Genomic DNA, 422,974 nt, shown 5'->3' on the forward strand with positions numbered 1-422,974 from the left:
AGTTTCTTATCTGGAGGATATTTTGTGCAACTCCTTAGAATACAATCTACCGCCTTCCTCCTCCGCCGGCCCTACCACCACACTTCCAATGGGAAGTTCACCACTGTGCGCTAATAGGCCTACCCATGTTGGTTGTACTTGCGCACAGTGATAACGAATAGGATACGATTACAATCAATGGGAAGTTTACGACTGTGCGCTACTATCTACTAGGCTGTGCCCATTTTTGGTTGTGGGAATGGCACGACGGATAAAATGAGAGAGAAGTTTACAGGGCTAGGTAGTGGAACGGACCTAGGCCTCTAGGTTAGGTTGCAACAGGACAGGCCGGGCGGCAAATGACCGGTGGTGTCAAATTGACCGGGTGGAAAATGGCCGAGGTGGAAAATGATCTAGGCTAGTTGGCAAAAGGCGTAATTAAGGTGGCAAAGGGTCGGAGGCAAACGTCAAACAGCTAGCAATCTATTAAAAAACTAGTACTGTACGTATATTATTATTAATATTACCAACAAAGCTAAGAGAGATAAAAGTTCTGTAGACTCTTCCCTACAGACGTCGATGGAGTAATCATCTGACTCCGAAAATCCAGAGACGAAAATCGACGGTACACACGCGGCGCGGCCACGGTATAGGAGTACGTCGTTACACACAAACAATCATCGGACACAGTATGTAGTTTAGGCCTAGGCCTATATCATATATTAGGCCTAGGCCCTAGCCTAGGTATAGTGCCTAAAGTTGGTGTATCCTACGTGGGATCTTAGACCCTCTCTAGCCTAGGCCTACTAATTAGGTAGAAAAGGAGGCTAGGAGGCTTAGTTTAGGCGAGAGGATCCGCCATAACTTTTAATTAGTGTAGCCAGCAGGCTTCTTCTAAACTAAGCTAGGCTAAGCCTAGGCCTAGCCTACTCTAGCTAGGCCTATCTATAGCCTAGGAGAATCCAGGCCTAGCCTAGGCCTAGCCTTTTTTAAATTGTATTGTGAAAAATCATGAAAAATGAAGATAAATCAAATCAGACTTTGATTTGAATAGGTTATTTTGTAGTTTTGATAAAGTTAATCCCTTAAAAAACTGAAAAAAATATTGTTTTCACTTATAAAATGACAAAATACATAGTTAAATTCAACCAAAAATCCAATGGCTGGCAGCCAATACGCCTCTTTTAACACGAAACGGAAGACATCTTCGATTGATGACAAACAATGCCGTGTAATGAAGAAAGCATAACCAACAGAAATAACATAGCGTTTTCATGGAATTTCAGGGACACAATTTTAATTTAAAAATCGTAACTCTTGAACGGAGGATCGTATGAGAAAAAAAAAAATTGTGAAATGTTCTTAAAAGATTGGCCTACATCACTGTGTGATTGAAAAAAATTTGAAAAATTGTTGAACACCACAGCCTCATACGATCCTTCGTTCAGGAGTTAGTTTTTTTAAATTAAAATTGAGTCCTGAATCCCCTGAAAACGCTGTTATTTCTGTTGGTTATACTCGGCTAGTCACTACTGTTTTTCATCTCTGCAAGATGGCTTACATAGCACGAAAATATGTTTAGATGGCCGAAGGCCTGATCTTTTCAGCAATAGCGTCTTTCGGAATCCGTTACCATGGGCAGTTGAGTTCCTGTGCCGGAACCCTAACCAGATTAGATTAGTTTTGCAGACCAAGAGGTTTTACAGTACGATCCAATTTTCTTTCAGTCATTCAAGATTTAGGCCAGGCATATTGAAATCATGGATATGCCTTCATCAATAAACCCTAATGATTTGAATTACATAAAAAGAGTAAAACTTGCAGTTGCAATAGCAGTAGTAAAGAACAAACCTAATGACATGCCAGCAGAAGAATATGCTAAAGAACTAAGAGAAACAATACATAACAGAGAGCGAAGCTGGAAAATTGAAGCTAAGCGACTTCAAACCGAACTATTAACAGCAAAACAAGAGCTTTTTAGAGTAAAGGCAGAAGAAAATATAAAATCAAATAAATCAGGTAATAATAGCATAAGTTGTTTTGTGGTGGAGTGGGAAGTTTTTATTTAAGATTTTTCATAATTAATCAATTTATTCTAAGTAGATGATGGAAATGAAATAATGGCAAGTACCTTCTTGGACAACTTCCTGACACCACCATGTTCATCAGAGGGATTAGTGAGAGATGACGATGGTGAGGTCTCTCAGGAATTCAACAGGAACATCCGATTCCTTCATTACACAACGTGTCTGCACAATCACAACAAATCTAGTCCATTTTTTCAAACAAAGGAAGCATTGGATATTCTTGAGAGTTCATTGAACTCTGTGGTAGACCACCTTCTTGAGAACATTGAATCTATTCCATCAAAGGATGTAAACTGGGGTATTGAGGGTGTGCTACATGTTATCGATTCAAAATCAAATGACGATAGTGAAAAGAATCTTGAAAGGAACTGCTGGAGGCTGGTACAGGGGTTGCTAAAGAGGGCGTTGATTGGAGCTCATTACAGACCAGTAAGAATTATATACATCATTGTCACGATTAATCCCACTCTAAGATACGCAATCCTCAACACCCATAATAATTTTGTATTTTTAATCTCTTCAACAGTGTCAACTTCAGCAGAGTATTATAGCACAAGTAGTGAAGCTATGCCAGGTAAAGTCGCTGTTAATTCCAACTTTAAAATTGCTCACTCATCAGATTGTTAAATTGTCAGAAAGTCTCCGGCAACACACAAACAAACAGTGCGAATTGAACACTGCTCAGTATGAGAATGGATGCCACGCTTTTGAAATACTAGAAGAATTATTATCTCTTTCGGTCACGTGGCAACATATTAAGGGTGACATTGCGGAAACTATAAAAGAACAATTGGAATCTTCACTTCTGCATATTTCAGATACATTTCCACTTTTTGCTCATTATGTATGGAAACTCAACTCTTACATGAATAAAGTATAATATATAGTTGTGTGTATATATTTTGTATAATGCTGTTGTTCTGTTGCAGTGAGATCCCATACTTAACTTAAGTTTAAAAATATTTAAAAAAATAAATTAATATAAAGTTATGTATTTTCCTTCGAATCACATAAATAGGAACATTTTTATATTTGAAGTACTGTAGGCTAGGCAATCTTAGCATTTTTGAGTGAATCTATAATGTGATTGGAGAATATGGTCACTGAACTATAAGAGTCACTGTGGTAGAGTACAAACCGACTCATTGATATGAATCATTTATATAGTGTAAGGGTCACATCATGTCTGTGGCAAGAGTTAATTTTCTATTCATGACTACCTAACTTCTTGAAAGAATACTCAGCGAATGATGGACACTGGACCTCTGGTTTGAAGTCCTTACCCAATTAAATTTGTTCTACCACCAGAACAATGGAGTGAGTTGGCCACATAACCCTGCCAATAAAGTAAGTGTTGATTACTTTACTACACCGACTTCAACTCACTCCTGTACATGTGCAGTATTCACACCCAAAATGTCTATTCTTTTCCCATCAATAAAATAACTTGACTTTCAACAAAACAATTTTACTCGAAGAAAATGTATTCTTTAAAGACGACGTGAACCATAAGCCAAAGCTGAATTTAATTGGGTTACAAAGTACATCGAAGACATAATCAAACTTACAAATAAAAACATATAATATTATAACATAAAATAAATAACACTGCACAAACTCACTAAATAGATAATATGGTCTTCATCATAAATGTATAAAATAACTAATTCATATTTCAATGTTTTTTATAAACAACATAAACATATAAGAAAATGCAGGCATCAATGAAAGACAGCATTTGAAATAAAAATTGTAAAGTGTAAAGAAACTCGCTTTTCTATTGCATATTTTGTTAACAGTGCTCTATATACAATTTAATTCACCAATTTTATAAGCCATTTAATTTAACTCTAGTAAAATGTGTATGATATATTTGTACAATGTAGATAAAAGTGTTTGGCTAATTTCTATAAAGATATAAAAGTCTCATCATACCCAATAACATGAAGAAACAAGTATGGCTAATAATTATACAATATATAATAACAACAATTGTAATCTAAATACACTTATCATTTGTATAGTACACTGTAAAAGTGTAAGATCTGAAAATAACATACAAAATGGAAGACTCACCAAATTTGGCACATATCTCGGGAGAAGGAAAGGGAAGTGGCAGGGGAAGTAGATCTGATTAGACAGAGTACAATTTCAATGTGAATATTACCTAAAACGCTCAAACTTCGACTAAACTCAGACACCATACTTGATTCCAGAATGCATCTAGGCTTCCTCAAGACTTGATGTTAGTGAAAGACCTTGGCTGGAAATAACTTAAACCCTCTAGTGAAATACTGTAGTATCACTGTCTGTAGTGGCGTAATGGTTATGAGTGCTCACTGGCTAAACCCAGCTTATGGGCCCGGATGGAAACAAAAGGCATTAAAATATGTCGAAAATAGCTGAAAATGCCCGAGGGCTTTATCATTGGACTGCCGCTGTAGAGATCATACAACAAGGGACCTCAGGCATCAGGCATAGTGGGTATCAAGCACTATAGGGAGTAGACCCACTTAATTTGGCTGTGTTGTAAATTTCATAAAGTGGAATAGTAATTTGGAAAAAAAAATATTGCAGAAATAAGATACAGTATACAAGAATAACTAGAAGATGACAGATGTTGGTGACCTTTAGCATCTTATCAGGCAGTCGATGGTTGTACATATCTTAATATATAGCCATTTATTTAAATAATTACTGTTTATTATGCTAGGCCTTAATAGAGAATAGTACTATTTTCCAATGTAATCTTATAAATGTATATATTATTAGCTTTATTATATTAAATTACATTACTTAACAATCAATTATACAATACCAAACAAGAGTATAATCTATATTAATTTAATATTTAAATTGATGGGTTAATGTACAGTAATTCCACAGAAGAATGTAAACTGGAATTTCTAATTGAAAATCCAGGCACATCATTCTACTGTAAATTTATTTTTATAATACTTTGGGAAAGAAATAACAGAAAAATGTCTAAAGCTGTTGTTTTAAGAGGAACAAACGATAATTAATATATTGTAAATAGTAATGCACACAATCGCATACAATATTAAATTAGATATATAAATTATATTACCACGATATATGTTCCATGCAGTTATAAATTAAAGTTTATTAAAATCAATGTCCAAAAAAGACAGCCATTTTGGTAATAATTGTATTGGCTATTAGGCCAGAGAAAATATATTATATGGTTCTTGTCATCACTTCTCAACATATTGGTTTAGGATTTGGCAAGGCCATAGCCAATCTTTGTTTTCTTTTTCCATAAAATGCGGCAAGTAAAAGAAAAGATAGATTTAGGCCCAGCCAGCTAGATTGATTTGGTTACTTTCATCTTTCTTAAGCAGATTTTAATCACATGCGCAAAAAATTGCATCAACTAAGAGTTGACATGTTATAAGTATGTGGCAGCCAAGCTAGTCCTAGATCCTGTTCGGCCTAAACATTAACACTACGGAAAGTTATGCTTTGTGAAAAAGACCGTTAATTAAACACAAGATTTTCATTTCGTCTCAAAAGGCAAACAAATAAAAAATAAACTTTTTTGATTAGAGACCAAATTTAGAACCATATAATCTATTTCACAGACCTAACGTTTTAATAAAATTATCATATTCACATATTAAATAGATGTATCTCAAAATTAATTTTCTGGCAAGAATTCAAATATTTAATATACAAAATGACAACATACAAATTATTATATTCCCGTTGGATTGGAAGATACTTGCGTTCAGAATTTCATAATAGTATTATAAATTTGTTTCTAATGGCATTTTTAGAGGTTTCTTTAATGATGATCAATTCTATCAAATGCCTTTCATATCAAAAGTTACAAACTGAGTATTTAATAATTTAAAACAGGTTTACACTCATTTACAAAAAAAAAAGTTAGTACTTTGTTATTCAGAATGTACTGGTCAATTGTATAGGTGTATTATAATATTTGTTGGGTTATTTTTTTTAAATCAATTTATTTAACACAAATTAATATGAAAATATTAACGTCCATTGTAAATTGCATTTATACATTACATATACATCATTTGTATTTGGGCTTTGTGGTTTTTGCCACAGGGAGGTGAAACATTTTGTAAATAAAACGGAAATGGTTTTACTACGAACCTATACATTTAAGGTCCATGGTTTTACAATTGAGGCAATTCATAGGGCGAGATGAGTTCCCAATTTGGTGAGATAACCTATAATAATAATTTAAACATTGCAACAGTTCAATATTATAGACTACTTTCTTTCAACTCTAAAATTTCTCTACCAAACTAAATCGATTGTACACTATTTACTATCTTCACTACAGGAATTGTTATCATTATTAGATTTGTATTGCAAACTTGTATCAATGGTGTTTTCATCCTGATCACATAGATTGTCATAGGTTGATCCAGATAATGTTTTAGAAACAGGCGGTACATCGAGTATAGGCCCTGGCAGGCCATTCAATGTAGATTCTAACCCTAATGCATCAAGGCCTTGGTTAAGGCTTGTAACTGTCTTTCTATCATCAAGAAGTTCATCGCTATGCATACGTGTCACATTGCGTTTCGTTGGAAATGTGTTGTATTGTGGAACACTCGGTTTCACACGTCTGTCCTTGGAAGCAGTTTCAAACACTCTTAAAAGGGCTTCAAATTGAGTTGTTTCATTGTCTTTGGAATTCTGGTCAACATTTGTTGCCGTTGATTGTTTCTCTGGACTCAAATAAAATGGTTGAGCATCGTTCATATGGCTAGTGTGCATAATGTTATTGTTGGAGTTAAAATTTAGCGGTAATGCATGAATTCCTTGTTCATTATAGTGACCGAGTTCTAATTCATTCTCTAAGATTTTCTCATAGTCAATTGGTTCCTCAGACCGCATGGAGCTGACCTGTGAACTGCCATCGCTCGACTTATCGCTGGCTTGTGACCCTTCCTCACCATGGTCTTTATTTGATGGGCTATCTGTACTATCAATTACCAAAGGTTTTCTCCTTGGTGTCCTTCCTGTGATTGGTTGATAGACTTTCTTTTTCTTAAGTGAGTTGTAGCGTCCACCTGGTAATGCTTTTCCACGATTATACTCTTTAACTATGCTTCTCAAAGATTTGACAAACGCCGTCTTTTTGGCCAGTGTACTGCAAAATAAAATAACAAACAAAAAAATTGAAGCAAAACTTGAATAGGTAATTTTTACAATAACAATAATTATTCTATTCCTTCAGTAGATGAAAACCTTAAAAATGCACATTTTTTGTACCAGTACTAACTGAAAGTTAAGAATACTGTTTGGCTTTTGGTTTTGTTTTTTTTCACAAGACTAATGTACAAGATTTTTTATCTTCCCGAAATCCGCTATCAATGATTTTCTTATATAAAAATTAAGTAATATTTATTTTAGAAATTAGAAACTTATTTGTTTATTCTTTATTACAATTGTATCAAAATTCTTTTGAAAAAACTTTGACAATACTATGGTAATTAAAAAATAAAATACACTATAGTTGACATACCAGCAAGAGAATTGGAAGTGTTTTTCTGGACATCCAACTGATTTTATGTGAACCAGTTCCCATAGACTTAGGTACTCTGTGTCTGCAATAATAAATAATAAATGTAATTAATATTTTGCTTTTATTGAACTGCAGTTTGGAAATATTGTATTTAGTGAAAAATCGATAGCAGATTTTCCAATTACTTATGTGATTTCTATTGTCCGACTTCTCCTCAAAGTGATCCTGAAGGGCGATTTATACAGACAAGCGGTAAAGCCAAGAATCTAATCTATCCTGAGGCGATACTGCCCGTTCGAAATAACATTCTATATATTTTTTTCTGGTTCCGTTACCGCTCGTCTGTGAAAATTGGCCTTTACTTGATTGCGAACATTATATGAGGTAAAAAGTATCATCTCAAAAGTTGCAATTTGATGTATAAAAACCTTCCAAGCATTTCAACATTCCTACTAAACAGACTGAGGGCCATGGATTAAGAATTCGAGAGAATGAAACAAGTTGATTAAGACACTAACCATTTACAGTACTTTCTCTCACTTGTAAATAAGCAACCGGAATCATCCATTTGAATCGTATATCCTCAGTCGTGTGAGCTTTCAAGGTTCCAGTTGATTTATCTGGATACTTACTCCTACGCTTATTTTTCTCCTTATAAATTATAACAATAGCTGGTCGGAACACTAAATAAAAAAACAACAAATAATTAGTGATTTTTTAAATGTTAAAATATTGTTTGAAGGTTTGCATAGCGAAATCAATATGTTGATATAAGTTTTGCGGTACACCACATATCTAGTTCTGAAAAGAACTGTTGAGTTTCTTGACATTTTGATCAATATATGTAGATCGTCCGCAGAAGTGAGAATGGATGATCCAGGTATGTTGATTGAAATGTTGAGAAACACAACAATTCAACTTTTTAGAACTACCGTATATATACGCGATGTTCAGCAAACTTTATATCAACATATTTAAGTGTTATCAAGTCAAGTAGAGTGGCTGACCGGTTAAGGCAGGGCGGTGCAAACTATTAACGATACTGTTTCAAAGCACTCCTCAACCATAGTGGTAAGAACAAGTCATTTTTTATGAAGACTTAAACCGGAGGTCCATGTACATATCTGACTTGTGTGCACTTAAAAAAGTGCATACTTTGGTGTTTGTACATCTATGGGAATGGCAACCTTGTCCATTATGAGATGATTGATGATGATAATTATAATTATCAAAATGAACAATTAAGAAAAGAGTTTCAGAGATTGTGTAATTGCATACCAAATATAATAACTTCAGGTTCTTTTCCCTTCTTCATTTTTCCAATGTCATCTTGGCAATTCAGCCATCTTGCATTTGAGTACATCAAAAGGTCATCCATTGCTAGGTCAGGCACCTAAGGTTAAAGGTGAAAACAACATTAATGATTCAGTACATGGAAACAGTGACAGCAACTAAATTTAATGAAATTGAAAAATAAATGTACACAATTTAATGTACTGCGTAGACAGTGCTGAGAACCTCATGTTAACTTGTAAACAATTGCAGTAATACAGTTTTTCAGTACACCTCCAGTTTGTCAATTACAGTGTGGTACAGTATTTTTATTTTCTCCATAGATGTAATTGTTTATTTGTAATAACTAAAACATTAAATTGATAAAATAGGGGCTGGGAAAAAACATGCACAAAAATAAACTAGGGCTCTATAGCGTAGGAAAGACTACAAAACCCAAAATTAACCAGAAGATTAGGTTTATTTAAAATTTAAAACTGGTCCTTAATAAGCTGGTGTCCTGTGTGTGTTAGTTATTTACCATGCAACATCCATATAAGCGCAATAAACAAAGAGATTATAAGTTAATATTGCTTTGATAAAATTAAAACGTGGAACCGGAAATGTTTTAGTGCAAAATAATTTAATAATCTCTGAAATATCATAAATTAGTATTATAGAATAAAAAATGCCTTATGTGCAATTTTTAAAATCAAACACCTGCGGAGCCTAAGATTCTTATTTATATTGATAATCACCAAGATTTTCATGCAGGTGAAAAAGTGCTTCATATGCAAAAGTTAAAAACATGAAAATAAAATAACATTACATAGAATAATGAATATGCTTAGGTTTACACTGCAGATCAGAACCAACAGATATTTGTCAGTATTTAATGATTTGGTAAGGTTGTCTGAATGTAAGGGTAATGAACTGGTCAAGGGCAGACATGAAGAACTCATGTATAATATTTGGTAATTGCCACAATTGAGGTTATCTGATCAACAGTGAAAACCCATGATACAGTAGAATATAAATACTTTAAATTGTACTTTGTATATTATATAATATTAATTTTTATCAAAAGTTTGAAAATAAGGAATTATTAGAAAAATTATTGAGTTTAATTTTGGATACAAACATTTAATTAAATAAAATTTACATTTGTTTTATAGAGTTGGATTAAGTTTTGCCATACTATTAATGTTTTTAGAGTCAATATATATATAAAAAATTAAAAATATAATATATTTCAAAGTACAACATACACCATTATTGCCAAGGTATTGTAAATCTATTACCAAATATAATATAAATATTAATTATACAGTACATAGATAGGATGTTAATGATTAGGTTAAATAATACTTGCCTTATTTCCGATTGACTGAATATTTGAAAGGAAACGAAGAAGAAAGAACACAAATGAATGAAAGAAAACATCAAACCATTCAAGAAAGTTAATAGAAAACAAGTGCCTTACTATTTTATTCTTTAATTGCTTTAAATAAAAAGCTGCTTTAAAAAATGTATATTTTAAACAGTATTTATGTAACAAGAATCTACATAACTTTTTGTTTATATTTTAATATTATGCACAAGTAAAGTTTAAAAAATAGAAGTCAAACAAAAGAAATAAGATACCAAATCACCACAGAAAAGAAATAGATTTTTTTTTGTTAATAATCAGCAATTCACTGCAAACTTGTTAATTTTTCACTAAGAAATAAAATCAATTGCAGTTGCATTCATTTTTTTGTATTAAGAGATTTTCATTTTAAAAATGTTTTTACCAAGAAGTTTGGCATTAGCATACCTCTTTCATGACGTGATATTGTTCCGACACTAAGGAGTCAAACACTTCGCCAAATTCTTCATGAACTCGCATCATTTCGTTTATGTGTTCAGCCACACGTTCCATGCCTTTCAATGCCTTACTTAGGTGATTATATTCAGTGCTTTCTTTGTCAATATTGCTCTTCATCTCTGATATCAGCAGTGGATATTTTAATACTCTCTGTTAAAAGTTGAAATATTTAATTGTTCACCTGATTTTTTAACTCATTCTTAAAACTTTCCTTTATTCATTCATTTTTTTATTTATTTGACAAACATAAAACAAACATAAAACAAATGTAAAAAAGAAAGACAATTAATTTAGTAACAATACAACGCCAGGCTAATTCAATAGCTAGCATACAATGTTCGTACGTTACCGCCAGCTAGGCCTACAAAACTAACATTGTTCAAAATAATTTGACTGCATTCTGGGCGACTTAATCTAGAAAAGATAGTGAGATATTACTACTCCTTGAAGTACCTGGATTGGTTTAATAAGATAGGATGCAAGTGAAGCGGAATGCTGATGTTTTGGGTTCCTGGCATCAAGGAATGCCATTAAAGGAGCATTGTCTGATGCTGGTTGAAGGATCTTTTGAGCTTTGGAATGGCTTGCACAGAAAGAGCTATACAGCTTAAAGTAGTCCATATACCGTAGAAATGAGTCGCTGATTGAGTATAAAACAGGCTGAAAAAAGAACACATCAATAAATAAATATTAACAATTCTTATTTGCTAGAAATTAAAGAATATTTCAAATTAATAACATTATAATGACAAAAACGCCGAGAATCTACGGCATATCCCTGCCAAACGTTAACCAGATCCTATACTCTTCTTATAATCCATTAATATAATGTCTAGTGTACATACACACCAGCATTTTAATTTAGGAAGCTAGGAAGTCTGGCTTAGAAATGCAACAACAAAAATTCACCAAATAATAAATGTGTCTATGAGGTTTTTCTTGTTCAGTTATGTAATATATCTTCAGCACTAATGAAATACCTTCAACTGTCTTGGTTCTGATTGATGACAAACTAGACAAGCCAGTAAATAAATCAATCAATCAACGTTTATGTTGCAATTTTGTGTTTATAGCTTGTTTATTGTGACAAGATTCTATTTTTATACATGAATTAAAGAATTGCAGGGTGTATATTTGCTTATAATCATGTTTGTAACCTCATGTGGTGATCATTTATAAAGACAACTTATCTAGACCACGCCACTCAATGAGACGAGATCTACGCACAAATTTAATTTTGTTTTAAATGTTATCAGATAATATAAAAAACAACATATCGTTTTATTTATGCACCTAAGCTACGGAAAGTGCAGGGAGTTTTTATGGGGCAGGTTTTTGCATGTACCAGTAAACAAAATATTTTAAATACACAAAGTATCTGTTGTATCTGTTTGTAAAGCAATATTCTTGGTGAACAACATTGAATTGTAGTATTGATTATTTAATTAATAAATAATAATTAATAAATCAGTGCAAGATGATAGCTAAAAACATGTATAATGAATTGCTGTGGAGTAACAGCTATGAGCATTAAGCATGGCCCAGAGGAAAAAATATGCATTAAAATATGTCGAAAAAGGCTAAAAAAAACAGCCAAGGCCTCTAGCGTTGACGGGCACTTAAACTTACACCAGGGGCCTCAGGCCTGTGCGTTACGGCACTGTTTATTGGTGATTACCAGCTGATACGTATTGACTTACATTATAAGATGCAGGATCACAAAGACTTTCAAACTCAGCATCATCTCCTAAAGAATCTTCTAAACATCGCAGGAATGTCTTCTGGAATTTGATGATTTCTTTTACATTGCCAAATAATGAGTCAATCTGAAAAAAAAAAGATTAGTTGATTATTATACAAATATCAAACTGGTTTGTGTTTTGTTCATCAGTAGTAGCACATTTACTACTTTTCAACATATTATACAGTAGTAGGTTAAAGAGTCTTATTACAAAATTGTACAATTATTGTCATATACTATTCAAATAGATGTCGCCTCTTTTCACTAATATTAAATGTTTGATATTGATAACGTGAGCATCACAAATTTGAATGATGAGTAATTTGTTCATACTTTTGATTTATAATTTGTAATTGAAATTAAGTGTTAAACTTACTTCATCAGCTGACAAAAATGATTCCGATTGCAAGGGTTCCAAATACCTTCCAACAAGAACATTTAAATCCTTAAGGTATCCTCTTTCTGTATCAATCAATTCCATGATGACCTTGCGCAGGCGACTGGCAGCAACCCGCTGATCTTCATCTGTTGATGAACACTCTAAGGAGTTGTGACGTGATGGTATTGTGCGGCAGAGTTCTGTTATTTGTTCTGCATCCTTAAGAAGCTGTTCGATTTGGCCCTTGTCTTTGGTTTTGTTTTCTTTGTTCATCTCTTCTTCCTCATTTGGATCATACATATATTTGATTGTCTTTGTCGTGGAATTAGGTGAGGTTTCAGAGGCAATATCATATTCTTCTTGATCATCTCCAAAAACTTTTAAAAAAATATATATAGTACATTGCCTAGCTAAACTCTAGAGTTCAAAGCACTCGAGTTTAACTGATGAATATGTAAGCTGCACTTCTGACACCGGGAAGAGAATCGAAGTGAATGGGGTCACTCCAGAATTTCTAGTCATTGTGAATGGGAGGCCAAACTAGCTCTCCACATGTTTCTCCAGAGTTTAGTCATGGTGTTTTATGTGAAAGGGGTACAATATATGAGTGATGGTGATTGTGATTATGACAATGGATAGTTTAATTTAATATTTTCTTTGTTGGTAACATACTGTATATGAAATAAAGAAATGAATGAACATCACATACCAAGTGGAGCAGGAATAACCAGTTCATCCAACATATCATCAGTGAGACGTGACTGCGTTGGCGGTGGTGGACATGTCAGCTGATCAATGATTTTGTTAGTTTCCTCCATTGCATTGGTTTGTGGGAAGATTGCACGACATGAGCGTACTGTTAAGGTGAGCGTTGACTCATTTGCGATCAGGTTCTCGATAAACAGCATGTCAAGATCACAGACAACCCTGCCGTTAATTACTAAAAGTTCATCCCCAACTTGTAAATCTACAAAATGAGACATTAGGTAATAATTATTATTTTAAAGTAGCAACATGATCTTATAATAAAAGTGGTAGAAGAAATATCGGTTTGTTTCTTATATATTTTATTCAATTATGACTAATGAGTAGGTTTGCAGAAAGAATGAAGTGCTAGGCGACCGAAGACAAACATTACAATCATTTCTAGACCTTAGTTTCCAGGAATTGCAGTTTTCAGAATTGTTTAGGCAATAATTACAGAGATTCGCATATGACATTTTATGCCTTCAAACTTTTTTCATTGTGGAAAATGCTATCATTTTGTCTTGATACCCAACAGTATCTTTAATACTTAATGTCTCAATAGATCTAATTCTGTCTAAGAACTCAGAACTTACCATGATGATATGCAAGGCAGTCTTTTTCAACTTCACTTATAAAAACACATAATTGGTCTTCTTGCTCTAAATCATCTCCTAACTCGGCTTCTATCGAAAAACCTGTAACAGCAAGACAATTGCTGATTATGAAACTAGCAAACAGAGCAGTATCATTAGAATAAAAGATTTTGGCTTAATAATGTAATATCCAGAGTCGCTAGTCTGTGCATATGTACTACAAAATACATACATATTATAAGCTCATTCTGAGCATTAGCACCACCATTTTTTGATTCATTTTCTTGCATAATTCCTATCTTTATTAGATTACAAAACAAAATTATAACATTTATGATACTCTGCTACATTTTAATATGAAGGAATTGTCCATATTTATAAATAAATTCTCACCAAAGTGCATTTGATCATTGAATTTGTAGAGCTCCACTTGGTGAATGCTTTTGGCACATATATCAATTTCATCAAATTTCTGCGGAAAGTAAAATAATATATGATGTTGAAAAATTAATTTGAAACATATATTACTATCATATTAATAGTAAACATTCTGCAAGCACATCATACGACATCAACGTAGTATAAGAATCACTCACCCCAAGTTCTACAATGACCGACTTCTCAGGAATCTCATAATTGAAACCATATTTCATTGATTGTTTGAAGCGTAGATAAAAGTTATGATAGTCCATTTGACGTTGCTATAAAGATAAGAAAATTACATTATTATATTAATATGTGTGATGCACAGAATCAAATATTTTTTTTAATAGTGTATTTGCATCAATAACTGAAAAATTTTAGTGTGATAGATATTCAACTGTTATAGCATAATTAATTATAGTAGTGATATGAATAATTAATGATGATGTCAATTAAGATTTTGAAATATAATAAACTGTTTGCAATTCCAAATTAAAGTTTATCAACAAATGTATTACAATTTTTAATTTAAATTTATTTATAGAATATAACTAAAACATGAGGTAAAATAATACATTTATTTTTGAATACATAAACACATCATAGATTATGATAAAAATGATGACAATAATGGACTGTACCACTATCTGATAGGTCAAATGTATCTTTTCTTTTCATATGTTATTACCCTCTTTGGATAGATAGGGCTATTGTCTGTTTATCTAGGTAAGCTGGGCATGAATGAGTCATAATAAGTTTATTATAATAAAACTTATTAATGAATACACATTATAAATTGATTTTTGCATTTACGGTAATCAGGAAATAGAAACTTACACTGCAGCTGGAAATAAGGAGGTCTTGCACTGTCATGCCTGGTTTAATTGTCGCCATCACACTGTGATTGTCTGGAAGTTTAATCTTCATTGTCATTCCATCGGAATTAATGTCCGACATGGACGACTCGCATCGAGGCAATTCCTCGGATTCCTGTGAAAATAATTATTTTTTACCACATTAGTCCATTTTTGAATTATTACAGAATTGTATATTAATATTAAATTCTTCATCCCACCAGAATGTTTTTTCTGTGGTGAACTGTATAATAATTGACTTATATTATATTATTGTATTATTCAATACAATGGAGTTATTTGTAATACAGTAGAACCCTACTATCTTCGTCAATGGCCAAGAAGAGTCTACACAGTGAATATTATCCTTTTAATGATTAACTCACAAATCATGTACCCCGACAACTAAATGCATTGCACATCTTTACAATCATTTAAGGGTTTTTATCATAATGTTCTATCAGAAAGCAATTACGACATTTTAGTCTGACAGAATAAATACAGATTTTAATCCATGTAAATCTGCAATAAATGTTGCACACAATATTAATAATCTCCTATTATTCTTATGTATTCAAACGATTGCAATTCGTGAAATCTCAGGAATAGTTAAAATTTGTTTACTGAAATGTTACTAAATTCAAAAGGTGTACTGTGATTGGTCATTTGAATACCAGTTGTATGTGTGCAGTAATTAACAACTCAGAAAAAAAAAAACATGCCTCTCGCTTGCTGTGTGTGTTTTTCCCGATATTAATACAAGGGGTGCTTTTTACAACATTACAAAATTATGCTGATGTGAAAATGGTATTAGCTGAGTGGCACTTTAATGCCAGTGAATATTGCATACAAAAAAACCTATCTGACAACATACTGTACCCTGGATTAGACTTAGAAATATTTTCAGGTCTGCATTCTTTTGCTTCTATTAATTATTTATCATGTGGTGAAATGTTTATTAGAATTTATATTAACATGTAGAGTCCTAATACAACCATATTATAAATCACTCACTGTAATACAATTAATTGGATGACAGATTTAAATCATTTATAACACAAATACTTTAGCATGCTGTGCTGTACATGTTTTCCTCATTCATTTGTTATAGATAAAAAAACATTTTAGTTTCATTATTTTTTAAAGTTGTCTTTTTGTTGTGTAATAATATGCTTTAAGATAATTTCATTTTATCTTTTTTTAAAAGAAATCTTTAAAGGCTCTATTTAGACCACTACCAATAAAATGTTTCTTTGGTAGGGAATTATTGTAACTTCATAGAAATAGGTACAATTGTCTTTTTTTTTCAAAATAATCCTACCCTAAAAAGGTGAAAATGTAGTAAATGTTTATACTTTTAATTGTTTGATAAATACTTACTTCTTGTATATGAATTCCATTCAACTTATTTTCATTGTCATTTTCATCATCATTCTCTGGTGCATTATGTCTATGAGAAAATAATAAAGAATTATAAGCATGTGAAATATAATGTATTGTAACAAACAAACTACAAATGAAATATGCAAAGCATATAGGCATAATTGGCCTGAACATTCATTGCATGGCTACCATGTTTTAATTGTACCATTTGTTTTATCTGGAAATAGAATACTTTATAAAAAATAAATCTGTAATATTTTAACATAATTTTCTATTGATTTGAATAATAACATTATTAACCTAACATTTTTAGAATTTGTGACCATATTTCCTTTTGTACTATTTCTTCAATAATAGAACTTCTTCAAAATGGATAATTGCAAAATAATTGTTAAATTAAAATGCTATCTTAGGTAATCTAGGTCGACAATTGAACTCGACCGAGATTGTAAGCCTTAAAGGTAATTATAGATTTTCAGTCTTATTCCTTATGAAATAGGGTCATCTAATAGTGGTACTTACTTTATAATCAATGATACAATTGTTATAATAATTACAAGTAAGATATTCAATGACTTCACTGATAATGCACTACACTACCTACAGTGCTTCAATTTATACCACAATCAATAAATTATTTGTTTCAGGACATGTTTTGATAACACATCACATGTTGCACTAGTAAAGTTAAGTTGTAATAATAAATTATTGTTTAAATGTTTGCATGGCGAATAAACACTAGGCCTAGTAAAGGTTTGCGGTACACCATGTACTTCCAAATAGGAAAGTAGAGAATGTTCAGCATTTAACTTATTGTTATGCTACAACTGTTTTCTGGGGTTATATTAAGACAGTACTGTATATAACCATCTTCTAGAACAAGGCCTATCATTACTTCAGAAGACTGTTGTGACAGAAAAAAGTATGTGTAAAAATAAAACCAATATTAAACAAAAAAAGTAATAATAAAAACTGAATAATGAAATAAATGATAATGATAACTAAACATGGTGATTATGATGTAGAAATCAGAGTAATCATTAAATATCAAAAGCAGTATACTGTAAGCCTCATTGGGACATATCTACTGTATCAGGGGGACACCCCCTATTAAGGGGACACTTGCTGTAAAATGTTTTATTACTGTGACTAACCCAACCTCATTCAAGGGACACTTTTTGGGTCCCAAATGTGTCTCTTTAATTTGGGTTGTACTGCATTTGGTACCATTAATTGTATTTGGAATATAGTTAAAATCCATGCAACATTTTAAGACAATTGAACTGAACTTGAATATAACCGATTATTACAATCTTTACAGTAGTTGATTTTCTTTGACTTGGTTTTGCATTGTCAAACAAATCAGTTTCAATATGAAATTTAAAAATTTCATTTAAAAAAATTTAGGAAAATTCTAAGAAACAATACATATATTGAATTAAAGTATTAATTTTGGCCATGACATAAGCCTGATTATTTCTATCAATATTCAAGTATAGTTTTCTAATAAAAATCGCTTAATAATGACCTCCACAATATGAAATAACAATCACATCCTGTAGTGTCACAATTATCTGTTAAATAAACCTATTCAATTTTCATTTTACTGTTTACTTTATTTTAAAATAATCTAAAAAATAACAAGTATACAAAAACAATTCTTTATATAACAATCACAGAACACAATACTTTAAAAAATGTATTTAGGTAATTAATCATTATACTTTCTACAAAATAAAAGAGATAAAGGTTGGCGGCTTTGTAAAATTACACACATGATGAAGCAAACTATGTATGTATGTACTAGAAAAACAAAGCAATAAACACTATAAAATGATGGATGCATAGATCCAATTAAAATCCAAAGATTATAAAGACAAGCCTTTAATTAAACAGAGAGATCAGAATTATATATTTTACACCCGTAAAATCCAATCCGAGGTGGATCTAGAATTGTCGTAAAGGGGAAGTCAAACGATGAGGCACCTCAAATGAAAGTTTTCAAATTGATGGATAGAACATTTAGAACGTTATTATTAGTTAAAGAACTGTGACACAAACAGCTCTGAGATTACAAGTTGGACAGGCTTGCTTGCTTGGTCGCGCTGCTCCAGAGAGTATTCTTTACTCAAACAAGCGCTAATTTACATAAGTGTGGCAGATACAGATTAAAGTGCGTATAATACTTTTTATTTTTGAAAAATAATTTGAATGAATACTTACTCGTTAGGCTTTAAATCTTCAGAATCTGCAGCACTTAATATACTTGGTCTGTTCCTAGCAGAATCACCTCTTCTTAAAGTACCAAACTGCAAGAAGATACAACATATTATTATTATTATATTATCAATTCATGGATGTAAAGAGAATGAATGAAAAGAAATTCCAGCCAACCTAAAGCTAACATGGAAGCCTAATTTTAACAAAGAACTCACCCAAAACTGTTTAGGGTATCTGAAATTAAACTGTTTTATATTTTTCCTAATCACCCTTAACTGTTAAGACTGCAATTCCATACATTTTTAGCATAAAACCATTATGAGAACTTGGGAGGAGAGAGGGGAAAATGATTTAGTCTACCTTACAGAATATCCAGCAGACAGCAACTTTAGTATTTATGTTTGTATAAAGTTTGAATATGATAAAAAAAAGAAAACTATTGTTTTTTATTAAAGTATACAATATAATATATAATCTTTGGCAGAAAAATTATTTTATATTCATTTTTATTACCGTCTGTTATATGAGTAGATATTTCGATATACAATTCTATTTTTTATTTTATGACTGTATAATTTTAAAAAGGTATGCAAAAAAATGTAATTTTGATTTTGTTTGCACACTTGACCTATTTATGTGTTCTCTCTGTACAAAACAAATTTCAAATCATATTGTAAATTGTATGATATAAAAAAAATATCTAAGAGTGGCTTATGCATTATGCTTTGGTTGAAAAGTATAGAAGAGTGTTGAAATCAGACACAAAATTAATTTGGAAACTTACCCAATTCTTGCTTTTTGGTTTTGAAAAATGTCCCTGCATGCCCATGGGACATCGAGCACTGACCATGGAATGAAATGAAGACACGGAAAAGTATCCCAGTTTACTGAGGGCAGTCTTTGTGGGCTTTGAAGCGCAAGCAAGTAAGTTTTTGGGATTTGGGAGTTCTGATCCTTGTAATGAAGCTTGGTAACAGCGTAATCTGTATGATTCTAGATGAAATTTTTCTAAATTGTAACCCCATTGTAGTATCTATAAAATATAAACAAAGAAAAAACATTTAATAAGAATTTAAATATATTCATATTTAATTATTTTTTAATCTGCATGTTCTTTCTAAAGCTCTTTCTACACTATCAAACTTTATGAGACAAAAATTATGATGTACCTATATATGGACAAGATAACATCATATCACTACCATATTTGGACACAACATACTATAGTTTGATAGTGTAAACAGAGCTTTATGCAGGCTTGCTGGGCACAAATTAGATATACATTTTAATTATCTTCTTAATAATAATAATCATTAAATAAATATTATAGTTAATTATTTCACTTCACTTCAGAAAAAAACAAAATATTTAAAAATAGATTAGTATAAAATTGAAACAGTAATTATGGTATAAGAGTGAAATAATATATTTTTAATTTAGTGTTTCTTTCAAAGATAATTATATTTTTGATAAAATAGGTTCAGATAATAAAACCATTCCAACTTCTATGATAATACATAGATAATGAGAATACAATTTTAAAAAATAAAAAACTCAAAACAAAAGCTGAATGAAATACTTAGGAGCCCTCCTGGTGCAACTATTTTAAACTTTTAATACTAATATATTTTATAATTTGCTAATTATTATCTGGCTTTATTGTGGAGTGACCTAATCTTTCTCATTTTGGCCACCTCTGAGCACAATAGAGCTGTTTTGTTGGCGTTTGTTTGTTTGGCGAATGTAATATTATAGATAATTTTAAAGAAATGCTTCTTTTTTTTTTAAAGACAAATGTATATGTAATGCATGTTCATTTAAAAAAAAAACCTAGAAAGAATTATGCACATAGGCGCCGTTATGATGGAAATATCACAGACTGTCTACTCTGTCAAATTTTACAACTTAAGACTGGCAGCTGATCAGTAAACTTTGATGGTATTTATAGCAGTGTTTTGCTAATAAATAAAATATATGCACATGCAATGCTTAAACAAATGTGTTTGTAATAGCTGGGGTTGTTATGCTGTAGAATTGTGTCCATTTGAATGGAAAACTGTCAACTTTATGTTTTAGGATGGAATGTGACTCTTGTGAGGAGACAGATTAGAAAAATATAAACAAAAATGTTTAAAAAAATAAATAAAAAAACTTCTCCTATTAAGGAAATATTATATTTTAACACTATATTGACTAACTCCTAATAAGGGGACAATTGTTGGGTCCTGAATGTATGGTTTGAACAACCACAAAAAAGAAAACTTCTGCTGGCAAGAAAAAGGTTCTTGAGAAGAGAAAGAACAGCTTTAAAAATTATTATTATTATTTTTTACTCAATAGAAAAAGGACTTTAAACTATTAAAATGTTATCCATTAAATTAACTGAAGTGTGAAAATAAATTATTGTTTACATACTACAGTATGATTAGTATTATAGTATACTGTGTGATGGAGGCATCAAAAAAAGTATTCTTTTTGGTATTACCTGGTTCTTGATGGCATCTTTATTTTTCTGTTCTTTGACAACTGTTAATTGCAGCTCTGCCATCTTTTTCATCTTGCCCTCCTGTCAAAACAAATTGTATGTCATTTACAATAAACACATTTAACAACATAATCCATCTTGCAGACATTGCAATCAGCTTCAAATATTTCTTTCAGTTTTTCTTTCTCGACATGACGCACTTATTTTACATGTGTAACATTTTCAACATATACACTGCTAACAAACATATTTTTGCGTGTGATAAGTGCCATCAATTTTGTTGCAAAATAGTAAGTGGCAGGTAAATCTTACATGTTTTGGAATTCCCAAGTTTGTTTTTTCAAAACGTGAAGAACTGTAGGAAGGCTATAGTCTTATTGCGAGTGTGTATTGATGTATTATTGCAGTAAACATCATATGATAAAGCATTTGGGGTTACAACCCATCTTTAAGAATCTGAGTAATTTTCATGCAAAATCATTTAGTGACAGAAAATGTATAACATATTATGTAAATGTTGGTCCAAGGAAGTCAGGCAACCAGGTAGTTACACACTTTAGGTCAATCAATGTGTGCCAAGTTTGCATTAGCCAGAAGGTGACCAGTAATAGGTGGTGGCTTAAACCAGTTTGATAAATAAACTATGACAAGCAAAGGTTTCGGTTTATTCAGTGCAATCTATATATTAATCAGAACAAGCAAAATTGAAATAAATTGCATTCTTTCTTTAAAATAATTCTTTCCAAAAAAAAAAAAATATTTATTAATATTTTTGACCTTGATTTTGAATACCATCCCAACGGTAATTCTTTAATATCTTTAAAATCCAGACTAAGCCAATGTTTGGACTTCAAACATAAGCTTTTCCTGCACACTGGCCAACAATATCTTCTAATTCAATTGTCTCGTGTCAAGTGTATTTTACAGCGAAAGTGATTCGTAGGTAGTTCCGAGTAGCGGGGGGTGCACAAGCGTAGCAACCGCAGTCGTGGTCAGTGACCCACGACCTACGATTCAGACTCAAGGTTAAAGGACATCTGTTGGCTGGTTAGCCTTCGCATTATTAATATTTTGATTTAATAAAGGTTTAAATTGTTTGTGGTGTAATCACCTTCTTTGATTGACATTTAGAGTTAACAGCTGATTGAAGATTATTAAATAGGTCACATGACTTATTGATTGACTGTTTAATTGCCTGAGGTCAAGTTCAATAAGACCAATTGACCAGCCCAATTTGATTGATTATAATCAATTAATCATTAGTTTTCTAAATAGTTTTAGATAAGTATATATATATGATTGGTAAATAGGTTGACTACCTATTTAATATTTAAAAAAAACACTTTTGTTTTCATTTTTAGGAAAAAGGGGATGGTGGTTAAAGCAGTAAAGCTTGCTTCCCGCTAGGACGCAATACAAAAACGTTAAACGCAAAGTAATGTGATGGTAACTGGTGTAAAACATGACAATCTACTAACATTATCAATCTGTTGTTCCAGCTTTTGGAAGTAAGTCCGCAACAATTTGAGAGTATCATCCTTCCCATGCTGCCTTGCAAATGCTGACGAGCATGCTGAGTGAATTGCAGTTATCCAATTTTCAAGTTCAATCTGTGTTGGAGCCTGAGAATATAAATAATAAAATATCCCTTAAATTGTGCCTCTCAATATGATAATGAAATTTTATTAGAGTCATAAATAAATATGAATTGGATAAACTACCAGTTAAAAGAAGTTTGCATTTTTAAAAACCGTTAGGGTCTGTGTAAAAATGTTTTACTGCATTTACTGCAGTAACTATATACATTTTTTTATTGCAAATATGTTTCAGGGTAGAAGTCACTACAATAAACAGAAAAAGCTTACAATCACCTAGCAAGCTTTCTTTGGTGTAATGCATATCAAATCTAATGAATCAGCAATTAATTGCATAAAGAGTGTAACATGTAGTTACCACAGTGCAGTAGAATAGCACAGAAGTATTCATAGGTTACTCAAACCGTAAATACTGTACGTACTATAGACCTACCAAGCAAGTGTTTTATTGGGATTAGAAATTCTAAAACATCTTGCAATTTATTTTTATTTTTGGAAATTCAACTGCTTATGAAGTTGAACCTCTGCTGTACACCAGACATTTGTGATTGGTTAATTTTGAATTTTGTATGAAAATTTATTGACATTGAAAAATCAAAAATTTGATTTGACAATGAATAAATTCATATATAAAAATAAATCCACACCTTTAATAAAATATAAATATACTGTAAATGAATCAAAATGCTTGATAAACCTCTCATAAGTGGCCATATCTCCTATAAGTGAAAAAGTTCCCAGACCTGAGGGTGTTTGCCATTACTACCAAAGGAGTAATATTTACATAAACATTTATGATTTAATATTAGATAATTTTAAGTTCAAAGAACGATAGCAATGACTTCAAGTTAACCAAGGACAATGTGTTAAACAAAGGAAAACCTATGGGTCGCCAGATCATAAAAATATCAATAAAACTGTTATTGCACTTAATTACAGAAACTCAAAAACCTGCAAATATAACATTTAAAAACAAATTATTAAAAACAAACATTACAATTTGTTTTGTTTTTTTGGCCTATTTAATTTTAGTGCGTTGGGTTCTTATCAGTTGATCTCAATCTGCTCCCTAATACAGTGGTGGTTAATGAACCATGTTGGGTCGTCCCACTTTGCTAGGAGGTAACTTTCAGACAGTTAACACAAGTTTTTAATACAAGAAAACAAAGCAATACAATAGGTACAAAAGAACAATGTTAGAGTGTTAAGAACTATTTATTAGGAGACTATTCCCCTTAAAATAACTATGGTACATTAACAATAAGTATTGTATAGAAAAAAATCCCAAAAGGGCGGAGGCTGATACAGAAGGTAATAATAGAACATCAGATGTGTCATACTGAACTACGCCCAATAGGTAATCTGTTCCATAGGCATAGTGCGTACACTTAATCTGTTAAATATATTATATTTAAATTATTTCTATTTTTATAGCAATCTTCAAATATTGCACAAACAAATAAAAGTAATAATAATTTTAGTAGAACTAAGGGTATACCAACTCCCTGTGTTGAAAAATCGTCAAAACAAAGTGCAGTATAACAGTATGTAGATGCTAACTAGTACAATATGAATATATAATATATTACATAGAGATACTAATAATATAATATTAATTTTACATTAGAAAACAGAAATGGAAACCACATAGGTCAAATTCAACGTTTTATATGTGCTACAATCCTTGTCCTATTAGTAAAATGGACGAGTCCGCCAATACGGCAAAACCACGCTGGTGGTTTTCAAATAAACCAAGTGTTTTAAAACTATTTATGTAAAAAATCCTGTACCCTAATCTTAAATATATTTACATATTACAAATAAGGGATAATAACTCTTAACTTTCGTGAAAAAATTAAGCGTTTTGGATAAGTAGTTTTTCAGCAACTGTAATTTTAGTTTTAACGTTACGTTCTGACTGTTAAGGAAAGCTTTGTCGACTTCGAAAATTTTTGCCTATCCTTTAACACTAGCCGGTCACTGACAAACTAAAACACTGCTTCAAAAAAGGGGCTGTGCCGACGAAGTATCTGAACCAATCAAATTTTACTTTAGGTCATTAGAAAGCTTGATTGATTAGCTTTTGCATGGTGGAACAGCCAATATCATTGGATAACTAGGTCAAACGTTATGAACGTTTTTGTAAAGATCTCAACAAATTTGCAAAACAAGCCTATTCTTTAACACAGGGCAATTTTCAAATCGTCTAACTTTAAAAATCAATGCCGACGACGTTTTAAGTTTTTTTAAATTAAAAAAAACATGACATTGTAGGTACTTAATTAGGCATTACAATGTCGAAACAGCCATAAAAATCGGTCAATTAATAACAAAGTTACATTGAAAAAACTTTCAAAAAATAGCTGTTTTTCGGTGATTTCGTGCCGTTTAGCGGAAATCGCCCGGATTTTTGGGTACATAAAACAAATTGTAATGTTAAATAAATGAAATATTAACAATCAATAAACACATGTGTCACAAAGTAGTTTTTATAATAAATTTAAAATAGTATCTTCTGTGATCAAAAATAATATACTATAAAGTCTGCAAAAATATATATATTTTGTTTAAATTTAGGAACCATGTCAAAATTATTATTACTACTGTAGTTACTGCAGTAATTACATTTTGTTTACTCTTTAATTAACCTGTTTATGCAATTATTTAGCTACTTTGGGGTAATCATACTCTACTGTTTACTGCAGTGACTGAAAAACATTGAAATATTATACTCTAAAAATTTTGTTAAGTCTGCAGATAACTGCAGAAGAAAATCTTGATGATCCTTTAAATATTAAAGCTCAGGTACAGGCATGAATTTTAAATATAATATCTGGTTAATTGTACATAAATCAAATATTTGTAACAGAAATCAAGACGAAAAAACATGAATTTCCCTTAATATGGACAAATACAAAATTTGGCATAATTCTGCCATAAAAACCAGGAAGACTTTTTTCAGTAGTTAGGTAGTTTAACCTAATGTAATAACATGTCTGGTGACTCCCTAGAAGGTGAAAAAAGATAGTGGATATACGGTGGATAATTTTTGCTACAGCATGAAAATAAAAATCTGAAGTTGAATAAAAATACCAGAAATGTAAAATTCAAGTTATATTACATATATTTAGTCATCTGATAACATTTTTTACCACACCGTTTATTTTTCATAGCTTTTTAAAATGCCTCTCTATTTACAAAATTTGTGTACAAAAGAATAGAGATTTTACTGTGTAATTTGAACTATCCCCCCACTGATAAGAAAGTGCTCAGTTTCAACAAGCTCGTGTAACACAAATAAAATCCCAAAAATTATGAAACATTGGGGAAACTATAGATCGATAATTATTGGAATGTATGATCAATAGAAATTTTTTGCCCGCACCTGGCCTTTAAGGTAGCATCGCTATTTTAGGTTTGCTATTTATGGAAATAAGATTACAAATGACATAATAATCACATTGTGGATTATTCAATTTAATCTTAAAAACAGGTTTCACGACATTAAGTTACAGAGCGTGGATAATTATTCATGTTCTTATAATACCACACATCATTAGGCTCAGACAAATTACCTGTAAAAGATAGGCGTCTCCAAAAGCAGTGCTCAAACACAAGATGTTGTCCTTTTTAGGATGTTCAGGTACAGCTTGGGCAATACCATTTTCCACAACTAGATGGACGAAAGATGCATACAATATTAATATTAAATCTATTATTACAGTAGGCAATAAAATTAACAACAAAATAATAAAGAATCCATTCACGCTTCTTGAAAATATTATTATACTGTGGTGGTGTAACCTGACTGACTGACCATAAACAATTATAAATAATGTGTTAATAAAAAGAAAGCTAAATATAGAATCCCTCCATTCATGGTACATCCCTATTAAAGGGACACTACATTTAGATGCTTAATAGCGGTTCTACTGTATGTGCAAATATATGGTATACAATTCAAAGAATTTAGTGATCTAAAGTTTTATGGTTCATTCCAGAATGAAACTCTTACCATAGCCTTGTTCGCAGTGGACTAAATAATTGTCAATTTTAACTTTAACAGAAGGCACTGAATTTTTAATACCAACAGAGTTTACCAAGACTGTTATTATAATAGTAGTCAATAAAATTTGGTTTAATTAATTTCATGTAGCCGGTCATGACGTTTTTTTGGCAATTTAGCGAACAACTAAATAAATTCTAGTATAATACTGTAGAGGATCATGGTCCTAAAAGCATTATCTAAATTAAACATTACTGAATAAAATAACTGTGATAGATAAAATTCAAAAGATTCTAAATACAGTACAATATTAACATGCATCATATATCTCGAAATATGTTTTACAGTTATGATAAGAGATATGTTATAAAATGTTAACTTGCACAGTAATGACCATCCAGGGTAGCCTAATGCTAGTATACTAGATTGTGTTAATGGGTTCACATCTATACATTTAACTGTTGTTATAGCATTACTCTGCTATCCATCATTTTTTGTTTGTATTTCTAAGAACATGTCTTTATCAAAATATTATACAAATGATGACATGATTATTAACATAACCACAAAATGTTATATAGTATACAACCTTAGATATATAAAGGAAAAGTATAAAATTGAGGTTGAATGTTTGCAGTAAATTAAAGAGATTTCTTATTGATATTTTAGTTTTAATATTACATAAACAAGTAAATCTTTACAGGGCAATTTTTTCTTTTTTTTTCACAAAAGGGGAACACATTGTAAAATGGCACATACTTTTACATATTTCAAACACATGTTTACTGTTTGAATTTTGTTTTTTAAAAGTTTATTTTTGTATTTGATACATAATTACAGCCAATTAGTTACTAGAATGTGCGACAAGTGAAGAGTAAATTTTATTCTTTCCTGGTAAATACTTGAAATACTGATTGTGCGAGGTAGTTTGTGGTAAGTGTAAAAACGCTTTAAATCCATTTAAAATGAGACAAATTCATTAACAATCTGTAAACCTCCCGAAATTGTTACCTTGTGCGTTGGAACAAGACTTCAGTAAAAAGGGTTAGTTTCTTTCAAACCCTCGAACCCCCTCCCCCACCGCCCCCCTCCTTGGCTACAGGTTTGCTAATTGTGTCATACAGTAAATTCTAACTAATTATTGATTCATTTTATTTGCTGTATATTCTATGTTTAGAAAAATATTTGATGAGTCACTTGGCAAAGAGGATGCAATTGTTTTCTTAAGCTTGTTTTCTACTCAGAGAATATATTTATGCAAATCAAACTTTTAAACTTGTTTTGAATCATATTCAAAAAGTAGTTAACAAGTGGGGAAACTTATATGGAGTGACCAATCATTAAAATAATAACAAATTCGAAGCAACATGAAAGATTAGCTAAGAAGAATAGCATAAATTGAATAGTGAAAACATTTTTTTTTAAATTAAATAAATACAAGTACACAAGATTTTATGCATTTTTTAACTTATAAAATGTTGAGTCACAATTTCCAAATCTTATTTTTCCAAAATACTTACAGAAAAACTATGGAATGAATAGGGACGATTTAAAACTTTAAACACATAAGAAGCTAACACAAAAAATATTGTGAGAAGGAAGAAATGGATTGGACAAGTACAGAAAGGAAATGGATTGTTGAAGGAACTAATTGACAAAAGAATGAATGCAAGACAAGAGTAGGCTGAAGAAGGAACATTAGATGCACTTGCTTATATTTTAATGTAAAGAGAGAAATTCTAAACCAATCAGCAAAAATGTTAAGAAAAATATCATGTGTAAACAAAAATGGTAAAGAAAAGGGAAAGTAGTTGGCACCACTAAGTACTGTACTCACATTATTTTGCTTGATAATGTACTGTAGAGACCATTGAATAGTTTATTTCGAGCAGAACAATAGTATACACAAGAATCTGAGATCAAAATGATACTCCATCATCTTAGCTTAATAATAATAACTATATGATACCAATAATACCAAGTCTTTTTCTTACCGATGATGTGTCGAGGTTCACTGTTTTCATCAGGAGCTGTTTTCTCATCACACACAAAAAATAGAAGAAGCGTTCCTTTCAGACAAACTGGAATTAGAATTCATTTTCATTAATTAATATTGTGTACTATTGTATTTTACATTGAATTATCATACCAAATGGACATAGCCGAGGTAATCTCAATCATGTTGTCATTTGCTGTATTTGATCTAAAGTCACCACTCCTTCAGCCATTCATTTGGTAGGCTCTAAAAATGTACTGTACCTGATCCCACTTCTCTTCTTTTAATCTGCACATGAGCCAGATGTGTACAATGAACATTTAATATAAAATCCTTGTACCACCTGAACTACGGAATGGTTGAGGAGTGCCTTGATGGCTAATCGGATCACATAAAACACAATACAAATGTTCTTTTATTCTGTATAAGTAGGAAAAACTAAATAAGTTTTCATTTTTAAAGTTTATAACTAGTGCACAGTGCTTACCCCAGTAGTCTTTCCAGCGTTTCTTCGGAGCCTTTTCAACTTTTTTCTTACGGCATACAAGTAAAGATTTGACACTCAACCACCTGTTATATAAATAATATTTTTTTTTAAATAATGAAATAATAACATTATTTAAGAAAAATAATAAATTCATGAACCAATGAAAAATGTTGTTGGGTCTCAAACTAAGGCTGTGTTTTATACAATACATTTGAGTGCACATTTGATGCTTTGTGTGAGGCTATTATTAGGCCCAGAAAACGTTACAGTTACGCATAAAAATGTAATGAAGGCATGTTAATATAATCCAATGTACACAGCAGAAACTTGCAGTGTGCTATCAGTCCCTGGCAATCCACAACATATTTTAAGGATTATCAAAAAGTAGGCATTTCTTACGTTATCTCTTCAAAGTTATCCTGTACAATGCATTTCTCTTTGGTATGCTCAAATGCAATTAATCGAGTGAATAAAGATTTCATATTTAAAGCTAAAGCAGCATTTCATATTACAATACAATCATTAACCTAGATAAATGTGTCCACCTCTAGTAAATAAACATAATGATCTTTCCAATCAGTTTGAACATTTTGTTTGGTTTTTTTCACTTTACATTTTTTTTTCTAATTTTAAATACTGTAGGCACACTTCAAGCTAATTTCTTTTGGAGTTTTGCCATGCCATTATATGAAAAGGATTTTGCATACAAATACAATCTTTTGAAGAAAAAAAGACAAGGATGTAGGAAATACTGTACACTCTTTTGGATGTGAATAAAGGTGAAACAGTGCTGAGTGATCATGTGTTTTTACAGGTAAAACCCGACTATAAAAAACCGAAATATGTTATGTGAAGGACACTATAAGCTATAAAGGAAACCATAAAGGTCAAATGTCATAACTATAAGGTCTACAAGACATACTTGTCTATAGTGCACATTAAGGGTCTGTTGCTACTGCAAAGAAACTGCTTGCTTAAAACAGTCTGTGTTAAATACATTTTTACCTCCATTTTATTAAAATAAACCAAGGTCACGTTTATTCAATTATATGGAGTTCCCGCCATTTTGAACCAGTTTTAATTGTACACAAAATAACGATTATATAAAATGTGTACCTTTTGGTGGAGATTATTTACTGCTGTGCGTTGATATATTATTCCGCCAATAAATCAATAAACAACAAAAAGGGCAACAATTCATGTTTTCTTAAAACTAAAACTAAAACAAATCTCAGTGAGTTTTTCCTGGTAATCAACCAGAAACCAAAATTGAGTTTGGTACAATAACATTAAGAAACAACCACAAGATGCTAAGTTATAATTACAAAATCAATTATCTCCTTCCTTTAAAAAAGGTGATACACTTCTCAAAACCAATTAATTCAATAATTTTTATCTATGGGTTTATTACTTCCACAAACCCACCTATCTTCCTTTCATTTCTAAGTATTAGTAAACATAATGTTATCCGGAATCAAACGTGTAGTGTACACCATAAATATACGCTTTTTTCCTTAATACTGTAAGCATTATTGATTTATACAGTACATGCGATTTTCATTTTTCTGACAGTGATACTGGTACTTGATTTCAGTCCAACTTTCTTAGGCTTCCTGTTTAATTATCTTATTCTTTTTATTTTAAAGTTTGCATGTTATTGTTAGTATATTACTATGAATGTGTGCATTGCCATCAACTTTATAATGTATTTTTATATCGCAATTCTAGGAACATTATGGAATGATGGTTTTTATTGCCATACCATTGTTTTTTTGTATCTACGTTGGGATTAAATTACTTGAATTGTCACGCTCTATAGCCTGTTTATCCAATGAATTCATTACATTTCATATGCAAAAGTATTCAGGCTGGCTATAGTAAATTAACATGGGATGACAGAAATCAACTTAATATGAAATGATTATATTAATTCCATGTTTTAAACATGCAGCATCTTTTACAGTAGGTGAGGTATCATTAAATTGCACTTTCACCATAGAGAAATATAACACAGAAAGAATACAACAATTTCTTATTTCTTAAAATCCAGTTTCTACATGTAGGTGCACGATAAGTACACTGTACTGTAATAAGAATTGATAGTTTACTTCATGAATGACTGATTTCATATATATTTTTTACATTTTTTTCTCATTTTAGTTTGTAAAATAGTACATATACTGTAGTATACTGTACTAAATTAATAGGGTGTCTTGAGCAGATACTGTATAAGTGCTTATCACAATATAGTGTTTATCATAAAGTGTTGATCATGATATAGGTATACAATTACAATGCAGAGGACATTTTGATTCAATATCATATTAGTTTTATAATATCTTACCCTGCTTTCCTGGTTGCACCCCGTTGTCTTGAACAAGAGGCTTTTGTTTGCTGAGATCCCATAGAATGGCTGTCTCCCTCCCCTTCATCTTCATCCTCATATTCCTGCAGCACAAAAATAAGTATGGGTCATGGTAGATACCATCAATTATTTCACAATATGAAAAATGCAATTCAAACTGCATTACACAGGAATTTCCTACTACCATACTCAATTGAATTCTTAATATCCGGACCATATCTATTCTAAGCAGGAACTAGATATAATTCTCAATGGGAAACACGTTGATAAGACAAATAAAATGAAGCAAATTTAAATGTATGTAATTTAGTGATTTAATTTAAAGTATATTTATTCATGCCTAATTTAGGTTGGTGCATTATAACTACTGTCTTTTTTATTATTCAATATTCATTTATTTAATTAGCTTATTAGTTTATTCACTTGCCCATTAAACAAATTGGAAAGATGTTTTACAATTGATTAGGAACTAGGTTTCACAGTTTGTGCCAATAACCTACAGTAACATTTTATATAATACTTTAGTCTCTTATTAAATTACATATTTAATGATAGTAACATTATCTACTTTAGTATGCGCATATTGTTTATGATTCGATCTGAAGAAATATTGTGTACTATACCTCATCACTGAGCATTTTATGAAAATCGTCAGCCATTGAGCTTTTGCCATCTTTACTTGCTGCAAAACTTCCACGGTCTCCATTCGACAGACTACTTCCACTGTCGCTTCCACCGCCATTTAAATGGGGAAGTCCATGGAAAAACCCGGAGGAGCTTGTCGTTATTGTCTCGGTTCCACTAAAGCCGCTATCAGCGTATTCGGTAGAACTTTGCAAGTGCATTTGATATGCCTCCAGTATTTCTGTAGTGGGTTCCATTTCCATTTGATTTTCGACGTCCGTGCTTACGGGTCGCGAATTTCCTAGGTGTGGGCTCTTCATACGTCTTTTAACAATATTCGGTGAATTCCTAGGTAAACTAGTATCGGTCATAGCACGGGATCGAAACGTTTCCAATTGGTCATAGCTGGCACTATGTTTATCAGTATCGCGTCCTTTTCGATCTAACAGTTCAGTGCTAACTACAACTCTAGGAGGTGTATATGTAGAATCCTCATGGATCGTATCGATGTCCTGAGCTTCAAACTGTTTATTTATCGACGGTTCACTCTGAACGGCTAGAAATTTATTTCCTGGTATTAGATTTTTATTCAAAGGTTTACCGACGGGCCTCGTTGATTTATTTACATTGTCATACACAGATTCACGTGCATCCGAGGTAGTCGATACATTTGGACTTGTTCCGAAACGATTGCGATATTTATACTTATTAGAATTGCTGCGCTTACGTAACAACTTTGCCTTTATTCCTTGTGGCGCACCAGAAGCAACGCTATGACTTCTGCTTCGATCATTACTATCTTCACTTGTCAATGAATAATCTTGATTCAACAGATCATCAACATTCGTTGTCGGAATTGGCGAAAACTGTCCCGAAATAGAGGCTTGAGAGGATGAAGAAATATTTCCCGATTTATCCAATTTACTGAAGTCTATATCCCCTGTCGGCTGCAAAATAAAAAAAAGAATGAAATAATTAGTCAGAATGAAAATATTCCAATTATTTATACAGTAGTAATATAATTTATGTTTTGGATTTTTGCTATAAAAAAGGAATCTCCGGATTGATTTTAAATTCAACCTCTGTAAAATAGGTGATTTTTTTTTATAGCAAAAAGAAAAAAGATGTCTCCAATGTTAACACCAACAATTAGCTAAAAAAAACAGACATGTGTACAGTAGGTCGATTAAAGACTACGTCATGAACTAGCAGAATATTCCCCTGAACTGGACTTACAAAGCTTTCTTCCAAGACTAAAGAAATGACCTTTTATTCTTAATGACTTTTGTTTATAACTACCAGCATCATTATTCTAATTATCTTGTCTATTTTGAATGCAAGATGCATAACAAGCAAATACTATATGTAAACTCACTCTATAGAAGAACTCTAAAAGGTGGAAACCAGGCCTACTATCTAAAAATTTAATATATTCAATATTCAGTTTTTTTATTGCTTTTTCCAAAACGACGGTAAAAGTAGTAAATGAATTTTGTTTATTATTTAAAATTTAACAAATCAATAATATAAAACTAGTATTGTCATTATACAAATGTGTGGATGTAGACCAAAAAAAAGGTGCTTTAAAAACTTTAAGTTACTGTATGGCCAACTGGTAAAAATTAAACTTAGGTATTACTATTAAAGAAAAAAAAAATATAATGGTTAGATTAGAATTAATCAGTGGAAATTATAATTATAATGATAGAGATCGTGAGATATTAAATCTAATTTTATTATATATTTATGGCCTCACAGTCTACTGTACAAGTGCATGAGACACCATGTGTTATAACACTTCAAGTGAAATCTTCATGTAATATATGTATTTTCATTTTTGATTGATTGTTTGTTTATATTGTACAATATCATTGAATATTCATCTTTGAAAAAAATGTAGAGGCTCACACAATGAAAACAAATTTAAATTGTACTGGCAAAATACTAACTATGTAGTTATACTATACAGTACTTCTTGGTTTTAATATAAAATTGAATAGAATTGGATATTAAGTAATACATCTACAGTGTAAATAAAAAAACATTTAAACAAAAAGTAATTTAACATGCTACATTCCATTATTTTAATAAAGTATGGAAATAAATAACAACATTATACAAATAAATCAATGCTTAAAATACAATATACTGTGCAATCAAAATACTGAAAAAATTACTGACAGACATTACAATTACCATGGGAAAAACATTATAATATAAAAAGACTAGAATGATACCTATTTTTCTGAAATCAAACTTAACACTTCAATTATGACCTCTGCTATTGTTATTTCCATAGTTACCTAAAAAGCACATTTACACAAAAAAACACCCTACCCACTTTCATTTAAAATAATAAAACGGTTTGGGTCTGGTGGGTAAATGGGTTACACATCTTACTAACCGTCAAATTAAAAAAAAAATTCCCACAAACAGACAATAGCTCAGATTCTATTCCACTAGGAGGTACAATTGTATTGGCCTATCTGATTCAAATACAACTAAACCTATACAGGTACTTCAATAATAATAATATAATAATTATTATTATAAAATATTAATATTTTATTATTTCTCACTCTACTATTTCTCATAAAATAGAGATCAAACATCAGTTCAATCTTTTTATTGAACAAAATTGAGCTAGTAAAATTGAGCAAATATGTGTACTATAAAATGTACACTTTACCCACTTAAATGTAGTAGAAACCTTCTAGCTATGTAGGCTGAAATAAATTCATGTCAATTTAGAAATTAAGGGAAAATACAAAGTAGTTTTAGAAACTAGAAAAAAAACATAAACATTGAAAAATTCTGAGGATAGACTTAGGTCTAATTTTAGCAATTTAAAAAGACAATTTATAAATTGTAAAGGTTTTAGGAACATTCTAATGGTTTGAATCCTTTTAAAGCTGTTTTTTTATCCTGTTAAAGCTGTTTTAAACTATTTTAATCTCCTGAATCCTATTCAATTTTAATACCTAGTCATTTTTACACCGTGTTTCATAACTTATATTTTTTTGTGCAATTATGTGTGTGTATATAATATATTATATTGTATATCTATTTATTATTGTACTAATAATTGTCAATCTTCAAAAAGAATTTCTGTTGTTATTGTATGATGGACAAATAAAGCATTTCAGTATTCAGTATTCAGTAATTGTTCACACAAAATAGTTTAAACAAATAGTATCTAAATAAATATCTTTAAACAAAAATATAACCAATTACATTCATAGAGAAACAAGACCTTTCACACGGACCTATACACATATTCGCTAAAAAACGTGGTACGGAGTGGCGAACACAAATAACGACTACCGTTTAGATGAAATAACCAATTAAAGAACTAGGAACTAAATTTAAATACACAAGCAGTTATTATGTTAACAATATTTATAATCGCATTTATAATAAAATAATGGAGATAATGATAAGGGTTGGATACTCACACTATGATTCTATCTGCACTATCTATTCCAGTATACACAAGATCGTTAGGTGAGATATTAATCACACCTGAGAAACTATTCAATATCTGGCCGACTTAATACCAGGTCATACAAAAGGTTACTAAACCTCTGCAATAGGACCTGATTACTATCTGGCTTTCCCTTTCCTGTACAACATCCGTCTACCTACCTCATTTCCCAAATGGACATAAAGTATTAGTTGAGGATGTAATCCAGTACTTAGCAAAGAAATTATAAATGTACTATGTAATTTTATTGAGATATAAGGAGGATATGTTTGAAATTGGCATACATACAGTAGCCATACCATACTGTACATTAATCAATAATATATTGAAGTGTAAAAGGTCTAGCTTGGAAAATTATATTTTTGTCACTCAGTAATATACCGAATCCCTCGAATAAATGCCCTGGAGCGTTTATTTTTCCTCACGAATTAACACCCCACCAAATGTTATACACACAATATTGTATTTATTTATTTTTTTAAACATTTATTTCAAAATATTTCTAGTTGTAGTACAGTAGAATTCATTGACTGTTCTACAATCTACCAAGCATTTTGATTCACTTTTTACTCTATTTTATCACTTCTTGATATTAATTGTGTTGTATTTTTTCATATAGGTGTCATTTACTTGATTATACATGTTACCATTACACATTCAAAACTCTAAACTTGTCCCTCGTATAAATGTCCCCTAAAAACCATTACGAACAATAAAACAAACAAAAATACATTAAAGTAAAAAAAAAAACACATACATAATGATAATGTGTACATTAGTTTGGAAAATTATAGTTTGTCAGTAAATAATTTAAAACAAAATAAATACAAACATTATTTTAAAATAATGGCTTACTCATTAGTATATGGTGCATAATTAAAATAAATGAAAAAGTACGGCCTACAGTATATACTGAAACACTTGTCAGTAAAAGTGTTTAATAATTATTCTACAGTATGTCACAACATAAACTATAACAGGGACCCAAGGGAGAGTAGTAGTATGCAAACTGTAGGTTTGATGATGGCAATACAAAATGGGGTGTCCATTAACACATTTCAAATCTGATGATAATTATCTGTAAGAGACATAGTGATGATGCGCTTTTGGGGATGACAATTTAGATGAATTTTATTCTTCCTCTAAAAAATGCTCAAAGATTTTACATAATAATAATATACATAAAACATTCAAATTTAAAAAAAAATATGAATGTTACAAAAAATATTATTAATGAAATTAAATTATTCAATTCAAAATAAAAAAATAAATTATTATATTATAAATACAATTGATCAAGATTACTCATTATTTGTTTAAACTATTTCATTTCCAGGTATTACACAGAGGTTATCTTGGAATGACGTATGTTGGTGACAGTGGCTGCTGGTGTGCTAAAAAAAACCAAATGGAGTAAAGTTTACAGTTTTTACTGAAGACCAGGTGATTCCTCATTAAAAAATACCACATTTTGATAGGACTAGTTCATGGTAATAATAGACAGGAAAGAGTCTCATCTTGCCCTAATTATTAGGTAGGAATCCATCACAATTTGTTTTATCTTTAAATTTAAAAGTAGCATGTTTGATGTGTTACCGTGGTGTCCAGTCTAAAAGAAATTTAGGAACATAAGAGGAACAAAATAACACTGTTCCTGGTACAAAAGATATTTCTGAATAAACAATGGGAAGGGTGTAAGAAGACCCTGCTTAATCATCATTGACATGGATTCGTGGGTAATTGTTCTATGAGTATGATATTTTAAAGATGCCCCCAAAACATGAAAAATGAACGGTAAAAAAGAAAGACTTTGAATAGTTCATTTTGCAGTTTTAAAAATCACTTTTGTAGAAAAAACTAAAAAAATATTTTTGTCACTTATAAAGAGTTAAAAAAACCAGTTAAATTCAACCAAAAACTCACAGTTTTTTTCAGGTAAATAATTATGTTTCGATCCAAAGCTAATAACTATTATGTGGTATTAAAATGGCGTATTTAACAAAAACATTTTTCAGGGGGGAAAATAATAAATACATACAGTATATAAAACTTATACTGCTATTAATGTCTATTTATGTCTGGCAGTTATAGGCCTATAGATCATTAATGATCAGTCAAATATGGTCATATTGCTTCAGAAGGAAATGATAGCTGGCAATTTTAATCTCGTTTAAATCTATAATTAAATATCTTTTCCAGCAGGATAACTTGAACAAACATGAACAAATCAGGGAACATTTTCGCCAGTGTAGCAAAGCCAAATGCTTAGTCCACAATACCACCTTATTGGTACGCATAAAATTGTATAACAATAACGCAATACAAACCTATGTTTCTGGCTCCAAATTCAGATTGATCAGTAGTTATTGCCAATAAAAATTTAAAAATAATCAAAATGTTCTCTGCATTAAATGTGAGTTTTATGTCTTCATTGTTGTTACTTATTGTAAGTGTATGATAGTAGACATTAAATTATAATGATTATTATGTTCTTCATTTTCATGACGCAGCTATAGATATTACGGTAATGGTGGTTCTGAGCATGTGCCAAATTACTTTACATCCATGCATTACATCTATGCAGCTATTGAGCATTAACGGACATTGCGCATGTTTATGTTTCTGAGCATGCTCAGAATTACTTTACATCTACGCATCATATGCAGCTATTCAGCCTAACAGACATTCTGCGCATGTTCTTGTTTGTGAGCATGCTCAGAATGACTTTACTGCGCATGCCTATATGTATGTTTCTTAGCATGTGCAGAAGTACTTTTTTACTCAGTAGACACGTATCCTAGTGGCGTGTCGTGAAAAATGAAAAAAAAATGTTGCTGTTATTACAGTAGCTACTGCACAGCGTCATAAAAATGAAATTGCAATTAGAACATTTAATAAAAGGCTTTAATTCTTCAGTATTAATGAACCGGCCACATTTCTACATAATTATAGCATAATTATGACAACAGAAATACATTATAAAGAAATTTCAACTTATATGAAATATTACCAATTCTTTGAAAAAGTATATTGCGATATCAAACATTTTATTTTATATAAATTGTATCGATATTAAACAGAAAACTGTCAGCAAAAGCTAATATTATATGTATGTCCTTGTGAGAATGTCGCCGTGCAATATGGTAACATATGCGTTAAATTAACAGGATGATGTAAGGAATTCAAATTATACAGAGGATATTGAAGTGCTGGACAACATACCAAGAGATATTATAATATGTTGACATTTAATTAGTTAATGTGAGCAATATAGCAGAATGTCACATTTCCTATTCCTATTAAACCTAAACATCTCTTTTTCTTGAGTAAATTTGGCAGAATAAATTGAAATAAATGTTTCTCCCTTGAGAGTCATGTGACATCTTTCACCTATTTTCTTTCCTCAATATAGGGACAGTGTGAGTACCCTCTGGAAATGATATTTATTTAATTATAGATTTAAACGAGATTAAAATTGCCAGCTATCATTTCCTTCTGAAGCAATATGACCATATTTGACTGTTCATTAATGATCTATAGGTCAACTCATACTTGAAAGATAGTGCACATGGAAGATTGATGTGACCAATACTTTAAAGTCCTTAACTAACTGTAGATGACTGATGTCAAAGAATTATATGAGGGGAGTCGGCTGCAAACCCATATGATGTCCAGTCTTATTGTTAAGTTTGCCGTGCAGAAAGTCCTCCAACATTAATAAAAGACATTGAATATAATAATGAAACTAAAAATAATTTAATTTTACAATTTATCGATAGATATTAAAACAATAAATACTTACTGTACATTTTACAGTTAACACCTCTGCCCTACTAATGCTATCCAGTATGTATTGTTTGTGTGACTGTCTCGAATGTTTTATAATCGATTCTAATACATTAATTAGAGAATGAAAGCTTCACAACAAACATTAAACACCATAATTGGTCAGCTTTTTATACATTACGACATTACATTACAAAACTGAAACAACTTTTGCTATCTATTAAAATCTATACATTTTTATTCTACTCAATAAAGTATTGTAAAACGCTTAAGCTAATCTAGTGTATTGTCCATACTTCTCTTTTCAAAGGATTTGCAATATCAACTTATCAATACCTTCTAATTTAATAAAACCACAACCAAAATTGAAGAAATACAGGAATAAATCGACTGATGAGATAGCCAGGTATAGGTATGGTTGTGGTTCATATAATACGTCCACAAGTTTAGCTTTTACAATGTTGCAGAAACGGAATGTTCAAAAACTTAATCAAAGGCACAACACTAATATGATGTACAGTAGGCCTATGGAGGACATGCTTTGAGTATTGGTCCATGAGAGAGTGAAATACAGTTTCATAGTTTATCTATCTATCTTCCTTCCCTCTTCCACTTCTCCCTAACTCCCTCAACCTCCTTCACCCCATTTACCTCATAGTTTTCAGTAATTATATGGACTACTGAGTACACTAGTAAGTAGGTTGAGGGAAGTAAGTCAAACATATCTTTGTTTAGCATGACTATGGAGATATGAAGCATCACTATGGTAACACAAAATAAAGACCTTCCACCAATGACTTAAAGTCAAGTGGTACAGTATTAGACAACTTATAGAAAAGTTAAAATAATAATATTTCTGAGAACAGCTTTTACCTCAGAAACAAAGATTTTGGTTTGTGTTCCCTACAGTATTTTTAGTTACAGAATTCATCAATGTGTCAATTCACAATTAGTCCAAATAAACTACAAAATGTCTGTTGATAATTACAATTACAGTAGTCAAAGTGTTTCATGCTTAAGATTCTGTTGGTATAATTAAATATTATATGCATTCTATAAAATTTACTACCCGGTTACTTGCTATCTTCAAACTTCTGGCTAAAAAGTAAATGTTTCAGTATGTAGACTCTCAACTAGTATGTGGATTTAGGGTAAAACAGCTCTGTTACGCCTGTCACCTGGATAGGTAGGAGAGGACAGGTAGGAGGAGAACGAAACTAGACAGGACTGGTAGGAGAGGGCAAATTAAAAAACGCTATGTTGTGATGCATCAGTAATTTTAATGACAGCCAATGAACACATGATCGATGTTGGCGACAGAATTTCCATGATAGGCAGTAGGAAAGTTATTCATTGTGTCTGAACACCTTGATTATGAACGCCATGGATTACCGCTTTACCTTGCGTTAAGATTATAAATATTAAGTCTATGAGTTTGAAAATAGCTTTTATTTCCTTTCTAATTTATGTTCTAAAAATGGCAAACTTTACTAGATACTGTAGCCTACCTCTAAAATACTGTAAGTTAAGTTTAATATAAAGTGTGTTATGTTTTCTTTTCAAATAAAACTGATTGCGATTTAGGATTCCAATATTGATCATGGTATCGCATTACCTATAAATACTTATATACTTATATTTAGATTTCAGTGGAGTACATACAGTACTTGTGTACTGTGTCTTTACTTTGGTGGTTTCTAGGAGTCGAGTCGAGTATTTGGGCAATTTATAGATTCAAATTAAAATAAAGTTGTGTTTCTGGAGTTTTCAATAATACTTTACCAAACAGCTTTTGATTAAGCTTAATAAGATATTACTAGATTAATGTATCGTACTGCTTTACCATATTATCACAGTAACTTAATACCAATCGCTGTGCTTATTCAACTGGCGTGCTTAGCAGAAAAAAACTGTACAAGCTAGCACTATTATAGCTTATTTGACTAAAAGCGTTTATGTGATCATAGTATTCATAGTATTTTGTTTAATGTTTATTATTAATTCAAATGGCTAAGCCTCCATTTCGGTACTAATTAGTCTAGTAGTATGTTCGACATTGGTGGGTTTTCTAGAATCCACACCTGCATACATTTAGGTCTTAATTTATACTGCAGTGTTTGCTTAGCTATAATTTCTCAATTTATTGGTTTGAACGAAATAAGCATAAGATCTGCGATAGTCCCAAAGGATTCAGTTATACTACTAGAAATATGCATCTGTTCACGCACAGCGATCATGCGTGCTAATTACACATGCTAAGTTACGAGTACGAGTACTGAATATCATTCTTGTTCGATAGTGTATTATATAAAAAATACAAAGACCACAATTTTAACGCCTATTTTACAATAAATCTTGCCTAAAAAATACTTTTTTTATTCATTCGAAGAATAATATTTAACATCTTGGAGCAATACTGGCATTCAAAAATCTTGGCTTATGTATGTTCTAAAATTCTTTAGTTAAAAGTCATTTTATTTTTTAAATAAATTATTTTTAAAAAGCATTTGATAATACTTCATTATTACACAATCCAATCAATTTACTCTTGAGTTCAGAAAAAAATAGAGTATTCATTTTTTCCTCTGAGGTTGCCAATAGTGTTAATATATACTGTATTTGCCCATGTTCATTTCACAGGAATATCCCCTTGATATGGGTTCCCCCTCTGAATAGAGGAGGGGTTCTATGGTACTGTCGAATTAAAATAAATGAAGCTACTCAGTTACATAAACAAAATAAAGCATGAAATTAAAGTGCTTTTGTAAAATATGGACATTTGTTTGAAAGAGAACAATGATTTATTGTTGTTGAAGTGTAGTGCAAAGGCTTCAGAATACACAATAAAATATTTGTATATTTTATGTAATAATGACATCACATACAATACCTATACTGTACTTTCTGACACCGTATATGACCGAGTATAATCCTATGTTCCTGTATAATCCCACCCCCTATTTAAGCTAAATTGGACACTTTTGTACGCCTAGTGTACATTCAGAGTATAATCTCACCTCCTTCCACACATGTTATAGCCAGGCTGCCTGGGACTATACTGCAGTAAAGGACACAACAAAATAATTATTATTATATTCTATTTAAAATCTTACCTTGCAAAGTGTAATAAAATGATCGGCTTCCTCCGGCGATACAAAGTTCAAACCCCAAGCGCCACCAACATTTAAATCTCTCCACTGTATAAAACACTCACTTTTCTTTTCCAACTGCGTACCTGTGGACAAAGAATTTCAAAATGTCATTTAAAAAATCCACAACAGTAGTAAATCACCAACAATCAAACTAATGTGATTTTTTTATTACCATGTAAATGGTTTTTCACGCTTTTAGAATAATTTAAGTACAATGTATTATCTTCGCGCTTTACACTGTAATGATAAATACACAGACTATATTCATCCTTTTGTTGGTTTTCTACAGGTTCAACTCTCAACAGATGGATAAACTATTTGATGTTCCTTATCAGCTTGAAAAAGATGAATTGAATGGTATGTTTGGGTTGTCCTAGGCTAAATGTTTTATCATGGGTTAGATTAAAATCTGGTAAGAGGAATGTGTTTGGCATCATTTTGATGATTTCAATGTGGAATATTGGCCTGAAATGTTCACAGATGTATGTGGTTACCTTTAGTGGGGGTAGGAAATTATAGACAATTTTCCTTTGATAACAAAGTATTATTCATAGAATGAATGGAATTGTGTGGCTATGTCTGTTGAACCACAGGTGATTGGTTGAAACTAATTGATTGAAGTGGCTATGGTTAATTGTCTCATGTTGCACCTAATGTTGAAAACATAAAAATAAGCTCTGTAAATATTTCCACCCAGGAGTACTGTATACTACTATAAAATAATAAATTAAGATTTCATATTGAAATTAAATAGTGTCTATCAATAAATTTCTTGTCATAATTTGGTCAAAATAATAATCATCGCTAGCTTAATTAGTCCAAAAAAGTGTTAAATTAACCCAGACCAATGGTTAATTGGACTACTGCCTGCCATGGTCTTGGTAAAATCACTGCTATTGTAAGTCTAATGCCGCTGTTAAATCTTGGTATCATCGTACTAACTACTGCAATAGTAATAAACCTACAGTATGGTCAAGTAGTAACCACAGCTGTGTTGAAGTTTACAAGTACAGTGCAAAAAGTTACATTACATACATTTGCCTTTTATGAAAATGAACTGAAAAAAAATGCCTGGAAGGCTAATATGCAATACACAATGCAATATGAAAACTAAATTAATTCATGGTTGATAAATTATCATCCCAGGGAAAATGAGAAAGTGTGCATATCATCATCTGAGCATCTATAGTTACCAGCTGAGCCCACACGAGTATGCTGTCAACGTGCATACTGTACAACAGACCATTTGTTTAAAATGGATCTGATATGTTTGCTTATTATTCTGATTATTGATTTTATTGGTTTTTATACTGATGACAAATAATATCAGTCTATTCTACAGTTAGATGTATTGAGTACAAGTTAAAATGACCGTTTATGTTTACCGTATCAATAGATCAAATATCACAAATTACTCAATTTAGATTACACTTATTATAAACTATAGACTGTTTCCTAAAATTACACTTTCATGTCATGTACTCTGTATTTGTTTATACTTTTTTATTACTTACAAAGCAATTTAAATTATCAGAGTGTTAAAAAGTTGCTATCCAATCGGAATTTGGATTATACTACGAAAGTAGCAGTGGTCTATAGGATGTCTGCGTATCTTGAAAGATATCTCGAAACCGACCTCCCTTACCCATGGATCTGTCTCTGAATTTGGGCTGTTACATTTTGTGGGTCTGATAAAACATATATTTGTGTTATATAGAGCATAATGTATATACATTTCAAAAATGCAATTTTGTGAACAGTAAAAAATGCAATTACCGAAGTCAGATTAGAATTTATTAGATTCCTTTCTATTATTTATTTTATTCACCTTTGTCAAAGATAAAACCATACAGGCATATACAGTAAATATACAATGAAACTGATAACTGTAGTTTGAGTGTGAGTAATACAATTAGGAAGTTTATAAATAATTAATTAAAAGATAGAATCTTTCAAAATGATGTCGCAACCAGGAAGCTACTGTATTCATTATCACCTATCAAGTTGGTGGTATACATTTAAACAATAGAAATATATACAAAGTAACTGGAATTTATCAATGATCAAACATAGTATATATCTAATTTTACATTAAAAAAAAGAATTGCATATTGCACAATGATACTACACCACAAAAACAGAAAAGCATTCTTATACAGGCTTTAAACACAAAATGGCACATAATGAAATGTGTGAATTTAAATATAAGAAAACTATAACATTTTAAAAGAAGATTTTAACATGAAAAAGGAGACTGAATATCAACTAAAATAAGATAATTAAAAAAATGATAATTGCTAAGCTTCAGAAAACGAAGGTTAAAAAATGCTTAAATTGAATTGTGGATATGACAGATTTGTCAACAGTAAGCGTTTACAGTACTTTGTTGAGTACAGTAACACTTTAAATTTTATATCTAAAAATTTGATATCCTTTATATCCAAGGACAATACTTACAATATGCCATCATCCTCCATCCAGTTTGTGAAAAATATAGTAGGCCTACCTGTAATATTATATGTATAGAATATTGTATAATACTCTAGTCTCAGTATTCCTATTTCAAAATTGGTTGACGAAACAAAAATAACAATTTAAATACCTTCATGAAATTAAATTATAGATAATGACAGTAAATATAGATGCATCCTCGCCTACCGCATATATATACAGAGAATGGCGAGCAGAACTGATGAAATCACTGATTGAACTTGTAATGCAATATCTAGCTCAATTGAAATCAATTTTGATGACAAAGATTCAATTTACATGCGAATCGTTATGAGATCGGTGTGGGAATCTATTGATAATCATGCATGTGGTGTAGCTGCAGTGTGACGTATGATAATGCTGTTAAACACCAATACATCTGGTGTGCGGACACTCACCTAAGCAGGTTATATATAAAATCATAATGTACAACCCTGGGAAAATGTCGGTCATGGAGAATCCCAAGGATAAAGATCATGGCTAGGTAGTAGGGGAAGGAATAATGTAAAGTATTATGGGCAAAAAAATCCACCAGATTCTCAGTGCTGAATAACATATGCACATATGACAACATTAGTCCACTTTCAAGGGACAAATTCTATAATACAGCTCATCTCATGTGTATTACATGCATGTGATAATGCATCATGGATGTGTAGGTTAAGGATAAGCTTACATCTACCGTATGGTAGGATACAGGCGTTGCATGTAAAACACATAAGATGCTGTATTACAGAATTTGCCTATGAACAAATCTAAATACAGTACCGAGAATCTGTTGAAAATTAAAGGAAATAATAAAATAATAAATTAAAACAAATTATTATTAGTCGCAATATACTGTAATGACATTTAAATATTTCAATTTGTTTTCCCGATATACAACAGCATATAAAATTGATTACAATATATTGAGTAATAAAAAAAAAATAAATAAAAATCAAGACTCTAAAATGTTGAACCTGAAGATTTAAATGCTCGATACTTACATTAAACTACTTTTCAGATAAAAGTATTTTTTTCAACGACTACGATAACTCTTTAAATGATCCCAGTAAATCCACAATTTCATTGATCTAGTCCGAATTTCCTAAAGCTATAATACAACTAAAACAGAATGCTTCTATTGAAGAGTTTTTGTTGGACAATCTAAGTGTAAGTTGGACGTGAAAAATGCATTAACCACTTTGCGTGAGAGCTATACAAAGTGCACATGTGCAAAAACTTGACCTTGTGATAAACAGTGATAAGTGCTGTAATTTCTAAAATTTTCAATACCAATTTACGATGCATTGTAGACTTTAGATGTGTTTTAATAAATATTGATTAAAGACTAATTAGAATATTCTGCGTAATAATCGACACATTTTCATCAGAATGTGTTAGTAATGACTTCCATTTGATAAATTGGAATCAGGTTTATGTTTTAATCACATAGTTCATCAGAATGTTAAGGCACAGATTAAATACATTCAATGTAACAAATGTGATGTACTATTGAGATTAGAATGTGGATTAACAATAAACCACCTGTGCTGTACCACCAGGCTACTTGCACATATACAGTAAATGATGAACACCAAGATTACGAAAATTCATTAGTTAATTCCAATTTTCAAAGCACTTTTAATCCTATGCATTGATCATATTTGACTTCACAGAAAACAATTAGCCCATATTAATATCACAGTCACGAACTATATTATCATTTATACTTAGGCCTAGCTGACTCACTGTATACTGTATTAACAATTGCACTATGCCGCTTATCCATAAGATTATTTTTACAATTAAAAGATGGAAATAGTAAAGGAACTTAAGATTTTCCAAACAGGACCAGAATTTATTAATCTTTTCGCTTTAAAAGTAAAGATATTTAAGAAATGCTTAAGTGACGCTTTATTTATCAAACTACAGTAGTATTTTCTATCTTATGGAATCGATTTTGTAATCTATAGTATAATTTAAGAAAAACAATTTGCTTAGGGTATTTTGAAAACTTACTTAAAGCAAACATCATTGACTTAAATTATAAACATTATTTTTGATAAATCACATTCACAAACATTAAACAGCAATTTCAGTTTCAATTTCAAGATTTTCAGAAAGACACTATATTTCCAAACACTGTACTCCTATATTTATAATTATAATAATGTAATTCATACAAAGAGGCAATTCCAATTCTTTATAATGTAGCTCAAAAATGTTAAAGCCATACTGTAATACATAATAATTAATTTATTAAAAACAATTAAAATCATTGCATTGGTTAAAAATTGGGTATACACCTAATTTTTCTAAAGCTGAAATACCATACGAACTGAAATCAATTCTACCGATCTCAACCTATTGTTTCTAAAAGCAACTGTAACTCCAAATAGCAAAATGCTAAATGCTAATACTGTACTATAGTAAAATATTAAAACATGTGTTACTGTTACCACCTGAAATTAAACTTGTGATGGATGCTATCAATGTAATACATTCTTACCTTAAATTCCTCTATCATCATCACCACCAACCAATATGCTAATAAAGCAATATTGAAGATACTGATATCATATGAACACAAAATACACATTAACTCCACTGACGACCCCAAGGCATGTTTGCTATTGGTTTCAATATATTTCATATGTATGTGTTTTCTACGCTTCCCGATTTCGCTATATCTCTAAAGGTTAATGGTTCAATAATAACTATGGATATATGTTTTTGTAATATATTTTCCTTGCATACTTTGATATTTGCATCCAAGTGTAACAGTTGGAGACCAAACTGTTATTAGCTAACACAGACAGAAAACAAAGAAACAAACTATAACCACTATTCCATATGTTCCATAGAGTATCAGTATCCAATAATTATAAAATCTATATGGATAATTTTCTTTCGATTGTCATCGTATCACAAAATACATTTTAATTGTATTTCCTGGTATGTAAACACACAATGTTACAATATTATATTAGTATAGTTATATTATTAGATAACATTTAGTGAAAAACTTCACCTTCAATACAGTATTGCGATTGTATTATAATAAATTTTTTTTTTCATTAAATATACAAAACAATCTATGCAAAGCCAACCTGTTGTCTAAAATGTACAGGAGACATACAGAAACTGAATAAAAAAAAAACACCAAAAACACCATAATTTCAAAAAACTTGCTTTTCAATAAAAGTTTGTGAACAAAGAAGGAGATCTGTACAAATTTGATTTCAGAGGCAGATTAGAGACAATTATTATTCTATTATTTAAAAAAAAATATTCAGTTTACTATTTTATAGAGCAAAAGCATTTCTGTGCAATCCAGTTGAAACTTGAATTTCTACAATTTGTTTCCTATGATTATTGGATGCAGGCCATCTAGCTGCCACATTACACAGTGCAGGTGTTGGAGGATTTGTCGGGACCAGGCTAAAGATCAAAGGAGTGCGTGTTGGAGGCTGTGAATTTCTCTTGATATATTGCCCCAGCTACAGTATATTCGGTTATTGGGAAATCAGAAAAAAAGCAAAAACCACTACATTATAAGGGTAATTGCCTCGGAGGAATTTTTCCCCTAACTGTATTTTTTCTGCACCACTGAAGAAACGCCCACTAGATATAAGCTGTTGGTCTTTTTCCTATTGAGTGTTTCCAAATAATCAATTTTAAGTTAAATCAAACAAATTCATGATCACCCACCTGGTATTTCTATATGAACATCAATAATGATTTGGTCCATGTCAGAACCAATGACACGATATACTGTTGGCACGCCATTGTTTACACAGTTTACGATAATATCCAGTAGATTTTCAGTGAGTTTCTCCCAGCGTTGATCAGTCCCCTCTAACACCAATGTATATCCCTCAGCAAGGAGTCTGTAGAATCAAAAAATACAATTTGAATGATAAAAAAACAGTTTTATCAAAATCCAAAGGTCAAATTAAACATCCATCTAATTAATAAGGAACAATATACAACTATTTTGAAGTACACTTGAAATGATGTAACATAAGCACCGTGAAATTCCCTACATTTGACACAAGCAGAGAGCAAAGTCAATGAGAAGTGTGAAATGTGCGCCAGTTTGCTAGGCTACCCTCAGCAAAGTATACTTAAGGAATGGCTATTGTTATGTTTAACAATAGAGGTTTCTCATCTCTATTCACAGGCAGGGCATCTTGAATAGAGGCAACACAAAGCATTGCTCAATCAACATAATCAAATGACCTTACACAGGTAATTTAGTACTTAACTCCTACACTAAGAAATAAGTTAAGATACACTTCCAAGAAATAACAGTTTAAATTTAATATAACTATAGACATTGTTATAAGAACACATTAACACACTCGTGTTGAAATTGCAAAAAAGGGGAGGGGGGGAGTGGGAAAGGAGCATTTATACTGACATACTTCTTTTACTCATTTTAGGAAATTAGTGAACAAACAAATCATGAATAACATAGCAACTGTTAAGATATTATATTAAATATCTGTATGTTTGTTAAGCCACATTCAATGTTGGTCAAACTAGGCATTTCAGTCGGAAATGCCTGTTCATTGGCACTGCCTTAGTTAGTTTTACCGAGAGCAACAAATACCAATAGTCATAAAATCAACTATTGAGGGCACTATATGACTTGGTTAGTTTAAAACCAACCTCTGATGTTCGCATTGGACAGCTCAATTAAACTATCTCAGTCATTCTTCGGTACTGTGCAACTTGGAAAAGTAGGAAAGTTATAAAAAGCAATTTGGTACTGAAATTAGTCTGGTCAAACTGACCGGTCACTCGGATTATTGAGAACAAGACTTCAGAAATACAGTAGCTACATTATAGTAATGACATGGAGATAGTAGTCACAGTCAAAGTACATCGAATGAAATTGAAACTTTACTGTATCTAATATTAATATTATATTTAATATTTTAAACTTTTAGTTTCATTTAAGTAAAAATTTGAGGCTTTTTAGTTATAAATTTTTGTATCAAAGTCTATTTTTATATATTAAATTTATTTATTAAGCATACATTGTTATCTAAAACTCATCTTTAGTTATTTCCTGCAATATGTTCAATTGATTTTTATAGTAAACAAAGAAAAAAATATACAAAAAAACAAAGAATTAAATAATTTCAAATTTACTTAAATTGCCCAGTAGTAGGCCATAATAAATTTATAATCAAATAATATTAATTTTAAAAAAAACAAAGTGTAATGAATATAATCTTAGTATTAGTTATATAATATTTTTGTCGATCACTGCCTTTCTATTAATATTATAACATTTACTTACATTAATTTAATACACTTTTGTAGACTTTATTAAACTAATGTACTAAGTGTAAATTATACAATGTTATGAAATTTAACAATATTATGAATACTGCCCCCTACAGTTTGGGATTTTACTAACTTTCATCTATTGACTATGTTTTCTAGTATACAGTAATAATAATAATACAGTACCTGTATTCTATTAAATGTTTTTATTATCAATAAGGACTTATTTGTTTTGTGATGAAAAATATTTACAATAAATTTAAAACAGAAAGTAAACTTAATATGTTAACATCAAAACAAACATGTACTAATCAATTATAATTGATACTAATGTTAGTTTTTAAGTTGTTTCTAATGTGTTCCTTTTCCTGATATCAATTGTTGTATTATCATTGGATCTACTTATCGTGCTTAAGTTTATTCTATGGAAGTGAGTAACTTTATTAAAACTAAAAATAACCTATTCAAAGTCTGATTTAATTAATCTTCATTTTTTATGTTTTTCGGGGACAATACATCTTTAAGCACTGTAATTACATTTTAATTAAGATCAACTGGATCAGTAATAGACTGTTTCCATAAAAAAAAATTTGGGAGGTAAAGAATCATACAAAATGTAATTCAAATTCAAAAAGAATCCACAGGTGCTCTAAGGAGGTATCAAATGCTATTGAATAAGTGGCCATAAACAGGGAAGTTCAAATGTACATCAATTACCGTACTATAATTTTTTCCAAACCAAATGTTTTGTAGTTTTCACAGTTACACACTTTTGCGTGGGAGCGACATTAATTATTGTTTGACATCTATTATTATTCTATTCTAATCTTGACTGTAAATTTTAAATTAAAAAACATAAAAACTTGTTAGACAAATTAAGTAGTCAACAATTAATAAATTTTAAAAAAATCGAATAATGAAATTGAACACTTTATAGTTAGTAATTACATTATCTATTAATAAACAATACAAATTTTAAATTTCAAATATTATAACTTTTTATAGACATGTAGAGAAATGCAAGCAGACATAGAAACTGATAAATACATTAAGTCATTTTATTAATATACAGCACACCATATTAGGCTAGTATATTCAGTATGTTAGAAAATAATAACAAGAATTATTATCAAAGAGAAAATATAAAACATGTAGTGAAACAGACAAGCTGTTACAAGTATCTTAGGCCCTGTTTCTGCTGCCAAGAAAATACCGTATTTTATACGGTATTTTTTGAATACCGTATTTATACCGTATTTTTTTGGCAGCAGAAACTGCGCTCATAAAAAAAATACCGTATTTTGTATACCGTATTTTCCCCACAAAATTTGTGGATAAAATACGGTATTTACAAATTTATACCGTATTTTTTGTACCCTTTTCTGCTGCCAATAAAAAATACCGTATATTTTTTGACCTGCGACATGAGGTCAACATCGTGTTTTTATTTTCTGTCGCTGTGAGCTGTTTTACACACGTGTATAGATATATTCGGCGAAAATATGGAGCGAAGACGTCACAGTATTTACTATATAAATCTGTGTGGGGAAAAGGGGTGTGGGGAAGGAGGGGAAGTTAAATGTCCGGCCAACTAAAAGGTAATAAAAGGGACAACCACATTTATAAAGACATTTCTAAACAAATAAAGCAGGAGTACGGAATAGACTTGTCTCCAAAGCAAGTAAACTCAAAGCTGAAGAGCCTGCAAAAGCAGTACAACATTGCAAAAGACAATAACTCGGGGAGGGAACGAATTACTTGTCCCCATTACGATGTTTTCTGTGCTCTCACAACATCTCTATCACTAGGGCTAGCCTGTTGAAAGTGAGGCGTAAAACTTCCTTTATTGCGACTTTTAATTATCGACCAAATAAATGAATGGCAATTTGGGTAAAAAGGATGAAATTTAACACGACCACCCAAGAAGTATTGTTAGCAGAAACGGGGTACTGACAAATACGGTATAAAAAATACCGTATTTTATACCGTATTTTTATACCGTATTTTGAGCAGTTGCAGCAGAAACAGGCCCATAGAGTAATGGTGATTTGAAACAAGAAGACCTGTATCATAACAAAAATATGTTTTTTTTACGCGTAATGAACACTGTGCAGGATATCTACAGAATACATTTTGACATTTATAACACACCTTGATTGTATTCTTACAATTTGATTGGTCAATTTCGCATCAAGTGTCACTTGTCACCTATCTAACGAAAAAGTGATATAAAATGGTGATAATTTATACGCTCTAATTCACGCTCTAATTCACGCTCAGCTTTCAGCTTTTTTGAGGATTTTTGCCACGCGACGTTGTTGACTTATCGCACTGGGAAATCAACTTGTTGTGGCGGCCAATATGCCTCTACCATCTTCTCACAATGGGTGTTGTATGCACCCAAATTACAAATTCTACAAATGGCACTGAATTTAAATTAAATTTAAATTAACATAATAATTAAAGTAATTCTACAATTCGCACATATTTAAAACAACCTATTCTCTCATCATTATTCAATGCAAAATTACTGGTATACCCGTACTTATTTCTGTTTATTTTAGATTTATTTTAGTGGTATGTTTCCCCTATACAAATGTTACTTTACCTGGTACCGGTATATAGTAAGTTAGCAGGTATTTGATATTCATTGATTTTTACAGTTGGTAGGAGCGGGTCTAACGTCTTGAAATGCATCGGTCACGCAAATCAAGCAGAAAAAATGGTTATTACAGCATATAGTTTCAAAACAGAATTTACAAAGGACATCAATACTTTGGAAGAATCATTTTCAATAAAATTATCTATTTTTTGTCTTCTTAAAATCCTGTCCTGAAATGTTTATTCTATTTGTTTATTGTTGATTAAGTTTGTTTATTTCAAAATTATTAAATACACAAGATATTAAAACCAAAATTGATAATGAAATAGTTGTGCATCATTCCATAAAGGAAGGCAAAACAATATAATAATCAATCCTTTGTTTTTTAATTTGTGTTTATTGACATTTATTGTTAATGTTTAGCAATATTAATAAATAACAACAATAAACTGCTGTTTTAAATAATGAACTTATTGTTCTATACTAGAAAAACAAATTTTAGATTGATGAGGTAGAATTGTTTCTGCATGGACCTATTGTAGTATTAATTAAGGTCTGTGGTTTCTGTAACAATTTCTTGGAAATACACAGTTGTTTATAATTAAGCATTTTGTCTTTGTTTCTTTTAAACCAGGGAACAGATTTAATAAATACAGTATTTCTTATAATAACATGTCTCAGACCACCTTCTTTAACAACTCAATGGGTATATACACAGGCATGTACAGTGAATGCTTGTACTGTACCATAAAACAAATGTATAAAATTAAATCACATGGGGGTGGATTTTTGCTCTTTCAGTTAACCCTTCAAAGGTCGTAAAAGGTCAAATGAAAGTTTTCCACCAAACAAAATGTTTATAATTTATTATTTTAAAGATATTTATTGTTTTTGCATTCAATATTGATGATTCAAAATGAAACTTTTACACAACAAAATTTTTATGTATGAGGAATTTTGTGACTTTATTTTTTAGCCAATAAATTACATTATCTCTTTAAAAATACATGCAGAATTGAGTGTTTATATGTTCTTCTATTTATTTTCAATTACTTCAAAAGGAATATACTTCACAATGGAAAGAATGGGTAGAAAAACAATATACATACAAGACAAACAATTCTTGATAAATAATTGTTAGATGAATTTCCGTGTTAGATAACTGTTATGGGTCTCTCTTCCTAAATGTTTTTATGGTATCACAGATGGCATGATATAGTACTTGTTTGTTTACTTGAAATTATTAGTGTATGTTCAGTACTGTATAAACTATAATATAATTAAAATAAGTTAGTGGATTCTGTATCGCCAAAATAAACAAATTCAGAGAAACAAGTACGAATCAGAAAGCAAATTGTTATGGAGTTTACAGAACAAAATACATTGAAATTAATAAAGATTGAAATAAAAAGGAATGTTAGTTAGAATAATAAGTTGTTGTTATTGAAGAAGATTGTCAGTCAATAATATATTGATTAGTATTCTAGTATCTTCCTGGATCAATACAAAGTTATAAAGATGAAATACTAAAACACTTAATCAATAAAATACAATAGACAAATTAAATGTAAGAGATAATTTATAGATATGTTAGTGGCTTATATTTTGTAGATCCAAAAGCAGCAAACAAAAATATTTATATTATTTTTTATAATAATTAAAACTTGAACATACTTAATTGTCCTATAAATGCAATCAAAAGATGACCATGAAATAAAAAACAAAATTATCACTTTTATTAAGCAAACAAAAAAGAAATTTAAATGTGACTTTTATCATAAAATGATGTGTAAATAAAACAAAAGGTTAGATGGAAAATGAAAAGATAAACATCTTTTCATCAATTATGAATAAACAATGATAATAATAATAAAGTCAATATAAACATGATTTAGCAGTGAGAATGAAAATGAAACAGTTTAAGCTGAACTATGATTGTAAACATTAAATTTCAAAAGCATTATTTTTCATTTATGATTCTTTACTAATAATAATATATAGTGAGCCCTCTTGAAATTACAATCAGAATCATTCACAAATAAAATAATACATAGATTAAAGTCATTGGAAACAATTATTTTACCAGTTAGAAATAAAAAAGATATGAAATGAGAGACATCATGACAATACAGCGATCACAAAACATACAAAGCATTAAGAAACATAATTGGACCTCAAATTAAAGAACATTATTAGAAGTGAAATATAGAATTTGGGGTAGTACAGTACGAGATGAACAAAATAAAATGGGTGTGCCATACTTTCAGGAAACCGGTGGCTGAAGTGTTAATATTAAAGCTTTAAAATAACATAATCTATAGCCATGTCACTGCCATAAAACCTGCTTTGTAATTTCATGGATAAAGACTTTAAACCATAGCTTATAATGAATGTATTCTGTCTGACCACACCCATAAGCGATATAATGATTACAATTAGATGACCATTTTGTTCATGAAAAGGTTAATTGGATGCATCACACAAAAACAACACATATATTGAGAAAAATACATACAGTACAACATACATGCAACACAAATCTACAATCAAACATTTAATCAAACATATTTATTCCTGATTAATTTAAGAATATATTGGTATTTTGTAGTTTACGCCGGTCTCCCATCGCTTGCGACGAGGAGGGTGGGTCTGGTGTTGTCTTTTGGTGAGAAACTTCTTGCCTCTGACATATTTCGGAATATGCTCCCTCATTGTCGCGAACTTGATGTCGGCCTTCGGTCTCGCCCCCTCCTTCGTATACCGTTTGGCAGAACTGAGCGATTTAAGAAATCACCTGTTCCTACTATGGCTAGACTGTTAAATGAAGTTAATGTTTTGTAATGTTTTTTTGATGATCTGCTTTTTTAAGTATTTATATTTTACCTGTTTTTATCATGATTTTATATTTATATTTATAATGTACGACTACGGTTTCAGCCATCGGCTGTTTGTGTCATTTGACTTTTTTGTAATAAAGATATACCGACATATATATATATTATGAAAAGAAATTAAGATGGTAGTATATTCTCACATTTAACATCATGGTTGTTGGACTATTCTATTATCTAGGAGCAATGTTCAGGGACCATTTAACATTTTTGCATTGTAGCTCTCCATCAGAAGTGTATAGGCAATTTTCTATTTATCCAGGTAAGCTATAAACACCAAATAGACATTAAAATTAAAGCATATTTGTTTCATATTTTACATTCCTTTGACAGCATTACCTCATACCAGGAAGTAATTAAATATAAATTGTTTGATGATTAAAATATGTTTCATTTCATAATTCAAACTACTGAAGTGCAGTGTTTTGTTTCATCAAAATATGTTTTTATAGTCATTAGTCATTGTTCAGATAGTTCTGTTAATCTCATTAAACTTGTTGCAAGTGTGAACAGTACTGGTTTATTCATTACGATTTCAGGAAATTTCCTCAAATTATAAAGGATTAATATTCTTCATCGTTCATATTTCATAGGGAAATCACCCGATTAATCCGGGATAATTTCATATTCATATAATATTGATACTATTCATCCTACTGCATTTATTACGCCCACTTATATTATTACATCTATATTGTTACTTACATCATTTCTTTAAAGGCAGTAAAATGTCAAGTAAATACATTGGTTATTTTCACGGAGCCTCCAGATATTTTTACTATTACCGTAATTAGTACTTTATTAAAAATAATGTTCATATTAAACTGGAACTGGTTTCAATTTTTTTTAAATAAATTTGAAATCAAAATAACAAAAAGTAGAGCAGTTGTTTTTTTTAAAATTATCCATTGTAATTAAATATCGCTATTTTTAATTGTCAAAAAATAGCTAATAGCAAAAAAAAATGTCCAACCTCCAATGTGAAACTAAGGCTGTGTTTATACAACACCCTAAATTTGAACACGTCTTTAATTTTTGGCGTGTTGCACGGGCCGAGGTCAACCCCACAAAAACATTGCAGTTATACATTAAATCGTAATACCGTGTTATACCTTGGTTCATAATCCTAACTGTATATATACTCGTATGCATTATGAATTAATATGAGTTTATTAAGGATTTTAATAAAGGATGATTTCGTTTAAAATTTAGTTTAAAATTTAGTTTATTCAGTTATTGATTTTTTAAATCTGATTTTGAAATTAGAAAAAAAAAATGTTTTAAAATTAGGATAAAACTATGCTACATTTTGCCAAATTATGCCAACATTTGATTAGCGTTAATGTTAAGTGCTAAATCGATTAAAATATGCAAAAAAAGCACAATTATCTACTATATTTGGTCAACATTTTCACAGCACATACTTATATTTAACGAGAGGTCAAAACAATACCATGAGGACACTTCCAACACGCCAACAGCAACCGGGAATCCACAAAATTTTAGGATTCAGCCAAGTAGCCTTTTTTGCAATTAAAATCTCATTACACGGAATCTCTTCGGTGTTATACAACACACTTCTCGTAGGCGTGTTGAATATGCGTGTAATAGCGTGTTGTATAAACGCGCCCTAAGAGTTTTTTTTTTTTAATTGAGAATATAATTGAGGGGCATTTGGAGACCATCACTCCCGTTTGGTATAATTGAAAATTAAAATTTGGAAAAATTATTAGTACCAGGCCATTCAAATAAATATTTTTTACTGGGTTGTATTTTAATTTTCTCTGTGTTTTAATTAATAATTTTTAAATTTTGTATTATATGAAAAACTGAGTTATTATTTTTATACAGTAAATTAATATAGTAAAATTCAATTTTGTTACCTTATAACAAAATCAAAATGTGGAAAATCTTGAGTGTATTTCGTGCCTAGCTTACCTGGATAAACCAACAATAGCCTTGTTGGTTTGTGTATTCAGTTTATGATATGAATCTATCAATACAGCTAGGGGAAAATAGCAAAGTCAGTACTTTATTCATGTTAAAAGAGTTATAACAATATAGATTATCTGATAAAACTCATAGAAAGTAGGAAGCCTTTTGCCATTTTTCCCTGACTGTATATGTCTTTTATAAAACACAAAAGACAACAAACAATTAATTGTTAGTAAGAAATAAAAACAAAGAAAATGAAGGTGTTAATAGGAACAGTGCAATGTTAGTGCATTCAAATGATGTAAACACAAGTCAATAATCAGGCATTAGGAACTCACAGATCATTGTCATCTATCTCAAAATCTTCATGCTTATTACGACGGTTCTTGATCTTGCGTTGACTAATCCTCCTAACAATACCTTTGCGACTGACAGAATCTCGCAAACCTTTTAGTTTGTTGAACATTCTTGTTTTAGGTTTTATGATACATACATGCTAAAGAATTCTGGATTATCTGTAGAAGGGAAGATGTAAACGGAGCACATGAAGAACACAGTAAACATAGAGTATAATACAAGTTAATGACACAACAACAAGCAATAAGTTGTAAACATACTCCGCCCAACACAAGAAAATTAATCTATGAATCACTTGTTTTCTATAAATTACTGTACATTAATTGCATTATTTTCTTGTGTATGGAAGGGAGTGACAGATTTAGATAGAGGAAACACAAACATCACTGTACTGACAAGTAATACCAGAAGATCCAACTGAATAATTTCAGATAAAATAAAACAAGGATAACTCCGAATAAAAAGAAATAAATTAAATCTTTTTTTATTTGATCATATTTGGATTCTTTGTAGATCAAAATGTAAAATATGTCTGTCTTGACTGATGACTTACCCTTGTTTTATCTTATCTAAATCGTTCTGTGGATCTTGTTTTATTTGACATATTAAGATTTAAAATCTTAAAAAAAGGTGTTTTTGTTTGTGGGGAGAGGAGTCAAACATTGTTTGGCATCATGAAAATGACTTAAGATTTGAGGGTGAGGAATCTGTGATTCAGGTAAAGGTTACATCCCATTTAGATGTAACGCAAGAGCATACAACGCAATGCAAGTGAGTTAGCCAATCACAAGCGACAGTTTGTATGATTCTTCATGTCGTGATTGGTCAAATTATTGCGTTGTGCTTCACCCTTACATTGCATCCTAGTGGGAACCAAGCTTTGGCATTAAATACATCATGTACTTATTTTACATTCGATTGTCTACCCTTGTCAGTACAGTGAATTTACATATTGTGACCATCTTTCTAAATTTGCCTTAAGATAGTATATGTTATTGCATGCCTATATAATTCTGTCATAAATCCATAGTAAATTACAAGACAGTCTAATAATATGTAAGAAGAAATTCAAATGAGGATTGATTACATTAAATTCGCATGCAGTATGTACATTCTATAAATAATCAAACACTTAGTACAACAACTCAATGAGAGAAAAACATGTTTTGCATCAGTTGGCACATCGCCAAAGAACGACAGGTAAAAAAGCTATACAATTACATTAATTGGCACATTGCCAAAGACAGTTGAGGAATTACTAGAGCAATTACAGCCATAGTTTATTGTAATTTCTATCATTGCAATGAAATTAAATTAATTATTAATATTGAAGAACCTGTCAGAAAAAAATCAAATATTTATTGATAAAAATGCTATCAAAATAATGACAAAATCACAAATAGAAAACACCCTATAAAAATGAATAGGGATCACATCTCCACAATTTTCATTTCTTGTTGACTGTTCTTTCAATCGTTCCATTTTTTTTCTGTTTAAGCCACCATCATCCATCATAAGTCATTATATTTTTGTTTTTTAATGAAAGCATCAACCAAATATCACTGTACATATCGTTGATGCATGATTTTTATCAGTCAATTACCCTTCGGAAGAGGGAAAAAACTTACTCAAATAAGAGATGATGAAGAGTTCATAGGTTTTATATATTATAAATTACTTTTATTGTAAGTAATTTAGATGGCCATTTTGAATTATTGATAGAGTGGAGTTGTGGCTTGGTGATTATGATGCTTGGCTACCACTCCAATGGTCCTGGGTTCAAGTCCTGTCAAATGTCAAGATTTTTTCTAAGGACAAACTTACAACTTCCCTCCCAAAGACTTGTAATAAGACTCTGTTTATGTAGAGCATCTTGTGTATATGTTTGTCTTGTGAACCTCTGAGGGTCCATAATGGTCCATAATGATCAGCAATTGCTGGATGGATCACCCTCATTAAATATAGTGTAAAAAAAAAATAGAGATATTCTAGTGAACTATTATAGTTATGAGACATCATGAAACACAAGGCACTCACTCACTCACAAATCTACAAATTTAACTAAAATGATCAACAACCTATTTTCTGAAATGTTGGTTTATCATTGTATGTATATCCATACCCCCATGGTTTAATAAAACATTTTTAGTAAAATTAGTTATTTCTATAAACAATATATATTTCTCTGTAGCCTAAATAATGTAATGTGTTCACCTATTCATTTTAAAACTGGTAGAAAAAAACAAAAGCCTTCAAATTTAATCTCCTACTTTCAGTGATATCACACTTAGATTGCCATATTCTACCTGTGTTCCAGGGTTATAATTGATTTTGCAAGACATACAAGCTCATATGTCAATCACTATTAATGTTAGACAGAATATGGCTGGGAACATTGATCAATTCTGTTTTGATCTTTCATATTTAAGGGTTAAAGCAGGATATAACCTTATACTTCATTTGACCTGTATGATTTAGTTTACCTGGTTTTTGCAAAGGAACTATAAAATGAAACAACAAATTATTCAATAGAACTGAATCAGTATTTTGGCCTGTTTTTCTATTGAATTTAATAAAATTGAAAACTGCTCTAAAGAAATCAGTTTAAAAATTAAAATTTAAAAACGTGATCAGTTCTATTCTGATACTGTGAGGACCAATTTCTATTAGCAAGAAAATACTTTGTTTGGTTTTAAAGCTGTTCTTTCTGTCTTTTAGTAGAGATGTTAAAATTTTAAATGATTAATTATATAAATAATTGTGAATGCTTTCGACTCATTCCTAAAAAAAAAACAATTAGGCTATACTCTAATTTATTATAAAAGAAAACTGAAGGTGAATATAGGATACTACAGTTTTTCAATGAAGTAAATTCTGTGCTACATTGTGAGATTTGCTTTTGAAAATTAAGTATGATCATTATTAAATAGCTGAATTTAAATTTTCCCTTGGTACCAGTTTATAATTATATTATCTTAAACTGTAATAGATCTAACGAGATGGAAAGTTGTACTAATTAATTTTGAGACAAAGACAATGAATGTTGATATTGCAAAGCAATTAGTGATACGGCTTGATGCAAGATACAGCCTGAGGTATCAATCCTTTGTTCACATCCCAACAGGCACCAGTCACTAATCACCTCCAACTCTCACAATCACTTTCTCTCCCAACTTCAATTTATACTGACCTAGATTTTCCTGGTATGCCCAGGGGCTGGTGATTTATGCAAATCATCACAGAATGTCTTTCTGCAGAATATACCTTACTTCGTACATAATCGATAATCATAAAACATTCAGATAAATGTTGACTTCTAATTTGAATCGTAATGAGTCTGGGCAGCTAGACATCTGCTATTGTTGAGTTTGAATAATTAATATTTGCCATATTAAACATGTTACTGTATGTACAATCTTCAATTTTTGTGGGTTTTACCCACAGAAGATCAACTACATAGGGTTTGAATTGAAAATATTAAGTATGAATGTGCTTTATTGGGGATGTCTAACCTTAAATAATCAACATGATATTAAAGTTCATCAACTCTCTTTGGTTCTAGGCTGAAATCTTTTCCCTGGCTGGCTGTACCATATTACTCGTAGTCAGAAAAGTACCAACTACAAATGTAAAACAAGACTTTGTTTGAAGAAATGGATTCCGTTGTCATTCTATTATCGATTGGAAATGCTCTTGCATGTATTGATATGTAGCTTCTTGTTATTTAAGACATTAATCATCAGTCACAACTAGAACTTTTAACTAGTGCGTTCTTCGAAATGAATTACTATACATCCTAACGAAAATGAGTTTCCGACTGCAATATCCTTTTGCAGTCACATCAGTAAGAATCAGAACAATTTAATTGTACATACTACCATTTTTCCTTCCACATTCTGATTATGCCAATGATGACATCATTAACGATTTTGGCTCCAAGTTATTTCAGTTTCTACTGCATATAATACCAAATAGCCATATAAAGAGATTGCATTACTGCTACATTTGTGATCTCACTATAAGTATAACCATTCAATTCAATAAGAGGTCCATACCCAAAATATTTTGAATTGACGATACACAGACAAGAGCAATGCTTTCGACTCATTCCTAAAAAAAAAACAATTAGGCTATACTCTAATTTATTATAAAAGAAAACTGAAGGTGAATATAGGATACTACAGTTTTTCAATGAAGTAAATTCTGTGCTACATTGTGAGATTTGCTTTTGAAAATTAAGTATGATCATTATTAAATAGCTGAATTTAAATTTTTTTTCTATCATTTTAACATTTCTGTATGTAATGTTGCTTTAAACTGATGTATAACACTTGATTTCCATAGTCATCTATAAGCATTGCCACATGATGGCTTGGCTTTTGAGCTTTGAAATCTACTGCTGGAGCTCGGTATGGTGCTCTTATGTCTTTATACAGTAGTACTGTAGCTATAGAATATCAAACGTTGATTGAAATGATTTGTCATTGCTGTGTATAGCATTCTTGAAATACACACACAGACAATTATTAGCTATAATTGGCTGTAATTCACAAGGTTATGTCTAAATCCATCTAATCTAATCCCATTAATTTTAGATGATAATACAATTATCTAATATGTTTTAAAGTGTAAACCTATTTCCTATCAAATTTGTTATCTAATCAATAAGTTATTAGGCAAGTAAACACTTGATTGTTTTAAGTGCAGGGTAAGACACGACTTCCTAAGTGAGTAACGACAAGTTCTCAGCTGTCCGTGAGGTTATCAAGATGGTTATGCTGAGCAAAATAAGGGGAGGAGATGATCAACACGAACGATCAATTACACATCAAACAGGAATGTGATCACTATGACATTGCTACTAATATGAAGTAACTGTATTGTACGCTAATTTGATTACACACTCAGTTTAATAATAATAATAATAGTACATCACTGAAAATATAATATTAATGTTATTGCTAAGCATTTTGAGCCTCTTTCACGGAGTTGCAAGATGATATAAATGCATTATTGCTGTAATTGACAAACACCCTACTAAATGTGTGAAAGAAACAATTAAGTTCCTCAATTCTGGATACTGGTTAAAATAAGAATGGGGTCTTGAGTTTAAGCTGTGCGAAAGAGGTTTGGTTAACGCTATAATGCTTGCTTATGTACTGAAACATACAGATAGTATTAGAAACCAATCTTGCACCTTTGTTAAGACCCCTTTCAGACACAGGAGGGGTAACATTATTATTTTTTTTTAAATTAGGTTTAAAGGGAAAAGGAGAAATCATAAAGTAATACAAACTAAAAATAACAACATTTTATTTAGTGCATTTAAAAAAAACTAATATTCTAATGTATGTACTCCTTGTTCCAGCCCTCCACATTTCTTTAGGAGCCTCCCTAATTTTCATCCAATCTCCCGATCAAATTTTGGTTTAAATAAACCAATGTTTACTGTCTAAATTTTCAAGATAATACATACAGTAATTACATTTGTTTGCTAGAATGCACTACACGACACGACGATTGCGTGAGGTATTTTGTGACAAAAATGCAAAAAAATCTGTTAAAACAAATCAAATTCTTTAAACCTCTCAATATTGTAAATTTGGAGGTTGAAATTATAGCATGTACAGTATCAACCTGGAATGCATTAAGTCTATAGTAATAAACATGGTTCAACAAGATAAACAAGTATCATTCTGAACATATCCATTTCATATCTATTTTAATCTTACCATCTTTAGCGTAGCTTCAGGAAATGAATTCAGTTCCAATTACTGATGCGTTCCAATCTTTTAATTCTTTGCAGAATATTTTATATATGACAGAAGTATTTACTCCAAGTCAAATTTTCTTGTTGATTTAATTGATCATGATTCGTTCGTCTATCTGATTTGCATTTGTGAAACTGTGAAACCGTAACCCTGTTAAATGCACCTCAATTTAAAAACTATGGATTAATCTTAATGAAATATAGATATTAAGGCAGGTTTAAAACCTAATATAACATTTATCTTATCTGTAAATAAATTCAGTAAATTTGCAATTTAATATGCCTTTTAATCAAGATTTCTTTGGTGCAAAAAGGACAATTTTGAATAGCAAACTATATAGCTAACAAATAACCTAATCTACATGGAAGATTTTCCTCTAGTAGGTTTTAAATGTTATTAAAGTATGATCAGGATTCCTTCCATTATACTTGATATACAGTTGTAATAAAAATGTACAATGGCTCATAAAATTCTGTGGTATATCATGCATTAATTGAGACAATAAGACATTTTCAGTGGTACTGGATTTTAGAGCTCTTTATCTTTAATCTGTTAAAAGCAAAGCTAATTGGGTCACTCAGTATAAACTGCAGTAAAGATACTTCACAAATATATCAACAATACCAAATAAAAATACTATAAAAAGACAGATATGTACCAAACAACAACAAAAAGAACGTCAAAAATATATAAATTTTATTTTATTATAGCATTTTGACTATTTGAAAAAAAAAGCTTTGAAAACAAGGAAACGTGGTCCAGAGCAGAGAATTCACATTGACCAGAACAGTATTGCCTTTTGTACCCGTATACGAAGTGTAAATTGCATGTTTGATTGCACCTCATGCACTGTCGTATCGGCTATTTTGAAGCCCGCTGTTAGCTAACCCCAAAAACATGACCCAATTTTATGTCTAAAGGGTAGGCTTCAATTTAAGTGAGTATGGTAATAAATGAAAAAGAAAGCTGCAATCATTGGCTAGTATTGATTTATGTCCACTGAAGAGAAATGTGCATGTACTCAAAAACAGGATAATGAAGACTAAGGAGTAATGAAGACATTAGTGAAGAATGAGAGACTAGACATGAACCAAGATAATGTCAAAACTTATTTACTATTCTATTCTGAAAATCTACTGTATTGTACATAGTACTCAGAAGTACTGTAATGTAATACACTCTTTACCCTTTTCACCTGCATACATTGTTAATGTGAACTAACATGGTACTAACATGGTACTAACACTGCGTAGAAAAGGTTTCATAACAAATTGTATGAGCTGTGGTTCAATCATTAAAACTAATACCTCAAAAAGTAACTTGTAACTTGTTTGATCTCCCAATTTATTACACGTTTTTACACACGCATACGCGAACTGAGAAATCTCAGGAGAAAGCTTTTAGTTGTGCACTATTTGATTACTGTATGATTGGTCAGTTTAATACGAGCACAGTAACAACTCTGAACATCTTGGGGAAAAAACAGGCATCTTGTCGGTGGTCCATTGTGAAATCTCTGAAATCTGAAATTGTCTTCACACTACGCAAACCTGGTGTTACCAACTTGTTACTTTTTTAGGCATCTTATGATTGAACCACAGCTCACTCACTGTATGTATGACGATGCTTCTCAATTTGTTGGGGTTTTTTTGCGCTTCCTATGATGTTTCAATTCAGTTCTAAAATCTTGCATGGTTTACATTATTGTCAACAAATGACTTTAGAAATTCATAATATTTATAATTCACACCATTTATTATTATTAATATTTTTTTCAGTAGCACCCAGCTGTTTTGACAAACTTATCAATACTAGATTGATATTCAATGTCTGATGTGAAATTGATAATACTAATTTAATTTCCTTCAGTTTCTTCCGTATTACAATAGCATGCAAACACAATTGCCTTTGTTAAACTGTATTTCGTTTTCAAGTTTGTATGATATGATCATTACTACAGCTGATAATCAAACCACAGTACTGTAAGGTGTCTAGAGTAGATCAATACTTTTATTAAATGAATCAAAAACTATATAATCCAATGAACAAGGTCATGTACAGACAATACCGGCGGCTGGTGTATAAGCCCATCGGCATATACCTTTACCAAAGAGTAATGGTCATCTTAATACTATTCTCACATGGCTTCTTCAAGTCAGATGTATACTAATGTACCCTACCCTCCTCAAACAAAGTCAATAAATTAATGCAAATTTTATAATTATTATAACAGTTACTTTTTCTCCCACTTCCCCACCCAAAATGTTATGATTTTAAATTCAAAATTACATGATTATTTTAAATTAGAGTAAAGGTTTGATTTTTTTTTATAAAAATTAAACTGCTAAAAAAATCAAAAATTCATTGACACCATTGGCTGAGCATGTGCCTGTCTATTACACGGATGCTTAAGAACAGAACGGATTAGTTCCGGAAAAGACTAGATTAAATCAGAGATGTGATCTTGGAATGGCAACGAACACTTATTCAATATACTGTATGAAAAAAAAAAACTAAAACAGTAACAGTTTGAAATAAGTATCTTTTCAAAGCTCCACAAATTCTACAGTTACTGTACTACCATGAAAAACTGTGAGAAAAACTTACACAAAAACTTAATATGAGGACGTGAAAGACGTATCAATTATGAAATTTACAAAAAAATACCCGTATACTCCCAATAGGATGCGGTTTACAGTGATACCAATAGGAGTGGCGGCCTATTGATTAGTGTATTATTATTATGTAAAAGTGGTCAATATGCAGCACACTTAAACAGTGGAAACTCTCCCATAAACATCCTAAACCTCAACGGTCACTTTATGTCTAATATATGCCAAAGTTAAGTCCCAAGTACAAAACAGTCATGGGAAATTCCCTAATTTATGTAAGGTGTCTTTTACACATGATAGACACCACAAGAAAATAATAAGTCTAAAACTTTGAACCAACACATTACAATTTAATGGATCAGGTTTACAGTTAACCACTTACCTACTTGATAGGTTACATAACGTGATGGTTAGGTATACTGTTGTACATTAAATACTTTTACACCTGTTTATGATGAGTCATTTAACCAAATTAATCAACTAATAATTTTGATAAGTCTATGCCATAATTTGATTTATGATCAGTTGTATAATAAGCAAAGCATACGGTAGCATAGCACAGTAAGTCCCATTAAATAGTCAACATTAATGTAAATCCACATTCTGGGTTAACAAATTTACAGAAATATGGAATACTAATACTAATTTTTGTACAGGTAGCCCTAATTTATTTATATAACTATTTAGATTTCAATGTTTAGGGACTGGACTTGATTAGTTTTAGCTATTTTTTAGCCCTTCCCTTGATATACTGTAATTATTATTATTATTTGTATGTTACAATGTTTATAATTTATTCATAGGTAAAATAAATTAAATGAAAGATGATGGTTCTGAAATTATCAAACTCATCCAAAAGGGGACGTCAAGACAAAGTATTTTACAATTGGGCTTTTTATTTTATATTGACAGTTGAGCATTAAGATCGACAATTAAATGATTGTTCAAAAGCAGGTATCATTTTGAATATACTGTAGTTAGCAGATTCTGTTATACAGTTTATCAGCAGAAGTTTGGGGGTTAATAATTACCAAAGCTTTTAGTAAAACATTTTAAAGGTTGGAGAGGTGGACACAACATACTGTAAATCTACTGAACATGAAAGATACATTGTTGTACACTCTTTTTATTCTATATTACTGTATAAAGACTTTAAAAGTGCTTGCTCATATCCTATTCCATATCTTCAAAATATTATGCAAATTATACTCAGTATGACAAACAGCTTACAAATAAATATTTAACATTCAGGATGTTTAATTTTTAACAAAGCATGGATTTACTAACTGTATACAGTACCGTATGTCATGATCAAGGGAATCTTACATTACAATGACAGATTTTTAAATTAAAAATATTGCTCAGTAAGATGAATTTCATCTTAACGCTGCCTCCTCCAGCTAGAGAATCAATTACCAGATTCGATCCATTTCACACGGACAGAATTATAAAAGCAACGCATCTGACATGCAATTTTCAATTTCCTTTACCTTTCCAGTCCAACCATTTTACACAAATGAATAATCATCTTGTACAGTCGTAGTATTTAACAAAGAAAATCTACACTACAAACAAATAGTCAATTAGATTATATACAGCATTGTAGTTGATTATTAATAATATAAAGGTAGCAATCGTGCAGAATTGAAACAACAAACAATGAGAGATGAACAATGAGAACTAGCAATACATACCAGAAATATGTATTTTGCCATAGATGATGATGGATATTACTCTTGTTGAAAAACAATAATACTAATAATATTTCTAATTTAGCCACGAAGGTACAACAAATGGCACTACAGTAATAACTTTTGTATGTAATATTTATTCTAACATTTTTACTATTGAAATGTGAAAATAATAAACTGTTATATAATTTAGAGAAAAGTAATCCACCATTGCGATTATGTTTCAAACTAAATTTAAAAAAGTAGTGTCATTTTTAAAGATCAGAGAGCTTAAGGATATTAGATGTTAATATATATTAACGTTCTTCTCCCCTAAGGGTCACACCCATCCATTATGGGCAATTTTCTATCTACCTGTACAGTATGATAGAGGCAGTATAAAACTAGTCTGAGGTAACTCAATCTTACAAGATGTACTAGATCTCACATTGTTTACTGAGTGAAGGAAAAAACTTCTCCATTAATTAGTAATTTACTTTAGTTGTAATTTCAAAAAATAAAAAACGACTCAATAGCTTGGAAAGTAGGAACAATAACTTATAAGTGGCATCCATAATTGAAGCGTATTTATGTAATGACATGACATACGTTTCCAAAATACTGTATTATAAAAATTTTTTAAAATATGTCCATAATGAAGTGTGGATAAGTTTATGATTAATTGTATGCATGATCATAACACTATGTATAAAGGTTAAAATGTGTAAAAATCAGAAATTAACAGAAAAAGGGTAGAAAACGGAAATTTAACGTATGGAAATTAAATGTGAATTGTAATACTGTGCGTATGAAAAAGATTGAGTGAATAAAGGTTCACAAAAGAGAAAAAATAAGTAGGAGAAAGTGTACAGTTTTCCATTATATAAATATTTGCTACTGCTCACATCCATACATGGTATATCAAAATAACCGGAATTGTACTGGGAAGGTTAAACTACATTTGAACTGCCTCTGGAGAGGGGTTTCGGATTGTTCGGGGACAGGCATATTTCCAAGTATAGTATAGTAATAAGAAATTTTAAGAAAATATTTTTTTTAAATGTACAACAGTATTTCAATTCTTTCTAGATCAGTTTTTTTTAAATTCTTTCAACAAGCTAACCATTTCTAAAGTTTTATGAACACTACCAAACCAGCAAATATTTAAAATCTCATTCACACAGTATGGTGTCAAGCTTTTATTATTCATTTGAAACTGAAATAATCGTTTTATGTCAATAAATGTACAGTGAAGCTAGATCAATGTAAAGGTACTGTTGAGTAAACAAATCAAACCGTTAAACTTACCGGTCACCAAAGTGCATTGTACAGAAACTATGACAAGAAAACTGAAACTCAAAAGATGAATAAATCCTTCTTTCTAGTGAAGCTTTCCACAACTAATTATCTAATCAATTATCTCAACATTTTGCTATGTAAAATAAAAAATATTAGCATAAATATATTAACTTGTTTTCTCATAAATATTAACCGAGCATCTGATATTTGATGAGAATGTCAAAAAGACTAAGACCGTGAAATCCCTTTTGTGGAGGTTCAATTGTTAAGAATCATTGAACAGAAATAAATCTATTGTTTACGATCTTGACTGGATCATAAATGATACGTACGTTTGTATTCAAAAACATGCTGGTGGGTTTGGGATGACCTATTTTTATGTCATGGAGATTCAATGAATGTAGATCAAGGATTAAAATTCCAGTATAGTATAGGCCTATAGATCCTATAAAATGAATACACTTTTCTGATAAATCACAATGGATAATGGACAGAAACAGAGAAATTCTCAACAAAAATAAATATTAATATTTAAGAGTGTGAGACTGAGAGAAAGTTATCTCAATCAAAAAAACTTGAAAAAAAGGGGAAAAAATCCAGCACTGTGCATATCTGTGACCATCTAACACTGTGTAATAGAACTGTGAACATACTGTAAAGGCACTGTGCACATAGCACTACAGTTATAGCACTGTACAAATAGTCATAGCACTGCGACCATTTTTAAAAGCACTGTGCACATAAAACTGTGAACACCTTAAAAGCACTTATATGCACATGACTATTATACACGATGATGTAAAACTAAACATCTCTCTAAATTATTATTACTGAGCACATTAGCCCTGGTCACATAGCACTGTGAATGAACATCTCTATGCACCTACAGTACAATATGTATGTATGACTGTGCATACCTTTTATCACTGTGCACATCATGTATTACTACAGTATTAGCCCTGTTGTATTGTGCATCCTCAATGCCTACAAGACAAGGTTTTCTGCTTTTAAATGGTTCGTTCATGGTTGTTGAATAACAGAAGGGCACACTTTGAATTTCAAGTTTACATTATAAAATTTTATCTGTTGTGAAACATCATCTCCATAAATTTTAATCTTGAAAGGCCTAAAAGTATCCCTGGAACATGTACAGATAGTTGATGGGATTGACTGGCAACAAAGGATCTCAGGGATTTTGGTCCCACACAATTAGGCAGACACCATTCTTCTAAAGACCAACTCAGACAGCGTCGTACGACGAGGCCTGAGAAAATGAAACATGTTTAAAGTTATCCTGACGACCTATAAACTACGCCCGACACTATGTCAAGACGACTTGTCTCGTCGCGATTAAACTCAGAGAGTACTGACAAGTCAAAACATTTTGCCAGGCCTTGTCGTACGATGCAGTCTGTGTTGGCCTTAAGATGACAAATAGGTTTATAAGACTAGAAACCGAGAATTTCTAAAATGTATTGGTAAACAAAAACAGGTCTGTCAAGAAAGTGAATTTAAATAGCAAAAAGCATGGGGATTGGCCTGGTTCACACAGACTCCAAAACGGGATCCTAATGATTGCAGTCTGTTTGGGAACGCTCAATTTGGATAGTGCGATCCGGCTCATTGCTAGTCACCTGACCAGGTTAGGCTACCAACATCAGGAATGCTAACTGTTTTGACAATCAATCTTTGTTGTAAAATAGGAATTATAGGTAAAATGAAGTTATCTATTGCAACATACTGTATCAGAATAATAGCTAATCATACGGTAGTAATAGTATGTGATTTTTTATTTTCAGGTATAAAAAAATTACAAAAAGCAGACAAAAGTCTGAAAATATTGTATTACAAAGATTGAAAATGACGGATCAAAAGTAGACAAATTCACAGCAAAACTACACATAAAATTTAAACATACAGAAAGGCAGGAACAATGTGTGAACATATTAGCCTTTAGAAAGTACAGTAAATACTAATTTATTAAAAACTAAACATTTCTAAAGAATATTATTATTATACTACTTACCACACATTTCTTGAACTTGTAAATATTTGTTTTTAAATTTTACATACCAGTATGATCATCAATAATCTATTTGAATACCATGACCTATGACCCAACGGAGCAAGGCTATAAAGTAACTGCTTTGTAACATCCTTCCTGAATAAGTGGTAGATTTGTTAGATTTCCTTAAAATTGGAGTCAAGTTACACTAAAATTTGATAAATTTTATTCTAAAAAGTCTTTGTCTTTACTCTCAGGACATTTGAATTTCCAAAAAGAAAAAACGTCCAACATAATTTACCAAAATTTAGTACTTAAAATTTAAAATAATTTGAAAACAATAACTAAGATGGACTATAACAGTAATAAACTAATAAATTAAAATGACTCTAATATTTTAAAAGCCAACCTACATTTTACTGTATGTTTTATAATAAAAAAAACCATCTGTTGGTAGGGCGCCCAGATAAAGATACGGGATGACCAAAGCACAACTGGTACTGACCAGTTAGTTCCAACTTCCTTACTTCTACTGTAATGCAGATTGTAGTTCGTACAACTTTTAAACCAATTTTTAGTAAACTTGGTTGTACATTTTTTTTAATTTAATAATTATGGTTGTACTGTACATTTAATGTTTATTAAAAACTGTATAGCATTTTTGTATATAGTGTTGTGGGTGGAGGAAACAAGTTTAGAAATTGAAAGCAGCAATGGGAATGAAAGTCAATAATCTGAGGTATAAGGTATACTGTAGGCCTGATGCAAGCCTACAATGATGCAGAAAGAAACATCTTAAAGTGATGAAACCGTATTTATTCAAATAAACGGCAGGGGAATTTATTGTTTAAGAGGGTTTAATTAAGGGGAAGGTGGTGTTTATTCGAGAGAGGCAGTTATGTTGTTTGGTGTAATATGCTAACTTATAATCAAATGATATCCCCTAGATATACACAACACAATTGCTAAAATACAGAAAAAAATTCTTGGTAAATTGTAGATTATGGCAGTCAATGAATTGTTCTACTGTATGTATGTGAATGCATGTGGCAGAGAGTTTATTCATCAAGGGAATAAATAAACACCTTGGGCAAGGAGGACGTTTATTATATGATGTTCTACAGTATGGGAGGTAGGGGTGGGTTTATTCAAGGCGGGGCGTTTGTATTAACACCTTCATTTTTTTCTCTACGATTTATAATTTATAGCACATCTTAAATATGCTAGAACTGTGTGAGCATCTTTACTGTAGCAGACAAAAGGACTGCATAAATAATTCAAAAAATGTAACAAACACATGACAGGCTGACTGCTACCATAAAGCTACAACAAAGAACTATTAACATTACATTGAACATTATTAGGTATGCTTCACACTTGTCAACCACATCAATCATGTTATTGTAGAAGATATCAATGACCATCAATACAGCACAATAAACATTCCACTTTCTATAAAGTTAATGTTTATCTTACACAATAAACTTCACAAAGATGTGATAACAAATTGCTGGACATATTAACCACACCATTTGTACTCCAGAAATGATTTTTATAATGTATTTGTTTTTTAATGATCTACAGTATATTATTATTATTATTATTGAATATTCATTATTTTCAAAATACTTGTAAATAAATGGCTTTATTTATTTATTTATTTTTCTGTTTTTTATTCTATTTTAATCTATGTTTTAATTCATCTTATTTAACTGTGTTAATTATTTTTTGTAAAAATAAACATTATATCTGTAACAGTTCAATGACCAGATAACTTCACAGAACATAGGCATGTTGAAATCCTGGTAGTGTTGACAGAAGTCAACTGTATATTTTAGGAAGAGTACTGTACAAACCTCAAAACAAACATACTCCTTGGTTTATGGTTTACAAAATTGTTTACACCTTAAATGCCAATCATGAAAGTATTCAAGAATTCATTATGAATTACTGTAGGCAAAACTAAAAATTTGCCGGGAGTAGGTAGAAATTTAAAATCCGATCCTTGTCGCCAATGTCTTAGTATTCATCGTTTCAGCCATTTTCAGCCCACTGCAGGACGAAAGCCTCCCCAAATTGAACTCATCCTTTTCTGTCCTGTGCAGCTCTCACATAAACTCATTTCTTCTATTATCATACTTTAATACTCTATAGTATAATTGGATGCAATAGTACTGTAGTGGCTAGTATTATTTAAAATAATGAATGTTTATGAGTGAAATGGTACAAATAATTACATAAGGTAAAAACACAACAAATTTAACCTTCCATGTTTCGCTGAATGTGCTATTTCATTTTCCCAAATGGAAAGGTTATGATGTTGGCCAAAGAACAACGATAATTATGACAATAATTAGCACAGTATATGAAAACACAAGTTTAATATCACATGGGTGAATGCAAATGTGTAATGATTGAACCTAGACATAAGGGTGTCAAAGACAAGTACATACCTAATAAGCAACACTGTAAGCTAATCAAGCAAGTCTAAATACACAGTAGCAACTCATATCAATTATCTCCTTTAGCCTCCTTAATAAACATGATATCCACAACAAGTTGTCAACACAACATTGATTTAACACTCTCTCACTGAATCAAAGGATCAGTGAAGTATGTGTCTATCATACAGATTAAACCAATTATGAATGTCCATCTTCTACTTCCTTATGTATACACAGTGATATTAATACTTTAGTGATAGGATTTAGCATTTGACATCGTTTGTTCTTACCTGGTATGTAATGGATAAACCATATTATCATCAGAATATCATATCACTTGCTGATCTGAAGAAGAAAAAAATACATGCTGGAATTCAGTGAATTTATTTAAATGAGACGTAAATACATGACAACTGTTCAGGTAAAGAAATCCATCAACATGGAGTCATTCTTTTATAAAAAGCGTAAGAGACATTAATAATTACACAACCTGACTAAAAAAATAGACTGTTAAAGGTATTAGAATTCTTTAGTCATAAGACTATTTGGAATGCTGTTTTTACTCTCTTGGTCCACAAAGTGAGCTCAGACAAACAAAACTGTACTGTAAATGTGATCAGTTTGTTCTACTTAAACATTATGCACCGAATTAAGAAAGTGAATACTGTACTACTAACATTACAGAGTTAAGACCATACTATAATATACTGTATACTCTATGCTACAATACTACTAGGTAGCTTCTACTAGTTAAAGTTTAAAGGAATAGAAATTATGAAAAAGTAAAAAATATATAATAATAAACAGCATAGGATTTAAGATTATTATCAATATCATTATAGTTAAATACACTACATAAAAGGAACTGTACTTTGTAACCTTTCCTGTCAATTTGTCTTTAAAATAGATACAAATGTACAAATATGCATTGTATAAATTGTAGCATTTGAAATCACTTTGATAGATAATGCCATAGTAATAGTTCCATTCAGTACTTTGATCTTTATCAACATTATTTTTAGCTGTAAAAGTCACGAAGATGTTCCAATTAAATATAAAGTGATAACTACACTTCATAATCAACAATTTATAGTTCAACACATTACAAGAAGTTAACAGAAATCAGTACATTCAAGCAGGGATACCTGGTTTTATGTCTTTTCCTAGGATGTGATGGCAGTATTACTATGGCCTACTGTACAGTTGTACGGTATGGTAGACTTTAAGTGATCATCAGTAATTTTGGTGGCTATATTGACACAAGACTTTCTAAACACACCCTGTTCTACTTAAATAATTGACTGAACTCTCCCAGACAATTGAACTAATCAACAGCCTCAATTGAACAGAATTATTAAATCTATTGTTTTTTCAAATTTTATGTTTATAGAATTATGTCAAATCTTACCCCCTGATTTGGTACTCTTTCAAAATCTCACCTTTTCGTTTCCAAGATGTCTAGCTAGCAAACATGTCCGTGTCACTTCCAAGACGTCAATGTAATGCGTTCCTTTGCAGCTGCGTAATCACAGTTAGCAGGTGTGATAGAATCAAATGCCTTATATCATTCACAGATATTGTTCATGTCACTATTCAAAAATAGAATCAAAACTCATAATAGTACTGTACATATTAATCACTGAATGTGCATACTGTAGCTGACATTATAGATTATTATACATTGATATAAACTGTCATGTCTACAGAGTTCAAAACTTTCTATAATCAATTTTAGTAGGCTTGATGAAAAATTTCCTCAGCAAATACTGTAGAAACTTTCAGTAGTTTTAAACATGTTGAGTTAAACACATATTTATTGTTTCTGAGCATGTGCAGAATTAATTTAGATTTGGAAACTTTGTACAGTACTATAGTTGCTTAAGGCCGGTGTACACCGAGTAATCACACACAAAGCCAAGACAAGAATACTTGTTAATCATGGCCACGAAAGTTACGTCGCTGACACATCATCCATGTTTAGCAATTTTTTCTTCATCTGACTGATGACATCACACATAGCCCTTATGATCCTTGTGATTTGATTAGTCAGATTGAAGTGAATTTTTAGGCGAAAACAAAAAAGTTGCCCATGGAGCAACTCTAACAAATTAACGCGCAGAGCCTTCACTAGTTCCATATTCACTGGGTTGAAGTTGAGAATGAACGACGCCTACTAGTTCGATTTGATGTTTACACTGGAATTGTCCGTCGCGACAAAATTACGGTTTGAATTGATACTTGACACATGGCTCATCGTGTGTAAATTGTTCGATGTGCACCGGCCTTTAGCACGTTGCGAGTACAGTATATACAGTTAGTAATGGTAGGTACTGTATGTACTGTATCGTCTCCATAATTGGTCACCATGCTTTGTTTTGACACTCGTACTGTACAGTGGAAAACCCAAAAGAAGGGCTTTACATGCTACATTAATTTGTCAAAAATTATTATGCGACTTAAGGGGCATCCATGACTAATAAATAAAATTCAATACTTTGAATTTAAAGTTTATCAGTAATTTTATGTGTTCATCAGAAAAAATATCAGCAAGTTTTTGCTGAATTTACAAGGATTAACCTAAATGAACTAAACCTATCTATTGGCAGTTTGTACAACCAGGCCGAGTGATTAAAGTTGAAGCATTTGGAATTTCAATTCATAACACGTGGGAATATTTTATTTAACATTTTAAAACTATGTTACTTTACTTAATACTAGTTATGTCAGTATATCTTTAACACAAATGGCCACTAAAAATTAAATCACATGTACTAAAATATATTCAGAAATGTCATTATAAAATCATATTTTTTAAACAAAACAATTATTAAAGATGTACAGTACAATTGTCCTCCTGAAAAAAAAAACCAATTTAAACATTTATTTTTGTTGACTTGGCCATGTCGCATAATAAATATTCACTTTGACCAAACATTTGTAAAAATTAATAAAACTGTGACATCACACGTAATATTATAATTGAATACACACAATTCCGAATGATCAGTACAGAGTAGCCATACGGTACAGGAGTATCAATATACTGTACGTTCTATCTACGAAGCTACTGTACTTCGTAGGAAAAGTTGCAGTATTTTCTTTCTGTACTGCATTCAAACTTTGCAGAATTTAAACTGAAACATGTCTACTTTCCATCGTTGGGTAATTAGCAACATTAACATTTTCAATTATTAACATTTGAAACACTGGTCAGACAATCACTTTTACTTTCACTTAACTTTTTGAACAATGAAACTGTCTAATTCTTGAATCTTATTTTGACGTTTAAAACTACTTCCCTGAACAAATTTTAGAGCTACTGTGCTGTTCAGGTATTAACTATGTAGAGAATAGGGACTTTTAGATTTTCACTATTGACTATGTCTTTCATCAATGTCATTTTTATTATATGCGCAAGTCGACTGGCACGTTGACTGCCAAATTTGAAAACTTGTTCAGTGGCATTTTGCCGTTGAACTGAGTATGAGTGAACGTATGACGTCATACCGTAACACTACAAAAGTATAATAAAATCGTGGCGGAGAATGCCTTGTGATGATTTTCTGAAAATGTAGTAAAGCAGGTATTTCAGTTGAATTATACTGTATTTAGATTACAAACTGACGTGAATTATCGTTGATGTTGTTTATTGTTTAAACCAAACACAAATAAATCTGAACGTCACCATGAGTTAGGTTATTCTTGTAAACGCAACATTTAACATTGAAATATGATGTGCATAGAAAAACAGTGATACATAAAATTACATAAAGCAAACATTGCAATGGTAATATTACAGTATTAAAAGTATGTCACCTGGACTGCTTTCTTGGGTTTGAATCTAATAACCCTAGACATCAGTGTAAGCTTGGTTGTTTGTACATAACCGAAGTTTAAAGGCCAGGTGCGGGCAAAACATTTCTATTGATCATACATTCCAATAATTATCGATCTATAGTTTCCCCTATGTTTCATAATTTTTGGGATTTTATTTGTGTTACACGAGCTTGTTGAAAATAAGCACTTTCGTATCAGTGGGGGGATAGTTCAAATTACACAGTAAAATCTCTATTCTTTTGTACACAAATTTTGTAAATAGCGAGGCATTTTAAAAAGCTATGAAAAATAAACGGTGTGGTAAAAAATGTTATCAGATGACTAAATATAGGTAATATAACTTGAATATTACATTTCTGGTATTTTTATTCAACTTCAGATTTTTATTTTCATGCTATAGCAAAAATTATCCACCGTATATCCACCATCTTTTTTCACCTTCTAGGGAGTCACCAGACATGTTATTACATTAGGTTTCTACCTAACTACTGAAAAAAAGTCTTCGTGGTTTTTATGGAAGAATTTTGCCAAATTTTGTATTTGACCATATTAAGGGAAATTCATGTTTTTTCATCTTGATTTCTGTTACAAATATTTGATTTATGTACAATTAACCAAATATTATATTTAAAATTTATGCCTGTACCTGAGCTTTAAGGGTTCCAGTCTTGAACTAACAAGAGGAACTTGTATTGTAACTTCTCAATGTAGTACTGAGTATATTCAGTACAATTATTGGCTAGGGTTGGGTACATGTATCTTTATACTCAATACTGTATTTTTAAACTTTGCCTATTCAGTGTATTTAACTTATTTTTATAGTGGATTTTGTCAAGACATAAAATAAAAAATGTAAATGTTTTAGCTAAGATTTGCTAAGGCAAACACGTAAAACATGTTTCCCGCGACTGTGCAATTTTCCTCAAGATAATTAATCAATTACATGGATTGAAGAGTGACTGGAAAGCTCTACGTGTACTTGTACAAGACTTTAATGAGATAAAAATCTTGTACAGTTCTTACCAAATATTGAATCTTGTTATAAATGAAGTCAGAAATATCCACTTTTAGTATCTCATTACAAATAAACTGGCGTAATTTAACAAAATTCTACATTTAATAATTTCTTTTTCATTTCTTTCTTATTTATTCTGAATAAACTCAGTTGAGACAACTGATACAGTATTTGCTGTAAAGTAATAAATGCAAAGCCTTTCAGAGCTACAGTAGAGTATGACACTGACAGTAATGTTCGTAACAATATCTTGACGGTTTTTACATGCTACAGTATAATTTGCAAATGTTGTTCCTTACTTTGACTACCATAGTGTAAAAAGCATACAGGAAATCAAAATATACGGTATTTTTTATTGGCAGCAGAAAAGGGTGCCCAAAATATGGTATAAATACCATATACAGAATACTTGGCAGCAGAAACAGGGCCATAGTGGCTCGCTTTTTTAGGTGTGTGATATTATTGGGCATTTAATACAGTGCGATAGTGTTGGCATTTAATACAGTGTGGTAGCATTGCTCGCTATACAGTTTTAATCATAAACTTTGACTGTTTGTGATACTGAATACTGCCTGTACTGTACAGTTACTGAAATCACAACTGATTAATACAGTAGTTTTACCTCCTGAAATGTTTGTTTCAAATGATAATAATTTTAAACTTGATAAAAAATAAAACCATAATAGTACACACAATTTTGAAATATCATAATTGATTTTAATAGTTTTCAATTTCACTGTTGACCTCAAGTTTAATGGGATACAAAATTCATGTACTGTATTAATAGTCATTGATTATTATTCTTTAGTATCCTGAATGTGTAGCAATAACATTACTGTAGAAGGTATTCTGAGAAACATACCTATCATATGATACATAGCCATCATTACTGTACATACAGTACCATGATCTGGATTTAAAAACAAAGTCTGATGAGCTTAGTGCCATCAATATTGATGCCAATCAATAGAGAGTTGTCTTGAAATAACAAACAGAGAATCAGTAATTAATACAAAAGGTAATATGAAGGTCAAACTCTGTCTTTTGAAGTACTGTACAGGTCATGGCCAACACAAAGCATCATCATTATATAGACCACAATTTGAACAATCTTTCTTTTTAATTAGAGAAAAATATTTTACACAATAGAACACAATTTTACTATACTATAGCATTTTATAATTTATTAGTTTTAAAAGATTAATCGGGACAGCGATTTTGGCCGTGACCGAGCGAGTAAGAAAAACTGTACAGTATGCAAATATACTTGATCTGAACAATTTTCAGCCTTTAAAATAATAAGTTCACAACACACCATTGCCATTTTTTGACTTTTTATTACAATTTGTTATAAGCAATTGATGTACAAACAGTCGGTATTCGCTACTATTACTGTAATAATAATAATTTTGCTGTTAAACACTATTAACAGCTATATTTGTGAAATGTGTTGTTTTCCGTTAATTATGTATGATGATGAAATTGTGATTCAACAAAACAAATGAATAGATACTTCTTGTTCATATTTAAATTTTCAGCACAATGCTTCATAATCTGGGTGGATTACCTAAAATAAATCTTTATAGTAATTATAAGTAAGGTAAATATATTTGTTTATAAACAATTACATTTTACAATAAATGTAACAATGCTAATATTTTCCATAATTTTCAGTACTTCTACAGTATTTTATTAAATACAAAACCATCAAGATATTTATAAATATTTAATTCAGATTAAATTTTAATTAGATTTAAAAGAAGAGGAGATGTCTAGAAACAAGTCTATAAAGACACTAGGTGTTCACATCAAACTCTTACAATATCCAATTTACAAAAAGACTGTACTGTATGTTGATGTCTGTGAAGTATATTGGCATAAAGCCACAAATAATATAAAATAAATGTTATATTAAATTTGATCATACAGTATGAATCATAATCAACTCTATTGTTAAACTGTTGCTGTTGTCAGGATATCTGGATTAGTTTAGGTTATGTTATAATACAAACACCAACCGCAAAACGGAGCCTACCTTCCTGACCATCTATTTAATATCAACCTCAAACAACATGGCATTTTTCTATTTACTGTTTAACAAGTGCACCTATCCACAAAATTAATGTTGGGTTGGTGAGCAGGAAAAAAAGGGAATACTGTAGAATTATGGTGGAACTAACATAAAATTTGGGTTTCCTTGAATAGCTTGACCACATATACTGTGTACATTATTTAATTAATTCTTAAACCTGCTATTTAAACATGGTATCTGAAATACAGAACCATAAATATAGCCTATTATTATTGTTATGATCAAATTTAGAATAATTATTAATAGTTATGATGCATAGTGTTTATTTGGTGGGAGGTATTGTTGAATACATTGTTAAAACCTGTATCAAGCCTAGGGTCATTGTAGACAGGCAAACATGCGGAAGACACAATGCTGATCGCATATAAACAAAACAAGCATGCTAAGTTATTGTATGCATGAAAATAAGTGGAAGAACTCAACACGGCTCGCGTACAAACGAGGTGGAGAAGCGGTCAGCTTTAGCACCTGGTTACGCTGGCACGCTTGATGAATGCAATGCTCGACTCATTCAGGCTAACAAATATCAATTACAGATGATTCAAGATTTAATTATGCAGGTATGGAATGGAAAAGACCATTGTTAACACATCAACCCCTTATTACTCTACACCGCCAAGAAACAAACCTGAATTGTGTCCAGATAAATTTACTTTTTACATCTGATTTTTAGTAACCCGGGACTGACACGGATCGTGTGTGTCTGCGTTTACGTTAATTTCTTTGATATATCAATTAAATAAAATAGAGAAGACTTGGAGTATATTTACTATAGATTGTGGGGAGTATAGAGTTGGAAAAAACAGTACAGAGGACAATGACGAAAAGACAAATACTGTAGATTGAGTACAGAGTATTCAGTAGAGAGTACACTATACAATCTGAGCAGTTAGTACAGTAAAGAGTAGAAAAGAGTACAGTTATAGTAGAATAGTGAATAGGGACACTGAATAGAGTAGAGTTAGAAAAGAGTACTGTACAGAGTAGAGAGTCTATTAAGAGTGTAACAATTAACAATAACAGTAACAGTACTTTTCGATGGATTTAGGTTGACACTTCACAACATTCAGACTCTGTTATTAATTTCCTGATCAATATCTATTTTTTTTCATAGTTGATAAAACCTATCTGTACAAACTGTCTACAGGTTTATAAACAAAATTGTAACATTTTAATGCAATTGCAACTGTACTGTAGAGTCTTTTTCTTCAGCAGATCGGATGAAAGTCGGTTACTTTTTAATCAGAATATTGGATGGTTACTTTTACACTTAATATAATATTTTATAATGTCTTAAATTTCTTTCTTTCTTTTCTCTAAAAAGAACCCCCACTTAGTTTTAAAACAGAACAAAATACAATTTTCAACATAAATGTGAACAATAACATGTTTACGACTGTACTGTTGGCATGTTGGTTTTACAGGTACAGTAAGCTAGAACAACACTTTTCAAAACAACTTTTTTAAAGCGCTTTTCTCTGACAGCAAATGCTTGTATATTGTTACTAGTACTTTGATTTTTCTTTTTATCAATGATTACAGTACATTCTAAAATAGAGTATTTTTATTTAAAGATGTACTGTATTTTCCCCCAAAAACATGAAAAATGAAGATTACAGTAAAATCAAACTTTAAATAGGCCATTTTGCAGTTTTAGTAAAGTTATTCAATTCTGTAAAAAAACAAAACAAATAATTGTTTCACTTATTAAAAAAGACATTTGAAAGAAACAATTAATTTTAACCAAAAACCATTGTCTGACAAACATTGACATTACATTACATTTTTATCAGGTAAATATTTTTTTTTGATCCAGTTTTTGGTCAAAGTGAAAACTATTATGTGACATTAAAATGGCATATTAAAAAAAAAATTGAAAAAAATATATTTTTAGGGGGACAATATATCTTTAAGTACTGACTTGACTATGACTTTTACATTTTTTTCATGACCTTTGAACTAAAGTAAATGTCAGTTTCAATCTTGCAATGTAAAGTCAAACAGAAAACAAGTGTGAATTTCCTGGCAAGATATGTAAATGAATAAAACATTAAATAAATCAAGACAGTAAAATGAAATCTAGATTTATGATGGAGAAAGTTAAGGGTTACAGAGTAGCATTGATGCATGATCAGTTATAGAATGTGAACTTTTCACAAGCAAACAGTATACACAGAATTATTCTGCATTCAGATTAGTACATTACAGTAGTACAGAACTTTAAGTAGAACTTTGGAAAACTGATTTTATGTGCATACAAGAACAATGTATTCACACTACAGTAATTCGGGGAAAACGACCACCACAAGATGACCCATTGTTAGCACAATAGACCTAAGTACTCAAGAGACACTGAGAACATGAGAAACAAGAACTATTAGTTAAAGATGTATTGTCCCCCAAAAACATGAAAAAATAAAGATTAATAAAATCAGATTTTTAATAGGCAATTTCACAGTTTTAATAAAGTTATTCACTTCTGTAGAAAAAAAAATCGTCAAAAATAATTATTTCACTTATAAAAAGACAAAAGAAATGGTTAATTTCAACCAAAAATCATTGTCTTCTAGACAATTTAGGTATATTTTGCTTTAAATTACATTTTTTTAGTGGAAAATGTTTTTTTTGGTGGAAAATGTTTTTTTTTTTATTAAGTTTTCGGTCAAATTGAATAACTATTATGTGATATTAAAATGGCATATTCAACAACAAAAATGTTAAAAATTATTTTTTTAGGGGGACAATATATCTTTAAAACAGCCTGGGTTGTTGCTTTCAAAATGTATGGGTTTCCCCATCCACCAGATTTTTATACAAAGCAGAAAGGTTGAGCTGCAGTAGTGTAATGTACAGTACTGTCAGTGCTAACTAAATTGTACCAATTTGGTCTATTTGTACAAAGAACCTAAGGGCATGAATTAAATGCTGTGTCAATGTCATTAATGCTAATAATATAATTAGCAGTAATTACAATCATAACAAAGGATATTACTCTTGGGAAATAATGTACTTAACAGTTTACTAGCAAAGGTCATAAACACTTCTCTCAATACTGAAAACACTTTCACTGCCTTGCATTGATTTGATCCTCTCTCTCCTTTTCATCTCTCTTTTGGTGGAAACTTGATTTAGAAATTGTTTTTCACTTTCATTGTCGTAAAGGACCATTACAAGTCATATCAGTGCTGCTGTGGAAGTGCAGGCACCATTTATTTAAGGCCAACTCAGACTGCATCGTACGACAGGCCCGATAAAACGTTTTGTCTCGCATGTGCTTTCTGAGTTGATACCAACGAGATGAGTTGTCTTGTGATAGCGTCAGGTGTAGTTTTTAGGTCGTTGGGAGAACATGAAACAAGTTTAATTTTTTCGCGACGAGACTACTCGTCAGTCCTTGTTGTATGGTGCCGTCTGAGTTGGCCTTTACACAACAATAAATAACAGTGTGTTTTAAATTAAAGGAATTAAGGGGATGGTTGCAGTTTTTTTTACTATATAAATCTGAAATATGACAGTTACAATGTGCATCACATTAGTACAACTTTAGTTCAAACATTCAGCCGCTGCCAGCAGGTATGGTTCCCACTAGAGGAGACATATAGTAACGCAAGGATGTACATGTATGCAACACAAGCGAGTTTGATTAATTCAAATAATCCATCGATCGTTTGTGATTAGTCAAATTATTTAATTTACATGCTCTTGTGTGCGCTTGTTACACATATCTATACTATTTCTAGTGAGCATACTGTATGTGTGGGGTATATTGTGTAGGCCTAACAATACAGATTTTCCTCAGTTTCAGGCTCATGCATGGTTTAATAATAGTAGGCCTACCTAGAGAGGCCTAGACTAGTCAACAGGCCTGAGTATGAATGATACAAGGCCCTACCTAGGCCTATGCTTTATTATTGTAGGCTACCCCTAGGGCCCTAGTGTGTTTTGTTTAAACAGACATAGCCTAGGGCTAGACCCTCGATGCCATGGCTACTTGATAATTCCAGTAGACTAGAATAGGCCTACAGTAACTAGCCTATGCCTACCCTAGAGTTTTAGAACTACTGCCACCACCACTGCCTGGCACTGGTTTGTGTGGTGGACTGGCTCAGCGAATTGGTGGGATGCTTCTCCACAATTACAACACACTTGAGATACCGGGCCCAGATGTTATAATAATTGATTGAGCCTGACTAGCTAGGCCTATGCATATCCTACTTTCGTTGAGCTTTTCTCTTGTGTATCTATCTTTATCTTACCTTCTAAAATGAATGGCTAAATATTCCAATATCTTATCAACAACCTCTAGGATTTGCTGGATAAAAAAAGACACTGCACGGTAACCGTTTCTACCACACGGCTGGATTTTTAGTTTACATTCATGCTATGGCGCTACGCCAGATCCGATATTCAGATACGTGTGAAGTGAAAGTAAATTTAAGCTTTCTGATTGGATAAATCTTAATTTATTTATCGCACTGATTGGACGTGTTTTATCAGACCTGTTGAAATACCTACGTGCCGTGTGAAAATTATTTACGAGGCAAATCTTTTGTTATTGATTGTTATGAATATACCAAACCGCCTGTAGTATGAGGCACACCCCAATACACCGAGGATGACTAATAGACAGATTATAATTGTGAAGGAGATAGAAGGATAAAACGTTTTAATTACTTCACCATATGCATTTAGACCCGTTCACAATGAGAGTTATGACTCAGATTGTTACATTAACAATGCATTTTGTGAATGGATGTGTATACTACTAATAAATAAGCGATATATTTCATTTAAATATAGATATCATTTAGTATTGTACTGTATCAGCAAACAATCAAATCAAACTATAAGTTGTAGGTTTATAGTATTATAATGTACACAAAATGTTATCTAATGTTTGTTTTGAAAAATGGTTGATTTTTTAATAATTTTGTAATAAAAAAATTACTACAATTATTTTTTACATAATTTTATAACATATTTGGCCTAGTATTCAAGAGTCAAGGAGAAATAAAAAGTGAACAATGCAGGATTTCCGGAAGTAAAAGTAAAACAAAAGAAAAAAGACTCCCAACACACCGGTAATCTGGTTTGAAATCTAATCAAAACAGTATGGCCTACTACCTATTATGAAAATTTAAAAACTCCTAACTTTTGATTTGTTTAGTTATTGTTTACCACCCACAACTAATAGTAAATAGATTGATAAATAACATGTAAATATAAGAAAAATACCACCAGTATTTATTTTTGTTTAAAAAAGATTAATATACAGTATACAACGAGATATAAAATTCTAATCACGTCTCTTTTTAAACTATAGAACTGCTACGCATTTTTAGTTCTGGCTGTTTTGTTTTGTTTTGTTTTTTTTAATCGTTTTAGCGTTTTGCTTATTTTATTTTATATCTCCATGAGATTTAGACACACGCGCGTGATGTTACGTATTTTGCGTTCTTGTAATTTTCCACTCCGCGAACCCGAATGAGACAATAATAAATGATTTACTACAAGTACAACCTCATTTTTAATAAACTTTTCAGTTAGTCGGCGGATGTAGAGGGCGCCATGACGAATTTTATGAAAGTAATATCACGATCTTGAATCAAGTCATACAAAAAAAATCTGAAGAAAAAATTCTGACTGTTAGATAAGTAAATTTGTTCGTATATGAATATTTATTCATGATCTTCAAGCTCGGAAGTACGATAGCACTTGTAACAAGAGGACTCTTAAACAAAAAACAATAAATATAAAAATAAATATATTTAAAACACAAAGTAACATTTAACGTAAAATAAGATAGAAAAGACAAGTACAATACAGAGAAAATGTTTTAAAATCCCACAGCCTAATAAATGTTTATGCCTAATATAAAGAAATATAAATCTTATTAGGTTATGATAATCATTATCCTGACTGGATTCTGTTTCAAATGGAGGTATAAAATAATTATTTTATACCTCCATGTTTTCACAAACGAAACTTTGTTCCTTTCTTTCCGACAATCACGAAAAAGCCTTATTAGTTTCAGGCGCGACATTTTACCAACTCGTCATCTGGTCTAACTTGTCCGAGTTATCTAATTCCCATCCATATCTTGTTCTCGTGGGGCTTTGATTGGTGGTGGGGAAGGTGGCTAAATGTGTCGATTTGTTGAACTGTTGAATTCGCGAAAAGTGATAGATATTATTTGCATTATATGCACAAATTATAGGCCTCCGACCATAAGTTTATACAAGAAAACAAATTCCAAAACCCCAAAAATACCCTCTTAATGTGTTGCTTTTGGTTGTTCCTTAAGCTAAATACTAAACAATTCTGTTGCTTCTGGAATTACTCAGTTTGAAATCCTCCCCTTCTTTCAATGTTTCTGGAAGCTGCATTCCATTGGTTTCAGGAAGGGTTAATGTTAGAAATCCACCCGCAATGCTCAAACAACCAAATAGTAGATACGGCAACGGTGACCATACACGTTGCAGTTCTAGAATTAGTGGCGCAATAACTCCTCCAACTCGAGCAGATGTTGATGATAGTCCTAAACCAGTGCTCCTGAAAAAGTGTTTTAAAATGCATTATGAACATGTAATAGTAAAGACCGACCAGCTTAAAATAATTATATAAAAGGTATCATAGCTAACCTTGATGACTTTAATCGGGTGTATGGAAACATATTGTGGAAACCCATTGTAATTCCTTCAATTGCAATATCCATCCATGGAATATTTATGAAGAAGTTGCAATTATATTATAAACTCCAAGGAGATGACGAACTTTCTGGGTTCCATTATTTCAATTACATGAATTAGCTAGAGTTACATTATTTGACGCTATGAACGATCACACGTGGTCTAATGTTCATTCATTTGAATTATTTTAAACATAAATCCCCAAATTCGTATTAAAAAATAAAAACTTTCCTTAATTTAGAGATTTACTCGATGAAACAAACTTTTATAACGATTGATTATTAAATTGTAATGCATTTGAAAGGAACGATTAACCATTCTACTAATGGTCTTGTACATGGCATATTCATTATACATTTTGAAAATAAATAATGAATATTTTAGGCGGAGATTCTATTATTGCAATTAATGAGGAATCTCTCAACATATTTGTTACTTTGTGAACTACTTAAGAGCTGCTTGGTTAGCTAAAAACATTCCCATTTTCTTCAGCAGATTTTCCCCGTTGCCATGATGTTGCTTAATACTTACTTACTATACATAGGGCCTACTTAATACCACTATTGAAACGTGATACACTGTATATACTTTATTTTGACTGCACCATAGTTTCGTGAGTGCCACAATTCTTTAGGTGAAGTATTTCAAATAAATAAAAACATATCTAATATAACTGTATCTTGTTGTATTTCTGACGTCATATAATTTTAGTTACACATTATAAACACTTTATTACCTAACAGGTGTTGGGAACAATTCAGATGAAAAGACATACAATGCTGCAAAAGCGAAAGAGAGGCAGAGTTTTCCAATCATAGCGGTAGTAATTGTCCATGTTCCTATAGCTGTAAAAAAATTATATATATATTTATATTATATATTATAAAAAATTACATATTGGACAGTCTAGCACAACGTATGTTAATCATTGACGTAACGTAAAAGAAGCACGCTTTGTGTGTATAATTTTAGTATCATAGGCAAATTCGGTATCATAGGAAATAAGCCTAACCTAAACATAATACATCACACCACATGTGCTACATGTAACATAATTTGGGCCTGAAATCTGCATAAATAATAATAATAATTATTATTATTATTATTATTGTGTTATTATAATTATTATTACTAGAGGGTGAGCTCGCTTCGCTCGCTCCCCCTCTAGGAAGTGTAGACGATGGTTCTCGGAATGATAATGTTCTCCTTGTACGTTTTCTGTCGGTTACCATTATTGAAAATGCTTGACATTCGTAAAACTGTTTCACAGTGTCTTAGATGATTAATAACATTTTAAAGTATAGTGTTTATTGTTTGGTAGCGCCCTTATAGGGCGGAGGTGGGGAGGCGGAGTTCATTTGAGGGAGGTGCTTATTCGAGGGATATGTTAAATTTTTTAGTTTTAATAATATGGTAACATTTATAATCAGATGAAATCCTCTAATAGATATGAAAAGTGGTAAAAAGAATAACAAATGCTTGGTAAATTGTAGATAACAGTGCGATGAATTCTACTACAAATAGTATAATTGTGTTATTATAAATGTGGATGGACGTTTATTAGATAGTGGGGTTGGGGGGGGGGGGGATTATTATTCAAAGTAATGTTTTATTGGAGAGGCGTTTATTCAAATAAATACCATCCTAATAATTAATACATTATTTAATTTAAACATCTTTTGAAACTAACTTCCATGACAGAGTGGGCCGTTTCGGCCAAAGAAAGAAGACATTATGGCTTGCAACATGGGCAGACATCTCGGTCCTAACGGGACATAGCCTACAGTTATTCCTGCCAGACTACTCAATAAAACTCGGCTATCGGTATTTCACTCGATTTTAAACAAAATGTCTTATCATCAAATCTCCCTATGTAATGTTATAATACTATTCCCCACAATATATTCCGATTCTTTATAGCGTATATTTAATTTGATCTTTATTAATTTGCAGTATAATTGTTATTTTGTAACTACTGTACCTTCACACGCGCGCGCGGTCCGTTCCTAAAATAAACAAAAAACTGAAATGGCTATAGCCACTTTTAATGGCCAACTTAAGCTCCAGTCCTACTATCGGTTTTTTCTTCCATCTTCCAAAGGGACACTGTATTGATTGATGGAAAGTGCCTGTTTCCAGTCACCTTTAGGGTCAAATCTATTATTTTAACTGCTTCCAGGTTGTTGCAATGTGAACTCATTGTGAACCCGGAAATTACTTTGACCGCGAAGAATTTAAATTAAGTTGAAAATCGACTGTTGAAATCATAAATTTTGTTAAAAAACTCTTTATAATATCTTCCTAAGATAGAAATATGGAACAATATCGTAATAGTGAAAACTAATGTTATCAAATTTACATTTCACGGTACAGCTGAGATAGATCAGTTAGGTATCCAAGGCAGAGATTTGTACCGAAGTTTTTCCATTGTGCTCGCCTATGTCAGAATTAACCATAATTTATATATAGATTATAAATAAATAGCCATACAGAGAATCCCATTATAAAGAATGTAAGATCTATCACGTTAGCATTTCATACTGTGAAAATTCTTGGTGGTAGGCCCTAAGCGTAGGTGTATGTAGCAAGGCTATTAAAAAGCAATAGTGTATAACATAACTGATACGAACATGCGCATTACGCAAAGACTCGCAGCATGCTAAAGTAACACTTAACACACAAACGGCTCCGTCTTGCCTTCAGTGAAACGGAACAAGTGAATGTTGCTGTACCCGCAAAGCAGATTGATCTCCTGTATTTTCCACCAATAATCAATTCAATTAAATTAAACGTAGGCCTGTACACTCACGAGTCCATATTGTAAGAATGCAGCCTATCCCACCAATCAACATTGACCAGAATAAAGAGTGACGTCTGCCAATAATGTCCAGTGCAAATATGAGCAGGATTCTGCTGGGGATGATGACGGCACCTCCAATAAAGAATGCAAGGTAGTCATTAACTCCAAGACCAGATGTACTCAAGCTTAGACCATAATAAACAAAACTGGCAACAAACCTGAAAAATGTGTTAATCCAGTATTTACAAACTAATCCTCTACAAAAAAAAAGCTGAAATGTACGCCAGAATATGTTTAGGCCTAATTAGTAATACTGCAAATCAATACATTTGTATAAACGTGTATTAAATCTATCAAAATAGTATTTTTTAAAGAAAATAGGCCTGTCTTCAACATTATGATGCTGTACTCGAGCTGTTCAACCGGTTTTCAGCCATTAAAAACAATTATCGTACGAGGAGATAGGAAAATGCGAAGCATCCTCGTATTATTGTGTGCGGGTATTTTTCAAGATGGACATGCATTAGACAGTGTATACCACGATCGGAAAACACCCGTATTTGGGGCAAATTGTTGAACCTAAATTCGTTTTAATTGTCAATAGCTAATTATCGAACTCAATTTAATTAGTAAACAGGGTTACATCAGGTGGTTAAAATCAGTATCGAAAGGACGAACCAACTTTGTATATCCATCGAGTAAACATTCTAGAAATAACGCGCGATTTACCGAATTTTGCCCTTACGTAAATGTATATATAGATAAAGAACAAGGCTATATACATGGCTGCAGTCACGTGCTCAGTGTTTACCGACCAACTGACCGACCGACCAACCGACCCACCAAGCGACCGACCAACCAACCGACCGACATAGTGAGCTGTAGAGTCTAAAAATAGAAATGGTTAGAGAAAGAAGAAAATTATTTTATTTATTATTTTATTGTTGATCTTTCTGTTGAATGTCTCAACGTAGACAAAGGGAATTACTTGTGACAGTGGTGAGACGAAACACTATTATAATGCCCAATGATAAAACACTGACTTCAATCAAACACACCCGGTCAATATAAAGTTGTTGTTAATATTGTAAAAATAGGTATAAATCGTATGTGCAGTCCGATTGCACTATTGACATGTATGCGCCGAATGAAGATGTTGACAACACAAATGCGTTGCTGAACAATTGTTTTAATTTCATCAAAAATCGGACTACGGAAATTTCATTTTCTTACGACTGTAGTTTAAAGTAACCATAGACATGTATTCTCAATCAGCCAAGCTTGTATATGGAAGTTTAATAACGAGTGACTATAAAAATTAAATAAAGATAAATGAATTCTACTAGGCATACTGCAATAACGACATGATATGTTTAATTACAGATTGTCATTCTGTCTCTTTTTGCCCATGGTCTCACTTAAAGCAAGACAATCAAAAAGAACGATGAGCTCACTTGCCAAGATAGGATATCGTAATAGACTTTGATCTGCGATTAGTACCATACGTTGACTTGTTGTTATTGCTATGTAATTGTATTTTAGTACTTTAAAAGGTCCTATGTGTCTGATTTTTTAGGAATATGAAGTTTAAATAGGCATCTAATTTTTAAAAATGATTTTATCGAAATAGACACAATATTTCAGATTTAACAGTTCTTTTGAATTTTCATTTTTTTTATGTGTACCGTTACATTTCATTTTGACATTAAAATGCATAAAACCAGATGGTGTGTACTATACGCACTTTATTTTTATGTTTTCCCAATCTTGATTAATGTATATTGAAAGTGGAGGGTTTTGAATTAAATCAAAACGTACGGATTTTGGATGGTACGGATTTTGGTGTCACGTAGATCTTAAAGATATATTGTCCCCCTAAAAAAATATTTTTTTTTATTTTTTTTTTGAATATGTTATTTTAATGTCACATAATAGTTATTGACTCTCACAAAAAATTGGGTCTGAAAAAAATTTATTTACCTGAGAAAAATATAATTTAAAGCAAAAAAAATTTCAAATTGTCTGGAAGACAATGAGTTTTTGGGTAATTTAACTGTTTATTTTGTCTTTTTATAGGGGAAATAATTTTTTCCTCCCGTTTTTTTTCTTATGGAAGTGAACAACTTCATTAAAACTGCAAAATGGCCTATTCAAAGTCCGATTTTAAAAATCTTTATTTTTCATGATTTTGGGGGACAATACATCTTTAATGAAATTTTGTTTTTGTTGAAGCCAATTAAAGATAAGAATATACGCCCATTTTTCAGATATAAATTTCAACAGAAATTTATAATTCCCAGCAATGTTTTAACTGTATATATGAACTGTTTATAAGTTGTTTTGAGACTGTGTAATTTGGTAGTAGTCACTCTCATACTGTAGGCCTACATTTAAAAGTAACACATCCAAATGCCAACTTTAAGTCAATGGCTACCAGATGTCTCTGTGAGACGGTTATTTGAACCAGTACCAGTACCAGTAAATATTAATTCACAAGCAATATAATAGTATGAGTATCATAATATGAATTATTAACTAGGTCATTTGATTGCCTTGATATTAATAAATGATAAATATGAATAACTACCACACAAACATCAAACTCAGTGTCTTTCGCCGCATATTCGGAGTTTTGAAAAGACTAACGATTGCATTGTTTCCCTTGGGTTTTTGATCCTGTAGAAAAACAAAATATATAACCATATTATATATAAATCTAAAGGCAAATTACTGAAAAAGGGAACAATTCTGTGGGTATCACTGGCTGGATCTCAACAGAGATACAAAATAAAGTAAGCAAAAAGCGGTAAAACAGCCAGAAAAAATAGCAGAGCTTCTGGCAACACTAGCCCTTTCGTATAATATATTATAATCAATGATCTCCATGGCATTATAATGATTATTATTATTAATATATTTACATTTTAGTGTGTCTGTATCTGTAACTTATATGAATATCGAGGTGTTGTTGGAATCTTTCGTTTTGCGACGAACGATGACCACCATAGGTCAAGTCAATCGATATGCCGTCGGTCGTCGGCCTGGACTGATGACCTGTCTCGAAGTGGGGAGCAATAGCGCGAAGGACAAAACTGTACTATATTTTAAGTGTTATACCTTACTCATCCCTAATACAGTCTAGGCCTACGCATATCGTACTGAATTATTTTCACAGTAAGCATAGGTGTATTATAAAACAAAAATGAATATTTCATTCGAAGATTGACTGTTCATTTAGATAGATTAAAAGAGACAATTTTTTCATAATCTCACCATTGAACCAATAAAAATTAATTATTTGTATACTAAATGGGCAATATGATATTCAATATGACAATATATAAATAAATAAGCAAAAATGGAAAATGTTCGCATGCGCATTTCTGCCAAATACAGTGGGTACAGTTTTCAAAACTTGCGTCGAGTCATAGGTTATTGTTTGCTCATGAACCAACTACAGTATTTGGAATAACATATAACAGTAAGGCTTTTAAATGGAACAAAACCTTGCCCATCCCTTTTAAAATTCTTGGTAGTGACTTAAATAAAAAATTTATTTTTTCTGTATTTGAATTAATTAACGTTTAATTAGGCCTAAATCTAAAACAGAAATGTTGGTTGATTTAAAATCGATAACACAGACTTTACCACATTTATAGAAAACAGTCGCAATTTCTGCCTTACCATTCTCTTCATTACGTACGATTCTTACTCATTTCTCATTTTAATAATACAGACATCATCTGGCACAAATATCTTATACTCTTCATTCACTACATAACTGGACATAAGTAGTCAAGATGACCAATTAAAGTTACCTCATTACTTTCATCAGCATCATCCTCGAAGATGTTTTGCGTCATTTTAACGCAATTTGTTTTAGCAGCTTTGTCAATTGCAGCTTTGGCCTCCTTCAATCTCCCTTCCATGATTAGCCATCTTGCAGATTCTGGTGTCAAACTAAACAAATTACAATGAGAACCATGCCAATGATTTTTTTCTTCTAAAATTAAGATGTTTTCCAAAAATATTGGGACAAAAGGCCAAGTACCGTTAGAGATTTGACAAGGTAGGACAATTTATGTCGAAGAATATCGATAGTTACTATACTGGACTTTATTTTCAAATGTTACGATGGTTAAACAAAGAATCATTACTATCAAGTTGTAGGCACTAGGCTAATGATTAACAATGAAAGTCGAGAGAAAGTGTGTACGAGTTAACGTTTTGTACTTTGGTAATTAGTAAAGAACCGTTAGCACGGGAATAGAGAGAGTTAGGCCTATCTGGCTCAGAAGAGGAACCTGGTGTACAGGAGATTTGTATGAATCAACTTTGTAGACTAAATTATGAACCTACGGAATTAAGGCTAAAAAGACGACACCCCACAGTGAGATTACCAATTGTAGTGTCCGCCATCTCGGGATCAGAAAAGCCAAGAAAGCCAAAACCATTTGACCACTGGCCCACAATGTCGATGAATAGACAATTACGTACTTCCTATAGGAAGGTCCAACCCATTCAGTACCTGAAAGACCAACAATTATAACACCTTGCATTTGGAAGTGGTAAATGTGGCTTGAACTGGACCAAATAGATACATTTGTTGTTTATTCAACATTTATGCTATATCAGTTCCGGTTCAACTTGATGTTTTAAAATAATCTTATCTTTATTATTCAAAAAACTTACATAGAATATAGGCATTCATAAAAACTCCAACATTAGCGACTCCCACGACAAATCTTAGGCAAGTAAACATGGCGTATGAAGTGGAGAATGACGCAGCAAAACCAAATATACACTGTATTACCAATGACGCAAAGAACATCGGTTTTCTACCTAACCTAAATAAGCAAAATGTAAACGTTAAAGATGTATTGCCCTCAAAACATGAACAAATAAAGATGTATAAAAATGAATGGGTTATTTTGTAGTTTTTATAATTGGTTTACTTATTTAAAAAAATAATGATTTCGCTTATGAAAAGACAAAAACCCATTGAATTTCAATTAAAATTACGGGTATATCAGGTAAATAATTGTTTGAACAAATACCCGTGACACTGTTAGGAATATTCTACACACCATTAAAAGCATAGGACGTAACGACCGCCAGAAAGTTCTGGCGGTCACAACTTGATAATCTGGCGGCTGTTACTTCGGCTCTTAAATTATTATGTGGTCCGGGCTTGGAGCCATGGAACGAATATGAACAAATGATTTACTGCTACTTATTAAAAGGAATAATTGTTGATAGAGGTCGATTTAGAACATTTCTTACATTATCTATTTAGTTACAATAATTTATAGTTCTAACTATAACTGCCTACCTGTCTGACATTGCACCAATAAAGAATGATCCAAATAAAACACCCAAGAAGAAAATTGACTGCGCGATTGCAGGTTTTGTTTTGTCGTCACAGACAAGATTCCACTATGATAAATACAAAACATAGTAATTAAGAAGGAAAAGCACCGATTAAATTCCAAACCTTAATCACAGATTGGATAATAAATAAATACTCAATGATCATAATTTACATCAAGGCCTATTTCCGTAAACAAAACTGCTACTTTACCAAAATCTCTCTTATTTAAATCAAAATCCAAAAGATTGTAAGACACATTTAAACAAAATTAGAATTGATGCTCAAGATAAAAAAGGGTAAATCTAAAAACAGATTCTTGACGTCAAGCGTAATACAGTAGGCATACTGGTTTCGTAACTTTGGTATAAACAGTAATAGTAGGTACAATCGGCTTTACGATAACGGCACATATACCCATGGTCGAAGGATTCATCAGAACATAATGAATAGTATAAAATATTAGTTTTAACTCTTTTACCTCTTGTATAATTGTTGATTTATACTGCTGTGTATCGTACACCCATTCGTGGCATGAGCCAACAGGCCAGCCTTCGGTTGGCTCTCCTCCGCTTAGAAACGTATCAACTGTAACATTACTAAATTTAGAACAGCCTTCACCATCACTGGGCACCAAAAAAGAGTACTTTGCATCACTGCATCGGTTTTCTGTTAGATTCCAGGATGCCGGGCAATCTAGCTCTTCGAACTCCGATGTTGTGCACCAGAAGTCAACATTAGCTGCTAAAAAAACCTGACCGAATTGATGAAAAGAGCAATGAAGCCATACCATACAAACACTGACAAGTATACGCTTCTGATATGTTCCGAAACTACCAATGCATTCAAGAATTGCGTCGAACTTCATGATTTAAAAAATCTTTAAAAAAAAGTAGATCTACAGAAGACAAGTTCCATTGGTAGAACTGCCAAATCCAATTTGAACTCCGCAATTGTAAGCCAGAATGCCGTAAATATTAATAGTGTCAGTTGGGACTGTTCCATTAAGACGCTCTGTCACGCCTTGATTATAAAACTTCGCTAAACAATTATTGATATCTAATATTATTTTATTTTCATTGAAAAAAAATAGTCGAGGAAAGGTCGCTATATTTTACCAATCAACAAACTAGTCACAGATGGTTCTCGAATACACAGTAATTTCAGCGTAAAAAAATTGGCGCTTTCAAATGTACGTACCGCAGGACCATAATACATTGTCGTTTACAGAATCGAATAAATACGATAAACACCGTGATTTATATAGTCAACTAAAACTCATTTAAACAACAACAACAAAATTTGTGTTTTCTATGTAACATTAGGGTTGAGGGATGGGGAAGAGGATGAGTACAAAGAGGAACAATTTTTAAATATATTCTTTATCCACTCGGTAACGAAATATTTATATGTTTTATAGGCCTATAAATAATATACCACTAAATACAGTAAAACATTTGCGATTTAATACTTTGTTAAAACTGTGACTGTCAAATATTTTTGGATAATTGTTAATTAATACAAACGTAGAAAAGCAATAATATAAAGTTTATTTGTATATTATGTGTTTATAATCTCACAGTAGGGCCCACACTCACAGTAATAATAGAGGTTATGTGTATATACCAACATCCACAGTGAGAAATTTGCGATTCAAATGGCGACCAAAAGTGGTTAATACGTAGGCCTATTTACAGTATTGTCAAAGTATTGACATACTATATCTTAAGGTTTTAAGTTTATTCTCCAAGGGCCTGTCACGACAAATATGGTCCGGGCCGGACCAGTTTTGGCTAAATTTGTGGCCAAAAGCAGCCCGCCACTGCCAAAATCGGTCCGGGTTTTTGTTCTGTCGATTTTAAATAAATTACTAGGCCTACGATATGTTTTAAGTTGTTTATGGCTAGAAAAATATCCCATGATATATAATATGTAAGTTATCTTGCCGGATAAATACTATAAATAAATTGATTTTATCTAAAAACATGACTTTGTTGTTCAGTCAGATGTCAGCCACCACACACTCACGTGAACGAGTATTCATTCATTCATTCATTTATTCGGTCAAAATCAACATACAAAACATGATACAGAACAATGTTACAATACAAAAAGTATGAGACGCTGATGTTGCCAGCAAGACTTTATTTTACGATTGAGTCCTTTTCCCTTCCTAATCAATATTAGTATAATTGTTTTATAATGTTTGTATTCAATTGATTTATTTTAACCATAAATCAATTATAAATCAAATTGTTTCTAACATCATGGGGAAATGAAGATGTTAAAACAAAAGAACAACGTGGATTAAAAACAGATATATTGTACACAAAAAGCCTAATATAAGATTTGACATCCCCGAGGGAATGTCAAATCTTATATTTTGCCGATATAAAAGGCGGTATCTGTTGATATAAGTTGAATATCTACTGGGTCGGGTGTAGCCTAGGCCTAGTTAGGCGTTGCATTCACCTTACCTTGCGAAGAATAATATACAGATAACGTAAACCTTCAAATAGTAACCCACACTCTAATAGTAACCTCTCTTCTAATAGTAACTCACCTTATAAGTCAATCTATAATAATAACCCACTATTCTAATAGTAACCCATGGGGGTTACTTTAGAGTCACAAAATCTTATGATGCAGCCGTATTTTGAAAATAAGGAGATAATGTATGTTGTTCTCGGGAGTGGGGGAGGATTGAGTGTTTTTGAGTTTATAAAATAATGTTAGAGTTCAACCAAATTTATTTATTCGTACTTTTTTATTATTTTGCTATGAGTTGCTGACCGGAAAAGTTGGGGGTGGGTTACTATTTTCAGGTGCCTAATTTAAGATTACTAATAGTAACCCACTACTCTACAGTAAGCCCCCTTCTAATAGTAACTCACCCTAAAAAACAATCAAAGAATAATAACCCAGGGTTAGAATTAGAAGATTTACGGTAATTACTAATTAATTATTCATTGGCAATAAAATATTCACTTAGGCCTATAGGTCGTTTAAATTAACAGAAGAATTTCCATCAATAAGCATACATTAATAATAATAATAATAATATTATCAGGTAGGCCGAATAAATAATATTTCGTCTTCTTCTAGCCGAATCACCGAACGTTCAGCATGCCGCGCGTACAAGGTGGTAGCCGCTACAGAGGCACCCTTTAAATATGGTAATTATTATACATGAGCAGAGGTAATTTGCATATTCATATTTCAAGAAGATCAAAAGGTCACCTCAACGTGTTGGGCTGATAGAACCGTGTGTGTAATTTTCGGGTTTTTTTTCTTTCCGTGTTGTGCTTATTTAATAACCTTCATAATCGTTTCTTGCGTCGATAGTCAGTTTTAGTAGTTGGTAAGGAAACTTTATAAATTATATCTAGTTTTATTGAGTTTTTATTCCCCTGTTCTGACTCATCGCCGATACACTTACTCCCAGGAGTAGAGCGCACACTCAGCAGGCTCTATCTAGTATTAGTAGTAGTAGTGTAGTTAACTTTTATTTAATAAATACATTGTGTTTATTAAATAAAAGTTACCTGAGGCACCATTTAACTATGATGAGCACCACTTTACTGTGTTTATTAAATAAAAGTTACCTGAGGCACCATTTAACTGTAATGAGCACCACTTTACTATGTTTATTAAACAAAAGTTACCTGAGGCAACATTTAACTGTGATGAGCACCACTTTACTGTGTTTATTAAATAAAAGTTACCTGAGGCACCATTTAACTGTGATGAGCACCACTTTACTATGTTCATTAAATAAAAGTTAACTGAGGCACCATTTAACTGTGATGAGCACCACTTTACTATGTTCATTAAATAAAAGTTAACTGAGGCACCATTTAACTGTGATGAGCACCACTTTACTATGTTCATTAAATAAAACTTAACTGAGGCACCATTTAACTGTGATGAGCACCACTTTACTATGTTCATTAAATAAAAGTTAACTGAGGCACCATTTAACTGTGATGAGCACCACTTTACTATGTTCATTAAATAAAACTTAACTGAGGCACCATTTAACTGTGATGAGCACCACTTTACTATGTTCATTAAATAAAAGTTAACTGAGGCACCATTTAACTGTGATGAGCACCACTTTACTATGTTCATTAAATAAACTTAACTGAGGCACCATTTAACTGTGATGAGCACCACTTTACTATGTTCATTAAATAAAAGTTAACTGAGGCACCATTTGACTGTGATGAGCACCACTTTACTATGTTCATTAAATAAAAGTTACCTGAGGCACCATTTAACTGTGATGAGCACCACTTTACTATGTTCATTAAATAAACTTAACTGAGGCACCATTTAACTGTGATGAGCACCACTTTACTATGTTCATTAAATAAAAGTTAACTGAGGCACCATTTGACTGTGATGAGCACCACTTTACTATGTTCATTAAATAAAAGTTACCTGAGGCACCGTTTAACTGTGATGAGCACCACTTTACTATGTTCATTAAATAAAAGTTAACTGAGGCACCATTTGACTGTGATGAGCACCACTTTACTATGTTCATTAAATAAAAGTTACCTGAGGCACCGTTTAACTGTGATGAGCACCACTTTACTGTGTTTGTTAAATAAAAGTTATCTGAGGCACCATTTAACTGTTATGAGCACCATTTTACTGTGTTATTAAATTCGTTTTAATTGTTAATAACTAATTATCTAACTCAATTTAATTAGTAAACAGTGTTACATCAGGTGGTTAAAATCAGTACCGAAAGTACGAACCAATTTTATATACCCCGAGTAAACATTCTAGAAGTAACGCGCGATTTACCAAATTTTGCACGTACGTAAATGTATTTATGATGGAAGGTAGCCAATTTAAGATATTTGGGTAGTAAAATCTGTAAGTGAAAAAACGGATTATTTGGGGTTTCTTTAAACTTGTGTTTATTTTATACAGTTACAGTTATAAACAATTCAAATTGCCGCATATTATTATATAACGTTCAGATTATAGCAACATTTGGTAGTTTGTCATTTTTGTTCTGCCTAACAATGGCGAATCCTCCTTGCTGTAACAAAATATTACTCAGGCTCCAAATATACATGTAATCAGGCCACTTGGTTGGTGTGGAACAGCGAGATTCTTTTGTCTATCTTTCTGATTAAAACAAATGCTAGTTTCCCCCATTCGTATTAACATTTACATGAATGTCAAATGTCAAATTGGCAATATTCTCACAATGTTTCAAATGAGGAAGAATAAGAAAACAAACACGTGCGTCAAAATGAAATTCAACAGCTTTTACGAACTACCGAGGATGAATAATGCATGTGCTTGACTCGTATAACTCCATTTATTCATAGCATTTAACAATAATATCGGAACGGGTATATATTAATAAGATTTAAGAATAATGTAATAATTAACACACAATGCATGGTTTACAGACATTTCAAACCTTAGATTTTATGTTAAATAACTTGTAGGCCTACATCAACATTGTGTTTGATTTGATCGGCAGGCAACTATTCTTAAGCAATGCAGAAATCATGAAGTAGTTATTGTTTATATAAAATTATTTCTGCATCGCCTCGCTACGAAAAAAGTCACAAACGGCTGTGGGTAACCCATAACCCAATCTTACCATAATGAATGGGTATGGGTAACCATTATTAAATTCGCATGAGCTCATAGAGTCATATAGAAACTACATCGATGGTTTGGCAGAAACAGATGACAGTTTACGTATCTTTCTTTTCTTTCTTTTATTCAATTTTTCACACTTCAAAAATAATACAAGTTATGTGAAACATTAAGATAATCAAACTAATTTAAACAAAATATATAGAGATACTTGTACAACAAAGAAGTGTGAAAGGAGGTCAAATAAGTATGATACTTTAAGCTTGACCCCCTAACAAGACTGCAGTTACGGTACATGACAAAAAAAAGCACATGAAATATTGATATTTGCTGTACAAAATGCCTAGTAAAAATTGGAGAATAACAAATATCAGTAATAGTTGTGATTAAAATATAATATATAAAAAATAGAATAACAATAAATTAACATAATTAAAAATAATCATAACACCTTATTCATCATATGCTTGGATTAGAGATTGCTTATATGTAATTTTAAAACTAAAAAGTGAAGGTTTCTTTATCAGTGAATGTGAAAGACTTTCCCAAAGTTTAGGTCCGGTGTAAAGTATTGAATGACGTCTAATGTGCGAGTCGCAGTTTTGAACAGTGTATACATTAGTATTGGAAAAACGGGTAAAATGTGTATGGGTATCAGAAGGTTTAGTAAAGAGTGAACATATGTGGGTCGGAAGTAGATTATTTGTAAGTCGGTACATGAATAATGCAGTTTGAAGTTTATTAACATCAAAGACGTTGAGAGATTTAAAGTTAAAAAATAAGTGTTTTGAATGAGATCTGAATGATGCCCCTGAACAGATTCGGATTGCACGTTTTTGCAATTTAAAAATTCGGTCAATATTGGTAGTTTCGAAACTAGTCCAGGGGCATAAAGTGCTGAACTTGCCAGGTGTAACGGCCCAGGCAATGTTGCAGTATGATATGTACGGAAGAATTAAAGTATTATATAAATTAAATAAAATGTTTGATGGAAGTGTGTGCTTTAATTTGTTCATCATACCAGTGTTTCTCGCAATTGTGTTGGCGATTGTATTGATATGATGTTTCCAAGATAATTTTGAGTCAATGGAGACGCCAAAAAATTTGGTTTCCTCAACATGTGTGATTACCTTGTCATTAATTAAAACTTTTAAGTTTTGAGAGATGGATTTTTTGTTTTTATGTTTAAATATAATATAATTTGATTTGGATTCATTTAGCGATAATTTATTGATTTGGAACCAATCAGAAACTTTGCGTAATTCACTATTAATTGTATTAACTAAAATTTGATCATTTTTATGAGAATAAATAATATTAGTGTCATCCGCATAAAGTATAAATTTGAGTAATTTGGAACAGTTGGGGAGATCGTTTATATATGTTAAAAATAATAAGGGACCGAGTATGGAGCCTTGCGGAACGCCGCATAGAATGGAGGATAGTTTGGAGTCAAAAGGGGGGAAAGCAGTGAATTGTTGGCGACTGGTAAGGTAGCTTTTTAAGAGTTTAAGAGGAAGGCCTCTGCTGAAGTTTGTGAAGAAGTATCTCATGATTGATAGTGTCAAAGGCCTTACTCAAGTCAAGAAAAATACCAACGGTGTGTTCATTGTTTGAAAGTGCAGAAGTCAGTTTATCATAGAGATCAGTTATTGCAAGGTCAGTGGAAAAAGCTTTTCTAAAACCGTACTGATGCTTAAAGAGGATATCGTATTTAGAAAAAAAAGTATAAAGTCTGTTGTAGATTAGGCGTTCTAAAACCTTGGACAGGCAAGGCAGCAGGGAAATCGGTCTGTAATTTTCAAAGTAATGGGGATCGCCTTTTTTGAATATAGGAATTACTTTGGCAATTTTTAAAAGGTCTGGAAAAATTCCAGTTTGAAATGATAGGTTAAAAATATGGACTAAAGGCTTAGATATAAAGTTTATGATGTTTTAATAACTTGATTGGAAAATCCATCAGATCCTGGACTCTTATTGTCCCTAAGTTTTAAGATTATATCAACAATTTCAGTTTCCGTTATTGGAGTTAAATAGAGAGAGTTTGAAATAAAGGAATGATTAAGAAATGATTTAAAATTTGAGTTGCCATTATATGAAATACTTTGCGCAAGGTTGTTCCCAATATTAATAAAATAATCATTAAAGTGTTCAGCAATAAGTCCGGGATTAGTAATTTTACAATTGTGAGAAGGGTTGGTTTTGTTTTTTATTTTTACCTAAGATTCCATTGATTGTTCGCCAGGTTTTATGAATATTGTTGGTATACTGGTTGAATTTTGAGGCATAATACTCTTTATTTGCTATGCGAAGTAAATTAGTTAATTTGTTTCTATATTTTATGTATTTGTCCTTATCGGTCTGTTTCTTAGATTTGAGGTAGGCAGTATAAAGCTTATTTCTGGTACCAATTGATTTAATCAGACCGACAGTGATCCATGGTTTACGCTCTTTGCAAAAATTACGTTTAATACGTGTAGTTTTAATACTGGAATTGTACAGACTGGTTAACTTGTTATTAAACAATTGATAGGCACGATTGGGATTGTCATTATTCGCATATATATCGGACCAGTCTGTATTTAGGAGGTCAGCAGATAAAGATGATATAGATTCATCGTCAATTTTTTGTAGGAGGATGAACTTATTGCTATTGGAGTTAGGTGGCTGGGAATATTGATTTTGATGGGTTAAAGAAAAAACAGGAAAATGGTCAGAAATATCTGAGTAAGTAATACCGGTAGAAATTTTGTCATATGTATTATTAGAGAAAATATTATCAATCAAGGTTGCCGTTTTTGTAGTTATTCGTGTAGGTTTAGTAATTAAAGGGAAGAAGTTGTTATTAAGCATTGCAGTAAGGAATTGGGACGTGCTATTATGAGTATTGCATTTTAACAGATCTATATTGAAATCCCCGCAGATGTACGCTGTTTTATTTTCATTATTTATGATGTCGAGAATAAGGGAGATATTGATGTTAAATTAGGTCACCGATAACTCAGGCATACGATAAACAAGACCAAGAATGATGTTTTTCGGTTTGGCATTGATTTCAATAAAAATGGATTCGGATTCTTGAGAAATAAGAGATGAAAGATCGGAACGGTCGTGGTGTTGTAATCTCTGATCCAGGTATATGGCTACACCTCCTCCTCTTCTGGTTTTCCTAGATAGCTCAATCAGTTTGTAGCCCTCAATGTTATAAAAAGAAAAATTTGTTTTATTGGAGTTGAAAAAGGTTTCAGAAAAACATAAGGCAGAGAAATCATGACTGATGGATTTTAAATAATCTGTTACTTCACTAAAGTGTTTAACGAGACTACGTGCATTTAGGTGAAATAAACTGAAAGAAGAAACAATATTATTATATTTAGAGTTAAAATTATCAATGTGGTCATAATTACATGGTTCATGTAAAGTAGCATATTCGTCATTATCACTACGACCATTCAGACTAATATCAAATGGATTTAAAATAAGAGAGTTGATCCGATCGTATTCAATATCGTGGTCAAGTGAGAAATGCTTTAAAACATGTAAGAATTCATCATTGTCAACTATTGAATTAAAAGGAAATAAGTTTCCAGTGCAAGAGAGGCAGATCCATGAATTTACTTCAGACCTATGTATACATATTTTATGAGCCATAGAATTACAAGCAATGCATTTTAATAGGTCTGAGCCATGGACATTATTACATAAAATACAATTCATTGTAAGAAAATAAAATATTCAAATAAATACAAATGTTGTGAAGACATTCAGTAACAGGTGACATTTGTAGTTTTGGGACAATATAGATACAATATGTATAGGCTAGTAAGATTAGGCAATGAAAAAATAAATAGTAAAATAAAACAATACAAAACAACAAAAGTAGAGCTATAGAAACATTGGTTCTGAGACAGCGTGTTGAAAGTATGATGAATGCTGCATTGAGATGTACCGTATGCAAATTTGACATGTGGTAAGAGTGCTTTACAGAAGTAAATCAAACAGGAGCTCCCGGTATAATAATACGATGTAAAATTATTGTAATAGTGAACAGCTAACGGAAAACGATATCATTGCATATTTTAAAATAATATAATTATATAAAGACAAGGAGAAAAAAAAAGTTCTTCTTGGATAGATGAAGTTGGATATAGTTCATCATTGTGCAAACAGGTTACTACTTAAACGCATGTGGGATACCAGTTGATGAACGCCATTTCCCGGCTCTGAACCTAAGCTTGATTCCTTGATCATACAGGGCTTTAACTTGGGTCTTCCACTTGTTCTTCTCTTGCCTGTCCGTGCGGGTTAAGTCGTCTATAATGTAGGCACCTGAACTAGCGAGTTTATGTCGGTTTTTGAGGATCGTTACTTTGTCCACATATGAAAGCACTTTAAAGAGTATATGGGGCGGCTTGCCTTCGAATCCTAGACCATCTCGATGGGCTCTCTCAATCGTCGGTTTAATTTTAAAATGAGTGGCTAAGAAATCTTCAACAATGTTGATTGGATTTTCGTTATCCGATTTAGCGATTCCCACAATGCGAATATTATTTCTCCTGGAGAAGCGTTCAGCCTTGTTCAGCTCAGTCTGCATAGACGCAATTGTGTTGCGAGCTGTATGCAAATCGTCGACGAGTTCCGCCTGCCTAGCTTCGTATCGCGACTGAGCCTTTTTCAGAGCAATAATTCTGTCTTCGTTGAATTTAATAGATTCAGCTAGTTTACTCTCAAGGTTATTTTGCGATTTCATGATATTGGAAAGAGATTCTTTAACAAATTCTTCAAAACTTACGTTGTCAGGCTTTTTGGAACGTGTTGTAGCCATTATGAAAAAGCAATATCGGGAGCTCTCGTTCGGCACCTCAAGCGGAGTCATGAGTTCAACGTATAAATGAGGATCTTGATCTTTCCCGTGTTATTCGTCATGCAGGTTTCGTAATATAATACTTGTCCGTGTGATTGGTTAAAACATAAATAGAAACTAATATTAGAGTAATTCTCCTTTCCTTTAAGACACCAATTATAACACAAATTATTTGAGGACAATATTGGTGGCACATATATCCTTCGATTGCATCTTTCCTTTATTCAAACATTTCCTTGAAGAGTTGGATGCCATAACTGAAAACTCTTTACTAACATAAAGGCCCATTTACACTAGGGCGATAACGATCGACGATAAATAGATAAACATACATTTTTCTTGGATAAAACGAAAGAAATTATAAAAGTTTTCGTTCTAGAACTATAGGATAATCATGTATGCTGTATTTGATAAAAATAACATTTTGAAAATCCAATCAAATGACGTCATGATCAATAAAAGCAATAACATCGTTCTATTGTAACGATATTATTGCTCTTAATAATCATGACGTCATTTGATTGGACGTGTGGAAATATTATTTTTAATCAAAGGCAGCATAGATGATAATCCTATAGTTCTAGGATGAAAACTTTTTTAAATTCTTTTGTTTTAGGTATGAAAAATGCATATTTATCTTTTTATCGTCGATCGTTATCGCCCTAGTGTAAATGGGCCTTTAGGGCGAAAATTATGGTGGTCAGACCAAATTTCTATAATCATTGCTTTGAATGAATTAGATCGCACTACATCTTTAGTACGATTTCTTGTTGTTTAGAATTGGGTTTAGTATGTTTTCTTGCAATTCTGCGAAGACTTTCATTCACTTGTATTCATTTGCAAGGCCACAAACTTGAATTATTAATAATTATTATTAAGATAGGTTTGCATGGCGAAATAAATATGTTGATATAAAGTTTGCGGCACACCACGTATATTTAGTTATGAAAAAATGTTGAGCATAAGATGTGGTGGTTTGGTAATTGTACTGTCGGATTCTTATCTCGAGCGTTTGCTGAGATTTATTTGTGTCTTCATATAAGCCTATGCTTAAAATAGAGGCACCGTTTTTGGTATTCCTTCATTCCCCATTCATTCAGAATATCTGCTTTCTCATTTATAATGTAGGCTTATTCAGATTTTACCTTGTGATTTAATACTGCCAGATGTTCTTCGAGTTTGTCTTTTCGTTTTTCGCGCTTCGGCTGACAAAATCGACATCGTCTGCATCGGCTTCTGTTGACATCGATTATGATTGCCAATGTTTTTCGCTTAATCTCGAATAATATAAATTATAAGATAAAATATATTGTTCGCTGTAAAACTTGTAAATACATCATTATCTAATAGTTATGTTTGTATTTTTTCTTAGTGGGTAAACCATGAAAATAGACTTATGCTACGTTTCTGCTACTAGCATCGGTAACATAATTTATTTGAAACCAGATGAATATTTTTCGAGAATCAACAGGAGTTTAGCTAGCACACTCTAGTACATAATACGCAGACAGCCGTCATAATTACTAATATTTGAAAGTAATGGTCAATTAATGATTAACCATTTTGAATGTTTTATTATGACTATCAATATGGCTATTTTGTTCGCAATAGGCCTATACACAGGTTTCTGTTTGAACTCTGTGGTAAATATTTAGAATTTAGAAATAGGAAAAGAGGTTACCTTAGCTTATGAAAGGTATGAAGATCGTGCGACCATAGTCTCTGAATAAACCCGGGCAGACAGACAGACACTCAGATATTTGGTGACTTATAGTAAGCTGATTACAATATATATATATCTTTCATGCCTCGCACGTTCACTCTCTATTATCACTTCCAATAATGGAAATTATTGAAGTGATAGAAACGTATTATTAAAATAGGGCCAAGGGTAAACGCTAAAAACTAACTACTCCATCGGTTTTGAAAACCTCATGGTGTGCCTGCTCTGTGGCTTAATGGTTCACCTAATCCATACACTTAAATAATGGGTTTTTTTAAGAGCATCTGTCCCATAAAAACAATTACGAGGTGTGGTTTAAAAAAATTTTGGACTTTCGAAACGTTTGTCAGATTTATATTGCATTACATATTATTTTGTTTAACTCTGTGTTTGGTGTTCAAAGTGGTGTTCAAGGTAAGCAAAAATCGTCTTGCTATAGATTCCAGATTCCAATCTTGCATATCACTGACTGTGATTATACTCCAAACTAATAGGATAATGTAGGTTTAGCAACAACCCGATTATCTTGTAGGAACTCAAAGTAGTGATCTGTACCATCAGGACAATGGAATACCGTTATATCAATTATATGATCTCAAAATACGTTAGGCCTACATAGAGGCAAAGAGCAAGGCATAACAATGTATGCGAGGTATCCCAGAATTGTAAGGAATAATGATAACGTCTTGTACATAAATTCGAGGCATCCTTTTAACATTATTTTTCCCAAAAGTGTGAGGCATAATAATAATAATGAATGATTCCCATGGTGGTAGGCCTATAGATATTTTGTTTTGGGCCTAATTTTATAATTATGGTCTATTAGGCCTGTACATAAAAGAATATTTAATATTGCTCTTTTATATCTATTTGTATATTATTATATCTAGATTTTATGTCTATTTTATTGTTAATACAAGCGCGTGTTATCTAAATATCACGCATAATTATGGAAATATGGTAAATGGAGTGGGCAATACATCATTCCCGTACTGCAGCAGCTCTCACTAGAAAGCGATGCATAGCGTCATTGAACTAGCTAAGGTGATTAGTGCCCCAACCTACTTCTTTAATAATTTTAGCGGTTTTCAAGAGACGAGGAAAGGAAGCTTCCTTGTACCACTGGTTCCACCACTAGGCTCGTGCAATGTAATAAAAATGTCAAACATGTAGGCCTATTCACGAATATTATTGGGATTGTATTTTATTTTGCTGCAGTCATGGAATTTTCAACCAAAAAGATTGATGACGTCGAACTGAATACACACATTGTTGGAGGCGTTCGCCACAGACGTCAAGTTACCCCCAGAAAAGTATTACAAGATCTACAAACCTTTGAAATTCGTACAGATGATGTTGTTGTCATTACTTATCCTAAATCAGGTAGGCCTACTGTCAACTGTTAGTTGCAATTAAGTAGCTAACATTAGAAAAACAAATTATTCCTAACGTATGGGGTTGGTTAGCAGAAGCCTCTGGTTTGAAACATTTGACAGCTTCAAGTCAAAATTCACTTGTTCTGATATGTTTTATTGTGGCAATTTATCATGATGTTGAATGGTATTTTGATGTGTAATGATGATGAATGGTGATAGGAGACCATGATGTAGATTGACCTTGGACGATGGTGGCGATGAAATACGTTAGTGACTAACGATGGTGGAGTGATGGACGAATACATTGCGTGTGGATGATGTAAAAGATGAGGACGTTTAATAGTCAATTAAATCATCTGATTGGTGGACCATGTAAAATAAAGATGATAGTTGACATTGTACACTACTCGCTTCCATGGAACAAGTTTCAGACGTGCGCCGCGTGCGTAATAATAACCTAATGAATCATGTTCTTTTCTGCCAGCCACTACACTTGTTTACAGTGACATGCTGTAACAGAGTAGCCTACAAACTCAGTTCGCATAACCTACCAATCTATAAAATCATAAAATCAATATTACTAGGTGTCAGTCTTCTTTACCCACTCAGACATGCAACTGTTTATGAACAATTGATTTTTGTCTTCAAAATTCTTAGGAACAACTTGGATGCAGGAGATCGTCTCGGTTTTAAGACACAACTGTGATTTTCAGAAGGCAGACCAAGACTTTATGCGCGAACGATTTATGTTTCTAGATCATCAAATTGGCAACGAGATTGCGCCATACATAAAAGCAAAGACACAACCGTCTCCTAGATTATTAAAAACACATTTACAAAAACATCAACTACCGCCTCAAATATTTGCCAAGAAAGCCAAGGTATATATGTATTTTACTTGCATGAAGTGTGTTTGATTTGTACTTACAACAATTGCTGGTGTATATTTTCAATGACTAAAATATAAAAATAATGAAATATAAAACATTTAACAGTAGACCTACTACACAGTACAGTACAGTACTGTCCCTTATTGGGTGACATCAACTCCATTTTTATGCACACATGTTCATAATTTTTTATTTAGACCTACACTGGAAGATTATTATATTATTGTTGCCGTCGAGTTTCAATGTTGGGTTCATCTGATGTGCCACATTCGTACACGAATTGACCAAAAACTTTACGTTCATTTTTCAAAACCCAATTCAGCTTCAGACCAAGATACTTGAATTTGTGAAAGCTTGTTATTTCATGCTGTTTCCACATTTTCATATCATCATAATACTTGTTCTCGTTTTTCGTAAAAAGCGCCCTGAACATTACGTAGACCTGCAGTATTGTTGAAACAAGGATTATTTAATTTTTACTTAAAATACTGTCACTGTGCGTGTAATTACAGGCCTACCAGCAATGTAGACCTACTACACAGTACAGTACAGTACAGTACTGTCCCTTATTGGGTGACATCAACTCCATTTTTATGCACACATGTTTCCACATTTTCATATCATCATAATACTTGTTCTCGTTTTTCGTAAAAAGCGCCCTGAACATTACGTAGACCTGCAGTATTGTTGAAACAAGGATTATTTAATTTTTACTTAAAATACTGTCACTGTGCGTGTAATTACAGGCCTACCAGCAATGTTTGTATCAAAAAACACAAAATGCAGTGCCAAATTTCGAGATTAAGATCCATGCAATTTTAAATTGTTTTTAAAACTATGAATGGAGTTCCTCGAATATTCATAAAACGAGGGAACGTTATTCGTAACAAACATTATGCTTGTGCTACTGTAAAACATAATTATGTACACTAGAAGAAACACCTCTCATCAAACACCAACGTCTTCACCACCACACCACTTCATTAGTTTACATACTGTATACTCTTTCTTTTTTCAGGTTATATTTGTTAGCAGAAATCCTAAAGACACGGCTGTATCGTACTTCAATTTCCATTTAGGGGTTGTGGATCTACCTAAATATACATGGCAAGATTTCTTGCATAGTTTCTGTATTGGCGACGGTAATTTCTAGAAAACTAAATTGTTTTCATAGAATAAAGGCCAACTCAGACACCGAAGTACGACGAGGCCCGAAGAGTTGTCTCGTCGGGAGAAAATTAAACATGTTTAAAGTTCTCGCGACGAACTAAAAACTACGACCGACGCTATCTCGAGACGACCGTCTTGTCGGGATTCAGCTCAGACAGCATCGTCGTATGATGGTGTCTATGTTGACCTTAAGAATGCGTTTTCCATTAAATCAACATAAATGTCAAGAAATCCAACTTTTCAAAGACTTTAATCCATTAGATACCGTCCAAAACAAATAATGTTCGAAATATTGAATCATAATGACTGGCCTCACTGTACTTCTTTTCGGAGTTTGTTTTAAATTACCCTAGATAACCTTGGTTATTGCAAACTAAATATTTAAGAGAAAGCACTTAATTTTTAGTTGTGTATGGAAGCTGGTTTGAAATGAATGCTTACTGGTGGAGTCAACGTAAACAGAAACATGTTTTGTTTGTCAAGTATGAAGAAATGCATCAGGTTGGTATCACTTTATAATAGTATTCACAATGTGTGCGCTAAGATTTACATAACACCGCTCAAGTTTAGGTACAGTAATTAAATTAAATTGTTATTTTTTTGTAAAATATCTCAGGTGTGAGGGACGATTTGTTCCCAAAGTTGTTCCTTTAATAGGGACTATATTGTATCTTACTTTTATACTCACAATTAATAATTACTACATGTTTTTAAAGGATCTTTCTAGTGTTATTTTGAAAGTATCCAAGTTTCTGGGTTGGCCAGTTCCAGATGGAAAACTTGCTGACATCGTTCTCCACTGTTCATTTGACTCAATGAAATCAAACCGTAAAGTGAACTTTTCAGAACATCCTTTGATGAACATTGAATCATATCCATTTATGAGGAAAGGTTAGTAGTTGCATGCTACAGCAGCTAAATATTTATGAAGATATATTAATTTATATTAAATTACAATTACTTTATATTACAAACTATACGCGGTTTTGATGGCACTAGTTCAACCGTACGTTGTACTTGTTAGCAGGCCGTGTAATTAAAATTTAAATAAAGTGACCTTGTTTTTTGTGAACGGCGTAAAATTTTATTAAACCAGGGATCTGTGCCATATTGCAATATGAATTTTGAAACATACAAATGTTAAAAGTTAAAATTGTGTATACTTTTTAAAGCTTTGTCTACACTATCAAACTAGTTTGATGATGTTCCCAAATACGGTAGTGATATCATCATGTCCATCATATATGGGCACATCACATTTTATTGTCGCAAAAAGTTTGATAGTGTAGACAGAGCTTAAGATTGTACTGCAACTTCCTCCGCGAAGCGTCCCACTATCTGTCCAAAAAGAGTGTATTAATATTCCATATTTGACTATTTGCCTTTGTTAAAGAGATCTTCGTATAAATACCTAATGAAGTTCAGAAAACGATAAAATCTTTACAACTTAAGATTTTTTTCAAAAATATCAACTTCCAGATTCAGAATATTTTTCCCGCTCTTTCGTTTAACAAACAAATATAAATATATATAGATCAGCGTGCTGATAACATGAATTTTATTGTTGTATTACAAAGAGAATTTACTTGGTTTATGATTAGTGATATGATTTATTTTCTCAGGAATAGTTGGAGATTGGATACATTACTTTACAAAGACTCAAACCGAAAAATTTGATGAACTTTACGAACACAAAATGCAAAATACTGGGCTTCAATTTGAGTATATAAGTAAAACGATTCGTGTATAGTGAAAACAAACTACGATAGATTGACAGGTTTTAATTTTGTGTGTCGTGGAAACGGATTTACTTTGGATTGAGAGTGCAAAGAATGTTTACTCTGTATTGTCAATTCAAGTGAATAACAATAGTAAAACTATAAACAAATTTGAATAATGAATTAGAAAATTAACATTAATCTGGTACAGTATTATGTATTTAAGCCTTTTCGTTGTAATTTTTGAAACTGTGAAATTTATATTTTAACTTTGTTAATCCAGTAATGATAGTTTTGAAAATCTGTTAATAATTGTATTGATCATCATCATGTCTACAATACACTGTTTGTGAATTATAAAGTGCCAAGTGTTGAGAAACCTGGTCATTTTTGGATCAAACACATATAGAAACATACTCCTATAATGCAGCTAGTAATCAGCGCAAAATTGTGTTTTGACCTATACCAGGTACCCATTTGTATACCAGGTACCCATTTGTATACCAGGTACCCATTTGTATACCTGGATGGTGGAGCGAGGCAAACATGCTTGACCAAGGACACAAGAAATGATCGAACCCACGACCAGTAGTCCAACGTCCAAAACACACTGCGCCACATGCCCTATTTCATTTGATTGATTGATGTGACAACTTAAATTGCTAAGATCTCAGAAACTTCAGGTATAGCCTTATTCATGTTTTCACTAGAACATACAAATAATAATTTTGATACACAAATTTGTTGTGTGTAGTACTGTAAATAGTTTAATAAAATATATATATATAACACCCTGTATTTGACTTGACCAAATTAAACAAATATCAATTGCAATCCAGGTCATAGGTCATGGTACATTAATAAAAAATATATGGAATATATTCATACTGAGACAACTAAAAATAAAGAAAACAAATATGTATTTTTCAAGTGAGTATTTTGTTCAAAATTGTGCAATTCATATATGAAGTTAATAAATACAGTATATAGCACTATTAAAATTATTTCATTACTGTAAAATGAAAAATATTAATTTTCTCTAGCACCCTGGAGTCAAAGGTCATCTGGTTCCCCGTTCCATTGAATTTTACCATTATCACCAAGTACTGCAATCTTCCTAGCAACAAGCTCAAGTGCTGTGGGGTATGCAACATGTTCAGCTGTTTTGATTCGTTCTTGCAAGGATGCGATTGTATCATTTGACTTTACTGGTACTGTCCTTTGAACCAGTATGGCGCCTGCATCTACCTCCTCCTAAATAAAACACATTTCAATAATAAAGTCATTATAAATAGTTCAGAGCACTAAAATGTCATAAAACCAAAACCAAAATGGCTAGCATATCAATACCATCTCGCTTTTTAATGGATTTCTTCTTTTAGTCAACCCACAAAATTAAATTCTCCAGTAACTTTACCTAGTCTAGCCTCAGCGTTGGTACAATGGATGTTGTTAACAATTTGTCAGTAGCAAATTATTGGGAGGGCGGATTTTATGCGATTACAAATGCACATATGTTAAGATGAGGTTAAGCCATTCCAGAGAACTACTCTTTGTAGATATAAAACTCAACAGAAGTCAGCACTCCCAATTTGAGAAATGGAGTGGAAGAATTATAGCTGTAATAAGTCTCATTTGTGGCTTTGAGAGTGGAGTTGAAAGAATTTAGAGTTACAACCCTAGTACTACATAAGGATTGAACCCTGAACCCTGGGATTGGAAGGCAAGTACATTAATCACCAAGCTACAGCTCCACTCCCAGAATAAATATGGTACATAATATAACCAATGTTTAAGGGCCATATACAAAAATTGCACGATTGACACGTATGGGCTCAATGGAGTATTTATTTAATATCATGTGACCCACAATTATCTAATAAAATGACAAGAATCTACTCAGGTGTGTTATAACTACCATTAACTCAGTAGAGAATAGTGTAGTCATGGAGTAATGGTGTAGTTAAGTTTACTGTAGTTTTATCTAGTCAAACTCAGTAAATACAACCAAAAATCTCAATCTACTTAAATTCACTTACCTCAACAAAGTGTACCGTGCAACCACTTATTCTAACACCTGCTTCTAAGGCTAATTTCTGGGCGTGCATTCCCTTGAATGAGGGCAGTAGAGATGGGTGAATATTGATCAAACGACCATGCCATGTTCTTACAAACTCTCCACTTAGGATACGCATAAACCCTGCTAGGCAGACAAACTCTACTCCAGCCTCATTTAGAGCATCGCTTACAACCTTGTCAAATTCAACTCTTTTTTTGTACCCTTTATGACTGATAACCTATCATATAAAAATACAAAATAAACAATACTAATATCGAGTAGCAAAAAGGGGCAATGATCTTGGCCTATTTAAACTGGTCATAGATTTATTTTCTGTGCTCTTAAAATTTAAAAGCCCTCAATAAGTAAGTAAATGTATTGTCATTTGTAAATATATAATTTCAATTTCATTCCAAGGTGAATTTTAATCTACCATTTTTAACATGACTAATAATAAAACATTTTTAGAAACCAGACAAATCATTATTTATCGAAGTACCGTACCACCCTCAAACACAAGATTTGGTTTAAATGCCATTAGAGTTCACAATGTATCCTGGCTTGCAACATTTTTGGTTTGTTTAAGGTGGGCTTGATAATACATTGTGTGAGTGGAAAGAAAACCTTACTTTAGTTGGTATACCGGCTTTCTTAGCTCTCTCTAAACCTAAAACATCAGCAACATTTGAAATCACGAGTACAATTTCAGCTTCACTTGGCTTTGATGGGTTTTGTGTGCTGTTAATCAGAGCCTGTAAATTTGTTCCTTAAATTGGAAAAATAGATAATCAAAAATATAATACAAATAATGAATGTTTATGAGATGGAGAATATTTCATGAGTTGACAAATTTACTGCTCTATTTTTAATGAGGTGGAGATGACTTGAAAATAGGACAGTCAATTTGTCATCGATTCAATACAAAATATTCATTACTTGTATTATTATAACACACTTTATTCAATTTATCCACTGTAAATCATTGACGAATGCTAGGCTGGGAAGCTAGGCCATTAAAAAAAGGCAGTGCTCGAAGTTTGGACACGGAGAAGAAGTTTTTTTAGTACATAAGTTGATTTTCGAACATCATCAGTCAAACAACGTTGCATGGCAAAAATTTCTAAATATTGACATTAAAATCACTTTTCCGTTATGTTGGGCTAATGATGAATGACATGTGATGGGAAATTAACCAATCAAATTGTAAGAATACAATCAGGTGTGTTACAAAACCAACCAAGGCTCATTAACTCTGCTGTAATGTGGATACTCAAACTCACTGGCTGGAACATAACTTTCCATTACATTAATACACTTAAATGGTGTTGCTTATTCTACAACTTTTCTCCTTTGGTTTTAAGTTCAGTGACCAGTCACTTACCAGTTCCTGATATTAACACACCAACTTTTAATTTATTTGAAGGTGAAGATGACACCCCATTTTTTGGGGCACTGTTTAAGAGGGCCTCTTGCAAACCATCAATTCTTACTTGTTCACCTGTTGAAATAAGAGTATAGCATGGAAATATTAAATAATTCAATCTATTCAGTTTTATTATAGAAATTTTGAATAATTACTTTTGGGCTAAGAACAGGGCATATATGATCTGGCGCAGTGTGTTGGACGCTCGACTACTGATCGTAAGATCGAGGTTCGAATCCAAATCTCATTGCTTGTATCCTTAGGCAAGATACTTTACTTACGTTTGCCTCTCTCCACCCAGGTGTATAAATGTGTTAGATCAAGACACAACCATGCGCTTATTACTAGCTGCAGTATGGGAGTATGTTTCCATACGTGTTTGATCCAAAATGACTGGGGGAATAATGTTCAGCACTTAGAGGTTTCACAGCATTAGGCGCTATATAGATCCAGGATATTATTATTATACTATATCCCGAGACAAAGTAAAGTTATCCACATGGGCTTTAATTTGAATCACGTCTCTGAACAAAGTCAATATTTGTATATTATTACCATCACTTTCAGTTGATACAATCTTTCCTATAGTACAGCATTCTTCTCCACTTCCCTTTACCATTTGTATAACTTCTTCTGCATCAGCCTCATTAACTATAAATACCCCTCCAATACCACAATTGAATGTTCTAGCCATCTCTGATGCCTTGATTTTTCCAGCTGTAGCAATCCAGCCAAACACAGGTGGAATATTCCATTTTGATTTTAGGTGTGCACAAAGATATTTTGGTAAAACCCTTGGAATGTTTTCAAGTAAGCCTCCTCCGGTGATGTGTGCAAATGCTTTTACCTTTCCAGATCGAATTGATGGTAGAAGTGTTTTACTGTATACTTTGGTTGGCGTTAACAGACACTGACCTAAAATATGAATTTTAAAAGTATTATTTATAATGCAAAATTCAATACTGGCTGGTGATATATAATGTTCATTGTGGCTAAAGTGGTAGCCTCTTTCACACACAACTGTGATAGTGATTGTACAATCACTACTGGAAGGATCTGAAAACTGTCTTCTGTCAAGTGACTATTACAGTTAATTTCTAAAGACATGATTCAAAAAGGAAAGCATATCTAACCAGAACTTGCCTAAACTTTTTCCAGCCTCAAACGGACATGGGTCACTATATGATAGTCCCACTCTCTCAACTAGTTTTCTCACAAGACTGAAGCCATTGCTATGGATACCAGATGACGATATGCCAATGATGACATCGCCAGTCTTTATGTCTGACATTCTTGGCAGTGTCTGATCACGTTCTACTGCTCCGACTGCAAACCCTGCTAGATCATAGTCACCATCTGAATACATACCAGGCATTTCAGCTGTTTCACCACCTATAAAATAAATACATTGCATTGCATTTAGCACAAGAGTTCTGTCTACACCATCAAATGTATGATGACATCATATCACTACCATATTTGGGAACATCACACATATTTTGTTAAACTAGGATAGGCAAAACTTAGGATATTCTTGTCTAATTCCTGATTTTTATTACAGGGATACAGTGAAAAAATATATAGGGCGTGAATACTTTTATAATGTTTTAGGAATGTTTCAAGCATGATGAAACATTCAAACATGTTAAATTGTTTGCTTCTTGTTTTTTTGTGTTATTGTATAAACATTCAATCTTATCTGTTTGGTATGCTGCCACCTACTTTTATTGCTCTTTCCCAAGAGTAATTTCATTTGCATATTGGTAGTCAGGTGGCTGTATTATTGGAGGCTTTCTATTGCTTGAAGCAAGCTGTCAGAAATATGAAATAAGACAACAGCAACTGACCTAACAGTGCGCAACCACCAAGTTTGCACCCCTTGGCAACTCCACTAACAACATCCCTAGCAACAGTTACATCCAGTCTTCCACAGGCAAAGTAGTCCAGAAAGAAGAGGGCCTCTGCACCATGTGCTAAGATATCATTTACACACATGGCAACTAAATCAACTCCAACACTGTCATGCTCTCCAACACTTTGAGCTATCTGAAAAAATGCAAAAGTAGCAAATTATGGGTATAGACCAGTAATGTATAGATGAGTGTGTTTGGGGTCATTCAGTATAGGCTGGGGAGGGTACAATATAGGGCAGTTGTGAACAGGGAAATTAGAAGGTAGGCTAGGTGTGCATGGAGAAATTAGAAGTAGGCTGGGTGTGCATGGAGAAATTAGAAGGTAGGCTAGGTGTGCATGGAGAAATTAAATGTAGGCTGGGTGTGCATGGAGAAATTAGAAGGTATAGGTGTGATGGAGAAATTAGATGTAGGCTGGGTGTGTGAAGGGAAATTAGATGTAGGCTGGGAGTGTGAAGGGAAATTAGATGTAGGCTGGGAATGTGAAGGGCAATTAGATGTAGGCTGGGTGTGTTGCAATGTAATTAGATGTAGACCATGTCTGTTAATGTCTGAATCTTATGTGTTTTAAAAACTAAACTGCAACTTGTCCAACCTAATATAGTATTAATAACATACCTTTAACTTGGTGCCAACTCCATCTGTGCCAGAGATCAAAAGAGGGTCTTTATATCCAGCTGCCTTGGTATCAAACACTCCACCAAAGCCTCCAAGAACAGCACTGCAACCTTGCCTGGAAGTCCCCATTGCTAATGGCTTAATAGCATCAACTAAGCTGTTACCAGCTGCAATATTCACACCACAATCAGAGTATGTCAATCCATCAGAATTAGTCCTAATAATTACAAATATATTGGGTCTAAAAATGTTGGGGACAAAGAAATTTAAATTTAAAAGGTCGCATTAATTAAAGACAAGACTTTTCCAAATAATTCATGTTTAAACGGACACGAGTCATGTAGTCTTGTTACCAAGATAGGAAGTTGGTCTCTAGCCAATTTGCCTAGCACATACGCTCAATCTTCTCAGAATTGTCTCACAAGAACAAGTTGTAAAAACCATTCACACTGAACATTTTCAGACACACACTTCAATTAACCTAAAAATGTCTAGTGTGAATGTGTCTATTAAACCATTCTCATCATAATGTGCCACAGGTCTGACAACCATGGTGCTTAGAATGGCATATTCCTACTAAACAAAATTCAGACAACAAATAATTTCAATTAACTCACAACACACATACTTTGATGGCAGTTTTATTGTTTTAATGCATTTAGTTTTTAAAAAATAATGAAAGGTAAAAATAAAAAATACAACTTTTTTGATATGGTAGCAATTTTACAAAGTATGCAAATACAAATCAGCAATGTGTAAATCAGGAATTTCTTAACCACCTGTATTTAAATCAACAATGTCTGAATCAGCTGTATGTAAATCGGCAATATGTAAATAAGGAATGTCTTAGCAGCATTTTTATGATTTCCCAATGCGTTCCTACCTGCTTAGAAAGTCACAGCCCTTCTTTGCAATATCTTTTCTGAATATAGCACCATCAAATTCTATTGTTTCAGCACCATTGAGAGCCTTCATAGCTGCTGAGGGCAAATCTACTGCTTTTGCAACAGTTGCTAGTACACGACCTCCAGATGTAACTATTTTGTTGTCCTTTACTGCAGTGCCTGCATGAAAAACTATCTGTCCCAATTCTTTTTCTGTTTTTTCAATTCCTGAAAGATTACAACAAAATTGTTGTACAAAATTAGTAGATGCAGAATTATGTAAGTTGGAACTTATAAATATAAAGCTCTATCTAAACTATCAAACTTTATGTGACAAAAAATGTCATGTGCCCAATACATGGACATGATGATGCGATATCATTACCATATTTGGGCACATCATACTAGTTGATAGTGTAGACAGAGCTTAAAATAACGTTTTCATAAAATATGGTCAAACATGTGTAACGTAAAAGTATCAGTATTTATGTAACTGTTTACAATGTCAGAAGGGGAATAAATACTTAGAACAGCTGGTGTGATTCACTATCAGTTGGTTGTATATTTTAATGATATCACTATACATGTTTTGTTACTTATTTAACAGTATTCACAAAGTGAATATTTGTTACCTAGAAATTTGTTAAATATAGAAAATAAGTCCCCATTCTGATCATTTTTACTGTCCTGTTTGTATACTATTCTGTTGAGATATACTTTGCTTTGCCTCTAAAATTCTATAGGCCTGGTGGGATAAAATAGAGCCAGGGTTAGACAGGTATTCCTTTTAACTCTGGAAGCTATAGAATAATTTTGGCCCTGAAATGCATGCACAAGTTTCATATTCCTGTACTAGAAACCACTTTGGTAAGGAACCTAACCATACTTCCAATATAGTACTCTCAATTCAAGTTGATGGAGAATATTCTAGTGTTCTAAAAGTCATACGTTCCTATGTTTGCTTTATATCTTTAAAACAATGATGAAATTCAACTTCAAAATAAAAAGACCTAAACTACTGACTAATCTGTCTATTCGTATAACAGCTAGTACATTACATTTAACAAACCCGTAGATACCTTTGACTTCCATTCCTTTCTTATATGACCCTGGATAACCTCCACTGGCCATCACCACAGCAACAGCACTTTGGTTTTCATGGAAAGTAACAAGGTCAGGGGTCAGATTGCCATTGACACATGCCTTCATTATAGGGTATAGATCACTTTTTAACATTATCATTAGCACTTGTGTTTCTGGATCTCCAAACCGACAATTAAACTCTAGAACTTTTGGTCCGTCGCTGGTCATCATGATTCCAGCATATAGGACACCTATCAAGACACAAAATGAAAATTACTTAATGCCTATGTTCCATACAATAAAACTTTAGTTCTGAAATAAATTTTACAGTAGGTCAATAATAGCATACTGAAATATTTTAATGTAAATTATCTGAATGGGACATTTTTGCATTATTATGGATATACTTGTGCTACTGGAAAATTATTCATACTGCATTGCAGTTTATGCTCTAGGAACTGGGAGAGAGGTAAATTGACTTGACACCTTGGTATGTTTCTTTCTTGTAGCACACTTTGAACCCACCTATTCTTCCATTATCTATTTTAATTGTTATGCAGAGTGTTAAAAAATTAAACATTGTATGATAGAATAATCTCACACTCTCTTCCCTAAAGTGGGGCAGCCCAAACATTAAAATTAACAATATTTCATACTTACCTACATAATTTCTTTGTTCTTGCCTCATACCATCCACTGCCTTTTTCAAAACTTTATCATTTATTTGTTTTAAATACGTAGATGAGATCTAGGGACAATAATAATTTTGATATAAGTAAGCAGTATTATACAAAATGAAAATTCAGTTCATGATTTAAAAAAGTGTTGAAGAATTTCAAATCCATCTAGTCTGTATTTGGTCTTGTATTTTGTCATGTATTTCGGGACATGTGGACAAGGTTTACTGTCCTATCAGATAGGTAGTAATCCTCCTGACGCATGGGCTATTTTGTGAACTAGTTTATTGGGGTAACATCATACTCATCTTAAATGCACACAAGCAAACTGTGTAATCTGGACCTGCTGTTTATAGTTCTTATGCGAGAAGACTTGTTCCACCACAAGAAATAGGAATATGTTGGCCTCGAACCCATGCTGATGATAATTGTTTGTTCTTTAAGTACAGTAAACGGCGCCCCTGTCTTAAGTGCTCGGCCATTTGACTCACTCAATAACACTTTGACTATGTCGGGATGCAACTATTTATACACGCACCTGTGGGCATGGGCAGTATGCCCCCATGCCGCCTGTATTTGGTCCATTGTCACCATCCAACAACCTCTTATGATCCTGGGCTGGAGGCATAGCAACCATGTTTTTACCATCTGTAAATGCTAAAACCTATTAAAACAAAAAAAGTATTTTTAACCACTTAAATATGTCATATTATTATGTTATAACCCAATTTCAAAAAAATCATCTTTCCTTTTTTATTATGGATGCAATTCTTGTTATATTTTAAAACGTTCTATTTACTGTACGAATTTAATTTGTCCAATCTCTTATTCCCCCATTCTGTTTCTCCCAGTTTTTGGCTCCAAATTTCTTATTCGTTTAAACTATCAATCAAAAGTTGAAATATGGACTTGTCAAAACCAAAAATAATGTTTTGTGACATCATAAATATTAAAGAAATGAAACTTACTGAGCATTCTTCACCTTCAAGTAATTCTTCAATCACAATTGTATCACCAGCGTTTCCAAATACTTTATCCTACAAACAAAAAACTACACAGATAAAGTAATCAAACGATTGACAATCAATTAAATTGAAATTAAACGGTAGTTTCAGATTGACTTGAGTGGTTAACCCTGTGCTCAATACCTGCATCATGTCCTTTACTGCCTGGCAGGCTTCATCGTTACTACTTGCTACAACCACACCCTTCCCAGCAGCTAGGCCACTAGCTTTCACGACAAGAGCTTTGTAAGGAGCACAGAAAAATGAATACCACATTTACAAATTATACACTTTTCTTTTCCAACAAACTTTAATTGGCAAATAGAGCAATACAAAATATTACCATGAGGTATCTAAACATTGTGAAGATAAAATAATGTAAAAACATCTTTACATTATTAAAGCAAGGATGGAACAATTTTTCCAATGTTTTTATTTCCCTAATTTTTACTCACTAAATGACTAAAAGTCAGTTGTCACCCTATTAGCAAGGGGTTTACAAGTTCAAATCTGCAGAGAGGACATTTTATTGTGCAGATTGTTAACAGAACTAAGTATAGTACTCCCAATTTATAATAATAATCATGTTCACATTATACACTTTTTGTTAACAGTAAAAGCTGTAAACACAGGCAGCGCTCTCATAACATAAAGGGTACTAACTTTGATCAGTGTATCACATGGATGGAATCAGTTTAGGAACCCTAAGTGGCCCTCTGGCGTTTTTCAACAAATGTTAATGACTGTTCTTCTGGGCACTGCTTAGGGGCCATAAGTGCTCATCCACTGGGTGGAAGTACAGTACCTTTTGAAATAAATACCTGTTAATATGCTGACAAGCATCTTCAGCATTTGTAAAGGATTTCCATCGAGCCGTTGGTATATTGTGTCTGTCCATGAAGCCCTTAGCAAACTCTTTGCTAGCCTCAATATCAGCAGCCAGTTTAGATGGTCCAAAGCAAGCAATGCCAGCCTCATTCAACACATCTGCTATACCAGCAGCAAGAGGAACTTCTGGTCCAACAGCTACTAGGCTTACTTTGTTCAGGACACACCACTTAGCCAGCTTTTGATAGTCTGATACTGGAACATCTTGGCCTGAAAATTCAAGATTATAGTGGGTGAAATGAAGGACATTTCATGTGACAATAAATGAAAGGTTTGATTTGGATTTAGGAACGCAAGTGATTTGACCAATCCCAAGCGATGGATTATTGAAACTGCCACTTGTCATTGGTCAACTGGTTTGCATTGTGTCCTACAGTAGTGGGAGTCAAGCTTTAAAACACTAAGATTTGAGAGAACATGGTGAACATATCTCTAGTCATTGCTGCATTCTGCACTATAGATACCCAATAAATTTGGCACTTTGAAAACAAATTTAACTGGTTATTTTACATTAACTGTTCCATTTCTGCTGCAAAAAAAATGGAGTAATTTATTCACACTATTTTTCAAGGTGAGTGTTAGATGAAAATAAAGTAAGGTAGAAGGAAGGAGCCCTGTGAAGATTCACAAATTTTAGTTTCTTCTACAATTCATTTCTAAAAGAAAATAACCAAAACAAATTATAAAGTTTAGATTCCTACCAGCATTTGATGTTTTAGCAAGATTTAACGTTCCTGCATTGCCAGGTGCCACAATGATTTCAGACACATCTGGTGATTGTGAAAGCTTCCAAGCTATTGCATGCTCTCTGCCTCCACTACCCAGTAATAAAACCTTGTCTCCCATCTCTGTAAAAAAAATTTTTTAAATTAAACTGTAATCACAGAAACTAAGTCAGATGACCAAATACAACCTCTGTATTGCTAGCTGATCATTCCAATTTAAGGTTGCCTAAAGTATTTCAGCTGTTGGTATGCACATTGTCTGCTTATTATGGCATATTTTGTGCTGGTTTATTGTGCGTATGGTTTCGGTAAATAAATATAAATTGCTAGTTTTATGCAGTAGTTTTATTTCACACACTTATATCACATGAGATGTGTCTGCAACTTGATTCCAAATTGTTTGATATATTTTTGAACATGAAAACAACTTACCACAATTAGGGAAACACTTAATGTGTTTAAGTCCGCAGAAATGTATTTTTTTATTTTATTCATAGGTAAATGTGACCCATTGCAAACACATCACTGTTTCTCTCTGTGCTCTCACACAAAAAACAAGAAAATATCAAATAATTTTATACTTTCGTTAGTGTTTTTTTTAAATAATTTGTCAGAGTACTTTTATCAGGGAAGAGTGTGCTTTTATTATACTTACCCATGCAAATTAGTATATAATTTTACATTAATAAGGAATAAGAAGACCGTGCAGATTTATAAATTTGAACTCTGCAAGTTATTTGATTTTCTAAATTCACACATAATTTTAATTGATTTCTCTTAATTGCTTCGTTTATATTTATTCATTGTTTTATTTAAATGTTAATATTTATTTATAAATTATATATGCCAGCCTTTTTCACGAAACGGAAGACATCTTCGGTCGGTAACAAACAATAATGATATTTTTAATCATACAGATGTAGGCCTAGGTTAATCACTTATAAACATTTTACAGTAAAAATTTAGTCCACAAGACTGTCCGAAGTTTTAATTAAGTAACTTGTTCTCCGAAAATATGCTGTTACACTTCCTAAGACTTAAGTATTTTATTTATTTCAATTTAATTTTTTATTTTTTTTTGTTATTATTATCTTCGATGAAACGGGACCGAAACGTTCCTGATTGAATTGATAATCGGATTCAATTGATAATCAGCTTCCAGGAAGACGACCAGCCTAAATAGGCCTAACTATTTCATACATCTAGCCTATAGTACTGTAGGCCACTACCCTACTACTACAGTAGGCTAGCCTAGGCTCTAGCTAGGCCTACCAAATTACGTAGGCTACTCCAGAGGGCCGGCCCTAGGCCCTAGCTACTCTACTACTAGGCCTAGTCTCTAGGCCTACTAGGCCTACTCTAGCCTGGCCCTAGTAGGCCTAGACTAGAGGCTAGTCTAGATAGTAGGCCTAGCAAAGAAAACAATGACATCTTACCGAAAAAGAGTATTACAAAAAAGTTAACAACAACAAGAAGCAGCAAGGATGGATTATACAACCACCATGCACGCACGCACATGTGGAATGGAATTCTGATCCCGCGTGTGTTTTGGACCTGTGGTGGCGTTTCATTATTATGGAACGCGATTGTCGCATTATGAAGTTACAGATTTAATTATAAGCAAGGCACTAAGAAATGTATGGGAACCAATGTATGTACCAAATAAGTTTAGTTAATGCTAAATGGAAGTGGATTAACCATGACAAAGAATTATTGTACAAATCTGTCTATCTGTCTGTCTGTCTGCCTGTCTATCTGTCTGTTTATCTATCAACGATAAATTTACATTTTTGGCATAAAGATAAATAGTCGACTCTATGATGAAGCTATAGAAGAACCGTTGATAAAAATAATTGGTGAAATATACAGTATACACATTTTAATATACATATTTCAAATTGTACTGTACAGATAATTGAAAATGTTGCAGAAATTAAAACAGTTTTATGAAATAAAATCAAGCTAAATTCTTATACAATAAAAATGTAAATCAACAACACGGCCTTTGATGATATAACAAACAAAAAGAGTGAAATAAGTTTTTGAGGTGTCAACGTCAAAATACAAAATATATTCAAAACAACGAAAGGTTCTTTCCATTAATCCATATTGATGTCTAGCCTCAACACATTTATCTTTTTTTTAGTTGTGTACTTGTCTACAATGACGCATGTGTATTTTTAGATCACACAGTGTTTTATGTTATATAGCGTCATCCAAACCACATGAATATTTATAGTGTGTTAAAAAAATCTATTTCAATTGAGATTATTTTAAATGACCAGGTATAACCCTCGGTATCTATTAAAATTGATAAGTTGTAAAATCAATTCTCAAAAACGTAGCAAGTAAGTACTTGTCAACTGGTTTAACCAAAAAGTTAACATTGATTTATTTAATTGTAAAATCAAAATAAGCGAGGGTAATTTACTACCTTATAAGTTGTTATAACTGCAACTTTATAACTAACTAATGACACTGTTTACCTGTGACTTTAAGATTTAATGTACATAAATAAGATCATTAGAGTTATTCAGGTTGCCTGACTGTCGGTTCCGCCTCATGCTCTAACGTAAGGCCTCTTCGTTACGATATGATAATACCGTAACGATGCTCGTCTTCCGTTAATGGCAGTCCGTTCCGAATTTTCAGGTGACACGTCTTGTATGACTCGAAATGGGTTCTGATCTTTAGTTTCAATACCGGTGGTTAAGAGACCAGAGAACGCTTGCCGTTACGAGCATACCAGTAGTGTGAACATTTAAAAGGGAAACCCCTCTTTTACTTGTAGTGATGATACAATAATATACAGTACATACAATATGATATAATCGAATTCCAAACAGAAATGAAACGTTCTCGTTTAAATGTCATAGAAGTCGGTAAAGAACAACTTGATTAATTTGGAAGAGTTAGGTGTAAAACTAAACCATGGGCCATAAATGGTTAAGCTATTAAGTACTGTCAAGTAGCATTTCTTATAATTGTCTGACCCCTCTATTTTTTGTTGATTTATTTTGTTTTATTACAGGGAATCTCTTCCCTGGTTATTATGTGATTTGGGCTTTCCTCTGTTTTGATTGTCAGGTGGTGTGTTCTTGTTGCAACGTTTTAAAATAATCCTTTCAGATTTATATGTTACATAATTATATCGTAAATTCAATTTTAGTCCAACTTTTATTGACAAATATATCATTAAACCTATATGAATAAATCTAAAAACCGAAAAGGCCATACGTACGAAAGTATAACATTATAAGTAACGTAATAATATATAAATAATAATAATCAGGTGAAGTAGGCTTGCTTATCTACGCATGCGTATCATGAGAGCTCATAATGGTCTATTGACTTATTCTCGATCAATTCCGTATTAGAATTTCCTGATATTATTTTTAGATCGCATTGTTTCCTTTCATTCGCATTCATTCCTTTCAATGTTAGATGATGTCATCATAGTTACACGTGATCCGATTAAATGTCATGAATATGTACGATTATTTAAAAATGAACGTTAATCGAAATAATTATTTAAATGACCAGAAAGACATGAAAGAAATATACAATATATTAAAATGTGTATTATTATATAATTTGCGATTATAATTAACATAAGCGTATTGTTTGATAATTATTGTCACCGCTTTTTTGTGAAATTAATATTCATTGCGGTTAAATAAGATCATCAGTGTTTGTAAGGTTTAATAGTAATATCTCATCAGTGGTTTCTTCGCTACAATGTACAGTACTTCGTTCGTTGCGAGTATTGTGCTGTTCTTCCTAACGTTATTTAGATAGCGTTTGGAGAAGAGCATTGGGTAACGAAGTAACTGCTAAAAGGTGAGGAAACCTCCTCCTTTTTCATTTTTAAATCTCTCATTCTGTAATTATGTTGAATTTAATGGTATGTTTTTTGATCTCCAACTTAATTTAGGCCTAAAGCGTTATATTACAAAATATGCTTACAAGTTTCAATTACAAAATATTTATTTATTTTCATAAGATACATCATTATGGAATAACAAAAATGAGAGTTTTTAAGAAAGTATAGAATGCACTTTAATATGTTGGAGAAACTGAAATAAGCATAGACGGCTTTGAGGCTAATTCCACCAGAAAAAAACCAATCAAAAAGTATATAAAAATAAACATTTCAAGAGTAGTCAAAAAATAAATAAATAATGAAAAAATAAATAAAGGAAAAAAAACAAGAATAAGTAACAGAAATTGGTAAGCTACATACACAAGCATACAGAACAAAATCACATCGTTTCGAATCAATTTAGCGTGATGCTGTTAGCCATCGCTGGTACCATGTTTCACCAATGATGTTGACACCAGGTTTTCAATTACGATACCGTACAGTAGTGTGAACAACCGTGAATATGTCTACAACAAATCGAAATTTTATGTTTGTTGATTAGTTGTCAAGGGGTGATATTAACACGTTTTAGTAGTTGCTCAGTTAAAATGCAGAAGGTGATAACTAAATGAAATACTACTTCCATGGCGGTAGGCCTACGTAATTTCTCATTAATTTTCTGGGCCACTCTTGATCCATTTGTTTCTTTTTTTACGCGCTGCATGTTGTTATTTGATTTGGTCTTTTCTATGTTTTGATTGTCAGGTGTGTTATCTTGTTACCACTTTTTCAAATCATTCAAATTGATATCATGTAAGCCTAACATTTTATCGTAATTCAGTATTACTTTGATTACAAATACACCATTAGTATATTAGTATATTAGGCCTAGGCCCATGAGTGAGTTGAGAGATGAAGCAAGTTATCGTGTCGATAGTATACAGACCAACAAGACCATTAGTATGCACGAAAGTAACATAATTAGGCTATAATAAAGATAATGATGACGATGACGATGATGATGGTAATAATAATTGGAGTATTTATAATAGTCTCTAAATCATGATGAGAGCCTATGTACGGTCCATTGATTTTAAATAGCACGCCTTTTTCTTGATCAATACCTGTAGGCCTATTGGAATTTCCCTAGTATTATTTTTTATTTTTAGCTCACATTGTTCATGTTCATTTACCCGGCAAAAATGTATGAATATGTATGATTTGCATACAAGTTAATTTCAATCAAAACAATATTTAAAGTATTTATAATTTAAAAAAAAATATGATAGCTAATTACAAAATGTAATGCTTAATCAAAACATTCAAAGTAACTGGCCAACAAGATATTTTGCAAATACTGTCACTGTTTTGTGGTGAATTTAATATTTCTTGTATATAAATAAAATCACCGAGTATCACTATAGTGCCTGACACATCGTTATGAAACGTACCTTAAATAAAGGTTGTTTCGTTACGATATGACGATAGCGTAACGAAACCAGTGTTCTTTAAGGTACGCCTTCATAACGATGTGTCAGGAGACAAAAAAAAAAACAAACAAGGAGAACTTCCTTTTTTTAAACGGGGATTCTGTTTGCAGCAAAATCTTTGCCCTGCCAAAAAGGATGCAGAGACAAGGGCAAATAAGGCAAACTTCGGGCCTTTTAAAATTATTACACCAATGTAAACATAATCAACGTTTTGTATCGAATATCCAAATTTAACATGCGCATGTAGACGATGGTTCTCGGAATGATAATGACTCGGCTAAAAAAGTTTTAGAATTTAGAATTTTCGGTCGGTTACCATTATTGAAATGCTTGATATTCGTAAAACTAAACCTACTAACCTGTTTCACAGTGTCTTAGATGATTATTAACATTTTAAAGTATGGTTTTTATTGTTTGGTGGGGCCCTTATATGGTGGGGGTGGGGAGGTGGAGTTAATTTGAGGGAGGAGCGTATTCGAGGGATACGTTTAATGTTTTAGTTTTAATAATAGGATAACATTTATAATCAAAAAAATCCTCTAGTAGGCCTATATATGAAAAGTTGTAAAAAAGAATAATAATAATGCTTGGTAAATTGTAGATAACAGTCCGATGAATTCTACTACAAATAGTATAATTATAATTAAATATAATACAATATTGTGTGTATAAATGTGGATGGGCGTTTATTAGATTGTGGGGTGGGGGTGGAGAGTGGTGTTGGTCGGCTATTTTAAGTGATGTGTTATTGGGGAGGTGTTCCGGGCATTTATTCAAATATATACCATCCTAATTGTTGTAATTATTACATTATTCCGCGACACAGTGGGCCGTTTCGGCCTAAGAAGGAAAACGTTTTAGACGGCTTGCAACATGGGCAGAAATCTCTCAGGGTCCTAATAGTAGGGCGGCCAATGTGAGCTTTTTCATCATGGGGGGCATTTTCTGTTAATAGCAGGCAACCATGTGGAATATATCCCTTATGGGATGACAAAAAAGATAGGGGTGGATGCCGCTCTCAAATTTCAGGTCAAAGGTCATTTTCAAGGTTATAAGGTCAAATATGGTAAAATAGAGGTTTAAGCTGTTTTCAACAACATATAAGCTAATTAAAAGAAATGTAACCATTATTGGATCATTATTGACATATTGCTGCAGATGGTGAAGTTCATCAATTTTTCAACTTACAAGTTTAAAGGTCATTTTCAAGGTCATAAGGTCAAATAGAGCACAGACCTGTTAATTATCGGTATTAATAATTGAAATAAATATAATTTTCATGATAGCTGGGCTGATGGTTATAGTGTGGTGTCAAAAAGACCAGAATTGTACTGGGAAGATTTTAAACTTTTTGAGTCACTCCTTGTGGGTTGAGAGTAATGGGCGGCATGGGCACATGCCAATATTCGAAATTTTTCTGGGATGGAAGTAGGTAACGCTCTGAGGTGGGTATTTCTTCAAGCACTGGCCATATGGGTAATGGCAAACGATTGAATCACAACCACATGCATGCTTTCTGTAACAACTTCATCTGGCTCTTTAGTTTACATACACATGTAACAAGTTCCAAACTGACAACTGGGTTAGGGGCTTCCAAACGACCCGATTCATTTAGGCCACATACTGATCTCTGCCTGATAGTTGGCTCGTATGTTTAGGTTCTATGATGTCTGTATTCACCATAGGTGATTTTTTTTTTAATTTTAAGTGTTTCCCGAAGTAGAAATACAGGTACTTAAATATTTATTGAGTGAAGTGAAATACTTAATATTTAAGGGAAATATATATCACTATTGTTAATGGTATATGGTCACTGAGTCTAGATGGAGGTAGCACCAAAGAGTAGTCTGTTATTATACAGTTATCTGCTCAAGAGTACCATATATTTGGCAATATTAAACTTTAGTGTACACTGTACGTGGAAAGTCTTAATCTTAATCAATTCCATTTACAAGGAGTGGATGCGTTACAAATGATTTCCAGTATGACCTCTTCCCATAACCAGCAAATAATGACGTGCTGCAACCTGTAATGGCATGGAAGCTGGTTAGATTATTCTTAATAGGTTTTCAGCCACTTTATTGTTCACTATACCAGACATCGTCCATACTTTTGAAGGCTACTGTTACAAAGTGCATATCATTATTAACATCAACTTTCATGTATAATTGCAAGCTCTTTGTTATTGACATAAAGAATGTCTAAAAACTGTGTGATATTTGTTCTCCTCCAAACCGAGTGTGGCCCAAAACACATACGGAAGTACAGATTAGTACATTGGGACTATCCTTTCAATCGTGTCACTGCTTTTATCCACCCCTTTCCAATGTAATGATCAAATACAACAAAATGGCGAAATATCTAGGTAACTTGCATAAATACTTGCATAGTCACCAAATGTTTACAGCCATGTTTACTGCATCCTATAGTGCATGGCCATCATGTTTTTACTGTAAGTTTTCTTCTGGAACATCTGTGGGTATTTCAACGCCATCCATCAAGATATGTGAAGTCATATTTGGTTAAAGATATTAAAATTGGGCTATGATCATACTCCATTGGTTGATCAGCAGATTTTCTGTCAGTTTTTATATACTTTATCGAAACAGTTGCCTTATAGAAATCCGCAAAGGTTTAGAGCGATGCTTTCTCAGTGGCTCATGAAGTTCTAAGTTCTACTGTTTTTTTTCTTTCAATAAGTTGTTACTTTAAATATAAGATCTTCCTTATCATCTGTCAGTTCGAAAGAATATTGTGTATTATGTGTGATTCGTGATCAGTCTGACCATGTCATGCAGAACCTATCAATGAATTACAGCGTTTCTTGTTATACCAATGATTCTATTTTGAATTGATCAGTCATCCACTCAGTGTTTAGAATATTGGTTCTGATAGTTTAGATAGGTAAATTTGTTTACCCTTTTAACCTCATTTCTACAACAAATCCAATCGGTTTTTAAATGTGTTGGTGGTTTCAGAAATGACGACTTTGGTTGGCAAACTATTAAAATATATAATTACTAATTGTGAAAAAGTGGATCTCCTATCAGTCCTTTGTGAAATTTAGGTTTAAAAAGTCTAAGCTGATGTCCTCGTGTATTTCTGCTTAGATTGCATCTTATTTGAAGGAAGTCTTCCTTGGCTACACCCTCGAAATCTTTTGAAAATTTTCAATCAAGTCACCATGAATTCGTCTGTCATACAAGAAACTTTAAACGATCTTCATATGAATAAGAATGGATAGCTGGAATTTGATTTGTCGCATGACGTTGTCCTCTTCAAGTGCGTTTACTTTTTGGGAGAAATGGATTTCATACCTGGACACAGTACGTAACGTAATGTTTGTATAACGTTAAAACCGTCTTTATCCATGTGTATAAAGGACTTCTTAATTACTTAAATTGTTTTATATTTGTTATCACCGTCAGCCATGATAGCATAGATGCGAAGGCCTCAAAAAGAAGTCCCCAATTACCACTCCTTCCAACCTTGATAAAGTCCAATAGTTAGAGTTTTTAAAAACAAAGACTCGATACCCAGGCTTCTCTTTCGAGATTTCTTGAAACAACAAACTTCAATAAAAACTTGTATCATTGAAATAATGAAAAAAATGTTTAAATAATTACATTATAGGGGGTCTCTGACCCAAACAAAAACATCTCGACATTAGGTCATATAGGGGGTCTCTGTTTTCGAAATTTTTCTAAAAACAAATTTCTAAATATTATTACATTATTATAGGCAATATTAATAATTTTTCTAAAAACAAATTTCTAAATATTACTGTATTACATTATTATAGGTAATATTAATATTATAGTAAAAGACCAATCTTTTGGCACATATGGCGTTTCATACATATAACACTTGACCTATTTTTTCCCGACAAAAATCAAAACGATGACTGGTGGACAACATGAAAAAGACAAATTTACAACAGACTGGGAAAAGCCTATTTAAAAACTGTGTGTACTTTACAGAAATATGTGAAAACAACATTTTGAGAAAATGACACTTTTATATTTAATTTCCTATGTTTTTATGTGTAAAATTAAATGTTTATCTCATAATTACTATAATATGAAGCATCAGTTGATCTTCAGATATACCTTTTTGGATAGATCTGATGATTTAGATGATTTTCTGTGAATAAAAAAAAATCCTATATTTTGACCTTGTTTGACCTCTTGACCACATAAACTGACCTTAAAACCCAAAACTGAAGATGGCATCCACCCCTATCGTTTTTGTCATCCCACAAAGGATACATTCAACATGGTTGCCTGCTATTAACAAAAAATGCCCCCCAAACTTTTTATAGAGGACTTTTGTGTATTTGGCCTCTCTACTATAACGGGACACAGATAGCGCACAGTTATACAGTCCTGCCAGCTTACTCAACAACTCGGCTATCAGGGTTTCACTCGATTTCAAACGAAAAGTCTTATCATCAGTTCTCTCGATGTAATTTTATATACTATTCCCCACAGTATACTCTGATGCTTTATGAAATTTATATATAGGCCTAGATTCATGGAATGGAAATATTGAATGTATATTACCAATACTCTTTTGTCACGCATGCGTATCATATCATTGGCTTGAGTATTCTTATCCGTATTGGAAATTTCTGATGTTATTTTTAGATTACAATGATTTGATCGTTATTAATTCATGAATATGTATAATTTGTTTAAACATGTATGTGTTAATCATCGAAATCATATCATCTAAATGGCCAGAAACATGTTTTGATACAAAATACATTAAAATGTATAAACACTTAATCAAATAATAAAATAATGTCAAATAAATGTATTGTTTGATAATTAATAATTGTTGTCACTGCTTTGTTGTAACTTTAATATTCATTGTGTTTAAATAATAGCATCATTGTTGCGTAAATTGTGCTATAGCCTTCTTTCGTTGGTGGTTTCTTCGTTAATGTTGCACAGTACTTCGTTCCTTACGGATATTGTGCTGTTCTTCCTAACGTTATTTACATAGCGTTTGGAGAAGAGCATTGGGTAACGAAGTAACTGCTAAAAGACGAAGAATTTCCCTTTTTTTTCAACCACAGGATTATGTATGTCTACACACATAGTTGAATGGTATGTTTCAGATGTTTGGTATAAAAATAAAAGGTTCAAAGGAAACCCTTCTTCCTTTTATTTTTCAACGGTGATTCTGTTTGCAGCAAAATATTTACCCTGCCAAAAATGATGCAGAGATGGTATCCAAGACAGAGCAAATATGGCAAAGGCCTTTTGAAGTTTTCAAAGTATTACTGCAATATAAACATAGGCCTAATAAACTTTTTGTATCGAATATACACATTTAACACGCGCATCATCAGTACGTGATATGATTAGTTACATATATTAAAAAAATAAGATCCTGTTATAAGATTACATTAATGTTTACTGTTGAAATATTGAATGTGATCAGGATAGCATATGTATTTCATCTCTTCCTCAAAGTCACCGTAACGGCATGTAATCATGCAGTTAAAATACATAAATAACTCGTCGGGTCTATTGACTTCAGTATTCTAATACCGTATTGAAAATTTCTCATGTTATTTTTAGATCAAATTGTTCAATATTGGATTGTGCTATCAATACATGTGACCCAGTAAAAGCTCATGAATATGTATGATTTGTTTAAAAATATATGTTAATCGAAATAATATCATCTAAATAACAAGAGAGACATATTATTATTAATTATCAAGTAATATAACATAAACTTATATTGTGTTATAATTATTGTCACTGTTTTCACAAATGTTAGTTGTGTAGAAATAGTTTGCTAATTTATATTAAATATATGTGAAAAAATGTTGCATACTTTTGTCAAATCAAATTGATATATAACATTTGAATTCAATAGTTTCTGTATACAGTAGCTCAATGTATATTGTACTGTGTGTTATTTTGAATGTAAAACCAAATTAATGGTAGATGAAAAAAAATATCACGATTGTAGTACAGAATAACTATTTTTGTTTTATGTTTTTTAAATTGTTAACTTTTTTTTAATAACTTTTTTTCTGCAGTATTTGAAAGTACACATTATTATAATTATTTAATAATCATTTTAATTATTTTCATAGTAATATTTTTTGTTGAATGAAAATTGTTTTTCCAATATAAAATCCCTAAATCTCCTGAATGAAATTAATTAATTTTGTTTGTATTGATATATGACTGTATAGTGTAATCGATTGATTTACAGCTAAGACATCCACCACCCCTCCTCCATCTTGCGTCACACGTAGCGGGGGCGGCGTCCTAACACGTAGCGGTTGCGCGTTGTTGGCATGGACGCCTTGTACGCCCGTCGATGTTACTACGATACAGAACGCATTCGCCATATCAACGAAACATAACAGAAACGCCCAGAAAACTATTGGAAATCTTTTCGGAAAGTTGTATTGATTTCATATCTCGTATTGTATCTATATTAATTACAAATGGGTAATCCTTTGACCTTATGTCAACGCAACTCAGTTGAGGAATTCGTTGCGGATAATCGCGAAGAATTTAATTCGCAAGACGGAAGTAGTGTTGATCCTCCAAATGTCCCGGTAGTGGTCATCGAAAGTTCTGAATTTAAGAACACGACAGATGTAACTGCGTTGACAATTGACACAGATAATCTGTCGGGTACTAAGAATGGGAAAGACACTAAAAAGAAGTCTAAATCATGTTTGGCCAGACTTCGACGATCACTGAAGAAGTCGAAGAGAGTCGGACATGATAATGATGATGCTACCGCCGATGCTACAAAAATCAAAGACACTATTGATGATAAACAACCACCAGTTGATGTGGTGACAACAGAAGTTGCCAATGGCAATGAAAAGTATATCTGTGGCATTTGTTTAGTATAGTGTCTAGATGTATGTATTGGATTCTTAAATTAAAATATTCTACAATCAATATATTAATTTGCTTTTATTCCAGTATTCAAACGGACCTTAAAACAGAAGGCATAGAGGTAGATGAGCTCGAATATGAAGACATGGAAGAAACGATTGTCCTGTAAGCCTAATTATTACACAGTTTTTAATACATTACACTGAATACTGTATGCATACTCATGCAGAGTATAATATTTACATTTTTATTGGATAAATGTGCTCTTTAATACATGCATACATCATTAATAAAATATAAGTGAACAAATACAGTATATTATTTCAAAATTTGTGTATTTTTGGCCCATTATTATCTTAACTTTAATTAATTTTGAATTAAGTAGAGATCAGCCCATTGCTGAACTGATTGCTGACAACGACGATCAGCCCATTGCTGAACTGATTGCTGACAACGACGATCAGCCCATTGCTGAACTGATTGCTGACAATGACGATCAGTCTATTGCTGAACTGATTGCTGACAATGACGATCAGCCCATTGCTGAACTGATTGCTGACAATGACGATCAGCCCATTGCTGAACTGATTGCTGACAAAGACGATCAGCCCATTGCTGACCTTCTATACAATGACGATGAGCTAATTATCCCAGAGGATAACTCTGACGACAGGAACAGTTTGGCTTTCAAAAGGTGACCATGATTGGACTGCCGAGGCACATATTCTAACCAGTCAGATTAAAAAGTAATTATCACCCGTAATAATCACAATTAATTTATCTCATATATCATTATCATAATCATCATCCTCATCACTATTATCATCGCAATCAAGTATTCATTTTTTGGCAATGATCACATTACAAATCATCTTCAACTATCATTGTTGATGATAAATATTTCTTCTTTTTTCAGCATTGCATCGGAAATGTCAGTAGACAGTCAGCTATCTGTCCAACGACGTCGACCACCGACACGATACGGACTCATGAATGAGCTGAAACTATCGTTTGGTCCTGGTGTGGACAGAGAGCTACCATCAATATTCACCAATGTTCAAAATAACCATCCTCGTCATCGTAGTAACCCGCTAATTCAAGGAATTAAACATGCTAATAAATTTCACCAGGTAACATAATAAAATACTACATACACTTATTAAGAACAGAAATAAGCAAGGTTTGATTGGTGGAGTGGAGATGGGGAATGTCAACATGGCAGTGGACTTATTTTATTTATTAAAAGCCTCTATAAGCTTCTTTTTTTTTTAATAGTACAAACTAGAAGAGGAAGAAAGGCAGAAGAAAAGACGCCTTCATAGACTGGCCATGAGGCGAGAACGAGACATCCAGTATAATTTAAGGATGTGGGAAAACCGGCAAAGAAAAAAGGAAAGACATCTGTTAGATGTTGACTTTGAAAAGTGGACGAGTGATAGCGGGGAAGATGTCACGGACTAGTGGGTGTCTTAAGAAGATCACACAAGGATCATTTAGTTATCTCATATGTATTTCAACGACTACGAAGACAAAATAACAGATTATGAAGAAATATATTATTTACGGATAACAATAAAGATTTTCCTATTTTTTAATTTTGCGTGTTAAGCCTATTTTTTTAAATGTTGAATATTAATTAGTGAGTGGCCACTAGGAACTGGTAAGTATGAATTATATTAGTGATGGATGGATCTGATGGAAGAGGGTGACTGCGAGCACTGGTGATGCACAAATGAATGTGTATGGATAATCGGTTCTTGTATGTATCTTATTATAAATATAAATTATAATATTGGTGTTACAAACAGTGAATTTACAATTCGGACAAAGTCCCTAAAGTTGGTATCAACCGAAAGTTGACTAATGTAGTAAACTCAACTTAAATTAACCTATAAAGAAACATTGAATCCTCTCGGATATTTTATGAACTACGTTACTGTACGTTTCTGTGTGTAACTTTATAGTCTAGGACCTGGGTCGGATTTGTATGCATTTAATTTAGGAGAGAATATCTCAACTGTTATAGGATAATTTGACCCCAACGAACGACATGGAATGTGTGCCAAATTTGCTATCCGGGACGAACATGCCCAAAATCGGGGTCAAAGGTTATAAATGTGTGGTTCTTTTATCTCGACAATCACTTGTCGTACAGATTTGCTTTTGGTGTCAAATTGTTCAGAATATACATATTTATATTCAGTCTAACACAACTTTTAGCGAAAAAATTACCGGAAATGCTTTTACTGACCTTTGACCCAAAAAACACATTTTCGGGTAAATTATTTCTTAAAATGCCAATGGACAAACTTTATGGTATCAAATGAAAGCATACACAATATGCTACCCATTGCTGCCCAACTTGTATTGAAAATTTGTAATTATGAAGCTAATTGTATGGAAAATGTGAATATTTTGATTATTTTTATACAAAAAAAAGAATATTTGGTAGCGTAATTGTTATGTTTATTTATATAATATTAAATAATTTAAGTATTTGGAAAAACTATTTGGTATCAAATGAAAGCCCATAAAATATTCTATCCATTGCTATCCAACTTGTATTAAAAATCTGTAATTATGATGCTAATTTTGTGACAAATGTGCATATTTTATTATTTTTTTACTAAAATGAGTATATTAAATAGTGTAAATTTATTTTGCTTTATTTATAATATTAAATAATTCAAGTGTTCTTTAGGTGTCAAATTTTTCAGAATATAAATATTTATATTCGGTCTAACACAACTTTTAGCCAAAAAATGACCGGAAATGCTTTTACTGACCTTTGACCCAAAAATGACCAAAAAAACACATTTTCAGGTTAAATTATTCTTTAAAATTCCAATGGACAAACTGTATGGTATCAATTAAAAGCATACACAATATGCTACCCATTGCTACCCAACTTGTATTGAACATTTTTTAATTATGAAGCTAATTGTATGGAAAATGTGCATATTTTGATTATTTTTATACAAAAAATGAATATTTTGTAGCGTAATTGTTATGTTTATTTATATAATATTAAACAATTTAAGTGTTTGGAAAAACTATTTGGTATCAAATGAAAGCCCATAAAATATTCTATCCATTGTGTTAAAAATCTGTAATTATGATGCTAATTTTGTGAAAAATGTGCATATTTTATTATTTTTTTACTAGACCGAATATAAATATGTATATTCTGAACAATTTGAACACTTGAATGATTTAATATTATAAATAAACCAAAATAAATTTACACTATTTAATATACTCATTTTAGTAAAAAAATAATAAAATATGCACATTTTTCACAAAATTAGCATCATAATTACAGATTTTTAATACAAGTTGGTTAGCAATGGATAAAATATTTTATGGGCTTCGTTTTATACCAAATAGTTTTTCCAAACACTTAAATTATTTAATATTATATAAATAAACATAACAATTACGCTACCAAATATTCATTTTTTGTATAAAAATAATCAAAATATGCACATTTGCCATACAATTAGCTTCATAATTAAAAATTTTCAATACAATTTGGTTAGCAATGAGTAGCATATTGCCATGCTTTCATTTGATACCTTACAGTTTGTCCATTGGCATTTTAAAGAATAATTTATCCCGAAAATGTGTTTTTTGGTCATTTTTGGGTCAAAGGTCAGTAAAAGCATTTTCGGTCATTTTTTGGCCAAATGGTGTGTTAGACCGAATATAAATATGTATATTCTGAACAATTTGACACCTAAAGAACACTTGAATGATTTAATATTATAAATAAACCAAAATAAATTTACACTATTTAATATACTCATTTTAGTAACAAAATAATAAAATATGCACATTCACAAAATTAGCATCATAATTACAGATTTTTAATACAAGTTGGTTAGCAATGGATAGAATATTTTATGGGCTTTCGTTTTATACCAAATAGTTTTTCCAAACACTTAAATTATTTAATATTATATAAATAAACATAACAATTACGCTACCAAATATTCATTTTTTGTATAAAAATAATCAAAATATGCACATTTTCCATACAATTAGCTTCATAATTAAAAATTTTCAATACAATTTGGTTAGCAATGAGTAGCATATTGTGTATGCTTTCATTTGATACCATACAGTTTGTCCATTGGCATTTTAAAGAATAATTTATCCCGAAAATGTGTTTTTTGGTCATTTTTGGGTCAAAGGTCAGTAAAAGCATTTTCGGTCATTTTTTCGCCAAAAGGTGTGTTAGACCGAATATAAATATGTATATTCTGAACAATTTGACACCTAAAGAACACTTGAATGATTTAATATTATAAATAAACCAAAATAAATTTACACTATTTAATATACTCATTTTAGTAACAAAATAATAAAATATGCACATTCACAAAATTAGCATCATAATTACAGATTTTTAATACAAGTTGGTTAGCAATGGATAGAATATTTTATGGGCTTTCGTTTTATACCAAATAGTTTTTCCAAACACTTAAATTATTTAATATTATATAAATAAACATAACAATTACGCTACCAAATATTCATTTTTTGTATAAAAATAATCAAAATATGCACATTTTCCATACAATTAGCTTCATAATTAAAAATTTTCAATACAATTTGGTTAGCAATGAGTAGCATATTGTGTATGCTTTCATTTGATACCATACAGTTTGTCCATTGGCATTTTAAAGAATAATTTATCCCGAAAATGTGTTTTTTGGTCATTTTTGGGTCAAAGGTCAGTAAAAGCATTTTCGGTCATTTTTTCGCCAAAAGGTGTGTTAGACCGAATATAATTATGTATATTCTGAACAATTTGACACTAAAAGCAAATCTGTACAACAAGTGGTTGTCGAGATAAAAGAACCACACATTTTTAACCTTTGACCCCGATTTTGGGCATGTTCGTCCCGGATAGCAAATTTGGCACACATTCCATGTTGTTCGTTGGGGTCAAATTATCCTATAACAGTTGAGATATTCTCTCCTAAATTAAATGCATACAAATCTGACCCAGGTCCTAGACTATTACTACTATTTGGTTATCTACGCATGGTACTACGTAAGGTACAGACATTTCTGATAACCATTGTTTAATTTAGATAACATAATAAACAAATATGGATGGCTCGGTAAATCTTCATGAATATGTATATATGTTTAAAATAAATTTTAATCGAAAACAATGTAAATTACAATGAAGATGTATATTTAAAATAATGTATCTCATCATTCTCATTAAGGATGCCCGTGGACTGCGTGCTTTAAGCATCAGAAACATCCATGGGTGCCCGTGGACTGCGTGTTTTAAGCATCAGAAACATCCATGGGTAGTTATCCTGTCATTTCGATACTTGAGTTAGGTAGTGAGCATGCCAAACTTCGTTACGATGTGACGATATCGTGACAAAGCGAGGTTGTTCGTTACCCAAGTGGTACCACCGAGATCGTCAGGAAAAACAAACAAAAATAAATTACAATTGGGGTAACACCCTTTTTAAAGTTCTTTTTATTACCAAGGCAATTTGTATGTTTTACATAACTTTTTGTTTACTTCTTTTTTTAACCTCAGAATCCGAATAATTCCAGTTTTGTTCTTTCGCTGAATATTTGTAATATGATAATGTAGAAATGTGTTTATTATTTTTATTTATACAATTTCTGCCAAAAACAATACAAACAAATTTGAAAGGCAACGAAAGACAATACTGGTGCTAAACATCTATGCTAGTTGTTGGTTAACCCAAAACAGACAAATAAAACAAACTTAATTCCAATCTACAATTTTATACCTTTTAAAAATAATCATTAAACTTACTTAACAAAAATTATAAAAATATATGGGTTTCAACGGGCAGTTCTTCCAAATGTGAGTAGCACGTGGAACGCACGACTGAAATGATGATTCTGTCTTGGAACAAAGAACATCGAAAAGGGTATCAATATAGTAGAGGAGTACTACGAGTAATACGTTGTGGATCATTTTGAAGATATGGAAATACTATCAGAAATAAAATTGGTTTAATTTATTCTGGGATATGATTAATATATAAAATATACATAGAGATATTTGTGGGTGGAGACGATCTTTAGGAAACAAAACTATATTATACAGAGCAATATTGTGTTGTTGAAACATGGTTCAAACAGGATGACCCATTATTATTTTATTTTTGCTCGTGCAATTCAAAAATCGTGATGGCGGCTCATTGTTTAATGTTATAGATGGCGTCATCCTTTAAATAAACCGACTCTGTAAAACTATTTATTCGAAACAATATCTAATAACCAGGTAAATATCTTTTAATATAGGCACAATATCAATTACAGTTTATAAACATTAATCGAATTAAATATACTCTATCAGATTTACCCTATTGTTTTATAATAAATGTGATGTCACTGTTTTTCTGTGACTTAAACATTTGTTGTACATATGATCATTAATTAATGCCTGTTATATCGATATCTGAATTTCGCGTTACGATACGAGAAGCCGTAATGTGTTTTCAGGAGACACTGGATTTTAATAGTAATGGACATAAGTTAGTTTCTATATAATATTTTGTAACAAGTGAAAGTAGAAAGTAACTTATCATTTTTAATTAAACTAAAGAATATTTTTGTGCTTTGATGTCTACGACAAAACTCAATAATAATAATAATAATGTAATTTGGACACTTATTTTGATTAAACTTCAGACTGGGATGTTTTTTTTGTTTTTCTTTTGTTTTTTCCCTTTTTGTTTATTTCCTTACTAACAAATCTTAAATACTAAAGTAAATTTATTTTAAAAATTACTTATTTTTAATATTACAATAATAATAATAATAATCTTTTTAAATTAAAGTGTGTCTTCTTCTTCTTCTTAACCTATTTATTTCCACTGCAGGACGAAGGCCTCTTCACCATCTCCTGGCAAAATGTCCTGCCCACCTCCATTTCTTTGATTTTATGCTGCTTATTATGTCCTGAACTCCTGATCTAAATCTGAGATTTGTATTTGACACTTAATCTTTCTTTGTAACACCTGTTAGTACTCTTTCCATTGCCCTTTCTGTTACTCTCTCTACCCTAATATCACCAACATCTTAATTAATTATTACAATTATAATCTTGTTTTTCTCCTTTTTTAAAATTATATTTTGTATTGCCTAATAACTTTATTAACTAGACTAAAGGAAAATTATTTTAAAAACTATACTTTATTTATACCTTCATTATTACCGGATTATTATTATTATTATCGGTTTTATTATAATACTATTTTTGTTCTTGTTCATTTTAACATTGTATTATTTACGAATTAAAAGACGTTTACTATATAATTTCAATATAAAATTTTATAAAATTTAAATATAAAATTTATTTTTAATTTATGTATTATTTATTTTGGGTAAGTGCAAATTTTTTTTATTATAAAATCTTATTACTACATTTAAAAAAATATATTTTCCCAGTATGTTTTCTTTAGTTATATTGCATATTTTATAAATGTTTAGTTTTTCTCAATTAATCTGTCTTAACAAACTATATTCTACTTTATCTTAACTTATTTTGAGTACCTTATTTGTCCTAATGTATATTATGTTGTCTTAAGTTATGTTTAATCTGTCTTAAACTTATCGTAATTTGTTTAACGCTTATCTTCAATATTCTCCAAAAAGAATAACTCTCTACTTATTTCCAGTTTCTCTATAATGGCGTTAATTATTAAGTATGCTATTGCGGATGGCTTTACTGTTGTTTGAAATATTTTATTCGTAATAAAATATTCTACAGATTCGTGTCTAACTCTTTGTATTCTTCGTTTAGCAATATTGGAATAAGTATGAACAAAAGACACGTTACACTATTGAGATTAAAGTTTACTATCTGTAATATTTTGAATTATATTTGTGCTATTTTTTAGGATTAAAGAAGCCAAGATTCTGGAGGTGATCACATGCATAAGGGATGATGTGTTTAGATTGGTATCGTTCAGCACATTTCAATAGGCCTACAAGGCAAAATGATGCAATTGCCAATTCCTCCAGATCACCAAGTTTAAATGCTGTATTATCACAATTTATTAGATTTTCTTTAATTGTAAGGCTACGATGAACTATATCATTATCGATTGTGTATTCATAACGAATGAGTTCAGATCGAATATTACATAAAAAATGTACCATATGATCTTTGACTGATTGTGATTCAAAATGTGCCCGTGGATTTTCAGATTTGTTCACGATCAATTAATGAATTAAAATACTCTTTATTGATTCAAGCTCATAGTTTTCATTTTAGATATTATCATTAGAATTGTTATCACTACCTGGGAAATGAAACAAAACATCACCATTGCCTACTACTACAATAGTACTGTACTACCATTAGAATGCTTCCATTATGCTATTTACATTATAAAAAAAATGTTAATACAAAACTATAGATTTTTATTTTTAGAGGAAAACAAACCCAGATTGCAATTAAAATGGTATGGTGTAGAAGAGTGTTAAATGTTTTGTGTTGAGTATAGGATATTATTCGTTAACAATACACTGAATACTTCATTGACATTGCTTAAGTTCAACGTGCATTGTATCATACAATCGATGTCTAAGCAACTAAACTCCTTTTAAAACTATGTGAAGTTATACCCTCTTAAATATTGCAATGATTAAATTTTGTGCAGTTACTTGGCGTAGTTTGAATTGTAATGAGCAACTTCTTGTTCTTGTTCTTAAACTGTTAAACAGTAAACTATTGTGAGCGCAAGATTGATTTTGATGATGACGAATTTCTTAATGTTCTTCGCTTACTTCCATATATTGCAGCACTGTGCTTCTGCCTACAATTTAGATGTTGTAAATACACAGGTATTCATTGGATTAAATCAGAGTAAATTTGGTTATAAAGTTCAGTTACACAAAAATGAGCATGGAAGTATGTAAGTATACAGTTTAATAATAATATATACTGTGTATAGTTTTGATATTTTGTGTACCGGTAAGTTATTTTTTTAATTTCTTGAGTTAATATGATATTTTATTTACAATAACGTAACGTAAAATAGAAGTACTACTTCTTAATTATATAAGAAACAGTTTAGAATGACATTCTTATCATCTGATTGTTAGTGTACGTAAGTATGTATCATGGAAACAAATAGATCTAAGTAATAAACGTTTATATATTTACTAATACTATTGATTATATTGTAATGATGAATCATATGAATGATTGGAGAGAAAGCATAAGAAAGAATAATTATGGTATTGACAATTGAATAAAATTGTAGTTAACTAAAGAGTAGTCTTAGTACTTGTACTGTAGATTATTTTACCATTCATAGGCCTAATACATATTAAATCAACCGTTAAATATATTTACGCATTATAATTACCAACTTAATTGAAGGGTTCTAGTAAGTGCTCCAACTGGAAATTCTTCATACATGGCTTTGAAGAGAACAGGTGTTCTTTATGCCTGTGATGTAAACAATAGTAACTGCAACGAAGTAAAATTAGACACAGAAGGTAACACAAAAGGATCGAGAAGTCAGTTTCCATCGATTCGCGAAGATAAGCGAAATGGATGGCTTGGAGTGTCTCTTACTCGAAATAGCATTAACGGTGAAATAGCAGTAAGTCTAAAATTAAAATAGTTGTAATCCGAAGTTTTGTCAGGAACGTTATTATACTTAGTAAATCAAACAATAAATCACACCACAGTGAAAATCATAGCATTGTTAACTTTCACTGTTCCACCATAATGTATGTATCTGTATAATGATCATAATCAAAATAGTAATAGGCATACTATGCCTATGTGCAAATCTTATTTAAACCATTAAAAGATAAGCATTTGCAACGGATATTGTATTGTATTGTATTTTATTGACTGAACATTTATTTTATAGGTGTGTTCTCATTTATGGAAGAATCGTTATTCTTCAGGTTTCTTCAGTGCAAATGGTTTATGTTACGTAATTGATTCACACTTAAATTACGATACTGTGGTCAAACATAGACCTTGTATGTACGGTAAGCGCCACAAAGATAAGGTATTATGGACATTTCGGGGAAAAAATTAAAAAAGAAAAAACAAATTGTTACAATGTATGCAATGTAATTCTTATATTGTATTTTATAATGTATTGTATTGCGTCAAATGACTATTAAAGTGTTATTTTGTTGAATTGTATTAGAGGAGCAATCGAGGTTGAATGCGTTTGATTACAGCTTTTGTCAAGCTGGTATAAGTGCAGTATATCGCAAAGGTTCAAGGTCGCTAGTACTTGGAGCTGTTGGTTACCAGTCATGGAAAGGTTCTTTTCTCTTTTTGTGATTCTGAATATTCTTTATTATTTATCATACATACTGATGTACAGATATGCCGTAAAAATAGATGTTAAATAGACTTAATTATTTGCTTTAAAACATCAATCCTTCCTACTAAGTTCTTTTTAAATTGTATAGAAAAAACATTCAATCTAAATTATTTTGAGATGCCTTACTGAACATGATTTTAACATATTTCTTATTACAATGCATGAGAGAAAAATAAATGAAAGAAGTAAAATATGAAATCTTTTTACTGTATTACGTTATAATATCTTGCTGCTTGATAATAACATATATTTGTATTCGTTCTTTGAAGGTACTGTCATTTCTATGAAAGGTGGTATGACACGAGTTGCAGACACTGGAAGATGGGATTCAACTGAACGACAGCAGCAGCAGTACATTGGTAATTCCGCATTTGTTGACGACGTTTATTTACTTTAGCATAATTTGACTCATAAGCTGATTTAGATTTTGTTATATATATATTTTCTATAGGATATTCGGTTTCTTCTGGATATTTATTTTCGCCGTTAGCAGCAGTTGGAATAACAGGTGCGCCTCGTAAAGAACATAGAGGTCACGTCATCATTTTCAACCATGATAACTTCGAATTACTGAAAGAAATGTCTGGATCTGAGGTAAATTTATTTAACGTAATATAATTACATTACAAATTTGACATAGCGCTCTCAGAATGAAACCATTATCAAAAGCGCTGTACATCGAAATAATATATATATAGACCTATATAAAATATAATAATAGGCCTAATTCATCTTGATTTGTTAACGTTAATTAGTAGGTGAATTGTTGGCCCAATGATACCCCATAAAGTATACCGCTCTCAGTTGAAAAGAATCTGACTCGAAGCGTCAATACACGATAAAACGAACGCCGCTGGTTAATGACAGTGCATTGAAAAAATTCGAATAAAGTTTTTACAAATACGCCTATCAAACATGCCTGATATGCAGCAGCTGTAAGGACAATTTACAATACCAAACTGTGCCCGATTTGTTTCCTGAGAAAAGCGCTGCGGATGATTGATCTAACACGGTCATAAAGTGTTATAAAATGAAAGCTCTGTCGTTCGAGATTCTTCTGATAGTCGTTTTATTTTTTACAGTTCGTTTCATATTTTGGAGCTGCTGTATCTGCTATAGATTTTAATGGAGACGGTTTGGATGAACTACTGGTGGCAGCACCCAGATCAAGTGACGTACTGAAAGATAAAGGAAGCGTTTTTATATACAGCTTCAACATAAATGTAATAAACTAAAACATATCAGTTGTTGTGTTTTGGAGTTTTTTGTTTCTTTTGTTTTGTTTTCTTTAATATTAATCAACTAAATAGAACATTTTTATTATTCGTGCTTTTTTTCTTAAAGCCATATTCTTAATGTTCAAATCACGTTTGTTCAAGCACTTCTATCTTGGAAGATTATTAAATCGTATTTTGTTTTTGAGAGATTATTCAGAATACATGGAACGTATTATAGTGTATAATCATAAGAATCATTAGTTTATTAGCCTAGCACATCAGCATATATGCTTATTAGATAATTCTGTCAACTTATAAAGTTTTAGAGATAAGAATAAAGTCGTTTGTTTTAAAGGTGTTTTATCTATTTTTAGACTGACATTATTCATTCGTGGAAGATTGTAGGATCAAGTTCGTTTGGCGCGCAATTTGGATCAGCAATTACTGCTACAGGCGATCTAAATGGTGACGGATTCCATGGTAGTTTTTAAACTAATCATTAAATAATAATTGTTTTCAAAGCATCTCGTTAACTATTACAATACAATACTATGAAATCCCATCTTTTATGAATGAGATAAGGCAATATATGTTCTTCATCTTTTACTAGATTTAAGATAATAGTATAATATTCATCCTTTTTCTTTATCCTATCTATTTCAGACGTAGCCATTGGCGCCCCATATGAAGGTATAACCGGAGCTGTATATATTTATCACGGCTCTTCAAGTGGAATACGAAAGGAATATGCACAGGTGAGATTTAAAATTTAATCGTGTCTACTTTTCCAACTTCATGAATTATCTTTGGTATATCGTAAGTAGAAAAACCATTCCAATTCCATTTGTTATGGTTAGACCTCCTACTACAATCCTATACCAAACTAATTATCATCTGTCTTTCTTCTCAAAGTTTTTACCATAATGCTGTGTGCATTAATGCAAAATTACAAATATATTGCCTAACTACCTATATCAGCTACTATATTTTTATTTCCATATGAGCAGGTATTTCTAACCAGTTTATACTTCATATTATCGTTGAATAGCGAATATGTGGACATTCCATTAACGGAAACCTAAGAGGATTTGGAAGTTCGCTGTCAGGTGGAATAGACGTGGATGATAATGGCTATCCAGACTTAGCAATTGGGGCGTTTCATAGTGATTCTGTTGCTTTGATAAGGTAAGATATTTCGACCGGTATTTCTGCCAGACATGTTGAGATAGTAGAAATAAATTAAAGGTTATTTGACTGATAGGGCTAGCTACCAAAAAGTAGTGGCATCCATATCAATCTAAATCCAAATGCTTATATTCATTTAGCACTTATTCATTATGCAAGCTCAGTATTATGAATTCCTTAGTGACTCAATAGCTCTAATGATAAATAATTAACACTCATCGTGTCGTTATCTGTAATCAAGACAGATTATTGTATATTTCCAGATCAACTGCAGTGATTGACATTCACGTAACAATGCAACTGAACTCCTCTATACTTGAGATAGATTCAGGGTGTGTTACGACGCAAAGAAATACAGCGATTCCTTGCTCCACAGTAACGACTTGCCTAATGTTTGATGGTCACCTGGTACCAGATACAATAAGTAAACTATACAATATTTTAGATATGTGTAATATAACATTTCATATCCCTTGAAGAATTATATTTTCATCAATGGAAAATATAGGTGAAAGATAGGTGATTACATTTCGGTCCAAATAACATCTTTAATTACCGAATAAATAAAAATCGATTTGCAATGTTTTTAATGTCATTTTCAGTTCCATAACTGAACAGCAATAAATGATATCCTACTTATTGTTTATTATAGTACTTAACTACACAGTAAAGGCTGATTATTTTGCATCGAATCAAGAACAACCTCATCAATTTGGTTCTACGAGTCATGTTGGGAAATACATTTCAGGAACGATGATTTTAATTCAACGTAAATATCAATGTTTCGACACGAATGTTTTATTAACGGTAGGAAAAGAAATTTGTTTAAATACGTATTTTTATAAATATAATATTGTCAATGATTAATATAAAGGTTTAGTTTAAAAATGTAACAATTCTTGTAACGTTTAACAACCTAATAATAATCATGATAGTGATGATGATGATGATGATGATGATGATGATTAGGCTACTGCATGTTATTACATAATATTATATTATGTTATAACTATGTCGAAAAATTACACAATAAAAATAACACTTCTCGAGGATCTATAACAATTTTGAATCGCAGCGGTAGTCATGCAATCTCAACAAATCACGCATTTACATAGGCTATGTAATATAAGTATTACATTAAAGTAATTCTTCCGTAATTTAAAGGTTATGCGTTTTACGTTTACTTTTTTCTCCTTTGGAAATTATAAGCATTATATTGTATTACTTTTTGAATGTCAATTTTTGATTTCAGGCAAGCCTAACAAACTACATACTGCCTTCAACATTCAATATTACATATGACTTAGTGGATGATACGCCAACTAACACTTCTTCTCAACTCCGTCCAATATTGAATCCAAATATGAAAAACACATTCTCTAACGAGGTAGGCATTCATTGAATGGAATAATTATAATAATAATTATCATACATTCAAATGTATGTAAAGAAAAGGTTATAAACATGTTGTACACAACACTATTTGACCCGAACAGCCTCATCGATCGGATTGTGATTAATTGAGGATTGATAGAGCGGTCAAGATTAACTTATCTATATATTTAAAAATAAATGTTTAGTTAATCTTGTTTTTTCCCAAAATATATTTTTCTACTTTTCAACAAATTGCTCTCATCGTGCAATTGACCATTCGATGGACCACTTTAAACTTTATCGTGATAACGTTATTTTGTAGGTTTCTCTACTTCGTAGTTGTAACTCTGTTTATGATTGCAATAACAAGATAAGTATCAATGCAATCTATCGAACAAGGGGGTAAATATACAAACATATTTTTTTGTAAATAGACTTTGTCGGCTTTGAAACTGCAAGATAAATTTACGTGGCATTGTATATACATTCGGTTTTCCAGTTCATGTGTAGGCCTAACTCTTTCTTTTTTAGCTTAGTAGTACGTCTTAATTTGTATATAATCCAAACATTAGTTCCTATATTTTAAACATTTATTTCCATTCGATTGCCACAGAAATATTCCTCATCTTGAATTTGGCGTAGATACTACTTTCAGTGTGCATGTTTCTGTTCAAAACCTTGGTCCTATGGTATACGGCGTTCAAGTAAATATGCAGTTCCCTAGTCGTATTAAATACGTGGATTTTAATCAGATTTCAGTAAGACAAATTATTTATATTTCTGTTGAAAATATCCATACCAATTTAAGCCTCTTGCATATTTATACTATGTACATATTATTAGTTTCTTAAAGAAGATGTACATATTATTAGTTTCTTAAAGCAGTGAGAATCATTATATATATTTTCAATTGATCTGTTGTTAGGAAATGATATCAACCAATAACTGCCTGAGCTACTAGCAGCTAATCACACGTGATGATGATCTTTATTTCTTTTTAGCCAGAAGTTATAAACTGCAAATTATACCAAACCTCAATAGATTTATATTTACTTAAATGTTCAATAGCAAAGGTGTTTCTGCTCAATGATAAGGTAAGAACGTTCTAACCAAATTAGGCCTAGGCCTATATGATATACTGTAACTCCTTTTTTTTATTTAGTTGTTTAATTACTTGAAAGTAGTTTTACGTTAGGAAACTAAGTTATTTTTCAAATGTTCGCCCTTGTACGGTATGCTTATGTAGGCCTACATTATTGATAAAATTCACAAGTAAGTAGTACTCGAACCCAAGACTTCCAGAACACTAGCCTCTAGACCGTCAAGCTTGTGCTGATTGATAGGGTTAGATTTAGTTCAGATGAAGCAGAAAGTAGTGCACTTCAGGATGATAATGTTACCTACTACGAACTAAAAGCGTTAGATAGCGTAACGTCAGAGTAGGCAAACATCTGACCAATTTGTATTTTGGTATTTTGATGGTATAGATAAATAAACATTCGTATTAGACTTGTTTTTATTGATCTGTGATCGCTAATATTAAAACCGTATATTATCTCAATTTAATAGTATAATGTTTCGATGACGTTTAGTACTGTAAGCTCATGGGATTACCTCGTAGGAGATAATTTCAGCTTCCAGATTTCTGCCAGTGCAGATAATGTTTCGTCACCTGAAAATGTCTTTCACCTCAAAATTCCATTGGTAGTATCTGCTGACATTAAAATAACAGGGTTTGTATACAATTTTAATGGATATATTTTGTTAATCATGGAGATGATGATGTGATGATGATAGTTGTTTAGTTATAATTTAATATAATTGCCAGTTGGCTCGTCCTGATTGGTATGGGGAAGAGTGCCGATCTCCTGTAAAGTATGCAATTTTTATATAAAATACAGAAAATCATTTTTAACAAATCAACTGACTTTTAAATTGCTGATAAAATACTGAGAACTCCTGTGTTGGAAAAGCCATAAGATACATAATGTGCATCGAAACATATTGTAAAAATAAACTTTGTATACTTGTAAACTTTATATTCTGTAATATTAGTATAAAGGTTCATCTGGATCTTTGTATAGTATTCAAATAATTTTTTCTTTTGGATGATCCAAAGGGAATAAAACCGTAAAAACGTTTTTACTCTAGCTTTCGCTGGATCATCGACACAGCTTAATTATGAGTGAGTCTATGTGACTTGGAATTGTTACCATGAAATCTCGTAGTTGGAGTAGAGCCATCTATGGATAATCCAAAAGAAAAAAATATTTGAATACTATTCTGTAATATTTATGTATTATTATAATATATTGCACTATTTATATAATTTTATTTCTACTGCTGTTTCTCTTTCATAAGAATATCGATACCTGAACAGATTGTTCACGACAGTCTTCACCCGAATGATTGTTTAAATAATATAACAATTAGTCCTGCTTTACAAAGAGGAACATGCTACGGCGATCACAGATTCAAGTTAATCTTCGCCGTGAGTACAGAACTATATTGCTTTAGAAAATGGAAAACAAATCCTCATTAGAGTTAGGAAGAGTTAAAACGTTGCTTTTCAAAAATATAAATATTATCCTATGATTTACATTGTAAATTAATGTTAATTAATTAATTAATTATTTGGATAAATTATATTGTAATTGTTGAAAAATATTGTCGTTTACAATAAAATAAACATATTATCAAGACATCACGGTTATGAACATTCAGGTAGTATTAAGTATAGAATGAAACATCTGAATTTACTAATATTAAGACATTGTAAGTTTTGTTATTAAAGACAAATACATTTAGGCTTGAAGTCTCGTCGTCATAATTTACGAAGAATCGTTTTAGGCCTATATTGAGTCAACTTACTCTTTAATACAATATCCAACCGTGTTTTGAGAAAAAATGACAAAACCCAAATCATCTTATACTAATACAGTATAATCCTTATTATGACTATAAGAACCTGGTAGAGTCGAGAAAAATACAAAACAGGGGTATATTTCAAGAAATTATGCTTCCAGACGATTGGTTGATTGATTACCCAATTTAATGAAGTTGTTTATTTATTTGTTGTTATTGCATTTCAAGATTGCTGTTAAACATTAAAAATGTTTTTTCTAAAGAGTGTTTTTAATCTATATTTAGATTCGTAATTTTGGTCCTAGCTATATTGATTCGGAAGTTAATGTTGATATTCAAATTCCTAGTGTGTTGAACAACATAGTTACTGTTGATATTAAGTCGGTAAAGGTAGGTTTGAAGTTACAGTTACTAAAGTTGGTGTTATCCTAATTGTATTAAACAAATACAATTTAGTTAAATAAAAACATGTTCACATTTTTCTCATTTCTCCAAATAATAGTATGGCTAGTTTCTACTTAGATCCTACTCTGATTCAATGTATTGTATAATTATTATGGTTAGTATATGTCCGTAGTGTACAATTAAAATGACGCATGAGCCTATTTCTATCATTTTTTAAATTTATCGTCGTATATTTTTAGAAAATAAAATTGTGTATAATTAAATATCTTGTCCCATGATTTTAATCATTTTACATCATTGAAAGAGATATGAATCGTTCGTTACATTTTTATATATCATCACCAAACCTTTTTCCTTTTCTTTAAACTAAATGAAATAAAATATATCTTTTAAGAATGACTTCCCCACATTAGTTTTATAAGTTGAATTATGTAATGAAAGTTAATACCATTACCATTATACATTGTTTATATTGTATTATTGTATATATATTATCTATGGCCTATACAACCAACATTTCCAAAAAGATTTTGTTCAAACACCGGAATTATTTCAGCCATTCATGTGCATATTGTCTTCATGTTTTTGTCGTATTATTAATGTTAATATCACATTTAAATTATCAGATAATTGGAGATGGATTATGTGTCAAAATAATGAACGACGAAGACTCTGTACCACGAAGTTTTGATAATATTATGGTATAGTATACAATTAAATGTATAATATATAATACATACATTCTAATTACTCACATCATATGAAACATGAATACAATAACAAATAAAGACTTGCTTCTTTGTAGAATTGTCCAAATACTGACTGTCATATTATTAGATGTATTCTTCCCGAACTTCAAGTTGACAAGAGCGCGATCGTAGAAATATCAGCCGCTATTGATCACATAAAGGTAATGTTCTGTATTACAACTTCAAGTTAATTGCGTTCATAAAAAGCTACCATGAATTATATGGTAGCGATAGTAACGTTGGCAACGACTGCAACTACGACAGTTTCAGTTACGATTACAATGATAAGGGTGTGTCATTGTGGTATCTCTTCACCGTCCTCTCGTCTGCCGTCACGAAATAAAAAAAGACGCTCTAGTATAAAAAAAAAACTATGACGAAATAAAAGCAACCGCAATAACGACGACGATGGTAAACTGATTGAACGGCTGTAACTAAAAAAAAAAGGTAATATAGTGACAACTCGGTGTCAACCAAGAACAAGGTAAGAGTGATACGTTTTAAATAAGACGACGCGTCTCGACGGTAAACAGTCATAGTGATGATAAAGATGGTGGTAACACTTGCATTACAAGAAAGTTATAGTACGATAGAAACAACAACGGTAACAAACGACGACCAGAGCAATCTAAAAAAGTAGTTGCCAACAGGTATTATGACTGTTACATTTACGATTATGTTTCAGGTTTTAACACATGTTGTGTCGCTCGTATCGAATGCTATTGTTTTAAGGAATGAACAACGTGCTACAAAACCAATCGTGACCTCAACAAAGGGAGTATATAGGGTAGCTTATTGTTTACATGCATAATCACACATAAGAAACAAAGCTGTCCAAATTATCATTTAAATGATGATGATTGGGACTGTAAATCTAGATATTGTCCTCAGTGAATGTATTGTATTCTCTTTTCATCGGAATCCAACTTCCACAAAGTTTAATAATAGTCACATTGAATGACTTATAGTTTTAGGCGCATTGTGATTAACCGTCACGACGGTAAAAATCACAAGATTACCCACGACCCCCGCACCCCAAATGTCAAGATAAATGGCGAGTAAAGACAATGGTGGTTTACTTATATAATTGTTTTTTTTTATATTTATTATCTTATGTTAATTTAGGTAATCACTACATTGGTGCCCGATACTGACAAGGCATCGACTCAGCGTCGCATAAGCCCTGCTGCGGTAGTTGTTAGTGTGTTTGTCGGTCTTGCATTTCTGTTTGCTATTGTGATGCTTTGTGGAAGGTGAGAAAATTATGCAATCAATTTAGGTATTATTAATATTGACTAAACTTAGCTTTAAACATTGTTGGTTTGGTGTGATACCTGAGTTTTTTCTTCAAAATGATAGGATATTTTAATGCATTAAAATACACATATACTAATAAAATACTAGGCCTACTTGTAATGTATCATCTTGTTTATTTTCAGTGCGGTCTTTGGAATCGATCGATGCACTACGTGATAACCCATTTTGATGATGCCGAACCAGTTTCTCTATAAAGTGGTGGAGAATTCGGGTTATCATCAGATTGATTGATTTACATTTTAATTTTGTACGCGAAACGATTAAACGATCCTTGCATACTATTGCACACCATGTAGCCCACAATCGTCCAATGAAATGACAGGAATTTATTTAGTTTTATTTAAACAGAACGAGCGTCGTAAGGTGATTCTTTTTTAATGTTTAAAACTACACGAACAGTACTTTGTACCGTATTATTTAAAAGAATGATAAAAATTAACATAAAATAATGTTCTTTTTTTTGATAAAGTCTAGACTCTGATTTTATTATAAAACTAGCAGTTGGACGAGCACCATCTTGATGATTTTATGGTTCGGGAATCAAAAACAATTCAGTATACACAAATCTATAAATGAATTTATAGTGTCGAGAGGTATACATTGTACACTATAATTATTAGAAGGAAGATAAAGTTAATAAAACGCAAAATGTACTTCACAATATTCCATATCATAAAAATCATGGAATTAGAAGACTCTCTTAGTCAGACATCACATACCGCATTCAGCTATTGCCTATAGAAACTTATGAATAGTAAATAGTAAAAAACATAACATAGCCTAGTGTTATCACTGGTGTTTGGAAAAATGGTAAAAAGGTGCTCAATCTTATGTTTGGCAGGAGCAGCATGCATGGGGTGGACCATGAGCAAGAATACAATATTGCACTTGAGATTCATTTGAAATGAAAGTTGACAATTAATTTCAACAACTGAATCAGAGGTATTGCCCCGATCCTCGTTATTCAGATATTACTGATTAATAGAATAGGGGGTCAAATACTATACCCCAAGATAGCGAGTTTTTGCCATCAATTGGGGTGTTACTATGGATTGATAAAAGTGTTTTACGGTGGTTAGTTTTATCTAAAATTTGTTTAGGAGGAGAGACCGGAGTATTAACAGTGTTGTAGATGTTACGAAGCGTTCTTTGATAAGAACATAGTCATAAAGTGTTTCACCGTAGTACGTTATTTAATGTATGTTACAGTATTCCAGATTATTTCATTTATTGGTTTGTTTACATTATAGTTAATAGTCATTGTTTTTAAACCAATCAACAATCAATTCAATTTAATTGTGTGTAAAAGAAGTATAGCGCGACATTTTTCCGCATTGTTAATGCTGTTTTATGATGGCGCAAAATTGCACCACCATTGTTTAAATACGGAGAATCTATTTTATTATTACCCAAATGCACTGGCAAGGTTCTGTGTCTGGAAAATGTTTTCTTACTAGCATAAAACAGCTACAATGATACTACTAGTGGTATACAACAACATGCTTTACAACAACATGATCAATCACACTTATCATACAAATCATTGTCACGAAGGGCAGAAACATCGCATTTGGAAAAACTGAATGGCCGAATAGATGTCACGCTAACACCAATCGAGGCTGATTTCCGGCAAAGAAAAACGCCGTATTAAGGCGTTGTAACCTCTTTTAGGACATTATAACAAATCACAAATGCAATACACCGATAAAAGCAGTACGCAGGATAAAATAGTAAATTTAGACTAGAGTATCTATATATAAATTATGCTGAATTATGACACGGGACAAATCTTATTTGAATAAATGCCCAACACCTCCCCAATAAAAAATCAATTAGAAGAATAGGCCTAATAGCTCCATGCTATTTTAATTTAAATTTGCTATTTTATCCAACGCGTTCAACGTTGAAAATACCAACCAATCCCTAGACGGTAAATATATATCTTCTGTAGTCACTTAATATTTTACTATTGTATATTAGAAAATGCATTATCATGTTGCCGTTGTCATTATAAATAAAAAATAAAGAGTATATGGCATGACGTTCTATGCGATTGACACAGGATGGCCCTAGTTAATATTTAACAACTATACGATTATCTACTTGGCAATTATCACTGATAAGAAATCGTTCGATTATAATATTGGGTAAAGACCAAATACTAATATTGTGTGGTTAGTTGTTGTTGGCGATTACTATAGCTAATATAATCTAATCTACAACACCAAATTAGTCCTACTCGTTAAACTTTATCTGGGGCGTATACAGGTTAAATTGATCGAGCATGAATGAACACAATTCGGATGACATTATTATTGTAATGTAATGGTGGAGGCTACCGATCAAACAATATCTTGCAATAAACAACAGCAGGTAATATCTTTTCCGAATAATATCCATTTCCATCCACAGAGAAGAAGGTGTAAACCTATAATTATAAAATACTTGTAAGTATTATTTTGTAAATTATTGAGTTAATATACAAATAATTAATATGTTTATGACTTGAATGATATGAATACAGAGCATTCGTTATTTGTTTGAATATACCTACTGTTCTAAACTAAACGTTCATTCCATTTGTACATCTCGCCCAGGGCTAGACAGAAAAGCTGTAGGAGAATAACCAACCAAATAAAGAATACAAGCAGGTGCGTAACACATTGCGTAGTGTGAAAGTCAATGAAACCCACGTGACAGCATTGTTATTTTTTTAGTAATTTGCCTTTAAATTATTATTATAATGATTTGTTATGTATTGTCGTTATTTTTTAGTTTCTACACCCGAAAACGGAATAATATTGATAATTGGCCTGCTGTAGTTTAGTACATTATGGAAGAGGATGAGGTTGGACAGAGACCCTCCACCCGTGGAGGGTCAATTATAGTAGGAGTGGAAGACCCCGAACAAATCGCACGTTCGTCAGAGAAACAAAACATTGTAGATAATATTGAAAATGAACCGCAAGGTATAGCTAATACTATGTTTAGTGAAGAGAACGGTAGTAAAGTGGATGTGACAACTTCAAATCAGGAAAAGGTTGAAGAATTTGCAGATGAGGAGCCAACATGCGGATGGGGCTCGTGGAGGCCAGCCTGTGCTCAGGTGTTTAACTCTCCTAAGGGATTCTGCTTTTTTATTTGCCTTTTCGCACTAGCCCAGGGCATGACGGTCAATGGATTGATATACGTAGATACAACTACGCTAGAGAAACGGTTTGAACTTCCAAGTGTCAAAAGTGGGTCCATCTCAAGCTGTTACGATTTCTCTGTTACACTTGTGGTTATTTTCGTCACCTATTTCGGGGAGAAAAAACACAAACCGAAACTGTTAGGTATTGGTGCAATTATATTCGGCATTGGGTGTTATGTATTTTCCCTGCCACATTTCACTACAGGATATTATCGTGGAGACGATGATGGTGTAAGTCTAATAAATACCACAACATGTGATACAAATCGCACAGTACCGTTATGTATTGATCAAGATAATGGTAAAAATACAGATCTGTCATCGTACTACTGGGTTTTTGTATTCGCCCAACTGCTTCATGGAATTGGTGCGTCGCCTTTGTATACACTAGGGGTAACATACATGGATGATAATGTTACACCGAAGTTAATAGCTATGTACATAGGTGCGTGTTTATATCAATTATGCTTTAATTAAATAATCGGGGAACAAGATAAAGTATTTATTTAGATATATTATTGATCTTTACTTTATAGATCTACTGCTTACTTTTTATGAGATATGAACTGTACTTTCTTGATAATGCAATTGTTCCACTATTAAAGTCTGCTGACTATCTAGTCAGCGACGTCACATATAATTATCTTATGGGGGTGCCAATCATACCACTGTACCACTTGGTAAATACACAAAATGTTATAGAAATTGAGAAAATATTCTTGAAATACAGCGCATCATATGAAAAGATGATCTTATGTTTTCTTGTTACCAGGTATATTCAATGCGATATCAATATTGGGGCCTGCATTGGGCTACGTTCTTGGAGGATTGTATCTTACTATTTACACAGATATTAGGATTGACCCTGCTGAGTAAGTAACCGTTTTCCATAAAAATACAATACTGTATTTGTACCATTTGAGAGTATAAACAGTAAACACAAAAATTCTTTACAATGACGTATATAGACATTCAGTTATATGGAATTAACTATACATTATTACATTCAATATTGAAGGCAAGGTATATCAAGAGGAAGTCCAATATGGGTCGGTGCCTGGTGGATAGGATTCCTTGTTAGTGGAACGTGTTGTTTGCTTGTTTCCTTTCCATTACTCGGTTATCCAAGAGCACTTCCGGGTAAGTTGATATACATGTAGGCCAATATTTTTTTTTCACCATATTTAATGAGGGTGATCCATCCAGCAATTGCTGATCATAAGACAAACATATACACAAGATGCTCTACATCGAGTCTTTGGGAGGGGAGTTGTAATTTTGTCTTTAGAAAAAATCATGATATGTGACGGGACTTGAACCCAGAACCCTTGGAGTGGTAGCCAAGCATCATAACCACCAAGTCACAAATCCACCAATATTGATTTTATGGAATGGTTTATGAGGCTCTAGAAAGAGGTTTTAGAGAAACATTCATCAACATCACTTCTGGCACACTACCGTAATAAATGCCATTGATATTGTTATCATTCGCGTGACAGCTAGCTGCTTTATATTTGTATTGTTTCTTTTACTCTATTGTTCAATCGATAGGTTTACATCTTATTTATTTCTTCTCTCTCCTCCCCTCTCTATCTCATCTCTCCCTATCGAGTTTTATTTGTGCACGGTTCCGGGAAGAATCATGTGTTGATCTGGGCATCCGTGGATAAATAAAGTTGAACTTGAACTCCTCTCTTTTCAATGTTAATGACATTTGAATACCAACTATGTTTAGAATAGGAGGAATATGACAAACGTCCAAAATTTAGGCTGGTATAAAATCATAATACACGGTTGAAGGTACTAACCTGTTTTTTTTTTTTTACATTGAGTGCCAATAATTCCAGGCGCATTTAAAATTTGAAGTGTTAAACAAGTGTTAAATATTCTAAAATTTACTTCTCTTACTATATGATATGACTAGATTATGCTTTGAGAGGAGTAAAAAAAAATGAATATAAAATTATCAGAAACTAACATTTTCATTGCTATCTTTATATGTGTTTTACACTTTTCATATATATATATTTTTAACTCTATCGCATATAAAATAAATGGGATTTTTAGTGACGTTATCGTGGATCACCATCATCAATCATTACCAATTTAATTGCGCTCTGTAGGTGCAGATTTAATTGCTAAGGAGCGAGCTCTGAAGAATACCACAAACGAAGATGATGAAGATAATATGATGACACGTGCAAGTTACGGTGGAAGTATAAACAACTTTCCAAAAGCCGTTTGGAACTTAGTTAAAAATATCCCATATATGATGATAAATCTATCAACATGCGCAGAATGGTTTATTTTAGCGGCTATGGCTGTCTTTGGGCCTAAATACATGGAATCTCAATTTAATATTACTCCAAGTGCAGCCGCCGGAATATGTGGTGAGTCTAATATTATCATATTAACACAGAAAGACATATAAGCGACAAATAAAGTTCGTTTTTATATAAGCAAAATGTTTTTAGGTAAATACATTTATGGAACTTACGAACACAACAGTCTAATCGCGGTTGAGAGAAGTTTCTTTTTACCGTTTAAACATTATTAATTATCTCCGGTGTTTCGAATATGATTTACCATTTTGCAAGAATTATCCATCTATTCATTCGTTCATCAGTGGAAAATTATTTTCATTTATTAGCAAACCCCAAAGAAAGGTTGCATAAATACGGGGAAAATGTATGTAATATATATATATATTTTATTGAAATAAAAACAATATTAATCCTCTATTTACCTTTTGTTCCAAACCTGAATGAAATTAGATAAGTACAGTACATAATACAAAGAACTCTTATTTTACTTTCTGATTTCCTTTCATATATAAATCTAATATTCATTATCAAATCTTCACAACTTGAAATAGTTTACAGGCCAAATATATATTATTCACCGCCGTGTAAATGGCAAGTGTTCGCATGCAAAAATGTAGTTATGAAACAATCCATTCGCATCGTAACGTCCTGCAGACTACAAAAATATATGACAGAATTGCAACTAATAAATAAATATTAACATGAACAAGTGAACAAGATATCCGAACCTGGGAGAAAATAATGGATTTTATTCTGATTTCTTTAGGAATTATTGTAATACCGTCAGGAGTTGGTGGTACCTTAATAGGTGGATGGGTGGTCAAGCGATTTAAGTTGTCTGTTAAAGCAATGCTTCAGTTTGTCCTCGGAACTCTTTCAGTTTCTGCAGTATTGCTTTTGTGTTTCGTTATCTATTGTGATAACGTTAATTTTGCTGGCGTCACGACACAGTACGGCAAAACGTATGACTTTTATTTATCTATTTATTTTATTTTGTTACATTACACTCATTAAACACTTGGGTCAAGATTTTAAACTGATTATCTCAACTCATTACATTTTTTGTTTGTTAACAGAATAAAAACACTTATGCCTATCTACATTTGCATACTACATACTGTGATTTTTCTTTCTTCTATCTCTTTAGTTAGATACACTCGTTCTTTCTTTCTTTACATTCATTTCATCGTCATCGATTTTGATCTAGTTTTCACACAAATGACTGTTTTTGCTTCAGCTTCAATGATGATGGCATGTACATGAAATGTTTTAACAGAAAACAAGTTAACTCTAAATTAAGAACTTGATTTATTTGATTGTTAAATTGTGTTTACGTTAAACTCTAGGTCTACAATATATCCTGAAGGTGTTGAGACCAATATAAATGCAAACTGTAACATAGATTGCCGTTGTGGACAGGAGTACGACCCAATATGTGGAATCGACAATGTCATGTATTATTCCGGATGTCATGCAGGATGTGCAGTCAGTAAAGAAAACGAAGAGAACATTTTGGTAATTGATAATAATGATAAATATAAATTTGACATGATGAGCGTATGTTGGACATTTGACTACTCATCGTGAGATTGTGGGTTCGTATCCAACGCTCTACCCAGGTGTACAAATGAGTACCGTACCCATAAAGCTCAAGACACAACTTACGTGTTTGATCCGAAAATTACCAGGGTACTGTACAGCGCTTAGTAGCTCACAATATTAGGCGTTTTATACACATTAGGGGCTTTACGAAACACCTTCCCCTAACCGTCGTGTTTCGTGAAGTACCTAATGATGACGGTGCTGATGGTGACGATGAAGATGACGATAATGAGCAAATAATCGAACAATCTCCAATATCATGTAATATTCCGGTTGTCATGCAGGATTGCCGTCAGTAAAGACTATCAATTTGAAAATGCTGCTGAATGATGGTGGTGATGATGGAAGGCCTTTCAGATATAATCTGAACTCCAAATTAAATGAAAAGATATCAAATTAATTTCCGTATAGGAATATTTCGACTGTACTTGTATGAATATCACGACCGGTTCATCTGACGTTGATTACATGGGTAAAGCTGAAAGATGTGACATCGACTGCCCTTTAATTCCACTATTCCTGGTCTTGTTGTTTTTTCAAATGCTTACTACTTTCATGGCTATTGTTCCGGGTACAACTGCTGTATTACGGTAAGACATGCGAAATATAACATGGTATGATCAATATACAGACATTCTTTCGTAGTTTCCAAGGGTTATTCATCTTATTAAAAACAAAATGTCTGAAAATATTAATTAAACACAGTTACAAATTGTTTATTTAAAAAAAATAAAATAATTAGGACCTATTTAGAAATAATTTTAAGCTCTAATTAAGAGAAAATGATAAAGTATATTGATATCAAGTATTACTATTTGTAATTTCCAAAATATCATTTTTCCCTTTCTACGGTTTTTATTCGCTTTTGTATTATAATTACATGCGGTCAACTATTTTAATTTGTGACAAAAAGGAGGGAAAGTTTATTTAAAACGAAAAAAAATTGTTTTAAAGTATAAATGTGATACTAGTAATTGTTTATTAACAAAAAAATTAAATATACCTTACAATTGTTTTTTCTAGGATTGTGGATCATGATCAACGTGCATTTGGCCTTGGTATTCAATCACTCATGTATAGGTTACTTGGTATGTCATTCTATTTACTTTCCATTGAAGATCTATATTCAAAATTGAATTTTCCTACATCATTATTTCTTTTTGATTTGTATATCATTCCGATGTCTGATGACCATTATATATGCAGTTTACGTTTCTTAAAAGTTAAAAGATCATACATATGTTATTTTTTGATACATTCGCAATATTTCAACAAATTGGCGATGTATACTGTAAAAAAAATGTAAGATAACAAAATGTTGTGTTATACGTATAATAACACATTAAACATATATAAAATATAGGACACACATGAGGTAAGCTACTGGTAATTTACCTCGTTATACTGTCGACATTTGTAGATTGTACAAAGGACAACGGTTATAATTATTATATTATTAAGAATAAGTAGTGGTTATTTTTTAATGCAGTATGACCTTTTTAATTTTGTAGGAACCGTGCCTGGACCAATAATCTTTGGCGCGATCATCGATGGTCAATGTTTACTGTGGGATAAGGAATGCGATGGCTCGAATGGAACTTGTTGGTTATATAACAACGAATCTTTTAGTCGATACACACTTTTAATGGCAGGAATTCTGAAAATAATTTCGCTGGTAACTATATTAGGATCTATACTTACTCTTGGATCAAGAGGAGGTGATAACAATGACGTCACAACGTCTGGTGGCTCAGAAAATGAAAAAAGCGCACAGAGTGGCAGTAACAAATCTGTCACAGTAGTTAGCTATAAACATTTTGATACCTTAAGTTCGCAAGATATAGATTCACTCCCAAACATTTAAATAATAAGAATAACAAATTAAACATTTATATTACATTCCATTTTGTAAAGGAAGATGCGGATATGAGCACCTGGTGTTTAGTTAGTAAGACAAACATTTCAACAACGTCAGTATAAAGGAAGTATTTGTTCTATTGAATTTAATTTAAAATATAATTGCTAATTAATAATACTAAATTGCTTAGACGAAATTCAAATGGCATTTACACGTTATACATTTTTAACTATCTACCGATTACTTTACTTACTTACTTCGCCAACAATTGTATACTGTAATAATATCAGTCTATAACGTGAATATACAGCTTAAATCTCAGGTACAGGCATGCATTTTAAATATAATATCAGGTTAATTGTACATAAATCAATTATTTGTAACAGAAATCAAGACGAAAAAACATGAATTTCCCTTAATATAGTCAGAAACAAAATTTGGCAAAATTCTGCCATAAAAGGAAAGAAGACCTTTTTTCAGTAGTTAGGTAGTTTAACCTAATGTAATAACATGTCTGCTGACTCCCTAGAAGGTGAAAAAGATGGTGGATATACGGTGGATAATTTTTGCTATAGCATAAAAATAAAAATGTAAACAATGTAAAATTCAAGTTATATTACCTATATTTAGTCATCTGATAAAATTTTTTATCACACCGTTTATCTTTCATAGCTTTTTGAAATGCCTTCTATTTACAAAAGTTGTATACACAAGAATAGAGATGTTACTGTGTAATTTGAACTATCCCCCCACTGATAAGAAAGTGCTTATTTTCAACAAGCTCATGTAACACAAATAAAACCCCAAAAATTATGAAACATAGGGGAAACTATAGATCGATAATTATTGGAATGTATGATCAATAGAAATGTTGTGCCCGCACCTGGCCTTTAATGGGAAACCAGGCGGCGCGATATGTCCACAGCAATTTTTACTGAACATAAATTATTGTATTTACCGTTTACCATATTTTCACTGAAATCTATTTTTTTTAAATCATTCAACATCACTCTTTATAGCCCACCATTCAAAATTATTACATACTAAATAAATACCTTTCGTAAGGGCCCGATGCAAAGAACTTTATATTGCAATTTTGAACTCAATTCAATATAAAATGTCAATACAGTAGGCCTATAGCCACATTGTAATTGTTACAATGCCGGATGTGTTTTCTTTATTTTTGTATTAAAATTTCACTATTAATTTTGTATGATATGATATATAACAAATTATTAAAAGATATTTACCATGACATTTAAATTGCCCTGACTGAATTGGACTAGAATTTATTAATTTGTTGTAGCCAAGGGAATTAGTATGATAGTCTGATAGAGAGAAGACAATATCATTTCTCCAATAAGTACAGGCCCGTTCTTTAATCTTTTTGTTAACAAAAAAAATGTAAATTTCCGTTTTAACAATAAATCTATCTACCAACTACTATATGTAGTGCTGCAATTTACCCCAAAAAATAGAACGTTGGATTTAGCCAAATTACAATTTAACTTTTTGGTAAATAATGCATAATGCATAATTCAATGTAACATGCATCATCATCTACCTAGAATATCTAGTATTAAGCATTCCTTTTTTCATTCAATTCTACATTATATGTCATATTTATTTATTTTTTATTAGTGCTTGCTAATTTGTAGGTAAATCTTATTCTTCCGGCTGTTTTTACATCCTTCTCTTTCTTTCTATTCTTGACCGTTGTCCGGTGTTTCCGACCCGTTACCATTTATTGATGGTACTACTAACGGAATAATAACATAATACTTTGAACTACTTAGGCAGACCACTAACTTCCATTAAGTCTACACTTATTCTAGTTAGGAACCCGATTTACAGACTGTTCTAAAATATCTAACGGTATGAACTTTTTTGATGACCTTTCCAGGTAAAAATTCCAGTTGAAAACCAGTTGTGAGTTTTCCAACTGGTCTCATAATCCTAGTTGTGAATTTTCCAACTGGTCTGATAATCCCAGTTGTGAATTTTCCAACTAGTCTCATAATCCCAGTTGTGAATTTTCCAACTGGTCTCAATCCTAGTTGTGAATTTTCCAACTAGTCTCATAATCCCAGTTGTGAATTTTCCAACTGGTCTCATAATCCTAGTTTTGAATTTTCCAACTGGTCTGATAATCCCAGTTGTGAATTTTCCAACTATTCTCATAATCCTAGTTTTGAATTTTCCAACTGGTCTGATAACCCCAGTTTTCTGTTTATTTATAAATTTTCATATTTGGCAGTATACTGTACATTCTGATTATGTAATTGGCTGTAAAATAGTTTTTTGATAAACCTGATAGGTGTGTTGTTTGCCACTATGTTCAACAATGTGTTAGGTGCAAACAAATCGAATCGGTATACATCGTATGGCATCCTATATTTATTCGGTTCCATTGACTCAACATGCACTATTCATATTCGGCTGCAGCTACATGCAGATCAGCCGATTCGTTATTTACAATTAAATGTGAATTCGTTTGTATGCCGACATGCACTTTGACAATTTGAAGAGGTCAAGGAATGCCTCTAGCAACCGACATGTGCTTGATCAAATTTAAGGGGGTTTCGCCCTTGTCCCTGGCATTTGTTTACCTCAGCTTTAAACTTTAATTTCAGAAAATCTATTTCTCTGTGTTCAGAGAGTTAATGATCCTCCTTTACGAACATGTTCAGTGTCCCTCTTATAACCTTTGACATTTCATTTGGTTGACAACAAGATCAACACGTTTTGCTTCATTCTTTAACAATAACATATCACCATAACCCAATTCAATCGTGTTTACACGAGGTTTCCTACAATCTCCTATTATATCCACCATTTCCGTCATATCACAAACCACATCTTTGTGTAACGGCTTGTAGTATCATGCAGTTAAAATATATAAATGACATGTCGGGTCTAATTGACTTTAGTATTCTAATACCGTATTGAAAATTTCTCCTGTTATTTTTAGATCATTGTTCAATGTTAGATTGTGTTATCAATACATGTGACCCAGTAAAAGCTCATGAATATGTATGATTTGTATAAAAATATATGTTAATCGAAATAATATCATCTAAATAGCAAGAGAGACATATTATTATTAATAATAAATATTATTATAAAATATATTAAAATTAACTGCTTTCACAAATGTTGTATTGTAGATATGTTTTGCTAATTTATACTAAATATGTGTGAAAAGATTTTGCATACTTTTGTCAAATTTGAATTCAATAGTTTCTTTATACAGTAGCGCACTGTATATTGTACTGTGTTATTTTTAATATAAAACCAAAATAATAATGATTTTTGTTTTATGTTTTTTTAAATTGTGTAAGAACTTTTTTCTGTATTATTTGAAAGTACACATTATTATAAATATTTAATAATCATTTTAATTATTTTCATAGTAATATTTTTTGTTGAATGACAATTGTTTTTCCAATTTAAAATCTCTAAATCTCCTAAATGAAATTAATTAATTTTGTTTGTATGGATATAGAGTATATTGTAATCGATTGATGTACAGCTAAGACATCCACCACCCCTCCCCCATCTTGCGTCACACGTAGCGGGCGGCGTCCTCTAACACGTAGCGGTTGCGCGTTGTTGGCATGGACGCCTTGTACGCACGTCGATGTTACTACGATACAGAACACATTCGCCATATCAACAAATCATAACATAAACGCCCAGAAAACTATTGGAAACCTTTTCGGAAAGTTGTATTGATTTCATTTCTGGTATTGTATCTATTAATTACAAATGGGTAATCCTTTGACATTATGTCAACGCAACTCAGTTGAGGAATTCGTTGCGGATAATCGCGAAGAATTTAATTCGCAGACGGAAGTAGTGTTGATCTTCCAAATGTCCCGGTAGTGGCCATCGAAAGTTCTGAATCTAAGAACACGACAGCAGCAGATGATGATAAAGTAACTGCGTTGACAATTGACACAGATATGCTGTCGGGTACTAAGGATGGGAAAGACAAGAAAAAGAAGTCTAAATCTCGTTTGGCCAGACTTCGACGATCACTGAAGAAGTCGAAGAGAGTCGGACTTCATAATAATGATGCTACCCCCGCCGATGCTGCAACAATCAAAGACACTATTGATAACAAACAACCACCAGTTGATGTGGTGACAACAGAAGCTGCCAATAGCAACGGAAGGTATGTCTGTGGCATTTGTTTAGTATAGTGTCTAGATGTTTGTATTGGATTCTTAAATTAAAATATTTTACAATTTATCTCATCATAGTCATCATCATCATCATTATTATCATCATAATAACATAGTATACCATCATAGTATTCATTTTTTGTCAATGATCACATCACAAATCATCTTCAACTATCATTGTTGATGATAAATATTCCTTCTTTTTTCAGCATTGTATCGGAAATGTCAGTAGACAGTCGGCTACCTGTCCAACGACGTCGACCACCGACACGATACGGACTCATGAATGAGCTGAAATCATCAATCTTCAACAATGTTCAAAATAACCATCCTCGTCATCGTAGTAACCCGCTAATGCAAAGAATTAAACATGCTAATAAATTCCACCAGGTAAAATAATACATTATTACATACAATTATTAAGAACAGAAATAAGCAAGGGTTGGTCGGTTGAGTGGAGGGGAGAGTGGGAATGTCAACATGGCAGTGGACTTATTTTATTTATAAAAAGCTTCTAATTTAAAGCTTTTTTTTTAATAGTACAAACTAGAAGAGGAACAAAGGCAGAACAAAAGACGCTTTCATAGACTGGCCATGAGGCGAGAACGAGACATCCAGTATAAGTTAAGGATGTGGGAAAACCGGCAAAGAAAAAAGGAAAGACATCTGTTAGATGTTCACTTTGAGAAATTGACGAGTGGTAGCGGGGAAGATGTCACAGACTAGAGGGTGTCTTAGGAAGATCACACAAGGATCATTTAGTTATCAGACTCATCATGTATTTCAACGACTACAAAGGTAAAATAACAGATTATGAAGAAATATATTATTTACGGATAACAATAAAGATTGTCCTAATTTTTAATTTTGCGTGTTATGCCTATTTTTTTTGTTAATGTTGAATATTAATTAGTGAGTGGCCACCAGGGACTGGTCTATCAGTATCTAAATATATTAGGCCCTAATGCTATTAATTTGTTCGCATAATTTTACGTATATATCCTCCGAAGCTACTGAACGGTACCGTGGTAGGTGCTCACATTTGCCACATTGACGCTTATTGAGGGGCCGCACACGATATATGTCACTTTCCTGAATTTTAAGGATAAACACTAAAAAAAAGGAAAAAAATAACAGTAATTTGACATGTTTTGTGAGTTGTTACGTCACGTATCAACTACGCAACTTCCTCTGTTGTGTACCGCTATGGCCGGATCTACAAATACCATGCCGGGCTGCCAAAATAAAACAGTTTTTAGTCTCGACAGCAAGTCAACTGTATCGAATGATCGCGTCGTTGAAGTTATAATTATTTACATCTATCCTTTGAACAGAAGCATTTTCGTAAATTACGGGTTGGCTCAGTGAGTAAAACGCCGTGGCCATTGATATCAATGCTTAGTACGGAACTAGAGATAGATGCCATGTGTTGCGTCTGGTCAGAAGAATTGCACTTTTTGATCATTTGACCTTTGACCTAGGTCCAAAAAATGCAATTAAACCAACAATTGCAGAAAGTTACAGACATACAAATATATTTTGCTTTTTGAAATACCTTACTTAGCTTCATTCACTTGGGGTAGAAACCTCGCGTTTTCAAAGGGTTAAATTAAAAAAAAAAACGACAACTTTATCACAAAATACGATATAGGTATTATAATTCATTCTGTTTCACATAGTCCATGCCACACGACAAAAACGCGTGTAGTGTCAGTTACGATTTTACAATTTAGCGTGATGCTGTTAGCCATCATTGGTAGGCCTACCATGTTTTCACCAATGATGTTGACACCAGTCTACCACGATGAGGTAGCATCTCCGATTTCAGACTGGGATGTTTTTTTGTTTTTGTTTTTTTGTTTTTTTTTTAATTCCTTAATAACTAAAAAATCTTATATTAAAATGTAAGTTTATTTTAAAAATGATTTAATCTATTTTTAATTATATTGTGCATTCCTACCTACTAACTAAAATGTATATTAACTTAACAAAGGCAAGATTACTGTTACAACAATAACAATTACCTTATTATTACCTTAATATTGTAGGCATACATCTTAAATAACTATTACAATTAAAATCTTTTTTTTATGTTTTTTTTATTATTGTATTGCCTAATAACTTTATTACCTGAACTAAAGGAAGATTATTTTAAGAACTACCTATCTTTATTATTGCAATATCTTTCATTATAACCGGATTATTATCGTTTATTATCCATAAAAAGCGGTGTTATTTATATATTATAATGATAATTGTTTTTATTCTTGTTCATCTTAACTTAAATTTACTTTCTTATCTAAGTAAACGCAGTTTTTTTTAATTATAAAATTTTTATTTCAACATTTAAAAAAATATCTTTTACCGGTATGTTTTGTTTTGTTATATTGCACATTTTTTATTGTTAAATGTTTCTCAATTAATGTGTCTTAGAAAAACGACATTCAGTACAGATATATCTAAAATTATTTTAAGTACCTTTATTTTGTCTTAATGTATATTTTGCCTTAACTTATCTTAATTTGTTTAACGCTTATATTCAATATCCTCCAGAAAAAATAACTCTCTACTTATTTCTAGTTTCTCTATAATGGCGTTAATTGCTAAGTATGCTATTGCAGATGGCTTTACTGTTGTTAGAGATATTTTATTCGTAATCAAATACTCTACAGAATCGTGTCTAACTCTTTCTATTCTTTGTTTGTTATTGTTGGTTGTAGCCTTACTCATTGCAATATCGCAATAAGTATGAACAAAATCAAGACACGTGACACTATTGAGATTAAAATTTACTATCTGTAATATTTTGAATTCTATTTGTGCTATTTTTTTTAGGATTAAAGAAGCCAAGATTGTGGAGGTGATCACATGCATAAGGGATGATGTGTTTAGATTGGTATCGTTCAGCACATTTCAATGCAAGGCAAAATGATGCAATTGCCAATTCCTCCAGATCACCAAGTTTAAATGCTGTATTATCACAGTTTAGTACATTTTCTATAATTGTAAGGCTACGATGAACTATATCATAATCGATTGTGTATTCATAACGAATGAGTTCAGATCGAATATTACATAAAAAATCTACCATATGATCTTTGACTGATTGTGATTCAAATTGTGCCCATGGATTTTCAGATATTTGTTCACGATCAATTAATGAATTAAAATATTCTTTATTAGATTCAAGCTCATAGTTTTCATTTGAAATATTATCATTATAATTGTTATCACTACCTGGAAAATGAAACAAAACATCACCATTGCCTACTACTACAACAGTGCTACTATTAATACTAGAATGCTCTTCCATCATGCTACTACTGTTACTACTACTATCATTGTCGTTACTACAACTACTTCTTGGCTTAGTGCCACTACTAGCACTACCACTGTTGATACTACTACAACAACTACTAGTCAAAGTGCCATTACTACTACTACTACTACCAGGCATAGTGCTACTACCGGTACTACTACTGATAGTACTACTACTTATTATGATAGGCCTAGGTCTAACTAAGTTTGCATTTGGAGATAATATTTGTTCTCCACTAGGCCTAGGCCCTAGGATAGGCATAGTACTACTACTAGTACTAGGCCTAGGTCGAGGCCTAGGAGTAGTGAAGTCATGATTTACATGAAAATAACTATTGATATTATTAACTGATTTTTCTTCCGATTTTATAAGTATATCTAATTCTTGTAACTTACAAGTTGACTTAACAATAGCATTCTTTCTGACATAGGGACACCCCCTGTTTCTTGCCCTTTTATTCCTCACTTTGAGAAACCTATCGTACTTAGCGGCGGAATACTCATTTGATCTCACCGTATTCCGGGCTTCCTCCAAAGAAGAATTAAATCTTCTTTTAAATATCAACTTTGCCATGGCAGACGATGTAAATGTAGCAAATTTAATAGGAAATAGTTTTTTTTTTATTTCCAAAACAGAATTTGTACAGGAAAAGCGTTTTTATTTCGTTTTAATAAAGAGCAATTTAAAATCACTGTTTACCGATTGAAAGAATTTACAATTCTCAATTTAAATTTGGAATGTTCGTTAGATATATTAGAATATTTGATGACGTAACAATAGGCGCGACGTTCTACGCGCGCACGGAACTAACCAATGGAACCTCATTATATTGACATCTCTTGGAAACCATCAACACGCGGTAAACTACACAGCGCAAGTGAAGTAAGTGCGTGTGGTTTGGGGCTTATTTTAGCGCTGACGTGATGATGCTCTTCTTAAAAGAATTTTGTGTACATAAACATAGTATTTTTGAAATAATGAATAATTATACACATAATACTTTTCCTTTAGATGTTTTGGTTAAAACTAGGGACAGAGGTGCCTGTAAGGGGCTAAAGGCCTGAAAGAATGTAGAGAAGATATTTAGATATTTTTACAAAATAATAACCGTAAATTCTCATTTTATTTTAAGATATCAAACGTTTGTTACGTCTTCTGTTATCGTTCCGAATTGTCAGTAACTACACGTTATGACTTACCGTATCGTAATAATGGGTTCTTCGTTACGACCGAACACTTTCTATTACGATACCGAACGCGAAAACTCTTTTATTGACACCTAAACATTTAAGATTGAATGTGCAACAATTCGAAATTTGATGGTGGGAGGCCTGTTGATTAGTTGTCAGGGTGTTTAAAGTTCTGTCTACACTATCAAATTAGTTTGACAAAAAAGTATGATATGCCCAAATATAGCAGTGATATGCCCAAATATGGTAGTAAAATGACATCACCATGTCCGGCCATATGAACACATTTTTTTGTCACATAAAGTTTGATAGTGTAGACCGCATTGACAGTGTTAGTGATAGTAATGATTTGGCTAAAATGACACAACTAAATTATACATCATCATAATCCTAATATTTTAATCTTAAATGTTCCAATAATCTTATTACAACAGTGTTTGTGTAGTATCATCGTGGTATACACATAACATGAGCCTGGCATTGTGTATTGCAGGCTAAATCTACTGGTCGTGTAAATGTCCATTGGTATTCCTTTCCGGATATCACATTCTTACAGGTACTTCTGTGTACTATTTAAAGAGCATCTCTCACTCTAGTCGGATACCATTAATTTATCATCATTCACATTGGAACAGATAGATTCTTCGTTATTCTCGTAGGAGCCCTCAGCAGGTAACGCATTCATTTTGTTAATGTTCACTGTGCAAAAAATATACAATATTAGGCTTACTTACTAATATTATTTATAGGTAGGCCTATATTTTTGTATCAAACCGTTCGAACATATAATGAAAAAGACAATAGTTGAGAAAATTATTGTTTCGTAGCGTATTATTATAATCATTATACGAGATTATGAATGATAATGAACCCATTAATTGCCAAATTTGTACATCTTGTATTTCGATAAACATTAGTATGACATCATAAGTTGATGATGACGCAATATAATATATATGTATCAATCCGTAGCGCATATGTAATTGCATTCTAAAAAGTCTATTCGTCAATTTTGTTCTCATCAATTCACCATTAGGTAACTTTTTTTGCCCATGCTTTGTGTTTAACTGTTTATTCACCAAATGATAACAACTCTGGTCGAACGTTGGCACTTACAGATTCTTTTAAATTCCACCGACCACAACTTAATGCACAGCTGAACTTATTTAAGTAGCCTACAATTAGACCTATTATAATGTTCAAAAGTTCTCGTATAAGAAGGCCGCTATTAAAACATATTACCTAGAAGAAGAAGTGATTGACTTACCGTATCACAAGCGAGGCACTATTACATTATTTACCTCCGCCAAGGAGGTATTGTAGTCGATCGCGTGTGTCTGTTTGTTTTTCTGTTTGTTAGCAGGATTACTCAAAAAGTTATTGCAAAAAGTTATTGCAAGATCTTTACCTAAATGAAAATACAGATAGATATGTGGTCAAGGACCACTCCATTAAATTATGGAGGCAATCCGGGCCACGGTTCCAATTCTGGACCACTTTTTAGTATTATGTTTAGACGTAGACCTACCTGCTAGTGTTAAAAGATATTAGAGAATTTTCAAAAGCCGGTGAGCAGTCTTAACCTAACAAGTAAACTGAAATTGCATTTTCTCGAGAACTACTTGTCCAGAGGCAAAAGTTATGATTTCTGATTTGTAATTTTAAAACATAATTTGATTTAATGTACAGGGGTTTTTTTTTAAACCTATTTCTTTTCAAATGCACCTCTGTTTGTTTTTGGCGTTGCTGTTATTGTTAGTCAACTGAAACTACTGTTTGTTGAAAGGCTGGTTACATAACCTCCACACCAAACTCGCATACGCATGCGCATACGCATACACAGAATTAAAACACACAAACAAATATACATATATATATATTTCCGGAGAAATCTTATGTAGGAGAATGCTACAGTAGGCGGAAGTATGCATTCCCGGAGTGGCTTTCTAGTTGATACTGATTTCAGGTTCAGTGTGGAAGAGTTATCATGATTCTGAATGTTTACGTTTGCGCATGTTGACATTCTAATACGTAGGCCTAAATATATATTTTTACTCTAACAATTCTTTTAAGCTCTTTGTTAATATCAAAAGTTTACAGTTTACTTTTACTTTTTAGAATGGAACCAAAGCGTCAAGTTCGTATAGCACTTTGGATAACTCCACGCTCTTTGTCGACAGCCTTTCTGAAGTGCATGTCTACGTTTGAGAAGGCACAACTCTTTCAAGAGCCTTTCTTCACAGCTGAAATGTTTGGTCCTGAAAGAACAATGATCATTCCACAATTTGATTCCATTTTAGGAAATCTCCCGGATGTCAAGAATTACACATTCGAGCACGTCAAGAACACATTAGAGATGGAATATCCAGGTAAAGACTTGGTGTTCACGAAAGATGGGGCAAAGTCGATATATGGCCGCTTCGAATGCATCCCTCAAGGGTACCAACATGTTTTTCTGATTCGAAAGCCTAGCAAGGTGCATGTTTCTGTTGAAAAACTTATAGACACAGCTAAAGGAGTTGGAGTGGAAAAAGATAACTTTTACAGTAAAAATGATAAGTTTTTGCAGGGGTCACCTCATCGGAATTTGCTCGAGTTACTGGAGCACGTTCGGGACGTCTTAGGTCAGAAACCTGTTGTCATTGATGCAGACGACCTTACGATATCACCCGGTAAAATTTTGAAGAAATTCTGTGAAATTGTAGGTCTTGAATATAGTGAGAGTATGCTAAAGTGGAAGCCTGGTCCTGATCCACGTTGGCAGAGGGCAGAAAGTGTCCAATCGATGTTCGCTTGTATGACTGACGCGCACGACAATTCTTACAGTAGCACTGGTTTCACACTGCGCACTCCTGGTACGGAAAGAGGAACGCCATTATTGGAACTAAGTGATGAAGTAAGGAAGTTGGTGGAAGATAGCACGCCATACTACGAAAAGTTAGCAGCAATGAAAATAAAGATCGAAGATTAAAATATGAAAATTAGCCTACTAATTTAAGAAATCGAAGGACACTCGTATCTGCAGACTACCAGTAATTGAATACATTTTAGACACATTTGGTTCAATTTCTCTATACGTTGCCACTTGCCATTATTACTAAAGATATAAATGTTCATTGTAAAAAAGTAAAACAATATTTGACATGACTATATTATTATAACAAACTTCATATCGAACCATACACCCTCATCTGAGAGTTGTCTCAGGTTCCATAATTGATGGGTGCCATAGGTGGGTGTCATTTTATGAGTAAATTGATATGCCCGTATCTTGGTGCATCAATACGCTCTCATTTGGGCGTCATGGGAATTGAATCCTACCAGCAATTTCGAACCATTTGATTTATTGTTTCTATAAATGTCACACATTTACTTTTAATATCAGAAATACCATAAATTTACTGACCAAATAATGTGATTACATTTATGACCATAGTTCTCTTTCGATAACTTTGCATTATTTAGTATATCACTTGCTAAAATGTTGACCTGGTGTAATGATGAATGTGCTCTTTTGATTGCATTGATTGGTGTCTTAACAGAATGATAAAACATTCACGGACTACATTTTCGGGTGCAAGTTTTTCTCTTTTTTTCACAATTAACCATAAAACGTACATTTAAGACGCGAAATGACATGGTTTAATGTTTTTAAAGTGATATATATGTATTATTTTCCAAAAAACGTCCAAAATTGCAGGGAAGGGGTCTTTAAATGTTACTTTTTATTTGGTTTTATAGGCAAATTTTGTGATTGGGCAATATTGACATTAGACCTTTCATTGCAAAGGATTTTTTTATAAGGTGACTGAATAGTTTTTTTTTGTATTGCAACTGATACCCACAACATTGTCATTTTTCAGTAATTTTCCTTTGGATTTATATATAATACATTGTTATAATTGGTCTATGTTGAACTTTGACCCCTTATATCTCGAAAACGCTTCCTATCCTGATTGATTACCTTCATATTCGTAATCTATGGACAATTCTGGTCTAGAAGCGTTGGATGGCAATTTGTCGCCTTTCCGTCACCGGACTATAGAGCTAAATTAATAAGTAGGCTACTCACAAGTCTGTAATTCGTTTGAATCAAATATTAATCTATAATCTATAGGAATATTAGTGAATCAAAAGCATTCATTTCTCAATATTAATTTGAAAAAAAAAAAATGTTTGGACTATTACTCTCATTTTAGCTACGATGTGGCTGATTTGTGGCAGTCATAATTTAGATGTTATTACAGTATTGGCATTAGTATTAAAGTACTGATAACAAACAAATAAAATCAAAACTATTATATCTTATCAAAAGTGTTTGACCGTTTATTGATTATTTACATTAAAATGTATACAAAAACAGCATTATCTGTACACTACATTACATTATTTACTTTATATCAATCATGTTGCAAGAACTATACAAGTTGAACACTGAACTTGTCTGCTTTATTTTCAGAAATGCGATTAGCGTTTTTATTATTAATCATATATTACTTGTATGTTTTCTTTATCAACACGCATTGTCTGTTAGGGGCATGCATGTATTTTCGAAAATGACAGTAATTGATTACCCCAAGTACATAAAGAATAATAACTGAAGATACATCAATATCAAGAAAAAAAATATCTAAAAGTTATGTCGTCAAAATGTTGAATGTGATCATCATCCCACTGCTGAAACTTGTGTTTTGATACCTAGTAAAACAGGCATCACTTGGAAGAAACACGATTCATTTGACTCGTTGATCGTCCAATCCCATGATGAATTCTGTACAACAGTATACTGTACTCATAACTTGTGCATTCAAAATCCGCCTGGATTGTGAACATGTGAACATTAAGCCTGTTCTTCAGGTTTGTACTTCATGTTCATGAGTGAAATCCAATCTGATGAATACACTGAATAAATAAATTAAAGACTTTCCAATTGGAGTATAAATCAATCTCTTATTAATCTATCGATCTTAATTATAATCTCCCAATGAATGTAACGCAAGGATGTAAGTGCGGCGCAAGTAGTTTGACCAATCATGAAGATTTGAATCAATATTCATCTGGTCTTAATCCCAGAGCTTAATAAGACCATCCCATCCACATGTGATAACTTTAGATGTTTCGTGAGGATGCCATATACAGCCGATTGAGACGCCATCATGTGCTTTGAATTTATTGAACAGTTTGGTCGTCTTCCAGTCCCAGATGTTAAGTTTTCCATCTGCATCTCCAGAAACCACATAACTGAAAAAGCAATCATTATTTTACTGATGAATTAAACAAATATGACATTATTCAAATGTTTAGTTATCAAACTCTATCTTTATTGTTTTGTTTTGTCAGTTTGTAGTCGATACTAACCGCATAATGTTTGCTAAAACCAACGTTTAGTGGGAAACAGTACCCACCTTTACAAGACATTATTTTAGCTTGAAGACATTTTATTTTTATCTGCAAGCATGTAAAGCTATGATTTCCATTTAATTGTAATCAGATACAGACACAGAGTAACTTGATTTCATTCTTCGCAGGAAATTTACAAAGTGATTAAGGCTAAATTTTGTGCCGCTTCATGAAAACATATTTCATAAGTGTACACAAATTAGCTAAACAAATGTACTAAACTTCCTTTGTATGCAGTAACACACTATGCATATGGAATAAAAAAACCTAGCTAGCAGACAAAAGATACATGGCAGGGTTGAGGCCTGCACAAGACAGCAAGCAATGAACTTTACCTCATATCTGGTGAGAAGCCCATCTGGCAAGCATATCCTGCTACCATGTGCCCTTTAAAATTCTTCTTACGGTTCAGACGCAAACGATTCTGAGCTCCATATATTAAAATTTGATTGTCCATTGATTGGAAGCCTAACCATTTACCTGTAAAGATGTATAACAGACTATTTAACAGTATACAGTAGAAGGGGATGTTTTCAAATTATCTCCTTAATAGGGTTGACCCGTAATAGGGGTGTCTCCTGAATAGTTAATAGTTAAATTATACATTGCCTCTTGTTGCTTTCACAGGAAGGTGTCCCTCTTAATAGGGGTGTCCCTTAATAGGGGTTGGCTGTAGTGTTAAAATATACATTGTCTCTGGTTCATATCACAGGAAGGTGTTCCTCTGAATAGGGGTGTCCCAAAGGGGAAAAATTCAAAAACTTGATAAAGAATTAATGTTCTCTGTTGCTAGTAATCATAATTAAGGGCTACAGTTCATCAGGCAACAAGAAATATCTAAATTAGAGGGGGTCCCTTTTTTAGAGTAAAATCTTCATCAATTTTATATACTTTATATTTGCTTACCATTAGGGCTGAGCGAGACACTTGGCATTGGGTACATGTTTGGTTCTGCGATGTACTTGAAATCCACAGGAATATCCCATTCCCAAAGACGAATGCTTTTGTCATCGGATGTTGTCACGAATCGTCGATTCTGATCGATGAATGTGATGGTGTTGACAGCACCAAGATGACGATCATATTCCTGTACAATCTCATTGGCTCGTGTATCCCACTGTAATAGATGATGGAAAAAAGATAAATTAAAAGTGCAAATCAATATTTGTATGTATAATATCTCAACTTCGAAAAATCAGATTTTACTTTATGAAAGCATGACCAAACAATAGGGTGCTTTAAATATTTGTTAAATATGTCAGACTACAGTATTCAATATTTTAATTTTTCGAAATCTTTGGTCCATTAAAAAATATAATAATGTATAAATGAAAAGTAGTATGAGTGACTGAGTACATTATGAAGCACTCTCATCTTAGAATCCATCTGGAGGGCATCTAATGACTCGTGTCACATTGCCTACTAATGTTGAGACTAATACATTTAAGTCAAGCCATGTATCAAATTTCTTAAAAATTCATAGAAAGAAGGAACTCTACATTCTGTAAACAACAATACCAAGGCATTTGTAACTAACAACATTCTTAAAAAACTAAAACTAAAAACATACCTGAACTATTTTTTTATCTGCCATTCCTGCAACAAATATATGTTGTTTGTCCTCATCTGGGTTGAACTTGACACAATAAGGAACTTTATTGTTTGTGAACCTTGAAATGCATTCTCCTAGAAAGTTTTATTAAATTTTATTTATAAAAGAAATAAGTATTACAGCAATCTTTTTCTAGATCTAAACAAACGACAGTTAGTAAGTTTATGTGAAGTATGTTGAGGTAATAAATTAACACTTATTTATTTTTAAAGAGGGTGTCAGTATTCAATCAAATTTGAGCAATAAAATGAAAGTCTCAGTGGTCTAATGGTTAGGACATCTGCATATCAAGCAGAAGGTTCCGAATTTTTCTCATTCACACAGATTTTCTCATTTTTAAACATAGATATATTTTTACTTATGAATTGAAAAATAGAAGACAAATTTCAAACAAATAGTAATTATACTTTTCCTACCTGTTTCAGTATCCCATATTTTCATATACCTATCATATCCAGCACTGATAAACTTATCACCACTGTTATTAAAGCATGCATCACGAACTGCTTGCTTATGGCCAATGTATGTCCGAACAACACGCCGCTTGTTGTATACCTCCCACAACTGGAAAAAGGATTTTCAAATAAGAATTAGGGTAGAAAATAGAACAGAGTGGATCCATCCACTCCTAGTTAAAAGTAAAACATGTAACTTCTCTTCAAGTCTTCCTTTTGAATCAGTGACAAAAATCAATCTTAAGCTTCGTCTACACTATCAAACAAAAAGTGTGATATGCCCCAGTATAGTAGTGATATGATGTCATTGTGACCATATGGGCACATCATTCATAGTTGTATAGGAAGCAATATACATGGACGCGTATATGGAAACATCGAACTGATCGCTACTGGTCGCGGTTACCCTTCTGCACGTGTAATTGTTCAGTATTTTCAATTCCCAAAAAAAATAAAACATGGGCAACTGAGAGGAACTGAAACTAAGTTTATGTCAACATTTTGTGTGAGCCTGTCACTTGCGCTCAGTAACTGGAGTAAATGTCGACAGTTGCGTTCTATGAAAATATAACAGACTACCTACTGATTTAAATGGTTATTTGGGGCACAAATTTATCAGAAATGCAGTCGATATAAAAATTATATTTTTAATTTAACCAGTTTATTCGGCGCTATGCAGCAGAAACAGACCCTTATTTAAAACCATGGTATTGACAAAACTTATGTAGGCTTATTCAAAATGAAATACATGCTTAATATTAAAACGTGTCATACATACCTTTAATTTACTATCCATTCCGCATGATAACAGCAGATGGCCTGATTGTGGGAATAGTTTAATGGCTGCAACACCTTTTGTGTGTCCTGTCCAGGTGTGTAAGAGCTTCTTAGGCAGGTAACATTTCTCAGGTGGATCAGTTGATTTAAGATCAACATCAAGGTCCATTGGTATGTGTAAGAATGAACGATCTTGATAATCATATGCATCTTTAACTGATAATGACAAAAAAATCAATTCTGATTTAATAATAATGCTTAAAAGTATTCTAATACTAATTATGTTTTAAAGATGCAAAAAAACATAAACATAAAAAAATAGGTGAAAGTTCACAAAATGTTCAACTTACTATGTAGTGTAGATTTTTCTTCTCCTGCTTTCTCTTCCTGTTTCTTTCCTTTCTTACTTCTCTTTGCTAATATTTCATCTAATTCTTCTTTCTCTTCCTGCATCACAGAAATATTGATAACCATTTAAATATTAAATTAATATTGTAATGTGAATTTTATTTCAATATTTATTGTTTATTTATATATGTAAATATGTAACCATTTTTAATATTGCATACCATATTTATTTGAACACTCCACTTTGAATAAGCCAAGCCTCCCTCCACCTCCCCCCATCATCGTTTGGAATAAACTCCCCCCTCAAGTAAACGCCCTGTGGCCTTTATTTTTTCCTAAAATAAAGGCCCTGCTACAATCATACACTGTACACACAATATTGTACAAATTATAACACATTTCTATTTTTTAATGTATTTATCACTTTATGATATTAATTGTGTTATATTTACGGAGAATATATTTGATTAATTTATACAGATGTTACCATATTACTTTAAAAATAAACGCCTCCCTCGATTAAACAGTTCCCTCTAATAAATGCCCCCTAAAAACCCTCCAGAACAATAAATATGGTAAACATATATTGTTTATATATATTTATATGCAACACTTTGTAATTGTGTATTTACAGTTGGATGTAAACAAAATTCCTAGTCTTCACAACTAGTTAAAATAGTATCATTAATAATGTGCACTCATAAATAACATCAATATATTACCTCAGTTGGTACAGATACAGTCTTTTCATCCACATACTTGCCCCAAGGCCCTAAGTATCCATCTATATCACTTGGATCGTTCTTTCTAACTTTTTTCCTTTTGTCTCCTGGACGAACAGCAGTTGTTTCAAATACTGTTTTTCCTAAAAAATGGAATAAAAAACTTTATACCAAAGCATAACAAATAATTTAATATTCATTTCATATTTTGTTTATTAGATGAATAAAATAACTTGTCTGATTCAACAATTTGAGATCTAGATTCTAGCAAGTATTTATGGAGAAAGAAGTACCCACAAATACTGTCCTATGTGGTTTAATTTTTCCAATTCAACTGAAATCCTATATTTTTTTTTTATTGTAGAAATAAAAACTCACCTTCATTTTTTTTGGCTTCCTCAACTAATCCTACAATTTTCGTGCCATCACTTTCTGAGCTTGGATCCAGTGCATATCCTAAAATTAAGTAAATCAAACAAAATAAAAATATAGAAACGGATGCTATTGTATTTTACATAAAGCTTTTTTAATGCTATTGTTACTTATTAGAATACTGATTACTCCAGCTACGATATATACAGTATAGATGTAGCACAACATGATTTGTTATACAGTAAAAAATACACATAGAGACGATTGAATCAGGGACATTTTGCCTGGGATGTTTTGCCCCAAATGTTCATTTTTGTGGCAGAACATCCAATTTTTATTTTATGATTAACATACATCTTTGTGGTATTTATCAAGTTTTACAACGTTTTTTTTTCAACTATAAGCATGACCTATAAAATTTGAGTGAGTTTAAGATATAAATTTCTCAGACAGTATCACCTTTGTCACATTATCATCCAGTAAAAAAAGAAATACACAGAGAATCAATTTATTTCAAAATGTTTTACAACTTAAAGTTACCCAACTCTTAAGATTTATTTGCATGATTGAATGGTCCAAAATGGTTCTAGGCCAAAACATCCTTCTATTGATAGCGATATTACTACAACAGAGAACAGGTACTATACAGTACTTCCTTCACACAAGAAGGAATAACCATAAAACGATAGCTGTTGTAAATTATGGTAATTAAATTAAACTTTGTAATCTTACCATAACTGTGAAATGTCTTTCTTTGGTTTTCAAATGTAAAAGCATTAAAATGAGTAGGTTCAACATATCCTGCAGTGGTATTCCTATGTGCTAGTGCTTGCTGTGTCTTGAATGGATTTACAGGTCCAACCTACAGGAATTAACAAATTAATAAATCACCTACTTAACCAGTCAAATATAAATTTAATTTAAACTACTTTGACGAGAAAATATATTCAACAAAATGTGTAACTACTGTATATTGTGAGCAAACACTGTATAACCCTGTTGGAAACAACTTGTTTTATTTTTAGACTTTTACGGTTGTTTGAGCATAGATATCAGGTTTTTTATGTTCTTTGATGTTTGATAATAAATAAAAAAAAAGAAAATAAAGTATATACAATTCAAACTTATGAAATCAAAGAGGAAGGAAAATGAATTTTCAACTTTTGACTTTTTTGGGTAAATTTATTTTTGGACCGAGTTTTTGATAATAGCTTTTTGGGAGATCAAATTAGGTAAAAATGCAATTTGTGTATAAATACATGCCAAGTTAAAAAGGAGGTGGTGTTTTGTGTTTACAGTGCCCTCTGTTTATTATTGAAACGTGCAACTTGACAAGCCCATGTGAGGGAAATCCACTTTCTGTTTATGACTGCAGATGGTCTACAATGGCTTAAATATAATAAATTTTCTTGTGTGTAAGCATGTTTATTTTAATGCAGAAAACAACACATATACATCAAAATTCAGTTATCTTTGTAATCCGGGAGAAAATGTGGAAAACCGGAAGCACAATGTTAGGCCGGGAGACGAGTCTAAAATACGGGAGTCTCCTGGCCAAAACAGGAGTGTTGGCATGTATCATGTATACTGTAATTAATTCATTTCTAATCGTCTAACTTTATTGCTGTGGAAATGTAACAGGTCTATCGATTCAACGAATGAAAATTTAACATATATGGTGAAGATTCTTTTACCTTTGGTGCAAATAATTGTTCATAAGTTGGATTAAAACTGACTTCTTTCTTTGCAAAATCCACAGGTATGCCTATGCTAGCTCCTACTTCATCCTGAAATCAAAGTAAATTGAATTAAAAAACTATTAAAGCACACAGAATAAACATAACAATAACATTATGTGCATAATGAATGTATTCATATTTAATTGTTATGGTCAACAGGCCAATACCATGGAATTTATTATGCTATTAGCCATTCATGATGAACAATTATGCTGATAAAAATTAATTAATTTACATTCAAGGATACCTTTTAAAAATACTGTAAATAAAACCTCGAAAAGAAGCCCATATGGACTTTTTTAGGACTCTTGGATGGGCTTCTTTTCACGATGGGTTTCTATTCTTTTTTATGGTATTCTATTACACTACAGTCTATAGACACACTCATGATGATGATGGCATGATTTGATGTTTAATTTTGATTTGATTTTATTCGGTCGCTTTCAACATAAGATTACAAGACAACATGAATAAAAACAATTTACAAGCAAATACATTAAATAAGAAACCAAGAATAGCCCATAAAGTCGAAAGAAAAATCAACTTAATAATTCCAATAGGGTCCTTAAAAACAGCATATAGACAATCTCACAACAAACAGAATAACAAACAAATCAAACACGCATAACAATAATATACTCAGACTGTTGGCAGATATACAATTTAATTTTAAACTTTTTGAATTTTGAATTTATTATTTTTATATTAATCAAGAACGAAAAAGACAGACATTTGTTTAAATTAATCAATTTTTTATAATTACAAAAACAACAAACATACACCATAGGCCAAAACTGAATGTCTGTAGCTAGGCCGCCCTCCTACACTATGTGCCTAGGCCTAGTCTAGCCGTTTACTGCTTTGCTATCCGAACGTTTGCAGTGTCGTGTACGGTACACGTACGTAGTCATAGTAGCCTAGCCGCCTAACCTAGGGGCCTACCTTTGAATCTACAACTGGCGCTGCATTGAGCATCATCCTATCTTGAATTTTCATTACAGAGTTACCCTTCTCAAGAGGCTTCAGATGTACCACTGAATCTTCCTGTTTGTCCTCTGTTTCACTTCCATTTCCACTGCTTTCATCGTCAGAACCGTAAGCTTGTAGAGCAGTGATCGCCGCCATGTTGTCGTAATGAAGGACATTAATCCAGCCGTTAAATACAAATCTGATATTACGACATATTGTTTATTAATTGAAATGTATAGTAGACGTCTGTAAAACGTCTACTGATGTAAATAACACGATACATGCTTCACGCTCATCTCGGATCTCAATTGCACTGTAGATTTTGAGACACTGCACACACTGTAACAAGAATAATAATGGAAGATAATATTAATGAGGAATTGTCTAATTTATTAAATCCAGAAAATCTATCGAAGCAATCGTTAATTTCTATTTTAAAACAGGTAAAATCATTTATTTTTATTAATAGATGAGTAAGTTTACAGGCAGAGGTCTAGCCTAGACTCTAGGCCTAGCGAGGCTAGCGTGTAGGCGCTATTGTTAGTCTCTAGAGCGCCATTCGGCAACCTATGGGTCGCGACCCATTGTTTGGGTCGCGTAAAAAAATGATTGAGTCGCGAAATCGTCTCCGATGCAGAAACGTTTTATCAATTATAAATACACTGATTATGGAATTCTACAAAACTGGTTACAATTTAAATTTTTACATCTAGCCTATAGGCCTAGACATAGTTTGTTCCATGGGTTGATGTGAGGGGAGTAGCGTACATCCCATACAGGGAGTATGGTCGAAGCGGCCGCCAGTTTAATATTGTCATTTGTATGGAACGCCATGTGCGCTTTAATCTTTGATTGTCGTTGTCAACACCATGGCCTATGGCGAGTTGAGTTACAGCTGTATGTATGGTCAAACCAATAAATATAAGCCAAATCATGTACTATCGAATCTTTATATTTCTATAAAAATTAAGTTTGCCTGCCGATAAATTAATGTATATTTTATTTGTATTTTAATATTAACTAACTAAATATATTTACATATAGGCCTATAACTATCGAATCATTAATAATTTACGTTTGCATCATAATCTACGTACTATTGAACCTTTATATCTCATTTACTATTTATTTATTTATATCTCTTTTTTTTTAAATATTGGCAGTGAAGGGAAAAAATAACGTTGAACTAACCCGACGTTTCTCGAGCACTCTCCTATCGAATCTTTATACATACGTATTGCATTAATAATTTACGTACGGTATTGCCGAATCTTTATATCTCATTTACATACTATCGAATCTTTTTACAGTATTGCAATAATAATTTACGTACGGTATTGCCGAATCTTTATATCTCATTTACATACTATCGAATCTTCATACAGTATTGCAATAATAATTTACGTACGGTATTGCCGAATCTTTATATCTCGTTTACTTTACTATCGAATCTTCATACAGTATTGCAATAATAATTTACGTACGGTATTGCCGAATCTTTATATCTCGTTTACTTTACTATCGAATCTTCATACAGTATTGCAATAATAATTTACGTACGGTGTTGCCGAATCTTTATATCTCATTTACATACTATCGAATCTTTATACAGTATTGCAATAATACGTACGGTATTGCCGAATCGTTATATCTCGTTTACTTTACTATCGAGTCTTTATACAGTATTGCAATAATAATTTACGTACGGTGTTGCCGAATCTTTATATCTCATTTACATACTATCGAATCTTTATACAGTATTGCAATAATAATTTACGTACGGTATTGCCGAATCTTTATATCTCATTTACATACTATTGAATCGTTATACAGTATTGCATTAATAATTTACGTACGGTATTGCCGAATCTTTATATATCATTTACATACTATTGAATCGTTATTATACAATATTGTATTAATAGTTTGCGTACGGTATTGCCGTTGGATAATATCAAGGTCTGTGAGTAACTTTATTTTATAACACATTAACAATGGCCGAAAAGAATAAACCAGCAATGGACTGGGCATCACCAGATTTGTTGAGAGAATTTAAACGGTTCAACCAACACTGTCAATTCACGTTTGATGGTCCTTTAGACGCAAAGACGGAAATACAAAAGGTTAACTATTTAATGACTTATATTGGGGACCGTGGACGAGAAATATATGGGACATTTGTATGGGCCGCAGCTCAGCCCGAAAGTGGTGACCAAGCAGCAATACCTGCAGAAAATGAGATGCTGAGTGGGGTTTTAAATAAGTTTGAAAATTACCTAAAACCCAAGCGAAACGTGATCAAGGCAACAATAGACTTCCACAAAAGATGCCAGCACAAAAGTGAAAATTTTAATGACTTTTTGACGGACATTAGAATTCTTGTAAAATTGTGCGACTATGGCGATCTAGAGGAAAGGATGTTGCGCGATGCTATTGTACTGAGAGCCATTCATCCCAGGGTCAAGGAAAAGTGTATGGATGAAGGGGACAATCTAACCCTGGACAAGGCAATCAGCATTGCACAAAATCAAGAAGTTAGTGATGACACGTTGCAAGCATCGGCAAGTCAACTAAATGCATTGAGCATGAATAATCATAGTAACTCAAAAAGGAGCACTACTAAACACTTTGACTGCAGAAGGTGTGCCACAAAACATGGACCAAAATCATGTCCAGCATTTGGTAAAATATGTGACAAATGCAACGGGCGCAATCACTTCGGAAAATGCTGCACAACGAAAACAAGCTACGCAAAGAAACACGCAAAAGATGATAAACAAAAGTATCACAGAAAAAGCTTTAAAAGAGCGAATGTGGTTGTAGCATCGGAATCTGAATCTGAGGAGGAAACCTTTTTATTGAGCACAATTGAAATAGAGTCTGAGTGTAACGTCATTTCAAAACCCTCCCATGGATTTTTCTGTCAACTTGACATAAACAACAACAAAGTTGTATTTCTACTTGACAGTGGGGCAAAAGTTAACATATTGCCGTACACGGAATACAGCAAACTGAACAGCAAACCACTCCTCATTCCCGTAAGTACGCCAGTCAAAAGCTACTCTGATGCTGCTATCCCAATTTTAGGGAAATGCAACTTGGACATAGCGTACAGTAAGGATCGTAAAGGAACATTTGCAGTATACATAGTTGATGACAAATTATAAACCACTATTAAGTGCTGATACATGTGTGCAGCTACAACTAATAATACCGAACTTTGAGGAAGCGTCACTGAATACAGTGGAACGAAACACCACTAACGGCATTCATCATGTACAAGATATTGTAAACAAACACGATAATGTCTTCAAAGGTCTTGGGTGCTTACCAAGGAAGTATCACATACACACTGACAAATCGATTCCACCAGTTCAAAGTCCTTGTCGGAAAATACCCTTCAAGATAAGAGATAAAGTTAAAATGGAACTTGATCGCATGGAACAGCTTGGTGTGATAGAAAAAATTCAGGAACCAACTGAATGGGTAAGCAACATCGTTACCGTGAACAAACGGAATGGTGACATTCGCCTATGCCTTGACCCTAGAAATCTCAATAAAGCCATAAAGCGTGAACACTTCAAGCTACCGTCGAGGGAAGAAATTATGGCCGAATTCGCTGATGCTAAATTTTTTACAAAACTAGATTTCACATCAGGATATTGGCAGCAACCTCTCGATGACGAAAGTGCTCAACTAACATGCTTTATTACACCTGTGGGACGTTACATCTTCAAACGTTTACCATTTGGAATTAACTGCGCAAGCGAAGGGTTCCAAGTGGCAATTAGCAACTTGTTGGAAAACATACCACGAGTAAACTCAATGCAAGATGACATCATAATATCATCTAAAACAATTGAAGAACATAGAGACAGACTAAGCCAAGTACTTGATATAATAGAGAAAAACGGCATAAAGCTAAACAAACGAAAATGTGAGTTCTGTGTCAAGGAAGTTGTATTCCTTGGGGATTTACTGACAGATAAAGGCATAAAGCCAGATCCAGAGAAAATTAAGGCAATAACAAATATGCCACAACCCTCAACCAAGCTCGAGATGCAACGATACTTAGGCATGGTCACATATCTAGCAAAGTTCGTACCAGACTTATCAAACATAACTGCTCCGCTAAGAGAGTTGACGAAAGATAACGTAGTCTGGGTATGGCAAACATCCCAAGATAATGCTTGGAGAGAAGTTAACAAGCTGTTGACAACTGCGCCAGTTTTGCAATTCTATGATCCAAACAAGCAATGCAAAGTCAGTGCGGATGCATCAAAGGATGGCATCGGAGCTGTTCTACTCCAACAGCACAATGATAGATGGGCGCCAATAGCATATGCCTCAAGAGCAATGACCTCAGCAGAAACAAGGTACGCACAAATTGAAAAAGAGTGCCTAGCCACAATGTTTGCATGTGAAAGATTCCACCAATTTCTTTATGGACAATCAGTTATATGCGAGACTGATCACAAGCCACTTGTATCAATTTTCTCGAAACCGCTAGCTGATGGACCTCTGCGTCTACAAAGAATGCGATTGCGTCTGCAAAAGTACGACATAAAGATAATCTACTGTATGTACCTGGAAAATCACTCCAAACAGCGGATACTCTTTCACGAGCAGTTGACGCGACATACCAACTGTCGTCAGAGCAACAATTTAATGATGACATTGATATGTATGTACAATCAATAATTGCAGCGCTACCTACTACTGACAAAAAACTCAAGGAAATTGAAGTTGAGTCAGGCAACGATGAAGCAATAAGAGAACTGAATCGCACAATTCAACAAGGATGGCCTAACAAGCGAAACAAATGCCACCCAGCAACACGAGATTACTGGAATTATCGTGATGAGCTATCAATAAAAGGCGATCTCGTATTCAAAGGTGATCGAATCGTAATACCTGCTAAAATGACAAAGGACATGCTTAAGCAAATCCATACTGGACACTTGGGTATCGAAAAATGCAGGAGACGGGCTAGACAAGTAATATTCTGGCCAAACATCAACAAGGACATAGATGACAAAGTAAAATCTTGTCCGACATGCCAGAAACACCAACCAATGCAACCAAAGGAACCAATTGTATATGCAGCCGATAACACCCAACCATGGCAAAAAATTGGGGTTGATCTTTTCACGGTAAACAATAACAATTATATCACATGTGTTGACTATTATTCTCAATACATTGAAGTTCGTCAACTAACAAGTTCATCTTCAGCAGCTGTAATCCACAACCTGAAATCATGGTTTGCGATACATGGTACACCATTTGTACTCTTTTCTGATAATGGTCCACAATTCGTCAGTGAAGAATTTCGGAAATTCACCAACGAATGGAACTTTGAACATACAACTTCCAGTCCATATTTTGCGCAGTCAAATGGACAAGCTGAAAATGCAGTAAAGATAGTCAAACGAATTATCAAGAAATGTACAGAGACAAAGGAAGATATATACTTAGCACTACAGATATATCGTGCTACACCACTCGAGCATGGACTTAGTCCAGCAGAAATGATGTTCTCAAGGAAAATCAGATCAAACCTCCCAGTTAATGAGTCAGCGCTAAAACCAAAACTTATTGACTTAAAGGAAAAGAAGGATGAGCTAAAGCAAAAACAAGCGCGGAACTATAACAAACATTCAAAAACTCTAGAAACCATACAATACGGACAGAAAGTTAGAGTATACGATACAACATCTAAGTTGTGGAACAAAGTTGGAACAATTCACAAATCACTACCTCATAAATCTTATCTTGTGAAATGTGGAAATGATATCTATAGACGGAACAGAAGGCACATTATGCCAATACCATCCATTGACAGATATGACAATGACGACTATGACTCGGATGACGACGTACCGGTTACAAATGACAGAAATGGTCAAACTACCGATCAAAGCCGACCACGACGTCAAGCCCGACGACCAGCATACTTAGACGACTATGTTACAGACAAAATATAATGTATATAGATAATTATGCAACGACTTATGAATAATGCTAGCATGTACATAAATAAATTTAAATAACAAGATAAAAATATTTTAAAAAAAAATCAAAAAAAATCTAAGTATAATACTCTTATTTTATGCATGAACTATGGATACATAAATAACGGATTTAAAAGAATACTAAGAAAAATATTTTAACTTTCAAAAGAGGGAAGATGTAATGATATTACATTACAAGTGACTGAACTTACAGGTTCAACAGGTCCACACACCTTACTGGTATCTAGGTTAGCTATCCTCATAGCCATGGCAACCACATACCAGACGTATTAGTAATGATAACTAATGTTTCATAACCACTTGCTATATTGCTGAGCTACAATAAACATCTACCAAACCAAACTAACGTCTTCGTTCATTTATATATTATATTGTTGTGTACAAACAAAGACATAACATCACACTAATTAATTAATATACAATAACAAATATATATATTTTGATATACTTTATTGAAAATATATATATATTATTCTTAATAATTGGGTTATTATATATTATATTAATATACAATACAAACACCACAATGTATTTTATTGACTTTATTAAACATATCATTTAGTAGAACAGTTAAAGTAAGTAATCATCGATTCGCCATTTCGTTTAAAAGAACGTATCACATTCAATCTGTAAAAAAAGAGAATAAATTACATAATAATTTAGATTGTTATTTACGTCCGAGGTAAAGAAAACCTGTCGAAACAATGACAATCAAAGATTACAAAACAACGACAATCAAAGCGCACACGGCGTTCCATACAAATTACCGTTATTGAACTAGCGGCCGCTTTGGTTGGCGGCCGCTTCGACCGTAATCCCCATACAGTACACACAGTTGGGAATGATGACTACTTCTTCACATGCAGCTAAAGTAAAATAACGTCACATTAAAGTGTGTTGTCACATAGTCTCACTCATGCATGCTCGCAAAAGGAATGTTTTGTCTCTGCTGCTCGTGCTCATGATTTACAAATGTTTTCATTGATGATGGTGTGGTCGTACTGTAGACTTGCCCCAAGTCTGTATTTTTTGTCTTTTTTATTTTAGTCCACCACCAGTCGACATTACAATATTTTTCTGAAAATACAATCTTGTGATACATGTATAGAAATCGATATCTGATATGTTATCTTTGGCTACAGTATATGGGGTGGGCTTTATACCGTAAATATGGATTTCGAATCAACCAATGATCGAACATCATTTGGTTTAAAAAAGAGTATGTACTGTATTAAATATGCATGATCGAGACTGAAATAAGAACTGTAGAAATATACTGTGACAGGTATTATTACTGTATAGGCCGAGTTTTTTTGTTAATTACAATCCATTAGATCAAGTCTACTGTACAGTAGGCCTTGTACAGTGCGTATGATCTGCCAAATAAAACGCCAATAATTTAGGTACATACCACCAACACATACAGTAGCTAAAGTATCACGCAGGGTCTGGGTGAGAGTTAATCAAATTTTCTCATAATAGTGATCCATTCAATGTTTGCAAAGAAACTAGCCTATCATATCAAGACGAGTTTTCATGTTCTTGGGAAAAATCGCATCAAATGTTTACCAGACTACTGTACTACTAGGCATACTGTATAATATCATTTCTAGCCTTCAGAAACTTCCATCATCACATCTCCGCTTCGCGAAGAAACGTGTTGGAGCTCATGTCTCCACATCGTCTAAACGTAACATACATAGCGCATGCGCATCATCTTGGTTTTTTCCAAAAATGCATATTAAAATAATTAGAGTGTAAGAGTACTGTAAGAGTACTGTCAACTGTAACGAAAAATTCATTGACAGTACTAAATAATTTGTTAATACATTGTCTTACAGCGCATGGTTGTTATTGATGATGAAAATGTTACTAAAGAAGCCTTGTTAGATTTGTTTCATCGAACTGTTTCGCCTCGGCCCCAACGTGAAATGCGCAACAACCGTGTTGGAAAAATGCTGAAAAATAGGCAGAAACAAGTCATTTCACTCGCACCAAAGCCCATCGAGGAACATAATTTGCTTACAGTTAAAGGTTCATCGTGGCCTGTTAGGTAGGTACTGTAGTAGTGTTATCAGGAAATGATTTACAGTCTTCTAGAATAAACACACACATACTTCAATGTATCTGTTCCATTGGAATAATTTCCTGCCCTTTTGTTCCATTGTTCACAAACAATGTCGAAGTAAAGTACTGTAAATCAACAAAACCATGACAGATAATTTACGCTTTTTAACTGCCAATGCGATGTTTTGAAAAGATATTTGTTAAATGTCAAGCTCAATTCAAACAAACTTAACAGAAGTGCTTTCTTTGATTCAATTAATAAGTAACCTGAACAGTAATATATTTGAATTTACTCAAGAATAAATATACATGTACAGTACAACTGCAGTACAGTATAACTGATTTGCTTTAAATTAGTGTACAGTACCATCTACTGAACTAATATCATATGAATGGTATGGTAATAATCTAAGCAGCCAGGGATGTACAGTACAGTACTTTTAGGAGAATTAAGGTGTGATTGTACACAGATTGCATTAAAAATGAATTTTACCAAAGTCTTGTGTCCAATTTAGCCTAAATTAGGGGTGGGATTATACTTGGTCATGTATACTGGTACAGGTTTCAAACAAAACAGCAATATTTTGATGAATAACTAATTCCCAAAAAACGGTAAAATAAATTTCTCTAATAATCACACTTGTTAAATTTTTATTATTTTGCAGCTCATCTCCTACAGCAGGTGGTCTCGTCATGTCAACAGATGTTTCATCAAAGCCTGGTTTTAGGTTAAAACCACCCCCTATTGTCCTCAATAAGAAAAATCGTATTGCAAAGTTAAAAAACCCCAGTGAAGAGAAACAAGGCAATAAAAAACAAAATGGAAAGGTTATCAAGTTAAAAAGTCCACCATCGTCATCATCGACGTCATCGTCATTATCGCCACCTGCGAAGAAACGTACGATGAACTTGCCAACATCGACTAGTCCTAGTACAAATCTTAAAAGGCCTTCACAACAAACAGAACAGGTAATTTCTGATTCTCAGAATAAATGTATCTATTTTAAATTGTCATTTGTACAGTACTGTACTGTACCTACATTCAATGATTGACAGAATAAAAGTTTACAGTACTGTACAGTATTAATTATTTTCATCACTACCATCATCACTGCTATCATATGTATACCTGCCAACTCTTTTCATGCAAAACATCCTTCTCCCACACCTCCTATAATACATTATTCAATGCTGAAAAGTAAATGCAACAAAAAATGTGATGTGCCCATATATGGATATGACGATGTCATATCACTACCATATTTGGGCATATCAATATCATATTTGGACATATCACACTTTTTTTGTCAAACTAGTTTGATAGTGTAGACAGAGCTTTACTACTGTACTGTATCAATATTGGTGTCATTTTATACATATTTTTGTTTTTACTGTGTACAGTACATACAGTACCTAAAAAAGTGGTCTGGCTATGACCCTGACACATTAAAGAATACAACACTTATCAGTTATGATGGTTGATTATGTACAATGAAAACTGACGGTGCTGTCAACTATTTAACAGCAAATAATGAAAATAGAGTGGAAAAATTATTAAATTTAGAAGAAATGTATTTAATGCCATTCAATGGCAGCATGTTTTTGGTGCTATGATGTGTGAATAAATTGAATGATGTGTGAATACATTGTGTGTTGTGAAAATGAAGACAATCATGTGTGAGAGTTGGCAGGTATATTATACATTCATTTGTTATTCATTATGCATTATTGAATTATGGTATGGGGAAACAAAATCTGGTGCGAAAAATTCTATACTAACACTGAGTATAATTTCATTCTATTTTAGAAGTTGGAATGTGATGGTTCTTCAAAGGAGAAACCAGAGATTGTCACCCCCATCATTATCATAATCATTATCACTATCATTCATTTAATGTTATTTAGTTTGCATTATTGAATTATGTCATGCAGAAATAATTATATTAACACTAAATCTGATTTCATTATATTTTAGAAGTTGGATGGTGATAGTTCTCCAAAGAAGAAACCTAAGAAAATTACATGGCCGTAATCAATAGAAATATAGTATTTTATTAAACTCTGGATAGTAATTATTGATAGGGACCTTTTGTTCTAACTATGCTGCCGGTCTACTAATGTATGAAGATTTATAACACACCTGAGTAGATTCTTGTCTTTTGGATGGATGGTGGGTCACATGATATTCAATAAAATATTCTATTGAACTCTTATGGCATCAAGAGTTCAATATTGAACTCTTACATCACAAAGAGTGCAATATTGAACCCTTATGACATCGAGAGTGCAATTTCATTTTGAGGGTTCATTTTTGTTACACAAGGAGCAGCAACCACACGCCTGACCCAAGGCTCTTCAATCAACCTGCGCAGTTTATAATTTTTCTACTCCGTGTCAAAAATTGGAGCGCTGCCTTTTCTATGGTCTAGGCCTTGGTCTAACCTCTCATTAAAAGTAGGTGTGGTATAAAACAAATAATGAATATTTTATATTCGTACAATGGAACAAACAAATAATTTCATCAGTGAAAAGATGAAATGTTCTATTATAGTCTCATGAAATTATTTGTACCATTGCACTCATGACAGCAACCAAAATTTTTCACCAACAGCTCTTTTTTTTTTTTTACTATGATAACGCAGTAACCACACATGTAGATGAGAGTTTGTTTTTAAGAACATCAGAGACCAGGAGAATATTTTAGTAATCTGATGGGTTAAAATTAGTGCTTTCACAAATGTAAAAGTAATACCAAATTCACAGATACTGCTTAGATATAAGCATCCACAGATGCTGTCAGGTTTTATTGTTTCATAGCAGACTGGAACGAAAGGTTCCTAATGTTTTATACATGTTAATATTAAATTGCCAATATTAAATAGTTTGTTTATACTTGACTAGAAGAGAAGAACCGAAGTACATCTATTCAATTTTTTTTATAGCGAAAAATGATAAGTCACAATGAAAAGTAATTCAATAGCTGAGTGGTTTATCCATGGCTGCGTTTTCATTGGCCAAGTGGTTTATCCATAGCCGAGCAGTTTATACATACAACTGTTTGAATGGTATGGTTTCATGGCCAATTCATATTCTGATGTTATAGTCTTCTCATAGGACTTCCAATGTTAGAGGTTTACCTGGTTGTACTAGCTAAATACATACCTGTGAATTTGTGGTCTGTATATGACTACCAAGGACATTTAAAGATATTGTCTCCCTGAAAAAAATGATTTTTTAACATTTTTTGGTTGAATGCTATTTTAATGTCACATAATAGTTATTCACTTTTATTATTACAATTATTTAACTGAAAAAATGTAATTTATAAATTGGCTGCGAGCCAATGGGTTTTTGGTTGAATTTAACTGTTTATTTTGTCATTTTATTGAAGTGAAAACATATTTTCGGGGGTTTTTTTCATACGGAAGTGATTAACTTTGTTAAAACTACAAAATGTACTACTGTATTTAAAGTCTGATTTTATTAATTTTCATTTTTCATGTTTGTGGGGGACAATACATATTTAAAGAACCACAAGCATTCTGATGTTTTATCAAAATAGTGCTATACAAATGTAGATTTATCAATATTTATTTTAACTGGTCTAAGATTATAGACTATTATTCAAAAGTTCAACATTTATAATAGAATTATATTATGGTTTTTACTAAAATCATGATAATAAATCCAGTTAAATGAGGTAAAATATTATAGTTTCACGTTGTACTTGAACTGTAAAACGAATCAATTAAGGAATCTATGATAAAGTGAAAAACGCAATAATCAATGAACAATTGTAGTAGTGTACTGTATATTTTATATGGAAAATACTATTGACTAATTTTCTATATTTGTTACAGTATTTATCAGCAATCAAGTTATTGATATAAAATAAATAAATTTTATTTGTATAATGCGCTTGTTTATTTTGAGTTATCCAGTTCTGGACCTAGAGAAATGTGTATGCATGACCATTGTGAATACGGTAGTTATTCGAATAAACACCCTGCTTTGAATAAACGGCCCCCTCGAATAAACGCCCCCCATAGAACATCATTTTGAATAAACATCCCATTCGAATAAATGCCCCACTACAGTACATGCATGTATACACAGTATTGTATTACAACACATTTCTATGATTGACATGTCAACAATTTACCAAGCATTTTGATTGAACTCTCCTAAAAAATACGGATGAACCCAACCCACTATATTCTCTTCCACACAAAAAGCAAAATGCCATTCTAGAGCATCAGACCAGAGATATACAGTACCCCATTCAAAACACAGTGTTAACATTTGCACTGTCATTTGCTCGTTCCATCATCAAGCATAATATTAGACTCCAGGAAGCTGGTAGTGAGTGAGGTGATGCATTAACTCTGGTGGGTAGGAACCAACTTATCTGGGTAAATAACTAGCCTGAACAGGCCCAAAATCTTTAAACTGTTTTACAATACAAGGGTATAATTATTATGTACTGTATATAGATGCATTGACAAGCATTTTCATCCTTTCACACAGAACAACACAAATGCTCTATATAAACAAAGTCATATGGTTAATTATCAATGTTCTACAATATAAGTTTCCTTTTCAAACTTTGACAATAAAATGAAAGTAGAACCATACATTTAAAATAATTTCTTCACACTTTTGTATACATCAGATTTACAGGTACTGGTACAGTACTGTATAATTCACAAAGAATTCACCCTGTAATGACATCATCAGCCTTTGTGAATTGTATACATGAATGCTAGTGAGATTAGAGAGATATTTAGAATATACTCTGGTATCCAGTATCATTTAGGCACAGCTTATAATTATAATCAATAATAGTCAACGACAAAAAAAGATGAAAAGTTCACATATTTTATTATTATTTACATTGCAGAGAAACAAGCTTGAACACTGTACCTCTCTGCAACAGCATCCTTTCTACACATTATAACTAACTATAGTTTTTAGGGCCTGTTTTTGCTGCAAAAAAATAACCGATTAAATAACTGTGTGAATAAATTGCCCCTAATTTCTTTGCAGCAGAAACAAGACAAATTTTCAATACCATACTAAATAAATGGCAGCGTAAAAATACTGGTTAAAACACCAAAACTATTAGGAGTTAGAATTCCATTTAACCAGTTAGAAGTGTCATTTAACTGGTTAGAATGCCATTTAACGGTTATCACTGTGCAACTTTTAACTGAAATGCAAAAGAACAGTTATTTCGTGGTTTATTTTACATCAACACTTGTGCTAAACAGCGCATAGAGACTATTTGTATTTTGCGCTATATAAATTTAAAACCATTAAACCATTATTTGATTGACAGCTGTAGTATCTAAAACACTTGATTGCATTGAATTTTGGGTAATATTATTATTAATATTATTTTTTGGTCAACAACCAAACATAAATCTCAGTTCAAAGATTATATTTTTAAAATAAACAGTTTGGCGCTATGCAGCAGAAACAGACCCCTACTACATGGAAAGTTCAAAGTAATCAACCATGTTCTTTATTGAATTTATTCTGATGTGGAGTAACAGCTTGCATTGTATCTTAATATACAGTACATTGTTATAAAAAATATACATTATAATACGATCATTATGATACACGTAGTGTATAGTGTATATCTATAGCATAACTATAGCTGGACACAATTACATTCAATTTTCTTGTATTAACAGATTTGATACGCCAGTCTTATGTGTTTTTTAATTGGAGGTAGCCATGTATAACCATAAATGGACTATAAAGTGTCCTTCCAATAAATAACATACTTATTAAATACCAGGGATGGATCCAGGATTTTTTTAATGGTGTAACATCTATGAGTACTCACTGGATAAACCCAGGGGCCTCATAGATTTTGAGGCCCCACAGCATGAGAAGCCTCAATGCAACTACCCAGTGTTGGAGGACCCCGTGTACTAAACCAAGGGCCTTTTCCCCTTTGTCAAAAGGGGAGCGAGCACCCCTAGCGCTACCTCCTGGATCCACCCCTGTAGCCCTACATAATGATAGCTGGATAATAAATTATCCTTAATACAATAGAAATAAACTATAACTGGACGAAATGTGTCCAATAGAGAAAACAGACACATTTGCAGATTAATATACTAAACCCAGATCCTGTATGTGGTTTTGAATTGGAAGTAGTCCTGCCATAAACTGAACAAATAAAATTAGATAATATACTGAAGATCTGGTATTAGAGGTAGCCCTGTACTTAGAAAATCTTAGATGAAATTCAAGGTGTATTAACATTGTTAGGACAAGAATTAAATCAATACAAATAAACACATTACAATACGAATGTATTACCTCATAACATTGATCTTGAAATTCTAGTAAACTTCTAATTACATTCAAATAAAAACATATTAGTTTTTTTTTCCAATTAAACTTTTTGCAGATTTTTAAAGGGCCAGTGGGTTGGAAGGAAGCGTCATTTAACCATTGCTAATCATCATCTCAACTCAATATAAACCATGGAGTTTTACAACTCCCTGTATAAAGTTGTCTTTCATACCTGTTCCAGCACGGTTCCGGTCCGGCGCCGGAAAATCCAATCAAACGTCAATGTTTCGTTTTCACGCTGCTATGCGCATATCGATTGGCACATAGCTGTGTGGAGCGTCGTGAAAACGAATCATTGATGTTCGATTCGCCGGACCGGAACCGTGCCGGAACAGGTGTGAAAGACCATTAAACTATGTTTACATGGTCTTTTTTTTATTGTAGTTAAATACAGTTTACACTATGTATACTGTCTACACTATCAATCTAGTTTGACAAAAAGAGAGCAAACAATTTTTTTGTAACATGAATTTAAGCGATAACTGTTCAAACAAGCACATGGATTGGTTGTAACTTGGATATAATTTGGATTATCTTGACTTCGTCCCATGCACGCTTCTCTAGTGTGTGTGTGGACACAGCTTCATTAACTAATTATTGCTTAGATGCCAAAACATAAATAAACTTGTAATATAATACTAATAGGTAGAGTTTAAATTTTGGAAATACCAATGGTACTTTTCTAAAAAAAAAAATGTGCAAAAAATGTTCTCAAGCAAAATCATGAAGGAATGTAGACATGTTGCTGATTAATCACTTTTAAGTGACTGCATTTAAATAAATAAATAGTTTGCTAGTAATGCATTAAAATATAAAATAAAACAATAGAAAATATTGAAATACAAGCCAAAATGAAAATAACTAATGGAAAGTACATCTTTGTATAATGTTATATAGTAAATACAAACATTCACTTTCTAAAAATAAAACGTTTACTTAATGTTTAACTCCCTGCTTAACTACACTCTTTTACACTAAACAGATTATTATTAAATGGGTTGTCACACAAGCAAACATTTTAGGGTGAAAATTGTTGATACGATCACTGTATGCCACACATATTACACATGTGTAGTAAGTAGGAGAAACCAATTCTTCTATTCTTAGAACGCATTGGAATGAAAACCAGCCTTACAAGATTTCCTAGTAAAATATAAACATAGGTTTGCATGAACTATAGCTGGATTTTACAGGGCTCTCTAGTAAAATATAAACATAGGTTTGCATGAACTATAGCTGGATTTTACAGGGCTCCCTACAGTAGTAAAATATAAACATAGGTTTGCATGAACTATAGCTGGATTTTACAGGGCTCCTAGTAAAATATAAACATAGGTTTGCATGAACTATAGCTGGATTTTACAGGGCTCCCTACAGTAGTAAAATATAAACATAGGTTTGTATGAACTATAGCTGGATTTTACAGGGCTCCCTAGTAAAATATAAACATAGGTTTGCATGTACTATAGCTGGATTTTACAGGACTCCCTAGTAAAATATAAGCATACAGTAAGTTCGTATCTACAATAGATGGATTTTACAGGGCTCCTAGTAAAATATAACATAGGTTTGCATATACTATAGCTGGATTTTACAGGGCTCCCTAGTAAAATATAAACATAGGTTTGCATGTACTATAGCTGGATTTTACAGGGCTCCTAGTAAAATATAAACATAGGTTTGCATGAACTATAGCTGGATTTACAGGGCTCCCTAGTAAACTATAAACATAGGTTTGCATATACTATAGCTGGATTTTACAGGCCTCCCTAGTAAATATAACATATGTATGCATATACTATAGCTGGATTTTACAGGGCTCCCTAGTAAAATATAAACATATGTTTGCATGTACTATAGCTGGATTTTACAGGGCTCCCTAGTAAAATATAAACATATGTTTTCATGTACTATAGCTTGATTTTACAGGGCTCCCTAGTAAAATATAAACATATGTTTGCATGTACTATAGCTGGATTTTACAGGGCTCCCTAGTAAAATATAAACATAGGTTTGCATATCTGGATTTTACAGGGCTCCCTAGTAAAATATAAACATAGGTTTGCATGAACTATAGCTGGATTTTACAGGGGTCCCTAGTAAAATATAAGCATACAGTAAGTTCGTATCTACAATAGCTGGATTTTACAGGGCTCCCTAGTAAAATATAACATAGGTTTGCATGTACTATAGCTTGATTTTACAGGGCTCCCTAGTAAAATATAAACATAGGTTTGCATGAACTATAGCTGGATTTTACAGGGGTCCCTAGTAAAATCCAAACATCGTTTGTGAAACATTATTTCTGTATTAATGATCACAATTCCATTCCAAGGTACAATCCTTTTCCAAAGTATAAGATGAGATCTGCATTCCTATTGTATACATGTTTGAAGCAAAAGTAAAACTGCCATCTATCATTTAAACTCGCTGCGATTTCTAACATAATGATCAAAAGCATGATCTACTAACAGCTGGCTGTAATAGCAGTAGCAGTATTTAAAACAAAAAGTGTTTGATTACTAATCTGGCCAAACAGATATCAGTGACAGAAAGGCATCACATGGTATTGAAATCACAATGTTGTACTTCATACAGTATCAGTAAGTCCTTGAAAAATAGTCTTTATAATAATCGCATAGTAGATCCATATTTTTTCTCTTCAAGTTCTAACCATCATTCCAACTCATGTAAACATCAACTATAATGTAGCTCTAACTATTAATAGTTGTTTGTGCTCCTTCAGAAACAACATTAAAATTAAACAGACTTTTGGCCACGGTCTAAAATAATGACCAATATATTGGCTAAAGTTGTATTCTGCTTTGGGATCGTTTCCAAAGATTGTCAAATATGGCCTTGAAATGGCCAATGGATCATCTCAGAATTGTGATCCAGAAAATATGCAGGATTGTACACAAGTCACACCTTCAAAATATACAGCCGTTAATGGCTGCTTCTGGTACAAACCTACAATACCAAACTACAAAAACAAGTTCAGTATCAAAATACTTCTTATAAAGTCCTGAAAATAGCAGACTTGGCAATATGGGCTGTTACTTTATATTTCAATCATCGTTGCTCAAGTTTAGGCTTTGGTGGTCGAAACTGTCCCTTATTACTACTTTTCTTCTTTTTCTTTTTATCGTTGAAAGTCCTCCAGTTATCTACTCGTTTTGTTCGCCCATCCTAAAACAAAATAATAAGAATTTTAACTAAAGCCTTGTTCGCACTTGAAAATGGTAAATTTTACCAAGGTAACTTTACCCAAGGCCATCTGTATATTTGACCATTGTTCCCACTTGAATAATTTCATGCAGTTAACTGCACGTTTGGATTGGACTTTTCCGCCGGCATGGTTATTTTTAACAAGACCATGGTCAGTTCTACTGGGCAGGCAGTGGTCGGTAAAAGTAACCATTGGACATTAACACTGAGGGAATTGTAGCCAGTGTCCGGATTGAACTTATTCTGGTCAATTTAACTGGCGAATTAAGTCCAGTACAATCGAGGCTTTAGTATTTTTAACTACTGCTTAAGTTGAATAAATACTGTAAATGAAATGGTAAAAAAATCATAACTATTATATAAATACACCTTCCTAAGGTGTGATGACCTTTGAACTTACCTCCCATTCTTTCTGCCACTCTTTTTGCTTTTTTGTCTTATCTTCATTTGCAATTTCTTCCTCACGTTCTCGTTTCCTTATCTGTTGCTCTCTATCCTCTAACTCCTTACGCCGCCTCTCATAATCAGCAAACAGTTTTACAGTTGTTTTGTAGAGAGCAGCTTTATGCTAATAAACAGAGAAAAACATGTTTCAAATGCTATTCAAATACTCTCTCAACCTGATCATCATGGCAAATCACATATTCATACGTATGTTGTTTAAATAGTTTGATTTGATAGAATGATTTAAGTAAGTTTATTTGTATGTATGTTTCAAGTACGATTAATGATTAATTTATACAGTTTGGATATGGGCCATAATGTGGACAGATATCATAATACAGATTTGACAGGAAATTTTTTTTAGATGTTTTGAACATAAATAGACAATGGTGAAAAGCTACATTAAATTATATTATGGTATTATTATATTAATTAACAGGCACAGAATAAATTTAATTTTAATTTGAAAAGATACAGATGAGGATATCTGTGAGAATGAGAAAAAGTTGGCCCAACCAAGATATGAACCCAGAACCTTTTGCTTGATATGCAGATGTCCTAACCATTAGACCACTGGGGCTTTCATGGTATTGTTCAAATTCAATTGGATAGCGACTCTTTAACACTCTCGGCGTGGTATGGCAGAACAGCACTAGTCCCTCAATTTTACAGACATGCATCAGAGTTTATATTGTTTTAAAACATTTAGTACATATTTTATATTATTTTAATTTGTGCAGAAAGTGCAGAAGACTTAATATTTATAAATGAATTCATTGACTTTATCTTACCCTTTCTGGATTATCTTCTTCTATAATTGTTGATTTTCCTTCCTTTTTAAGTTTCTTCCTCTTTTCTTCAAGCTGAAAAATGTATGTTTAAATATTGTCAATGTATGGCTTTGATCTGTTTTATAATGTGAGTATAGTTTTAATCATTTCTTTATAGTCAATGAGGTTGTGCGTTTACAATCCAATAACAACTTGTTCTGTATTTAAAATGTACTCATGAGTGTATTGAGTACATTTGCATCAGAGCTAATCCATTTTAAAATTATTGTTTAAGATATTTTTCAATTTTGTTTTCCTTGCAATAGCACAATTATGTGAAGCTGAAACTAGTCTATAGAATGTAGCATATATTGCTAGGCCCAGTCCAGAGCTCAGAAATTTACTGTTTTATTCAACTTGGCTCTGTCTTGTCAAATAGAACGGTAAATCTTTCAAATCATAAAATATTATTACCATTTAACTCATAAACATTCATTATTTCTACAGTACCATATAATGTATGTTTTAATGCGTGTACACAATTACTTACATCAAACTCTGTTTTTTCTTTGGCCTCTTGAATAGTATTTAGAACACGTTTTCTTTGAGTTTCATCTTCTATATTCTTCATTGCCTTATTTATGACTGTTATATCAAATAAGACAAAATGTAAATAAATTGTAAATAAAGGAATTATTATTTTTAATTTTTACTAAATTACCCAAAGATAAAATTTATTGACAAAAGGTTGATGTTTCATAACAATAATTACATACTTAAATTTACTAATTGATACAAATAATGCATGGTTTTGTTTGTGCACAAAAGGATTTTAAACTATAAAATTATTATAAATCTGTAAGAGTCGTTTCACATTAAAAAATTCACTTTTCTACATCCACCATTGCTATTTATATATTATTAATTATAAATGATAAAATAATTGTTACTTTCAAAGGCTGATAATGCACGTTCCTTGTTATCAGGATTCTTATCTGGATGAATTAATATCGATAACTGAAAAAACAAATGTTATGTCAACTTAATATTATGAATTAAATGGCAAAATACAGAAAAATAGACTATGGCAAAAATGTTATGGTTACCTCTATAGAGATACTACATAAATATAAAGCAAATTTACTCAATCAAAACTGTAAAGTAAAAATAGGAACTAACCCTTCCTCAGTGGTGTGAGAGTACAAAATAGTAGTCCAGTCAAAAATCACCCTCACCATGGTATAAGAACGTACCCTAATAAAATTTCATCCGTAGGTTCTATGTATATAGGTAATAACATTTCTTGATGTTGCGTCTTGCAAAACTTGGGATTTTACGAGAAAATTAGACTTTTATACCCAATTTATAACCGCCTCATGTCGTATTATTGTGTACAGCGAATGCGACGAAGCGTGACTGAAATTACGAGACGCCGTTAGCGCCCGTTGAAAAATGCATTAACAAAGCTAAAAACCTACACAATTAATAGTTTATACAATAAGTTAAGTATAGTTTACAATAAATTATGTAATAAAATACATAACATATAAAGAAAACCCAAGTATAAACTAAAATATTTACAGATATGTGTTTAAAAATGTAAAAATAAAAATGGCCTTCCATAAAATAAAGTGCGCCCTCACGCGTCATACTTTTATCGGACTTGTATGGATGGTTATACAAGGCATTAATAAAAACGATAATTATACGAAACCCGATGCGATTTGTTAGTTATTTCCTCTGCAAGAGGCAGAATATTATATTTTCACAACTATATTTCTATTTTTTATCATGGAAAAAAAGGATTGTATATTTAAACACATTACAACCTCCAGTATACCATCATGATGGATTAAGTTAAGCGCCGTATTGTATATCTGCTAACGCGTAATGATCTCCTAGTTATCTGGTTTTATTTTGGACATTCTTTTTTTTCACAGCATTACTTGCGTGGATATCACAATGCATTGTATATTCGCGATTATAGTCAATGTTAATTTGAGTAAGAATCATTTTTAAATGACAGTCCATTTCGCGTATACGATAATAAAAATTAAATGAATAAAGTCGTCTCATGTTCTCATTGGTTACCCGCAACAAAGTTAATCCTTGTGATTGTTAGTTTTGTTTAAGTTTCTTTGAATTGTCTATTGGCATCCATATCGTATGATGTGTGAGACAATTTCGTGTTTTAGAAAATGTAATCCTGCCACAAGATTCTTTATAATGTTCGAAGACGTCTGACGGATAACTATGTATTGTTTTATTAATTAATTAATTAATCTTCATCTTGACTTTTAGGGACAATAGCCTACATCTTTTAAGTTTAAAACGGCATTTATAAGCATTTGAATAAGCCAACAAATTAAACTACTGTGTTCTCCCAAGCTTTTTAAATATTATTTAAATGCATTAAAATGCGTCGGACTCGGCGGATAACAATATTTGAAATAAATGCACATAAAAACTTTTGTTTTGGGCTTTACTTTCTCGTCCCAAGTGAGAACTCAGGGCGTGGAGGTGAACCGAACGTTTATGACATGCTTTTGTGTATAAAATGTCCAATAATAATTATCATTGTAGGACTACTCTCCACCAAAAAACTTTATATTAGAATGTATTTAATACGTCGATCACGCCTTAAAAAAAGGAGAATTGGGATAATACAGTATGTCGTTTCTCGCGAATCTTACATCACACTCCAACATTATTTAGTGAAATGTGAATGGAAAAACGGGAAAATACTTTAACTTTAGAATACTTTGAATTCTGGAAGACGACTTCGAACTTAAAGAATCGTTATGAATGACGTTTATTGGCTCAAACTTCACACATCGGTACGATGTGGAGGCCACACGGATTCAGGGAGGATCAAACCGGCTCCTCCTCCCCATTGGCAGTGGGGGCAGCGGTGGGTGGCGGCGGGTGAAAGGGGAAAATGTAAAATGTTAATTCAGACGAATCCCAACCAGCCCCTTTGATACGCTCTTAATAATTGTTGGAAAGTGAAAAGTAGACCTACTTGAGGTAGTATCTTTCGCATAGGCCTATGCGAAATGTATTATCCTTTAAATGATTGGTTCTTACTCTAATTAAGATTACAAATCGCGAATGATAGTTCAAAATATGCAATGCATTGTGATATTTACGCAAGCAATGCTGTGAAAAAAAAAAGAATGTTTAGAATAAAACCAGATAACTAGGAGATCATTACACGTTAGCAGATATACAATATGCACTTAATCCATCATGATGGTATACTGGAGGTTGTAATGTGTTTAAATATATAAAATCCTTTTTTTCCATGATAAAAATTATAAATAAATTTGTGAAAATAAAATATTCTGCCTCTTGCGTAAAAAAAAGGCAATAACTAACAAACCGCATCGGGTTTCGTATAATTATTATTAATGCCTTGTATAACCATCCATACAAGTCCGATAAAAGTATGACGCGTGAGGGCGCACTTTATTTCATGGAAGGCCATTTTTTTTTGTACATTTTTTAAACACATATCTGTAAATATTTTAGTTTATACTTGGGTTTTCTTTATATGTTATGTATTTTATTATATAATTTATTGTAAACTATACTTAACTTATTGTATAAACTATTAATTTTGTAGGTTTTATAGTTTTGTTAATGTATTTTTCAACGGGCGCTAACGGCGTCTCGTAATTTCAGTCACGCTTCGTCGCATTCGCTGTACACAATAATACGACATGAGGCGGTTATATTGGGTATAAAAGTCTAATTTTCTCGTAAAATCCCAAGTTTTGCAAGACGCAACATCAAGAAATGTTATTACCTATATACATAGAACCTACGGATGAAATTTTATTAGGGTACGTTCTTATACCATGGTGAGGGTGATTTTTGACTGGACTATAGTCTTTTATTATAATAACCTGTTAACACTTGATTACACACTACATCATCAATTAAACTTACATTGGCTTCAATCAACGCACTGATATTATGACTTACTATTTTATCATTCTATTTATTACCCGAGTAACTGCAATAAGTATTGAATTCTGGTATCAAATTTAATACAGTTATACTTTTAAAAAGTAATATATTTAAAGTATGTGTTGTTACCTTTCTGTATTGCTTTTTGATAGTTTCAACCTTCATAGCTGGATCTACTTGTAAAACCTACAAGAAAAATTGTTGTTTACATTTGTAATTATACAAACCTATGTTGTGGTCATCTCTTAATACAATGGTTACTATATTTAATTTATGTTGATATAAAGTTTGCGGTACACCATGTGTATTAGTTCTGAAAAGAACTGTTGAGTTTCTTGACATTTCGATCAATATGCTTTGATCGTCCTCAGGAGTGAGAATGGGTTACTGTAGGGTTAGCAAGAAGAGCATTGAACCTGTGCTGCTTGTATGGCTATGGAAAAGTGAAATTACACTCTTCCCTGGTATGGCAATAATTTCTGGACTCACCTGTTTAGGCAAATTGAAATTTCTATAACATTGTTAATATTATAACACAGAAGTGAAGGAATTTATGCCAAAATATTCCATTTGAAGTTAATGTTAAAATTAAATCATGTATTATAGACTACATGTATCAATGCAAGACCAACATTGACAAGTTTTGTCTCCCTATATAAGATATTTGATTACATTACAGTAAATGTGGTTGGGATAATTATTAGTAGTATGGCCTGGTAGGTAAAGTTGGGTTAGATTCGTGAGAAAAACAGTGAATTAATGAAAATATGACTAGCATAAATACCTCAAATGGATTAAGGTTAAAGTATGTACTTCCTGGACGCAATAAACGGTCAATTTGCTGTTTGCTTGTTAAAACCGAATCCTTCTTCTCTATTTCTTTTACCTGATAAAAAAATTATCAATCAATTGTAGCCTATATGTACTTACAATACATCAATACTCATCTAGTAGTAGGCTTACTTTAGTTTACTTCACATTGTCATAATGCTTGTCAATTGTATGACCCACTATACAACCCCCGTGAGAGGTGCGTCATTTGCCCGATGTGCGTCATACCTTATGAATACCATGACGCACCCATGCATCAATAATGTGACTTGCATTTTGACGCACTGTGACCATGTTTTTTATGATATTTTGGGTGGTAAAATGACGGACATTGACACACCATTGGTCATTGATTTGACGTACCATCTAGGTTTTTTGACGCACCTCTGCGTCAGTAATTATTTGTAAATGACGCACCCATGACACACCTCTCCCGGGGGTCGTAGTAGGTCATACAATTGAAAAGTGCATAAATAACACTTAATTCAATTTCAGTACTGTATAAAATGTATAATTTCTAATGAATGTAACCCTTTCTCCCAAAATATATTACATAATTATAGAAATGAATTCCGGACTCCTATGGGTGAAGTGCCGGATTATCGATTATTTATTTTAGGCCAAGGCTAGAAAAAAAAAACACATTTTTTGGAAAATATTTCTTTAGTCAATTAAATAGCTCATCACAATGTAAATCATCGAAATATTCATTATTAACCTAACCTAGTAGTATATCCTAGGCCTAGAGAGTGAGCCTAGATAGATACCTGGACCATAGCTTAGGTACCCTCTAGTCTAGGCCTTGTTGGGCCGGATTAAAAAGCATAGGCCTACACCAACACACAGCATGGCCACCATGAAATGCGCCGTGATGCTGCTGTTTATGTTGGCTATTGGGCCTAACTCTATCAGCGAAGGCCTGGACTCCACAATCATGACAAATTGGTATGCAATTTTGTGCCATAGCTTTTTTTTATGTAGGAAAAATTATTTAGTTAGAAAATATATGCTACCTCTGTCATAAACGAAGAAAAAACAGTATCGTTTGTTGTTTCTCTTGAGGAAGCCGCCATCTTGAACGTTTTGTCTTTTTTTGTATAGAGGGCGTTTGCACCAAATTTCATTTTGATAAAGAGAAACTTTTTTATGGGAGAACTAAACAGCAACTGCAGTCTAAAGCGTGGTTTCCACTAGCGACGCAACACAAGGACGTAACGCAACGCAAGTGAATTGACCAATCACAAGCGATGGCTTATTCGCTTGTGATTGCTAACTGTCTATAAATTCGCTTGTCATTGGTTAAAACGCTTGCGTTGCGTTTACGTCCTTGCGTTACGTTCTAGTGGGAACCAAGCTTTACCATTATTCATTAAAGTTTTCTTCTTATTTTCAAAAACCTAGTAGGCCTAGTGAATATTACGTGAGTGCAAAGTTTGATATTTGTCATAAAAGAAATATGAATGAATATGAAATTGAAAGACAAATATCAAATTATTAAACTGAAGTTGATACAGGCACAAAAAAAATGTTATCAATGTATACAATAATTTAATTTCTATATACAGTACAATACATAATTTGAATTTAAATAAAACATACTTCTTCAGAAAAACCATGAATAAAAATGGTTATGGTTCGCTATGATGTTATGTTGTTAATTTTGCTTGGAGTTTATGACATAATGGGATGTATCTCCTAGCACCTGGCTAATAGGGAGTGTTTGATTTATGATGACTTTAACCTAAATTCTACATACATCATTTTAAGCATTGCATATGTTCACATGTAAGCACATATGTAACTCATGTTCTGCGAAGGGTATGTAAACGTAGCTCCATTTAAATCTGATAGGATTACGACCCGATTCACGATTCTTGATCCGTTTTTTTCTTTTCTCTCTGGTGGCGCAGGTTGCTTTTTCTATTTTCCTTACAGTACTTCAAACAGAATCTGGCTCGGTTATGTAATTTATGTAAACTGTTCTATAATATGTAATATAATAACTGTTATATAAGTGTATATAATTATGATTTTTGATAATCGACTTCAATAACACAAGGATGACCAGTAAGATTGGTCTTCTTTATCACCATTACACAACGCATTTTCTTCAACGCTTCCTGGCATTGCGATAATCCCTGAGAAAAAAAGAAAGACTTTGAGAAAATACAGAAATTGCACTTTATTTTTATGTTATACCCTTTTCACATCTAATTGTATTTTTAGCTCCTGATTTATTACACGTTTTTCAAACCTTGAGAAATCTTGTGAGAAAGTATAGTTGGGCGCTATTTGATTTCTATGATTGGTCAGTTTAATACCAGGGAAATTAATCATGCACAGTAACAACTCAGAACAAAAAAAAACAGTCATCTCTAGGGTTTTCTTTGAAATTATCCACAAAATTGGTTACAACTTGTTGTTACTTTTTGCAGTGTGAATATATATACAGTACTCTTACTTACTGTTTTAGTTTACTCACCGATTTAATCCGTATTGCAACCTCTTTTTTATTGTTCTTCATTTCTTTCTTCATCAACTATGAATAACAAGACAAAGGAATTTGAAATTACTAAAAATATGGCAATTAGATATAATTAAAATGATAATATAAATTAATAATTGAAACACAGTCCAAAGTAGATTCTTGTCATTTGATTGGAGGATTGTGGGTCATGGTATTAAATAAATGTTCTAGTGCACTCTTAATGATGTCATCAAGAGTGCAATGTCATCATTATATGCACACAAGTACTGCAATTTCCTTTTGAACGTTCATTTTGTTACACAGTGAGCAACCATACGCACGAAAGGCTGTTTTGACTGATCATGTTCGATCAACCTGTGGTGTGCACAGTCTATAATTGTTCTACTACAAGTACAAAAATGGAGCACTCGCATTTCGAATGGTTAGGCCATGGCCTCTTGCTAAAAGCAGATGTGTTTAATAATATAATCTATTGCACCGTGCTCTACAAGAATTCTCATAAATTTACCATTTGGATCAAACAGTTATATTCTGTTATTTAAATGATCTACAACAATCGGGTTCCGTTCCTTTGTGAGAGCAACATCACTTGGTAACCTCATTTGACTCTCTTCGCTACCCTCTTCACCAATTTCACCAAGAAATTCTCCATTATCAACATTAAACTTAAGGATGTTTTATTATGAAATTTATCATCACAGGAATAGTTTAATAAATCAGTATATTTAAAAAAAAAAGTAACAAAATTATATTTTATAATCATCATGTAATGTACATGTAATTCACAGTTGATTCCCATGCTTCCAAAACAATTTATCAGGTGGTCAGGCCTTAAATAAATATTTCCATAATTAATCAGGTGTCAGGCCTTAAATTAATATTTCCATAATTAATGAGGTGGTCAGGCCTTAAATAAATATTTCCATAATTAATCAGGTGGTCAGGCCTTACATAAATATTTCCATAATTTATCAGGTGGTCAGGCCTTAAATAAATATTTCCATAATTAATCAGGTGGTCAGGCCTTACATAAATATTTCCATAATTAATCAGGTGGTCAGGCCTTAAATAAATATTTCCATAATTAATCAGGTGGTCAGGCCTTAAATAAATATTTCCATAATTAATCAGGTGGTATATTTCCACAAAATCAGTTGGTCAGGCCTTAAATAAGTATTTCCATAATGAATCAGGTGGTCAGGCCTTACATAAATATTTCCATAATTAATCAGGTGTCAGGCCTTAAATTAATATTTCCATAATTAATGAGGTGGTCAGGCCTTAAATAAATATTTCCATAATTAATCAGGTGGTCAGGCCTTACATAAACATTTCCATAATTAATCAGGTGGTCAGGCCTTAAATAAATATTTCCATAATTAATCAGGTGGTCAGGCCTTACATAAATATTTCCATAATTAATCAGGTGTCAGGCCTTACATAAATATTTCCATAATTAATCAGGTGGTCAGGCCTTAAATAAATGTTTCCATAATTAATCAGGTGGTATATTTCCACAAAATCAGTTGGTCAGGCCTTAAATAAGTATTTCCATAATTAATCAGGGTGGTCAGGCCTTACATAAATATTTCCATAATTAATCAGGTGTCAGGCCTTAAATTAATATTTCCATAATTAATGAGATGGTCAGGCCTTACATAAATATTTCCATAATTAATCAGGTGGTCAGGCCTTACATAAATATTTCCATAATTAATCAGGTGGTCAGGCCTTAAATAAATATTTCCATAATTAATCAGGTGGTCAGGCCTTACATAAATATTTCCATAATTAATCAGGTGGTCAGGCCTTAAATAAATATTTCCATAATTAATCAGGTGGTCAGGCCTTAAATAAATATTTTCATAATTAATCAGGTGGTATATTTCCACAAAATCAGTTGGTCAGGCCTTAAATAAGTATTTCCATAATTAATCAGGTGGTCAGGCCTTACATAAATATTTCCATAATTAATCAGGTGTCAGGCCTTACATAAATATTTCCATAATTAATCAGGTGGTCAGGCCTTACATAAATATTTCCATAATTAATCAGGTGGTCAGGCCTTAAATTAATATTTCCATATTTAATCAGGTGGTCAAGCCTAAATATTTCCTTTTACTTATTTTGATCTCATTGTTATCTTTCTTTTATAGTTTTGTTGAATTTACGAAAAAAATAAATAACAAATATGCTTGTTTACATTTTAGTAACTTTTATTACTTTATACTATAATACATTATTCTACAACAAAGTATTATCTTTTATACAGTAAGTAAATCACTAATTATTCAAAAAATACACAGATTTGTTGTTAGGTCACCAGTGTAAAAGTGATACAGTATTCAGTATGCAAATTGTTTGTTTTTCTGCTAGTTTAACCAGAAGTATTGAGAATGTGCTATTTAATAATTATATATTTTTACATTGTTTGACCTATAGTTTGCTACAGCTACCCTTCTTGGTTGGTTAGAGATCATTGCAATTCCAAAAGGTTCATCTAATCCACCATCATCATCTATTCTTTTGATAAAAACCCCATTTTTATCAAATAATTGTACTTTGTGATCACTTGATACCAGTATGTTTTCATCTGAATCTATGACTACATAATTAGGGCGAACAACATGACCATCTCCCTCACCACTGCCTACAAGAATTCTCACAAACTGATCATTTTCATCAAACATTTGTATTCTGTCATTTACACTGTCCGCAACAATTAAGGTTCCCTCCTTTGTGAGAGTAATTCCATCAGGCCAATTCATTTCTCCTTCTTTGCTACCTTGTGAACCTATTTGACCAAGAAGTTCACCATTATCAACATTGAATTTAAACACACAATGATTTTCCAAATCTGCAGCATACATGGTTCTAGTTTCCTTATTCACTGTCAATCCACGAGGATTTTTTAATGTTCCTTGACCAAATGTACAAATCTGTTCAAATTTATCATCACACATGACAACAGTTTTGTTTAGATAATCACTATACAAAATGTGACCATCACTCATTTGATGCATATAGGATAGGATTACATCTTTTGGTACCTCTATTCTACCAATAAAGGAATATTCTTGGTTGAACTTTAACAAATCTGTACTGCAACTAGAAACAATTATACATCCATCTTTACCTAATATTACATCTACTACTTTGTGTTTATCTATTTTAAGCTTTTCTATGTTATCAATGGTGTGTACAAGTCCTAGTGCTTCCACCTTGATATCCACTGGTGATCCTTTAATTTGTTCTCCTCTAGCAGTAATCTTCATCTTCCAATATCCTTCTTCAGGACATCTTCCAATTATTCTGTACATTACACTTTCCTTGTATTTTACTTCAGTGGCTGATTCTTCACCTGATTCATCAAATAAAGTGGCTGACAATACAGACGTCTCACTTTTTATTGAACTTGACACAACTTTCACTTCAAATGGCTGTCCCTCCGTAACTGTAATAGGTACTTTATCTTCAGCAACCTCATACACACATTCAACATTTGACATTTTACCAATACCTTCTAAATCTATCACTCTATTTAAGTTTCTAGATGGAATGAAACTAGGGGCATTTATCTTCATTGGTTCATCATACTTTGATTTTAGAGTTTCTTCTTTAACAGCATCGATATTTGCCTCATGAGATATAAGTTTTTCTCTTTCTTCTGGTTTGTTCATCATTGTGTTAATTAATGGCAACATCTCATCAACTTTCAACAACCTTGAGTCAATACTTTTAACTCTACCATCAATGAGTCCTTTGTTTTCTTTGTCAATCTTGTCAAGGTCAATCAACATTGCTCTTGTTTTCTCCTGAGCTTTTTTAATAATGTTTTCTTCTTGTAATTCAATCGCTGTTCTGCATAATTTTAATTTTAACTCAAAGTCGGACCTTTCTTTTATGAAGCTCTCCCGTGTTTCTTCTAGTTTTTCTTTGATTTCTTCTGCACTTTTTATAACTTTTGTAGCATTTTGATTAAACTCATCTACAGCCGTCTTGAATGGAATGACATTATGTTCATTTTGATAACAGCGTAAAACATGTTTACATTTCTTACATCCACTTTTAGAACAAGTTCTGCAATAAAATTCAAGCATGCAGGCTCTGTGATACATACATTTATGTGGCAGATCTTCGCCTTCATTTTTGTCCAGTGTGTACAATGAGTGGTTTTTCAATACAGGAATTATTTTATGATGTTTGATGCATTGTCCACATAAATACATAGGACATTCAGAGCAGTAGTATTCAGGCGGATTATCACAGCTTGAGCACTTTGGTGGTTTTTCAGATTCAATATTCCCAACATATTTAACTTGATAACTTAACATTTCATTTGTAGTAAGATCTTTCAAATCAAATTGATTTAGGTCGTCGTACCTCTTACAGCATTTTGGACATTTTATTTTGCCGCTTGTTTTAATCAAAGTTTGCAGGCAATGAAGACAGTAACTATGGAGACACTCAAGTGTTTTTGGTTCTGTCAGTCTTTCTAGACAGATTGCACATTCAAGATCGTTTTTGTCTAGGAATTGTAATGCTTTTTGTTCCGACATCTGTAAAAAAAAAAGTCAAATAAGTCTGTAAATAAATAATCAGAATTGTTACACTTATATAAATGATTACATACAGTGCATGGATTAATTATAAACACCAAAAAAAACCAAAACAGCACAATAATAATACTTACTATGATAATAAGTTACAGAAGCATTAAATGAAAGTGACAAAAGCAGTAGGCCCTAAGTATTTCATAGCAAGGGTAACGTTAGTAATTGTAATATGTTAGCAAAACCAGGAAGTGATGTCATATTCTAAAAATAGTCTGTTGGACTTTCTTTCTTTTCCTTGCTAATGCAAGGATAACGATGTTGAATTACAGCAATTGGGGAAGGTTTAGGCCTATGTATTAAGTGCTTATTTGTGTAAAGTTTGATTACTACAACTCCATGAAATAATTTTATCAACTTTTCAAAACAAAATTAAATTTAAAGCAGCTGTCTTTACTTACATTTATTGTTCCCGTTTTTGACAACAGTGTCAAATATACCATAAAAAGAAAGGATGTTCAGCGATTAATTGCAGTTTAAAGTCTACTGATAGTAATACACATTGTTGTCTTGTTAGCTGATTGGTGGGAGTGGGGGAAACCATTATCAAATAGGTGATACCATTGATTTAGTAACGGCAGTATTTCCCAGATTCAACTGTATTCAAGTTTTAGTTCTACAGATGTTTACACTTTTCAATAACAAAATCATTAAACTTATTACATCACATGACATATTTTTTATTCACTAGAAATGTATATAAAAATATAGTGTTCAATTTATGTTTATAAATAAGAAAATAAATATAAGGTACAATATATAAATCACAATACTGATAACTGAGCATGCAGTATATTAATTGTTACCCAGTTGTATACATTATTAATATTTATATATTTTGACTCTGTTACTTCCATACTCTGCCACAGCTACTCTCTTTGGTATTTTAGATATTATGTTGATCCCTATAGGAAAATATAGCCCATCATTATTTATTTGTTTTATAAAAACACCATTGTTATCAAATTGCTGTAGTTTGTGTCTACTTGATACCAGTATGTTCTCATCACAATCTATGGCTATATTCTGAGGGTAAACGTACACAACCATCTATTCTACCATGCTCTACGAGAATTCTCATAAATTTACCATTTGGATCAATTCAATGCAATAAAACGAAAAGTGACAAACAATATAAATGCTACTCACCATCATTTCAAGAACAGTAAATCCAATAAGTTGAGAAAGTACCTACAAAAATGAATAACATAAAACAATGAGATTTATATACAGACAATAGTGTAAAAAACATTAACTATGAAGAAATTGAACAGATTGAATGTGAGTGCCCAAGTGAATAACCCATTGCCATAATATCAGTACACTCTCTCCATGGTCCAGGTGGGAGAACCAGTTTTCTCAGAGAGACTTTAAACCGTAGGCTCAGTGTATACAAAACATTTGTGTGTCCTTTAATTTAAAGAACCTACTACAGAGGAGCCTTAACATGACTTGAACCGAGTTCACAGCACCTTGAGCAAACATTATCATTGAAAAAGACTACCTTGTCATGTAGGTCAACATCCAATGTTGTTTTTCCATCATCATCAGTTACTGTGGCTGACAATTTCCAACCAGAGGAGTCGTAACTCAAACCAGTAATTAATGTTGTGAAATGTCCCTAGAAAAATCAAAAAGTATTGTATCACTTATTATATCACTTATTTGTCAATGGCTGTAAAAAACACCAAACCTATTTAATCAAAATTAAGGTGAGTAATCAAAAATCATGAAAAATATAAACGAGTATGTTTAATACCTTAATTTTAAAGTTTCCTTGAGTAAGTTGTAGAGATTCTTGTAGAGAAATAATTTCTGATTTTGTTGAGGTGCCTACGACAAAACAAAAATTCAGCATGAGCAAGAGGAATAAAAGAGGGTAGAGAAAGGAGGACCGAATTTTAAACGGCATGTTGATGTACAGTATTGTTCAGTTGTTTTTTTTAACACAAACATTATCTTTACTTTACTAAGATCGAGAGTTTTTATTATGGTGGTAATGAATTGCATATTGTTTTTAATCATGTCAATCTTTAAAAATGCATATTCAAATTTAAATAATGTCAAAATGCATTCATTTTATAGCGCAAATTCCATACATATATATGAATCCAAAGGCAAATTACTGAAAAAAATCACAATGCTGTGGGTTTCAGTGGCTGGATCTCAATGGAGATACAAAATAAAATGAGCAAAAAGCTAAATAAAAATGAAGTAGAATAGTCAGAAAAATTAGCAGAGCTTCCGGGCAACATATATGTACAAATGACGCTTTTTAAATTATTACCCAGCTTATTTTGATCAAGCCATGGAAACATACTGCTGCAGTCAGTAATCAGGGCAGTTGGTGCTTTGACCTATACCAGGTACCTATTTGTACACCTGGGTGACCCAGTGTTTCAACGCAGAATGTCAAAATGATTGGTTAACACAATGATGATATCATATTTCATATATATGTCATATTTATTAATATTAAGAGAAATGATGAAGAAATTTAAAATCAATTTATCTTACACTGGTTCATGTCTTCTTCCTCCTCCTCATCATCTGTAATTATTATAACATCTTCAACATCAGTTTCCTTTTTAACTTCCCTCTTTAAATTATGGTCTAGTCCAATGTTTGGCTGACTTGAATGGTCAATCATTGGTGTAACTACAGACTGGGGCTGTACTTTTTGTCTATTTGGTATCACCTGCTGTACTTGTGTAGGTGCAACTGGCCTTGATTTCAATACTCCATTGTTTGATGTGTAATTTCCAAATGTAGAGTTGGAAGAATTACTGCTCCAACTTCTTTCTGTTACCATAGGTTTCGTCTCACAAACTAAATGATTTTTAGGCTTTGTGTCTTGTAAATGCATATTACTTTCAGTGACTACTTTTGTTGTTGTCTCTCCTTAAATATACAACAGAAAAATGTTGACCAATATTGATGTAAAGCTCTGTCTACACTATTAAACTAGTTTGACAAAAAAAGTGTGATGTGCCTAAATATGGTAGTTATAAGACATCACCCTGTCCATATATGGGCACATCAGGTTTTTTTGTCACACAAATTAGATAGTGTAGACAGAGCTTAAGAAGTCAATATTTCCTATTTTATCTAATTAGTATTAATTAATCAAAATGACAAATGAATTATTATGCAGAATGACAAATCACTACATTTGATTGATTCATAAGGCAGGTCACAGGTAGCAAGCAGCTCATGGCTGGGAGAGGTGGCTGTCAAGGGCTCTTGTCTCAGTCCTGTACCATTCAGGCAACAACAAATTTGATATTATTGGCCAAACATTCTAATAATTTTAAATATATATAAATAAAACAATTTTAAAACTATTCATTTTCCTTACCTGAATGAAGCGCATCATCTGGAATAGATTCTAGAAGGTGATCATCATCGTCTGGCCACTGGTCACCAGCATCTGGCCACTGGTCACCATCATCCGGCCATTGTTCATCATCATCATCTGGCCATTCTTCACCATTATCCTGCAATTGATGTCCAGCAGAATTAGCCTGTGATTTGCCATTGTCAGCAATATTTAAAATGCGACTATCATCTGGCCCCTGTTCATCATCATCAGGCCATTCTTCTTCAACATCTTCGGGCCATACTTCAGCTTGATGCTACAAAATAATGACATTTTGCTGTTGTAGATTTTAAAAGAATAACATTTAGTGCAGTTTGAGGAAAGAAATTAGTGCAGTTTAGATTGGCATTAGGGTAGATTGAGTTTAGTGCATCCTCAGAAAGTTGTGAAGGTAATTTGACAGAAACGTTTGGTCCAGTCTAGAGGGTGGCATTTAGGATAGTTTAATAAAATCATTTAGTGCAGTGGCTTAGAAAGTGAAGGTATTTGACAGACACTTTTGGTTCAGTCTAGAGGATTGCAGTTATAATAAATAATTTAGGAAACACAGTGTAAGGGGGAATTAAGATCATTTGAAATGTGCAACTTCATTACAGCGCTATAGTGGAATTTTTGTTATGTTACATTTTACAGACAGTCTCAGATTAGTACTTTTGGAAGTTTGAAAGGAGTGTTTAGCAGTCTTAATGCAGTTTTTCAATGATTGAGAGTAAAAATTATTAACTGAAAAGGTAATAATTTAATTATTATCCTGTCTATTCCATACTGCTAATATTTAAACTTCCTAGATTCTATTAATACCTGGATATGTGGTTTTTCCAGTTGTTCAATTTCCTTCAGCTCTTGCAGCATGTCATCATTAAAGTCATCGTCATCCTCCATCAGAATGTCCTCATCAGTGGAGGCGCCGTTCATTTTATTCACCAATGGTTGCTTGTCAGGCTCATTAGTAACTGGTCTTGCTGTGATTCTATCTTTAAAGTGTTCAGGAACTTTTGTTCGGCCTTCATCTGACCTACAGTAAGTCGTAATAGAAACAAATTTAAATCAACCCATTGACATTTCAGGATATACCAGATAATGATGTGGTCAGCCATAATGTTACTACTGTAAGCTTAGATGGCTAAAGGCATCTTTTTCAAAAACATATTTAACTTCAACTAAATATTTCCCATATCCTTTTACCAAGGCTTTTTAATATTCTGTAAAGGTGGTAGTATATTATTATATAAAGTCTTTCACATCTGCTCCAGTTTGGCTCCGGTACATAAATTGAACCTCAATGTTTAGTTTTCACAACTCACAATGCGGCTTCATGTTGCGCGTTGTGAAAACGAAACATTAAAGTTCAATTTTATTTGACGGAGCCGGTCCGGAGCAGGTGTGAAAGACCATTTACAGGTGGATAATATCTGCTGGCAGAAGATTTACAAAACCCCTGCATAACTGAGTCACATTATTATATATGGTAATCTATTACTTAATCAAATTCACTTACAGAGCTTTAGTCAACAACTGGATTTGAGAGTTAGATTCAAGAAGTGAATCCACTTCTCCACCAAGTACTTTGATGTGCTCAGCTGATAGCATTAAGACACCTAGTCTACATGTTATACTTCCCTCTATAACAACCTTCAAAAAAAAAATTAACTTGTAGTTTGAAGATCTCGCAAGCGACCAGTCGAATGCACTATACTATACAAGCCTAGATGCACATTAATTTTTAAATTAAAAAAAATTGTATTTGTCATATTAATTTAACATTGTCATATCCTAGCAGGTTGTGAATCATTAATTTTTTTTTAAAAAGAAACATGACAAAAAAGGATTTAAAATCTATCTGAACAAACATTTGAGCTTTCAATCGCAAACTTCTTGCATCAAATTAATCAAGTAGACAGGAAAAAATTATAATTTTATACCTTTGTTCCTGGTAGTAGATTTGTGTTAAGACATTGTATTGGTTTATACTCCATAGCTTGTAGACTTTGATGTCCATCGGTCAAATATAACATTAGCATTCTACTGGACTTGTTACTATTTTTGAACTAAAAGAATTACAAAATGTTTAATATTAATTGCTTCTAAATTTAACATTGCTCAAGATACTACATCTGGTGAGGATGACTTTTATTGACTTGACTGCTACTGTAGTCGGTCACCATAAACATCAGTAGTTTCAGTCATTCTTTCTAATTTGAATAATTGTCATCTAAAGGTAGGCTTACTGTATGTCGACCAGGAATGCTGACATAAGCCTGAACTGTGTTGATATAAAATAAGCACTTCGAGTGACTGAACGCAAGATGCAAAATAATTTGACATAAGCGCAGTTAAGTTGTTCTATCTTTCTGGGACTGAATGTAACTGAAAAATTGTGTCATGCGTGCGGTATGGTTAACTGTGACCAGTGACGATCACTCTCGCATACTGGTTCTAATATAACTATGAATCACGTCACATGTGCAGTATGGTAACCATTACTAGTTACTACAGTGAGCTTTAGTGTAGTCGACATAAGTGCTCCGACCCTTGTTCCTTTCAATTTAGTTGAGTTGCGGTGAGTTACCGTGTCAACATAATTCCAACTTGTCCTCATAAAGAGATAAAACAGAGGACATTTATATATAATATAAGGCCCTCTACAGATGTACCTTACCTGTGTTTGTGTTGGTTGAGTAGCTGTAACTAACACATTTTCATTCACTTTTCCTTTTGCTTGCTGTAGTTGTGAGTAGGCGGATTCACTTACATCCACAATAGAATTCATCTGATCATAAAAAAGACATTGTGAAACATAAATGATATGAATGCAGTTTGCTACATGCAGTATTACTGTATGTGCCAATATTTTCGCATACACAATGTATATATTATAGTATAGCAAACTTGACGTTTTACGCTTGATGATTTTTGTGTACGTCAGTTAAATTCTAGCCCAAGTCTAACGTTCCTTATAAAGACCTACAGAGAAATTCATTACAGTCTTCACAGTTTATAGCAGAGAATTAAACATATTTTGATTGATACAGCTTTCAAAAAAGTGACAAAAACATAAATGACTCTATACCTGCAAGCAGTATTTTCCCTTTAACTCTGTTTTCACTTGCTTATTGATTCCATCTGGCAACACTGGGGGCGCTATTTCAGAGAGATCGGAACCTAGCCATTGCTCATGCACTAGATAATTTAGGTTGTTGTCATTTAAAACTTGTCCCTGCAATTAAATGGTTAATGCTATTTGTCAGCTACTGTAATTTGAAATATGATGAACAATCATCAACAGACAAACTTTTGGCAACTGTAATTTGAAAATGCCTGGGTGTATGACCCACTTTGACTTTAATGTGCAATTTAAGTTATGCTGTGTATTCTTTTAATTAAATTGTATAAGGAACTTTGGATAAAAATTAGGATGATTGTTTAAAATTGTGTTATTACTGGTTAAAAGTTGACCAAAATCTTACACATTCGAAGGATTTTGATTTTCACTGGCCTAAAGCAATATGCATTTGCTACCATTAAAATCAGAACTTCTGTCCTTGTAATTGGTGGACTGGGCTCAAAGATACATGCTATATGGCACATATTCGGTAGTGGCCAGAGAGTTCCATACAGTACAGTAGGCCATTGTTTAATAAACTACTGTATGGGTCCACTTATTAATTATTGTCACTGATTATAATAAAATAAATAAAAAATACTTTAATACCAGACCTCCCATAAATGAAATATAGGTGGTTTTATGACGTCATGTCTAAACTAAGGGTGCTATTAAAAAAATCTAAAGATATGGCAATAATTAGTAAATAATGGTATCCGGCATCCGGCAAGGTTGGAAAATGAAGTAACTTATTTAATTCACAACAATGCATGAATTTCTGATAATTATAATTATCTTTCGAACAATATTATTATGTTTCTAGAGCCTAGTAGTAATAAAAAGTAATTTCAATTGTATGACCCATTATACGACCCCCGGGAGAGGTGCGTCATTTGTCTGATGTGCATCATACCTTATGAATACCATGACACACTCCTGCATCAAAAAAGGTGACTTACCTTTAGGCGACCATTTGGACACATTGTGACTATTGTGTTCATAATATGGTGGGTGGTATGGTAAAGAGACGGACATTGACACATCATTCCTCATCATGTTCATTGATGTGACGTACTATCTAGGTTTTTTGTTTGATGCACCCCTGCGTCAATAATTATTTGCAAAATGACACATTCATAACGCACCTCTCCTGGGGTTATATACTGAGGTTGTCATACAATTGACAAGTGCATAATTATACATTTTTTTACATTATCAGGATATTTTTATTTCACAAAAAATTCAGAAACTGCATTTCACAGGAGACCGGTTAGACAACACGATTATCTGGAGGGTTGGGACAGGGCGGTATACCTCCCTGGTTGGGAGGTGTGTCTTACCTGATGTTCAGATTTAATCCAGTCCAAGCAAGCTTCTACCCACTCACCATGTACTTGTATGTTATATTGGGCCTTTAACCAGCCCTTCACTTGTGCAAGTGCCATCTGTGAAATAGAAATAGTCAGAAATATTTCATGCATCCATGGTACAGTATTTTTGATTCACCAATTTATACTTTACTAGTGAACTAGTTGTAACAACTGTAATATTTAACTCTGAAAACCAACATAAACGCAGACTATTAAAACACAACCAGAGAAAGAGAGCATACACGAGGGGCCTGCCTAAAACTGCACTACAGTACTTCTGCGAATACTTACAGTAAGTATGCATTACAACAATTATAATATATAAATAGATACTGTAAATTAATTTCACATTGTTTTCTATATTTTATTTAGGATTTCTTTGAATTCCCTCATCTCGTTCCCTTCCTCCTAGATTGTTAGTTTTCCATGGAATCTTGTTTAGAGTCCCAAGTTAATTTTATTACTTTATTTTAAAATTATTTGTGGCGATCTTCCGGCATTAGACAAATAATTTTAAAGATGCATTTCCCCTACCCAAAATCATGAAAAAATATAAGATTTATAAAATCAGTCTTTGAAGTTTTAATGTCATGAAGTTATTCACTTTCACATAGACAAAATAAACAGCGAGTTAAATGTTTAAATTTACTCAGAAAATTTGACTATTTGTGCTTTAAATTACAGTTTTTTCATCAAATAATTTTGTTGGCGATCACATTTTTGCTTGGTCAAAGTGAATAACTTAACTATTACCATATGTGACATCAATAAAATGGAATTATTAATATTATTGAACAAAACAATTTAAACAAATTATTTTTTCAAGACAATCATCTTTAATAAAGGTACTGTACTAGGCCCTAGTGCAAAAGTATAAATCTATATGTAAATTACAATATTTAACACAAGTATAAACATATAATATATATTAATAAATGATTAATCAATATAATAAATGATTAATATGATTAAATAATATATGAATTAATTTATACGCCGCGGCTATCCTTACATTACAAACTAGGCCTATAAAACCCCTCGGCTGATGAGACGATAACTTCAAAGGCTTCCTCCGCCCGCCCTCGAAACCTTTCTTGGAAAGTGGTGAGAAAAGACGATGGGATTGGTAGGTGGTCAATAAAGAAAGTGCTGAACAAAAAAAAAAAATTGGCTAGGCCTACCTAGCCTATAAAAGGCTAGTGGTTGGTTAGTAGGGATCAGTTACTGTCGTCGGTCGGCCGATGGAGACAAATCTACTTTACTCGTGACTTGACAGGCTCAGCCTCAAGTTCTCAAAAAAGCATGGCTTGGAGAAGTGAGTTTTGGCTAGAATCACAAATCAAGTAAACAAAAACATGTAGGCCTAGTTACCTTTTTAACAAAACGCTACATAAATAAATGGTTCATTAATCTAAAACGATTGTTCAAAAATCAGAAAAATGTGTGGTTTTTAATGTTGTGATTTTAAACGGCGCGCGGGGGCCATTTTATTTCAATTCAAATTGTTTGAGGGCAGCATTTCAAAATCCGCGCAAATCAACTTTATAGCGGCGGTTGTAACGCCAAATGAAGTGACATTGCCAAATGAGGTGCGCGTGGTCTGTATCGCACAAGGCTAGGTCACTTAATTTGGCAGCACGTTTCTGGCGAGCTAATCGTGTTAAATATGGATATTATTTATTTCCAAATAAACACAAACTGAAAATTATTAACCTGAGTATTTCTAACCTAATAATCTTTATTCATTGTATGAAATTAAACCATTATAACTGAAACATACGACGAAAATTTACGATTTTAGTGTAAAAAACGAAAGGTACTGCCATCGAAAAATATAGAAAACTCGACATGCATGATGGGAAGCCTACCGACCCCTTTCTAAGCAGCTGGAAAAGAAGACTACTCGTTTTAGCGCCAAAGGGAAGTGTCTGAAGTCACGTCTGCATGTTATGCGGACATGGTCTGGGACAATTTGCCTTTAGCGCTAAAACGTTGATTGTTTGAGTTATGGGACGCCATTTCTGCATTATTTCCTAGTAATATTTTGATTTGACGTTCCTTTCGTCGGTACATTATTCCCGTTACTATTTTGTTCGTTTTTATGAATTTCTATGTTTATGTTTTCAAATTAAAATGATTATTCGTTGAATATGAATGTATCCCGTTATTCTATTGATTATATTGTATATATTTTTTTGTTTAACATTGCTTAACTATACAGTTTTCTAACCTTTTAGTTTCATTTTTAATCAATTCCGTTTTTTTTAAATGTATAATGTTATTTATGTTTTTTATTTATAAGTTCTTTAAGAATATGAGTTAAATGATCACATTTATTTCACTTATTATACCTACAGTATAACACTATACAGTATTTACTTTGATGTCTGAAACATTAAAACATAAATTCGGAATAATGGCGAACCTAAGTCGCAAATTGTTAGTTAGATATTTGTTATAATTTCATCATCTCATTTGTTACACGTGTGTGTGTGACCTATAATAAATAAATAAGGGATGGCAGGCTACAGGTAGGCCTACTTCGAGGGGAAATTCATCAAATTGTTTCATCAAAACAATAACTCATAAGGTCGGAAACATTTAGAACATAAATAGATAATGAAACCAAATTTTGAGATATTGCGTTGTTCTCTTTTGTTATCAATCTTTTCATGTCACGTACCGTAATAGAAGGTAACAGTTGAACATGCATATCACAATAAATAAATAATGGTAATTAACTAATTAATTCACCAATCCTAATGGCATTTTCATCAAGTTTTAACAATCTTTGATGTCGGAAACATTCCCAATAATAGAGACTAATTTTGCAATATGTTAGAGATATTTTATTCAGCTGGTACTTTTTACCTTGATATCGGGAACATTTGAACATAAATTCGCAATAATGGATCATAATTGTGCAATGAAGTCGTGTCATCTTGTTCATATGACGTGGGAAAAAACTTTGGATGAGATATGGGGTGAGCGAAATTCTAAGCAAGCTAAATACATGATACTTATTTTGAGGTTGGAAAAAAGCACGTGAATTCGCAAATAATTGAACCTAATTTTGCAATGAAGTCGTCATCTCATTTGTTCATATCGATGTGAGAAAATGTTTGGACGGGAATGTGGTGAGCGAAATTCTAAGCAAGCTAAATACATGAGTTATTTTAAGGTTGGGAACACAACGTGAATTCGCAAACAATTGAACGTAATTTTGCAATAAAGTCGTTTGTTCAGATCATATTACAATTTGGGAAAAAAGTTTGAGCGAAATTCTAAGCAAGTATTACTTCGAAGTCGGGGGAACAACCTTAAATTCGCAATAATGCAATGGAACCTAATTTTGCAATGAAGTCGGTCACCTTGTTTGATACGATGTTGGAAACACGTTTGGAGGGGTGGACGAAATTCTAGGAAGCTAAATACAGTTAGTTATAACACTAATTATTTTGAGGTCGGGAATATTAGAATTTATACTTAAATGGAACCTAATTTTGCAATGGAGATTGCATGCGTTATTTTCATCTCGGTTGTTCGTTCCATCAATTATACGTCGTACATAATGTGGAACATGCATGCACTGTTATACTTTGTGGGGTGATGAGAGTGGGATGCTACTGTAATCAAGTTAATATATTATTTATTGACATACAGTAATTTAATTAGCTATATCGATGGAATAGTAGATTAGGCCTATATTTACACATTTGCAGCCTTCACTATTTATATTTAAAAGCAATATGCTATATAACATTGAATCACGGTGAAACATATAACAATAAAGAAACAAGTATAGAAAAATGGTTAGCTTTAAGAAATACTATTATGCTAATATAATTTCTAATTTGCTACGATTATCAGAAAAGGAATTCACTGTGATACGAGTTACAGGTGGTACTGATCTGATTTTATTTCGTTTCATCTTGTATATAAATTACATTGTATAATCCTGGTTGTAAAATGAAAACAAACAAATGAAAATCTCACAAATTCTTTATGTGTAAAATATTTTAAAACGAGATATAGATGATAATGATGATCATTGTCAAGTGTATAGAAAAATATGAACATTAATGAAATAGGAGGTAATACGGAATTGATAAATGTTACTGATGAATTATAACGACATTGGGAATTAACAAATGTGTTAAATAATATGTTTGCGACACAAAAGAGAGAAAAAAAGCTATCGATGGAATGGTGGGTACAAAATCCATGATAATTTAGCTACTTAGCTGAAATAAATTCGACGGGAACCTGATTTCACAAGAGGACCTCTTATATGAGTTTGTGAGGACTCCGTAAGAGGACATCTTAATATCTGTTCTAAAAACTCCTTAATATCAGTTCCAGAATTAACCTTAATATCAGTTCTTTTCTAATGAAGAATCTGGGCAATTTACAATCAAGCAACAACACCACATAATTCTACGTGAATTCTACTGTACGTGAACTAGCCTTAATACCGCCTGATTACGGTATATAGGCCTACAGTATTAGCTTCAGAATAAATGACGACGCATTCTCAAGATATTTAAAAAAATGAAAATATTAAATTGGCTTCGTCGAAATGTTGTACCTTGATAGACAGACCCCCAAGCACAGGTAAATCCTCAGATTCTGCTTGATCACAGACAATCTGCACTGCAGCACAACTAAAAAGCAGTAAAAAGATTTTGGCACACAAGGCGTATCATATAATTTGCGGACCATGACCGAAGCACTTCCGCTTCGATCTATTCGACGAAAATCAAAAAAGGATAACTATTTTCTGCTTTATATTTAATTTAATGTAATGGTGATCTAATAACAGGCGTAACAACACATAATACATATTGTAGTTTAATACTGGCTTAAATATGATTGTTTTATATAAACTGTATTTTAAAAAATGACAATAGAACTTCATTTTGCAATAGTACCTAATTTGGCGCCTTAGACGCCAAATTAAGTGCGGTACCTCATTTGGCAGCGGTACCTCATTTGGCGTGACAGCGGTATCGGAAAAAAATCACATTTTTTGCAACCCCATCAACACCACCTGGCCTGGCGTCGTGCACATGTTTTCATTGCCATGCAAATTCGAAATTAACTGCAAGTGAAATCTGATAATACGTTAGGCCTATATCCTCTCTAAGGTAATTGTATGTAAATACAGCTAGGCCTAGGGCCAGGCCTAGACCCTAGAAGGCCTAGCCTTCTGCGGCTTGTCAATGTTGTGGTTTGACACTTCCAACCAGTTGAGTTGGCTCTCAGACTCTAGTCTAGGTAGGGCCTACCCTACTACCCTAGGCTAGGCCAACTAGGCAGCCCTAAAATAGTAAATACTGTACAGCTAGCTACACAGTAAACAGTAGGTAGGCCTAGGTCTGGCTATAGGTAGGCCTCCTACTGATAAGATTGCAAAGTTATGGTCTGACCACCATCTCAAGTTTCGCCCATATGTTACTGAGGAGTTCTCATTGATGACAATGGAGGGACAAATGAGCTAAGTTCTCAAAGTCCTACGGTTCAAGGTATATTCAAGGTAAGATATTTAGCCTAGATAGGACAGGTAGGGCTAGCGACATATGACCTGTTGGACCGCCGATAAGTTGAGCTGATGTTGATTTCTATGAATGAACGCCCAGCCAGTGCATCATTTTTTCGACATTTATGATTTGTATGTATGTAGGCTTATTTTATAGCCCTAGTGATTTATTTATATACAGTAGCCTAGTAGGCCTACTGCATGTAGTACATAAAGTAGTGGGAAATTAAGCGCTTGTGGTCTTTAGGTTTATTGTATTATAAAATAATAATATAATTTCAATTACAATTTGTCATAAAAACACAACAAAGTAAAGTAAGTTTAACATGATTTACCGACCTAACATTTTTTAACTATTCACGATCTAGGCCTAGTTGAGTGTGGAAGACGTAAAGTGATGGGATTCTAATCCCAACAAACTAAACTAATCTTAACTTTGCAAGAACATTTAGCACACACCATTCGATCATTCGATCTGCTCGCCTCAAAATTATGTATATTTTATTATGAAAATTGAGTAGTTTCTTTTGCCCCAAAAAATAAACAAGTTTTTTTTTCTTTATTACAGCCTACAGTTGAGCTTTAAACTAAAGTGATGGCATTTGCTCAAGTACTGATTGGACCACCAGGAGCTGGAAAGACAACTTACTGCAATGGAATGAAACACTTCTTAACTGGAATTGGTCGGAAAGTAGCCATCATTAATCTAGATCCTGGCAATGACCTCCTTCCATTTACTCCAGATGTTGACATCTCAGAATTGATATCTGTTGCAGATGTAATGGATAATCTCCATCTTGGACCAAATGGCAGTCTGATCTATTGCATGGAATATTTAGAAAAGAATGTGGACTGGTTGTTGAAGAAACTGGAGAATCTGAAAGACTATTACTTGTTATTTGATTGCCCAGGACAAGTTGAACTCTACACTCATCATAATTCATTTAAAAATATTCTGCAGAAATTACTAAAACTGAATTTTAAGGTAAAGGCCAGTTATTCAGGAAACTGAATCATAATGGTTAAAACAGTTTCACAAAAACTGTATTTAGGAGAAAGCAAACAAAGTTTTTTGTACAGTACATTACTATAGATGAATTTTTTACATACATATTATAAATCTGTGCATGCATATAAAGCCCAGTATTATTCCATTCCCATTTTATAGTACTGTGTTTGGTTGATTTAACATTTGGTGCGATAAATGGCAAAGTTAATGACGTCATTTTGAAACTTTACAACAATAAAAAATGGCTGATCAGTACGCGAACTGAATGCACATGGTAGACCCAAGTGTTTTATTTTTACTTAATTAAAAAAAAGCATCAAGTTTTATGTATATTATAGTATATGTAGGCTGTAAATTCACTTTGATTCTTCTGGATTCATTTAAAAAAATAAACATCGGACTTGTATGCACCTTTTAAGGTTTTATAGGTGTTTCTGGTTCATCCTTTTAAAATTTGCTAACACAGAAACTTCCAAACCTGCATGTACCGGGTCTGCAGAGTTTGTTTAGGAGAGGGATGACCGTCGTCACTTGTGTCTCGAAATAACAATACCGCTATGTTAATTACCGTCCCGTTTGTTTAATTTTCTTCTTTTTTTTTAAATAACTAAAAATGTCTCTCTCTTTTGCAGCTTGTAGCTGTACATTTAGTAGACTCACATTATTGCAGTGATCCATCCAAATTTATTTCTGTTTTGTTGACATCTCTCTCTACAATGCTGCAACTTGAGCTACCACACATCAACGTTCTCTCAAAAATTGATTTGGTTGAAACATATGGAAAATTAGGTAAATAAATAATAATTTATTCATGGTTATCTTGCTGCTTTTTATGTTGCCACAAGGTGAATAAAATGACTTACTGGTAATTCAAAGATTAGGTATGTTTGTGCCAGTTAAGTTGCCATTTTTTGAATGAATGAATTATAATGTGAAACAACTTCAGTAACTATTGCAAAAGTTTCTTTAGGTTCCACTAAATGCTTGAGTGATTTTCCTCTCAGCTTTTAACCTTGATTATTACACTGAAGTGTCTGATTTGAACTATCTCTTGGATCATCTGGAAGATGTGCCATTTGTAAAGAAGTTCAAGAAACTAAATGAAGCAATGATTGGCTTGATTCAAGATTACAGTCTTGTGTCATTCTGTACGCTCAACATTCAGGTAGTTTACAAGGAAATCACTTTTTAGACTAAATCAATCATTCACTATTTTTAGAGTAAAATTTCACAAAGTCAAATGAACTGGTTTTAAAAGTTCTCCATTGTAAACACAGCACCTCCTTTAAATGGTCAAAAGAGGAGAAAGCATCCCCTCACTGTTCAGCACCTTTCCTTTTTTCCAAGTTCCTAAATCTTCTTCTGTACATTTACCTGTTTAATTGTCTGGTTATGACAGTTTTCCCAAACACCAGTTTCTAATCAACTAGAAGAATTAACAGCATGCTTTTTGCATGGACTGTGTGGAGTTGAATTCCTACTCCCTGCTTATACTGTAGCTTATGAGCATTTACTTGTGTCTAGAGTATTTTATTAATAAAAAGTACTGTGTATTATGAGGATTTTAATTTATGTCACTCGGATGTGGGTTTGGTTGGTGATGATACAATTTTCATTTGGTTTCTACTTATTGTTACACAGGATAAAGACAGTATGCTAAATGTGATGAAGTTAGTGGATAAAGCAAATGGTTATGTGTTTGGTGATTTAGAAGAACGCAACATGCAAGCATTGATGTCATGTGCAGTTGGAGCTGATTTTGAGTACTTCAAATATCCTTGCACAGTATTATAATAATGTAGAATCCCTCCTTTAGGATGAAACAAACAAGGTGTAACTGTAATATATGTTTTAACACTATGCCAACTAGGGACACTTTGTTAAGCTCTGTCAACACTAGTTTAACAAAACAAGCATGAATGTGCGATACTCTGGGTACAGCAAAAGAAGCTGTAATGACGTCATAAGACCGGATGTAACGTCACATACACATCAATAAGCTAATAGTTCTTTGTGCTAACATGGAAATAACTGAAAAACTTATTTTTCAGACATTCAAATTCGTTTATTTATTTTCTCAATAAAACTTAATGCCTTTCTTTGTTTACCATCATTTTGTTGTGCAAACCAAAGTAATTTTTTTATTGCTTCATGATTGTGTGTAATTGTCCTTAACAAAAAGTTTTACAGCTGCATCTGTACAGGAGAAATATATGAAAAATGAAGATGAACATGGGAAGATGGACGATGACGCATCGTGAAGGTAAAGATAAAAATTATGATGAAAAGGGAAAGATGGACAATGACACATCTTGAGGATAGAGATAAAATGAAGATGAACATGATAGATAGAGGATGATCTGTCAATAACTTCCTTCCATCTACTGGAGATATCCAGAATTGGATATACAGATGAAAGGGATAATTTTCATCTTGGACCGAATGGCAGTATATATATCAACATGGGAAATGGACAATGACATCTTGATGATTTGAATAAACAATGGAGATAAACATGATAAATGGAGAATGACTAATCTTGATGATAGGAATAAAAATTATGATGATCCTGCCATTGACTCTACTCCAGATGTTGACATCTCAGAAGTGATGTCAGTGTACAGCAGAATAACTTTGCAATAGAGTTGTCAGAATACTGTCGATGCTGAGACAGATGCGCTGCAATGAACTATAAAAGATGCCCATCAAGATTTTAAAATTTATTTTGCATAAACGTGAAAAACGTATCATACTATTTATGAAGGAAAATAAATAAGAACATGAACTAAAGTACTTTCTGCGTTTGTCTCCTCAATTAAACATTGTACCGATGCATAAGGAGTTTTATGTATGTATTATTTTAATTATTTACCAGTGAGGTTATTATAAAGTCTACTAGTAAGTTTTAACTGTTTTTTTGGTACAAAAACGATTAAAGACCAATTTACACAGACAAGCGGTAAGCGGAAAACAAAAAGATAAAATCTATGTTATTTCATATGACCATTTAAACAAATAAAACCTTCCTCGAATAAACGCCCCACATAAAAACCCTTCTGAACAAAAAATGCTCCAGGGTGTTTATTTGAATAAATACGGTAAATTTTTTTATACAAACATTAAAGTACATTTCTTTTCGATATTGTTCGAATGATTGTTCCTTTTTATGTTAAAACATTTATCATAATACCGTAACGGAATAAATTATTTTGACTGGGCGGTCGCGCATGTAGTGTGACCACGTGGTGGATTAAAGGGCTAACGCGCCGTTTCTATGTACATCATATTCCAAATGTGCATGTGAATTCATGTGACTTTTTCTGCCAATCGTAGCTTTGTAAACTGTTTGCCATGGCATGTACGGTACATAGTAACGTATCAACTGAACACATTCACATTGTATTGATGGGAAATCTACTAATCATTTTCTTTGTTTACTTAAAAAGTGAGTACAGAAACATTTTGAAAAAAAAAAAAATAACAGATCACATTATATTTCTTTCTAATGAAATACCTCCGGTCTTGTTTTAGGTTGACGTTATGCCTTGGTTTCGCAAACTTTAGATGCGCAACCCTACTGGAAGGAGAAATACCCTTGTTAAAGTCAATCGGTGAGTAGGTATTTATATAGCTTTTTATTTGGCTGGGAAAATAAGAGAGTGGGACAGGTGAAGGGGAACTGAGCTGCTATGGAGAGTGAGAGGGTTTTTGGATTCTGTCGACTATGTAGAAGCGGAGATATGACCTGTATTTTATTGGTGGCCATTTTGAAAATAAAAAATGGCTTTCCCCAGGCCAGATGAGCTGGAACTTTTTTTTGGTGGATATATAGACCCCATATAACATAAATCAGTTAAGAAACACTCGTTTCTAATTTTTTCCCAGAGAAAGTAGAAAATGGGGATACTATTAAATGGATAATTTTAATCTCAGACCGAATGACATTTATGAATGTAGATGAACATGATAGTTGGAGAATGCCTCATCTCTATGATACGAATAAAAAGATAAAAATGAGGGTTAAGATAATGTGAACTGGACAAAACTGATTGTATAGAACATATTGATACTAAATAAAACAGAAAAAAAAGAGAATGTCAACATTTAGTTGAAATGTCAATGCAAGGGATGGAAAAAATGAAATGATAAAATAGATAACATTGACATAATCTACTGACCATGGAAGAGAACATGGGAAAAAAATGGAACATTTTGATAAAGGCAAATCACATCTTCATGGTTGAAACTTGAAGATGCAGAAGGATGGCATTATCTTGAAAAATAAAATAGCACTCAAAGTAAAGTAAATATAATGTTTATTAACATTACAAAGCTGCCTTTGAATAAATGTATTTATTAATTATTTGTATGCGGTTTTAAATTTATTTTGTTTTAAATATATCCAACTCAATAATAATGAACATTTTATACAGTATTCACAAAGTGTAATTTTAGAACGTTGAATAATAACATTTCAGAACAATACTATAAATACATGAACATTTAGGTGAACAATAACTATTGCATAGTGTTTGCATACTATTGTATTTTCATATTGCACAGTCCTTTCTATATTCTATTGCAAGTCTTAAGATATTGCACAGAATTTAAATATGTAATGCAATAATGGAAGACTCATTGGTTTTCCTTGGTTCGTGAGCTGTCTACACTCCACATCAGTGTACTCTTGCCTAGCATAGCTCTCTCCCATTGTAGATAATTATCCCTAAATATGAATATAACATAGATTAGAAAGAACACATCATTTTGGGAATACGATAATATGATAAATAAATAGGGAGTCTATTTCGCGTTGCCTATTCAACGGTCCGTGGAAGTTATCTTGTATCTGTATCCGCACTTTAAATTGCATGCTTGGTTGCACGTCACACACTGCTGCATCACCTGAAATTACACTAATCACTGCCTGCATGGTATATCATTGAATTTATTTCGAATTTAAATTGAGTGGCCCAATATATTTTACCCCTTTCAGCTAACCTACTAATAACATAAAGTTGAAAACACATTGAGTTGATAATGAACTTACTTGGTGCTCTCAAGTAGAGACTGCGTTACCGGAAGCACTTGATGTAAGGTTGTGTAACATGGTATGCAAATGAACTTGTAGAAATTCACCTGTAAAACAAATTTAACATACATTTTAATCAAGTTTCAACTTGTCTCTTTTGTTGTAACTCATCTGCAGAACTATAGCTCGAAAAGTAATAACTTTATTTGAACACCTGACAACGTGCATGATTCTGCCATCCACAAGTGGGTTGCCAAGGTAAACAATACCTTGTGTTGGTGTAACCCAACCGACCCTACCTTAGAGATTTTTAGTTATTTTAAAGAAGAAAAAAGTGGAAACAAATCAAGACTATTTAAGAAATACTCAATATAAGCAAATGATTAAAGTGGTTGAGTTTTTTCTTTTGTTCTTTTTCAATTTAAAAAAAAAAAAAATTGCCTGCCTACCTACCTACCTTATATTTTTGGGCCTGTTACGGCAACATAACCTTTTTTTGTTGGCTTAATAGTACAGGAAAGATATGCTCAGAATCAGTAAAAGGTTGAAAAAATTGCAACAGAATTTTTTTCACCACAATGCATTTCTATAAGGTCCCTATATGAACATACTAAAAGTCTAGAAAAATCCAGGTAGGGGAAATAGGTTTTTTTAAACAAAATGGCCACCAATGGTGAAAAATGTCTAAAAATGAACAAAAAACATATATTGTATATCTAATTACCACTTTGATAGCAGTTTTTATAATGCTTTTTATATTTCTTTAGTGTCAAACATTTAAACTGCAATATACATATTAATTTAAGTGCTATTTAGCAGCAAAAACACACATTTAAGTATCAAGATATCACCACGGTTATAATAATAGACAACGTAGTCCTATGCATTATAATGGAGGACTACGGTGTCTAATAAAACAATTACAATAGAATTATACAATCTTACAATCTATTAATCCATTCATTTTCATTGTCCAGTTATCATCCTCTCTCTATAGGTAGGAATTAAGCATGTGCTGATGCCGTGGTATTCGTCACAAACAGTGGTAACTGGTGGTAAATTTGTCATCAATGGACACATCACGCCATTTGTAACTTTCCATCCCCCAGTCTGTCTGCTGTACCATGGTAATATACACGCAGGAAATGACATTTTGCAGCATTTGTTGTTGGGGGGAATAGACTTTATTTCAAGTGCTGTTTTGCTTTTTGCTACTTTCTCCCAGAACGTATTCCTCCATAGCGCTACCAATGCCAATTCCTCTGATGCGATGGTTTCTTTTTTTTGGAGACGTTTGGTTTTACAGAGTTTGTAAGCATACTACTGCCCAGGTGTTATGACTTTTTAAGACTAACACCTTTTTTTTTACCAAATAGATGGGATGTAGCATCACATCCCTGGATTCCATGTATAAAAAGCAAATTAATTTTTAGAGAGCTTCACAACAAGGAAAGACTTTACATGCATTCACAGTGCTCCCCATCGAGAACATACGGTATTAAATCAATGAATGAAGCAACCGTGACAGAATATTAATTTAAGAGGAAAGAACATATTATTACACATGGGTCAAAATCAACCATATTCATCAATAGAGAAGCAGTGCACATTCCCTCACATATACTATTTCATCATTGATGGCTATGTGAGACAGTCATACACAATGCATCATTTGTTTAAAAAGAACCTTGTACTTTTCCTGCAACCCTCTTTTACTCCATTTACTCCATACACACTGCTAGACTACTCAGAAACCTTCATCTCACTGCCCACTGTATGTTATCAATGGGGGAGCACTGCTACATCAACCTCTTGGCCCGAAACAGCAACATTTCAAGACATTTATTATGTACCATGTTATGTGAAGGCAAAGTAAACTCTTGTGTTTAATGGCTATAATTATGGGCCGTAAGTAAATTTGGTTTAGGAAAAGGTGTTGGTCTTAAAAATCACATTTGGAGTTGTATGTCAAATTCTGTAAACCAAACAGTTTCCAAAAAAAAAGAAAACATTGCATCAGGAATTTGGCATTGGTAGCTATATATGGAGGGAAGTCAATGGAGACTTTAGACAGCCTACTTTTCTTTGAGAAAGTTGCAAAAAGCAAATCTATTCCCTTGCTGCAAAATTTCATTTCGTGAGTCTTTATTACCAGGTATAGCAGTGGATAGGAAATACTCTTCAACCCACAGACTAGGGATGGAAAGTATTGATGACAAATTTACTACCAGCACCAGAGAAACTATTAAAGTTGATTAGATGTACCTGTAAATAAGGTTGTAGTAAAATGAATTGCAGTTGCAGAAAATATGGTTTGGGCTGCTGCTCCACTATTTTTTAAGAATGCCACGGCATCAGCACATGCTCAATTCCCCACCAATAGATGGAGGATGAGATACTGACAAGATGAAAGTGAAATTACCGCATTTATTTGAATAAATGCCCTTGGTGGTTGATTTTTAAGGAGGGTAGTGGGGGCATGTAATCGACGTGAGGAGTTTATTCGGAGAGGCGTTTATTTTTGTGGGTGTAATGTGGTAACATGTATAATCAAATAAATACACCCTTTAGATATGAACAAATACAACACCATCATGTCATTCAGTGAATTCTATTACAAATAGAGATGTGTTAAAACACAATATTATGTATAATATGCATGTGGCGGGGCGTACATTCAACGAAATAAATTCAAAATGATGTCCGATGGGGGCGGGGGGAGGGGGTGCGGTGGTGTAGGTTATTCAAAATGATGTCTTATTGGGGGGGGGGGGGGTGTTTATTCGATTTTTCTAAATGTAGCGTTTATCCGAATAAATACGGTAATAGATTGTAGTCCAGTGATGGCTCAAGGATTCTCCCGGGGGGTTGGAGAGAGCGCAGCTAGCGTCAATTGGCTGGGCCATCAATGGGAGCGCACCCAAAAGTTCCGACAATATTATACCAGTAAAGGGTAGTTTTAGTCACTTTTACAAATGAAAATCTTTGAAACAGCACTCAATGGGTTATTGTTTTATATTAGGAAATATCATATTGTCTACATATACTCCCGAAAATAGCCAATTGGGGAGAGGGGATGGGGGGGGGGGGGCCGGACAGACTCCCTCACCCTTCCCATATGATCTCCCATCCCTATACCCCTCCCCACTGGCACCACCAATTTTGTAATAATTGTTATAACAGTACAAATGTAAATGAACTGATTTATTATTAGACACCGTAATCCTATGCATTAAGCATAGGAAGGACTGCGTTTTATATATTATAACAATAGGGATATATCTAGATACTTAAACATTTGTTTTGCGGCCATTTTCTAATTAACAACACTTAAAATAATGTGTATATTGTAGTTCAGATCTTCGAAACTGTAAAGAAATATAAAAATCATTGTAAAAACCGCTATAAAGTGGTAATTAGATCTACTATTTATGTTTTTTTGTCCTTTTTTAGGCATTTTCGACATTGGCGGCCATTTTGTTTAAAAAAACCTATTTCCCCTACCTGGATTTTTCTAGACTTTTAATATGTTCATATAGGGACCTTATAGAAATGCATTGTGGTGAAATAAATTCTGTTGCAATTTTTTCAACCATATTTCATAGTTTTCCTGTACTATAAGTACAAAAGAGTTTACATTTTGAGTAGTTGAATAGAAATTAAATATGGAATACTATTAATATGGATTTCCACTTGCCTGTTCTTGGGCAAGTTTATCTTTAAGCCCTCTGTTCATCATCGACAGAGGTTCACACCCATGCTCTCTTTCAACATCTCCCTGAAACAAAATGTTATTTTATTACTGAAACTTTTTTCTGAACATTTAGAAATGCTACCAAAATACAAAAGACGACTTAGCGCACAAATTACTCCAATCAGATTGGCTGGAGTGTGCATAGGCCTAGACTATTTATCTTTCTTTTTAAGTCATATTTCTTATCTTCCAAATTCAGAAACAATAAACAATTGGAATTTTTTGTAATATTCACTATACTGTACCTGCTGATAGAATTCCTCATAGATAAGATCTACTGTTTCACGTTGGACAGGCCAGTATTTTGCAGATAGAGACAAGTCAGAGGCTGTCATCAACAAGGAATGTAAATTAGCTCTGAAAGTTAAAATTAAATCGAAATACGTTATTGCTACTTTAAGATGGTATCGACAGGCACACATGTGCATGTCAAGCAAACACTAGACTACATTAGACAAAACAAGCATTATCAGTAGACAAATTTGAGATACATGTTGCCAATACAGTAGAACCTCTATTAAGGGGACACCTTTGGCAACCAACAAAGTGTCCTCACTGAATAGAGATCTCTACTACACCACCTACCTATGTTTAGGATTGCTTATACACAAGTTGTCTGTTAAACATATTTTGGCCAGCTCTTTCTGGTTGTCAAAGTGAAGAGCTAGATCTGTTGCTAAGATATTATGCCTTATATGACCAAGCATCTATTACAATATGAAAATAAAAAATGCATTACAAGAATACATAAATAGTTCTATCTGTGTTAATAACAATAGGAATTAAACTGTACATTGGAATCTTTAAAAATGTCATTAGTGCCTTTCATTGTGCTCTATGCAGGACCTAATTCTGTACTATGAATGAGGCAATAGAGCATTTCAATCATTTTTCATACCTTTGGATTGATAGTTGTAGTATCTATATATAAATTTACGTAAAGGCAAAATTCGGTAAATTGTACTTTAAAGAACCTAGTACATCTTTTGAGACGAGTAGGGGCATACCCAGGTGTATTAGCTCACACTATAGCCACTGATGTAATGGTGCCATAGTTGGCAGCCGATTATATGACTTGACCCTTAGAGCGGAAGAATGGTGTTGAAAAGGTTTAACATCTAAGTCCACAGCACAATGAGTGCTATTGCAAATATGGCGCTATACAAAGAATATTTATGCTGCTTGTCTGGTGAGCCAACAGTACAGAAGTGTCCAGTGCAACACTACAAATGTACCTATAAATTACGTTAGTGATAATCAAATTCAATTATTCCTCATTTGCCAAATGTGGCAGATCGTCTCCTAATTCTAGATGTTGTACCTGTTTGTAGACATTGTTTGGTAGATGTTGAAAGATGTTGTGACCTTCAAGCTGGAGAATGAATACAGTCTGATTGAAGTGGTGCTGTTCCATTGTTGATGTAGCATACAAGTTCGCCAGAGGTGTATCAAACTTAACGTTGAAGGAGTTGGTGAAACCTCGGTGATCCAGATCATGACAAATACAGGCAAAGAATAGTGATTGCATCTGTCAAAGTAAAAATGTATATAAACAAGAATCGTACGCATCCAGCGAGAAATCTATGTTGCATAACCAACACGTAATAATTGAGGAAGAAAACAGCAACATTTTTCCCCTAAAATAGTTTAAAAACATAAAAGTATTAAAAAATAAAGGAACTTTTTAATGACAATGACAATGTTTCGTGGATTTTTTTTTCTTTTTTAAAGGTCAGTGCACCCATTGACCACCCCATGGAATAACACTGCTCACATAAATGTTGTCTGTTTGATTTTAGGGCATTTTTTAAAGAATTTTACCTAACTTTTATGAACAAATAATTAACAATAATATACTGAAAATTTAGTACCTCTATTTCCGAGAATAATCCTTGAGTGACTCGTAAGAGACAGTACATACAATGCGTAACAGTGAAGGCATGTTCAAAGTTGTGGTAGGGTACCAGTCGGTAACTGTTTCTCACAGTCAGGATGAACCTAGCAAGACTTGGCAAGTCAAATGTTTCCTCTCCAAAGAGTTCAAATGTCATGTAGATAAACAGTTCTGGAAATATGTTGGTATATGGACGGATATCAAAGTGAAACCTACATGTTTAAAAAACCAGTTTTGTAAAAGTTAATTTGCAGTTTGACACCGTTGTATAGTAGCTCTATTGAAGAAGATTACGCAAAATAAATGAACTTTTAAAAGGTCAGATATAAGGTGCATATTATAACTTTTTGTTTGTGCTAATCTGATCTAAGAGATCTAGCAAATACCGGTGTTGACAAAAAGAACTTTTTGATACACAAACACTCACCTATAGAAATATGGCTGGTAAAGTGAAATTTTCTAGTATTAGGCTTAATATTTGCGTTTGGCATTAAATATTAATTTTACGTTCAAGATACAGTATATACATTGAAAATGTAATAATGTTATTATTTGTATATTATACACAACACTATTCTTACTCATCAGCATCTGGTGGAATAACCTTTGGAAGAGGCCTGGCCATTAGTTTACTGTGTTGTGAGGCACTTGCAGTGATGTGGTAGGCTACTTGTTCAGTAGCAACAGCCAGCATACAGTCTGACTGCTGGATTGTACCATAGATCTAAACAAAGGCAAACATAACTTACCTGGAATTGTAATTATAATGTTTAAAGTACTATAGTAATACAACCATAAGCAATTCATTTACTTTACATAAAAAGGACACCTCATGTGCTCCAAATTGGTTGCAATTTTTTTCCTTCGAACTAATAATTTTGCTAAATAAAAAATTCAAGGAGGTAGAATTTGTCGCAGAAGTGAGTTTGACACACAGAATGTTGAATATGCATGCATAAGCTGATGTTTTCAATCTGTGCAAACAAATTTGTCTAGCGTAAAACAGGCTTTACTAACCTTAGAATAGTGCAAAGCTAAGGCACAATAAACTGCAAACATACGAAAATTGGATTCATCTGGAAATAAAAAAGTTTATTTTTTATTTTTGCTTGGTTTATTTTGTCTGCTTCTATTTACGTAAGGGCAAAATTTGGTAAATTGCGCGTTACTTCTAGAATATTTACTCGATAGTATATAAAGTTGGTTCTTACTTTTGGTACTGATTTTAACCACCTGACGTAACCCTGTTTACTAATTAAATCGAGTTAGATAATTAGTTATTGACAATTAAAACAAAGGTTTTAGGTTCAATGATTTGCCCCAAATAGGAGTGTTTTCCAACCGTGGTATCTGTCTAATGGATGTCCATCTTGAAAAATACCCGCACACAATAATACGAGGATGCTTTGATTTACCTATCTCCTCCTACAATAATGGTTTTTAATAGCTGAAAACCGGTTGAACAGCTTGAGTACATCATCATAATGTTAAAGACAGGCTGATTTTCTTTAAAAAATACTATTTTGATAGATTTAATATACGTTTACACAAATGTATTGATTTGCGATGAATGGAACATCCAATCTCTCAGTCTCCAGTATAATTATTTGGTTTAACACAAGTAGGTAAATTTATGGTCCCTTGGGGATAAACTTAAAACCTTAAAAATATGTATTAACCATTTTTGGTCACCATTTGAATCGAAAATGCCTTACTGTGAGTGTGGGTACTGTTAGATATATAAACACATAATATACAAATAAACTTTATTACTGTTTGTATTAATTAATAATTACAAACAATATAAACGTTGTAGTGGTGTATTGTTACATGTACTTTACTATTTCAATCTACTATGACAATTTCAGTTTAACAAAGTATTAAATCTTTTATTGTATTTAGTGTTATATTATTTATAGGCCGATAAAACATGAACAAATATTTCGTTACTGAGTGGAAAAAGGATATATTTAAAAATTGTTTCTCTTTGTACGTACCCATCCTTTTCCCCATCCCTTATCTCTCAATGTTACATACAAACAAAAATTGGGTTTGTTTTAATTTTGTGGAAAGTTCCTCTTTCGGAAGTAATTCCCAGGGTGCTAATTTTAGTTGACTACATAAATCATCGTTTCTATTTATTCGTTTCTGTAAACAACAATGTATTATAGTCCTGCGGTACGTACATTTGAAATACATTTTTTTTTACACTGGAAATGACTGTGTATTCGAGAACCATCTGTGGGCACGACCTATCTAGATTGTTAAAATTGTGCATGTTTTTTTAGAATAATTACACCATCCAAAAATACACAGTACGTTCACTCACAGAACATGTAATGGCAAGACTTTAAAAAAGAGAAAGCCAAAGTACCTTATGTGAAGCGATAGCTTTACTGGGCAACCAGAACTCGGTCTAGTGAGTTAACGACTTTAGTGTGAGTTTGAGAAAGATTCTTGTAGTAGGCCTACAGTATTTTACCTGTGCTACTAAATGCCATTTCTGCACCTTTCTTGTTTAACATTTGAACCACTCCTATGACAGTTCCTTGGCTCAGGATTGGCATACATAGAATGTTCTTGGTTGTATACCCTGTTTTCAAGTCCACTTCTCTGTAGAACAAAACATTGTCTGTATATAATATTAATACGTTTCAACATTTTAAAGTTGGCACACTATAGCACGATTGTTCTACTCGGCATCCAAAAAAGTTTAGGCATTGGCCTAGCCTCTCGTTAAAATAATGAGTCTTTTATATTTATGGAATTGAACAAATAATTCCATTTACTGAAAAATGTTGGTTCTTTTTCCCTTAAATTATTTGTACACTACACTCATAAATATTATTTGTATAATGGTTAAAGTGTCCTGGCAAAGATATTGCCAACTGACCTATTGAATCTTGAGTCACTGTAAGCATCAGGTATATTGACCACTTCACCTGTCCTGGCTACGTGTCCTGCTATACCTTTTTCAATAGAAAATCTAAATATACAAAATATGAAGTATTACCATGTCGTCATTTACAGTTTTTAGTTTGACTTTTAATCTTTGTGACCAGCAATTTTAAGAACTGTGTCTGGGTTTGTCACTGAAAAGTACCCAAGACAGATGCTGCCATGATGCCAAAAATGGTCACAATTATTATTTCAAAAAGCATATATAGCTTTAGTCACTTGTTTTGCAGTGACACCGAGTAATAACTTTATATTTATAAAACTTTATTACAATAAAAATTATTAACAATTAAATTATAGTATCTCTTTGTTGCCAGTATTTAAATGATATTATTCACCGTTTCTTCGAAAGGTTTGCATGGTTGCATTACCTTATTTGGTTCTTTCTTGCAAAGACTGGTTTTCCATCAATTTCCAACCCTTCATCAAAGAGATCAGCATAAAGTTCATCATTGTCTTCATCCAATAGAAATAAAGCACAACGATCAGCACTAACCAAGCTCTTAGTAAACATCTGTGCATAAAATGAACAATTATTTATAGCATAACAAAATTAAGGCTGTATTTAAGTATTCACTTACCAGCCACAAATTCATTTTTTATTGAGTTAATATTAATTTATGTGGAAGTGTAATGTAACCAAAGTTTAATTGAGCACAATGATATCCAGTCTTTTTAATTGAGTTAATATTATATATTCACCTTAAGTGTGGAAGTTTAATATAACCAAAGTTAAATTGTAGCATAATAATATTTAAGATATACAAACTTTTTAATTGAATTAATATTAATATATTCACTTAAGTGTGGAAGTTTAATATAACCAAAGTTAAATTGTAGCATAATAATATTTAAGATATACAAACTTTTTAATTCAGTTAATATTAATATATTCACTTAAGTGTGGAAGTTTGGTCTTTTTAATTGAGTTAATATTATATATTGACCTAAGTGTGGAAGTTTAATAAAACCAAACTTAAATTGTAGCATACTAATATTTAAGTATGTATAGTTAAAATGTGGCATAATAATATTAAGTATGAAGTATATTTCATTTCATTAAAAAAACTTTCCTTGTAGGGAAATACAAAATTTACAAGGAACAATATAACAAAATATATATTTGCCTTTTAAATTTATTTTATTAATTATAGGGTAAATTATAATTGTTTGAATTAGGTATATTCATAAATAACCAAATACAATACCATTATGTGTTCTGTAAGACTATCTGTGGCAACTATATCATCAAATATCACCCTGTAAACAAATGATAATTATTTCAGATTTTGTGATGTATACAGATATATTTGTGCCATAATTGTGGATTTCAGGTCCTTAACTGTACCTTTCCAACCCATCGTTTTATATTCAATTTATAAAAAAGTATGTCAAGATACCATAGAAGGAAGTTTATTTAAATCATTACTTGTTACTATTTATAAATTAAAAAAAAACACTGACTCATAACTTTTAAGTTGAGTTAACACTAAATTACCTGGAGACCTCAAGTAAGAAGTCGTTGAACTCTCGCTGTTTCACTAAGCCTTTGCATACCTGCAATCAATCATTTATACATTAAATAAAGACTACATTATTAAATATACAAACTAATTGAACACAAATTCTCAGATTGTTCATAACCATAAATGCACAACAATATAAATAACCAATGTAAACTTTTTTGATGTAGGTCATGCAATGATATATTTAATATTAAATAGTACAGTACAGACAGCTTTACAATGCTCCTATCAAAAAACTTTCAGACACCATCTTTGGAAGACCATCTACTCCACGAGTCCGTGGAGTCCAACAGAGGATTCAAGAATTGATCTGACTTAATTAATTAATTAAATTTTTAAAACATAATAAAGTGGAAGTCAAAATGTATGAAGAAATTAGGATCAGCTGCATAATGTGACCAACCCATGTGCTTGCTCAAATGAAGTTCTACACAGCGAAGAAAGATGATATGATGAGATGAAAGAGTCTATTTTATGTTCAATTCAAGTCAAATACGAGTGATTTTTATTTTTCCCTTTTTTATAATTCTCAGTAAAATGTTGAGATTATGGAAGACTTCATTAATCATGAACTGAAGTGAATTTGAGCTGAATTGCAAATAATTTTTTTTTTTTTCAAGCAAACTGACTTATATTAGGAATGCTTAGCCTATGGCAATTAGTGTAAAAGTTTGAAGAGCTGCTGCTTAATTTGCTAAGCAATTAGAAATGAATTAATGAGAAGCTGACAGATGTTTTAATTAAGAGAAACTAAATCCATTAAATACAAAATAACAGCTAACTATCGAATAATAATTTTGATTGGTTGTGCTATATCTAAAGTTGACAATGAATTACCTGAATATATTTGGGGATAAAATAGAAATCTTAATTTGTAAGTGTTGTATCAATGGTAGGAACCATGTAAAAATTATTCTTCTGGAGTTGCTTTAGTAGCAACATTTTCTTAATCTTTAAAATGTTTATGCAATTATATAGCAAGCTTTTGTAGGTAATTAATACACATTGTTATTGCAATTGACCACCACATAAACTTAAACTACAGCACATACAAACAAAATAAAATCATATGTTAATGCAGTAAAAAAAATATTTACTGCAGTAACTGCAGTAGAATAATTTGACATGATGAAGAGACACTAATTTGTCAACTTACCTGTACTTTATGTATAGCAATACCGACCCATGAAAGGTACATACACGCCACCTAAATAAAAAAATTATGTTTAATAAATGTTAATAAATTTAACTATTGACTAAACACATCAGCAGGATAATGTTGATATATCATACTTTGACACCATACAATAGTACCATACTGACTGTGAATATTAGTAATATATAATAATATTATAATCAAATTTGTATTATATAACGTATTTGATGCAAGTGTACAGGGTAGGTGGACCAAATTATTACATTTAAGGGTTCTGGTAAAATTGCACAAATGTTCATAGACAAGTTTTTCTAACAGCTTTAAATGGAAAGCAGTTTAAATATGTTTTGTTTTAACAATTTCTATTACTGGCTTTATACCCCAGGTTTTTAATTTTAAATTTGTTTCTTACACATAGAAAAATACTTGTGACAGTAAATTATATATGATATAGTGAGAGATACATTATAAAGATGATAGGCTCTGCAATAATATCGTATGTACAGGGTGAAGTATCTTGCATTAGTCATGCTAATCATGCGATACTATTGGTCAATTTTTCTTTCCATCTGTCAATAAATCATTCTTCAAATTACTCATACCTGTGTTTGTCTTAACTCATTTTAATTGTCTCGATCTCCAAATTCTAAAGCACCTATCAACGGCTATTATAGACTATTTGGAATCTACAAATTAATTTAAAATACTTTTTCTCCATTAACTAAATGATCTTTATTATTAATTGACCTGTTTATTTTCTTCACTGAACATCTTACTGTTCTGATTGCGTGAAAGCTCTAAAACTCCTGAAGGAAAAAATAAATTTAAAAATCTGAATCATCAAACACAGTGACATATATTTGTTGCATTTTTTGTTTTCATTTACGATGAAAAATATGTTAGGTAAAACCTCTGATTATTCCCAACTATGATAAAAAAAAAACCTTTTTTGTTTGCATTGTATTTGGTGTTTAGTTGAGTGTGAATTAAAATTATTGTTAATAGAAATTAGAATAGTGAAAACAAATCTAGGTTGTCAGTGTCATTTTAGTTTTAATGTTAATTCTTATAGGCATTGTCACACAGAAATTGTGGTAAGTAAGCTGGTGTTGTAAGTCTTAGACACCAGTTAAAATTTGTCACTAAATTTTCTATGTGAAAGGGTTCCTAGTAAAACAGAAATCTTTAGTTTTGTTTTAGTATGTTTTGCTACATAAAGCTAGAGAGCAGGCCCCTTAAAAACGAAGCACTCACTGTCTAAACCCAGAGATCCCAGAGCTTAAGGGTTCTAGAGCATGTGTAGTCCAATGCAACTACCCAGCGGAGTGCTAAACTAAGGGCCTTTGCCCACTGTGTTATGCCACTTTAATACTCATAATTATCATCTAAACCTCACCAAAAATATCTATTCGAATTTGATTAGATCAGAAACCCTTCACTTCCCTTCTTTACAAAGAAATTGCTTTATAAAATTTTAAACAATAGTTCTTTCTTTTTAGTATAGCGACTATCCACTCATTCGTATGATCTTCAGAATAATAATAATTGAGTAGGCCTATTATAGTTACCAATAATTTCTCCATCAGGCTGCAGGATAGGCAAGACCAGAAATGATTTGGTTTGACATTCATCCATACCAGTACCCATTGGGAAGCGTTCATCCTACACAATATTTGAGAAAGTTTACATGAATAAATGAGATATATTGAAACATTTAAAGATGTATTATGCCTCAAAAACATGAAAAATGAAGATTCATAAAATCAGATTTTGAATAGGTCATTTTGTAGATTTAACAAAGTTTTAACTTTGTTAAATTAAAATCTTTTCCATATAAAAAAAAACCGAAATAATATTTTCACTTATAAAATGACAAAATAAACAGTTAAATTCAACCAATTGTAGGGTGCAGCCATTTATTTTATTATGTTATTTATTTATTTGTTATTTATTTTATTATTATTACCTCCGCCAAGGAGGTTATGTTTTCACCCCTGTATGTTTGTGTGTGTGTGTGTGTTTGTGAACAGCCGGAGGCCACAGTTTTTATCCGATTCTCACCAAATTTGGCAACAATGATCTATGCCCCAAAATAAATGTAAAAAATAATAAACAAGTTCGAATTTGAGGGGAAAAGGTCATAGGTCAAGGTCACAACTAACAAAAAACTATTTTACTGCCTAGAGACCATAGTTTTTATCCGATTCTCACCAAACTTAGCCACAATGATCAATGACACATCATATAATTGTGGTTAAATTTTGAAAGGGTCAGGGTCAAAGATCAAGGTCCACAAAAAACTTTAAAAAAAAGAAATAAAAAAATAATAAAAAAAAAAAACCTCAGTGGGACTTGAACCAGCAATCTCAACTGTGAGGAATGGATACATAACCATTACACCACACTGTCATCCACAACTTTGTAGTGTGCAGTTAACATATTAACACAAAATGTAAAAAAAAAATATTCAGGGGGAATTTTGTGTAGGAGAATTTTACAGTAGGCGGAGGTTTGTACTCTCGGAGTACCCTCTAGTTATTATATATTTCTATTGGCTGGCAGCCAATTTGACTATTTTTTTTTTGCTTTAATTTACAGTTTTTTCATGTAAATAATTTGTGTTTTTTTTTCAATTCAATTTTGGTGAATAACTATTATGTGACATTAAAATTGCATTAAAAAAATTTAATTTAAGTAGTAGAGAAGTGGAGCTGTAGCTTGGTGGTTAACGTGCTTTCCTTCCAAACCCAAGGTCCAGTGTTCAATCCTGACCTAGTGCCAGGGTTAAACTCACGACTCTTTTAACTCCACTCCCTAAGCCTCAAATGAGAGTTAGTTTATAAGCATAAATTATAAAATTGTTTATCCATCCTGTAATTTGCAAGTTTGTGCTCGCTTTTGGATGCGTATGAAATTTGTTTTAAATATATATATATATATATCTTTAAGTGCTGTTTATATGAGCTCGTAATACTGTTTTGGTGTGATTTTACAACCAAAACCAACCCAAAATAATGAACTGGTATCTGCAGAAAGTCACTACATCATCATTAGCTACAATGCAGTAATATATATTAACATTATAAATAAGTGCCTTGTGTTGTCTGACGTAAAATCTGCTCAATGGAAATAAAATAAATGTCGCAAGCTTCCATTTGACAGTGTGTGATTATGTGACGATGTGGTTATGGTCCTGTTTTAATAATTCACACTATTTAATCAGTTTTTGTCCTCTCAGTAGAAACATACTGTATACTGTATATTATATAGCATAAAATATTACAAATTGTGGACAGACACTGAATATGATAGAGATAATCATAAGTGTGATAAGCAAACTTAAGCAAATAAGTTGCTTTAGTTTCTTCATTTTACTGTTTAGAATAGGAGAAACATGAATTTTATCCCAAAGATATCATGTACATGCTTGTATGGTTCATAAATAAAGCAAAAATAAATGGTTTTTATGAGCCCATGCAAATTATGCAAAAGCAGTACAGGTCTACATTATTATTGCCAACACTACCATATTTGGGTAGGCCTATACTAAATGTTATTTAATTCATTAAATGTTATAGACCTCTTTAGTATAATGTTACTGGCAAATGAGTAAGCAAGTACCATCCTAATATTCTTTGAATCAATCAATTAAATTGTATTATTTTGTTTAAACTATTATACACACAAACACACACACCAGAAATTCAATATCTAATGTATCTAGATATGAATCATTGACTTTGCAGTAACATACCCCTAATATATCAGACTCCATAACTATTTCTTTGCTATATGCGACATATGATGAGATTGTCTGCCCATACGCTATTGGACCATTTACAATCTGATCAATCCTGTCATAAAACAAAACACAAGTAGAATATATTACTGGGCTAAAGCTAAAATAAATCATTTATAAAAAGAGCTGCTGTTGAATGCAGTTAATATCAAAATCTGTTGTGCTTTCTATAGCTTATAATATACAAGATTAAATACACTTTATATCTATATAAATTATAAATGTTCAATTCAATATTAATTGAAAACAGGTATACTATACAGATGATTTATTTGTTTTTGTACTAAATTGCCATAAGAAAACCAACCAATAACCACCAAAATCTTATTATTATAATTAGTAATATAATATATAAATTAAACAGAAATGCTAATTTCCCTTGACGTACTCACTTTCCTTCTTTATTTTCTTTACAAAAGAAAATGTCCTAAAAAATCAAAGATAATAAAATTTAAAATCAAACAGTAATTGTCAAACATTAGGCTAAATTATCAAAAACCTTTTTATTTTTTCATTTTGCAGTCCCACCAAATGTATAATTGAAAAGATTTATTAGAATTACTGAGGTTGATTTAAGTAGCTTTCAAAAGTATCTGAGCGGTTTTAAGGCAGAAGTGCAATGGTTGAGGTGCTGTATAACATCTCAATTTTAAATTCTAAGTAAAAGAAGGATAATAATAAACTCAGATTGAGATTTTATAGACATACTAAAAATAATGCTTTGTAATGATACATTTGTATAATACCAGTAAGTGTTATAAATACATAAATAATACAACTTACGTTTCCCATAGAATTCACAAGGTATAGAGTATACACATCTGCATTACATCCTAGAATCACAATAATAAAATGTCAAAGTAATAGAAAATACCCTTTCTATTCATGGAATAAGTTATGACATGAAGCAACACATCATGATTACTTTACTGTACATTATTTATTCTGATACTTAAAATAAATGAATATGTGATTGATTATTTTAGTTAATTCTTACACATTAGCAAAAACTAATTTCATTGTTTCTTCCAATTTCTTTCAACCCTTTATTTAAAATGTATTGTATATCACAAATTTGAAGGGGAGGGGAGGTGCCATAGTTTGAAAGCAGAACCACCAGTCAGCAATTTGGCATTTTACAGAGTACTTTTGGTGTCTCAGGAACAGAACATTTTACTACTTTTTCAAGGAAATTGTTCTGTGTACCTGAAATTATAATGCCCTGGATCTGCCACAGAAAGTGGATCTTACCATTAGCAATCACTTTGGCTACTTTGTTCAATTTCTCTGCAATTTCTACATTATCTTCTATATCCTTTACCATATTTAGCATAGTAGTATGTAAACCACACTTTGAACTACCAAGTGTAAATAGATTCATGTCAGATGGTACTTTCTTCAATTTCCCTACAAACAATTAAATAACATTAATATTAATGATCTACATTTATATACAAATAATGATTTATTTGGTTGGATGGTGAGGATATTTCATAAGTTGGAAAAATATCTGCTCTATTTTGAACGAGGTGAAAATAGAACAGTAAATTTGTCATCAAATGAAATATTCTCTCCATTCAACGAATACAAAACATTCATTTGTTTTATAAAGGCTAACTCGGACAGCGTCGTACGCTGTCTGAGTTGGCCTTAACACACCTACTTTTATTCAATTTATCCACTCTAAATCAGGAAGCTAGGCCAATAAAAAAAGGTAGTGCTCTAACTTTAGACGTGGAGTAGAACAGTTATAGGCGACGCACACAACAGTAATTAACCAATCAAATTGCAAGAATACAATCAGGTGTGTTATAATAATGTATATATCATAGAAAATGGTATTCCTTTTGGCCTCATTTAAGCTCTGTCTACACCATCAAACTTTATGTGACAACAAAATTTGATGTGCCCATATGGACATGATGAATGAAGTTATATCACTACCATATTTGGTCACATCACACTTTTTTGTCAAACTAGTTTGTTAGTGTAGACAGAGCTTAAGATCAAATTAAGATATAAATATTTGCAATAAAAATCACTTTTCAAAATAATGATTCATACAACGTAAACGATTGTACAGTGATGCTATACTTAAATTGAGAATGTCTAACACATTTTTTATAATCTAATGTACTGTACCTTCACAAGGCTCTTCTAAATTATTAGGTTGTTTCTTAATCAACCATTTTTGTACTTCATCTGCTGTAACTTTCTCTTCAACAAATTCTCTAACCAGCCAAGGATGATGTAACAAGTATTCCTTTATTGCTTGAGGTGTTACATTTTCTCCAATTGTCACTTAGAAAACATAGCAACATAGAAAAAAAAGAGAACTTAGGTTAGGCTAGGCCTAGGCATACTATTAATTATCGAGGCTAGGCCTACTATGGCTAAGAACGGCGCAGATCCTTGAGAGATCTGTTCCCGGCCTGGCTCCCCTCCCTATAAACTAGGCCTAGCCTAGGCCTAGTAGACTAGGCTAGCCTAGGCCTAAGTAATTAGGCCTAGGCCTAGGCTAGGCTACCTAGGCTAGGCTAGGCCTAGCCTAGGCCTATATTTTTAGTGAATGTTTTTAAATTGGTTAAGCTCGAGAGAGTGTGATGTGAAAGTGCATTAGCACCGGCCTACTAGGCTAATATAGTAAATAGGGCCTACTACTTGTTATTGTTGTTTAATAGGCCTAGCCTGTAGCCTAGATGGAAGGCCTAGCTTAGGCCTAGTAGGTCTAGGCCTAGAGCCTAAGCGGTACCTTCGCGCAACTCTGGTACTGAACATTGTACTGATTTTGCAGGACTTTTCCTTTGACAACCGGCACTTCTACGAAGTGATACTGTTGTTGAGTTTCCTGGAAAGGCCGGTAATCTCCTCCATGAAACTTGCCTCCAAGGACAGGACATATTTTTCTAGTTTTCAATGGATCTTTCTTTTGATCCTTGCTAGCTCGCTTGCTCCGATGCGATCCATCCACAAACAACACACGTACGTACGTACACACATAACACGGCCTTCCGCCGCCGCGCGGACTTCTCGTCTTTAAATGTAATGCGCATGTGTAATCTACTGCTTAGCTATTGGTCAAAAGTTACCATGAGGTTGTTACGTCACACACCCCACTCACGACGTATACGTCGTTTTTATACGAAAAAATGACGGTAGCTGGAAAAACAATATATTGTCCCCCTAAACAAATAAGTTTATACATTTGTTGCATAGGCCTATGTCATCTTAATGTCACACAATAGTTATTCACTTTGACCAAAAATTAAATCCAAACAAAATATCTGGGGAAAAAAATGTGATGTAAGAGACAAACACAATTAAATTGTCGATTTGTGTAAAGTGTATCGAAAGTGGAAATTTGTCTTCAGTTTAAGAATAGAATTAATGTAGAATAACGTATTAAACATCCCAGGCCTAATTAATAATGAACATAATCATGAATAATAATTAATAATAATTTCAACCGTCGTGGTCGTCAATCGTGTCAAAAGAGGAACAATTTACGTTGTTTTAGTCGTGATGATAAATGCCCAATACTGGTAATATTTGGCGGATCTAGAAAATTCAAAATGGTTCCATGGTTTGAAACATCTGAATATTATGACAACACTTGAAAATCAACTGATATAAAATCATACAAGTATTATGCTCAATGTAATTTATTATTTCTAGTTGAGAAAGCTTTTCAAGGCGCTACCAATCCAGATTTTCTATTTAAAACGTCACAAACATTTAAAAGTTAAACATTTATATTTTTTACACATTTACTAGACATTGCTTAAAATTAGGCCTATAATATTGCAATATCCAATATCCAGCATAAGTTTAATTAATTTGTAAATGCACAAATTCCCACAGTGCTAAACATGGTACGGTAAGATATAATGGCCTATACTGTTTTGTTCGATTGACTAGTGACTATATATGCTTTATCAAGTTAATAAACAATAAACAATACAATATACAACAACAGATTTGGTAAAACAGTTGTCATTAATACTTAATTGATCATTATTACCTACAGTACTACTTCTATATAAGCTTCAATTTGCATTATTACCGTAAAGGGAAGACATGCTTGGCAAACACAATATGCTTTGGTTTTGAAGGCGTTAAAGATAATAACATGTCTCTTTCCATGTTATTCCAGTCCCTAACCCTCAAACTACCCAATCCTCTTATCCGAAAATATTAAAATTAAAAACATCAAGTAGCAGCAATAAGAGGTTTAAAATGATTAATGCTAGTTGTATATAAGTACTTTATTGCATACGATACATACACATGGAAAGGAAGACATGACGAAAAGACAAATGTACTATAAATCATGGAGGATATTTTTCCATGTATAAATTAAGTAAGTAATTTTCATTTAACCGTTAAGGCCCATTTACACTAGGATGATAGCGATCGACTATAAATAGATAAATATGCATATTTCCAATAGATAAAATAAAAAATCTAAAAAGTGTTCACTATAAGATAAACATCTATGCTGCCTTTGATGAAAATATTATTTTTACGCGACCAACCAAATGACGTAATGATTAGTAAGAGCATTAATATCATAATTGCATTTTATTGATCATGGCGTAATTTGAATATATAAAAATGATTTTTATCAAAGACAGCATAAATTGTTATACTATAGTTCGAAACTATTCTAAATTCTTTTTGTTTTATGTAAGAAAAGGGTATGTTTATCTTTTATCGTTATCGTCCTAGTGTATAGCATGCAGCCCTTAGTCAATATTATTTATCTTCTCTATAATATTTCACACAGTTACAATAAATCGCTTTCTTATTATTCTTTACATCTCATGCTTTGTAACATAAACTTTGCAAATAGATTAACAATACAATAGGTTAACAATTCAATACAAATTATTATTCTTTGGCTCGCAATATAAAATGTGTTTACTACAATACTACTGTTCGTACTGTCATTTTTGTCATGATTGAACCCCTAACAAGCAATACCATTGCTGATGGTACCAAACCTTTATGGAAGAAGTTGGACATAAAATAGCACATTTAATATTCGTCTGCTTCGCCCTCTTGCTCCTCATTGTCTGCCGAATCCACGCCGACCTCTTCGTAATCTTTCTCCAGCGCTGCCAAATCTTCACGAGCCTCGGAGAATTCTCCTTCTTCCATACCTTCACCTACGTACCAATGTACGAAGGCACGCTTAGAATACATCAAATCGAACTTGTGATCCAGACGAGCCCATGCCTCGGCGATAGCTGTGGTGTTACTCAACATACACACGGCACGTTGAACCTTAGCCAAATCACCCCCAGGTACAATTGTCGGTGGTTGGTAGTTGATTCCGACTTTAAACCCAGTTGGGCACCAGTCGACAAACTGGATGGTTCTCTTTGTCTTGATGGTAGCAATGGCTGCATTGACATCTTTTGGTACGACGTCACCACGATATAGCATACAGCATGCCATGTACTTCCCGTGACGCGGGTCGCATTTAACCATTTGGTTAACTGGCTCAAAACAAGCGTTTGTGATCTCGGCCACACTCAGCTGTTCATGATAAGCTTTCTCGGCAGAAACTACCGGCGCGTATGTAGCCAGAGGAAAGTGAATACGAGGGTAAGGAACTAAATTTGTTTGGAATTCAGTCAAATCGACATTCAGTGCTCCATCAAAGCGAAGTGAAGCAGTGATTGATGAGACAATTTGACCAATTAGCCGATTCAAATTTGTGTAGGTTGGACGTTCGATGTCAAGATTTCTTCTACAAATATCGTAAATAGCTTCGTTGTCAACCATGAACGCACAGTCAGAGTGTTCCAGAGTTGTGTGTGTGGTAAGGACGGAGTTATAAGGCTCCACGACAGCCGTGGATACTTGCGGTGCTGGGTAGATGGCAAACTCAAGTTTTGACTTCTTTCCGTAGTCGACTGACAGACGCTCCATGAGAAGGGATGCAAATCCAGAACCGGTACCTCCACCAAAACTATGAAACAATAAGAACCCTTGAAGACCTGTACATTGGTCGGCCTGTAGTCAAGAAAACACAATACAATAACATCATACTAAAAAGAACATACTGTATAATAAACAACTTGAAAGTGTGTTTTTCTAAATTAACTAACGTACCAATTTTCTGATTTTATCCAAAACCTGATCAACCATCTCTTTACCAATTGTGTAGTGTCCTCTGGCGTAATTATTTGCTGCGTCTTCTTTCCCTGTCATCAATTGTTCGGGATGAAATAGTTCTCGGTAAGCGCCATTACGAACCTCATCTAGTAAAATAAGGAACAAAAATAGCGTTGAAGAATGTATGGAATAAAAGTATAACAATGTAGAACAAATTATGTAGGAACTTCTTATGTACTGTAGGAGCCGATAGAGTGATACACTGGATTGACAATCCAGATGAACATTTTGACAATAATTATTATTATACCAATTTGAATGATTGGATAACAGAAAGATATTCTAAAGCTCAGCTGTCTATTCTATAAACTAGTTTGACAAAAAAGTATAATGTGCCCAAATATGGTAGTGCTATGACATTTTTGTTTGATAGTGTAGACAGAGCTTTAACACAACGAATCGAGATAATAATACCGAAAAAAGAATTTATAACAAGAAATATTTCTTACAAAAAACGCTGCTCACTTATTGACGTAACAGTTTTAAAGATATATTGTCACTCTGAAAAATATTTTTTATTTCAAATTTGTTTTTTAATGTGTCATTTTATTGTCACATAATAGTTATTTTACCTGAAAAAATGTAATTTAAAGCAAAAAATACTTAAATTGTCTGTCAGACAATGGTTTTTGAGTTATAATTAAACGTTTCCTTTCTCTTTTTATATGTGAACAAATATAAATTGTATTTGTATAATCTGTATTTAATATCAGTCACTTAGTTTATTTTATTGCTAAGGTCAAGTCTGGGGGTCAATTCATCAGCATGTGAAGTGCAGTGTGAAGTATCATGGGACTCATAAATACCAGAAATGCTTTGGGATTTGTCGTTCAGACTCTTTTCCCAGACGTTTTGTGGGCCCATCAGCTGTTACCTATAAATTATAGTCGAGTATGCATTTTCGCATTTCTGTCATCCGTAGATAGATAACTTCTGCTTACTTCCGGTTTATTAATGAGTCATCCTTCTGGGACGTAGCGGGCTAAAGCAGCAGCGTGAAAAAAATACACTGGTAAAGTTTGTAGGCAGAAATTTATTGAGTAGACTGGACATCTACTGTATTTTATACATTACGTTCTCGTTGTACCAAATTAATATTAATGACACTTTTGGGATTTCGCTAAGGATTAAACAAAAAGCATCAGTAAGTACTATCTTAAAAGTGATATTTCGAAGTGGCGTTAAAAATGAAAATACATCGCGTTGATTTAGGCCTAATCTACATTTTTCAAAGTCGAAATGTTTTAATATTACAGTTGGTTATTGATACATAAAAATTGTACATTTGAAGATCAAAATCAAATAAACATGTACTGGTAAGTTCGTTTAAAACTTTTTATAAAATTTGTAATAATAATTTTTTTTCATTGTTTTTGTAGAATATGCCATTTTAATGTCACATAATACAGTAGCTATTCACTGACCAAAAATTGGATCGAAAAAAATATATATTTACCTGAAAAACTGTAATTTTAAAGAGAAAAATTAGTCACAATGGCTACAAGCAAATGTGTATTTGAATGAATGTAATGGTTTAATTTGTCATTTCATAAGTGAAAATATTATTGTTTCGGTTTTGTTTTCCTACGGAAGTGATTAACTTTGTTAAAGCTATAAAATGGCCTATTAATAAAAATAATATTCAATAATAATATTCGCTTTTTATATAGCGCTTATTGCACAATGCTTCTAAGCGCTATACATTATTACCCCAGTCATTTTTTTGGACCAAACACGATGGAAACATACTCTCATAATCTAACCGGGTACCGATGTATACACCTGGGTGGAGAGAGGCAAACGTAAGTAAAGTATAATTATTGCCTAAGGATACAAGCAATGCGGTTAGAATTGGATTCGAACCAGTAGTCCAACGTCCAACACACTGCGCCACACGCCCTTACATAATTCAAAGTCTAATTTTATTAATTTTTCTTTTTCATGTTTTTCGGACACAATATTACATTTCTTTTAGCTTCATCATAATGCATAGGCCCACATTTATATCAATGGTTAAAGATGTATTGTCCCTTTGACGAATTCCAAAAAAAAATTTGTTTTAATATTTCGAAAAAAAGTAGGTCATTTTGAAGTATCATAATAGTTATTAACTTTCACCAAAAATTAGTCAAAAAAAAAATAATTTAACCGAAATACAGACGTTGTTTTGTTCAAAAAATAACTTTGACTTCCAGTCAAAGTTTTCGATCAAAAAATATCTCATAATGCAACGAGTTTGTTTGTCTACTCTGTATGCATAATCATAAAACTTCCTCGCGATCTGTGTGAAAACACCTTCTCAACCGTGACGAGTTGTAAACAATCCCAATTAGCATCATGCATAATGCATACTCGTGGTTTGAAATCTTTGTTTACTTTCGCTTGTGACAATTTTCCAGACGAAATGTAATCAAATTAATTTACCTGTTAATTACATAAACTTGTTGATTTTGGCTCGAATTTTCGACTTAAAGTGAATAACTTTAATATTACTTTGATGTGGCCAATTTAAATTTAGAATATTTTTTTTTTCATTTTTTGTGCTTCAAGGGACAATACATCTTTAAGCATTTTTGTATTCAACATTCAACACATTTTACTCTGTGCCTTCCCTGATATAAAGATTATTATTTTCAGGTTCTTAAAAAGCAATATGTTTTCTAAAACCAAAACAAGTATATACCAAATATCTTTAAATTTGCTATCATTATGTTTATAGAAAACATATTGCTTTTTAATGGAACAATAGACCAAACAAATTAATGTATGTTCTTGGTTCACCTGTACTTAATCTTCCTACAAATATTGAAGTTGCATTCGATAGATTTTGTAAAGGTTTCACCAAACGGATATGGAAAAAAGACAAGGGAAATCAACTATGAAAATGATTAGTTCTTGCTCTTTAAATCCTGTATTACTTCTTCAAGAAGTGTGCCACTGTTTCAAAGGTGTAGCTTCCAAATAAATTATTATTATATTATTATAATTGATATCGAAATTGTAATTGATCTGAATTCCGCAATAAATCAGATAACTATACACTTATATTATAATAGAAGTTAGATTGGTAATGCAATACCTATCATTATGAGATCACATTAAGATCACGATGGTGTCAGATTATACCTTCATTAAGTATTATAATTAGGTCTTTTCCATCACGCCTCTTTGCAACATTAAATATCTTGTTCGTTCTTGAATTCAAATGCCGATGACTCATGTTGAACATTCGAGACAGTTTTTTTTGCACAAAATATGTTAATTATGACCGAATGTTACAAGGTAGTCTCGAAGCAAATTAAATCGTGTGCATGACTGTGTATTCCGTATGTAGTAAGATTTATCTGTTTGTGTAATCACAATGCTGTTGAAGATGATGGGGAAAGAAGAAAAAAAAAAGAAAATGATGATGATGATGATAATGCTGATGGTGGTGATGATGATGAAGGTGATGATGGTGATGATAATGATTATGATGAATTGAAGCTACCTTACCTACAACTGTTGGTTCCAAATCCACAAATATCGCTCTAGGTACGTGTTTACCGGCGCCCGTCTCACTGAAGAACGTGTTGTACGAATCATCCCCACCCCCTATAGCTTTTTCTGTAGGTAATTGACCATTAGGTTGTATACCATGTTCAAGACAGTACAACTCCCAACATGCATTGCCAATTTGTACACCTGCTTGACCAACGTGGATTGATATACATTCACGCTGTGAATAAAGGATAACAATGCTCTTGCAATTTTATTTTGTTTTTAAGGTGGATAAAAGCTCCTTAATATTATATGAATCAAATTTTGAAATGTTTATTTTTTTACCTCTGAAATCAATATTTTAACAGGGTGAATGTTGGTCCTTAAATAGGGAAATACTGCTCAATTTTAAAAATGAATAACGTTAAAAATTTCTTTTCAAAGTCATAAATATGTGGATTATATATTTTTTTTAAATTAAAAAAAAAATATTTTAAAAAACTGGTCCAGGCCTAATAGTATACAAATTCGTAAAGCAAAACGTTTCAGATTTATTAACTTGTCTATTAAATGCCAATAGTTACCAACTTGGTTATCTTAATGAAAATGATCTATATCATATTTAAATAATGATACTTACACAAACAAACATTCTACAACTCAGAAACAAAATATTTTATATATATAAAACCGGAATCTTATCACACAAATCAGAAGCTGGTCGCAAATTTAAAAATGGGTTTCCAAAATAATGTAATCCGCTTTTAATAATTAGTAGTATTTGAAAGCATTCATAGTGATGCAGTTACAAAACAATATTAAACATTAAACATGTTTTCAATGTCCATACGAATCAAATTCTATCTTATCTTCATTCTCAAAAAAGTAATTGAAAATCATATAAATAAATATAAGAAAAAAAAGAAAAACTTACCATTTTAAGCTGTAGATGTTGTAGATTAGGTGTATTAGGGAGTGGTTGAGAAGAAGATCTCGTTGTTCGTGATGACGGCGAAGAGAGATTTCAACGATTACTAAATTCAGAAGAGGAGGACGTCATTTATTTAGCTGGTCACGTGGTTTGTGAAATTGTCTATTGGTCAGACAACGCCGAATAATTATAGTAAAGTAAAGCACGTTTCAGAGGTTCTCACTTGATGAGTAATACAACAACCATGGTCAGCATACTGTACATCTTATTATGTCTAATGTTCCGGGCTTCGAATTCATGCATTAATGTATACATACATGTGCATTTATTAAGGTTGTTCTACTCCCGTTTAATCCCCTAAGCATGTAACATTCATTAGCCGATATTCGATACTGTATCATGGAATTTGCCATGATACTAGACGAATACTGTCATGTGGATATACAGCACAGAGAATCATAATATTATCATAGGCCTATATTTACTGTTGCTTTTTTTTTCTACTTAAAAGACAAGGAATTCAATATACACAAACGTTATAGCGTTAACATTTATTTTCAAAATAGAACAGTAGCGCATCAAGACAATAAACATCAAACGGTTAAGTTGTACAATAATACATTTTCATAATCGTCGTCATCATGTTCTTTTACGTTATTGTTATATTTGGAACTATAATGTCAGTATATTTCAATTCCTAAAAGATGCAGCTAGTGAATGAATCTATAGCATAGTTAATGTATTAATATACAAGTTTGTTTTATATCTTCGTTAAATACAAATCTATTTTAATATTATATATATCATAAGTCATAGTGAGTCATATTCGACACGTTTTATCGACCTGATGATACAGTGTTATTTATTTTCTTTTTATTTGGTTTTCATTACTATTAACTAGCAACTATTACACTATAGTGCTAAATGTTGCAATTTATTATATACGTTATAGCGTTAACATTTATTTTCAAAATAGAACAGTAGCGCATCAAGACAATAAACATCAAACGGTTAAGTTGTACAATAATACATTTTCATAATCGTCGTCATCATGTTCTTTTACGTTATTGTTATATTTGGAACTATGATGTCAGTAAAAAGACGCAGCTAGTGAATGAATCTATAGCATAGTTAATATATTAATATACAATTTTGTTTTATATCTTCGTTAAATACAAATCTATTTTAATATTATATATATCATAAGTTATTATCATTATTTTATTTGGTTTTCATTACTATTAACTAAATGCTGAAATTTATTATATATTTATTCAAAAATCTTATCAAGTACTTGACGGGCTTCATCTGTCATTAATTTCATTGGTTCTTTCATCTGTGACATTATGTTTCTACCAACATACATTAACTTCTCTCCTTGTATTAGAAATATTCTATCTGGGAATGCATTGAAAGTAGTTTTGAATTGATTATCCATATTATCACACACCAGACGAAGTTGTGTATTAGAGAAGGGATCACTTGTAAAAACTGAGTAATGCTGTTCATCCATTTTGATCAAATTCCTTTTATAGATAAAGCAGATTGTATATAAAAATTAGTATCCAAGTTTTTATTTTTAATCATAATGAAAAAGAAAAAATCAATCAGTTGTGTTTAGTAAAAGTCAGTCAGTAGGATGTGAAAGTCAGTCAGGTCAGTCATGGGTTTAGTAAAAGTCATCTGTTGGTTACGTGAAAGTGGGTCAATTTGATTTAGTGACATTCAGTCAGTTGGGTTTAGTCAAAGTCGGTCTGTTGGTTAAGTGACAGTGGGTCAATTTGATTTAATTTAATTAATTTGATTTGATTTAAACAGTTTGTTATTTTGCTTTGTAGTGTGTTTGGCAATTATTCGGTTTGTTGGATTGCTACCAGTTTAGTTTCGATGAAGTCGTTGTGCCCTCTTTATCAGCATGGTGTTTGGTATTAGTAGACTGGGTTTGGTGTCATTGGTGTCAGTTTTGCTTAATAGTAGGCTTAGTGAGTTTAAATAGTTTAAATACAGTCCAGTAGGGAGTTTCATAGTCAGTAATTGCCAGTACTGTTTATTGTTTGTAGACCACTTATTTGTTATTGTGGATGGTTATTGTCAGCACCATCTAGTCAATACTATTAACAAATTTGTATTTATACTTTGATAAGCGGTAGACAATAATTTGCGACTATTAACAATTTCAAATTTTCAAAGAAAAATGTTCAACCTACATAGCTGCTTGTTTTCTTTCATCAATCGTGGTATGTTGTGGGATACTAGGTAGTACGGATGCCAAGTTCCATAGTTCTTTAGGATGTGCTTCTGTTTGGTATATACACAAGAAATCTACCTTATCTTTATAATCATCGAACAATCTAGAAAGACCACCACCTTTCACGATTGCCTGTAATAAATAAACAACAAGTTAATTTATACAAACAAAATATTGTTTCAAAAATATAACGGGTCCTCACTAAAATAAACAAGGCCATATACATGGCTGCAGTCGCGTGCTCAAATTTGAGTTAGTGTTTACCGACCAACCGACCGACCAACCAACCGACATAGTGAGCTGTAGAGTAGAGTAAAAATACTACAGTGAATGCTGCAATTTGCTTTAAAGGAGAAGGTGTTAGATGAAAAAGGAACTCTTATAGATTAACAGAAGAGGTGGCAAGAGGAGAAAACCAAGGGCTGGAAAGAGAAAGCCCTACATGGAGATTCTTGATGATATTATTAAAGAAAGGTTGTAAAACAGAAATCGTGAAAAGAGTGCATACGAAGGTTTAACGCGCAGTGCGCGTGCAAAAATCTGCGCACTCATGGCAATTTTTTAAACGCTTAAAATTTCCTGAAACGTACTCTAATTTCATCGAAAATAAATTTTGACAATTTTATGCGCGCGTACGCATGCGTTATATGCGCTGCGCACGTAATTGTATTGCCATTATGATGAAATATGACCTGAAATTTGTGAGTACCAAATTTTATTTAATTGTGATTCATGCTTGTGAAGATATGATTACAAACGTGATTTCGTTAAATCGTGCGTAGACCGCGTAATTTTTGATTGCGCACCGTGAAAACATAACCACATCGATTCCTGGCCATAAGGAATATACTGTAAAAAATTGACTTAGCTAGATGAAACTGATATCAAGACAAGGCCATATAAAGTTAGTGTTTACCGACCCACCGACCGACCGACCGACCGACCTATCGACCGACCGACCGACATAGTGAGCTGTAGAGTCGCGTTGCAAGACCGAAGTAAATAACAGTACCATTAAGCATAACACACATTTCTAAATATACATGCCGATATGATACACAGAGACAGTGTTCTTGTCTCTTGCTTTCTTTTGAGTACTTTTTTCATATTCATAGGCAGAACCGAGGATATTACTGGTACAAAATAATAAAAACTGGCCTACTGGCAAAAATGTTTATTGCATGCATGCACTTAAAGTGTTTATTTTTTACCGTAACAGATTTCCATTGGTAGAAACCGCTAATTGTACAATTACCTGAAACGGAGGTCAGGATGCTGATGAGGTAACGATGAGAAGAGGCCGTTCCTTGTGAAGATGAAGGCTTGAAAGCAGGTATTTGTCATGTGTTTCAACTGAAACCAATTCAACATCCGGGTATGTTCCTCCAATTGTTAAAACATCTTTGCCGAGTTCAGTGAAACGCCTGTACCTGAGTTCTTCCATAACCTAATGTAAATTAGTAAGTTTAATTGCCAACTCTAAGGTAACAATTCGTTCACAAGAAAGCACACACGATGTTCTCATAAGGTCTTCAGGAGTGAAACCGAATATTTATGTAGGCCTTCTATTTGTAATTATATTATATTTAATGTAAATTTTAACTAATTATAAATTATCGTTAATTTGTGTGTAGGTCAATAACTTACCCGGTAAATAGGCAATAAACAGATAGAGCATTACTTGGGCCTTATTACATTTTATGAAAGTTGTCAGAAGATCAGTCAGAATGTGTACGGCGAGTATGTAACTCGTCTGAGTAGCATGATATTGACGACAAACAAATTATAGATAGGATAAGTCGAACAAATAAGATCATTCCGATGATTATGACTCTGCAGTTATGATGATATGATTAACCTCAAAAGGAAAAACACAATGAAGTATTATTATGATGATGATTTTGATGATCTGCACGTTTAAACGAAAGTTAAGTCGATGCTTCAATTTGTACTACCTACCTCTTGGTTCTTGGAAAATTTCGCGTCAACGTAAGCCAAAATACCAGGAAAATCAGACGGTACCTTTACACCAAATTCGTCCAGTACTTGATAATCAATCTCTCCTTTAATTTTCTTAGATAAATAAATATATAAATACTCAATGGTGGTATCACGAAAATGTTTAATAAGATATTGATACACTATAATATGATAGGGTCTTGTTACAAATGATAATAAAAACAAAAAAGAACATGTCTCTATTTTCCAATAAGCGAATTTATTCGCGCGAATAAAATGTAATAATGCGCATGGGTATATTTACATTTACTTTTTGTGAAAAAATCGCAACCATATGTACGAATATTCTCGCTAATGGAAACAGGATTAAATTACCAGTAATAATATAGGCAAGAGTTCAGATATTTAAAACGTACTAATATCTTCTCTATGCCAATAAATATTTTCACGTAGTGTCAGATACCCGGTTTATTTTGGATGCAAACAGTAGGCCTAGACTCATTATTATTATTATCTTATATAGGCAACAGGTCAGAAATATAACATTTATCATAATGCAAATAAAACGTTTCAGTGGATGTTAGATAGCTTACAGACATCAATCTTTTTGTTTGTCTGTTTGACCAGATTAGGTTCTGGAGATAAGAAATGTCAGTCAGCCTATCTTTAAGAACATTCACCTGTACACATTTACAGTGTACCGTACCGTACCTATGCCCAAGTAGAAGTAATGACGTTTATAACCGAGGACGTTTCAGGCAAAAATACAGAGCCTCTATTTAACTGTTTCTTCAAAAAGGGCCTACAAAGGCTATATGCCTATATTAAGCAAATCAAAATTCGATTTCTAACCGCATTTATTTAATTATTTTCAGTATAAATACAACAACCAATTAATATTTCAAGATAAAAGACATTTTATAAATAGGCATGTTCTAATTCTGTCCTTTTTAAACAGGATAGATGACGTTGGTTAAGATGTTATAAAATAATTACCTGAAGATTCACTAACACGTCACTTTCTTTGAAATCTAAGCGGCCTTTAAACGATTTCATTGTTTCAGATGCATACATAAGTTCTTTCTGTCGTCTTAAAATCTTGATGGCGAACTCGGCGTCCCAGCCGAGGTCCTCCATGTTGCTGTTATGATAAAAGATATGAAAGTATCACTAGTGATGAGACCACCGACAATGAGGTTTCTGAAGTTGTCAGTTCTTTATGAATGCTTTGATTAATAACTAGAAAGCCACTCCGAGAGTGCATCCTCCACCTACTCTAAAATTCTCCTACATAAGATTTCTCCGGAAAAAAAGAAAATATATATATGTGTGTGTGTGTCATAATGCTGTGATTTAGGTTAATTTCACTTCAAGCTTGTGTATGCGAGTTTGGTGTAAAGGTTAATTAACCAGCCTTTCAATTAACAATAGTTTCAGTTAACAATAGAACAGGAACGGCAAAAACAAACGGGTGATTTTGAAAAGAAATAGGTTTTCTAAAACTATACTCATATAAAAAAACTTGTACATTAAATCAAATTGTATTTTAATCACAAATTATCACTCTTTCCTCTTGTACAAAAATGAAGTTTTTTGGACAATTAGTTCTCGAGAAAATGCAATTTCAGTTGAGGTACTTGTTACTCTAAGACTGCTCGCCGGCTTTTGAAAATTCTGTCCTATCTTTTAACACTAGCAGGTCTGAAAAATAATACTAAAAGTGGTCCAAAATTGAGTCCGTCCTTGACCACATATCTATCTGTATTCTCATTTTGGTAAATATCTTGGAATAACTTTTTGAGTAATCCTGCTAACAAACAGACAAACAAATGAAAGCACTCAGAAACTGAGTGAAGTACTTCGCAAAATATATCCACTGATAGGGAGCATGTTAAATGATACATTTGTTTTGCTTTAGGTATTAGCTTTACATGGTTCAAATCCTGCTGGGATGTATAATTTGTTTAAATAATTTTTAATACAAACTCCGTCATTGCAACAATGACCATTCTAAAATCAAGATTTACCAGGAGTCGAGGAGTGTCTTGAAGCTGTGCCGTTTGCGTGGGCCCTGCCTTAACCCACGGTGTAAGCTTAACCGCTCGACCAGTCGACTAATATTTTGGTCCATATAAAATAATATGTCCATGTTAAACGAATACAGAATGCGTGCTATTTAATATATCGTAAAGAAGATAAGCTTTTGTGACATGACCAATATATCAATTTTCCTGAAAATTAATAGGCATGTTCTGTAAGTATAACTAGGACATTTTGCCGAATGCTATTTCGTCGACAGTCATTTAGCCGACAGACATTTAGCCGACCGGTCATTTAGTCGACAGGATATTTGGTCGACAGGACATTTCGCCGACAGGACATTTTGTCGACAGGACATTTCGCCGACAGGACATTTCGCCGACAAGACTTTTTGCCGACAACTATTTCGCCGATAGACAATTAGCCGACAGACAACTGGCCTATTGTCAAAGTGTCTTGTCGGTCAAATGTCTGTCGGTCAAATGTCTGTCGGCTAATTGTCTGTCGGCTAAATGTTTTTCGGCGAAATGTCCTGTCGGCGAAATGTCTTGTCGGCGAAATGTCTTGTCGGTGAAATGTCCGGTCGGCGAAATGTCTTGTCGGCGAAATGTCCGGTCGGCGAATAGTCTGTCGGTCAGTGGTCTGTCGGCGAAATGGCGTTCGGCAAAACGTTCCGTTACCGTATAGGGTATACCTATGTACAGAATGAAATAAGGAAGGACACACGCTGGTACTAAAATCTAATTATCAACTAACAATAGTTTAATTTGAATAACAATGGAACAGCAACGCCAAAAACAAACGGGTGAATTTGAAAAGAAATAGGTTTTTTAAAATCTGTTCAAAATCTACTGCGGTTTATAATTGTTTAAATAATGTTTAATACAAACAAACTCCGGTATTGCAACGACGACTTTTCTGAAGAAAAGATTGACCAGTGCAATTTAACACTAGTTAATTTATTTGTGAAGTTATTAATACACCGATTTTCTTGAATTTCAATAGGCATGGTCTGTAAGTATATACCTATCTACACCGAAAAATTCAGAATAATAACTTGAAAATTGTAAGCGCTATCGTGCTAAAAAATAAACAAAACTATACTTGGCAAAATTTTATTTTGCCAAGTAACAAACAAACAGACAAACTCACACGATCGACTACATATACTTCCTTGGCGGAGGTAAATAATAATGGTTCAAAGGCTTGCACTTGGCGAAGGTACACTTGTAAAGTAATGTTTGCGTGAATATAGCACAATTAAAACCCGTTACCGACGTTGAGTAACAAAGGTTTAAAAGAAAAAACAGGGTTTAGCTTAACGTACGGTGGTAGCTTTACATACTGTTTTTTTTTTTTTTTTTTCATTCGGTTTCTATGACATAAAAAAAATAAAAAGAAAAGGCAAAAGCAAAATGAACATGACTTACCTCGGTTAGTTAATGCTATAGTGATCAAATATTATACCAGCACCATAGTACTATCCAAAGTACAGATTTCATATCTCATCAAGATTAAAGATTTATTTGTTGCAAGCTTGTGTATGCGAGTTTGGTGTAAAGGTTAATTAACCAGCCTTTCAATTAACAATAGTTTCAGTTAACAATAGAACAGGAACGGCAAAAACAAACGGGTGATTTTGAAAAGAAATAGGTTTTTTAAAACTATACTCATATAAAAAAACTTGTACATTAAATCAAATTGTATTTTAATCACAAATTATCACTCTTTCCTCTTGTACAAAAATGAAGTTTTTTGGACAATTAGTTCTCGAGAAAATGCAATTTCAGTTGAGGTACTTGTTACTCTAAGACTGCTCGCCGGCTTTTGAAAATTCTGTCCTATCTTTTAACACTAGCAGGTCTGAAAAATAATACTAAAAGTGGTCCAAAATTGAGTCCGTCCTTGACCACATATCTATCTGTATTCTCATTTTGGTAAATATCTTGGAATAACTTTTTGAGTAATCCTGCTAACAAACAGACAAACAAATGAAAGCACTCAGAAACTGAGTGAAGTACTTCGCAAAATATATCCACTGATAGGGAGCATGTTAAATGATACATTTGTTTTGCTTTAGGTATTAGCTTTACATGGTTCAAATCCTGCTGGGATGTATAATTTGTTTAAATAATTTTTAATACAAACTTCGTCATTGCAACAATGACCTTTCTAAAATCAAGATTTACCAGGAGTCGAGGAGTGTCTTGAAGCTGTGCCGTTTGCGTGGGCCCTGCCTTAACCCACGGTGTAAGCTTAACCGCTCGACCAGTCGACTAATATTTTGGTCCATATAAAATAATATGTCCATGTTAAACGAATACAGAATGCGTGCTATTTAATATATCGTAAGGAAGATAAGCTTTTGTGACATGACCAATATATCAATTTTCCTGAAAATTAATAGGCATGTTCTGTAAGTATAACTAGGACATTTTGCCGAATGCTATTTCGTCGACAGTCATTTAGCCGACAGACATTTAGCCGACCGGTCATTTAGTCGACAGGATATTTGGTCGACAGGACATTTCGCCGACAGGACATTTTGTCGACAGGACATTTCGCCGACAGGACATTTCGCCGACAAGACTTTTTGCCGACAACTATTTCGCCGATAGACAATTAGCCGACAGACAACTGGCCTATTGTCAAAGTGTCTTGTCGGTCAAATGTCTGTCGGTCAAATGTCTGTCGGCTAATTGTCTGTCGGCTAAATGTTTTTCGGCGAAATGTCCTGTCGGCGAAATGTCTTGTCAGCGAAATGTCTTGTCGGTGAAATGTCCGGTCGGCGAAATGTCTTGTCGGCGAAATGTCCGGTCGGCGAATAGTCTGTCGGTCAGTGGTCTGTCGGCGAAATGGCGTTCGGCAAAACGTTCCGTTACCGTATAGGGTATACCTATGTACAGAATGAAATAAGGAAGGACACACGCTGGTACTAAAATCTAATTATCAACTAACAATAGTTTAATTTGAATAACAATGGAACAGCAACGCCAAAAACAAACGGGTGAATTTGAAAAGAAATAGGTTTTTTAAAATCTGTTCAAAATCTACTGCGGTTTATAATTGTTTAAATAATGTTTAATACAAACAAACTCCGGTATTGCAACGACGACTTTTCTGAAGAAAAGATTGACCAGTGCAATTTAACACTAGTTAATTTATTTGTGAAGTTATTAATACACCGATTTTCTTGAATTTCAATAGGCATGGTCTGTAAGTATATACCTATCTACACCGAAAAATTCAGAATAATAACTTGAAAATTGTAAGCGCTATCGTGCTAAAAAATAAACAAAACTATACTTGGCAAAATTTTATTTTGCCAAGTAACAAACAAACAAACAGACAAACTCACACGATCGACTACATATACCTCCTTGGCGGAGGTAAATAATAATGGTTCAAAGGCTTGCACTTGGCGAAGGTACACTTGTAAAGTAATGTTTGCGTGAATATAGCACAATTAAAACCCGTTACCGACGTTGAGTAACAAAGGTTTAAAAGAAAAAACAGGGTTTAGCTTAACGTACGGTGGTAGCTTTACATACTGTTTTTTTTTTAATTTTTTCATTCGGTTTCTATGACATAAAAAAAATAAAAAGAAAAGGCAAAAGCAAAATGAACATGACTTACCTCGGTTAGTTAATGCTATAGTGATCAAATATTATACCAGCACCATAGTACTATCCAAAGTACAGATTTCATATCTCATCAAGATTAAAGATTTATTTGTTGCACTTTTTCATTATAACACGGCGAATTCTTCTACTTTTATTTTGCCTAAGCTGGCGATTGCTATAATCTTTGGAGGAGGTATAGTGTCATATAGACAAATGTCATTCCTCCAAAGGTCAATAAGGCAAGACTCTTCTGACCATAAATCTTGGCCGCCATGATGATGGAAATAATCCCCGCGAAGCATACTTCTTCGCGCTCCTCGATCAAAACTTTTCCCCTCGTGACCTGCCGTCATAATTTAAACGCTTGTGATTGGTTATCACCCAGCAAACGAGTCGTCCCGTCGGATGAAAATTAAACATGTTTAATATGCTCAGGACGACCTAAAACTACCCCCGACGCTATCTTACGACGACCCGTCTCGTCTGGATTCAATTCAGACAGCACCGACGAGTCAATTAAAAACAAGACGTCTCGTCGGGCCTCGTCGTACGACGCTGTCTGAGTTTGCTTTAAGACCAAACATATATTCAAAGTTTACATACCAAATTCATCTACATATTGTTTGTTAATCGAAAGGTTGATCCACCAAAACAAGGAGTAGAATTAATGAGGAATTTGGTATGGATGATGCTCTTTGGCCAAGGATTTATAAGTTGTCTTTTAAATGCTCATAAGTTTTGAGATTACAGGTTTTACAATAAAAAATCGTGACAAATTGTTTAATGACAAACCATAGGTTATTTAAAATAAATATTATTGAAACAAATATTTGCTCCTATTAACATGAACAGTGAGACTATGACACATTTATTATTAGAGTGTAACTTAATAAATAACATTTTAAATTGAAATTTGTTTACATTATAATTGCAATCTAAAGTAAATGTAAATTTTTTAAATATTATTATTTGCATCGTTATTGCTTGCTTATAACAATTGTTATGCTTTTGTGTTGTTTTTTGTCTTTGGAAATCTTTTGAAAATAAAACAAAATAATAAAGTATTTTAAAAAACAAAGGTTTGTGTAAAAGCATGTATAGCTTAACTGTTGTGTATTATATTTATTTGACAAATAGGCCTATTGATAAAGAACATCCTTGCGTTATTTCTATTACAATTGAAAATCAACGCTAAAAATAAATATTTTGTTTTGGTTCCTTGTATCCTCTATTTTGTTTTATTTATTTTTTATGATTTCAATACATTGTTTTTAATGGAAATAAGGCTAATTTTATTTTGTAGGCCTAAACACGACTCAACATCAAAGAATAGTACATACTTTACGCAATAAAAATACACACTATTGGTTCGGAACTTCATTCTCCTAATTCCAGATTAAATGCCCGTTTACACTAGAACGATAACGACCGACGACAAAATATAAATATGCATTGATAATTGTTAATAACCCAACTTATTTTTCGACAGCGATGAAGCACAGTGGGCGTCGTTAAATAAAACCCTTTTTAAAAAATACATGACATCTTTGTGACCCTTTAACATGGCTGCAGTCGCGTGCTCAAATTTGAGTTAGTGTTTACCGACCGACCGACCAACCATCCGACCAACCATCAGACATAGTGAGCTATAGAGTAGAATAAAAATACTACAGTGGATGCTGCAATTTGCTTTAAAGGAGAAGGTGTTAGATAAAAAAGGAAATCTTATAGATTATCAGAAGAGGTGGCAAGAGGAGAAAACAAGGGCTGGAAAGAGAAAGCCCTACATGGAGATTCTTTGAGATGGCTTATGAATGGTTTTTTGAAGGAGACAGAAGGTTTGATACTAGCTGCTCAAGAACAAGCTTTAAGAACGAATGCGAGCATTCAGATCAGAAACACCGTTATGTACATTGTGTGGAGGCTCTACTGAAACTGTAAGATATATTATCAGTGGATGCAAGATGCTCGCTCATGACATGGTGGCATTGCAGGTACACTGGGAGATTTGCAGAAAATACGGAATCGAATGTACTGACAAATGGTATGACCATCAGCCATTAGCAGTCACAGAGAATAAAAACATTCGAATTACTTGGGACATGAAAGTTTACATGGATAAGAAATTAAAACACAATCGACCTGATATTACTATTTTAAAGAAATGTAGGTTCCAATCGTAATTGGCGCTCTTGGAACGATTTAAAAAATTGCAAAAAAAATGGCATGAAAAGTTAAGAGCTCAGAGGTCGGCCATCCTGGAAACAGCACACATTGAGGAAGCTGTTATGTCTCTAATCTTCTTATTACGTTTCGTTTCCAAGGTGAGACTCGATCTCGGTACCACCGAGCCATACACACACATACATACCATACTACACAACTGACTAAAAGTTGTAGAAAGATTTCTCCGTGTATTTACTATGCAGTAACCACTTTGGTGCAGATAGATTATTACATACCGCAATTAATTATAATTTTTACTATGATGACATCTTTAAATATATTAAAAAAATGATGCCCTGTCAAACTATATACATTTAAATTTAATATATGAACATTTAAGGAAGAAAGTTAATGTTAAGTTTGTTATTTTGTCGAAATTATTATTTTTTAAATTTAATATGCAATTAATGATGACTTAATTAACTTTTGTTCTCTTAATTTCATAATAAATCATACATGTGATACACTTTAAGAAAATTAAATGCAAAATAGGTGTTCCCGAGCATTCTGACGATCTATATTAATTTTTAAATTTAGCATATTTTCACCATTTTGTTAACTTATACGTGCGTAGCCTGTCACCTTTGACGTGCTCGTATAACGTAATTTCGAGTTGAAAGGTGAATCAAATATGATGATATTATTAAAGAAAGGTTGTAAAACAGAAATCGGGCATAAAGAGTGCGTATTAACGTTTAACGCGCAGTGCAACGCACTCATAGCAATTTTTTAAACGCTTAAAATTGCCTGAAACGTACTCTAATTTAATCAAAAACAAATTTTGACAATTTTGAAAATTTTAAGCGCGCGTACGCATACGTTATATGCGCTACGCACGTAATTGTATTGACATATGATGAAATATGACCTGAAATTTATGAGTACCAAATTTTATCTAATTGTGATTCATGCTTGTGAAGATATGATTACAAACGTGATTTCGTTAAATCGTGCGTAGACCGCGTAATTTTTTATTGCGCACCGTGAAAACATAACCACATCGATTCCTGGCCATAAGGAATATATTCTGAAAAATTGACTTAGCTAGATGAAACTGATATCAAGACAAGGCCATATACAAATTAGTGTTTACCGACCAACCGACCGACCGATCACATTGTGAGCTGTAGAGTCGCGTTGCACGCGACTAATAATTAATACTGTAATTTTATATAGGCAAAAAAGTCGGATATGTAATATAACAAATAATATAATAATGTAACATCATTATGCAAATGAAATGTTCCAATGGTCAAATAGCCTACAGGCTGTATATTTTGCAAGCAACAGTCTTTTTGTTGGTCTTCCGTGACCGGATTAGCTTTTGTAAATAATAAATATGAAGGTCAACCCATTTTGTAACTACCACCCGCACTTATTTACATTATGTCCTATAGTAGCTTGTAGTAGAGAGGTTTATAATTGAGGCCATTTTAGAAACACAATTCCCAATGAAAGCATTCTTATAGGACCTTTGACTGTTTTGTTCATTTTAAGTAACATATAGGCCTATTTATAAAATTGAAAAAAATCGATTATTAAATTCGTTTATTAAATTAAATAACCGATTAATTAGTATTTCTTTTTATAATTCGGTCTCCCAATACACTATTAATAAAGAATGTTTTTAAGTTGAATGGGAGAGTATTTTTATGAGTTGAATGGCTGTTCAATAGCCATATTTAATTAATACACAGTATTTATTATTTGTTTTGTAACACATCGTTTTATAGAAAACTTAACTAAATTAATCCGCTATCTCAATCTTAAATCAATGTCGAAGAATAGGCTGGAGGCAAGACGACGAAATACTCCCATTTTGGACGCGGAGTAGAAGTTATAGATGGCGTACATTACAGCCTCCATACCCTTGCGTTCCATAAAATATTTTGATATCACTTATTATCAATTGTTTCATATATTTTTAATCCATTCTATTGTCGTGTAATAGAACCGTTGATTAGAACTTTACCGTGCAATAGAACTAAATACTGAACGGCACATGATGCGAAATTAACCAATCAAATGACAAGGATACACTCGATGTGTTATAAATATAAATATATGCATTAGTACTACAGTTTCTAAAATAATCATCCTCATTAAACCCCAAGCATCGACTCATTATTGGTACCTACAAAGCATTATCATGCTTGATTCAGTATGCATTTCTATGATCATTAAATTACTGTAAAGAACTGTGTGAAAGGCATAAATGAACATACACAGGATTGTTTAGATTAAATAATTGAGTAAACATTTATTTTCAAAATAGAACAGTAGCGCATCAAGACAATAAACATCAAACGGTTAAGTTGTACAATAATACATTTTCATAATCGTCGTCATCGTGTTCTTTTACGTTATTGTTATGTTTGGAACATAATGTATAATAAAAGTTTACATTTAAACCCCGAATATTTGCATGCGCCAATTAAATAGATAGTAATTACCAATATACAATGCAATTAAATTATTAGACAGCACCGAGTCACTCATTGCAACATCAAATGTTATTGGAAAGGCTTCTGATGCTTACAAAATTTGTTTTATACAATCTTTAAAATAAAAGATTAGGCATAACCCCACTACATAATATGAAATATTCATTATATTAAATATGAAATCAATTAAGATAGCTTATTTGAAAATCTGTTCAAGTATTTGGTGGGCTTCATCAGTCATTAATTTCATTGGTTCTTTCATTTGTGATATTATGTTTCTACCTATATACATTAACTTATCTCCTTGTATCAGGTATATTCTGTCTGGATGAGCATTGAACGTATATTTGAATTGATTATCCATATTATCACACACCAGACGAAGTTGTGTATTGGAGAATGGATCACTTGTGAAAACTGAGTAATGTTGTTCATCAACTTTGATCAAGTTCCTATGGATGTATAAAAATAACAATGAATATGATATTAGACACATTGAAATCAGTATTGATTTAAGTTAATATGAATACAAGTAGTGGTGAACGCCACAAAAGAGGAAAAAATTATCAAGTTTGTTTATTTAAAGAAGAAATCAATGATATTTTATTGAAATTTAAATGTTGTGTCGACGATGATCAAGGTGTCTGTAAATTCGATGTATGGTCATTTGGAGTTTATTCTCAGAATACTGTTTGGCCAGTTTAGTGTAAGTCACTGTTAGGCCTAGTTTAGTGTCAGTCACTTTTGACCTAGCTTACAGTCACTGTATTATGCGTAGTGTAAGTCACTGTTAGGCCTAGTTTAGTGTAAGTCACTGTTAGGCCTAGTTTAGTGTAAGTCACTGTTAGGCCTAATTTAGTGTCAGTCACTGTTAGGCCTAGTTTAGTGTAAGTCACTGTTAGGCCTAGTTTAGTGTCAGTCACTTTTGACCTAGCTTACAGTCACTGTATTATGCGTAGTGTGAGTCACTGTTAGACCTAGTTTAATGTCAGTCGCTGTTGGTTCAGTAGTGTTATTTGAATTTATTGTCTGTTAGTTACGTTTAGTGTTAATCTGTCATATTTAGTTAGTCAGAGGTAGTTTGATTCAGTGGCAGTCATGCTTAGTTGTTTAGTGTCAGTTGTGTGGTCAGTCAATCGGTTTATCAGTAGGTTCACTTACAGTAGAGGTGACACGTAAAAATGGAAAGGATGAAATAATTGTTAAGTATGCACAATACTTTATACAGAACATGAAAAATATCAAACATACATAGCTGCTTGTTTTCGTTCATCTATCGTAGTATGTTGTGAAATACTGTTGTGTACGGGGCCTAAGCTCCATTGCTCCGTAGGATGTGCTTCTGATTGGTATATACATAAGAAATCTACCTTATCTTTATAGTCATCGAACAATCTAGAAAGACCACCACCTTTCACGATTGCCTGTATAGTAGAAATACAAACAGAAGAAAGTTACATTTTGCAAACGTTAAAAATGTGAATCAGCATAGGTTTAAAAAAAAAGTTATAATTTTGTACTATCAGCATTTTAAAGTTAAATCCAGATAGACGTTACGGCTGATCACATTTTGTTCTTATGAATACTCTTAAGAAATAAAGGAAAGTATTAGGTAGGCTAATATTATTTTTATTCACCCATTAGAGACCAACTCATTTTTTTAAAGTTTATTTTCACCTCATTGAAACAGTTCATATCTCTTATATTTCAATAAAAGAGGTACTTGAACTTTAAACTTAATAAAATAGAATAACAATTATGCAGTCGATCGTGTACATACTGCCAAAACAAAAAGACTGTTTCAGAAAATATAAAAAATTACAACTTCTCTTCAAATTATATTTATGAATAAACGCCCACTTAATCCTGTAAGCCGCAAAATACAAACACTGCACCTGAAACGGAGGTCAGGATGCTGATGAGGTAACGATGAGAAAAGGGCGTTCCTTGTGAAGATGAAGGCTTGAAAGCGGGTATTTGTCATGTGTTTCAACTGAAAACAATTCAACATCTGGATATGTTCCTCCAACTGTTAAAACATCTTTACCAAGTTCTGTGTAATTCCTGTACCTCAATACTTCTTTAACCTAAAATCAGTTATTAGACTATTATTTCATATAAAAATTACGTGATTTATGTTCTAGAACAATGAGTATATTAGGAAGTATACATGGTAGCAATGTGAATTGACGCTGATGTCATTAACTGTAATGATTTACACGTTTAAACAAGACATATATGTGGATAAAATAAACGATCACGCTGTACACACCTCTTGGTTATCGGAAAAGTTTGCGTCAACATAAGGCATAATACCAGGAAAATCAGACGGTACCTTAATGCCCAATTCATTCAGTACTTGATCATCAACCTCTTTCTTTATTTCCTATGGTTAGAATTAGATAAAACGATGGTGGGTTCACGAAATTGGAATGGTTTTGAAAGGGGAATAAACACTAGTAAATTGTATGGTACACCTTGTTTCCAAAATGGAATAAAGTTATAAACTCTAGACTGTCTCGTCGTCATGAGTAATGCAAGGAAAGATTTTGGTTAGGCTTTTATTAAATGATTACCTGATAATGCACTAGCACGTCACTTTCTTTGAAATCTAAACGTTCTTCACAAGATTTCAATGTTTCAGATGCAAACATAAGTTCTTTCTGTCGTCTTAAAATCTTAATTGTCAACTCGGCGTCCCAGCCGAGGTCCTCCATATTGCTGCAATCATTTAAAAAAAAATCATATAGGCCCTACTAATATCTACATCCATACTTTAAGGGTGGAATATTTAAATTTCCTTTTCTGAGTATGGTACAGTATAATGGACAAATATATAATATTATGCCGAAAGGTATACTGGAAACACAACGCAACCTTTCCACGTATCGCTTTCTTAAACGTACATTAAACTCTTACATGTTTACATTCATTTTTTAAATGTTCAATTTAATGATATTTTAAAATAAAATCGGTAATAAAAGACACCGCCGAAAATAGCATGATCGCAAAAGATTACGTAAATTTATGCGGTAAATGTCTGATAATATACCATCTATTTACAATTATTTCTCAATCATTTTATTGTAGATGATTGGATGTAAAAGTTGGTAAAAACACTCAGTATCATCATTGTCATTGGTACAGTTTATATTGAGTTTACCCGGGTTGTTAGCTCTTTCGTTCAGTTTCGTAGCAGTTTTGGCAAAATAGCATTATTACGCATCGTAACAACGATAACAAATAATATAGAACAATTCCACATTATTTACAACTTACCCTGTTCTACTGGTATACTTTTAAATAAATGATACACCTACCTCGGCTGAATTGAATTCTTTACTGAAATCCAACTACCAGCACAGTGATAGTTAAACCCAAGACTTTATAATATAACAATAATTCCCAGGCACCAGTAAACAGGACTAGTCCATTTAAGTTACAGTAAACAAAATGTACCAGTACAGTAGACCTATTTTGTCTTCTTTGGCACAGTTGTTTTTTATTATTACCCTGGTTATTTTTTATTTGTGTATTAACAACCATCTGATAGAATTAATTGGCATGTTTTGTTCTTACCAGGAAAAATCAACAGAAATATGTTTTTTTTTGTTATTTAACAATCAGTAAACGTTTTGTGTAACGTAAAATAATAGGCTAGGCAATTTTTCTAAAAAAAAAGAGCCCAAAGTGAAAGAAATTGCAAACAGAGATTTTTCTTTTTTAAATGGTCACATATGATGAGGAGATCAAAATTTGAGCATCACACCTCTGTCACTCATCACGATGATATGCAAATTAGCTTAAATATGCAAATTAGGGTGAAATGACAGGGTTATCATATCTAAAAAACTACTAATCCGAGAGAGTTAATTTTGATCTCCTCATCACATGTGACCATTTAAAAAAAAAATCTCTGTTTGAAATTTGTTTCACACAAAATGATAGGTTGCCTTGTCTATAACCTGAACAGTCGTCGCGTCGTTAGTTCGTGTAATGTGCATGGGCCGTTCAACGGGAAATCTCACGTGACTGAAGTGCCTAATAATCGTCTTATTCGATTCGGACTTACTTTTACCGTTGTTTTGTTACCCTGTGTTGAATTTTACTATCAATAAATGTGTATATTCCTCTACTATGTGATGATCCGAAGCAGTGGTAGGAATCACCTTGTCATACTTTCACCCTGCTCATTCGAGCGAGAATCATTGGTAGCCCTTTCTTTTCATTGTTACTTTTTTACTTAGTGGTAGAAACAAAAAAATCTGTTACCTTTTTCTGTTCCTTGCTTTCACTTGATTCGCTAATGTTCTGTTCTATCTCGGTCTCAAAGTCTAAATTACTATATCTTTGTCTTTTTCTTTTACATGTTCTTGTTCTTTGTCAGATTCACTTCCGCTGCTTTCATCTGCAGTATCCTGTGTGCTGAACACTTCATCAATTATCTACTTCTGTGTCTGAATTTGGGTTTGCATTATCATGTGATTTATCTTTATCTGTTATCTTTAAGCCTTTATCTGATATTTGATTTGGTATTGGAGTGTGCACAAATGATTCCCACATACGGTTAATATAAGCCCCTGTTGGCTGTTTGTTTTATTTATTTTGTATGATTACAATAATTTGTTTTAATGGAAATAAGGCTAATTTTATTTTGTAAACACGATTCAACCATCCACATATCAAAGAAAATAGTACATACTGTACGCACTAAAAATACACACTATTCGGTCGGAACTTCAATTCTCCTGATTCCAGATTAAATGCCCGTTTACACTAGAACGATAACGAACGACGACAAAATATATATGCATTGACAATAACATTGACCCTTCTGGTAATAATTAATACTGTATTGTATATAGGCAACAAGGTCAGAAATATAATATAACAAATAATTTAATAATGTAATATCTTTATGCAAATGAAATGTTCCAATAGTCAAATAGCCTACAGTCTTTGTGTTGGTCTGCCGTAACCGTAGCACTGTGTAAATTATATATAAATCATACTGTAAAATTATAGAAACAATGCTCATACTCGAAACATGATCTCATAATCGCGTCGAGCATAGCTCATTGGCGAAAGTTCCGTATTTTTTTTTTTTAGTTGTCTAATGAAAAAATGTCTCTGGTGGGATTCGAACCAGCGACCTCTCCCTTACAGGGCGAGTATCATACCACTAGACCATAAGTTCCGAAAGATTTTTAATAGGAACAAACTAAAACTTAGTTATAGTTGTATGCCGAATATTGATAGCATAATTAGCTCGCACAATAAATATGTGCTAGGAAAGAAAAAAATACGTATTGTAACTGCCGCTTAAAGAGTGAATGCCCACTCCCAAAAAAATGTCTGACAAAAGAAATAGTATACCAAGCAACAGTGACCAAAGCGGACATTGACAAGCAAGGAACGTATGTAGAGCTAACAGAGAATCAATTTAAAACGCGGTACAGAAATCACACTCACAGCTTCAAGAAGGACAAACATAGGAACAGCACGGAATTAAGTAAATATATGGACGCTCAGGGACTCAAACATACACTATAATATTAAATGGAAAAATATAAAACAATGTACTAGGCACACATAACAGCAAAAATGAGCTGGTATCTACTTGTAGACATAGAAAGAAATTTATAATTAATAGCAAAAAAAGAACCACAAACAATAGGCAATTATAAACAAATACACAATTTGACTGACGAGTGTGTTAGCTTTGCCAGCATACGAAACAAATTTGTAGTTATCAAAATGCTTCATTTTTAAAAATTTCGTTTCTTGGTTGTTTTTATTTCAACTCTCTAAAATAAACACAATATATTCATCAGGATGTCCTTTACACATAAGAAGTAGTGTAATGTATTGTTAATAGTTAATAGTCAGTTATATGCCTTTACTTACAAGATTCTTAATTTCATTGCAAAATAGAGTTAAGACGTGTTGCTTTTCTGTTAAAACGTCACGTTAACTGCCATGTTGATTGGAGTTTTGTTATTTTAAGTTTGTGTATATTCAAAACGAGTAAAACAATATTGCCGTCTTCGAACAAGACGATTTATTAAAAAAACTTCTCAAGTACTTGGCGGGCCTCATCTGTCATTAATTTCATGGGTTTTTTCATCTGGGAATGTATGTTTTTATCGATATACATTAACTTCTCTCTTTGTATTAGAAATATTCTATCTGGGAATGCATTGAAAACATTTTTGAATTGATCGTCCATATTATCACACACCAGACAAAGTTGTGTTTTGGAGAAGGGATCACTTGTAAAAACTGAGTAATGCTGTTCATCAACTTTGATTAAGTTCCTAAATTAATAGAGAAAGCAGTTTTGTAATTAAAATACATCAATTATAAATGATAAATACATATTTATGCGTGTTGACCAATGACAAGCGTCTGTTCGAATAATCGATCGCTTGTCATTGGTGCGTTGCATCCTAGTGGGAACCAAGCTTTAGGCGCACTTTGTCGATATGGAAACTAATTTCAGCTCTTAAAATATTTCCGGGCCAAATTTGACAATATATATTCAAATTGTGATTTGACAAAAAGCTAAATAGAACGAACGATAGGTATCCGCGTATTCTGCAAATTTTGCTTATAAATTATATTATCAATTATATTATAATAAATCGATCGTTTCCTGTGACATATCATCTGTTTCATTTAATGATAACTGCGTGAATAATTGCTCGTAACGGCTTCCATAATTTCGAATAACCTTTCATGCCATTATGTCAACGTTCACAAGACAAAAGCTATTCAAGATTGAAATAAAACATATTCGCGCCAAAATTACAATTTGCCGATTTACTTACGGTTGCAATGTGATTAGTGACGTTTAATTTATTTTTAAAAAATAAAACGGGTGTATATTCATATCGGTATTACCGATATTGTCAAAAGACATGTTTAATAAGTTCCAGTTCCAGCAAACACTAAATTGTCTTCATCATCATCAAAGTAAAAAAAAGAAACTGACTTTTGTTTTCAAGCACCCGTGATAGATACAAAAAGTGATCCCAAGTTATTGGGACGAACTGTCAAATTTGGCCCGGGAAATATTCTAAGAGCTGAAATTGGTTTTCAGATCGACGCAAAGTGCGCCGTAAGAACGTGTCATCACAATAAGGAACCGACGTGTTCAACACCGTTTCTGTTTTACGTTCGTCATTGATTATCGATCGTAAGAGGGGATACAAAATAGATAGAAGAGTATTTTCTTATGTTGCGTCTACGATACGTTGCGGCAAGATTTTTTTGTTTAGTGGTTCATAATTGGTTAGAAATATTTATTTTACTTATTACATTTTTCTTCACATAGTACTGTCTATTCATCAACCACTCTAAATATACTGATACTGATATATTATTTGTCCATTATGAATACATTAGAAAAACATTTAGAAACTGGCGAATAAGTAAAACAGCAATAGTACACAATGAGGAAAATGTAAAAGTTTAAATAGGCTAAATAACTAGGCCTAAATGAAAATAAATATCTTTTGTAATTTATTGATACATTAGATAATACGCAATGAGCAAACATTATAGATAATAAACATACTGCAACATATTTAAATGCAAAAAAAAGATCTCTGTAAGTTGTATTCACACGTATAACATTTTAAAAAACAATTGTTAAATCAAAATACGGACATGCAAAAAAAAAATCTCTCCATGGAGTAGAGCGCTCTCAACGTTTGAATATATCGTGGGGGAATTTCCCGAATGATCGTAAAACGGTACTGGGTTTGGTTAATCCATATCCATGGTTTGGTCTACAGTCTACCTAGCGTTCCTGCTCCCAACTAGTCATCCATTCATAGAAGCCTTGATAAAGTAAGCCTACCTGGTGGTGACTATATAGAATGGTCCCGAGATACGACTATATACTGTACTTCAACTTTAGTCGATAGAAAGATTGTTCAATTGGTTAGATAGTATACGGATAGAGTATACGATGTTTGATTATATATTAGTGATTAGTGTAGATATGTGACTAGGCCTACGTCTATATTCAAATGATGTTTCGCATATTAACTTTGTGTTCCACTATTTCAAAGGGTTCAAATCCCATCTAACTCCATTAAAAGAAATAATGTATAAGAATGTAGATGAATTTGATATTGGAAATGTGTTTGTTTGTATAGCTAAAACCATTACTATCATTATTACTATGTTAGATTGAATAATTTATGTTGAATACAAATTAATATTGCAGGATGGCTAGCAACGATATTAGTTTACTTGGAGATATAGATGATAAAGTACTAGAATGTTCTATCTGTAATGGAAGACTACAAGACCCAAAATCACTTTACTGCCTTCATAGTTTCTGCCTGAAGTGTTTGGATAATTGGGTTCGAACCAATCATGGCACGCTAACATGCCCTATTTGTCGCAAAGAGTATCCCATTCCAGTAGGAGGCCTTCAAAAACTTGCCCCAAATACCTTTCTTAACAACCTCTTGGAAACCATCAAACAACACGAACAGAAAAGGAAGGTTAAAGGCACTGCCTCTCTGTGCATCTCTCATGCTCAACCATTGAAAATGTATTGTACCAAATGTAAAGTACCAATATGCATAGAATGCACTGAATTGGAGCACATTGCTGGGGATGGAAAACATGAACTAACTAACATTGTTACAGCATTTAATACGTTTAAGGAAACATCAGAAGATTTGAAGAAAGCTGCCAATGAATCGATACAAAAAATAGAAAATGTACTCAAAATAGTCACAAAGAATGCTAAAGAACTAGAAGAAAGTAAAGAGGCAAGTCTCACAGATATTGATAACCAAGTTCAAGAAATGTTTTTAATAATCCAGAAAAAAGCAGATGAAAAGAAGAAAAAAGTTGAAGCAAATTATGAAAATGAAAAGAAAGTTAATGACGTACAAATTACAAAATTAACAAAAATCAACACTGATTTAAACACAAATATGAGTTCCTTAAATCAGTTACTAAAGAGTGAGCCAGCAACTGCTATGAAATCAAGTGAGATTGTATTAAATAAAATGATGGATGAAATTATTAAATCTGAAGAAATCCAAGAAGTCAGTACAACTAGACAAATTCAGTTTATCAGAAACAAACATTCAATTGATTTATTGAAAGAAACTGACATTGGAAATGTTGTATTCAAACCACTTCCTATCAAAGTAGAGGTTGAGCCTACAGGAGTAGCAAAGTGTGATGATGATTGCTTGCTGGTTTCATTTCGCACAAATGAAATTCACAAATACAAGCAATCAGGAGAATGTATAAGCAAGATTACACTACCAAAGGGTGTGAAAGTTAACAGAATGCGCAGAATGAAGAATGGCAACATAGCATTCATTGATGACAGTAATAAATGCATTCAAGTATGTAATAGGAATGGTCATGTGATCAAATCGATTGGTAAGGGTGTATTGAAATATCCATGTGGTATTCACATAGATGAGGCAACTAATGTTATATATGTAGCAGATTGGAACATTACATGTGTGTACGTGTTTGGCTTAATTAATGGTCAGCTGTTGAAGAAGATAGGAACACAAAAGGAAGAACGTGGATACTCTGATGTTGCACTTACAAAAACTGGTAAAGTACTTATAGCAGATGCAGGACAGCATCAAGTATTATTGTATGATGACAAGGACAGGTCAATGAAACTACTCATCAATAAAGGATATGAAGATGGTAAGGTGATGTACCCATGGGGAGTTGTAGTTGATGAGGATGATAACATCATCATAGCAAGCAAAGACAAACTACAACACTTTACTAGTGATGGACATTTTATCAAAAGAATTGATAAAAAAGAAGATAGAATTAGTTTACCACAGCAGTTATGTATCATTTATCATAACCCATGTATGGTAGCTGTAGCAAATCTGGGTGACAGCAGAATCAAAATGTGTTAATATTAAAAGCAAGACTACTCTTCCCCATGTATATAAATTAATTAAAATGTTTCCTATATTAATTGAAATATTCAAATTATTAAATCAAATTATAAATTTTGTACATATCTAAATGTGATCCATTTTTGCCTAATTCATAATAATAAAAAAATATAAATAATATCTTTAGTATTTCAATGCTTAAACTAATCATTCAATGTGTATATTTATTACATTACATATTTTTCATATAACCCATGTATAGTTGATGTAGCAAATTACGGTGACAGCACCAACAAAATGCTTAATTATTATAATTGAACAAACGACTCTTCTCATGTATATAAATTACATGGATATAATATTTCCATTAAAATTTGTTTAAGCATAAATTAAAATTATTAAAATGTATTTATCCTTTAATTATCATTACATATATTTTTTTGTGTATTGCATGTAATTCATAATTAATGAAAAATACAACGACAATGTGTACATAGTAGTTTAATTTAGCAACAATTTAAAAATAAATTCTAGTATTTTCTAGAAAACACCTTAACTAATGTGATCAGTAACTTCTTCTAGCTGCTAGGTGACAAGTAAGAATATCTTATGAGAAAACACAATGCAGGCCTTTGTCACCTACTGTATACTGTAAAATGTAAACAAAATCATGTCAAAAATATATATACTGTATAATAACAATCTCAAGTCAAGGGCAAATAAGAAGGAAAAAATGCCACATTTTACCCAGAAAAAGAACATTTTAAAATGTCCTTTTGTGTTGGATGAATCTACAGCATCAAATAATGTTACAGTAATGTTATGTTAATAAAAATAGAGAAAAAAAAGTGGTCAAAATTACGATGATTACATTAATTTATTTGTATATTCCTGGAGCGTGCAAATAATGCTTTGATTTCAGTGTAATAAATTAAAATAAAGGCTAAAACTCAATTTACAACAAATATTAATTCAGTTATACCATGAAGCAATTTGTATTTGTATCAAAAACAATTTAACATTTTGCTTTTTAAAATTACTACCAATTTGGACAATAAATATTTCCACTTGTAATCTTCTCTTTGTTTCATTATTCTGGAATGTAAAATCCTCCTTAAATTTACTTAAAATCTGATAAGACATACTGCAGTAACGAGTGGTGTACTGCAGTAGTATATTTGTTATTCACCAGCAGTAACAAGTTCAAACCATTGCCGCAGAGCGTCACTTAACGTTTCTAATAAGACATACTGCAGTAATGAGTGGTGTACTGCAGTAGTATCATTTGTTATTCCCCAGCAGTAACAAGTTCAAATCATTGCCACAGAGCATCACTTAACGTTTCTAATAAGACATACTGCAGTAATGAGTGGTGTACTGCAGTAATATCATTTGTTATTCCCCAGCAGTAACAAGTTCAAACCATTGCCACAGAGGATCACTTAACGTTTCTAATAAGACATACTGCAGTAATGAGTGATGTACTGCAGTAGTATCATTTGTTATTCCCCAGCAGTAACAAGTTCAAACCATTGCCACAGAGCATCACGTAACGTTTCTAATAAGACATACTGCAGTAATGAGTGGTGTACTGCAGTAGTATTATTTGTTATTCCTCAGCAGTAACAAGTTCAAACCAGTGCAGCAGAGCGTCGCTTAACGTTTCTAATAATACATACTGCAGTAATGAGTGGTGTACTGTAGTAGTATATTTGTTATTCCCCAGCAGTAACAAGTTCAAACCATTGCCGAAGAGCATCACTTAACGTTTCTAATAAGACATACTGCAGTAATGAGTGGTGTACTGCAGTAGTATCAGTTGTTATTCCCAGCAGTAACAAGTTCGAATCATTGCCGCAGAGCATCACTTAACGTTTCTAATAAGACATACTGTTGTAATGAGTGGTGTACTGCAGTAGTATCATTTGTTATTCTCTAGCAGTAATAAGTTCAAACCATTGCCACAGAGCATCACTTAACGTTTCTAATAATACATACTGTAGTAATGAGTGGTGTACTGCAGCAGTCTCATTTGTTATTTCCCAGCAGTAACAAGTTCAAACCATTGCCGCAGAGCGTCGCTTAACGTTTCTAATAAGACATACTGCAGTAATGAGTGGTGTACTGCAGTAGTATATTTGTTATTCCCAGCAGTTTTCAACCATTGCCGCAGAGCGACACTTAACGTTTCTAATAAGACATACTGCAGTAATGAGTGGTGTACTTCAGTAGTATATTTGTTATTCCACAGCAGTAACAAGTTCAAACCATTGCCAAAGACCGTCAGTTAGTGTTTATAATAAGACATACTGCAGTAATGAGTGGTGTACTGCAGTATGTCTTATTAGAAATTAAATTACTGTAATCATTCTCAAATGTGCTGTGAAAACTGATTCTGTTTCAACAATGAGAAAACTCACTTTATTTTTTGGATTGTAATATACAATGTAATAATATTTAAAAATACAATTAAACATAATACAATCTCTTAAAATGTGAGAATTACATAGATATGCTTTTGTTCAGTGTTCACTGATTTTGAACACATCTCAACTAGTCTAGTTATGGTCACATGATACAAGTGGAAAAACCAACTCTACTTCAGTGCTTACATTTAGATATTTATTACTTTTTTTGAAATTGTCCGTCTATACAGTTGAAGATCACACCAATATTTATTGGTAAAAAGTTTCATTATTACCTGAAACCTGGACAACATTGCAAAGGATAAGGTTATTGATTGGAGTTTCATCAAATTACTATTGCAGGATGGCTAGCAATGATTTAAGGATAATAATTTTTTTTTTAATAAGGATTAATTAAGGATATATACATAAAAGTACTAAAATGTTCTATTTGTAATGGAAGACTAGAAGACTCAAAATCACTTAGCTGCCTTCATAGTAGTTTCTGCCTCAAGTGTTTAGAGAATTGCGTTTGTATTTTTGTAGTACCCTATTTATTTTTATTATTTTATGTCCGTAATATTGGACCGAATTTCCATGGTAATTACGGACGTTCCGAACTTTGAAACAACAGTGTTTAATTGCTTCTTTCTGCAAATTTCGATCATATTTTCTTTTTTGGATTGAGGTTTACGCAACACTGTACAGTTTATTAGTGGATAAATGAAAATTGTGGTTTTACTGACTTATTTAGCATTCATTTCAAAATAATACAATTCAACGTTTTGCTCAATATATATTTATAGCAGCAACTTTAACTTTTTAAAATGTCATTTCCAGCGAACTAGAGGTGCCATTTATCGTGAATTTTACGTGCGAGAGTACCATTTCCGGCCATCTAGGCTTTGCAAATACTCGGTAGCTACGGCCAGTCCTGGACTCTTGGGCAACCCCCACTTTGTAAATAAATCGTAAAAAATATAAATGTTGATTTTTTTATTGTTTCTTTTGCTTATCTGGACTTATTAAGTAGATTTTGCGATGCACCTATGACGTCACAGCAATTTACGGCGACGGCTGTACGGCGAGCGCGTGCGGAGATATCCTTAATCTCGCGATTGTTCTGAAATCATATGTAAATCCCTAATACGTTGTAAAAATATGATCCTTGGTCAAGTTGTCCTTTAAGGCCGTTGTTTTTCCTATGTCACTTTTAAACCACACTATATAACACCGTATTCATTTGTTTGAATGAACAAACCCGTCAAATGTTGTTGGTTGTGTTTGAGGCTTCTAATTCACAATGACCTCATTTACAATGACCTCATTCACAATGACCTCATTTACAATGACCTCATTCACAATGACCTCATTTACAATGACCTCATTCACAATGACCTCATTTACAAATTTCTCAATCATAAATAATATTGGGATGTGCACATGAATGTGAGATACTCAAACATAGTCATGTGGACAAACCTACGAAATATTCCTTATATCACTAAACAAATTTGCAACGTATTAGGGATGTATATATGATTTCAGAACCATCGCGAGATTAAGGATATCAACATTGCACTGTCACTTGTGATGAAACAATAATAAGATATACTCTATGAAAAGCTTATGCAAATAAAATAGTTCTGCGACCGCCCCTGCTTATCTATTTTTTTTTCATAAGCTTTTCAGAGTATATCTTATCTTATTGTTTCATCACAAGTGACAGTGCAATGTTGATATCCTTAATCTCGCGATGGTTCTGAAATCATATATACATCCCTAATACGTTGTTAAAATATGGTCCTCGGTCAAGTTGTCCTTTAACAAGTATACCTACATAATGCAAATCCTACTTTCAAAATAAAAATCCGAACGTGCTCTTTACCTGGAAATTGACTAACGAGTCACTTTCTTTTAAATCTACACGTTCTTTCACCAATTCCATTGTTACAGAAGTTCTTTCTGCCGTATTAAAATCTTGATGGCTAACTCGCTGTCCCAACCGATGTCCTCCATAGTGCTAGAGCGTAAACACAAATACAACCAATATTGATGTCGACACTATTTACATTACAGTCTTAGACCTACATCGTTTAAGCTGGTTTTATCTCTGAAAAATAAATCAAATCAAAACAAACATTTATTTCTTTCAATTGCAGAAAAGAGGGAAACATAATCTATAACAACAATGGAACATAATAATACGGTTTTAAAAACGAACAAATGACAAGAATCATTAAATTCATCCGAGAATCATTAAAAGAATATTAGTATTTTCTATTTCGATTTTTGTTTCTATTTTGTTTTGTGGAGAGACTGTAATTTCTGTAACTGAATTGCAAAACGAAATCCAGAGGCAAACACAACAAACGCCATCTCATTTTGCTTATCAACTCAAAGTGAGCATTAATTCTATAAAACAATCATTTGTTTTAATAATAGATGTATTTTCCCCTGAAAAAACGATTCTTAGAAAATTGTTTTTGTTGAATAAGCTATTTTAATGTCACATTAATTAAATTGGATCGAATCAAAATTTACCTAGCTGAAAAAACGTAATTGTAAAGCAAACACAAATAGTCAGATTAGCTGCCAGCCAATGTTTTGTTGGTTAAATTTAACCATTTTTATTTTGTCATTTATAAGTGAAAACAATTGTTTCCTAAATTAAATAACCTATTCAGTAAATGTTCATGTTTTTTGGGAACAATACATCTTTTACTTAAATTCACACTGAATATAAAAAACACGTTTGCTTGACTCTAAAAGAAAACCTTTCCCCAGTTTGAAACTCCGTTTCAAACACATTTTGTTTATTTAGACTTTGAACTGTTTGTTTCCACTTCCTGTTGAGGATCTTACCTCACATGCAAGACTACCAGAGAATGTTTTTAAGAATAGATTCGATGACGTAGCACCACGTAAGTTATGATGCCTGTGTCTACTACATAAAGGAAACATATTTTAATCGAGTTATGCTCAGTATAAACGAGGCCTTACTTAAAAATATAGTAGGCATAGCCCTATTTTTTGTATAAGTAGTTTTGCTGGTCTATTAACAACTCATAAATTGCTTCTCTCTGCAGGAAAAATAAGCTGCCTCTTCTTTATCGCGTTGCAATTGGATTGGATTCTTTGCAGTCAATACAGCTCGTCCGATATTGATGTCACCATCCGATCGTGGTACTGATTATATAAATGAAGCCTTCTGTGACGTAAGGATACATTATTATATATATTACATATAAATACAAAAATACATCATTGTCTTGATTGCTGATATCAAATGGTGTAGTTTTTCTTCCTCCCACCCTCGTCTTTTTTTTCAGTTTTATGCTTCAAGTTTTCCATAAAACACGATATAGTTATGGTTATTGCAATACACATTGTTTATCTTGTGTTGTTACAAGGATTATTTTTCTGTCTAGGTTTACAAGAAGCGCAACGCGTACATTGTGACACAGGCTCCCTTGGCTGACCCAGCCAATACTACTGAGGATTTCTGGCGGTTGGTGTTGACTATAAATCTGACGTCATTGTGCAGCTGAATGACATAGACAGAACTTGTGGCGTACATTCACAAGTAAATAAGGCAACTAATGACATTCGGGCAATTGATTGTCACTGTAAAATCTGCAACGAAGAATGAATTTTATGATCGAAAGAAAGATATCACTAGAAAAAGTAACTTTTTGTTGATTATTACTACAGATCGTTGTAATTTATACAGTAATTAAAACAACTACGAAGAATAATGTTATAAATAAATAATTATAAGGAAGTATACATGAATATTATTTTTATAATCTATGTAGAACTAGGAAGTCTTTTGTTGTAAATATCTTAATATGTACAATTCTAACGTTCGAAGATAACTCTTTGCTGTAATTTTTATTTTGAATTTTAACAGTATTTTACAGGGCCTATGGCATTTTTATAATCTGCATTTTTTCCAGTTTTTTAACAGTTTTTCTTTGTTGTTTTATTGTTTTAATTATGCCAAGCAAAACAAATTTCCATTTCAAATTAGACCAATAACATTTAATGAATCTTGAGTCTATTGCTATGTTTCGTCTTTAAGGAAAACGACGTAACGGAAATTGCTCACTTTGAGTTCCGGCAATGGCCAAAAGGCCGTTCCCAAAGTGGATCTGTTTGTGCGGTTCATTACACACATTGGAGAGGGCGTTGTTTCTAGTAACAAGCCAACCACCGTGCACTGTCTGTAAGAATACATATTGTCATTATCTTTCCTTATTAGCTGTTTTGTTTTAAAGAAGGGATTATTGAACTATTAATAGTATAACTTAAATTAACCATTTGGAGTTTATCAAACAAACTTTTTTTTAAATACAATCTATGTTTGTATTACGTAAGTTCGCTATCTTAGTACATTATATAATAAAGTACATTAACATTCTCACTTTTCAATCAAGAAATGTCAATTTAATTTTTCCTTCATGATTACACGTACAATCTTTTAAATTATTAGGTTGTATGGTGTATGCTATTTTTATCTAATATTTATTTGAATATATCAATTCGGAACCATTTTTATATTTTTAATAAAACGAAGACATGAAGAATTAGCTTCACTGTATTTATTACAAAAGTTTCTAACAATATGCATTTTTTTTGTCTATTAGGGATGGAGTTTGCAGATCTGGATTATTCTGTCTAGTTCATTCAATGATTGGGAAAATGAGAGATGACAAGGTGGTGGATTAATTCCAGACACTTAAAACACTGCGTTCAACCTGCCCTACTATGGTGAAAACTAAGGTAGTGCAATTATTGTTAAATATTGTTATAAACTTGTAGATAACACATTATCAGTACCACCATCGTCATCCATCACCACCGATAATAAGATTCACATTTGTAGGATATAGTTTCGGAGTATTTCTGTTTTAATGGTTGCTTCCATGAACAAATTGTATTTCCTTTATCATATATTGTGAATTAAAGTTAAATGATTCATAACCAATGATTCAAGTCTATTTTTTTTATTTTATTTGTTTTGAGTGAACAAGAACCATATCGTACCATACATAATATACAATACTTATACTATACCTATTTTACTTAGGCCTACTTACACACATACTTATTATACTTATATAATTTTATTGACTGTTTTACTTGTAGGTTCAATACAACTTTTGTTACGATGCAGCAAAATGCTACCTGCAGAATTATCAAGAATATGTCAATGTTTAAAGCAGTGCTTAATGCTTGATACGTATATTCATTCGTATACGTTTTTATCTAGAAACCTAAAAGTAATAACTACCTATAGAAAAACCTTTAAATTTATACACATGGTTGACTGTGCAAGATAGCCTTTTCCATTTCCTACTTAAATATAACAGACTAAAACCTCACAGCCTTCATCAGAGGTAATAAGTTGAGTGCTACTAGTTGAGACACTCCCAAACATTACATCACTTATTATCGACTCTACGTACAATACCACTTATAGCTGAATATTCCAAACTTCACAAAGCAAGTAAAGTAGTACAGTACTACTAGCTGAGACAATACAAAACTCTACAACCTTCACCTTAGTCAGGTAACAAGTTGAATACTGACTTTCATACAAATCTCACAACGATTGAATACTATGCGCAAACCGAGTCACTATCATTCTCATTTTTACTATACGTTGGAAACAATCACACTTATCATTCGGAGGTATAGTAGGCTAATATTGGAAAACTGGCCGACAACCAAAACCTATTCTCGCATCATTCAGGTAATAAACACCCCAAACCTCAAATTAATTCATAGTTAATGCAAAATCATCCTCACCAAATGCAATAAATAGGCTACTTTACATACTGGCCGACATTCATTTGTTGTTATTTATTGGACCATTCATCATTCGATTAAAATTAAAAAAGACCACGTGAATTGTTTCACCCCAATTGTAGCCTAATTATAGTATATCATTTTCATATTCAGACACTTTGATATTGTTATTATTGTAATTTAACTAAATTATAATATTATCTGAAATATTAAATAATATCACTAATGTAAATATGCTTGGCTACCACTCCAAGGGTCCTGGGTTCAAGTCCCGTCACATTTCAGGATTTTTTCTAAGGACAAAATTACAACTCCACTCCCAAAGACGTGTAATAAGACTTTGTTTATGTAGAGCATCTTGTGTATATGTTTGTCTTGTTAACCTCTGAGGGTCCCTAATGATCAGCAATTGCTGCATGGATTAAATATGGTAAAAAAAAAAAAAAAAAAATATTTAAATAGAGAATAGGCACAGATTAACTCATTTCACTCAGTTCATAATGAGTCACATAAATATAGGCCTATGTAATAGTACAGCATTGTAAAAAAAAATTTAAAAAAGTAATAAACAGTAAATATATATATTATTATAATGTGTGATATCAATATAAAGATAATCAATTTCTAAAGCATAGTTATTGGCAATGCAAGGACGTATTATCTGTGATTCTTTTATTTCGGTATTATACTTTTAATAATATATTATATTTAGTATAATAAATTGTCTTACTTATTATTTACAGTATACTGTATACGTTTCTGACTCTGCGTCGCCAATACGCGTTTTTCACAAATAACATAATAATGTACCAATATCACATCAGTGAATTATTTAAGTATTGTTCATAGTTACCTAGAATACTGCTCTACTGTCTGGTCTCCCAATTATAAAACTTACATAAGACAACTTGAGGGAGTTCAGAGTAGAGTAACTGATTACAAATGCAGACTTCAAACATGCAATTTATTACCATTATGTTATTAGGTTATATCGTTTTTCCTTTTAAGTAAAAAATTCTAATACAATTAATACTGACAATTTATTTAATATTCGCAATCCACAACGTGTTACTCGTAGCTCTTCTTCTGTTGGTAGTCTTTTTGATATTTGTCGCTGCAGAACAGAATCTTCTTTTCAATCATATATCCTACGTGTTACCAGAATTTGGAACAACTTACCCGGTGAAATTCGCAACTTAGATATTTCTGTTAGTTCTTTTAAAACCAAATTATTAAAGATGTATTGTCCTTTTGACTAATTCAAAAAAAATTTTTTTTTTAATATTTCGAAAAAAAGTGGGTCATTTTGAAGTATCATAATAGTTATTAACTTTCACCAAAAATTAGTAAAAAAAAAAATTATTTAACCGAAATACAGACATTTTTTTGTTCAAAAAATAACTTTGACTTCCAGTCAAAGTTTTCGATCAAAACATATCTCATAATGCATCGCACTTGTTTGGCTACTCTGTATGCATAATTATAAAACTTCCTCGCAATCTGTGTGAAAACACCTTCTCAACCGCGACGAGTTGTAAACAATCCTAATTAGCATCGTGTATAATGCATACTCGTGGTTTGAAATCTTTGTTTACTTTCGCTTGTGATGATTTTCCAGATGAAATGTTATCAAATTAATTTACCTGTTAATTACGTAAATTTGTTGTTTTTGGCTCGAATTTTCGACTTAAAGTGAATAACTTTAATATTACTTTGATATGGCCAATTTAAATTTAGAATATTTTTTTTTCATTTTTTGTGTTTCAAGGGACAATACATCTTTAAATTATCTCAATAGTTATTTTTTAAACAATTTTAATATTGAAAATGTGTGTAGTTGGTTGTTTTCTTGTAGATGCTTTAATTGTAGAATGTAATTTCTTTTATTTATTTATAATTAACTATTAATTATAATTATAACAATAAGCATTGGGGTTTGTACTTTATTCATCAATAAAGCCGAGCTGTATTTTTTAAAGAAAATAATCAACACAAAATATTCAACTATATTGGACTTATAATAAAGGAAGTTGAGCATTTTTACAGTTCTTTATATAAAAAAAAAGATATAAAGCAATTAGATCTAAACGTATTAATAACAAACCAGAACTTCGAAAAAGTTTCAGAAGGAGAGTCTCAAAAGCGTGAGAGTGAATTGACCTTAGCTGAGCTTACAAATGCACTCAATAAAATGAAAAACAACAAATCACCTGGAACAGACGGCTTTACGTTTTTGGGGGAAACTGGGTGCTCTACTTCTTCGTTCTTTGAATTATGGTTTTAAAACTTTTAACCTTTCAGTCACTTAAAAACAGGGAGCAATCACTCTAATCCCAAAGGCGAATGAATCAAGAAAAGAATTACAAAAATTTGCGTCATATATCTTTATTAGATGTTGCTTACAAAATTGCTTCATCGGCCATAGCAGAGAGGCTAAAATCTGTCTTTCCAAATATCATTAATGAAAACCCAGCGGGATTTATAAAAGGTAGATATAATATTAGAGAAAATGTTCGTATTTTATATGATATCTTCTCACTCTATGACGATCAAAACCTACCTGGCCTCGTATTACTGGTAGATTTCGAGAAAGCTTTTGATTCCCTGGCGTTCAAATGTATTGATAAGTGTTTGACCTTCTTTAATTTTGGACCAACTCTTAAGAAATGGTGTAGACTTTTTTACACGAATATCTCTTCATGCGTTCTAGTTAATGGACCAGCAATGTTTCAATATTGAAAGAGGTTGCAGACAGGGCGATCCGCTATCTCCATACCTATTTATTCTGGGAGTGGAAATTCTGAACATAATGGTCCGCCAAAATAATATAATAATATTAATAATAATAATAATAATAATAATAATAATAATAATAATAATAATAATAATAATAATAATAATATTAATATTAATATTAATAATAATAATAATAATAATAATAATAATAATAATAATAATAATAATAATAATAATAATAATAATAATAATAATAATAATAATAATAATAATAATAATAATAATAATAATAATAATAATAATAATAATAATAATAATAATAATAATAATAATAATAATAATAATAATAATAATAATAATAATAATAATAATAATAATAATAATAATAATAATAATAATAATAATAATAATAATAATAATAATAATAATAATAATAATAATAATAATAATAATAATAATAATAATAATAATAATAATAATAATAATAATAATAACAATAACAATAACAATAACAATAACAATAACAATAACAATAACAATAACAATAACAATAACAATAACAATAACAATAACAATAACAATAACAATAACAATAACAATAACAATAACAATAACAATAACAATAACAATAACAATAACAATAACAATAACAATAACAATAACAATAACAATAACAATAACAATAACAATAACAATAACAATAACAATAACAATAACAATAACAATAACAATAACAATAACAATAACAATAACAATAACAATAACAATAACAATAACAATAACAATAACAATAACAATAACAATAACAATAACAATAACAATAACAATAACAATAACAATAACAATAACAATAACAATAACAATAACAATAACAATAACAATAACAATAACAATAACAATAACAATAACAATAACAATAACAATAACAATAACAATAACAATAACAATAACAATAACAATAACAATAACAATAACAATAACAATAACAATAACAATAACAATAACAATAACAATAACAATAACAATAACAATAACAATAACAATAACAATAACAATAACAATAACAATAACAATAACAATAACAATAACAATAACAATAACAATAACAATAACAATAACAATAACAATAACAATAACAATAACAATAACAATAACAATAACAATAACAATAACAATAACAATAACAATAACAATAACAATAACAATAACAATAACAATAACAATAACAATAACAATAACAATAACAATAACAATAACAATAACAATAACAATAACAATAACAATAACAATAATAATAACAATAATAATAACAATAATAATAGCAATAATAATAGCAATAATAATAGCAATAATAATAGCAATAATAATAGCAATAATAATAGCAATAATAATAGCAATAATAATAGCAATAATAATAGCAATAATAATAGCAATAATAATAGCAATAATAACAGCAATAATAACAGCAATAATAACAGCAATAATAACAGCAATAATAACAGCAATAATAACAGCAATAATAACAGCAATAATAACAGCAATAATAACAGCAATAATAACAACAATAATAACAACAATAATAACAACAATAATAACAACAATAATAACAACAATAATAACAACAATAATAATAACAATAACAACAACAATAACAACAACAATAACAACAACAATAACAACAACAATAACAACAACAATAACAACAACAATAACAACAACAATAACAACAACAATAACAACAACAATAACAACAACAATAACAACAACAATAACAACAACAATAACAACAACAATAACAACAACAATAACAACAACAATAACAACAACAATAACAACAACAATAACAACAACAATAACAACAACAATAACAACAACAATAACAACAACAATAACAACAACAATAACAACAACAATAACAACAACAATAATAACAACAATAATAATAATAACAATAATAATAATAACAATAATAATAATAACAATAATAATAATAACAATAACAATAATAATAACAATAATAATAACAATAATAATAATAATAATAATAATAATAATAATAATAATAACAATAATAACAATAATAATAATAACAATAATAATAAAAGGAGTAACAATTGATACCTCTGAGATTAAAATGTTACAATACGCAGATGACACTGCATTTCTTCGGGACGGCTCACACAAATCACTTATTTAATGCATGAGTACACTTTCAAAATTTGAAAAGTTGTCTGGTTTAAAAATTACCATTTCTAAATCCAAAGCAATATGGTTTGGATTAAAAAAGTTCTCGAGTGAACAAATTAATACTAATTCAAATCTTGACTGCTGTGATAAAGGCCGTTTTGATTTTTTGGGTGTTACATTTGACTTGGAAATAAGCAAAATGACTAAAATAAATGTTGAAGAGATTACGGGTAAAGTTAGGTCTACTATCAATGTGTGGCGTAACAGAAATCTTACTGTGTTGGGAAGATTAACTGTGTTAAAATCTCTAATATTATCGAAACTTAATTATATTTTTACAATATTGCCAAATCCTACTACAGCTTATTTAAGTGAACTTAATAGGATGTTTTTTAATTTTGTCTGGAAGGGAAAGGATAAAATCAAAAGAAATAAGCTAATTGGTGGAATTAACATGATTGATATCTTCAGTTACATAAAGGCAGTTAAGATTAATTGGATGCGAAGAATTCGTAACAACAATGGAATTCTCAATGTAGTTATGTTATGGTAAAATATGCTATGGTAAAAAAACTGAATCAATCTTTGAATACGGCTCATGCATGATTCAGAGGCTGTCGAAAAATATGAACAATTTGTTCTGGAAAGATGTTCTCCATTCATGGTCCGAGGTTATTGCTATTCATAATTCAACAGCATCTGCAAACTATAATGTACTAAAACAACCAATATGTTTGAATGATTCTATTCTAATCAATAACCAATTTTTTACATCAATTATTATGAGTGTGGCGTAAGGTTCATAAATGATTTAATCTCGGATAGAGGAACCTTGCTTAGTTATGAAAACTTCAAAACACACTATAAGGTAAACAAAAAAATAATTTCCTTAAATACTATGGATTAATTGATGCAATTATAACTAAATACCCTTCTTTAAGTACAGAAATAAATACTAAATTACAAAACCCAATAAATTTACCCATACTTTAAACCATAACAAAAACCCCAAACAGGATGTAAAGCTTTTTATGTATTCAAAACAATGACTTTACCTGTAAAGCTAAACAAAAGTGGAGTAAAATCTTAAATGTTGAATTCTCGGAACATAAATAGGAAGGAATAATGTTGCAACTTTTATAGTGACCGACAACATCAGTATACATCGACGAAGATAACTGCTCCTTTTGTAACATTAGAAGAGAAACAGGTTATCATTTATTCTGTAAATGTAATATCAGTAGATGGATAAGCAATTTTTTTTTTCAATGGTGTTCTCAAATTCCTGATATTTGCATATGTGTATCGGAAATTGAACTGCTTTTTAGTAATACACCATTCAATAGGATTAATTTACTTTTGTTAAAACTAAAGTTTTATATAGTAGTAAGTTTTCGGGCCTCCTCTCACCCACCGGCCTCATAAGCTTTGTAAAATACTACTTTACAATTAAATGGTTTAGATGCTTGATAATAATAGAGCCGAAGAATGGGAAGAGTGGAGTTCCTGGGATAATCTTCTGTAACATAGATTTGTATCACTCTATATTCTGACTTGACGTGCACTGTATTTCCATAAGTTTATTAGAGGGTGTTTATATAGGAGAATTGATTACATATAATTTTTCTTTTTTTAATCTGTGTGGTGTAATGTCTGCTTTTTTTGTATTCCTTCCTTCCTTACACATTAAGTATTATTAGTATATCAAGAATTGTTTGGAAAATCATAATTTAAAAGTACAGTAATTGAATGAATGAATGAATGAGTGATTAGTGTTTATCGTATGTTAAACATGTTTATTTATGCTGGTAGATCGCAACTTGTAAGCACACTTATTGGAGACTGTTTTTTTTTTAATGTACATTACGCGGGAAGTACAATGGTGAGCAGTTTTATTATTGGGTATGGTATTTAGTAGGTAACCATTTATTCCGGTAGTTTGAATGGCTTATTTTACGGTGTGAAATCCGTAATTTCACCAAGAAATCTCTAAAAGCCTTGGTATTATTTTCAGGTTATCATCTTATTTACCAAAATATATTTTACTGATTCTTTATTGCTCCCTGATTATTCCTTTATCTGACTTACTGCAACATTGGCTACCAACCTTAAAAAGCTTCATACTCTTCACAAGAAGGCTATCAGGATTATATCTGGAGCACCGCCACTGTCCCAATTTATTCTTGAATCTTCGCCTTATGAAACTCAATGACATTAATCTCATCCAACAAAGTAATTTTATCATCTCCTCCATTAACCATGTCCTGTCAAACCACCTCTGCTATCCTTTTACCTTCACCTTGTCTCTTTATCACCACCACTCAATCCCTATTTATAAAACCAACTCCATTATGGAATAATCTACCGCAAGGTGATTTTCTTCATCTTCTGGGCCATCATTCTCTGACCTATTATCATTATATTATTTGCATTGTATTTTTCCTTACCCTTTTGTCAGAGTATGTAAATGGAATGAAAATTAAAATGAAATTACCTATCTTTTTATAATTTTAAATTAATTTTACTTTGAACATTTCCTAGTAAGATGTAGGACATTTTGGATTTTTCGATGGTGTTAAATCACCATGAAGAAGTTATTAAAAGTTTCTTACCATTTTACAAGTGTAAACAGCTGATTTATTATTCAATCGAATCTACTTCTAATTATAGTTTTATCAGGAAATACATTTTTTCGATTCATTATCGTGTATCGTGCGAAGTAAGTAGTAGTCAAGTGTCAAAATCACTATGTCTAGTTTACATTAGGAAATAGCATACAAGTTCCTATTATATTTGATAAATTACATCTAAATACACAAGAAATTAATTCTTGAGAAAAAAACTCTATCGTGAAGTGAAATTTCACAATACAGTATACAGTAATTGTTAACAATTTTGTTCAACTTATAAACTAATTGTGATGATGATATTGGAAATTCAGGTTGTGCATACAGTGCCATTTCAAGTATAAACATGTTCTGGCTGCTAACATTTTCGTGCAGACAATCGCTAAGACTGGTGTCACCGCTTTAGCCTTTGGACGTCTTGACTTTCGCCATTGATTTTGGTCAACTTGTTCACTGCTCATTATGGAAAATAAACTACTGAAACCTAAATAAACCGGCTCTGGCATTCAACGCATAACTACAGAATTCCCGTTCTTTTATTAGTAAAGGGCTAATATGAAAGTTATTATAGCAAGAATATAGACTAGTTGTTGGGCAGAACAAAGAAAAAAACTTTTTATTTCTGAAAGTGATAAATATACTTTTTTTCCCATGCTGATTACTGTCAAATATAAAGTTATTTTGTCGTGACCAAGGTGATAACAACATTTTTAAATTAACAATTACAGTACAAATATTATAATTAGCTGCAAGATGTTAAGTTTCAGTATCAAAATAACTAATCTATTTTACATTAAGAACTAGGAACTAACTAAAGTTATACAAGTTTATCTTATCATGGGTTTGTAAACGATACCTAAATACACAATGAAACCGTAATTAATGCCTATAATTAATGACGAGTAAGACAATGTGTAACTAGCATCCACTATTAACTGTACTGTAGAAGAGCTTATTTTACACTTGATTAAGATTTTTTGGGTAATGTGAACATTTGCGACTTTAATGGAGATGTTGGTGAAACGTTTACCAAACTATATTTGTCTGGCTATAACTATCTTTCTGACGTGCCAAACAAGATCATCAGGTATAACAAATATACTTCATTTAGCATTGCTTTTTACTAGTTTTTATTTTTAAAGACCTATTCACTACAATGTGTGACGTTTTGTAAAAATAATGTTACTTTAAAAACAATAAACCAGGTCTATCCTTGTCTTAAATGTACGTTTTATGGTAAATTATGATAAAAAGAGAGAAACAATGCACTACTTAAGTAGCTCGCGGTGAATGGCCTAGTCTAGCTAGGCTTAGTTTTGTAGGCCTAGCTGGTAAACATTGGTAACGTACGAACATCGTATACGCTAGCTATATGCATAGCCTGTAGTTGTATAGTTGCTGCATTAATTATCTTTCTGTTTTTGCCAGACTCAGTTGATACAAATTGGAGGAAACCCAGTATTTTTCCATTTGTTTTAGCCTCATGATCGATCGAAAAGTGGGTGAATTACAAAAGAAAAACTAAAATATCAATCCGCGCTATGCATGTTGGAATTTATAGCGGGCCGCTAACATTATTAGAATCGCCTTATTCTCCACATTTTTAACCATATAAAGACGAAAAAAGTTATCGCAATAGAACCATATAGTTATTCATTTTTACATTAAAGTAGTTTGTGACCTTAAATTAGATCTAAAAAACGTAGGGACTTTAACTGTTGTTTGTTGATTTCGTTATTCTAAATTGTGCGGTACATCATTGTGTCATTTTCATTGTGTGGGTCAGATAAGATGGGCAAAATAAAAAAGGTATGGTATTAGTTTGTAACCATACTATAATAAAATCTATGAAACCTTTTAATCGCCGTTAGAAATAATTCTTGACTAGTTATAGGTAATTTCTAATTTGTTTTACATTCATGATTATGGGGAAAAGTTTTCTTTATTATATCTTACACCAACTTCAAATTTTTGAACTGGTTTTGTTAAACCGATGCCTCTACTGCAATCAGCAAATTTGTGATAGTTCACTTGTCATTTTAGTTAAAAACGTGTTTTGTTAAAAACAACTAAAGACTTAAACTAAAACAACCCGCCCCCCCCCCCCCCCCCTCCGCCAAAAACAAAAAATCAGTATATTAGTTAAAACGTAATGTGTTATCTACTTTGTACATGTTTTTAGTACCGTATTACAGTATATTATTGTTGTCAAATATACAATTTGATCTTCTTACAAAAGGTAGGCCTACTAGAAATTGCCAAAACTCGTTATTAAGATTTTTGTCCATGACGGGATTATTTTAGCTTAGAGCATATCATGTTGACGGTAGGCTAGATTTGCTATCCAATATCAGATCCATAAATCGGATCAGTTCGTATTGTTCAATTTTCACTGTCAACATTGTTGACATTTCTAGTTAGTTTTGTGCACTCTCTTTTCATGTTATGTTTGAAAGGATTGTTTGCAAAATTACAGCACGATTTTCAAGAGATAAAATTATTTCAATGTCGTCCCTCAACAGAATTGTATAGATGTAGGTAATTTGATGTTAACAAACTCCGAACATTCCTCCATACATTCCAATATCTTAAAATAGTCTTTACTTTACATTTTAAGTAATTTGACTTATTCTACATTCAGGAAGTCATGTCGATTATTTTGCAAACGTGTACTTGGAATGAGAGGAATTGTGTAAATTAAACATTGTTCTGATCGGTGTTAGCCTATATGATTCCAACTAAATAGTAGATAGGCCCTAAATGCCTACTATACAAAATAGGCTTACACGAACGCCTACGAAAATTACTTTATAAACTGTACTGTATAGGCTACAGTACTGTTTTCTCTTATATTAAGACAATTTCTGGTCCTGATTCACACATCCGCTACTATTATCAATTTGACTGATTGTAGACCCAATAATTTTTTTTTTTTTTTCAAGATCCATTGGATATAACATGCTTTTCTGAGACACCACTCGTTAACGATGACAGTTATTTTCGAGGATACGTACTTAAAGAAGACAAAGACATTAGAGATTTGTCACTTGGAATATTATACAAGAATGGGACCAACGTGACCTGGGCTGATACTGGTAATTTTGGAAAGATCGGCTCTAAGGAGAAAACGACAGCTATGGCAAACGATAAAATCTTTTCCACTGAAAGTAAAATTAGCTACCGATTACACGCAGATTTTACGTATCTAGGTGTTAGTGGATTACAGGATGCTGAAAGAGTTGGTGTGTTTTCATTTGAAGCAAAACAAAATGGCATTGTAGGCAACTCGGCAATTGTACTGATATCCGCTTCTTGTGAGTAATAGCATACTATGTCTCGTTTAATATAAATGTATTATTTTAGGTTTATGTTTTATAAAGAGGTACGGTAATTGGCTAGGAGATAACACATCAGCCTATAGTATTAATTACTGCTAATTATAAGTATACGTGTCCTTTTACAGCCAGTATTGAAATGGAGTATAGAACCATAACAGTCGGTATTGGAGAGTCTGTCACTATCAATCTCAGTAAAGGTGATTATCTTGACGATTTACGTTGGAGACATAATTACGGTGAGGAAATAAACAATCTGAGGGGTAATACGTCTGCTGTGATTGAAAACATACGAAGAAAAGATGATGGCGTATATGAATGTTATACAGGTGATAGCCCTGATGGTAACCATGGTATCATGAGGCTGATTGTCAGAGGTAGGTCTTTACTACTAACCTTTTTACCATACAAATTATGTGTTTATACGTCAGACAAAAACCATACAACATTCATTCATGCAAAAACTGTATGAATATTGAATATAATATATATAATTCTCGGTGCGGCGACTTTTTCTCATTCTCACAGATTTCCACATCTTTATCGTTTCAAATTAATTAATTAATTTTCAGTATACCACTGATAGAATTAATTTTAAACGATAAGGATGAGGAAATCTGTGAGAATGAGAAAAAGTTGCCAAACCGAGACTCGAACTCGGACCGCCTGCTTGATATGCAGATGTCCTAACCATTAGACCACTGGGGCGTTCATGGTATTGTTCAAACTCAATTAGATAGCGACTCTTTAACACTCTCGGCGTGGTACGGCGGAACAGCACTAGTCCTCAGGGTTTACGATGAAATCGGTCGCGTTTGAAATCGGTCGCGTTTGAAATCGGTCGCGATAAAATCAACTTCCGGTATTTTGTATGGCGCGCCGCTAGAGCTATACTTTTTGATGATATCGGTCGCGTTTGAAATCGGTCGCGCTATTTTGTATGGATCGAGCGGGATGCATGCTAGAGCGGGATATACATTTTTCGTTTAATTTATATAGATTTAATTGATATCTTTTAGGAACTAGATTATTTATGTGGATATTTTTTACTTGGTTAATAAATATTTATTATCAATCATTACATTAATTTTTTTGTTTGTATTTCACAGGTCTCGGAGAAGGACTGTGTCTTTTCAAAATGGCCATTTCTAAACAAGTTTAAATATAATATTATATTAGGCATAAATGTTATATTAGGCATGTAATAATTTATCTCTATTTATATGTGCTGTAATTAATATATTATATAGAGAATATACGTCTGTCGTATCTTTTATTATGCAAACAATTACGTAAAAGAGAACAATTTATTTAAAAACAATAATTTTTACAATAGGCCTATAGCCCGTAAAGCCAGCGTATCCATTTTTATACTTATGCATACTGTGTGTGGCAGATTATATCATATCCATGTCGTTAACAACATACTATTCGATCACCTTATTTTTATTTCTATTTTATTTCTATCCGTTATGTAGGATAATATTAATAATAATAATAATAATAATAAATAACATTTATAAAGCGCAAGAGACAAAGGTTTCAAAGCGCTGTGTTTTCCAAGATATGTGCAAGTAGTAGCGTGTGATTATGCTTCTCTGAAGAGATGAGTTTTGAGTTTAGTTTTAAATGTGATTACAGATTTTGATGAGCGTATTTCGAGGGGTAGAGTGTTCCAGAGTCAAATCAAATCACGTGTATATTTTTATTTTTTAAAATAGTTTTTAGTAAAATGATCATTATATGCGGATGGTTAAAAGGCGAGTTACTGAAATAAACCCCCCGAATAAGCCATATCGGACATGCGCCTTCTATGATCGTGCAGCTGTATACAATACGTTATTTTGCTGACGGGGTTTCCCCTTTTTAAAAAACACGCACTTGTTAGTGTGTCAAATCATGGACAAAACACGTACAATCGTTGTCCATGGCGAGGTAAAGATGACGTCTATTACTAATAACCATACGTTTGAAACGTCTATAGGCGCGCCTCCGCACGTGTTTTTGTGAAACGATCCAATGAGCTAGATGCTCGACGCGATTATGAGATCATGTTTATTCATTCATTCATTCTTTATTTAGCCTTTAAAATCGAAATACATTTAAAACATAGGTAACAAAATCAAGACACGTGGAAATCTAAGGAAGCAAGGATAAGCAAAAGCAATTAAAATCGCTGTAGCTCAGGCTTGCTTATCCATAATAATTCCGAATAAAGCACTGTTTCTATAATTTGACAGTATGATTTATATATAATTTACGTATATACGTCGGCGATACTATAGATTTTAATTTGAATATCTTTTATTTCTTCATTTATAATAATCATTTAATGTAAATAATTAAGTAAGTGCAACTCAGTGTCTCACATTCATACGCCGTTCGTAAATCTAAATGTTTAAATATCAGTGCAGATTACCCCTTTGAGAATCGTGTCCACCTTTATTATCCATACATTATTATTTTCACATCTATCATCATTGTACATCATAGTATATGATGTACAATGATTATTATATGCCTAATATAACATTATGCCTATTATAACATTATGCCTAATATATTTAAACGTGTTTAGAAATGGCCATTTTGAAAAGACACAGTCCTTCTCCGAGACCTGTGAAATAAAAAAAAAAAATTAATTTAATGATTCATATAAATAAATATTTATTATTATTAACCAAGTAAAAAATATCCACATAAATAATCTAGTTCCTAAAAAATATCAATTAAATCTATATAAACGAAAAATGTATATCCCGCTCTAGCATGCATCCCGCTCAATCCATACAAAATAGCGCGACCGATTTCAAACGCGACAGATATCATCAAAAGTATAGCTCTAGCGGCGCGCCATACAAAATACCGGAAGTTGATTTTATCGCGACCGATTTCAAACGCGACCGATTTCAAGCGCGACCGATTTCATCTGACACCGTCCTCAGTTGTACGCACGCGCACCAGAGATCAAATTGATACGCCCTCATCTTTCAGTATTTTTATTCACGAGGCGGGATCTCCGAAGAGATAGGTATCTCTTCGGAGATCCCGCTTTGTGAATAAATACTGAAAGACATAAGTACAGACATAAGACATTATTTTTACGTATTTGTTTTATTGATCTTATGACAAGTTCAATTCATAAGATAAAAAGAACTGGTTCTATGAATTCTATTTTTTTTTCTATTAAACATTCCTCGACTAAGGCTACTGTATCTTGACTTTCTGTAAGTAAAGATGTTTATACATACTATATCTAATATGTAGCCTATTCTATATTTATTTATTTATTTAACCATATTCCAAGAGAGTGACCCAGCCAGCGGAAGCTGATTTTGAGGGGCCCTCAACAATAAAAGCGACATAAAAACATTACAAGTAAAAAATATATTACAGAAGTTAAAATTCAATAAAAAATTAAATATATAAATGTAAATTGAAAGGCAAAAATGTAAAAAGTTTATGAAGATAAAAATTCAAAATGTGTCATTATTAAGCATAAAATTCTTTAATTTACTTTTAAAATTTAAAAAAGTATTGCAATTTCTAATTAAAACGTCTAAAGAGTTAAAATATTTAGGTTCTTTATAATTAAAAGAATGTTTAAAAAGTTCACATTGAGGTCTTGAACAACGAGATCACACCTGGAAAGTTGTTGGGTAGCCATTCTACCATTGGCAGTAATTCTGGCAAGCCCACGGCAGATTTTAGTTGGGGCGAGATTGTTAGAGGCTCGATAGGCAAGACAGCCCGTTTGATAGTCAGCACGTATATAAATTAATTCCAAACATATAAACCCAAAGACTTACAAACAATTGCAAATGTATTTACCTTTTTGTTTTAAATGTTAGCTTGTCCTTCACCAAAATGGAATCCTCCAAATTGTGAAATGGACTGTCCCGTGTGTTATAATGGCGGAGTGTGTGACGATAAAACGGGTATCTGTATTTGCACGGCAGGATTTAAAGGCACGGCTTGCGAAACAGGTAATAATTTATTTAATATTTAATTTATTTTAAAACATATAAAAACATGTATACGTTTAAAAATTGTATTGTTGGTTAAGCTGATGAAGATATAACTTAATTATCAATTTGGTTATGCAAAATGTTGTTGTTAGCACAGCCATTTTTATAGTTATGACCAAGAAATTCTATATTTACCTGGTGTTATGTATTTAATACCTTAATTAATTAGCCTACATTCAACTATAAATAAAGACAACGGTGGCTAGTATCTGTCTCTATATAAGAATATATTTATTAATGTTTTTTTATACAAGATCGGGATAGAAGATTATCATAATAATGTGCTCTGTTATAGAATATGTAGGACTAATAACATATACAAATAATATAAGTTGTGTAATTTTTATACATAAACTTCTAAATAATAATTTCTATTTACAAGTATTTACATTTTACATTAGCTAATCATTCTTTCTAATGGTAACTTCGTGTGGTTTAATTTTCGTCGATTTTTAATTTGATATATTCAAAGAATACGATATAATTTTAGGTTGTGGAAATAACAACTGGGGTCGTGACTGCCTTAATGTTTGTTCTTCTGACCCAGTTGGTGTAAATTGCAAAGGAGCACTTTTCTGTCCACCTGATCCAGTTGGTTGTGCATGCATCAATGGTTTTGGAGGAAGCGATTGTAATACAGGTTAGAATTAATATACTGTCGCTAATGTTATATTCATGACAAAGATCAGAAAAAGACAAAGTAATTATGTTTAGTAGGAATCAGTACTGTATGCCTCTCTTTTATCTACCGCTACTATAGATAGTCACCTTAGTCATAGATAACCGTACTATGTTATATCAGGAATGTTTGCATTAACATGTAGGCACTACAATTGAAGTGATTAAGGAAATAAAATAAATAAACTGGATTCGAACCACCTTAAATAAAACATAAGACATAAAACGACTTTCCTTTTGCGACAATATCTTTTATCACCATTGGGCCTACCATTATCAGGTATCAGAGTTAACAATACTGTCTGTGGTTTTTTTTTAGTGTGCATAGATTTATTCTATGGTGCGGATTGTCGTCAAAAATGCAACTGTGTTAATAGTGATTGTAATCAAATAACAGGATGTAATTCCGGGTCAACATGTTCATCTGGTTACACAGGAAACAAGTGTTTAGGTAAATAAGTATAAGTTGAATTAAATTACTGTAGTTATTTTCCTCATGTATTCTTTCATTACGATTAGTATAATCATGGACCTATAAATTAGATTACCAATTTATAGGTCCATGGTATAATTAAAAATACTTGCGTTAGCGTATCTACTGTATTCAACTCTGATTACAGTAAGATAGAAATTTCGGTTTGTATGTAATTATGTTCAATCACTCGTTATCTTTATTTGTTTCAAATTTTTCCTGACAACTCCTAATAGTATTATTTTTTTTAGAACAAAATGCATATTTTCAAAATATTTGAATATATATATATGCGAAAATACCCTACGTAATAATAGCCGAGGTTCCTGAGTACCACGTACCAAACCTATCATAAAACAATTTTTTTCATTAAGGAAATTGAGATAGGACTACATTTACATTTCAAATCACTCTCTCTTCTTTAACATAATACATGATATAGAGCTTCCACTACATAGACTACATATTGTCATCCGTCCGTGATCCGTCAATAATATCGAATTGCTATTATTTGTCAAATCATAGCATTTCATTTGAAACATTAAATGTTTGTTTTGACGCTAAGGAAGCCAGAAACTGAGTTTCTATAAACGCCTCTCATTGGATAACGAAATACTTAAAGTCTCATTTCACTAGAATAATTGCTAAAAAAATAATATGCTTTGTTTCTAAAGAGCCTGTATCGTGTCCACCTGGATTCTTTGGTCTTTTGTGTAACTTCCCATGCCACTGCAATAGCTCTGAAGATTGTAATCAAGATGGAGTATGCCCTAATGGATGTAACGAGGCTTGGGCTGGCATAAACTGCAGCATAGGTAATACACACATATTGTCATTAAAGTGTAATACTCATTATGCGATGCCTGTCCAGAATGAATATCCTAGACAGGTCATATCCAACCATTATCGGTGTATTGATTGCAAGTTTATGCCTATTAAGCCAAAGTCAAATTTTCGAGAAAGAACCTCTCTACTTCATTTTTAAATAGTCTGTTTCTAGTGCGTTTCTTATTCATAAACAGCATTACCATACCGTTCTGAACCACCAACTGTAAACCAGGCAGCAACTACTTTAACATTTGACGTCACATGGATTCCTGGTGAAGACTATGGGACAGGAACAATTACCAGACGGAGGTTTTCGTATAAATCATCGGAGATGGATTCATTTGTATTAATAAATGACACGAATAACAATTTAATTGTTATTGATAATCTCACCCTAAATACTCAAGTTCAATTTTACTCTCAATTTTCGAGGATGGTTGGTGGTATTGAGGTAGATGGACCAGAAAGTACCATTGGATCAACCAACACCATATGTACAAGTAAGATCTACTATTTTAATATGGATATTTTAGGTTTTTTTTATTTTTTTTTTGTAAATGTCAGTGTCCTTATCATTTAGCATATCTAGATATTTAGAACCTTGTAACTTGTACATTTTTAAAACTAATTGTAATAATGAACTTTATTACGTATTATATAGAACCTTTAGAAGAACCTGAGATAGAATTAAACACTGTTGAATATAATCAGGTCATCGTAAGATTAAAGGTATATTCCAGTCTATTATTTTTAGTCGCGTGCAAACGCGACTCTACAGCTCACTATGTCGGTCGGTCGGTCGGTTGGTCAAATTTTAGCACGCGACTGCAGCCATGTATATGACCTGGTTCTTTTAAAAACGTTTGTACGTTTATATTTTCAGCCTGTTACTTGGGCTGGAATCACCAGTCTAGTGATCTGCGGTTCGAATCTCACCCGAGAATTACTTAATTAAGTGTTCTCAATGTATTTAGTATAAAGTAGGTCTACACAATTACATCAGAGTATAATAGGGCATTACTTAACTCACTGAGACGCAAAGCTACTCCACAGTATTTAAATACAATCATCATTACTTGGGCTTTTATCGAACCCTAGTCATTAGCGCAAGCTCGGTGGTAATTTGTTTAAAAAATATTTATGCAAGTTTTAATTTAAACCTAAATAATAGAAAAACCAATCAATTAATACAGAATATAGAAAGCCATACAACTTAAAGCTTCACAGATTCGCCATGCCAAGTGAGCATTTGTTCTTATTTTGTCATTTCTGATTGATAAAATTGGTTAAATATAAATAAATATCCTTTTCTTATAATTATTTCCAGCCTGTTTCTAGTGCTCCTGAACGCATCCAATGTAACTATATTCTTCGATATCAAGTGCAATACTCTGACATAGATGGAAATATACAAGATGTAGTCAATACAACAAGTAGTTCTCAATTAGAAGTTGAAATATCAGGATTATCAAGTTGTACTGGTTATATCATAAACGCTCGAGTTGTTAATAATATGGAGATTGCTGGTAATTGGGGACAGAGTATACCGATACAAACAGCGCCCTCAGGTAAATGTTTTAAACGGACACGTAAAGATAGAAAAGGTAGTAAATTAATGGTTAATTCAAACTATATTATATTAATATATTTTTCATCTGTAAGTAAAATTAGAATTTTGAATATATATATAAATGGATATTAGGCCTACTCTCTATCTACTTACTATGATTTTGAGAGGTATTCGCTCGCTGACATCAATGTTGTCTTTTGCTGAATGGCCAGGGTGGCTGCTTATTGGTTACGGGGTTACGGGGTTGGGGTCTAATTCAACCTAAATTTTTTCAAATACTTTGTTTATTCTCTGTTCCAATGATAGAGCCATCAATAGATAGCAATCCGTTCACAAATGGAACACACTTGCGAATTAAGTGGAATGCTTCGTGCGACATCCCAGACCGTCATGTGACCTACCATTATGAACTATCAGGTGGTACGTTTCAGCAAAGGAATACGACAGAAACTGAAGTTGTTTTTAACGAAGGAATTGAATCCTGTACAGAGTATACATTCACGGTATTAGCGTCATATCTAAACGTAAATGGTACATCTGACACAACGAAATTTAAGTTAGGGACCAATTGTGGTTTACTAAAAAAAATCAAGAATATTCAAGGTGTGTATTTTTCTCTTTAGTTTTCAGATTAATATTAGGCTTCCCGTAATAGTTTTATAGATATGTTATAAATTAATGTTAAATGTTATGAATGAAATAATTGACGATTCGTCAAGAAGCTGTAGTATTGTGTTTAGAAAATTCTACATGAGAAAAACCATTTTCAAACTATAACTTTTGTACAATTGTAATTGTAGTTTTGCGTCAGGGAGTTGAGTAATTAGATGTTTTGCCCTACTCTGACGTAATTTGTGTACTTTATACTAAGTACATTTGAGAATACTTGCGAAAACATTCGCAAGTAGTTCTCGGGTGGGACTCGAACCCACGACCTCCAGATCACTAGCCTGGTGTTCATACCTCTAGACCACCGAGCTTGCGCTGATGGCTAGTGGTTAGATTCGAGCCCAAGTAAGCAGCGGGTACTGCACCAACAGGATTGTAATTGTAGTTTTGCGTCAGGGAGTTGAGTAATTAGATGTTTTGCCCTACTCTGACGTAATTTGTGTACTTTATACTAACATTTGAGAATACTTGCGATAAGTATGACTATAAAAACGATAAAATATCCTATTTTCAGGTTACGTTATATATGTAACTGTCTCAATACTTTGGACAGTTATCACAGTTGCTGTCACCTTGACGGTTTCTAAACGGTAAAGTATTACTCTAAAGTAAAGTTATGTCTATGTTTACTTTTATACTGTTACTATGGTAAAGAATTAGACAATGGTATCAGAACATTACGATCAAATTATTTTACGATGATGAACTACTATTAACTACGGAACCTTTGTTTATTTTAGATTTAGAAATCGTTCAGAAAAAGACGTTGATAAAGACGTTGATAAAGACGTTGATAAAGACGTTGATGAAGACATTGATGAAGACGTTGATAAAGCATCTACTACTCAACAAAATGTTTGCGCCATAGATACAGATTATCAAAGTTTGTCTAAAAAATATGAAGAAAGTGAATATGAAGGTATTAAGCCCACTGTTGCAGGTTCTGGTGAACACGTGTACACAATCACGCAGCCTGACACTCAACCTGTACCGGATCATGTTTATGATACAATTGAAAAGTGACGAATATAAAACTATTTAGTTTTCTGTAGTACCGAAGAAATTTTAAAAAAAACACTGCTGTAGTTATAGTACCGACAACAAAATCGACAGTTATAACTAAGCATTCCAAAAGAAATTGAATTAAAATAAAATTCGGATGATCTATCACGAGTGATAGACCACTGGTCATTAGTCAACTCGCTTCCGAATGTCCTAGTGAGAATCAAGCTAACCAATCTTTTTATTATATATTCTTTAACAACATATCTAAGGTAGAGAATAATCAGCGTGGTAGACCTGCTCCAGATCATGAATAAGAGTGCTCGATACAGAGGTAGAGCAATATAAATGAATGAAAAATCAAGACTCGGGTTAATATTTTACCATATTTATTAACACTACAGACTGGTGTTAGACTCAGAGCCTAACACCTAAAGATTGAGGAGGTATTTTTGTCTCTCTCATGAAACAGCCTGTAGTGTTAATAATGTTGAAATATTAACCTGAGTCTTGATTCTTCATTCATTTATATTGCTCTAAGGTAGAGAATATAAATATATAATAGGCAAATTATTATAAATAAATTTATTATTATTACAACAATTCTTCACTTCATAAAACATTTTAGTATTACATCAACTTCAATTGTGTAAGAAGCGTGTTTTTAATTACTTTTATATTTTTACACATTGCGTTGGTTTTACGATTCGCGACTTTAACATAATCGATTGGTCAAGGCATTTGAAATTGAAAGCTCTACTCCTAATCTCTAATTACAATATCTTTTTACAACTTTTAATTTTGGCGGGCCTGTTTTGTCTGAATTCTGCGTTTCTACATGAATTAGGCCAATTTCCGATTATTCTTTTTGGAAAATTTTTGAAAATATATTAGTATTTATCATAAAGACAAAATAAAACCGAATAAAACAACCATTGACTTACAGACCATGGAGTTCTTTCTTTCTTTAAAATCCAATTTTCGGTCAAAAAATAACTATCATGCAACAATAAAATGGCTAATTCAACTAAATTCAACTTTAAATTAAATTTTAATTATTTTTTTCCAGGTACCCAATATATCTATCATAAACTTTTAAATTGACTTGAATGAGAATGTAGCGTTTCATACATTAGTTTATTTAAATTTAAATTCATGCATTTAATATGTAATTATATATTTATCGTTTCAAATTGATTAATTATTATTCATATATCACCGGGCGGTTTAGAATTTGCCTGTGGGTTTCAAAAATAATTTTTAAAATATAGGCCTATTTGTTTATTTTAATATCTCTTTTTATTTGTATCCGTCTTCATCTGATGTACCTATATCTCGTGTTGCTTGAAAATAATTAAAATCAATTCAAATCAGAACTCGAAATCAATAATTTATTCCTAAAAAAAATAAAGTGAGAGTTGTATCATCAATTCAAAAATCGTCACTAAGTAAAACATGTTGTTCGTCGTTCACCACCTGATTTGACCATTATTATGCAAATGAATGGATCAAGAACTCAAGCCAATTACGCAACAGTCACCAACAACAGAAGGAGTAATAAGGCTGACAGAGAAACGTTTTATACAATATAGGCCTACAACAAGAAGTAATGAGGCAGACGGGTAAAAGAAACTGTTTGTACCGTACATCGTGGAAAGTAATGAGACTGGCGGGTAGAATGAACGTGTATTAGCAACAATAACAAGCGTAACAAGTACTAACAGCAAAAAAATGTATCGTTTGTCCATGCTAGAAACTCATGAACAGTACAGTACGTTACATTATTTATACAGGTTGTTGAATCTCTTGGATAACTCGCGTAAAAGAACCGTCGACACTTTTTGCCTATAAACATACAAAAACATATAGCAATTTTTAGTCGCGTGGACGCGACTCTATAGTTCACTATGTCGTTCGGTCGGTCTGTCTGTCGGTCTGTCTGTCGGTCCGGTATCACTATGCATTGTAGCACGCGACTTAATTGCTGTTGGCCTTGTTTGTCTACAGCTCACTATTTCGGTCGGTCGGTTGGTCGATCGGTCGGTCGGTAAACACTAACTTGTATATGGCCTTGTCTTGATATCAGTTTCATCTAGCTAAGTCAATTTTCACAGTATATTCCTTATGGCCAGGAATCGATGTGGTTATGTTTTCACGGTGCGCAATCAAAAATTACGCGGTCTACGAACGATTTAACGAAATCACGTTTGTAATCATATCTTCACAAGCATGAATCACAATTAAATAAAATTTGGTACTCATAAATTTCAGGGCATAAATCATCATGGCAATACAAGTACGTGCGCTTACAATTTTCAAAATTGTCAAAATTTATTTTCGATGAAATAAGAGTACGTTTCAGGCAATTTTAATTAAATGTTAATATGCACTCTTTTTGTCCGATTTCTGTTTTACAACCTTTCTTTAATAATATCATCATATTTGATTCACTTTTCAACTCGAAATTACGTTATACGAGCACGTCAAAAGTGACAGGCTACGCACGTGTAAATTAAAAAAATATAAATATTTTTAAACATTTTCAACATTTTTAAATATGTTTTCAATTTCGGTTGGTTGGTCGGTCGGTTGGTAAACACTAACTTGAGCACGCGACTGCAGCCATCTATATGGCCTTGTTTTCTGTGGCTACACATGTAAAGTGCTTTGACAATGAATAGTTCTAAAAATTGTTTAAAGCCATAATATGGGTTTATTATTGTCAGTAATATTATTACTGAACCAACGTATTTTAAACAGTTTATTATATACAATATTATAAATGATCAATGTGATAACATTAGGAAACATTTTGTGAACTTATTAAATAAACATAACAGCCCGAAGAGGATAGGTAAGGTAAGATGGAGGATACAAGATCAGATTTTAATATAAGCTTTGTGACGTGACCAATACAGTATATCAATTTTTCTGAAAATCAATAGGCATGTTCTGTATACCTATGTAAACCGACATTTTCAGAATGATAACTTGAAAATTGTAGCTATTGTGCTAACAAACAAAGCAAGCAAAAAAAAGTAAAAACAAAAGTTTATCAGAAATGATATTCTATGACAGTATATTTAAGTTCCAAATGGATCACTTTATATTTAAATTTATCACATTTGTAATGGGTAAGGGATTTTTAAATAAATATATAAAGCTGCCATGTGTGCACATAATGTGGTTGTTTGCGCAAATGTGACGTTTTGCACATGTTACGGTTCAAACAGCTACTAAACAGGGTCCACAACTGCACTATTAGAACGCAAGATACGAGATGGTACATAAGGTTTAAGCATACGGGAAATGCACCTACACTATCGATAGACTTGAAAGTGAGCAAAGCTATTTTATAATTTATACGAAGCGGAACTAGAAGCCAATGAAGCTCGTGGGTCCTTGGAGGGCCTAATCCGAATTTCCTCAGTTTCCAGTTAAGCTTGAGGACCAGAATAATACATTTAAAATTAACATTAGAATTGGTGTGATTTCGTGATAAGTCTTGCTGATGTGTTCTGGATGCGTTTCAACACAACGTCACACACCGCACTATTAAATTGACAAAGTGTTAATAAACATCTACCTTATGAACACCTAGGCGCGCCATATGTGATAGAAAACACAAACCGCACTATCAGATTGATAAAACATTTATTTTCAAAATAGAACAGTAACACATCAAGACAATAAACGTCAAACGGTTAAGTTGTACAATAATACATTTTCATAATCGTCGTCATAGGGTTCTTTTGCGTTAATGTTGAGTTTGGAATATAAATGTAATAAAAATAAAGCGTATACTATTTTACATTAAACCATAGGCCTAAACGTCAATAAACGTATTGATATATTTCTTTTTTTTTAAACAATTTTTCATTAACCTTTTAACTTTTTAACCTTTTCATTAACCTTTTAACCCATCTGTCTTAATCAAAATGCTTAATTTTTTTAAATTTCGTTTCTTGGTTGTTTTTACTTCGAATCTCTAAAATAAACACAATATATGCATCAGGATGTCATTTACACAGGATAAGTAGTGTAATGTATTGTTGCTTTTCTGCTCAAACTTCACGTTAACTGCCATGTTGATTAGTGTTTTGTTATTTTAAGTTTGTGTGTATTCAAATAGAGAAAAACACTAGTGCCGTTACGAACAAGACGATTTATTCAAAAAACTTCTCAAGTACTTGGCGGGCCTCATCTGTCATTAATCTCATCGGTTCGTCCATCTGTGATATTATGTTTCTACCGATATACATGATCTTATCTCCTTTTATTAAAAATATTCTGTCTGGATGAGCATTGAAGGAAAGTCTGAATTGATTATCCATATTATCACACACCAGACGAAGTTGTGTTTTGGAGAATGGATCACTTGTAAAAACTGAGTAATGTTGTTCATCAACTTTGATCAAGTTCCTTTGTTAAAAGAAGAAAATTAAACAAATTACTCGATTAAGTATCAGTTTTTCAGAGGTTAGGGTCAGTAGGCCTACATTGGTTCTGTTAGATTTAGCAGTCACCATTAGAAAAAAAGAATTTGAAGCATTATAAATTCGGCACTTTTAAAATATTCTGAACTTTGCATCGTGCTTAGAGGCAGACTGTCCTCTCTATTATTAGTATTAACAGAGAGGATGCGTGTTCAAAGAGGCCCTCATCTTTCTCAAAATAGAATGTGTTACCAACCCTATTTTTATTATTTTATTGTTAAAATGACAGGAAAAACCTACATAGCTGCTTGTTTTCTATCATCCATCGTAGCATGTTGAGTGATACTACTAAGTACGGGGCCCAAGTTCCATAGTTCTTTAGGGTGTGCTTCTGTTTGGTATATACACAAGAAATCTACCTTCTCTTTATAGTCATCGAATAATCTAGAAAGACCGCCACCTAATACGATGGCCTGTATAGTAAAATGTTATTGTTCGTATAAGTATAAAATTAATGATAAAAATTATCATGAATTAAAAATACGTATGGGTGGATTTGTTTGGGTTGTTGTTTACAATGAAACAATATAGGCCTAATATGAAATGACATAATGCCATTGCCTAAATTAATTACAATCTATAGGCCTACCGTTATCAAGATAGACTATTATAAATTGCAATAAACATGTTTTTTTAGTAATCTAGTTGTAAAAGGTGATTTTTAGTTTAATACCGTTGCTAACCTAACAAGTACTAGCAACGGTATTGAACGCGCCCGATGTGAAAACTCCCTATTGTTACGAGAGGCCCTATTGTTACGAGAGGGATACAATATTTATCTGATTTTCAATTCATCATTCAATCGCTATGTTATGATATATGCACCATGTCTTATGGTCGCATATTCGTGACAACATTTAGAAAATAATAATGAATAAGTCTTAAGAAATTATGTAAATTTAGTGAAGTGAATCGAGAATCAACTTTTAGCCGTCTGTTTGTTTTAAAAACTATTAAGATGGGTTTGTCTAGACAGACGTACAACTTTAAAGAATTCAACTGTATCGGCACAAGCTCTCAGAGTAACTAAAAACAACTATTCCAAATAATAATGTCAAATTCCTATATTAGACACACAAAAAAAAGAGACATTCCGATCTCGATCTTTTAGAGTCATGTTGTCACTTGTTGTGAACGAAAAGAGATGCTTTCATAACTAGTTGATTTGATCGTTTTCGTTTATCTTTTAAGTTTATTTTGTCTACCGACCATAGGTCAAATGGCTTGTTGTCGACGAAATGGTTCAAAGTATATCGATAAGAATTTAAAAAATGACAAATCTTGTTGACATAATTCAAGTTCCAATATTTTATTATTTCATATTATGTTTAATATAGTTTATTATTTATTTAAGTTTATTATCGCATTTGTTAATATCTGAGGTCTAAATTATAGTGAATTTTTTAAACAAGGAGAGGAAAACATGTCTTCTACATATAGTAAAATACGGTTTATCTGTTTATATGTTAGCCTTTAGTTTTGAGAGATCGAATGTGAACGTGTTAATATCAATTACAAATATGTAAGCTTTTGAAAAGTAGGTTTTATTGCACCACTAATTGAGTTTAATTAATTCCTCTTCAGACTTTCATCATTTTAAGTTAAAAAACGGCTAATAATTACAATTACCTGAAACGGAGGTCAGGATGCTGATGACGTAACAATGAGTAGAGGGCGTTCCTTGTGGAGATGGAGTCTTGAAAGCGGGAATTTTTCCTGTGTTTCAACTGAGACCAATTGAACATCCGGGTAGGCTGATCCAATTGTTAAAACATCTTTTCCGGGTCCACTGTGAAGCACGTAATTAAGTTCCTTTAAGACCTAAAATAAACAAATATTTTGAATACTTTCAATATGTATAATAAACTTGATTGGTTCAACTTACAAGTGGAAATGACATGATAAATATCACTGATGGTTTGATGAAGATAACAAAAATGATTATGATGATAATCATTTCAAACAATGACATTGTGTACGAGTATGAATGAAATCATTGATAAAGATGACTACAGATGATAATGATGATGATTAATTTTCTTGGTAATTAGAATATTAGGCGGAACGAGAATGTGATTGAGGAAATTGGTGTTGACGAAGTCGATTCGTGACGCATTATGTTCAAAATTACCTACCTGTTGATTCCCGGAAAATTTAGTGTAAACGTAAGCTAAAATACCAGGGAAACGAGGCGGTACCTTGATGTCGAATTCGTTTAATACTCGATAATCAATCTCTTTCCAAATACCCTAGAAGTCACAATAAGATAATAATAATTAGATAATTTCATGAAATTCATTTTTAAACCCGTATAGCTAAAGAGGTTTGAAGACTCTGAAACTCTTGAAATATGAATAACCATGGAGTAAAGAATAATATTCTTTACTCCATGGAATAACGCATAATCAAAATGTTTTTGTCATAATACGTCACCTTTATATTCACTATCACGTCACTTTCTTTAAAATCAAGACGTTCTTTATACGATTCCATTGTTTCAGGTGCAAGCATAAGTTCTTTCTGTCGTCTGACAATATTGATGGCCAACTCGACATCCCAGCCAAGGTCCTCCATATTGCTGTTATAAATTATGTAAATCAACACACGAATAACATTATTGATTACGATACCTAGGCCTTTAAAGTTCAAGAATGGAGTTAAAATTATGTAACTATTATGTAACAGCTGAATAATGATGATGGATATAACAGACAAGGAGAATAAGATTACAATCAGTGGTGACAATTGAGATTGATTAGTACTAATACCATTGAAGACAACATGTTCTTTAGACACTGCAAATATGTAATCAATTCTACTCATATTTAGTCAATACGACTGATTTCTTGTCCATCAACATGTTCGACGCCCACATCTACTGAATTTCGCGTAAGCGATTTTTTCTTTTCCAGTACACAGTCTCAAAAAGATAATATATTATATAGATAGTGCCTGCTTAGAGGTGAAATATAAGATTTGATATTTTGCTCGAGGGAATTAATATGTATTCCCGACGAGAGCTAAATATCATTCTCAATTTTACCGATATAAAAGGCGATATAAAATATAGAACACACCTAATAACTATTTGAAACCTGGTGATGAATACATTAATGTTAATGTCTTTTTAGTTTTATGACATTATATAACTTCAAATGACCAGATTCTTCTCCTAAGCATATTGGTACAATATTCAATGATTCGTAACAGTAGAAAGGTAACATTGTTTTATCTCTGATGTTCTAAACTGGGTTATATGCTACTATCCATTTTGCCGGTTAACAATGTATACATTTACATGATTTATAATTTCTAGGTTAGTTTATGCTGCATTTAATTCGGTATGGTTGAAAAAGATGCGTGACTCCATTAATTACATGGCATTTGCATTTTAATGAAATATTAGGCTTATTATCACTATAAATATATATGCTAGTGTCTCCCTTTAATATCATGTGAACGAAAAACTTCTAATACTATAGTTTTATTTTACTCAACTAATTAATTTATTTCCTATATGAAATAATAATTACAGTTAACAACATATAATATTTAAAATAATGTTTACCCTGATATACAAACAAATTTAATATAATAACTAGATTTGAACTCGTCACTTTGACGAATTCGGGTTATCCGCCACGCAAACTGCACGTGCACGTCATACGTTAGAATATTGCGCTCAGAAAAACGATTATGCCATTGACAAAATGTTAACGCGCTCTCTATTTTGTGTCACGTCTAAGTATATTAAGCATAACACTATACTGTATACATACTACATTCAGTGCAGAATAGATGAAAAAAAGTGACCAAAGTTATTGACGCTTTTGAACATGATGACGTCATCACAATTTTAAAAATAGTAAATCATGCGAAAGGTAATTGATTGACCTAGACAATATAAAAAAATAACGGGAAATGGAATACCGATAAGTGGAGATGCGCTCTATTAAATGTGATGAGCTATGACGAAAGAGACAAAAATCCTCTATTTTATATTCGAGTGGCCATACGATGACATCACAATGTCGGGTTAGCCATATCGATGCATGATTCGATATCTACAACTCATCTACTTTCAGAATATGTAATAAAAATTAAAATTAACCATGTAGTTTAAAATCTATGACTGTTTAAAAAAAGGCATAATTTTGACGAATTTTTGAACTTTTTCATCAAAAACGCACGTAAATTATCTAATTCCATGTGCTCGTATGACGTGATTTTAATTCGAAATTGTTTAAAAGTTGGTAAAATTACTAGAAATGGCTGGAAAAACATAAATCACGCGAAAAAAGCATGTTTTAATGCTACGTGCGCACCGCGCGCGTACAAATTTGCGCGCGCGTGGGAATTTTTGACATGCTCAAAATGACATGAAACGCATAGAAAGTTGATTAGAAATTGATTTTTCGCATTTTGAAATTTTAAACGCGCGTGCGCTCGTAACTTTGTGTGAAACATGCAATTTTTAATCCATAGAAAGTTTGCCCTTGATATGACTTAAATTTTCACCAAGTGTCAATACAAAATGACTTTTTGTTTTTAACCTATGTTAAATACGCGAAATTCATAAAATTGCGCGTAACTTACGCTGCGCCACTCGCACCGGACCGAAAACCTTATTACGACATCTTCAGATAGAGGTCAATCTTTTGATAAAGTTATACACTGTTATGTTGAGAAGATTTAGAGATACACGCGCAACAAAATTCTGGGAAAGAAAGAAGAATAAGAAAGAAAAAAAAAAAAAAACTAGATTTGAACTCGTCACTACGGACGAGTTAGGTTATCCGCAGCGCAAAAGCCACGTGCACGTCATACGTAGAATATTGCGTGCAGAAAAACGATTATGCCAATGAAAAAATGTTAGTGCGCTCTCTATTTTGTGTCACGTCTAAATATATACGGTATAACACTATGTACTGTATACGTACTACATACAGTTCAGAATAGGTGAAACTAAGTGACCAAAGTTAATGACGCTTTTGACCATGATGACGCCATCACAATTTTAAAAATGGTAAATCATGTGAAAGATAATTGATTGACCTAGATAATATAAAGAAATGGTGGAAATGGAATACGGATAAGTAGAGATGCGCTCTATTAAATATGATGCGCTATGACGAAAGAAACAAAAATCCTATATTTTATATTCGAGTGGCCATACAATGACGTCACAATGTCCGGTTAGCCATATTCATGGATGATTTGATATCTACAACTCATCTACTTCCAGAATCTGTAATTTAAAAAAAGTTCACCACGTAGTTTATAATCTATGACTTTTTTTAAAAAGGCATAATTTTCACGAATTTTTGAACTTTTTCATCAAAAACGCGCGCAAATTTTTTAATTCTACGTGCTCGTATGACGTGATTTTAAGTCGAAATTGTTTGAAAGTTAGTAAATCTACTAAAAAAAGACAGGAAAAACAAAAATCAAGCAAAAAAATGATGTTTTTGCGCTACGTACGCACGCGCGCGTAAAAAAATTGCGCACGTGTGGAAATTTTTGAAATGCTCAAAATGACATGAAACGCGTAGAAAGTTGATTAGAAGTTGATTTTTTGCATTTTGAAATTTTAAACGCGCGTGCATGCGTAACTTTCTGCGCAACCTGCCATTTTTAATCCATAGAAAGTTTGCGCATGATATGACTTAAATTTTCACCAAGTGTCAATACAAAATTACTTTTGGTTTTTAATCTATGATCAATCATTGAAATTCATAAAATCGCGCGTAACTTACGCTGCGCAACTCGGACTGGACCGAAAACCTTATTACGACATCTTCAGATAGAGGTCAATCTTCTGATAAAGTTATACAATGTTATGTTAAGAAGATTTTGAGATACACGCGCAACAAAATTCTGGGAAAGAAAGAAGAAAAAAGAAAAAAAAGAAAAAAAAAAAAAAAAAGATCCTGACAATAACAAGGGGTTATCCGCCAAAGTGCGGATAACCAAAAAAAAAAAAAAGATCCTGACAATAACAAGGGGTTATCCGCCAAGTGCGGATAACCAAAAAAAAAGATCCTGACAATAACAAGGGGTTATCCGCCAAGTGCGGATAACCAAAAAATGGGGAAAAGACTTACCTCATGGGTTATTGAAATGCAATCCAGCGCTTACGGTTTGTATCAACCATGGAGTAAAGCAACTGAACTGAAACAAGACTTTATATAGAGCAATATCCCCAGGTATGTAGGAATAATTATGCTGGAATAGTCCATTTTGTGGTTTCAGTTATTACATTTTTTTAATGCAACTTAATGTAGTCTAGCTAACAGATAATATATAATTTTGTTTACTACTATTAATGATTATGGTATATTTATTTATATAAACTTGTCTGTAAGCTCCTCATATAAAATCAAACAGCTTATCTTTTGGGCAAACTCACACTAACAGGATTGAACGGAAGAGTCCTACTACATTGATAATCCAGATCTACATTATGACACGTTACAGTTACATAATTGCTATTACAATGAGTCGCTGTTATCAAAGCAGCACAATCACCGACTCACATTAGGGACTGATAAAGACAGTCGACGTAAGGTGGCAATTATTGTAAATAAACTTGGGATGAACGTAACAATATGTAATACGTGATAATTTGTATTACTGACAAATTATGTCTTGCGATTTAATGATATTCTGTCGCCTGTGTCTCAATTGATAACAAACATCGCTAGTTTTAAAGAAACAAGGTCATATACATGGCGTGCGCAAATTTGAGTTAGTGTTTACCGACCGACCAACCGACCGACAATGAGCTGAGCTAAAATACATACCAATGTAGGCCCAAACAATCTTTCTTCCAATTGTTTTATGTCCATATTTGATTGGATTTGAAACTATAGAACGAAAAATTCTAATCATGTTTTTGTTACAACATATCAATATCGAAAGACATTAATTAAATGAATAGATAGAACAATGTTCAATATTCTTCTCACGTTGATTCACTTTGTATTCTCTGAAGTAAAACATAAAACAGTTTCAATCCTCAATGTGAAGTTTGTTTGTTTCTACATAATCATAAGCTTATCATCGTGTATAAGTATAGGCATATAACTGTTATAGCATATGGACCTATAAATGTATAGGTCCATGGTTATAGTTGTAGCAAGCCGATTCGGATGTTGCTCCCAATTTATTTTTGATTGCATAAATGAATAAATAAAAATCAACATGAGAAGAATATTTAAATCTATTGTTTTGTTCTATTCATTAACTACTGTAATATAGACGTTTTGATAGTAACATGACATATGACACCGTTTATTTTCGAGCACGGTTTTAAAGTGGAGCTAGCCTACACTCAGACTTTCTTGGCTTATATTATGTTTAAGTATGTTTATTTGAAACTAAGGCCAAACAAGAAATGGAAAAAACATTGCAAAGTTTCCATGTAATGAATGATAAAGCAATGCATTAATAATATTATCATCATAATAATATGCCTATATTCTAATGAAATATTTTATTAAATAGGTCATACCAATGCAACAGACATATTATCTCCTTAGTTACGCGTACTTTGTACCATTTTATCTTTAGAACGAAATAACCTTTATAAGAGTTCATTGTTATATAATGAATATATCAAATTTACCAATACTAAAAGCATTCTATTCATTTCTAGGTTAAAGTACGGGGATCAGGAATGAAATAATGATAAATTATGCCATTGTAGGCCAGACAATATGAAGCATATGGCGGTAATGTCAAAATGCATCAGGTAGGCCTACATAAATTCAATCAATCAAGAAAATCACTCGTTCTCCCTACAGCCTCTATATTTCCTTACATTTTATGTCTTCAATATTATAAATTTCACACCCATTATCAAATCTTATTAAATATAATAATGTATTATAATGTAATGTAATTATATAATTATTCAAATATTATTTCACTTTCAGTTGCCACAGTCACTGAATATCAATAATGTATAATTTTAGTTTGTTTCAGTGCAGTAATCGCAATAAACAATATGTACAATTATTCAAAAAAATGCTGGGTAAATATGGTAATTGAATGTACAACAGATCAACGAGCAAACAATATATAGTTACTGAAGTAACTACAGAAGTATAGATTTGACATGGTCCTTTAGTTTTAAGCTTTATCTTTTGAAATTGTACAGAGCGTCCTGGCCAGCTAGAGTCTAGTTGGTAGATAGAAGTTGGAAGCTTAAAATAAAAACATTTCCTTCTACAATTTTGACTACTAATATAAAACTACAGCGATAATCAGAGATCATCAATTTATTAAACAATAGTATTATAAACTGATATTATAAACATATAATAATACATTCTACATTAAATGTAGTAAATGCATCGTATTGCATTTTTTTGTATCTTCAGTATTTCATGTATACAGAATAGCTTTATACGGTTTAAACATGTCTTGAATAATAATCACAGAATCTAGAATAATGTACATACTAAAGCTATGTGCACCACTGAAATTCATTGTCTCAGTGGTTCTGTATTTAAATTTAACATAATATTATAAAACACCCAAGTAAATTCTTGTCATTTGAGTGTGTCACATGATATTCAATAAAATACTACAATTAACGCACATGAGAAGACTGTTGTCATTGATTGGAAGATTGTGTGTCACATGATATTCAATTACATACATTAAATATTAACAAATTCGAAACAACCATGGTAATATTTCGTTTCGGTAATAATCAGCTTCCTTCACAATTTAATACTTTCTTTTCAATTTTTGTCAATTACATTCTTATAATAGGGTCTTCGATCGAAAAATATCATTTACGAAAAATATTCTATTTCACTTCAAAGACATCTTTTATTTATTATGGTCATTATTTATGGAATATCATGCCTTTTAATCTCAAATTGTCAAATACATTATCATTTTTAAAGGAAAATATAAACAATTATTAATTCATAGTTATGCAATATAATATAGTTTTTTTTTTTTTTTGCACTTAGGAGAAGTTATTTAAAGTGCATTTCTTGTATTGTTTTCTACTTATTTCAGTCATTAGCATATTTATTGTTTATTTTATCTGGAGGTTCAGACTTAAAGCCATCATAGCTTATTGTAATCTCCACAAATCAAATGCTGTATTATTATAAATGTATGTAATGTAGTATGTTGTGTGAAATAAAACTGAAATTGAATATACAATCCAATGAACACACCTGAGTAGATTCTTGTTATTTGATTGAATAACAGTCACATAATATTCAAACTACTAAACCAATGAACCCTTACGTCATTACATGCAAGTACAATTTCGTTATAGCATGTTCATTCTTGTTACAATGAGCATTTATGTATTGTTTAGTCCATGGTACAACACAAAGCTGTTTACTGTTCACATTCGATCAACCTGTTGTGTGCGGCGTCTATAATTGTTTTAATCTGCGTCCAACATTGGAGTGGCAGTGCTGCCTTTTTAAATGGTTTAGGCCTTGGCCTAGCCTCTCATTTTAGCAGCGAATAATTGTATAAAAGTAGATTTGTTATAAAAAACAAATTATGAATGTTTTTATTTGTGCAATGTGAAGTTTGTTTGTTTCTACTTAACTATCAGCTTATTATTGTGTATATAAGTATATAGGCTAGTCAATCTAGCAAAAAAAACAGCCCAAAGTGAAACAAATTGCAAACAGAGATTTTTCTTTTTTAAATGGTCATATATGATGAGGAGATCAAAATTTGAGCATCACACCTCTGTCACTCATCCCGATGATATGCAAATTAGCTTAAATATGCAAATTAGGGTGAAATTACAGGGTTACTTTATCTCAAAAACTACTAGTCCGAGAGAGTTGATTTTTTCACTGATCTTTTCAAAATGTATATATTTATATTTACTCTAATGAAACATTTTACGAAAAAATGACCGGAAGTACAACATTTGACCTTCGACCCCATTTCTCAATGTTTGCATATACAATGTGACTAAAATGTCTGTAGAGACTTTATTTTGCCCTCAAATGACTTAGACATAGGTTCCTAATAGCCTGCATAGGATCACTTTGTAATTCCCAAAATCACACTTTTGTCACACACCTCGAAAGTATGCAAATTAGTAGTACAATTTAAATAAAATATGCAAATAAGGGGGAAAAATTACAGTTGTCCTATATCTCGAAAACCACTAATGCTAGAGAGCTGATTTTTTCACAGCCGTATTCAGAATGTACATATTTCTATTTGCTCCAATGAAACATTTTACAAAAAATTGACCGGAAGTATGACATTTGACCCTCGACCCCATTTCTCAATATTGCATATATAATGAAACTAAAATGTCTGTAGAGACTTTGTTTTGCCCTCAAATGACTCCGATACAGGTTTCTAATAGCCAACATAGGACTGTTTAGTAGATCTCAAAATCACACCTGTATCACTCACCTCCAAAGTATGCAAATTATTAGTACAAGTTACATGAAATATGCAAATTAGAGGGTGAAATTACAGGTTCCTATATATCGAAAACCACTAAGGCTAGAGAGTTGATTTTTTCAATAACTTGTTCAGAATGTACATATTTATATTTACTCTAATGAAACATTTTACGAAAAAATTACCGGAAATACAACAATTGACTCTCGACCCATTTATCAATGTTTGCATACATAATGCAACTAAAATGTCTGTAGAGACTTTGTTTTGGACTCAAATAACTCGGATACATGTTTCCTATAGTCAGCATAGGACCGCTTTGTAATTCCCAAAATCACGCCTTCGTTTTGGCATGGTTGGAATTCCCCTTTTTTCGTATTAGTTTATGTACAGCGCTTAGAGGTTTCACAACATTAGGCGCTATATAAATCCAGGATATTATTATTATTATTTCTCAATATTTGCATATAATGCAACTAAAATGTATGTACAGACTTTGTTTTGCCCTCAAATGACTTGGATACAGGTTTTATATAGCCAGTATAGGATCGTTTAGTAATTCCAAAAGTCAAGCAACTCGAAAGTATGCAAATTATTAGTACAAGTTATATGAAATATGCAAATTACAGCCTTATGTATCTCGAAAAACGCTAATGACTGATAGAGATATGGCAACTTTCACCTCTTGTACTACTAATTTGCATATTTTCTAGGGAAGTAACAAAGGTGTGATTTTGAGAATTACTAACAGTTCTATGCTGGCTATAGAAAACCTGTATCTGAGGCGTTTTGGCATGGTTGGAATTCCCCTTTTTTCGTATTAGTTTATGTACAGCGCTTAGAGGTTTCACAACATTAGGCGCTATATAAATCCAGGATATTATTATTATTATTTCTCAATATTTGCATATAATGCAACTAAAATGTATGTACAGACTTTGTTTTGGCCTCAAATGACTCGGATACAGGTTTTATATAGCCAGTATAAGTCAAGCACCTCAAAAGTATGCAAATTAGTAGTACAAGCTATATGAAATATGCAAATTACAGTGAATTGCCTTATGTATCTCGAAAACGCTAATGACCGAGAGAGAGAGATATGGCAACTTTCTTGTACTACTGATTTGCATACTTTCAAGCAAAGTAACAGAGGTGTGATTTTGAGAATTACTAAACAGTTCTATGCTGGCTATAGAAAACCTGTATCTGGGTCATTATCGAAAAAAAACATTATCGAAAGTATGACATTTGACCCTCGAACCTATTTCTCAATATTTGCATATAATGCAACTAAAATATATGTACAGACTTTGTTTTGGCCTCAAATGACTTGGATACAGGTTTTATATAGCCAGTATAGGATCGTTTAGTAATTCCAAAAGTCAAGCAACTCGAAAGTATGCAAATTATTAGTACAAGTTATATGAAATATGCAAATTACAGCCTTATGTATCTCGAAAAACGCTAATGACCGATAGAGATATGGCAACTTTCACCTCTTGTACTACTAATTTGCATATTTTCTACGGAAGTAACAAAGGTGTGATTTTGAGAATTACTAACAGTTCTATGCTGGCTATAGAAAACCTGTATCTGAGGCATTTGAGGCCAAAACAGTCTGTACAGATATTTTAGTTGAATTATATGAACATATTGAGAAATAGGGTCGAGGGTCAAATGTCATAATTCAATCAAGACAATTTTTGCGTAAAATGTTTCATTACAGCGAATATAAATATGTACATTCTGAATCAACTCTGAATTCAAATCAACTCTCTAGCATTAATGGTTTTCGAGATATGGGAAGACTGTAATTTCACCCCTAATTTGCATATTTCATGTAACTTGTACTAATAATTTGCATACTTTCAAGGTGTGTGACAAAGATGTGATTTTGGGAATTACAAAGAGGTCCTATGCTGACGATAGGAAAACTGTATCCGAGTCATTTGAGTCCAAAAAAATTATCTACAGACATTTTAGTCGCATTATGTATGCAAACATTGATAAATAGGGTCAAGGGTCAATTGTTGTATTTCCGGTCATTTTTTCGTAAAATGTTTCATTAGAGCAAATATAAATATGTACATTCTGAACAAGTTTTTGAAAAAATCAACTCTCTACCTTAGCGGTTTTCGATACATATAGGAACCTGTAATTTCACCCCCTAATTTGCATATTTCATGTAACTTGTACTAATAATTTGCATACTTTGAAGGTGAGTGATACAGGTGTGATTTTGAGATTTACTAAACATTCCTATGTTGGCTATTAGAAACCTGTATCCGAGTCATTTGAGGGCAAAACAAAGTCTCTACAGACATTTTAGTTTTCATTATATATGCAATATTGAGAAATGGGGTCAAGGGTCAAATGTCATACTTCCGGGCATTTTTTTGTAAAATGTCTCATTACAGCAAATATAAATATATACATTTTAAATATTTTAATGAAAAAATCAACACTCTAGCATTAGCGGTTTTCGAGATATGGCAACGCTGTAATTTCAATCCCTAATTTGCATATTTAATATTACTTGTACTACTAATTTGCATACTTTCGAGGTGCGTGACTAAGTTGTGATTTTGGGAATTATAATACAGTTCTATGGGGGGTATTGAAAAACAATATCCAAGTCATTGAGTCCAAAATAAAGTCTCTACAGACATTTTAATCACATATTTATGTAAATATTGAGAAATGGGGTCAAGGATCAAAATTTGGTACTTCCGGACATTTTTATGTAAAATGTCTCATTAGAGCAAATATAAATATATATATTCTGAACCAGACTGTGCAAAAATGAACTCTCTACGATTAGTAGTTTTTAAGATATGGTAACCCTGTAATTTCACCCTAATTTGCATATTTAAGCTAATTTGCATACCTTCGGGATGAGTGTCAGAGGTGTGATGCTCAAAAAATAATCACCTTATCATATGTAACCATTTAAAAAAAAAATCTCTGTTTGCAATTTGTTTCACTCAAAATGCTAGATTGACTAGCCTAATAGGCCTATAGTTATAGTTAGGCTATAGCAAGCTGATTCAGATGTTACTCCCAATTTGTACTGAGAAATGTTTGCTTGCATAAATGAATAAATAAAAATCAACACGAGAAGAATATTCATTGTTGAAAGATGAGACAACCATGAAAATATTTGTACCATTGCACTCATAAAAATTCATTATTTTTATGATATATTACACAATGATAGCAATTTATATATATATTATACTGTATGTAGTGATTCTATTATCTACTGATCCATTACCACTACCACTGTTCCTATTCTTCTTGATTTTATCATCTGGTAAACTGATGGTGCTTCATCCAAAGATATTTTTCCTGATATAGAAGGCCTAAATGATAAAATAAACATATTTAATTAGACCTATTTTATATATACAATTCAAAATAGATAGTAAATATATTAAATGTTTATAAAATGATATTTATTCTGTTTTTAAATTTATTTTTTTATATTCAAAAACATCACTACTTTTTTAATCACGGAGCTTTGTTGCTCCATTTTTAAATTCAGTTCTAAAGATAAGATGCACTGTCACTCTTACAATCATTAATACTGATAATAAAACATACTATGCGCATACTAACGAATATTGTATTCAATTTGTTTTTATTGATTTACAAATTGGATGCCAGCTGTTATAATTAGTGGATGATAACATTTCTTTTTTTAATAAGCTAAAACAAAGTAATTATTTATAACTCAGTAAGTACGCTGTTTAATAATTAAAAAAAGAAATTGTATGACCATAAAACTTAGAAGCTAAATAAAATTCTCTGAAACACATTTTGAAGATCTCAAATCTCAAATTGATTATAGGTTTTACTTTGATATTGTTATATTCGTGTTAATTTAATTATGTTTAACACATTAGTTTTGTTGTTTAGAATAAAATAATATAAAGAAATAAAAGATACCTTAAAAATACTTACTTTATAACACCACTTGCAAGCTTGTTCAATACATCCCTCATAATATCTTTAAGGAACATTTTAAGGACAATAAATAAAACTTTTTTTTATAAGTTGAACAACTTGAAGGGATTAAATAAGATTCGACTAGATAACATGTAAAAGAATAACAAATGACATATTATTCATATAGTACAGTTGTGATGATACATAGTCCATGGGCTAGGTGGGATCCCTTTGCACCTGCCTCCCTCCCAAAAAACATCACTACATTTTTGCTATTTTTATATACCTACAGTATGTATCCGCTGAACAATAATAATCCCCCCCATTCTGAGTTTTTACCAGGTGTACAACGAAAATGTAGAATATATTAAGGCATCGTATTAATAATAATTGACGCTATAAAGAAAATCTATATACAAAATTGAACAAATAGTGTGTAAAATTGATCGAAATTTGATAATAATTACTAAAATAATGTTAAAAATGTTGAAAATTGATAAAAATAATGTTCGATTATTGATGGTAGATTCTCCTGCCTCTGATTAAAGCATGAATGGGCATGGTTTGGTGGCAGGTGTGACACAAAAGAACTCAAAAGAAACATCTAGTTCACAGCGCTTTAGGCAGTTGTCACTGTAAAAATGGCATTTAAATATGAATATATTTTCCATATGATCATACAGTTTTAAAGGATACGTAGGTATCTTCCTTGTTGACTTGACGATAAAGTCCACGCCGAAGGGAACAAATAACTAAGAGAGCCATTCTTCAAAAATAATAACTGTGAATTTGGTGGATCGATCTGAAATAATAGAGGTATTTAAATCAATACTTTAAAAAAAAATAAGAAAGTCTTATTAGCAATGGACTTGGCAAATGGTGCTCTACAAATTAAAAATATACATCAAAATTTAGAGAGTACTTGTACAAAAATTTGACTTCTATAATAGAAACTGGAGCTTATCAAATAGAAGTTAAATGTTAACTTACTTGGAGATCCCTTTGTGATGTAACCCATCTTCCACAAACTGCTAATGATGATAGAAGTTCATGTTTAGTTGGAAGATTGAGTTTTTGTGCCACATCATCATCTTGATCTGGAAACATGTTAACTAAGAAACAATAGTTATCAACAACAATAAATCAGCTTCATGAAGAACAGTACTATTATACATTTACAAGAGTGAAAACAAAAATGTTGAACTTAACATAATGTTTGTAATTGGTCAAATGTTTGGCATACTTGTTGCAATACTGTTACATTTTAATTAATGTTTTTTTTTTGTTATATGCCTTTCTGTATGTTTAAATTTCATGTGTAGTTTTTCTGTGAATTTGTCTACTTCTGATCTGTCATTTTTAATGTTTCAATCTTTGTAATACAATATTTTCAGACTTTTGTCTGTATAAAACTGTGTATACATGAATAATTGAAATAAATAAATAATTGTAGTTTATGCTAAGTACATATTGCAAACAAATTCGCAAGTAATTCTAGTGTGGGACTCGAACATACAAACTCCAGATCACTAACCTGGCGTTCATACCTCTAGACCATCGAGCTTGCAATTACATACATCCGGACTCAAAGCTACTTTGCAGTAGTTAAGCAATTAATATCCTTAACCTATCCTTAACATCATGTGCCATTTTTTTTTCGAAATTAAAGGTAGGAGATTGATTTGGCTTTTTAAATACTTGTTTAGTAATACAACAAAAGGCCTACACAAGTTGGCTATCTACATTTTTTTTAAAGAGACTTATTTCACAATGCTCATTCTTTTTTTAATGTTGTTGCTGTTCGAAAATATGTGGGGTTATAATAAGTATTGTTGTAAAGATATTTTACAATATATGCAATAGAAATTTAAAACCCAGTGGTACCATCTAATTTATTTCATTTATTTTCTGAACTTAATAAATGTTTAAAATGTTTTATGGATATACTAGATATTTGGTTTGTTTGTTTTTTAATAAGGGTAAGTGGACAAGGTAAGACAATTTACACTAAAATTAACATACTGTACCTCCACTATCAACAATAATATCCATGCCTAGTCCACCTGTTTCCTCTAAACACACACTGCGTATTGTGTTAGTTTTCCCATTGCTAACATCCACAATAGAAGCTGCGAAAAACATCATCAACTTTTAAAACTTTAAACAAATATTTCAACATTGGAAGATGGAATCGACAGATAAATTGAATACAATTTTACTTTAGAACAGTAAATGTTTGAACTATAAGATAAAAAAAGATTTTTTGCCTATTTCGAGTGTCTGGTTAAAACTGTGGCACCTACACATATTTTTAACCATAAATTCTCAAAGAATATTTGTATACTAGTTTGATAATGTTATTATTAAAAGGCTAGTAAAAGTTCAATAAGAGACAAAATGTCAATATAATGAATAAACAATAATAGTTCAAAGATTTAAAGTATCCACAAAGAAAAACGTCATACTTAGTGGAGGTTTAAATGTTTCCAAAAAAAGCTTCTCTTCTTGCGAGTTGACCGTAGCAATGACCTTTGCACCCCAATTCTGTGCCAGTTGTATTAAAGTTGATCCATTTGGCTATAAAATAGATCATATCATGTAGGTAATAAAAAAAAAATAATGAATGTTATGAGTTGGATGGTGAAGAAGAATATTTCATGAGTTGAAAGATGTTTGTTTCTTTTTTTCGCTTTTTACTTGCCCTGTCCTGTTTGTGTGTTTGTGTACGTTAATGAATTTGTAATTTTTATTTATATCATTCATTTAGGGCTAGCTTGCCACAAGGTCTTTTGATTAATAGAATTTCTGTTTTTCATCTGGCGTTACTTTTTGAGTTTTGCCCTCTTCCTTCATATTACAATTTATATTGGATATTTGTTCTTTTTTTATGTGGAAGAAATAAATGTTGATTTGATTGATTGATTGAGATGGACTGATATATTTAATGAGGAGCGAAGGTGTAGGCTACAGACATGAATTAACAAAAAAGTCTGTGAACTTTTCATTTCAGTTTAAAAGACAATATTTTTTATGTTTTCTTATATTTTTTTTTAACATAGAAAAAAGGAACAGTGAGTTTAATTTTGACTAATAATAACACATAAACAGTTAATTGTTTCAAATACTGTAGAGTAAAATAAAAAAATAAATAATAAAAATATTATTTATGAGTGGAGTTGTGGCTTGGTGGTTATGATGCTTGGCTACCACTCCAAGGGTCCTGGGTTCAAGTCCCGTCACATGTCAGGATTTTTTCTAAGGACCAAATTACTCCACTCCCAAAGACTTGTAATAAGACTTTGTTTATGTAGAGCATCTTGTGTATATGTTTGTCTTGTGAACCTCTGAGGGTCCCTAATGATCAGCAATAGCTGGATGGATCACCCTCATTAAATATGGTTAAAAAAAAAAATAAAAAATAAAAAAAAAATAAATAAATAAATTTTTAGGAAATGTAATGATGTTTCTTACTGTTGCCCCATCAATGACTAGTAGAGTTTCTCCAGCACACATCCTTGCTTGTATCTGCAATGCAGTGTAAGCTCTCACACCTTCATACAGGCAAGCCACTGCCTCATCAAATTCTACTCTTTTTGGTTTCATAACTAAAATGATACGAAAATAATGTTTGGTGATTTTTTAATTCAGCAGTCTTTTGACCATGATCATCTGTACTGTACCACTCTCTTCTACTGTGGCGTTACAATACTGGATTTTATCCAAAAACTGAAAACTCTACAAAAAACAAGACTTTATAACATGAAAAATACATTTATTAATAATTATTTATTTATTATATGCTGCAGAGGTTCCTCAAAACTAAGCCGTGCCTTGTGAGGAGCCTCTGGGTAAAATATTGAATTAAAAAAAAACACATATTTGGAATATGAGAATTTCTTGAAAACACAGAAATATAAGTTACATTTACAATATTTAATGGCATTATTAAAGTTGGACATCCTGTAGATATCTATACTAAAACTAAATAGGTATAGAGTTAGAGATATAGACATAGATTTACTAAAGCAAATAGAAACGTAACAGTACAATTCTTACTGAGGTCAAATTCATTAACGGCACACAATTCAGCACAGCCAGAGAACTGGGAGTCAAGAGGTAAAAGAGCCACTACCTCATCACCAGGTTTGAAAGATGTGACACAGTTTCCAACATCTTTTACGATACCAGCAATTGCACGCCCAATTGCAATATCAGATGATGCTAAATTAAGTTCCTGTAATGTCTGAAAAACAGTATTCCTTTTATTATGTACAGTTGATATTTTTGTCGCATTATTCTTAGTCTTTTTATATAAGTAAATAATTTAAAAAAATATAAAAACTTTTATTGAAACTTTGGCAAATTCATCCTTGCAGCCCATCTTCCCCTTCATAATAATTCAACAATATTTTTTTTTTACCTTATCATATAAATACAATTTCTAATTGATTATACATTTTCACATTCAATGAATACCCTGGTTGGTTGACAATGCCATACAAACCTGAACATCAGTTGTAGATAGAGCACATGCTTTAATCTTCACTAAAACAGAGCTTTCATCTCCCACTTCAGATAACACAATTTCTGGCTGAAATATTTAAAATTGAATGAACAATTTATTATGTGCAGTCTAGAGAATACTGTAACTGTATGTTTGTAGGGATCCCGTATGTGGATAGAAAGATTGATCTAATGTGTTTTTTTTAATCAAAAAAAGGCCTTATTAGATAGGCCAAAAAAATGTAAGAATGTCAACCTCTAAATAAATTTCAGGGAGGGCGGATTTTTTTTGTACTATATATTAACAGGTCATTGACATTGATTTATGCTACCATTTTGTAAAAACCGACACAGACTCTTTAAAATATGAACAAATGAATCATTACAACATACAATTTCAACTTCAAGAATACCATTTATTAATGCAATAAACGATTATTTCTGTACGCTTAGGATAATATCGAATATTATGGTTTTATTGGAATTGTTTTTGTTTTACGTCATTTGAAACAAGTTTTGTTAAAAACAACAGCGGCTCAAAAAAGTCAAAAGGAGACGCTCAAGTTAACACGTATATATTAATTATTATATGTGGCCTTATTATTATAAAAAAAAGTTGTTATTATAACCCTGATACTAATTAATAACTAAGCTAGGCCTATATATAGGCCTACCCTAGGCTAGTAGTAAATCTAAGGAAATGATGAGTGGGTGAGTGAGTAGAGGTACTGTAAGGTTGGGCTAGTAAAGTAAAGTTCAGTACTCAGTGAGGGCGCTACTGCAGTTTCGCACCACTTCCTCAGTGAGTCAGGCATGCTAACACAAATTAATTTACTTTTTCTTATTTACATTTTCTTTCATTATGGCTATTCCGGAATCTGATCCTTCTATGTCTTTCCTCAAATATAGAGATTTCATTCTGATAACACTTAGGCCTAGGTCTGGTATCTAAACAGCAAAAAGATGAAAAAATACAACTACATACAGTACTACTACTCAGAGTCAGGCCTAGCAGTATCCAATGTTTTCTACAAAACTGCTCATGCGTAATATTGACATGGCCTTCTCTATCAAATGCTTATGTAGCGAGAATTTCATTGGTCAAAATATTTAGGAAAGTTTTACCCTTGCTTTAATCAAAACAAAGTATTGATAGATATAAAAGATCAGTTTTATCAAAGAACATAATTTTTCAATAATAAGGACAATCGTTATAGGTTTTTTGGCATTTACATTGATTTCAAAACAAATACACCTAAGTGATTTAGTATTTTTATCCTGTTTGGTTCAACCAATCATGGACCTTAATCTATATTTTCTAAAGTGGACAACAAGTGTGAGCGCCGACTGGTGGTAGGTGGTGTGCATGAAATTTAACCTTTCCGAAGGGCGTCTACGCACCGCTGTGTGGTGGTGGTACTGAACTGATTACCATTTTTAGGGTAATTTATTAATCGCATTATTAGTATTTATGAATTGTATTGCACACACGTTTAGTGTATAATTTTCTTTATTCAGTTAGGGCTAGGCTAGGAGGCTATCTAGCTAGCCTAGCCTAGGCCTATTGGCCTAGTTAGGCTATTAATAGGCTAGGCCTAGTACTATATAAGCTAGGCCTAGCTAGAGAGGGCCGGGAGAGCATGACATGATTGATGGGTCTAGGCCTAGCCTATCTAGCTAGGCCAAGTAGTAGTCCTACCGCTTAGGCACCCGACTAAACTCACTGACCTAGTAGGCTAGGTAGCTAGGCCTAAACCTACTAAGCCCTAGTACTACTCTAAGTCTAGTAGGCCATTATTTAAGCTACTACTAGTAGTAGTACTAGGGCCTAGCCTAGTAGAGTGACAGACGATCTGGGCCATGGATGATAAGCCTTTTTTAAAGACGATTGGGTACCAATGCGTGCAGACGTTCGGGCCCAACTTTGTGGACGTTCGGGCTCAACTGTGCGGACGTTCAGGCCCAATATAATTAGACGATTGGGCCATTATAAAAATAAAGGGGAGACGATTGGGTCCACGAAAACGAATTGGATTTATAATTGTTCACCATAAAATATTATTATATATTTTGATTACCCTATTTTAAGGGGAGTGGACATTACTATTTTTTATATACCAGACACAATAAAATAAACAAAAACAAATAATTCATTTAGGCTGAAAAAAAAGGGATTCAATTTCTATCTCTGCCAAACAATTGCAATAGTAGACACAAATATACAGTTACCAAATGACATTTGACAAAATGTGGTGTTTTTTTTAGCTTACGCCACCTTTATTAATCTAATAATTTTCTATCATATCTTTTTTAATCACATGTAATGGCTACCATTAATCTTATAAACATAAACATTGTTTGTCGAGAACTCAATCATAAACTACTGTATAATGGAACGGATTTAAAAACGATGCACTTGGCTCAACGCCTAAGACGATCGTGCCAAACTTATAAGACGATCGGGCACATAAAAAAATGGGCCTGATCGTCTCTGATGGCCCCGATCGTCCTTGGCCCCGATCGTCTTTTCACCATTGTGCAGCAGAGATAGAGAATCATCCCTGAACAACCGCTGGCTGGAACCATACAGCCAAATCATTACATACACTGAGCCATCCAGCTCGAATCTGTATTTACTTTGTTACTGTATATTATATGAATAGAGACAAAATGTACTACGTAAGCATTTTAACTTACCAATCAGAACTGAGATGACACATCTGCTCATAAATTGTTACACGCTTTTGTTTGCGCGATTTGAAATTGCGTATGGATTTCCTTGAAAATCATGCTACGCAATTTTAACAAAAAGTACAACATGGAAAAATCATAGAAGTAATCTATGTCTTAATTCACTTCGGCCGATCACGCTTAACCTCGGGAACATAGACTGCAACTTTAGAAGACCTATTTGTTATAGAAATTTATTGTCTGATTAAAACATAAAATGTTGTATTCTTTGTGTAGTTACTTTGTTTACTTTGTTGTATCCATGTAACAGGTTTTATACACTCTTTTGGTTTCATACAACATTGATATTGAAAATCCTAGCACAATTTTAAATTGTGCAAATCGTTCAAATAGCGCACAACCTATAATTAATTTCAGTAGCCTTCCTTCTGTAGTACAGTATAAAGGCCATGAGAATGAATAATCCGGTTTACTGTCTGAGGGATTTTGAAAATAGAGGAGGCTATTTTTTTCATTATTCATTATTTTATTTTCCAAATTTCCATATCACACGACACTGATTTTGCAATATGCAACTTCTGGATTTCCGGTTTGGGCTTTCTCGACAAATCTTGATTTCGGCACTGCGCCATGGCTACGTTAGAAAAATGCAGGTGTACCATCCGCTACCTCCCAAACTTGTCAAAACCCATCAGAATTGCTGTTAGGCTAAATACGCGCAGTGATTGAAATATTTTTCTGTTAGACAATTTTTTCCCAAATAAATTTTTTTGTAAATAATGAGTTTTTTTCGGCATGGACTATTTAGGCATACAGGCGGTGGACGGTAAACTGGATTATTCATTCTCATAACCTAATAGGAATTTTCAGTAGTTTCACGCATCACATCAGTCATTCTGTGCGTGCGTATATGTTGTTGCATAAAATGAGTGTTTTCTGAGTGTGCGTAGATTGAGTGTTTTGTAAAAGCTTATACTCTATATTTTATTTTTCATTACTAAGAATTGATTTCACACGCATTATAATTCCTTTTTCTTTTAGAAATGTGATGACTTATTATTAATAATTGTGCTTTTGATAACCCAGCTTTAAAATTTATCAAAATGATGCAGGCTTCTGCTTCAGGTAAGTCTCATCTGCCTAGGTAGGAAGGAGTAAAATTACAACGTTACACATGACAATAAAATGGAGTTAAAAGTACATTTTCGTTTCGTTTATTTTCCACTCATTTAAATGCATTTAAACAAACATACAGTACGTGTACAGAGTATAATATATGAGTCGAAGGAGGTCACAGTAAACTTTGAACTTTAAATCGTGACCCCTGTACGTAACAATATAACAATGCTACGGAGTAGACTAAAATATATTTTTAAAAATGGGGGTACATAAAAATCAAGAACATTCTTGTGTTTTATTATTTTTATACTAGTTTTAGCAGCATCATTATTCAGAATTATTTACACTTGTTATTTTATTGAATTAAATTACAAAGTAGCTTAGCTTTGTACTTTTATCTGAACTGTTTATTCCACACACTGTACTGCTGAAGGATTTGTAGCAGCACCATGGTATAGTACAGTAGTGCTATAACTGTAGCTCTGCTGAGACTAATTAAATGATTTTGAATTGTTTACTATTGCTTATTTCAGTCTACTGTATTTTTGAGTGGCTTTTTTTGTTGTAGGCCTACTTTTTTTAGCATCAAGGTCGTTCATGCACTGTTATTCTGACAGAAAATAATGAATTAAATCATAGAGATATTTTAATGGACATGATTACATGCATGGTTTTCAGAAGAGTTGCACCATGCAGTAGTTCACTATAATACCTCTATGGCTGTATGTGTACCTGTACCTCACTATAGAACATTTGAATACTTACTGTACGACGTATGTTCCAATTTACACCAAATTTTTAAAGTAAAATGTTCTAAATGAGCAAGTGACCTTGTTTGTCTTTTTAAAATTATTTTCTTTGTTCTTAATTATTTTAAATTATGTACTATCCTTTGTATAACGTGTGACTGTGTCAATGAACGGACTTGATTCATTATTTAAACTGATGAATATTTTATTAGCATTTCCTGCGCTGATTCATGTTTAAAATGCAACCATTTATTCACCTCTGTATTTCAAGTTTTAACTGCGATAGCTAGCACTCATGTTTAACACATAACTTGCAACGAGTTGTTAAAATAATGAATAACGGATATTTAGGACCCTCTAACTTCAACTGGCCATTTCAATTTCACGATTCTGATGGTAAGTTTGTAGAATTTCGCCGCATTTTCTCTTCCTCTCTTCTTTAACATTTAGTAATGTCAGTATTATTACTGGACTTCCCACCATAAACATTAAAATACACTGTTGCATCCCATCAATACATTTTTAGAAGAATCTATTGGCGTATTATTATTCTTTTAATCCAGTTTGTATCTAATTTTTTTTAGAGAAAAATTACTGAAAATGTACAATATGAACTGTAATTAAAAATTATGTGTTTTGGCGTTAGGTAGCTGATTGTTTATGTGCAGAACTTTAAAGTGGTTACCCTGTCTTAACTGTTCGATTATAATATACATTAGGCCTATTTAGTATCATTATACGTTTAGTTAATAAATTCAGGCGTTTTATAAATAGTGTGTCATGCTTTTTTGTAAAGCTCTGTCTACACTATCAAACTAGTTTGACAAAAAAGAGCTGTGCCCAAATTTGGTATGGTATGTATGTATTTGGTATGGTAGTGATATGACATCATCATGTCCATATATGGACACATCACATTTTGTTGTCACATAAAGTTTGGTAGTGTAAACAGAGCTTAAAATATGTCTTTATCATTAGCCTTTTACTAGTAATTTCCATGAACTGTCAAACTTCCTTTTAGTAACTACCTTAGTACTCATGATTCAATACACAGTTAGGAGAGTGATGGTGTAATGATAATATCGGACTAGCATGTGATGATAGGCATAGGTTCGTGAATACCTGTTCCATGCATCCTTATGCTATCAAACTTTATGTGAAAAAAAAATGTGATGTGCCCATATATGGACATGATGATCACATGATGATGTCATATCACTGTCATATTTGAGCACATCACACTTCTTTTGTCAAACTAGTTTCTAGTAGTAGACAGAACTTTAGGCAAGATGTTTTTACTGTCATTGCCGTGTCCTTGTAAAGCCGTTGGTCCTGTGTACATATACAGTAGTGCATTTTAAATAACTACACTATTCGAAAAGAGTAGGGGATCGTTTCCCAGTGTGCTGATAATAGGTGCTGAAACTACAGGCGGCAGTGGAGAACCTATCCGATTTTTCTCAGTTTCCAGTTAAGCTTGAGGATGACAATAAATACCTTTACAGTGTTTAATGTGTACAGTACAGTACCTAAATATATCATCCTGGTTTTGATATAATATAATGTCAATATACTCTATCAGAATTTTGTCAAATATATATAGGTTAAATATATTTACAATTTACATTTCTATTACTGTAGAACATATTTACAATTAATTTAAATGCACTTTTGCTGAGACTGACTTTAAAAAGAATGCTTTACCAAATCAAAAGTGTCGGCTTGTATGCAAGTGCATTCAGATCTCCATGATCTTTCAAATTATAACAATTATTTTTCCTTGACATTTTCACTTTAACAACGAAATTATTTCACACAATCTTTGAAAGCAGAAAGTAATAAGTGACATTTCAGTCACCATTGGGGTAGCATTATGACTTTTGAATTTGTTTGAATTTATTATTTAGATTGGCGAATCTTGCCAGAAGATCGTGCAAAGCATGATAAAAATTTCTATGAATTGAAACCAATAAATGGATTTATTACCGGTAAGTTTATACATTTTTTGATCCACTCTTTTATAATGCAAGAAACTTAATGAGGGAAAAAAGGAAATGAATCACTTTGCAAACCATTGATGCATAATAAAGAACTGAATAATATGGTAATATTACAATAAACATAATAATTCATGCAGAGGTGGTAAGTATTGTTTACATATTATCAGCATGAATAACATAGTATAAAACTGACTCCAAATAACGAGAGGAAAGCCAGGATTCAACGTTTCGATCTTTATTTGATCATTTATTATTGTTCATTCCTGATGATGATCAAATAAAGATCAATGAACATTAATTCTAAACCGCCCGGTGATATACTGAAATTTAATTAATTAATTTGAAACGATAAGATGAGGAAATCTGTGAGAATGAGAAGAAGTCGTCCCAATCGAGACTCGAACCTGGACCTTCTGCTTGATATGCAGCTGTCCTAACCATTAGACCACTGGGGCTTTCATGGTATTGTACAAGCTTGATTATATATACAGTAATTTAAATATCAACGGTCATATTCACAATTTACAGTTAGACTATTAAAGGAAAACACTAGGCGCACTTTTAAAATGTATACAGATCTTCAAAATCACTTATTTATAAGTAAAGGAAATCCTCAAATGTTACTTAAGTGAAACACTTAATATTTACGGGCAATATTTTATTTTATTTGGGATTAGTGAATACGACCACTGTATACTATTTTCTTAAAATCTTTTTCGTTTTTCAGGTGATCAAGCAAGGGAATTTTTTCTGAAATCTAATTTACCTAATCAAGTATTGGGTCAAATTTGGTAAGCAGGTTTTTAAATTTTTGTTGTTGTTGTTGATGGACCTGATTCTGTTGAATAACTAGAAATAACTAAATTTTAGACTGAATTGGTCAATTAACTAATAATTTGAAATGTGTGATGTTCTGCCAAAAAAAATGAGATTAGTATATACATACACTATTTAATCTGGTTTATTTGCTGGCAGCAGAAAAGAAAAATGTTAAAAAGAAATCATAACTACGCTTTAAACTGTGTGGCATAGATTTCTATGAGATTAGCTGCCCTGCCTACTGTATTTTACACACTATGACATGAGCATATAAATATATTCAAAATCCATATTAAAGGCTTATTGTTTTAATACCAGTCTAAGTTTACATATTTCAGGAAGTGAGTGATCCGTTAATAACTCTAATATAAGTTTGTTATAATATCAGGAAGCAATGTGATACTACTGTACAGTACCTGTTTTAAATTAAACGTTTGTTATTATAAGCTTCCAAAATACTTAGGAAGGATGTCAATTGTTCCCGTGGAAACAGGTCTTGACCCTTTTTCCTAGTTGTTGATATCCAAAATGAGTACATGATCATTTTCATGTTTAATTTACTGTTTGGCAACAATGCCAATAATTAACAAAAATAGAGATTGTTTTAAAAGGTACCAATCATACAAACATGTCTTTTCAAAATCTGGTAATTGGAACAAGAAATATTCTTACTGATTTTATATATACATTTGCTGCTTTCACGGTTTATAAACAAAAGATACTGGCTGATGTTACAAATAAAAGTTATTTTAATTTATGGAAATCTTTTAAACAAGGAATTCTATTCAGAATGGAATGTGATATAGTGTATAAAAAAAGAGGAAAGCATAAAAAAATGGGAAAAAATAAAAAATATTATTTTAGCAATGTAAAAATGTATAATTGTTAAACAATAACAGGCTAAAAACACGAGAAAATATTATTACGACACAATACTTAGTATTCTAGTATGGTTTCTACCTTAATAGTTTTATTTACTGGTGCTATATGAGTTACAGTATATTTTATTTTGTGATGTTGTAATGGCAATTGTGAACCTATATTATGTGATGTATATTTTTATATAACTTTTGTCTATTTTTTAAATGCTTTAACTTTTTATATATGTAAAATACTAAAAATAAGAAAAACAAAAAAAACTTTAAGCTGCAGAGATAGTTTTCTACTGAAACAAAATTGATTGTTATTGTAACAATTGTAAAGAATGAAATAAAAGTGAGTGAATCTCACAAAAGACAAAAAAAAAACAATGCCAATAATTTGCCATTGTTTATTTATACCTCTGAGAAAGCTATAATAACACACTGCACCAAAATTATAATGCTGCTATAACCTTAATTTAATGGAAAAAAATGTACAAATTGAATAGCTTGGTAGTACTGTATAAAATACTCAGCTTTGAAAGGATTTCAATCTATCTATGTGGTAATCCTGTTTAGCTGCATTTTTCATATTTTTTGTTTTGTTTAAAGATGTATTGTCCCTTTGACTAATTTCAAAAAAAGTAAAAGATTTAAAAAAAAGGTGGGTCATTTTGAAGTATCATAATAGTTATTAACTTTCACCAAAAATTTGTCGAAAAAAAATCATTTAACTGATATACAGACGTTTTTTTGTTTCAAAAATAACTTTGACTTCCAGTCAAAGTTTTCGATCAAAACATATCCCATAATGAAACGCGCTTGCATATTTCATAAAACTTTCTCACGATCTGTGTGAAAATACCTTCTAATCCTAATTAGAATATGCATAATGCGTACTCGTGGTTTTAAATCTTTGTTTACTTTCGCTCGCGACGATTTTCCAGACGAAATGCAATCAAACTAATTTACCTGTTAATTACGTAAACTTGTTGTTTTTGGCTCGAATTTTCGACTTAAAGTGAATAACTTTAATATTACTTTGATATGGCTAATTTAAATTTAGAATATTTTGACCTTCATTTTTTTGTGTTTCAAGGGGCCATACATCTTTAATAGGCAATAATAATGTTATAATTATTATTCACTTTGACCAAAAATTGGATCGGAAACAAAAAAAATACCCAATTTAAAAAAAAACCAAAAGCATATGATTCTTGGTCAAATTGAATGTGTATTTTGTGTTTTTATATGCGAAATCATTATTTTGTTTGTTTTTTGCTCTGAAGAAAGTAAATAACTTATTGAAACTTATTCAAAGTTTGACTTTATTTTTCATGTTTTATCTTTATCTTTAAATTGCACAAAAACAAAACAAGAAAATAACAATGTGTACAAATTGTTTATTTTGTGATTATAGGACATTAGCAGATTTCAACCAGGATGGTAAAATGGACAAACTAGAGTTCTCAATTGCCATGTTCTTGATCAAAAAGAAATTGCAGGGAATTGAATTACCAAATGCCCTTCCACCATCATTGAAATTGCAGCCAGCAATGCCTATGGGCTCTTTTAGTAAGTAATTCATGTGGCACAATGTCTATTTAAATCTAATGGTAATCATTAATGATTTCAAACGAAATGAAGCCCTCCTCTTCCTGATTGTTTTCACTCCCAATGTTTAATACCAAATGGTTCGGTAAAATTTAGTTGCATAAATAAATGAGTTAGTTTGGCTTGTTGTAAAAGTCATTAAACGAGAAATCAGGAAATGTTATTATTTTAATGCAGCAGGTCATATTTTTAGTTATAGAAACCTGTTTTTCGCAAGAGAACATCTACTCTGAAAACAATCTAGTTTTAATTACACTAATCAAAATAATATGTGGCACATGCAAGCGAAATTGGACATAAGTCGCATTTGTAGAAACAGGCAAAAACATTAAAAGGCTGAAAAATTACATTTTTTTATTTTTACAGAAAATGATAGCTGAAATAATATTTATTTACATTACCTTGGTGTTTTTCTATTTTGAGACAAATAAATAGATACATTTTAACATTTTGTGTAGTATGTTGGTTAAAAAGATGGTGTAAATTATGTATGATTTTCATAAAACCTATCATGTTTTATGCTTAAATTGAAAGTGTTCCATTGAGTTCATTTTAATGAAATTTTGCATAATAATAGAACAATAGTTAATTAAGGAAGGTGCGAAGTTTTATTGAAATAAAACAATTAGAATACCATTTTGCTAAGGCGTAAACTTACACGCCCTGTTTATTTTTTATTTTTTGTCATTTCCTGTTACTTAACTTTAAAAGCATTTTTCTCAAAACACTGATTGTAACAACCAAAACTTTAGACTGAGATATCTCTGGAAGTAGACATGGTATCAAGATATTTTTTTCAGCATTTTAAATCTTGGATTATGTAGTTTCAGTATTTGTGGAAATCTCAATTTTGAAAATTCCGACTTATGTCTGATTTCCCTTGCAGATGCCACATATGTAGGCATTAAAGGACAACTTGACCGAGGACTATAATTTTTCAACACGTATTAGGGATGTACATATGATTTCAGAACAATCGCGAAAGAAAGCAAAAGAAACAATAAAAAAAATCAACTTTTATATTTTTTACGATTTATTTACAGTGTGTTTACTAGAAATTTTCGCGATTTGCCAGATTTTGCCAGAAAACTCATTACGTAAATTTTGCGATGCACCTGTGACTTTGAAATCATATGTACTAAAACATTGAACCAAAACTTGATATCCAAAATGAGTACATGATCATTTCATGTTCAAGTTCAACATACTGTTTGGCAACAATGCCAATAATTTGCCATTGTTTATTTATACCTCTCTGAGAAAGCTATAATAACACACTGTACCAAAATTATAATGCTGTTATAACCTTAATTTAATGGAAAAAATGTACAAATTGAATAGCTTGGTTGTATAAAATACTCAGATTTGAAAGGATTTCAACCTCTTTTCCACAAGAGAACATACAAAAGTAATATAACATACCTACTCTGAAAACAATCTAGTTTACTAATCAAAATAAAATGTATTCATTAATGCTGATTATCATTTTTATTATAATGTACTGAAACATTGAACCAAAACTTACATTTTGGATAGAATTTAATATATAAAATTCATCATTCATTCAATACATTCAACATTGACAATAGTCAAATAATTTAAATTACTGCCATAAGGGATATTCTTGGTTAGTGATCATCATAGTGGATATACAATATGAATCTGTTTTAAATGTGTATAGAGCCTATTTATAGATAATCTGTTTTACAGATGCATTTCCATGGAAATGCAATGATCATTAACATAAAAATTGTATATATTTGAACTAGCATCAACAAAACTTGCATAATGAAATTGTATGTTTCAAAATTGATAGGATTTTGTTTGTGAAAAGAAGATATATATTACTTCCAATTTTTGTATATTCAATACATATAGACTAAATCTGTTGAAGCAGAGTAAAAAATAAATACATATGCAAATATGTTCAAGTAGATTCAGGACAGCCCAATAATCCTTGGTAACAAGTTTACAAAGTTTTCCATAATAGATTACTGTAAATGTGTGAAATTTAAAAAAATGCAGAACTTAAATATTTCCTAAACCAATCATGTTCATAATTTGTTAAAATGATTTTAAGTTTATGTTTCAAATTTTAACAATTTTTTAGACCCTTAAACTAATAAGGCATTCAAATTAGACATACTTAAATGAGCTTTGAATTTATAGATGCAACAAAGTTATGCTTGGTTTGTCCGACAAGTATCATATTTTCATCTCTAAAAATCCTTTAAATGTTTTGCGCGATACACGATGGACCCATGATAAGCTTAACTAAATGCCATTGTTTTTGACAGACATGGGTCCAATGCCAGGTATGGGTATGCAAGGCCTAGGCAACATGCAGCAAGGAATGAACATGTCTAGTGCATCATTTACAGGCTTGCAATCTAGTGGTATGCATATGCCAGGCTCTATCATGCAACCTGGCCCCAAGGCTACTAAGAGTGTACCTATCATGGGTTCACAGATGCCTGTAGGTATGCAGCCAGTAGGAGTTGCACCCATTGTAGGATCACCAGATAGTAGGTATGTAAAAGTTTTTACAGTATCAGTGGCCTTATCCACTAAGCTAAGGAAAACACTTAACCATCATTTTTTTAAAGTTATCTAAAAGAATACCAACAATTAAAATTAAAGAATTATTGGAAAGTCTAGTTTAGAATCAATTAAATTTTCCTGCGCATCTGGTATTGCAAGAGTTATGTTTTGATATTTGTTTCATAGGTCTAGAAGTGGTTCTTTAGGTGCTGATTGGGCGATTCCTCATCCAATGAAACTGAAGTACAAGCAGATGTTTAACCAGAACGATAGACAAAGAAAAGGATTTCTGACTGGTGTTGAAGCAAGAGCAATCCTACAGAAGTCTTTCCTATCGAATGCAGCATTAGCAGAAATATGGTAAGTTGTAGCAAGACAATCTAACAACAGGATACTGAGCTCCGGAGATCAAAGTGATGCAACACGATCAGTTTCACGCTCCTTATTAGGCACCACGCGCCACTGATAATATGTGCATAGTACAGTACTGTTGGTATTTGTTGCAGCCAGACACAAGATCAAAGGACTACGAGTTAATATCTTGGCAAGGCGAGCTCAGTGCCCTGTTGTTAGTTTGCCTTGGTTGTAGCATGAGTATAAATTTACTTGTCTATGGCCCCATTTTTTACACTTACAATTGGGCCCTGAAAAACCTTCTTTCGATTGTAATTATTATAATTTAGAACTCTATATTTTCTTTTCTAGGGGATTATCTGACATTGACAATGATGGAAAGCTTACCTCAGAAGAGTTCTGTCTTGCTATGCATCTAGTCGATGTTGCCAAATCAGGCCAACCCTTGCCCAAAATCTTACCCCAAGAACTCATTCCTCCATCGTACAGACGAGGCATGCCTCCTATAGGCAATGCTGTTGGTGCTCCTCCGCCACTTTCACCAACTATTGTCAAGCAGGGCAGTGTAGAATCAGATGCCATGGACGATAAACCAAAAATTTGTAAGTGGTATTTATTTTACTTTCATACTTTTCTAATCTAATTTCTTTTGTATTTCACTCTGTTTTGATTTTAAGTAAAGAAAGCAGGTATCTGTATATTGTGATAAAGTGTCAACAGTGCATTTACCTGAGTATTGTTATTCTTTTAATGTTGAATTCTTCTGTAAATTCTGCTTGTATGTATTTTGATTTTAAATAGAATTATCTGAATAACTTTGAATTATTAGCACCATGTTGTTATTGCGTTATTAGTTAGTTTAGAAGAGAAAAAGAAACTAAACTTTGATCGAGGACAAATGGAACTTGAACGACGAAGAGCAATGCTGCAGGAAGAACAGAAGAAAGAAAGAGTAAGTTTGTAAATTAGTTGAAAGAAACCATAAAGAATATTAATATTATATTTTTATTCAATTTATTCACGCAAAAACAAAGCCTCAAGCCAGTAAACAGAGATGTATGATATAAAATAATGTCTCTGATTTTATGTTGTCAGTTTATTCATTTGTTCAGTTTTGTCATTGGGTACAAAAGTTAGTGACAAAGTCGCATTGTAAACATAGATTAGGATAGATAGGTTTATACATTAACAATTACGTTTTCTTTATAGGATCGACAAGAGTACTTAGAAAAACAGGAGCATGAAAGAAAGGAAAGAATAAGAATGGAACAAGAGAGGAGAAGACAAATGGAATTAGAGAAACAACTTGCAAGGCAAAGAGAAATAGAAGCAGAACAAGAAGAACAAAGGAGAAAAATAATGGAGCAGAGAGAGGTTTGTGGATACTTGTTTATCACCGTCATCAGAAGATTATTTACATATTTACTGTGTACTCAGTATATTTCATTTTATAAATATTTTCCAATGTCCATGTTTCATTGTATTTTAGTACTTCAGACTATGTTTTATAACCCTTTGTTGGTATTATTTTTTTTACTATGCTTTTTTGCCCATCTGTTTTCTATCTCACATCATCAGTATATACCATAAGATGCTATTATTTTAATATTCAATTTAAGTTTTCAAATATAATATTTCATCTTTTGAAGGGTTAGTGCTACCCGAAAGCTCTGCAATTTCTTTCTGGCTGTTTTACTTTATCGTTTTGATTTAGCATTTTGCTGATTTTATTTGTATCTCCATTGATCCAGCCACTGATACCCACAGCAAATGACAATAAATAGTATCGTATCGTATTCTTTAATTAAACTAATACAATTATTATTATTATATCTGTAGGCTGCTAGAAGGGAGATGGAGAGACAGAGACAACTTGAACTAATAAAAAATAAAAAACAGGAGTTGGATTCTATCAGAATGAGAGAGCAAGAAGAAATTAGACATTTAAAGGGAAAGGCAAAAACACTACAATGCGAATTGGGAACATTGGTAAGTCGCTCATAATATCATCATTGTAATGTTCTTTATCTAAAAGAATTCAGCTTTAGGCTGCCTTCTAAGATTTTAATTGTATGAAATAAACATATCTTGAAATATAATAATCACCATTAGCTGAAAAAATTCCATTGCCATTAGTAAAATTATCACTGTATCATCGTCAATGTCATTATCATCATTATCGTCATAAGATTATCAAAATCAATCACTATTGATCATTAGATATTAATTGATATTTTTTCTTAAATTGTTTTCTCTTTGTTACATATGCTTCTTCAACATCAAGTCGACATTTATTAAACCCTTCCATCGATTTTGAATGAAGAATAAAGAAGCAATATATTTTCATTGTTGTTTTCTTATTAAAATTTATGTAATGCTAGCAATTTTTTTTTTAGGAAGATAAAAAGAATGAATTAAATAGGTTGTTAGAAGAAAGTAAGAATAGTGTAACTGGCCAGCATACATCAATCATTCTGATGTCACAGAGTAGAGATGTCAAAGTTTCTGATATAGATAGGCTACAGCAGGAAATTCAGGTGAGACATTCAATGTAAATGGAATGATATACAAATAATGTTTATGAGTTGGATGGTGAGAATATTTTACGATTTAAAAAATTGACTGCTCTATTCTCAACAAGACAGAGGCGAGTGGAAAATAGAGCAGTCAATTTTTCACACACTTTTATTCAATTTATCCATCGTAAATCATTGATAAATGCTAGACCGGGAAGCTAGGCCATCAATTCCTGAACTTTAGACGCAGAGTAGAACAGTTATAGATGGCACGCACAATTAGAACTTGATTAGTCAACAACGTCACATGGCTGAAATTCTCAACATTTGAACGTGCATTAGAGCGTGTTAATTATCGCCATTAGATATCACTTTTCCGCTTCCAAATGACATGATTTGTAATTAACCAATCAGATTGCAAGAATACTATCAGGAGTAGCAGAATATAACAGTTTTTTAGCTGTACATACATTTTCAGTGGTTTGCCTATTCAAATAAATGTTATATTATTTGTAATCAAATCTATTAAATACTAAAAGCTGCCAAATACCATCATCCTCAATCTAATCCCATCCAAAGTTGTAGTTTCCTCACCACAAGCTGCATAGAATTGAGTCATGTTGAATGTATAATCAACAAATAAGTCGGCCTCTTTGCAATTTCTGTTTCGATTTTTCAAAAATAAATATAACCCATACTCTGGTAGCTTCCCATCAACCTAACCGTCTGGGAAGTCGATAAAATCTACTGTTAAATACAGTGAGGTATGCTTGGCACAAAAATCTTTCAATTATAAGAATTGATTATATTATGCTATTTTTTAAGGAAATTCGAAATCGAAAGCAGTTAGCAGATAAAGAGAAAGACCAAGTACACAGTTCTTCCAAGCAACCTATTAGAGAGAGTGGTATATGTAAGTGTCATCAAAACTATCATGGTACAAATTTAAAACAAATTGAGGTCATTACAGTTTTATTTTCATTATCATACAGCAGAACCCATCCTTTGGGACACCCCTATACAGGGGACAGCTCTGTTATGAGGACACTTTCTAATAAACTGATGGAGAGGCAATAATTATAGTACTACATTATTACTAACCCCTATTCAGGGGACATCTCTTTGTTGGATCCTAATGGTTTCCTTTAATAGGGATTCTACTGTATTTTTTAAATGTTTGTCAATGGTTTTAAATGCAAGTATTATAGATGTGACCTAACATAATGTCATGGATCTGAGCAAATACTGACAGCAAGTTTATTTCAAATGAATGCAAACTCTTGATATATAATTGTTTTTTTATTTGTTGTTTTTTTTAGCTGACACACACGCAACAGTGATGCATAGCCTAAATAACAAGAAATCTACTTTAGAAAAATTAAAAGTGAACGTGAAGCAAGTAGAGAAAGATACAGCTACAACATTGGAAACTATTGATCATACAAATAAATCATTAAAAGTAAGTCATCCTTGATTTACATCTCATAAAATAAGAATACTCAAAACAATAAATGATAAAAGGCACAGTTGGCTTAGCGATTCCACTTTTCTCCTGTTATCTCCAGCAGTCAATAATGCATCAGCCGTATGTTTATTAGCAATGGTTTGTTACCTTTCAGAAAAAAAGATTTTAGAAAATCTATTATGGTTTTTCACTAATTGAATTAACCACTCTAATAATTTTTGGTTATGTGCATTATGAGAAATGCCTTTTATGGCTTAGCAATGGATGAAAACTGGGGATGTTTACTCAAAATGTTTTAATGTATTACCAGTCTGTGTTCCATGAGGTGTTGTTTTTATTTTCTTATTGTCTTTTTGTATATTTGATAAAGAGCTTTTTATATCTAGTATTTATATGTATATGTACATTAAATAATGAATTATGGACATTATCTATGACAGGGGGTCTGTGAACTAGTATACCAGAGTAACCCGATTTACTAGGTTTTTAAGATGTACAACTGCAAATTTGGTACGCTATAAAATAAACAGTTTATAGATCTTATTATAACACAAGAACAATAGCAATTTAACTATATTGATAAGTTGGGTGCGTGGATATCCACTCTGAATACATTCCTGACCAGATATAAGAATACTTGATTTGAGAACTTGAATTTGTACTTACTTCCGGGGAAGAGAAATAGAAACTAGAAATAACAAGTATTTTTTATTTTTTGTTGAAGAAAAAGCTTACTATTCTTAACTAATCACATTTCCAATGATGCTCTCTTTTTAGGAACTTCAGGCTCAGCTAACCAAAGAACAATCTGAGTTAGAAAATCTACGACGAAATTACAATATCAGGGTAGATGCTGCAAAGCAAATAGAAAAAACCAGAAAACGGTGAGTTTTATTACCCATTTGATTTTTTGGTTTTATTATGTTCAGAAATTCCTGGTTTTATCAAGTTTATCAATAATATTCAAATTTTTCTTTTTTATTCTAGTTTTTGTTTCACTTAAAATGGACAAACTATTGTTAAATGATTTTGAGTTTATGTTATTAAACATCTTAATAAATTACATAATTCTTCTTGTTGTTTTACAGAGATGGTGAAATGGCTGCACAGGCTGAGAGAAAGCGAAGAGAAGAAGAGGATAGAAAGGATAGAGAGAAAGCAGAGCAAGAGAGGCGGAAAAAAGAAGAACAAGAAAAGAATGATAAATTAGAAGCAATTAGGAAATTACAAGAAGTAGACAAACAAAAGAAAGAAATGGAATTAAAATTGCAGAATACATTGCCACAAAAGAGCAATTTTGACTCATTTGCTAATTTTGGTGAGTCCCAGTCAGAATTTATGAAATCATATCCAAACAAGATAGGGTGGAATATTTGTTTAGGGAAATTTATTTTTCGCCTTTAAACAACAAAATAGTAGTACTGTAGAACCTAAATAATAAATGTGTTCATATCAGAATGTTATTTTCTGGCATATTATAGTGCCTGACATCACTGGTTATATCATTTTTATATTTTATTTTTACAGATGCTTTTGGAAAAGATCCATTTTCAGATACACAACAAGGTATGTTTAAAAGCATAATCAATAGGCTGTTAGTATTATACCTATAAATAAAACATTTTAAGAAAGTATCTTGATAATTTTAATGTTATCGTTCAACTAAAAAAAAAATAAGTCAACAAACTAAGTATATATTTGATCCTTAATTTTAATTAAAATTTAAAAAAAGTTTTAAAATTCTTATTACATTTTTTTTTTGTAGATGTTTCAACCAAGTCTCAAAATTCAACAAATTCAAATGATCCATTTGCGAATGTCTTTGGAGGTAGTTATTATATGAAAGCAATCTTTCAACTCAAAATATATTCTCGCCATACAAAGCATAAACATTTTGTTTTGAACATTTGTTTGATAATGATGAATGAATGAACAAATTAAATCTATAGTATCTTTACAATCCATTTTTTATTTTAATAGATCAGTCGATGTTCAGTAAAGAATCAAACAATGACGCATTCTCTGCTTTTGGTGGTAAGCAAATTCATTTTTGATAACATTTTTTGTCCAGTATTTCAAAATTGAAAGTAGGTAATCAAGTAGAGTAGTTGAATTCTCAATATATGTAATATAAAATCCACAATTATTTCAAATAGAATACCCCAATAGCCCCAGGGAATAACAACCCTGTGTTGGTCTGGACCTTCATGAATAAATCAAGGTGAAATTGAAAGCTTTTTAGTCTTACAAAATAATTGATATACTATTTACGGATGTTAAGAATGTGTTTTTAATAGTATTTATAGTTTTTTAGTCTTATAAAATAGTTGGTATACTATTTAATGGTGTTAAGAATGTTTTTAATTTTATTTATAGGTAAGCAGTCATCAACCAAAACTGACAACAAATCAGAGGGATTCGCAAATTTTTCTGGTAAGTTTTTTGTGTTGACAAGCATTGTCTAGTAATTTAATCTGGTCTATCGTCCATTATTTTGGCTTGTCTACTCCCATTGTTTGGCCATTTTTTTTTTAATGCAAAAAAATTCTCATTAGAATATTTTTTTTTTAGATTTCAGTTCGTCAAACTTTGATTTTGGGAAAAATGAAAAGGTGGCAAAAACTAAACCTATTCCAGCAGCTAGGACATCACCAATCAAGTCACCAACTACTTCAGCATCGCCAAAGATTTCAGAAGACAAGCCTAGTTCGGAATACTCCCGATATAAGGCACTATTCCTGTTTGGTGGTGAGAACACTGAAGACTTGGAGATGAAACCGGGTGATATTATATTGGTAAGAACATTGTTGTTAGTTACTAACATGTTTCAAAGGTTTGCCAGTGTAGAACAATAGGGACTTTACGAAACACACCGGTTAGGGGAGGAAGACGAATGTCATGTGTTCGATAGAGCGTAAAATCATATACAGTCAACATAGCCGTTTTGTTAGTTATGCACCCTGCGCGAAGACGACGACCAGCTGTATCTCTCCGATCTCTCCCTTTGTGGCGCAGGGCCCTTCTGAATCGCTTGGCTCTGGTGATACAGCATAGGCCTAGCCTTCCTAGCTAGGGGCCTCACATTCAAACGCCTCTTTTAACACAGCCATTTTAACCCAATAAAAATGTTATTTCATTTAAATTCCACGTTTAAGTGTAATTTGAACTGTATATTTAAGCTTATATATACATTATTTCTAGTCATTCTCCGTAAACGGGAAAATGACAACTTTATCGTCCTCAAAAAGTTTAACACTTTGTTAAAGCTCATGCATAAATTATTCATGAGCACCGTCCTGTGGCTTCCCGTCGTGTTTCGTAAAGTCCCTAATGTTCTAACTAGTTGACAGAAGTTGACCATGCACCTAGTGTACTAAAGTTTGTGAACTTGGCAAATCATTTCAAAAGTTCAAGTTTTGTAATGTAGACCACAAAAACCATTGTGACCGTTTTTGTTAAGTATTCTAGAGCACATTAAACTTGGCTATGTGGTTAAGTTATTCAAGTTTTATATTATTTTTGTTTTTTTAAATAGTATTAAATAGTATAAAATAATATTATATCATGTTCCTCACAGGTTGCAAAAGATCAGGCAGCAGAACCAGGTTGGCTTGGAGGAGAAATTGATGGCAGAAGCGGTTGGTTCCCAGAAAATTATGCAGAGAAACTACCATCAGGCACAGTAACGCCAGAACCAACAGTCTCAACGACATCATCTGTAAAATCTATTGCGCAATCCTTCCAAAATGCGTTTTCATCTTCCAACAGCACATCAAATACTTTTGCAGCTGATAGCAATTTTGGAGACAGTAAATTTGGAAGTGATAGCCATTTTGGAGGCGATGCATTTGGAAGTGATAACTTTGGAAGCAGTAGTAAATTTGGAAAAGATTCTAATTTTGGAACCGACAGTAAATTTGCTGATAATAGTAACTTTGGAGATAATAGTAACTTTGGAGACAATGATAAATTGAGTAACGATAACAACTTTGGGGATAGCACTGATGGTGCTTGGGCTAGCTTTGGTGACCAGTCTCAACCAGTGCAAGAAAGGTGAGACTGAATTCAAATATGGTTTTTAATTTGATATAAAGCCGTATTTCATCTTGCTTTCTTTGTAAATGTAAAGGAATAACCTGCGACTTGCAGCCTACTGGGCTGCATTGTGTGGACGACACATACCACAACTTTCTACTCCCCTATGGGACCCTTCCTATGTACATGCATATGCATGATAAAAAAAAAACCACTAAACTAAACAATTATGATGAATATAGGCACTTATGCCTGTGTACAAAGCATAGTTAACATTTTAAATAGAAACTGAAGATTTAATACAATATATTTATTTGTTTGCAGCATTTATGATACTTTGCAAGGTGCTCCTAAACCCATAGATAAATCAAAACAGACTGCTTTAGTAGCTCCAATGAGCTCATCACCTTTCAAACAAGTTGTACCATCGGAAACAACACCAACGGAGGTAAGAATTATTGTTATATTTGATTTATTTAGTATCATATACAATAAAAAAGAATTTTATTGACATTTTATAAAGAATATTACGTGTACCATTAACATTGACACTCCATTGCAATATTGGGGATGATATTCTCTCAATATTTATTTGTTTTATATATAAAATAAAACAGCTTAAAATTTAATTCACTATTTTTATAATAATATTTTTAAAACAATAGTAATACTGTAAAACATAGTTATGCAATGTGGCTATATTTTGTTGCCATATTGATTATTTATTGTACTACTAATTTACAATTATGTTGCTATCGATGTAGATTCAAACCATGAATTCAGACGCATTATACGCGCAAGCAGTTTTTGTATGGAAGGCCAAGACTGACAATCATCTATCATTTGAGAAGGGTGACATCATTAAGGTCATAGAGCAACAGGATATGTGGTGGTATGGTAATGTGAATGGTCAAGAAGGCTGGTTTCCAAAATCTAATGTCAAGTTAATTGCTGCACCAAATAAAACGTAAATACCATACCTGACCTATTAGTCACAATTCAAATGAACTACCCTATTTATTCAAATAAATGCTCTGCTTTGAATACAGCTCCCCTTGAATAAGTGCCACCTAGAACACCGTCCTTGTTTAGTTTATCCCTCTAAAAAAATGTTGAGGTTTAATGTTATAAGACTGTTTAAAGTTGTTATTTTATTTGATGTTTTTATCCGTGTCTATTTTAATTGTTGTTATTATTTTATATATTTGTTCACTCATAAGCCAGAATTACCTGGTCTTGTAATTTAAACAAGAGTGTGATTAAATAAATCCATACAAAATATTAAATACAGTAATAAATCCCAATATTTTTTAATGATATATCAACATATCAAATGGTCGACAGCTGCCATATTGTCTGATTCCCCTTTCTATGAGAAAACTTTTTTTTAACTGGGATAAATTGCGAAATAAAAAGTTGCAGAATACTAATCTAGTATTATCACGAGTAAATGTAGTAGGCTTTGTAATACCACATAGACGAATAACATAAACTAGACCTACGGTTAATTTGCATTAACCACATTGTACCACTATCCTCAGTCATTGACTCCGTTCCTCAAATAATCTGACTGAAAACCTTGTTATTGGTTTAATACAGCAAATTGAGAGTGAAATGTAAACAAAGACAAAATGAGTACAGTAGTTACGATTACCATTAAGAATGTTAATAATTGTATAAATCGTATTTATATATTTTGCAGAAAAACGAATGCTCCAGAAATAAATGTTGATAAGATAGCAACAGAAGTAACGCCAACCACTGAAGTTGGTTAGTACAATGTATAAATCAATTTCTCCATTTTCATTAAGGGAAATTACATTACTTGTATTAAAAATACAAAATAGAGCTCCAAATAATACAGGTCTCAAACAAGTTTCAAAATGGATCTATTTAATAATATATAAATAATGAATGTTTATAGTGAGATGATGGTAAGAATACTTTATGAGTTGAAAGATTGACTGCTGTATTTTGAATGAGGTGGAAGCGATTTGAAAATAGAGCAGTCAATTTGATGATGGCAATTGAATGAAATATTCTCTCCACTCAACAAATACAAAACATTTATTAATTGTTTCATAAACATTCCTACTTTTATTCAATTTTTCCATCGTAAATGATTGACAAATGCTAGGACAGAAAGGTAGTCTATTAAAAAGGCAGTTTCAACTCCAACTTTGGATACACAAAAGTTGATTTTTCGAACGAGATCAGTCAACAAAAATGTTTACAAAAAGCTGCATAAGAGTGCGTTAATTATCACCATTAGATATCACTTTTCCGTTAGTTAGAGTTAATTCCAAATGACTTGTGATGTGTAATTAACCAATCAAATTGCAAGAATGGTGTGACAGGTGTTATTTTTATTGATTTATTATCATTTGTAGAGTATGTGACACTCTATACATTTTCTTCTGAGGAACCTGGTGATCTTCATTTTGAAGCGAATGAAATTATTTATGTTACGAGTACTGAGGGTGAGTGGTGGACCGGTAGAATAGGACAGCAGACAGGTACATTCCCATCAAACTACGTTCAGAAGGTAGAGGGCGGTAAGCAAAAACTGACATTGTCAATGCCTGATTTCAGTGCAAAAGGAGGAACGTTACCAAAGAAAGGCATGTTGCATTCATATTCCTAATAATATGTTTTGATTAGATTTTAACATTTAATTGCATCTTGCATATGATAAAGATCGCATTGTGTATTTTTCTTTTTTTTGTTAATCCAACACGCATCAACTGCAAGTACATGACTTGTCTGGAAAATATAGAAACATTAAAAAATAATGAATGTTTATGAGTTGAATGGTGCAAATATTTCATGAACTGTTCTATTTCATGAATCATCAAATATTCACCATATTCAACAAATACAAAACATTTACTATTTTTTAAACTAATTTATTTAATCCACCATGTCCATCCTAACGTCAAAGGCTAGGCCATTCAAAAAAGCAGATCTCTTATTTTTATGTAAAACAGTTATAGAGGCTGCACACTACAGCTTTTGAATTGCCAACAATTACCAGCCTCTTGAGGCACAACATTAAAGAAAAAATTGTCATTTGAACGTTCAATAGAACTTTCACTGTACAAATAATGAATGGCACATACAGTATAAAGAATTCAACCAGACACTCAAGTGTGTTATAAAATTTATAATAAATTACTTTCTGGAAGTTTGTAAACAAAAGATAATCAACAATACAACTTTGTGATTGTTGTGTAGAAATTGCAAGAGTTATAGCAGCATACCAGGGTACTGGACCTGAGCAGCTTACGCTTGGTGTTGGTCAAATGATACAGATACGTAAGAAGAATGCAAGTGGCTGGTGGGAAGGTGAACAACAGGTAAGCTTGTTCATCTGTTTACTACTAAAGGCCAATTTACACAGACAACTGGTAAACGGAAAACAAAAATACAGACTCCATGTTATTTCTTATGATCATTTACACAAAACGCGGAGCAGACAGGGTTGTTGACCTCTTTTTCCTTGTCCATGGTTTGATGATATGTGTTCATTTAAATAATATTCTCTTTGTTGCAATGTTTTTCAATATATTTCATAAGCTCCTCATTTCATTTTTGTTTTCAATAGATACGAGGCCAAAAGAAACAGATTGGTTGGTTCCCAGCAAATTATGTTACCTTATTAACCTCAAGTGGTGGTAGTGGAAAGACAACTCCATTGGGTGCACCCTCACCTTTAACCCTTGATGTGGTGAGTTTTAACCCGACTTTTTTATCAATCAATTCAGTTAAATTTATTTATCTTATCAATATACAACTATCTCAACATCTTGATTCTATCATGATAATAATTTATTGAAGAAACAGCTGCACACTTCAACATGAAGGTGCATTCTCTTACATACTACTAAAAACCACATTATATTAATAATAACAAATTTAATTGAATATATGTTGATATCAAGTTTTAGATCAATATACTTTGATCTAAGTGAGATTGAATATACTTGTCTTCTTTTTGTTTGTAGTTTAGAACAATTTTAATTTTTTTAATGAACTGTGTTGATTGTATTGTTTTTATATTTCAGAGGTCAACCACTCCAGCTGCAAACATGAGTAAGTTGCTACATTAAAATGACACTCTTGATCATTTGTATATTCACAGTCAAATGTTTGTAACATTTATATTCATTTTGAATGGTATTCCTTTGAGGTATAATTGCTAGTGGAGTATAGAAGCTAATACATTGTTCATTTAGTTTCTAATGCACTCTGCCCTGCCAACTAACCACTATTGTCTCTTTCAAAAGTTTCAATATAACTCATCATTTATGTATTTTGCTGTGTCTACAGCACATGTAGGCCTAGTGTATATTGCATGAAATTATCCCACATGTTAAACTAGAGGGGCTAAAGGAATACTTGGGATTGTTCTTTGATGTCGAAAAAATAATGTGGCTTCATGATCATTGATGCATGACTTGCTAAAGGCACATTGGGCAATTAGAATTGAACTTGAATCATAATAGCATCAAATGCACAAAACTTTGCACTAACCAATTTCAGTGAAAATATGATGCCTATTTGGGCATTTATGTGTATACAGTAGAACCCCTATTATAGTGTTAAAACATATACTTCCCCACATTCCAATAGATGTACTGATTATGTTTAAATAACATAGTATAAAACTGACTCCAGATAACAAGAGGCAATCCATGATTCAATGTTTTGATCTTTATTTGATCATCATCAGGAATCATCATCATTCCTGATGATCAAATAAAGATCAAAAGTTGAACCATGTCTTGCCTCCCTACATTTGTTTCATGGGAAAGTCTCCCCATAATAGGTGTGTCCCCTGAATAGGGCCATCTAAAAGGAGGGGTTCTACTACATACATATTATTAGAAGATGAAAAATGTGCATTATTTCTATGGATTTAAATACTAATGCTAATCATATCTATACCTTTCCTGGATGCACTAGATACATGCTCTTGGTGAGTCTTTTTTACAATCGAAAAATGAAAATTGGTATATTGTTTCTTTTAGTTTGTCAAGTAATTGCTCTCTACCCCTACACAAGTCAGAAGGAGGATGAACTTACATTTCAGAAGAATGTTGTAATTAATGTGATGAATCAAGATGACCCAGACTGGTGGGAAGGTGAACTGAATGGTACCACTGGGTTCTTCCCATCAAACTATGTCCAGGTGCTTACCGACTCCACACCCAGTAATGATTGTAAGTTATTTTTTATTATTTTAAACAGTGCATGTGTTTACATTATTTATGCAGACATCATAAAGCTAGAGCATATAGTTCATGTTGGATACAAAAAGAAATATCTGTCTCAGTTTCTATTTCTGTTAACTGTCTTTATTCACTCTTTGATTATTTTATACATAAATTAAAAATATGTTATGCTAGTATTAGGAAAGAATAGAATTTCATCCATATTATATATGCTGATAATACATAGTGCTGTTTAGTGACATTGTCTACAGTTTACAGTGAAATTATCAGATGCCATATACAAATCAATAAGTTGTTTGTTTAACCTTTTCCACATGCCAAGTAAAATAGATTTTTTTTTCAAATAATAAATATCCTGACACAAAAAAAAATTATTTTATTTTTTGAAATTGTATTTTATTTCTTCATTATATTGGGTTAGGTCTTCCAGTTTCAGTACATAACTTAAGAAACCAATAAAATCAAAGATACAAACAAGAAACCTATTTATTGCCAGCATTCAAAATATTTGTCATCCAAAATAAAAATCTCCTACCAGCTTTTAGGAAAGAAAATATTACATGTATTTTATAACTGAATATAGAATCATAAACATTTTAAGATCAATTAAGGAAAGTTGGATTTTTAGTGATAATCGTCATCATTTAGATGCTCCCATTAAAGAAATACATGGTCATTTGTTTGTATACTTGTCTTTGTCTGTTTTGGCAAACATTGTTCCTTCACATGATTTAGGTACAAACTTTGCACAACACTTGAAGTCAAGATATTAATGATCTAACATACTTTTATTGGATTTAAAAAAAAATATTTATACTGGTTGACCTCTTCAGTCAAAGACTGGTCTGTCGAAGGGCCCATCATGATGAGTGCCTATGTGTGACAGTGGCAATGTGTGTACTAGTGCAACAGGGTAATAACCCCCTACTTGTCGCGAAAGATGTACCAGGTTCTTAAAGTGCACATGAGCTAGAGTGTACACTGGACTTACAGTTTATAGTATCGTTCTACCACTAAAACCATGGAGTTAGTGATCCTCGAACCCTTGCTGATATTATTATGGTTCCACTGATTTAACCCGCTCGGCCACACACAGGATTTGATACATCTCATGATTATTTAACAATTTGTTATTAAAATGCCATAAACAGACCACTATATGAATACAATCATAACAGGACACTTTTTCTGTAATATTTCTTGATATTTTGTTTAATTTATACATATAATTTCTTATAGTAAATAGCTACTCTTCTAATTTGCTTTATTTACACTCTCGCTATCTCTATTCTCTTTTAGGACAGAATTAAGTTTACGAACGACTCACTACCAAATTTGATTTAGGGAATACATTTCCTGGATTTGTTTATTATCGTGCTATACGTGATGCAAGATGGCAAGACAACAAGATTAATGGAAAGTAACAAAAACACTTTGGTGTTGGAATCTTCAGCAATTAACTATTAGACATAAAACAAATGTCATTTTGTAACAAAACCATTTACAAAATGTATCCTTTTAGAAAATTGTAAAGTTTGGTAGTGGGTCGATTGCTTCCATCAAAACAACTCAAGGATTTATTTTATTTTTTATTAGTTTCAATATATTAGACTAAAAAAATAGAGAATTGGTAGAACAGCTTTAGACCTGCTATCAAATTACCTAATAAAGGATACGCAATTATAATTCATTTTAATTTATGCTAATCAGGTTGAGTTCACTATTATTTTAGGGTAATAAAAACATGCATATTATTAACAATATAAATATGTTTAAATTTTTCTGTGGTAGATATTATACCGTATAAATATATTTTATCTTTAATTACTAACAGTAATGATGTTTATTTATCAATTAATATTATATATTTAGTTACTCACAGTACTTCAGTGAACTTTAAACAAACAGGGAATAGTTTCAGAACAATATCTTTCTTTCACCTAACATTAAAAGTCTTTGAAGTTAGGTTAATTAACTGACTGACCATCCCATGAAAGCATATATGGTCTAACAACCAGGCATTTGCATATCATACAGAAGAGGCTGTGTTTGAATCTCATTTTTTACATCTTACAGATTTCTCATTTTTCTGTTGTCACCCATTCTTAAATCCCTTGATTCTTATTTAATATTAAGTAAATATATAATTAAATAATTATTTATCTCATCCTTAAACTTAATTAGACCAAGTTTGCCGAAAGAAATCGGTAATACCTGTATAAAATAATTAAATGTCAACAGTAATAATGATGTACAAATTATATTATGAATATGTAATCTAATCATATTATATGATTCTAATCCCACCAGTGTTTGGAATAAATATTATGATAAATTATTAGTATTACAAATTAGCTGTAAGGGAAAATCGAAGTATTTTTTAGGTTGGTTTCAGAATTCACTTCTAAGCGAAAAAAAATGTTTTTTAACAAAATAATAAATAAATAATAAAGGCCCATTTACACTAGGACGATAACAATCGACAATGACTAGATAAACATACATTTTTCTTTAACAAAAGAAATTAGAAAAGTTCTCATTCTAGAACTATAATAGGATAACCATTTATGCTGCCTTTGATAAAAATAATATTTTTAAAAATTCAATCAAATGACAAAAATTTGTTATACAATTGATCTTACTAATCAAAACATCATTTTATTGGACAAAGTTAGCATAAATGGTTATCCAAAAATAGTTACAGGATGAAAACTTGTTTCAATTTCTTTTGTTTTATGTAGAAAAAATGTTATATTTAACTAGTTAATGTTGATCGTTATCGTCCTATTATAAACGAGCCACCTTAAGATAAGTAATTTATTAAAATCTAATAAATGCCTACACAACTTGAAATACAATAATGAAAAAAAACAAGGGTAATCAAAGACCTTTAACGAAATAAAACCAACAAAGAAAATCCTTTTACTCATATTTTAATATAGTCAATCCCTGGTCTGACTTTAATTAATTTCACCCTGGTAGTTCACAAAGTTGTTTTAAAGTTGTTGAGATATGTTGGTTGTAGAAGGCCCTTTTTAAAAGCTATACTGCACACCTTCCTATTTGTTGCATTGTGTCATGGGTTAGGAAAAGGTTTTTTTAATAATCCTAGTGACTTCTATTTGAGATTTGTTTTAATTTTCTCTCTGACATTTAGCATTTTATTGCGGTGCTCATGATTACAATTTTGTTTGAAAAATAATATTTTTGGGGTTGTTTTTTTATTATTGGTTTTTACATTTTTCAAATGGGTAATATTATTACATGAGATGTTACTGTTTATTTAGGGAATTATCACTAGCACCAAAATATGTTACATATTAATGAATTGTAATATAATAATTGTATAGCGTAGTTACATACTAAATAACATTACCTAGTAAGTGTTTGCCTTTCTGATTATTATTGTTTTAGGAGATGAATGATAATAAATTTTACCTGGATGTCTTTTCGGTTGATTGTCGCAGTAGAACAGAAGGGGTATAAAATGTAAATTGTTGTAGGAATTAAATATGGTACCAGCTCATTAACCATAACCGTATTTCAATGTTAATAATATATGTCTATATAGTATAAATAATTATATATTTTAACTGAGAATTTTAGTACTAACAAATGTAGTCTTTATTTTACACTATAAATGTTGTAGCACGTTCTGTCTTGACTTATCATTATATTTTGTGAATTTTTTCAAAGATTGTTACTGTAATGCAATAATTGCTTAGAATGTTTTTCAATCAGAGGCATTGCTTAAGTGTTTAGCGCTCAGTAAAACCATATGAAACAATTTGTTTGACACATAATACTTAACCTAAACAGTACTTTGTTATGAATTCACATCTCAGCTTATTTGACACCTCACTAAATTTCCCACTGTAATTGGGTTTTCTAAACAAAATTCTGAATTTGGAATAATCTGAGGAATATAGTGCCAATTTACATTTAACTTTCCCAATACCTCACTTTCTGAAAACCAAAAACTCTCCCAAAAGCTGACTTTTCTTGAGTTGTAAAAACTACTAAATTCCTTTTTTATTTAGAATTTAGAATACCAGTATTTCTCAAAAAAACAGATTAGGCCTTTTACACACAACTTGCTATGACATCACAAATATGTGTAGAACCTGATTGTGTACTTGCTATGATGACATCACACATATGTGTAAAACCGTATTGTGTACTTGCTATGATGACATCACACATATGTGTATAAAAACCTTATTGTGTACACAAACTTAAATTTGCCATAATAACGAACCTTGAAGTAGGCATTTAATATTGTAGAGAAAGTACATTGAATCCTAAGAATGCTTCTAGACTCAGTGATATTGCCTATTGATTGATGTAGAATAACAGCATTGATTCTCATTTCAATTCTGAGTATTTGTACCTGCCATCATATGTATTATTTAATTAAATTTTCTCACCTAAATGCCTTCACTTCTATCAAGGCTGTCATGTTTGTAATTTCCACCTACAGTATACTATATTTTTATAAACATGTAGTCTTGTATCATAATACAGTATTAAATAGCTTTATGTCTACAGCTTGGCCAGTGACTAGAAAATTGAAGCCCTGACTCTTTTTAAAATGTCTTTGTTATGCTTTTTTCAATTCCTTTAAATGACCAAGTAATAGTCAAAAAGGTTCTGGATAGGAAATTGGCGAAAATTGGGGGTGGATTATACTTAGATTTCATTACCAATGGAAATGGTCAAAGTCCTACATAGGGGTAGAATTATATTCAAGCATGGGTCATATAAATGGTATTATCTTTATACTTGCCCCAAAGTTTTTTATTTATCTACAACATTTAACAGCAAACACATGCTTCATCAAATATGTTTATCATTGGAATAACTTTCAAATTAATGTGTCCTAATGTTTTTATTGATTAAAACTTCAATAGATTTCCCGAAAATCAAGTTTAGTTTTAATTATTTATCTCCACTTTGTAATAATTTTTTCTAGATTCTATATATTCAAGCTTTACTTGCACATTCAATATGAATATTCATCTTATATTTTATGCAACATTAGTAATAAGAGGTTGATAATAAATTGTTATATTAGAATGTTAATGTTAAATATCATCACAATGTTTTAACATGTTTTATTGTATTTTATTTTTAATCGTGTATGTATTATTAAACGTAATGAAGGTATCTTCATTGTCAAAATAAATAAATGCAGGTGTTGACATTAACAGTACAATAACATGAACATTGTGATTATTATTTCTGTATGCTTGACCAGATTTCAAATACCGTACAGGTCACCAATACAGTTGGCCACGTTTCAACCTTTTTGACGAGACAAACCCATTGATAAATACTACTTTTCTCTTCCTATCACATTAATTTATTACTTAAGAGATTTTGCAACATCAAGGCCTCACGCTTTGATGGTCTCCAGACAGCCAGGACTTGCTTGCTTTGCTCTCGTAAATGCACAACTTTAAGTCATATAGAAAGCCTATAAAAAGTGCAACAAGTAATGTAATATATATTTATTTGACTTTTTGGCAACTTTTGAAAGTGGTTTCGTCATTTATGGTTGCATTTTGTCTTGTTGCTTTAAAATCCCAGGTTCAATTTGAATGAATAGACCCACATTTTCGGGCATGTGGACATAATATATCGACACTTTGTTCTTGCCAATTTTCTTGTATGTGGTATTAGACTCGCACTTTGAGCTCATCTCATGGCTATGCTTTTTATATTTTATCCCAGACACACAAGAGAAATTAATTTAACTCTCAAACCAGCAAATCTCTCAAACCAGCAAATCTCTCAAACTTGCCATGAAGGCCAATTTATTTTGACATTGTAAAATTCTATATTTTATCCAAGAAATCAATTTTATTATTTTTTTCCTAATTGGTTATCCGCACTTGGCGGATAACCCCTTGTTATTGTCAGGATCTTTTTTTTTTTGGTTATCCGCAACTTAGTTGCAGGATAACCCATGTGATTGTAAATATCTTTTTTTTGGTTATCCGCAACCGTAAGGTTTTGCGGATAACCCTTGTTATTGTAAATATCTTTTTTTTTTTCATCTTCTTTGTTCTTCTTTCTTTCCCGGAATTTTGTTGCACGCATATCTGTCATCCTTGTCAACATAAGATTGTATAACTTTGTCATAAGATTGACCTGTAGCTGTAGATGTGCAGGAAACTTTGTTATATGACGTTAGAGTCGCGTAGCGCAAGTTACGCGCGATTTTATAAATTTCAATGATTGGTCATAGATTATAAACCAAAAGTCATTTTGTATTGACACTTGGTGAAAATTTAAGTCATATCAAGGGCAAACCTTCTATGGATTAAAAATGACATGTTTCACAAAAAGTTACGCGCGCACGCGCATTTAAAATTTCAAAATGCGCAAAATTAATTTCTAATCAACTTTCTACGCTGATCATAACATTTTGAGCATGTCAAAAATTCCCACGCGCGCGAAAAAAATTACGCGTAAGGTGCGCGCGGAGCATGAAAATCATGTGTTTTTCTCTTGAATTATGATTTTACAGTCTTTCCTAGTTATTTTAAAAAAGATTGACATCATTTCAAATTAAAATGACGCCATACGAACACGTTGATTTAGACCATTTGCGCGCGTTTTAGTTGCAAAAGTGACAACACATTGTCAAAATTATGCCTATTTTAAATCTATTATAGCTTCTCAGGATCATCCACGACCCCCAATTTTTTAAATTTAATATGTAAGCAGATATGTTGTAGATATGAATTCATGCAGAAACATTTACCCCTCGAATGTTATGACGTCATCGTATGGCCACACAAATGTGAAATATAGGATTTTTTACTCTTTCGTTATTGCTCATCACATTAAATAGAGCGCATCTCGCTTATACGTATTCCATTTCCACAGATATTTTAATACTCTCTAGGTCAATCAACTATCTTTCGCATGAGTTAAAAATATTTTAATTTTTATGACGTCATCATGTATAAAAACGTAAATAACGTGGGTCCCCAATTTTCATCTTTACAGTAAATTTCAATCTGTTATAGCTCGTCAGAATAAAAAGTGATAATCATGATTAAAACGTTTTCTGGAAGCTATTGGATTGTAGATACAAATTCATGTGAATATTTTGCCAATCAGATGTTGTGACGTCATCATATGGCCAGTTGAATTCAAAAAGTCATATTTTCATCTCTTGCGTAAAAGTTCATTGCGTTCAAACGAGAGCGCATCTCACTTTTACGTGCCCAAAATTCTTCAAATTTGTTTTAATGTAATTATTTAGATAATTATCTTCTAAAATTGTTATCTTTATATGTCAATTTGATGACGTCATCGTGTTAATAATTAGATTTAAAAGATGGGTCTCGTAATTTTGTCTATGCTACACTGTATATAACATATACAGTTTATTCTGTAAAATACTGTAATATGATGTATGCTACATAATAGGTACAATTCAACACTGTAAACATATTTATTTCATGTCATAGGATGGCATAATAATTGTCGAGGTTCATATGGTTAAGAATGTGCATGTTGCGTTTGCGCGGATAACCCGAACTCGTCAAAGTGACGAGTTCAAATCTAGTTCATCATCTTTGTTCTTCTTTCTTTCCCGGAATTTTGTTGCACGCATATCTCTCACCCTTGTCAACATAAGATTGTATAACTTTGTCATAAGATTGATCTGTAGCTGTAGATGTGCAGGAAACTTTGTTATATGACGTTAGAGTCGCGTAGCGTAAGTTACGCGCGATTTTATGAATTTCAATGTTTGGTCATAGATTATAAACCAAAAGTCATTTTGTATTGACACTTGGTGAAAATTTAAGTCATATCAAGGGCAAACTTTCTATGGATTAAAAATGGCATGTTTAACAAGAAGTTACGCGCGCACGCGCATTTAAAGTTTCAAAATGCTATTCAAAATTTCTAATCAACTTTCTACGCTGATCATGATACTTTGAGCATGTCAAAAATTCCCGCGCGCGCGAAAAAGTTTACGCGTATGGTGCGCACGGAGCATGAAAATCATGTTTTTTCACTTGAATTATGATTTTCCAGCCTTTCCTAGTCATTTTAAAAAAGATTTACATCATTTCAAATTAAAATGACGTCATACGAACACGTTGATTTAGACCATTTGCGCGCGTTTTAGTTGCAAAAGTGACAACATATTGTCAAAATTAAGCCTATTTTTATTCTATTATAGCTCCTCAGGATCATCCACGACCCTCAATTTTTTTAATTTAATATGTAAGCAGACATGTTGTAGATATGAATTCATGCAGAACCTTTACCACTCGGATGTTATGACGTCATCGTATGGCCACACGAATGTAAAATATAGGATTTTTTACTCTTTCGTTATTGCTCATCAAATTCAACAAAGCGCTTCTCGGTTATACGTATTCCATTTCCCCAGAAATTTTAATATTGTCTACGTTAATCAACTATCTTTCACATGAATTAAAAATATTTTAATTTTTATGACGTCATCATGTCTAAAAACGTAAATAACGTGGGTCACTTATTTTCATCTTTACAGTAAATTTCAATCTGTTATAGCTCGTCAGAATAAAAAGTGATAATCATGATTAAAACTTTTTCTGGAAGTTATTGGATTGTAGATACGAATTGATGTGAATATTTTGCCAATCAGATGTTGTGACGTCATCATATGGCCAGTTGAATTCAAAAAGTCATATTTTCATCTCTTGCGTAAAAGTTCATTGCGTTTAAACGAGAGCGCATCTCACTTTTACGTGCCCAAAATTCTTCAAATTTGTTTTAATGTAAATTTTTAGATAATTATCTTCTAAAATTGTTATCTTTATATGTCAATTTGATGACGTCATCGTGTTAAAAATTAGATTTAAAAGATGGGTCTCGTAATTTCGTCTATGCTACACTGTATATAACATATACAGTTTATTCTGGAAAATACTGTAATATGGTGTATGCTACATAATAGGTACAATTCAGCACTGTAAACATATTTATTTCATGTCATAGGATGGCATAATAATTGTCGAGGGACATATAGTTAAGTATGTGCATGTTGCGTTTGCGCGGATAACCCGAACTCGTCAATGTGACGAGTTCAAATCTAGTTGGTTATCCGCACTTGGCGGATAACCCCTTGTTATTGTCAGGATCTTTTTTTTTTTTTTTTTTTTTGGTTATCCGCAACTTAGTTGCGGATAACCCTTGTGATTGTAAATATCTTTTTTTTCATCTTCATCATCTTTGTTATTCTTCTTTCTTTCCCGGAATTTTGTTCGCAGCGTATCTCTAATTATGGTCAACATAAGATTGCATAACTTTGTCATAAGATTGACCTGTAGCTGTAGATGTGCAAGAAATTTCGTTATATGACGTTAGAGTCGCACAGCGTAAGTTACGTGCGATTTTATGAATTTTAATGATTGATCATAGATTATAAACCAAAAGTCATTTTTTATTGACACTTGGTGAAAATTTAAGTCATGTCAAGGGCAAACTTTCTATGGATTAAAAATGGCATGTTTCACAAGAAGTTACGCGCGCACGCGCATTTAAAATTTTAAAATGCGCAAAAATAATTTCTAATCAACTTTCTACGCTGATCATGACATTTTGAGCATGTCAAAAATTCCCACGCGCGCGAAAAAATTTACGCGTAAGGTGCGCACGGAGCATGAAAATCATGTGTTTTTTTCTTGAATTATGATTTTACAGCCTTTCTTAGTCATTTTAAAAAAGATTTACATCATTTCAAATTAAAATGACGTCATACGAACACGTTGATTTAGACCATTTGCGCGCGTTTTAGTTGCAAAAGTGACAACATATTGTCAAAATTAAGCCTATTTTTAATCTATTATAGTTCCTCAGGATCATCCACGACCCCCAATTATTTTAATTTAATATGTAAGCAGATATGTTGTAGATATGAATTCATGCAGAATCTTTACCACTCGGATGTTATGACGTCATCGTATGGCCACACGAATGTAAAATATAGGATTTTTTACTCTTTCGTTATTGCTCATCACATTCAACAAAGCGCATCTCGCTTATACGTATTCCATTTCCCCCGAAATTTTAATATTGTCTATGTCAATCAACTATCTTTCGCATGAATTAAAAATATTTTAATTTTTATAACGTCATCATGTCTAAAAACGTAAATAACGTGGGTCACTTATTTTCATCTTTACAGTAAATTTCAATCTGTTATAGCTCGTCAGAATAAAAAGTGATAATCATGATTAAAATGTTTTCTGGAAGCTATTGGATTGTAGATACGAATTGATGTGAATATTTTGCCAATCAGATGTTGTGACGTCATCATATGGCCAGTTGAATTCAAAAAGTCATATTTTCATTTCTTGCATAAAAGTTCATTGAGTTTAAACGAGAGCGCATCCCACTTTTACGTGCCCAAAATTCTTCAAATTTGTTTTAATGTAATTATTTAGATAATTATCTTCTAAAATTGTTATCTTTATTTGTCAATTTGATGATGTCATCGTGTTAATAATTGGATTTAAAAGATGGGTCTCGTAATTTTGTCTATGCTCAGGGGTCCCAAGTCTACCGCTACTCGCGGTAGTCTACCGCTTTTAGTACCCATCTACTGCGCTGTAAACATATTTAATTCATGTCATAGAATGGCATAATAATTGTAGAGGTTCATATAGTTAAGTATGTGCATGTTGCGTTTGCGCGGATAACCCGAACTCGTCAAAGTGACGAGTTCAAATCTAGTTTTTCTATGTTATTCTTCTTTCTTTCCCAGAATTTTGTGTCACGTGTATCTCAAATTCTGATCAACATTACATCGTATAACTTTGTCAGAAGATTTACCTCTATCTGTAGAAGTGCAGGACAGTTCGTTTTTTTACTTTAGAGTCGCGCAGCGTAAGCTACGCGCGATTTTATGAATTTCGCGTATTTAACATATTTTTGTAATGACACTTGGTGAAAATTTAAGTCATATCAAGGGCAAACTTTCTATGGATTAAAAATGGCATGTTTCACAAAAAGTTACGCGCGCACGCGCATTTAAAATTTCAAAATGCGCAAAATTAATTTCTAATCAACTTTCTACGCTGATCATGATATTTTGAGCATGTCAAAAATTCCCACGCGCGCAAAAAAAATTACGCGTAAGGTGCGCACGGAGCATGAAAATCATGTGATTTTCACTTGAATTATGATTTTACAGTCTTTCCTAGTCATTTAAAAAAAGATTGACATCATTTCAAAATAAAATGACGTCATATGAACACGTTGATTTAGACCATTTGCGCGCGTTTTAGTTGCAAAAGTGACAAAAGTTCATTACATTTAAACGAAAGCGCATCTCTCTTTTACGTGCCCAAAATTCTTCAAATTTGTATTAATGTAATTATTTAGATAATTATCTTCTAAATTGTTATCTTTATATGCCAATTTGATGACGTCATCGTGTTAATAATTGGATTTAAAAGATGGGTCTTGTAATGTCGTCTATGCTACACTGTATATAACATATACAGTTTATTCTGTAAATACTGTAATATGCTGTATGCTACATAATAGGTACAATTCAGCACTGTAAACATATTTATTTCATCTCATAGGATGGCATAATAATTGTCAAGGTTCATATAGTTAAATATGTGCATGTTGCGTTTGCGTGGATAACCCGAACTCGTCAAAGTGACGAGTTCAAATCTAGTTGGTTATCCGCAACTTAGAAGTTGCGGATAACCCTTGTGATTGTAAATATCTTTTTTTTTTTGGTTATCCGCAACTTAGAAGTTGCGGATAACCCTTGTGATTGTAAATATCTTTTTTTTTTTCATCTTCTTTGTTCTTCTTTCTTTCCCGGAATTTTGTTGCATGCATATCTCTCATCCTTGTCAACATAACATTGTATAACTTTGTCAAAAGATTGACCTGTAGCTGTAGATGTGCAAGAAACTTCGTTATATGACGTTAGAGTCGCGCAGCGTAAGTTACGCGCAATTTTATGAATTTCAATGATTGATCATAGATTATAAACCAAATGTCATTTTGTATTGACACTTGGTGAAAATTTAAGTCATATCATGGGAAAACTTTCTATGGATTAAAAATAGCATGTTTCACAAGAAGTTACGCGCGCACGCGCATTTAAAATTAAAAAATGCGCAAAATTAATTTCTAATCAACTTTCTACGCTGATCATGACATTTTGAACATGTCAAAAATTCCCACGCGCGCGAAAAAAATTACGCGTAAGGTGCGCACGGAGCATGAAAATCATGTGTTTTTTCTTGAATTATGATTTTACAGCCTTTCTTAGTCATTTTAAAAAAGATTTACATCATTTCAAATTAAAATGACGTCATACGAACACGTTGATTTAGACCATTTGCGCGCGTTTTAGTTGCAAAAGTGACAACATATTGTCAAAATTAAGCCTATTTTTAATCTATTATAGCTCCTCAGGATCATCCACGACCCCCAATTTTTTAAATTTAATATGAAAGCAGATATGTTGTAGATATGAATTCATGCAGAACCTTTACCACTCGGATGTTATGACGTCATCGTATGGCCACACGAATGTAAAATATAGGATTTTTTACTCTTTCGTTATTGCTCATCAAATTCAACAAAGCGCTTCTCGGTTATAGGTATTCCATTTCCCCCGAAATTTTAATATTGTCTACGTTAATCAACTATCTTTCGCATGAATTAAAAATATTTTAATTTTTATGACGTCATCATGTCTAAAAACGTAAATAACGTGGGTCACTTATTTTCATCTTTACAGTAAATTTCAATCTGTTATAGCTCGTCAGAATAAAAAGTGATAATCATGATTAAAACGTTTTCTGGAAGCTATTGGATTGTAGATACGAATTGATGTGAATATTTTGCCAATCAGATGTTGTGACGTCATCATATGGCCAGTTGAATTCAAAAAGTCATATTTTCATCTCCTGCGTAAAAGTTCATTGCGTTTAAACGAGAGCGCATCTCACTTTTACGTGCCCAAAATTTTTCAAATTTGTTTTAATGTAAATTTTTAGATAATTATCTTCTAAAATTGTTATCTTTATATGTCAATTTGATGACGTCATCGTGTTAAAAATTGGATTTAAAAGATGGGTCTCGTAATTTTGTCTATGCTACACTGTATATAACATATACAGTTTATTCTGTAAAATACTGTAATATGGTGTATGCTACATAATAGGTACAATTCAGCACTGTAAACATATTTATTTCATGTCATAGGATGGCATAATAATTGTCGAGGTTCATATAGTTAAGTATGTGCATGTTGCGTTTGCGCGGATAACCCGAACTCGTCAAAGTGACGAGTTCAAATCTAGTTGGTTATCCGCAACTTAGTTGCAGGATAACCCATGTGATTGTAAATATCTTTTTTTTTCATCTTCTTTGTTATTCTTCTTTCTTTCCCGGATTTTTGTCTACAGCATATCCCCTATTGCTTGTGAACATAACTTTGTATAACTTGGTAAAAAGATTGACATTGAAGTGTAGATGTGCAGCCAAGCTTTTGGACGATGTCAGATCCGCGTTGCGTAAGTTACACGCGATTTCATGAATTTCTATAACTGATCATAACTTTAGAACCATTAAATATTGTTTCATGAAACTTAATAAAATTATAATTCATATCATGGGTCAATTTTCTATGGATTAAAAATGGCACGTTTTACAAGAAGTTACGCGCGCACGCGCACTTAAAATTTCAAAATGCGCAAATTTAATTTCTAATCAACTTTCTACGCTGATTATGACATTTTGAGCATGTCAAAAATTCCCGCGCGCGCAAAAAAAATTACGCGTATGGTGCGCACGGAGTACGAAAATCATGTTTTTTTCTCTTGAATTGTAATTTTCCAGCCTTTCCTAGTCATTTTAAAAAAGATTGACATCATTTCAAAGTAAAATGACGTCATACGAACACGTTGATTTATACCATTTGCGCGCGTTTTAGTTGAAAAAGTTACACAATATTGTCAAAATTATGCCTATTTTGAATCTATTATAGCTCCTCAGGATCATCCATGACCCCCAATTTTTTAAATTTGATATGTAAGCAGATATGTTGTAGATATGAATTCATGCAGAATCTTTACCCCTCGGATGTTATGACGTCATCGTATGGCCACACGAATGTAAAATATAGGATTTTTGACTCTTTCGTTATTGCTCATCACATTAAATAGAGCGCATCTCGCTTATACGTATTCCATTTCCTCAGATATTTTAATACTGTCTAGGTCAATCAACTATCTTTCCCATGAGTTAAAAATATTTTAATTTTTATGACGTCATCGTGTCTCAAAATGTAAATAACGTGGGTCACCTTATTTCATCTTTACAGTAAATTTCAATCTGTTATAGCTCGTCAGAATAAAAAGTGACAATCATGAATAAAACGTTTTCTGGAAGCTATTGGATTGTAGATACGAATTCATTTGAACATTTTGCCAATCAGATGTTGTGACGTCATCATATGGCCAGTTGAATAAAAAAAGTCGTATTTTCATCTCTTGCGTAAAAGTTCATTGCGTTTAAACGAGAGCGCATCTCACTTTTACGTGCCCAAAATTCATCAAATTTGTATTAATGCAATTATTTAGATAATTATCTTCTAAAATTGTTATCTTTAAATGTCAATTTGATGACTTCATCGTGTTAATAATTAGATTTAAAAGATGGGTCTCGTAATTTCGTCTATGCTACACTGTATATAACATATACAGTTTATTCTGTAAATACGGTAATATGCTGTATGCTACATAATAGGTACAATTCAGCACTGTAAACATATTTATTTCATGTCATAGGATGGCATAATAACTGTCGAGGTTCATATAGTTAAGTATGTGCATGTTGCATTTGCGCGGATAACCAGAACTCGTCAAAGTGACGAGTTCAAATCTAGTTGGTTATCCGCAACCGTAAGGTTTTGCGGATAACCCTTGTTATTGTAAATATCTTTTTTTTTTTTCATCTTCTTTGTTCTTCTTTCTTTCCCGGAATTTTGTTGCACGCATATCTGTCATCCTTGTCAACATAAGATTGTATAACTTTGTCATAAGATTGACCTGTAGCTGTAGATGTGCAGGAAACTTTGTTATATGACGTTAGAGTCGCGTAGCGCAAGTTACGCGCGATTTTATGAATTTCAATGATTGGTCATAGATTATAAACCAAAAGTCATTTTGTATTGACACTTGGTGAAAATTTAAGTCATGTCAAGGGCAAACTTTCTATGGATTAAAAATGGCATGTTTCACAAGAAGTTACGCGCGCACGCGCATTTAAAATTTCAAAATGCGCAAAAATAATTTCTAATCAACTTTCTACGCTGATCATGACATTTTGAGCATGTCAAAAATTCCCACGCGCGCGAAAAAATTTACGCGTAAGGTGCGCACGGAGCATGAAAATCATTTGTTTTTTTCTTGAATTATGATTTTACAGCCTTTCTTAGTCATTTTAAAAAAGATTTACATCATTTCAAATTAAAATGACGTCATACGAACACGTTGATTTAGACCATTTGCGCGCGTTTTAGTTGCAAAAGTGACAACATATTGTCAAAATTAAGCCTATTTTTAATCTATTATAGCTCCTCAGGATCATCCACGACCCCCAATTTTTTTTATTTAATATGTAAGCAGATATGTTGTAGATATGAATTCATGCAGAACCTTTACCACTCGGATGTTATGACGTCATCGTATGGCCACACGAATGTAAAATATAGGATTTTTTACTCTTTCGTTATTGATCATCACATTCAACAAAGCGCGTCTCGCTTATACGTATTCCATTTCCCCCGAAATTTTAATATTGTCTATGTCAATCAACTATCTTTCGCATGAATTAAAAATATTTTAATTTTTATAACGTCATCATGTCTAAAAACGTAAATAACGTGGGTCACTTATTTTCATCTTTACAGTAAATTTCAATCTGTTATAGCTCGTCAGAATAAAAAGTGATAATCATGATTTAAATGTTTTCTGGAAGCTATTGGATTGTAGATACGAATTGATGTGAATATTTTGCCAATCAGATGTTGTGACGTCATCATATGGCCAGTTGAATTCAAAAAGTCATATTTTCATCTCTTGCATAAAAGTTCACTGCGTTTAAACGAGAGCGCATCTCACTTTTACGTGCCTAAAATTCTTCAAATTTGTTTTAATGTAATTATTTAGATAATTATCTTCTAAAATTGTTATCTTTATTTGTCAATTTGATGATGTCATCGTGTTAATAATTGGATTTAAAATATGAGTCTCGTAATTTTGTCTATGCTACACTGTATATAACATATACAGTTTATTCTGTAAAATACTGTAATATGGTGTATGCTAGTGCTACATAATAGGTACAATTAAGCACTGTAAACATATTTATTTTATGTCATAGAATGGCATAATAATTTTCGAGGTTCATATAGTTAAGTATGTGCATGTTGCGTTTGCGCGGATAACCCGAACTCGTCAAAGTGACGAGTTCAAATCTAGTTTTCTATGTTATTCTTCTTTCTTTCCCAGAATTTTGTGTCACGTGTATCTCAAATTCTGATCAACATTACATCGTATAACTTTGTCAGAAGATTTACCTCTATCTGTAGAAGTGCAGGACAGTTCGTTTTTTTACTTTAGAGTCGCGCAGCGTAAGCTACGCGCGATTTTATGAATTTTGCGTATTTAACATAGACTAAAAACCAAAAGTCATTTTGTAATGACACTTGGTGAACATTTAAGTCATATCAAGTGCAAACTTTCTATGGATTAAAAATGGCATGTTTCAGAGAAAGTTACGCGCGCACGCGCGTTTAAAATTTCAGAATGCGTAAAATCAATTTCTAATCAACTTTCTACGCGTTTCAGGTCATTTTGAGCATTTCAAAAATTCCCACGCGTGCGCAATATGTTTACGCGCACGTGCGCACGTAGCGCAAAAACATCTTTTTTTTGCTTGATTTTTGTTTTTTCAGCCTTTTCTAGTAAATTTACCAATTTTCAATCAATTTCGACTTAAAATCACGTCATACGAGCACGTAGAATTAAACAATTTGCGCGCGTTTTTATTGAAAAAGTTAAAAAATTTGTCAAAATTTTGCCTTTTTTAAAACAGTCATAGATTGTAAACTACGTGGTGAACTTTTTTAAAATTGCATATTCTGGAAGTTGATGAGTTGTAGATATCGAATCATGCATCGATATGGCTAACCAGACATTGTGACGTCATCGTATGGCCACTCGAATATAAAATATAGGATTTTTGTCTCTTTCGCATAGCTCATCACATTTAATAGAGCGCATCTCCACTTATCCGTATTCCATTTCCCCCCATTTTGTTATATTGTCTAGGCCAATCAATTATCTTTCGCATAATCTACCATTTTTTAAATTGTGATGACGTCATCATGTCCAAAAGCGTCAATAACTTGGGTCCCTTATTTTCACCTATTCTGCACTGTATGTAGTACGTATACAGAATATAGTGTATACCGTATATACTTTGACGTGACGCAAAATAGAGAGCGCACTAACATTTTTACAATGGCATAATCGTTTTTCTGCGCGCAATATTCTAACGTATGACGTGCACGTGGCTTTTGCGCTGCGGATAACCTAACTCGTCCGTAGTGACGAGTTCAAATCTAGTTTCCAATTATTATTCTTTGTGGAATTCCTTTCATGTGCCTTTTTTCTAGTATCATATATTCAGAATGGATTATTTCTAATTCAAATTCCACTACCTTTGTGTTGCATAAATATTTCAATTGATCTACAGTAGTTGTAGCAGTTTGGAATGTCAATCGCGTCGCTAATTTACAATCAATAAGAATCAATAATTTACTATATTAAATAATACACTGAAGAGCTTCTGTTAAATTACAACCAATCAAATACAACGTGTGTAGCAGTGCCATCGCCATCTATGAATAACAGGCATAATACAGTAAAAATCATTGTCATTCATTAGAAGTATTAAGGAGAGTATATGCACACACTTTGCAACTTGATGCATGACTGCAGACTATCACATAATGTAGAAATTCTAGCTGCATGCTCATCATAGGGATAATAATATAATGGGATTATATTGTAATTATTTGCAATGAACGGTAAGATGATTACGATTGTTAAGTCTTTATTAATATTGATTGTGTTTCTTTTATAAATTTATGGTAATATGTTGTGTATCTTATACATCAGAGTATGAAGTCTGTAGCAAAACGAACACAATACTAATATAAAATGATATTATTAAGATTGTTTTAACAGAATTAAAATTAATTAGAATTAAAAAGAAAGTTCTAATTATTATTTATTGACATGTTTTGTTTTGAATTTATGGTAATACTTGTCAGTGTAACAACAATCTCAAGTCAATACATTCAAAATAAAGAATAATAAGTTGTTAATATGAGATTCATTTTAGAAGCCTATTTCACACATCTCTTGCAGCAACGAATCAGTATTCATTGAGCCACATCAAACACACAAAATGCATTACATTTTAGGCATCTGTTCAAGTTGAAATTCATAGAAAACACAGATAAAATCTATACAGCGCAGGTTGAAAATATCTGCTACTTTACTATTAAACAGATTGCTTTCCATTCCATTATTAATTATACATACTTAATTTTCATATGTTAATGTTATGTTAAAAAAGATGATTTTAAAACTGCCTTGTAACTCAAGAATGATTTAGATATTATGACAGTGCTAAATATTTAATATTAAAAACAGTAATGTCAACATTAAGATATACTATAATATATCAATAATAAGAATATTATCATAGTTGTATAGTCTCAATCGCAATCATTGCCATGTACCTTATTATGGATCAGTAATACTTGTATAATCTCATTATTTTTTAATCTTATTAAATCGATTAGTTTTTTGTTGGTCTTTGGTTCCATGATCCATGACTTTTGAATTTAATATATTCATTTACATTTGAAATTATTATTCTGTATAATGCTCAGTAAATTTATCTGCTCATCATTATTATTTTATCACAATTATTATTATTAACTTTATCCTTATTTATTTAATTGTTGAGATATTAACTTGTCTTAGGCAGTCCCGCCAAAAAATATTTTATCTTTTTGAGTTTCTACCTTCATACATTCAATTTTATACTTTAAAAAAAGTCTTACATTTGATTATAATATTGTATTACAAATATGAATTGCACTGGCTGTAGTAATAATTTCAAATTATTATATCATTTTAGTTGATGCAATTTGATATTTCCTATTAAATTAATTCATCTCCTTATTATTCACATCACGTTGTTATAAATCAAATACATTGTAACCAAAAGCAACTGTTGTTTTTGGATATCTTTGAACACCATTTTAACAAAGAGCTTTGGTTAAACTTGCTACAGACCTCGTTAAATTTATTACTTTGATTCGGTTAATCCCCAGCTAAAATGCTTCGTGAGTTGACACACAGTTCACCTTTGAATGTATTAGATCGTCGTCGTAGAAGCTGTTGCATGATGGGATTCAGATAAGGCTTTAAATGAGTTTGTGTGTTATGTGTGTGTGTTAATATATTGTTCTGTATAATATACAATAATATTTACACAAGAAGAAATCAGAGGTTTTTAATATTTTCCTTCAGCTTCTTATTTACGATGTAAGTACTTTAGCCACAGTGTAATAAATAAAAAAATGTTTTTAATTGTTAATTAATTAAATGTTATTGGAATAATTAAAAACAATAACCACTGTGTAGTGTAGGTTATTGACTTAAGAATATGGTATAGGCCCACGTACATAAAAAAAGTAATATATCTACATTTTTCTGATCTAAAGATTACATAATAATATTTATTATTTTTTAAAATCTTTATTATTTATTTATTTATTCTTTATACTGGGTAACTGTTCTCCCAGAGGGATTATATAGAAATTAGTATATAAATTATACTGATTTGATAAAAAAAACATTTTAAAATTGATTCATTGTTACTGTTGTACTGTATTATGTTTTTTAAATATATTATATTTTAAATTAGTATACCGGTAATTAAAAATTGTTTTTCTTTTATTTGACAAAGTGTTCAGATTATTGTCAGTGTGGAATGAGCCAATTCCACCAGGCTAAATATTCTTCATATTACATACACCCAGTTATTTTTGCTATTTTGGGTTTTTTTATGTATGCTAAAAAATATTAGCAGCTTATTTGCATACTAATCTCGACAGGATGAAAATTCAAATCTCTACTCACAGTTGGCATCTGTGTTCACAGGTCATGTGACCAGTTTTAGTAGGACATCACCAATTCTACCAAATACAAACACTAATACATTATTTTTCCAAAATTTCTTCTTTAGTGTCCCAAATTCTGGCCTACTATAAATGAATTCTTAAAACAATAACTATGTTTAAATGTTTGTATTGATAATTTGTTGTAATAAAATGTGTACGTATTATGCTAATGTCCCATAAAACATTTTTATTTTATCCATTTCGACAGTACAAAAATATAAAATCTAAAAATATAAATATATTCATATAAAAGGAAAATGCAGAGGAGAGACAAAAGCTATTAAAAAATGCTGTCACCAGTAAGATGTGTCTCCCCAGCTCTCCAACCAGATATTATTATTGTATACTTTTTAAAATTAATTCTTGATATTTGTTCATCTGCAATATGACTTAATGGATTAATTAAAAGTAAAATGGTTGTAAGGACCTTGAATTGGACCATTAATATTCATATTTAATATCTATTTAATGATATGAACTTTTCTTTAGAAGACACATGTTTGTGATTACCGGTATTGACAAGCTAACCATTCATCCAGCCATTACCAGCATCTGCTGTTTGTAATGATAATATTTAGTATAGAGTTGGTGTTGTTTCACCATTATCATCATGAAAAAAAGATAAATCCCATGATATTGTGTAGTAATAATTATGTTAATAATAACAAAAATTGCGATGTATCTTTATGCAGTATAACTAGAAATTATTTTAGTTTGCAGGAATAAGTAATTTATTATATATATGTGTATACATTGTTTAATCCTGTATAAATACCCTGTGTAATGTTTTACTACATGAGCAAGAGCAGACCATATTATATCATTGAAGTAGGCTTATATGTTAATAATCTATTAGAATGACAATAAAAAGACAAACAAAACAAAAACATATTATACATTGTAGGTTATTGATGTTTATTATTTGTAATCAATTTTAAAAAGTATTTTATATAAGTTTATTTGTGTTTATTTTTCTGGAATTATTTTTATACAGGGTGTAAGGATATTTATTTGTTGGAGGCAATGTCTGAGACAGAGCAGAAGCGGCAAGGTCGTGTTCATGAGCTACTGGACACAGAGAAGGCTTATCTTGATGACATGGTTCTTGTGGTTGAGGTAATATTGTGTTGAGTCACCACACACCTCCCAACCCAATAATGAAAACATTTTTTCTGTGAAAATACATTCATCGGATCCAGCAAGGGTCCTATGACAAAACAACTTATTTCCATTTTGAAATGTTTACACTATTTAATATACAATTGATTCTTGAAACAAAATTACCAATTCATTTTACTAATTTGAAAAAGCTCATAATTCAATGATTCAAATTATTTCATCAGGTATTTAAAAAACCAATGGAAGAACAAAAGCGATTAAGCAGTCAGGAACTTGGAATGCTTTATGTTAATTGGAATGAACTTATACAGTGCAATACTAAACTTCACAAGTAAGTAACATTTGCTTTAAAGCAGGTGGGATTATACCCAGGTCAGTACTTAACATTATGACAACCAATTGTCACCTTTTCCAACATTTTGCAAATAATGAAATTAGTTCTAAGCTACATTATAACACTTTTCTTCAACCTCATATTCTTTATCAATTATATTAATTGTAATGAGAGAGAAAAGTATTGTTTATAATATTAACAATTGCAGTTCACTAGGTTGCATACATAATTAAGTGTCTTTTGTACTCTATAAGTATCTGTTACACTATAAGATATATGGAAGAATGTTTATATTTACAGAAGAAATTTAAACCCGCCCTGTGAACGTTAATTAATTAATTTTGAAATGATAAAGATGAGGAAATCAGTGAGAAAGAGAATTTGACACCCCAACCGAGATTCAAAACCTCTGCATCATATGCAGATGTCCAAGCCATTAGGCCAGTCAATATAAATTGGTTACAAAACTAACATCGGCAACAGTGATGGAAACAGGAGTCCTCAAATTTGCACCAGTATATCTGTTCAAAAATGTTATTTAGTATATAAAAATATAAAAATAATAACTTACAATAAGAAAATAGGATATAAATACTTTTCAGTTTTTATAAAATAACTTCTATTTGTACTGCAAGGAAATTATTGGTTTCTTGGTAAAATTCTTTCATTTTTCGCATATGAGGATTGTATAAGGATAGGTTCTTGCATTGATACACTCACAGACAGTGTGGTGCATGACTTAGTAGGGATCTCGACTTCGATCTAGATTATCTATTTGGCTGATGTTTTAGAAAGATGCATCTAGAAAATGAACAAGGTGTTAAATAAATCAAACAACATCTTTCATATATGTTTTATTCGAAATAATTAATGGATGCTCGAAAACATTTTTTATAAATTCTATTATTGTACTATACCGCTAAGAAGTTTTAACCTGTAATAATCTGGCGTACACACATAACAAAAAGATGTTAAAAGGCTAAGATATAAAAATGTATTTAATCATAAATAGATGTATCCCTCCAAGGTTATTCTTTGTGATAAAACTAGAAACAGTACAATATCTAGAACACTATCACCTGAGGGAGTACATCCAAGCAGCTTACACATAGATTAATGCTGAAATTAATAATGTTTTTTTTTTCCTAGAGCAATGCTTGTACGAAAAACTATGAGTGGAAAGAATCAACCCGTAGAACAGATTGGTGATATTCTATGTGAACAGGTAAAGCATGCTTCATGTTTACTATTGATTCTTACACTCTTATCTACTATTATTTGTAATACTATTATTATATGCTTTTCTTTACAGTACAGTGAAAAAAATCATAAAAATATTTCTGATGTACATACAATCTAGACGAGGGGCAATATATGCTTTAACAGTCACTATGACCAACCCCTATTTAGGTGACACCCCTAATTAGGGAACACTTTATTGGGCCCTAAGGGTGCCTTAACATGAGTTCTATTGTATATTGGTTTTTACTTTTTTATCTGTGGCATAACTGGTGTTTAACAGTGTATGCAACAAGTTTGCTGCAGTCAATCTCCTACTCTTTTTTAAGGTGTATGTGCATTCATGTTCATGCATATACAGTAACCCCTTCAGTTTAATGTTAAAAGGATGAGGCAATAGATGTGTGCGTATTGCTTAGAGCTGCAGACAAGAAGTCATAGGCATGTCTGGAGCGTGCCTTTGCATGAAACTGATCTCTACCAATCGTGCCATTTTGTTTCTGAACAAATTTAGGTTGAATATATCCCAATTATCAGGGTTGTCTACATCTAGTTTTTACATAAGTATTGAATTAATGATGCTAGAAACTGTCTAGTTATACATCATTTATTTACTAGTTATTTAATATGTATTTTATATGAAATATTCAAGAGGGTGTGTTACTGTAATACCTACAAGGTTGGTTAAGTGTGATGAATACCATGTGAAATGGAAACATGTATTCCGCACTTCAAATGACCTGAATCCATATCATTTTGTCTGTCAAAAGCATTATGTTAAATATTACATGAAATGCCTTCAACCAAATATATCTGGCATATTTATGAAATATGGAAACTGCATTAGGAGAATAAATAGGTATTGGGGTGAATAACTGCAGGTTTAGTTTCAAGTAAATTTTAATGATAGTTTCTGATGAAAAGTTAGCAGAAATGTTTATGAAAATGATGCTTATTTAAAAACAATCCATTTAACAATCAATTTAAGCCTCATGTATGTTACCCAGCATTAACCGAAAAACATGGTCAGAACATTTTTAGCTGATTTTGCTTTTCAAAAAAAGCAATTACTGGGCCAAAATCTAAAATAAGAAGGGGTCTATAAAAATTCACTCATACTAAAATGTGTAATAATTAACCATAGTTTTGATCACATTTTGTGTCAGTAAAGCTTGGAAATATAATAATTCTTTTATTGCCATTATCAATGATTTTCTTAAATTGATTTTTACCTGAAATTCATTTTCACATCATTGCCACCATGACAATTATGTTTAAATTTTTTGTTTATACATATTTATTTTACTGTTAATATTTTTCCATATTTTCCTATTTTTACCTTTCCAAATTCCATAGGATCATAATTTCCTATCATTTATATCTTTATTCCAATTCTGATGCCGAATTGTCTTTCCTATGACTTTAGCTTTCTTAAATAAATTGTAAGTTACATGATGCAAATGTATTATTCAAAATTTCAACATGATGGATTGCTAATATTACCGACATCGTTATCACAGATCATTCAAGCACGACCATCTTCGTCTAAGTCTGCATTTAAAACTATCCATATATTTGTGAATGCTTGAGGCACACTTTCACACATAGCACTACCCACCTTCGTATATCAGTCAGACATAATATGAATAAAGTGCATGTTACTGCTTCAAGGACTTTTTGAAAACAAAAACAAAAATAAGTTACAGAAATTCCAGATGATGATTATTGGTGTTGACAAAAAAGCTTTTATTATAGTATTGAATGTTTTATCATAGTATAGTATAATATAGTATATATATAGTATTATTATCTCTATCATGATTTTTAAATTAGAAGTAAATGGGTGAAACTTCTATGCAGTATACAATTAACTAATTAAACTGAAAGGATGAACAAAGAGAAATAAGAAAGTAATTCAATTATATGAAATTGGAAAGAGATAAAGGCAAATAAAACTAATATATGCGTGGAATATTATAAGGAGATGTTCAAACATAGTCTCACTGACTGAATTTCTCTTTATGTCATCTTTATTTGGCATTGATTAAGTTTTCATGACAATTTCATTCTGCTTCATTAAGCACATATATGACCCATGAACTGACAATAAAGTTTGAAAATTTGTATGTGGCAATTTTTTATGTGAGAATGAATTAAAATTGCTATGACCTTTATATATCTAAAACGATATAAATAATTCTCTTGATTACAAATAATTTTACAAAGGTAACATGCCATTAATATAGCTTTTCTAGAGGCATTATAAGAAAAATTGTGTCCTCAAAAAAGCCATATTCTTTTAACATTTCCTGCAGGCTCATTAGGCATGATATGCAAAAAGCACTGAAAAAGGCAAATAATGCACTGTTTTTACAAAAGGTATATAGTATACTATTAGTATTAATTTGTTATTAGCCAGTTGTAAGGTTTCAAACTGTATATCTAACCCTGACATAGTTACAATTGCTGACAGGTAAAAACATTGTTGATTTCTAGCTAGCTTAGCATACTTCCCAGATCCTAAAAAATGTGGCCCACATTGGCTTATTAAAAAAAAAACGACAGTATACAAGATTTAAAATCTACACCCTTTCAAAATGATGTCTTATTATGTTTTAAGGTCTGTCTACACTATGAAACTAGCAAGGCCGTAGCAAAAGGTTAAAAACAGACGAGGCAAAGATGCTTTAAATATAATTATTAATATAAAATACGACGATCTGTGCTGGGGAATTCGGATTCGGGTGGGTGGTGAAATTAGTTTGACGAAAATAGTGTGATGTCATGTCCAAATATGATAGTGATGTGACATCATCGTATCCATATTATGGGACCTCACATTTTTTGTCACATCAGGTTTGATAGTGTAGACTGATTGATTGATTGATTTTATTTGATATTCATAAAAATAGTTAAAATATACAATGTACATATTAAAAAAAGAATACCAGGATAACCCATTAAGTCGACAAATAAAAACTTATTTCCAATGGAGTCCAATTCGTATTAACTGAAAAAGTGAGTGGTTGGGCCTAGTACAATATGATTAAGTTGGACGCAGGACAGAGCTTTAGTATAATTTAATTAATTTAATTATGGATAAGGCTTGCCAATATGGAATATATAATTTTGTTCATTAATTTTCAACAAAGAATAATTCAAATCATGCTTGTTTTTTAGCTTCCTCATCTGACCCCTTACATAAGGTTCTGCAGTTGTCAACTGACTGCTTCTGCCATGCTGCAAAAGAAGATAGATTCAGACCCATCCTTCAAAGACTATTTACGGGTAAGCTCAGATGCTGTTATATTCATTCGTTCATTCTTTATTTTAGAAAGTATCCATAGAAAGAAAAATAAGAAGATAATAAGATAATATTTATTGTTCCATCTACAAAAAACGGCGTACCATAAGTTTAGCGTCTGAAGCTGTATATCCATACTATATACAATAGAATATATGAGAGTAAATAAATCCAAAAAGAAACATGTTTTCCAATGAAACAGACAAGATAATAATGTACACAAATCTAAGGAAACCCTTTTCTACATAACCTCTTTTTTAAAAAATAAATTCACCTTTATTTATTTCCACCTTAAACAGCTATATTGGTGGTACTTCAACCATCACTACTTTTCACTAATATTTTGTTTTTATTGCTAGAACATCGCCAGAGACAAGAGAACCAAAGGAATGCCTTTGAGTAGTTTTTTAATCAAACCAATGCAACGTATTACTAGGTATCCAATGTTAATTGAAAAGGTAAGTGTTCATTTAAAATAAACGTATCCTAGTAAAGCTGTCCCGGCAAACTTTACATTTTACCTGATGGAATGGTGTGGAAAACCCGACTTCTTTGTTAAGGGTTAATTGGTTCAGCCTGAATCTATTGTGTTTTCTGGTTTTATATAGATTTTAAAAAAACAAACTTGCATTACACGATTACAAAATTTGTTGAAGTAAGCCACAAACATGCTATCAGTGCATTATGTTTTTCTTCAGTATTCAAGTATGCTCGCCTCCCACACAGTCTTGCTTCTTGGAGTATGCCATCTTTTTGCATTCATTTGCATTTATAATATTTTCTTATTTGTTGTTTGAATATTCCATTTTAATGTCACATAATTGATTCACTTTGACCAAAAATAAAGAATATATTTACCTGAAAAAACTGTAATTTAAAGAAAAAATACTTCTGTCAGACAATAGTTATTATTATTATTTATTTAGTCTTTTGATAATTGAAATCATTATTTTTTTTGTTTTTAATAAAACTGTAAAATCTTTTTTTTTAAATACATCTTTAATTATTAACTATTTTTTGTTTTGATTACTTTTGTGAGGCGGGTTTAATTTGTCCATGGCACAATTTATTCTTCACCAGACACATGTTATAAAATTCTGAATAGAATGCGTTTATATGTATATTTCAATAAAAGGTGTTAGAACTGCTGACAAGTTTTAATGAAATTTGACACATATAGGAATCATTTAGTTGAGTTTTTTGTAGGAGATGCATTATATGTAAATCAATATTAATCAAGACTATATAAAATATCGGTCAGTATTATTTCTATATAATGTCACATTAATTGACTTACTTTTTCTTTGTTCACCTCCATCTTTATACTATGAAAATTAAAATTGAAAAAATATGCAAATCAACAAATTTTTCTTATTCTTAAAGATTTTAAAATATACAAGTGAAGATCATATAGACCATGATAACATCAAATTAGCTCTAGAAAAAGCAGAAGAACTTTGTCAGCAAGTGAATGAAGGAGTAAGAGAACGAGAAAACTCTGATAAGTTAGAATGGTTACAGTCACACATTGATTGCACAGGATTGCCAGAGGTAATATAATAATGAATTATTTATTTTTATTTTACTTAAAATCACATCCAATGACCAAATACCAACTACTGTAATATTCTAATGGTGATGTATAACAATAACAACAGTTCGTTATTATATATGAATATATCCAAGGTGTTCCTATCAAAAAATATGATATTAATTTTGCAGGAACTTGTTTTCAATTCACTGACCAACTGTCTAGGTCCAAGAAAATTTCTACACTCCAGTGTGTTACTTAAGGTATGTCAATTCTACTGTTTTGTATATACAGTAATATGCGATTTTTTGATTCGTTGCGTGACAGCAGAATTCATTTAATATATGGTCAAGATAAATACAAAATAATAATGTGAGTTACAAATAAATCTGTAAACAAGGTCAAAACCAGAAGAAAAACTATTTTTCTTGTTCTGTTAGACCTTATATTTGATAAAAATACAGATAAACGATAAATATATAGCAATAGTTATGATTACCATAAATCTTTGTGATACATCTGAAATAAGAACATATTTTATAAATGATTAAATTGATTATTCTAAATATATCTACTATTACACTGTGTCTCAGTAGACTGCATTACCTTTTTAAAAATCTATCTTATATAGTATAGTTATATTCTACACATTGTAGAGTTCCCTCTTACAAAAAAAGGAAGAATATTTTTCTCTTTAAAAATGAATGATTTTTATTTTCTTGTCCCATGAAGTAATTGAATAATATTAGGACCTCTTTAACTTTTCATTAAATCACTAATTGTATTATTAATATTTAATTATAATACGTTTTGTTATCAGGTTAAAAGTAACAAGGAGCTATATGCCTTTTTGTTTAACGATTTCTTGCTGTTAACACAACCAGTTCGCCCTGGTCTTCTTTTTTCATTCTCTGATAACAAAAATGAAATGATGTACAAAATGTATCGACAGGTATGTCTTTTATTAATTTTTAAATATTATTATTGCATGAATCTGATATTATATGAACCAAATACTCATTGAGTAAAACATGATAGAAAAACTCCCTCAAGAACACCATCATTTTAACCTCATCTATATATAAATTTACATAAGGGTACATAAAAATTTGGTAAATCGCGCCTTACTTCTAGGATTTTTATTTGATGGTATAAAAAGTTGGTTCGTACTTTCGGTACTGATTGTAACCACCTGATGTAACCCTGTTTACTAATTAAATTGAGTTAGATAATTAGTTATTGACAATTAAAACAAATTTAGTATATGGTATACACTGTCTAATGGATGTCCATCTTGAAAAATACCCGCACACAATAATACGAGGATGCTTCGCATTTTCCTATCTCATCCTACGATAATTGTTTTTATTAGCTGAAAAGCTCTAGTACAGCATCATGATGTTGAAGACATGACGGTGACATTTTCAAAAAAGTATTAAATCACAATGTTGTACTGTGTTACTGTGGTATATTATTTGTAAAACATGAAATCAATTAATATTTCGTTACTAAATGGATCAAAAAAATTGTTCCTCTTTGCACCCATCCTCTTCTCAATCCCTCAACCCTAATGTTACATACAAAACACAAATTAAGTTTGTTTAAATTTGACTCAAACAATTGGTCTCATTTTGTGACAAGTTTCTCTTTCGGAAGTAATTCCCAGGGTTCTAATTTTAGTTGAGTACATAAACATTTATTCATTCCTATAAACGACATGTATTATTGTCCTGCAGTACATACATTTGAAATCGCCAGTTTTTTAACGCTGAAATTAATGTGTATTCAAGAACCATCTGTGGGCAGGACCTAGCGTAACATCTAGTTATTTTCATTCATCACTGATATCATCATCATCATTATCATTCAATATAATCTATAGGCCTACTATATTTATATTTAACATTGTCTTTGCAGCCTTTATTTCTGAGTGAGATTACAGTGAAGGTACCATCAGATGTACAAGATGAATGTGTGTTTCACCTTACTCACATTGAGAAAGTTTATGCTCTCAAGGCAGAAACAGAGAAAATTAAGTAAGTACCAAACATTGTATCAAAACTCAAAGGTAAATTATCTATAACTAGCATAACAGCCCTCTCATCACAAGCTCACTACTTCATACAGGCATTGATGTATGGCTATGAGCTCACTGGCTAAACCCATGGGGTTTAGAGAAAAAAACAGGAATTAAAATATGTCGAAAAGGCTAAAAACACCCAAGGTTTTTAGCGTTGGAGGGCCACTAGGATCACTAAACCAAGGCCTCGGGCCTGTGCGTTACATCACTGCATACACGCTCTACCCATTATAAAGACCTGTGATGTATCAGAAATTTGTCATTAAGGGGGGCATAAGTATAAAATTAAAATGTATATAACTAATAATTTGCACAGTTGATCAAAATTTGATTATACTATGTTAGAATATAAAAAATGTCAGATTATAGGTGGGGAGGTGGAGGGTGCTCATCCCTGGATATGCCACAATGAGAAAAGCAGTCCGGTTATTAAATGTATCCAATAAAGATTTATGACTTTTTTTTTTTTTATTATTACAGAAATAAATGGATCACACAAATTGAAAATGCTTCAAAACACTCAATTGAAACAGAAAAGAAGAAGCGAGAGAAAGCCCAAAGAGGTAAATATTGTAAAATTAAACTAGTGATTTAGTGAAGCATGGTGGTTAATATACTTGATTGACAGGGTTCAATCCTGACCACTGTAAGAGGGTTGTAACTCACGACTCTTTTCAATAAATTATAAAATAGGTTATCCATCCTGTAATTGGTTGAGTTACCCACTGTTAAATGCATATGAAATAACATTTTAAAATCTAAAACAAGTAAATATTTACAGTGAAGATTAAACCCATTCTGAAAGATTATGATCATGATTACCTTCCTCCTTTTGTGTTATGTAAATCTCTCTTAATTATTATCTGTTTTAGTACGTTCAATGCGAAGCAAGGGAATTGGACGTTTGCTTGTTGTGATTATTGAGGGCGCTGATCTTAAGCCATCAAACTCTGTTACTGGTAAGGGAATGCAAGTTGTCTTTATCAATCATTAAAATACTTACAATCAAATTACAATAACATTATATATTTCACACCCTTCCAATTTTTTATGAACATTTTCATAATAAATTGTGCACTTGGACAATTTTCCTTACTATAAAAACTATTGGTATAAACATACAGTATCATTAGTTAAATTCTTTAACTAGTTATTTATTATCCCAAGCTATTGTTCTTTTTAGTTACTGTATGCCTTATTTACCCCTGCCAACCAAGCTTCACATTTTGTGGTTGCCTTTTTCTTTGCAATTTTCTAATGTTTTTAAATGAGTTGGAATAAAGTTATTTAAATAGGTACTTATTGTCCTGCTGTAACTTACTTACCTGTTTGCATAGCTATCCCCATTATTGGGGACATTTCGCCATCGTTGACATTATGTTGACATAGCACAACAATAAGAGACATTAATTTTGATGAGAAGGTCATGGAACACTAATTAATTAAAAAAACTAAAAACCTGAGACCTGTAACCCTAGGTAGGGACCCTGATGGGTACTCTCCCTCCGGGTCAAAGGGATCCCGAAACTCATAAGACTTTTTAAATATATATTTCAACAGTTTTGTCAATGTTTTAATGTTTGTATTCATTTTTTTAGCAAATTAATTTCTCTTTTAGTTTTACTGATTATTGACACATATAAATAATATTTGACATTACATTTTATTGAAGGTCGTGCTGACCCATATTGTGAGGTTAGTATGGGAGGTGAGGAGAACCGTACACGTTTTATTCCAGACACATTGAACCCGAAATGGAACTATAATATGCAGTTTATTGTGAGAGATTTGAACCAAGATGTGCTATGTTTAACAGTCTATGATAAAGACTTCCTCTCTCCTGATGGTAGGTGTTTCAGTCATTCACTTTAATCATTTTTTCATTATACAACATTCATTTATTCATGAAGTATAGCACTTGTTTTGTTTGTTTGTTGATTAGCATGATAGCGCCTACAATTTTCAAGTTATCATTCTACAAAAAGAAAAATGTCTATTTTTTAACAACGTCCGAAATATAAACATGCACCCTCTGTGTGGCAATATTTTGCCAAGTACTTCACTCAGTTTCTGGATTCTTCCATATATTTATTAGTGTGTTTGTAGTTCACATTCTTAATTCAAAATGAATTAGGCCTACTGTTGTATCTGAAATACATGGCATTTATATGCAGTAGAATACACTAGTATCTAGTATTTGTACAATACACTGCAATACCATCTTATATCTACCTACCATCTGTGTATGGTATTTATATTGTATACATGGGGTCTGATTAATCAAATTTACTCTTTCTTGACAAATGATGACAAAGTTTATTCCTTAAGATGATATAGGCTTCAGTTTTTTACTTAAGCACTGCCTAACTACTGTATCTTGACTTAAGCAAAAAGATTATAATGGTATTTTTTCTTTGTATTTTAGTGTACTTAGATAGGCCTACCTGTATCTTAATACAGTATTTATATTTAGAGTTTGTTTTACTGATACTCTTTGCAGATACTGTGTACATCATTCATTACTCATTCACAAGAAACAAATGTCAATACCATACAATGTAATGTTGTAGTTTTTAAACTGAAATGTTACAATTATTATTTGTTTTGTTATTTTAGATTTTCTTGGAAGAACAGAAGTTCGAATAGCAGATATCAAAAAGGAAAATTACGGGAAAGGACCAATCACGAAACGATTACTCTTACATGAAGTATCGACGGGCGAAGTAGTGGTCAAGTTTGACCTTATTTTATATGACCAGACATGACAGGTTTACCGGTCATCTTAACCTAGGCCGCTAGCAAATTTCCAGAGTAAAAATGTGCAAACATAACAATAATATTGCTGTATTTTAAAGATGAGTTACTAATAGAGACATCATAGCTATATATTAGAAGATAATATAATACATTCTCTGCAAAGCAATCTTTGTATATTTTTAAGATAGCATTATGAATAAAATGATGGTTGAATACAACATGTGTTCACACTACTGTATATTTATATTAATATATTCTTCATAATATAAGCTATTCTACATAAAAACAAATATAGGCCTACAATAGACAGGAAGTTGCTGATTAAAAATTCCCTCACATAATTATCCTGTATATTCTGATAAATTTATAAATATACTTTTAATGTGTTTTATTGTTTTTATTTTGTTCAGTAAATGTGTGATATATTTGTACATTTTTTTGCTAAGTTGATAATGATAATGTAGATGAGATTTTAAGATTTATATTTTATTTTTCTATTGATTCTTATATTTCAATGGTTCTATTCCTTCGTTTGTCACACTTCTTATAAATGCATATTACAGGTTTGATATTTCAAATCATGTCATTTAATTTAAGAGTATAAAGGTCAATAGATGTAATTTAAATATTGCTTGTCCCTGTGTTTTTCTATAATCTTGGGAAAAAAGTGCATTTTCAATTCAATGGTGCAAAGTTATTTGCTAAAATTGGCGCTTTGTAGAATAAGTTGTTTAATTATTTTATTTGTGTTGGATAGATATTTTAAACTTAAAATACATAGTACTAACTAAACATTATTTATTGTAAAACTTTCTGATAAATACCAAATGCCCATATTTTCCCTCAAAAACTTGACGTGCTAAAGCTTCAAAATCATCCCTACAATTAGAATCCATTATGAAAATCTGATCATGGCCCAATTGTTTACAATAATGATATTTCATTACATACTTCTAAACACCTAACTTATGTGACCAGGTTTTTCTATTCAGTTCATGCTACTGTAGGTTCACCTCTTTCGGGTAAGCCATGTGCTTGTGTATCTAATACTGTACACCGATGCCAATATGTGATTTTTCTAGCTCTGTCTATTTTTTAAATAAGGGGGTCCGCCTACCTAAAAGTGCTATGACCTATCTTTTGCATTAAAGCGCTTTAGATCAGCAGTTCTGGCACCCCACCCTCTGGATCAATCATAATATTAAATCATTATTACATATCCCTCCCTAAGACACCCTTTCATTAATAATGAATTAATGTCCTCTGATACTGTGGTTATATCGGCCTTCCATCAGCTGATGTTTAAAGGTAACTGTATTGTATTTTACTATTTTTTTAACAATGTTTCATTGTTTCTGTTTTTGCCATATACAATACAGTAGTAAGTATAAAATAACATGAAGATGTGTAAATTGATTGCTATGGTGCCTAGTAGGAATTTACTACGGTATATATAGATTGTGTACTACTGTATGATCACCTTTTTAAAGTTTATTTACTATTTCTATATGTAATCTTTTGTTTGTTCTATAGACTAAACTATATTGCATGCCAATGTTATTTAATATTTCTTTTTGAGGTACTTTTAGAATATTAAATTAGATAAGAAAGATTGCCAAATAGTTTTTTTGTAATTTGATCAGGGCTGAATATAATTGAATCATAAAAAAGATAAATACGTATTATTGTAAAGTAATAAATAGATAATACTCACAAATTGAAGATAGTTACTAATATTTATTATATCACAAAAGAATGATAATACAAATATGAACATATGAATCATGTTAGGATTTGAACAATTATGAACAAAATAATGGTCACACATTTTCAAAATAACTTTGAAATAAATTCAGTGTTAACCTTTTCAATACTAAATTTATTTATGATATTTTTAGCTCTGTAAATTCAAGTTTTGTGCATGCATTAAAGTTTAAATACAATAGTAGCAATATTAGATCAGACATATTTTTAATCAATACTTTGTTTTAAATATTAGGTATATACTGTATTCCTAGTCTTACAGAAAACTAGATCAGTATAATTACAATAAAACTATGGATGGTTTACTGGCCAATAAGGTTTGGTTTAATTTTAGGAGCCTTAATTGTATTCAGCTTTGCATATATGTGCTATTACATGGAGACTAAATCAAGTGCTATGCTAAATGGTGTAAAGCTCTGTCTACACTAATAAACTTTATGTGAATAAAAAATGTGATGTGCCCATATATGGACAAGATGACATCATATCACTACCATATTTGGGCATACTTTTTGATAGTGTATATTATAGCTTAACATCACATCCATATGAACACTTGGCTTACCGGATAATATAAGTACAAATGTATACTACATAGTACAGAAGGCCTACTCCAAGCAGAAAAATGGCATGTTTCCATGATTGCAAGCCTCAATTATGTATGCTATTTTTACATTAGAAGTCGATCAGAGGACCTTTTGGCAATTACATTCATTTAATGATTTTTAACAGTATTATGGGCTAATTTCATTTGTAATTCATGTGAACATTTACCTTAATAAATATGCGCATGTCACAGTGCTATACCACATATGACAAAGTTACTTAAGTGAATCTTGCCTCTATAAAGAAGACAAAAGCCAGTGAATGTTTTAGAATTTAAAAACACAACCTCACATTTAGATTCAGGAGCATTAGTTGTATTGCGGCGTTAATCACTTAATTGATCTAAAATGTAAAAACGGAATAATTTTGAATATTAAAAATGTAAATGATTTATAGCATATAAAGTCTTGTTATTTTAATTGTATCATCTGATATATTAATACAAACCATTGTAGCCATATCGGGACATGTTCCAGCTCTCCTGCTGGTAGAACAAGGTCCTGTTTCTGCTGCAAAAAATATGGCTAATAACCGTGTGAATAAACTAAACCCAGCAGAAACAGGACAACTTTAGTTGAAACGCAAAATAACAGTTATTTGATTGACATCCGCTGACCTTGTGTCAACTACACTGCAGTAACTTTTGAATTGACCGCCTGTGGCCATTGCATTCTGGGTAGTAAATTTCCGTCGATGATCACACACTGATGTAAAAGGTTATTTAGGAGAAAAAATTAGCAGAAATGCAGTCGATATAAAAATTATATTTTAAGTCTATTTTGAAATCAACTGTTTATTCGGCGGTATGCAGCAGAAACAGACCCCAAGTCTTCTTGGCTATAGGTCGGATAAGGACTTAAACATCTGGTTCGTGTACAGTGCATCTTTCGGAAGAGAGGGGAGTTACCCCGGTGTACTGGTCCATCTCAGCCCCTGTCGTTGGCTGCCATGAATTGATTTGACATGCTGGAGTGTTAACACCACATCCATTCAACTGCGTTACTACACCAGTAGTCATTTAGCGTATTCGATTGGGGTTTTGTATTGAGTATTTAATTATTTGTAATGTTCGGAAGTTAATGCTCAATGATAACAAGCATTCAATGATTATGTTCAACATTCTAATAAATAAACTGATTTCATGTTGACCAAAACTGCTTCCAAATGAATACACCAATTTATACCATTATTACCTCCGAGCTGTCATTTAACTCCAGGGTTAGGTGTACTGCTTGATAGATTTATCATCTAATGGACGCATACATCATTACAATCATCTTCTACCAGGAGATTGTGTGAACATGTTCTGTATGCATTGCTACACATCAGCTTACATGAATTTAAATAGTACTGAACACTACAAGTACTTAAATGAATACAAATACACAGATAAATTAAAGTTAATAAATTTTAATTTTAACATACATCAACAATTTCACCCAATCATATTATTAATTGTCTAGTGTCATCCACAGCAAAGGTATATGCTCAGTTTATGGGTAAATTATGGTTTGAAATATTTGAATTACTAAACCTTCTAAAACCATTTTTCTGTAGTAAGGATATTCAGTGTTGTTATCATGCAATCTCGTATTGAGATACAGTAATACATTCTACCTATAGAATAACTAGATTTTCTTAAACATTTTCTTTTAATAGATTTGTCATGGTTTTCACTTTAGTAGCTGTAGACATATCAATATACTTGTCACCAACCTCTACAATCATACCGCTAATAATAGATGGATCCACCTGTTGACAAAAAAAAAACATTATATATTTAGACTGTGGTATTTAATGAGAGTAACTTAGTGGCATTGGACAAATGTAAACTTACTACCCATTCTCTTTCATTTCACATCAAAGGGTTCATATGCTATCTCAAAGAGTTCATTTTCATGACTTCCATGACCTTCTAATTCTATTATTTTAACACAGCTGATTGTATTCTTGCAATTTAATTGATTAATTACGCATCACATGTCATTTGCAGTTAACCCTATCTAAAGCAAAGTGATATCTAATGGTGATAATTAACACTTTAATTTTGAGTATTTTTGCCACGTGACATTGTTCGGCAACTCTTTATGCGCACTCTCTATAACTGTTCTACTTCATGATTAAAAGGAGCACTGCCGCTTTGAATGGCCTAGCATTTCTAACTTTACGATGGATAAATTTAATAAAAGTAGGTGTGTTATAAAATAAATAATGAATGTTTTGTATTCATTGAATTTCATGACTTGAAAAATTGACTGCTCTATTTTCAACTCTGCTCTGCTTTCTTAAAAACAGAGCAGTCAATTTTTCAACTCATGAATATTCTCACCATCCAACTCATAAACATTCATTATTTGTATACTAATCCATGAATTGTTACACGAAAGGTTAAAATGTCTATAGCAACAAAATTGTATAAAATAGATAAGTTGTTTTATCTTTCATTTATCTATTGTTTCTTTGGAATTTTATTATTTTAAACTAACTATAAGGAAAAAAATAAAGTTTTTACCTTTAAGGTCAGGTTGAGTGTTTCACCTTTCTTTATAAAGCCAGCCAATGATGTTTCTAGAGACTTTTTGGCAGCTGCATCAAGGGCCTGAAATAGCAATACATTATCAGTATGAGAGAATACTCTTTCCAATAAACAACTACTGTATTCTTATACAATCCAATGTATACAGGTAATATTCTATCATAGTTGTTTCTACTATTCCTTGGTATACATCTTGTAATGAATGGTAATAACTAATCTGTAGGCCATAAGAAAATTATAGGAGAAGCAGAAAATTATAGCAGAGGCAGAATTAAACAAAAATCTAGAACCTCGGAATATAAAATTAAATTACTACAAAATCAACCAAGAGTGGGTATATCCAAGTCTCCTAGTATGTTAAACATACAATGTTATGATTTTAATAAAACTAAAATTGAGAGTGTATTTTTATAGCACTTTTAAATATAAAAGAGTCAGTCACAGGAAAAGGTTCTATATCAGGTCTAACATGGCTAGAAATTTAGTTTTTTTATCCACAAGCAAATCCTTGCTAGTTCTACAAAATATAAACTAGCAAAATAAACAACACAACTGCTGTAGCAAGCAATGTTAATAAATACCATAAATAAGCATAACATAGTGTACATTTGCTCAACTAAAAAGAAAGGTTTGTTCTGTAAAAAATTACAACCAGCAAACATTAGCTACCTTTAAAATTTTCAACTAGTAATTATTAAAAATCTACTAGAACATTGTTTGCTAGGGTGAATTTCAAGCCTGCACAGTAAACCCCAATTGTCCTCTTAATACAGGTGTTCCCTGAATAGGATTGTCGAAACATATTTTTTCCTCATTTTGTTTTACAGTAGGCATGTCCCAAAGGAGAGGTTATACTATATATATTTGAGATAGTTTCCATCAGTCTTATTTAGTGAGTGTATTGTTTTTATACTATACTGAATCTTCTTACAGTAGCTGTTGTTATTGTAGAGACAACTTCTCCCTTGTGTGCTCCCATGATCTGGTTCCAGGAACTGAAGATATCATTCAGCTGTTTTACTCTATTGTTTTCAGTCAACATCGTAACAAAGTTTTCTGTAACCTTTGAATACTTTTTCTCCTTCATCCATTTCCCTAAGACTCCTGAAAAATGTTTTAACATTTTATTCAAATTACTAATACATATGGGAAAAATTTGGTAACACAAAATAGAACTAACAAAGGAATAACTTAATTACATATTTAGAAATATGGAGTTTAGATAATAAACTACAAATAGTTTGTATGAGAAGTGGATTATTATACAAAAAATGAATGTTTACGAGTGCAATGGTACAATTAATTTCACAAGGTGAAAGATGAAAGGTTATATTTTAATGAGGCGAGGATATTGCACTGTGAGGTAAGAGTTCAATAGAGTATTTAGTGAATATCATGTGACCCACAATCTTCTAATCAAATTAAAAACATCTGTTCAGAAAGGAAAAACTCCAGTAACCTAATCACAATTTGACATACCTGATTTATCTTGCTTCCTTATGACTGGATTACCAACAAAATCTGCCAATTTTACATCCTTCTTCAATAAATTCTATTAAACAATGAAATATATATAATGTAGTGCATAAATATCAAAATCAGCAACACAAATACTACTGAGGGAAGAGGGTGATCACTCTAGGCCAACACTTTACTCTTTTTCCTTGTGTGGGTTTGTTGTAAATCAGTAACACAAATACTACTGAGGGAAGAGGGTGATCACTCTAGGCCAACACTTTACTCTTTTTCCTTGTGTGGGTTTGTTGTAAATCAGTAACACAAATACTACTGAGGGAAGAGGGTGATCACTCTAGGCCAACACTTTACTCTTCTTCCTTGTGTGGGTTTGATGTAAATCAGCAACACAAATACTACTGAGGGAAGAGGGTGATCACTCTAGGCAAACACTTTACTCTTCTTCCTTGTGTGGGTTTGTTGTAAATCAGTAACACATGATGAGGCTGAGTGAGTGAGTGCTCATTTAAGTTTGATTTTAACAAGTTTGATTTCAACAAGTATTATTCAGTATATCAACTTTAAACCACTCAAAAGGATTTCTCTGTGGTACAGTAAGTCATTGGAACATAGGATTTTTACTGATTTTGGGCACAGTTTTCCAGAATTATACACTTTATTCTGAACTTTTCCTAGGCCAACCAAGCAGCTTTTCACAAAAGCCATCGTGGAAACAAAGCCATTCTTGTTTGTTATCAAGAACTGTTTATGTCAGAGACCTCTGGCCTAAAAAGCTAAGCCCTTTGTTTTAAGTGTGACAACCTTAAACAGGAAACTGCAGTGGGCTTTTTTTTCACTTTCATCTAGCAATATCAGATTGGACAGAAACAAGTTCTTTGTATCATCAATGGATATGGATATTACATTATTAGCACTGGACATTTTTAATTCCAACATTGATGACATCTCCAGTTTCTATGGATTTACTGACAGTGAAATTATGTCATCCACCTATTTCTTAGAGCAAGATGTTTCTCCATGGTATACTGACAGTACTGAGCAACATACCCAGACAGAAAATGAAACCAAATCGTCGGCGGAACTTCTAAATGAACTTGTTGAATTAAGGAATAATTTTGCCCAATTATCAGCAGCCTTCAAAGAAGTCAGTGAACATAATGTAGTCTTATTAAATCAACTGATTGATAGAAAACAGGAATGCATCCGAAGTGAAGAGAATGATGCACAGCAAATCAACCAAGACAAAATTGACCATAAGCAAAAAGATGAAGAACAGAAATCAAACAAAGAAATAATTGAACAATCGATCCACATTCCAATGATAGCTACACAGAACCAATTTGATCCACTTCTTTGGATGAAACAAAATGGAACAGCTGATTGTAGTAATAAGTCAGAAGAAACAAATGGAACAACAACAGTCTATGATGAATCTGACTATGCTTCTCATCCATTTGACAGGACACCTACAAAGACAGAACAGCATTCTCATAAGCAATCATCTAAACCACATCACAGAAGACTTCAGAAAGGTAAAATTTTAATTATTGGAGACTCTATCCCTAAGCATTTAGATGGGAAGCGGATGTCTCGTCGCATGGAGGTTGTAAATGCCTGTATTCCTGGCAGCAATGTCGAAACATGGCTCAAATTGGTACCCGACATGATTTCAGAAATTCAACCAACCTGTGTAATTTTACATATTGGTATCAACAACAGGAATTCCTGCTCTGCGTATGATTGTGTGCATCTAATTGATAATCTTTGTTCACTCATCTACACACTGAACAATTCAATAACCATAGCTATCTCATCACTCACTCATGTTCAACCTAAGACCATCAGGAACTCCAATGAAAACCAGCAATGGATACATGAAGTAAACTGCATGTTGCAGTATCTATGCCAACAGTATCACATAAGCTTTATCGATAACAGTAATATCATCGACAAACATCTAGCTAGAGATGGACTTCATTTGAATGGACACGGAATTAAGCGTCTAGCAATGAACTACATAAATTTTTTAAGAGAGTGTTTATACAAGATAACTTAAGGACAGACAAGATAAAAATTGGAAAATGTGGACACTGTTTTAAACATATAAGAAGTAACGAACAATATATAACATGTGACTCTTGTACTTTAGAATTTCATCATAATTGTGTCAACTACAATGGTGATAAACATAACCCCACATGGTGGTGTGACAAATGCTTTTTTAAAAATGCTACTACTAATTTACCATTTTTTAATGAATCAATTAAATTTGACTTTTTCTTAAGTAAAGGTTTAAAGATCACCCATCTTAACGTTCAAAGTCTACGTAATAAAGTAGACCAAATTTCTGTTCTATTACATGAACATAACATTGATATTCTCTGTCTTACAGAGACCTGGTTAAATAAGGATATTTCAAATAATGAACTTTATATTAATGGGTTTACTATTTGTAGAGATGACAGAAAGCATAAGGAGGGTGGTGGTATCCTTTGTTATGTTAATGATAAGATAGCACATAAACAAATTTCTTTGTTTGAAGCCAACAATGTGGAAAGCCTTTGGATTGAATTTCACTTACCTCATAATAAACCATTTATTATTGGGACTGTTTATAGGCCCCCCAGTGCTAAGGCTGAGTACCTTGAAAACCTTGATAATTTATTACAATCTTATTCATCCTCATATAATGATACGATAATTATGGGTGATTTAAACCTTGATATCAAGAAAAAATGTAACCAGTCAAAAATTAACAAACTTTCTAACCATAGTGGTCTATCACAACTAATAGATCAACCAACACGAATCACTGACTCAACTCAAACAATTTTGGATTTAATTTTTGTATCAAATCCAAATAAGTATACAAATTATGGTACTAGGAGTATTGGAATAAGTGACCATTCACTCATTTATATTGTTCGGAAAAACCAAAAAATGAAATCTGAACCAAAAACTATAAATATTAGATCTTTTAGGAAATTCAATGAACATAAATTTACTGAAACAATAAGAAATTTAAATTGGAACTTAGTGTTTCAATCAACTAATACAGATGAAGCTTTAAAAATTTGGACAAACCTCTTTAAAGAAGCGTGTGATATCCATGCTCCATTCAAAATTAAGCGTATTAAGAACTCTATGCCTGAATGGATCACTCCAGAATATCTTAGATTAAGTAAAGACCGAGACTACTTCTTTTCTAAAGCTCATAAAACAAATGACCCTGCTGATTGGGCAAAAGCTAAACAATTCAGAAATAAAGCTAACAACATGAATCGTCACCTTAAAAAGAAATGTTGTTCTACTGCAATTAATGAAAATGTTAAAAACCCCAAAATGATTTGGAAAACTATTAAAAGTATTATACATGATGATAAAAAACAATCAATTAACGCTCTTATAACTGAGAATGAAGTTGTCTCTGATGACATTAAAATAGCTAACAAATTTAACTGTTATTTCTCTTCTATTGGAGAGTCTTTAGCATGTAAAATTGTCAGTGATTCTAACAATACTAATGACACTTCTTTTAACGGTAAATTTTCTTTTGATTTGATTGCACCAGAAGTAGTTTTTGATCATATAAACGCTTTTCAAAACAACAAAGCTTCTGGTATTGATAATCTTGATTTAAAGTTACTTAAACTTGCCTCTCCTATTATCTGCCACTCACTTACTCACATTATAAATTTATCATTAACCACAGCGACATTTCCATCAGCCTGGAAAGTTGCTAAAGTTACCCCAATTTTTAAAGATGGGGACAGATCTAATACAGAAAACTATAGACCAATTTCTGTCCTACCTATTTTATCAAAAATCATTGAACGATTTGTTTACGATCAACTTTATGAATATCTAACATATAACAATATTATAACTCAATGCCAATCAGGATTTAGAAATTTTCACTCTACTAATACTGCACTTATTGATGTTTCTGAATACGTGCTTAATAATCTTAACAATGGCAAAGTCACTGCTGCCATTTTTCTTGATTTAAAAAAGGCTTTCGACACAGTTGACCATAAACTTCTATTAATTAAACTTGAACAATATGGAATCAGAGGTACTACACTGAACTGGTTCTCAACATACCTTTCTGGAAGGTCACAGATTGTTAAAATTAACTCAAAATTATCTGAACCTAAAGATGTTACTATTGGTGTGCCTCAAGGATCCATCCTTGGGCCACTTCTATTTATTATTTATGTAAATTCCTTACCAGAAATTATAACTACTAATTCAAAATGTGCAATGTTTGCTGATGACACTAATGTCCTTTGTTCTGCCTCTGATCCTATCGAATTACAATCTATTATTGATAAATATGTTGCTAATATATCAAAATGGTTTAAAACAAACAAACTAACAATTAACGTTAAGAAAACCAAATTCATGCTATTTAGTTCCAAACATAATTTTCCAAACTTTTGTAATATTTCTTGTTTAATTAATGATAACATTGTAGATAGGGTCGATAGTTTTAAGTATTTAGGAATCACGTTTGATACATTTTTTACGTGGGGAAAACATATTGAGAATTTTTGTTCAAAGATTTCCCAACGTATTGGTGTTATACGTAGATTAAGAAGTTTCATTCCAAATTTTTCTCTTAAGCTCTTAGCAAATGCCTTAGTTTTACCATTTTTTGATTATTGTAGTCCCGTTTGGTCCAACTGTTCATCAGCGCACCTTAACTCACTCCAAATATTGTTAAATAGACTTGCCAGAATTATCCTATATGCTGATATTAGAACACCTGTTGATGATCTCATGACATCACTCAATTGGAAACATATAAATCAACGATGGGACCATAATATTCTTATAATGACCTTTAAATGTTTAACAGGTACTGTTCCCGATTACCTAATTGATTTTTATGATTTTATTGATAATTATCACAATTTAAATACAAGAAGCAAATCGAAAAACACTTTAGTCTTACCAAAATGGCATAATGATTCTGGTAAAAGAACATTTCAATACCGCTCAGTCAAACTCTGGAATAATCTTTCACCAGATATTCGCAGCTCTATAAATTCATTAACTTTGCAATCGTTTAAAAATTTGATCTAACTGTATTTTTCTCTTGCTTCTTGTGATATTGTAGTCTTTAAAAACGTTTTCATAATTTTCCATTTTTATTGTTTATATTTGTAATTTGTAAGTGTTAACTGGACTTCAAGGAAGAACAATGTACAAATATTGAATGAATATCCAGAATAAAGAAAGATTTCTATCTATCTATAACACAAATACTACTGAGGGAAGAGGGTGATCACTCTAGGCCAACACTTTACTCTTCTTCCTTGTGTGGGTTTGTTGTAAATCAGCAACACAAATACTACTGAGGGAAGAGGGTGATCACTCTAGGCAACACTTTACTCTTCTTTCTTGTGTGGGTTTGTTGTAAATCAGCAACACAAATACTACTGAGGGAAGAGGGTGATCACTCTAGGCCAACACTTTACTCTTTTTCCTTGTGTGGGTTTGTTGTAAATCAGTAACACAAATACTACTGAGGGAAGAGGGTGATCACTCTAGGCCAACACTTTACTCTTCTTCCTTGTGTGGGTTTGTTGTAAATCAGCAACACAAATACTACTCAGGGAAGAGGGTGATCACTCTAGGCCAACACTTTACTCTTCTTTCTTGTGTGGGTTTGTTGTAAATCAGCAACACAAATACTACTGAGGGAAGAGGGTGATCACTCTAGGCCAACACTTTACTCTTCTTTCTTGTGTGGGTTTGTTTAACACAAATACTACTGAGGGAAGAGGGTGATCACTCTAGGCCAACACTTTACTCTTCTTCCTTGTGTGGGTTTGTTTAACACAAATACTACTGAGGGAAGAGGGTGATCACTCTAGGCCAACACTTTACTCTTCTTTCTTGTGTGGGTTGTTTATTGTATTTTCCCATTACAGTCATCCTCTCAATGTGTATTCTCTACCATGGATGCGGCAAGGCTCAGTGGAGTATGACTAGTGTACATTCGCCTCACATTTTGACAAAAGTTGGCATTTGAATATTGCAGTGTACAGGTAGTAAAAGCTAACAATTTGACCACTTACTTGGAACTCTACAAGCTCTTTATTGACTTGATCAAGTTGTTTTTCCTTTGTAGCAGCTGAATAGAGGGCAGTAGCATACCGTCCACCAACTCCATACACTTGCACAGGTGTCTAAATAAATATAAGCAAACAATAATTTATAACATAACTATGTGGGTACATCCACTTTATACAGGTTACATTTAAGGGTGAACAAAAAAAGTTAATGAATTTTTTCATACCTTGACCAATTGACCCTGTCGAATGGCTGAAGTTGACAGCTTTCTTGCCTACATCCAGAAAAAAAAGCAATGAAACCAATTTAATCATGTGTTGTGGTGTTACAATTAAAATAAATAAAGTTTGTCTAAATGTAACAACCAAGATGATGCAATGCGCTATGCTTAGTTTTGATGATGTGAGCACACCATGCATATACTATTCATCTCATACAACAACTCTCCTTTCTTTGCGAAATGATGTGATGACAGTTTCTGAAGGCTAAATATTATTTCTAGATTAGGTCCAATTAGTTTAAACATATTGAAAATGGAAAAGTAAAACTCTATTTGGTTGAGAGGAGATCAATTTGGCCGTTCCATAATCGACAGCCAAAATTAAGGGCAACTGATATGCACTGTGCCCAATCATAGCTCTATATTGTAGTTTACTTTATGGTTTAGCCTTGCCAGAAGTAAAGAAACAATGGTCCATTTACAATTAATTATTGGTTGCAATCTGCATTTAAAATCGGTCTTGTATTTATTTTTGACGCGAAAATCAACTTCAGGACACTGAATATGACTCCACTCCACCACCAGTCAGTGTAGTGACCATCCAGCCAGGACAGGTCATCATTTCAAATGATCGTGCCCAAAAGAATACTGATTCATTGCAAATGAGACAGAAAAGACAAAAAAAAAACACAGACCAGGCATGTGGTGTAGGTTCCATAAAAAGTGAGTCATGCTAATATTAGTTAGGGATAAAAAGCCTAGAACAACTACTACTCTAGGCCTAGGCTAGGCGCTACCGCAGTTTCGCACCTAAAACTGAGCATAAGACTTCACGGTCACTCACCATCATCGCCGCGCAGCAGGTGAATGTTTTTTACTCTCGAGAGAGAGTGTGGTGCGAAAGAAAGTGCCTTAGCACCGAACAACTAAACATTTAGGCCTAGCCTAGTAGGGACCGGGGATCACGGGCATTTTAGGTACCGGGCTTTTTTATAGGGTTATTCCATTCGAAAAAATAGGGGTGCATTGTGTATTAAATCGTGGATTGTATTTAACTAACAGTTGACCCAGAACAGACTGGTGACGTTTCGAATGTTCCACTTTAGCTACGGGGGAGATAAATTAGTGTACAGTGTATTTTTTTAGGCCTACACTTTTTATGTGCAAATATATATTTGAACATTTTAATTATATTGTGTTTTTGTACAGTCATTTTATGTATACATTTACAATGTATTTAATATTTCATTGCAGAGTTGTAACTTGAGGCTATTGTAGAATCAAACTATAGAAAGAATATAAGAAGCAATATAAATACGTTATTTCAAGTATCAACCTCCATATATTATTTTGTTTACTAATTTTAACTGTTATATTAAGCCTATGTAATGCGTGTGCGACTTAGAAAAAATATAAGAACCAATAAATAATATGTTATTTCAAGTACGTAATCCATATATTATTTTGTTTATATTTAATTTTAACTATGTTATATTAGGCCTATGTAACACGATGCTAGAGACTTGGCCAGGCAGTCCCAATGAAAACAATGGAAGCCGTATACTATAGGTGCGTAACAACAATGGAGACGTAAATAGAAAGCTTTGTCCATTATCTAGCCAATGAGTCATGAATCAACGCCCTATACTTTTTTTTAGCAATGTGTACATAGATCCTATAATTTTATAAGATTTAGAGTCTTCTATGTACAAATTTCTAAAAATAATTAAAATATATATATACTACACCGTTCCCCGAAGTTCTTTACACGTTTTTATCTATATTTACACTGAAGTCCTTCTCGACAATAATCTATAAATCGTATTGGTTTTTGTTACCTTGTGTAATTATTCAATATTATTAAAAAGTAAAATGAAAATAAATAAATATACAAGTGTAATAAATAAACATAATTATGTTGAATCATATATTGCTGGTCTCTCTCACTCATTGTCAAAGGAATCATCAATGACGACGACTTGAAGAAAACAAGAACAAGTAAATGTAACTTTATTTTAGGTAAGATTATGGGACTACGGAATTCTCATTTTGCCTGTGTTACAATATAATAATGCTACTGTATGGCTTATCAACTTAGGTGATGTTTATATCACTATAAAAAACCGACAAGGAGACAAATATTTGTTGGGCCTAGACTGCACTTTAAAAACAACCTGATCAAATTCGACCAGAAACGTATTAATTAATTATGACAATAAATCCTGGTATCACTTGACCAGATATCCTGGTCAATCAGTGATGACAATAAACTGGTTAAAGAGACCAGATATTCCTGGTTAACAAAAATGTAGAGATGAACATAACACAAGTAAAAATTAATCGAATAATAAACAAACCTTTACGCCTACAGTACTAGATTGCTTATAATTATAAGTTTTTACGTTAGTTTGTTATACACATTTTTCCAACACATAACATGTGTGTTTTGAACTAACTGTACATTTGAAAACAATTTCTTGTACATTCTATGTAATATTGTATTTTCTATATCCATATAAAAATTGAGATGGAAACTGATATCTATTAAAAATTATATTGTTTTATGTGTTGCTTTTGTGGGCACCGCAAAAATATCACCTTTGGTGGGACGAAACAATAGGTGTTGTTACTTTGAGCGCGCCGCATCAAACGCTTTGTTTTGCGCGAAAGAATGTACGATTTACAAAGTTGTTTGCGCACGCCGATAAAATAAGAGTATGAAAACGAACTTAGCATTTGTCGGTGACTGCAAAATAGTATAAAATGGAGTTAGTTTTCAGAGTATTCACCATTTTCCTAATTTATCTTGCGAACTTTACATCGAAATCTACAAATTACTTACTATCATGCTGCCAGCGATTGGAAACCATCGTTTCAATAGCCGAGATGACTACCTTGAATTTTTCCAGAGAAGAGGACTCTTTCCGAGAGATAAAGACTGTGTACATTGTGTGACACCTATGTACATATCAACTCGTGCTCGTAAGTTTATTCTCGTTTTTTCAATATTACACACTTTTTTACCATGCGGCTATAATTATGGAATTGTGATGATATTTTGATACTTTGCTATTTAATAAGTAGGTTGTTTAAGAAGTAGCACTTTAAATGTTAGTAAAAGGATCAATGTTTGTTATTTTACTTGCTACCGAGCATGTCATACGGTATATTGTAATATTTTAAATATATGTTGTTGATCTATTTATATTAAAAAATTACTAATTCAAACAATTTTTTTATAGGTTCTGATGGCTTGACCTGGCGATGCCATAGATGCCGCCGCACTGTTTCTTTGCGACAGGGAACTTTTCTATCTGGGATGAAATTACTTATGGATCAATGGCTACAGTTGGTGTATTTTTGGTCACTTGATATACCAGTAAAGCAAGTACGTACTGTTTTTTTTTTGGTGAATTAGGCTACTAACATTTCTTCCATTCATTATTTTGTCTATCCTGCCATTTTATGTCCATTGTCATGTTACCAAAACGAACATCTACTCATTCTTATGTATTAAATTACACTCTTGTCTCTCCTGCCATTTCAATCATGCCCACTACAATGTTACCAAAAACGATCTACTCTTGTGATTAATTTGGTATGATAAATATTTTTGTGACAGTCCTTTATTACAATGTTTTATCCTGCAGTTTGTACAGCTCATAACAAAAAATCGTGATTATACCCCTGTAATATTACTAAAATAATTCTTATGTATTAAATTATACTCTTCTCTTTTAGACTACGGTACTCACAGGACTAAAGCCGAAACAGGTAATACAGCAATTTCGGTACCTGCGAGATGTCTGCTCTCGAAAACTCATCGACACGCCGACTCTTCTTGGTGGACCTGGATTTGTTGTCCAAATTGATGAGAGCTGCTACAGCCACTCTCGTAAGGTAACTATTGCATTTATTTTTATTATGTCTCCTTTTTATTTTAACATTGACTTGACATAATTATTATGTGACATGCTTACTCTTTGGCATATCTTTTCTCCAGCTCCTTAACTATGATTTTAACCAACAGCTTCCCTTTTTTAAATTTAATTTTTCTATGTGTATTTATATGGGTTTTTATTATTTATCTTTCAGAATGGTAGAGGCCGTGCACCAGCCGAAGAAGTCTGGGTGTTTGGACTAGTAGACACGACCACAACGCCAGCAAAGGGACACATGGAAATTGTACCCGACAGATCTGCTGCAACACTGTTACCAATCATCGAGGCAAAGACTCTACCTGGAACCATCATTCATTCGGACCAGTGGGCTGCATATCGCCGTGTTGCGGAAATACCAACAATTGAGAGTCACCGCACCGTCAACCACTCCCGCCACTTCGTCAACCCCGTAGATGGGACACACACCCAAAACATCGAATCATACTGGTGTAAAGCGAAATCTAAATTCAAGAATATGAGAGGAGTGAAACGAGAATGGCTAGGCGAATACCTGGACGAATTTATGTGGCGAGAGGAACACGGCAAGAATTTAGAGACCGCATTTGACACTATATTAGCGCATATCGCTGAAATGTATCCACAGGCCTAAGTTTAGTTTAAGCATAAAAATAAATAAAAACATTGTTAATAGTTAAAAGATTCAGAATAAAATTTTTATTTTAAGTTAAAGTTTCTAATTTACTTTTCTAATTATTTGAAGAATTTAGGAACAAAAACATTGTTAAAGTTAGTTAAACGATTGAGAATAAACATTTATATTTTACGTTTACTTATTTAAATTTACTTAATTATTTTGAGAATAAAACAATTTTGAATACTTTAACTGTTATTGTTTTTGATTTTTTACAAAGCTAAGTTTAAGTTCTATTATTAATTTACTTAAATAAATAATTCACTTTAACCATACATCAAAACAACTGTGGTAAAAGAAATGTGAAATGACCTGTAGAAGAGAATAAAAATAACATTGTCGTTAGTATCAATTAATTGTGTGTTGTGTAATACACTGTACACTAACTTACCTCCCCCGTAGCTAAAGTGGAACATTCAAAACGTCACCAGTCTGTTCTGGGTCAACTGTTAGTTAAATACAATCCACGATTAATACACAATGCACCCCTATTTTTTCGAATGGAATAACCCTATAAAAAAGCCCGGTACCTAAAATGCCCGTGATCCGGGACCGGCTAGCTATATTGTGGAGATGGACCAGCGTTTTTACAGTAGCTACTATATTCAGATTCAGGCTAGCTAGGCTAGGCCCCTAGTAGGCCTAGCCTAGCTAGCCTCTAAGGCCTAGAGAGGCTAAGCTGGCCTACTAGGCCTAGCCTATCTAGCTAGGCCTCTAGGACTAGGGCCGGGGAGATCACTACTCGGCAGTAATAAGTTACTTTTTAATCTGCATACGTTAAAAATGTATTTATTATAGATATTGATAATTGATACTACTAAATACTTGTATTGTAGGCCTATATTAATCAGTATTTTACAACTTTACCAAAACAGAAAATTTTGCCGGTGAAGCCATGTTTTTAGTTTTTCACGTCCGAGTGAGCCACTAAACCAATAGTATTTATATTTTGAGTTTTAATTAATGTAGCGTTTTTGTATTCTTTTATTTAAGCTAATTATAAATGTTTTATATTTTCTTTTAATTTATGACACCTTAAAAATGTATAATTTGATATAAAAAAAAGAATATTTTATTTTATTTTAAAACATTTTTTTGCAGTATTTGGTTACGCCTGCGCACTGATGTTTCCATAAAATGAAAGAATGCGTTTTAAACGCGTGTACATTTGTGATTATCCGTCAAACTATATTTGATTTGAATTTATTTGGAAAATCATTATAAACAAGAAATATTTCTTACAAAAAACGCCACTCAAATTTTGGACGTAACAGTTTATTGTTCTTTCTGCATTCATGCTTTTTGTTATTGATATTCGATTTGATAATTTAAAGAATGATTATTTTATTATCAATTTGTGTTAGTATTATGGCAACTATACTAATATATTCCGGCCCTGGTTGGGGCGTTATCCTGAATTGACCCACATTACCCCAACCAGTAAACAACATTCCTAATTTCTATTCGCCAACAAACGCACTCACTAATCAAACGTCAAACGATATGTTTATTGAATTTGAACAGGTCTTTTCGTATGCCCAGCCCAGTTCCCCCTTCTTCCTTTCAGCTTTAGTAATTAACCTATAAACTTCGTCGTGAAGACCATTTCCTAATAGTTCCGCCCTCTTGAATATATAACTGCCTAAAGGCGCGACGCGAAAAAACATAGTGATTAATCACTGACACACTGACATAGATTTTCTAGGATAGGCCAAAATGTTATTACGGTAGCTTTCATTCTTCGCCTTCCCTAAATGATTTCTTCGGCTTTGCTTTTTTTATGATTTATTGTCTTTCTTCAATTTTTTTATTGTTAAATTTTAACTTTTTATTAAATTTTAACTTGTTATTATTATATTAGGGCTTTTATAATTATTAAGAGTTTTATATTTTATATTTGATGTTGTAATTTGTACTTTTATTGTAAGCTGATGTAATTCGTCTCCTTCTTTTGTCAATTGCCCCATTTAGGGGGGGGGGGGGGGGGGAGGGATGAAAGATGTATAGGCCTAGGCCTACTGACTGCTGATATGCAGTACTATCACTGATTCATTAAAATGTGCTTGATGAATTAACTCTTAAATTTTCTCTTCATTTCTATATATAAATTTACGTAAGGGCAAAATTCGGTAAATCGCGCGTTATTTCTAGAATGTTTTCTCGATGGTATATAAAGTTGGTTAGAATCTCAGTACTGATTTAAACCACCAGATGTAACCGGCCCTGTTTACTAATTAAATTGAGTTAGATAATTAGTTATTGACAATTAAAACGAATTTAGTTTGAACGATTTGATCCAAAAGGGGTGCTTTCCGACCGTAGTAGCCTATACACTGTCTAATGGATGTCCACTTAAAAAATACCTGCACACAATAATACGAGGATGCTTGGCATTTTCCTATCTCCTCCTACTATAATTGTTTTTAATAGCTGAAAACCGATTGAACAGCTCGAGTACAGTATCATAATGTTGAAGACAGGCCGATTTTCTTTAAAAAATTAATATAATAATTAATTAAATAAAATAATAATATACATTTATACAAATGTATTGATTTGCGATGAATGGAACATTCCAATCTCTCAGACTCCCAGTTTGTAGGTAAATTTATGAGCTCTCCATGGTTTAACACAAGTAGGTAAATTTGTGGGCCCTTTGAGAATAAACGTAAAACTGAGATATAGCATTGCAATACTTTGACAATATTGTAAATACTGTACGTAATAACCATTTTTGGTCGCCATTTGAATCGGAATTTTCTTACTGTGAATGTGGTTACTGTTTATTGTATTAATTAGTAATTATAAAAAATAAAAACGTCGTAGTGGAGTATCGGCATGTACTTTACTATTTCAATCGACTACAACAGGGACAGTTTTAGTTTTTTGGACTCATTTTAAGACAAGTTTCTCCTTCGGAAGTAGGCCTAATTCCCAGTGTGCTAATTTTAGTTGACTACATTAATCATCGTGTCTATTTATTCGTTTCTGAAAACGACAATGTATTTATAGTCCTGCGGTACGTACATTTTTACTTCATGGTACATTTGAAATTGCCAGTTTTTTTACGCTGAAATTACTGTATTCGAGAACCATCTGTGGACACGAACTAGATGGTACGCGAGCGAAGCGAGCGTACCATCTAGTTGAATAAAATTATTTATATAAATTATTAAATTAAATTATTTTATAGCTCTATGTATTCACTAAATAAATCCACTGAATAATCAATTCACTGAATAACCCACGCGAAACAAATTTCATCTGAAGTTAACGCGCAAAACGTATTTCATCTGAAGTCAACGCATTCTAACACGGCGACACCACCAACCAACGAATAACGAATGACCCAATTCAACACAACACATGGACTTTTTGCGTGTAAGAAGTAGTCGTAAAAACAAACTTTAAAATGCCTCGATATGAACTGTCTCTTATAATGCGAGCTTTAGAAAGGGTTCGTCAGCTTTGATTTTTAAATGTCTTCCATGTTAGTGACTTAATAATATGGAAACGATAATTTAATTATAGCTAGGCTAGGACTAGCTAGGCCTACTATCTAAGTTAAGTACTAGCTGGCTAGTAGGCCTAGTAGGGCTAGGCCCTCTACCTAGCTCGCCTACTACAACAGTACTACTAGCTAGGCCTACCCTTTTTTTCATCGTTTTTTCATTCATTGTTTTTTTTATTTATTAAAATTACAGTAATATTATTAAAAGTAATATAACAAACAATTATTACAACCAACATCCTTGTCTTGATTGATGTTCCAGGCTATATGATTGTGTCAGAAATTCTGTCTGTAGACTAGACATTTAACCTTTATGTGGTCCTAGGAGACCAGAAAATACCTAAAATAAAAGGCCTAACTAAATATATAATTAATATATTATTATGCTACAATTGTATACAAAGGCAACAAGTGATTACAAAAAAAAATATTTTAGCTAAAGCGTCTCCAAACAGAGTGTTGGTAACACTCAAATAAGCAGTGATTTAGTGTATGTTTAAATTTGGTTTCAGCCAACACTTGTTGAGGCCATGAAAAGAGTTGTAAGTGAATTGATTAATCAAGGTGCCATTGTACGAGGTATGGAAAGTCTTGGAGAGCGACAACTACCATATACAATGATGGCCCATGCTCAAAAGTTTTATTATGGACAGTAAGTAATGTATCAAAAAATTGAGTGAAATTGGGCCTCAAAAACTGCTTATAAAAGGTTTTAAACACTATTTCTAGGTTTATTTTATGGGTAGTTGGAGAGGGCCACAGCATTCCCATTGATAATAATGATTCCAATTCAGTTGTGTTTTTATCCTCAATTCATGTACATACTGTACTAGTCTTGTCCCAATAAAGAAATCAATTCCGGAAAAGTACCAAATTATTGACTATATTGTGTAACTAATCTAGTAAATAATACACACAAGCATTTGTCTATCCAGGGAAGAGTGAAATTCACTGGTTTATACAAAAATATAGCCTTGATTGCTTTTAGTCTATGCTTGTAATGACTAGGCCTAACCTACTACTACTCTACTAGTATTGAGTTTTTTTTGGTGAAAAAAATAAAATAACAAGTTTTTAAATATCAGACAAAAAATAAATATTAGCAGCAAATTTTGATTCATCATCATGCTTTATTTTTTAATAAAAATATTATATGTTAACAATTTGGTTATATTCTTTTCTTTACAGTTACTTTATTTTAGATATTGAAGCTTCAACACGGTTATGTCACAATATCAACCCTTACTTCAAGAGGGATATTGACATCATAAGAAAACACTTTGTTGTTCCACATTATATTAAATATAAACAGTTTGAATGTACTGGTCCCTATACTGGAATTTACGCACCAGAATCAAAGAAATTAGAAACGGACAAAAAGTTACGGAAGAAACTTGGTGTTATTGAATGATGACATTACACTGTAGTGCTGAATTACTAATAGAACTCTAAATGATTTTATGAACAATAAGTGTTGGTTAGACTTGATCTCTAACCACAGGACTTGATGATGTTTATTCTGACTACAGTTGAAGTGAACCATGGTCAATGTGAAGATGTCAGTGTTAAGAGAATTCCATTCCATTCATCACACAGAACAACAACAGTTGCTGTAATAATGTAATATTATATACACCTGTATAAATAACAAGTGATTTTTAAACATGATGCTAAACTAATAAATATTTACAAAATCGACTGCGATCACCACAAATGACACTAATTTTATGACAGACATTATGTATGTGAAATGGATTTTGTGTTTCACGAATTTCCACTAATAATAATTTCCACTATAATATTTAGCCTCAATATACTACTAAATTAATTAAGATTACAATTAAATTACACGTTTTAATAACTTAGCATGCATGCAAATAAGACCAATAAATGGAAATTTAATAAAGCTAAAGTTTTGTGTAGCACTATACGTCGCGTTTTCAGAAACGTGGTTAGTGTCACTGAGTCACTATGATTTAACAGTTTAACATACAAGTGTTGGCATTTGGAAGATTGGTTTTGATGAAGTTTTGAAAAAATGTTGAAAATTAAATACTTTATAAGCGTATAATAAAATGAGAAGTTACAATATACGGGTTCCTGTTAGGTTTTACTCCGATATATTCACGTTCATAACGTAATCCTATAATTGTAGCGCTATGTCTTAATTTAATTGTATATTGTTGACCGGCTGCAGTGAATTTCGTATTATAAACAAGATACAGTAGTTCTAATAGCTGACTTTTAATTCTGTTTAGACGACAAAAGTTGGATATATTAAAGAAACTGTTGGGATATTTATTGGTTCCGCTTTTACTGTGTATCTTAGTAAAAAGGTTACTCGTCATGTGGTATCTGTTCTTGAATCAGCTATTGGATATTTGTCGGTATTTGTCTTATAATAATAGTTCATTCTTATATAGCGCATATACGCAAGCTCTCAATGCATGTTAGTGCTTTTAGTAGTCCAAATCAAGTACAGATTGTTGAAAATGTAGATAAAGAAGGCTTATTAATTTAGTATAGCGATATCACCTTGATTTGTTCCTGTGGTGAAGTCGACCGATCTTTCAGCTCTTTAGATTTTCCAATTTTCGTCATCGTTTCAATCTAAATCATGGAGGTATAGTTGACCCTGTGAATCATACACCATTTGGAGCCAAACTCCCTCGATTTGTTTATGGATGGGCAGTTTTGTCGATCGTTTATTGTATCAGTTATAGATTAATAAATCCGAGTTTTTGTTGCCAGGTAATCAACCTGAAACAATGAAAGCTGTTGTGAACACAATACTTCGTCACTTTACTCCTCGCCCTCTAATTCGATAGTGTCGATTTCATGTTGATTATTGATGATATGTAGTCTGGAAAAGGAATATATAAAACTAGTTTAAAATAAGAACATATCTCAAAGTATATACTAAATTGTGCAATCGAAGGAACAAGGCGTAAGGTATGTATATGTTTTGTTTTGCCTGTATAAACTGATCAATTTCCGATTACATTGTGTTTGATAACTCATTCGTGTTACATTGCTTTTCATCATACTCTGACTTGTCTACAAATCTAAAAGCAAATATCAGAGTTATACATTTGAAGAAGATTTGTGTGATAAAATTGTAAGTAAATTGTTTATTTTTCTACTTTCTAATTATGACGACCGCATACTGATTTAGACCGACACAGAAGTGGAAAAATGTTGATATAACAATACAATAAATATTATAAAATGTTATTAATTGTTTAAACTTACCAATTCTTGGCATCAACTTGTTAGTACCAACTGCTTAACACCAATTGCTTTTCATTTTATCAAATATTTACAAAAAACATTTAGACCTATAACACATTTAATTAAAATATGTTGTATTTAAACCTTAATTTGAAAATTAATTTATGTAAAAAAATGTTACAATGAGTAACATTGTTTTGCTTTTTCTTCACATCTATTTAAGGCCGTATGTATAACTTATATTATTTTTTCGATAAAATAAGAAACTTAAATCAAGTAGTAATTAATGTTGCTACAGACGCATTGGATTGTAGTATTAAAGATTATTATCAGCCTATCGGAGAGACTCAACACGGAATGAAAAGTGTTCGTATCAATATTAATGAATTAAATCAATCAACTTCGTCATAATTAAATCACCTTTACTTAAAACAATTCCCCTTAAAAGGTGTGTATTTAATAATCAAAATGTTGTTTTCCCCTTCTCTCAATGATAATATTTCTATTTAAAGTATATATTTATGTTTATCATTTTGAAATCAGACCCATTAGTACTCTCGGATGATTAATTTAGGAAAACAATGATTTAATCATTACTTTGAAATGAAAGCAATGTGACGATTGATGTATTGATGTTATTGGCGAATTTATTTTGCTGTTGGGTCTGGAAATAAAAAAAAAAAAATTTGAGAACAGCAAGTTTATGACGTAACATTCCAAGTTATGCCTACTTTCATTCAACATTATCGATATCCTTTTTAAGTAATAGCTTATTTATCTTTAAAAACATGCACCTTCATATTTGCAGTATTAGTATAATTGATTAATTGCTTTTATTTATATTAATAAATATCATTATTAAAATCCTATGAAATGAAATGGGCAAAATGTGTGTAGTTATATGGTATTTCTTATTATATTATATATAATATATGTAGCCATATAATTACTAATTAGAATCATTCACAACGCCGATCACGCATCATTATGTAGTTCTTGGTAACGTACAATCAGTGACCATATCTTAAAAATACTGAATATTAAGAAAAATAAAATGATATGTTAGTGATTATTGTTATTACTCAGTGTACACTACAAACTACCATAAATAGTTTACAAAATGGGCGGATGTTATGCTATACACTTTAATTCATTTTTTTTACAAATTTGCCATAAATACATAGTGAAAAGTGCACCGATGTCCTAAATACAAGAGAAAGATATCTTGCAATATTATAATGTATGACGTACAGGTACGGTAAATGTTTAGTCGCGTGCAACTCGACTCTATAGCTCACTATGTCGGTCGGTTGGTTGGTCGGTCGGTGTAAAGACTAACTTAAATTTGCGCACGCGACTGCAGCCATGTATATGGTCTTGTTATTTTCTTTGCCTCGTTGTTAAGCTAATGTTTGTGAGTTTGCGCAAATTTGGGTTTTAGATCATTGTGTAGATATTAGGCCTAATAAGCGGTCTATCTAAAACAGAAATGAAAATTGTATGTACGCGGTAACATAATAATCTACTAGAATATAATTATGACGAT

At 32.1% G+C, this 422,974-nt stretch overlaps 27 protein-coding genes, 2 long non-coding RNA genes and 1 pseudogene across 42 annotated transcripts; 13 read left to right on the top strand and 17 right to left on the bottom strand.

Annotated features, from left to right (window-relative positions):
• Nucleotides 1–364: 364 nt before the first annotated feature.
• LOC144848075 (meiosis-specific protein MEI4-like) lies at nucleotides 365–2,955 on the top strand. Of its 5 annotated transcripts, none has more exons than XM_078704749.1 (4): nucleotides 365–432; nucleotides 1,707–1,998; nucleotides 2,080–2,495; nucleotides 2,593–2,955. In XM_078704749.1, exons 2-4 carry the CDS (start codon nucleotides 1,740–1,742, stop codon nucleotides 2,944–2,946), a joined length of 1,029 nt encoding a protein of 342 aa, XP_078560875.1. In that variant the 5' UTR covers nucleotides 365–432; nucleotides 1,707–1,739; the 3' UTR covers nucleotides 2,947–2,955. The 5 variants fall into 5 exon arrangements, with proteins under 5 accessions (XP_078560875.1, XP_078560872.1, XP_078560877.1 ...); XM_078704746.1 differs by lacking the exon at nucleotides 365–432 and adding an exon at nucleotides 557–668; XM_078704751.1 differs by lacking the exon at nucleotides 365–432 and adding an exon at nucleotides 557–668 and having other exon boundaries at nucleotides 2,083–2,495.
• A 615-nt stretch (nucleotides 2,956–3,570) lies between these two features.
• On the bottom strand, nucleotides 3,571–74,917 carry LOC144849171 (protein still life, isoforms C/SIF type 2-like). 3 transcript variants are annotated; one of them, XM_078706194.1, is made up of 28 exons: nucleotides 74,699–74,916; nucleotides 58,589–58,765; nucleotides 49,236–49,414; nucleotides 43,011–43,132; nucleotides 32,627–33,574; nucleotides 31,983–32,086; nucleotides 29,639–29,721; nucleotides 29,150–29,236; nucleotides 26,725–26,822; nucleotides 23,033–23,176; nucleotides 21,555–21,635; nucleotides 19,854–20,102; nucleotides 19,073–19,158; nucleotides 16,847–16,916; nucleotides 15,450–15,602; nucleotides 14,786–14,890; nucleotides 14,583–14,661; nucleotides 14,190–14,291; nucleotides 13,559–13,816; nucleotides 12,847–13,226; nucleotides 12,430–12,555; nucleotides 11,183–11,389; nucleotides 10,679–10,879; nucleotides 10,235–10,249; nucleotides 8,869–8,983; nucleotides 8,109–8,273; nucleotides 7,591–7,672; nucleotides 3,571–7,215 (listed from the first exon to the last, which is right to left on the bottom strand). In XM_078706194.1, the coding sequence occupies exons 2-28, from the start codon at nucleotides 58,714–58,716 to the stop codon at nucleotides 6,378–6,380; spliced, it is 5,205 nt and encodes a 1,734-aa protein (XP_078562320.1). In that variant the 5' UTR covers nucleotides 58,717–58,765; nucleotides 74,699–74,916; the 3' UTR covers nucleotides 3,571–6,377. The 3 variants fall into 3 exon arrangements, with proteins under 3 accessions (XP_078562320.1, XP_078562321.1, XP_078562322.1); XM_078706195.1 differs by lacking the exon at nucleotides 74,699–74,916 and adding an exon at nucleotides 69,969–70,044; XM_078706196.1 differs by lacking the exon at nucleotides 10,235–10,249 and having other exon boundaries at nucleotides 74,699–74,917.
• A 12,182-nt stretch (nucleotides 74,918–87,099) lies between these two features.
• Nucleotides 87,100–97,120, bottom strand: LOC144849196 (organic cation transporter protein-like). The gene is made up of 9 exons (XM_078706239.1): nucleotides 96,691–97,120; nucleotides 96,174–96,277; nucleotides 95,534–95,688; nucleotides 95,201–95,369; nucleotides 94,660–94,801; nucleotides 93,429–93,517; nucleotides 90,851–91,059; nucleotides 88,778–88,886; nucleotides 87,100–87,904 (listed from the first exon to the last, which is right to left on the bottom strand). Exons 1-9 carry the CDS (start codon nucleotides 97,075–97,077, stop codon nucleotides 87,664–87,666), a joined length of 1,605 nt encoding a protein of 534 aa, XP_078562365.1. The 5' UTR covers nucleotides 97,078–97,120; the 3' UTR covers nucleotides 87,100–87,663.
• Nucleotides 97,121–105,960: 8,840 nt separating this feature from the next.
• Nucleotides 105,961–106,692, bottom strand: LOC144848655 (uncharacterized). The gene has a single exon (XM_078705489.1). It carries the CDS (start codon nucleotides 106,663–106,665, stop codon nucleotides 106,015–106,017), a length of 651 nt encoding a protein of 216 aa, XP_078561615.1. The 5' UTR covers nucleotides 106,666–106,692; the 3' UTR covers nucleotides 105,961–106,014.
• Nucleotides 106,693–109,537: 2,845 nt separating this feature from the next.
• LOC144848241 (sulfotransferase 1C2A-like) lies at nucleotides 109,538–113,613 on the top strand. Its single transcript, XM_078704955.1, has 6 exons — nucleotides 109,538–109,810; nucleotides 110,461–110,710; nucleotides 111,627–111,835; nucleotides 112,270–112,364; nucleotides 112,580–112,754; nucleotides 113,486–113,613. The coding sequence occupies exons 1-6, from the start codon at nucleotides 109,648–109,650 to the stop codon at nucleotides 113,611–113,613; spliced, it is 1,020 nt and encodes a 339-aa protein (XP_078561081.1). The 5' UTR covers nucleotides 109,538–109,647.
• Nucleotides 113,614–114,337: 724 nt separating this feature from the next.
• LOC144849176 (trifunctional purine biosynthetic protein adenosine-3-like) lies at nucleotides 114,338–126,383 on the bottom strand. Its single transcript, XM_078706206.1, has 17 exons — nucleotides 126,292–126,383; nucleotides 124,832–124,978; nucleotides 124,064–124,340; nucleotides 123,387–123,498; nucleotides 123,207–123,275; nucleotides 122,777–122,902; nucleotides 122,222–122,309; nucleotides 121,558–121,812; nucleotides 120,478–120,706; nucleotides 119,595–119,811; nucleotides 118,911–119,109; nucleotides 118,207–118,455; nucleotides 117,619–117,978; nucleotides 117,022–117,138; nucleotides 116,270–116,406; nucleotides 115,621–115,878; nucleotides 114,338–114,835 (listed from the first exon to the last, which is right to left on the bottom strand). Exons 1-17 carry the CDS (start codon nucleotides 126,371–126,373, stop codon nucleotides 114,635–114,637), a joined length of 3,123 nt encoding a protein of 1,040 aa, XP_078562332.1. The 5' UTR covers nucleotides 126,374–126,383; the 3' UTR covers nucleotides 114,338–114,634.
• Nucleotides 126,384–159,406: 33,023 nt separating this feature from the next.
• LOC144848242 (solute carrier organic anion transporter family member 4A1-like) lies at nucleotides 159,407–165,589 on the top strand. Its single transcript, XM_078704956.1, has 9 exons — nucleotides 159,407–160,211; nucleotides 160,539–160,638; nucleotides 160,785–160,906; nucleotides 161,890–162,156; nucleotides 162,857–163,052; nucleotides 163,437–163,605; nucleotides 164,104–164,282; nucleotides 164,716–164,780; nucleotides 165,204–165,589. The coding sequence occupies exons 1-9, from the start codon at nucleotides 159,407–159,409 to the stop codon at nucleotides 165,554–165,556; spliced, it is 2,256 nt and encodes a 751-aa protein (XP_078561082.1). The 3' UTR covers nucleotides 165,557–165,589.
• Nucleotides 165,590–170,059: 4,470 nt separating this feature from the next.
• Nucleotides 170,060–170,558, top strand: LOC144847789 (uncharacterized). Its single transcript, XR_013613787.1, has 2 exons — nucleotides 170,060–170,127; nucleotides 170,278–170,558. It is a non-coding gene; the product is annotated as an uncharacterized LOC144847789 (long non-coding RNA).
• A 5,725-nt stretch (nucleotides 170,559–176,283) lies between these two features.
• LOC144848392 (uncharacterized) lies at nucleotides 176,284–177,505 on the top strand. Its single transcript, XM_078705118.1, has one exon. The coding sequence runs from the start codon at nucleotides 176,366–176,368 to the stop codon at nucleotides 177,215–177,217; it is 852 nt and encodes a 283-aa protein (XP_078561244.1). The 5' UTR covers nucleotides 176,284–176,365; the 3' UTR covers nucleotides 177,218–177,505.
• A 1,045-nt stretch (nucleotides 177,506–178,550) lies between these two features.
• LOC144849193 (pre-mRNA-processing factor 17-like) lies at nucleotides 178,551–186,973 on the bottom strand. Its single transcript, XM_078706234.1, has 12 exons — nucleotides 186,614–186,973; nucleotides 185,627–185,719; nucleotides 184,665–184,794; nucleotides 183,939–184,016; nucleotides 183,561–183,703; nucleotides 182,841–182,937; nucleotides 182,492–182,706; nucleotides 181,675–181,822; nucleotides 181,217–181,332; nucleotides 180,553–180,763; nucleotides 179,982–180,126; nucleotides 178,551–179,487 (listed from the first exon to the last, which is right to left on the bottom strand). Exons 1-12 carry the CDS (start codon nucleotides 186,794–186,796, stop codon nucleotides 179,310–179,312), a joined length of 1,737 nt encoding a protein of 578 aa, XP_078562360.1. The 5' UTR covers nucleotides 186,797–186,973; the 3' UTR covers nucleotides 178,551–179,309.
• On the top strand, nucleotides 186,942–221,500 carry LOC144849215 (ashwin-like). 3 transcript variants are annotated; one of them, XR_013613957.1, is made up of 5 exons: nucleotides 186,942–187,083; nucleotides 194,517–194,728; nucleotides 195,408–195,711; nucleotides 196,718–196,896; nucleotides 221,488–221,500. XR_013613957.1 is itself a non-coding variant. In XM_078706274.1 (4 exons), the coding sequence occupies exons 1-4, from the start codon at nucleotides 186,997–186,999 to the stop codon at nucleotides 196,658–196,660; spliced, it is 714 nt and encodes a 237-aa protein (XP_078562400.1). In that variant the 5' UTR covers nucleotides 186,942–186,996; the 3' UTR covers nucleotides 196,661–198,658. The 3 variants fall into 3 exon arrangements, 2 of the variants coding, with proteins under 2 accessions (XP_078562400.1, XP_078562401.1); XM_078706274.1 differs by lacking the exon at nucleotides 221,488–221,500 and having other exon boundaries at nucleotides 196,550–198,658; XM_078706275.1 differs by lacking the exon at nucleotides 221,488–221,500 and having other exon boundaries at nucleotides 196,718–198,658.
• Nucleotides 199,607–211,438, bottom strand: LOC144847738 (dnaJ homolog subfamily C member 8-like). Its single transcript, XM_078704246.1, has 8 exons — nucleotides 211,373–211,438; nucleotides 210,313–210,414; nucleotides 209,658–209,714; nucleotides 206,507–206,573; nucleotides 206,107–206,201; nucleotides 205,578–205,649; nucleotides 204,743–204,910; nucleotides 199,607–204,303 (listed from the first exon to the last, which is right to left on the bottom strand). The coding sequence occupies exons 1-8, from the start codon at nucleotides 211,430–211,432 to the stop codon at nucleotides 204,187–204,189; spliced, it is 738 nt and encodes a 245-aa protein (XP_078560372.1). The 5' UTR covers nucleotides 211,433–211,438; the 3' UTR covers nucleotides 199,607–204,186.
• LOC144849192 (recQ-mediated genome instability protein 1-like) lies at nucleotides 211,885–226,814 on the bottom strand. The gene is made up of 14 exons (XM_078706232.1): nucleotides 226,684–226,814; nucleotides 225,283–225,387; nucleotides 223,910–224,056; nucleotides 223,499–223,609; nucleotides 222,762–222,887; nucleotides 222,338–222,471; nucleotides 221,641–221,854; nucleotides 220,819–221,095; nucleotides 219,978–220,361; nucleotides 219,220–219,293; nucleotides 218,965–219,081; nucleotides 218,610–218,651; nucleotides 212,842–212,898; nucleotides 211,885–212,497 (listed from the first exon to the last, which is right to left on the bottom strand). The coding sequence occupies exons 2-14, from the start codon at nucleotides 225,385–225,387 to the stop codon at nucleotides 212,384–212,386; spliced, it is 1,902 nt and encodes a 633-aa protein (XP_078562358.1). The 5' UTR covers nucleotides 226,684–226,814; the 3' UTR covers nucleotides 211,885–212,383.
• LOC144848244 (E3 ubiquitin-protein ligase TRIM71-like) lies at nucleotides 215,062–217,406 on the bottom strand. Its single transcript, XM_078704958.1, has one exon. The coding sequence runs from the start codon at nucleotides 217,404–217,406 to the stop codon at nucleotides 215,253–215,255; it is 2,154 nt and encodes a 717-aa protein (XP_078561084.1). The 3' UTR covers nucleotides 215,062–215,252.
• Nucleotides 226,815–229,968: 3,154 nt separating the features above from the next.
• LOC144849209 (GPN-loop GTPase 2-like) lies at nucleotides 229,969–234,653 on the top strand. The gene is made up of 6 exons (XM_078706267.1): nucleotides 229,969–230,459; nucleotides 231,420–231,836; nucleotides 232,493–232,649; nucleotides 232,865–233,025; nucleotides 233,502–233,632; nucleotides 234,049–234,653. Exons 2-6 carry the CDS (start codon nucleotides 231,447–231,449, stop codon nucleotides 234,119–234,121), a joined length of 912 nt encoding a protein of 303 aa, XP_078562393.1. The 5' UTR covers nucleotides 229,969–230,459; nucleotides 231,420–231,446; the 3' UTR covers nucleotides 234,122–234,653.
• Nucleotides 234,654–236,200: 1,547 nt separating this feature from the next.
• Nucleotides 236,201–254,901, bottom strand: LOC144849184 (cAMP and cAMP-inhibited cGMP 3',5'-cyclic phosphodiesterase 10A-like). Its single transcript, XM_078706218.1, has 23 exons — nucleotides 254,732–254,901; nucleotides 254,122–254,280; nucleotides 253,231–253,386; nucleotides 252,763–252,812; nucleotides 252,372–252,406; nucleotides 251,935–252,034; nucleotides 249,749–249,842; nucleotides 248,928–248,986; nucleotides 248,181–248,231; nucleotides 246,997–247,055; nucleotides 246,707–246,758; nucleotides 245,870–246,012; nucleotides 245,434–245,526; nucleotides 245,023–245,153; nucleotides 243,558–243,616; nucleotides 243,122–243,264; nucleotides 242,518–242,752; nucleotides 241,968–242,174; nucleotides 241,232–241,353; nucleotides 240,892–241,003; nucleotides 240,590–240,670; nucleotides 236,911–236,999; nucleotides 236,201–236,586 (listed from the first exon to the last, which is right to left on the bottom strand). Exons 1-23 carry the CDS (start codon nucleotides 254,877–254,879, stop codon nucleotides 236,496–236,498), a joined length of 2,469 nt encoding a protein of 822 aa, XP_078562344.1. The 5' UTR covers nucleotides 254,880–254,901; the 3' UTR covers nucleotides 236,201–236,495.
• Nucleotides 254,902–255,625: 724 nt separating this feature from the next.
• Nucleotides 255,626–262,758, bottom strand: LOC144848680 (tubulin alpha-3 chain-like). Its single transcript, XM_078705518.1, has 4 exons — nucleotides 262,577–262,758; nucleotides 261,658–261,880; nucleotides 258,100–258,248; nucleotides 255,626–258,000 (listed from the first exon to the last, which is right to left on the bottom strand). The coding sequence occupies exons 1-4, from the start codon at nucleotides 262,577–262,579 to the stop codon at nucleotides 257,017–257,019; spliced, it is 1,359 nt and encodes a 452-aa protein (XP_078561644.1). The 5' UTR covers nucleotides 262,580–262,758; the 3' UTR covers nucleotides 255,626–257,016.
• A 1,078-nt stretch (nucleotides 262,759–263,836) lies between these two features.
• On the bottom strand, nucleotides 263,837–265,115 carry LOC144848930 (thyroxine 5-deiodinase-like). Its single transcript, XM_078705881.1, has 3 exons — nucleotides 265,110–265,115; nucleotides 264,781–264,953; nucleotides 263,837–264,099 (listed from the first exon to the last, which is right to left on the bottom strand). Exons 1-3 carry the CDS (start codon nucleotides 265,113–265,115, stop codon nucleotides 263,844–263,846), a joined length of 435 nt encoding a protein of 144 aa, XP_078562007.1. The 3' UTR covers nucleotides 263,837–263,843.
• On the bottom strand, nucleotides 264,833–267,927 carry LOC144848681 (uncharacterized). Its single transcript, XM_078705519.1, has 4 exons — nucleotides 267,777–267,927; nucleotides 266,781–266,894; nucleotides 266,077–266,268; nucleotides 264,833–264,953 (listed from the first exon to the last, which is right to left on the bottom strand). Exons 1-3 carry the CDS (start codon nucleotides 267,915–267,917, stop codon nucleotides 266,089–266,091), a joined length of 435 nt encoding a protein of 144 aa, XP_078561645.1. The 5' UTR covers nucleotides 267,918–267,927; the 3' UTR covers nucleotides 264,833–264,953; nucleotides 266,077–266,088.
• Nucleotides 267,928–276,915: 8,988 nt separating this feature from the next.
• On the bottom strand, nucleotides 276,916–280,461 carry LOC144847743 (type I iodothyronine deiodinase-like; annotated as a pseudogene). The gene is made up of 6 exons (XR_013613780.1): nucleotides 280,434–280,461; nucleotides 279,690–279,834; nucleotides 279,386–279,499; nucleotides 279,009–279,200; nucleotides 278,365–278,537; nucleotides 276,916–277,565 (listed from the first exon to the last, which is right to left on the bottom strand). The product of XR_013613780.1 is annotated as a type I iodothyronine deiodinase-like (transcript).
• A 4,488-nt stretch (nucleotides 280,462–284,949) lies between these two features.
• On the top strand, nucleotides 284,950–287,915 carry LOC144847910 (uncharacterized). The gene is made up of 2 exons (XM_078704491.1): nucleotides 284,950–284,967; nucleotides 285,350–287,915. The coding sequence occupies exon 2, from the start codon at nucleotides 285,351–285,353 to the stop codon at nucleotides 287,037–287,039; it is 1,689 nt and encodes a 562-aa protein (XP_078560617.1). The 5' UTR covers nucleotides 284,950–284,967; nucleotide 285,350; the 3' UTR covers nucleotides 287,040–287,915.
• Nucleotides 287,916–293,553: 5,638 nt separating this feature from the next.
• LOC144849231 (uncharacterized) lies at nucleotides 293,554–295,657 on the top strand. The gene is made up of 3 exons (XR_013613961.1): nucleotides 293,554–293,654; nucleotides 294,076–294,211; nucleotides 294,578–295,657. It is a non-coding gene; the product is annotated as an uncharacterized LOC144849231 (long non-coding RNA).
• A 4,705-nt stretch (nucleotides 295,658–300,362) lies between these two features.
• On the top strand, nucleotides 300,363–307,608 carry LOC144848931 (uncharacterized). The gene is made up of 4 exons (XM_078705882.1): nucleotides 300,363–300,393; nucleotides 305,733–306,104; nucleotides 306,254–306,502; nucleotides 307,604–307,608. The coding sequence occupies exons 1-4, from the start codon at nucleotides 300,363–300,365 to the stop codon at nucleotides 307,606–307,608; spliced, it is 657 nt and encodes a 218-aa protein (XP_078562008.1).
• A 1,967-nt stretch (nucleotides 307,609–309,575) lies between these two features.
• Nucleotides 309,576–316,311, top strand: LOC144848069 (uncharacterized). Of its 3 annotated transcripts, XM_078704740.1 has the most exons (10): nucleotides 309,576–310,111; nucleotides 310,644–310,793; nucleotides 311,151–311,282; nucleotides 311,978–312,118; nucleotides 312,326–312,631; nucleotides 312,793–312,860; nucleotides 313,459–313,699; nucleotides 314,008–314,304; nucleotides 314,885–314,960; nucleotides 315,111–316,311. In XM_078704740.1, exons 1-10 carry the CDS (start codon nucleotides 309,970–309,972, stop codon nucleotides 315,391–315,393), a joined length of 1,836 nt encoding a protein of 611 aa, XP_078560866.1. In that variant the 5' UTR covers nucleotides 309,576–309,969; the 3' UTR covers nucleotides 315,394–316,311. The 3 variants fall into 3 exon arrangements, with proteins under 3 accessions (XP_078560866.1, XP_078560867.1, XP_078560868.1); XM_078704741.1 differs by lacking the exon at nucleotides 314,885–314,960 and having other exon boundaries at nucleotides 315,111–315,359; XM_078704742.1 differs by lacking the exons at nucleotides 309,576–310,111; nucleotides 310,644–310,793 and adding an exon at nucleotides 310,805–310,853.
• A 2,698-nt stretch (nucleotides 316,312–319,009) lies between these two features.
• On the bottom strand, nucleotides 319,010–326,014 carry LOC144847717 (uncharacterized). 2 transcript variants are annotated; one of them, XM_078704212.1, is made up of 6 exons: nucleotides 325,973–326,014; nucleotides 322,302–322,446; nucleotides 322,004–322,117; nucleotides 321,498–321,689; nucleotides 320,109–320,281; nucleotides 319,010–319,794 (listed from the first exon to the last, which is right to left on the bottom strand). In XM_078704212.1, the coding sequence occupies exons 1-4, from the start codon at nucleotides 325,975–325,977 to the stop codon at nucleotides 321,510–321,512; spliced, it is 444 nt and encodes a 147-aa protein (XP_078560338.1). In that variant the 5' UTR covers nucleotides 325,978–326,014; the 3' UTR covers nucleotides 319,010–319,794; nucleotides 320,109–320,281; nucleotides 321,498–321,509. The 2 variants fall into 2 exon arrangements, with proteins under 2 accessions (XP_078560338.1, XP_078560339.1); XM_078704213.1 differs by lacking the exon at nucleotides 325,973–326,014 and adding an exon at nucleotides 325,045–325,064.
• On the bottom strand, nucleotides 319,539–320,985 carry LOC144848932 (thyroxine 5'-deiodinase-like). Its single transcript, XM_078705883.1, has 3 exons — nucleotides 320,959–320,985; nucleotides 320,109–320,281; nucleotides 319,539–319,794 (listed from the first exon to the last, which is right to left on the bottom strand). Exons 1-3 carry the CDS (start codon nucleotides 320,983–320,985, stop codon nucleotides 319,539–319,541), a joined length of 456 nt encoding a protein of 151 aa, XP_078562009.1.
• Nucleotides 326,015–331,094: 5,080 nt separating the features above from the next.
• LOC144849254 (quinone oxidoreductase-like protein 1) lies at nucleotides 331,095–339,739 on the bottom strand. The gene is made up of 10 exons (XM_078706328.1): nucleotides 339,582–339,739; nucleotides 338,734–338,820; nucleotides 338,286–338,472; nucleotides 337,701–337,834; nucleotides 336,695–336,806; nucleotides 336,257–336,358; nucleotides 335,220–335,341; nucleotides 334,926–335,031; nucleotides 334,245–334,290; nucleotides 331,095–333,643 (listed from the first exon to the last, which is right to left on the bottom strand). The coding sequence occupies exons 1-10, from the start codon at nucleotides 339,648–339,650 to the stop codon at nucleotides 333,541–333,543; spliced, it is 1,068 nt and encodes a 355-aa protein (XP_078562454.1). The 5' UTR covers nucleotides 339,651–339,739; the 3' UTR covers nucleotides 331,095–333,540.
• A 324-nt stretch (nucleotides 339,740–340,063) lies between these two features.
• Nucleotides 340,064–399,424, top strand: LOC144848447 (intersectin-1-like). 2 transcript variants are annotated; one of them, XM_078705179.1, is made up of 43 exons: nucleotides 340,064–340,174; nucleotides 342,465–342,548; nucleotides 345,199–345,279; nucleotides 346,019–346,082; nucleotides 348,391–348,545; nucleotides 350,882–351,113; nucleotides 351,312–351,485; nucleotides 351,831–352,081; nucleotides 352,334–352,431; nucleotides 352,689–352,853; nucleotides 353,319–353,468; nucleotides 353,876–354,016; nucleotides 354,821–354,908; nucleotides 355,315–355,454; nucleotides 356,238–356,344; nucleotides 356,549–356,778; nucleotides 356,988–357,026; nucleotides 357,226–357,288; nucleotides 357,441–357,494; nucleotides 357,837–357,893; nucleotides 358,032–358,255; nucleotides 359,038–359,513; nucleotides 359,820–359,943; nucleotides 360,260–360,462; nucleotides 361,198–361,265; nucleotides 361,886–362,116; nucleotides 362,730–362,851; nucleotides 363,100–363,222; nucleotides 363,560–363,587; nucleotides 364,526–364,717; nucleotides 386,041–386,162; nucleotides 386,390–386,496; nucleotides 387,649–387,724; nucleotides 390,919–391,026; nucleotides 391,402–391,500; nucleotides 392,426–392,593; nucleotides 392,765–392,836; nucleotides 393,394–393,525; nucleotides 394,491–394,609; nucleotides 395,134–395,216; nucleotides 395,526–395,612; nucleotides 396,326–396,499; nucleotides 397,270–399,424. In XM_078705179.1, the coding sequence occupies exons 2-43, from the start codon at nucleotides 342,527–342,529 to the stop codon at nucleotides 397,416–397,418; spliced, it is 5,598 nt and encodes a 1,865-aa protein (XP_078561305.1). In that variant the 5' UTR covers nucleotides 340,064–340,174; nucleotides 342,465–342,526; the 3' UTR covers nucleotides 397,419–399,424. The 2 variants fall into 2 exon arrangements, with proteins under 2 accessions (XP_078561305.1, XP_078561306.1); XM_078705180.1 differs by having other exon boundaries at nucleotides 361,886–362,050.
• A 1,750-nt stretch (nucleotides 399,425–401,174) lies between these two features.
• Nucleotides 401,175–415,615, bottom strand: LOC144848163 (ATP synthase subunit O, mitochondrial-like). The gene is made up of 7 exons (XM_078704860.1): nucleotides 415,554–415,615; nucleotides 410,100–410,147; nucleotides 409,879–409,989; nucleotides 403,796–403,868; nucleotides 403,248–403,420; nucleotides 402,293–402,379; nucleotides 401,175–401,532 (listed from the first exon to the last, which is right to left on the bottom strand). Exons 1-7 carry the CDS (start codon nucleotides 415,581–415,583, stop codon nucleotides 401,419–401,421), a joined length of 636 nt encoding a protein of 211 aa, XP_078560986.1. The 5' UTR covers nucleotides 415,584–415,615; the 3' UTR covers nucleotides 401,175–401,418.
• Nucleotides 415,616–417,608: 1,993 nt separating this feature from the next.
• Nucleotides 417,609–420,494, top strand: LOC144848042 (small ribosomal subunit protein bS6m-like). Its single transcript, XM_078704711.1, has 4 exons — nucleotides 417,609–417,614; nucleotides 418,076–418,143; nucleotides 418,710–418,849; nucleotides 419,386–420,494. Exons 2-4 carry the CDS (start codon nucleotides 418,099–418,101, stop codon nucleotides 419,606–419,608), a joined length of 408 nt encoding a protein of 135 aa, XP_078560837.1. The 5' UTR covers nucleotides 417,609–417,614; nucleotides 418,076–418,098; the 3' UTR covers nucleotides 419,609–420,494.
• Nucleotides 420,495–422,974: the final 2,480 nt, after the last annotated feature.

Source organism: Antedon bifida, chromosome 7 (genome assembly GCF_963402885.1).
Source record: "Antedon bifida chromosome 7, ecAntBifi1.1, whole genome shotgun sequence".
NCBI lineage: Eukaryota > Metazoa > Echinodermata > Crinoidea > Comatulida > Antedonidae > Antedon > Antedon bifida.

Coding starts and splice junctions, on each gene's coding strand:
- LOC144848075 (XM_078704749.1), top strand. CDS start 1,740: ATGGATATGCCTTCATCAATAAACCCTAATGATTTGAATTACATAAAA. Junction 1,999..2,079: donor TATAAAATCAAATAAATCAG/GTAATAATAGCA, acceptor ATTTATTCTAAG/TAGATGATGGAAATGAAATA. Junction 2,496..2,592: donor TTGGAGCTCATTACAGACCA/GTAAGAATTATA, acceptor TCTCTTCAACAG/TGTCAACTTCAGCAGAGTAT.
- LOC144849171 (XM_078706194.1), bottom strand. CDS start 58,716: ATGTTCAACAAACTAAAAGGTTTGCGAGATTCTGTCAGTCGCAAAGGT. Junction 49,415..58,588: donor GAGATAGATGACAATGATCT/GTGAGTTCCTAA, acceptor TTGATTCTACAG/ACTCCTTGCTGAGGGATATA. Junction 11,390..12,429: donor GTGATCCTGCATCTTATAAT/GTAAGTCAATAC, acceptor TTCTTTTTTCAG/CCTGTTTTATACTCAATCAG.
- LOC144849196 (XM_078706239.1), bottom strand. CDS start 97,077: ATGAAGTTCGACGCAATTCTTGAATGCATTGGTAGTTTCGGAACATAT. Junction 94,802..95,200: donor GTCTTTTTAGCCTTAATTCC/GTAGGTTCATAA, acceptor TAATTTGTTTAG/TTTGACACCAGAATCTGCAA. Junction 87,905..88,777: donor TTGTTCCCAACACCTGTTAG/GTAATAAAGTGT, acceptor ACACTTTTTCAG/GAGCACTGGTTTAGGACTAT.
- LOC144848655 (XM_078705489.1), bottom strand. CDS start 106,665: ATGGCTACAACACGTTCCAAAAAGCCTGACAACGTAAGTTTTGAAGAA.
- LOC144848241 (XM_078704955.1), top strand. CDS start 109,648: ATGGAATTTTCAACCAAAAAGATTGATGACGTCGAACTGAATACACAC. Junction 112,365..112,579: donor AGTATGAAGAAATGCATCAG/GTTGGTATCACT, acceptor ATGTTTTTAAAG/GATCTTTCTAGTGTTATTTT. Junction 112,755..113,485: donor ATATCCATTTATGAGGAAAG/GTTAGTAGTTGC, acceptor TTATTTTCTCAG/GAATAGTTGGAGATTGGATA.
- LOC144849176 (XM_078706206.1), bottom strand. CDS start 126,373: ATGTGCGTGCGTGCATGGTGGTTGTATAATCCATCCTTGCTGCTTCTT. Junction 123,276..123,386: donor CAGTAAAGGACATGATGCAG/GTATTGAGCACA, acceptor TTTTGTTTGTAG/GATAAAGTATTTGGAAACGC. Junction 120,707..121,557: donor GAAAGGAATGGAAGTCAAAG/GTATCTACGGGT, acceptor GTAATCTTTCAG/GAATTGAAAAAACAGAAAAA.
- LOC144848242 (XM_078704956.1), top strand. CDS start 159,407: ATGGAAGAGGATGAGGTTGGACAGAGACCCTCCACCCGTGGAGGGTCA. Junction 160,907..161,889: donor TTATCCAAGAGCACTTCCGG/GTAAGTTGATAT, acceptor TGCGCTCTGTAG/GTGCAGATTTAATTGCTAAG. Junction 164,781..165,203: donor ACTCATGTATAGGTTACTTG/GTATGTCATTCT, acceptor TTAATTTTGTAG/GAACCGTGCCTGGACCAATA.
- LOC144848392 (XM_078705118.1), top strand. CDS start 176,366: ATGGAACCAAAGCGTCAAGTTCGTATAGCACTTTGGATAACTCCACGC.
- LOC144849193 (XM_078706234.1), bottom strand. CDS start 186,796: ATGGCGGCGATCACTGCTCTACAAGCTTACGGTTCTGACGATGAAAGC. Junction 185,720..186,613: donor CGCCAGTTGTAGATTCAAAG/GTAGGCCCCTAG, acceptor CTTTGATTTCAG/GATGAAGTAGGAGCTAGCAT. Junction 181,823..182,491: donor GAATGGATAGTAAATTAAAG/GTATGTATGACA, acceptor TCCTTTTTCCAG/TTGTGGGAGGTATACAACAA.
- LOC144849215 (XM_078706274.1), top strand. CDS start 186,997: ATGGAAGATAATATTAATGAGGAATTGTCTAATTTATTAAATCCAGAA. Junction 187,084..194,516: donor TAATTTCTATTTTAAAACAG/GTAAAATCATTT, acceptor ATTGTCTTACAG/CGCATGGTTGTTATTGATGA. Junction 194,729..195,407: donor GGTTCATCGTGGCCTGTTAG/GTAGGTACTGTA, acceptor ATTATTTTGCAG/CTCATCTCCTACAGCAGGTG.
- LOC144847738 (XM_078704246.1), bottom strand. CDS start 211,432: ATGGCGGCTTCCTCAAGAGAAACAACAAACGATACTGTTTTTTCTTCG. Junction 204,911..205,577: donor AAGAAGATAATCCAGAAAGG/GTAAGATAAAGT, acceptor TCTGTTTATTAG/CATAAAGCTGCTCTCTACAA. Junction 204,304..204,742: donor AGTGGCAGAAAGAATGGGAG/GTAAGTTCAAAG, acceptor ATTTTGTTTTAG/GATGGGCGAACAAAACGAGT.
- LOC144848244 (XM_078704958.1), bottom strand. CDS start 217,406: ATGTCGGAACAAAAAGCATTACAATTCCTAGACAAAAACGATCTTGAA.
- LOC144849192 (XM_078706232.1), bottom strand. CDS start 225,387: ATGGCACTTGCACAAGTGAAGGGCTGGTTAAAGGCCCAATATAACATA. Junction 224,057..225,282: donor GGATTAAATCTGAACATCAG/GTAAGACACACC, acceptor ATTTAATTGCAG/GGACAAGTTTTAAATGACAA. Junction 212,498..212,841: donor TTGCAATACGGATTAAATCG/GTGAGTAAACTA, acceptor TTTTTTTCTCAG/GGATTATCGCAATGCCAGGA.
- LOC144849209 (XM_078706267.1), top strand. CDS start 231,447: ATGGCATTTGCTCAAGTACTGATTGGACCACCAGGAGCTGGAAAGACA. Junction 232,650..232,864: donor TGAAACATATGGAAAATTAG/GTAAATAAATAA, acceptor TTTTCCTCTCAG/CTTTTAACCTTGATTATTAC. Junction 233,633..234,048: donor GCTGATTTTGAGTACTTCAA/ATATCCTTGCAC, acceptor AAAAAGTTTTAC/AGCTGCATCTGTACAGGAGA.
- LOC144849184 (XM_078706218.1), bottom strand. CDS start 254,879: ATGTCCTGTCCTTGGAGGCAAGTTTCATGGAGGAGATTACCGGCCTTT. Junction 249,843..251,934: donor TGGAGTCTGATATATTAGGG/GTATGTTACTGC, acceptor AATATTGTGTAG/GATGAACGCTTCCCAATGGG. Junction 245,154..245,433: donor AGTGACTCAAGATTCAATAG/GTCAGTTGGCAA, acceptor TTTGTTCTACAG/AGAAGTGGACTTGAAAACAG.
- LOC144848680 (XM_078705518.1), bottom strand. Junction 258,249..261,657: donor TTTGGAACCAACAGTTGTAG/GTAAGGTAGCTT, acceptor TTATTTTACTAG/ATGAGGTTCGTAATGGCGCT. Junction 258,001..258,099: donor TGGATAAAATCAGAAAATTG/GTACGTTAGTTA, acceptor TCTTGACTACAG/GCCGACCAATGTACAGGTCT.
- LOC144848930 (XM_078705881.1), bottom strand. Junction 264,100..264,780: donor GAAAGAAAACAAGCAGCTAT/GTAGGTTGAACA, acceptor TATCTATAAAAG/GAATTTGATCAAAATGGATG.
- LOC144848681 (XM_078705519.1), bottom strand. CDS start 267,917: ATGGAGGACCTCGGCTGGGACGCCGAGTTCGCCATCAAGATTTTAAGA. Junction 266,895..267,776: donor ACGTGTTAGTGAATCTTCAG/GTAATTATTTTA, acceptor TATTTATCTAAG/AAAATTAAAGGAGAGATTGA. Junction 266,269..266,780: donor AATTTTCCAAGAACCAAGAG/GTAGGTAGTACA, acceptor AATTTACATTAG/GTTATGGAAGAACTCAGGTA.
- LOC144847910 (XM_078704491.1), top strand. CDS start 285,351: ATGGCTAGCAACGATATTAGTTTACTTGGAGATATAGATGATAAAGTA.
- LOC144848931 (XM_078705882.1), top strand. CDS start 300,363: ATGACTAAAATAAATGTTGAAGAGATTACGG. Junction 300,394..305,732: donor AAATGTTGAAGAGATTACGG/GTAAAGTTAGGT, acceptor TTTTTTTTCAAG/ATCCATTGGATATAACATGC. Junction 306,105..306,253: donor TGTACTGATATCCGCTTCTT/GTGAGTAATAGC, acceptor GTCCTTTTACAG/CCAGTATTGAAATGGAGTAT.
- LOC144848069 (XM_078704740.1), top strand. CDS start 309,970: ATGTTAGCTTGTCCTTCACCAAAATGGAATCCTCCAAATTGTGAAATG. Junction 314,305..314,884: donor AAAAATCAAGAATATTCAAG/GTGTGTATTTTT, acceptor TCCTATTTTCAG/GTTACGTTATATATGTAACT. Junction 314,961..315,110: donor ACCTTGACGGTTTCTAAACG/GTAAAGTATTAC, acceptor TGTTTATTTTAG/ATTTAGAAATCGTTCAGAAA.
- LOC144848932 (XM_078705883.1), bottom strand. CDS start 320,985: ATGACTCTAAAAGATCGAGATCGGAAT. Junction 320,282..320,958: donor TAAAAGATCGAGATCGGAAT/GTCTCTTTTTTT, acceptor TTTACTATACAG/GCCATCGTATTAGGTGGCGG. Junction 319,795..320,108: donor GATAGAAAACAAGCAGCTAT/GTAGGTTTTTCC, acceptor CTTTTAACAAAG/GAACTTGATCAAAGTTGATG.
- LOC144847717 (XM_078704212.1), bottom strand. Junction 322,118..322,301: donor ACGTGATAGTGAATATAAAG/GTGACGTATTAT, acceptor TGTGACTTCTAG/GGTATTTGGAAAGAGATTGA. Junction 321,690..322,003: donor AATTTTCCGGGAATCAACAG/GTAGGTAATTTT, acceptor TGTTTATTTTAG/GTCTTAAAGGAACTTAATTA.
- LOC144849254 (XM_078706328.1), bottom strand. CDS start 339,650: ATGAAATCTCTATATTTGAGGAAAGACATAGAAGGATCAGATTCCGGA. Junction 336,807..337,700: donor TAGTCATTGATGGGGCAACA/GTAAGAAACATC, acceptor TCTATTTTATAG/CCAAATGGATCAACTTTAAT. Junction 335,342..336,256: donor TATTATTGTTGATAGTGGAG/GTACAGTATGTT, acceptor ATTGTTTCTTAG/TTAACATGTTTCCAGATCAA.
- LOC144848447 (XM_078705179.1), top strand. CDS start 342,527: ATGATGCAGGCTTCTGCTTCAG. Junction 352,432..352,688: donor AAGAACAGAAGAAAGAAAGA/GTAAGTTTGTAA, acceptor TTTTCTTTATAG/GATCGACAAGAGTACTTAGA. Junction 395,217..395,525: donor GCGAGAGAAAGCCCAAAGAG/GTAAATATTGTA, acceptor TATCTGTTTTAG/TACGTTCAATGCGAAGCAAG.
- LOC144848163 (XM_078704860.1), bottom strand. CDS start 415,583: ATGGCTTCACCGGCAAAATTTTCTGTTTTG. Junction 409,990..410,099: donor GACAGGGTCAATTGGTCAAG/GTATGAAAAAAT, acceptor ATATTTATTTAG/ACACCTGTGCAAGTGTATGG. Junction 403,421..403,795: donor AAGGAAGCAAGATAAATCAG/GTATGTCAAATT, acceptor AACATTTTTCAG/GAGTCTTAGGGAAATGGATG.
- LOC144848042 (XM_078704711.1), top strand. CDS start 418,099: ATGCCTCGATATGAACTGTCTCTTATAATGCGAGCTTTAGAAAGG. Junction 418,144..418,709: donor TAATGCGAGCTTTAGAAAGG/GTTCGTCAGCTT, acceptor ATTTGGTTTCAG/CCAACACTTGTTGAGGCCAT. Junction 418,850..419,385: donor CAAAAGTTTTATTATGGACA/GTAAGTAATGTA, acceptor TTTTCTTTACAG/TTACTTTATTTTAGATATTG.